Raw genomic sequence first — 576716 nt, forward strand, 5'->3', positions numbered from 1 at the left:
AGCAAATGAGGGAGTAGCTCCAGAGCAACTCTGAGAAGCACAAGCTTCACAGGAACAGCTACTACAAACAGTGGGAAAATAATACAAGAGCAGTAAAACAGACTCACAGAGGCAGTAGCGTACCCAGCTGCAGCTCCATAAAAACATTTAGCTGAACTGACACACACATAGGTTGGCCTGGGAAATGATGTAATTTCCAGATAGTGTTAAGTTTCAGCATGAAAATATGAGATGCCCCTTCCTGAAAGAGAATATTTGAGAACTTTACTGCCTGGCAGGAAAACAGCACGGCAAAACCACTAAGGATTAGGGTGGTCATGCTGTCTTAAGGAGTGGCCATACTGTCTTAAGGAGTCAAGTCCACACCACAGATACCACCTTGAGGGAACATTCCAAAAACAGTAGCTATGAGAACTACATTATTGCAATTCAAATGCACCCAGGATTGGAGGAAGGGGAACTGGAAAGGCATTTTATGTAATCTCTGATCTTTCTTCTTTCACAGCTAAGAGCTGGGAACACCCAAAGAAGGAGCTATGACTTCTAGCAAGGTTTAATGATGGAAAGTGCCATTAATGACTGAAGAAGCAAGGAGAAACAATAAGCTGCAGCCAACCTTCAATGCCCCAAATTACCGTAGCATTCCTATGTCAAACAACAATGTGCAACTCTTTAACAAACAGTTCTACAGATTCTTGCAAAACACATGTTTTCCCATTTACACAAAGAAGTGAGAAGTGGTGCATCCCAGTGGGTTTAAAAAGAATAAACTATTGTCTTAAATGACAGTCTATAAAAAAGTGCAACCATCATGACTGAATTTACACTTTCCACTCACATTTCCTTAGTGTAGCTGATGCTAAAAGACACATGGCTGGGAGAATGGCAGTATCACGGGGACTGAGAAAAGGCACAAGTATAATACTCACAAAGTGACATGGGGAAAGAAGCAGCTCAGTGAACAGGGACTGTGAAGGTGGAACTGGGACATACAGATTTTCCTATACATCCCTTTCAGGGAGAATGCAAGTTTTATGCAGCGACTATGGGAGACAGAGTTTATCTGAGCAATGAACTAGACAAACGGGTGGAAATAGTTTGGTTCCATGGTTTCAAAACCAAGGAATAAACTTCCATTTTGACATTCCTACCCATGTGAATAAACAGCCTGGCAGATATGTACTTATGTAAGTGCAGTGAACAGCTCCACAAGTACCACACATTCTTAAATCTGAGTGTAACTGTACCTGAAAGGTAGTTTCATCAAACCAGACTTATTTTGAATAGAAAAAAAATTTACGTTTTCATAAAACTTGTTCATGTGTAATTACTGGAACACACGGACAACGTGATTGGTGTGGAGTCTGCATTAACTAAACCAAGTGCAAGTTCAGACATGTAGGGATGCAGGGAACCTCAGAGATGTTCACACACAGGGTAAAACCCAAATCTGTTTGAGATGCAAAAGTGTTCAGTGAATTCATTCGTGAACATGGACCCTCCAACAAGCAAGCAGTGCTTTTGAATCATTTGGTGATCATTTGGTGACACTTTGACCAAAACAGAGGTAATGGGTTGAGCTGAGCTTGGATGTATAGTAGTATTAGCAGAAAGAAAATTTGGCTATTACTCTTATATGCAGTAATTTTGGTACACCATCACCTTTACATGTAATTGACAGGTTTGCGGTTAAGATTACAAGGCTTTTTTGGGTCAAGTTTCTTGGAATGACTCAAAGTCTTACACACATGTGCTTCCTTGATGGAAGAAATGTCTTCTATGAGGAAATGGACTTTACCGATCTCTGCAAATCCTAGATTAAAAAAAAAAAGCTAAGCAGCTAAGGAATGTCATAGCAAAGCAAATAAACCGGAGTGTCTGTAAGTGCTTTATTTTACAGTATTCACACACTTGCTGCTCTGCTTCTGTTTTTTCTTAGGAAATAGTCACATATACTGTATCTATCAGAAGTTGGATGAACAATGTTCCCTTGACATGTATAAGACAGATGTAAGGAGATGTAATAGCATCTCCTGCCCATTCAGTCTTTCATGCTTTATGGATAAGCCATTAGTCATTAAGCAGTTGCAAAATATGTACAGGGAAGACTTTTTTTTTAAATTTTTTTTTTCCAGATTTATACCTGTTCCCTGTAGGTACCTTACTTTCAGGGTACTTTTTCTGGAAAGTTGTAACTACCTTTTTGCCTAAATCACATTCAAGCCCATTAGTAAAGCTGAAAACATATGCCATTGCCAAATCTGATTCTTCTGCATTTTTTTCAAGCTGAGTTCTTATATTATACCAAAGTCGTTTGCCTCTTTGCCAGCAGGGTTACTGAAAGATCCTAGAGGTGCGCTATTAATTTTCTTTAGCAACATATCTCTACCCCAGTCACTTTTCTATTGGTGGTTTTAAAAAACTATGGATGATTCTCTTTTATGTCTTCAGCAATTTTATAAGGTCTGGTGAGTCAAAAGGTGATGATATTGTCTAAATTCTTTCTCTGCCTTTTAAGGTAGCCATTCATCAGAATAAATAAATTACCAAGAAGGATTGTACTAGATTTATCTCTGAAAATGACTGGTTTTCAGTGTGTATATACTGCTGCTTTGCTTCTTTTAAGGCGCAAATTAAAAGGCATTACTTAGTCTCCCACCTTCCTCTTTCTGTCACAGGATCATGCCATCCACTGGGTGTATGGTGGAGCATCTGCCTCAGCCAATTCTATAAAAGAGATGGAAACATTAATTCCTTCAAGAACGTGCAATTCTAAAGGAATTACCTAAAACACTCCTACTGTAACTCTTGCTACTACACCTGAAGCATCTCACTCTGTTGGAAAGTGGCATGAATTTTAGTTTGTCTAGATCAAATGGTATATGAATAGAGAGACAGATACATAACGAGACAGACATATAATCCTGAAGGCTGTGATGTAATCAGGCCTCTGGTATTTTGATCTCTCTTCTCTGTTTTCAGTCACGATAGACAAAAGGCTAGCAATAATGTGTAAGATGTAAGAAGTAACTAAGGTGTTAAAGGCATGGTAACACCATCATTTCTTCCTCTTCAAAGTCAGACTTTGATATGTTTATCTGACAGTCCTTCCATGTCTCACAAAACAGACCAGTCTTGGTGTTGAACTCTGCAGACTTACTTTATCATATGACCCTGGAATCCGAGGGCAGGACCATTCTGCTGTCACAGTAAAACCCACCTAGAGAAGCACCCCTAGCTGAGCTGTATGCTCTGCTACCTAGTAGAACTCAGGTTATGAATATGTCACATGTGTCCACATGTAAGGTATTTTGAGAAGCAATAACAGATTACAAATTAATAGTGAGGTTACCGAGCCATTCAGTTGTGTGAATCCTTTTATTTCTCTTGTGTAAGCATGTACTCTACAGTCGTCCAAGTCATATGTAATAGTTTAAAGTTCACCTCAGTCAAAATATAGCCACTTGTTGAATCTCTTCTGTGAGTTGCTCAGAAGCAGTGGGATGAGGCCTAGTGTCACTGAGGTGAGTGAATCCTGGTGTCCCGTCCTCAAATGTGGTATGGCACATTGGCCACTGCACTGCAAGGTCATTGAGTTCTGCCAAAAGACTGGGGACCTCGAGTCAAAAAGGCATTACCAGATTTCAGCAACATTAGATTAATTTATCCCAGCACAGCCACTTAATTTCCAGTATTTGTTGATGGAACGATTGGTAGCACTGGGAGAAACACCTGCAGCACATTTAGCATCCTCAAAGTCTTTCTTAAATTAGAGTTTGTGGATAAAAGGGGTGATAAATAATCTGCTGCTGAGTGGACTGGTGCCCTTAAGCAAAATGCTGAGGTATATGTATTTGCTGCATAAGATAGCATCTGGATGATATCTGCCCTGGACTTTTGCATTGTTTCCCTGTTCTCCGCATGTTGTAGGTAATTCAGAGATCTCTTCTCTGCAACTTCAGGGTATTGTGGGAGGGTAGCAAACACATGAAGAACATTACCAGAGATTTACATATCATCTTACCCTTACTTTCTGTAATTAAAAAAGGCATAATAAAAAATAATGACAGAAGAAAGCTCATTCAATACTTTTATGAAGTTTACAAGGATTAAATAAGTTTCAGACTAGAGGCCGTTGTCCAATTGACAATAAACATCAATTTACATAAAGCTTTATAATTTATATAAGCTACCTATGTGTGTATATTATATATATGAAATTGTGTATATTCTTTTTGTTGAATCTATGTACACCGTTCTCCCAAAGTTGACTATTTGGGAAAGTAAAGAAGAGTAGAAGATTGAATTTTAAGAAGTGCATACTCTCCTTCCATCTTGCTCTCCTCTTCCGTCCATTATTATTTTAGGGCATCTTGCCCTCTTTATCCCTCCACTTGTTGTTTTTGGGCAAGCAACTTCTTTTATGACACCTACACTGTGTGTGGGGGTTTGACATAAACGGAGGTCCATGAGCTACTCTATTGCAAAGAAACAGAGTGAAAACAAGTCTGACTCTACCAAGCCAAATAAAAATTGGATAGACATTCTACAACACAAAAATATTTCCTGAGCATTAAGAAATGTCCAGGAGATGAGGATGTATAAGAAAATTCATATACATCTCTGGAAAAGTCACCTGGTGCTGTATGCAGTCATCATTATTTGTTTATTTGTTCAAGTACGGCAAGGTACCAGATCCAGGAAATGTCACTGTGAAATACCAGATTATGGAATCGAGGCAGTTTGTAAGTATCCCCTTCAAGAAAGTGTAGGACACTTATAAGGCCCAGTGAAACCCGAGCAGAGATACAGCATACACGAAGAAATGTAGTATATGTTCCTAAACCAATAAATATAGCTTTACAATGTGTAGGTATTAACTCCAGGACTAAAGAAGAGCTTAGTTGTGTTTGGCCTTTCTATGATCAAAATAACTAGTTCTCCTAAAGTCTGAGATGCTTGTATATTACTAGTAAAACTATTACATGTTCCAGAAGAGTAGCTAAAAACAGTAATTATCCTGTCAGAAATAAAGGTTTCAGAGAAATGAGTGCCAGTACATATTGATTCTGATGGAAAATATCCAAAATCTACCGTGCAATTGCCACAACAATAGGCAGTTCGGATGCGAGGCATCATCAGCTTATGACTCATCTGTGTCCTTTGAGAGGTCAGAGTGTGTGGGACAGAACTGTCTGTGGGTTTCGTTTCTTCTTGGCAGGAATGGAGCCACAGGACATGATCAGCTGACGCAACAACACAAATAATCTCCCAGACTTCATTAACAATTACATACTACAAAGAGACAATGTCAGAATAGATGAAAACCCACTGAAACCTGGAAGAGGCAGATCATCAAAGCTGGCACACAAATGTAATTGCAACTTTCTGCTTCAGCTTGATTTGCTATATTTCATTAGTATTACAGCACTTTCAAAAGGGAACATGCCAATGAATAGCTGGACTACAAAGCAGACTTTATGACTCCGTTGATATGCTAATGTAGGACAGATATGCCAGTGAAAGTCAAAAAGTGATGATGAACATTTACCACTTGTCTAAAAGTATATATGCAGCCAAAGTGTGGTCTAATGTAATTTAGGACATAGGACATAATTTACATATTTCTTTGGTAAGTGTGAGAACATGATTCATGCCGTCAACTTGGTGACCAGACACCCTTCAAAACCTTCTGGCTTCAAAGAACAATTTTGTTAATGGTCTTCCTCGGTATCACTTTACTGAGTTCAATGAGTCTATCAGGAACCCCCCATTTGAACATGACGCATTTTGTATTCTCTAACAGTCTTTTGCACAATACTGCCCTGGAATGGGAAGACCACAAATCAAGCATCAGTGGCTATCTCCTTTTTCTTCTTCAAATCACTATCTGAAATACAGAAGGCACACATGAAGACACTATAAGCTCGAAAAATAACTTTGGGGGATTAATTTTACAGAATGTTATTGCAATTAGCATCTATGACTTCCTAGTGATAAAGCCACCAGGACTGAGCTGAACATTTGACAGTTTTGCTGAGATTAAACTGTCATGCTTACTATATGATTAATAGATTTATTAGGTGAATAAAAATGCTGAATATGCTGGAAAACAGCTGTTTTTATGTCATCTGTAAAGATAAGAATGTCTTCTATGAAGCCAAGCCATGAGCATTCAGAATTACATATGGAAAACATGGTAAGAAGCAATATAATTATCAAAGATATTCTATTAATGATGTGGTAACACATGCAATAGCACGGGGCCCTGTATAGTTTTTAACAATAAGGTTGCTGCTGAAAATTCAAAAGGACCTCCAATGCATTAGTGCCATGGCATATTCTTCCTTAGCCTACACAAAAAAGAGAAATCACATGCACACACAAAATAATCACTTTTGAGGGAAAAAATTCATTAATATTAAGAATGTTATATAAAGACACAGAACAGAAGAGCATTTCTCTGTCTTCGTACTCTAGATAAACCAGGAACTACAAACATTCAAAGGAGATGTGACGATTTGAGAAAAATCATTGTTATGTACTTTTGCATATATTTCATAAGCAGATGATGTGAGCTCACAACTAGAAAAGTAGTGGAAAATTGCAATGTATGCCAAATAAACCTTAAGTCTTCAATCTTAATTAGGTCTGGCATTTCACTACAGCAATCCTACAACAATGGCAAAGAACTTATTCTTCCTGAATATAAAAACCATGCGTATGCTTTTTCTCTATGTGCTGAAATGCCCAATTTCAACAGAAAATGTGTTCCGTAATTCATTGAGTGTGCATAAACATTACTCAGTTACCTGCCACTACAGTGATTGCTTTCCAAGACTTTGATTTGAAACACATGACAAGCTTTCTCTGAGGAAACAGGAAAATGGAAAGAGCCAGGAGAATGGAAGATCTGTTCTTTAAAGTGTAACACTCTAAGAAGCATTGCTTGAGCATGCTGAAATTCTTTGGTGTATGTCGTTTGTGCAGCAGAACTCTTCAAGGGAAGGTGACTTTTTCCCTTGTAGCCTGTGGTTCTATAGCACTTAAGGCAAATTAATGTCTTCCACTGTGGACAGTCAATAGTATGGGTGAGGAGCTCCAGCTGCCTTATTTAAATGCCTTAAGTTGCATTTGTGAATATTCTCCCTTGCTCTTCTTCAAGCAATTATAATGCTGCTGTAATGGTGATTATCAAATATATTGGGCTAAAAAATGACCAGTAAGTTACTCCAAAAAGTTACCATGCAATATTATTCTTTTCCATCTGGGATCTATTTTAGTGACAATCAGTGATCTTGCATTGAAGCTCCTAAGTCAGAAAACTATCAAGACCTCCATGTTGCAAAAATGATGGTAGATGTTTCTGTTACTAGATAAGCATGTAAGAGAGGCACAAATAATGTAATAAAGTGTTACATTGTAGGGGGAGGTTGAGCAGAATAAGTCCAATACAGCTCATTATTGTTTAGTTTTCGGTTTCTCTCTTGAAAATAACTACAAATACTGTTAGTATATAGACAGTAAGCGATGAGAAGAATTTAGGCAGGGCATGCAACTGAATAGAGCAGCCATCATTAACTGAATTACGGAAAAATATTTAGGATGAAGACAAGTAAAAAGAAATTCTAACAAGAAAGCGTAGCAGACAAGTATCATAAACTGCTAATGCTTCAGCCTAGGAACAAACCCCTTTCTAAGTACGGACAGAAAGAATCAGTCGTGCTTTAGCTCTGTGAGGACTGCCAGGTTTATTCTCCCTCTAAGAGCCATATATCTATTTTCAGCATGTGTGTTTTTTTCATTGGTTTTGGTCTATGTATTAGACTGCTCAGAATGGGGAGCAGTGAAAAAAATTTCCTGCTGTTATTGATCTATGACCATATTAAAAACAGTGTAGAGTCTCTGTTTGAAGCAGAGTCATTCACAGAATCACAGAATCTTATAGGTTGGAAAAGACCTTTAAGATCATCGAGTCCAACCATAAACCTAACACTACCAAGACCACCACTAGACCATGTCCCTAAGCACCTCATCCAAACGTCTTTTAAATACTTCCAGGGATGGTGACTCAACCACTTCCTTGGGCAGCCTGTTCCAATGCTTGATAACCCTTTCGGTGAGGTAAAATTTCCTAATATCCAGTCTAAACCTCTTCTGGCACAACTTGAGCCCATTTCCTCTCGTCCTATCACTTGTTACCTGGGAGAAGAGACCGACCCCCACCTCTCTACAACCTTCTTTCAGGAGGTTCCATGAAGACACGCCTGTGGCATGAGCTAGGAATAGACTAGCTGGGCTAGGAAGCAGGATATCTGGGGAAGTGACCTCAGGGCAAACCTCTGTAAAGAGAACCTGCATGTTGGAAAAGTGATAGAGCCCTTTACCTGGCAAGTCTCAGAAATAAGCATGTAATGCTAACAGTAAGATTTCCAGCCTCAGGCTTGCTCCCTATGCCTTTGATCCTTTTACAAAGGGAGGGAAACACAAACCTGCTGCTGCTCTCAGTTCCAGCCCAGGGACCCTGAGGCAAGTGAGGGATAGAGATGGAGCAGTTTTAGCCTTTCAAACTGTTGTTTCTGCCTGGCATCAGCTCTAGGTACAGCATCATGAGGAGGGTCCTGTGGGAATGCAAAGCCATGGTGTGGAACAGCTCTCTACAGGACATACCTGGTGAGAAGAGTCTTTCCCACTGGTTGTCATTTTTCAGTCCAGGATGATGATATGATGAGCTCTAAATTCCCTCACTCCGACCCTGATTTCCTTCCTCCCTTTGTCACGCAATCTATAGCTGCTGAAACCACCTTCCCAAACCTCGCAGTATCCTGTCTTCCCACAGCTGCAATGTCCATACTATTCCTCCTTTTCCCCTTATAGTCTTGCTCTCCCCCTGATACGTTTCAATACCTTTCCCACTAACCAATGTTTCCAGCAACACTGAGTTGCCCCCTTTATCACACGTTTCTTTCCACCACATCCTCACTGATGATGAGTGAAATACATGTCAACCCATCTTCTTCAGAGAGTGCTTTCCTCAACTCTTCCTATGTTCCTACTTTAGAGATGCCTGCCCTTCTCCAGTTTCCTTTTGCACTCCTCCCACACTCACATCCTATCACTCCTCTCTTAACCCTCCCACAACATTCGTCTGGTATTTTTGCTTTGTTCAATGTACTACACAAACTGGGGACTGGAGACAACTCTATCTCTATTTAGAATATTTGACTTTTTGCAAAGACATCTGGAAGAGAAATTTAGAGAGGTTGGCCCAAATTCTCAGTTAGTGCAGCAAAACAATGTAGTTCCACTGAAATCACCAGTATGCATTCATTTGCACCCCTTCAGGAACAGGTCTTTCTTTTCAGGAAGAGTATCCTCTTACCCTACTCCCATTTCTATTTGATAATCAACACTGAGCAACAGAAGTCAGGAAGACAGACATATTCCTTTCCAAGAACCTAATTTTCTTTTCCATGTCTATTCCTAAAATGCAACACCAACTCACAAAGCAATCTGTTTTATTATACATTTGACTCACACTAAGACAGTAAACATGGCCTATTGGCCACTACCACTGTAGCTGTATAAAGGGAGATAGAAAAAATTGCACTTTAAATAATAAATACTAGAATTCCCTTCTTTATTCATACAGTGAATTTGCACTTGTTTTTCTTCTGGCTGAGGCAACCAGAAAGTGCTGATGTGGTGGCAAAAACAGCATCTGGGCAACTGTAAGTTCTTTCCGGGCAGAGAATGGTTCTAAACTAATGTAAACAAAAAATTAATAATAATACTGAAAGGGGTTTTTTTATCATATCTAGAAGTCAATATGAGTGTACACAGAGACAGGAAAGAGTGCCAAGAGTTGCCCAGGAAATAAGTAAACTAGCCCCAGAGAATGCTAAATGCTCTCTCCTTCTGTTCACATTCTATTAATATTGTGAGCTTTGCTGATAAATCTGTTCTTGGTAATTTATATAAAATATTCATATATCACCATAAATGCACATGATGCATTGCAAGCAAGGATCAAGGTAAGTTCCTTGACTTGAAGACTTCCAAGTGTAAGGAACCAAACTCAAACATGACAAAATTAGGACAACAGAGCAGTTGAAATTAAAGGCCTGAGAGAGAAAGGAAAGAGAGATGAGATGAGATGAGATGAACAAGGATATTTCAGAGTACCTGCATCTTGTTTTGATCCAGCCTATCTCCCAGACAACCTCTCAGCAGTCACCAGCCATCCACATTTTCTATTCAAACCAGAGTGCTACTAATTACAATCCTATTTATTGCCATAGTACCTAGAATATTATGCAGCGCCAAGTTTCCTTTTATAATCACCACACAAATGTAGGACAAGATGGTAAGACAGATGTTTGCAGGAAGAAAAGGAGCATTACTCACAAGGTGGAACAAGAGCAGTGGTCGTTTCCAAATCCATGAAGCAGGCAAGCTGCAGAAATAAAGAAAACTGAGATAAAACCTTCAACTCTTGGAGCAAGAGTTTACAATGGCTGTAGTTTAGCAATGGGGACTGACTGGATTACAGAACATTCTGATCATCAACCTATTATGTTGGCCAGCCTTCACATTCTGGGTTGCCATATGTTTTCTTTCCCCAACCCCTTGCAAAAATTGTCAGTCACTGTGGCACCTTCCTTTCATTGACTGAAGCTTAGACTGAAGCATGTGGCCTCCTCCACTGTGACCAGGAGGTGTTTTCCATGGATCCTCTGGCAAAAAAACAAAGTTTCAATTGAGTCTGAGTAAAGAAACACAGTTAGAGACATCTTTATGAACTTCTAGTGCATTCTCAGCATGAAGAGAGTCCCTTAGTGATATCCAAATTTTATGCACAAGCAGAAAATACACACAGTCTGAGGAAAAAGACCAACAACATATTGTTTTTATGAATTACTTAATGTACTTAATTATTATGTTAGAAAACTTCTGAAAAACTTTGTACTTTTTAAAGACCTGGTACTAGCCATCAAAAAATGTTGGTCCTGGTAGGATATAAGATTGCTGCCTTCAAAATTTGACTATTTTTATCTTTTTTCCTAGCTTGTATCTTTTTTTAAAAAAAAAAAACTATGTCCCTTCTGATGATATTTGAAGTGATCAGAATCAGCACCCAAACTTTTATGAGACTAAATGCTCAGGTTTGTTGTCAATATTGCCAAAATCTTGGTATGGATGCTTAGGGCCCCTGAATTCCATGGGAAATTCTGCCACTGATTGATATAACTTGACAAGACAAAGCATGAGGGAGAGGGAAAGTCTAGTAAATCCCACTCCTCAAAAGAAGGATGGAGGCAATTAGAGATTGATCAAATTTCCATTACACCAATAGCTATCAGGATGACTAATTGTGTTGTAATGTTTTTTGTACTCCCTCCTGCCTGTTTTCTTGCCCTGTGCTTAGATTGCAAACTCTTCTGGTCCATGGAGGCAGGATTCATCTGACCACCTCCAAGTGTTGCATTGCAGACATTCACATCTGAGTTAGTTAGCCCGATTTCCCTCTATAGTCAATACCAAGGCACTTCTAGGGCATGATTCATCTCACTCTGATTTGATATCTAAAATAGGTCACATGAATCATTCCCTGGAAACACCTGGAAACACCCCTCCATTGCCTAGCTGAGATGTGGGTGTCTCTAGCTGGGTAAGATTTGTGCTAACCAGATTTCTAGACGTTGTGCAGGGTTAGATCCAGAATCAGGACCCCTAAGTAATTAGCTAGTCAGTATTAGGCATTAGTTATCAGAGTTATACATTATTCCTAAGAAGTTTAGTCTTATTTTAATGCTTGAAGCACTGCATCAGTATTCCTTTCAAATACAGGCAGTATTGGGTCATGTCTATGGTCTCTGGGGTTTTTGCTGACCACAGACAACAAAACTCTCTGCTTATAACTATAAACATGTTAGGGAAAGATTCCACATCTCCTTATTCTTGGACCAGTTCATTCTACATTGGACTGTGCTCTCTTCTTCCTTCCTAAGAAGACCCCATTTCAGTTAAAATTTCTGCTAATTGCAACATTACTACTGCAAGCCAGCAGTCTCCCTTCAAGCTTAAACCTAAAAATACCATGAAGTCTGTATGAAGCCATATGATTGCAGTCTGACTAGATAATACATGGGCATATCTGTGTGTGTGTATGGATTTGTTACATGCTCAGCTTTGTAATGTGAACCTTGCAGGTTGAGCAAGGTGATTCTGCCCCTCTACTCTGCTCTGGTGAGACCCCACCTGCAGTACTGCGTCCAGGTCTGGAGTCCTCAGCACAGGAAAGACAGGGACCTGTTGGAGCAGGTCCAGAGGAGGGCCAGGAAGATGATCAGGGGGCTGGAGCACCTCTCCTATGAGGAAAGGCTGAGAGAGTTGGGGATGTTCAGCCTGGAGAAGAGAAGGCTCCAGGGAGGCCTTTTTGCAGCCTTTCAGTACTTCAAGGGAGCTTATAAGAAAGATGGGGTCAAACATTTTAGCAGGGCCTGTTGCGACAGGACAAAGGGTAATGGTTTTAAACTAAAAGAGAGTAGATTCAGACTAGATATAAAGAAGACATTTTTTACCATGAGGGTGGTGAAACACTGGAACAGGTTGCCCAGAGAGGTGGTAGATGCCCCATCCCTGGAAACATTCAAGGTCAGGTTGGACAGGGCTCTGAGCAACCTGATCTAGTTGAATATGTCCCTGCTCATTGCAGGGGGGTTGGACTAGATGAGCTGTAAAGGTCCCTTCCAACCCAAACTATTCTATGATTCTATGATTCTATGAATGTGAAAAGTTTTGTCCCCACTGAATGAAAAAACAATTTTCAGGCTGTATGATTCTTCCTGTGGTGATTTTTCTCTCTTTCTCTTTCTTGTCATACCCAGGCAGTCAAAGAGCTAAAAAATATCAGAAGTAGATTGCCTGAGAACCAGGCTAACAAAGTTGTCATGTTATTTTAATAATACAAGGAAACAACAAGAGTATTTCAGCAGAAGATGACAGCAGTGCATTTAGGAAGGAAAGTGCTTAATCTTCCCATTATATCAAATTTTCATGTTCTGTTTCCTCCTTTAATTTAAGAGAGTGAATGATGACATCATGATAAAAGTAGAGGATCTTTCAGGAAAGAATCATATTGAATTTTTTATTCACCATGTGTCCCAAATTAAGAAAAAAAAAGATTATACTTCACATCTACAAAAATCAGGAAAAATTCTCTCAAGTGGCATGCTGTGATTGCAGGGGAAGCATTATCCAACTGATCACAAGGCATGGTAGTGTCCCAAGTTAGGGTGGGGTGGGGTGACTGTGCACACTTCCACAAGTCAGCTGGCCAAAGCCTGGAGATTGCAGGAAGTTGGAAATTGGAACCGGAAGACTGGATAGTCTGACGGACTGTCTGATCCATCCCCAGTCCCATCCAATCCCAAGAAAGGGATTCCAGTGACTTCTGTAGGTTACAGATATTTGTAGATATCTCATCCTATAAAAGCTATGAGCACTCTTGAACAGTGAGCTTACTGAATCCAAGCTGCCTAAATTAACTGCATTCTTCAGCTGCTAATGGTACTGCACTGATGATACCATGACAGCAATACTTCTGATGTGCTAATGAATATTTCCCACAGTGCCACTGATAAAGGGCAACTCTTACTATACTCATTTGTATTGGGGAAATGCAACACAGAAATTAAGTAGGATGCAGCTCCAGAGGCAGAGATCTAAATGTGTCTAGAGATAAGCTGAGTCTGAGCTCCCATGGCAATCAAAGAAGTTCAGAGAGCAGTGAAGCTCACCCTACAGCAGGCATCACTAAATTGCTTTGTAGCCTACATTCACTGTACTGTTCATTCATTGATTATTATTAGTTCATTCATTGGTTATAATGGGAATGTAGACACTTAAAACTGTTCAGTTATTTCAACATAGGGCCATCTGAGATCACCAGCTGCTTTGGCAGAAGTAGATGGGTCCTATATGCTAATTCTGTGCAAATGTGTCAGGTCCCCCAGAGGATCTCAGTCGGACAAGACTCCTACCTGGGGGCAGAAGGATCAGGCCTAACAGAGGGAGCCAGGGCATGTCATTTGCAGTTTGGTTTCTGCTTCCAGCTGCCTGAAAATAAATCACTGCAAACTGGTGTATTTGTTTATAGGAGGAGGCTCCACTTATTGTTAGGAATCAGTTTAGCTCCCTAAACATCAACAACTAGTAGCTGGGATACTGTAAAGTATTCTGCCTAACTGCTGGTTATAGGCCTTTTCCAGGTCCTGTGCCAGCCTTGGGTGGCTGCACCACGCACCCCGTCACATCTTAAATGACATTACATGTCTCTGTGTGGGCAATTGAATCAAGCCTTTCTTGTTGACTAAGGCACTGGTTTGTCCTTTTTGTTGATAAGCACTCTAGCAACCACATTCTGTGTTTGCTTATGTCTGGATCCCTGAGGTTCTACTGCATTCTGCATGCTCATTAAATATGGTTTTATTTTTCTATTCTAAATATTAAATAATAACTCATTTGAATTGGTAATGGTTTTAAGCAGAGGTATTTCAATCAGAAGCAGCAACTCTGCACATTCTTTTTATTTTCTCTGGCTGATGCATTTATGCATAACCGAGCTGGTTGAGCAGAACAAAAGTAATTTCTTCTTGTTTGTGAAATGTCGGTGTGGTGTCCTGGGCAGGGGGTATTGGAGTCTCAGGAGAAGCTAAGTGCAGTGAGTAACTTTATTTTGTCCAGAAGTGGAGCTGCACCCATTGGCTAGATGTGTATGACGCATTCTCCACATGCCTTATGTGCGTGCTGTCGTTGGTGATGGGGCAAAAATGACTCACTACTGTGTGGGTTGGCTATCAGCTCAGCCGAGCCTTCTAACTTCACCGCAGCTTCTTAATTGACTCTGACAAGTCCATATCTATCTTTTATATAATATTTTATAATGCCCTAAGGTCAAAATAAAGTTCTGCTTCTGTTGCCTAACCTTCTTTTACAAAACATTAAAAAAATGGACTAAACCATCTGGAACTAAGTATTATTTACGTTAATGTACTGTAAAGTAACATTTTGTTTCTTTGCTGACAAACAAACTCTGCAACAAACTAAATAACAAACTCTGTAAATATCAGAAAACCTGCGTTGCTTGTTAGGGAATGTAAATCTGGTCAAATGTTGTTCCCTGAATGGATGGCAGGTGCTTTTATTACTGGTGTTGTGGTTTAATTCCAGTCCGCAGCTAAGCCCCACACAGCCACTCACTCACTCTCCCTGGTGGGATGGGGGAGAGAATCAGAAGAGTAAAAGTGAGAAAACTCATGGGTTGAGATAAAGACAGTTTAACAGGTAAAGCAAAAGCCACGCACGCAAACAAAGCAAAAGAAGGAATTCATTCACTCCTTCCCATGGGCAGGCAGGTGTTCAGCCATCTCCAGGAAAGCAGGGCTCCATTGCTTGTAACAGTGACTTGGGAAGACAAACGCCATCACTCCGAATGTCCCCCCTTCCTTCTTCTTCCCCCAGCTTTCTATGCTGAGCATGACGCCATATGGTATGGAATGTCCCTTTGGTCAGTTGGGGTCAGCTGTCCTGGCTGTGTCCCCTCCCAGCTCCTTGTGCACCCCCAGCCTACTCGCTGGTGGGGTGGGGTGAGGAGCAGCAAAGGCCTTGACTCTGTGTAGGCACTGCTCAGCAATAATGAAAACATTCCTGTGTTATCAACACTGTTTATCATGTTTGTGTTATCAGCACAAATCCAAAACATAGCCCCATACTAGCTTCAAAAGCTTTGAATACTGATGAGAGTGGAGGAGGGAGAATGAAGTAGTGCAGCCCACAGGCTCAACAATGATAGGGTACATGGTGGGGAGCATGAAGAAGTTAATCACATGAATACAAGCTGCTTGCCCTCTCCCCTCCCCTTTTCGCCTATTCTCCAAACACACACCTCTAACCACTGCTCCCCACCCATTTCTTGACCTATTTTCTTTGTCTGAACACACTGATCGTTTTTATTCTTAACTGTGTGGGAAGACTGCTCTAACCATATTTCAGGGTTTACTAGGTTACCCAACTTCAAGGGATAATTAGCTTGCCACTGCTCTTCAGCACTTCTCCCATGGGGAATGGGGATTGCTGGCTACTTCTTAGGCCCCCTAAGTGGTTTACTCAGGGCTCCTAACATTGCTACAGGCCTGTGAGATGCTGTGCTGACACCAGTGAGGAGCATGAGACAGGCTCGGAAATCTTCCTGCTTAGAGCCACCACCTAGATGAGGACCTCAAACAACAGAGCACCCAGTACTACAATTCCATATATGATACATATGAAAATGACATAATTGATTGGCCAAACTGTTCTGTTTTTGTTTTGTTTTGGTTTTTTTTTTAATAACTGTATCAAAAGAGTGTGAAGACAAATCCGTGATAGATGAGGTCTCTTGCTAAGGAAGCTCCTCTAATATGAAGCTGACTACCCCTAAATGACTGCTCTTTCTTGGGGCAAAAATTTTGCTCTTGGTTAAAACTTACAATTTCACATATTTAATTTAACAGAGTTCTAATTACAGACAATGATTTAACAGTCTGTCAGGAAACCTTATTATAATGACTGTTTTGTAACACAGGCTGTCTCTCCACAGTGATGGACACAAAAAATCTGTAATTTGAATATCTGATGTCTTAATCCTGTTTTTGGAAGAATTTTAAATCTCAAGTTGATGACAGTCATCCTTCCCATCAGGCAATAAAAGCACTGTTCCACTTTTTAATACATCAGGTAATCAAACATTAAAAATTCCCTCCCAACCAAGCTGTGAGCCCCAGAACTTGACAGCAGGCAGTCCAAGGGATATTTAAAACATCAGATGACTGTATGAGACAAGAAGGCTTGTGTGGGCTGGCAAGTTTATAAGCACTACAATATTTAGTAAGTCTCCATGCTTAATAGCAGTTTCTTTATTGGAATAAGATATTCCAATTTTATTGGAATATCTTAGCATTACTGTCATTACCCTGCAGCAAAGCCTGTCATTACTCTGAAGTACACGTTTATTTTAATCTACTTCCACCCAATTCCATGTTCTACTCTTGAGTGCTCCGGAAACCCACCCTCTTACAACATGCCTCTTTCTGAAGATCTCTGATCACTGCACGTTCAGCAGTTTCACCCTGGCAGGTTACGGTCTACTACAACACCAAAGCTGTTTCCAAACCTGACAGAAATTAGTATGAATTTAAATTTTTTTTTTTATACATATCATCAAATATACCTACATGGATTTGACTATTTGCAATTCTTAAAAAATCCAACAAATGTCCTTGCACTTTTCTATTGATTTTAAATATACATTAAGTTAATGGCTGTCCAGCAAAATATAACACAGTTCTTCACCTCGACTTTATCTGAAGTCTAACTTCAGTGTAACTATAGCAGATAAGAGGAAAAAGCAACAAATCTTGGAGTTGCTTTTCCTTACCCTTCATACAGGATGTAAACCTACATATATTCTCCATCTTGAAAGAATTAAAAAGTTAAAGAGTAATTTTCAGTATGTATGTAGTTTGCAGGATAAATACTTGGAAAGAGGAACATCTGTGGCCACCCCAAAATCTGATATAAATCATTAAAACTAGAATTTACATTAACCTTACAACATCTCTTTGTGTCTTCGGCTATTTAGTCACTTCTAGGAAACCAGGCCTACTCAGTGATGGAGAAAATAAATACTGGTAACTCTGACAGTGATTTCAATAATTAAATTTCATCCAAACTCAAGCCAAAAGTAAGTACAGCATTGGTGGATTATGAGTACAGCCCTGCATTTTGTAATTACAGAATGAGAAGTAATGCTAGGTAGTTTTATTAGGGTGTCAAAACAGTAATGTCAGAGATCACCCTAAGCAGTCCCTACACGTTGTTGTCTAGGAATGGTTAGTGACACAAATATGTGTCTCACTCTTTCTTTCATTCTTGATGTGTTTGTGACAAAATGCTCAATTTCTTTATCCTATTCTCTGCTGTAAAATGGCGTACTTTAGACTTAAGTGAGTTACTGAGGATTTTCTGACCAGCATGACAGTGAAAGAAACAGCAGGGACTACATAAAGGATTTGAAAAACCTCCACAGCCAGGACTATGCACCAACCATTCATCATCATGTGCAAGAGGGCAAATTGTCCCTTGTCAGTGTCCTGGCAGTGTTCACTGTCCCCACTCACCCAGTGCTGGCCAGTGTCAGAGACAGGATGGTGGACTTCCCAGCATGTTCATTCCCATGAGCCCAATTTACTGGGGATCTCAGGTCATTGTTTCTATCCTCCTTCCTCACTTTGATTCCTCAAGGCAGGGATGGAGCTAGTGGTAACTAGCCTTGGAGCTAGTGGTAATGAAGAAAAAGGAAGAACGTGGCTAATTTTATATCCTCATTGTCTTTACAACGCAGAGCAAAAACAATTGGTTTGCAAGGATGAAGGTAAAGGTAGGATCTGGCATTTCATCTGTAGCTTTTTCTACTTCTTGCCACTACTAACACTCAAAATCTTGTTTATGAGCACAGAGGAAGCACAGCTTATATAAATATATGTATATCCACTAATTTATTTTTAGTATACTTGAAATGTTATCATTCTAATCACTGTTAGTCCAGATAGAATTGTTACAGAAAAAGAAAGAATAATAATGCAGTTACATGTGAATTTACATCCGGGTCTACAGGACACAGAATCTACACATGGTAGCTTTTCCATCACTTCATGACTGTAAGTCAAAGTTGCATAATCTTCTAAAAATATTCTGCAGGAAGGAAGGAAAAGGAAGGATGTAAAACCTGCTGTCAAAAATGACACAGTAAAATCATGTGAGTTTCAGTTCTGCAGGAAGGCAAACAAACTTGTCTGTCTTATCAAAATTATGCTGTCTCCCAAAGCAGGAGCAGCTGTTTGGCATCAGTGATGAGAGGAAGGTGTCCTCAGTTGCTCTCTGAGGAGGATCACTGGACATCTCCTTTCCTCCGAGATGAGATGGAACAGGCACACAGAGCCTTACAGACAGCTTTCATCTCCTTGTGCCTCCGTTAAAAAGCAAATGTGCCTGAGTACCCATCCCATGTCCTGACCACCTTCCCTCATCTCCAACCTGAACTCCAACTTCATCTCTATCTGCTTTACTTGCCTTATCTTTCAAGCAGGGCATCCTACACTCCTATCCTAAACCGTATTCCCCTCTCTCCCCAGACAGCTGTGATCTCTGCCCCAGATGGAGCAAAAGCTGATGCCCACCACCATCCCCACAGTAGCTCTCCGTATGCAGACGCTTCCCTAGCAGTTTTCCAGGACTAGGGCTCCCTTCCTATCATGGGAAGAACAATTTCCTTCTGTGTCATTTGAAGCTTGGATGAAGCCCTGGATATTCCTTTTAGCCATTACTACTGATATTCAGAGATACCCTATGTGTCTACCTGCTCTGTCACCGCTTTCTATGTACCCTATCATATCTGTATGGGCCTATCACACTGTTGGCTTTAAGAGGAGACCATGAGGCAATGGGAGAGGCCATGTGAAGTTCTGGTTCAGTTGTAACTTGTTTATACAGACTACCTGGTACTCAAGCAGTTTGTCAGATTGCATTTTTAGAAATGCAGTATATTTCAAATAAATAAAAATTTTAAAACTAGCACCACAGAGCAAAATTTCCAGTACAGCATAATATCCATGGGATGCAATAAATGGAGTTAAATAGATAATTTTTTATTTAAAATTGCTCTGAAATGTGTGGAGGGAAAGGAGCTTATAGGATACTATTTTTATAAAGAAAAAAAAAATGTGAGAAAATTTTGCACTGAAGAAAAGAGAAAGAAAGTCTAATCCCTGTAAAAATGATGTAATTGACACAACGTGTATACTTTTCACTGTTGTTTAAGCAATGTGTTTATACACCCTTGATTGCTAACCTTTCCCATGCATCTGGGATGTTTCATAGACCCCTGTGAGTAGTAAAACCAGACATTAATGCTGTGGACTTAACTATCCTTCTTAGTCAATCAGGCTTGTGTCCTGACATTTCTGAGTGATACTTGTCCGCAGATCAGATAGCATTTTCTCTGTTCTCTTCCAATTTGGACCCATTTCCAAATTATCGTCTTCCACTGCTCAGAATGTCACTTGAATCACTCCAGTCCTCAGGGTTTCATAGATGAACTCACAGATGGTATAAATCTAGAAGCTTGATCTGTTTATGAACAAATTTCTGTGCAACAAATGTCTGCAATAGCAGCAAACTAAACCAGGGACTAAAAATGTCTCTTCTGCTGCCATATTCATACTGGTATGAACTGAGTACAATAAACAAAACATTAACCTCACCCGAACAAGTTAATATCTGTCAGCTTAGCCAAAGTAACTCATTATAACTAGCATTGTGGTACAAACCCAAATTCAAACAGATCAGCTTAAACTGCAACACAACTGAGCATCTGTCCATATCTTAGCTACCCTGTGATCCATCCATACTGTGTGTCACTCAAATTACTTGAACACAGAACAAGTTATTATGCTGAAGCTTCTCTCGGTATAAAATAGATCTGCTATTTTATTTAAATACCTAGGCCTTGGAGTCAGGTGAATGCTATGGCATCTTAGTTTCTTTATCAGTAAGCTTATATGTGGAAAAAAACAATAAAGCAAAAAAAAATTCCTTCAACACATAACCCAATTATTTTCAAAAGCAAGAAGTCAGGTAAATAAAATGCTGAATATATTATTTTTAAATGTAATTATTTTGGTCCAGTCTCAAGATTTTGGAGTGCTCTAATTAAACATCACCTGGATGTCTTATCTCCATGGCTATTTCTAGTTTGGAAAACTGTGAAGTCAAAGCAATGAAATGAAGTTGTGTGACACATATTAATCCCATCACTCAGGTACGTTTGGTCTATTTGTGCTACTCTATTCATGCAAGTTGATCTTGCCCAGGAGCACACGCTGAAGGAATCACAGAATCATAGAATGGTTTGGGTTGGAAGGGTTCTTAAGGATCATCTAGTGCCAACCCTCCTGCCATGGCCAGGGACACCTTCACCTAGACCAGGTTGCTCAAAGCCCCATCCAACCTGGCCTGAACATTCCAGGGCATCCACAACTTCTCTGGGCAACCTGTTCCAGTGTCCCACCACCCTCACAGTAAAGAATTTCTTCCTAATATGTAATCTAAATCTACCCTCTTTCAGTTTAAAACTATTAGCCCTTGTCCTATCACTATACTCCCTGATAAAGAGTCACTCCCCATCTTTCCTGTAGGCCCCCTTTAAGTACTGGAAGGCTGCTCCACGGAGAAGGCTCTGGATCTCCCTGCAGCCTTCTCTTCTCTAGACTAAACAACCCCAACTCTCTCAGCCTGTCTTCACAGGAGAGGTGCTCCAGCCCCCTGATCATCTTCCTGGCCCTCCTCTGGACCTGCTCCAACAGGTCCATGTCTTTCCTGTGCCGAGGGCTCCAGAGCTGGACGCAGTACTGCAGGTGGGGTCTCACCAGAGCAGAGCGGAGGGGCAGAATCACCTCCCTTGACCTGCTGGCCACGCTGTTTTTGATGCAGCCCAGGATACAGTTGGCCTTCTGGGCTGTGAGTGCACATTGCCGGCTCATGTCCAGCTTTTCATCTACCGGTATCCCCAAGTCCTTCTCCTCAGGGCTGCTCTCAATCCATTCATGACCCAGCCTGTATCCATGTTTGGGACTGCCCTGACCCATGTGCAGGACGTTGCACTTGGTCTTGTTGAACCTCATGAGGTTCGCACAGGCCCACCTCTCTAGCCTGTCAAGGTCCCTCTGGATGGCATCCCTTCCCTCTAGAGCATCAACCACACCGCTCAGCTTGGTGTCATCTGCAAACTTGCTGAGGGTGCACTCAATATCAGCCAGTCCCAGAGACAGACTTTGGGGACATGGTTGCAGGGCAAATGGCATAAGAGATAGCACCCACACAAACACACACACACACACATGCAATATGGTTGGAAAAGGGACTTTGGAGTCCATGTCTGAATATGAAGGAGGGAAAATTATCCACTGAGGTGGGTACAGTGGGTGCAATGGGTAGTGTTCTTGGGAGACAGCAATAGTGGTAGGACAGGCCTTGTTAAAGATGGTTTTTAACTGTTAAGCTACTGGTTGTGCTTTAACAGCAAGAGTCCCGAGCCAGGCCAAGCCACCTTCATTTAGGCAAAAAGGAGGTCAGTCACTTCCAGGTGGGTGTTTGGGAAAAGGCCTTGGGGCTTTCGCACTAGGAAAAAACCCACTGCCCCCCAGAAGAAAGACTTGCCAGAGGAAAGGAGGGAAAGATGGACTAAGCCTGGCACAAAGGTGCTAAATGCAATAGCTCCCCTCAGAGCTTTACAGCATGCAGCATGGTAGAAGCTCAAATTTCTCTTTTCATGCATACCTTACTGCAAAATCTTCCATTTCATCAGAACTTCACAGGAAGCTCTATGCACAGTCTATGAGATTCCCTGTTAAGGGATAATTTTCTTCACAAAATGTAACATCACAGTGTACTTTATGGTCTCTGCCCATGCTTATTCTTATGCGGGCCTCTTTCCCTGCCAGTACTTCCTTCAACACCACTATAAATCCCATTAGGTGAAGTTACCAGCTTGAATGAAGAAAAATGTGCTCTTATATACACTTCCCAGTGTCACCCCAGGCAAAGCATTTTTATGGCAGGCATTTGGGTGATCTGCAGGAAAAGAAACTAGGTCAGTTATGAATGCTTTTGAAAAAAACCTCTCAGACCATTACAGGCCACAGAGCAGTACTCCGCTGTTACTGCAAAACTATCAGGTGTGATGACAGCAGCCATCAGTTACTGTTGCCAAAATTCCACCTAATGGTCACTTTGACATGGGAAGCTGATCATTTTTGGAGCCAGAAGCAAGTCTTGAGCAGGTGCCCCATGAAGAAAGGTAAAGCATTGGTGTTAATGTTATTATTTTCTTGAAGGAACACATCTTGTAAATTACAGGCAATCAAGTAATTTTCACTGAAAGGAATGTCACTTGTTGCTTTAAAAAAGGTCATAGAGGCTTTACTTAAAAGTAGCCTTTTAAAATGTAATACAACTTATCCTATTTCCACCTCCTTCTGATGAAAGCAATGAATCAGAACCTATCTGAATAGTCACACTTTGAACAGTGACACATCTTTAACTTTTTTGCACTGCTGGTATTTACAATAACCAGTTTCAGATTCCTTCCTGTCCTTTGAAAACAACAGACAACGAGACAGTGTCGTGTCCCCCCCCAATACCTATCCATTTAGTAGTGGGGCCACCTTTTGGTTTTAATAGTAATTATTGGCTACGTTTTAAGAGTTTGCTCCACATAAACACCTTTGCATCTGTTTTCTCTGCTTCTGTAGAAAGTTGTCTAAGACATTAAATGCTCATTACATTGAAATATCAGTGTGTTCTGTGAGCACTTACGATACTGTCTCCTGTGTTTGTCTCCTGCACGTTTGGATGCACTGCCGCCAACAGTGCATTTAATACATAGTAGCTTCACTCTCCCTTGATAATTTTTTCTTGGCCTTTTTTTCAGTGTGCATTTGTGTTACTTTCCTTCTTTGATATATTCCCACAAGAAACTTTTCTTAGAACCAGAAGACAGAAGCAGAAGAACTCTGTAAGGTACCACATAGCAGGAACTTTCCAAGAAAAATGAGCAGTCACATGTCAAACTGGGAAATTACATTGCATGTTGGAGACTAGTAGTGTATTCCCTTTGACTCCCATCACATATGCTTGCTAATACACTCCTTTTCTGATGTTCCAGTCTCCTGAGCAGGATAAAAACCAATCTTTTTAAAATCCTCCCTGTTAGAAAATGGTATTCTGTTTGTCCTTGCAGATAAACAAGTTCTCCCTACAGTGAATTATTCTTTAGATCAGCTTTACTGCAAGATGATTAACACTCATTTCTGGGCCAGTAACGTGCTTCCAATATAGCAGTTTCAAGGTCTGAAGCCTCATCATCCTGGAAGGCCAGAGACTATTCCATCACGGGGAAGCACAGACCTGGAGTTTCTGAAGAGGACATATAATATTTGTTAGAATTTTGAAGATATCAGATTATCGTCCTTGAAAGTGACATTTTCAATATAGAAACATCACTTTGGACGAGGTTTTATGCATCCTTCTAAGCTTAAATTTTTGGGTTAATGAAAGCTGAGGCATCTAGCTGCATGTGTGAAAGGACACAAAATCTGAATATTTTGAGCATGAAAAATATCTAACATCTAAATATCTAAATATCTAACATCTAAACATCTAAAATAATTTTTCTGTAACCTGTGCAGCATATGTGTAACAGCTTAAATTTATTTGGCAGACTGAGATTTGCTCCACAGGCTTCAAAACTTTGTTTCCAAAACGTTTGAAGGTAGACTTTCTCAGTGTGCACTTATTTGGCAAAATTTCTGAAAAATTCAGCTATCATCTTCCATGACAAAACTCTAACCTGTGCCTAACATAAATGGAGTTCTTCACGCAAAGAAGACAAGACAAAAAAACCCAATGAGAGGCAAACACACTGAGCAGGTATATTCAAATGTCATTTATGTATAGTATTCGCTTCACTGTAACTTTTTTTTTAGGTAAAAAACCAGCAATTGGCCACACAGAAGTTAATGTAGATAATACGTTTGATAATAAGGATAAAACTGTCTTGTAAGTAATTTGCTTTCAAAATCATGCACTCCAGGCTTCTTTATCAGGACAGTCTTCTGAAATTCAGATGGTTACTAATTTAATATTCTGCTATTTTTGAATCTAGTGAAAACTCTTGCTACTGTTCATCTTTACTGTACATATTCTATACAAGAGTGACTCAAGTCCCAGGGAAAGTGGTAATAATTACACCTAGCCACATCACATTGTGGGGAAAGTAGATACTGGTGGAGCTCAGACTAAGATTTATCACTTCATAAAACACAGGATTTAGATGATACATACATCTAGATACATCTAGAAAGATGTTCTTATTGGTATAAAATTTGCAAAACAATCCTGGCTATCTGCATGCAGCACAACATCACTGGTGACAACTCATGGAACAGAAGTACTGCAACTGAATGGATGTCACTGCAAATGCATTTGCCCAGGAGAAGCTTCTGCTGAATCACCTTATGTGCTATATATTGAAACAAATGCAAAGCAAGGACCTTCCCAGTCACAGCGTGTTACGGGAAATTCAGTATCAGAAGCTATCTGTGCTTTATAAAGGCAAGTAGTGAAAGCTGCCTTAACTGTACATACTGCGCGTGCTGCTCTCTTTTCAGGTGAGATATACAGGAAAGCAAGAAAGCAATCAGATAAATACAGTCTTTTGGAACTCAAATGCATTAAATGTACCAAATCTGGAAGAGCAGTTTGGGATATATACCTTCAGCTAACTTAAGGAGGAGACTGGGAGTTTGCTGAATTAAATGCTTGACAAGAAACCAAAGTTGTAAAGCCAGCTCTGCCATCCCTTATATGAGTGTGGGATGTGTGGGAACTTCGAGCATAACTGGCTTCCAGCAAGCTGCAGTGTGGTTGTCTCCAAGCACTGTGCTGGGAAGCTGTCCAGGGGATATTGACTTCTGGTTTTCTGGATCCAGGAAATAGTACTGTCAAGTCCTGAGGGGTAAAACTAATCCTTATTTAATTAAGAATTTTGATTAACTAAGTTTGGGTAAACAGGATGTTAAAGTAACCAAAATATCTTGAAAGCAGAATACGGGAAAGGAGAGGCATGTCCCTGTTCAGCCACTTGTCAGTAAAGATACATTCTTTGTCTCCCTGCCCTTGCAGCTGCTGGGGATAAAACTGCCTGTGGAGGGATCGGTGTGAGCACAGCTGCAAGAAGGCTTTGGTAGACTTCATGAAAGGCATCTGTCAGCAGTGTTTTATAGCATTAACTGTGCTACCAACTGTGTTAGAAGAAGAAATGAACCTTCATACTGGGTCTCCTTGGGATGGAGGTAATTTTCTTCATAGCAGCTTGTAGGGCACTGTGTTTCGGATTTGTGACCAAATCAGTGTTGATAACACACTAATGTTTTAGCTATTGCTGAACAGTGTTTGCACAATGTCAAGGCCTTTTCTTTTCCCCACGCTGCCCTCCCTAGAGAGTAGGCTGGTGGTGCTCAAGAGGCTGGGAGGGGACCCAACCAGGACAGCTGACCCAAGCCAGCCAAAGGGCTATTCCATACCATATGATGTCACGGTCAGCTATAAAAGCTCGGAGGAAGACAGAGGAAGGGGGGATGTCTGTGGTTATGGCATTTGCCTTCCCACATAACCACTGCATACAATGAAGCCCTGCTTTCTGGAAATGGCTGCACATTTGCCTGCTGATGGGAAGTAGTGAATTAATTCCTTATTTTGCTTTGCTTGTGTGTGCTGCTTTGCCTTACTTATTAAACTGCCTTTATCTTGACCCATGAGTTTTTCTTGCTTTTGCCCTTCTGATTCTCTCTCCCATGCCACTGGGGGGGGGAGTAAGCGAGTGACCAGCTGGGGGCTTACCTGCTAGCTAGGGTCAACCCACCACAACCTTGCGATGAGGCCCTCACGACAAGCTCTTCCCCCACCTCCCCCCCAAATCTTCACCTTTAAACGTTTTTCCCTTTTAACTTATACAAAAAATACTCAAGAGATACTCAGTAATGGACCTAAGTAAGAAACATGTAAGTATGCAGCTGCACATTTAATTCACGTGCACAACTGTGAGGACACATGCAAAGGAAGCACTCAGAAATGAAGACTGGCATCTCTTGAGTGAACTGCTCGTTTGATTCTGAAACAATCATTTTCCAAAGGTTATTTAATACGAGTGATGTAACTGCTCTGTTTGTGTGACTGACCTCTTGGAACACTATGCCAAAGGCTGTCGTCAGTCGTAGCCATGCAACTGCATTGATTTCAGTGCGGTTGCACAGGCATGGCTGCAGACAGAAGCTCACCTCCGTGGTGTAGCTTCTGCCACTGCAGAATCACCCACTGTTTAGGTCTTATTTTTGCCATCACAGTTAGTTACTGCTCGCACAACTAATGCAACAGTGTATGGGTGATTCTGTTCTCCGGTCTGTACAAAGGCATGTTGTCTTGAGCCCATGCCAGGTCATCCTGGGAGGGCTTCCTCCTAAATTATTTTCTTTGCTTCCTCACTCAGTAGCTTATCAGCATACTCTTTGCAATTTATCCGACAAAAATATTATTTTGCTTTACAACAGTGTGAAAAGAACTAATTTAGAATAGCAATGATGGAGAAATGTTTGATGAACCAAAGTTCTCTGTCAAAATTAAAGGTGGATTTTTGGAAGAGCTAAGTGTTGAGATCATTCTGGTCCCACAGCTACTCTCTCTGTATTTCAAATCCAGATGAGACCATTACGGTGCAAGCAGACCCACAAACTTGGCTAGCTAATTTGCTTAATCACCCTCACTGTTAAAAGCTGTCACCCCATTTCTAGTCAGAATACACCTGTCTTCAGCTTCCAGCTGTTGGATTCCATCACAGGCCTGAATTTATTCCAGCGAGGTTATCTGATCTGGGACCTTGCCAACTAAGGGAAAAGGGGAAGTCAGAAACCAAAATATACAGAGACACAGACCTGACAAAACAAACACGGAGACAATGACAAGAAACAAACCTTGCCAGTCATACTAATTGATGGGCTATGAGGAAACTACCGGCAATGCTTCCAGGAAGATCAACTTGGACTTTGCAACTGATAAGACTGTAAACCAGGAGAGAGGGCAGACACTGGGCTGGGGGGGTGCAGGAATTGATAGAGCTGTACAAACCCAGGGGGGACATGCAGGGGGAAGAGGGAAGAAGGAAGAACAAAAGCGGGGGTAAAGAGAAAAGGGTATAAAAGATGCCTGTTGCCTGTAAAACGGGGCTGGTCAGTATGCTTGTCTGGCTGAGCCCTGCACCTGATCACCACAGTCTGTTCTATCTTCTTGTTAAATCTTTTCTCAACTGTCTCTCTGCATAATCCCACTCTTTATACCATGTGTATGTTTGCTGAAAGAACTAAGAGCCTGCTACAGGTGAGACCTGTGGTGTCAGCTACTGAAGTGACTGAGGGTCCCTAGTTGGACAGGCCACAGCTCTCTGGCCCTACAGACTCTGTGCCCAGAGTGCCAGCTACTGGGAGGACTAGTGTGAGTGCACTGAGTGCCAGCTACTGGAATCAGATCAGGGTGTAGGCACCCCTGGCCCGTGGCATCAGCTACTGGAGTGAGTGCAGTCTCAGCCTCAGCTACTGGAGCAAATGGGGGTCTTGGCCGCCAGCCACTGGGGTGGGAATCCTGTGTGTCCCGAAAACCAGCTGCTGGGAGGGACTGGCATGAGTGAGGAGCGTGAGGGGCTCAACATCAGCATCTGGACCAGGACTGCAGGTCACAGCCTGTGTACCTGGTGCCTTCTGCTAGGGGGGGAGACTCTCTGTATTTTCCCCAAACCTGGTGTGTGTGTGTGGGGGTGTGTGTGTGTATTCGCTAGCAAACTTCAAGCTGGACTAGCTGGTGAGTAGGGTGGCCTCAGGTCTGGGCCAAGGTATGAGGCAGACAAGGGTCTGTGCTAGTATGCTCAGGGGGACTTGCAAGTGTGGAGTGTGGGATGAATGTGCGAGGGTGTGCGTGTTTGCTAGTGAGCATCAAGCTGGACTAGCTGGCAAGCAGTGGACCCATGAAGCAGGTAAGAGGGCCCAAGATCTGGGCAGGGCTACCAGCTGAAGAAGAGGAGCAAGGGGAAGGCAACTTGGCTGTCTGTTTTGTTTTATGTGATTCCCATATGTGGGTGCTGTTGAAGACAGCGCCATGTCTGTGGCAGTCTGTGTGACTGGCCATGTCAGTGTTCCCTGTGTGTGTCCCTCTATGCATATGTCTCTGGGATATGTGCTCAGCTTCACTGCTGGTTGAACCTGCAAACAGGAAACTCACAGCCACATCCCTCAGCCTGGGCAGAAGTCCCAGGTCCCCAGGCATGCTGGGCTGGGCTCCAGCGGCTGGGCAGGAGCGGTCCTGGGCATGGAGAGGGTGGAGGTGGCAGCCACATGTCATAAGATCACTTAACAGAATCGACCACCACTAAAAGGACAGACATGCCTTCATTCCCAGGGAGGGATGAACACAGTCGCGCTCCGCAGACAGATGGGCCCTATGTGCAAGTGTGGGCTGAATAGGCCCCTACTCGAAGAAACGCATTGATTTTTAGGGAGGGTGACATTGGCCTCCGCTTCAGGAAGACACATCCATTAATTCCCAGGGAGGGCTGAATAGGCTCCCACTCCACAGACAGGCAGGTGCTATTCTCTGGGAACCTATTTGCGGGGATCTGTTTTGCCCACACCCCAAAGAGACACACACATTAACTCCCAGGAAGGGCTGGACAGGCTTCAGCTCCACAAAGAGACACACATTACTTCCTGGGGGGGTTGCACAGACCCACACTTTTGCAATAGGCATGTATTGATTCCCAGGAGGGCTAAATAAGCCCGCAAGGAGAGATGTGCAGTAATTCCTAGGGAGGCCTCTACTCTAATGATGGGCAGACATGTTATTTCCTAGGGAGGGCAGAAGACATGCCTTGATTCCCAGGGAAGGCTGAATCTGCCCCTACTCCACAGATAAGCAGGTGCCATTTGCTACCGCAGACAGAATAGGCCCCTGCTCCAAGGAGAGGAAGGGTTAATTCCCAGGGAGGACTGAACAGACTCCTGCTCCAAGGAGAGGCACGCATTAATTCCCAGGGAGGGCTCCATGGGTCCCCACTCCAGAGACAGGTGGGCCCTATTGGCAAGCACAGGCTGAACAGGCCCCTGCTCCAAGGAGAGATGTGCAGTAATTCCTATGGAGGCCTCCGCTCTAATGACAGACACATGTTAATTGGAAGGGAGGGTTGAATAGGCCCCCACAAAAAATCAGGCAGGTGCTGATGCTAGCACAGGCTGAACAGGTCCCTGCTGCAAGGAGAGATGCGTATTAATTCCCAGGGAGGGCTAAATGCACCCTGCTCCCATAGATAGGCAGCCCCTATATGTACGCGTGGGCCAGACAGGCCCCTGCTCAGGCCCCTGCTCCAAGAAGAGATACATTTGCTCTCAGATATATGCACAGTGGACTAGGTATCCGAGAACGCCGAAAAAGCCACCCTCTGCTCTGTATGAAGACCCCAAAGAGCAGCATCCAGAAAGTGTAACTGTTTCTCCTCTGATCACTCCAGCAGAAGGGTCTCGGTCTGTCTTGCTAGCTGAACTGAACAAGATGAAGGAGGTCATAATGAGGTGTGTGAGCAAAGATTATTCGTCTGCCCAGGGACAAATGTAAGATGAGACAAAGTACACTACAGTCAGAATCCTACAGTGTCACTGGTGCAGTCTGTGCGTAAAGGGCAACTTGTTGCTGTACAGGCCGAGGAAGATGCCTGGCAGTGTGCTCAGGCAGTTTCTATGGAAGGCACCAGGACAGCACAAGGAGAGGCACGCATTAGTTCCCAGGGAGGGCTGAACAGGCCCCCACTCCACAGAACAGCAGGTGCTGTTTGCTAGCACAGGCTGAATAGGCCCCTGCCCTAAGGAGAAACACATAATTTCTAGGCGAGGCCAAAGAGGCCCGTGCTCCAAGGACTGACATGCATCGATTTCTAGGGAGGGTTAAAGAGGCCCCTGCTCCACAGAGATGGGACCCCACACAGGGCCTGGAGCCAGCGCTTAGCCAGGCCTCCCAAGGAGCCAGTGCCGGACGGTCCCGCTGCAGCCTCGCTGGGCTCCTCTGCTCTGTCCGGTGTGACAGAACATTTCATGAGGGCTGGCAGGAGAGAGGGCTACCCGTGCAGTGCCTCGAGCTGCTGTGTTTTAAGGATAACTTATCGCAAACCCCCTTTGTGTTACGAGGGCCGATGGGCTCTGCTGTGTCCCTCAGCGGGGCTGTTGCAGGGGCAGCTGGAGCCGGCTGGAACCGGCTGTGCCCGGCATGGGCTGCTCCCCGCCTGCCCTGACTTCTCACAGAGGCCGCCCCTGCAGCCCCCCTGCTGCCGGCACCTTCCCACGGACACCCAGTACTGTCACAGACATGGAGCCCCAAACACTTAAATTCATTCATGTAGCATTGCCAAACAACAATATTTCATGCTCCTTTGTGGTAAGCGCTGTACAAAACCCAGGAAACCTCCAACCTTAAAAAGTGAGGCCTATGAGGAGTGTGAAGCAAACAACATAGCTGAGGAGCAAAGTGAATTTCAAAGGTGTTTAAAAGATGTTTGCAGTTAAGTTTACATGCCATCAGTTATTGTTATCACAGTACGCCACCACTCTCAAGACTACGTCTCTTTCTCTGTCTGGATTTTTTTCATCTTATTGCGTCCTCACATCACACCATTGCAGTCTCATTTTCTGCTCCCCTGGATTCCTCCTGCAGTCAGTCATCCATGCGAGGTACAATGCCGTTGTATTTTTCATCTCTTTCCCATCTTCCCTTTTCAAAGCTTTTCAATTGAGTGAGGATCTTATTTCAGAAACCTCTTTTTTTTCTTGGCAAAATCTGATATTCCCCCCGTCCTTGATAAGTAATATGTGCCATTACTATACACAGCCATCTCCTCAAAATGTCGTTTCAAAATACACCTGAATGGTTTAGTGCAGTCTGCAAATGAAGGACCAATTTTATAAATACCTTGATTTTTTTCAGCCTTTATCTGTCACACCATATGTCCTCAGCAGCTTTAATGACCTGGTGGAGGCAGAAGGCAGAAGGATAAAAAACAACAGTGAGGAGAAAAGTTTAGTAAATACACAATTCAAAGCCCATTTCATCTGAGGCAATACATTAGCATCTAATATCCACCTTACAACCCATGAGACACAATCTGAATAACAGATACTTCTATCTAGATCTTCATAGCTAGACTTCTTGCGCACCCAGTTATGCAGAATAGCAGAGATCAGTGTCATCAGGAAGGCAGTTAATAGCATCTTGATGTATTCGTAGGCTGAGACATAGAGTGCAGCAGTCTGGAGGCTACTTTAATAAACTACCAGCACATTGTACCTACACAAGATCAGCTGCTTTAGCCCCTTCTCAGCCTGACAGTTTGCTCCAGGAGGTATCAGGGGCAGAAGAGTATTGGCACTGGCAATGCTGAGTGTATGCATCAGAGCAACCAGCACCAGCCTCATGGCCTTTCTGCCTGAGAGGAGCGAAGTGATCCTCTGTATAGTGGGATCTTAAACATGATTTTGTCACTTTTTCATTAAATCACTTTGATCAAGTTTTACTGGGTTTTTGATTGGGCTCCTGCCTGCAGGATTCCTCAAGGGCACTCCCTTCCTCTCTCTGCCCCTGTATTTGCAAGTTGGGGTTTCCACAAACCTAGCTTGAATCCTGAAGAAATTAGATGCTGACTTTCAGTGAAAGTCACTGTAGACTACAGTGGCCCAAGAGACCTTGTTCTCAGAGAACGAAGTGAGCTGAAAGCTATATGAGAGTGTTGGGAGGAGGGAGATGAAATAAGCTTCCATGGGAAGCAGAGGACAAGAATAATAATTCCCTTAGGTTTGTTGTTCAAAGACGACTTGATGGTTTGAGTCAATTCAATCAACTTCAACTGCCTGAAATCTGGATATCTATTCTTAGTAAAACATCTTTTTTAGATACTTAAACTAGGTGTCTACCGTTTCACTTTTCAGAGGACCATGGATGTCTCACTGAGAATGGACATTTCACTTTTCAGAGGACCATGGATGTCTCACTGAGAATGGACATGTCACTTTTAGGAAGTAGCTGTAGGATGTGAAGAAACCTGCCCTTGGAGGACAATAACTCCAGGATAAGGTTAGAGAATCTGCTCTGGGCTGGGTTAGGAAGAGAAATCTTACAAGGTAAAGGTCAGGTGGCAGGTATTGTCTGTGTTTCCCTCATACTGTGCTTCACACCTTTGGATAAAAGGCAACAAAACTCCAAACTGCTCCAAGCTAATTCATGTCAACAAATGGAGCACAGGCATCCAGCACATGACCCAGATGAACTGGGTCTCCAAGGATAATGCTCAGAACTAGTTACTGGCTCCTGCCCTCAGCCTTCCCCCACCAAGGAATGTACCTCTGTCCTTTGCCTCTCCTTCCCCATCATCAGAGGTTACAATTTGCTCCTTCCTGTGGATTTACATGGTCATAAAACTGTGCCTGCACTCAGAAGTGTGAAATAATCCAGATTGTAAAAAATACAGTTCTAAGAGAAGTCTTTTTCAAAACTGGTATCATTTGACAGAAGCAGGAATGAATGGGTGGGGATGGGTTGGGGGTGGGAACCACCTGACATAGGTGTAATAAATAAATAGGCTTTTTTCTGTGCTCTCAGTCTTGTTCCTTTGACTGAGACCTTGCCAGAGTGTGCAGCTCGCTCTCTGTAGGTTCTTCTGTAAGAACACAGTCCTGTTTAAGATGCTGAGGTGGAGCATTTGCCTAGGGTGAAAAAAAAAAAAGGGCAAAAAATAATAAGTAGCTGATCTCTATTTACTCCACATTATTTACTCTCTATTTATCCACATTATACGGCTGAGTGTATCAGAGCAGCAAAAGGACAAGTTCCTGTCCCTTAAGAGGAATTTGCAAGACCAAGACCAAAGTAACCCTGGGAGCTACATTTCATATGGCTGTGATTCTGTTGCCTGAATAGGTGTTCAGGGACATATTAGTCACAACAGACTATTCTGCCTGTCTTCCAGCTGTCCACCTAGAAGAGCATGAGTCTTACATAGGACTTATGCCATATTTGTTATGTTAGTACAGATACACTATAGCATCCTGATACCCTATGGCATCTCAAGTGGACAAAAAATTAGATATGAGCCATCAAAGTGCACTTGCAGCTCAGAAAGCCAATCGTATCCTGGGCTGCATAAAAAGAAGCATGGCCAGGAGGTTGAGGGAGGTGGTTCTCCTGCTCTATGCTGCTCTCGTGAGACCCCACCTGGAGTACTGTATCCACCTCTGGGGTCCCCAACACAAGAAAGGCATGGACCTGTTGGAGCAGGTCAAGAGGAGGGTCACAAAAATGATCAGAGGGATGGAACACCTCTCCTGTGAAGAAAGGCTGAGATAGTTGGCGTTGTTCAGCCTGGAGAAGAGAAGGCTCCTGGGAGACCTTATTGCAGCCTTTCAGTACTTAAAGGGGGCTTATAAGAAAGATGGAAAGAGACTTTTTACCAAAGCCTGTAGTGATAGGACAAGGAGCAACAGTTTTAAACTGAAAGAGGGTACATTTAGATTGGACATAAGGAAGCCTTTTTTTTCAATGAGGTTGGTGAGACACTGGAACAGGTTGTCCAGAGAAGTTGTGGATGCCCCATCATTGGAATTGTTCAAGGTCAGGTTGGATGGGGCTTTGAGCAACCTGATCTAGTGGAAGATGTCCACTAGAGGAGGGTTTGGACTAGATGACCTTTAAAGGTCCCTTCCAATGCAAACCATTCTATGATTCTATGATTCTATGATTCTGTGATACTGTCTAGTCCACTTCTCTTTAGGCAACCAATCCTGCCTCCAGTCTAGCTCCTCATTTTTTGGTAGGGGAAGTGACTCAACCATAATTGGAATCTTGGAGGAGATAGGAACACTGTAAAGGTAAAGGGAAAATACAAATTTGAGGGCAGATGAAAGGACAAGAGTATCTATGAATGGAGTGATGGTTTCTGTGGATGCATATGATGTGGTTTCAACCTCACTTCAAGCAGATCCCTTCCTACACATGGCACAGTTCAGCTCCTCCTCCATTCAATGCAGCTGCTCGTGGAACTGCTCTGGCAGGAAAACCAGCAAGCAGTTGGACAGCTCAATGCATGGGACAGTAAGTTGTGGCTCAGAGGCAAGAAACAGTGACTAGAGAAGAAACTTCATATCATCTATAACCCTGGAGAAAAATCTGTGTGAAATTTCTTTAGGTGAGCTCAGACTCTGGAAATCCTCTATCCTGAAGACAGACTTATATGAATGTTGCCACTGCATTTAAGAAAAAGGGTTATGAATGATCTGATGGAAAGGGGGAATCAACTTACATTTTATTATGAGAGAAAACTGTTCATCTGCTGTCTCAAGAAGGCCAGTAGTCCAGCTCTTAGTGCAAACCCTTATACCTCTCAATGCTGTATCACACAGGCATTTTACTGCTATTCATTACATGTAAATGTTTCTTTGTCCCAACGGAAACTTGCAGCTGTCAACACAGCCAACGCTAACTACCAGGAAATGATCTGAGAAGGAAATGTTGCAAGCTATCAAGTCCCCACAATGTGCTAAAACATCTGTAGAGGCAGACTGCCAGGGGTTTATTATGAACTATGGATCATATGTTCTCTTGGCTTCCATAGTTTTGAACAAGGAAATGTGTCATCAAATAATCCCGAAGGGGAGGGAGAATGCACTGTGCAGGGGAAGAATCATAATGATACTCCACTGGGATGGTACCCCAATATCTTCTTTCCTGAAGAGTGTGAAGGCTAAAAAGACCAACAGAGATATGAAAAGGGGTTTGTTACTAGAGTGTGGATAGGAATAAACTTGGCAGGAGCTCAACCATATGGCAGCCTCAGGAGATGTGATAGATGTCTGAGGAAAACCGGCTGTCACTCATGCTGGTACAAGAAACAATGACCTTCTAATGTATGTATCTCTCTTGGCTGTAGTCAGGACAGGTATGTCAAGACATGTATGTTTCACAGGACTCAAGGTGAAGCAGATAGGTAACCCCACCACCTAGTCTTGCTGACCATGCTGTTGAACTAGCTCCACATATATGCCGTGTAGATACGATTGGTGTTGAATAAGAACTGAGTCTGGCAAGACAGATCCACATAGGAAGGAGACTGAACTGGGGCTACATCAATCTTTACCATCCTAAGCTGGTAACATTTCTTTATAGGCTAATGTTTTTCTATGCTGATACCAGACAGTGCAGATAACACTGCCTGTTCCACTCCTGACTCCTGCTGTTTCAAAACACTGAGCTGCATGGGCTATGGCAAATTTTTCTCCATTTAACTGACAGCTGATGTCACTAGTACCCAGAATGACTCTCACAGTTCAGTGCAGAGCCCTTCAGAGCTTGAAAACATGTTGACAAGCAGGCACTAAGAGCAAATCAGCAGTGCCTGAGGTGGGGAGACCAATCAGTCCATTGGAAACAGAGATTGCAGGGCATGGTAGGTAGCTTCAAGCATATGCTTCTTACTAGGTAAGATTAGGGGAGAAGCCAAGTTTGTTCTTGCAAAGTATGAGGTTGGCTGATTGATTAGAAAACAGAAACATAGTTATGAAAACCACACAAACCAAAACAAATTTTGCCGTAGCACAACCTATCTTAATCTCAGCTTTGTTCTTAGCTGCTCTGTAGGATTGTGCTCCAGGAGCAGTCTTGGCTGACTGTGCAGAGGGAACAGCTCCAGCAGCACCTCCACCCTCTGAGGTGATACTGACAGAACTGAAACTGGTCCTCTCTTCACTAAAGATCTTCTAATGCCTTGGCTGCCTTGAGGGGCTGGCCACTCTCTATTTGCTTCTTAAGGTTAGTAAGCATGCAGAAATTCTTATATAGAGGATTACATATATAAAAGGTTCTCAAATATGTAAGAGTTCCCTCCTAGGTAGAACAGATTCCATGACTTTTGGTATAATATCCATATTGGGGTTTATACCAACTACGGTGGTGAGCACTTACACCTCCTTCACCATTTCTTGGGGTACATAAAACAAGCTCAATAAAGGGACATTCAGAGGGACATTTCCTTACTATTTTCTTGTGTGTGGAGGAGGTCAGATTTCTTCCTCTTTTTCTCTAACTTTTCTAACAATTTATTTCTTTGTATTCTTTAGTCAGGACATTCTTTCTAATTTTAAGATAGGTTTTTTGGTTTTCAGCAGTTCTGAGATTGCACTTAAACTTTCTGAAAAAAAACATGGAAAAAACCACTCATAAACCATGGAAAAAAGTTATTTGTTAAAAGCATGATTTTCAACTTGCAGTGACAAAGGTATATATATTGGATGTCTGTGGCAAGGTTTTGGTCAAGGTTTTGGTCCATGTAGTTCCAAAGACCAATAGATTTGCCATTCAGGGATGCCCCTCCCATGCACCCTTTAAAATGGGTCACCTCAACAGCAGGCGATGTCTTGATTTGCCCTCCAAGTCCTCCAATAAACATTAGGGTTGGTTTGTTAACATCCAGTATGCTGGCTGTCCCTGGAGAGGTTGCAGATTTAGATGAAAGCTTCTGCAGGGGTGGCTTTTGTACGGACAGGTCGGGGCTGCCCCATGCCGGACATAGCTGGTTCCAGCCAGGTCCAGCCAGCTCCACAATGGACCCACTGAAGAACACAGCTAAGCCCATCAGCCAAGATGGTGGCACCTCTGTGGAACCATGTTTGAAAAGGCTGAAAATGCCAGATGGAGAGAGGAGGAAGGAAGACAAAGTGAGAAACAACAGACGGAACACCAAGGTCAGAGGAGGAGGAGGTGCTCCATGGCATGGTGTGAAGACCCCATGCCACAGCAGATTTGCCTGACAGGACTACAACCCATGGATAACCCATGTTGACGCAGAGGAATGGTGTGAGAAGGAAGAAGCAGCAGAGAAAAAATACTATGTATTGACCATAATCTGCCCCCTCCACACCATGCCGCTTACGGTGGGGGTAGAAGAGTCTGGAGTGAAGGACTGACGTTCAGCCTAGGAAAGGGAGGAGGAAAGGTGTTGCTTTAATGTTTGTCTTTTTGTTTCTTACTACCCAAATCTATTTTAATTGGCAAGAAATTAAGTTCATTTTCCCCAAACTGAATCTGTTTTGCCCATGGCAGTAATTAGTAAGCAATATTCCTGTCTTCATCTTGACCCTCGAGCTTTCTTGTTCCTGTTCTTTCTGGTTTTTCCCCTTTCCCATGCCTGTCCTAGCAAGGTGGGAAGTGAGCAGGCAGCTGGGTGGGAGTTAAGCTGTTAGCCAAGGCCAGCCCTCCCCAGTATAGCACCCTACATGGCATATGCATGACAGACTTAGCAGACTGTATATTTTTTCTGCCTTATCTCACTGTCCCAGCTTTCATCATTTTTGGAGTCTCCTACATGCTGGCTTTTAGATGCTTAAAATGATGTCAAACTTAAGAGCTGGGCTGAAACCTGCAGTTCCGTGTGTTTACATCTGACATTTTGGAATAAATATCAGCAGTCCTAATTAAAAAAAAAAAGAGGTTAAAAAAATAAAATGTCTGCTTTAATATAAACATTATTAAAAATTCATTCATTAAGAAGGTCCAGCATTTCTGTGCTTTGAGAAAGTACCTGTAATTTAGTTGATGGTCTCACAACAAAGTTGTGCTTTTTGAAATCTCTCTGAATAGCTCTTCAACTTTGTCCAGTTACAAAGTTTTAGACCTTCAGTTTGCATGTGCTGTAGAGACTGGGCTAAAAGATTGCAGTTCATTTCTCTGATGACTGCATTTGCATGATGCATGACGTGACCAGGACTTCCCTTGTCCTTTGGAGCATACATAGAGTGCATGGATATAGTGACATGCCGGTGCTTCAAAGTGGCATGCACAGCTTGTAGTCAGGTATTATTTGAGCTTATAAGGTTCCTCTTTCATTCACTCAGTTCATACACATAAAAATAATACATAAATGCTGTGTGGGGACAGTCCAACATGATGCTTTTATTTCAGCCTTAAATGCCACAAGTTATGTATCTCCCAGCTAAGCATGACTATGCCAAGGGATTCCTTCCTGTCTCTTGACTCCCAGTATACTCTGCCTCTGAGAAATGTGCTACTTGTTCGTTTTCCTGAACTGGAACTAATAGAACTGACGTGGTGCAGCTGTGGGAGTGACTCAGCAGAATGGCTCTCCATCTTCATGCACATGACATCCTGTGACAAAAAAATCTCACATTTTCAAGATAAAAAATAACTTAGTTTCATTAATTTCTTCCTCAAGGGAAGCTAAAATTATTTTGAAGTGGAAATAGTAAAATTGAGATTCCACTACACCAATCTGTCAAGATGGCAAACATGAAAATAATGTCAAGGATATGTTATACTTCAAATTTTATTGGATTCATAATTATTTTCGTACTTTCCAGGCAGAATCTAGGAGTATCTAAAGTAAGGCTTAAAATGCAAAACATACGGCAGATGAAGCGATGCTGATAACAGTGGGGACTAATGAGAAGAGAAATGTTTTGCCAACAAGTGCATTTTACTTTGTAGATTTTTCCTCAGGATTAAGGAAGAAACTTGGAATTTGATAGCTGGAGGAGAAAAATGGTAGAAATTCTTCAGGATCTGAGTATTTGACCTCTAAAACTCCAGGGTGAATGGTCTGTCATTTTCATTTAACAGAAAAAAATAACAATGATTGATGAAAGAATCTGTTGAGGTTGTTTTGTTGTTTTTTTTTATTTTTTGTTGGGTTGTTTGGGTTTTTTTCAGAGACCGTTTTGAGAGTTCTGCAAGGCCTGACAGTAGAAGAAAGATTCACCTGCTTGAAAATATATGTTTGAAGTGGCTTTAGGTGGTTAAGTTTCCATCTGCAATTCTTTCTCCCTCTTTCAGCATTTGCATCTAGGGCAATGCACAAGGGTTTCTAGATGTCTAACTCTTTGACATATGTTCTCTCTCTTTGACATATGTTCACTCATATCACCTCAAAGACAGACATCTAACCCACACTCAGCTTTGCTGCACCAAAGTTCCCAATATCCAGGTATTTAACATCGGTACTAACTGTGGCAGACTGAAAAGACAGCCTGCAAACAAGCCCTGATACAAAACACGCTCATTCTGCTTTGGGGTTAGCCAACAATCTATACTGCAAGGAAGAGAGGATGGCAAGGACAGGACTTTCCCCAGACCCTTTAGTTTAGGTTATCATGGCTGGTGGGACTTTAGCATCTGGATAGGGACTAGGCTAGGGATAGTGTAGATCATTAGGCTAGAAAGGGGCAGCAGTGAGAATTGAGCTTGGGGGGTCAGAACAAGGTGGGTGGAGGACATATGCAAAACCTGAGGGCAAGTCAGCTGCTATGTGTACGCTAATCTTCCGTGTATCTAATGTTCCCAGGACTGTTATCTGGGATGGAGAAGACAGATGGGCACAATCATTGTCTATCCCTCCAACAATGGGTGACCTCTTGAAGCCACTAACTGGGAATGATCCTGAGTCCTTGCTGAGTCCAGGACCCTGATCAGTTATCGGTTAAGAGAGCCATTGGCCTTGGCCAAAACCATGCTGGAGGCATTGAAACAATTTCACAGTCCAAAGCTCCGGGGCCCCACAATATTGCTAAGTACTGTTTAAGTCACTAATGTAGACTTAGCCAGCATGTTCACTTTGGTGAATGCCCTTGCCTCGCACCACTTAGAAGGAGGGTAACTCTGTGCCTGCCTTCTGAACTTCTGTTCGCACTCCTGCTTCTTAGGCTTCATGAGCAAACTGCATCAAACTCCAGGCTAAAGACAAACACCATTCAATTCTCATGTGACTTCCTTAGAAAGGCTTACCTCTCAACAGTCCAACCAAAGCCACCATAGTCCCTGCATGCCAGCACTGTGCCACAAGCTCCTTTCAGCACCAACTATCTAGTCAATGGCTTCTGAGCTTCTGGGTAAACTCATCAATATTTGTCAACTTGCATTTATTCTGTCTTTGAAGTTCTATTACATCATGCACTTCAACTTTATCCTCATGAAGTGCAAAGTCCTGCACCTGGGGAGGAACAGCTCCATGCACCAGTATATGCTGGGGGCCACCCACCTGGAAAGCAGCTTGGCAGAAAAGGACCTGGGGGTCCTGGTGGACACCAAGTTGAACATGAGCCGGCAATGGGCCCTTGCTGCAAAGAAGGCAAATGGAATCCTGGGCTGCATTAGGCAAAGTATTGCCAGCCCATCGATCCTGTCTGCTCAGCCACACCTGGAGTACTGTGTCCAGTTCTGGGCTCCCCAGTACAAGAAAGACATGGACATACTGGAGAGAGTCCAGCCAAGGGCTACAAGGATGATTAAGGGACTGGAGCACCTCACATATAAAGACAGGCTGAGAGAGCTCAACTGTTCAGCCTGGAGAAGGCTCAGGGAGGATCCGAAGGGAGGGTGCAAGGAGGACAGAGTCAAGCTCTTTTCAGTGCTGTCCAGTGACCAGAGGCAGTGGGCACAAACTGAAAAACAGGAGGTTCCCTCTGAACATTAGGAAACACTTTTCCTGTGAGGGTGACTGAGCATTGGCACAGGTTGCCCAGGGAGACTGTGGAGTCTCTCTCTTTAGAGGTATTCAAAAGCTGTCTGGACATGGTCTTGGGCAACTGGCTTCAGGTAGCCCTGCTTGAGCAGGGGGGTTGGACCAGATGGCCTCCAGAGGTCCCTTCCAATGTCAATTATTCTGTGAACATTAGGAAGCCATTCCTTCACAATGCTACCACATAAGGACCACACAGAGTTGCTACCTATGGACCTACATGACTAATTCAATGGCTATTTGTAGCAAACCCCGTCACATCATAGAGATTTCTGCTAGACTCAAAGGATTTGACCACAATGAAAAAAATCTATTCTCTGGAAAACTACTTTAGCTGGCCAGAGGAGGCCTGATCACAGTGTTAGGCCTATCTGGTGGGGAAAAATCCACTTTCCATCTCCTAGAGACATTCAGTTGAGATTTAAACACTAAAAAGTAGGTGTAGGGTAGGTATTTAAAATCCTATTATAGACAGTAGGTACCTGGATCCTCATTCAGTTGCCTAGACATAGTATGTAATGCCATTGGAATTTCCCTATGCAAGATACCTTCATAGGGCTGGCAACCATGGTAAAGAGCCTATAGGAAACCCATATCTTTTTGAAGAGGTGGCTGGAGGCTCAAATGGTGCTTTAGGTGCCTAGGTATATGAATCCCACCACTACTGAGTGCAAATCAAGTGAGAGTAGAAGGCAGTTCAGTAGAGATCAGTCACGAGGAGTGGGGTCCAGGTGCCCACATCTAGTCTCAGTGCCCACATCTAGTCCCGGCTGCTCTGTATCCACAATGTGTTCATGGGGCCGGTAGCTTTGTCACAGTACCTATAGGATACCTACATATTCCTGAAAGGCTACCTAAAGGCCAGGCAGAGTACCCTGGCTTGTTTACCTTGATTGATTGGCATCTGCCAAAGTAGTCAGGGCAGTTAGGTTTCTGACTGTCAGTAATGGCAGTGCAATGAAATGCAGTTTGGGAGAGTGTCCACCTACCTTTGTGAGGGCCCTGTTAATGAGGATGAATCCTAGTCTAGAGGACAACAGTTTTCAGGAGTCAGAGGTTGCACAGCTTGTTGTATCTGCTGTTGTTTGTGTGTGCTCAGTGCAGATTTACTTGCAGATGTGTGTATGAGAGCATTCTTGAATTAAAAATACATCTTCCAAAAGGTGAAGAACTGGCTCTGTGTATCCTCACAGTGAAAGCCGAGGATAGGCTGAAGTAAAAAGCCTTTGCTTTGTGTGGGAGGAAACTTAGGCCAGTGATACAGAATTACCTCCCACACTTCGGCTGGTATGTGTCACACTTTGAAAAGGGTATTAAACATTAGATGAGACAACGGAAAAACTTTCAGTCAACTGGCATTTTGTTCTGCTCTGTCTGCACTCCCTACACTCCTCTGAATGCCATCCTAGTATTTCCCTTTTGGCAAAATTCTAGGTTTGATAAATCTTCCATGGATCCAATGAAGTTCCTGCAGGTCTCCTTGTTTTGCAGGTGATGCCTGGATCACTCTGGCAGTGTCCTGTGAGAGCAATGCTCTCCCCATCCCACCAGCTTCCCTCCAATGCCTGGCCTCCATCTTATCATGGACAACCTAGCCGGTCTCCCGTGCGTATGCCAAGATCTTGTGATTACAAACTTTGGCTAAGTCTGCAGGAAGTTCAATCTCAAAAGCAAAGTGTGATCTGTAAGGTACAGAGTATAAGGACATAAGACATGCTCTACCTTGCCCTGTGGTCCATCTGGCCTAATGCTGCATCTCAAATAGTGGCAGTGAGAGATGCTAACTAGGGAGAACATGTGAGCCTGGCCTGTGCAGTCAGTTGTTTAAGGGTATCAGTGATAAGTCCCTCTGTTGTCCTTTTACTATCTCTTTATGTACCTGCTTTCCAAGAATTTATCTATTACCTTTTTGGACCTGCTGTATTTCTACCTGCAGGGTAGACACAGGCATGAAGTCTAAGGGCTGAATAACTTTCAGGTCATCTAGTCCACTAAAGATAAAAAATCATCCAGCGTCCTCACCTCCTTGTTAAGTCCAAAGCTGTAAATTACAATAACCTATTTAATTTCTCAGAAAAACAAACCGTATCCCATCCCACAGGGAGAAAACCCATCCTCCTTGCTTCTAAAATGACAAATTCTGTAAGCCCACATCAGAGTACTGACCACGCTATATGGTTTTCTTTTTCTGGCTTTGGCTGGTCCTTGGTTATTAAGAGAAAAGCAACTAAAAGAAATCTAGGCTCTCCAAAGGCAAGTACTACTGGGGAAAAAATAATTTATGCTAGTGTAACTGAAAACAAAATTTAGACATATCTGTCTTTTTCTCCCACTCTTATCTTTTTTCTCCAACCAGCCTCCCACTTCTGTGCATCATTTATCCTCTCCCTCCTCCTGCAAGGTTTTCCTTAAATCATATCTTCCCTCAAGGCTTTGTTATGTGTCTTTTCCAAGAACATTTTGTGTTTGAATTCCTCTGGTGCATTATACTTGTCTGAATGAGGTAGCATATTTGTCAGGACACAGGCCCTGCCTTTTAACTTGGTGTGGAGAAGTGGGGAAATTTATAACACTATAGGAATTATTTACAAGTTTAAGCTCTGTGCTGCATTTTTTCTTCCATAAATACAATTTTTGTTCTCATTAACGATCATGGCAACGTGTCACAGTTATAAACAGTTATCATACCTTCTGATTACAGTTGCATAGCAGCACTTCTAAGCCAGGGATCTCAAAAAGGTTTGCAGTTGCGTCGTACTCCATTTTAAGAGACAGGTAAAGTTTATTATTGCTTTCTGACAGACACTGAACTTCAGTGGTTTGCTCAAGATTTGTCAACAGCTGGACTAAAACCTAATCCAAACATCCACCACTTGTTTCTCTCTGAGTAACTTTCAGTAAGATTCAGCTTATCTAACACTAGCATTCTCAGGATTGGGATGTGGCTTTTGCTGTTGAGTGCAGTGAGATGCTGGCTTAGACCAAAGCCTAATATTTATATAATAAAAGTCAGGTCAAATGAATTGCAGGGTTGGTTGCCATGTCATTACTGAAACCTGGGAAGTTTCTTAAGACAGAAAGAAAAATAAAAAAGGATAAGGATCTGGTTATATTTATATTGCCAAAGTGGTCCAAGGCACAGGACCGATGCTGCATTGCTAGTGTGCCACGGGCTGACTGTGCTCTCTGGCACACTGCCCAAGTGCTGTACAGGAACAGCACATGGCCTGACCCACTCCTGTTAAACCAGCTGAGCACGACTGCCTCAGTTTTGCTTCCCTCTGCCCTGCACAGCTCTCCAACAGTGCCCCCAGGACTCCCTTTTCACGGTATGCAACACAAACCCTGAGCTTCTGCCGTGGGTTGACCCTGGCTGGACGCCAGGTGCCCACCAAAGCCGCTCTGTCACTCCCCTCCTCGGCTGGACAGGGGAGAGAAAATATAACAAAAGGCTCGTGGGTTGAGATAAGGAGATCACACAGCAATTACTGTCACGGGCAAAACAGACTCGACTTGGGGAAATTACTTTAATTTATTACCAATCAAATCAGAGTAGGATAATAAGAAATGAAAAACTAAATCTTAAAACACCTTCCCCCCACCACTCCCTTCTTCCTGGGCTTAACTTTACTCCTGATTTCTCTGTCTCCTCCCCCCGAGTGCCGCAGGGGGACGGAGAATGGGGGTTGTGGTCAGTTCATCACACGTTGTCTCTGCCGCTCCTTCCTGCTCAGGGGAGGACTCCTCACACTCTTCCCCTGCTCCCGCGTGGGGTCCCTCCCACAGGAGACAGTCCTCCACGAACTGCTCCAATGTGAGTCCTTCCCACGGGCTGCAGTTCTTCATGAACTGCTCCAGCATGGGTCCATTCCATGGGTGCAGTCCTTCAGGAACAGACTGCTCCAGTGTGGGTCCCCTGTGGGGTCACAAGTCCTGCCAGCAAACCTGCTCCAGCGTGGGCTCCTCTCTCTCCACGGGTCCACAGGTCCTGCCAGGAGCCTGCTCCAGCGCAGGCTTCCCACAGGGTCACAGCCTCCTTTGGGCACATCCACCTGCTCCGGCGTGGGGTCCTCCGTGGGCTGCAGGTGGAGATCTGCTCCACCGTTAACCTCCATGGGCTGCAGGGGGACAGCCTGCCTCACCATGGGCTTCACCACGGGCTGCAGGGGAATCTCTGCTCCGGCGCCTGGAGCACCTCCTCCCCCTCCTTCTTCACTGACCTTGGTGTCTGCAGAGCTGTTGCTCTCACATATTCTCACTCCTCTCTCTGGCTGCTGTTGTGCAGGTTTCCCCCCCTTCTTAAATATGTTATCCCAGAGGCACTACCACTGTCGCTGATGGGCTCAGCCTTGGCCAGCGGTGGGTCTGTCTTGGAGCTGGCTGGCATTGGCTCTATCAGACATGGGGGAAGCTTCTAGCAGCTTCTCACAGAAGCCACCCCTGTAGCTGCCCCACTACCAAAACCTTGCCACACAAACCCAGTACAGCTTCCCACTGTGAAAACAGCTTCCTACTGGACTGAGACCCACAGCGTCACATCACCTGTGGATCTGAACTTGGAAAAAAACCCACATGAACAAAGTAGTAATTATGGTTTAGGGCCTTCAAGGGACACACCACGTTGAACTCGGAAGAGACCCAGGGCCTAGGGCTATGTAGCCTTTCTCCCTGGCCTCGTGGCAAGATACTCTCTCAGCAAGATGCTCCCTGACTTCCATTTTATATAGCAAGACAGATGTAGTCTATGATGCAGATGTAGTCTATGATACAGTCAAGAGTATATAAGCAAGGCACAGAATTTCGTGTATTGACTCGTACATCCTGAACATAGCATCTCTTTAGAGAAGGACCATATGATGATTATTTGACCCAGCTCTGCTCTGCACCAAAGGTCCTGAACATGAGCAATATTTAGTCACCCCAGACAGTAAAACTAATGAGACAAGAAGAAAAACCTTCTCACATTTTTAGAAGAATAAGAATGCGCTATTTAAACTGAAATCCTGTACTTTCATGTTTTCTGAGCTTTTCCTACAATTTAGAAGACATGTTCAGCCTGTGCAAAAGTGATATGGATACTTAACCAAGAGTCGAACCCTCATCAGTTTGAAGTGGCATGGTTCCAGCTAAGCCAGTGGCATTATAGCAATTAAATTCAAGTACGAATCTAGCTGAATAAACAAACAAACAAAAAATCATGAAATTGTGACTGAAATTGTCTGAACTGATAACTCATCAAACAGCATTTCAGATTGTTAGGCCAGCGTCAGTTGTAATGCAAGAGAAATTGCAGGGTTCTTTTGAAATCACATTAATGAACAAGGGATGTTTTTATCTCGCACATGGATGATCATTCCATTGCAAAGGAAAATTGCACATCCTCTCTCTCTGCCTCACACTGCCAGCTAATCACTCACGGCGGAGGACAGTGGGGATTCCCTGTGCTGGCGTGCAGCCAGCAGCAGGATAATGCAGATGAACTTGAATGGAAGGACAGGATTCAGGACATTTCAGGACGATTTCCATTCTCAGCTAAATGTCAGCACTCAAATTCAGGCAGGTCAAATCATGTCCTCTAATGAGCCAAATGCAGATTGCTGCCATTGCCACAGCAGCGCAATGCTGTCCAGGCCCACCGTTTGCTCCACGTGGGATACTGAGTGAAAGAAAAGCTCAATAAATTGTTAATGTATTCATTCTCCAGGCAGGTCAAAAGATAATTAACCTCATACCCATCCCCGCTGCTTTGAGAGCTAACTCAGTATCTACCATGCAGCTACAATTTGATCCAATAACTACCATACAGGAGAGGTGATAAAGGCATTCAGAGCATCACAGAAGCTGTGAAAGGAAGGGGACAGGCTGAACAGGCACCTCTTTGAACAGGGTGGACCCAGCCGCAGGAAGCACTCTGCGTAGAGGGATTGCTGTGGGCAGTGGGGCATCCTAGGACGCACGGGTCAGTCTCTAACACCACTGTGCTCCCTGGAGCCCTGGCTTTGCAGTGTCAGCCAGCCCTCCGGATGTGCAGGGCCAACCGTGCCTAATGGATAAGATGTTCAGAGGTGGCTCTGCTGATGGATGTAGATGCAAAATAAAATGCTTCTTTCTCAGGCAAAGAGTTTCATTACTCCCATGGCAGCACTCCCACAGCAGTTTTTCCTTTGGAGATTTTTCTGGAAAAGCTGGACCTGCAAGTGTGTTTTCTGCAATTCTGCTTCTCTCTGGCAGAGACATGAAGATCCATCAGCAATAAAAATAGGCTTGGTGCCATGTCTTGGTAGCATCCTTGACACTGCACTGTAAAAGTAGGAAAAGGCAGGAAGGGTAACTTCCCCTCCAGGCAAAGCTGCTTTCTCTGTCCCCTTCTGCTGTGAAAGACTATATGCTTTTAAGGATGAGCTCATGGCAACTTGTGTTTGTGGAACAACTGGCCACACCAAGAATATATTCCCCTCCTGCTCCAAGCACAACATTTTAGCCTTAAAAGTCTATGGTATTTTATGGAATTCACAGGAATTTGCCACCCCGGGTTGGCAAACCTAATGCTCCTTTGTCATTCAAACACCTGCTGAAAGACTGCTTGCCTGCCCTGCTTGTGGGATTACTGGGAACTAAAACTGTCCAGAGAGGCCAAAGCTGTGGAATAGAGGACTTTTCCTGTAATGCTCCATAGGTCACTGTCTCAGTAACACTGTCTTGGCTGATTTTTCTGCCGGCAAATTATAAATGTGAAGAGGCATTGAACATTGAACTCTAGTGCTGATCAACTTAAAAATTAAGCTAAATCTAGTCAAATTTTACCACAGAACATAGTAAAAAATAAGCTCAGTTAACATAAATAAATGTCAGTTAATCAGTGAGCAGTCAGTTAATATGTTACATGGAATATGCCTGTTATAAAACATCCCATATAATTGCAAAACATTCAACAGTACTGGAGTGATACCGGCACTGAATTTTCCACATTTTCTAACAGAATGAGCTGCCTCTCCTTTAACATTTGTATGCAGGGCTGAATGGGCATGTTAAATACCTCTGTGAATGCACCATGGGGTAGGGTACAGGGTAGCAAGGCCATTGCATGTACCCTACACTGGAAAAGATGAGGATTATCCCACAGTTGGAAAGGCCTCAGCTATGTCTAAGCAAAGTACTTGGCTCTTACAGCAACTATTCCTCATCTGCCTGGTACCCTGTGTTAGAAGATGCTTGCTAGATTTCATATAGAAAATTCCAATATTCTGCTGGTTTTCTCTTGCTGAATGGTTCTGCAAAGGCAAGGACTGTATGCAGCAGGGTCCTGCTTTCCTTTGGTTTCGACAGCCCCTTGCTCTGCTGTCCCAGTCTTTGCAAGTCCTTGGTGCACTGAAGATAGACACTCTGCTTTTAACTAATAACTTGTCCTTTTCTGGTGACACACTGGTGTTCAACTTGGCCAAAAAAAAAAAGAAGGAAAGCATGAGACTTGCTGCACTTTCATTCCCCATGTCTTAATATGGATTATAATTACTGCATCTTCCTTAGTGCACAAAGCTTCTGCTGATTTGTTTAACTTCACATTTTGTTTCTGAGGAGTCAACAATGAAAAAATTAAACAGGAGATTCAATAGTAGACCCTCCCTCTCCCAGCTGTTGAAATTATCTGGCAGTCTGGAAGAGCACCAATGGAACAGATGAGGCTATTGCAAACTGACATTCATCATACATAGGGTCTGGACTCTGCAATCAAGGATTCTCCTGAAGCACAAGAGTTTAGGCCCAGGATTAGAGGCTGATGATATAAATTGCACTTGATGGGACCAAACCTTGACCAAGGTTTAAAACTGACTCTCAGGGCCCTGAGGCCCACAGGTTTGGTCTGGGTTCTTTAGCGCCTGAAATAGCTTCCCTAAAGAAGACAAGCCAACTCTTGGACTGGTTCATGGTGGTTAATCAGTCGTCATCTCCAAAACCACCAGATGTTGTTATTCATTGGATGTTTGAAAAGCAAGGCATGTGAGTAGAAGATACTTGTCAGTAAAGCAGCAAGTAGATTTTCCAGTCTTTCTTCACCACCACAGGTAGCTAGTATATCTGTATGCCATATCAGATAATGAGAATTGCATATCTCATCATTTTTTCTGTGCAACACAGATAACTTCTTCCAATGTCTGAAACATGACAATGGTCAAAATGTGTTTAAACCAGCAAAAGAAAAATTAGATCACATGAGCTTACATTAAGGTTTAACACATGGCCCTGTTCCCCGTGAAAGCAATAGCGCTGGGCTGCAGAATGCATCTCAGCATGTTTCATACAATTAGGGAAGAAGCTGTACCCAGCCACAGAGAATCAGCAGGGCTCCTGCCCTCACATTACAGCTGTTCCAGTGAAGAGCAATACTAATGTTCTGAGGCCACCTACCGTTTATTTTTAACACCTACATGTTAATGTATAGGCTACTGTCCAAGAGAAGTCTTTTCTTAATGACCAGAAAATATTCCTGGTATTCCTTAAGGAAGTCAAGGTACATCAGAAACAGAACTTGATCTACTTTAATTGCCATTGTTTTATAAATATGATCATCCTCAACTTGTTAATATGATTTTTAATGGAAAATAAGTATTACCTACTTGATAATTTTTTACTTCATTAACATCTTCTGCAATCTTCATAAGAATACCATTAAAAGAGCCAGATCCTCCCAGAGCTTCCACTTTCAAGTGCTGAGGAGGAGTTTAGATGCACAGAGTGAAATCCCAGCTCCACTGACTCACAAGCAATTACTCCCCTTTGCATCAATAGAGCTAAGTTAGGGTTTTTTCTCTCTCTCAGTTCATCATAACAGGAATTTGCCAATCCCATGCTGTTAAATCCATCTGCTGCCGCAAGCTTTGGCTTGAAGCACAATGAATAAAAGACAAAGAGAAAAAAGGAGGAGGAGAATCAGAAGCTGTTATCTACAAAATGTCCCAGACTGAAAGCCTGAGCCTGTGGAGGCCAACCACTGCAGTACAAATGGAAAGAAAACTGAAACTCCAGCCACTACAATAATCTACCTATTACTAATAGCAGGATTCAGTTGACTCTATTACACAGGGACTCCCTTCCATTTACACATTTGTTACACATTCTCAGCTACTGTTTAGGCATGGGCTCCCAGTTCTTGCTGTAACACAGGTCCCACTTTTCTTCCTGTTAAACAGGGTCAATTGGATGCTCAGCCCTCCTCTTTCAGTCTAATCTAGCAAGCAATGGGACATTCAGGTCTGCTAATAGCAGTCCCTCTCACCAGCATCTGGCTTATAAAGGCTTCAGAGCATCAATCAATCAATCACTCAATCATCAATCAATTAAGGCATCAATGGCTTATTCTTTTTTGTCAATTCTACTTCACTAAAGCTCTCTTCTATCTAAACCATATTCTTCAGAGACCTGTAGAAATCTCTTTTCCCAAAGTTATCTCTCCTCAGTTTGCTGTACCTTGCTGGCTAGCTGTATCTTGACTGGATAGGAGGTCTAGTTGTGCAGAACCACTGCTGCTGGGTACAGTCTACAAATCCTAAGAGAGAAGTTCCCTACCATGTTCCACACAGCTGCAATCACCCATCTCCAAGGAAGATTAAAACAACTTGAAGCATGTATAGTCTCATATTCTTTTTAACATTCTTGTTAAAATGGGAGAAAATGGGGAAATCTTAAAGTATTGGCAAAGTGAAGGCAAAGACTGAGTATTTTTGCTAGCTATAAACACTTCAAAAGAGTAAATACAAGGAAGGAAAACCAGAGGCATAAGCTGGAAAATCACATTGACATGTGAAAAATTCTAGATCAATCCTAAATCAAAGCAGAGGAACCATGACATCTTTCTCCTAACATACCTGTCTGTAACTTATGGAAAAAAAATGTCTTTTTATGAGGAATCTAAATTCTGTAGACATACTGGTGTTCCCATAGGCAGTGTGCTCTTCAACTGTGAGCACCAAATCTAATACATCTTCATGGCCATGTATAACAAATCAGTCAATGCTAACTTTGCACAGTGCTTCCATATGCAGTGAATGTGAGCCCTTAAGTGATCAGGATAGTAAAATCCCACAGTGTTGGGCTCAAGTGCCTTCTTTAGCAGAGAAAAGAGATCAGCCAGTGAACATGAACATAGACACTGATAAAAAATAAAAATGGGAAAAATAGCACTATGTAACATGTAAATTATGCATAAAACTAAGGAAACGAGAGGGGAAAAATATAATAGTGCTAGCAATAAAGAAACTCTACCAATGGCAAAGTCCCATTATTAGGTGGAGAGAATGTAATGCTGATGTTCGGAAGGTTGCAAAATGTTAAGTAATATTTCCATTCCAATCTAGGTTTCCATTCTACTGCTAAAGGTAATGATATCTGTTACTTGAACTCTTTACAGCATTTAACTGGCTTTGGCATTCCTGTTAGAAATCAGTACTGTGCCACAGAGCACAAACTGAATGGATTAAGCCCTTAGTAAGTGAGGTTACATTCATACCATCTTTTCAGAGCCACCACATTTAAAACTGCTGGAGACCATTCCACTTGCTTATCCACTTCCATGCAGCCACATTGCCACTTACAGGCAGCATGTGAGCCACGTCAGGTGTCCACACTGCTTAAAGGCAGTCTGAGAGGAAGCTGTCTACCCATTTCATCAATCTTGGCAGCAAACAATGTGGGGTCCCTCCAGGAAGGACTAGCAATATGCCCCAAGATTTATTTCATAACCACCCTTGATGTGGATCCAAGCAAGAAAGCAGATTGCAGTCCAGAATCAAAAAGAGGGTTGGCTAACACTCTGTGTAAAGGTCTTACATATAAGCAGTGGTAGGAAACATGAATGACATCTGAGACACTGGTATTATCAAGTGTAAGCCCATTGAGGTAGTTTAAGCCATTAAATTGTTTCATCCAGTCTCTGAAATTACTGCAGACTGTCAAACTGCAGACTGTCAACATAGTCACCACAAACAAGAATGTGCAGACAGAATGACTGATCAGGACTGCTTAGTATCCTTAGTTCATCCCAGCTGTGTTTTAATGCAGCCAACAGCAAAGTTACATGTGTAAATACAAGTACAAGGTGGTAACACCATATAGAGAACACACAGAATGGAAGAGTGATTCCTAAGAAGCAGTGGTTGTGAGTGTTTTACAGACTGCCTTGAACAAATGTGGTAGTACAAAGAACTAGTATCACATCTGAATCTGTAATCAGGGCAATAATTAGTAGACATAGTCAGACTGCTTTTTCCATTGTGTATTTGGGATAAATAAACCCAGCACTGGAGTACTGCATCCTTTCAGGATTGCTTTTTAAAATCTGTAGCTGATCAGTAAAAAGCCACAGAAATATTTGAGGGCTGAGGAAAATTCTGGGACCAAATTAATGAGCTTAGTATGTTTAGTTTGTTAAAACAAAACCTGACAAATTACTTCTTTCCAATCTTTAAGACCATCACAGAAGAATACTGACCTTTAAAGAATTAGAGAGAAAGGAATAAGAAGAATCAATGCCAGAAGATGGAAACAATCATTTGCAAATGAGGAATTAGGCAGAACTTTTTCTACTGGAAGTGGTTAACGAAAGCAACAAACCAGCAAGGGAAGGAATGGGCTCTCTGTTCCCTGATATCTTCACATTTGGACTAGATGCCAGTCTGGAAGGTTTCCTTTAGTCTAGCACAAGGCTTGTCCATGCATACCTGGGTGAAATGCAGTGGCCTGTGTTATACAGGGCTTAGTGAATCACTGAGTATTTTGTCTTATACCCTTACAGTTCTGTCTTCTCTTGCCTCCATCTCCAGCTTGCCTGCATAAACACTGAGTATAGGAAACCGGAGCACTTCAGACCACTCATCATTATTCATTTTGCCGCAGGCCCTCTCCTTGAGTGCAGACTGCAGTGATCTATTAAAACATTAGGACAAAGCTAACAGACAAGCCCTCTCTTGTCTTACGCTGATCTGGCATACACCTTTCCCATGTTACGAATGTACTGTGCAAGGATTGTTGCAGAGCTAAAAGGAAGCAAAATTGTAGTGGATGCACATTTATTTCTCTCTCTCTTCTCCAATGGGAGGAGAATTTCCCTCGATTGTCTTCATCCTGTTAGCCCCAGAAGGAAGGTAGAGAAGGTTACACCAATACACATATTTAAATGCTTATACAAGCATAACATAAATTATGTGTACATACAGACACATATTTTAAGTAAATCTGTAACAGAACATCCAAATAAACTGCAATACATGCAGTTTTATTAACAGGCAAAATTTCTTAACAACCCATGTATTAATAATAAAGTTCTGTAATTGTGAGTTCCATGCCTTGAAAATCACCTGGTGACTCATGGATGTTGTCAAGTTATGCGAAGTTCGCAAGACAGCTAGTCTATTCAGTGATTTCTAATTTTAATTTTTTAGCAGTCTGCCTATGAAGATTCCTTATATCAAGTATTGACATAGGAACAACTGACTTTACTGAGAAATAACTAGCATCTCCTCATAATTAATACTCCCTAGTCATATGCAAGAGCACAACCAACAATCAGGTTGACATTTGCTTCAACCCATTTCCAAAACATTTTTACCTGCTATAATTACATCTACAGAACAAATCTACCCATGTACAGAATGTATGTGCTATTTTACTGAAGGTATTGCCAAACTAAGGAAAAAAAAACAGTTTACCATTAGTTGTCAATTTACCATGCCCTTGTTTATTTTTTCAATGTTTTAGTCTCTACTATAGTAAGTCTAAAGTTAAAAATAACTTTGGATGCCAGTTCTTCCCCAAGGAGGAATATTGACAAGAAATCTCACTTGTTTCTCTATCAATTTGCTGCTTTTTCAGAACATTTTCTGGGGAGCATTGATATACAGTGTGTCTGTATATACACACTGTGGCCTTTTAATATATACAGTAGGCTTATAAGGAAGATGGAGAGAGGCTTTTTACCAGGGCCTGTAATGACAGGACAAGGGACAACAGTTTTAAACTGAAAGGGGGTGGATTTAGATTGGACATAAGGAAGAAATTTTTTACAATGAGGGTGGTGAGACACTGGAACAGGTAGTCCAGGGAAGTTGTGGATGCCCCATCATTGGAAGTGTTCAAGGTGAAGCTGTACAGGGCTTTGAGCAACCTGATCTAGTGAAAGATGCCCCTGCCCATGGCATGGGGGTTGGACTAGATGATCTTTAAAGGTCCCTTCCAACCCAAACCATTCTATGATGCTATGATTCTTTGATCCTAATGTAAATATGGGAAAGAAAATGAAGACATAAGTCTGCATGTATGAATAAACTGATCAAAAGCACTTGAATGCAGAATAAAGAGACAGTGAGGCATTATTTATCCTCTAAGAAAAGGACAGTGTCTATAAATGTGGGAGTGGTTAGGTGATTCATGACTCCCTTTAGTTTTTGTGAAAGTTTATTTCAGCTTGAAAGTCGTGTTCTTCTTCTTCTTAGAGTGTGACAAAGTTCCTTTTAATGTGAGTTAGCCAATTTACATTCTGTGGTGAACGTTACAGTAATTTGTTGCCCACTGCTGGTGTTGTGGTTTAACCCCAGATGGCAACTAAGCACCACACAGCCACTCACTCACTCCCCACTGGTGGGATGAGGGAGAGAATCTGAAGAGTAAAAGTGAGAAAACTTGTGGGTTGAGATAAAGACAGTTTAACAGGTAAAGCAAAAACTGCGCGCGCAAGCAAAGCAAAAGAAGGAATTCATTCACTCTTTCCCATGGGCAGGCAGGTGTTCAGCCATCTCCAGGACAGCAGGGCTCCATTACACATAACAGTTACTTGGGAAGACAAACACCATCACTCCAAACATCTCCCCCTTCCTTCTTCTTCCCCAGCTTTCTATGCTGAGCATGGCATCATATGGTGTGGAATAGCCCTTTGGTCAGTTGGGGTCAGCTGTCCCAGCTGTGTCCCCTCCCAACTCCTTGTGCACCCCCAGCCTACTCGCTGGTGGGGTGGGGTGAGAAGCAGCAAAGGCCTTGACCCTGTGTAAGCACTGCTCAGCAATAATTAAAACATCCCTGTGTTATCCACACTGTTTCCAGCACAAATTCAAAACCTAGCCCCATACTAGCTACTATGAAGAAAATTAACTCTGTCCCAGCCAAAATCAGCACAGCTGGTATTTTAACAGAGTAGGCCAAAACTGCAACCCGTTACATCATGTGCAACCCCTTTGACTTCAGTAAGACTGCATGGACTATAAATAAGTACAAAAATTGGTCCAAACTTTGTAGTCTTCTTTTGGGAGCATGTAACACATGCACTGGTACAAGAAAAAAACCATTTATTTGATAGAAGAACAACCACCTGGACTCCTTAATAGCCATATTAATACAATAAACCACTTGAAAAATCAGTGTCCTTGGATTTTCATGCAAATTGAAAGTGCCATTTTAAGTGGCATGATTCATAACTACTCAAATTCTGTAGTTTTACAAAGAGCATTTATACATGAACTTGGTATACGGGGTGTTAAAAATGAATAAGTAGTGCTTAGGGTTATTTTTATTAGAATAGATCACATTAATTAGCCCTGGTATGGAGGGGAGGAGAAGTTTCTCTTGAATGCTCTACTCTGCAATGCATTATTAATTTTCTCATTCGTTCCTTTTTAGCTCATTAGCTTTTAAATGTTATAGTTTAATGCTGAGGTGAGGCTGGAAGTATCTGTTCACTCTGCCATCCATTTCAAGCCATCTCACAATCATTGTCACTATGATTAATTTATATTGTGGTGCTACCCAATCTAGGGTAGGGGTGCTATCAGCACAGCTTGTGGTGATGACAAAAATGAACTCTTAAAGAGAGACTTCTTTCTGTACCATTTTACGACATTTTAGGGTTAAAGTGAATTAAAGAATGAATTAAAACTAGAGTAACTTTCATTTTCTAAATGCAAGCAGAGGATTGGGGGAGAACAGAAGTATGCAGTGGTGACTCTATGGCATATGATGACTGGTATCTGAAACACAACTGAAGACTGGGAGATTTCTCCTCCAGGTAGAGTGTTGCATTGTGTAACCTACAACTTAACACTGTCTTTGCGCTCTGACTCAAGGCTAAACAGTTAAAGTTTAACAACTCAACTATTCTTGGGACAAAGCTGGAAAAAAATACATAGTAACAGCCCCATAAAAAGTAATCAGCCTCATTGAAAATGTAATCTGGATGCACAAGGGAAAAAACAATATGCTTACATACTCCAGCAGTCTCACCTTGTGAGACAGAGGAGCCTGACTTTTCATTCCTTTCCTCTGATAGCTAGTCATTATAGCACCAGGGCTTGGTTCAGCAGGACCTGAACCTCGTGTAGCGCTTTAGTCAACAAAAATGCCTTAAAATGGAACCAACCTGTGATACAGCGGAGTTTTAAATTCAGTTGTTACAGGAATGCATAACTAAAGGCTGCTGTGAACATCTTCATTGTCCAAATGCTGATTTTTTATATGGAAGCTTCACACCATAGTGCCATATTGCCTATGGAAAATACATGTTAGCAGATAGGACAAAAGCAACTGCATCTACCCTTTGTAGGCAGCAAGCTCAAGAAGGAAGATTATTAGAATACTAATGCAAGTATTCTGGACTGGCACGCACAATACCAGATATCCCTTCAGGACCTTTGAGCTGTTACCTTCATTTTGCAGGATACCCCTTTGATTAAAGAATTACTAGGCTCACACTTTTGGAAGTGATCTCCCATATGAGATCGTACAAAATTTTATGGCCCGAGGCTGTAAACAGTCCTTTTTACACTATTCTTTTGATATACGTCATGCAATGAATGTCATAGAGCTCGTCAACTGACTTACAATTTCTCAACCTGCCTGTAATTCTCCCTTTGTCAAAGACTCCGTTAGGTACACTGCAGAAAGTGGCTCCCTCTGCCACTGTAATAAGGATTACAAGTACCAGGAGCTGGTGGTTTTAGGAGACAGCTGAAAATGTGAGTTGTCTGAGAGCACTGTGACTCTGCTTTTATGTGTTAGAGTGTACTACCGAAAGGATTATACAGGACGACAAGGAAATATTTTCAGGCAGGTAAGGTTTCTCCCACACTGTGAAAAACATATGACTCACTTCATACTAATCACACAGTATTTTTGTAGCAGTACGTGATAGCAATTTCTTCAGTTCTTGTCAGTAATTTACTTTCCTAATAAGGTGGACCTGCTGAAAGGAACTGAGAATCAATAGATGTTGAAAGTCAGTGAAATCTGAAATGTGAACCTAATGATGAATCTCTTTAGCTTTACACTTTCTCCCATGCTCCCCGCCCCCCCTCAAATCCCTTTTAGAAAACTCCGATTATTTTAATCCCTCCTTAACAGAGGTCTCAGAAGGACTTCTCTGCCACATCTACCTTGCTCACAAGGGGACCAACAAAGTATGGCTCTGCCCCTGACAATGTGTAGTGAAAGAAGTCCTGGATAGACACCACTGTGCTGAGTGTCCTGGGCAGCACAGCAACCTTTTCCCATCAAGACATAAACTTTACGTGCACCAGATTGTACTACTGGGGGAGAGAGCTTATTTCAGTCTTGCTGAAATCTGTGTGCAAAGTCACAAAAAGTTTATATCTTTGGAAAAACTGTGGGGAAAAGGTCTGCTGCTTTCCTGGTCTTTACCTTTCACTCCTCTTCATATCTTCACAACAGCATTGCCACCAGCAAGCGCCCTCTTTTCCATGGCCTGTTTTTTTGCATAAAAAATAAATAAGCTTATAAAATAGCTTATGTCCTGCTTTCCTGATCCCAAACATCATGTCTGAAGTCCACTCTACATGCCATATTGCACAAGTTGCCACAAAATCTGCGCTCTATCCCTTTCCCCCCAAATATCTGAAAGCTTCATAACTGCTCCTTTGGAGAGCTGATGATTTGGCTCCTGAGTCTGGCTGTACCTGTGGTTTATCTGCTGGAAGCACAGTAGTCTGGGGTGCTGCAGCATCTCAGTTCAGATCAATATCCCTGTTGACGGAAACAAATCTCTAAGTCTTGATGCGGGTCTGTTGCTGGAGACTTTCCTTACAGTTTTATAAGCTGTAAGCTTATATAAGCTTTTATAGCTTTTATAAGCTATTCATTGTGACCCTCTCTCTTCATCCATACCTGCTTCAGCCTCATGGATCAGTCTTGAACAGAGCTATGTTTCCACCAAACATAACACCTGACTGCTGCCAAAAAGGGGGAGTCCCGCTTCCCCCTCCTAGCCACACGTTTTTGCTTCTTATCTTCTGCCAGCCATTTCTGGTGCTCTTGTAATCACCTGGTAAAAATGGTAGATGTTCTTTTGCTATCTTAGCAAGCCAGGTGGTTCGCAATATGCTCCAGTGAGCACACAGCCATTGTGCTCACTCACAAGAGTGCATGGTTTGGAGCAGAGGAGGGAGAAGCAAGACTTGCCTTATTTGATGGACATGATTGAATCAGCTCTCCTGCCCTTGGATGCCTGCTGAACATCTTGCAAGTGTTTTATGGCTTATCAACAGGGGCACCTTATTACATGCCTTTGAGTTCACTACCTGGAGATGACCGGTAGTCAGTCACAAATCATCTCTGGACACATCCTCACTAGGAACTGGAATGCAATGCAGAGATACAGAACTAGTAAAAACCTGAGGCAGTAAAGCTACATGATGTGGTACAAGGTGGCATGGACTTGCTACTCTGTGCCTGGTAACAGCACAGCCTTGCTTCCACCATGCTGTGTGCAAGACAGGGTACCTTGCTTCCTTAGGGTGACAGCCCATCTGTTTGGAAAGCAACTGGCCCCAAAGAACACAGCTGCAGAGGGAACTAGCTCCCACAAATATATGAGGTCTGATCAAATCCTGCATGCTGAGAAGGCTGAGGGCAGTAGTCTTGCTCCCACCACAAATACGGTCTCCAGGAGGCTGGCAATATGCTACGATAATGACTTGCCAGCTCAACTTCAGAAAGGGGTCTGAATGGTGCCTCCCAGCTCAATAGTTCAGGCACAGTATCACCCCAAAAGAGCTGTCCTACTCGCAGTGAAGGGATACTTCACAGACCTCCACTTTGGGGTTAACACACAGCCCTGGAGTGAGCTCTAAGCCTATGGCATAGGTAGTCTGAGTCATGTAACCCTCATGGGCCATTAGGTGACACTTGAAAAAGAAAACATTACACATATTATAATGTTCCAGGGAACAAAGAGTTCATTCATTTATAAATGACTTTGTTAGCACAATTCTTGAAGTTATTCTTCAAGTATTCTTGAAGTTATTATCATGCATTGAGATTTTTTATTCCTCTTTGCTGTGGTAATAGTTTTAGTTAATTTCACTACAGCCTATTAGAAATTAAAAGTTTCCAGCCTCCAGAAATTAAAAGTTCTGCAGGTTCATTTAAGAAATGCAGTATGCTACATCCTAGAAAAAATAGTGATCATGAATTCATACAGTTACCACTGTTACTGTTTAAAATAAATGGAGAAACCCCATTTTACTTATAAGTTTAAACAGTGGGGACATTTCTGTATCGGCAGCTAATTCAAGACAGGTAAAAAAGGATGTTGATGCAACAAAGACATGCAAGCCATATGTCTCTGAACTCTCTTACAGATCAGAAAGCCTCTTACTTCTAAATGTTCTCTTATTCTCTTCTTGGAAATATCAGCTTAGTTTCTGAGTCAGCCAAGACCACCCAGGTTGATTTAATCACCAAACCCAGTGCATCTCACTGACAATTTCCACAGCACTGAAGGAGGTCAGACCCCTTCATCAGACCAATTACTGCAGCCCCAGCTTCAAAATCTGGAAGGTGAGAGCTCATCTCAAAATCAACAATGATGTGGATGGTTCTCTTCATTGCACAAAAAAATAAACCACTTCCATGCAATTCTCCAGAAATGCTGCCACCTGGAAACATCACTGGCAAGAATTTTGTCTATTCATGAATGCAAACAGACCTTCTGGAAAGGAAGACATGTGAAAGGTAGCTATTTTTATTTTAACATTAATGGGTTGAACACACTAGTTTTAATACCTATATTTAAGTGAGGAAGAGTATGACAGCTAGACAGTCACAGATATTTGAAGAGTACTGTCTTCTGAGAAAGAATGATGCATTTGAAAGGTATCAGCTTGATAGAAGCCAAAAGAAAGGGAGGGAGGAACTGCTGCATCATTTATAACAAATTTGAGATTGCAGAGCTGAATATGCAGTTTTTAATGTTTTGCAGAATCTGAGCCCAGATGGGGTATCAGGGACTCAAAAGAGAAACAGAACTGCTAAAGTTCCTTTTTAAGCTGAGGAAAAGCAGTCAGAATTTGTCAGGCTGCAAAAAATAGCTGTTCAGAAAGAAAACAGAGTAGTGTGTAGTGGACTGCAAGATCAGCAAGATCCAACAGAATGTTCAGAGAAAAACAAAATCACATATCCTAAGAAAGGATTTGCAAAATAGAAGTTGGATAGATTTGCAAGAAGAAGCATGATAAGCAAAGTAAGAGTTTATTTTGATGAGAGCCAGTATGGCTGAGAGCCTCTACTGAGGCTCAAATACATGGGGTATTGCGCAGAGAAAATTGCATCTGTTGGAACAATGAGATAAACCTCAGATCTTACAACGGAAAATCATTCTTTGTGATTGTAAGTCTCCTAGCTGTAAAAAAAAAAGACAAGAAATAGTTAAAAGCCAAAGTTTGAAGTTCTTTCTGCAAACAGATTACCTGTTATTAAGTGGGAACACAGCTTGCATGAGGGCTAGGAACAGTCTCACCCAACTTGAGGTGTCTGCAGTGTAGACATCTACACCTGAGCTAGCCCACTGGGTCCCCTTTCATGAAATAGAGAAAAAAACTTTTGTAATTCAACCGATGCATTTATTTTATGTGTCTGCATCAGGATACAGTGAACTGTGCCCTCAAATTGCCCATTTCTCTCTGCCTGTTGGGACACTAAGGGAGGGTGACTGACACATGAAGTCTGATACATCCCACTGAAGGTCTCAGTGACAGGGTTCGTGCTTTAGGAAGGCTGAAGCCCAGAAGGTTGCAATCATCCTGTTTTCTGTATTCAGCAGCTTACTGTCCCACGTATAGATGTTCTCAGGGAAACATTACATTGTGAGTCCACAATCAGGCTTGTTTTTATCCACTGAGGGGAAAAAAAAAGCAGCATATCCATATCAAAAAATAATGTGAGCTAAACAGGCCATATCCTGTCTGAATATACATTTACTAACAATGTAGACAAGCGATACCACTTCTGGTAATGAGATGATCATCACAGTCTAATTACTGTCCTTGCGCTGTATGAAGTCTGATCTGAAGGTACTTGGCGTTGCAAGTGAGTGGAACACCAAAACACGGATGTTCCCTCTCCTCCCAAACTAGCAAAGACAGTGAGTGCACCAGTGAGGCACCCAAGAGAGCATCTGTTGTCTGAGGAAGCACAGTGATCTCTGAAGCCTCCACCCAACATAGCGTAGATGTACCCATGGAGGGCTGCTGCCTCACCCATGGGCTGCACTGTACGTAAAGAAAGAAGCATAAAGAGGTCCAGTAAGGAGATTGTGGGCTTCTAACAGAAGATGTGTACCTGGTCTTTGAGGGGCATGCTAACCCAGGCTGCACAGTTTCATGGTCTGTTCAACATGCTCATTTCTTCAGTTTGGCTACTCTTTCACTCCAGTTGCTTATCTAAGGCAGATAAACCTGCCCTGTCAGTACTGCTTGCCTCCACACAAATGTTTTGGGCACTGAATTAATTCAAGATACAAAATGAGAGCAGCAGTCATCCAACTTGACAGTCACATGAATTGTGACTCATATTGCCAAATGGGATATAAATTAACTTGCTTTTCTGGAGTGTATTGAGCTCTTTTATTTCCTGGAAAGGTTAGGTTTGCAGTTCAGAGTAAGAGCTCTTGTTTGGGAGGGCACAATAGGGCTTATTCTTGTGAGATGCTTTGCATTTTTCAGGGTAAAGCTGACAAGCGAGGATTTATAGTGTATCATTGGAAAAGACGAGTTTTCCTTACATCTGTGAAATGGTAAATCTGTTTCCAATAACAGGTGATAATGAATCACCACATAAAAAGAAGGATCAGCCATTTTGTAATCTGTCATGTTTTTGAGAAAAGTGGTATTTTGCTGCCCCAAGTAAGAATCTTGCAATTACCTTTCCTATGACTGTGTGTTCCCAGGACTGGATGAATTTTGAACATGCTGGATACCAAACTAGAAGAATCCTATTGTGTGCTAATCCTTTCAGCAAACACATTTTTGTGAATATTACTGCCCAGAGATAAAGACAGACACTGTCATTCAATAAAGGTCTCCTTCATTCTCCTTCTATGATTCTATGATTCTATGATTCTATGATTCTATGATTCTATGATTCTATGATTCATTAACCATGTATTTAGAAGTGTACAAGCCGGAAGGATAGAGAACAGCTCTATCGATCCAGTCAGCAGGGCTTGAAAAAGCTGTGCTTGCAAATGTGGTTAAGCCTAGTCTGCCAGGTCAAGTTGGCCTAGCAAACTGCTGTGGTGATGTCAGATCTGCAAAGGTTTGAACTGTGTCTTCAAAGGTTTATTATGGCCCCTTCCCCATTGGAGTGGGTGAAGCCAAGTGTGTGCATGGGCTTCAGTTCTCAATGTGCATGCCATGACTGTGGGGCAGCAGCTGAAGCAGGGACCTGGGCTCCTTTCTGCTGACTGTTCAGCAGGGACAGTAAGTATCAGCAGAAAGGTGGAGCAGGCATCTGGAGACATCAGCATCCTCACAGCAGAATTTGCCTAAAGCTGTATGAAAGCCTTAGGCTATGTCTGTGTGAGAATCAGGACTAATGTTGGTTGAGAGGGATCTCTGCAGGTTTCTTCTCCAACCTCCTGCTTGAAAATCACTAGCATTAAAGCAGTGTGTCTCAAAAAGCATAATTAAGGTTATAGTAGGGTCTTTATTAAGGGCAATTTTATTAAAGGAAGATATTGTGCTTTTATTATATATTGCATTCAAACAGGAATTCAGTAAAGTTCTATACTTCACGTGAGATCAGACTAAAAGTTTTTAGGGATTCCCCGAAAATAATTTATTCTTTCCCAATAGTCTTTACCTTAACTATTTAGCCCCAGAGTAGGGTAAGGAGACATCAGGTATCTCTTTGTTCCTTCATGTGGCTGTCTATAACTCCATTCTATAGAGATGGGAGAATCTAACTGTTAAGAAGCTGCTGTTTCTGTCTCAAAAATGTTTCGACATATAGAAAAAAAATCACTAGCTTCAAATCTGAATGATAATTCTAAATCTAAAATTTTCTTTGTGAACAGAAATTATGACAATATTTTGGTTTGAGCTAATAAAAATACCATCTTCTCAATCATCAGGAGGGTTTTAGGCACATTTTAATCCTAATTTTAATTTTAATTCTAATTCATAATGTTCATGGCTCAAATTAAATCTCTAAAGGAAAAGCTATTTTCGCCTGAAGAAAACCAAATCCAACAACACTGAAATTAGATGTTTAGACAACTTGTATTGTCTAGACCTTCTTCTAGAAGAAAAAAAAGTTTGGCTTCACTGCATGGGCATTTATTGAGAAAAATACAAACATTTTCTGGCAATTCTTATTTGCTTTCCTGAACAAAGTACCGTGTATTTTCTCTAACATTAACTGTCTCAACTGTGTTGGTAGAGAGGATGGAGTGATGCTAACCAGATAAGGACCTGGTTAGCCTAACTTCCCCATCAGCGTCTTAGGAATCAGCAACTGGATATTTTGGCTTAGTCCCAGTAGGAAAGACTGTAAAATCATTGAAGCTTATGATAAAATCTTTATTGTATGTCTGCAAGGCATCATGTCGAAAGGAGCTTTACTCTCAGTTGGGGTGTTGAAGCAGAACTCTGATAAGAAAAGATAATAATTAACTGGAAAGGAAGGAAAGCAGAAACGCAAAATTTGGGCCTATGGGATCTCTCTCGTGCTCTTTAACACCAATGGAGGTGATTATCTGCCATGTATATTTTTCAGGGAATAAAACCTAACAGTATTCAGATAAAGAAATCTAAAGGGTAAGTAAATCTTGTACCATCCAATCCACAGTAGTTGCGCCAGTTTAGGTAAGCTAATTGCAAGTGAATTGGTGCAAATGTTGGGCATTCACAACTGCTTAGGGCTAAGCAGTCACGTGGGAATAGATATTTCAGCATAACTGTTCCTGAATAACTATCTGCATAAAGATGTTGACTTGGGTATAAGTATTCAAGCATGAAAAAGCTACTGTCCTTTACCTTCATAATATATATTAATCTGACTTAACTGCTAGATTTGGATGGACACACTATAAAATTCTCATTTTCCATCCAGAGGTTGAATATAGGTTGGAGACACAGTAAAGGATTTAGTTAGAAAAGTAAAGCTTTCCCTTAAACTGAGCTGCTGCATCAGATACATCCTGTGGCTTGTCCTTAGCTCAAATATATGGTGGTGAGTAAACCTTTGAAGTCCCTGCAGAGCCTCACTTCTGCTTTTAGTCACTGCAAGATTCTGTCCATTTCTGCTTTGAAGTTTCCAGTGGTCTGGGCAACAATATCATCCCTTTTCTGAAGAATATGCTACAGTCTCAGGGTAGAGCTCCAAAGTATTTTTTCCCAGCTTCAGGGTCCCCAAGAGAAGCGTGTTTTTTTCCTTGCTTTGTTTTAATCCCAAACCAAACCACACCACCGTCCCTCCTGATCCTTTTGTAGCTCTACTGGCAGAACAGGGAGGAGAGGGAATTATGATGCTCAGGAGACTACACCATGAGTGAGAGGACATTTGAAATTAGTAGGAACACTCATTTTAACCCCTAAAATCTTTATAATCTTTTTGCCTCTTTGGTCAAGGAATTGCTGTGTTCCTTAGACTGCAGATTCTGCTGCTGTACATGGCTCATTGCTTTTTAGGCCAAGAAATGAAAATGGCCCCATTAGTAGAAAGTTACATTAATTTTATTAGATTGTTATTCAAGTACATTAGAAAATATTAATGTCTTTTTATGGTTTTATTTTTTTAAGATGCTTTCTATTTTATCAACAAGGATCATTAACACTAAGAGAACAGTTCTGTTTTCTTGCACATGTTGCTAAACAAGTCATAATATTTCAGGTATATTACACAGTACACATTAAAATGAAAGACCTCACTTTTAAAAGCACACAGTAGCCTCATCATTATACATGTCCAAATTTTGATACTCTTACTTACAATAAATATGAAATGAATATATTATTCTGGAAGCTGCACCACTAAGAATAATGGAGTAGTTTACATAGTAATATACTGCTTGCCAGGAATAAAGGTATCTGCACTGGTCCCTATATGTTGATGATAAAATAAAGTAGGAATACTAATGTAGGCTTATGCTAAAATAAAATGTGCCATCAAACATTATGCTTCACAGGAGATAAGCCTGCTTTCTACTTTTCCAGACTGCTGTTAACCTCATCTTGTAGGACTAGTGCATTTGTCGTCATGTTTCTTGCATTTACCACAGAGGTCACACTCCATTATATTGTTCATCTGAGCAAGAGTGGTAGAAGTCAGCCTGGTATTTAAGGCTAGGAAGAGATCTAAACAGAGATAAGTGGACAGTTTATGAGCAGAAACATCCTGCTCTAGGCACACGCACACCAGCCAGTCACTTCTGTGTGTGAATAAAAGAACCATAATTGGCAGCACTTTATATAACGGACTGTTTTCCATTTTGTCTTCAGCTGCAGACATTAATTTTCTTAAGCTGCAATGATGTGACAGGCCTTTGTGCTTAGGTGAGACTGAAGTGCTCCAGAGGCCAGGGTCTCCAGGGAGAGTATTGCCTCCTTCCATTTACCCTTTTAAGCATGCAGAAGTAATATGCATATTGTTGCTGTCCCTTCATTCCCTCCCCACCACCAGGTTCTTCTCACGCTGCCTTGGAGTTTGTGCCAGCCCTGTGATGCTTTCAGCAGGTCTCTGTACGGCCTCCCATGTCATCACCAGGAGACCGAAATGTCCTTTGGCTGGAGAGGACTGTGCTTTAGTAAACCCCCAAAGGATACAGTTTTTTTCAAACTGTACCCCAGGAACCTCCGAAGAGATCTGTGGGTGATTCTCAACCTTCAGAAAAACAAGCAGCAGGAGGTTAGAGAGAAACATGGATCGGGGAGACAATCTCTGTTACAGCAAGAACAGTCAGAAAGGGAACACAGTGAGAAATCTGAGCTAATACCTGATAGATGACTGACAGTCCTTGCTGTAGCCAAGGTCAAAACCACAGCCTGATTCACCCAGGGAATTATTAGAAAGGCTTTTTCCCCTGGTTCGATATCTGTTGAATTCAACAGTAGAGGCTCAAACCCTAGTTTCTTATCGCTCATCCCCAGGTTCCCCTTCTCCCTATTCAATGCAATTGCCTCACTCAAGCAGTCCCCCCCTGCCCAGCCAGTGTGGAAGCCCTGCACCCCACACGTGTGTGTAATGTGGGAGGGGGCCAGCACAAACCCCCTGCCTAGCAGTTGAGATGCCTTCCTGAGCTCCTCTAATAATGCACCTCATTTTTCAGTGTAGGTGTGTGTACAGTCGGCTCTTTTCTTCTAAGTGAGTGGGTTTTTGTCCATGATCAGGAGGTGACTTGACCTTTGATAAAGAGATCTGAGCACTGTGTTTGCCAGCGGGACACAGGGTGACACATATGCTATTTTTACTCTGTGCTATGCTTGGTTTCTTTCTGGCCATGGGTACATAAAAGAAGGGGAACTCATGGATTTGACTGATGTGCTTGGTAATTCTTTTCAACCAGAGCTCACCAGTGCAGATATGTATTAAAAAACAAATAAAAAACTCCCTCTAGTCTCTACTGGTAAACACATCTCCATGTCTGCATTGTCCCCATTGCCAAGCCTCAGTGCTGCTGGGGTGCTGGCAGTCTGTGCAGGAGCAGAAATCGGACCCCAGCTTTCTTTTGTCATGGGTTCATGGCTTCCAGATACTGCTGGCAGGTTCTCACAGTTTGTATCAGCTTTCTTTTAGGCACTGGAAACAACAGCAGCTGCTGTATGCTGAGCATTGCTGATAAAATCATCAAACGTGCTAGCATTTTGGTAAATATTGCTCTTGGTGGAAACAAGCAAAGACACAAACAGAAACCTGGGCAGTGGTTTGCAGATACAGCTGGTCCTTTTCGCCAGAGAGCACAGAAGGTGGCAGGCCATGCAGTGGACTGGATACTAGAAGGGGTTTTGGGAAGTCCTTGTCAAGGAATGGACTATAGACTGTATGAGCCCCAGGGTGGGCAACCAAGCACCCCTTTGGGAGGAGTCCCCACATCACTGATGGACACTGTTATGTCTCAGCCCCAAATCTGTCATGGACACCAAAGGAGAACTGGGGACCAACAGCGTCCATGTTTAAAAGAAGAAGGCAGCAAAGAAAGTAGAGGGTTGGACACAAGGAGAAAACAAGTGAAGCCCAGAAAAAGAAGGGAAGTGTAGAGAAATGGAGATAGGGATGCAGGCAGCCATATCACCTTCTTCTTCTGCCCCCTTAGTCACACATCCTGCCTCTTCCCAGCCTTTTTTCCTCATTTTGTCTCTTCAAAATGAGTTGAAGAGCTCTAGCTAGGGGATTAGGAAAATCATGGTGAATCCATCAATCCAGGCCAGGTTTTCCCTCTACCTTTTTCATACCTTTTGATATCAAAAGAAAACCCTCACCAGAAGACAAGAGTCTTAAGTTAAGATGACATACAAAGGGACTCCTGATGGAAAATAACAGTTGATAAGGAACTGATGCTCTAATGAGTCTGTGAGCTGCTAACAACAGCATTGCTCAGGCACTTCTATAAACCATGTGCTATCCACAGCAGACATACTATTAGCAGATAAAATCCACACTTCCCTGATGAACTGGATTATAAATCTAATCCAGAAAGACAGGCTTCTAAGACTTTGCATTAAAAGGTAACTGCAGTTGTCCACTCCTCAAGACCACGTGGAAAAAGAAGAGCAGGAAAAGGCAAGATTTAGGATTTATTCCTTGCACCCGGAGACTGTAGTTTTCTGTCCCTGAATGTCATGCTTTCAGAGGTCTTCTCACAAAGGCATATTGGGATGCCTGACTTGGAGCTGTTCACGGGAGCCCTGCCTAAGTAAAGTGCGACAGCCTTTATCAGAAAAAAATTACTAATGAGGATGAAGTTTCTACTCTGAGGGACCTACAGGGCCTGTCCCTTGGTCCAAGTGGAGCAGCTCAGCTGCTCTTTCCTGTTTAGGATTCCCTTAGCAGGGAGTCTTGTGGTTGGGAGCTCAGCTGTGGAGTTGGGAGGCTGTTCTTTCTCAGTTCTTCATGCATATGACATGTCCTGAGGCTGGAGCAAAGTTATGCAGTCCTTACACAGGCAGGGGAGTACCTAGCATTTAGCTCTTCACCTTGGGAGAGCTTCTTCTGATAACTGTTACCACTGAGTGCCTGTGATCCTTCCATGTCCTGCTGAGGACCTCTCAGCCTGTGCATATTTGGTGGTCCTCCATGCCTATGTTTGTATCTTGCTTTTGTAGTGGGTCTTGGGAATGCATTTGAGCGACATACAAAATCAGCTTTGTGCTGTGACATAAACGATGATTTGGCTGTTCATCATATGAAAATCACATGCATTACATAAAATCCAAGCTGGCAAGACAGACCTAAAAAGATCCTCATGATGCTGAATAATTCATTCTCCTGCCCCAGATCAGACTCACCATTATGACACTATCTGCCATGTGTTTGCTCAGACTACTCTTGTAAAGATTGCAGTGATGGAGATCCACTGCTTCATTCTTCTTCCTCTGCTGCATATTTCCTTAATATCTAACTCAAAATCTTTTGCAAACTCTAAATCCATGGGACTTGCTCAGAAGATAAACTTTCTATCTTTCTTTGAGCACATGGTGGAAAACAGGTACATTATTGTGAAGCAAAACAAAAATATACAAACTCAAATACAAAGCCTGAAGGACAGAGCACCAGGTATGGTAGGAGCTTCCAGGCAGTGTGTCAAAAGTGATGTATTTTTCTGTTTCTAGGCAGAGGGAGTGAATTTCTCATTGTTTCAGGTTCCCCCAAGAAAGAGGAAAGACAAATGGCATTTACAGTAAGAATAGGAGTTTCATACAGGAGTAAACAAAATGCTCAGTTTTTCTTGGAGGATTCATTTCATCCTGGAAGAGTCTCTAAACTGTTATTCTGGGAGATCCTTTGCTTGTCCGTCATAATCAGCATTAATCTATGTATGTCTGTGTCTTCTCGTCTGCTGCAAGTACTCTTGGGATTACTCATTTGAATGTAGGGTTGTATCTTGAACTAACTGCCATGCTATTATGAAGGCCTCTGGAGAGGGATTTCTCCATTCAGGAGTGTCATTGCAGTATATTTATTTTGCTTTCCACCACATTCTTTAATAGACCTTCAGCAATTGTAACTGCCAATGCAGATTTACCATTTGACTGGCCATGCTCTGGTGATGACTAAGTGGTGATGACTAAGGGACCATTTCCAAGGAAAATGCACAGTCATTCCAAGCAAACTGAGATCCTTGCTCTGAAAATGGCACAGTTGGAGACACTTTGCTTGCTGAAACACTTTGGTGGTTTCCCTGCCATGGTCACTTAGATACCCTCCAGTAATTTCTCATTCCCACGAGGGTGAATATCAGTGTCCAAAGAGGAGTTACAGTTTGTGCAGTTTACTGTGAAAATAAGGTCTTGTTTTCTTTTTCCCCTAGATGTGCTAGCAATGGCATTTCCTTGGCAGGGATATATTTACTATGGAGGCTAATTGTGATCTATACCACAAGAATATTTTTTTTTTCAGATAGGCTTATCTTTGGTGCTTTTAACAGCTTGAGATCTGCTGACTGTTCACATTTCTAAAGACAGGGCCTCTGTCCATATCGCAATGCCATCTCCTGAGACACACCATATGTCTTTGGTTAATGTGTCACCACTTCCTTGCTATGTGAGATGGCTACATGTGAGGAGATAATAGTGTGAATCCTGCCTCCTCAGCTAGCAGTGGCTTCTTGGGGCCTCCAAGAGTCCTGGAAGTCATTTTGTGACTACCTGCATTTACTTCATTAGATATGGGGACCCTCTGTCTTGCTTTTACCAGGAAAGGGGGTCAGATCATAGATCCCAGGAAAGAAGATCAGCAGTGTTTCAACGGGGAAATCTAGCAACGCTTCTTGGCTCAGGAACTGCATGCCCATCTCCTGACTTAACATTGAAACAAAGTTCAGCTATGCACAGGCAACCTCCCTCCCTGGATCTACTTTGCAAAAACTCATCTGTGTGAGCAAGAGGACAGACATAGTACATCCCAGACAATCGGGGTACCAGCTAAATGCTCTGGAAATTTTTCATCTCCAGGTTAGTTGTGCCAACATGTTGTATATATGTGTGATACTGAAGTCAATCACAGCATTATCTTAATTTATTCCATTTTGGATTTACTTCCCAGGCACTTTCTGGCAGACACAGAAGGCCTCGGTGATGAACTGCTGTCACTTTCTTCAGGGCAGTAGTCTGGAAATGTCATCTACTCAAACAGAGACCATGCAAGTTTTACTGCTGGGTTTCCTGCAACATGGCAGTTTGCTTTGGTTTGTTTCCAAAAACACCAAACAGTGTTTTTGACTGCTTCCATCTCTTTCTTGTTGTCCAGTGTGTGGCAAGGTAGCTGCTTGCTTTATCTAGAAGAGGTTGCCAATATTTGTCTGTAACATCCTGTACTGAGAATATTATTTTTTTTCTACTGGAGTTGTCCTGAGTCAGTGGAGGACATTTAGCAGTAAGTTCTCTGTAGTGCTTTGCTTAAATTGCTACCTTAATGTTTTCCAGGTTATGGGCTCTGTTTCTTTAGTAAAAATGACTGCTTTCTGCATTTGTTTGGTTACTCTGTAAAGCAGGTGATACACTACTGAATCATTCATATCTTTTCAGATGTAATATGCTTAGACAATATCTTTCAAACAAATCTTGGCAATCTCTTAGCAGTTTAGTTGCGGAGGAGCCAAAATTCTCTATGTGCTTTGATATTTTTGTTTTTCCATCTGTCCTGTAGATACCTGTTCCAGTTTAGGCATTGGGGTCAGGTGCTCTGTAGCTGAAAGAAGACACATCCCTGTTAGCCTCTGCCTGAGTCTCTATGCTTCAGGTTGAGGACTAAATTCAGGTTCTTTAATATTTTGCTGTAGGTCTGTAATCATGCCCCCCTGTTGTTTGGCTCAACATTTGCCTGACTGATGTTTCACTTCCTTTTCCTGTAGGAAGTTTTTGTGACAAGGTAGATCCTTTACGTGCTGCTGACTCCTTGGTGCTCAGCTTCCTATACAGCTGGCAAAGGTCCAGAGACAAAAGCAGAGCAAAAGCACAGACAAATGGAGAATGAAGAGCCACCTTGTACCCCTCTGGCTGCAAAATCTCATTCTTTTGGCCAATGCATCTGAGGTTTTATGCATTAACTGGTCTGTTCTTCTTGCTGGAGGCTTTGGCATAACAATTTTTTTTCACGTGACTACTACTGCATGTGACTTCATATGCAGAACATTTTTCTTTTCTCTTTTCTCTTTTCTCTTTTCTCTTTTTTCTTTTCCTTTTTCTCTTTTCTCTCTTCTCTTCTTAATCTGTTTCTATGATTTCACCATTTTGTGCTGCTCATCTTCCCTTGCCTTCTGTTTGTATTTTTGTACAAACTTATGTTAAGTTCCCTTGCTTGTGTTTGTACATTTTGGTAATTTCTCTGCTTCCTCCAGGCTACTGATGAATCATTTCTCCAGTTATTAACAACTCCAATTTTTCTCTCCATTTGAATGCAAGTTTGTTCAGTAGCCTTGCACAGTCTAATGCTTGTGCCAAAGTTTGGGGGTACTCTGTGACCTTTCTTATTTGACTTCCTGTAGCTTGCACACTGTTGGGGAATTTTTATTTGCCCTTGAGCCAAATTAAACATGTTTGTGCTTAAATATAAAAAAAGAACAATGCATTGGACAGAGCCCTACTGCCATAAGCAGTTCTACAAGGAGTCTGCAGAGATGCATCATGAGCCTGTTCCTTACATACACTTGGACGAGCACCAATCCTGTGACCACTGTCATGGAGTGCCTCAGTCCGGTGTTGGATTCATCCCCCAAAGCCAGTTCTGCTGCCTAAAGGTGGCCCTGAGCCTTCCCATTCCAGGATGGCTACAAGACAATGCTGCTCTGGTTCTTATCTCATGCCAAGGGAAACTTCACCTCCTTGCTGGGAGTCCTTCTGTCTCTGGCATTCCTGCTTCCAGCCAGTTTAACCCCTTCTGCAGTTGGGCCTCCTTGCCCTCCATGCCAGATCATTCCTTGGTCACAAATTACCACTGCTGAGCAGTTACAATTTTAATTTCCTTTAATGCCTAGTCCATATCCTCCACTGCAATCTGACTGCCTTGCCATCAGTTTTGTCAGTTATGCCAATACAGTGATAATAATTTCTTGATCATAATTTTTAAAATTATAGCTTTTCCACATATAGCTTTTTTGTGGATTGAAAATGCTTTTGGAGAGCTGTGTAAATACCATCACGGGCTCTTCCGACCTTTTCCTAGCATACCAGAGCACTATCATTTCCCATTATGAAGGTAGTGTGACTACTCATTTTTTACTGTTGTATCCTGCCCCAATGTAGTTGATTTTTGAAAGTGATGAAAAGACTGTACAGTTGTCTAAGCATGACATGAAAGTTTCTGCCTCTTCCTCTTACTACATAACAAAACAGAGCCATGAGTCTTACTCCTACGAACTTTCTAGTTGGGTAGTTCCCTCCTTACTCCCAGTGTATTATTTCAAGATGGTGCCAATCATCACCCTTTTCATCAAATCTAGAATAGGAAATTTATGTACTGACTTAATTACTTTTCTCTCTGTGCTTCCCCGCTCCTTTCTGGCTTCTTCCCCATCTGCCATCCCCACCCAATATATTTGGTTTCTAATTTCACATACACTTCTGACATCATGTTGAGAGTCTCCGTACAACATTGCAGCTTGCTTCTTTCACTACATATACTACATTCTTCATTAAGTACTTCCTAAAAGTAAAGTTTTTTTCCCTCTTGGTCATTTCCTTACAGAAAGATGGGGATGAGATGGATGTGTATATACCACTTAAGAGAATAAATGAGAATTTTGTCTGCTGGTAGTGACAGTATTACTCTTTAAGGGGTCAGAATGGTATATAAGTGGTTCAGTTCAGCCATGAATATATACTGCCATACTGTAAAACTCCTAGTTTTACATCTATCTGTCAGTAAGTAGCTGTAAGCCACCTGTTGTGTCTGAATCCTGAATAATGTATATCTGCACAGCTGTATTGCTCTTCCTTCCCTTCCCCTTTCAGTGAGTGCTGCAGAAGCACAAGCATATACTTAACAATGTCAACTTCAGTTCGGTGTTTCACCTGTTTCTATAAAACATTTTGGATTTGGGGTCTATATTCTTTAAAAAATGAGCAATTGCTGAAGCCCATCTGTTTCTGATCAAAGAAGGGTGAGGTAACTCAAGAGTCTCCTCTATGAACTTCTCATAAACAAACTTGAAAAAAGAAAGATTCTGGTTTTGTTTTTAAAGTAAGCAGAATCCACTGATGAAAACTCTTTAAGCATCCTTATATTTTAGAATATAGTGTGTTGCCAAGAGAAAAGAAAATGAAGTGCATTCCTGCCTCCAGATACTCGCTGCATATAATGAGTCATCTACTGAAATGTCAAAGCAGATGCTTGAAATCGGACTGAACTTGAATGTAAGGAAGTGGCCTTCTTGTACCAGTAACCTATAGCATAGTGACTTGATACGGTAGTTGCAGAGTCTAAATTCCCTTTCCTTTTGAACAAATAACCAGCCACCCTTGAGTAAAGTTCACATTTTTTGTCTCTTCTGTCTCCTGATCCATCCTCTTATTTCTTTTAATGTGGAGCTTAAGGGGCCCTCCCAGAGAAATAGTGCACAAAGCATATCCTAGAGCACAAAGATATAAAAAGTTTGTTCTTTGGTGTGATGAACTCACATTTTTAGGAAGAGCTTGAAGTGAGATTATAGATGACTGGCCTCCTAAATCATAGTTTTCTTTTTTTTTTAAGAAATCCTCAGGTTTGAAATAAATTTCTTCTCTTCCTGTTGCGTGGCTGTAGGCACTTGGCACTGCTATCACCTATATGAGACCTAAGACAAAGACGTGAGATTGCAATTTATTTTGTTTGCTTGTCAATAAGAGTTGTCTATAAATAGCATTTATTCTGCTGTGGAATGAAAATTATAAGAGCCACTTTCATGAGCTCATTATGGAGTATAATTGTTTAAGCCAATTGTAATTTTTTCCATAAAAATGTTGTTCTTTGAGATAAGAAAAGCTTTTATTCACCATAACAAAAGGTTGAAGTGAAGAGATATAGGAAATATCTCTCAATATTTTAGGAAGAGAGCTAATGGAAATGAAGCTGGGTCTCAGTGGGAGAAAGTACTAATCCATTGAGTGATATTCAAACCACCAACATTTTCCTATGTCCTAATTTAAGTGGCTTCTTACTCATCTAAAGCTCAAAGTGTTTTTAATTTGAAATCAAAGTTTATTTGTTGATACTGGAACAGACAGTTTCAAATGCTCTCTTCCCACTGCAGCTGCACAGTCAACTCATTTCATTCAGTTCTGCTTACCTAAAGTGATGTGCTGAAGAAGGTGAGGTGGTAGGGCCAATGGGATTTACAATACTGTGATTCAAGCAGTTTTCAGGGAGCAAATGACTTGGCTCCAGGCATTCCTTAAATGCCTGAAGTGTTGATCCTGTAAGTCTTCTGTTAAGGGAATCAGAGCTGGGGGACTCTAAAACTCAGGGATTTCATCTTTCCAGTACCATACAGCTGATGCTGGTTGGGTCTAAGACCTCTGGGGCTCCTCCAGTCCCAGTCCAATAGATGCAACTGCTGGAATACTGGCACCCACACAAAAATAAACTTTACTCATATAAACATGAACAACAGAGACAGCCTGATCCTGTTTCTTCCTTAGACTGTTGAGGGCATGAGTTTGCTAATGACCTCACACACACACACACACACACACACACACATCCATCCCTCCAGGATCTGGCACTAGACACTCGGTTTATCTACTGACTGGCCCCCCAAGCCCTGCAGTTGCTGGACTCCAGACCTATGGGCCCCTATGAGCTGTGGTCCTATCTTCAGTTGCTGGACCTCAGACCTCTCATCCTGCTTACAGTATAGTCCACCTTAAAGTTCACTGGTAGCTACATATGTATATACACATGCACAGACAGGAGAGCACTCTCAAAAAAGAAAAAAGTCACAAAGGTTTTAATAAGATGTGAGAGCCTGTGGTGACCAGATGCAGGGCTTGGCCAAACAAAAATAAAGACCAGCAGCTTGTTTACCCATGACCAACCCTGTTTATGCCCCTTCCTCTCCATTTGCCTATGCTTGCTCCTTCCTGACCCATCCTGATCCCTCTTTTCCCCCTCCTTTGCTCCTTCCTCTAAATGTTCCATAATACATCTTGCAGATTCCCACATTCCCATTAAAACATCCCATAATTATTTTTATATAACACCGCAAGCCCCTCCAATCTAGAACCATAGAACAGCCCATGTTGGAAGGGACCTCAAAAGATAAACTGGTCCAACCTTTTGTGGGAAAGGGAGACTAGATGTGATTATCTAGTACCCTGTACAGTCGTGTCTTGAAACCCTCTAGTGATGGGGACTCTATCACGTCCCTGGAGAGGTTGTTGCAGTGAATGATTGTTCTCACTGTGAAAAATTTCTTTCTTATATCAAGATAAAATCTCTCCCAGTGCAACTTGTACCTGTTGCGCCTTGTCTTCTCCATGTGGTTTCTTGTGAAGAGAGAGCCTCTGTCCTCTTTGTAGGCATCATTTAAGTACTGGAATACTGTAATGAGGTCCTCCTGAGCCTTCTCTTCGCCAGGGAGAAAGGACCTAACTATTCAGTCTTTCCTCATAGGGCAGGTTCTCCAGCCCTTTGATGATCATTGTGGCCCTCCTTTGGACCCTCTCTAGTCTGTCTGTGGTTTTTTTGAATTGTGGGGACCAAAACTGGACATGGTACTCCAGGTGCAGCCTGACAACTACTGAGTAGAGTGGGATGATCACATCTCCATCTCTGTGTGTAATGGCCCCATGGATGCAGCCCAGGATCTGATTTGCCTTTGTTGTTGCAGTGGCACACTGCTGACTCATGTTCCTCTTATTTTCCACCAGAACCCCCAGGCCCCTTTCAGCAAGGCTGCTCCCCAGACATACAGATCCTAACCTGTATTGGGTTCTTTGGTTATTTCATCCCAGGTGCAGGACTTTACACTTGTCTTTGTTAAACCTCATACAGTTCTTGCTTGCCCAGTCTTCCAGCCTGTCCAGATCTCTCTGTAACATGGCTCTCCCTTCTGACATTTCTACCTCACCACCCAGTTTAGTGTCATCAGAAAACCTGATGAGGGTGCTTTCGATCCCATCATCCAGATCACTTATGAAGATGATGATATTTATGAAATTTCCCATAGTAAGTTTGCTTTTACAAATGAGACCCATGCTAATCTTATTCCCACCCTTCCTAACTGTTCTGGTTGAACCACCTCAAAGCAACCCTTGAGTACTTCCTTCAATAAACCATCAAGGAGGAACCCAAGGGCTCTGGTCTATGATATTGTGTCTTATCCATAGTGTCTCAGGGCTTTTGTAGCTAGATGTTTAATCTATTATTTTCCTTGTTTCTTGTCTTTGTTTCCTATGCTGAATAGCTATTTAGCAGGTATTTTCACAACCAGATATTATGAGAATATTATATTTTACATATGCATGCACCCATGCACCAGTATATGCTGGGGAGCACCCAGCTGGAAAGCAGCTTAGCAGAAAAGGACCTGGGAGTCCTGGTGGACACCAAGTTGAACATGAGTCAACAATGTGCCCTTGCTGCAAAGAAGGCAAATGGAATCCTGGACTGCATTAGGCAAAGTATTGCCAGTCTGTTGAGGGAGGTGATCCTTCCCTTTTATTCAGTGCTGGTGAGGCCACACCTGGAGTGCTGTGTCCAGCTCTGGGCTCCCCAGTATGAGAAAGATATGGACGTACTGGAGATAGTTCAACGAAGGGCCACAAGGATGATTAAGGGATTGGAGTACCTAACATATGAGGAAAGGCTGAGAGAGCTCGACTGTTCAGCCTGGAGAAGAGAAAGCCAAGACGGATCTTATCAATGTCTAGAAATACCTGAAGGGAAGTTGCAAAGATGATGGAACCAGGCTCTTTTCAGTGGTGCCCAGCACCAGGACCAGAGGCAGTGGGCACAAACTGAAAAACAGAAGGTTCCCTCTGAACATCAGGAAACACTTTTTTCCTGTGAGGGTGACTGAGCATTGGCACAGGTTGCCCAGGGAGACTGTGGAGTCTCCCTCTTTAGAGGTATTCAAAGGCTGTCTGGACATGGTCTTGGGCAACTGGCTCCAGATAGCCCTGCTTGAGCAGGGAGGTTGGACCAGATGGCCTCCAGAGGTCCCTTCCAATGTCAACCAGTCTGTGATTCTGTAATTCCTTCACAGAAGACATCTCATCTTATGGGTCATAGATACAGTCTCAGCTTCACCTAGTTTCTCTTTGGATCCTTAGCTAAGCTCAAATGCCCTCAAGCTAAGGAAGACCCAATATCCCGATCACCTCCTCTCTGGGCAAGTACAACTTCCAGACTAATGTACAAAGACTATTGTATCATTGCATCTTCCTTTGCCTCTTTTGTTAACAATCATTCTCTGAAAGGTCTCATTGTTTCCACTGTAGCCAGCAATGCCCATAATACAGGTCCTATTCAGGCCCATACTAAGACACAGTCTGTGGTTAGTTTTTCTTGCTTGTTGGTTCTTGGTATCTTTGTTGCTCAGTGTCAAGAAGTTGTGAATCCGTCTGTAGAAGTATGAAGTACTTAGGCACCTCATTTAGTCAATGTAGAGAAGCAGGTGCTTTAAATTACTGTTGAGAAGAACCAGCATCTCTTCAATGAGTGTCTAGGGCAGCTAAGTGCCTCACTTAGGCACTCTGAATTTTTGAGCAGTGCAATAGCTAAGTTAGGTACCAGAGGTGTCTAGCTCTGAAAACAGCTCCCACTTCCCTTTTACAATTTTCTTGTCAACAGATGGGTCAAGGGGAAATGAAAAGCATGTGTATTCCCTCCCCATCCACTCCTAAGGAAACAAGTTTGCTCTGTCTGTGTTTGCATGAACACAAGTGTCTGTCAGCACCCAATAATGATGTTTAATCTATTGCTGAATTTCAAATAAGTCTGTCAGAGAGGTAGAGGGCTAAACTATAGGGAGTGCTCACAAGATTTGTGAAGATATGAGGCCGGGCAAAGAAGAGGCACCCTAAAAATGCCTCTACAGAGGAAAGGCTTCAGTACTACCATTTTAGACATTGCCCACTCCTGAGACACAAAACTGTTGGCAAAGAGATCCCATTGATTCGGTTGCTCATGGAACCACTTGTTGCTTTTAAGCATTCCCCTTTCTTTTTCTGAAACAAACAAACAAACCAAAACAAATCATAGAATCACAGAACCATAGAATCATAGAATACCAGGTTGGAAGGGACCTCAAGGATCATCTGTTCCAATCTTTCTTGGCAAAAGCACGGTCTAGACAAGATGGCCCAGCACCCTGTCCAAACAAATCTTAGAAGTGTCCAATGTTGAGGAATCCACCACTTCCCTGGTGAGATTATTCCAATGGCTGATTGTTCTCATTGTGAAAAATTGTCCTCTTGTGTCCAATTGGAATCTCCCCAGGAGTCACTTGTACCCATTACCCCTCATCTGTAAAAAGGGAGTCTCCATCTTCTTTGTAGCCACCCTTTAAATACTGGATCACGGTGATAAGCCTTTTTTTTTCTCTCAAGGCTGAAGAAACCCAGTTCTCTCAGCCTTTCCTCATATGGCAGGCTTCCCAGTCCTTTGATCATCTTTGTGGCCCTTCTCTGGACCCTCTCCAGCCTGTCCACATCTTTTTTGTATAGCGGTGTGCTGGTTTCAGCTGAGATAGAGTTAATTTTCTTTATAGTGCCTAGTATTTGGATTTGTGCTGAAAACAGTGTTGATAACACACTGATGTTTTAGTTGTTGCTGCACTAGTCAAGGACTTTTCAGCTTCCCATGCTCTGCCAGGTTCAGAAGAAGCTGGGAGGGGACACAGCCAGGACAGCTGACTCCAACTGACCAAAGGGCTATTCCATACCATATGGCATCATGCTCAGTATATAAATCTAGGGGAAGAAGAAGGAAGGGGGGGACGTTCAGAGTGATGGCATTTGTCTTCCCGAGTAACCGTTAGGTGTGATGGAGCCCTGCTGTCCTGGAGATGGCTGAACACCTGCCTGCCCATGGGAAGGAGTGAATGAATTCCTTGTTTTGCTTTGCTTGCATGCGCGGCTTTTGCTTTACCTGTCAAACTGTCTTTATCTCAACCCACGAGTTTTCTCACTTTTACTCTTCTGATTCTCTCCCCCATCCCACCAGGGGTGGGGTATGGCCTGACATATTCCAGGTATGGCCTGACAAGTGCTGAGTAGAGTGGGATAATGACTTCTTTATCTCTGCTGGTGATGCCCTTGTTGATGCAACCCAGCATCCTGTTGGCTTTCTTTGCCGCAGCAGCACACTGTTCACTCATACTGAGCTTGTTGTCCATCGGGACCTCCAGGTCCCTTTCCACAGAGCTGCTCCCCAACTGGGTAGATCCCAGCCTGTGCTGCACTCCTGGATTATGTTTTCCCAGGACCTTATACTTGTCCTTGTTGAACTTCATATGGTTCTTGTTAGCCCACTCTTCCAGCCTATCCAGGTCTTCCTGCAGGGTGGCTCTGCCTTCCGAAGTGTCCACTTCCCCACTCAGTTTGGTATCATCAGCAAACTTAATCCGGGTGCACTTGATCCCATCATCCAGATCACTTATGAAGATATTAAACAGCATTGGGCCCAATATCGATCCCTGGGGGACCCCACTTGTGACAGGTTGCCAGTTTGAAAAGGAGCTATTTACCACCACCCTCTGGGTGCGGCCCATCAGCCAGTTCCCCACCCACCACACAGACCACTTGTCTAGACCGTAACACATCAGTTTCTCTAGGAGGATGCTGTGGGAAACCATATCGAAAGCCTTGGAGAAATCCAGGTAGACAATGTCCACCGCTCGCCCCACATCAACTGAGCAGGTTATTTTGTCGTAGAAGACAATCAGGTTTGTCAAGCATGATTTGCCCTTGGTGAATCCATGCTGGCTTTTCCTAATCAAGTGCTTCATTTGACTTGCGATAGCCTCCAGGAGGATTTGTTCCATAACTTTCCCAGGGACTGAAGTAAGACTGATGGGCCTATACTTTCCTGGATCCTCCTTTAAGACCTTCTTGTAGACAGGGGGTGACATTAGCCTTTGTCCAGTCTTCTGGGATGTCCCCCAGTCTCCACAACTTCTCAAAGATTATGGAGACTGGCCTTATAACGACGTCAGCCAGCTCTCTTATCACCCTTGGGTGGCTAGCGTCAGGGCCCATAGATTTGTAGGGGTCAAGCTCCTGTAATAGTTCACATACCAACTCTTCCTTCACTGACGGTGGGTCTGTGTTTGCAACCTGGATTTTTGTTCCCAAGGCCTGGGGCCCAACAGTGCTCGTAAAGGCAGAGGTGAAGAAAGTGTTGAGAACCTCTGCCTTTTCTGCATTGTTGGTGACTAATTCACCTCTCCTGTTTAACAGTGGGCCAGTATTTTCCTTGTGTTTCTGCTTGTTGTTTATGTACCTGAAGAACCCTTTCTTGTAGTTTTTGACATCTCTGGCCAATTTCAATTTGAGCTGAGCTTTTGCTTTTCTAACTGCATCTCTGCACGCCCTGGCAATGCCCTTGTAGTTCTCAACAGGTATTTGTCTGCTTTTCCATCTCTGGTACACTTCTCTTTTGGTTTTGAGCAGACTCAGAAGCTTGCAGTTAAGCCAAGGTCTTGCTCTGCCTACTTCCCTTACCTTTAAAGGGGATGAACTGTTTTTGTGCTTCCAGGAGAGTGTTCTTGAAAAACTTCCAGCACTCGCTAGCTCCTTTATCCTCCGTGGAAGCTTCCCATGGAACCCCTCCCAGCTGAGCTCTGAGTGAGCTGAAGTTTGCTCTTCTAAAATCTAAAACCTTTGTCCTAGTACTAACCTTCAGCGTGCTCAGCAGGATCCCAAACTCCACGATATTGTGATCACTGCAGCCAAGGCTATCACTAATTGAGATATTACAAAGCAGGTTTTCTTGATTTGTGAGTAGCAAGTCCAGCAGTGCCTCATTCCTGGTTGGCACATCTAACATTTGTATGAGGAAGCAGTCCTCTACGCGTTCCAGGAACTTGATGGATGACATGCAAGCTGCTGTATTGTTTTTTCAACAAATGTCTGGGTAGCTGAAGTCACCCATAAGAACCAGGTTCTGTTGACCCAAAGCTGGCTTAAGTGACCCAAATATTGCTTCATTGGCCTTGTCATCTTGGTTTGGAGGTGAGTAGCAGATGCCTACTGTAAGATCCCCCTTGGAGACGACTTCTCTGATCATGACCCAGAGGCATTTGATAGGGTTTCCACAATCGCTGTAGTTGAATTCTATACATTCAAGTTTCTCCTTAACATAGAGCGCGACTCTTCCTCCTCTTCTTCCCTGCCTTTCTTTATGAAACAGCCTATAGCCATCCATTGCGATCCTCCAGTCATGTGAGTTTTCCCACCATGTTTCAGTTATTCCTATGACATCATAACTTTCTGACTGGGTGCGGAGCTCCACTTCCTCCTGTTTGTTCTCCAGGCTGCTTGCACTGGTATACATACACTTCAGGTGGTTGGTCTTCTGGTTCTCATCTTGGGAGGCAGCTAAGGAACATTGGTTGCTGCTCTGGTTGGCCTGGCTTATTCCCCAGCTGGTTGCAACGGCATGAGCATTGCCACTTTGGACCCTGCCCCCACAGTCCTTCAGTTTAAAGCCTGCCTCACAAGTTAGCCAGCCTGCTGCCAAAGTTTCCCTTGCTGCTTGTAGATAGGTGAATCCCATCCCTCCCTAACAGGCTATAGTCATCAAAGAATGTCCCATTGTCATAAAAGCCAAAACCCTCACGATGGCACCAGCCATGAAGCCAGAAGTTGATTTGCATTATATGTCTATTTCTGGCTGCACCCTTTCCTCTAACTGGTAAAATGGAAGAAAAGGTAACTTGAGCACCTATACTTTTTGCTTGCACCCCCAGGGCTTTGTAGTCTTCCTTGATTCTGCCCAGTTTCTGGCTTGCGGTGTCATTTGTGCCCACAGGAAAGAGTAGCAAAGGATAGTAGTCTGTGCTCCTGACAAATTGTGGCACCCTCTTGGCAATATCTTGGATCTTAGCTCCCGGAAGGCAGCATAACTCCTGTGACTCCCTCTCAGGCTGGAGATGGGCGCCTCAGGGTCCCTTAACAGTCACCCACTACGAGCACTCGTCGTTTCTTTTTGTGGTATCCACTGTCAACATAACCATTCCTCAAACATCACAGAAACACAACTTTTCCTTTTTGTAAAAATGAAAAAAAACCAAAAAACCATGAACAAAATGATTTTTTTATGTCTTGCAAACCTTTTTACTGTGAAATATTCTTTTTTGACATCTCAGATGCCTTTTTCTCACACCATCCCTCCCAACTGCTAAGGCAGACATGGTGAGGAAATGGGATTATGTCTACCTAAATTTGTAATTTTAATATATTTTCTTTGCATGTTTCCACATGAAGGTTAAGGATAATTATCCTAGCAGATGAAACACCTGTTGCTAAAAGCAGAAAGCAAGTTGACAGGATTTATGACATTTTTCCTTTTTAACAGTGAGATTAGGTACTCGGTAGATTTTTTCAGCACTTGAAAACTAAAAGCAGCTCACGCTTCCTCTTACGTAGAGCCTACAACAAAGAGAAATTTGGTTATGTTTAGATATATCTACATAGTGTTTGAAAGCCTCACAGCCATTAAATTATTTCATCAGCACAAAAAGCTGTGAAGTACTGCCCCAGTTTTATTGAAAAGAAATTGGTCAAATCAATATGAACAGGCAATGAAATCCAGCTTGTGTGAGCCCCAGATCTACCTCTTCTCAACAGACCATCCTTCCTACACTGCTTTGTAGGAGGACTTTCAGTCTATTCCAGTAAATAAAATGGGCTAGAGCCAGTTCTTTAGTCTTGAGGTATGTGGCATGGCACAACTTGACCTCAGAAAAGGGTAGCTCCATCCATGCAATCTATTGAGAAAAGTCCCTGGCCTGTGCTGTCCATGTACCTGGGCATTGCTTGGTGAAATGGCAACTGGCATGGGCCAAAACCATGCCAAGGAGCATCCCATTGATTGAGCAATGCAGAAGATCACGTGCCCTTTCCTGGGGCTGTTTAGTGTAAGAATATGGCTATATCTACATGGTGCCATGCTGAGGTTCTCTGGAGGGGAACAATTTTCAGAGAAGCCGGAAAAGTGACTTAGTTCCTCCTCTCAGAGATTGATCTTGATTTTTTTGTCTGCATACTCTATGTCCAGATGTCATGCTGATGAGCACAAAAGCAATGTATAATTAATAATGATGAGCACTGAGTAAACAGTAATTTCTGAGGGAATTAAAGTCACATTGGGCAAAAAATTCTTTTGCTAGCATTAGCAACATTCTCTTTAGTCTTGTGATTTAGGAAACACGTGGTCACCTGTAGGTGTTTAATGTGTACTTTTGATACCATCACCTGAGCTCTGGTTGTCAACAGTTTGTGGTGCTTATTTCAGGCAGCATTTGCTGCATACGAAGCATGAAGCTCCCACTCCATGCAAAAATATAATCTGTTCTCAGAAACTGAGATTGCCACTGACAGTGTCAAGGCTGGAACCACAATATTCACTGTTTGATGTCACAGCTATAAGTTATGAATATTTTTTAGTCATTGCCTCCAGACTGGAATGCTAACAAGCAAGTGCAATTTCTCCCATTCATTTACTATGAGTGTTAATACAGAAAGGCCTTTTTACACACATTTAGCTATAAATGCAGAGAAGTTTTTCATCCATAATCAAGAATCTTTAAAGTTCCTTACTATGTTTTAAGCAGCTGTTATGCTGTTTTCAGTTTTTAAAAGAAACAATTATTTTGGCTGCCTGTGTTTAGGATGCCTCACTATAAGTCTGATTTTCTCAGCCCTCAGCATGGGCTGAAAGCCTTTGTAACCACACCATGCCTCAGAGCAAGCTTCAAAAGCCTGAAGAACAATATGCACACACATTTTTCTAGCCACACAAATAGCTGTTGGGAGTGTACAGCTCACCTGCTCAGGATATCTAGTAGTAAACCAAGCCACTAAGCTTGTTTTTTGTTTTTTTTTGTCAGTGAAGTTTATTTGCAGTTGATTTTAAAGAGACTGTTCTCTAAAGGCGTATGCCATTCCAAATCCAGATGTACATGCATATTTATATGTATATGTGTGTGTGTAGATATAGATAGCACATCCAGGCCATGTTCAAGATAAGGATCCTGCTTTGCGACTGACTATATACCAGTATTGTTACATGCAATGTTTTCCATCCAATCTACTGTGTAGGATAAGGATCCATGGAGTTAGTTGTCTTGTGCTGTCTGGGGATAGCAGATCATCATCAGTGACACTCTTCAGGACTGTAGACACTATTGAGCCTTGAGCCCCAGGAACAGAAAGCCACGTTTGTGCCATACCTTTTCCATCCAATCTATTGTGTGTGAGACCATCTGTTCCCCACCAAGCAGATGATGAATCATGTTGATTGGGCTAGTTCACTGTCAAAGACAGGACTAGCTGGGACATGTTAGCACCTGGGATCATGCAGTAGGTGAGGCGGTGATCCATACATTGAATTTTATTTGTTGAAATTGGAGTAAAAACATAAAAGCTATTGAATATCTAAATGTGTTGCCAGGGACACTGTCCTGATGCTTCACAGCTTTTTTGTCCTCAATCAAAGTGGTTGCAGTCGTGTAACAGGTATTTAAGCCGGAGATGAGTAATTTAGATGAGATGAATCCCACCCCTGAAGACTTGCTATTTATACACTTGAAACTGGTCATCTAATATTAAGCCATCTTGAGCAATTTTTAACAGAAAATTTTGATTACAGACCCAAGTTTAGGAAATTGAACCAATCTGTTGTTTGAAAGCAACTGGCTAGAGACCAAAAGGAAGAACTCTACTGAACATGCTCTTCACCAGGTGTACCCTCTTCAGTGATGCTCATGTCCAGTATGTTGTATCAGGCAACTTGGAGATGAGAGACTGAGACACACTTAAGTGAGGCTGTTTGTAACCTAGCTAACATTATTTCAACCTTTTGGTACAGAGAAAATTACTATTTTATTTAAATGTATGACAGTAAAATGTGGTTTTCCACAGACTGAGAGAACCATATCTGTGCTTCACAGAAGGCATCGTAGACCCATGCCATGCCAGTAAGATCCAGTGTACAGAAAACTGGAGAGGGTGAAACTGTGGAAATAGATTTTGTGAAAACACATATTCTCAGCAGTCCTGGGCAGTGGAGAATCCTAATGAGACATGCATGGGTGGAAAATCAGCTTCAGAGAAAAATTACTCCTTTTTTATACTGAACTTAGTACTGAAAAGTACTAAGCATATAGCTTATATCACAACTCCTCAATGATCTGATGTTTCAGCAGCTCTCGCAGCTCTGACAGCTGCACTTGAATCCATCTAATCAGTGAAAGCTATAATTTATTCTGGGAGCATGTCACCCAGGTCAATCGAACCCAGGAACTGTACAGAACATCTGAACTTCAGATGAGCCTTTCCCAAGAACTTGGTGGCAGATGAAGTCAGCAATGGAAATTAATGTAAATGAATGTCAATACAATCAGTTTTAAGTGCCTAATATTCAGATCAGAGCTGATCAGCAAGACTGTTATTCAAAATCTTGAAACACTTAGTTGAACACTGAGTGTATCATCAGCTACAAATTCAAAAAGCATGGTTAAAAAGTAGAGTTGTGATTTCAACTGTGGTAATGTAATTAATCTTGTGCAAGAGAAATGTCACCTGACAGAAGGCTACCTGAAATCAGATCACTTAGCTAAACCAAAAAGCAGGTAGTTCTTGAAGAGAAATTGATACAAATTAGGTTAATACTGCCAACTCACATTATAAGGGAGCACTGGATTTTGTGTTCCATAGCATATTAAATTATGAATGTAAGAACACAGGACTGACGACCCATATGTCCTGTCTATGATGGTGACTAGTACAAGATGCTTAGAGAAAGAATATAAGAAATAGGATAACTCCCAGTATATAGTGATTCTTACTACTGGAGAGGGCTGGGGAAGTCTCCTAGGAAATATCTGAACCAGAGTTTTCATTCAAAAAATTTCATTTAATAGCCATCAAGGGATCTAAAAAGCAAGTTTGCTTTTTAAACTTAATATGATTCTGTTCCTCTTTTAAGCTCTATTTATGTTTTGGACTCCATAACTATTTAAGCAAAAGTTTCACATGCTAACTATATATAAAAAAATTACTGCATTCAGTTTGTTTCAAAATCATTGCTTAAGAATTTCATTGGATTCTGTATTAGGAAAAGCAGTGAATGATTGTTTCCTAGGCATGTTCTCTGTACAAATGTTCAATGTTTCAAGTGTTTATAGGACTTTATCATAAAACATTTTGCTATTTCTTTCTAAGATGAAATAACTTAATATACATTATCTTCCTGTATGGTAGAATACCGCTATTGCTGTCCTTTTCTGCACCTTCTTGCAGTTCAGGTATGTCCTATGTGAGATAGAAGACCAGAAAAATACACAGGGTTTTGCCACTGAGGGTTTCTTCCCCCCTCGCCCCCTCACACCTCCCTGTCCCCAAGAATTATTGCTCTTTTGCAGATGCTGGACATGGATTATGTCTTTTTGGAGACACCTGTGCTCTGGCCACAGCAGCCAGAGATCCATGTGTATTAGCCTTGTGCAGACTTCAGAAGTGGAGCAGGCATCCATGCAGTGGGGTTTCCATAGGTGTTCCAAGTCCTCACACAGCTTCTCAGTCCAGATTGACCTTTTACCTGAGCTATTATGGCCTTTTCTACAGTCTTATACATGTAGGCAAAACCCCAGGCAATACAGTCCCTAAATGCATTCAAGTCTTACTCCCCTACTTCAGTCTTTTTTTTTTTTTTTTCCCCAGAGTATTTAATTTTAAAACGATAGGTCATTTCTTTTTGCAGATGGAAAGAAAAAAATCAAAACTTGATTTTTATTTTGAGGGTAGCATGGTGAACAGTAATAAATATGTCAGCACTGGAATCTGTCACCAGCTTTGCCACAGACTTTTAGTGTAACCCAGTTCCTAAATTCCTGTTGTAGATAGATTGATTTGGTTCATTGAGAGTTAAGTATTTCCATATTGAGCTAAATTCTAATTATCCCTTGTACTGTAAGTACTCCATTTATTTTGGGAGACAATGGGCTCCCTTAGCAAAAGGGCAGCGAAATTATTGCAATATTAATAAAATGCATCACAACAGTTGTGGAATAAACTATTAGGCTTTAAATCAGAGAAGTAATTACAGGCCTATTATCCAATATGGCTACAGCTGCTCTGTGTATTTATACACACAATTGCTTTCACATATACACCAGGAGGATTAGAATGAAATAAAACCCATGAAAGAAAGTATTTATCCAGGGAGTTAGAGTAAAAGCAAAGATTTCCTTTCCCTACCAAGAAAAACGGAACCAAGCAGCTGCTCAGTTATTTTGGATTCTTGTTCTTGCTTGACAATGATTAAAAATGTTAAGAGCACCAAAATGACATGTCAAGATAATAAATGAGGTTTTCTTTGTAAGCAGCATCTGTCATCAGAATTTCTATTCCTCTCAGCAGTATTTGACTACTTATCAGAAATTCCTCCTTCCAATAAAGATTACATTATATTTGCTGTTTCACATAAATAACTCCCCCCCCCGCCTTGAATATTGATATCTTTTTCATCGTAAGACTCTGGAAATCCAAAGAGGGAAATGAGGAAAATTATCAGTAATCAGGGATCTCACAAATTGTCCATTTTAACTGAATGAAAATCCAAAGCCCAAGTAAGCAAAATGTTCATTGGTTTTTAGGAAATCAGTGCCGATATGGCTATGAAGTTCATTTTGGTCTGGCAGCCAATTTCCTGCATTTCTGTTGTGGCCATGCACAAACGTTTCTACCACGCTTCTCTTCTCCAATGTGATATTCAATTGCATTCTAGCCTAATTCACAAATTACATTTTCAAATGCCACTTATTTACTGCTCATGTTGCACTTCGGTTCAGGGTAGTTCCGGAAGGGTGTTTTAGCCACTCTAATCCACTTTCAGAGAAAGTTTTTTTTTTAAAAAAAAGCTAACTTCTTTGAGGAGTAAAGTTTTTGTGTTACAGTCAGGAATTGGGAGAGGGCAAAAGATGAAAAGAGACTGTATGTCTGGCGGCAATTTCATAATCAGCCCCACTGCAGAGTTATCTAGCTTTTGCTTGCGCTGCATTCGCAGGACAGGCATCGCCACCGTGTGCTTTAGGAAGTGATGCAGCATCTGCGCCTGGAATAACAAACCCCTGATCTCCTCGGGCAGAGAGAGCACAGGGAGGAGGAATGCCTCCGCTTACCACAGCCACCCCAGGCATGCTGGCTCCTGATAGCACCATCTTACCGTGTCCAGAACAGCAATTTGTTCCTCTCTACGCCTAGAAGATCAAAGTAGCTTAGCTTTGAAAATAGTTTCTAGGACAAAAGCAGGTGTCCTGGGATCCTGCCCTGACAGAAAGCCATGCTATAACTGACACCATGAGCCCAGTTTGAAGACAAGAAGAACCCCCTTGGTGTGAGTAACAGAAATGACATAGCAATAGGTGGTGGTGCAGAGGCTGTTTGTTAGGGGGATAGCTACACAGATGGAGGGCACGTGGGAGGGAACCAGGCGTCAGGATGCAAAGGAAAGGGCATATGCAGGCAGTTGGCTGGTGAGCCACCTTGCATTTGTGCATTGGGCCCACATCAGTGCCAGCATCACTACCCTGGTTTGTACCTAGCAGCCCCCACTGCTATGACTCACCCATGTCATGGCCAGAATCTCCAACCAGACAAAATACTGCAGAGAAAACAGTTCCTTCAACTTGACTGTTGTTTCCTCCCTGAACCTTATTTTAGTTAAAGCTGCCTTGTCATACACAGTCTCAACATGGTTTCCCTGGGCTATTCTTTCCCTTCATCTCATCCTGCATCTTTGTTTATATATTCTTCTGCTTCTTCATCCAGACAGGAAAGCAAAGGTTAGAAAGAGGACAAGAATTCAAGTAAGGACTGATGCAAGGTCCAGCCTTTCAGGAAAAAGGAAACAAGAATGTTGAGATGGCAACAACAAAAAGACCCAAGTAAGCATGGAGATGTCTTAGTGCTGGACAGAACTGACAGCTTCTGCCTCACTGCTTCCTGGCTAGTGGAGACTTGCTGTTTGCCTGTCAGGTTGCTCAGTGCTCCAGGTAGGAGGGCAGGAAAATATGACAGAAAATACACAGCTCAATGATTGGCACCTTTCCTGGCAAATGAGGAAAGAAGGTGTAGGAATACAGTTTCTCCATCTTCAGCCTCTGATATGATTCTATGATGTGGGGGAGAATTCAAAATAGCCCTAAATCAACAGGGAGAAGGATGCTTTTGATTTCCGCTGAGGCAGCTAACCAACAGAAGAGCATTTCATGGGAGACATTTTTGGGACGAGATAAGTTTGAGATGAGTAAGTCAATGTATATTATTTCAGTGTTGCCTATTACATACTAGGTACTCGACTACACTTTCATAGAAGTTTTAAATTATTGTGCATTGCTTCACAACTGGAAAGGGGTGTTGACAGCATGTTGGAAGACAGTTAAAAGGTCAGCTGAGATATGGTAACTTGTTAAGGGATTCTGACTTGGTTAGGGTCAATTATACAGCCATAACTTAAAATACACAGCTTGGATTTGTTGAGTTTCTCAGGACCATCACAGAACCAGGATGGGTAACTCTGCATTGTTTATCTGCAAGCCTTCAAGTGCTTATCAACACATACATGTTTGTTAAATGGGTAGCTGATCTTCTTCCAAATCCTGAAAACCCATATTGACACTGAGTTTTTCAAGAGGCCATAACCCTGAAATTCAGTGAAACATATGTACCTAACTCAATTCAGCCCCATGCAAAACTCAATAACTGGCTTCTGCTGTTGGGGCCCGTTAGACTGTGGTAGCGTCTTTGTGAGCACTTACACAGCAGTTGGCACAATAGTTCTGTGAGATGCAGCAGGAACACCTTACACAACAGTCTTCCCTATAACAAATCTCAAGATGTCATTGTCATATCACTGCGACACATATTCTAATTTGAGGACCTAGCTGAAAGCCCCTACACTGTTGTCTTCTGTGCTGCCAAGAATGTAGCCATTATCCTTCCTCATCTATCTGTGTATGGGAACATGCCAGAGCCCTTTTTGTTATCTAAAACATTTGGAGTCAGAGCTTCTATTGAGTGCTTTTGACAATTTGAAGTTTTTCTCTCTTCCTTAGTTCCTGTAAGCAATGAGTAATTCTCCTTCACATGATGAACTCCATTGCCCCCTAAAATTAGTCTCCTGTGAAGAAACCACGTCAAAGCAGTCATCTAATGTCAAAAACATCTCTGGCTCAAGAAACCAGAGTAAACAAGATAGATGAAAAAAAAAAGAAAAAGAAAAAACACCTTTCCTGTCAATTTGGAGGAGAATTTCTTTCTTCCTGCAGAGTGCATGATGAGTAATTCCTTTGCAAATGCTAAATTCCCTCAGAAAGTGTTTTGGAGTAATATTGTTGAAGTTTTATGCTTTCAGTATTTCAGTCAATATAATGAAATGTCCCTGGATTAAAAATATGATTTAAGAAAGAAAAAAAGTGGGTGGTGAAATAAGAAAGGAGTATTACGAGTGACGAATTAGTGCTCATAAATCAAGCCCCTCTCCCTCAATGGCTCCTAGAAAAGTTCAGCACTGTCGCAGCTCCCGCGCCCAGCTGCACACCTTGGCCGAGCAGAGCAGGAGTTCTGCAGTGGTATTCACCAGGCAGACACAGTCTGTGGGGTTCTTCCAGACAGGGACTGCTCAGCACCAAAGGGAATTTTGTATCTCACAGACTTTTCATTTCCTCTCTATGTGATTTTTTTATTTTTTAATAATAGAAGGGATACATTTTGACCACATTGACTAGCTTTCTGTTTACCTCAGACCAAACAACTTTCCTGGGTGATCAGTCAGTTCTGTACTGATCAACTTTCACCTGAACCACAGCTTATCTTTAAGAGATACAGATGGAGACTGGTTTAAGAACAGACAGATTTAAGATCAGAGTGATCTAAAGATATCCAGTGATGGACACCCAATCCAAGCTCTGAGTGATTTCTAGATGTTAATTCTCTGCATTACTACAGATCTAGTCTGAAATAGACACATTTTTGTTTTCTCTAGTAATTTTAACTCTCTTTTGATTACTAAATAAATGGAGCTCCCAAAGTTGTGTTTTGTCACTAAAGTTTGGATCCCAACTCTCAAATCAGTCTAGTAGTTTTTCTGAATGCTCTGCAGATTTTCAACATCCCTTTTTGAACTGTGAGGATTTGAATGAGTCTTAGTAAAGCTGGAAATATCATCTACCTACTTGCATTTGGTATTTCTACTCTTATGCAGCCAAAGATTGTTTCTCAGCCATAGATCAAGCTCCTACCATCACACTTAAAGTGCTTATTCAGAGGATTATCTACTACATTATTTCTGAGTTCTGTTTACTGAGACACAATACCAACTCACAGTTCCTCTAACTTGTAGAAGAGATCTATGTTCACTTGTCTGAGATAAATGACTTTGCTTATATTAAAAAAAGTAGTCTCATCTCTTTGAGACCATTCTCAAATGGTCCGGGTTTGCTGTATGCTCCATCCTGCTCTGTATAACCAACCAGCTTCCATAATTATTTACCTTTCACACAATAGTTCTGTGTCTTTGCACCATCTATTAATTATACAAGCAAAGACTTCTGTGTATTTCCAGATCATTTTTTATGAGTGAGATTGGGCCAAGAAGAAAGCTCTTCTATGCTCTTCTGGAAACATGTTTACTGGATTGATGATCCACAATTGTTTCATTTAATACCACAAGTCTGATGTTTAAGCTATTTAAGATGAACTTCTGTAACTGTCTTTTTTCTTATAATGCTAGTATTTTTTCACCCAGTTATGTCAACTCTCATTCAACCCTAAATGCTGCGCATATCTGCCTTCCCATGGCTTTTAATTGAGACCTCATTCAGGTTGAGCTCCAGCTTTGCCCACATTAGTTGCCATATACCCACTGAACTTTACAGTAGACTAATACGTAGTGGCCATATCTTCAAACCTTATCATACTAAGGAGGAACACAGCAACTCTACACTCACAAAGCAGGGAATGTCAAACTCTGTATGCTGCAGGGTTTGGAGCTCAGCCACAGAACTGGATGGACATGGCCATGGTCAATGCTTTCTGGTTGGATAAAAATTGCTGCCTGAGTTCATGTGAGTTATGGAAATTGCAGGGAAGAAGGAGCAAAGAGATGATTGTGGTGTTCTTAATTACCATGCACCTGCAACTGCAGCCCAGCAGCACTGCCATTTCAACAGTGACTATCATTCAATTCCCCTTCAAGCAGGAAAGGAATAGGAGGAATGTGGGAAATTAGCTTTTTCAAGGAGTTGGGACTGAATCAGTTGCCCAAATACAGAAAACTGAACATGCAGTCTTTTAAGTCAAAGACATAGGTATAAAGCTGCCAAATTTGGCACAGGATCTATAGTCCTGTGCCAGGGTCTGTCCTTCCAGACCAGAGACTAGGTGGGATAACTGTCATCTGAAATGATACTAGAGTGCTATATGTAAGTAACTGAATCCCACCATAATCTTATTTAAATGTAGGTGTCTGTGGGACAGCCAGGTGTCTAAACACTGATTATAGTTAGTGGTGATCTAGTCAATAGTCAATTACTCTAGACAGAGATCGAACAACCCAACCCTTAAGGACAAAATAGTCAAAAGGCATTTACTTTTCTTCCTTTGTGTTGAAACATACAGTGTAATGATAATTGTACTCAGTAACACTGCACAGGTCTATAATGGACTATGTATTCTGCAGTTTCATTCTAATATCTTCTCAACAGTAAGGGTAATAATAGTTTGATATAACATCTTTTGGGTTGGAATAAAGCTAGGCAGATTGTACTTTTCAAGGAAGAGATACAGTGGTAGCAGAGAGGACAACAAAAAACCAATTTCCTTTAAGGATTTACCAGGCAGAAATGAGACAGTATATCTTGGGGTTATCAGAGCCCAGCACAACCTAACAGGACCAACCACAGCAGCTCAGGCAGAGTTTTGCTAAGCTTAGCCTGAAGGAAAGAGATGTTGGTACCAGAGGTGCCAGATTACTTGCCAGAGTGGTGAAGGTCTCAGAAACTTTGCTCAGAGGCAATGCAGCACTCTTTAGGGTAGTAAAAGCTGTGGAAAGATGTGGCAAGTGACTCAGTGCTAGCCTAGCCTGTCTCTTAACCAGGAATCTAAGACAATATATGGCAATTGTTGCAGAAGATAATGAGCTTTCTTATCACGGTAAAAAGAAGAAAATACCCAGATCTCAGGGGAAGGAGCAAGAGCAGCAGCTAAGTATTGGCACTGTGGCTAAGACAGTGTCTGCATGGAGGGCAGCAAGACAGTAGACAACAAAATGAGGGCACTGTGTTGGGCATAAATTGCAGGGTTTCAGTGGCATGGAGGTTCAGGGGTGATCTGTGTGGAAGGAGGTCAGGGGCTGCCCTGTGCTGGTCACAGCTGATTCCATTCAGCTCTGAAGATGATGCAAACAACTAATCAGGTGCCAAAACCTCATGCTCAAACATATTTAAGGAAAAGTGTCAGCTACAAGGGTTAAGACACATGGGAAGAGAAACATGAGGAAGTGTGGGGAAGGTGATGTTATTGCGGACATGGATGGATGGATGGATGGATGGATGGATGGATGGATGGATGTTGGGGACATGGATGCTCTTGGAAAGAAGTGCTCCATGCCAGAGAAGGTACCTCTGAGGGGACTGTAGCTGTGGGTGACCCATGCTGGCTTACTGACTCCCCTGAGGGACCTTGGCCATGGGCCACCCACACTGGGGCAGGGACACCCCTGAGGGACTATAGCTTGTGAAAGAGGTGTTCCCTTAGGATTTTGTTTAATTGGTTATGTTTTTATCTTTTTTTTTTTTCCCCTTGCTACCTGAATCAATAATCAAAAGTTTGTGTTAACTAGCAATGAATTACATTAAGTAAAATTCCCTAAGTAGAGAGTGCTTTGAGCATGACAGCCTACGTAGTATCACCAGCTGAAGCAATGCAGGTCTCTGTGTTCTTCAGACTCTTATCTAGGGAGCGCTGCCCCCACACCTATCTACATGCAGCCTGAGGGAATAAGCTGACAGGGTGACAGGGGCTGTTGTGCAGTGGCAAACATCTCTTTCAAGAGGGTGACCAAACTGCAGTATACGACACTCCAGCTGACCAGGCCTTCAGGTACTTTTAAAGGTCAATGATTATGTTCTCCTGAACTTACTTCAGTTTGCTATTACTCACAAGTCACTTTTTCATTAAATGGCTCCAATTTATCACTGAAGAATAACAATCAAAGGAATTAAACTAGCCTTACCTCTAGCCTAGGAAAAAATGATGCCATTTTCCAAAATGAGAGGGCTGTATAGCACACACAAAGCCTGGCACTTAGCAGTATTACAGTGTTGTATTTTCCTGCAATCCTGCAGCACTGCTGTCCTACTGGTACCTCTGGCTCTCGCTCTGCTGTGTTCTGAAGAAATCCTGCATCTCTGCGAGGGCAGGGCAAGCTCACATCCTCTTGTCATACCAGAAGTCACCTGTTTTAGCTGATAGGAGATGATTATGGAAATGATAAGAGAATGGTCAGTAGCTTTTCCTGTAAAAAAGGTATGCTTTCTTGGCTGCCTCCAGACTTTCTGTTGTTTGACCTAGACTCTTCACAGCTTAGGACCTCGTATGCTGACTTAGGACCTCTTGATCCAGGATATCCACTGCTTCTTATTTGAATGGTAGCATCAGCTCTGTGAGTACATAAGCATCCCACTTCTTGCAGTTACACTAGTTTAGGTTGTGTAGACCCTTTACTCACAGGTGGAGGAAATCCAGCTCTTGAAACATGAGATTTAGGTAGTGAATGTCTGTCCAGGAATCCATACTACTTGGTTCACAACTGTAGTCCACTGGAGAAAGCAACATTCCTAAACACTTCCAGGTTTTTAAGAGAGGGAGGGAGGAAAAAGTGGGTTTCTGGTCAACCTGACTAACCCTGAGTGCTGAGCAGGTCTCCCTGCCAACCCAGGTACACTGGTGTACAGCTTGAGTATGGCTGGTTACATCAGGCTATCTGTGGATGATTCAACAGCAGACACTAAGACAACATCTGTTAGCAAAACTTTGAAATGGAAAACAGGCCTTAATCAGAGCATTGTCTTCTTGCTTTAGGAATATTTTTTTTTTCATAGAGTAACATGGTTTTGAGGTTTGCATTAATTAGTACTATTAAAACTGAACAGTAAGCAGAGATAATACAAGGTAATTTTTCTTGAGGACCTACTAAATAAGATTTATGTTTACAGTAATTAATGAAAGGCAAATAATATTTATACATGGCAATGGAGGAATTTCAGTAGAATAGAAAACATATTTTATTTCTTAGGACAGAAAGCACAGAAATAGATAGAATCACAGAACAAAGTAAGTTGGGTCCCTTAAATTCTCCCCATATGTCATATATTCCAGCCCCTGACCCTCTTAATAGCTCCCTTCTGACCCCTCTCCAGTTTGCTAATCTCTCTCTCTTGTATGAGTAAATATACTTAAAACAATTACACGAAACAATTCCCGATAGCAAATCATGTTCTGGAGGTGGAATCCATAGGATCCAACTAGAAGTTAATGGCTGAGATTATCATCTGGAATCCTTAATGGTCACTGAAGACAAATAAGCTCTTCTCAGCTGCTGTCCTTCTAAAGTAGACGTTAACAGTAGGTTAGATGACTTTGCATCCTAGTTACCTGGTGCCAAGGATGACTAGCTCAGATGGAGGCACCACCACCACAGGTATCTGAGGATAGATGACAGGAATCCTCCCCCCATGACTGCATTTTGGTCTTTGCTGGGAAGGAAAGACAAGGCACACAATTTTATACTGGAAGCCCTGCAGGCAGCAGCCCCAGTACTCCAGGTATTAATCTTTGACCAAAAAGATGCACAGAAACTGTTAACCCTACTTTGCTCTAAGTGGGATGGTGAATGGCAGAAGCTTGGCTTCCTTACAACTTGCAATTTACATCTAACATGAAGTAGCATATTTAAGTTTCCCTAACAAACAATTTCCAGGAGAAAACCTTCCTGCTTCTATTTAGGCAGTGGTAACGCCCCAACCGCTGGGTTACAAACATCCCATTCTCAGGGAGACTCCGTGAAGTTACTGAAGACAACAGGAGTGACCTAATGGACTAAACAAAATCAGCACATCACTTTTTATATGTATTAAGGCTGAATTACTTGTGCTGTTTGAATCCTCACACATTGCTTTTTAAAGATATGATCACCTTATAACATTGTGTTAACAGTAATTAGTGCATTTAATTTTCTGTTATTTTAAATAAAATAAATCCCTTAAAATGACTTAAAGTTTCTCTTCACAGTTTCTCTTTTTTATTCTCTATACAAATGGCCTTGCAAACGCTCCCACATAACTGCTCAGTAGGTTGTGGCAGGCAGCTGCTTTCTCTGCTTGGCCAGTTTACAGCAGCATTTTTCCCTTGAGAGTGATTCATGACATGTCTGAGCAAGCCAAAAACTAGCCAAGTGGGACAGCTGGAATTAGTTTCTGTGCAGCTGATTCTTTGTACCCTCTTTCTTCGCTAGGCAATAGCTTCAGAGTAGCTGTGTCCACAGAGCTCGGTGGATTTACCCCTAGCTTGTACTGGAGAACAGCTCCCATGGGGGGTGCCCATGGCTGTCCATTGGCTCTAGTGGGAGATCAGGTTAGGTGTATTGTAGAAGGTTATTCCAAAGATGCTGGAAGCTAAAAGTCATATAAAACGGGTATTGGACTTACAATTCACGTGCCTGTGAATTAAGACTCCCTTAACTGGCTTGCATTTGATTGTCCCTGGCAATACTTCATCTATAAGCAACATGGCAGTGGCCTTAGGGACGCTGTAGGGTTTTCCCTGCCGGGGCTGGTCACCGCATCTCCATGTGTCTGGCTCATTGGGTCCTGTAAGAAGCCCTATACTATACCTCTTCTCCACTCCAGAACCAAGGGCATGAGGGTTTCATGTGCTGGAAGGAGGAAATTTAAGTAGTCACTGGAAGCCTAGAAAAGCAGGTTTAACTGGGGATATGAGCTAAATATATGTATAAAAAGACCCTTGGTACTGCTGGGGAGAACATACATCTGAAAGAGTGAAACTAAGAGAGGAAGATCTCTACATTCACCTTCTGTTACATTTTCCTCACCTCCTCTCCTACAAAACCATGCATGTTTCTCTCTGCAGCCAAGAGCCCTTCCTCCAGCAGGCTGACGTGCCTTTTGGAAAAGGCTTTCTTCTTTGTGGCATATGACTGCTGGCTGAGAAGAGGTAGGGGTTTTCTAAATTGCTGTCTCTGAACTTGAGATAAAGTCACAGTCATTGCACTGAATTTTTCCTCCATTGCATGATAAGATTTGTGGGCAGGCAGGATGAAAAGTGGAAGCAGGAAGGGTGTTACCAGCAGGGAAATGTCTTTGATCTGAAAATGGCGATGCTCAGTATGTTCACAGATAGGAAGGACTCTCTCCTCCTCTTTAAGTCCAGCTAGCTGATCCCTAGAATACTGCGGCAGCCCCCCGAGTGTTTCTGAAGGGCTGGAAATGCCACAGACCTAACTCTGATTTCTACATTGTTTTGCATTACAGATGTTTCTGTGGAAATAAAGAAAAAGCTTCTGTGTGAAAAAGCTCCAGGTCCAGTGAAATCACTAGAGCTGTGGTTTTAGTGTCTGCTCCTTTTCATGTTTTCTCATTAGATGTTACCTTAGTTTTAGACCGCAATGGCTTCTGCTGCTCTGTGACTTTTTAATCACTGGCTGCACTGCAGTGTTAATGGGGGGAGGCGGTTTCCACCATGTTGGGCTGGATATGCTGCAAGTTTACACAACCTGTTACTGTAATACATGGGAAGAAGAAATAGCTTATTTTTGGCCCAAGTTAAGGGGACAACCAGTGGTGGTGCTTCCATTTTGACAGGACAGTTATGTGTGTTTTGACCTGTTTGCCATCTCTATTCTCATCTTTTCCATCCTAAAAGAAACACTGAAACACTGATGTCATTCCCTATCTCTAGCTTTGGACATTAAACAGAGGTGAGAATTCTAAGTCATTAGTCTTGAATGTTCTCCAAACTAATCTTACTTCCTCATATACCGCTCTGCTCCACCTCACTATACCAGTGAGCTTTGCTGAACTGCCGTGCTACTTCTGCTGCCACAAATATTTCCCTGAGATTGTGTCAAACTCTGTTGGGAAAGGTGGAAAAGAAGAAGAGCTCCTCTACAAGCAGGGAATATAGAAATAGAAAAATAAATAGGAAACTGGCTTAAGCAGGGGACTCATTCATTCCAGGAAAAAAACTTAGGAATTCTTGGGGGAAGAGAGACTTCTAATGTTGACTTGGTATTTTGCCTTTCCATAGCTTAAACTTCTGTTTCAAGAACGTTGAGAAAGGGTATTTGTGCCCTGGATGGTGGGCTTGGTTCAAACACTGCTCTGGGTCTTACATGTTTTAATGGCATATCATGCTGCAGGCAGCATTCCTCCTCCCCAACAGTGCGAGGTGTGCTCCTGACTGCGTCCTGGCAGGGCATTCAAAGAGCTCTGGAAGGAAATCTTCCCTTCTTTCTACACTGCAGCTGGGCTAGCCATGCTTCAGTCCACCCCAGCTGGGACAGCTTGAGCTGTGGAGTTGAACAGATGTGATGAAGGAGAAGTAAACGCGGTATAGCTGAATGCAACCCCTGAGCAGACTGAGTATCGTGCCTAGCACAATGATGGCTCTTTTCTGGGGCAGTTCTTACACACCCGAGACTTCCCACCTGAATTTGTCCCAGCTGGTCCTAGCTGCAAGTGCCATGATGCTGGAGGACAGAGATGCCCATGGCAGGAGGCAAATCTGTCCTGCCACACTGCGGAGCGGGCTGCTGCTTTACGCACCCGTCCCTTGTACCCCCACTAAGCAGCTAACACAGGACAGCCGGATTGTCCCCTGAAATTGTCGCAGTCAATGGAGCTCACTGTCTAGATGGCTACATGATGTGATGATGCCTTTTGCATCATTTGAGGATGTGAATTTAATTAGGCAACTGCCTTAGCATACACACACCAGCTAAGCAACTCTTGGTAAGAGAGCTCTGCAGTGCGAGTGGGGGCCCCTACGGAAGAATTGCCATGTAATAATGAAATCAATTTGAAGAGTCCAAAAAAGTAGCATTTTCTGCAATCCTGTACAGATAGAGGCAATTAAATGCTACACTCCTTGCAGAACTGATGTGTCTTATCTTGTTCCCTCCTTTGAAAGTAGGAGAAAAATCAAGAAATAGTCAACACAGCTGGGCTTTTCTTTTTGTTTACTTGGAAAACTTGTTTTAACCATCAACTTTAGCAAATTTTGGCAGTTACAAACCTGTACACTTTTTTTTGTTGTTTTGTTTTTATAGCAAAAGAACACAAGACAATACTGCCAACAGCAATTATGAAGGAACAATTAGTTTTCGGATGAAGGACTATACCCACTCAAAGTGATAAACCTTCCCTTTTGCATAAGGTTGACTTTGTTGTCATTGGAGAAATGACATCTCTTAATACCTACTTGAAATGGCATAAAAATCATATCTCTAGTTTTTTGTGCAAAACACATTCATTTAAAAAAGTCAATAAAAAACATCTTCTTAAAACCAGAAAAAAGTTAAACAAAAAGAGCTGAACCCAAAGGAAAGTTACAGTACATTTTGAAATTATTAAAAAGTTTTCAAATCTAAAACTTTTTTGTGTTTTTTTGTTTTTTTGCTGTTACCTTAAAAGTTTAAACCAGCTTTGATGACTCTTTAGAATTATATCAAACAAACAAACAAACAAACAAAATTAAAGCGACCTGATTGGCATCAAATATCTACAAAAGCCTGGTAATTTGAAACCATTATATACATTATTTTATAAACTTCTTTTTAAACACCAAAACATACATCTTTTACAAACCAGCCTGCTTGCGACAGGTAAAATTTACAAGACAATCTTCTCTGATACAGTGCGTTAAAGAGAACTGCTTTCACTCCTAAACATCTTTGTCACCTCCTGAAAAGCGGCAGTATGGGCATTGCATTGTTAAATAATAGCGATTCAGGTATTCCTATGACAGAAGAATGCTACAGTTCTGAGGGCTCCAATCTCTTTCCATAACACAGTTCAAGTGCATTCTTAACACTGGTAAATATTACTTATGGCCTTTGTGTAATACGACATATTTGCAATTATTGCTTTTCATTATTACATAAAGAAATGAATTTAATTTCATTTCCTCCCCATCTGCCCATCCCTTGGATGATGCAGCTAATTCACTAAGTGAATGGCCCTTCTGATAATGGAGGTGTTAAATGTCAAGTTTATGAAACACAGGCTAAAAGCCATGGATAATGGGCAATAGTCTAAATTTCTAAGGCTCAAATCACAGTTTGGTGTATTGAGAGGAATAGAGATGCAAACAGGCAAAAACCACAGTTTTACTGCATGGTAAATGATGGTAAACCATCACAGAATGAACCTGAAGATGTAGCTCTCATTGGAAACCTATGAAATGTCTATTATTACTCAGTGAATAGCTCCAAAAAATACCAACAAAGCACAGAGGTACTTCCACTACTGGTTTTAAATAGCTGGTTTTCTCCATTATTGAGCATGCTACCTTTTCAAACGAAGCTTAGCAGAACTGGTCCAGGGCACCTTCAACTCTCTCTCCCATGACTGCAATTATTATCAGCTATAAGGATACACTATGCCATCCATTTAGCTTTTTCAAGCAGGAGCTCGATGAGGAGTAAAGCTGTGTTCTTAACCATTTGTCCTGTCCAGCCCACATTTCTCTTTACAATGGAATTTATATTGAGCCAAGAGCAACAATTTTTATGTCATATTCTCAAAGTTTACCACCTGCCAGGCTCACAGCGACAACAGGCTGCTGCCTCCCCAGTAATCAGCATTTCAGTGGAACTGCATTTCCTCACTGTGCTGCACCCCGTCTGAGTTTCTGACTGGAGAGGGTACCAATACATCAAGGCTAGCACTACTTCAGACTACACTAGGCAATTTAGAAAAGGGGAGAAAAAAATTCTGAGGACCAAAATTTAACTTGTCTTTGGGACATGCAGAGCGGGACAGCCTGCTTGAGAGATGGAGCACACAACTTTCTGACTTCAGGAAAACAGTAGCAGTGAGAAGCCTTTGACTCCTTCCAGCCTTGTACTGCAACTATAGGCTAAGGAAACCCGTGGGATAATTCAGGATCAAAGATGTCACCGAGCTTTAGGAAAATAGCTTGACTGCCTGGAAATCACAGCACTGTAATGCATCTCTGCATTGCAGCGTCTTCCTAGTTGCCTTTATATGCTGTGTCCTATAGGAGCATCCTATAGGAAGGCTTCTATACCATCCTATACGGTGGTCTTCTAGTGGGGCTGTCCATTTGGCCCCATGGGAAGGAAGTGATGCTGCGGCTCCTTGGTGTCACCTTTGACCCTTTGCCCTGCTATAAGATACTGGCTCAGGACAGCAATCACATCCAATATCTATGGTTTTGTTGCGGGGTTTTGCCTTTTTTTTTTTTTTTTTAATAGGATGTTTATAATGCAGAGGCAAAATAATTAACATATTTAAGAAAGTTACATAAGCCTAATTTTTCCTTTTGCACAAGGCCACTAATGTGGTATTGGCAGCATAAATTATGTTGTCAGTCACTTTAAGGCTCCTTCCATTGCCAGAGTTATCAAAAAGGCTGTCAATGTGCATGACATTCTCAACCTGATCAAAACGCAGACAACAAGCACCCTTTCACTCAGACTCATACAACCTTGGCAAGTCAGTGGTTTCTGATACAAGCATGTATTTGCATTTTAATAAGTTGCTTATTTCTTTTGTTGTTTCTTTACAAAAAGCAAAGACTGTCCTGATCCTAAGAGTTATAATCCACTGGTACTCAAAAGTACTTTATTAAGTCTATGAAACCTCTCCTACAGATGATTCCAAAAGAAAATACCGTGTAGTGGAGCCATCTACAGGAATGTGAATTGAAATACAGACACACAGGATAAGCAGAGGTGTGAGGGGAAGCTCTAACAGAACCAGGGACCTGGCAATGACAGCAGCAGCAATATAAAAATCATCGTATGGCAGAAAAAGAATTATATATTGGATGGAATAATACGAACACTAATTCTTACATGAGGTTATGAATGTCTTGTTATCTTCCAGGTTAGAAGATTACGGCTTGTCCATGCAGAGCAGTAATTAATAAGAAAAATAAAATCGTTTGGATTAACAAGAGAGAAGTTAATATGAAAATCTTACTCCCTAAGAGGTATTTCACCTTAAGATCTGCATTCAGGTCTTATCACTATCAAAAAGAGACAGAACAAAACCAGAAAGGCCACAGAAGTACCAATATTCACAGAGGGGCATCTGTTTGAAGATTGATTAGGCCTATTTGATTTGGAGGGGAGGAGATATTGAGGTATAGAAATTATAAGTGGGACAGAGAAGGCTGAACGGGTGATCCTTGGCACCTTCCCAACAGCACTTTAATAAGTAGGCGTTCAGTGAAATGAAATGGCAACAACATCAAAACAGAAAAAGTACTATACATTGTATTTATGCATATTTTACTAGTAAAACTCACTACCAACAAGATATTACTGAGGCAACAAGCTTGGTAAGAAACATTGATTTGTTTTTTGTATGGCAATTGCTAGGGTCCCATGGTGTTCTCCCTCGTGACACTTTTGATATGTCCCAGTAAAGTTTTGATATCGGTGTCTCAGGCTTACTCAAGAATTTTCACTACAGAAAACAGATGACAAGTACACTTCATAACTAGCTGGGGGCTTGAACAGAACTAATTGCATAATGGATAAAAATGTCTCACACCAAAACTGAGTAGGAGCAAACCCCATGTAAACTGCAGCCTGATGACAGGAGAGTATTACATTCTCAGAAAGTCATACCAGCTTTAAAAGTGCAGCTAAATTTGCAGCTTTGTTTTTCAAACTGAGATGTTCCTACTCTTGAAGAGACATCAATCTAATTGCATCTGCTTTCCTGAAACATAGACTTCATGAACAATGCAATTCATCCTCTGTCTGTGCCTCTAGGCTTGCCAAACCATTTAATGGCTTATTGGCAAATCCCTCAGTTCCTTGCAATCGCAATACAAATTTCCATATTTTTTTTCTTCTTGAAAACACAGAGATAATAGCAGGGAAAAGGGGTTGAAACGTACCATGAGCACATTTAGAATGTATCACTGTTACAGAAGCATGTTTACTTTGAGAAGACCAAGTGACATTCATAAATTCAATGGACAGGAACTATTTGCAGACAAGTACTTGATAATACTTGTATGTGCAGTACATGGTCTTTCTAGAAGTTCACCCAATTTATTCATGTACCTGTATATTGAGCTGTTTTCTAGTGAAGAATTGCTGCATGATCCCAAAGAAAATATCTACACCAATCTTTCACAGCTACATAAGCTATTGGAGGGAAGCAGCAACATACTGTACCTAGACCAAGAATTTTAGAAATCCCGTTTTATTAAAAGTGTTACAAGCTGCAATTATTTAAATTACATTCTATTAATAATTTCTTTTTGTTGGGGGCAATTTGTCAATAAAGACTTCCTGTATGTCAAGAAATGGCCCACAAGTTAATTTTGAGTGAAACTCAAGTCAGTCAAGAACATGTTGCCCTGGAATACAACTGCTGAAACTATTCAGTTAAGATGTTTGACCAAGAGACAGGCCATGGAAAGCAGCAGAGGAAACCTGTTAATGAATCTGTTCATCTATAACAATGATTTATGTATTCAATAGCTTTTCAGAATGACTGAATTATGCCATGGAAGGAATGGATGAAACCCCAGCAGTAATGCAGACTGCAGACTCACATTCACTGTATAAGGTATACAGATGCTGTAAAATACAGTGGTAAAAACATTTTTGTAGCACAGAGCAATGGGTATGCATAATCTGCTTCAATACATTGAGTGAAAATCCCATATTTCCATATTGCACTTAGCTGCTCAGGCCAAATCAGTGTGAAAGGCCATTTACTTCAATCAGGCTGAGGGAAGCATAAAAGCATACTGATGCCGTGGTTTTCCTCATCCCACAACAATATTCTGAAGTCTGCAAACAACTTTTGGAAGTCCTCAAATCCTACGAAATCACACATCCAGCAGAAAATCTAGGGCCAGATCTTTGGCCGCAGCCCATCCGTGCAGTTCCGCCGACTGAGTCAGTTTACAGCAGCTGAGAACTCATCCCGTAAACTCTAAGGATGGACATTTGCCAAACGACCCAAATGATGTTAAGCTAACGATTTGAGGTTACAGCAGCATTATATGCAACTTAATTGCAACTAATTTTATTGCAATAATTGTAGCACAATGACTGCTGTTAAAGAGGTGATTGCCCAAGCAAGGGATTTCAAAAAAATCAGCAGCACGTTGTAGATAGTTAGGTTTCCCGATGTTTTCAGACACATGTTCACGTTGCATACGGAAGTCAAGGGATTCTGTGCATATGCAGCTGGGGCAAAACTGGGCCACTACTCAGCCAAACTCTGACATTTCTAGAAGTCCTCATGGGTGAAGTTATGCACACACACCTGGCATCAGGTTTTAAAAAATGGCAACCAAAGTAGGCCAATTTGGAGTAAATATACGCTGTATATAAGTTGCTCTATATGCACACAAAGTAGAATGAAATGCTATGTAACAAACAAAACTATAGATAAATATTTATGGACAAATGACTGGTCGCTTGTCTTTGATAGGTCAATTTGTAAATGCTATTTTTTCAGCCATCTGACGTGTTGTACACAGCAGCCTCAGCGATCAATTGCTTTCACTCTTTCGCTGACATAAAATTTCATGCAACGGTGCATCTTTGAATGATCCATACCAGTTCCTTAATACTGTGGGGACATCATAACACTGTAACACTTTTAATAATACTAATTTTTTTTAATAAAAAAAAATCAAACTTTGGAGGAGAGAAAGAAATTATTTAGTAATTATTGTTTTCCCCTGCCTCAAAAGCTGAGTTTTACTCTTGGTAATAAATAGAAGGTACATACTCTCCAGATTGTCTGTAACAATTTTGTGATGTATAATACTTAACACAATTGGTCTCTTCGTGTCTGCACATACAGTATCATTTCTGAACAAGTTAATAATGGGTTATACTGTATTTTTGCCTTGCCCAATATATATAGATACACCTTCAGCAAAATTTCTTCTCAACATTTATACTATTAATTGGACCAAATGACCAAAAAAAAAAAAGAAGAAGAAGAAGAGGAGGAAGAAGAAGAAGAAGGGAGCTTCCTTTACACTTGTGTCTGATGCTGGGTCTCCACAAATGGAATGTGAACATTTTCTAGGTTGAGTTCCTCCACGCTTTCATAGTCACTCATGGCTACTTCGGAGTCATCAAAGCCGCAGCTGGCTGAGACGTCAGAGGAGGAGGCATCTAGAGAGTTGTGCAAGGATAAGGGCATCTTACCTGCACTAATATTTTCTGTGTTCTGGCTTGGGCCAACAGCAAAAGTACTAAATTCATTCCCAGTCTGAGACCCTGCGGTGTCTGTCTCATTGGGGAACTGGTGGGGAGGGAGGTATTGGCTGGGGTGGAAGTGCGGCCGTCGCCTGCAATCGGGGCTGAGTGTACTTGCCATTGAGACCGGCTGAGAGGGTGGGAGGGTTTCATATTGGTCTGGATAATCGTCTGGAAGAGGAGGTGGTAACTGGTCCTGGCTTAAAAATTCCTCTTCGTGAGGGGGAGGGTAGTCGCTGTCAATGTCGTAGCCACCAAGGTAGTAATCTGTTTCCAGCTCTCTGGTGCTGCCGTGATGAGCCGAGCCTCCATCTGCTGTCTCAAAGTTGGGCACTTCCTCAATGTCGGACAAGCGAGCACTTGGCATCCAGTCAGAGGTATCCCAATGATACGCTGCAGCAGGAAAGAGAACCACAGCGCTCCATTAGGATGGGGCCGCTAATGAAAACAAGGTGTTCTGCATGCACTCGCCTCTTAGTCCTCACAGCAGGTTCAAATCACAGCATGCACCACAGGCCATCGACACAGGTCAGCCATGCTCTGACCAGAGGGGCAAGGGAGGAGAACAAAATTGTATTATGATGCTAATGCAAACAAGCAAAGAAACAAAATATGGCCACTCTCAGGCATTTCGCTTTTTAGGATGCTACTAGGTTGTGCAAGCAAATAATCTGATCAACTGAAAACTGGATCCTGAACTAAAAAAAGTGGCTGGCCATTCTCATGCAGCATTTGAACCCAACAGAATTCAAACAAAAGAGGACACGTGAAGCAGTTCAAGAAAAAACAGATCAAGTTGGTGCCCTGCCCACCCCAGCCCAGTCCAACAGGCAGAAAGTGTCTCAGAAAAATCACCTCTGTTGTAGTTCTGTCCTTGATCCATAACAGACACTGTCAGATACAAAGTGAAAAGTAAAAACTGGTAACTTGGAGCTTGTTACCAGCATAGTATTACATGTGAAAATACAAAACTCTGCATGCATATTTCTAAAGTACAGCGGTCTCGGTGTCGTTTTAATAGGATTTTTAATTGTTCTTTATTTTAGCGTACAAGATAAGCTTGCCCAGTCAAATGCAGACATACATAAAGATATGATTATTTCATGTGTATTATATTCCTTTTCTATCATATCTTAATTATTTACCCTCACTGAAGAGATATGGAATTACATTAGAGATGGAATTCTTAATACAAAAAGGGCTATCCACCATCTCTACGGTTTATAATTGCAAATTACATTTCTCTCTCACTTGTTCACTTTGAAACAGAAAAATAAGAATCTACCATTCTCAGGGCTGGTTCAAACAAATCTGGGCCCACCTGGGCTCAGATACCATGGTGATGGGCACGGTATAAGAACCTGAATAGAATAGAATACAAAGCCATTTAATGGGGCCGTCAGCTACAATGCCCCACAACCCCATACCCACCTCCCACCTGCACTGCCATGCTAGCCGGTGGGGAAGGAGGCATTCCAGTATGGAGAGGGTGCAGGGGTTGGGGAGAGAGCAAGGAAAGAGGTTTTATGTGAGACAAGAGCGGGGAATAAGCTGCAGCGTTTTCTAGATGAGATGCTCTTGTTCAGCCACATGTTATTGGGCTTCATGCAAGAAGTCACTGGGCAAGGTCTCTGGACTGTATCGCTGGAGGACGTCTGGCCAGATAAATAGACCTTTATGGCATTACAGTACTTAACCTCTGGGGCTCAGCCACAGACGAGGGCAGAGAAGACTGTTCTCCAGGCCTCCATCTATTAACACCACTCTTGCCCTTGTTTATCACCACATGGCGTATGTGGTGATGGTGGTTTCTTCATTAGCTCATTAGCCAGACAGTAGCTTTCTACCTGCTCTGTGTTAGCCTGGGGTGAGGAGGGTTGGGGCTACTGCAGGTTTAGCAGCAGTATCTGAACCGGCTCTAACCACTCTTCTCCTTCTTCACTTCTCTCTTTTTTGTAAAGCAGATTTTGCTGTCTTTCAGTCAGTGTAATGACATTGCACCCGAGATGCATCAGGTCCCTCCGAGCTGTGTGGTTTCAGGATCCAGGAGAACCTCACTAATTTCCTGACTCGCACAACCCCCGGTAGCTCCCTGGAGAAGGAGCCCCGTCCTCCCGCAGCTCCGCGGCAGCGATTCTGCCTGCCATGCACCGGGAGCTCCGGTGCAGCTAATGATTCACTGCTTTCAACAGCTCCACTGCAGAGCGTGCAAGGTTCATAAGTCTCATATATGGAACTGGGAAGTGGACACAGCATTTTCAGTGACAGTCTCTTGAAGCTGCTGCCAGACTTGCTTTTTCTGACCTGTAAAGCATGATGGGGAGCCAATGTGTTTGCTTAAGCTTTGCTTTTGGAAGGCAAGGCCATTTACAGTGTCTGTGCTTTCTTTTCAAGGTTATTTTCTTATTTTTTGAGTGGGACTTTCTTTTTGAATTAACCTTGGCTAGTTAATTTTATTTGATAGTGAGAAGAATGGCATTCTTACACTTCATGGAAACAGTAAATATATGATAGACAAATACTTAAGTGCCATCACTAGCTAGGAGTAAAAGTGCTTTTCAGAATTACCATGACACTGGCTCATGAAAAAAATCAGTCGTTTCACAAAAATAATTTACTTGATCGTCTTTAAGCATTATGCAGACTGGATTAGCTGAAGTCTGCAAAACCTGGCTTAAATTTGCTAGAGACAAATGGAATTTTGGATTTGTGGATAACTTGAGATGATGTTGAGCTGACATTTTCCGAAGGATAAGATAAATGTTGTATAAATAAATAAAAGTAATGTTTATCTATGATACATCACATTTCCTCAGTGCTTTAAGGAAGAGGAAAATAGTGATATTCTTGTTTTACAGGTACGGAAACCAGTTCACTTGTAGTATGATGTGCCTGAGGTCACCCAGGGGGTCAGTGGCAGAGCTGAGTGTTGGGTCCTTGGACCCAGCTGCCACTCTCTATTCAATGGGCACATCAGCACCAGGGGAAAGGCAGTGGCAGGCAGGCTGCCTTGCTACGTGGCATCCATGGAGTTGTGTCTACAAGTCTTCTATCTGACACTGTGTTACCTGGGAGAAACCAGCCATCTGCCTACCATCACCTTGCTCCTCTCCACATGGTCCTGTTGGAGTGCATAGCCCAGGTTTTCTGCAGCCTGGGATACTTTACGGCCTTCCTGTGTCTTCTCCTGTTTCCTAGCCTCTGCAGCCAGGATAATCTCAATGATTGGGCTCCATTATCAACCTAACGCTATTCTCTCTGAAGGCAATGGGAATAAGCAAGCAAAAACATTGACTTGAACAGAAGAGGATGAAGGCCTTGACAGCTTTTCTACGACTTCCAATTACCCACAGATATTTTGTGGTATATCCCTCTGGTGTTCTTGTGTTTGCTGGTGAACATGCTGATCTGCAAATCCCCATCCCCGCCACGGGTTTGCTGGTCAGTGTAGATTAGTGAGGTTCTGCTGGTATGTTTCACAATGAAAATAGGAAGCATTGTTGCATAACAAGAAAGAAAAAAAATTAAATACCTTCATTTTCTATAGTGTCAACTACATTGTTGACAAGCTGTATGACAGTCACTATGGAAGCTTGCAGGGGAGGGAAAGCAGAAAATAAAGGGAGGGGAAGGACAGCTTCAGGTTAGTATTTAAACACACATCATATGTTACCACAATAAATTCTCTCAAACAGACAGAACTGACATTGAAAAAAAAAAGGCTGCCGACCAATGCATGATTTATGCAGTGGGTTGCAGGACATTTCATTTCAGATAATCCCATACATTTTCAGAGTGGTGATAAATTCCAAACCAGCATTTCCAGAAAGGCATACGGGATGATGTGTATCACCTCATAAATTCAAGCAGACTGGCCAGCTGATTCAATTAACCAGAGCAGTATCTTGTCTACCTGACACTAATTTCTAATTCATTCTTGCTTAAAGGTCTCCGGGTGCCATGTGCTCCAAGGGATCATTATCTTTTAGACCATCACACCACTGAAACAGTGCTAAGCTCAATCTATTTCCTAAGAGGAATGTTTTACTTATTTACTGTTTGTGCTGTGCCATGTAATACCTCTGGGACGTTAAGCAGGACTACTATAATTAGGAGGACACGTCCGAGTAGGTTTGGTTCAAATTTTGATCTGTGTTTGACAGAATATTTTCACAAATGCTTTGTGTATTCTCTGCAGGTCTTTTACCAAAACATATTTTTCCCTTGAAATAATTAATATAGACTGTGCAATTGTTTAACATGGAGTCCAACAGGCCTACAATGTGTGGTCCTCTAGATGACCTGCATTTTGGACCAACTAATTTCAGGCCTTTGAGGACCTCAAATAAAATCCACCAAAATCAGAGGGAAAGCTCTGGTTCAGTGGGTACTGGATCCGTCCCTTCTCCTTTGCCTTTAATTATGAGAAAGACAGCAGGCTTTGGAGCTGGCTAAGAAGGGGACCAGAAATGTTGGACAAGACATACTTTTTTGTTTCACACAGCCAATAGACTTAGAGGTCACAAGAAACATGTTAACAGTAATAGTGCCATTCAAATATATGTTGAACATTTTGACATCTTTGTTAAATTTTGGGGATGGGATCAAGGATCTCATCGAATTTCCTCACTCTTTGTGAAGGCTTGGCAAAAAGAGCCTTCATAAACCAAAGAAACCATGTTCTATGTCTATGTTGAGCATGTTTATGCCATCAACAGCATTGGTAATTGTACAAGGGAGACTTGGATCGGCTAATGCATAATAAACATAATGGAAAAATAAGTGATTCCATGTAATTAGCTGCTGCGTGGCTGGGAAAAGAGGTGGAGGGCAGCCATAAACTGTAACAAGAGAACAACCAAGAGTGAAAAACAGAAGGTCAAAAATGAGGGCCAGTACAATCTTCATTGCAACTAAGGGTTGGCTCTGCTGGGAGCTGAGCAGAGCGTGTAAACAGAAGGGAGGGAAACTTCTACCCCAGGCAGCTCAGTGCAAGGCAATACCCAAAGCCAGCATTGCTTGGGGGTAGAACCTTGATGTCATCAACAGCAGTTCCTTGGACTTCCCAGCAAAACCATCAACTGGCCTGCAGTGAAACAGTAACCTAAAAATACACTTTTGTCATGTCCCCCCCCGTTCAAAATAGCTTACCATGGAAACCTGTAACTTGCCTTTGAAATGACTTCTCAAAATATTATTGCTGAAAGTCGGCAACTATTTTTTTTTAATTTGTGGCTAATAAAAATTTTTGGGTTTTGATCACAAAAAATACTAACTACTCTCAGCAAGACTAGGAGAGCTGAGCAATTTAAATGCAGTAGGAATAAGGTGGAAAAAATAAAAGTAGGCTCAAAATCACACCCAAAAAGACTTTGCACGGTGAGACAACCCCTATTTGACCCAGCAAAGGAAGGCTCCAGGCACCGTGGAGAGGGTGAGTGGAGGCTGCTTGCACCTGATACAAACTGAACAGAACAGGGCTGTTCACACCTTCAGCGGGATGCATCCCAGTGCTTGTCAGGTGCAAAATGGGTTTCCCCAGTCGGAAGCGATTAACCAGTTTCACAAGACAGTGTTGGCATGGTCATTTGTACAGCAGCACGACACAAGCCTGTCCCCACTGCTAGCCATGTGAGCACCCAGCAGCATTGCTCTCAGCTTTGGAGGAAGGAGTTTGGAGAAGGAGCAGCCTTTCCTGTCTCCCCAAAGAGCGTGGATGCTGAATTGCATTTGTTGTGGTTTCACTGACAACCTTTTAACCTCTGCAGGGATGTGAAGCACAAAGAATTAAAATGACAGGAAGGGAAAGGATTTATGGCTTCAAGAAGGATATCCATTAGCCCCTATGTACATGTATATGAGCATGTATATGCTTACTTATCCCTGTATTTATATTTTAAGCTCTTTCACTGCAAACATCCCCTGCCACTGCAAGAAAACCAGAGCATGCAGTCTTGCATTGACCTCTGCAAAACGACTCAGATGAAGTTTCTTCCCTAATTCTCCCTGAAGATACGGATTTGTTTAGACCCTGAACTAGAATTTTTATCTCTAAAGGCCATATTTTAAATACAGCTTTCACAAAAATGAGTGGGCACAGAAGGTCCAATCCAGCTTCAGAGGGTACCATGTCACTGATTTAAATGGGAGCAGGATCAGATGCTTGAAAAGTCTAATTAGAATTTGTGAGATACAAAAAGTAATCACGTACAGTAAATGACCACCTGAATAATTATTCTAAAGCTAATTATAATATAAATATATATTATTAAAATAACAATAATTCTAATAATTATTCTAAAAAACACTAAAGGGTTTTTTTGGGAGTGCAGGGGCAGAAAAGCAGTGAGAAGCTTGACAAAAATACTCATGATGCTTCAGCCACAGCTGAACCAAAAGGAACTGCAAGTGCACTTCTCTTTAAGTGCTTTTTCCAACATTTAGGAGTACCTAGGGAAGAGCTGCATGACATGACTGAGGAACTGAGTCTCCAGACAGTTCATTAACTGGTGGCTGAGGAAACTAAGTGCAATTTCTTTGCGCTAATCTTTTTCTGTGTATCTGAATGAGGCTTCCCTGACATCCATCATCCCTCCCTGGCAGAAACATCTTGCCTTTTCTCAAACCCACCGCTCAACATACATGGGCCATAGGAACAAAGGTTTGCTCTGACTTTGTAGGCCTCTTTCAGACTGTGTCTGGCTCTGCCCATGTCACCCGCTGAGATAATGATGTAGGACATGAGAGCGGGCAACGAACATGCACTGAACAAGGATTTAATGGTGCTCTATTGTTCGCTGAGCAGTGATCGCCAGGGAGAGGCCAAGCCACCAGGGACTGGCTCCACTTATTGTTGCTGCTGAGCACCAGCAGAGTTTTGTTGGGACCATGAATGAGACCTGGCAAATGGCACACAAATTCCCTTTCATTTGACTGATGAAACATGAAAGTCATCCTCTTCCAAGAGGGAAAATGATAGAAATACTACAGTTTCACTTGCAACCTATTAGTCAACTTATATCTTGGCAACGTGACTCTGCTGTATCACACCTCTAATTCACTGTAAAGCTTGGTACTGACACAACAGCTCCAAGCATCAAGATTTTAATTATGTTCCTATAATCTAAAAAATGCACACAAAGTGAGAGTTTGAACTCAGGACTTTCTGACTTCTAGCATCATTAAAGAGTTTTCTAGATGTCACCTAAACGTTTTTAATAATATTAGAAAGAGAGTTAAATAGTTTTGTCCCTAGCATAATCAAGATAAAACCATTTCTTACCATTATCATCACCGGAATCAGACTGGAAGGAGCTGAGGGACTGTACTTCGGAGTTGCTGCCTTTATTACTTCCTGCAAAACAGGTCACTTCTTCAGCGTCACCAACCCCTTTACCTTCATTGACAGCAAAAACAAAGCAAAATGGTACTCTCTAGGTCTGCACCTTTGTCTATTTATACCACAGAGCCATTTAAATCCTGCCAACAAGTAGCCTTCTGTTATTTTTGTCAGAATAAAATTATTTCCTTCAGACAGAGGAATGACCTATTGGTCAAGAAGGCAGCTGATGAAGATACCTAGACTTCTGAAATGACTGAAGCCCAAAGAGTCTTTCAAGTGGCCGACACCACTGTAATCAAGGAAGAAACATCTATATTCAGTATCACCTTTTTTAGATGACATGAAGTCTCAGCAGCAAAGAAAATGATCACTTAAAAATGTGGTATAAACATCTTATACAAGAGATTACAGTTACATTTATCTTTACTGTTCATTTCCTAATATCAGAGCCTCATTAAAGGCTCATTCAATGCTCAATAAAGTTATTGTGCATCTTTTTAGTCATATCAGTGGCCCTTGGATCAGATTTTAATGGTTTCAGCACTGACATATAATAGATTATGCTTCAGTTTACATTGCTTTTCATCAGGGACATTCAGTCTTGACAACTCTTCTACAGTTTAGAAATGTAACTGCAGCCTACGGTATAAATTCTCACGTAATTAAACACACATGAATAAACACATTCAGCTATACATTATATGATTGATAATAAGGAATACAAAAAGTTATCGCCCATGGTAAGCACTGAGATAGATACCTGAGCTAATTACGAATGAACAAGCTCAGGTGCGGCAAACATGTAAGCACAGCTCTCCACCTGCTAGCTGTGGATATCTCTACCCAGCATGGGGCACCTCCATACAGTAAGGGCTGATTTGCTCCTGCTGAGAGGCAGGGTATGTAGTAGATGGAGCGAGTGCTGCAGTAACGAAGCTGCACTGCTTCCCACTCCATGACAGCTGAGGTCCGTCTCCATGGCGTGGCCTCATGCTGTGCAGAAATTCATACAGATACCAGCAGCGTCTGCGGCAGAAACACCCAAGAGAATACAGAGCAGAGCACGTACAGGGGTTGGCATGCTGATGCTTTCAATCAGCAAAACTGTATTTAATGGTTAAAAAGGTCAACCACAACACAACTGTGAAATACAGCCCAAAGAAATGAAAATTAATTCCTGTTTTTCACTAGAAGACCTTACCCAATGATGTGTTGCCTTAGAGGAAAATGTGCAGGTCAGGGCACAGGTATGAGGCAGTGCCAGATACTTCTCTCTTTTCCTCAATTCCTATTGCCTAAAACTATAGGACTGTGAAAGTGTCTGGATCAAGGAGTTTTATTTGACAGTTGTGGTTAAGGCTGTGTTGCAGTGGGGTTGAAGATACATTAGGGAAAATTACCAAAAAGAGAAAACATAAAAAAGCCCCGTATGCTAAAGCAAACATCTCCCAGTCCATAAGACGTGTTCTGACTTGCAAGGATAGACAACGTAGGGCTGTAACTCTGTCCCAGCAAACTGGTATTTCCTGCTATGACAGAATATGTGAAGTTCGCTTGCATCTTCAGCAACTTGTTCAGGAATGGAGGGGGCACTGTGTTATCAGGTGAGAAACCATCAGAGCACAAATAGGGTAAGTGTGGGGATCAGAAATTTTGTGACCACTCTGATACTGAATGCAGATGGGAATGCAATGGACTGAAAAGGTGATCCCATAAGCAGTGCATGATTTTCTACTTCATATCATAGACACTGGAAGTAGAGAATATTAGTTCATTTGTCCCTGTTGCAAAACACGACTGCTTCTTGCAGAAGGTTTTTAACTCTCTCCGGAGACAAACTGCCCAAACCTAGCAGAGTTTATATTTGAGAATTCTGCTTCAAATTCTTTTTTCCAATAGAAAGATGATTACATTGTATCACTTGAGGAACTAACGCTCAGAGCACTTACTCATATGTGCTTTCTGAACAAGTGAAATAAATGCGTTTACTCATACTTAATCCATAGAAGTAGAGGTCTTGTACGCCTAGTTTAATTATAACCTTTCAAAATTAAACCAAATCACTTCTTGGAGAAATGTAACAATTGCAAGAGTATGAGGTTGGAGCACTAAGAGTACCTGTGCCACTGTACTTGCTGCACCCTGAAGGCAACCCTTACCTATGGCAAGGAAGAGTGACAGCAGCAAGCAGCAATACTTACTTTCCATCCCAGCATCCCATGTGCTCTTCCTGATGGAGTCGCAGTCGGAGCGACAGGGAGACACAGCAGGCAAGTTTGGAGCTACGCTGCACACCACCACCCCCCGCCTGGCCGTTAGTATTCGAGGGGACTCAGGATGAAACGTCGTCATCTCCTGGTGCTCCACGCCAAGCCCATCCACTATCTTGTCCAGGTTATTCCTCGAGTCACTCTGGAAGCACGGGGTATAGGCCATTGGCCTCACTGGGACCTGTGGAGGCCCAACCTCTTGGTAGATATTTCTGCTGTCTCCACTGTTCCTGATGTTTTTGAACTGGATGCCATTGCTCTTGTTGAGCAGGGCGGCAGTAGCCGGATCCTGTACGAGCGTGATGTTGTTGCGGGAATAGTTCTTCCTGAATACTTTCTTACGAAAGATGATAAAGAGGATGATCAACACAAATATGACAAACAGGACCACAGCTATTCCTATCAGCTCCTCCTTGCCGACGTATGAATGCCCAGCTTGTATATTGGGAACAACCACAGGGCGAAGACCACAGTATTGCCCCACATAGCCAGGGGTGCAGTTACACAGAAATGAACCGAATATGTTGACGCAGGAGCCACCATTTTCACATTCTTCTCTTTCGCACTCGTTGATGTCTTCTTCACACCTTAAAAGAAGAAAAGGAGAGTTTGGAGTTTGGAGAACACCTAGCAAACAGCCCAGCTTGTACATGATGACTTATCATGTCAAAGCGGTACCATTACAGTTAACACTTTGCTGGTTCTTGGCAAATGATCTTATTATTATCATATCATTTAATGGTATTTAATTCTTTTCTACAGCTATTCCATGGCTTTTTAAGACAATAAAATGAAAACATCAAGAAGGAAATAAGAGTTCAAAGCATCTGATAGGAAAAGGTTCCTTGACCCTAATGAGGCTCACGGAATGTAATAGAGAATCTCAGCCTTTTTACATTGTTTTTGGACCATCCCATGGGATTCAATACAAAATATTAGGAGGATTCAAGGAGAAAATAGTTGAGAAAAAATATAGTAAAAAAAATCAGAGTACTTATTTAAGAGAAGAGGAGGATATACTGACTGTGTAAAATTATTTAGGGCTGGAGATAAAATGAGCAAATATTAGGGAAACAGGAAAAAAAGAATAGGAACCTTAAAGAGAGAGGAGAATTGGAAAGAAGAGGTCATAAAAAAAAAAAGGGCAGAACAATAAGTACAAACAGTAGACAAACTAGATAAGAAAAAAGCATGTTGACGGGCAGGCCAGGGGATTTTCTGTTTCTACACCAAGTAGATCAAGGCTGTGATTTAAAAAAATGAATGCAATAAATTAGTCTTTTACGTGAGGGCTAAGGTGACTAAATAATTGATCCATTTAAAAAAAAAAGATTACATAGCAGCTTCCACAGGCTTTATGGGACTGCTCAAAAAGCCTCTAACACCAAGGTGTGCATATCTCACTGAAAACTGTCTGGAGATAGCATCCTGAAACAATAATTTAGGAGGCCAAGTTCAGAAAAGCATTTCTGAACATGCAAGCCTCATGGATTTCTCAGCTGTCGTTAGCTTAGACTTGAAATAAGCAGTAAGTTTTGGGTTATTTTTTGCTACGTGAATCAGCTTTTGGGTACAAAATGCCTGATCAAAAAGCTCACCATCACTGAATTGAAAAGCTCCCGGTGCCCACCTGGAGAGGGTCACTTACGTTACTCCTGTCAGGCCATTTTTGCAGTTGCAGATGAAAGCGTTGCCGATGGGATCGCACGAGCCTCCATTCCGGCAGGGATTTGGGAAGCAGGCTGTGATCTCCGACTCACAATTCCTTCCCGTAAACTGGGAGAGGCAATTGCACTGGTAGCCTGGGAGGTGAGGGACACAGAGAAATAAATCAGAAGCCTACCCCTGTCTAAAAGCAAGGGGATCCATTTGGCTACTTTACTCCAAAAAATATATTGTACTGCAGGGGAAAGGGGATGTTTATACTCATTCTGGTATGTCTGTGTGGTCCACACTAATGCCAGTCGAGGGTTTGTTTATCCGGGATGTCTGGGCAATTAGAGCTCATGTCTACAACCAGGGACCAGAGGAATTGCTGCAGCCCAGACCATCCTGATCATCATGATTCAGATAAGAATAAATGTAATCCACGAACCAACTTTGGTCACAATAAATATTTTAGATCAAGGATGCATCTCCCAATATTTTTGAAAATACAGACCGTATTTGCTGATAGCAGCAGCCCACACTCCTTTAGGGGCTTCGGTGAGGAACAAGTACATGAGCTGAGAGCTCTTCCACATCTGCCTTTCAGAAGGACGACACAGGAGGGATGTGACAGTAATAAAACACTTGATAGTGATACTTACCACTTTCATAAAGCGTATCATCCAGGCATGAACTATAAACTTCATAATGCCAGCTGACCTGGCCAATGCCAGCCCTAATCAGAGCTGATTATGTGCAGTGTGTGCTATTAAGAGACTGATTAATCACTGGCTGCAATACATGAGACGTAACGGCACTCAAGTGGAGGGGGACCCTGTAGGGGATCAAAGTCCTACTTACACATTTCTTGTCGACAGAGGAGCAATGTCAGAGTCAAAACCCGTTCTTGAAACCATCAGTTCTCTCTGCCAAGTATCAAATGACAACCTCTTTTTTTTCCCTCTCCTTGTGATTTCATATGGCACAATGCCATTAATAAAAACTTTATTTAAGGTCATAAAGAAATCCAGTGAGACAACGTGTCTCTTCATATTGTGAACTGGATATTGAAATCTGAGTGCTTTTTCATTCAAAAAGAGCAAAGAACATGTAGGTTGTGAAAGCCATTAATGGTTAAGGCAGTCCCTGGGATGGAAAGAATCCTAGATTAGAGATGTTGAACTAGCAAAATGTTCCTGGACATCTGTAAAAAACTTTGGCTGATTTTTTAAAAAACTACTTACAAAATCCAAATGCCCTAAACAGATGTGTAGGCAAGGTTCAAGCTCCAGTTATGGGGTTCACATGCTTACTGAATATAGCATATTAAGCAACTGGAACAAGGAACCTTCCTGCCATTAATACTGCTGGAATTAGAGCTGAAATGGTTGAATGCAACTCAATTCAGTGTCAAGATTATTGGAGATCAAGCTGATGTACCTGAAATATCATCCCTCAGTGGTGAGCTTTTTAAACATATTTTTTAAAACCGTCTATATCTATACATCCGAAAAAAACCCCTGAACATATTTTAAAAGCCACTATTCTAGGAAACAAAGCAGGAATTTCCAGCACAATTACAAGGAAAAGAATTTCATGGAAACAATATGGAAAAGCCCAGTGGAGGCATGAGGCAAAAGCAATTCTGCATTAAGACTCCCACATCTTTTATGTCCTATCCAGTTCAATTTGCGTTGTTCAGTTACTCTAATTGAATTCTTTCATAAGGACAGGCTTTAGAGAGCAAACTTGGAAGCAGGCTTGCTGGCGTACTCAGTCAAGAGTCCAATCCTATTTAATTGAAGATAAATGAAATAGATACTCAAATATCATGCTGTTTCATTGTCCTGCTACAAGAAGGGAGATAGAAGCACTACTGTTTTCAAGGTTGCAGAGTTAAGAAAAGAAATGACTTGATTTTGGGGATTCCTAGAAAGCATGTTTGGTCAGCATCAGCAAGATGGGATTATTTTTTGGTGTCTTATACATATCTCACTCAGACAGTGCAAAAAACTTTCTGGACCTGTACAGATCTGGGTCTGAAGAATTACAAAACTGCAACTGCACCAGGCATTGCATTTTGATGCCATCCCTACCGAAGATTTATTGTTAGTTGGCAAAGTAGCTGATCTAGAAATACTGTAGGTAGAAATCACGGCATGAATAAATAAGGCTGTTTCAGTGCTTCATTTTATGACTGAATAGTGACATCTATAGTTCAAAAATTTACAGTAATGCTTTATATATTTTTTATGGTCTCAATGAGTTTAAGCGAAATAAAAATGTTCATTTCAAATAGAAAACATTTTATTCATAAACAAATCTATTGCCTTATATAATAACAGATTAGGTATGTTCTTCTATTTTTTATCTGATATTTTAAACCTACGTAACTTTAAAGTGACTTTAAAAAACAACTTTCTGTACCTAAATTACTAGTTGCCAATCATTTGTAAGACAAAGCCTTTGAATCACTTTCTTTTCACATCTTGTGTTTGTTTCAGCTGATTAAGTTCTGGGTTCTCACTCTGTAACATATTCTGTTACATTTATTCACTGTAGAAAACTTGAGAAATATTGATTTGGTAAAAAAAAATAATCCTTTTACCATGAAGTATAAAAGGAACATGGATTTATTATTTATTTATCATTTTATTATTATTGCCTATTGTTTATATTAAAGATGCACCAACTTCAATTAACATTTCATACTAAGAGGAGATGAAACTGAATGCTCCAGATGGGTCAGAGCTCTATTGGGCAATGTATGAACAAGACCAAAATGAAAAGTCTGCTTCTGAAAGCCTACATTTTTGACTGTATTTGATTTAATGATGGTGGAACACAGTCAGCTATTAGAAGACTGAAGTATTTAGCACAGATTCTAAGTTTAGGGATCAAAGTTAGAAACAAAAAAGGCAATAAGACAGTATTAAATTACAATATTTATCGCTGACTTTTCCTCCCGTTGGAAGCACTGCCATACACCTGCCAACTCTGAGCCACTGGCAGAAGACACAGAACTTTCCTGTGGCACACATGCTCAGAGCTGCAAAGCATTCACCCGGGAGGTCTCCAACACAGCAAAGCATATGTCAAAATTCATGGAGTAAGGAAGTGAAGAGATGATAGGATGGCTCAGTACACAGCATATATTGACTCGGCCAGCAGACTTGCCAGACCTTTTATGCTTCTCCAAACCTCTCAGCAGAGGCTGTAATTTTGCCCGCTACTGCAAAATTGTAGTTGCAAAGTGTAATAGTAAAGAAAACCCTTTTGGTCAGGAGTGCATCTTGGGTCTAACAAAGAATTTTTATTACACCTTTAATTTAATATCCCTGTAATGTAGCATGCATTTTTTCCCACCCGTTGAGCACAAGAATAATACTCAAACTTCCCACATCTGAGGACAACAAAGCTGAAGAAACGGCTAAGTGCTCTGTCCTCTCAGCAGGGGATGGAAAAACCCTTTTGAGCAATCTAGGGCTTGTTCCTGTTCACAATGAAGGCACTGAAAGTCTTGGAAATTCATCAACGTTTAAGATCATACAGTCCATCCGAGTTCCCTCCAAGAGATACGAATATTTCATTTTGCACACTGATGCTGGAAAATGTTGATCTGCATTCTCCAAGGCAGCAAATTTTGTGATATCACCACTGTATTGCTTCAGAGGGAAACAGTGTAAAAAGATAGAAAGCTCTGGTAAACACATCTGCAGTGCTGCTGGGGTGGGACCACAACACTCAGCGTGTGCCACAATAGCCTGCACCAACAGCTGACCTACGAGCAACGACAAGCTATGGGCAGGATATAGCCCTTTTAGGCTATACTTACATTAGCAAGCCCTGCAGAGCAATGGCAGTGGGTCTGTGGAACAAAACAGTTGGTGCTGAGGACCCAGCACCCTCAGTGCACACATTTCAGGGCCTTAGGATTACATTAGCTGCGCTCCTGGTGCACGTCTTCCAGCTCAGCACCGTCCAGGGGGAAGCCTGGTCCTGCCCTTCGAGACCTAACCTCTCCACAGCAGGAATCAAAGCACAGTGAGAGGGGATGATCAGAAGATTCACCTCAAATCACATTCGTGATTTTAAACATTTATTTAGACATAGCCCTCTCTTGCCTACACATAGTCTTGGGCTTTCTGGTTGTTTTATAAGGCTCCTCCACTAATCTGAGTCCCCGCTATGTAGCTGAGTCTCACCTTCTCACTTTGACTCCAACAGCTTCTCTTCCTGCCTTGTTGGCATGTCCCTGTCCAGAGGAAAAGGGATTTTTCAGCCCTGACCTTACCGAAGAGCAACATGCTGTAAGTGAGCACACCCACACAGCCGTCCTGCCTATACCTATGTTTGCTTGGCACTTAATAAGCAGAGACAGTGGCAAAAGGCAGGCACGGTGCCATCAGCAGATGGGATGCCGTTATGCAGCGAACATCTCTGTTGGTAGCATTCCCAGCCTGAGCATCTGAATGTCTGTCTATCCTCAGGTTTACTTGGCTTTATTAAAGAGGATGCTCCGAACTGCTGCCAATTCTTTTTTTGAACATGTGTATGCTCCTGTTACTATCTATCACATGCAAGAGGAGCTGGCTTTTATCTGTTATGTGCTTTGGCTTTTGCATTTGATCTCCCCATGTAGTTTCTTTCCCTGCTGTGCAGCTAGACCTGACAAAATCAATGTCCAGAAACGCCTGCCCTTGGCCCTGCTCACATAGCATACCATGGCAAGTTAACTGATGAGAAGAACTGAAGGTGAAGAGGACCTCTCCAGCATTTGTATTTTGGTATGTTTACAGACATACCAGGCCACCTTCAAGAACTCTGTGTTCTTCAGCCATACATATTCCTGCCACTTCAGATTTAACTTATCTGTCTTTGAACAGATGATTGCCTCTTGCCACGAGTTGGTATGAAAATGAACCTCAGTCTTTGTTAAACTAGTGCTTTCTATGAAAGGATTGGCATGTATGTGCTTCGAAACTGGGAATTTAAATCCAGATGTCTAAAAGCATAGGTATAAAAAAGATTAAAACCCCCAAAATTTCTAAAAAGCTTTTAAAAAATAACTGATGTGCATTTGGTATGCTCACATTACAGCATGCTGGTTTGTTTGTGTGTGTGAAAAAGCAAGACTGAGAACATAAGTAAGACCAGGTCAGTTCATGACTATGGTTTTAATACACCCATTTTTCCCTAATGTCGTTCTTATGAACTACCTAATCCTCCAAACCACCCCTGTGTCAATGTTGCCAACATGCTTTAAAACAGGTATTAAAACCACCACCTAAGTTCCAGGTTGCATTTTTCCCTCTCTTTGCATTTTAACTCTATTCATAAAAAACCTAAAAAAGAAAAAATGAGGAGGGGGAAAGCAATGACTTTCTGTCCTCACACTCTGCCCACAGTCCTTGACTCAGTAGCTATTTCTGCTCAAATGCTTCATGTTCAAATAAAATTGCCTACTCATATAAGCCATTTACTTCAATCAAAGCCAGATGTATATAGGATTGATCAAATTAAAAGGAAGTAACTATACTTATAATTGCAGGCTTTACAAGCACGAGGTTTCTCTCCGTGGTTGAAAAGCTTGGCGCAGTGTTTGGATTTGATTACAGTAAAGCTTTCTATTGCTGTGATTGCTCATGTTGTTATTCATGCAGATAAACATACATTTACTATTGGCAGACCTGGTAACGTCACTCTATTATTAAGGTTGTGTGACATTTCCCTTTTTAAGACCTCATATTCAGCAGCTTATAGCTTAACCACACTTTAAACACTTGGTTGAATTTTCTTGGGAAATTTCAGTCCAAAGAGCCAAGCTGTTTCTAAAAGTCATGCTGTTTGTCAGGTTTCAAAATGCTAACAACTTTATTTAAAAATAGCTTCACTGACCTGTATTTATGGGTAGGGGCTGAAAAGTCTGGAATAATGTGGCCTGTATTTCAGGGCTGTGGTTTCCAGTGTCTCCAAGAAAATTGTCCTAAAGCCGTATATAGCTCTCAGGAGTCTCCTGAGCTGTCAGACCTGGTGAATGCTCATCACCCTTTCTCAGCCCTTTTGAAGCATGCATGGGATCTCCCCGCAGGGTCCCTGGACACACAGTACCCTCTCTTTAACTGCCGACAATGCTGGGCATACACTGCTGCCGTGGGACTTGATTCGGACTCGTGGGAACACATGAGTGCAAGCAGAGATTCATGTCATGGCTGCTTTCAGCTGGCCCAGAAACCAGATTTTGAAAGCAGAGAGGTTTTTCTGTGCTCTCAGTGATGTCTCAGAGCACCTGAGCTACCCATACACTCTTCTGCAGGCTAAGATTAACATCTTGTCCTCCTGTTCAATATGCAGAGAGGTCAGACAGAAAGAGCCAGCATGGGTCAACTAGCCCTGTGCCAACTCTCCTTTTGGGGCAATACCTTTGCAATCAGTCCCAAGCTCTGTGCAGCCCATGCACAGCACTGTCCCGGAGTCAGGAGCTTCGAAGTTGCTGTGACTTTACCCAGACGAACCCTAACAGCAGCAGCGGGGACACTCCTAGTGCATGCAAAGCATTGCTTTAGCAATTCCACAAACAGGGCCGTAATATTACCCTATTCCCATAACTGCAGGGTAAAGTAGAAGGTAATCAGAGGCAGCTTTTTATTAATGGTGAACAGGGCAGTAGGCATTTCTGTTGAAAGGAAGATGTCACAACAGGAATACTATTATTGAGGTTTGTGTTTTAGATGATCAAATTATGCAAATTATATGTAAATTAGACATAGCCCCTTTGATTTCTGGCATGTAGCCAGCAACTCTTTCATGTTATAATGTTGGGTAACCTTTGCTTGACTGTTTCCTTTTAAAGTTAGCTATAAATCTGAGCTTTCTTTTTCTCTCTCTTAATTTCCTTGTAAAACACAGTAGGGTTTTTGTAAGAAAAAGGATGTGAACGGTATATGAAATCTGCTCTGTAAAATTCAAATTAGAGGATTTATTTATTAAAAGAAATCCTATCATTATGCCAAATACTCTCTGTTTAGGAAAAGGAACATTATTCTCCAGAAACTTTAATAGGAGGCTAATATCATAGAAAATATTAGTCAAGAGATCCTGATGCTACTGAGTGCCCTGGGATTGGGAAAAGGACCTTTTCACAGTACATTTTTGAATGCTTCCCCCCATCAAAAAAGAAAAAAGCTGCCATTTTCTTTCTTAAGATAAAAAATGAAGAGTTCTTACTTTTTTTTTTCTATTTTAAATGAAAGTCAGCTGCTAACATCTATGTCAGTGAATACAATGGCTGATGATTCTTAAATGCATGTTGCAATTTGTGGCTCCGCAACCAGCACTGGCAATGCTGTTGGGCTCTCTGCTCTACGGAATTTAATTACATGGCCTTTTTGCATATGGAGGACAGGAACAACAGAATCGCTTTGCCTGGTGGAAACAAAAATGCCCATGCCTTCTCCTTGTGGGCTGGGCTGCAGAACCACCGATATATGGTCAGGGTCCATTGTGCTGGAATTATGGCTTTATAACAATCCTTTATTTACATACACTGCTGAGGCAGTAAAAACAGCAAACAGATTTTTTAATGGCAGGCAGCCGAAACATCCCCGCAGGGCACATGCCCCCTCACCGAGGCAGGAACGCAGGCAAGTTAAATCAGTTCCATGACTGCTTTGCAGCAGCGAATTATGTTGACATGAAAACGGTGCGTGCCATTCCAGTAATAAAAAGGGTCTAATCTTCAGCGCCGCCTGTGTCTCCCCTGCCCCACTGCTCCCCTCAGTTTGACTTGGCATGCACATGGGAGAAACAGAATTACTGTAAAGCATTTCGTTAGAAAGGTTTCAATTTACTCATCATGAGATTGCTGAGCTATACTGTAAATAGACTCAAATAAAATCAATAGAAGGAACTGTTCTCATGCTTCCTAGGATGCTAGCCTGGCGAATGGTTAACCTCATTTATTAAGTATGGAGTCTGAATCAAAGCCATGTTATGTCCATGTACATATTACAGCAGTATTTCCTAGGGATTTAAATAATCTTGCTTAGCAATTCTCTCAGTGGCTGCAGCATCTGTCTGCCTCAATGATTTTCTTTTGCCCTTGTTGTGCAGCACTCCTTTCCTTTCCTTCCCTTGGTAAATGAAGACCCTTAACGACACACACAAGCAGCATTTGTCCTTATGCTGCACATAACATCCTGGCTTGCCAGTGCTACGTTTCATTCCTCCCATCTCCTTTGACTGACAGCAAAGCCAATAGCGTCCTGACGCACCCTTTGCCCTGGCATAGGAGAAGTGGTGGCTGAATCAAAGCCAAGGATGCAGGGGAGATGCTAGCTGAGATATCTCAGCATCAGAAAATCCACATTGTCAGGGCTTACTCTATAAGGGCAGGATTATCCAAATGAGAAACTTTTGTCTGACAGTCAGTTTCAGCCTTGAAAACTAAACTGTTCTAAAGTTTAGGAAGTTCCTAAAGTTTAGAAAAATCTGCTTGGGGGAGGGTGATCAGAAAGGAAATATGAGAACAAAGCTTAAAACAATGAAAAACAGAAATAACAATTACAGGTGAAGGGGAACTTTCCAAGCAGAAAGTCCTGGACAGTGGTTAAGTGCTCCATAAAAAAGAGTTTAGTGGGAACTTCCCCAGGGAACCGTGACCAAAACCACTGACAATAAGTGGATGGAAAGCTCTGAACTTGCAGAAGACCTCTCTGTTGAGCATCCTCCTTTTTGGAGGAAGTTTTAGTCTGCCAGAAAAGGTGAGCAGTGCTGCCTGCTAATACAGTATGGGGAGCTGGAAGGGAAACCTGTATGCTGCAGAGACAGAACAGTCCTAGAGGAAAGCTCCTACATGTATGCCATTTGCTTTTTTTCCTGCTAAGATGCTGACTGTTCTTATGGTCTGGTAACTTGTGCACTACATTACTGGGTAGTAAGTCACTGGCACCCAATCACACAAGCCACCAGATAACCACTGGATAGGAAACTCCAGCACGAGCACAGTTTAAATCAATGCCCTATAAACTTTGGATAATATTACTTAGACGTGAAGCACTCAGGCCTCCGAGGAAGCTGTAAAATATACTTCAGGTGGGGTTCTAATGGGGCGGACTCACTACTTTCCATGCAGACATGTAATCAAATTACTCACTCACAAAAAGACCAAGGTGTTTGTGGACAGCTCAATAATTATTTGTGACAGCTTCAGGAACAGTGAAAGGCAACAGTGCCATTGCATCTGTGATGGACGTTTGAAATCACCATCTTTGTGTACAGCCTTTGATGTTGTAAATGGATCCTGAAAAATCCAGCTGAGCATTACAGTAATTGTAATTCTATTGGTTTCTATAGAAATGGGATTATCCTAACAGCCAATAAATCAATTTCCTCCTGGAACACTAATGCAATGAGAAGGGGCACCATTTCACCGTTATTTATAGAGCAAACAGCTTTTACACAATTTGCAATACCTATCAGAGTTTTATAGAGTTCATGAGATTTTTCAAGCATGTTGCTGCATAAAACCATCTCTGGCAATAAATTATGCAGGAAAATGGGGAGGGGGAAACCCATAAAGTAATGCAAAATATTTACCACCAGATGGCACGCTGGTACAGGTGCCGCCGTTCTGGCAGGGATGCCTCTCGCAGGCATCGGGGTAGAGGACGCAGCCAAGCTTTAATTCGGTCAGGCCAACCACTTCTGCAAAGCTGCTGCGCTTGTTTTGGAGTGGCAGTTCGTTGTTATTTAGGACAACTGAATCCAGGCAGCCCTGAAAGCCGCTCAAGACCTGCGTTGTTCTCTTGTCGGTCAGGCTGCGGATGTTATCCACTTGGACCTGGGCACCGAAGTAGACGGAGCTATCTGTGCTCAGAGTCTGGAAATAGAGGGGGGCTTTGCGGCGCTCCACGTAGCTGTCGTCCAGGGACAAGCTCGTGAAATTGCGATTCAGCTCCAGGAAGACCGAGTGCCAGCTTCCATCATTAACGGCCCTGCCAGAAATTCCCAGGATTCCTGGTCCACTTCCGCAGTCCAACTGGAACCACAGTTTGCCATCGACAATCTGCGGGAGGAAAACAAATCAAAGTGCTTCAGGCACTCAGCCATCTCATAATACAGTCTCATGGAGAATGTGGAAACACAGAGGACTTCTAGACAGTCTCTATACAGTGTTAAAGCTGCTCTCCTATATAACACTAAAATAGCAAAAAGCTGTGCCTTTATCATCAGAAAAAAAAAAAAAAGGTGATAAATACCAGCTTACTTAGAATTTAACCAAAGCCAGTTACTGCAAGCAAACTGAAAACATAGAAAAAAATATAGATGCAGAACACAGGTGAGGACCGGGATAACGGTGCGTCTCACTGAACAGGGCATGGACCGGAGCACCCATGTTCTGCTCTTGGCTCTGCCATTGAGCAGTCGTGTCTCTCTGAGCAAGTCCCGCCATCCACCCGTGTGCTGCGATTCTGCTCCCAGTGGTTGATGCTACCAAAAGGACAGTCAGGGCAAGGGACCACCGCTGAGTGTTTGAGAGAGGCTTGTGGCAAAGTCAATGGCCACTGCTTTCAGCTGGGCATGTTAGGTGCTGTGCCTCTGTAACCTTTTGGAGCATCTCAGCAAGGTGCGGATTTGTCCTTAAGTGTCATAAGTTCAGTTTCCCTAAGTACAACAGTAAGATTCTGATTGACCAAAAGGGTGCTACACTACCTGCTCTGTGTATACCTCACAGATGCTACATGACCTGCTCTGTGTATGCCTCACAGATGATATAAGATGGCTTTTACCTTTCTTTCTTTCCTCATATTTATGCTGGGTTCATGGCTTTAGAGGGATTGTTAGGATTTCTCTCTCTCCCTCCTGTCCCTCACCCATCTGAAGTCCTCATAAAGGGAAAATCTGTGCTAGCCTGCTGGGGCTGGCAAAATGCACAGTGAGGGAATAGGTATGAAGTGCTGCTTTCCTGATTAGCAGTTTACCCAAAGATTTTAGGTTTCTCTAACAGATGGCAGATAAGTTTGAAACGGCTGACAAGGCTGGAAATAATTTCTTATGACACATTAATTGGATTCAAGCTCCCCGAAAGCTCTTGCAATTATTTTACCTTTATGTCATGCTCTAGGAAGTATTTATTTCTGCAAACCCCATCTCAAGACAGTTCTGTCCCATTATTTATCCCTCTGAAAAGTTCAGGCATTGTGTCCTTTTTCATCCTTCCCTGCAGCACACGTCCTCTCCCTGGTTTATCTACAACACAACCCTACTGCTCTCCCCCAGCAGAGCAGAGTTGCTATAGCTGTCAAGAACCCCTCCGAGCTTTGGTGGCCTGCTGAATTGGCAAGGCTAATGCAGATGTGAGGATGCCGCATTGTGTCCATATGTCTTTGGCCATTTTTGGCCGTTTCTGGCATGAATAGTCATTTAAAACTGTGCTAGCTAGAGACATCCCTTGGCATGTGTCTGAACTGGTGCTCAAACTCTTCTCTACCAGATTTTCTCATGTGGCTTGAAGGTAAATGGGATACTGTTAATCTACAGGAGCAGACTGTGCTGTCATGTCATTATCAGCATTTTATTGTCCTTGGAGGTTCACAAAACTACCTGGACAAAAGCTAAGGGTAAATTCTTGAGTTCTGATGATCTCTGGACTTCCTTCTCCTTTCCAGACCTCAGTCTCTTGACCGGCTGAATTTGAACTGGGCTGTAACCTCAACCCAAGTCACACTGGGCAGTTGGGGTGCCCACTCCACCGCTCTGCAATCACTTGGAGGGGGTGGACACAGAGATGCTAAGCACATGACAAGCTCCCTATACATGCCAGCTACCTACTTACTCTGCATGGCATGAGGGGTGTTAGAGGAATACACATGTGGAAGGAGCCAGAAGAGCAAGAATTAGCCCCTGCTATGGGCAGCTGGTTATTTTTAAGTCCTTGACCTGTAGGATGTAATGAAACTGAGAAGAAATGAGATCTATGATTGTAATACAACATGCTTGAGGAATGGATGTTGCTTGATACTCCTACAGCTCAATCAAAAAAGGCTAATGGATGCATAGAAAAATAAGTCTGGATCATTTTTCATTAAAATTTTTTTTCTTACAGGACTCAAAACTCAGCTGTAAACTATTTCTGTAGATTGAAATTGGGCCTATTAAAGCATCTGCTCAGGAGGAATCTCAGTAAACAAGATGCTCTGATAAACTGAGCTGGTTTCTCTCCAGAGATAGAGCAATAGTTTCTTTTCTCCCTGTGCAACAAAATAGTCCACAAACCTTGAAGCCGCTGCTCAGAAAGTGTGGTCTAGCTCAACAGGAATACAAATCAAACAGAAAAATACATGCCAACATATTACACTTTGAAAACCAGCCATCATCGAATAAGCAGTTAACTTGCTTCTTATTCAAAAGGCTTTTTCCTATGGAAACTGTTCTACTGATTGTGTATAATATACATATACCTCCCCTAAGACTACTTATACCCTGAAGGACCTACTGCCTGCATGTCTATTACCCTTACTCACAGAACATGCTTTTCCAATTATCTTTATAAATACAACACCACATATGAGCACCTGGGATAAATATTACACCATTTGTATATGGGAAACGATGATCTAAAAGATTTGCCATTAAAATATGTTTTATACATCTTTCTCATCCACTTTTATTTCTTTTTACCAGCAGATGATCTGACATACACAGTAAATATATATTGTCTGAAAGGCTATGTTTCCTTCCTTTTATTAAAAAAGCACTAGTAACCTCCACCTTAGGCTAGAGTGAAAGATGGAAAGGATGGTTCAACGCTTACAGTACTAGTCTAAGATATGATAGATATGCATGGGAACCCACACTCTGCAACACTCTTCCTCTGGGATCTCAAGCAAGTCATTAGTTTCAGGTCTCCATCAGTAAAAGAGCAATAACGTCATTTCCCTACCTCACACCACTGCTTTACGGACACATACATTAAAGACTGTGACATGCCCAGATACCCCTAGCAGTGGGACCATAAAAATACTTTCATCAATCAGACGGTCACAGGCCTTGCTGTAGTGGGCAGGGAGGAAATATTTGTCCCCTGATGGCCCCATGCCTCTAGGAGGAGGAGGAAGAGCAGGAATAGCCCGCAAGGAGCCAGGGCTGCAAAGGGCTCCTGTCCTGCCTATTTAGCAGCTAAGCTGGCCACGCAGGGAGGAGAAGGGTCCTCCGCTCAACAGGGCAGAACGATGTCTCCACTCCTAAGCATGGAGAATTCAACCACAGGTCTTTGGTTCAGCAATTAATCCCTGGAGTTCCCGTGATTCCCCATAACCGCAGTGATGTCAGGGACTCTGTTCAATCCTCAGACAGGGCTCTTTGATTATAGCCTCGACCTTGGTACCAAGAAAAGCTGAACTTCAAGCTAATTTCCTACTAAATGAGGTACATTCAAGCAAATAGTATGGAAATCCAATGAAAGGCCAATGCTGCTGCCCAGGCTCAGCAGTTATCCAGACGATAACCTCAGTGGGATGACTGGTCTGACTGAGGGTTGGCAGCATCAGACTCTCAGTTCAGGACTGAATGTGTGGCACCGCTTTTTTCTCAATCTATGTGATGCAACACAGCAGAGAGCTTGAGTTACTCCATCTCACAGCAGAGAGATGCAAACTCTGCAACCCCTCGCCAATGCAGCGCATGGCGCCAGCAGAGACCCTCTGCACCAAGATGAAAGCAGAGCAGAGCTCATCCTAGCTGGGCAGAAAATTCCCACCAAGCTTCCACTCTGCAGCGTTTTCTGGGCTTAGTTGCAGTACCTCTCATTACAGCTGCTAGGACAGTGAGGTTAATGCATACTCAAGCATGTATGCTCTTACAGATACAAGATTCCTCACCTGCATAAAATGGGTAAATAATTCCTCACCTGTATAAAAGTACAAAGAACAGACAGGGCTCCAAAAGCTGATGCAATCTGTTACATTTCAACAGTTTCATTCAATGAGCAAAATTGAGCCAAACACATATTGTAAATTATATTAGAATATTAGTCTGGCTAAGATGTTTGGCTAACATCCATATTTATGTATCAACATAGGTAATAAAATGATCAAATGGTTCTTCTGAGACCACCTTAGGCTCACACAGTCCATCTGCAGCCACACACCATGGATACAGCATGCTGCCTACTAATCTATCTGGGGAAATATTTCGTTAGCCGAATTACATTTCAGGTTCGTTTGTGTAAAACAGTATATTTAATTAAAATATTACTCGTTTCAACTCTAACCATAACTGGGATCATATCCAAGCTTCAGCCTTATCCAGCATAAGCCATGGAGCAGTAATGCATCAAAATGTATAATATACACTTAACTAAACCATGCAAAGTTTCACAGTAACTGCCTGGACAGGGGAACATATGCTTGCCTTTTAACATTTAATAGCTATATTTATGGCATGATGGGAAAGTCTTTCTTTACCTATTTTTAATCCTTTAAATTTCACAAAACAAGTTGAATCTCCATTATATTCCTTGAAAAAAGAGAAATAAGTTATGGAATTCTCTTCTGCAATGGCCTCGTAGTGCTTTAAATTGTTAAATATTACTTTTCACAGACAGATGCTACATAGGAAAACGGAAATGGTGATACTGTTTTTGGCACACGTAGTCTTTTCAAAGGGAAAAAAAAAAGGCCATCGACCTGCATGTCATTTTGCTCCAATTGTCTTAAAAGCAAGAGCATGCAATGAAAAAAATAGCCGACCTCTCAAAATCGATGGACGAGTTGCTTTATTAAAAACAGCTGAATAAATAACACCCTTATTATACTGTATCAACACAATGTAGCTGGTAGGCTTTCAGCAAAGTAGTAGACAAACAGTTTGCTCTATGGAATTTATTATTCATCCAAGAAGGACACCGTGTTATGATTATGAAATATTTCCATCCCTGGAGTTATCACAAATGTATGAGCTCCCAAAATTAAGACGGTCATTTAAATACTGAAAACGATATTGCAGCATTAATTTTTAATAGACTGCAATGGCGGAGACTTGCTTCAAAAAAATCAATGCCACTATATGCCCCAAGAGTGGGGGTGGTTTCTGCTTGTTCTCCCATGGGCTCATACTATGTGGTTGGTCTAAATTTCTTCCACCTCTGTCTTTGTTTGGAGCTCAGTGTTGGTGGTGGGCCCTCTGGTGCTAATCCAGCAGATACTTAAGTACATGCTTAAAATTAAGGTATGTGAGTAGTTCCAATTGCCTTCAAATACAGGAAGTTAAGCAAGTGATTAAGTGCTTTGCTGGAGTGAAGCCAGAGTGCTCAAAAGAGCACAGGATCCCATCCTTTATCCTCTATTTGGAAAGCTTCTCCTCATGTTTAATTTAATTGAAAGCAATGCTCAAATGATAACAACTTCACATTTATAGACCTCTAATTAATCTACTTAATGGCCTCATTTCTGAGCACTTCCCTATCTCACAACATACATACCTGGTTAAAAACAAAACAAAACAAAACTAAAAAGGCCTTACTTCTGGTTTACAAATTAAAAAACATATGCTTAGGAAGGCTGAGGGTAACTTGCTTGAAAGCATCTCAGTTAGGGATCCCCAAAGTACAGTTTGAGTCAGCTGCCATCCCTGAAGAGACCTGCTACGGCTACATCCCTTGAGCATAATGCCATTCGTCTTCCTTAGAGCACTTTTGTGAGACCTTAGTCTGATGTTCCTCTGCTAAATGACCTTCACGAACAAAACTCTAGCAATTCCTGATCTTTTAAGTGATGCCATTTCTTAAAAAAACATGCTGAATGTAATGCTTTACTTTTCTTTAAGCCCTATGCTTATAGAAGCCAAGGGCTAGACCCGGGAAAAGGACGTACCCACTGCAACACCAAATCCTGCCCTACCTAAAGCCATGAGGCTCTGGGAATGGAATTCCCTGTGTCCTTCCCTGCCCAATGCATGGGAGAAAGTGGAGCCCTTGCATCCATAACACCACATACAAGACCCTGGCCCTCTCTCATCAGACACATGAAGCGGCAGCTGTGTCTGAAGCTCTCTACTAAGTGCCACATGAGATGGGTTCAGAGCTGGAAATCCTTTCTTAGAGCTAGGAAGCAAAAAAGAGCATGACCTGGTTGACCTCTGAGATGGGAGCAGAGTAGCCACAGCTCTTGTCGCTGCTCCTTCAAGTATTATCTTTTCCTCCCAGTATCTTTCAAAGCAAAATGATCGTCATTGTGTGAAGCAGTGACTGAAAACACGTAATTCCTACCCCACAACTAAAACCTCAACCCAGGTGACTGCAATGAGGGGCTCTCATTTATTTTTTTGTAATAGCATGAATTGTCCTCTTGGTGGCAAGATCTCCCAGCTTCAGCTGGAGATTTCCACTCAGTTGCCTATGACCTGACCTGCTGGACTCCTTAATCATGATAGTGTTATACACTAAACTCTAACAAAATAAATTCTCCTATCATCATTCTAACTCCATTACAGCCTGTCTCTGTATCATGTCCTATTGTTTTCACGTGGCACCTTTCACCAGGGCCATTTGTTTTTTTCAAGCATTTTTCAAAACTACAAAATTGCAAATGTTCCCTACTGATATATGCTAGGAGTAACCACAATGAAGACTTCAAAGAAGGTCTTCAAGCCTGCAGTTTTGTTTTGGGTGTTTTTTAACAAAAAAACTACACTGAAGAGTTCAAACTGTGCATTTCTATGTGTCTCAAAGCAGAGCTTAATTGTCTTGTACAAATCTGAACAATGCTGAGAGTCCCCAGTGAATGACAGACAGTACTCCTGCTCATGAAATATTTCAGTCTAACAGCTATAAAATTATTTGTTGCCCATTAATAACTCATCTAGCCATTTCAACATTACCTAAGCCTTCAGCCAAAAGAACTCTAAAGATTACAAATACAGACACAAAAGGCTCTGTGCCATTTCTCCCACTGCTGAATTATAGGACATGGCTGAGTTACAAAAGTCAGTGTCTTAATTTTGTAACTTAGAGGCTCTAGCAGAAATACTATACATGCAGGCTCTTGAATGAGCCCAGCACTCCCTTTCCATCCAGCAGATATTTGCCATTCCACGGAAACCCAACAAAGAACGAAAATGCTTGGAGAGCTTATCAACTAAATATTGATTGGATATCAATTGCCAGCTACCCCATGCCTCTCTCAACAAATAATCTTAATTCACAGAGTGCAGGAACCTTCACATTCAGTAGGAGACACGTTCTAAGCAGTTGGTTTCTGGAATTAACTTGACAGCAGTGAGGGCATATCCTCTAACCATAGGCACGGACACAGGGGAAGAACAGCTATTTCAGCATGCATCGTTTTGACTATATGGTCATATAAATGGCCAAATCTTACATCTCATGCAAATAGGCTCCTGCATGCAGACACACATAATGTTCTTATAATGATCAGCACCCAATGGAGCATTTTCCAAGTAAAGTACCACTAACAAGCTGCTTTTTTGATTGTTGGTGGTGGTGCCATTGTCGAAATTGTTGTTTTTCCCTGTTGGCATGAAACAGATCAGACTTCATCTTCTCAATCTACAGCTGAAATGAGAACAGCATTCCCCAAATCGAGAGCCAACAGAAAACACAGAATCAAGAAAAACAACTGTGGAAAAGATAAGTTATTTTAATTACCTTCAGAATTATACAGGGATTTGCTCTGGTGTACATTATAATCCCATTGCTTTGCAGGGTTCGCAGACGGAGAGCCAACTTGAATTCCTCTTTCTTGCTATTTTCAGAAACCCGGTATTTAATGTAGCTATTCCCAGCAAAGCTAAGGGAAGTGTGGCCTGAAATAACCAATTTGAAAAGACACATGTTCTTTTAGTGACACATGAAATAATTCCTCAACTGTCAAGTTAATTAAAGAATTTATAGAGCTAATGAGAATGTCTAGGAAGAAATAAATAAAACCCAACTTTGATGGGAAAAAAAGCTGGCACCTACTACAAAAACATATTGTATATTTGGGGAAAATTATTTTTCAGGGGATGGAGGAAAGTTCTATGTCTCCATACTTATAAAAAAGAGAGGTTTCTCCAAGTATTCAGCATTTGTAAGGTTATAAACCCCTGGAGGCACCTATGTTGCCTCACTGATAACAGAGGGAGTCAAAGATAACCATGCCTGTACAGTTGAGTGATAACCATGACAGTTGAGTTATGGGTATAAAGTTAAGTGTGAGCAGATGCCAGCCAAACCCTTGCAATGAGTTCCCTGCAACCACTGCCCAGGACCACAGTGATACAGCTCAGTATCTGTTGTGTTTTCATCAGGGAAATAGCACATGTCCTGTGTCAAGCAGCCCTGGATTCACTGAAGTCAACAGAAAGCTTCACTTCACAGGCTCTCCACCAGGCTCTTTGTATCCCAGGGAACAACACAGCTGCAGAGAACTAACAAATGTCCTGAAACTTTCTTCTTGGATGGTGTAGAGTTTTCATTAATAAAGACTGGAATTTTAGAAATCTAAATTGTAAGCAGAAGAGTTAATTATAGAACTCTGCCCATGGCAGGAAAACATCTGGCATAACAGCCTCTAGGAAAAGTCCTCTTTTCTCAGCAGCCTGTTTTGCTGATCTGGGATTCAACCAAGTCAGTGGGAATTTCCCAATGGAAACTGGATTATGGTCTTCATACAGCCCCATAGCCAAATATTTTACAGGGCTTATAAACAGATGCACCAAGTGCCAGTGCTGAGAAGGGTGAAGCAGTACATCTTCTGTTGACTTCAGTGGCACATCTACCTACAAAATGAGAATGGCAGCACTTTGTTGTTCAAGTATATCCCCCTTTACCGCTGTGACATGCACCTGAGCATTCGCCAAGCTTTCCTGGTGGGCACTGGCAGATGAACGGTCTCCGGTTAGCTTCATACCCCACACACTGCATGTCCCCTGGACACGGTTTCTCCAGACAGGGATCATTAGACCCTGGGCAGAGTCCTCCTGCAATAAGTTAAAATACTGTCAGGGATACAGTGTAAAGCATGATCTTCAGCAATAAGAGAGTAATGAAAGACAATTATTGATCTCACACTTCAGTACAAGCAAAGAACGTCTTAACAATAACAACAAAAAAAATAAAACCTTCACAGAAGAGACGTCCTTTGGACAAGTATGTAGCAAAACCATTATGGTTCTTCTTCAAAGGCTGCCTTAAAACCCATGGCAACATATTATAAAAACCAACTATTATGAGCAGTAACTGGTTTATAATTGGTGTTGTGACTCTCAAGCCAGTCATTTTCTCACAAAGCCTCCTGTGCAGGGGATTTAGGGATATGAGAAAACAAATGACATGAAGCTACGCACTCCTTTTGCCCCAGCACACCAATGAGAAGCAAATTTAAGGAGGTAGAGTTCCCTAGGAGACAAAATAAGAAGAAGCCATTCCTGGGCTACGGAGTGACAGCTGGACTTTTCATCCTCATACGGCACAGGACACGCTGCCAGCCTGATTGTATGGCAGAGGCAGACTTGCCCTGTCCCCATGTTCCTCCTCATGTTTCTGAGATCTCACATCCTATTGTGCGCCTTGCCCAGGCTGACAAAACCTATCCTCCTTTCTTCTGGTTGTGACTACACAAGTCCTGTTGCATCTGGATGTACATATGTCTGGGGGGGGAGGAAGTGGATTACTTGCTCTGAACAATAAGAACGCAAAGTGAAGAAATTTTGAAAATCAATAATAATTTGACTGTATTTCTTGACATTACCCAATTGAAGAAAGAAGAAGCTTAATATTCTAAATAGCCAGTTGCTATTTATAATTTAAAATTGGGCAAAACATCCATGTCCTTTTGTATTTGGGGAAGAGCATAATTTGGATAAAATTATTTTGAATACTAGTGTCAACTCTTTCCTAAAAATCTTTAATTAGTATGGAATCTAATTCACAAGAATAGGTGAATTCAGAACTACTACTAACTTCATAAACTAAGTAATCTGAAGGGACAGATAAATACTGAGTTTTAAATTTGCTTAAAATACTTGTGCGACACAATTACCTTACGGTTCTTCAAAACCTCCTAAATTCTTAACATCTATCAAGCTGAGCATGTCAAGGGCTTACTTTAAAGCCTGTCAATGTCAAAGGAACTTCTTGCATTCCATGGGGTTTGGCTAAAACTTCTATATAACTTCTAAACGTGTCTAAATAAACCTGTTTTGATTATCCTAATCTTAAAAGATTTGCAAACACTGTCTACAATAATGCAAACCACAATACTACTATTGCTGCTTAATATATGAATTCTCAGGAATATACGACTTCCACAACAGTTAGCCTTTTCTTGGTTGCAATAAGGAACTTCGTAGATGCAGGGTCAGCTTCTACCTTTGGACGTCTGTGTGCGGCTGCTATGAAAGTAGCCTTTAAGTGCAGGAAAAAAGGCACTCCTGCCCTTGCTTCTGTTGATTTGCAGACAGAGCTTGAACAGAGGGAGAGACACATGCTGGGAATGGACAGGCGTCTCTTGTTTTGCTTACCAAATTCATTTACTTAATACATGCAGGTGATGATTTTAACAATAAAAAGTCAGCACCTTCCTACCCATCACTTTCTGAATATTGGCAGTTCTTGTGTATTGCAGGACCCTTATCAGATTCAAAAACTACTTTATTTTTTGAGCATAGGTATTTTATTTACAATGCATAAAGGAAGAAATCAACCTGTCATAGAATATATGTCCGAAAGTAATGAAAGAAAGAATCTTATGGCTCTCACACTTTAGTACAAGCCAAGTAAGGCTCATAGTAAGCATAGCTGAAATCACCTGGCACTGTAAGTATTTTCTGGAAAAAGAAAAATTACCACTGTAGGTTTGAAAGTGGACATGGGCTGACTACAAATATGGCAATGACTGTAAATGTCTTGCTTGATGTACAGCACAGTCAATTTAATCTTTAACATCCTCCCCTCCTTTGTCAAACATTTGTTTGAGAGGTCTATGCAGTAAACGATTTACAGTACTGCCTGTAGCACTCTTAGAAAATGATGCATGGCGATCTTTATTAATGACTTTAGTAGGTAACATTAACAGGAATAACAGCTGCAATATACAGTCACATTTTAAGTCTTATAGGGTTCTGTACTGCAGAACTATATTCTATTTAAAGGTAAGGTCTGCAGAATTTAACAGAGAATATGATGTTTTCTGTAGATTTTTTTTTTTAGAAAAAAACCCCCACATTCTTCGCAAGTAACAATTATTTCTGAAATTATAACAGGGGGTTAAATATTCTATAGGCTGCCTTGTCTTTTCTACTTGGTTCTTTCGGCTATTTTAATTCATTCTATGTGACAAATACACAGCATTCTGCTGTACGCAGAGTATATCTCTTCTCTGAACACACCTAAACCTTTTGTGAGGCTGTAATTCAAGTGAGCCTCTGCGTAGGTGACAGACAAGTCATTTGGACAAAAGCCCCACAGCTTGTCAGTGTGCAGCAGAAGGGGGCACTGAGATTTCCAAATGTGGCTCCACAAATTTTCTCATCCCTTAACCCATGACTGTATCTTTGAACATGAAGCAATAAAGCAATAGCTTACTTTGTTATCCATCTCTGCCAGTTTTTTTAGCTGATTCAAACTCTGATTTGTACTTTGGAGTCATCCTTCCACAGTCAAAATATATATGGAAAGGATCTAATGTATTTAGTGCAACTGTGGAGATACACTAAAGAACTGCTTATCCTGGCAGGCCAGAATAGTTCTTCTGGTAAACTACAAGCAAATCAACTTTTTATTCATCCTGCTGCAGCAGGATTTCATAGCTGTCACAAAAGTTTTAAAATATTCAGACTTGGGAGAAGAAATGCTCTATGCGTGTCTGTATGGTTATAAGTACATAAGCTACAAATCCGCATTATTGCATTGCCCTAGCTAACACGCATTTTCAGGCTGATTTCACAACTATGCGGAGCAAAATTGTGAAATCGTTCAAGGTTATGTTGTCCACATCAAAGATTTACAGCCTGAGTTTAAATAAAATTATTCTAATGTTGCATTTCCACTCCAAAGAACAGTCTATTTACCACCCAATAATAGATTCAAGAAATATGGATTTGAATTGATCTTTTTTTTTCTGTAGGCAAGTCCAGTCGATCCACCGCATTCCCTTGAAACTCACATTAGTATTAGTAAAGCTGTTCTCCACAAGGTATCACAGAGACACATGAGCTAGCGTCAACCAGTGCATGGCAGGAAAAGGTGGAACAAACTCACTTGATTTTGACAGATCATCTTCAGTTTAATCATCTAAAAGAAGGTAAAAGTATTATAATCTCTCTACTAGTATACTGAGGAAGAAAACACTCTTCCATTGCAAAATGAGAAGTTTAATTCCTCTCCATCCAAAGAAGGATCGCTTCCAAGCATGCGTATATATTTTGAAAATTGAGTGCTTCAACACCTTTAACTTGAGCCTTAAGATATTTGGTGTTTTTCTGTAAGACCGTTCTCCTGAATCTGTATGAATATTAAAAAAGAGTGTTTCTCTTGCTAGCAGAAGAAAGCTTGAAAGGTGACTCCTGAAGGCCAGAGTCCCAGAAAGCATATAAAGCAAAGCTCCAAACTTACTTTTAAACAACCTAATAATTAGTTTAGTGGGGCGGGAAGACAGTCAACTCATGAGCTGCAATTTGTTTTTATTTTTGGAGCATGGTGACCAGGTATTGTAAACAATGATTACGATATACACCTAAGTGCAGATACCACAAACTTGGTTCTGCACAAGTCAGCCATGGGTTTCAGTTAGCTCAAGTGCCTCTGGAAAACTTTGTGTCACACAGTAAGTCCTAGTGAGTCAGATTTTCTCCCAGTTTTAGAAGAACTTAGACATTTGACCTCTTCCATCGACTCCTTGATCACAGCTTCCCTTAAGACCCCTTAAGTGATAGATAACAGTTGCCCGATTCTACAGTCATGCCTCCACTTGACACATCAGCTCTCCCACGTTTTATACGAGATTGTGCATTCTCAGTGTGGGACTAAAAATGGGGGATATTCACAGGGAGAAACATCTCTCCTTACACAAGTGCAATGTTAAAAGGACTACAGCCAAATCAAATCTATCAAATTTATCTGCAGTTCTTTGTTCCCAAGCACAAGGCAGGACACCTTCTTCTTCAGTCTTGCTGACTACCTTGCCAGGACAACTTGAGGCTCATTAGTATGTGTGTGCTCCCTGAAAATGGGAAAAGCAGTGCTGTACACATAGGAATTGGGTTCCTGATGCCCAATCCTGCAGAACACCCAGGACTCTTTAAGAGGCACTGTGTGCTCTGTGGAGCTGAGGACACAAACCACCTCTGAAGATTAGGTCCTATATTAATAGCAGATCACCACAGTCTATGATTTCCTTTTGTCAGAACATTCACAAAATGCTAGAAGTGGCTCCATAAAGTCTGAATTGCCTGGTTTCACGAGAAAGTGGTCCAAGGCTGCTATTCACTTGATTAAATAACGTGGATGTGAGTGCCTGCACTTTTGCTGAACACTTCTGGGTCTATTAGAAAAATTCTTTCAAATTATTAAGCCAGAACCATATTAAACACTTGAAATGGAATTCATCTCATCTAACTTTAGGGCATGATTCATCCGACTGATTTTAGACATCTAGGGAGAGATGTATCACATCATTAAAAATACCTCATTCTTTCCACTGTGTGCAAATGAGGCCTGGAGTGACCAGCTCAGATGTAGATATATACCCACATTTGTCAAGATGATTTCAATCCAGCCCTCTCCCATAAACATATTAATGTAACCTCACTTTTGTAAGATTATAATGCAGAACTACTCTATAGGAAAGTAGTCCCAACAAAACCTGCTTCTTTCCTGTATCTTTGTCTCAACACAAAAGAATTACTTTGCATCATGAAAAAAAAAAAACAGAATAGATTTTTGCTTCTGAAAAATGAGAATGTCATGAGAATTATTTTACATGAATATATTTATTTCAGTCCTCCTATCTTTCTTTCCTGCAAGCACTGACAGATGTTTGCATACCTCATGTCATGTGATGGGAGAGTGGCAATTGCATAGCCCCTATAGCCACACTGAAACAAACCCCAGTTTGTTACAATATTTTTCATACAAACACAAGCAGATGAGCTAGAAAGCTAAGGACACAGTCTGTTATTGGAAAACTCTTTAGTTCAATTTTATTGATTTTAAAGGCTTAGATTGATGCACCTGAACTTTCGAACTTATCCTTCCAGAACTGAGCTGCTGAAGCTCTGAAGTTCACCCACTGCCTGCTTTTGCAGTCTCCCTACATTTTCATGTTAGATAACTCTGTTTGCTCACAAAGGTAATCTAGGTAAGTTATGCACAGCTGGCATGCATAAATTGTGCGTATCTGTGATATCTGCCAGTGGGAAAAAACACTCCAAGTATGATACATATTTCAAGAATGAGAGAATTAGTCCAAACTCAAGCTTTCTGGGTCATAATTGAATCAGATCTCTGGAAACATATGCAATACTTTAAAGGCTTTGTCATAATTCAAGCTATTAATATTTACTGGACTGGATCATGAAACTATCCTAGTAACAAAGGAAGTATAATACTTTTATTATACTGATAATATCTTGCTAATTCTGTCTTGTTAAACAAGGCAAAAAAAAATTTATTCTAGTATTTTGTGCTCTTTTTCCTGACTTGCTGCATTTATGTGCATGTACAAGAACTACCAATCAAAGAAGTATTTGCATTTTTCTAACTCTTTTATTGGGCCTAGTCTTTAGCCTTCATGAAAGCAGAACTAGACATACATTCTCTAATTAATATACCCTCAGAAGCCTGTGTTACCTGCTATGTGATAAAACACAGTGTGTGTCTGTGTATTTACCTAAATACGAACATATTTCTTCTGGCTCCTTTAATTAAAAACAGTAGAAGAGGCTGAAGCATTAACTAATGTGGAGAAGGGCAACGCATGGATTTTTTTACTTCCCCTCAAGATCTCTTATCTCTGTGCAAGTAATAGGCACCAAGGCTTTCACCTTTCTGGCAGCTGTACTTAAATCAGCAGCTCTGGACACTTTTGCTACAGGCTGGATGGTGGACTGGACATGCACAACCCCACCCCAAGTCCTGTGGATCACCCATGGGAAATCAGCACATAGTGGCTCGAACGGGAGCTATGGGAACCCATCCAGCTTTCCAGCTGGACCAGGACAAGCTGCCTGTTGCAGCCGTTTCCATACAGCAGTCTTCAAGGCTATGATAAATGGTCCAGAGGCTAGGGACCACAGATGGTCTGCAAAACCACACTGCCTTTCCGTCCGCCTGCCATGCATTTTGAGGATTGACTAGTACATGGCAGAAAAATTTGGAAATCGCTGGCCCAGCTGAATTTTTGTGCTTCCAGTGCAAACTTGCTGTGCAGGGAGGAAAAGGGAGAGAGCTGCTGCATCAGAACTGTATTGCATTGCAAAATCCTTTTTCTGGAGCTAAGCTAAGGGATTATGAGGCAGATGCACTTGCTATTAGTATCTGAAGGGAATAATACATTATTATTGACTTTAATAAGTAGTGAAATGAAATTATAAACAGTGAAATTTTTGGCTGCCAGAAAACCAATTTCTGACAGTGAGGGCTATCACTATCCCCATGGAGATGAGGATTTGTGATTTCTTGGTATAAAAATGAGACAAAGCTATGAGTTAGAGAATATAAAAGTGTTTTGCAGACAGTGCTCCTGCACTGGCTCCTGGACTCGTCTGGAGGATATTGCAGCATTGTCCCTTTTAAACGTGTGAAAATCCTTTATTTCAGAGCGTTTCATGTGTAACAAAATGCTGACTGTTTTTATAATAGATACATCTGTTTGAAACTTACAATGCTATTACTTAAAAATTTACCAGATAGTCCGCTCTTGAATGCACATGAAAATAGCTCAGATACAGAATTCTGATATTTTTACAGAACTGAACTTCTATGGCATTATTATTCACGTGCCGCAGGAGACAATGATTTCTAGTTAAGTTCTATGCAATTTATGCCTATTTTCAACCCCACTGAAGTTGACGGTAAGACACGAAATCCTGCTGACTGCTGCAGAAACAAATGTTGGTTACTGAGAGACATGGCTGCTGGATTCTTGCACTGCTCTGTGTGTGTATGTGTGCATGTGTGCTTAAGATGAGGGAGACTTAGATGTATTGATTTTACAGCAGCTTTTTTCTCCGCTCTTAAATGAAGTGGAATGAGGAGTAAGTGGCCTAGCAAATAAAAGAAACAGAACTATTATTATAACTGCCTGAGGTTTTGTACTCCAAGTGCAGAATCACAAGGAAGATTGGCTGTTGAGTCTATTTGTCATATATGCCCCTGTGAAATCTCTGCCAAAATGTGGAGCAGCCTGAAACCCAGCCAAAAACTCACCGTCACCTACTGTAGCATTAAAGGTCAGAAAGTGTTTTCTTGCAGTTATTTAATAAAATACTTCATTGGTTTCCATGCCTCTCTGCACAAATGGGACTGGAAAAGCCCTTTCCACCTGCACTCCTCAGGTCAGGGGTCCTTTTCGTTGGAGACTGCTGGTGCATCGTTGCAGACCAGGCTGTTCTGCTACGGTCACGCTCCAGGTTTATTCCAGTGGTGGCACCGACTGGGTGGGAAACCACATCCCTCCCTCTCTTCTCCCTTCCTCTCCCCTTCCTTCCCCTCCCCTGGAAATTGGTTGATGGCTCTGATTACAGAGCCTCCAGGAAAGCAGTCTTTGTCGTAAAAGGCCAAAGTTCATCAACTTCCATTTACATCAGTAAACATGAACAATTCTTCCTGAGCCTGAGAAATCAATTCCCACAATACATCAGCCAGTCGTGCTTTAACGGACCGAATTGAAATGCCCTTTCTAATCTGCATCAGAGGAATAAAACCGATGCTATTGCATAATGTGTAAAGATGGGAGGGGAAGAGGGAGCGGTACTCACCATTGCACATGCAGCGCACATTCCTGTAAAAGCGGGGGCACACAAAACTAATTCGTGCCGTGCTATAGGTCATCAGGGAATGTGAATCAATAGATAGACTTTGCTCACAGTGTTGTTCCTGACAATCCAGTCCAGAGCAATTCTTCTCCAAGATAGCAGAAATACGAATCACATTTTCCAAGTGTCTCCTTGCATTGGTAAGCTTCTGAATCAAATAGGCAGGCTTATAGAAACCACCGTTGTGCATCTGAACTGCAAACAGCATGTCAAGCTGATTGCTGCCTGCCACTGGCTGAATACTGATGATGTGCAGGCTGTCTTGTTTCTGGGAGAGCACTGCGTTTCGCAAGGTACGCCTGAACCCGTGCATGTGAAGGCCCACAAAGTCTTCCGGGGAAACATTCTCAAAACGGATGGTGACTGTGTTCTGCAGCATTTCTTGTAGCAATTGCTCAACGTGGACAACAACGTCGATGGGTACCTGGAACCGGCCATCACTGACAGAGACATTCAGGACATACTTGCCGTTATCAAGCCCTCCAAGGGCAATGATCTTCCCATCATGGCTGTTGACCTTGAACAAACTTTTCTGCTCTGATTTTAGCGTATATGTGAGGACATCGTACACATCCTGATCTGTGGCATGAATTTTCCCAATGACTCCCCCAGGAAAATCATCTTCCATGGTGACAATGAAAATCTCCAGTGGAATGGCAGTTGGTTTGTGAATGCTTTCTTCAATAACCCTCACCTGAATGTAGGTGTGGGAAACCTGCTGAGGCTTCCCAGAGTCCTTTGCCTAATGTAATTTAGAAAAAATAAAATAATAAAAAACAAAATAAAACACACATATAACACAGCTAACAACCATAACTTCTTGCTATACATATTTTCACAGCATCAGTATTTCTGAAGACCTCTGAAAAGAACTTCCCAAACGCATTTGCAAAATACATATGCAAAGAAACGTCTCAGGTGTTTCTAGCAGTGGAAGTTACAAACTCTTTAGGGAAGCACAGATATCTCATCTAACTGGATTGCAGAGAGAAATGTGTCAGCAGAATGTCTCATTACTCAAACTGAAATGTTCCCAGGATCCCACAGCTATCACTTGTCCTCTTCACAACAGAGCCATTTGAATGTGGTATATTCTGCATCAAATGGCATTTGGGCTCACTACTGCTCTGGAAAAGAGACTGAGGTCCAGTGAAATACCAGCATCACTTTCTGCATTGCTTGGTGTGCTCCAAAGTGCATCAGACCCTGCTTAGTTTGCGTGGATGTGAGGGAGTTCAGAGTTTTTCTACAGCACTCTGTACTGCTTTACCTGAAGCAAGCAAGAAACGTGCTTGAAATAAATAAAATTTATCACCCTCCAAAAATGAAATAGGGTGCTTGTGCTGTTACTAACGATAAAATATGAGAGCAGCACTGCACTTGGACAGATGACTGTATGACCCAGAGCACATATGATAGCATCATTTGCACTTTTTTATGGAGAGTAAAAGAGCAAGTATGACAAAAAAACCAAGGCCATCTTGACAGAAAGGTGTGCAAACTTGAATCAGTATCCTTTCCTGCACTAAGAAAAATGTTTCATTGAAGTCACTGTTAAGATATACTGCTCCACACATTTATTTGCTCCAGAGAAGAACAGAAGACTAAACTACAACTGGGTAGAGATGTAGCACACATTCAAAGATCTTTGTATTTGGACATCGGGAGGAAAATTTGCAAGCTGAAGAAAAAAAAGGCAGGATGGCAATAGTAATATGGACTTTACTAGGAAAGGATCAGTAATTCTAAGACACTCTAAAATTCATTCATCTTCACTCCTAAAAGGGCTGTGTGGAGTATTTAAGGAACGATTTTATGTATATGTGCACACACACACACAGAAATGCACAGAGATTACCTCCCATTCCACTTTCAGTTTTAACATTACTTTTTAATAAACATAACACAGGAGGAACCTGATGTTGGAAAGCACACTGGCACAGATGAATGGAAAGAAACATTTCTATGGTCTATACACAACAAGAAACTATATAGTATGTTTTCCCTGCAGAAATCCCTAAAGAAAATAATACTGGGAGGAATTGAGCCTCTGCAATTCAACAGCGTGGTTTTCTGAACCTGTTGGTGCATCTCAGACATTGAGATCTGTCTAACACTTTGTTTATATGACATACTTGGATCTATATAGCTAGAGGATGCTGCTTAAATTTAATTCTCATGCCCAATTTTGGCTATGCAGGAACTTTGGCTAGCAAATTGCCCTAAAAGCAGAATATTTAGGATGAAGGCATGGTAAGAAGGAAAGGTGAGGTTTTTCTATTTTCCTACATGGCTCAAAAAATGGGTTGCAGGAATATTAAATGGCAAACTTGTAAAACATTACTTTGATTTGAACTGTCAATTAGCATTAGAGCTTATATTTTTTGAATTGCAAATTACTGAGGATGCTACTGGTAGAAACAGCATTAAATGTGCTTGTAAAGGAGCAGACAGGCTGTATTTAGAGAAATCAACCCTGGTAAAGCAAGTGGAGGAAGCCTGCATTTCAGACTTAGATTGTAGGACTATGTCCCATTCCAACGAAGAGGTGTAGTTCATTGCCTCGACTTGCATATTTACTGAACCCTACTACATTTTCTCTGGCAGGCCTGAGAAATGTGGACAAATTACTTTTGGATTTACAGTTTTTTGTAATCAGAATTATCCTGGTTACAAAGTTCCTCAACAATGACTCTAAAGCTAAGTTTGAGCTGGACTTCTATTGCATATCTTATTTTCACATTCTTTAAAAGCTAAGTTGACCTTGGAAATCTGATTTCATGAATTCTTGGTAGGCTTCCAAAAATTTATGATTAAATTTATGACTTAAAAGCACAAGTGATTTTCCTTCCTAGAACAATATTTTGCTGTCACTTGTTCTGTGGTGTATTTATATGTATATAATGCATTTTTCCTTATTTTCCTCGCTTAGCTACAGAAAAAAAAAAAGATGAAAATCTTAAATCATAACGGCTGCTGCTCAGAAAATCCATTTCAGGCGGAGGAAATTGGAAAGGTGGCTGGCTACCTATTTATATTTATATGAAATTAGGTTTAAGGACATCAAAGGAAATATACTATATTGTGCACTTGTAAACTGGAATGCATGGTATTCACTCATAGAACACAGTCAATTAAAACCAACCCATACAGGCAATGTACAGATGACCTACCACTACGAGGGTTTTTGTTTCTGTGCAGATGCAAAAACCAAGCCATACCTGCACGCAGAGCACATATTCGGTTGCAACCATGTGCTTGAAGATGACTGCAGATCTCAAGACGCCATGAGGGTCCAGTGTGAACTCCTCCTCTTCATTGCCAGTGAGGATGGTGAAGGTAAAAGGGGGGCCATTGTGAAAAGAGTCCTTGTCTGTCACTACCAGCTGCAAAATGCTTGTGCCCACTGGTTTATTTTCCTTTACACATATACACAGCGTATAAAGAAAAGGATTAAAATGTTACATATCACAATCATAAAACACCACATATTGCTATCGAGAATATTCAGCTGAATGCTCTTTGCCCAAGACAGCATTTCACAAGCAGTGTTTATTTGGCACCGCTTACGCCCCATGGACTGGTAGCAGAGATGGAGGTGCCCACCACACCTCCAGGGATGCATGAGCTCTGCCTGATACTGTGTCTGATCAGGACTGACTAACCACTAAGACTTGCACCCTGAGCAAGATGCAAAGAAGTGCGAACTCACCCCAGCTCAGACTTTTTGAGGCCAGAGTACAATTTCTGGCACAACAGGGATGAACATTAAAATGTGTGACAGATGCTGAGGTTAAAAACAGAAACTTACCAAAGAGTTAAGAAAGACATGTTTATACTTTCCTTTAAATAAGATCACTTGATATATCTTTGGCAGATAAATCATCAAAAGCTACTTAACTGAAACCAAATGCTTTTGTATTTTAAAAGTCAGGGAAGTTTTGGATGTGCAGGATAAACTTACTTGAATTACAGCTGTATAGTTAGCTGGAGTAAATACAGGGCTATTATCATTCACATCGGAAATGTCCACGTTGACCGTCACAGATGAAGACAAAGGAGGGGTGCCGCTGTCTCTTGCCTGGATAACTAATGAATAACCAGATATCTGCAAAAAGGTGAAAACATTAAATCACCATGAAAGCGGTCCTAAATTTTAACTCACGTTCTTTACACCCAATGCACCACCTACCATATTCTAAGGAAAGCTGTTTGGCGTCATTACCTTCCCTGCCCTTTGTATAACATTATCCTGTTTATTGCCAGACTGTGTCCCAACTTCTGTTTTATAAGGCTATCAATAAACAGCTTCACTGTATTAAAATAACCATATCAGATTATGCATTCCTGAAGCAAAGGGGCAGGCAAAAAATAAACGATGGATAATATCCAAACTCAGACATTACTACTGTAGCTAACATTTTCATTTCTCCTAGGTGTCAGCTGGGATATGTGACCTGATTCTACATATCTTACGGTTGGTTTCCAGGATATTATATAAATTACTTATTAAAGCTAACCTCAGTTTGAAACACAGTGTTTCTAACATGGTGATGGAGAACCAAGAAAAAGTTCACAGACAGTTGGCTTAAACACACTGGAAAACATTTGGGACTACTAGGGACAACACAGTCTCTGTAGCAACACAGTATTATCCACCATTCAGTAGAAGATACATGTTTTTTAAGCATACTTGTTTGCAACAGCCGCAAACTAGTCAGCACGGTGTGGGCAGCTCAGTGCATCACCCAAGGGCCCTCTACGCACATATGTGCCCATGTGCGAGGTGTGAGCGTATGTGACAATTTGAAAAAGCTCTGTCTACACACAGCTTATGGATGACAGTTTGGTTTTATGAACTGCATCCTTATGTCAGCATCCTTACGTCTTACGGCTGCTTTTCACTGTATATCGCGGCACACTCCCCAGGGAGACCTGCTGACATGTCTGCCTGTGAATCCTTCTACGGGGGAGCGAGCAAAGGGAAAAACGCGTGCCAGATAAAACACGCCGTTCCAGCCTCTCGGTGCGGGGCTGGAAAGGTGAAAAACACGTCCCTGCAGACGGGAACCATGTAATGGTAAAGGGGCTTTTTTGGGGTGAGAGGAAATCCAAAGCCATTTGAAAAATAAAAGCCATTTGGGTAGGAGGGAGGAGTACAGGCTGAGCGTATGAAACAAGGGGGCTCTTCTGGGATGAGGGACCAAGCTAAAGAAAAAGGTAACAGTTTTTTGGAGGGGTTGTATGGAGGAGAAAGACTGAGATTTGGTGGGGGTGTAGTGGCAGAGGAGGGAGGAAGAATCCTGAACTATGGAAAGTCAAGAAACTGAGGCAGAGAATTAATCTTCTTTTTTTCCCTTTCGAGCTGTAATTTCTACTGCTAGCTAAAGTCAAGATTGACAGTTTTGTGGGGTCTTTCACAAATTTTGTGCATGTTTGCTTTCATTTCCATGTATCTCAGAACGGTGGCAAAAGTCATGGTTTCTATGTGATTACAGCTCTGGAAATGAGCTTCCTTAAACCCCTGAAACCTGGGAGTCAGCACTTCCTTTGGGGATCTACAGCAGATGGGGCATCATGTATCATTGTCCCTGAAGGGGTCAGAAACACCTGTGTCTGGGAAATGTGCCAAGGAAGCAAAGATAAAGACAGTATCACAGCTTATTTTAACTGAGGGAAACTGAAAAATGCAGATCTAACAGAGCTGGCATTAAACATGCACACGCCGGAGAGGATGAATGTGTGTGTCTGAATGCAGATGTACATGAGTACACTTCAGAAACTAAATAAAATCATATTAAGAAATTAAGCCTGTGCCATTTACGAGAAATATATTACAGCAAATTTATAACATGCACAGCCATTGTTACTTCCCTGTCCTCGACAGTCTGTGGTAAAGTAACTCTGCCACCAAACTCTGACAATTTAATCCTGCCTTTGTGATAATACAGAAAGGATATTTGCCGCTGTTTAAGCAGTAACCCTGCTTCCAGTAGAGAGCTTTTCCAGCTGAGCCCATGTTCTGAGGACAGCAATCAGCTTCCCCAGTTTCGCGGATGCATTGCTCAGAGGCAGAAGGCATGGATTTCTTTATGTGTTGCAAGACTTTTGAAGCCATGTAGCACCCTCCTGCCCTGCTAGTAGCACAGGCAACTGTGTTTGTTTGTTTTTTTCCAAAAGCTGCTAATTGCTAGCTATGGCAAAATGGTGATAAATCACCCTGAATGAATAATCTAGTGAGCAAACAAAGCAGCAGAATCTGTTTAATGAAGCACTCCTTCACTTTTGGTACAGCCTGGCCACTTCATAACATCACCTCCCCAGTGACATATTTTGCAGAGCGCTAATTAATGGCTGAGGTCTCAGCTCGGTGCTTGGTGTCACAATCTGGAGTATGTTGTAATCACTCTATTGCACACACCGCTGCATGTGTGTGCTTGCACGCGCAGGAGAGAGGAGGCAGCTCATTAACACAGCAACAGCTGCCGGTAGCACCACAGGAAAAATCCAGGGTTGCTTTTTTCCCCGATCTGGCCTCAGCTGCTGTGTTGGTGCAGGACGGGAATATTAGCAGAGCAGTTGGCTTGTAGATAGGATTGGGGATAGGGTTGGGGTGGGAAGAAGTGGAACAACATTAGAAAGACCTGTTGGAGCATCTTAGGCTGATCGTTGCAGAGTGTAAAAGAAGCTTCTTCAAAACAAGCTAGCAGCAGAGTTGAGATCAATACACATCTGTAAGTCATTGTAAGTTATGAAGTCCCACATCTTACCCTTTCTCTATCCAATTTCTTTTTAACCTTCACGAGTCCCAAAACAGGATCAACCGAAAATTCATTGTCTCGATCCCCATTCACTATGGAAAAATGAATCTGGCCATTGGAAGGACTGTCCAGATCTTCTGCTATCAACTTTTTTGAGAGAAGAGTGAAAATTAGCAAAACAAGTATTAAGCCATCTGTATGATACATTAATTGCTCAACACCCCAAAAAGTAAGACTTCATATTCCATCAGACTAGATACATCTGAACTGCACACCTCTACAGCATCAAGCCAAACATCAAGCCAATCAGTTTTTGATAGGAGGCTCTCCTTGGACCTTTTCAAAATTCTAGCCTTGAAACATACACAATATTTTAATCTTAATATTCCATATAACACTTTCTTTCTGGATCCACAAGTTCCAAGATGAGACTATTGTGAGCTTTGGGTATGGCACACTGCATGCCAGACTTCATAAATACTATGTATTTCACTGAAAAGTTGAATTTTGCCTTTCCAATAAAACCCACTTGTTTTTAGCTGACTCATGAAGTGCAATGCCTTAAACATGCCATTGCTCTTTGACAGCATATTGGGGTTAAAAAGAAACAATCAGTACTACTACTATTTTCTTTTAGGGGAAAACTGGCAGCAGCCTGGAAAGCAATAGCAGACGCAGAGTATTGGCTAGAGAACAGTTTGGGTGATATAAGATGCAGTAGTTATCATTATTAACCAGTGCAGCAGTATTTTATTAAAGGTCATGTGGCAGAGGTCTTCATCCCGCCTAAATGCTGCCCACAGCCTCTCTCACCATTATCACCGAATCACCAATGGCAGCGTCCTCGCTGATGACTGCGCTGTACACCACCTGGCTGAATTTCGGTGCGTTGTCATTAACATCTGTCACGTTTACGTTCACAGTTGTAACGGCGCTCAGGGCTGGAGTACCTCCATCTTTTGCTTCTACTACTAAGTAGAAATCCTTACACGATTCATAATCCAAAGCTTCAAAAATGGAAATCGCTCCTTTGAAGCAAGGGAGAGAATGTCAACAGCCAGCGAAAAACAAATAATACTACGGACTAAGGGATTTGACTGTAGTAAGCAGTACAGCATGCTATTTATCACCATGGCACACATACAAAATATGTTGTTCTAACTGTAACACTGCCCCAATCCAATAAAAATATTTGGTCAGGTTTCTACTGCTGTTGTTTGATTAAAGAATGATGCCAATTGCACTTGGGTTGCCTCTGCAGAAAGGACCTTCACAAGGCATGAAGCAGTGAATGGTTTATCATGAAAATAGCTTTTATTATATGAGTATCGTAGACAGAGAAGTGGGGGCCATATCCATCCATTTGCTTGGGCTCATGCACAGAGCCTGTGGGAGAACTGGATGCTGACTCTGGAAATCAGCCCTGACAAGTCAACAGAAATTCACTCCCACATAATTAACTTCTCATGAATTAAACACAAATGAATGGGGTATGAATACCTTTGAGAAATCAGTTGTCTATCATTTATGTGATTAAACAGGGACTTCCCCACTCAACTAAGTTTATAAATTTTGGGTTCCCTCATGACACAATCAAAACTAAGATTCTCTGTAACTTGAATCACTCTGTGCACCCAGACCCCTTCTAGGATAGAAATGATTTTTATGCAAGCCCTCCACTTGTTTCCCATGTACCCATAACCTTAACAAGAAGGGTGGAATGAGTTGTGCACAGATTACTAGTGATGCCTTGAAGGAGGTAATACTGGGCATGGCAGGAAAGACTTAAAAGCAAATCCTTAACCTTGGCAAGCCAAATACTTTTCAATATAGACCCATCAGGAGCAGGGATGTATGGGGCTTAAAGGTCATTTAGTCAACTGCTGCCCAACACAGGTCAGCTAAACCTAACCATTCTTGAAGGTACCCATCTCTAATGTTCTTATAAACCTCCAACAACATCAGTTTCTTAACCTTCTTAGGAAATGTATTTCAGTACTTAATAATCATTACAGCTAGGAATTTCTTCCTATCATTTAACTGAAATAATCCAAATGCAATTTAAGCCCATTCACAACTTCTTTTCTCATGAGTGGGCAGGGAGAACAGTTTATTGCCCTCCTCTTTGTCGGTACTTTTTACAGGCTTGAATACTAACAGCATGTCTTCTCTTTTCTAGCTTAAATAGCCTAAATTCCTTCAGTCTTTCCATAAACCACATTCTACAGACCTCAGATCATTCTTCTTAGTCTCGTCTGGGCTCTCTCCAAATGAATCCTACCTTTCAGCCTGACTTGCTGGAAGCAGGAGCCCTGAAGAGAAGCTTCCAAGTGGCTAGCAGAGAGTTCCCACTGATAAATGGTGTGAAGGGCATTATTTTTCAAGTCCTGATCAGGCATGCTACATCAGCACCTGGCTGTCTGGAAACTGAGCTCCTGCCTCTAAACCGATAATAATGGAGCTGTCACACATTAATGAATAATAAATAGGGTTTTTTTTTTCCCTGTGTGATTAAGCTTCATTATGGGTTTTTATTGATTTATCTCCTTGGCTTCATTGTCAAATGTGAAGTTAAGTATCACTGCCTAGGTGTATTTATGTTTAAATTTTGTTAGTACTAATCAACATTATGAAGATAACAGACAACACATAATTATGTTAAGTCCCTTACATGTAAGGCAGTGGCCTCCGCAGAGTGGAAAGAGATTTTTGCACACAGTAATATAAAAGACACAATGCATAATTTTGAGATTTTCCAGGTTACTGGTTATTACAGCTGCACTCAAACAAGTGTTACCTTCAGCTTTCAAAATCAAGATTGTTTTGCTCTGAAGCTCTGGTGGCAGATTTGTACTGGTCATCCTGAATGTTATAAGAATAAGGGGATCCACTACAGGAAGCACAGAAGAATCATAGCTTACTGTTGATGGATTAAAACCTCAATAAGGATAAAGAATATAACTCACTGAGGAAATTCAAAGAAAATGAGCCATTTGCACCAAATAAGGTAGCTTTTCTTAGTATTTCTTAAAGAGAAGCAGAAGTATGTTTTTAAAATCTGTGATGTATAACCAAAAAAAAACCCCAACCAAACCATGGCTGAAGTCAACTCTCAGACAACACAAATCAGGAGCAATCTAAGTCAGTGAAGTTGCATACAGTTGTATAAACAGCAATCACACATTAGGAGTGCCAGCTATTTCATCCTGATAGCACTGTCTGATGCTTGCTAAGGTCCAGACAGTTGAGGCTGTACTCAGCTGGTAAGTAGGTAAACATTGCAAGTGTTCGTAACTGTAAGGGTTGCAGAGTTTGGCTAATGGGTCGTCACATCTATATTGACTTCAACAGACATCCTAATGGAGAAACGTATTCTCCATTCGAGCCAGGGCAGCTGAGTGTGACTGTAATTTACATCACTCTCCAACCTAAAATTGTTTTTTAACTGTGCAACTAATTCCACATTGACAACCTCTGAGTCTCTGTTTTTGGAAATTTTTTGGTCCAAGAGCCTTCCCCAAAGCATTCACATTTTTCTGATGCTTTCTTTTTGCATTACAAGTAAGACCCACTTTACAAACCTGTTTTTGAGTTAATCCTGAACTTCCCTTTCTCATTCCCTGATCTGATGAGATAGGCAATCTCAGCATTAGTACCAATGTCTTGGCTTGTAGCAAAAACAGAAAGGACCTCAGTGCCAGGTGAGGTGTCTTCAGGTACTGTAACAAGATAATCTCTTCTTTCAAACACTGGGGGGTTGTCATTAATGTCTAGCACTGTAATTGTAACGGTGGCAAACGAGGACAAAGTCAGCACAATGCTCTGATCTGAGGCCTTTACACTTATGTTATAGGAAGACTGAAGCTCTCTATCAAGTGGATGCTCCAAAATAATGATTCCTGATGACCGGTCGACTGAGAAGTAACCATCTGCGGAGTCTGCCAGGGAATAGGTAACTTTTCTGTTCACACCTGAAAGAGAAGCAAATGTGAAAATGATAAAGTGAAATAAAGAAAACAACAGCCTCCTCCCATCTAACGGAAACCCTAAGCAAAATCTGCTGTCACACTGATCATTTCCAATTGGGGTAGAGCACATGGAGGTAGGAGTACCTGTGGGTACGGTATTGCTGGAAGTTTGGGGGATCAGGACATGCTCTTCTCACATGTCAAAACCCCAAGGATAAGTTAAGTTCCTTCCCTCATCATGATACTTTTTTAAAGATCACTTTGCAGAACTGCTGTGTAATGAAACTTGAAAGCAGAATCCAGATATGGTCCTTACCCAGAAAAGCTTGCAATTGAATTAGATGAGACAGGCAGAATGCTGAGATTGGAAATGTCTCAAAGCACATCTTGAAGGAAGAGAAATGTACATAAGGGAAAAATAAACCCATAAAAATACATCAGGTGGCACAGAATGTACTTGCCTTGATTCCACTGTTGAGCAGCAAAATATTATTATAAGACAATACCTGTTAGACAAAAGCTGCATCAAAGAACTCCTGCCAGAATATGGACATTTTAGAAAGGAAAGTCCCCCACTCCCCCAATTTGAGAGCAAAAATCGAGTTGTACGAAAGATATCCTGTGTTTTCAAATCCTGCCTGTATTTCCCAATACATAACACCTATCCACCCGGCTGCTGAATACGCAGATCTATGCTAAGGTTGTTGTTAGTAATAAGGCCTGAGGGGAAGGTACTGACTTGGTTGCTTGCTGCACTACAGTAGGATAGCCATTTCAAATCTAATTAAAAGTAAACACAGATACAGCCTAATTCAACTCCCTTGATGTTGGCTGATTTTGTGATTTGGTCCTGGGTGCTTCACTAAAAGATTATAACTAAAACACAAAGACCGACTAAAATGGAGAGTCTCTGTTTTTAACATCTCTCACTTGAGCATTTGCTGCCCTTTTTGTTGGAGAACAGACTTTACAAGCCTGACATTAATCAGATGAACAAGAGCTACCAATCCCTTCTAGGCATATTTTGTTAATTTAAAATTTGTGACAGTATTATTCTGCTTTCCAGCAGCAAAGCATTGTAGAAATGTCTGATCAAAAGCAGCACAAATCACAGTTGTTTTCTGCTTGACGTAGCAGGAGTAGAGCATCCACACAAGGGGGAGCTGGGAGACTCTTTCTTCAATCACACACACATAAAAGCTAGAGCAACTACAAAGTCCCAGACCCTACTTGGAGAGCGTTAGGAATTACTATTTGGCCTCTTCAGGGAATAAAGTTTTTATGCAGTGCTTGAGACACCAGAGTATATTTCAAATGTTCAAATGTCTTTAAAATAAGGAAAATTTTAAATGGCAATATTGCAATGAACTAGTTTTGTTTGGTTTTTTTGTTTTGTTTTGTTTTTTTTTTTTAATCAAAGCAGACCTTCTCTATTCACCATGGTATCTCCAATGTGAAAAATACAGAGGATCTCCTTAAGCAAAACAGGCAAGGCAGCCGAGGAGGTGGCTCCTGTCCTACAGACCAGGAACCGAGCTCAGCCCATAAACTAGTCAGAGGCTCATGTTTTGAAACACCTAGACTCTGAATACCCTACAGCCTGCTGGAGACCACACTCACCTCTTCACTTAGCCTCTTTATGCTTGCATCCAAATGCTCTGTCAGCTGGCAATCAACCAAACTGACAAAAGTGAAAAAGGAGTAAAACCCTCTGGAAAGTGGAAGGTTTTGAGGGTCTGAATGGCTGGAGGTGTGTCTACATTTCCAGCAGGGGAGGATCTCCTTCTGCTAGAAATCCTCCCCAAACTTCCACTTACAAAAAGGGACAGACCTGACCAGAACAATTAATGAGCTAGTAATTAGAGCTGATCCCTGGGCATCCTGGAAAAGGGGATTTTGCCTGATTCAGAGCATGCAGTTGAACACCCAACCTACACATGAGTTTTAACTGTAAAGCTATTTAGTATTCTGTACTGGGCTCTCTTGATGTCTGCCAGTTTCTACATAGAATTAAATACTTCTCTGAAGCAGGGACCTTAACACACACCTTCCATGCATATGTGCCTGTGACTGCAGGAGAGCCTTAGTCTGATTTGGGTTTTTTCTGACACAAACCCCCTATTTGATACTCACTACAGCATACCTGGGCACAAGACAGAAGATTCAGATACCATAGTCTTTAAAGGCATAAACAGCTAGAAAGGAGATGGCCTACCCATGACTTGTGTCTTGAAACACCCCAAAACTTCAGCAAGAATATCTTGCAATGGGGAGCGGGGAGAGACAGAATTTGGTGCATGTGACACCACGTAGGGTGAGCTTACCTACAGGAAGTGATAACTCCGGTGATGGCAATCTGATTGATATATAAACTGACCACTGTCCTTGTACTCTACTTCCTAAAGGTGATGTCCATTAATTAACAAAATATGAATAATGTTTTTTATAAGTGATTGCTAGTGATCCTACAACAGAGGCAGTTCAGATACAGATTATGGTGTTCTGGTTGCTAACTCTAATATAAGGGATTTTTAGGCAGAAATGGAGAGAGTTACTTCTTGAAGGCAACTGCTTTTGTTTTTCCTTCTTGGGAAACAAGAGAGGAATACAGAAGTTCCAGGGATGTGGGTTATCCTGTACCAGTCTGGTATGATGATGAAAACAGTCTTATTTTTCCCATGAGACCTGGAGGAAAAGCTCTTACAGGTGAAAATGCCATTTTATGCAAGCAGAGACAGAAGATCAGGGCAGAGGACGTGAACCCGGACACGTACAGATATCAACCCTTGGTGGCTTTCAGCCTGAAAGCAGAGGCAGAATAGAAGGAGAAATACAGAGGCAGATCTCAGCTGCCTGCTGACCTTCTCCCACAGTGTTTTGTGGGGCTTAATGCTTGCTTCTTGGGGGGAAAATGAATTCAATGAAAAGCTGTGGCAGAAACAGTACTTTGAAGAAAGTGTGGTGTTATATCAATAGCTGTTTCCACTCAGCTTCCTGACCTGAGGCTGGAAACAAAATGGGCATGAAGCAAAGGTGAAGTAGGAAGTAAGCTATTTCTACTGAAATCCAAAATGCTTTAGTCCAGGGGCTACCATCTGCTGAGAGAGAAGAGTCCACCAGTGTGTGTCAATGGCATCCCTGCCGTGGAGGTGATGGTAGATTCTGCTGTGACTATAAAGGAGATGTTTTCTATGGAAAGGAAACAACTGCTCCAACACCATGGTTCCTGCACTGGTGAAGAGAGCAATCCTCCCACTCTGCTTGCCCACAGCTGTTGGGGGATTAATGTTTCTCAGATTTCTAAGGTGCCAATCACGAACATAAGCTACTTGAACATGGAAAGCTTTGCAGGAATTACTATTACTATAAGAGGATTGCAGTACATTTTTTTAAATAAAGGAATAAGCAAGCACATTTTCTATTTAGACTTGTATTAGCATTTGATAGAATATTACCCTTTGCCAAATCTCTGATGTGAAGAGCCTGTACAACATACAGCTGTCTAGTACCTCAAATGCCATCCTTCAAACAGGATTTTTTTCTTGTTTTCTTCTGCACTAAAACAAAGGGGCATGCACTGAATGTCACACAATAACATCTTCTATGTCATTACTACTTTAAATAGCACCAGGGAAATAAAATAACTTCTCTTTATAATTCAGGAGTATCAAATTCCTCCTTGTCTAACTCATAGAATCATAGAATTGTAGAATCATATAGGTTGGAAAGGACCTTTAAGATCATCGAGTCCAACCATTAACTTAACACTGCCAAGTCCACCACTAAACCACATCCCTAAGCACCATGTAGATGGTGCTTAGGCTTTTAAATACCTGGCTTTTAAATACCTCCAGGGATGAGGACTACATGGCTTTTAAATACCTCCAGGGATGGCGACTCAACCACTTCCCTGGGCAGCCTGTTTCAATGCTTGACAACCCTTTCAGTGAAGTAAAATTTCCTAATATCCAGTCTAAACCTCCCCTGGCGCAACTTGAGGCCATTTCCTCTCGTCCTATCACTTGTTACCTGGGAGAAGAGACCGACCCCCACCTCTCTACAACCTCCTTTCAGGTAGTTGTAGAGAGCAATAAGGTCTCCCCTCAGCCTCCTTTTCTCCAGGCTAAACAACCCCAGTTCCCTCAGCCGCTCCTCATCAGACTTGTGCTCTAGACCCTTCACCAGCGTCGCTGCCCTTCTCTGGACACGCTCCAGCACCTCCATGTCTCTCTTGTAGTGGGGGGCCCAAAACTGAACACAGGATTCCAGGTGCAGCTGAATTGAAAATGGTGGAGCTGTTAGTTACAACACGGTTTGATCCAGACCGACACCAATTAAAAGCCTGAGCATTAACACAACAGGTGCATCCCCATATGACAGTGAGTTTCTGCAGTGGTCATTATCTGCTGACTGCATCACACACAAACAAAAGTTACACGTATTAAAGACCATACATCGTGTGTTTCTCCTTTCTCTTTTCATCTGTCACCCTGAACTCTTTATATAATGTGTAACCCCAAGTATAGCTAGCCCACTCGTTCTTGTTTACCTCTGGAAAATTATGCTTAACTTTGTCATCTGCTCTTTTTCATTTTGAAAACCTAGTGAAAGAAAAATTATGGCAAGCATTAAAAATAAACAAACAAGAAGTAAAACAGAAAGCCGTCCAGAAAGAGAGCTGTAAAAAAAGTTATTTATCCATTTAGCAGTGATTTGCAAGCTTAGTATCTGATTATTGTGCTTCCTCTTGCCTCTGTCTTTCATGGTGTGACTATTAACACTGGCATGTGCCTATGGCCTTTCCTGACTACCCAAATGTTAATCACAACACCAGTTACTGGAAATTAAAAGTCCACAACTTAATTAACAGTAAACAAAAGACGAATACTAAACCAGATTTTATAATACTCTACTCCATCATTTTGAGATGAAAGAGAAAAATCTTGCCAGAAGTATCTTGCTGAACTGTAGAAGAATATATAGCCCCATAGGGAAAGATATTTCAAGTGATTTTTACAACTTAAGCAGAAAAGCTGGCCAAGTTCAATCCATAACACCGCTACCGAGACAGGCTTTCACTGCTTTGTCCCTCTTCTGTGGGGAAATGATAGCCTTAACCCCAAAGGCCTTTACTCACACCAGTGCTCCAGTGGAGTCATGATACGATGGGATGAAAGCAGGGCCACAGAGGATAGAGATGAAGATAACCAACTCCTTACTGAAGGAAAATATTGGACAGAAATGGCAGGCATAAGCTTTTAGTGGTATGATACCTTCCACAGGTGTCTAAAAGCCTGCTTTCTGTTTCAGCTGGGTCAGGTGTTGTCTTTTTTGGTAGGAAGATGAGATCTGGATGTGTGGCTCATCCATCTTTGGCTCACTGTTTTCTAGCAGAGATTTACATAGCCCAGGGTACTGGCTTACATGACTTGACATGAGTACTTGTTTCCATCAGTGCTCCTGAGTGATTCACTTCCTTGTGCTGATCAGGCATAAGCTTGATTATTTTTCTGAAGTGGAAGAGGCCGTTTTGCATACATCTGATTTAGGGTTACACATTGCAGCTGACAACACCAGGCAATGTAGCCTGAAGCAATGGAATGCACATGTAGAGAGAGAGATATAAAAAAATATATGCATGTATGTATGTATGCATATATATAGACAGACACACACACACATATATATGTTTCAGTGATCCAGTTTAAATACAGGGCTTATTCAGTCAACATAATCCAAGAGATGATACAATTCTCCTTGTCTATTTTTTTTCCTCCATGTTGTTAACAATGCCTTGGAAATCTCAAAAATTAAAGAAATTAATAGAAATGACAGAGTATAAAGATAGCAGGAATCCTGTGAGGTCATCTAATTTATCCCTGAACAAAGAAAGGATGGACGCAATTTATCCCCAAACACAGGCCTATCCTTTGATCATGAACTTGCATAACGTCCTTGGATAACACACCCCAGTGCCTCACTTTTCTTACAACTAAAAATCTTGTTCTGACTTTTTGCTGAGATTGGATAAAAATAATAAAAGATGAGAGGAAAAAAAAGAACCAAGGTTGACTTCCTTCTTCAGAGCTACTTGTCTGATATCTGAAGACTGTTATACTTTATCATCTTGGTTCTCTTTTCACTGGCACCCCCTCTCAACTGTTTTAATACTTCCTGGGAGCAGACCTGTGATCTTTCCTGTAAATCTCCAGGTAGCTCCCATCTTCCTGGAAGCGCTGTACCCAAAACTTGACACGGCCTTTCAGGTCAGGATTTTGCCAACACCAAATAAACAGAAAGAACTACTTCTCTTTTCCAGCATTACTCTTGTTTACCCATCTCATTAAAGTATTTGCCTTTCCACACCAGGACGGAAGTGTAAACATACATTCAGCCTGTGATTCACCATACTATAGCTGCTTCTCTGCAGTTCTGCTGCCCAGTCAGTCATTACCCAGACAATACTGGTGCACTTGGTTACTCTTATCGAAACAAAGGATTTCACATTTACCTTGATGACATGCATTTTATTTTTCCATACCACTTTTCCAACTGTAAAATCCCACAACTATGACTTTGACACTATCCAGGGTACTTGCAGCCCCATTTCTAGCTCTGCTTTCTAGCAAATTCTGCCCCATTTCTGACATCTACCAATACAGACCTTATACCTACTTATCCATTCAGGAATGAAAGTAAGAGCAATGCTGCACCCAGTACCTTTCCTAACGTATCCCTCCAGCCTAACAGTCATTACAAACTCACCTGATAACAGTGTCATGTAGACCATGCTTCCCTAGCTTGCTTATAAAAATGTCATGCAGTACAATGTCGAAAACCTCACTAAACCTAAGCCATAACATTTATTTCTATATGGCCTCTTCACATGTTGCAGAAGGAAATGGTATTGGTTTGATGACTTCTGCTTGCTGAACACAGACTAGCTCTTAGTCATCTCAATACACATATACTCATTATTTTAATGTAAGCTGGGTGACTAAGTTCCCCTGACTACCTATCTGCAGCTTTAAAAATCTGGCCCTTTGAATGATTCAGCAACAGGGTCACATAGCCTGACTGCTTACAGGATTCAGTCTCCTAAGTGCCTAGGCATGGGAAGCAAAATAAACAATATGAAGTAGGGCTTCTTTAGGTAGAAACCTAAGCTTTCTATCATAATCCCCAAACACGTTGTTTGTTTACCTCCTAACACTAGGTAAGTCTAAACTCCACAGATCCTGACTATTATTTTTGATTTGGCAATTTTTCAGGGACCCAATGTGCTGCGTCTCTGCGTTCATACAAGTGTTTCTGCCTTTATTCACAGGTAAAAGCTAGGTTTTCTCCTAAACAACTCCCTGGGTGAACTTGGACCTGTAGGTGTCCTCAGGACTGGCCAGCCCACTGGGGGATGTAGGGCATTGCCCTCCCACTCTCCTTATGGAACAGAAATCTAATGGTAAGGACACCTTTCCAGGAAGGAGGAGTACAAGTGTACATTGCCATAGACTATTACTTGTCATTGAATAAGCCCTAGGGAACAGAGCTCAGAACCCAAGCACCCACCAGGCTATAGAGCAATGCTCACTCGTGTCTTTTTTTTGCTCTGGCAGATTCCTGAATCCTTTTTCAAAACAGCTTCAGTGACAGTGGAAAGGACCCCCTACTTCAACTATAACCCCTTACTTATGCAATGCTGTTTTGAATAACTGCAGAAAGAGGAATTAATAATTCAGGTCTTCCATATCCTGCATTACTGCACTAACCCCTGGACTATTTTAAAAGTCAGTGAAGCAAAGACGTGGGTAAAGATACAGGAAGCTCCATGTATGTTTTAAAAAGAATGAGCCATCCTCTGGAAAGTATCTTGTTATATCTATTTTACAGAATCTCAGGCAATATCCAGAAATATAATCTAGCTAGTGCTGGCATCATTGCCAAAGTTATCTGCCTATTAACTGCTGGGTTTTAGTAAATCTTGTGTCCTATTATCTCTCTTACTCTTCTTATTCATGTTTCAATCCTTGTTTTCTTCTTTTTCAGATCCTGAATGACTCAAAAGTTTCCAGATCTATTTTAAGGGACCTGCCCAACGTAAACAAACATGCAAAGTAGAGGTTTGCTGTATACTGTCTTTGCCAGCAAATGCCAAAAGCAGTATCTATTTCAGCATTTTTATTATTTTGTTACTTGCCATTATATGTAATTCAGAGAACTGCTCTTTAATCAAGTTGTGACCATCTTGCACTCCTCTCTGACACTTCTGCAATTTCACCTGGCAACGTGAAATTTTACCCTTCCCCAAGCCCAGCTGTGTGGCCCAGATGTGTGTGCAACAGGCTCATTTGCCCTAATTTCTTCAAGAGCAAAGCCCACCGTTGATAAGGTTGAAGTCTGTATTCATTACTTCCATGCACGTGTTCTTGAAAGCGGTGACCCACTGAACAACCTAATGGAGTGATTTTTTTCTGTGCTGTGCTCACCAGCACTTTGATGCCACTTTCTACAAAAAAGTGATAAACCCCAGAAAACTATCTATGTTCCTCAGTCGTTATATCTGATAGCTATTTCATTTTTGTTGTTGTAATGGTTTCTTCACTTTTCTCATTGACCTGAGGAGAGGACAAGAAGAAAAATAAGATCTAATATGCTTGCTTCACCACCCTCCTGGAGGTAGATACATTCCAGACAGGACTGACTGAAACCTAAAGGAGAAGTTCTGTTACCATTCTTCCCTAGAAAAGACATTTCTTATTTCCTGTGCACCTGCCTTATGAGTGCATATGGTAAGGGGTTTGGGTGTTTTGGTTTTTTTTTTGACAAACCAAGTCTTTATTGAAACATCAAAACTCATTGAGACCAAACCTTGCTGGGAAAGTATCAGTTTTGTCATAGATTGCTTTGAAATCCAAGATAAAACTTTCCATCAGAAGCTGAAAAAAAATGGCACTCCTTCCTCCAGTTCACCAGATTCCCCAGCCCCTTGCCAGGCACATGAAGGGCCACAGTTCGCTCCCCTGTACTTGGAGGAGAGGACTGGGAGCAGATGTCTCATAGTGAGAAGGTCAAATGGCTTCCCAGAAGGGCTGAATTCCTTCTGCTGCAGCTCTTCCACTTTGCGTGGAGGTGAATAATTAGTCCCCCACACCAAGAACCAGGCTGATTAGAGACTTGATTGATTTAAACTCTCCACATTAAATGCAATTGCACTAATCAGACGACTACAGAATCTGTCTCATAAATCTTCATCCAAATAATATTTAACTCTATACAACTCTTTAAAAAACACAACCAAATTCAAACACAAGTGACCTATATAACATGGCTGTATAAACTTTGGGAGAGCCTCAAGTCTTATCCTGACTCCCTAAATTAGACTTTCAACACCCATTTTTTCCCTCACACCCACCTAAGTACCAAAGCTTCAAATACGGAGAACTGACAAATAAACCTCAGATCATTCTGCATTCTGCTGTGAGGCTATAAGCCCTGCAGAAGCTGGAACACATCTGTAACTCTGGGCATCCTATGCACAGAAATGTGAGAAAATGCTTTGAAAAAAGTAGCACACTGCTTATTATTTTTCTAGGTTGCATTACTGAATGCTATTAAATCTGCTATTAGATACGGGAAAATATTTTCCCAAACTACACTTTCTGCAAAATCCTATCTGCCATTAATCCTTGTTCTCTGAATTATGTCCAGCTTGGGAAGAACTGGCAGTCAGAGAAGGCATCAGTGTGTGTTTGCTGCCTGTCTGCACTGCTCTGCCAGGTCATGGTGAGGATGCTATGCTTTTGCCTGTATCCACAGTGCAGGTCTCCGGTTATTCCCAGAGGGCCCCTGGGGTGCCCATGCTGCACAGCACTCAGGGGATATCTCCATCCTTGGAGACATACAAAACCCATCTGGACACAGTCCTAGACAACCTGCTTGAGCAGGGTGGTTGGACAAGATGATCTTCCAGAGGTCCCATCCAACCTGAATGGGACTGTGTGAACCCTGCAGCATGACACCTCTGTATCCACAAGGCCAGGAGACACGTTTCTAGCACGGCTGTCCGAAGTGCTTCACCTCTGACTTGTCACCACGCACAGCCTTGTGGTCCTCACCTTCAGCCCACAGTGAGGGCCCTTCCTGACTCATTTGCTATTTGTACATGCCACAAAAATGGGGCAGGGGAACACAGGGTCGTTCCTGCTGGGAAGTGGACTGTAAAATGAGACAAATACAAGGCATGGACAAAACTATGCCAAAGAATAGGGCAGCTGGCAAAGGAGCACTGCCTGGCTGGGCAAGTGAGTGGGTGCAGGCTTTTGCTGTTTGGGGTGTGACTGCTATTCAAGGAAGAATCGGATCAGTCAGAATTGTGTTTCTGAGAAACTCCTAGATTTGGCTAGCCAGACCATACCCTGGGCACCAGCTGGCTCCTTGCAGGCTGCATGTCACCACACCTCCTGTGCAATGTACTTGTATGGGCCCTGGGGCTGGAGAAGGGGCATGGGGGTGAGGGACAGCTGAGGCCAGAGCAGGGAGGTCCGTGCACTGCAGGGACCAAATAAAGGCCACTCCTGGCAATTTTTTCTCTGCCTACATGCCTTTGTTTTCCTGCACGTTGTCTGCGTGCAATACAAGGTGCAGGCTCCAAGACAACCTAGTTGGTTTATACAGGTTGGTTGTGTAGGGAATGGGGGAGGACCTGCACGAGCACGTACAAGCCATGGCTTTGACCACAGGATAACGCAGAGGCTGGAAGGCAGTGGTGGCAGGCAAGACAGGGCTGGCTGACAAGGTTGTTCCCATTCTGAGAAAAATTTGAACCCCATTTTATCGCAAACCCAGGAAAAAATCAGCAGGTCAGTGAAATCACTAAACTGACTACAAATGCGGATGGTGAGGAACTGCCAGTACCCCAGTGGTGATGAAGAGGGCTGCAGAAGGACAGATGATGCACTGTTCATATTTGGTACAGTAAGTGCTTCTGCCTTCGGTAGACTACACCATTGATCATCATGGAAACAGGCCTGAGCATGGAGGTCATTCGCAAGGCAAAGCAGCTGCAAGTGAGGCAGGATTTAACCATCACTCAGAACACTGCTGAGCTTGGACCACGTTGTCATTCATTCTTGTGTTCTGCGAGTGAAGCCACAACACTGTATGCATGCAGAAAACAAGAGCAACACCAGAAACGAGTATGCACCTCCAGCTCAGCTTTGGGCTCCAGGTTTATTTTGAAGTTTATCAATTTTTTAATGTCATCCTTGCCACAAAGTCCCATGTAGGTTTTCTCAGTGTTACTGCTCTAGCATGACCCTAATTCCTTTGAAACAGGCTGATATTCTAGTTGTCTGCTGGGTTTGCTCAGATAATTACACCTCAGCATTCACTCCAACTCTTCTTGTGCCTTAATTTGAACAGAATGGAGTAATTTGGCACTTTGATTTGAAGACAGTGGGAGGTGGAAAATCCACTGCTTCCTGTGAACTTCTCTAGAAAACTGTAAAATCAGCATTTCTCTTTCATTTCTTAGTTTGCACATTTCCCAGCCTGATGGTGGTGAGTTAGTAGGAAATATTATCTTGTGGAAATATTAAGAATTTCCAGTGGAAGCAGGATGGGAGAAAGAATTGTTTTATATTAAAGTTACTAATATGTCTTAACAAAAGCACCTATGTATATTCTCTCTCCCTCAAGTGACCATTTAATTTAAGATACCTAGCTACATGGAGAGGTTATGTAAAATTAACTTGCGTGCTACTAGAGTTAAAAATCTAAAGCCATTTTCTTCTGTTGAATACTGTGAATAAAAATCACATCTCTCCTTCAGTGTGTCCAGCTGGTACAACTAGTTTCTAAGCATGTATCCAAATTACAAATATATTTCCAGTCCTGAAATTTCCCAGGATATTTTGAGTTCAGGAACTTCAAGAGATATCAAAGGCACAAGGCAGATATAACACTATTTTCCTGTTAACTGGAAATTGTCTTAATTATCCAACAGTGTCTGACCACAATATTTTCAGTTTCATGTTAAATTGTGTTTAGTTGCAGACCACAAATTGAATTCTCTCAAGTTTTATCTCAATGGCTTCTATACTGGTACTCCTATCCTTACAGTACATGGCTCTTCAAAGCCCAGAGCAGAAGAACTGGCAAATTCTAAGACTGATGATAAGATGTTTCCTGAATGTTAAAAATTGATTTGTATGATGATTACTGACTCTGCTGATGTTGTCAGGATAATGCTTCACAAAACCTTACAGGAATATCATAGCCATCAGGAATATCAATAATACATTTTTCTCTGTGATGGGAACATTATACTACCTAAACTCATTCGTTATGCAGCAATAGGGAATCAGTGATTTTAGTATGGACTAATAGAACAGTAATTAATAAAAAATCCAATTTTAGAGACCAGAGTCACTTTCATATGATACAATGTCTTGTTTGATATTCAGGTCTAATCATTAAGGAAGTACATAGGCCCTTCTCATTCATCACATGCATCCCTCCCTTTAACTTATCTAGTTTCAGAAGGAAGATGTAGCAATTAGCTCATGGGATTTTTTTTCCATTGCTAACTATCTTATTATGTTAAGTTGGTGCTAGCAAGAACTTTTATTGACAACTTTTTATTCTAGTTCTTTCTGTCTCCTCCCTCTCCTTGAATGTCATCTCAGGTATGAGAAAAATGGGAATTAAGACAACAGTGGAAAACTTTACTACCAGTTCAGTACTTTACTACCAGTAATTGGCTTTTCACTGCAGGACGGTATCATAAATTTTAATTGTGATTTTTAAACCAAGGCATATAATGCAGCTCTTTACAGATACATTAATGAATGCTTGCTGCTCCTTTACTGATTCCTGTATATTTACATTATCAACCTTAGTAACAATTGAGACTTCCAGCAAACTAAAAAAAATATTTTAACATGAAATATTTTTTCATTCAATTAAAGGTCTGCTTTTTCTGTGAAGCTACTCAGGCCACAGTTTTTACAAAACATCTCCAAAACCAGAGAAAGAAAAAATAAACAATGGGATTTATTTATTCCAACTGAAGTGAATGAGATATTAAAAAAAAATCTGATATTCGGCAGGTTTTACCCCTGTGTTATGCAAAAAACTCCTTTAAATATTTATAATTGGGCCCAGATTTCAAGGTTAAGGTCCTCATATAATAAACTATTACACTTTTAAAGAATGCACAGTTAAATAACCAGAACATTTATAATGTACATTCACAGTGTACAACAATAGTTTTATGGTAAGGTAACCAGCTGGAACAAATGGGAGTTATAGCAGTATAAACTCTAGAAAAGCTGTGATTAATCAGGTATAGGTCCCTATGGCATGTAACTATATTATTTGCAAAAATAGAGGCATGGGTATTCAAAAACCATAGCTCAATAAAAGAGGTGAGACCACTGGAGGAAGAAATTTGAATTTACCCCCAAAATTATCATTTACTCCTAAACATAGCTATCACAGATCAAGACAATGAAAGACTACATGCTTCTGTGGCTGCTGCAATGCTTTTCTGTTTGTAACACCATAATGCCAAGCTCATGCCATGAGCATTCCGATGTAAAGAAACAGAAGAGAGAAAAATGGGAAGGCTGCAGAAGCAAAAGGAGAAAAGAATGAGGAAAGGCAGCAATAAAAAAATTAATCTGCATTGCAATTACACCAACCCACAGAGTTTTCCCGAACATTAATTATTGTTCACAGTGTTACTCACTTACCGACATCAGGATCAGTGGCTTGGACTCTTGTTAACAAAGCTTTAGTGGCTGTATTCTCATAGACACATGCGGTGTAGTGATCAGATGAAAACACTGGTGGATTATCATTAACATCTTCTAAAATAAGATGGATTTCTGACTGGCAATACCTGCCACCACCATCTGTGGCTCGGGCAACCAAGTTATACGCAGGGATTTTCTCTCGGTCAAGAGGGGCCAAGGATTTCAGCTCACCTAAAATTGATTAAAAGCAGCAGCCATCATTACTACTGTAGCAACATCACTAATTCTAGATAGTGTGAATATCTCAAAAACATGTATTTCACAGGAATAGAAAAGAGAAAAAAAAAATCAACCTTGCTTATTCCAATGAATGGATTAAAAACTCACAGCAGTGTCACTTCTCACTCCTTTTTACCCAACAAAGTGAGCTGTCAGTATGGGAGGACAGGGGGGACAAGCCACTCATGGTGGCCTTCAACGGCTTACAACTTCACCCATATGAACACCACCATGTTTTTCCAAGTCTGTCTTTCTGTTACTCTCAAGATTTATAGGTTCCTAGACACAGAAACACATCCTGAATCTGATGACAGTAGCCATGATGAACTCTAAAGTTTTCTAATGCAACTATTCAAAAATAACATCAACATCCCCCCCCTTCTCCCCACAAAGCAATCTCCAAGCAGCTCTGAATTCCTGTAGATACTTCTGGCATCTAGTTTGAAAAAAACTTCTTATTCTCACACAGAGACGGGTATCACAATAAACATTAACAGCAATGAAAAGGCAGCTTATTCAGACTGTGAGAGCTTTACCCATGATCCATTTTGCACTGCACAGATAAACAATCGTCAAACATTGCCACATCAGCAAACAGCCATCACTAGTCAGAAGATAAGTTTTGGGTTAATTTTGTAAAAGGTGTAATTTGCAGTTAAATACAAAATTTGTTCTTGAAGATGGCAATACTTCCCCTTCCACACACTGCATAGATCTCCAAACATCTCCTCTTCCATCAGTAATGCTACGGCAATAGTGGGCGCTGCCTCCTTCTAGTCAGGCGGAGGAGGCATTGCACAGGGAAGGACTTAGTCTATCATTATGGAAACCAAATTCCTAAGAATAACAGAGGGGTGGGATTTTTATTCATGGGAAAATGATTTTATTTAGCTTTACTTCATAACAACCATAAAATCTAGATCTTAGCAGAGATGAGTATCTTTTTCCAGACAAACTGCCAAATGTACAAACCATTGTAGCACTCCACTGTGCCCACAAATTCACTACTGATACCCTTTCTCCCCCAAAATCTGTGTATGAAAGGAATGCCTTTTTTACAGGGTCTAAATACCAATATATCTAGACCAAAGTGGAAGAAGTGAAGTCCGAAGGTGAAGGAGGACCATGCTGGCATCTTCCCCTCTTCTGTAGCAAAAAGACTCCAGGAGAGGCACATGAAGGACAGGGAGGTGACTCGAGACAGCCAGCATGGGTTCTCCAAGGGCAAGTCTTGCGTAACAAACCTAGTCGTCTTCTGTGATGGACTGACTACGTCAGTGGACAAGGGAAGAGCTACGGATGTCGTCTATCTGGAGTTCTGTAAGGCCTTTGACACGGTCCCCCACAACATCCTTCTCTCTAAATTGGAGAGATACAGATTTGATGGGTGGACTGTTCAGTGGATAAGGAATTGGTTGGGTGGCCGCATCCAGAGGGTAGTGGTCAATGGCTCAATGGCCAGATGGAGATCAGCGATGAGTGGTGTCCCTCAGGGGTCCATACTGGGACCAGTACTGTTTAATATCTTCACCAATGACATAGACAGAGGGATCAAGTGCATCGTCAGCAAGTTTGCAGATGACACCAAGCTGAGTGGTGTGGTTGACACACCTGAGGGATGGGATACCATCCAGAGGGACCTGGACAAGCTGGAGAAGTGGGGCCACGTGAACATCATGAGGTTCAACAAAGCCAAGTGCAAGGTCCTACACCTGGGTTGGGGCAACCCCCAGTATCAATATAGGCTGGGGGATTAAGGGATTGAGAGCAGCCTGCAGAGAAGGACTTGGGGGTACTGGTCAATGAAAAGCTGGACATGAGCTACCAATGTGCACTCTCAGCCCAGAAGGCCAACCATATCCTGGGCTGCATCAAAAGCAGGGTGGCCAGCAGGTCGAGGGAGGTGATTCTGCCCCTCTGCTCTGCTCTGGTGAGACCCCACCTGCAGTACTGCGTCCAGCTCTGGAGCCCTCGGCACAGGAAAGACAGGGACCTGTTGGAGCAGGTCCAGAGGAGGGCCATGAAAAAAGATCAGAGGGACGGAACACCCCTCCTGTGAAGAAAGGCTGAGAGAGTTGGGGTTGTTCAGCCTGGAGAAGAGAAGGCTCCAGGGAGACCTTACTGCAGCCTTTCAGTACTTAAAGGGGGCTTATAAGAAAGATGGGGACAGACTTTTTAGCAGGGCCTGTTGTGATAGGACAAGGGGTAATGGTTTTAAACTAAAAGAAGGTAGATTTAGACTAGTTATAAAGAAGAAATGTTTTACAATGAGGGTGGTGAAACACTGGAACAGGCTGCCCAGAGAGGTGGTAGATGCCCCATCCCTGGAAACATTCAAGGTCAGGTTGGACGAGGCTCTGAGCAACCTGATCTAGTTGAAGATGTCCCTGCTCATTGCAGGGGGGTTGGACTAGATGACCTTTAAACATCCCTTCCAACCCAAACTATTCTATGATTCTATGATAACATCTCTGACCTAACTTGAGGTCTTGTAGGGAAACAAAAGGGTTGGTATCCATTGTTCTGATTATAATATTCAACCTGGCCAACAAAGACATCCCTCTTTCTCCCTCCTACCACCACTGCTTCAGAAGTGGTCATCTATGCCTGCCATTACTGGAACAACTGGCTGACAACCAAGTGTAACCTAACTCTAGTTAAGGAAACTAGCACTCACTGATGTCAAGGGATTAAGAAGGCTATTCAAAACATTCAGTTGTCATCTTACCATTTTCTGGATCTAAAAAAAATTTATTGTTCCCAGCACCATAGAGAGAATAGCGAATTTCACCATTGGACCCAATGTCAGCATCTTTAGCACTGATTTTAAGAATGACTTTGTTGGATGGAATGTCTTCAGGAAACAGTGCTGTGTATGCAACCTAGAGACAAAAACAGAAATGTAAGCTATGCTGTAACAGTATTTTATAGTCTTTGCACAACCTTTTTTATAAACTCTCTATAGTGCATTTTTTTTATATAGGAAACAATTTTCATTTATGTAACACATTCCTAGAAATTCAAATCACTGCTAAGCTTTGAGGTGTCACAAAACCAATGCCAAATTACGACTCTTAATAGGGCTCATGTTAGGTGTTAAATGCTGTCTCATTTTCTATCTTCTGTTTGTTTCATCAACACCCATGAAATGGAAACTTTGATGAGTGTGCTAATGAAGACAACTGTTTTTATTGCCTCATCCAGCAGTGTTTGAGGGAGATACAGACTATCATTCCCCAGAGTGGTGCTTGCAATGACAGTGGTCCATCAGTGATAATGTAATGACAGGAATTACATGACTATATACATACATACATATATAAGATTCAGTGAGCAGTACCGTTAAGGAAATCTGGGTTTCATAGTGTCTTTTCTTTCACACAGATCTTTTTATTGCAGTAATATCAGTTCCCCACATTGCCTTTTCACAGAATAAGAGACAGCTAGTGCTGTGAAAGCTGTGGTCAGGCCACGCTGCATGCATGCCCAAAACATGGGAGTAAGCTACATTCTTCTGCCTTTTCCACTGGGTTTCTGACATCTGCCAGGTTCAGGAAGGCTGGAGTTAAACTAGGTTGAAGAAATTTCCACTTTGGTTGTGAAGGGAAAGCACATTTTTTCTGCAGGGGAGGAGTGGCTGCCCAGTGCCACTCACAATGCTTCATTTTTTCTGAAGACAACTAAGGCCACTGTGGAGAAGACTCCTCTGCTACCTTTACTAGACCATTATCCTTTCATCTTGGCTTCACAGGACTGTTTCAACCTGCTCCTCTCCCAGATCACTCCAGATTCTTCAATTAAGACCTTAAGGATGAAAATGGGCATCACCTGTGAATACCTGTAAATAGCAGGGACACCCATAGGGAAACTATCGCTTTCAACACAACAGTTGATTGCCGTGGGTGTTGCTAACTCACCTGTTCACAAACTGGATTATTATCATTAATGTCAGTGACGGTCACTTCCACAGCAGCTTGGGTTACAAAAAGGCCATCCGTGGCGGTGATGTTCAGATAATAAAGGTCTTGCTCTTCCCGATCTAGAGGCCTTTTGACATAAACCTTCCACTCATTCTGAACCAGTCCCAGCGCAAACTTCCCTTTGGGATTCCCTCCTGCAACGAGACAAGCAACATGCAACGGGCTGGGCCATCCCTTCAGAGCTCCCACCTAGTTTAAACACACAGATGCATCACAGAGGACCTGGTCTAAGCAGCCGTCATTTGTTTTACAGTGATCGGTGCTTTCAAACTCGCAGACTCAGGAAATCTGTAATGAGATTATGCTCCCTGTGTTTATTGCCCCCTGAACGCCTTGTATGAAAGTGAACCAATAACTTTCAGTGGAAACAAAATCCATTTAGCAGAGCTGAAGATGATCTCTTGTTTAGTTCCCCGTAAGGGCAATCAAATTCAAACTGTGAACAATCAATAGTCCTCTCAGGCTGGTACAATTGTCTTTCCACTTAGTCTCAGGAGAGGATGTAATACACCGTAGCTCTTGTTACCAAGACAATTTCATTAGCTGTTGATTATGCAATCAAGAACTGGAAGTGGGTTCTATTAAGGAATCCTCTAATGAAAGCTTTATCATACAGCTGTGCCGTTCTTCTGCTCATTAAAATTCTAGTTTTAAAGAAGTTTACATGACACAGGAAGACACATTAGTATTAAATAGTCCTAACAAGAGGTCATTTGAGGAGCAGTTGGAAGATAAGCAATACAATTAGATCAAATGTATTGGAGAGTGAAAGCTGGTGAAAGGGGTGCAGGAGACAAAGCAGAACAGCTTTTTATCATGCCATAACAGTGACACTGAACCTGGCAATGTTGCTCTTCCACATCATTAAATTGCCTGGTGACAAAAGCAGGTTGGGAGAGGGAAAGTTTTGGTCCACATCATCCTCAGGAAGGAAGAAAGGACGGACATGTCAGACGCAGAAGGGTACAATAATCAAGGCGGGCACAGTTGTTGTTAATGTTTCCAACAGTTATTTACCCTTTCATCTAAAATGGTACAGTCCCCTGCCTGCTCCATGAAGAAACCACCTTCAATCACCTTTCTCTGAGCCTGATCTCAACCCCCTGTCAGACCAGACAGTAGAATCTTTTAAATCAATGTGGCTTAACCCCAGCTGGGAGCTAAGCTGCACACAGCCACTCGCTCATTCCCCCCGCCCCGCAGCGGGAAGGGGGAGAGAATTGGAAGGGTAAAAGTGCAGAAACTCATGGGTTGAGATGAAGTCAGTTTAACAGGTAAAGCAGAAGCTGCGTGTGTAAGCAAAGCAAAATAAGGAATTCATGGCAGGTGTTCAGCCATTTCCGGGAAAGCAGGGCTCCATCACCCGTAACAGCTACTTGGGAAGACAAACACCATCACTCCAAATGTCCCCCCTTCCTTCTTCTTCCCCAGCTTTCTATGCTGAGCATGACGCCATATGGTATGGAATAGCCCTTTGGTCAGTTGGGGCCAGCTGTCCCAGCTGTGCCCCTTCCCAACTCCTCATACACCCCCAGCCTACTCGCTGGTGGGGTGGGGTGAGAAGCAGCAAAGGCCTTGGCTCTGTGTAAGCACTGCTCAGCAGTAACGAAAACATCCCTGTGGTATCAACACTGTTTTGGTTACAAAACCAAAACATAGCCCTATACCAGCTGCTATGAAGAAAATTAATTCTACCCCAGCCAAAACCAGTAAAGCCAACTACTCAGTCTGCTGTGCCCAGCATCTAACATAAACTTGGTCTGTAAAAACGTATCTGCACATTTAATAATTTAGGACAGAACACTATAGTCATAGCAAACTTATGTACTATAGAAACTGAGTGAGGACATAGAAAAAAGCATCACGCTGCTCCACTGGGTGAACTCTAATTCCAGCTAACCCGCTACTAGCTCTTTCCCCACCATATTAAGTTTTCTCCTGTGCTCGCCCATGCAGAAATGCAATCTGAGAACTACTTTCCATGTTTTTCATGTATAAAAGTGCTATAAAAATATTAAGGGAATGCTTATTCTTTCTTGTAACAGGATCAAGAATGTCAAGCATGCTAGTGTACTTTTGCTTACAACTTATTCAGGGTCCTGACATGTGTCATGGGATCTCTCCAAGCTCAATGGAAAGACCAGGTTCTTAAACCTTCCTCTCTAGTACTTGTGTTGAATGTTTCAGTAAATAAGTATTTAAGAAAAAATCCAAGGCTGAATCTATTTGAGCTGCCTCTGCTGTCAAGCAATTAGGTGTCATTGTTGTTGCTTCTGATGTCACAATTCTGTCAGTTCCCAGCAAAAAAACTTTCTCAGCAAAAAAACAAGGCAGAGAAGATCTGAACTTGAAACTGAGCTTAAAACCAAGCAAGAAAGTCTAATGCACATTTCATACCTTCTTTCTACATCAAAAAGCAGAAAAGAGGACACAGGCTGTAATCCATGCCTTCTTTGTTAGCTACCAATGACAAGATAGAGTGGTTTCTATTCAATATGAAAACTAAGTCAGCTGAGACAGGCTGAGCAAATCTTTCTTGTTAAGCATCACCATTTGTGCTAGCTGTAACTGTGTCAAAAAAGCATGTTGTAATGAATAAAATTTCCAGAAAATTAGTCAGATAGGCATTATAATTATAAAAGGCCCTCTAATCATACAGAGCACAAAACTGATATATCAAACACAGATATTTTCTGTTGATAGAAAATCACCCTTTTCGATCACAAAACCAAGCAGATCCCAATTTTCCCACTGATTTCTACAACAGTCTGGAATAATCATCAGAGGACTCAATTAAACCTTGTTTAATCTGTTGTGTGATATAAACACATGTTTCTCCTAAAGAGGGTTACACAGTATGTTGATGTGCACTACAGGCCAGATCTGAATACAATCCAAGGCAATGAGAATCTGTCCATTGACTTGAGTCTTAATGTGACTTCAAAGAAGGTAGACCCCTGCTGATTGGCATTAAATTTTCTCTATTCAGTTCCACACCAGCACAAAAAAGCTTAACTCTCCTTTATAAAAGGCTGTAATCTTGTCATAGTGAGTTTAATGTTGTAAACCATTAATAAAAATGGTCTTAAATATTCTTATTTGGCTTTGTGATATCAATCAGTGCTTTCCTGCATATTAGTCCTTTTGTAAAAGGAAATGATTAACTGTCCCAACCAACAAGCAATACACTCAAGGTATGGGTGTCCCATTGCTAAGAAAGGAGGAAAGGTAAAATCTAATTAAAATCAGCTGGTGGTTTTTATGGCTGGCAGTAACACTAGCTTGGAGCAATTTTAAAATCAGTGTTGCTTTGTTGTTGATGGAATGGCTTTTAAATCATACATATAGGAATTTGGGGAGTATGTCTGAAAAAAAGGTCCTTGGGATCCCTTTCCCCCCCACTTTACTCCACTAGTAAAGGATCAATTTGAATGACCAAGAAACCTGTGCAAAGGAGCAAACATGTGTAACAGTTTATCTGCATGCCTTTTTCATTAGCGCTACCTTTCATTTGTTTTTCTTCTCAGGACTAGCTATATACTTTGTTGATGGAACACAAAGGTGGAAGTTGTACTATAAAGTGTAACAGAAATAATGAGATGTAAACACTAAAATACCGTCAAGGAAATATTTTTAAAAAAGGAAAGGCAAAAAAATCCACACTGTGGCCCAGGGAACCATTTTCTAGTACTTATACATATGTCTTGATGCAGATCTCATTCTGCAGTCATTAATTAACTTTTTCACTAATATATGTAAGCAGATTCAGTTTCCTAGGGGCATTCTAATTAATTAGTTTTTCACTCTGAATAATGTAGCTTTTCTAAACGGAAGCCTCCTGACTACATGTATTAATGGATTCTTTAAAATCTTTTGGCAGTTTTCTTATGCTCTACTTTGAATGTCACAACAGTGAAGTGCTAGCTACAAAAAACACTCCAGTAACTTTTTGGAAAGGCTTTGAGGCTAAAAGAATCAGCATTATCTTTTATCTTTTGTTACTTGAAGTTTAAATAATGCTCTCTCTCCCTCCCTAGTCAGCAAATAGTACAAAGCCAAATCAAGCTCAAGTTAAAGTAAAGAAAGAAAACAGCCAGATACAAATGAAATGCAGAGACACAGTGATCCAAAATAAACAAATCCTGACATACATCATTACTAAAGCACACACAGAGGGAATTATAACGGCTAAAAGGGAACTGAAAACTAGAAGCCAACAGTATCAGTTTTCACTGCAATGTCTCGATCTGGGAGGGGGAACTGAATATTTACTAACTTAGTTAGTTAGTTTCTCCCTTACATTTATGCATTTATTTAGATACTTTCAGTTCCTAATTAGAATTCTAGGCATTTGCATCACATAAAATCAATAGGTTTATCCTCTACTCCCAGTTTAAGATGTTGCATGTTTACTGAGCTACTGAATTGATAAACCCAATCCTCTTAACTTTACTATCATAAAATTGCAGACACTGTTCTTCAGCCTGCAGCACAAGTCCTCCCCAAACACTGAAACATCCATTTCTCCAGAACTCCAGGTTCTCAAATATAAAACAAAAACAAACAAAACCCATCACTTTGGGCAATCAACCCAGCAAAAAACCTACTGTGTACAATACCAGTTCTTTCTTCCAAAACACACTGTCCTTCTCCCTTGTATTCAGCTGAACCAAGCTTAAAGACTTGGTTCAGACTGTCTGTCCTTAGATTTAAGTGCCTGATGGAGCCTAATTAACATCACTGAGGAACACAAAACACTGTATTGTACTAGAAATTTTGTGCTATTGTCTTAGCAACAGACATTTTTCTGCTGGCTTTTCCTAGTTTACCACTGTTAAATCTCAGTAATATCTGGCTGGGTCTAGGCTGGCTAAACATCCTAGCAGAGCGCTGGTTTTAGCCTAACTGGCTCAATGATGTAGGCAGTGACCTCCAATGAGCCTTCAAAAGAAAACTACTGTGCTCCCTATGTGCATTTCTGTCATCTGCGCTTCCTATTGATTTTCTATTAATATTTATATATAGTGCTTTTGCTTTGTGAACATCTCCAGCTGCTATCAAACTACAAATTACAAAGGGTAAAAGCAAAATTATTTTCCCACACCATCAAATGCAGATGACGGTGGATTTGAAAATGGCAACTACTTGCCAGTAATCATGGAAACCAACCCTAAACTGAAGGAGTTCAAATCAGAATACATATTTACCCACCAGAATGTATCTAACCCTTTTCAAAGTTCACCAGAAGACTGCAATAAGCATTTGTATATCTCAAAAGAGTGCAAAGGACTCTTCAGTGATCACATCAGACCCAGAGTGTTTATTTCTTTAATTTCCTACATTATTATTTTTTCCATCTATCTTCTGTGTGTTATTTTTCTCCAGGTGCATTTGCACAAAGCTGGTTTTGGTGGATCCACATGTCATTCTCACAATTTGTTTTGTTCTCCCTTTTTGTCAGTGTCCTGTTTTTCCTCTGAGTTTGTTTATTGTATTCACAGAAGTTCCTATGGCTCAAAATGAGCTCAAGCATTTGAATAATCATCTAGTTAATCTGATTCCATGAAATATTCAAGTGCAGTTCCTGAGTTCAACTTGACGTAAAGTGTGAATAGACTATTTCATTAGTTAAACTATACTTTAATATGTTTTGACATTTTAATCAAAAGAAACAAATTTCTCCTTCTGCATTTCCCAAATTCAAAGGATATATTCAAAGACAGTGGAATTTCTGAGCTCATACACTTTAGTAATTGTACAGCAGGCATTAGAGAAAGTTTTGGGCTTTGACATCTAATGTTTTCAGAAACTAAAATACCAGCAAAATATCTGACATATTTTGAACTGTGATAGAAATCAAGGTACAGAATGATCTATAATTTTTGAGTCACATGTCATGTGACACTTATTCAAAAGTCCAGTTTCTGCTAAATTAACAGCACAAGAAAACATGTGTGAAGAAAACATTATTATGTAACTAAAAGCAAAATTCATTATAAGAGATGACTGAAAGACTTCAGAACAAAGAGAAAAACAATACCTTCAGCAAATGATCACGGTACACTAACATATCTTTGTTACAAACATGAAGGGTTTGCATTTCTATACTGGGATCCCCAAAACTCCTTCAAATATCACAAAATCTCTAGGATGAGGCACTACTTATTTACTTTCAGCTATGTGGGAACTGAGGCACCGGCAGCTAATGCACCTTGCCCAAAGCCTCCGAATCCTGTGCTTTATCCACAAGACTATTTTTGCCTCTACTTCTAATATCCTACAACACATCACACTATAAACACAGTCTTTGCAAACCTTTAAACTGAATCCAGACTTTTAAGTAAATGGTCAGAATGAACTTCTGGTTGCTTTGAAAGTGATGCTACTTCTGATGTGTAACACAGGCGATCTATGGCTAACTGGAATATCACACCTCTCTCTGCACACCATCCAACAGCCATTTCCAATTTGATAGCTAATGAAGGGGTAGGAGTCTTATCCTCCAGAGCAAAATATACAAACTGTTATACTGTTAGTTGTCATTTTTGCCCATAGCCTGCTTCCTACATGCAGTCTTGTGTAATTCTAATCCTATCGACTGACAAAAATGTGAATTTGTCCAACAATCTGGTTATTACTAGGTAATTAATATTACATCTTGGATTGTGAAGGTTGGGGGGAGTGACAAAGTTGTTCCCTAACAAAATCTATTGGACAATGCAAGCTGTAGGCAGAATAGTAACTGTAGCACCCCATCACTCATAACATACTCGCACAAAAGCCAGTCTGAATCTAGGAGAAAAGAATGATAATAAATATAGCACAATAGCAAGGGCAATGTTACCACACTTTGAAAAATATGTTAGTAATGTATATCGAAATTGCCTTATGCTGTATATAATAATGCATGGCATCTAACCAGTGCTTCTAAGTGGATTACTATTTCCCTGGCCAGAAATCTGTGCTGATAAGAAATGGCATCCCCCTAGTCCTTCCAATGTGAAATTAAGTCCTTTTTTTTACCCTTCACCATAAACAGTGGTATTTCAAAGTGGCTCCTGCATGCACTTTCCTATCTCAAAAAGAGAAATGCTATTTAAAAAAATTTTAAATGGTTGGAAATGTAAGGATTTTCTCCTTAAGAATAAAATGTTCTTCTTCTCTTGGTTGAAACATTAAGTCATGATGGTTTCCAAGCTGACACATCAATTATGATGGGTTAATGGGTCACACTACATTGCACTGCAGCAAATCATGAAGCATTAATCTTGGAAATTAGAGAGAGAATAAGCCAGCCAGCCAGCCAGACACACACTCCCTTTCCCTCTTTTCAGCTTTGCTAGTTGCTGAATTAGTTGTCCAAATTAAAAAAAAAAAAAAAATCAAACAGAGATGCAATTGTCTGATTCACAGTGATAATTTAGCTGAAACCCTGCTAAATGTTCACCTAAACTGGACACATGCACAGTTCTTCAGTAAAGCTGGTTTTGGGAAGAAAGCATGCAAGTTGTTTCTTACCTGTAATATGGTAGCTAACCTGCCGGTTGACATCAGATGTGTCTTCATCCCAGGTGCTAAGAACAGCCACAACTTCCCCTGGAGGGTCACTCTCCTTCACTGACCCTCTGTACACCTCATGCTCAAAGACGGGTGCGTTATCATTTATATCTGTCACAGTAACTGAGACCAAGGTGGTTGATGACAAGGATAAAGCTTCCCCCAGATCTGAGGCCACCACTGCAAAGGTGAAAGCAGCATCCTTTTCATGGTCCAGATCCTTCAGTGTGCTGATCCAGCCACTGTTGCTATCAATGGTGAACGCTTCTGTAATCTTCTCCAGCTCCGATTCCACTGCAAGTGTATAAGTCACCTGCCCATTTGCACTCGAGTCTGCATCAACTGCTTTAACTTGCATAAGTTTTGTTCCTATAGGCATCCCTTCCATTATTATAGCATCATAGCTAGCCGTTTCAAATATGGGCTTGTTGTCATTTACATCCAATACCTTAACTTCCACATCCACAGTCAACACAATGTCTACTTTGTCTAACGGAATGGTGGCTGCAACTTTGAAGTGAAAAGCAGGATTTGTCTCATGGTCAAGTCTCTTATCCAGTTTTATGAGCCCCGTGTCTTGCTCTATGATGAAAACCCCATCTTTGTTGTTTTCAGTCAGCTCACCATTAACTGTGCTATACAAAGCACCCTGATTAGGCAAAACATGCAGAATGTCAATGGTACTACCTATAAGGGTGTCTTCTGCTATGGTGAAAGAATACTGGGGTTGAGAAAAGGAAGGCAAAATAGTTTCTGGGGGTAAAACATGGATGTAGACAGGAATGAGTGAATGCTTTACAGGAATGCCACCATCAACTGCATTGACAAAGAATGACAGAACTGTGTTTTTCAGCTGGCTAAAGCTACCCTTGGTGACCATCCATCCATTGTCTGGATCTATTTCAAGCAGATCAGCTACTGAAACAGAGGCTTCACTATACAGAGAATAGGTAATTCTGGAATTGGCTCCATCATCTGGATCTACTGCTTGCACTTGGGTCACCAGGTAACCTTTCCTCACATCTGCTTTGACACTTGCTCTGTATTCGACCGTCATAAATTGAGGAGCGTTGTCATTCTCATCCACTACTATCACTCTCACAGTGCAAAACGTAGTCCTGCCACCTCCATCGAGGGCTCTCAAAAATATACCGATATCACTTTCCAGCGGGTTCTCCCGGTCTAACTTCTCAGTTGTCAGAATCTGCCCATTGCTATCAATCAAAAATCGGTCCTTGGCAAAGTCATTTATTATGGAGTAGCTTATCTGGCCGTATACACCTGAATCCCCATCTGTTGCCTTCACATGGATTACCTTAGTTCCAGGAGCAGCATTTTCTCTAACCTCTGCAACATAAACACTCTGTGAAAACACAGGGCTGTAGAGGTTGGCCCCAAGGATCTGTATGTGCACCTGAGCCGTGCTGGTGAACAGCCCGTCTGACACGGAGACATTTAGGCTGTACATGGGCTCCATTCTCTGTTTGCGATGGTTGGAAAGGGTGATAACACCACTCTTGCTGTCCATGATAAAACTGGTCCGATCATTTCCTGATAGGATGCTGTACTCTAGTCTGTCAAAATCAGAGCTGTCAGCATCGGAGGCTTGGACACAAGTCACAAAATGACCCCGAGGTGCCAGTTCGCTCACATATGATTCATATATTAACTGGTTAAAAACTGGAGGGTTGTCATTCATATCTGTTATTGAGATACTAACAAGAACCTCGCTGCTTAGTGGTGGGAATCCATTATCAGTTGCCCTGACTTTCAAGCTGCACTGCTGTATGAGTTCATGATCCAGCATCCGGGCTGTCAGAATTAGGCCACTGGTGCTGTCTATATGGAAATAGTCCGTGCTGTTAAAGGTGTCCTGGACTATCTGATACTGCACAATCTTGTTATTGTCAGAGTCAGCATCAACAGCAACGACCTGCAGTACAGGAGTCCCAATCAAAGATGCTTCAGACAAAGTAGCATTATAAGCCGACTGATCAAAAACTGGAGGATTATCGTTAACATCATTAATGATCAAGTCCACAGTGACCTCAGCTCGAGCACCAGTGAGGGCATCGCTGGCCCGCACCACCAGCTTGAAAAGAGAATTTATTTCATAGTCCAGTGGGCTGATGACACTCAGAACTCCAGTATCAAAGTCGATATTAAACTGGTTGTAGGGATCTCCATCGACAATGATATAAATGATACCCTGGCCTTCTGGACTGGTTGCATTTATGCTTAAAATTGGCGTGTGCATTTCTACATCTTCATTCACGGAAGCTGTATAGAAGGGCTTGTCAAATACAGGCATCGCTTTGTTAACAATAGTAATGGGGAGCTCTACCAAAGCAGACAACGATGGGTTACCGCCATCTTTTGCAAGAATGACAACCAAATACTCTATATTAGACAAATCAGAATTGAAGGCTTCTTTTAAAGTGACACTACCAGATCCTCTATCAATTTCAAAATGTCCATAGTCTTCCTTCAGAAGATAGGACACCTCACCATTTTCACCCTTATCTTTATCAATAGCCGTCACTCGATATATCAGGGTACCAGGCTCAGCATCGACTTGCACAGCAGCATAGTATGGAAGCCCTACGAACACTGGGGCATTGTCATTTATGTCCTCAATGTAAACCCTTACCACTACTCGAGCGACACGAAGGTGATCTAGCTCACGGCTTGCTTCCACCACCAACTCATACAGCTCTTGTTCCTCTCGGTCAAAGGGGATGCCAGTTGTCTGAATGACTCCTGAGGTGGATTTGATTTTAAATTTGTTGCCTGGGTTTAATATACTGTATTTCAAAGGCTCATTGAGGCGGTTACCAACAGCATTCACCACGGCGATTTTTGTGATATTGGTACTGTTTTCTGAGATAGAAGTGGAATAAAAATTTTGTGTGAAATGGAGCCCACTATCCATGGCTTCTTTTACCATTATTGTCACCATAGCAGTGCTATAAAATTTCCCATCAGATACTCTTACTATTAGCATATAATGGTCTTTGGAGAGGCTATTGTTTTTAATGGTGAGTACCCCCGTGCTCGAATCAATTAAAAAATGGTCCATATTGCCTTCAATTAGACTATATGTTAGTTCAGGAGGGATCTCTGAATCTGGGTCTGTAGCCTTGACTTTGAGAACCTCAACACCAACATATGTGGGCAGGAGCAAGACTGTCTCAAATACAGCCTGGCTGAAGACTGGTGGGTTGTCATTGACATCAGTTACCTCAATGGTCACTTCAACTGGGCTCTCTGCTGTAAGCTGGGGATTCCCACTGTCTCTAACATGCACGTGGAAGTGGAAGTGGGCTATTGTTTCATGATCTAAATTTGCAATTGTTCTGATTGCACCTGTGCTGGAATCTACCGTGAAATACTTTTTTGCAGTAGATTCAACAATCTGGTAGACAAGCAAAGCATTCTGGTTGCTGTCAGCATCAGTGGCACGTATCACAAGGGGACTGTTATTTGCACTTCGGACTATGCTATTTACAGGAGCAGCTTCGCTTATGCTGCCCGAGTACTGAGAGAAGAGAAAAACTGGTGGGTTATCATTTTCATCAACAATCTGAATGTTCACAGTGGCATTTGATGCCATGCCTGCCATATTTGTTGCCTGTACGATGAGCTGATAGAAGGAAGCACGTTCATAATCAAGGGCCTTTTGACTGGTGATCACTCCAGAATACGGGTTTATAGTGAAGACTCCATCCACATTCCCATCTTTAACCTCATAAACTAATGTGGACTGACTGATTGCAGAGAGAGAGATGACAGAAGTACCAATATCCACATTTTCATTAACCTCCGCTTGGTATTCTTTGAGAGTGAACTTAGGGTGGGAGTTATCTGCCATCGTCACAGATATTCGCACAATTGCTGTTGCAGACAGTGGTGGAGAACCTTGATCAGTCACTTTGACTGACAAAACAAACTGTCCCATTGTGGTTAAGTCTGGCTCCTTCAGTAATGTAATGATCCCTAAAACTGGTTCAATCTTGAATGTGTTTCCTGTATTTCCTAGAACACAAATATTGGAAGCAAATTAGAAATGAAATACAACACACTTAATGATAATTTAAACCAGGAGCAATTAGCTGCAATTTCTTAAAGGCAGTTATTGAAAAAAAAAAAAACCAACATAAAAGAATTCTAAAGGCCCTTCCAGCCTTTCTTTCTGAAAATCAGGTATCTCAGTAGATGGTATAGGTGTTCAAACCTTCAGAAACTCAGGTGCTGCTATCTATATTTTGCTTCTGAGTATCAACATCTGAGCAAGTGCTGCATGTACATTACTCCTACTGAAGTAGGAAAAAGCATCCCTAAATTATGGGAATTAGTTAAATACATGTACACCTAAGGCAAAGAAACTAGATCAGAGGCTAACAAGCCAATTACATGACAAATGGATAACAACTCAGACTCTTAATTGAAGGGGATATTAAGCAACCGTAGAGAAGATTACAGTAGTTCAAGACTCAAAGAACTGAATATAAGAAGGTTAAAGTGGCATTTAGAAAAATAAAACAGAACAAATAGCAGAGAAAAGAGATTCAAGTATTTTGTGGCACAGAGGTTTATCTGTTATAACATGAAAGCAGGGATATCACTGACTGCATAAAGGTGAAAACAGTGAGTTTGGATCAAGAACCTTCTTTGGGGTCTTTTTTTCTTTTTAGTCCTTTTGCCAACCTCTTCTTTAACAAGACAGATTCAAAACTTTTGCTATGTATACTTACCCTGTAATTAGAGATCACCTTTATTAGGCAATCTGTATTTTGCTGGTTCCTCCCGTGCCTGCTTAAAGTATAGGATGCTGTGTGTGTATATGGCATGTACAAGCATACAGACTCTTTTTCTGAATTTGATTCTAAATACAAACAGCATGTACTGAATTACAGCAATTCCAATCATTATAAGATGTTCCTGCTATTGTAATTTACACTTTAAAATCTAGAACTGCTTCCAATCTACAGTCAAGCATCCATCCATGACTTGGAGAGAAATATGTCTCAGGTAACTGGTTAGAAACAAGAGATTTTCTTTTAATGTTGATTGTTACAGAGGCTGTGCACAGAGCAGTAAATATGAAAATTGTAGCTGGAATACCAAATACATGGAATCCTAAATCAAGTGAGTTAATGTGAACTATTTTTAAGATGTGATTCACTATCTGTTGTAAATTCTGGGGCTTGGAGGCTAATTTAAGCTACATACTACTGTATGTAGTTCAATACTGGTAGTGGCTTTCTATTTATATCCATCCTTTCAGATCAGTGAAGTTTACTCTACTAGCTAAAACAAAAATTGTGCTAGTCACTGAGGAGCTGAGATTCTGCCAGAGCTACAAATTCTCATAAAGATCACAGTATCTGTCACATTTGCAGACACTACAAATGCTGCTGCAGTTATTTTGTCAGTGCTTGCTAATACAAATAATTTTTAGCCACTGACTGCCTCATTTAAGGCCAGAGTTGGTTCTTGTCCTTTAGGAATTTCTTATGAAATTACACAAAAGCTACTTTCTTTACCAATTGCTCTCTTCATGTGTAAGGTGATGTAGGTAATTCCCCTGAATGAACGGACTGTGTACAGTCTGAATGCTGCAGTTAAAATCAGTATCCTCAACTGCAGATTTTATTCTGTAGAAACTACAGCAGCAGAAGACTGAATTTTTATGCATCTGGGATTGGAACATCTGTGGATAATGAAACTGGGGGAGTGCATGGCTTACAGTTTGAAGTCTGACACTGCAGGGAGAGCTCATGATGAAACAGAAACAGGCTGTAATGGAGAAAAACATGCAGACTAAAAAAGGACCATCTGATAGCGAAAGCATCCTTTCTAATCATAATATTTTTCTGTCTGCATCATGTATGATTCTATCACCAGTGTATGGGAGCCATAGTCCTAGCATGTCAGGACTATGACTATGCTCTTTACATTGTAGTGCCACCTATAGGTGATTGGGTTGGAGCCCATAATACTAATAAGGTGTCAAGAAAATGCTGGGAACAGCCTTGAAAAACATTGCCTCAGGAACCTGATCTGGTCTGCTCAGAGTTTGTTCTGTAAGGCACAGTGTTGTCCTGCCTGGGCACATGTAAAATTTCCCCTGATCTAAGTTAAAGGCCACTGGAGAATACTGAGAAATAACTGGTAAGACCAAATGCAGTGCATAAAGGAAATATTTGTTTTGTAGGGCTAAGATCTTTGTAGGACCACAAGGGTCTAAGTTCAACACCTTTAGCTGCAGAAGACTTCACTTCTTGGTTTGCTTAAGGGACTCTACTTCCACAGAGCATACAGGGTAATGACCAAAAAAAGTTCCTTGGGTCTTCTCTAAGCTTCAGGTTCTATCAGCTTAATTTAAGGTGTGAGCTTGAATTATATGAAGTTAAATCAATATGAGATGGTGTAGATATTCTTATTTCATTACTTTTTTTTTTTGTCATTTAGCCTGTTCCTAATGGATGTAAGCCATCCTAGCTAGTGACAAGTCTATAATAATATAGGGATAAATAATGACCCTGTAGGATCAGAGCCTAATGCTGGGAAAGGCTTGTGATCTGATTAATATGGGGACAATCTGCAGTATATGAGACTTCTTTTTAGGTCAATATAGATGTCAAGTTTTGCTATTATTACAATTGAAAGATTCATATTGCTAAAAGAACCCCTAGAAATGAAAAATTAAAAAATCCAAAGCTTACAAATTTCTACTTCCTTCTATCTTTTTCCAGGCACCCCTCTTGTATATATGTTAATAGTTTATCTCAGAGATAATTCTTAACTTCAGATCCATATGAGCCAGAGAAAGTTACATTCACTTGCATGTGTGGCAGAGATAATGCAAATTTATCATGACCATGCTGTTGCACCAGCAGAGGAATGTTTTTGCTGGTACAGATTATGTGGTGAATGTAATTATCCAGAGCTTAACAGCAAAAGCAATTTTAATCTGGTATCACCATGCCCTCCCTTAGTGTCAAGAGACCTTGTGCCATTAAAATGCTACGACTCTGCTGACAGAAGTTTTGGCAAAGATGCCAGGAACATACCAGCTGTTGTGGCATTTGCTTATGGAGGATCCACTGTGTGCTAGACTGAAGCCAGCAACCTGAAAACAAGTCACTGGCTGTAGCTTTCAATAACTATCTTCTGTGATGGTTTTGATCCAATGACTTAGAGGTAAAGGCTCTGTAGCCATATAGTGAACATGAATGAGATTCTGTTCTGACAGGTTTTAGGTATAGTAGCTTCAAAATAAAAAATGACCAACAAGAAGGTGTCTCCTTTGCCCAGCTCTACAGGAGAATGTAGACCAAAGAAGTTGACATGTGCGTCAAGATGGATTACCATCACAGCACTGCTCTGTGTATGGCATGAATCACGATGATACATTTTCAGCCTCTGTCCTAACCTGCTTCAATAGTGTAGATAAGCTCTGCATTTTCTCCTTTGTCTTTGTCCAAAGCTGTGACCTGCAAGACTGCTGATCCAACTGCTGCTGATTCAAACACCGAGGCTTCGTACAACGGGCTGGTGAAGTACGGACTATGGTCATTGGAGTCTTCCACATTTATGATGACTCTGGCAAGGTTTCTTCTATAAGGGAATTCTTGATCTCGGACCTGTAGAACAAGTGCATAATACACATCTTGATATCCATCTAGTAAAACCTCATAAATATTACTCATCTGAGTGCTAATAATACTTTCAGTTCTATTTAATACAAAGTAATAAAAGAATCCATTTGTCCCAAAGAACAGTCTAAAACACATTCACATGTGAGATTGTAGGTAGTAGAATTAAAGAAATGGGAAGAGCTTAGGGACTTTTTTTTTGACTTGTGAAAAAATGCATGGCAAGTAACCATCATGACATGAATTTTTAAAGTGGCAACCACATGACAACTTAAATTCAGTTTTAGGTTTGCAAGAAATACCTTTTTTTTTTAACACATGCTAAATGGTCATGCCTTTGCCCTGCCATTCCCTGCTTTATAGTATAGAGACAAATATACCTTGCTCATTGCTCCTTCTTTCAAAGAGCTACAAACAATTTTACCCACTATGATCAGTCGTGTGTCAGTCTAGTGCTTGTGGCTGCCAATGGACTTTTTCATAATTATATATGTACATACCTTTTTGAAGATGATGATACCAACTGTAAACAGAGTAGGAATTACCTGAAGTGCTGAGCACTCCCAACAGAGGTATCATTTATCACACCTCCCTCAACCCCATACAAAATATCTCAGCACTGCTACACTGATAATCCTGTGTCGTGGTTTAGCCCCAGCCAGCAACTAAGCACCACGCAGCCGCTCGCTCACTCCCCCCTGGTGGGATGGGGGAGAGAATCGGAAGAGCAAAAGTAAGAAAACTCGAGGGTTGAGATAAAGACAGTTTAATAGGGAAAGCAAAAGCCGCGCAAGCAAAGCAAAGCAAGGAATTCCTTCACTACTTCCCATGGGCAGGCAGGTGTTCAGCCATCTCCAGGAAAGCAGGGCTCCATCATGCGTAGTGGTTACTTGGGAAGACAAACGCCATCACTCCCAATGTCCCCCCTTCCTTCTTCTTCCCCAGCTTTATATACTGAGCATGATGTCATGTGGTATGGAATAGCCCTTTGGTCAGTTTGGATCAACTATCCTGGCTGTGTCCCCTCCCAGCTTCTTCTGCACCTGGCAGAGCATGGGAAGCTGAAAAGTCCTTGGCTAGTGCAGCAACAACCTAAAACATCTCTGTATTATCAACACTGTTTTCAGCACAAATCCAAAACATAGCCCCATACCAGCCACTCTAAAGAAAATTAACTCTATCTCAGCTGAAACCAGGACATCCTGCCAACACAATCCCCAAAAGTTTGGTTCTTCTTAAATAGAGCAAAAAACCTGTTGTATCAGGTGGAGATCAAAACCAAGCACCAGGAAATGACCTCTGTCAGCCATGCCTCTCTGTGATTCAGTTTATACTTATTTCTTAGTCTGCTCGCCAAAGAACTTGCAGCTCGTTACTCTGTGAGCTGAGACCCCACTCAGCTCCTGCTTGCTGGATCTCACAGCAGCTCTATGATTCCTAGGGTCCCTTGCCCAAAGATGGCCCCGTACCTAACACGTCATGAGCTGTTCCTTCAAAGATCTCTTCTGCAGTAGTCTTAAGTGGTTAAAGAAAATAGCAGACTACAATGTTTAAACTAACACAGGTTGTTTTTTTTTTATTGACCTCCACTCCATAATATACAATCTTCACTTGAAAACAGACAGACTTATGTTCTGTAATTTAGGCATACTGAGCAAAAAATGGTAATTAATTTTTTTTCTGCATACCCAAATATTTCGAAATGTATATGAAAGCTACTTTGTTTATCAACAGTTTATGAACGGAAATAAGTCTGTAAAAGTAAACTATAAATGAGGCTTGTGTTCAGAAAGACTGTAGCATTCTCTATGGCAAGAAAGCAGTTATCTCCCTGTGAATAACTTTTCAAATAACTTTCAGCCTCACTTCAGAAACTCTGAAAATTACCTTGAGGAAGAGGACCAGATGCCAAGAGATTAAATAATTTCCTGCTTGCTCTCCCCTGAGATAGCAAATCATATCATATTCCATACAATGAATTCACAATAAGTTTCCCAAAAAGCCCAAATAAAAAATGTAAAATAAATACACAGCAGGGCAGGCAAGATGAAATTAATGACTACTCACTGCACTAAGAGTCCTTTGCTCATGGACAGACTAAGGCAGGTATGCACCTGAAGCAGCAGTGATTGTGTCCTGACCCAAGTGAATATTGCATTCTTACCATGACATTAAGGATGTGCTTATCTTGAGCTTCGTGGTCTAATCTCTCAGCAGTGTAGAGCACCCCAGTGCTGGGATCAATTCTGAATTTTCTCACGCTGACTGTATTGATGCTGCTGTGAATAGTGTAGCTCAACTTATGCTTTTCATCTCTGTCTATAGCTTCAATTTGCAGAATTTCAGTATCAGGGAGGATGTCCTCTGAAATGGTGACATCGTAACTTGGGTGAGAGAATTCTGGGCCATTATCATTGTTATCCAACACTTTGATAAGAACCTACAGTTAGTAAAAGAAAAACATTTGAAGTTATTGAAGTCGTCAGATTACGGAATAGGCACCTTGAGAAATGTAATTTACTTTCGATGGCTGATGATACTATGCTGCTGTATGGTGGGACTGAGAAACATCATTTAATATTAAATGCTTACTGTTCAGATCAAAAGAAATACTAAGGATATGACTTTGGAGGCAAAATGTTCCTAAGTGTAAGACCTACTCAAAGCGTGACAAAGAAGTCCATATTTTCAGTATCTATAGATTGGAAAATATTCCTGCAATGGTCATAGGAAAGGTTTCGTCATCCCTTGTAACTGCTCTAGTTACAAGAGACTTCTAGAGCTATTATGGGATTTCCTTTCCCCTTCACTATTAACAAGGCTATAAAAGAATTCTTTTCAAGTTACTTAAATCTTCTTTTTATACAATCAAGATTTGGCTAAATCCTGTGTTGTTTTCTGCCCGATATATGCGTTGGGACATACTAGCAATGTCAAATCATGACAGCAGTGGAGACTTCAAGTTGCTGTTACACCTTAGGCTGTGTTAGGAATGGTGAGACTTGATGAGGCGAGAACAGGTGACATGACCTCACGACCATGCAAGTCCACCCCACACAGATCAATACATACCACCAAGGACAGGCAATGTCAGGGCACTGGTGACAGGGAAGGACTATTTTTATGGTTTCATCCTTGCTCTTCCTTTGCCAGTGATGGTTGTCTTTATTGCCAACTTTCCCCTCAAACACCTATTTGCCTCCCTTCTGTTGCAGTTTATGAACAGTAGGACTTCTGCTACGAATGTGAATGAACGCTGTGCCATTTGCTTCAAGTCTGTCTTTAAAACCTCGGTATATATCCCTAAAGAAACTTGGAGAGGGCGAAGGCAGCCAGGATGCTGCTGTTGCTGCTTATTACACCCATTTCAATATATCACAAGCTGACCCTGGTAACTAACAAGAATCACTATTTTCCAGGCTTTGCCTTTCAAAATTTATGTGACTATGCAATGTTGTGTGTGTGTGGCTCTGATGAGGTTTTGTGGTTTTCACCATTGGAGAAGTCACTCCCTGGAGAAAATTTGCTTTCCAGACTTTGTATGCTAGAGATTACTTTGGGCAGTGTGGCAGCAAAACCCTTGACACACTACATAATACTGAAAGACAAAATGCAAAGAGTTGCCTCTTTTTCAGTACTGGAAACAAAAAATATCTATCTTTTGCAGAATACGCCTGTGAAAGCGCACACCTAATTTTACAGTGAGTGAAATGGAACAATCTTTTTATTCAAAGGCTTTGAAATAAGAAATAGTCCAATGAATGACATGGGAAAGTCCATGCACAGGACTCTTCCCTAAGACTAAGAGACTTGACCCATCCCTCATGATATTTTCTTTGTTGTTCTGAAAAGTACTTGGCTCTTTTTTAAGCAAGTATTTTATTAGTTCGCTTGATCAAGCCCTGTTCACCCATACTTTCTTAACAGAAGAAAAATACAGTTATACTTTCACTGCAATATTGCACAAACAGATGTTGGCCTCAGAGAGAAATGAAACTTTAGATTTCCATGATATGTGGAAGGGTTTGCAGAACACATTACCAGAAGGAACATGAGCAATTGTAAGCAGCAGCCATAATGAACTAGCCTGGGAACTGTTTAAAAGACAGCTGAAATAAAATGCTCTGTAAGTTAAATGGCATAGGACTTCAACTGCGCATTCCATACGATTTAATTTTCACCAGATTATGGTATGCCAGAGTGAAGCAGGGCGAAGCCTATATTAAGTTATGCTTCAGTCTTGGACAGATACCAATAAAAGTGGGGGGAAATATACATTGCTGGGCCTATAATAATGATGAAGAGTTACTTAGCTTTTTTATTTTTGTTGTTGCTATACAGTATATCAAGGCGTGTTTCTGACCTGAATGAGGAAAAAAAAGCCAAACCCACGTCTGAGAAATATGTGAAGAAATGAGTTGTAATATATGAAAGAAAGCCCGAGGAAAAAATGAAAAACTTCAGCTCTACTCTAATGGGACACAGAGTCAGTGCTGAACCACTTTTGTTAGTGTAAAGAAGAGACACTGAAGCAATATGAGTTGGGGATAATCTGATTACTAGTGTTTAATACTTAAAAGCATCTTCTCAAGCAGTTTTGATACTCTCAGTCCTTGCCAGGTACCACTGTAACATGGCTGGATTATTTTACTGCTGCATTGTTAACACAGAGAACACCACAATTTATTTTACTTTTAATTAGTGGCCAAAACCTTTGTCATGTAGTGTTTTACACAGTCTAACAGAGAAGTAAAAGCTTTTCAAATGGATTCGACTGAAAATACCAGGAGTGTTTGACTCTGCTGATGCTAGCACAGCATGGCCTACCTTGAACAAGTAAGCTACCATGTGAGGGACAGGCTCATATCTGTGAATTTGTTTTTAACATTGCTGTGTGCAAGCTCAAGCTATTCTGTAAGAAAAAAAAAAGTACAGATGCACACCAGTGTGTCTTAAAGGTTCTGCTACAGCGGTGGCATGCTGTTTTGTTTGCGTGGTATGTGATCACCCTGGTGGCTGGGGTTCACTTCCATTATGTCTAATGCATTTTGGGATCACTGGAAAATTGGGAAAGCAGAGGAGGGCATAAAGCTTTATCCACCACAAAGCTTGCACCGTGACTGTGCAAGCCATGGCTCTGTGGTTTATGCCTTCACTAGACTGCATAAACTAAACAGGGTGGGACTGGATCAGCATCAGAGACCAAGGGTATGAGAATATGGAAATTATAGTGTGGATACCCAAAGCAGCATTTCTTCCCACTGAAAAAGGTATAAACTAATGCCCTGACACACCGATATGGACCATAACAGTGCTTGGGGAGTGGAAGGCATGGAGAGGGGAAAAGATAAAAAAATTGAAGTCCTCATTCACTGTGGTCATCAAACTTACAGGGAACTATGCACTTAAAATTGCTTTGATAGTTTCCAGAAAATAACTTTTTTTTTTCCTTTCACTTCATATCTACTGTAAAACTGTTCAAGTGCCTGTTTAAGTGGCAGGCATCTTCCTCCCCAGAGATGACAGTATTTTAATGATTTGTCAAGTGATCCACATTGAAATACACATTATTTATTACATACTCTGCATTTCAACAGCCACTTCCATCTGGAGATGGAAGGCGGTGGGTTAGAGATGCTAATGAATAAAGAGGTCATTACTGATTCACAATTTCTTCTATTAAAGCAGTTAAGAGTATTTCTAATTTTTGTCAGCTGTCCCTCAAAATCCCCGAGAGTCAACTGTAATTTTAACATTACGGTCTCTCCTTTACTAGAGGGTGGTGGATTTTCCTTGCAACAAAAGAAAGTTAGATTATATATGGGAATACTGACTATACGGAGCTCTGTTAAACCCACAAGCTATGGAAAAAGAGAAAATGGAAGTCTTCTATGTTCTTAAAAATTTAACTGTCTTAGGAGCTACCTGAAACAAAATCAGGTAAAATAAAATGGAACTTAAGTGCCATTTTAAACAGATATTAGTCCTTCAATCCTTACAACATTTTTGAGGGGCAAGTGACTATTTTTATCCCCATCCTTTGCCCGGGTAAACACTGCCTTGCAGCAAGGTTAAATGACTTACCAAAGCTACATGAGAAGTGCAGTGGCAAGCTGAGGAAGGCATTTTAGGTTTATTTTTGAGCCATCCTCCTTTTATTAGGTCACCTTAAAATGCCACTTTCCTATGCAGAAGATTTCCTGCTCCACCAGGATGACTTCTAGTAAGGTGTTACTTAAAAAGACGGGGCAATCTTTTCCTTTAATAACAGACAAATGTTACACTGACACGAACACCAGGCTCATAGAAAACCTGATCCTACAAACATATGTGAAGTTGAGTAAGCCGAATTCCACCAGATTGTTAATATGAGGAAAGTTACTCAAATTCATTTAACGGCTGCCAAACTTAGGCATAAAATCTTGGTACTACTGGCAAATTTCCCATTGGCTTCAAAAGGGCCAGCATTCTGCTCCTTGAAGCCTTAAGCTGTAGCCAGCCTGTTGCATGTCTTTCACCCAAAATCAAGCGTTATCCTACTGAAACCACTCAAAGACTCACAGTGTATGTGTAATTTAATACTTTCTTCATATTTATTTCCAAGGAGAAGATATGGCAAGAATGAGCTGTGGTGCATAAATATTCTTTATCATTGTGTAGGTGCCTGGGGTGTTAAGCTGTGACAACACACATTGCGTAAAACCAAAGACAGGCTTTAAAAGTTTCCTAACACATCTTCAAAAGGTGACGAATGGAAATGTTTACTATTTGTTTGCTGCTAAGTAGGGATTCCTCTTTGCTGTGGACTGTGCAAGGTTACTGACTAAACCACTTTTCATAGACAAACATTAGCTGCAAGTCTTTTTCCATGCTCATAAAGCAAACATGCAGCAAAGCAGCCTCTGCCCAGTTATCCTTGAAAGCTCATATCTTTTCCAGCGCGTCGCGGGCTCCAGAAAGGCAGGCTTGCCTCCTTCTGCTTCCATTGTGCAGAGCCTAATTTATAGTCTGAACAAGCACCTCGCTATAAAAGATTTGCTTCTCCCTGCTCACTTCCTATTTCCCACAGTTAAAGCAAGTTTCAAATAAAGGATTCATGGGCCTCCAAGCTTACAAATTAGGCAAAGTAACACTCAGAGCATTAGCAAAGACTTTGTATTCAAAATGGTAAGTGAAAGGCCTAGAGAAATACAATCAAATCAAAGCAGGACAAAACCTAATGCAGGAAGTCTCTCCAAAGCTGTTTTTAATGTTGCCCATCACAAATACCTTTGGTTTAGGCACAAACGTATTTGAGTGAAAACTGGATAAATGCCAGGAGCTGCTTTAGAGACATTTGAAGCTGGAAGAATCTGCTTGGCTAATTGCTTGGTCTGGGCACAGTGTTGTAGTACAACCTATTAAGTGCCTGAATTGCTTAAACTCAGGTTACGCTTTTGTATGGGTTTTGAAAACCTATTTTGATTTAATATTGCTTTCAACAGTGTTACCACACAGCTTTATTTGCTACTTCTTGACAAGTTTTTCTCTCTCCCAAATCCCAACTTTAACATAAAAATGCAAACCGTTTCCCTACCGACCTCAGTGGCCTGTTATTTATACTTCAGCATGCCCCTTGTGTTATGTTAAAATGGGGGAAAAAGTCTTTATTTCACAGGCAAGGCAATACTGAGATCGCTGGATGGGACAGAAAAAAATCAAGGATTGGGTTGGTTCTAGTTTGGAGGAACCATTCAACTGAGCAAAAGTGAAAAATTGAATTGAAACACCACGTCTTCTTGCCCGTCCTAGAAGAATCCACAGTCCAGAACCTCTTCTGGTGGGCTCTAATGTCTTATCTACATTTTGGCCATGGTCCTCTAAGACGAGCTTTTCACCATTCAGTTAAAAGAACGACCCTCCCTCGGGGTGATTGATCAGCTCCTCTTTCTTAAGAAACAATCTTATAAAGAAAAGGTGTTCTCTGAAAGGTGAGACCAAGTTTGGTATTCTGAAACTCGCAGCTAAAGGTCAATCCTGAGCAGAAGAATAAATAAAAGTCCACAACCTTCTGCAAGGAGAGACAGAAAGGGGCAATGAGCAGTAACTTCTCCTGTCTGCTCTTCCAGCCTGGCTGGCTCCAGCTGAAGGTATTACAAGCCACCATGTATTGATCTACAAAAACTTTTCAGAGGTAACCGAATGTTCCTCTCAGAGTGTCCACTCTACTGGGAAATAGTGAGATGGTTTTGCAGTAAGTGAAACTGAGGCACTTTTTGCCTCCTAGCTTGGAAGCATGAGCCTTCATGCTTTAAAGAATGTTTTTTATAGCTGTTAGGGTGATGAAAAAGAAGGAGAAGGCAAGAAAATAAGCAAGAATTAAAACTGTCTTTTTCATATAATATCATGACTCCAGGAGGCTGTTCTTAAAAAAAATAATTATCTGCTAGTACAACATTCTCAATAAAAGTGAAAAATTATCATCACTTAGATGATTGTTCCCCACTGTACTGTACTTCTGTGGGTATTTTAGCAAAACTCAGCAGTATGCACTACAAAGAAATAAATAAATGTTATTCTTATGTTGTGTTTGGATGTAAAGGATCTGAGTTGTTCAGTAAAAAAAAGGAGGCTTTGGGATAAACTTGACTCATGACCAAGAGAACCTCTAATGTTACACAGTCAGTCAAAGTTGTGGCAGGAGCAGGCATTTAGATACCGTTACACTGATTTCTTGCTGGGAGGTTCCTCTCTCTGCTCAAGTGAGGGCAAAAGACCCTTTCCCAGCCCAAAGGCAGGTGGGTGAGGTGAGGAGCAGGGTCTCTGCGTGGAGGTGCTGTCCCAGCTCTCTCCAGCATGTGGGATGCAGAAGCCCCATCCTGTCCCCAAGGCCAACAGCTCGCCTGGCAGCTGCAGGAATCGCGTTTCACGGGGATTTAGAGCCAACGTACGCCTTCAGCCTTTAATAAATTACTGTGTGGCCTTGAGCAATGATGAATTAAGCTAAGGGAGAAAACCAAACGCTCTCCCTGGCTAAGTCAGGAGACTTAGCCTTCCTAGAAGTTAATCAACGTGACAGAAGCTTTATACCCACACTCCAAATATATAAATCAAGTGAGTCAACATTTCTTCATCTTTGCCCCCTCCACCCCTCCCCATCACGGCTGTGCTGCCGGGATGGCTGAGGCTCAGCTGCACGGGCAGCACGGTGAGTGGCAGTGGGTCAGCAAGTCCTGGAACTTTTGCTTCTTGCTTCAGAGACTGTATTCCTGTTTGCAATCCTGATCATGCCCAAAACAAATAGGCTTGCAGTGACAAAGGAATTTTTTTTTTAATATTCCTTATGCTCTTTTCACCTCTTTTCACAACAGCGAACCGTTAATACAACAGATGTAACTTTTAAATCAAAATTATTTCCTTCCTCTCACGGTACGGTAGTGAACCATGTGCGCAGTAAGGCATGAAGGAAGCGAACAGTTTATCGGAGTTTAAGGCATGCAGGAACATTGCTGAAGAAACTTCTGCAAGTCCATGCTGGGGATCATGTTACTGAAGCAAAAATCTTTGGCATTTTTACACTGTATTTTACCACCTCCAACTGTGTAATAGACAAAAGGCCAGGAAGAGATAAAGGGAAACAGGTGGGGTGGAATAAAAAGCAAGACTGTTCCATTTGGCACGGCGATGATCAGCTGTTTCATAATAAACCATCACACTTTCGGGGGGCCTTATATTATTTTATTGTTCTACAAGTGGATGAATTTATACATTTGCTTTCCCCCCGCTTCCTCTTCTACCATATCTTCTTGCAACTATAGTTAAAAATGCAGCTGGTACTATGTATCTGAGACAAAATACTTACAATATAATTTTAACAAAACTCAGAACAAGGCCACTGAGAGCTGTCAGTAGATTTTTTTTTTTTACTATTTCTGTGACATATTTTACTTAACCTATCAGTTTGATTTTTTTATTGTTGTTCTGAATGGAAATAAAGATGAATAAGGTCACCAAAGGCTCCAAAGTACGGTCAAAAATACAGTATGAAATTTTTGTAAAAGGGAGAGATAATTAGGCAGGCCATAATTCTGGCAGCTTTGAGATAACGATCGCTTTTGAAATCTCTGTTGTGAAGACCAAAAGAAAGACATTCTCAGATGTTGTCCAGGCCACAATTAAATACTTAAACAGTATCCACGTGGAGAGAAGGAGGTGGAGGAAAGAAGAGGCTGTACCCACAGATGATTAATGCTATACTATTGCAATCTCAAATGACTATCTTACATTTTTAAATAAGTAAAATCACTGTTACAAAGAATGCTCAGGCTTCTTTTAGAATGCAACAGCTTTACTGAAATACGTTTTTAGCATATGTTTTAATTAAAAATGTAGGGTTTTCATCAAAACAGGTTTTGAGGACTTTCATAGGGGTCATTTTACTAAATCATAAGCAGCAAAAACAATAAACATAATATCAATGAGAAGAGAAATTACTTGTATCCAGCATGTTTGAAATTCCCTGTGCTTTTTAATATTTGTTTGGCTGAAATATTTACAGAAAAAAAATGTCATGTTAGGGATTCAACTCCACATTTCTGAAATGTGGACTGAGTGCTGCCAACATTAAAAACAAAGCAAAACAAAAAACTACTCAGGGGCTGAAGAAAATGCCTTATGGAAAGGGAATGTAAAGAGGTCAGTCATTCTCCTTTGCTTGTCTACCAGAAGACTGGGAGGTGATTTGACTATTCTGAGTAAGTGCCTTCCTGGGGAGAAAATACTGGTTTTTAAAGAGCTCTTTAATCAAGCAGAGAAAGGCATAACAGGGAATACAGGCCAGATATAATCAAGTTAAAAATAAGGGATGTTTTTAGCAGAGATGAATTACTGAATTAATTACTGAAACTAACAGGGAAAATAGCAGATTTCCTACCACCTAACTTACTATCAGCTGATGTTTTCTTACCAAGAGAGGATTATCAGAAGAAATTATCAGATAGGGATACTTAGACAGAGATTTTAGGGCTGGTTATAAACAGGAATTCAGATTGAGAAAGCACTCAGTGATTTAACAGTCTCTTAGGGAAGTTGGTGTTGTGACTCAGTGAATATAGATTTACATCTGAACCATTTGAGCAAAAAGGCAAGGTAAAACAGAAGCATCTGCATGTGCATGCATATATGTAAATATAAAAAATGTTCAGGCCTTCCTTCTGTATTATAAAGAAGCAAATAACATTACAAACCTATTTTTTTCATTTCCTCTATAAACCACATTTAATCTGGGATTTGAGGCTGCATACAGGTATCCTCTACCAGTATGTATTTTTCCCTATGTGTCAAATATTATTCAGGCTATAGGCATACTTTACACTTGGGCAGTAATTCAGATGTAGGATTTCAGGCCCTAGCTAATCCATACCCCACAACTCCACCTCGTATTGAAGAATTTTGCTCTTTGGAATCTCCCTTGGTGCCACCTGGACCGCAGAGTCCCTGTCCCGGTGCCATGACCCTGATCAGGTCCCAACTCCAGACTGGTTCCCACCAAACAGATACCCAGGCTCTGCGTCAGGATCTCTCCAACAAGGATGTGTCAGAGCCAGCATTATCCCAGCCCTTCACGTTTATCTGACCTGACTTTTTAATTGCTGAAAGGCACTGACCCTGATAAGCAAGTCTAGTTTTAAAGGGTTCAGTGGGGCTGTTCCCCAGAAGACAATGTAATCGCAGGCAGTGACACTAAAGGAGAGATCCTTTGAATTTTAAGTTTCCCCTCTGAACAATTTCTTCTCTGAACAATTGATCCTGTGTCCCACATTTGGGTCTTGAGAGGATGAGAGGTATAAACTCCATTTAATACGATCAATAGCAATATTCCCCAACACCACAGAAGCACTATTGTCTTTTGGACCATTATGGGGTGATACAATTGTCAAAATCTAAGCTTCGCTGCCTGTGATAGGGACTCCCTCAGCTGGAGAAAGGCGAATTACTTTCATGTGAGCACGAAGAGGACAAAAAGAGAAATACTGCTTTGAAACATTCAACAGCCGATTCTCTACAACCAGATGGAAAAGCTCTGAAAAATATCCCCTCCATTAGTTAACAGTGGTCTCAAAGGATGAGGTTTGATTTGAATGGCAAAATTATTAATTTTTATAGCATATACATTCCACTAACAAATTAAAAACTTGCCAAGAAAGGAATGTGATATTCTACCTGAGTCGTGGCAATGTTTGTTCCATCGGTGACCTCCACAGTCATATTATATATTGACCTCTGCTCTGCATCCAAGGGCTTTGCAATGACAATAGTGCCCACTCCCTTCTCCGCGTCGAAAGAACTATCGTAATTCCCTCCTAATTGTTGCACAAAAATACAATTAAATTAGCCATCTCTGGAAAATTTCCATTTAAAATGTTCCTAGAACTGGGCATATCTGTTTACTGGCATCCATCTTAACGGTTTGCCTTAGCATACACAGTACATCTACTGATACTTCTTTGTTCATAACTCATTTATATTTCAAAGCACAGTTTGTATATTGGAAAGCAGATATCATTAAAATGCACTGCAAGAAAAAAAATCTAGCAGTATATTTAAGTGAACCATAACTGAGTCTATAAAAAGAATCAAATAGCTATAAGACCGTAAGATGTGTGCCCTTGTAGTTTGGATAATGAACAAGCACAATTATCTTTTTGTATAAAAACCATTTTAAGGGGGTTTTATTCTGCAGATTTTATTTTCAGGAAATTCTCACTGATGTTCGAGAGTGCAAAGAGTCAACTGAGTCTTTAAAAATTACAATTATAATCAATTTAAAAAATGCAAATAGAGATTTGTTATGTTAATTTCAAGGACAATGATAATTACTGGCAGCAAAGGTCAAATTCTACTAGTCTTTTAGGAATTATTTAAATAGATCTGACAGGATACACATCATAAATTCCTTTCCATTAAAAAAAACCTCACAAAGCACTGTTCTGAAATGAATAACCCCTTATCCTGTCACACACTGAATGATGCAGCAGTGGGAAAACCCTCCTGAGTCTCACGTGAAAGACAAAAAAGAAAAAAGAAAAAAAAATTCCATTAAAAAGTAAGAAAAAGCCATAAATAATTTGAGATTAAAGGGTTACAGGATTTCTCAGCCACAGCTATAGTTTATAAATTAGAAGCACTCATTATGTTCAAAAGTAAAGCACACACTCCCCGCTGCTAAGCTGCTTCTTACTCACTCATCTATAAAGTGGAATTTATTATGAGTTGAGTCTGAAATTTTTGGAGGCTGGGGACAGGGAGAGGTGGAACACAAAACTGCTGACAAACGAACTCTTAAGGTATATTCATCACACAGCAATGCAATGCCACTAGCTACAGTCTCTGACAATACAGTTCTACGAAGTGGAAAAGGTTTTCAAACCCCACTGGTTATAAAACTTGTGTAAGAGCTGCTCAGACCTCTTGGGATTAGATCCACAGGTAGAAAAACATCCATTCCATTGACGTAGCTCTCGTGCAATATATATATTTGAATGGCTGGTGTATTATCGCAAAACGGCTCTCATTTTAGGACTGGGGACAGAGAAGCGAAGGAGACAGTCTTTCTTGCTCTACCATCAAGTCTTCCATCTCCATGGTTTGCTGACCAACAACCAGCATTATCCTCAGAAACAGTCATGCATTTAGTGATAGGAAAAAGGTTTTGGCATTCCAAGAAGTTGAAGATTAGGAGAAATCACAGTGAAATCACAGCCCCTGAATTCCTTAACATGAAGAAACCCTCACTTTTCTCTACCTCTTGCACAGGCTATTGTAAAGAAAGTGTAAGCTAGAAGAATCACTGCTCTGTCCATATCTGCCTTGGAGGCCATTCAGGGAGGGGGAGAAGAAAGGGGGAGGAGGAATAAGAGAGCAGGTGATCTATGCAAAGGAAAGGTAGAACTGGTGAACTTCTGCCCACTGAAATGATCCAAACATAGTTGTTTCAGACATGCTATCAGACTTCCCTATGCTGAATATATGCATATACATATATATAGCTCTGAGCCTAACAGATGCAGCTGTAGTTCTCCAGGAAAAGACTGACACTGGATCTGCTGTGATTTATGGTAGATAGAAACATTGTTTATTCCCTAACCTCATTCTGCAAGCCTGAATTGCATACATATTTTTCTCAATTTATATATATATATATAAACACTGTCAGACACTGTTTGACACTAGGAAAAAAAAAAGCATAATTGTCCTTAACATTTAAGCAATACCAAGGTATTTGGACATTCATCATATCTTCAGTGTTTTGTTTTGTTGTTTTTTTTAAAAAAAGTTAGTCTGGAAGAAAAAGATGCCATCTCCCAATTAATGTTTTAAATTGATTTACTTGAGAAAAATCATGCCATGAAAACCAACTCTGAAAAAAAGCCTCCTTTGAAGAAGAGTTTGAGATTCTTGCAAGGAAATCTCTGCTGAAACGAAGCTAGCCTTGGGACAGGCACTTTACAAAGAGAATGTTTCATACTGATAACCGTGAAAACAAAATGAAAGCCTATACTTCAAGATGCTTAATAACCATCTTAATGAGCAATCAAAAATTATATGCTATCAACTGGCATACACTTCCTAAGAAACCCTGCCTTTAAAACTTCCAAGAAGTAAAATGGAAGGATTAGCAATAAATGTTTTAAATGTCCTTCCTCTTTTGGCTTAGAGCTGGGTCTGCAGGTCACTACACAGTGTATTGCCAATATATTGACTTCTTCAAGCCATTTTCATTAAGTGCAGCATATTCTTCCCCTAAAATAAGAACTGAATCCATCATATGAATCCATCATATGAGTTTTTTATATGCTATTCACATCTTCCAAAATGGTTTAGTGACAAACAAATAAATCTTGGTTGCCGGCCACCTCACTATAGCCTACACTTGTAACTCACCAGGCAATGCACTTCATTTTACATTGATTAATTTTCTATTAAACAACGCAGAAACTGCATCAAACACTGAGACAGAGACGGATCAGAGAACATCCTGCTGTGAGATTTGTGATTATAATCTCTCTTGGAGTGAACTCCTGATTTATTCCTGATTCAGTCTGGTACATTTTAACAGACCATGGTCAGCTGTTGACAATGAAGATCCACTCAGATGGCTGAACTTCTGGGAATATTGCCTGAGATATTGGGTCCTGCCTCTCATTTGGAGTACTAGAGGTGGTCTGGAAATGCTTTGTACTGCTCCTCAGCCTTTATATACCCGCAAAACAGCTCCTCATGATGAATGCTTCTGAAGTTGCACTTAAGCACTGAAGAATAATTAATGAATTAGGTATAACTGCTAAAATGTGAGAGCTTTATAGATGTGTTAAGTCTATGCAAGGCCTACTATCAAGGACCCAGAGAAGCACCCAACAGAATTATCTTTGAAAGATAGGTGTTGAAGGGGTATGGAGAGAAAGGCGTGTAAAAACAAACAGGACTTTTAAAAACTCCTGCAGTTGAACTATTCTGGGAACCCCATGTGAAACCACTTCCTTCTGAAGGTGCTCACGTTGAGGTCGGAGGGCTCAGCCCGTAGGAGGTGATAGCTGAGGAGGTGTCAGCTTCACACATTTCTGGGGTACTTGAGGCCGGTTTTTGAAAGCATGCTGCCATGTAACTCCCAATCTTTTGAAGAGAGCTCATCTGCAGTGCTGTAAGCTCCTGCAGTATCAGTTTTACCAATGTTACTATTGGCCATTTAACATTGTCTTTGATCACAATCTTAGGATGAAAGGGGACTAAGGATGATGAAATTTTGTTCAGCTGTTCAGTTTTATTAATGTGAATTTTTATTACTTATTCCATTTTCCGACACATGGCACATGCTTTCCTTTTTATTGTCTACTAAAACCTGCTTTCAGATACAAGATATGTAGAAGCTGTCTTTACTAATGTGCTTGCAATTGCATTAGGAAAGAATTATTTCAAATGAAGATAATACACTGTGAGTTCCTTGGGCACTTTGGGAAAATCAACAACAAAGAAGGCAAGTTGATTGAACTGGCAAGTTGGCTAGACAGGTTGTCCTGAGAAAGCATTTTAACACTGAATGACCTCAGAGAGATGTGGATTAGCCGTTGTTTGTAATACCATTGCAGGCTAAGATGTAACGCTGATACATCTTCAATACAGATTAAAGACCTTCCTTAAAATACTCTGATTAAACTGAAGCACTTAGAGTGGGATTTCAAAGTCCACATCTACTTGCAATGCCATCTTTGGATGAGAAGATTTATCACATTGGAATGATATAAATTCATCCAGAAAGTGCTTTTTCTCTGTAATTGACTGTTAAGATTCCCAAAGACACCTAGCACAGATGGTTATGGGTATACTTTGGACACCTAAAGTTAAGTGAGATGACTTCCACCCTTACTTTCTTGAGATTGATCTTAATGCTCTTGCATAAGCCCTGGAAACATTATATTTCTACAATTAGGAATTTTTTTATGTTATTTGAAAGCATTTTACAGTTTATATAGGATTTTACTATATAACTCTAGCCAATTCCAGCTGTTATCAAACTCGGGATGGCTGCAGAAACAGCACCTGGTACAAAAGATCTTATTAGTTGGCCCTCACTACAGCTTTGTGAGACCTTTCTAGCACAGCCCTAATCTTCAATTTAACAGATGGTATAGTATGGTCAAGAAGGAGATCTCAGGAAATTGAACTGAGACACCTCTGAGCCAAGAGACTATAGGTTGTGCTCTTGGTATAGAGTATCCTTGGTTACACGTTCTGGCTGAATCCGGAGTGTTAACTTGGTTCTTAGCTTGTTTCTTGGCTTCATAGTCACTATGAACATATTTTTCTTCTGACAAAAGTCCCGTATGCTTCGGAAAGAATTAATTTTCCTCTTAATTAAAAAGATAGTTTTAAAAAAAACAAAACCAAAAAAACCTCTGAACCTTGTATAACTAATGGTAGAGGATGTTCTGATGTAAAGCTTACCACTCATTTGGTGCAACAGACAGGCCAAGGAAAACTTCCTGAACTCTTAAAAGGGGTTTCTAGAGGTCAGCTGGAGAATTTGCCTAAGGCAAGATACAACACAGATCTGGCATTCCCACAGAATGTGGGTTCTGCAACTCTGTCCCTTTTGAATTCCAGTGTGTTTTTTTTTTTTTTTTTTCCAAACCTCTTCTGCTTGTATTTTGATTATTGCATTTACTGCAAGCAATGAAGTTTTTTTGTAGTTCTTTTCCTAGATGGGGTTCCTTTTTGGGAAGATGCTGAGCCTTCCTGTGTTCCTATCAGCTGCTGATACACAGTTTAAGACAGGATTATGCTGCTGTGAGCAGCATAAGAGAAATGAGAAAAAATAATTTCCTCCTCTAAGAAAACATGTCAGCAAACCTGGAGGACTTGTAGGCAAATGAGTCCCATGCGAGGGCCTTTCTCCCTCTTTTCCAGTGGAACGATCCAGAAGAGCGGGATTGAATATGCACCTCAGAAATATCTGATGACTGCGGAGAATCAGACTTGTTCAGTCTTAGATGTAAAGATGGATCACACTGAACTCTGGAGGACACCCCCAAATCAAATACAGCTAAAACCTGGCAAGAGTTTTCCTTCACTGGTAGATAGCAAAGAACATACATGCTCCATGTCCAAACTTAATAAAGCCAGGGTATATTGAGATCTTCACACAAGCCTCATATGGCCTACCATGCCATGATGGACAAGTGGAGAAGAAGAGAAATACAGGAGACGATCTAATTTAGAGAATAGTCCCCTAAACCACATTTTCTCAGGGAAGAGAGAAAATTACTTGTCTTGCCCCAAAGTAAACTAACACCACCAAGGACAGTGATGATGAATTGGGCCAATAGCTACAAATCTCGCATTGCTCAGAGCCGAGAATCAGAGGAAAATGCAGAAAGCTAATCCACCCTGAAACTCAAGGGTGAGTCTGAAGTACCTCTAGGATTTTCAGGAAAAAAAGCACAGCCAAATTTTCCAATTTTTCTGTTTTCGAAAAAGATGAAATAAACTTAGTCACTGCCTCAAGAAACACAAATTCAGCTACAGACTGTTGTTAATCATAACATCATAAATATTAGTAACATAACATGCAAATATTTATTCACTTAAGTACTATATCATGCTAAGAAGAAGAAAATAATGCAGACTGAATTTTCAGATAAAACTATTGTAAGGAGAGTCAAAGCCTTGGGTTTGCTGCTAAGAAGCTGAAGGTAAGGGCATAAAAAGCAGAAAAGAAATCAGGAAGGTATTTTAGCTAGTTCTCAGCAAAGATAATTCAAAGGAGGCTAGGGAGCTACAAGTTTTTGACATTAATGAAAATTCGCAGCACTGTGAAATAAATGGACAATTAATTAAAATTAATAGATCTTAAAATTATTGCCATTTAAGCACCCTTGATAAAAAGTTCTGATGTGCTTTCAAAGTTTGGCTGCTCTTGTAAAGGCATAGGCTGGGGGAAAACGGAAAGATAGAGGGAGGCCTGATTGAGAATCAGAGAGATGTCGTGCATCATGCTACTTAAGCAAAAATTAGCACCATGCAGCTTAGCTCCAGTGTCAAACTAGTCATCACACCATTCCCACCACTAACAAAGGAAGAGACAGAGAGGGCTCAATTTACCTAGGAGAAATAAAGACCTCTGACTTATTTTGGAGTTCCCATTGAAAAATAGTTTCTCATAAATGGCTGAAGAAATTTAACACAACTGAAACAACCTACATTCATGTCTTTCACATTGTGGGATCTGCATGAACTGAGAATGGCGTTGAATGCAGTCTGAAAACAGAAAGCAGGTATGACATCTCAACCATTCCCAATTAAACAAACAAACAAACAAACAGGCAAGCACCCTGTTCCTCTCTAGTCCATGGGGGGAAGATGATCTCCCTGTCTGCAAGGCACCTTCCTCTCTTGGAGCTGATTAACTCAAGAACTGAAATAGTTATTTAAAGTGTATATATTTTAGGTGCAAATTAGATTCTGAAGTTAGGCAGACAGAATACTACATGGCCAAACTTCATCTGCCCTCCATCCTTTATTTTAGCTGGGAGAAAGTGCATGTTATGCATTAAAAAAGAGGTACTCTGGAATTCCAATGCCCATTTAGTTTGAAAAGGTCATAAATACAAAGGTCAAGCTGCAAACTCTATATTAAACCATGCCTCTATATAAGCCTTCAGGGCTTTTGTTGACATTACTGTGAACTGTGCAAGGAGGTCCAAAATCACAAAGTACCAGATGGAGCAGGATCAGGTCTAGGTTTTACAGCAGCACAGAAACCATCTCTTGCATCAGCAGTCCCATACAGCTTTCCATACATGACAACTAACTTCTACTAATAACCCGCATCTTTCATTGGGCTTTTCAGCACTAGACCTCAAAGTTCTCTCAAAAGGAAAGTATCAACATCTTTTTTTTCCACATTACGATATTGAGGAACAAGGAGGAAAAGTGGGTTTTGTACTGACACTGACTAAAGGCAGCAAAGATAATCTAAACATACAGTACTCTGTCTATAAACCTCTTGGGGTGGATTTTGTCTTTGCACCTTGTATGTAGAGCATCTGGAACAACAGGGTCTTCTGCATGTGCAGGATTGTTGGCTATTCCTATTGCAGAAATGAGTGCTGTTGCTAGTGATATTATTTATAAGAGCAGTAATATTTAATGACAACATTCATACGGTAACAGAACCATACTGGATGGTCAGGGTCACTGATTTGCCATTAAGTGTAGGGAAGCTCTGTCTCCATGACCCTTGGCAGTGATGCAGCATCTTGCAGCATCAGGAGCTACAGCCTATAGGGAAACCATTAGGGTTGTTTAAATAGCAAAAATCTTCTTCTAAACCATTTAAACTATTTTAGCCATAAAGGTCACATTAAATGACAAATTAAAGGCTTAAATTTCATAATGCTCTCCCCATCATCTCTGTTTGGTAAGCAAAAAATGAAATATTACAAAGTGTTGCTAGATTGCAAGTGACTCTAATAATGTAAAAGAATGCAGTAGAAGAGCAAGGTCTTCTCTCAGTGCTTAACACAGGCAGCATTTTAATGAGAGTCTGTGAATTTGACCAAAGGCTGCGAAAGGCAGAGGAGGCCAGCAAAAGGTTCAAATGGGAAAAAGTGTCAATAACATCAATAAAGATGGATTTCTCCTGGGAGGAAAGTTAGGGTCAGTGAGGAGGAGAAAGGGAATGTAAACATTAGCTAATAAATTGCATGTAGCATACTGAAACAACCAAGGGAATGGCAAGAAAACCTTAGGAAACATATGCTGTCCTTCCCCAGGGGCTAGCAGGAACCCTAGAACATGATAATAGCTTTGGGTTTAATTTTAATGTGGTTGGCACATCAGAAACCATGCTACAAATTCAAAGAGGAAATGTTTCTGCTTCTGTCTTTCATCTGCACAAATTGGCAATAAAAGGTGGATGAAAATGACTCTGACAGACCTTTCTCTTGTGGTCCTTGCCCTTCCTGTTGGCTAAACCCATCCGCAAACAGCTATGCTGAAATGAGAGCCAGGCTCAATCCCTGTAAATAAAGACTGCTGATGCACCCTTTCCACTAAGTCTGTGGCAAAGGCTTTTTGTTTCTCTCATCTTCCATATAGTATTTGTTTTATAACCCTTAATTTAAATAACACCACTTTGTGCAGACACTGTTTTACATCCAAAGATATACAAACATTACATACAAGTATCTGCAAATATTAAGTAGCACAATACCTTTGCAGGGTCCTTGTGCTGCTGGGGAAAGTCTCATTTTGGAGATGTTAAATAAGTTATTTTAAATAACATAACTGAATCAGCAGCAGAAGCAGGAAAGCAATGCTTAGGAACATTGATTCCTGTTTCTCCACTGCAATCAAGTGAGACCCTCTACTCCCTTTTTGGCAGCTATATCCTTAGCTGCATTTCCCTGCAATTTTAAGACCATTACTTCTATGGCTTCTCCTCCTCTTTGCTAAGGATATTTCTCCCTCCTTATTTTTATAAGCAATTTTATGTAAGGCAATTTTGTGGTTGAAATCTCACATCAAAACACATTTCTCTTTTTCAGCTTGCATTCACGACAAACTTTTGGTGGCTCCATTTGTAACCCATATGTTGATGCATCCCATTCTGTTTCACAGTTAAATGGATGGCACTGGACTGTGAAAAGTTTGAATTAATTATTTGTGATAAACTGTGGAAAATCCGTGAATAAAATGATAATAATTGGACACAAATACGGTAAAAGCTGTCATAGAAAGGAACGCAGCACATCCATGTGTCGCATTGCATCCTGTCACAGGCACTTATGAAAGATGTAATATAAATTGTCTCAAAGAACTTGCAAAAATAAAAGGCAGCCTGGATAGTTGTATTTTAGCAAATGTGTTTGCACTAAGGGTACCTTCTGTTGAACAGTTCTGCCCACAAGCTGTCTGTAGAATATAGAACATCTCTCGAGCATGCTTGCCACCTTGAAGCAGGGCAGTCGGAAGCAGAAAAAAAAGAACAGAATGCAGAAAAAAAGGTGAAGAAAGAGAGAAATGAGGGACAGCAAGTCTAAGTACCATAAATACATTTAGAAATGAGATTAGCAAAGTATGACAATAGAATTTAAATGACAGACAACATTAAGATTGCAGTAAATAACATAGTATGAAAAAAAACAATTCAGCCATACAGCGCTTTTTTTTCAGCTTAGCTAAAGAGTCATAACAAAAGCAGGAATATTATTATTATTGTTATTGCTAAATTAAAATAGCATTTTCATTTCAGCATTACGAAAGTGGGTTTAATTTGGGGGGGGACAGTTCACGGTTAGTTTTTCTTGCTCTCAAAACCACACATCCATACGCTTTGCTTCTGAAGCTTCCTCCTTATGCCACTGGCTTCCAACTTACCGACAATATCAAACCAGAGAGGAATGTTAGATGGCTGCACAGAGACCACCCCGACGATTTCTGTCACTTTATCGCTTTCCATGACAGTGAAGTTGTAAAAGGGTTCATCGAAAGTCAGGGGCACGGGCGAGGGCGCAGGCTTTTTTATCCACTCAATATGGAGGCGTGCAGTTGAAGATTTTTGGGGCCGGCCGTTGTCCACTGCTTTTATCTGGCAGGTACAAAGAAAAGAGGACTCAGACTGAGCATCACAGCTTGGCAGTTCAGACCTAATTCTATCGCATGACGATGACTGCTTGGAAAATGGCCTTTTTAATCCTCGACGCAAAATCCCATGAAAAAAAGAGGGAGATAAGCACTTCTTGCTCAATTCTCATGTTTTTCCACTACACTTTGACTTTTTACTGAAAATACTGATTTCAAACTGAAATGTTTTGTTTCAGAAATGCTGGTGCGAGGCCTCCTGGAGATGCAATTGAAGCGCTCCCCACACAGATCCTCCTCTCCAGAACCAGCTTCCCTCTCCGATTTCATCTTCCACCCAGTTCCTTCTTGCAGCAAAGCTGGGAGCTTTATAATGACCCTGTGGGAAGTCGTGCACTTGCGACACATGCTCACCCAGACCACGTTTGATTGCTTTTAAATGGCATCTATATTGCAGATAAGATTGATATTCCTTACACTGCCTTCTTCAGGATCTTTAATTGAGTTAAATAAGTTTCAGATCATTTCCCCCGTTCTCCAAAACAAATATAATTTAAAATTTTGCCATATTTATTTTCCTTGCTTTCTCTTCTCTGTCACGTTCATTAAGAGTTGCCCAGCTTGATGCTAATTCTTTTTATTACAATGTCCTCTAGAGGGATGGATAGACTTGATATTTGCCTGGCATGCTTTACGGTTTTAGCACAGAAAAGACAAGATGAGCAGCAACACTGTGTATAAGGAAAGGGAGAATGTAGGTTACAAAATGGGTGCTTTGGTGAGTAACATCAATGTCAATCAAATGGATTTTCTTTTAAAACTAAAGGAAATGTTTCTGGATATATAGGACCATTAGTGTAAATATGTTGTTACTATGCCGGTTAAGAATGGGAAACATTTTCCTGAAACACCATACCTTATTTCTTTCTCTGGAAATGTGTTAAGTGGGATTGGTGCTAACACTTGTTCCCCTGCTCCGTTCAAGGCGGGCAGGCCCTTAGTGAAAAGATGCTGAGGGTCTGATGAGCAGTTTCAAGGTAGAAAACCTTCAGCTGTTGCATTATAATAAGGCCAGATCCCAGATGTGACTTCCAGCTCTGCACAGGAAAAGGCACTCACTCACCCAAAGGGTGCTGTACTCTGATTTCTCAATATTTTGATATTTATTAATTTTTCTGTCACAGTTTCCAACCCTGTGAAGGTATCCCAACAGAGACCTGTTACTATAAGTGACATTGCTTCCTTTACTATGGGCCAGACCGTGGACCTCTGACATTTTTTTGTCAACTCCTTAACTACAACTTGTTGGCTTATTGCTGTAGATGAAGAGGTCACATTCAAGTCTTATATTGCTTTATATCACCACCACCATCTTGTATTCTTTCTTTCTTTGACCTTGTCTATATGGTTTGAGTTCTGGCAGAAGTATTTTGACTGAGATTTCTTTTAACTGAAATTGCTGCCATACTTACACTCTTTAATGTGGTAAGGGTACTACAACATACTGTACGCAGTACTCCTCCTCCCTGAAGCTACCTAACTTGGACAGTATAAGGACTTTTCAATGAGGGCAAACAGTTGTGTCCACACAAAAGGTGAACAACCATTCATAGCAGTATCTGCCCAGTTCAACATGATATAACTGTGAGCAGACAAGCCCTTTGTCTTCATTTCTGCGTATTCAAGGGAATGACTTGCATCAACAATTTGCAAGTTGACTGAACCGTCTGAGAATAGTTCACTATGTGCAATAGCATGAACACTCTCTCAGACTCCATTTTTCGGCAGCAGTTGTATGTGAATACTAGATTTCTTAATACAGTCAGATCTTACATATAGGTCACACAATAAGCACAGTTATATATCACTCTTTATACAAGCGGGCCTATTTCTAAAACAAAGTCAGTCAAACCATGGGTTGGTATGTTGATGGAAGAGCACTTACTGTTAAGATGTCATAACTCCCTGCTGTGAACTGCTTTCTGGAAGAAACCATCCCTGTTTTGGGATCAATAAAAAATTTCCCATCATCGTTTCCATCCACAATGCTGTACGAGATTTCTGCATTAGGGCCTTCGTCTTTGTCAAAAGCAAAAGCTCTGTAGATCGGCTCCCCTCTTTTCTTACGGTCCCTCTCTGGCAGCTTGATCTGATAGACTTTCTCTGGAAACTGAGGTTTGTTATCATTCTCATCCAGAACCTGGACCACCACCCAAACGGAGGACTGCCTGGGAGATGTGCCCCCATCTGAGACAGTTACCTGAAAAACAACAGCAGTAGAGGCATTATTCTGAATAGGTACAGTGGACTTCATAAATTGGAAAAAAACATAAAACATAAGGAAACACCTCTCCCTCCCCAAACCTAACCTGCAGTTTAGACAGTCTTCTCTGTACACAAGACACGTTCACTACAAACATGCTCAGCGCCTAACTCAAATATGCCCACAATGGCAAAGGAATCAGGAAGATTTTTTACTTTTGAGATGAACTGGGAACGGGGAACCTGCAGACTAGGAATCTATTTCTCAAAACATAAAATCCTTTTATCTCAAATTCTGCAAGTTTATCTCAGAAGAAAGAACTGGAATTAACCCATTAAGCAGGATCCCTGCTTTTTTGCAAACATATTTTAAAGTTTCTTCAGTCACACAACGAATTTGAAAGATGCATTTCTTCTTAAATCCTAAAAGAATCTCTGTCATTTTTTTTCTATTAATTATTTGGATTTTCTTAAACAACAAAAGAATTTCTGTCAGTTCTTTTCATTCATCACCTGAGATTTGACAGCTCATTAATTCCAAAACTGCTTTATATGATTGTAAGGGGCACAGAGAGGCAGGTAGCAAAAAATTTCTGCTGCATTGTGTAAAGAGCACACTGTGCTGGCAGAAACACGTAGGAAAATCTTTGCGACAAAAGTTAATTAGTAATTTAGTTGCAACTTAAACAGAATTACTAATAATTTTCAGTCTGAAACACTGTGAAAATGAAACGATCCAAGATCAACAAGCACGCAAGAGATTTAATAATATGCCTTCAAAATGCAATCAATATGTTTCAAACTTCTCCCTCAATATTTCGATTGCATTTTTTAAAGAGAAAGAAATAAGGCAGAAAGTTATTTCTGTTTGGATGTAAGAAGCTCAAATTTCACTTTCAGCTACATATGCTAACATGTCAATTCCCACAGTAGCAATTTTTGATGATAGTGAGCCAAAATATTACATACCCTTCCCTGCTCATACTGATCACTGCACATCTATTGCTTTGCTGGTTAACTCTTCAATGCTTTATTTTTCCTTAAACGTTTCTGTGTCCCCTTACAAATCATACAGTCCTGATGTCCAATCCTTAGGCAAACCAAAATTTTCTGGGAATAATGTCCCTTGCCATTGTCCCCTCCATGAAAGAAGAAATCTAAACTTAGGGTAACCCAAATTTAGTACTGAGATCAGCAGAAAAACCACATTTTCTAAGAGAAAGGTAAAAGACCTTTTCCATTTCCTGTATTTAACTATACTTTTGAAAACTGATACAGTGGAAAGGAGTGGACTGATGGCCTTAGGGACTGAAACTCCTTATTTACAGAAAAATAAATGGTATGGCAATATATAGCAGCAATGAAAATCCTCCAAATCAGCCCATAACTCATTTGGAGAGTGGAGCCTGTCCTCCTAAAGACACGTATCAGCCTCAGGCCTCTCTCTCCTAAGACTGTCACCAGGGTTGGCAATTAGCACTTGTTGGGATCGCCGCCTCATGACGGGGATGACTGTCTGCTGAGAGCCGGATGGGGACCATCCCCACCCTGCAAAGCCACCAACGTGCCATCTGTTAGTCACCGGCGAGGGGGTGCAGGGAGAGGACCCGCAGCTCATTACCAGTGTACTCAGCCATCCAGTTCACACTTGCTACACTTTCCAAAATAGCATTTATAACGCCGAAAGGCTGCACACATGGCTGCGAATCTGCCTTTCCACCCAGTGAGAGCAACACCGCCGGGGACCTCAGCCTCTCCACTGCCTCGGGAGAACTTCAGAGCTTCTGCAGCAAACAAAAAGCCAATTCTGCCAATTCTCCTATTACAGGCTGTCAGCAATTAAAAACTTTTGCCCCACTTAGAAGCTGAACCCCTCTATTTCTGTTCTACTCCGGTGCAACTAGCCAAGCTCTTGGCAAGAGCACAGGTTAACAAAGAAAAAACTTTTTCAGGATTTCTGCTGACTCCACAGATAAAATAATCAATGATGCCAGGCAGTACAGGCTGTAGTACACAGAAACAATCAGAGACACACTTATTTAAATGCTGGTCAAAAATACCAAGAAAATGCTTTTTTGGGGGGTAATGTTCTTAATGCATAGAAAATGCTAGCAAGATTCAGGAAACTCTTGTTTTCTGAGCAGAACATCATTCAACTTTTACAAAAAAAAAAAAAAGACATTTTCTTCAACCTGCTGGCAGTCATCTACAAAAGAAGGTGTTGAGGATGATAAAAAGTTTACAACTAATAACAATAATAAAATCTCTGAAAACCACAGTGGTATAAATAGTCAAGCGACTATGATGAAAAACCTACTTAAGACAAAAGACTGCTCAAGAAGCGAAGCTGTCCTCCTGTCTTACCAATACACAGTCTCACAGTTTGTTAGGTTACTGCTGAAATCCTGACTAACCTGGTGGTGTGGCAGTAAAAACGTGCATGCATTTGTTTGTTTTTGTAAGCCCAAACTTGTGGGAAATCCATTCAATAACAGAAAGGTTGCACTGAAAATATTTGCTGACAGCTAATTGAAAATAGTAATGGCTGTAACATGAAATGTCAGCTAATTAACAGAAGTTAACATAGAAGGCCCGAAGTTAGTCAGTTCTACTCTGTCTAAAACTTTACGTCCCCGGAAAAGAAAATGCTATGTACCAGCTAAGCCTTTTTCTCTGGGTGACACTCAAAACTTTTCAAAATGACAGGCTCCAGCTCCGCTTGAAAAGCTTTGAGTGCCAGACATGGGAGCTGAAGTGTGAGTTAAATCTCTCTCTTTGCAGGCATGTAAATTAATTAATTAAGCTGCCCTCACACCAGCGATGTGATTATTTCCCTAACTGTAAATCTGCGTCCCGGCTGACCCCTCTTTTCTGCTCCATCAGCCTGACCCCAGCCCGGCTTTTCAGGTTCTAGCTATAAACAGGGTAAAAGAGCTGCAAAAATTTCCTCTGCCCCTACAGAAAACAACTCCACGACAACACATTAAAACAAAATAAATTGCTGCTAGTTCAAAATTGTTCCCAGACAAAAATAGGGAGGACCGGAGAGGTCATTCAGCATGCCGCTCTGCAAATACTGTTTCCTTCAGGACACTGTATCACACCAGCGCTTAGGGGCCCCTCAAACCAAGGCAATTTTGATTCAAACATTACCACAGCTCTCAACAAAATCCTTAAACAGCTGGAAATGACAGTGAAAAGTAACCAGGGAGGGGAGGGAGGTTGGGACGGTTATAGGGCAAAGATACAAAATCTAATTCACAGCTGGTATCTCTGCAAATGTGAAAGGCAGATGTGCAAGGCACAGGAGAGCTTGCCAGGAGAGAAGCTGTAATTCAGGACCAGTGAGGTTCTTTTGTTTAGAAACCTGGAGATGGCATGGTAGGGAAAAAACCAGAGAAGAAAGGTGATCCAGACGAATGACGGACTGTCTCAATATATGCTTGTAAAGATGTGCCATGAAAAACCCAACAAGAGGTGAATCTCACAGTAATCAAGATGGAGAAATGGTGAGGACCAGAATTAAAGCTTTCCCAGAGGAGATCAGGAATGGCACCTTGGTCAGCATGTGCTTTCCTAAATGCTGAACACCTTCTCCAGTCTATGTGCCGAGTCTGGTATCCAGGTGGTAATGGGTGCAGACATGCCGCTTCTTGCCCATGTGCAGCCTGAGATGGGCTGGCCAGCTACTATCCCCTCTGCCCTTCTGTTCAGATATTGCTGCTAATGCTGTGTCAACAGAGGATATGACCTCCCAAACCTGGGATACAGACATGAAAGCAGATGAGTTTTGTCTTTCTGACCAACCATACAAAGGGTTGGTCCATCACCAAGGGTAGAGTATCTTAAAAGGAATGGTACAACATGTTTAATGGGATCTGATGGAATCAGACAGCAAGAATAATATGAACTTTATATACCACTTTAATGGTGAAATCCTAAGCATCACTGCTGTTTTCCCACAACCTACAGACAGTTCCACTATAGTTTTCTTCATAAAATGAGCACTTTATGCCAGGAATCTGCATTTACCCATTGGCTTTGATGCTTATGACTTTACTGAACCATGTCAGCCAATACACATACACCACACATACACACTGGTTACCTGGAAATGTCTTTGCTAGAGTAACAACATTCACACATCCCTTACAATGTTTCCCTCAGCTGGATGGACCAGGACAAGACGTCCTGAAATTCCCTCTACTTACATCAGATGTGTATTTTTGGAGAAAACCACACAAAAATATCTCCTTCTGCAGAGCATGACAAATTCAGTATAATAACAGAACTTTCAAAATCCAAGTAAGGCAATTTCCATTTCTTCTCCAGGATCTACTTCAGTAGGTTTGGTCTATAGACATTAACACTACCTTTCCTACAGGACTGAGAGATATTCTTTCATATTCATGTTTATGTTCAAGTCCACAGATCAACTACAAAGAGATTTCCATAGCAGTGGACCTTCTGAGTGAAAACCAAGGTCAAAACTAACTGTTAACACACAGCAGCTGGAATGTCAGATATGAAAATTTCTTCATTTTATGACCATGGAGAAGGCTTGGAGGAGACATCTACTTTGAAAGTATAAAACACCGCGTCAGTCTAGCAGACCTCAACACTGGTGACAAAAATAATTTTGCCTTGAGACAGTCACTCTTCCTATGAATTGGACTGTGACACTTAACTGAAGAAGGATTAGCTCTTTAATTTTTTCAGAATACGAATGCAACTGTGAGGACCACCCTCCTGAATTAAAAGTACAATATTGAGTCTCATTAACAAAAGCTCATGACTTCCAAGATAATTATTAACTCAGCTGGAGAGAGTAGCTAGCAGGGATCTTACTTCAACAACTATAACAAGACGATCAGCAGGTGTTTAATGTGAATTATCAAGCCTTGAGAAGAACAAGAATCTTCTTCCTTATCATTCCTTGGCAGGAGGAAGTACTCAGCCTACCAGTTTTTAAGTTAAGAGGAACTGCCACATTACAGTCGTTAGCATTGCAAAATGCTGAAGATGTCATATTTGCTTGTTTATTTTCGTTCGTGTGATACTGCTTAATGCAAAAAGAGTGAGCTGAGATGCCTGCGTCTCATCTGAGGAGTGTGCTTAATGAGGGTTTCAGGTAAAGGTCTCTCCCTTCCCCCAACCAGAAATGCCAGTTTTGCTTCAGAAAACTTTAGAAAAGAGAATCTGGTTGAGTTACTGGAGACAGAAAAATGATCAAAGGGAGCCTGAGAGCTGAGGCATACCCCTGCTGTTAGTGACTAATGGGTTTGTTTCTTCTGCCAATGCGCAAACGAGCTGCAATACCTATTGTAAAAGTCTCTGGAATTCAGCCCAAGTAAGAGAAATAAAAGATTATAAAAAAGAGCTCATTGAGGGATGACTTTAAAGTCAAATACACTGAACTACTATCACTGCCTACTTCAGAGAGAGACTAAATTTGAGGCTAAATTCTTACAAGGAAATATTTTTCTGAAATGCATTATATTACTGAACTACATGTCGGATTACTGCTACAAAGTGGAGGCAGCGTAGCTCAAAGATAGACTGGAGAGAAAAAAAAACTACATAATTTTTTTTTTTCAGTTCAACACAAACACTGAGTTAGCTGTAGTAAACTAGATGCCTTCTCTTTCTAATCCTTTATTTGGCAACTGCGGAAAGGACGTGGGCAGCTGCTTATTTCACTTATCCTAATAGAATGTAGTCCTGTCCCAAAAGATGAATTACTTAAACACTTCCTGTAGGAAAGAGTGCCAATCATATCAATATGATCCATCTTTCCTTATTTCCTTTACAATGTGGTAATCTGGGAACTCTTGTTTCCAATCATAAAAAAATTAATACATTCACTCTGGCCAGCTATAAGAAATAAATAATTTAGAGTACATTTTAAATACACATTATTACTGACACAAACACTCTAGGTGGCTGATTAGGAAAGTCAATGGCTTCCAGCCACACTCAAGGTAGAAAACGATGCATAATGGTCTGTTATACCATTTGAGAATTAATGATGACATCAGGTAATTTCAACGCTGTATTGCCAAAAGACAGGAAGGAAGGAAGGCAGGCTTTTTCATTTGGAGTTAAATGCTCCCTACAGTATCTGCAAACCTAAATATTAGAAGAGTGTACTGAAGAAAGTCTTAGAGGCTTCAAATCTTAACTTTTGTCACACTCACAGTACTGAGACCAGTAGATGGTAACCAAATGACCCAGCAGAATGAAATATCAGAATGGGTGACTTAAACGTCCAGAAATGCTGCTGCTGCTACTGCTACTACTACTACTACTACTACTACTATTACTACTGCTACTACTACTACTACTACTACTACTACTACTACTACATTTATTCGGTGTCATTCTTTATTCTACGAGCTTTTTGAAAATTGAAACAGTAAACAAGAGTCATAAACTCTGAAAAGAAACTTAAGACTTGTATTTTAGCTTTAGTAGCAATACAGGGAAGGACCCGCATAGCTCTTGACAGTGACTCTCTAAAAGAAAAATAGTAATTTTCCATGGGTATTACTTTTAAAGTTCATTACAGTTTGGAGATCCTGGCAACCTTTGTGCATCAGGCTGTATTTATAATGTTCTTGAATCAATACACCCTAAGATAAGTGCAGAACCACCCACTACTCCATTAAATTCCCAGGACAACAGAGCAACCTGTCCTATGTTAAAACAAACTCCTTTAGGCAATCTCAGAACAGTAAAAAGAAAGCTATAGTCCTCAGGAATGTCAAGCTCATATAATTTTGCTTTTGACAAACTGTAGATAAAACTTTGCCCAGAAGTGACTCTAAGCCAATCACTTTCGAGAAGTCCAAATGTGCCTCCTACTTCCATTGGTGGAGTTAAATACAGATAATCTCGCTTCTACTGCCTAACAGTAGTGTGTAATCACTTAAAATTCAGCAGAAATCATCTGGTAAGAAAAAGCATTGCTCAGCTAGGACTTTTCCTGACCTTCTAGGTGATAACACCACCGTCAGAAGTGGTGCCTGAAACTCTGTATGTATTATATCCCACGTTAAGCAGTTTGCAAAGTTTGTAACTAGAGGATTGGAAAATTTGAGATGATCGTAGTAGGAACATCAAACTCAGTCTCCAAATAACAACTGTAAAGGTCTTTTGAGTACATCAGGAACTTCCTTTCTTTGTTCATGAGGCTACAGCAATGACTCTCACTACCCCAGCATATAATGAAGAAAAATTTGGAAAGCAGAAAGATACACTCCAAATAGTCCTCTGACAATATCTGGACCCAAAGACATTTACCCACCTTCAGACTGACACCTTACAAACAAGATAAAGACTGATATGCGATTGCTTAAAAATAATTTTTATAGGCATATAGAACTTCTTTAGGAACAACTTATTACTAAACAGAAGAATAACTACCCTCATAGCCTCTAAATGAGAAAGAAGATAGAAGTTGTGTATTGATCTTCACAGTAAACTTTGAAGAAGGTGTTTAGCTCCTGCTGATAGTGATGATTACAAGCAAAGAGTTTTGTGAACAGAAAATGAGGAGTAGTCAAATCTGAGAATATTTCACTTCAAGCAGCTTTAAATAACATAAAGCTTGCAAATTAAGATATTTATGCAGTTTAATGTTAGTAGTAATCTCTGTGTCAATTGTAATTCCATTCATACCTAAATATCTACTTCAGCCATTTGCGGATTTTACTTTTCTTGCAGTAAGAAACACTTGTGATCAAGTATTGGTAAGTTCCCCTCTACCAGATCTACCTCTACAGATAATGCGCTTCTCCAAAAATCTTATCTCAGCACTCAGGAAATACAGTAGCTCTCAGTTTTTGTGCCTCAAGAGGTGTGCATCAACTTCTAAGCTCACTGCACTGGCCTTTTCTCAAATATTCAAGTACCCTTCATTTTCTATCCACAAAAGTCACTTGATTCTCATCATCACTATAAGCAGGAACCAAAAACCTACTTCAGAGTTTCCTCAAAATTATGAAGATTTTTAGACATCCCCAATCTTTTCTTTTTCATACTAAATTAATCAATATGTGTAATTATGTGAGAAAAACATTCTGGCTATTGATAAAGACACAAGATTTTATCCATGCTTCCAAGATCTTTTCCTAATATTAATAATTTATTTTATTTTTTAACGATCAGCAGAAATGCTGAGCTCAAAAATATATGCTGATATATTGCCAAAATTTAATCAAGCTATAGTAGTAGTCACCGTGGAGTTAATTAATCAAGCAGCAAAACGATATATACTTTACATGTTGCTTGGCTGTGCAGCTGTATCAGTTTGTGGTATAGGTCCCCAGATACTCAAACTGATGGGAAATTAAGGTACAGCAACTCTTTTAGCAGAAACTCTCAAAGTCGGTGCAGGTGATTTCCTGTGTGTGGCAATAGCCCTCCATCTATTTTGCAGTAAGTCAGCAGCACTGCCTCATGCTAACGTGGTACATGCTCTTGAACATACTCTAAGAAAAGACATAGTACGAAGGAGCTTGCTCTGCATGCCCTTAGAAATATTGTGGCATGCAGTTTCTGTTACAATAGAGTAATAACTTCAAGCTAAAACTTTCAGTCTTCAAAAGAAATATCTTCTCTCCTAAACTACAATATTAAAACTTACTTCTAAACGGCTTTTGTCATGCCAACATCCAGTGCCTTCTGATGTTGGATGAAACACCCTTACGTGAGGGTCTGTGATGGTCTAGTCTTGAAACAATATTGTTATTACTTAGGAGGTAATACATTTATTTGGCCACCAATGAGATGAAAGACATACACTGTAATTCCTTACAGTTATTTACTTTATAGGTACACCGCATCCAAGTTCTACACTGCTATATGAAGCAGAACCAAGTATTTTCAAAAGAAAGATAACACTTTTTCTTTTTTTTTTTTTTAAATTGCTCTAACAAGCGGCACTTGGTTGTGCTAATGGAGAATGACACCACCAATTTTTCTCTGGCAGAAAGGCAGATTAAGATGCATCCAGCCCCATCTCCAGCTCCTCCTCCAGCCATTTGTTCTTCCCCTGTCATCAGTTTGCAGCCACCTTCACCCGTCAATAAACTGTTTGTGCATCTGTGCTACGAACAGGGCTACTGAAATAACCAGGGTTTAAAATGAACTGCCGAAAGAAAACAAAATCCCCCAAAAGGCAGATGGTTAATGAGTGATGGCGGTGAGAGAGTAAAACAAGGAGAGGGATGCCAGGTCCCCAAGGCAGGGCGGGGGAAATTTCTTAAGACGTTTTGGCCACTGAAGGAAAATGCATTGTGTAGCTACATTTTTGGTGATGAATTCTGCAATTTCACTACAGATAGTAACACACTGTCTGCACCCCCCTCCCAAAAAAAAAAATCCCTACCATAGAATTCATCACTTACCAACAAGTCTTTGATCAATACCAAAGCAGGCAAAGCCAGAACCAATGATCTCAAGGTAAAAGACTTTGTGTCCCATCAGTAATTGCTGAAAATATCCAATTTCCATCTTACACTATTGTTCCACAATATGCAAGAAATAATGAATGCTCTTCATCCACACATACACGTAAAACATTTCAAAGAGTTTTATTGCTGATAGTCTGACGAGTAGCCTCTGACATTTAAATGCAATTTAGTTTTTTCAGGGTAAAAAATGAAGCTTCTACAGTTTTATGTTCAAAATAAAGCTTACCAGTTAAAAATCTGATTAATGGATTTCTTAGCCAGGTATAAAATCAGACCTTTAAGGGGTACAGACTCTTCCCAATTTTTGATCCTGTAGAGATACTCTAAATTTGCAAAAGGCAAAAATGGACATTTTTGGACTCAGAAATTTATCTGGCATTAGTGAACTGTCACTCTGAAAGATTGCTGTGACCATTTTCATTAATCTAAAAGGAAAAAATGAAGATATTATTTTTTTGTGATATTCAAGTTATCTGATAGAAGTTTCTTTGGTTAGCAATGAGATGCAAAGCAAAATTTTAATCAACTTAGAGGACAATATGATAACAATTACTCATGCATGTTTGAATAAAGTAATTTTTGTAGTCAGATGAGGGCTACATCCTAAAATATCATACAAAGCAGTATAAAAATGCACAGAAAATCAGTATGAAAAATAAGTAAAAGAAGGTAAAGAAGAAAAGCATGAATAAGGAGGTTGGTTGTTGGGGCTTTTCCCAAGGCAGTTTTTTGTAATGACAATATCATCCTGTTTTTGTCAGACCAGGTTAAATTAAAACAAATCAATAATTGCTTCGATTTTAGCAATAAAAAATTCTACTTGACTTCTTTATGCCTACTTCACAACTTTCTGTGACAAATTAATTTTAGACAGATAATAAGCATTAATTGGGCCGTATTTAATCACAGTTTCATCTAATAGGCAACACAGACAAGCCTTATTATCTCAGTCTCCACTTGTCTTTGATTCTAACTGTCCTATAAAAATCTACTATCCAGTTTACATTGACATGGGATCAATTTTACAAGCTGGTTGAGAATCAGCATGGGACTATATGTAGGGAAAAAATGCAGATTCTGATTTTGAAGCCAAACTCATATTCTTGGACTACCTTTTTACTTTTTCCAAATTCAGTTTCCAGCTTTGAAAACTCAGCCTGGAAAACAGGCTCGGGTATTACATCCAGTGCAAAATATGTGAAACTGAAATTCAGATAACTGTCCTGCTGATAAAGGATGAGAGCCATCAGCTGCTTCCCTGGTGGGTGCATTAGCACTCTGTTTCACGCGACATAGCAAAACCTTAGGTTTTTTTCACTAGACAAGACTGACACAGCTAAGTGTATGTTTAGAGACCAGTCCACTGTAACCCTGCTTTTCACATAGTCAGTTTGGTTCTCTTTTCAGCTCTGTTGAACCTCTACAAACCTCCACAAACACCCGAACAGCCTCAGCATCCCTAACCACACCATAGATGGTGGGGTACGCACGTGCTGCGTGGCTAGAGACACACAGGGAAAGTCTAAAGACAAGTGTTTCCCTGCTGAACTGAGTTCATGTTGTCTGAGCAGCCAAAGAATTACATGTATCTTCTGGGTGGAGAAGGACCTGGCCAGCTGTGAAATCCTCTGACTTGGAAATCAGTGGGAATTTTCCCATTGACTTTGGTGAGAACAGGGTTGCACCTACAGCTCAACAACCTCATTTCAGCATGTTTTTATTTCTCATTCAGCTTTTGCCCAGCCCTGGTCTCCAGCTGCATAACAAGTACCTGAAAGCTGTAATCCTTCAACTAAAGGGTAGAGAAGATGTGCCCCACCGCAGCACCACCACCAGTGTATGCATTATAACTGATGGGGAAGAATTTTACTTTAACACCCAGGCAAATGTGGGGTTTTTTGTTTACTTTACAGAAACAGCAATTTAATACGTAATTCTTTTCTTTAACATGATTTTTTTTCCTGTTGGTTCAATCTGTTACACATATAGCCAGTGATCCTGTGAACAGTGATGTATATGAACGATTTTCAGAATGTGTCAAGACCATGCTGCCGCCATAAATAAGTAGGTGTGTGTATAGGAACAAGGTCATTTGGGGGTAACAATATAACAGGAAATGCTGTCCCAAAGTTTTAACATTCCAAATGTGTTGCAAAAAAAAAAAAAAAATCCTGGCCCAAAAAGTTAATTTCCCTGAGTAACACTCAGAACGCATTAAAAATGTTCAGGTTATTAATATTAATTAATCAATTAATACTATTATAATTAATTAATTACACAGTGCCTGGAGTCCTGGTAAGGGATCTTTATGTGTCTGAATAATAAGAAGATGACATTCTACTCCTGCAGTGCAGGAGGAATTTTAAAAGATCACAACTTTTAAAATATTCTTAGCACTTTGATTCTTCTGCAGAATTAGTCTTCAACATGCATTTGTTTTTTGCAGCCACAGGATGGCATTCACTGCTGTGCAAAGGGTCAGTGAAATGTAAGTAGAGCCTAGGAAGTGTACTTTCCATCCAGGGAAAGGAAATATTTAATAAAAATTATTAATACAAATTTACTGCTTTCTACTGATGACAACCATTTATTCAAGAATGTAGTATCAAAATCTTACCAGGCACAGCCCTTAAGGTTCATGTTCTCGCTATATGGACACCAAGGCTCTCAACAGATACTTATCTTGCCTGACTTCAGTAAGCTGGGACCTTCTAAAAATACAGAGCAGCAATTCTAACTTGGGATACGAGCCACTGCATAAAGCACTTCAGTTTCACTTCCATGGTTTATGGAGTCACAGTAACTCTTTAACGGATTTATATAGGCTCATAATTTACTGTTTATTTTCCCATTAGAGCAGTATACGGAGTAGGTGTTGACACATGGCATACCAATGGGAGGACAGTTGGACTGAACAAATGGCCAAGGTGACCGATAATTGGATTGCAAATGTCAAAGAGTGTGGTTGAAAAGCCAGGTATATCAACCCACACATACTTTTCCCAATTGTGAAATGAACGTTAAGAGCAGGGACAATCAGCTACAAGTAGTTACGATTTATAGAGTTGGGTTTGAAGTCAGTGGCAAGCAGCATCCAATTAACTTCAGCAGAGATGTCTAATGCCACTGGTAAAACGACTGGATTTAGAGTGATGAGCAAGAATGTCAGACCAAGAGACAACCTAGTAATGCTATTAACCTTTGTGAGATTGCCCTGCCGATAATGTGATCTGGGGGACAATAAAACACTGCATGAGACAATATGCCCAATTTGGTAGTGCAAGACTGATACATGGGAGAAGAAGGAGAATTTTCCTGGCTTCATTTTATGGGCCTCCAATTAGTGCTCACTAGGTGAAGGGAGAGAAAGGGGGGAAACAGAAGGAGTCCCTCTAATGAGTTGCTTTGTTGGTTTGTAGCAGAAGAGATTGAAAAAGGAGTTTTAGGAGCTGCTTTGCTTTTGAGATTGTCTCAGGAGGTGTTAAAGGGGCCAGGTACTTTGTTGGAAAATAGCCGTGAGAAAGCTCCTAATTTATGGGAGCTCTTGAGCAGCACAAGTGCATCCTGTCAGGATCAGTACAGGAGGTGTGATCCCTTGGCACAGGGAGATCAGATATGTCAGCCCCATGTGCTAATCCCCATGGTCAGATGCTGGGGTCAAGACCGCAGACGCTTGCTCACAATGTGGAGCCCTGGCTGACACCATCTATAGATGCTGCTGTTGCTTCCTTTGAGAAATTATATACAAAATATAAATATGCTTGTTCTCCAAAAATGCATCCAGTCTTAGAAATGGGGTATTAGGAGTGGGTCTAATCCACGGATTACTGATCTGACAAAATATCTAAATCTTATTTATGGGCTCAGTGAGGCAAAGGCAGTTTGTCAATCAAGTTAAGTTTAAGATGCAATTCCTGTTTTGCTATGTAAGCCTAGTGAATGTCTGTTCAATAACCTTTAGAAAACAGAGCATGAATGTGTAATTTATTCAGCTACTACTGTTTAGGCATCCAAGGGCTAATGGAGTGTATTGCACACCCAGAGAAACCAGGGGGGGTTCTCAAAGTAGGAAGTCCTGAGGTAGCTCTCAGTCCATACTACAGCATGGAGGAGAGGGAAGAGACACCAAATTAGCCCTGCAAGAACTACACGAGGTACTGAAAACACAGCCCACAGCTCCGAGTAGGGTAATTTGCTCTGTCAAGAAGCAGGATAAATGACTGCCTCACACTGAGCAGCATGCTGCAGCAGCAAGGATTTCTTTCGGTAGCTCAGCAGCTTGCTGGAAGTTGGGCGTCCCATCACCAGTGTGATCCATCACCATTCACCCTCCCAGTGCTGCAGAAAAACAAAATCTTCTGTATGCTTCAGACTTCTTTTTATTAAAAAAGCCACAGCTTTCAATTGATACTTTCACACTGAGAGCTGGATATTATGAGAATTAAATGCCTGAAGAGAAGAAATTTAAAGCAAATATCATTTTACTTTTTAAGACTGCACTCAGGTGGTATCTGGTGGTTTGCAACAAAAATAGTGAAAGATCCTTAACTGTACATATACTTCGTAAATGACAGCGAAAAGAAGGCAAAACCTGGGCTTTAGTATTCAATTTAATCCCCAAAACATATGGCCAAAGCTACACAGAAAGAATTTGTGCAGGTCCATTTGAACAACAGGGTTTTGGTGAGGAGGATAAGGACTATATGCAAGCGAACCTCACGTGTCAGTCAATATTTTTATTCCTTCTGTAAGACATTATGGTCGTCTTTTGAGACCAAGCGAATGCACTTGTCTCATTGCCTTCTGCATCTCTCTCAGTCAACAGAGGCCATGCCATTTTGGCATACTTTGTTGTATCACATAATAAAGCATCATCTCTGCTTAGCTAAAATGTGTAGCCTAATACTTATGACTTTCTAGAAATTTTTTGAGTGTTTTTTAAACTGTGGTAATGTGTTTGTTTTTTAAAAAAGTGTGGCAATATAAAACCACTTGTTTAAATTCTCCATGTTTTTTTCAATTAAGTCTTTAAAATAGCAGTTTGGCCTTAAGGGTTAAGAACACATTTTTATTTATTCAACACCTTAAAAATTATCTGGAAGGATAGTGGAAGGAAACAACATTCACAAGGAAAAACAAATATATTTGAGGCTAGGACAGAAAGTATTAAGCTATTTGTTGGTATCTGGATTAAAGATAACATGCTGGTCCTCAGAAAAGTCAAAGCCATAAATTGAAAGACTGCTATTAGTAATATTTGTATTTTTTACTTTCCCAGGGAATGTGAGAAAAAATAATTCATTATTTTGATTCTGACATTTTTGCTCTCAATTATTCATGTTAATCCTTGCTTTTGAATATTTAGAATATTCTTTGCCAAAGAAAGTATTATTTTTTGCCAAAACATAAAATGTACTCTAGAACTGCTATGATAACATTTTCAATGTCTCTGTATCATGAGAGATTAGCAAACAGCAATATTACATTTCAGAATTAGGAGATTAATCTGTTTCCTGACAACTGAAATTTGTTAGGCTAGGAAAAGAAAATTACTGCTTTTGAGGGCAGATTTTATAGCACTTGATGCTTCAGGGCCTTTGTACTTTTCTGTTTAAATCACATCTTCATAAAAAGTAAAAGAATTGTTTGGTCTCTGATTATTATCAAGCTGAAGTCAGATAAGAAAAGCATTAGGATTCTTATGTTCCATGATAATATATTTAGGGAGAAAAAAGGTGTCAAATATGCTTATTAAACTGATTCGCAACCTGATTAGCAGTTTTCTTATCTCTAGGTGTCTAGTAAATACTTTAATTTGTGTCATGTTACAAATTATGCTGAATATTCCAATCTTATTTCAGCACATTTCACACAATGATGCACTTTTGCCATAACAAATTATTTTTAAAATAAAAAAATAAACACGTTTTTTCAGACTACCATGTTTTTGCATGACATTTTCCTACCCTTTCCAGTATGTCTTTTTTGCTCAAGCTGAATATTGAAGGATTATGTGGTGGAGGGACAGGGTGGCAATCTGGGAATATGAAAGGACAGATAAAAAAGGAAAATACATGATATTGAAATATATTACAGGCTATAGTGAGAAGACTGTAAGGGATGCGATGAGACGCAAAGAAAATATTGTGTACTCAAGGTATACGAGGAAGATGTTCTCACCAAGCGCATGGACTGGTGGGGGCAGCTTTGGGCAATGAAGAGTTTCAGTACATCACCAATACTGGAAAGTATGAGACCCTGGATAATAAGAGCATTAACAAGGTGGAGACAGAAAAAAAAAAAAAAAAGTCAGAGGAAGAAGCACTGACAAAACCCAGATGATGTGACTCTAGACTGACAGTATGACTCAAGGGAGCAGACCTCAAGAATAAGGATGATCTTCACCATTATGCAGAAGAGAGAGCTGTAGGGAAGACAGTAAAATCCAGTAGAACTTGCAAAAGGAAATAGTTGTTCCAGTTTTTCCCTTGCGGAGAGGCTGCCTATAAACTGAAGGGCTCACAAGTGAAGATGATCTGGGGAAGGGACTGCTTAAGCTGTGGGTGTCCTGGGAACCACCTCCAGTCAGACTCCATGGACCCTGCAACAGCCTGTGATCAAAGAGCACGTCTCAAACCAATCCAAAGTCCACTCAAGTCAAAGGAATTGGAGATTTAGTGTTGGGATCCCTACATGACGTATTGCAGGGTAGTTGGATTTGGTGCGTATGAACAGTGGCAGCAAGTGATGTCACTGGGAAAATATCCCAGAATTAAGGATTTTTAGAGATAACAAGCATGAATTCCGAACACCTGAGTACAGATCACCCTGAGAGAAAGGACAAATGGATGAAAAACTTGTTTAAGGGCATGGTTCTAAATGATGGATTAATTGAAAGGCATACTAGGACTTCCTATGCCCAGAAAGGATTTTAGTACAGATGCAACGTATTCCTACCTGAGGAAGAAGATGCTCCCCTGCCTTAAATGCAATGCTCAGCTTGGTCTTAGCGAGGAAGGCAGAAAACTGAGACCTCCACAAAATGTGCATGTGCATGTATGTATGTGTGCTCATGCTCTTACAGACATAAATTAACAGTCTGACAGCTGATGGGTATTGCAAATGCTACAGAAAACACGATATAGCACTAAAGCAGACATGCTTCAGATAACACAAAGGCTCTGTACATCTAAAATAGATTAAAATCATGTGAAAGATTTCCTGCTGCTTCTGCAGAAGATTAAAACTTTGGTACATTCATAAAACAAATGGGAAGACTTAGCAAAGCAGCGTGCCCTTCACAATGACTCTTTGTCTCACCAAGCATGGAGCCTGGCAAAAGAGACACCCTGAAAGGGTATATCCGACCAATTTTGGCCTGGTAGGTGGGCTCCAGCCCACATAAAAAGAGAGCTACAGATCCTAAGAAACATACAATGAAGAAAAAACTGTTAACTCTGAGCTAATCTGTGAGCTAATCCCTCAGCGAGAAAACAACATTAGACCAAACTCCTAAATCCTGACAAAGAAGAACTTGGTATAGATTAACCACAGAATTTGCCTACAGAAGCCTAGCATGAGGAATGATTTATAAAATGAGAAGGAAGACCATTAATATATCCCTCTCTGTTTCAACAGCATTTAACACATGGGTGCAGACCTAATTTTCAAACCACACAATAATGTTTGGTGTTTTAATAATACTTTTCCATCTCATTTGCATTGATCTAATGCTCTGCCATCTCGTAGTTCTGCAAACAGAGGAGAAGAAACAGGTGTTGGGTATATTTTAAATTGCTTTTCTCTAATATGTTCACTCACCCATTTCCAGACATATCTGGGGAAACGCAGCCATGGGCGTTGATGTCTAATTCTCTTGTCCTGGGTATTATCAGGGATAGCTTCAAGAAAATTGATGTTACTGAAGCCGGACTAAGCACACCACTCAGGGTAAGCAAAGGAACTCAACTAGCCCCCAGGATAATAAATAAGACTTTCCCCTCTCCACAGTGACATCACATATGTCTTAACATAATGCTAGTTAATAAAACGTCACTTTCTTGCACTACTTGACTTCACAACTGCATGATGCTAAGTCCAGTGAGATTTTAACTAGGTCCAGAGGGTCAAGGAAATGCTGATACACCTCTAGGCTCTCAGGAGATGCTCAGGACCTTGCAGGGTCAGATTTGCTTCTTGGCACAATTCCACCTTCTCTGTTATGCCTTTAAAAGAGGTGGAAAATGCGTGATAAGGCAGCACCCGAAGCCCATACGCTGAGTATCTCCTTCCATGCTTGCATGCGATGAGGTGCTTAAAGCCAAGACCTGCTGCTAGATTGCTGTGGGTCCACAAGGAAAATCCTAAAAGAGGCATTTGATGCCCAGCATGAAAAAGCCGACAGCGCTGTGCTTTGCAGATTTTCATTTCCTCATTTCATGACCCAACAGTTCAGGTCAGTGATTCATGAAATCTGTAAAAAAAGCTCTCTCCCCCCTGCAAACTCCAGATATATGCAAATCATTCCTTAACTAAGGCAAAGCTCTAGGCAATCAGAAATGTGATTTTTCTAATGAGACACAACAACTGTGGTAGACAGCAGTGTGTGAATCAAAGCCGTAGCCCTGGACAACTCTGATCTTGCCATGCTTTTCAACATATGAACCTGAATTTGTACTTGCAAAATCATCTGTATTAGACCTTTATTTAGGTATATTTAGATACTGGGTCAACTTTTCATCTAAATGGCTAATAGGCTTTTAAACCTGGATCGTAATATCAATTGTTCCCTGCCCACTTCTAGCAGACTCACTGCCTGGTGAAACATGATTTTGTGGATAATATACTTGGGGCAGTATGCCACTGTAGACGGTGACTCTGTTATCGTATATGTTGATGAACTGGGAAAATGAAATCTGTTCCATGAGCTAAGGAGTGACTAAATAATAAATGAGCTGTGCTTTTTTATTTTAATACTCAAATATATTAACACAAGCTTACAATACATCTATAAAAGGTCTATAAACTATTTGACTAATTTCTATAATTGTCAAGCATTCATAAAATCCCCCAAAGTCTTGCATATTGAGTCACAAAGATTTTTGATTTAGGAAGTTCATTAAACATAGAAAAGAGTACTGCTTTTCTTCATTACTATTGGTATCCTGAATCAATAGAATGGATTAACCAAACAAGTGAGAGATTTTTAATGCTGGACTAAAATCCTGCCATGTAAGAACTTCCATACAGTATCAGATTAGCTGGACAGTTTAAGTACTCTCCAAGAGAGGCCAGAATCAGATACTGGGATGTAAATAATGCACTAATTGAGCTATCATCAGTAGTGTGTTTATCCTTGACATCATCCTGGTGTTAGCATGTGCAAAACATTTTTAAGAGAATCAATCTAACCTTGCGAGAGTTAAAAGAATTAGATGAATAGTATCTAAAAAAAATAAAGACTGAAATCAACCATTAGCACAAGGCAAAAAGCAAAAAAGCAACCTCAGGGTTGACTTAAAGTCTACAGATTTTGTGGAAATGTCATAGACATTCTTTGCGCATCCAGTCTCTCAAGGCTATTGGTATTTCATTGAATAACTGAAATGAGGTGAGGATCACTGCCACTATTCGATATATGTGGACCTGTTCTTGCCCCTTGCCTTTGGTACATATTATGTCATCAGAGTTGTGTGTACATTTCCTATTGGCTACCTGAATTTAACATGGAATATTAAGGAATTTAAATACACAACTTTTTTTTTTTAATTCAAGCTTATTTTGCCCTATTATTATCATTTTATGAAGAGGTTTTTCTTATTTAATAAGAAAACAAAATTTAAATTCCACATGCATGAAGAAAAATGTTATTAAACTCAGTTTTTCCAACGGTTAGGCTTCGTCGTCTGTGTTATTCTCAAGTCACTATCTAAAATAAAGGGACATCTGGGAGCTATTGAAATTTGCAATAATCAAAGAAAAGAGAATAATCTGTAAAAGTATCATGCCTTAATGATTTTGCAGTTTAAAATTCCTGTTCATATCTTCTGCACAGAGGATACTCAGTTAACAACTGAACTAGTAATATTTTCAGCGATTCACTTGATAATTCTTCATTTTATCAGATTACATTAGTTAGAGACAATAGTCTAATCGAGGAGACCACTTATCACTGCAGACAGATGAATCACACCAGGACTTTTCCCATATTTTGTGGTGTAAGACTTTCTGCCTGAATACATATGAGAAGCAGTGTGCAATGTCATATGCAAATCCATCTCTGAAAGAGAATTTTAACCTCTGGTCATGTCCTGCCTTTGGAAAGTTGTTGGCTACTTCTGAAAATAGCAACTTGATGGAAAAAAAAAAAAAAGGGGAGCGGAAAAGGAAGGGGGCTAAGTGCAGCCCATGCATCTCTAGAAAGCTGGTGCAGAATAACAACTTCCGAAGAACACAGGGTGCAGGATGGAAATCTGCAGCGTGGGACGAGCGAGTTCAGCATGTGCCTTCTACACCAGGAACTGGGGTCTTTGCTAGATCCACCACCACACTGACCTGTCCTACAGGCGACTTCATCCTCTGCTGATAAACCCATGGAGAGTCAGTACGAGATGAACATCCTTTTGATTTTTTTTAAACTGTTTATTTTCTTCCCTTTTCTTCTTTTCCTTTCTTTTCTTTTTTCCCTTTCTTTCCTTTTTTCCTTTGCTTTTTTCCCCCGACTTTGAAGGTGACGTTCAAGTTCAATGTGTTGCCATTTGAAGCTGCCATTATGAAACAGCTTTCATTGTCTTTTTAGAAAGTTGCCTCTACATACTTACTGTTCCATTAAAAATCCTTTCAGGTGTCCTCAAAATAATAACAAATAGCCCTCTTATTTCCAGCAAGCACAGCCAGTAATAATTTTTAAGCTCAAAATGGAAATAAGAGGCTGTTTACCTATTTTTTTAATTTCCCTTGCATCATCTGATAGGCTTCAATGTTAAAAAGGGAAAGGCATGTGCCTTTGGAGCCATTTAAACCTCAGACAAAATGTTCAATCAGACACACTGCCTCATTTTTACCCCATCACCAGCATGTCACCAAGAAAAAATGCAGCTTTCCCTGCCAAATGTGGGCAATGCTAAAGATCCATGAAACAAATGCTTACACAGATTCATAATCCAGGATTTAAGCAATCAATGTTCTGTAGAGTACTATTCAGCTACATAAACCCAATGAACTTCAGCTTTTGTACTTCTGTAAATATATACATGAGCATATTGCCACATGGCTGCCTATATTCTTCAGAAAATGCTGCAGTTTCTCACAAAGGACCACTGACTTCAGGCATCACGACTAGCAAAGGCTTTGAGCCTACCTGAATAGGCTCAAAAGCAAAACAAAGTTAAATCTCTTAAGTTCTTGCGTGGGAGATGTTGGAGAAAAAGAGGAGGATGGCAGAAAATGCAGCACCGGCCCAACACTGAACCACCAGCGTGGTGTTTGTGGGAAGAACTGAGAGGCAGTGCTATTTTAATATGCTACTTTTCAAGACTTTAAACCCCCTCTCCCCTGTAAACTGTGGTCATAAAGTTTCCAGCAGCAATTTCCCCTGTGATATTCCAGACCAAATTCCAAGTGGAATAAAATGATAGTCACTCCATCAAAAGCCCCCGCACAATTACAACTTCCCACTAAATGAGTGGAAATGGGAATTCTTTTTAGAAGGCTACAATTACAGCAGATTATTATGCTTCCTTCTAATTCCTGCATATAAATACATACCATGTAACACAGTTTATTGTACCCTGTTAGTGTACTTACAGTAAATAAAACCCAATATGCTTCATTCAGCCCATGTATTTTCACACTCACATCAGATTTACCAATCTATCTTCATTACAACCCCTTGCACTGTTACTGACATCCTTCCCAGAGCTACGCTCAAGCATCACAGCAGGCAGATTGATGAGGCTTGTGTATACTGATTTGTGACAAAAGCAAGGCACTTGAGAAGCACTGTTACTATTCTGATAGCACTAAGTTGGCTAAAAATTAGCTGCACTAAGCCAGCACACTGCTCCCACTTCTCCTCCTCATTAATTATGGTACATTACTCAGACCTTGAAAGGCTATGGCTGTTGTAACAGCATTTTTAAACCTATTGTCTTCAGTTGCTTTGTCACTCTTGGAGAGGTTTAAAGTTCTGACCATGCTTATTAGCAACTATTTTTATTCTTTAGAGAGGCTTTGAATAGACAAGCTTTCCACCATGACAAATGTTAAAAGATAATTTCTGAATGAATCTACAGTGGTAAATTTAAACATAGTTTGGAGGAACAGAGAGATACTATGGATACCATTTTCAAAACTGGCTAAATGACTTAAGAGCCTGCACCACATGTACTTACCAAGGAGAGACTAAATAGCCTCAGCACTTTAAAAGCACCAACTTATTATATACTGTTATCAAGAGGATGAAGAGGTCATCTCTCGCTACAGATGATTTATCCCTCCAATCATAAAGTTTCAAAGACTGTTGTTAGAATTTCACACTGAAGCCTGTAAAACTCTTTTGGCTCATTCTTTTGCTAAATACAGGTCTTGCCCCAGCAATTCCCAGCAAACTGAACTCCCCAGCAGTGGGTGTGTTTTGCAGAGGCTTTCCATGTTGGAGGCATAAGTAATCCAGCATCTGCAACAGTGCGTTCAGAAACTGCTCAGGGTGAGAAAGCATGCACTCAGATCCACTTTCCAGGCTGAACACAGAAGTCAATGAACTGTAGCCTGGATTCAACAATCCTCTCCCATCAAGCTGCACATGTACACTGGAAAGCAGACCAAGAATTATTCATATTCTGGACATCTCAAAAACAAAAGGATGCAGATCCTGCATGAAATGGTTTAATATTTATGCTTATTATTGGAATTCCATCACTCCAGCAGCTGTTTGCATAAAATCACATAGCAAAATCACTAGAGTTTGTAAACCTGTCAGATCAGAATTAGGAGGCATCTACAAAAAATGTGGGCAGAAAAAACCAGCCAGCCTATTTTCTGTGTTTTTCCATAGCTCAAACTCCACTAATATTCTCCACTTCTAGCTTCTTCTTTTTAGTAAATCAGCATAATACAAGAGCAGATAGAGTTAAGTGTTAACATAGAAATCATTAGAAGACAACACATACCTAGAAGAAGAAGGAAGTAAAAGAAGAGAAGGAGGATGATGTGTCCAATTATTGAAGGAGAATAAAGACACATCACCTGAAACCTGCAATTGCACCTCACTTTGAAATATATCGCTATTTTCGTTTACTTGCAAAGCAAGCAGGTAACTCTCAGAATTACCTTTCTTGTTTCAGATGGATATTTAAATACTTCATCCCAACTACAGAATCTTTAAGAAAGTCTGTGAAATAAAATAAATGCTTTTGGCTTGCTTCATGTGAGAAAGTAATGTAATCAAGTGGTCATTTTCCTCCCATTTCAGGCAGAACCATTCCATTAGTAAGAATTCACTAAAGCAAGAGACCTTCCTGTGTAAAATCCAGTGACATCCAATTTAAACCTAAGCAGAAAAATTCCACCTGATAACAAGCACTGAATAAAACCTTCAGCCTTGCAAGACATTAAAAATGTGTCAAAAAAAATTAAGCCCTCAACTTGGGAGCTGAAAAAAAAATAGCATTGACAATGTCACAATCAATGAAAAATCTGTGAGAAGAAATACTTCTTCTTTTCGCCTCCCAAAAAGCCCAAAACAAAACAAAAAAACCCTTCCCAAACAACATCACCAAAACAAACAAACAAAATCTCAATTATTATAAAGGGGAATGTATTTCTGACTTCCTCATGCATCTTTCAACTACGGGTCTAGACACGTTTCTGCGCTCACTTTGGCACGTACTCTTTGGTAAGTGCGAGTCCTGTGACAGCAGCCTCGGGTACCGTTAAAAAAGTCATGCAGACACAGGTCCATACATCCAAAGAAGATAATTAAAGAAGGAAGGAAGAAGTGATGCACATCCGACCTCGGCTCAGTACTGACTTTGCAACAGACTTCTTGTGTACTTACAAGGGGAGTCACTTAGATTCACCTTTCCTAAGCATAGCATTCTTAAAAATACACAGCCAGTCCTCGCTGGTAATTCATGTTTCCTCCGATACGGACAGGGACAGACGACTCCAGAAGAGCCACCCTAAGCCGTCACAGGCAGCGGTCTGGAGACAAGCATTGGCACTACACACAATTACAATGACTAACATCTGCCATCTTATTTCACCTCGTTTTCCTAACAACTTTTGCGAAAAAGGTGGAAATACTCTTAGTAATGGAATTTGCTCAGTAAGTACTGGATGGTATGGGTATAGCGTCCCTGCCAAATTCAGGTAGGGAAAAGACAGGCTTATTAAGAATAATTAAAAAGTTGTATTTAGGAAAGGTCTGTCAGTGCCTCACACACGCACTGGGCAAAGGGGAGGAAGGGTTGCCAGGTCAAGCACTAATCAGAGCTTTTCAAAGGGAGCCAAGTTTACTCTCTTTTATACCAGACAGACTACTGCAAGAAGGGTATGAAATGCAGCCAGAAGGGAAATACTGTACTACCAGGAGACCATGGTTGTCTCAGCAATTAAGGCCTCCCCAGGGGGTTAATTACACACAGACACAGCCAGGTATTTTAGAAAATGTTTTCTGAGTGTGCCACAAGAACGAGCACAGCTTGGCCAGCCTGGCTCCGGACCCCCAGCAGCTTATTTGCTTTGAACCCCAGGAATGCAGCTCCCAAGAGGCGGCGATGGTCAATGTTTCATCAACAGCTCAAAGGGCTGATTTGGCCATCGGGGCCATGTCCCCGCCAGAGTCTGATTCCCTTTCCCTCACACCATTCCTGGGTGGGTTTTACAACAGTGCGGTCCTCTCCCTACTTCTCCAGGACACCCTGCTCAGGTGTTTCTCTTCTCCATAGCCTGCCCTCCACTCCCCATTCACAAGCCTCGGAGTACCCTATGAGACCTACCTCCCTCTAGTGCATCTTCAATCCTCAAAATCTTGCAGATGGTTGTTTTTTCAAACATGAAAAAATCAGAGGAATATATTAACTTGTAGTGATGACTAAAGCCTAATTCATGTAAGTAATTATTTTTTTTTCCTTTAGCTATTAAAAGTAACACTTCCCCATCTGTATGGGAATCCTCTGGCTGGCAAATGTGAATTTGGCATGTTTCACTGAGGTCTCTGAGGCAAACACATAAATGCGAAAGAGACTTACAGACCTAAGATTCTCGTCAATAGATATATCTCAATATCAATGCCAATTTCATTCAGTTTGTGATCTTCTCTGACAGTATAAACTGGAAAGCTTGTGGTTATTGGAACACATGATTACTTTACTAACTTTCCAACTTAATAAATCCTAAAAAAGGGAAAATCCTTTCATTTCCCTCCATTTATTTATGGCCTGGAATTGTAAGAAGCTAAAGTGAATTATCAAGACACCCCCCCCCCCCCCAACTTGTACAGTAATAAATTAACCCTTCTCTCCCGTGTTCTGCACTAACTAAAATAATGTGGGATTTCTAACAAACAAAAATAACCATGGAATAAGCAAAAGTTCATTTTACTACATTTTGCTGCCAGATAGTGATTGCAGTGGGAACTATTTTGTCCAGATGTTTTTTAACTTGTATGGATTTGAAGAGAATTTCCTAAAATACATAGTAGGAATGATTGATTATGTGGGACAATATGGTTCTTTTTTAATCGTACCAACACGAATCAAGAATTCCTTATTTCACAAATAGACAAGAGAATATAGTCAAGGATCTTCTACCCAAAGGAAAAAAAACACAGCATGGTGTACAGCATTGTGAAAGAAAACACATGTGGTAAAACCAGTAGTTTACAAGTATATCATTCCATATCCAACATATGTGAGCTACTTACTTATAAAAAGAAACATTCATCTAAGAGCCAAGGGAATGGTTTAGACACTCTTTTAAGAGGGCAATTTTTAAATTGAAAATTGTCATTAATAGTCCCAATAAGTGAAAGCTAAGAAATTATTCATTGATTCTGATGATGCAGTGAATGTGAGCAAGGCCAAAGTTTGCTTTCATCCAAAAGAATAGTTTGTATGTTAGTTCTGAGATGCAAAACTTTAAACATGTTTAACCTGAGAGACTGAAAATCTTGGCAGGGTTAGGGTGATTCCACCAATTAAAAAAACATATTTTGCTCTGGGTATTCTAAACTTCTGTCACAAATAAAATTTAAGGGCTACAATAAAAGATTTAACTGAAGCAGATTAGAGGTGGAAAACAAGTGTTGTGCATATTTGTTCAATTTTTTCCTGTGCTTGTGAATTGCAAAATGTATTCTTTCTTCTGTATAATCAGGCAATTCCCAGCTTTGTGCGAGCCTGTCATACATCGAGAGAAGGAGAATACCACTCTCCTGGAACAGGAAGAAGTGATTTTAAACTACAAAAATCAGTTAACCTCTTAACATATATTTTCCACTTAATCTTACCTCCAAAAAATGCTCTGCTTGCTGTTCCCGATCCAATTTTCTTGATGTTGTTGTAATCAGACCTGTGAAAAGAGGACGATATTTGTCAATATACATTGAAAAATATATGTCTCTATTGACCAGAAGAAATAAATTCAGTTTTCAACACTCAAAAGGAAAAAATCTATTTGAAGCTATATCAGACACAGATTTCTTGACATCTGTCAAGCATTTTCTTTCTCAGTGCAGCCATTATGACTTTCTGACTAACAATGAATCTTTAAAGAAAAATGCTGTGAGAAAAGTAACTGAAAAAGTTAGCTGTGTATCTACAGTTAACATGCTACATTTATTACAGTGAATAAAAAAAACTTACTAAAGAATCTCTATTTGTCTTATGATTAAGTGCTTCAATCAATCATTTGCATTTGACTGAAATCCTTCCATAAAAAAACTCATTAAAGATTTCAGAGTTCTCGAACAATTAATGGGATAGGATGCTGATTGCTTCCACGCCAAGAATACTTGACAAAGAAGGTTATTTCTGTAATAACTACTTGTATACATAATGATTTCCAAATGTAATCATTCTAATGCATTAAAGGTTTTGTACTACAATTTCATCAATTTGTTCCATGCTCAAATTGAGTCTTTATAATAAAGTACCCTTTTACATGAGGATGATCAAGATATCTTTTTTTTTTTTAGAGCAATAAACTTTCACAAATGATTAACCTCCTGTGAGATTTAAACCAAGGAAAGAAAATGAAACACTTCCAAAGTTCCCTCAAGAAAAGTGACGCATATCTTCTATGAACATAGCTTAGTTTTTTATTTTGTTCTCACTAGAGATTTAAAGGGCAGATTTGAGTTTTCCCTCATACAAAACACTTCTTTGGATAGGAAAATGCATCATGTGCTTGTTTTGTGATAGATTCTGATGAGCGTAAAGGGACTAACTTTTCCTAGAGATAAAGCTGGTTTTGGAGACAATGCCAGTGGACAAAGTTGTTCTCAATAATTCCTTGTCTCTAAGATTACCGAGGAAGACAAGAAAATAAATACTCCCTGGATTACCTATTATACTTATTTATTTAGTCAGACCAGCCAAACATCTAAACACAAATCCATGATGACCCTAAATTCTTCAAAAAAAACATCAGCAACATCTTATGTCTACATAATACCTCTAGTCCCAGAAGGCTCCTACAGCTACAGCTCCTCCCAGAAGGCTTCTACAGCTACAGCTCCTCATACACTGTTGCCTTCTCCTGGGAGGAATCACTTGATCTATTTTGGTGAGAAGGGGGAAAATATTACTTGAAGTAATGGGATGAAATGAACAAAGGAAAGTCCACTCTGCTTCCAATATTTCAGATTCATTACAAGACCTATTAGATCACAGAAGCGACACCCAGCAGGAGGTCACAGAAACCAGAGTGGATCATTACAATTACATGGAAGATTCTGGTGCTGGCAAAAGGCTGAAAAACCAAAACAACTGGTATTGCCTGCATCGAGCAATTGTAAGTATTCAAAACAGTTACACAATATGGGAGACATTTACTCACTGCATGACATCAATGACACAAATTGGTGTCATTCACACAAGATCCCCCCATGCCTAGAGAGAATGCAAAGATACATGGAAGAAGTTCCTAATTATGAAAGAAGTTCAGCCCCAATAAATTGACAAAGTAAAAGTTTCAAATTTGAAATATCCCTGTTCATCACATGCATGGTCACTATGGATATTTATCAAGCACAACCTAACCATGGCAATGAATATGATAATTTTTATATCATATTCTGCTTTCTTCCTTCCTAATGTGCCCTATGAACTCCACCTACTTTCTTCTTAAACAAGAAACGTCTAGCTGTAAATTATAGAAGGTCTCTGTCCTCATCATCTTCAGGCAGACGAATTCACATTCCTTTTGAAGACCAAGAGCTAGCATCTGAAACTGAGTATCACTGTCAGAAGGAACAGTACTTGTCTTTCATTGGTAAAACTAAAACTACTCCTACTACTACTGCTCCTCTTCACAAAACTACTGTTATCACTAAGGGGTTTTTTTTGTTTTCCTTTTTTCAATGTAGAGCCTTTTGGACTGCAACAATGGTCAGAGTGCCCTCAGACCTGAATTTCCTTCTAAAAGAAGTGTATGAATGTATGGCAGGTCACTACGACAGAACCGCCTATATTTTAAATGTAGCAGATCTTAATAGTTTTAGCACCCAGACTTAACGGCCGGTCCTAAAGGGCAGGTAACCAGATCATCACCATCAGTTCTGCAGACCTGATCCTGAAGTATGGTGCTAGCACAACTAGTTGGTTTCGCTTTAAAGACAGCTCTACATACAACTGCCAGTTCTGGGCAGTTTCATTAGGTTGTCACAATACTCTATAGAAAGAATTGGCCATTTATGTGTGCAGTCGTGGGGCCTCTAGTTTCCATTCCTGTTCTCTGAGGAACTCTCCCATCTGACATTCATGGTGTCCCCATTGCAGTCTCCTGGCTGCTCACTTCCACATACGTTCCTGAAGTCACAGATAGATCACACTACACAACGCTACTGTTTAAAATATGACTATACATAAAATCAGATCTCAACGACTTGATGTTAATATTTATTTAATTATGGTCACGCATTAGTATGGATGTGAATCTGGTCCTTTCAGATTATAAAACTCTACTTCAAGGAATTCTGTTTAAGACAAATCATCAAAACTGAAAAAAAGAAATATATTCCAGTTATGTCTAAGACTACCCACAGCTTTACCACTCCAGTCTCAAAGAAGTTAATTTCATGGGTTTTATGAAAACCTTGCTGTGTCCCTCCCTCCTGTATTCAGTACTCCATGCCATAGATACATAATAATAGTAATATTTAGCAGGATGTAGAACTTTATTTTTGAGATACAAGGGCAACTGAGAGAAACTTGGCTTTGCACAAGAGAATATAACCCAGTTTTAGTTCTTCTCTAACTGTATTAAATCATCATACTCTGTTATGGTGTAAAGGCATTATCTAAAGAAAATAACTCACAGAGAAAAATAAACCAAAGAAATGATGTTAGGCTGCACTGCTGGTTATGATATAAAATCACATGGGGACAATGATAAAAAATGACCCTTTCTTTTTTCCCGTCTTCAATATGTGCCATAGCTCTTCTAGATACAGCCATCTGGACAACTGTCCAAAGCCAGCTGGGAAATATAGCACGCATTTCTCACAAAATAGTCAAAAACACTAACAAGCTTCAAAAGTCAGAGCACACCTCTCAAATGGTTTCTCTCAAATTTCCAGGGAAACATCATGGTCCTGCTAAGGGCAAGAGATATTTATAACTGTGATGATTCTTTAAGAGCAACCATGAAAGTGAAGAGGAAAACTGGATCCGACAGAAAAGTTATTTACAACAAAACCACCAGCTCACAAGCAAGGTTATGTGATTCTGTTCCCAGCATTTCATACTTTTCTTTGACTTTCTGAGTTAAAACGTCTCTTTGTGTGCATCCTGGCATATCTGTTCCTCAGGCCATATAAATGAACTGTTTTGTGAAACTCCAAAACATTGCTTGACCCAGTATTTCAGCTTGGAGATAACTACATGTTCTTATATAACTTACTTTTCTACAATACCTGTTACTTTTGCTATTGGAGTACTTTTCCCATCCTAATAAATGAACAATTACTATTCTCCTCCCGTTACAGAGTTTGGAAATGCTGCAAGGTGAGTAAGCTCACCCCACACAACATATCCCATTATACTGCAGGGCATGGGGACAAGTCCCAGCTGACACCGACCGGGGAACGTCCTTCCAACACCTCACTGTACACTGGATAGGATCATCATCCTCTCCTGCATCATCCCCCTCTAAAAGGAAACTCAGCATGTGGAAGGGGAAGAAATAGCAGTCTCCTTCACCCCATCACCTTATAATCTGGATGGGAGAACCAGAGATTTGGGGTGGGCAGCAAGGCAGACCTGCCTTACAGCTTAGGTGCAGCCATAGTGACACAGAAGAAAGAACAGGACCAAGACTAAGAAATCCTGATACTTTAACCAATACATCAGGCTATACAATCTTCAGCCAATGCATCATGTTGGAAACAAATCACCAGTTATTAGGGCTCAGACGTGTGATCAAGACATTTGAGCAACACTTATCACTGATGCTTGAGATGTTTTTAGCACATCACAGATGCAAAGTGAAAAAAAGAAAAAGTTCAGTGAAAGAGATCAAAACCCACATGAGTTACTTCACATTTGCAATGAATGAAGCATGCAGTTACTAGAGTGCAAATGAGGAAACATAACTTATTAGCAAATGGTAACTTGATCATAGGTCTGATGTCTTAGAATTAATACCAGGTATGTGTGTGGATGCATGCGTGTGTGTGTGTGTCTGTGTATAGATGACTGAAGATGACATAAAATCAGGAATAGTTATGAATTCAACAGTATGACTAATGCTTTATAATCATTTTTTGTAGAAAACTGCATCTTTATTAATAATAAAGCCAGCAAACCTGAAAGAGAGAGCAGCAGCTTGTTGGTTCTATTGTGTCAGCTGAGGTATGCTTTGTTATTCAAAAGTGGTATAATGTTCTGTGTCAAAATGGGTCTTTTGTGATATATTGTATTTTTCTGAACAGTAGTTCTGTTTGTATGCTTAAATATGTGGCTATGCTAAATGTCTATATCTGAGGAATACCCAAAAGTACACATTGCTCTCTGATGAAATGCAGGTAACAGGCTCAGTCTAGCACAATTCCACTGCAATCAAAGAAGCCCTGTAAATTTATGCTAGCTAAGAATCTCTCTCAAATGAATGTAATATTTGCATTTTTATTTTTAGTCAAGAATATGTGAAAAAGCATAGAAAATTATTAACTTATTTAACATAAACAAAGCAAGGCAAACAAATTTATATTCAAATGTAATTTGAGGCCAACGTCTTTCATTTCAAAAAGTTCAGTAACTATATTTCCACTTGCATATCCAAATTATTCCTTCCTCAGGAGGTTGTGATACTGCCGTGTAATCCTACCAGAGCTTCAAAATTTAATTTGAATTCTGATATTTTTGCCAATCTTTATCAAAATTTGTTTGTATGCTACTGGAAATATATTTTATAGGATGGCCTAAAGCTAACATTGATACTTATTAGAGAAGTAACCATCTTAGAGATGGTTATTTTTATTATTAACTTGACAAGAAATGTGGGATAATATGCAAGCAAGGTGAGACTCTTGAGAAATGCAGACAGAATAAAATCAAATAGCCACTTTTCAAATCTTAGGTGAATTTGATGCTGATAAAAGTGAAGGTGACAACTGAAGATGGGGGAAATAATGCCAAAACTACACTATCCCAAATTGTCATCTGAGGGTCATGTATTTATTCAACAATTTTATGAATTGTTGGATAAATTCAACTATTTTATAAATTCCATAAATTATCAACTAGTCAGCCAGAATAGACTATGCACATAAGCCTTAATTTATATGCTGGAAAAGTTAAGTGTTTCTTTGTTTTCTTAACACTTTCTGTTCTGGAAAACTCAAAGCATTCTCTACCTCTGTTCTTGCAGTCAGAAAGGGTGATGGCACCTGGACAAATGTGAACCTTGCCTGCTAACTCTGCCTCCAATGCTTTAATTAAAAATGGCCAATTGCCAATTAGGATTTTCCAACTGAATAATCCATGCTCTGCCTTCATTTAGCTCTCTGGTTTCACAGAATGGTCTTCATACAAATAAAACCTCTGCGTGTCTGTGTGTGCTTAAGTTGATAGACCATGCTATACAAATACATACATATGTACTGTGTATAGTCAAATATTTGAGTATGTATATGTATGTGCGACATTTTACATATACCCAATGAGGTGAATGTTAAAAATTAGCCTAAAATATACATATTTACAGAGGTATATTTAGCTCTGATGTTTACCAATGTTCATTCTTTCAATATAAATGCATTATTTGAAATATTTGTGTTGGAAACAAGCTAAATCATGGTCTTAGAGAGCCACAGAAGAAAAATTCACCAAGGGCTGTTAAATGCAAAGGCAGAGGAAATTTCTAAGCACTGGAGAGCTTGAACAATAGTACACAGAGGGAAACAGTGGGTTTGCTTCTTCTGATGCTTATTCTCTACGCGTCCAGATCAGCCCACGGCTGTAGGTGTTATAGTGAACTAAACTGACCTTTAGCTTAGAAGAAATTCACATATTTTTCAATACTATGGCACTTAGGGACCAATCAGTTTGCTGCAGGCTATTTTCTAACACAGATTGAATTTCCCTAATATGGCTATGAAGCCAAGGAGAGTTCAATAGCCTTCTCCTTATGAAATTAAATTATTTTCCTTCAACCTGTGGATGGATAACCTTACCTGAGCTGTTTCCTGAAGTACTGCTTAAAAGATAACAGAATCTGGTATGGAGAGACAGCATGTTTTACTGCTGTCTCTGGAAGTGTTGCAAATTTTATGGTATAAAGAATAAATTTTTAAAAAATGAAATTTTAAAGAACTCTTTTATTAATTTCTTATTTCCAAACTTTGTTTAGATGAAATATGAAAAGAGTATATGTTTAGATGAAATATGAAAAGAGTATAAGACTAAAGTAAAAGAAGCCCAATATGTTACTCTGTTTTAAGCCAAAGGCTGAGTGTCTTCATAGAGATAGGAAGCTGAGTAAGAAAGCAAGGTTTTTCCCTTCCCCGGCAAAAGACTAACAGGATACAATTTACTGCATGTTTTATTGTCCATTATTAAATCATCTTTTTTTTTTTCCTGTTATGCATAGTCATAAAAACCATTTTGTTAAAAAAATACAAGTGTGGGATGGGTTAGAAGTATGACTAGGGACTTCAGGTTATTACGCAGGGTTTGATTGAAGCCTCGGAATATACTGCCTGGCTGCAAGTCACAGCAATACATGCTTTACAACCTCTCTACTCGCAGTGTTAGGGTCTTCGACCAGGACAGCCAGGCAGCACACGACCATATATGTCAGGGCTTATACATCACACCCACACAGAAATGGTCTGGATGGATTAGCCAAGGTCTCGTCTCAAAGCTTTGTAGTGCCTGGTTGCTGGGGGAAACTTTCCCCTCATTAAGATACTGATCCTCATCTTCAAAGAAAACAATTTTGAAATGGAAACAAGAATATTAAATGAGAGCTTTCTCGGCAGCGTTACTGTGCCTCGCGAGATGCTCTGAACATCCTGCAACGTTGATGCTATCATCTCGTCACAGTCCAAAGTGGATGAGGTTCCCAATCTGCCTTTATCAAATACTATAAGGAGCAAGGATACAGACAGAAAACCACATGAAGATATCAAAAGAAACGTTCTGTAGAGTTACCCTTGAAGGCACTGCTTGGGGAGAAAAATGCCTTGGGATTGTTTGCTGAAAATATGGGCCTTTTAACCCAACAAGTTAAACAGACAAAAGGAATAAGTAAAACAAACACTGCTTTTCCAAAAATGTTCCATAAATTCAGCGACTGGTTATACACACTGCTCATTCATCAGAGCCCCTAGACTGAATTTGAAGAAATTCATATGGGAATGTATGGGTTTACTGATGAGTTTACTAGAAATCTCAAATATTTATTAACAGTACACACAAAGGTATGAACACAGCCTTTCCTTACATATACTGAACACAGAAAAGAGTGCATAGCTGTTCAGAAATACAGCCATCAGTTGTCAACTGTCCTGCTACGCTTTGAAAGTAAATTTAGGACTTCAGATGGAAAAAAAAAAGGGCAGCCACAATAAATAGCATTAGGATTTTCCACCTTATATTCAGGAAAGTAAAACTATCGCATATTCCTAACCACTGAAATGTTGAAATGAATAGCAATAACCAGGGTAATTTTATTACCCACAGGCAGTGAGAGGCGTTGTAAACACTCTAACAGCACATTCATCTCCTGCAATAAATTAGGGATCGACAAAATGAAATTGAATTTCAAAGATAAATGATAGAAAACGATGTACATTTTACTTGGAGATGTAAACAAACATATCATTTTATATAATTACACATGTAAACCTCTAATTTAGAAAGACTGCATTCTGATCTAAATGAATGATACTTCATTGAACAGGAAAGAGAACCCACCAGGCAAGCCAGTGCAATTACGTGGAGGACTGCTGCCTTATTGTTTTTCCTGAGGTGACAATGAGAGTGAAATGACCTCTTTGAAACAAGACAGGTATAAAAAATGATTGCTTTTAAAAACAGTTACATTTTCTAATGTGTGGTTATGTCTGGGGAAAAAAAAAAAAAGGAGAAGCTGAAGCAAAACCTTTTTATTCCTCTTTGGTTGTCCCTTCTGTCTCTTGTTAGAGTTCCCTCAGCTTATTGCTGAAAATATCAAAACTCTGCACAAAATGCAAAGCAAACATTTACTTCAATGAAGAATTTGGATTATGCTTTCCTTTAAAGGGAGATTATGGCTTTTTTTTGTTCTTAGAATCTGTTTAAAATGACAATATGGTGTGCCAGTCTGTTCAGCCTGGTGGAACAGCAGACTCGGAGGGACTCCCTTTCATCCCTTCAAAACTCAGTCAGCACAGTCCTCAGCAACTGCAGGCAAATTCACCACTCTCCTAAATATTTACCTCAATTTTAAAAGTGGCCAGGTTTGCTGTTCCCCGTATTCCTCCTGGAAGGCTGTTTGGGAACGTGACCGCATGGTTGAAAGCCCCTGGCTTCCAGACAGACTGCGTTTATGAGCAATTTGCACCTTCATTTTGGTCAACTAAACAAGCCAAGCTCCTTTGGCTTCCTCTCACCTAATGAACTTGCCATTGCTCTTCTTGCATTGCGGTTCCAGCCCTCATCTCTCCTAAGCCTGATGGATGGAGGCTGAACACTCCGCTCCAGATAACGTCTACGCAGTCTGGCTAAAGCAGCCTAACTACTGCCTCACTGCCTCCAGTGGATGCACGTCTAGCAGAGAGCAGCAATCTTGTTATTAGTCCCCAAAATGCACCATTTCCTTTACTCTGCTAATGAATTTCTACTCTTCGAACCCTCAGGGATCCGTTATTTCTTCTTTTTTTCCCCAACCTCTCCTGTTTGGATGATGCCTGCTAACTCTGGATCAGAGCAAACTCCCACTTTTGAAGCCAGCATCATTGAAGAAACCACCAAACAAGATAATTTGTCTAGCCAGTACTTGAAATAACCTGTTAATGTGTGCCCTTCAGCATGCAAATTCCTCTTTCAAGACTCATCATTTTTATTTCCTCTTTAGCCAGACCCATATGCACATATCAATTTGACTATTAATCTCCATGTCCTCGTACCTCATAAATTCTGCAGTGCAACCATACCAACTGTATTACTGAAGTCCATGTAGATGACACACAGAACATTTCTTAGAACACCATTTATCTTATCAATGACATCAAGATAGGCTGATACGATTTACTTCTGGTAAACCCATAAGCACTTTTACCCCATTTTCTATTTATTTCCATGTTTTTAATTATACTGTCTTTCAAAATACGTTTGAAAGCCTTGCCGATGACAGAGGTCAGACAAATAGTTCTGTGACTGCAAGGCTTATTTCTTCACCCTGTCTTCCTGCTCTTTACCACTGACATTTTATTTATCTCCCAATTGTATGGTTCAAATCCTAGATTTGATAATACCCCTCAACAGTTACTTGCTACAGGAGTTCAATTTAAGGTGCCAGTTCTTTCACATTTCTGGAGTGGAGATTATCATTGTTATTCTTACTTGCTAAGAGAGTGATGGCAGTGAAATGAGTTTGGCCAGGAAGAAGCCAAACCCCAAATAGCTCTGGACAGCAGGACACAGTTTGAAAACCTGCCTGTGCCAAACCCCAGTCACCACCTGACTGTGGTCGCTTTGGACCATAAATAATCTCGGGCATCTCAGTGAATTGCCTGAACTCAGGTGGGATGAAGCTAGTGCACAAACTGCCACCCCAAAAAGCCTCCCCTCAAAAACAATCCCTCAGGGAAAGGGCGGTGGAGCCACCATCAAACACACAGAGTCTGCAATCCACAGCTGCAATTTTTAAATGAAAAGACTGATAATACTCAAAGTGCCCAAGCTGCTCTGGCTTCTCCAGAACAACTGACGGGCAATTTCTCCGCTGTGTCATTGTAGCCTGAGTCATCTCTTACAGCTGCGATGCTCTGAAACAACTGAGCAAATGCCCTTGAGGGACTGTCATGCAGGGGCTTAGATCTCCTAAAACACTTCACACGGAAGTTCACAGTTTGTGGGACAAGAAGGTTTTCAAGTTCAAATCCTTTATTTAGGCTTAAATGAATACATAAGAATAGAAATAGCATTCATATCTTGTTTTCTTCCCTTAAAAAATGCAGTGCCACCTAAAAACCTAATTGCTAATATGATGCCTCAGCACAGATTTTAACATCCCCCTGCATTGCTTTCATTTTCAGGGAGAAATTACAGAATTCTATTTGGGTTATAATTAGCATATAATTATTACTGGCAGGAATAGCTATAAATATATATAACTGGTGGCTAGCTTAGTAACCAGCACACATAATCATTATACAATTTTCTTTAATTTTTCTATGCACAAAGGCCTCATAATTCTGCAAAAGCGACAACTGAGCCTAACTAGACTCTGGTTATAATTTATGCTAATTAATTTCACTGTTTGCAAGAAAGAAGAGTTATATAACATCCATGGCGGGGGTAGGTGGTGCCACTTTCAGTGGAAAGGGGATATGCAAATATTCTGCACCTTGGGCCTGAATACATAATGAATTATTGTTCAATCTCCTTCTCTGGCATATTATGATGTAACAACAAAGGAAGGAAAAAATAATACTAAAAACATCTCCAATGTATGCTTTTGTATAACATATGCATAGGTCACAGCATGATGAAGTCCTGGTATTTTCCTTTCTCAATTGTGGAGGAGGTGTGGAGGGTGCACGGGGCACAGCTGTCAGATTTTCCTCCTAATCTAGACACCCTCATTACCTTTTAAAGAGAAGTGATTTTGCATTTTTCCACACACACCCTCAACCGAGTGCTGTTCTTGACAACAGGAAAACAACCCCGCTTTTCGCCCAACCGCACTCAAAAGAAAGGCGTTGATCCCTCATTACCAGCAATTGTCTCCAGCTCAGCAAAGCCACAGCGCTGGGATAGCGGTGCCTTGTGCTAACTGCAGATTCTCCAGGTCAAGTCAATCTCATCTTCATCTCTAATAAAAAAATGATTCATTGTCGAGGTGACCTTCCTGATCCAGAGGCAGAATGCAGAGCTGCGGAAAGAAGCCTCATAGAAAAGATATATGGCCTTGTTTCATGACATGCAACTCACAGATAGACCTCAGCACTGTCAAGATCCACTGCCCTTCCCAAGGTGGTCTCCTGCCTAAGAAACCATACTGAGACACCTCTGCTTGGTTTCCAGCTCACACTCTATATTGGTCTGTAACCTTACATGAGACATTTTATGTCTCCATGCTTCATTTTCCCCTTCCATAAAACTGGGATAATTGATATCTTTCTTTGTAAAGTGCCTTGTGATCTATAAAGGAAAAAATGACTTGTGTAAGAGTAAGATATTATTAACTAACAATCTCATAAAGCTCAGTCATAACAGCACTAAGCATTTTCCAAAATTTATTGTTAAGTAAGTAAAGAAAGTCATTTCTTTAAAGACTGAAATGAATTTCTTTGCTTTCTAGGGTTTTCTGCTTTCTTTTTTTTCACTTCTCTATGCAGGGATTTATTTAAATTGTTATCAATCGGTAAAATATAGTATTAGCTCTGACATCCCACTTCAGTGGCTCAGCACATAACAAATAGCAAAAATGCACAGTAAAACTAGAACATGACCAGTAGCTGCTTTTCTCTGCAAAGCCAGTCTAGTACCTCAGCTGTGCCAACAGCTGTCAGAGCAGAGAAGCAACAGAGTGGGTCCTGGGTACCAATAAATCTTCGGCCGAGGAAGAGGAGCAGAATCAGTTATTTGCAAAGAGCTCTCTCTTGCTTTGTCACCAAGTCAGAGGTGGGATCCTCAGGCTGAGCTCTTTCCACGTGCAGAGGCACATGGAGCGGAGGGAGGGCAAGCAGACCCCATCTTCAGTTGCCCAGTCAGGGGTCTCAGCAGCACCCAAGCACCATCCCTGCTGGCTGCTTTTAAACAACGGTACTGATTTATTTATAACTCCCAGAGTGACTGGGGAAGAACCTGAAGGGACTGGGATGAGAGTATAGAGGGGATGGAGGAATGAGGAGATATACATTGGGGGAGGATGTGAATGTGCATCAGTCCCGGCAGAGAAGGAGACTGAAAGCAGCACAGGCATTAAGCAAATCTTTGCCACCAATGGGGTTGATGACAGAGGAGCAAGGGCCAGTCATCACCTCATGAATGACGATGGAGACGTGCTACCACAAGGACTGCTTTTGGGACAGAAGATGTAGGAGCATCCAGAGGCTGTGGCAAAGCTGCTGCTGGAGGTGCTGTAGCCGTAAGGACAAACACCACCACTTGCTTTTTACTTTCTCCTGGCTGAAGCCCCGCCCTGCTGTTTTGATCCATCACTGCTAATACACTCCCTCTGTTGTTTCATCTTCTTTTTACTTTCTACTTTCTCCTTTCAACTCTTGGTTAATGCATAGGTCCTCATATCCTACTTTTTCACTCTCTGAAGGCCCCAGATAATGACATTCACCTACCCGAAAGAGGGATGTGTGTGACTTGATCCAGGCCTCACCTGTGCTTCTCTCCTGGTCACACAAATGGGGCTCTGAGGTCCTCCCAGACCTGCATGGCAGAACTGTGAGCCCAAGGAGCAATCGAAGCTACTCTTCTATTCCTTCCTTAGTCCTTCCAGTTGAGGAAATCGACTCTCTTTTTTAGCTACCTCCCTCTTGTACAGATCCCTATCAGAAATCTTAAGATGGATATGGATGAAACAGGAATGGAAACGTATGTGTGTGAAAGCACCAGAAGAAACAACGGTCAGGTTTAAAAGAATGGTCTATATTGATAAACCAAGGAGATGACTGACAGGTGAACTCTGGGGAATGTGCTGTTTACATTTGGGCAGAGGGCTCTGATAAGGTCCCAGCAATGATGACTTGTCAGCAGAAGACCTGTGGTCTGGTAACAGGAGGGCAACAAGGTTACAGCAGGTCACATATACTATCACCCTAAGAGAAAGACAGATAGCCCTAAAGATATCCAAGATGAGGAGATGAAGAAAGCGAGCAATGATTTACAGAGACAGAAGTAAGCAAGATTGTGATGCAAAGGTAACTGTTAATTCCTAAATATTTTAAAAGACCTGTCCAAAACTCAGTTCCTTCTCAGTCAAGAAGAACCCAAGAGACACAGCGAGGACTTCAGTTTCCCACACAAGTCATCTTGGCCACAGCACTTGGATACACATGTTTTGGTGTGTAGGGTATGAGAGTGTGAGTAGGTAAAACCAACTTACAGAGCAAGTTAAAGAAAATTAAATGCCCTTCCCCCTTCACAAGGTCTGGCACTGTTTTGTTACACTTAACTGTGACACTCGTATTTCAGCTAGTTTTAATCTACGCGGCTTCTCAATAAAATGGATGCCACATTTAACTATCCTGCTGACCACAAGCTGAGGAGAACCATGAGGATAATACACATACCCATTGTGAAACCTATTCTGTGCTAACCTATCATGACTCAAAAGCTGGTTGTTATTGCACTACTGGATACAAAGGCTCTGAAGCAGAGTGGGATGCTTGGTGTGCTCATTTGCATCTCATTACCCAGCATGCTCTTCCTCCTCAGAGCTATTTTCATAGCGGCATTGTTGTCCGAGCCCTGGGAACAAGTGGAAAGATTTGGTGACTTTGGATGCATGCAGTTCTTTTCTACTTGCTTTGCTCCCTCTTTATAATGAAAGGCTTTGCAAAGTGGTGAAAATGAATCAATTTTCCGTTTTTAAGGCTGTATGGGTGGGGTTTTTTTTCAGTAGTTTAAGCTATCAGAAGCAAATCTTGAATAACAAATAAGATTACAGAAATGTGAGCCTAATGTTCCTCTCTACAAGGTGCTCAAGCATGAAGGTTTTGATAGGAGAGTAAGAAATGAGATTTAACTTTCTTCTGATTTAAGTTTCGTTTGTACAACAAACCTATTCCAGCAAAATGTGATTGCAAGCTCATATATTCAGTGAAGGGCAAATATCTTCAATCGCAATCCAGCATGATCAGCAGCTTTCTCTGTGTGTTACAAGCCTCAACGAGGAGAACTGAACATACTGGCTTCTGTCATTGCCTACATCTAAGACTGTGATGATTTCACCCTGTCCAATTCCTTTCAAAAGCTGTAGCTTCCAGTTAAAAGTATAAGTTGTCAGCCCGAATAAGCGTCTATGATTTGAGCCAGAGCAGTTTTGATTTCTGGCAGTTTTACTGCATCAAAGGGTTGATTTACAGATCAGTTACAATTTTTTTATTCAGTACTAAAGGGAATAAAACAGCCTCAGACACAGGACTCAAACCAACAGTAAGTTACTTAAGTTTTCCATAGTTTTCGATATGTTTTATAAAGTTGGAAATAAAACTTGATTCCTCAATGACTTTACAGTTTTCAACAGGCACTTAAAAATAATTTTAAAAAATATATAATCCAGGAAAATCTAAGAACCTCAACATCATGTTTTTTAACAACCTCTAGCATACAAAGATTACATTGTACTTCATAAATGTCAATGAATTCAGCACAAAAAGCCTGTGTGAGGTATGAGGTTAGCTTCTCCACAGGTTAAACAGATTTCTCCCATTTTACAGATAGGGAATCTTAGCTATAAAAATAAAAGTACATGTTGAAGACTGGTGCAAACCATAGCAGCAGCACATTTAAAACTCTTATCTCTCAGGTTTGTGTTTTAAGAATGTGAGCAATTTTGACACTCCTTCTTGGGATAAAAAATGGGTAAATATGGGTAAAAATCATGTACAAAAACATGACAGAAAGTCTCAGGGCAAGGAGAAACCACAAATTTCTGGGGTTTTAAGGCTAAGACTCAGTACCTCCTTAAAACATGTTTGTTCCTTGGGCTTCATGTGGCAGCAGGATGAGTGGCATTTCACAGCAGGATCCCATGATGATGCTTTTAAGTGTTTATGCTGTATAACCCTTGATGAATCAGTTACGCATTCTCACTCGCCCAAATTATTCATTTTACAAGCACTATTGTTTTTACAGCAGTAGCACCCTAGGTCTACAAGCTGGTCCTGTAGGATCCAAAAGGGTGGGGTTACACCTGCTGTAGGTACCTGGGATGTGCTTGGTGAAAGTAAAACAACCCAAAGATAAAAGGCAAATGGATTAGGTATTTAAATATTTTAAGATGGAGGAAATCACTGTCAGCCTCTTTAAAGCCCAAATCTACCCCAAGCACACTGCACTGAGCTCAGAGCCAGTGTGTTGGGGTATCATGGAGACATGCAGGAACTGGGAGCAGAGACTGGAGACTGCTTGGCAGCTGGGACGGGGCTCTGTCAGAGCCAGGTTAGGCACAGATTTAATCACATGAACAACAAAACATGATTTCCAAAAAGACCATGATATCTGGTAAGCACAGCAGAGAGTTGAGTGCCCTGTTGGAGCACCTGGACAATGCTGGTAGCTACTGCAGAGTGGTGATGGTGGTGCAAAACCAGGGATGCACGAAGAGCTACAACAGCTATTTCTCTTCCAGAGGCAATGCTTGTACAAGCAGGCAGAAATGAACTGAGGCGGCAACAGTGCGAAGTAACAAAAAATGAACAATAGTTCATTAAAAAGTGAAATGAGCAACAGTTCATTAAAAGTTCACTAAGACACTCTATGCCCGAAAATAATTTTGCTTTGTCAGTCAAAGGAAGGAAGACAAAGAAGTAAGTTCAAATGCATTTTTAGTACACAGATTTTTCCAAAACTCAGTAAGTATTCCCCCAGCCACACCACAGAAACCCCTCTCAAAGCCAAGGGTTAGTGCAGGTGACACAGCCCAGAATAGGATCCTGGCTAACCAGTACAGGTAAGACTCACTGCACTCACCTTCATCCTACCTGGCTGGCAAACCCCCTTGTAGAGTCAAAGGAGAGAAGGAGGCACTTCTTAAGCATGATTTATATAGTTTATTTTAGATATCCAAGCTAAGAGGAGATAAAATGCAGTTTAGGGATGTCTCTCTCTCTCCAGTCACTGTAAAGGCAGTTTACAAAACTAGCTCAGGCGCAGATGACTACAGAGTTTGATAAGGGGAATCCCACCCTCTGCGTCCTAAGAGATAAAACCCAGCAGGCAGGCAAGGGAGGCAGAACGGGACTGTCTCTCACCCCAGTTCCTTCCCGATTTGGGGCTGTCAGCGTGGCCTTATGACAAATTAGAGCAGCCCCAGAAACTGTCTGGGAGCTGTGAAGCAGCTCTGAATCCCATATTTTAGGCTACATCACTCTTTTTCCCATCATTGATATTTCTCTGGGATCCTCTGGTGGCTGGCCCCTTTCCACGTCTCTGTGCGAGGAGGGACCTCTCCTGTCCTGCAGCTCAGACGGCTCCCTCGTCCTCTGGCCACTGGAGTTCAGGCAGGGAGATAGCACCTGTGACCCCTATTTCTGCCGCTGAGATAAATTCAACTTTCCATTCAATTTTTATTTCTAGGTCAAGACAAGAATGATAGATTAAAAACAAAAACAGCTGAGCATTCAGTCTGGAAGCTGCTGCAGCACTGCAATTCCAGCCTGCCGGACCCCAGACAGCCTCCTGCCTCCAACTATGCCAGTTATTGATTTTTGTACCAAAACATTTACACTGGCAAAACCCCCAGTGAGTGCAATTCTATGGGTATAAAGGTGCTTTATACTAGCATAGATTATGAGATAAACAAGCTCATTTATACTGCTGTAACTGCATTCACTTCAGGGTATTTGTACTGCTTTAATAATACCAGTGTACTTAAAGCAATACAACTTGTGTCTACAGACAAGACCTCAGCCTAATGGTAATTAACACAGACATTTCCAGCCACCCTGAGCAGCTGAGGTTTATGTTAGAAATAGCAACTGACCCATAACAATTTGCAACAGCATCAGAAACCTCTATAAAACAGCTCCACCTTCAATTGCTTTTGCCACATTTGCAGGAAGGATGTTTATTATGCCCCTTTTAACAGGAGGCCCCAAGACCTAAAAGTTGCTAGTGGCCACTTTTCTCTTGCATCTGGACAGCAAAACAAAAAAAAATAATCAATTCAGCCACTGACATTTTGCTGTGAAAGAGCTAAGCCAGCACAAAAACGCTGATAAAAGTGGCGGTTAACCCTGTGCTACCCTTATTGTCCTTTATTCACCAGCACCGAGCGCTCAAGCAGCCCATGGAGAAGGGGCTTTGCCATCTGTTGCTAGGGCTGACATCACCCCTGTTTGCTCAAGCGTCGCTGCTCGGGGCTGTGTTTGCATCATTAATCAGCACTGGCCCTGTGCTGGCCCATTCAGCAGGGCCACGGCTGTCAGCTCTCGAGCACCTCACTGCAAAAGGGACCTGCCAAACTGCTTGGCCTCACTTCCAAGCGAGAGGTTTGGATATACATCAAGATTACTTTGGACAGAGTATTTGTCAACTCGTCCCGCGAGAAATTGCACCCTGCACGGTAGGTAACTTGACAAAGGGGAAAAAACAACCCCAGAAAACCCCCCCTCTCTCCCATAAGCACCCTCCACGGGTTAAACTTAACTCCAAAACACAGAAAAACAGATTGCGCTTTCCGCTGAGACTGGATTTGCCAAGAGGCTGCTGAACCCATCAATGCGATAATGGCTACACATTTTGCTTAGCTTTGTACTCCCGGTCTCTTTATCTCTTTTCCCTGAATAATACTAGAACAATATCATGGGAAACTACAAGAAATTCCTTGTCCAGAAAAAAATGAGGTTTAATAAAAAAAGGGGCTGCCAATGCAGACAGGGAGGAATGCTGCCGTTGGACAGTCAGGAACTGAGGCACAGAGGAGCTTAGATACTTGCTGAAGGTCAAACACATAGATATACATGAGCAAGGAAAGACCGAAGCGCTATCTACAAATACTGCAACAGCACAGACACCAGCTAGACAAACGGCCTCCTCATTTCCAACCATCTTCTATTTTCCCAAATGTCTGAGTGGGTCATGCAACATTAGGATAAACAAAAGGCACGTCATGTTTAAAATATATATGGCATAAATATGGAAAATGCTTAACAAAACCAACACATATATTGAACACATTTCCAGAAGTATGCAGAATTTCCATTTGGAGGTGGTGTGTTTTTTCCTTAGGGATGAAGAGGGGAATGGAAATACAGTTTTCTTTTGCAGGAAGCAGATCTGTAATTGAAAAATTAGTAGTTCTCTAAATGTGAAATATCAGATGGGACTCATCTTGAGAATAAGACACCTACATTTAGGTGTCTGCATGCGAGGTATGGAGCTCATCGGTACATGTGCAACTTGGTTGCCTACACATAAGCATCCAGGGCTTTGGGTACTTCTCCTGGCCACCAGCCGCTGCACTGGAGAGATGCAGCTCTCCTGCAGGTCCTGCGGATGCCTCAGGTATCCCAGAGCTTCTCATTTAGCACTCCATGCCCATGTCTGGAGTGCTTTTCTCCCAGTTTGAGGGAGAAAAAGAAAACGCTACTTTGCCTGCATGTTCCTGCAACATGATGATGGGGACAAATCACTGAAGGACAATTTAGGTTCCTACTTTCAGTGATCTTAATTTCATTTTTATCTTATATGATCTGTTTTCCAGACCCTAACTAACATCAAGCTGTGCTAATTAATACCTTCCTATACTGCTCAGCACCAGTGATAGCCTCTCTCACAAGTGTTTTTGACAAAATTGGGCACCAAATGAAGTGCTTTTCTCACTGAATCTCAGCTTTCCAACAGTTGTGGGTTTTTTTACAAAAACCCACACCTCTTCTTTACAGTGTTTTAAATTTCCATATTTTTTCTCTAAAATTAGGAGTTTGGATTTGAGGATCCCACTGTGCTGTCTAATAGTCTCTCTTCGTGCCTCGATGCAGTCCGAGTTCCCACAGCCCTCATATCCCAGAATCCCAATGGGACAAGAACTGCTGCTCAGAGGAAGCTGTCTGAGCGGGTTGCCCAACCCAGAGGACCAGGAGCTGTAGAAAAGGCATTGGGACTGCTATTCTCAAAAGACCAAAGAAGTATTTTAAATTTTGATTTGTCACCCCAAAAATTTCAAACTTGTATATAGCATTTTTTAATGGGGGGGGGGAAGACTCTGACTCTCCTGTGCTTTATACAGTGATATGTAACTTTGTGGCATGCCACCAACTGAAAATCCTCCTTGAAGAAAGGGTTTCTTGGCTGATACATATTCGGTTTTTGTAGCACTGTCATCCCCTGACTGTACAATATGTCCAATTTGGAAGGACTAAGGAGCTGAGTTAGACCCCAACTAGCCCTTGAATGAGTGGGTACTCAGGGCTGCAAGCAGGTATATCTATTTTCCTGCCTTTCTCAATACGTAGCCACTGATGACACCAGCTCCTGAGGGGGAACTGCTCACTTTTTCCCTGCCCTGCTACCCCAAGGGAAGAGGCAAAGGGTTGGCTTCAGACAGGGGTCTGCAAGATGCATCAGCCACAGGAGATATCGCGTCTCAGTTCTTGCTCCATACTGCCCCTTCCACAGGAATAATACCACCAGAATATACAGCCTTAAGTGAAGTTTTTTGATAGCTCTATACTAAAACATCTTCTAATGGGGAACAAAACCCACCCTTCCAGTAATTTTATGAGCGCTACACCATGGTGGCTCCATGCTGTCACAGGAATAGGATTAATATTTCAACTGATATGATGCCAAACACCACATGGGATGAAAGTCATCTTGTCTAGTTTTGGCTAAGTAAATCTGGGTGTCCTAAACCTGTAACCCAGGTTTCTGCTGTAAGAGGCACAGGAAGGGCTGCTCAGCAGTCTGGACCACCACTCTCTCTCCACTACCTACAGATGAGTCTGGCTTAGCAAAGATGCCTAACTCTGAAACGGTGACATTAAATAAGGTTAATCCCATCCTTCATGGCCAGTAGCACCATCACAAAAGCTGTCCTCACTGCTCCATGCTCTTCTCCCCTCTCTCCCCTTGCCCATTCAGATATATTTGGTAGGTCCCTGGGCAGCAGCACACCGGTATTCAGAAGTCTTGGTTTCTTTTGGCAATTTAGTCCCGAGGTTTAGCTGTTTATACAGGAAGACTTAATGAGTACAGTTACTTGTGTGAAAACACAAGCATCTGTGGTTGTGATTATGGCTAAATTCAGCCTGCAACCTCAGCTGTCAATGGTTTATTATCTTTAAAAAATTATAGTAAAATTAAATCACATCCCCTAATTATAAAGGGACTATTTTGAGAAGTCTGAAAAAGGTGACCTGCACCTTTTGGGCAGGAGCACGCTTGTCTTGTGACCTTCCCGTCACCCTAAGCATAACAAAGCAGAAATAATTGGGAAATTCCCTCCGATGTCACCTCTCAGATTGTGCTTGCTGCTTCTCAAGGCTGTCATCGCGCTGCCGCCTGCTCGCAGTAATCGCTGCTGGCACAGGACGTGCTCGTACCACGCTGCATTATTAGCAAGCTGTCAGACACCGGTGACGCAGAGCCCCAGTGCCAACACAGAGAGAGTTTAGGGGTAATAATGTTGTTCGTTAGGTAAAAACAACTGAACTTTTAGAGTAAAAAAAAAAAAAAAGACAACACAAAACCCTAGCCTTTGGTTAAATGCTATATTATTTCTTTTCCTGTGCCGAGCTCAGGAATGGGTTTACAAGGTGGATACAAGCTGATGTTGAAGAGCAGTAATTTATTTGCAGAGTTCTTTCTGCAAGCCTACAAGGGTTGCCAGGGGGGATTACTTGCTATGTTTTAATTGCTTTTTATAGGCTGGAGAGTGTCTGTAAGCCAAGCCCTGAGTACGGACTTGAACACAACCTGCACCCCAAGGAGAGGAGCTCCAGGAGGCACCGTGGCTCAGACACATACTCCTGAGTCCCACTTACCCCCACACTTCCCTGTCGTGTCCCGGAGGCAGTCACCCACCATGGACCCGTGACATAACACAGCCCGGCATGGCTCCCTCTGCCCTGGCTCCCTGGAGAGTCCGGAGGCAGGAGGAGAAGCCGCCCACACGGTCCCCAGCCACCTGCTCCCAGCATGGGGACAGAGACGTGGGCAGTGACCCCCTGCACACCCGGCCCTGTATTTTGAGCAGCCGGCAAAGGAGGGGGGGATTTGCACTCTCCTGTAAAAAATATCCATCACAAGTCAAAGTCCAGCTGTCAAACAGTTCATTCCTTTATACCATCTTCCCCTACATAAGGAACAGCCTCTCAGTTCAGTTTTCAACCTAACACCTCATTCAAATCTCTCCTGAAGCCCATAAAAAATCTGTGAAAGGCAGTAAATATTTCAAGAACAACAACTCCAAGTTATTTCCCTCTTACCAACTTCCCAGCATATCCTTTCCTCCACTTCTCCTGTTTCTGTTGTAAACCCAGGATACAGGAATACCGTCAATTTGCAGCAGTGATGACTGTCCAAGTATTACAAAGACAACGGGATAATAAAACAATTTATGAGTAAGTTGAAACACTTAACAGCTGACCTCCTCTCTGTGCCAATTAAAACAATAGCCAAAATTTCCCCTCCTACAACAACTGTAGCTTAGGAGTTTGGTTACTGTACTTCACTGCACAGTGCCTGCATCTGTGCATGCGCGTGGTGTGCAGGGCATGTAGCATGGAATGCTGTCTTTCCAAAGGATATGTGCTATATTAAATGGAAATAAAATATGACCATATATTTCCTATCCTCTCCAAACGACCGAATGTAAGATTCATTTACAGACACAACTTAGGAAACTGGACAAAATCTGTGTCACTTTCAGCAACAACTGAGAAATATATTTCTGGAACATTTATTTCTTGCTTATACAAATGGTCAGTACTTGATTTGAAAGTGGCATTTTAGCCATCACTATTTTTTAAACTGGCACTTAGGAGAACAGTTTCACACATGACCATCCTGATATTGAAGACCTATTTTACAAAAATGAGCAAAGCCTGGGTAGATGCTGGACCCATAAGAGACAAATGATAATTCCTCTCCCCAAAACACCTCTGAGAAAGAAGATAGTGAACAGTATACTGGACTTATGTGAGTCAAACTTTAATTTGAGTTTTGGCTTTTCCATATCAACTCACTAGCTAGTTGGCAAAGGGATAAATGATCAGTCATCCCTGCCTGTTCTGTCAAATCTGATCACATTTCTTAGCATAGGAATAAGACATGATGTGCTGATGAGGTTTCTACCTTCACAAGTCAGAGCCAAAGGTCAAGAAGAGTGATCACCAGTAACCAGGGCTTGCATCTCCTGAGCTGCACAGGGCTCCATTCTCTTCCACTTCCATTCAAAGTCCACATAAACATCTAGGTCAAACTATTGACCGAAACTAGGAAAGACCACATCCTTGAATGGCAGAAGTGCATCAGCATGCTGGCAATGTCTCCATCTGAGCCAGCTGGCCAAGCAAACAAATCTGCACCTGAAGGAACTGTAGGTAACTGAAGTTAAGGCTCATCAGGATGATTTGAGTTCTTATGCTCTTAGGAATAAGGGATGAAGCCATATTTCAATAACTACTTCTAATTTTCAGATGTAATAATTTGGGGTGCTACAAATGGAGGTAACTTAAAGAAGTCAGATGTTTAGAAGACTGAAGAACAGCATCTTCTGAAATCAGATTCCCATTCATTGTTTCATTTTGGGTGCCCCTAAACTGAAGTAACTATTCCATAATGAACTATTTTCATAATTAGTCGTATTTTAACTAATGACTTTAAAATAAGGATAAATAACACTTGTGTGTTTAAATTTGGCAGATGGGCGTAACTCTTAGGAGTGAGTCCTATCTGCTAAATTCCTCTTTTCATGCTGAGGTCAGGTACAGATTTTACCAGATATGGCATCCCTCCCATTAATTGCTGAATGTAAATCTGATGCTTTTAAATCACACGGTGACAACTGTAGCTACTGATCAAAGCCCACAGGTAAGGACTATCTGCAGCTGGAAGCCGTCTACTACAGAGGAGCAGGCTTACTGCTAGAGCCACTTCTTCACACCTGGTGCTTGTGACTCCAGCTGCGAGAGGTCCAGGCAAGAGTGTCCACCTTTACAGGCAATGAAAAACTGGAAGGAAATCCACAGCTGCCAGAGGAAGAGGAGATACAAAAGTTGAAGGCTCCTGAGTGATCTTTACGGACATTGAGGCAATATGAGAGCTGCTCTTTAGACAACCTGGGAAGCACATAAAATGGGGCAGAGTGGGGCAGAACAGCTATAACTGTTGCTCTTCTTTGGATAGAAAAGCAGGGGAATCGAGACAAGAAAAATATGAACACATCTGTATACACATACATATAACGAATGCAATAACAGAGCTCCAAGGCTACAACCTTTATAAGTCTAGCAGGGAATATATTAGGCTTCTCTGCTGAACAAGGGTGGGAGGAGAGCAAGAAGAAGCAATGGTGATGGTGGCCTCTCCACACGAGGCAGCTGATGGATCAGATAGACCTGTCTGACTCTCCTATTAAGAAAATTTTACCAGCGTCTGTACTTGATACACCTGTCAGAACATGACGGGTCCAGTTAGTCAGTGATTGGACTGACAACAGCATCAGTTTCTCCTTCGCTTGGGTAGCTCCAAGGAGTAATCAAAGCTGCTGTCAACTAGAAGCCATGATTTAAATTTGGGGATCAAGCACATCTTTTCTCAGTAGTTTCACAGGCACCCTGTTCAGTGCCTGTTTGCAAACGGGATGATATTTTCTCAGCATAAGTTTATCTGAGATCTACACTTCTGCTTATCCATCTGGTCTTATGAGATAATTCTTGGGCATCTTTTGTTCTCCTTATTCTTAATGCACTCTCTTCTTGTTTAGTTAAGCAGAGGAATAACTCAATTTATTCTGCCCTCAAAAAGGAATATTACAGAAATCTGCTTCTTCCTCTGAAGATGCTAAGCTACCCCTTTTATAGACAAAAAATAAAAGGTCATGAAAAATGCCATTAATATGTCCTCACATGTATTCTTCTAACAGCAAAATTAGGAGGTGAATGTCTTCTTTTGGCAGTATCAGTTTTTAGTGGACAATATTTTTGTGTCCCATCAATCTCTTCTTCTACTAAAGACTGGACTATCAAGAGGAGTGGCCAAAAGTCCATCACCAGACCTGGGAACACAACTTTACATATCTGTTCTCCTATAAAAATAAACCTTAGCTAAGACAGATTGGAACAGCATATAAGAAAGCACTATTAACTTCCAATACTATAAATACACCAAGGCAGATATTCAGTGCAATACAATGCACACAGTGGACCAACAGGAAGGATTTATACAAACCTGACTCTAAGCTTTCACATCTACAAAGCTTGTTTTTCAGTCTTTGCACAGAGTATGTTCTTTCTCACACACACACACAAGAACGTAAAAAAGTGGGTGAGTTGTAGCCATATGGACCAAGTTTCTTTGATTTTTCAGGAGGTCAACGTATTTTATGCTTAAACCTATGAAAGTGAGGATCTGTCATGGCTGGACAATGTAGCTAGCAATCAGTAGCTCACTGAAAGCTACTCTGGGGATCTCTATTCAAAGTTGTAATTATATTTGCATCTGCCTGGACAGTAGGGAAAAGGTGGAGAGAAGCAAAAAGGCAGACTGGTGCAGATAACAGGCTGAGTTATAGCTGCTCTGCAGCTCTTCCCTAAGACGAATCCTTTTGCAAGCCTGTAAGAGCAGCTCTGCTCCAGAGCCACTGAACCCTGAAAAGATCAACCCATCTTTCCAAAGGGGACAGAACTAGGGGTCAGGAGACACTACTCTCTTCCTCTCTCTGAAGATACATTAATCCGCACATAATGCAGAATACACTGCAGGTAATCTTTATTGATTTAGGTCCAAAACATGAGACACAAGTTTGAGAAAAGCTGTAGGTGGGTCAGCATATCTCAAGAACAGACTCTGGGGCATTAAATATAAATACAGTAAATTTAGTAACAAAGCCAATGGAAAGGTGATTGGACAAAAAAGGTTGTTTCCAAATTGTTAGGTTTTGTAGGGAAACTCTTCAGCACAATTTACCATGTCATAATGTAACTGAAGACAACAGCCCTCATTCTCCAATTTTATACTAGCTTAGCTCCACTGACTACTCTGCGGCCACTTCCCATTCATGCTATTGTAACTTGGATGAGAATTAGACCTAGCATCCTAATGAAATTTTAATTAATCATTCAGCACAAGCCCTCAAGAACATTTTTAAAACGGCAGCAAGCGGAAGCAAGTACATAGAGTAACCGGTTGGGAATGCTCTAATGCAGAGACAAAGAGACATTGTGTCAAGCCTGTTTTTGAAAGACTGAAGCAGCCCCAAAGAATACATCACTGACACAGAAAATTACCAAACATTTATAAATAATACAGTATGCTCAAACCTATCACACTGCAAACAAAACAGATCAGCAAGCTATCAAGCAGCTGATGAGAGAGGAAGACATTAAGTCAGACAGCCTGAAGTCAGCCAACTGATGACAACTGGTGTAAGCGACAGGGCAGGTGAACCGGGGTTTTAACAAGGGCTATAGCAAGGGGGGCTGCAACGGTGCGAGCCGCCTTCGCGCTCCTGACTGTTCTTATAACTACACCAGGCTTCAGCTCCCGCAGCTACAGCCATGGCTGACACCCCTCAGCCGCCGGCAAATTCTGCGAGAAAACCAAGGTAGAGGGAGCGGGGTATGGGAGTGAAAGGAATAGTCTGATGCCGGAGACTATCTCCAGCAGCAAAGTGGAAGTGACATTGAAAGTAAGCTTCACTGATTTGACTTCACAAATGCAGTCAAGAAATCCTAAATACTACTAAAAGGCTCTGCGAATGTATATGTCTATTATGAGAAGCAATATAATTGGCTCTCTTGAAGTCTGAATGTCACTCAAAGAATTTAGCAAGACAAAGAAGTACTAAATTCTGTCTGGAAAGAGATTCTTTCCCCAAACCATCACTGAACAGTAATGCTAGATAATAGGTCATAATGCTACAATTTAGTGCTCCTGTCAGACAGAAATTGAGGTAAACTGGCATTGCTTTATTTACAGGATTTGACCGCCAAGGTCAAATCATCACATCAAATCAAAATTGGTAATGAAACTTAATAGATTCTAGCTATATTAACTAAACCAAGATGTAAAATCCACTTCCCTTCTCCTCTTGTTGACATCCAAGTGCCACAGGCAGACTGATATTCACTTCATAACATACCCTTAGTTTAGGCTTTTTTTCTGAGGTAACAAGATGACAAGACTGCACTGCCTGATAAAAGCCCTCAATCACTTTTATTAGGTAATTTCAACAAAATTTAACAGAGGAATACAGGTCTCAGTGATACTAATTTGATATAACTTGTTATACATTTCAGGAAAACCAGCAGCTGTAGACAGGAGAGACACAGCACGTTCAGGAAGGTGGTGGTGGATCTACCCATGGTGACAGGTAGAAGTCTCGGCACTAGTGGACACCAGCAGGGATGGCCAGTCCTGAGTTCCTGACTCTGTCTGGGGTGTGAATCCAAAACCTTACGTCCTACTTCCTCAGAGAACCGCCAGCCCAAACCTCAAGGCATATGTGTGGAAACACACAGAAACCTCCTTGTCCTCCTGTGGGCACTGCACCACAGAAAAATATCTAAAATGTATTGGCTCTGAGAGAAAACTTAAACTGGATCACCAATCTAGGAGCTCATTCGTGGAGAATCTTACCTTGGAAATCCTCCAGTTTTACGTTAGCCATTTTAATCCAATTAAAATGGCTGTGGTTCAGCAAGAAACACCAAAGATGCCTCATCAGTAGAGAAGAGGGTCTGGACCATTCCCTCCCAGGTAAATGCTCATAACACTGCAAGGGAATCATATTTTCTCTTGCTCTCTCTGCAAGACTTGCTTTGCTTTACTTCTCTTCTTCTATTACAGACAATCATGAATTTTTTTTTGCACTGAGAGCCAGCAAAAAAGAAAGGGTACAGCAGTCATCAGTATAGTGCCTCTTACCTAGTACACTCATCTCCTGGAAGAGGAGAAATGCCAGCTTGAATCTGTGGGGCGAGAGAACATTAAGCTTTCTGGATAAGTGCTGTAGCCACACTATTAATCCATCAAAGATAGAGCCCCTCCATCCTTCCTACAGACATCTTCAAAAACAGCGTGGCAATGACAAGGTGCAGGGACCCCAACCCTGTCAACGGGTGTCCCTTACACTCACAGAAACCTTCCAGAATCAAGCCCATCCAGTTTTATATGTGAATTACAATGCAGGCTGATCAGTCCTGTTGAGACCACAGTGATCCAGGAAAGAAAATCTCAAGACGTTGGGATGGTGGGAGCATTCAGTATTAATGCAAATGTCCTGAAAAGCTGAAGACGACTCAGGGTTGTGTGTAAGTAATTAAGGCTTTTGGGACTGCAATATTAGATTTAAGTATCTAAATTCTAAGTCTCATTTTAGGCAATCAAGACATTTTCTGGATCTGGCCCCTAGTGGCTGGTCAACAGAAGCAGATTTCCTGTTGCCTAAGTGTATAATAATTACTTTCCAGCAGAGTAACCACCCGAGCATCCCTTCACAGCCAATGGAGCCTGGCTCCAGAAATGCTGAGTTTTTAGAGTTCAACATTTGTTTGAGCAATCCCACCCCAGGTGTTCATTTCACACACAAAAAAACAAAACTAAGCCACATTTTCTGTGGTCTGGAGGAAGAGCATGCAGATCTGGGGATTACGTTGGGGGGGAAGCAGGCGATGGATGCTTGGATGCTTTCTGGGAGAGCTGGAATGACCACAGGAAGAAGAAGAAGGGGACAACAAAAGGGAAGGTTTTGCCATACAGTCTGAATGCTCCTTCCCAGCACCAGCACTAGCCTCAGGCACACAGCACGTACTTTGATCACCCTTTCATACCACAGGTCCATCCATCTCCCATGCACAACACTACTTTCAAGACTAATCCCAAGCAATTTCCTACAGACAGTTATAAAACGCAAACAAGATGATTCCACAAAAATCCCCAAAGCCATTACAGTACTAAAACACTTTTTTATTTTTTTTCCTGACAGTCTATATTAGGAAGCAAACTCATCCATTGTGGCTCCTACTGTTCAGGTTAACCTTTTGGATGCCAGACATGGTGACAGGGCTGCACGTAGTCTAGGTTTGAGAAGTCACATGCTTCAACACCATAAAATTGTTGTTTCCCCCGGATACAGCCCCTAGCTACAGACTTTGGGTGACTTCCAGGGGCTGGCTATCTGGTTTGTGCTCAGTGCTTTACAACACTGTGGTCACACAAAAGTGATGTGAGCAGGGTTCAAAAGCCAGAAGATCTGGGTCATGGCCTTGCATGGGGAGAGTAGGCGGTTCTCATGTGAAAACACTGAGATTACATGTGAAATTTTAGGACACTCAGTGACATTTACTTAAGGAACACTGTCTACTTCAAATCTGGTCTCTGTAAAAAAAATATAAAATCGAAGGTAGTTTGTAGCTACTGTACAAAACCTTCCATCAGTGTGTCTCTAAGCAATTAAAAAATAATTTTAAACAATACACCCACCTAAGACTTCCTGCAAAACATACTCATTTTCCAGTCTTGTTTTGCCATTTAAATAAACACATGCTCCTACGCAGATACAGATTTTCAACTTCTTTACCCAAAGCCAAGTTTCATAGTGTGGATAGCATAAAGGTTCCTTCACTCCTAGGTGAAGGCAGGGGATCCCCCTGCCCAGGATGGTGATGGGATGGAGACTGGGGGGAGAGGCAGAGCATGATGCCGCAGCCAGGGGAGGCTCACCCTCCTTCATATGGAATCAGGAGGCTGATGGCTACACAAGGTGTATGAATCTGGACACCAGGATTGCATGGGGTACAGTGAGGCAGGGGGGTTAAGCCCTGCACAAGCAGAATGAGATTCTCAGTATCCACATAGGCCAGGTTTTCCAAGAGAAAAAACCACGTAGACACCATGGAAAAAAACATGGAAAACCCACGAAAAATATAGGATATACATATACAACACTCCTGTTCACGCTGCTTGTACAGCTGTGCCCTTCCCTACCTTGCCCTTTCAAAACAGAAAGTTCACACGAGTCTGACTCTGGTTAGAGCCTGCGCACTCTTAAATGATATTATACTGTAAGAATGAAACAGCTTAAAGCACAAGAGGTGTTAGATTCCAAACACTGCAACTAAGAGAAAAATATCTGAAAAGAAAAGCCTGTCTCTTGCACAAAGAGAAGTACAGGAAACTGGCATCAAAATATTTTTTATAAAAGATTCAGTTTCAGGACAACTTTAAATATAGAACTTTTGTCAAATTTCAAGATTTGGACTGACGCAAGGCTCAAGATGACGTTCAGGTGGTCAACAGATAAGGAGATATCTGGAATGAAGTGAAGGGAGACTGGATTAAAACACTTCTAATTTCAGTGAAATAAATCCTGAACTTCATGATAAGTCTCTGATCTGCAACTGGATTTGCACAGGTGGATCCCTGAAGCCTGTGAGGCTCCCTGGGCAGCACCAGCAGGATTGACTACTTAGTCCTTGTTTGGCTGCTACTGAGGGGAACTGTCAGAAGTCATCCAGCAAGTTAAAATTTTCATAAATAAGGAATTGATTAAAATTCTGCACAATAATTTTCCTCTTAGAGAAAAACTCAGAGAACCCCCAAGATGCCACTGGAAGCATCTGGCAGTGTCTCCCTGTGTAGCTCCAGTAAATCACCCAGACTTGACCACATTCAAAACCTCTCTAAGGCTCGGAGCCAGTCTTGCCTCCCCATGCAACTTCTGCAGCTCAGCACCACTCTGCGGCCTGGCAGCGATCCTGCTGGGGCATCCCTGCTGCTCAGGCTGATGTCGCTTCTCGGGAGAGAGGTAAGGAGAGCTGTCCCTAAAGCAGAGAAGGTACTAAACTTGTAACTCCACAGTGCTAATGTCTGACTGTCGCAAGACCACAGAAGGACTTCACGTTGGAGCAAAACCACAGGCAGATCGAGATGGGAGGCTCTAAACCCTGAACAAGGGCATCAGAATTAGTCCTTCTATTGCTGTGATACAGCTTGGAGACCTTAAAACTACTTCACTGCCTGACAAACCCATCTTAATGTATTCATAAATTATTTTTGAACCCCAGAATGCTGGAAAAAGCAGATGGAACAATTTAGGTAAAAAATCCACAATCAAACTCAGTTTAAAAAGCTGACTAATTTGTAGTGTAAATGATTAAACTCTAGACTGCTTTCCTGCACTCCTAGAGTTAGCCAATGTATTTAAAAGCAGGATAAAAACCCAAACCCAGCAACAACCAAAAAGCATTTACAGGTTATTCCCTAACCATGGCTAGATGTATTGCATCATAAAATGTCAACATCAAAACAATATAGAAAAAATAATTACAGACAGTGTTAGTGTTGTAAGCTGATAAGGACCAGATGGTCTTTTGTATTTATGGTTTGCCTTGTGCATACAAATGCTTTTGGGATCTAATTAGCCTTCTACAAAACTCAAACTGGGTAATTACTATCATTATCCCCTTTTCAAATAAATCTGAAGTCTAAACTGCAATTAAGTTTTTTATCTTACAATTCATATCCACGCATTTTAAGACTTGTTCTTTGCTATCTTTTCACAAATCTTGTTCCAGTGATTGACATAAATAAAACGGAAGAGTTTAAAATAATTTTAAAAAAGGATTATTTTGTACAAAGAAGAGTTTTCAGTTAGCAGAGTTAAAGCATTCCTGAGAAACACCACACTCATGGCGAACAGGTTCCTGATTTCCCAAGCATTTGATTCTGCCACCTTCGTGGTTGTTGAATGTCCCATATTCCTATCGACAGCAATCACTAAAAACAAAGAATGAGGCACAACTGGCAGAGCTGCTGACAAATGCATATAGGGAGACATATAACTTCTCCTGTATAACAATGATCATCTTTCATGTGACACAAAGTGGCAGTCATTCTAATTAACTTTTGACTTAGGCAACACATAGGCTGATGATGGGCTATGAAAGGGTAGCGGTGCAAATAATAAGCAAGAATGTCATTTTTATTGGTTTCTTGCCCTGAGGACAGCTAATCACATGACAAAGGTAGCATGCTACAGAAAAGCATGACAGTATAATAATGTAAAACACTGAATTCATTTAATGGAAAATTAATCAAAATGTGTCCAAAAATAGATAGCAGATGAGATTACAATGTTATAAGCTAATCATTTTCCACCCCCATCCCTGACAAATGATTATAGGTTACAGAACTGCACTGCCATTTCCTCTTGCAAGAAAGAAAGTACTGAGCTAAAAGCTGATGCTACACTTCTGGCGACTAGGCCAAAGTTTTGATGTGAATTCCTATTTTCTTGCTGAAATGTTTTCATTTTATTGTACTACTTCTGCGAAGATCATTAATAAATTGAGTATAAAAATCAGTACTAAAATCAGAGCAAAAGCTGTTTCAACCTAGATTGGCTTTCTGATAATAATACCAGTGGTTTCTCTAGATAAACTTCTGCAAACATCACCTTCTTCCTCACGTGAAGTGCTTACTCTGGAAATACATTTAAATTAGATTGTTCTGTGAACAAGGGTTTAAGCATTTTTAACGCCCCCCCAGCTGCATGCCAGATATTTCAGATATAGGACCACAGGATAATTCAGGCTGGAAGGGACCTTGGGAAGCCCAGTTTGTTGCATTTGCCATGGGACTGCTCATCCTCTTGAAGTTAAATGTGTGGTTATGTGCAAAAAACGTTCACAATTGCAATTTTTATTAAACTTTTTCTTTTTACACCACAAAACCTTGAAGCTTTGAACTCAGAAGAGAAACACAGGCTCCTATGCTGATGCAGAGGGATTCCCAATACCCCTGCTCAGTTTCCACCCAGACACCTGAATTCCCATCACTGCCCACGTTCCTGAGCCCACATCTGTCGTGTGATGAGGAAACAGTTTCACGCCTGGCTGCATCTTGATGCAACTAAAATTAGGCACCCATTTGTCTATCATCTCATTTATCTGAGGCAGTGTTGGGTAAGTGTGCTTAGAGCTTGCCTAAGCACCCAGACAAGGAAAGGCAAGCGTGGCCATCTTGCTTCTCCCACCTCCTCATTCAGAGATTAATCCCTTCTGCTAAGATACGTGAAATCGAAATTCGATTTTTCCCTCCTCCTGCCTGATAAGGACCAGAGATCTGAATCCAGGCCTGAAGGAGTACTGCAGTCACCTGACAGGAGTGTTCTGAGACATTCCCTCTTAGCGCATCCCTTTCATTAGGGAAAAAATAATTATATATTCATGGGAGCAGGGGCAGAAAAACAGATTTCTCTTTTCCCAGTTGAGTGCCTGTATCACCTGGCTACTGAGTCACTGTCACTCTTTGTGGCCTAATTCTGTAATGATTTCCATGACAACAGAGCTATTCACTATTTGAATATTGTGGAGTCTGAAAAAGAAAACCTTTACAGATAATAATGCAAAGAAATATCACAGATAATATTAAAAGCAAAAGAAAAATGGTAAAAACAGCCACTACCCAGGAAGCAATCATCATCTTTGACTTCAGCAGGTAATTTCTCTGTGTTTGCAGGCTAGCAAGAGAAACTGCTTATGTGCGTCAAAAGATCTTTTCTGGCATAGTGAGATAAATACATGCTTAGTTGCTGATTTCCTAATCTTCAATTAAGAAGTGCAGCATGTCAAAATGCAGCCTTGCTTGGCTCCTCAGATATCTGTCCATTGTGGGTTTTTTTGGGGGGGATTTTTTTACTTGCATATTTGATGTTTGCGGTATGCAAGGCAATCTCATTTTACATGAAAAAGGCTTCTTATAATTGGAAATTTATAGCTGAAAAATGCATCTCACTTCCCAGGAACTGGAGCTCTTTGCAATGTGCGTGCATTACATGCACATATGCATCCTACCAGGGCAGGGAACGTGCCCCAGTCACTCAGCTGCGAACAATTTTGTTTTCCCCAGTGTTTCTCTTAGAGGGCACATCTGTCCTACCCCTCCATGTGTTGTACATCAAGGGCAGAAAGCTCAGTGCTTCTCCCTCCTCTCTTTCCTCCCATGGCTAAGCCCAGAATGCTACTCCAAGAAAAGAAGGAGGGAAGGCAAGAAGCAGAACATATAGGGACCACACATCATAAAAATATTCCCTGAATAAGTTCTCAGTCTCTGCCAAATGCTTATACAGATGCACAGGCTGTAGCGCAGACCCCAGCTCGCTGGAAGGTGAGCCCTGAAACTCTGAGCAGATGCAGGAGTGCCTTGGAGACGTGTGTTCCTGAAGCCATTGCTACAGCATCACGTTAGGGGTATGTGAAGCTCTTCTGAGAGAGGCTTTGCAAAGGTCAGGAGAAAAAGCTGCTTCATGAGCTGTAGGGAAATAAACTGACCATTGCAGCTGGGTCGAGGTCGGAGCTGCCGCTGCACACCTGAGTGCACACTGAGATCAAATTAAGAGGGTTTTTTGGGCTTATATCACTGTGACCCTGGTCTGTCTATTATTAAGATCCATTTCTATACTGATTTCAGGAAAGACTCCATTCAGTGAAGGTAAAAATCAGGTATCCTTTTACATCAAGCAAACGCGGCAAATCCTCAGAAGTGAAATTAGTAAGCAAAAAGAGACAGAAGGCCTTGCATTTCCCTTTCTCAAATAAGAAGTGTTGTCCAAAGCATGTGGAGGGGCTTGAAGTAATGCTTTTGTCACCAAGGATGGGCTTAATTTGATTAAATGCAGATGTCTGTATGTGGCCCTCTTTATAGTCAATATAGACAAAAAACTAAACCAAAATAAAACATTTTTGGGAGACCTTCATCTTTCCCTAAATTATACATCTGTAAAACAGATGGGCTGTGCCTTGGAATGGCCTATTTCCTTCTACTGATTATAGAGGAATTAGAGAAGCACAGTATAATTCAGGTTAGAAGGGACATGTGGAGGACATATAGCTCAATTCATTGCTGAAATCAGGGCCAGAAAGATCAGGTTGCTCAAGGACTAGTTCAATTTTGAATATCTCCAAAGATGAAAACTCCATAACCTCTCTGGTACCTGTTCCAGTATCTGATCATCCTCACAGTGAAAAAGTCTTTTCTAATATATAGCTGGAATTTCCTGTATTGCAACCTGTAATCTTGGTGTGACAAGGATATGTAGACTGCACATGTCTAAGGGTAGGTGAGGTGAATGCTACCCCAATTGTTCTTCACAGGTAGTGCAAATAATATTCCTCCCTGACTCTCATGACTTTCCAGTAGCACATGTCCAGCACTTGCAGGATCTATAATCTCAAAAGACCAACAAAGTCTTTTGGTATCTTGGCCTTGCAAATCAACACAAAATCAACACAGGATTGTGTTATGTTTTTTTTTTATTCCCCTGCCCCTTCCCCCCAGTTCATCCAGTCTCATCCTTATCTTTAGAGTGCTACACCACAGTCTCATACTTCTTTTGGCCATGGGAAACACTGAAAGAAAAGACAGGTGGTAAGAAAGAGGACCATAGCCTTGTAAGGTGCTTGCCAGCCTTCTTTTGGTTTGGTCAAGGCATGAGTCGTAGACATCTACCACACTATTCCTGTCCATTCTTGTTCTCCGATGGGAGGATGAGACTAACTGGCTGAGTGCTGACTGGTGCAAATGTATCCCTGAGTTCATGTGTAAGCTTCTCTAATTCCTCCATGGGAATCTGTAAAGCTGGACTTCCTCTTCGTGCCCTCCTGCATGCCCCCAAAGATATCCACCTGTTATGTTGATGGAGTGATGACTATTCATCAAAGGAGGGAGATGAGTCAGACAATCTAGAGATCAAATCAGAAAACTCCTCTTATTCTACAGTGATGGAACATAAAAACCAAGCAGGGGAGGGCTTACGATGTAAAACCAATACATTCTTGGTGGTGTGATGTGCTTAGGGAGCCAACTCTTAAGTGGAAGGAGGGCCCACAGGTCTGCGGGAGTTATCAGCATTAAAGGGAGAGCCTGGAAAGCCCATCTTTGTAGGCAATGCCAATGGAGCAGAAACTAGGAACAGTTTCCAACTGGAGTTGGAAAGATGGAGAATTCATTGTTAACACTTCTAGACCAACATAAAACATAGTGGTGCAGTTTCAGCTGCATCATTCATGAGTGTAGTTCTGTGAAATGAAGTGACACCTCCAGATCCATCAATACCGACGGAGAAATGCAAGGAGAAGTCTACCAGCATGGAACACCAATATTCACAGTGCCAGTCTACAAAGCCATGCTCGTGTCAGCCAATTTGTCACTCTGAAACCATGCTCTGGCCTTGGACTTCACTACAAGTTTGCGCTCACTGAAGTTACTGCACATAGCTCAGTCCTCTGCTATGGGAACAGAGGCTGACTCCACTAGGAAAACTAGAATCAGCTCTCAACATGCTCTTTCCTGTCCAAAAAGTGGACAATACACAGACAGCACAATTTCCACAGACATGGGAGTCCACTGACGTGGAATCATAAAGCTCCTATCATGGTGTGCTGGTTTTGGCTGGGATAGAGTTAATTTTCTTCATAGCAGCTAGTATGGGGCTATGTTTTGGATTTGTGCTGAAAACAGTGTTGATAATACAGGGATGTTTTAATTATTGCTGAGCAGTGCCTACACAGAGTCAAGGCCTTTGCTGCTTCTCACCCCACCCCACCAGCGAGTAGGCTGGAGGTGCACAAGGAGTTGGGAGGGGACACAGCCGGGACAGCTGACCCCAGCTGACCAAAGGGCTATTCCATACCATATGGCGTCATGCTCAGCATAGAAAGCTGGGGGAAGAAGAAGGAAGGGGGGGACGTTCAGAGTGATGGCGTTTGTCTTCTCAAGTCACCGTTACAGGTGATGGAGCCCTGTTTTCCTGGAGATGGCTGAACACCTGCCTGCCCATGGGAAGTAGTGAATGAATTCCTGGTTTTGCTTTGCTTGCATGCACGGCTTTTGCTTTACCTGTTAAACTGTCTTTATCTTAACCCACGAGTTTTCTCACTTTTACTCTTCTGATTTTCTCCCCCATCCTACCAGGGGGGAGTGAGCGAGTGGCTGTGTGGGGCTTGCTCGCTGGCTGGGGTTAAACCACAACACATGCTGACCTCAGGAGAGCCACAATGGTGACTGAAGGAGTGTTTGAGTCAGTTAGGAGATGATGGAGGCATCCTTATTCACAGAAGCCCCTTGGTGCCCAGTGGAAGCACATCATGTCTGAATCAAAGCTGACATACGTGGTCCAGCTTTGAGCAGGAGTTGAGCTAGATGATCTTCAGGGGCCTCTTTCAATCTAAACTATTCCATGATTTGGTGGATGAAAATAAATTAATAAAACAAAAAATTAAGGAGATGAAAGAAATAGAAACTCATTCATATGACATATGCAGGGTATGCATGCTCTGTCTTGAATAACAGCGGTCAAGGAGAGCAGTAATTATGCAGTATCATCCATGCACCCTTTGCATGAGGTACTTAAAGCATCTGGATACACACAGGACATAGATACACTAAGCAAAACAGTCTTGGCACTTCTGTGCTGGAGGTACGTGGAGGTCTGCACTGCAGTGTGCGTACAGACAGGCACTCTAAGGAGAACTATATTTTATTCCCCAGCATAAAACTCAATTGTCCCAATAATGGCATGGCTTGCAGCCAACGGTACTGTTGTGTTTTGCTCCGACAATAACTGAGTTGACAGTCCATTTTTTCACTGGGGGTTGAAATATCAAATTTGATCAGATATTAGTACTGATGCCACTCCATTTTGCCAACTTGCCAGTTTTTCTGGATGACAGGCGGATTTGTGATCACAGCACCATGACTGAGGGCCACAGATGTGGCAGGAGATTGCCTTGGTCACTGGTTCAGAAACTGGTGCTTCAGAATGTAATACAGTGCAAGAGTGGGAAAATGGGTCAAACAGACAAGAGTCAGACCCATGAGTGACAGGTGACTCTGTGAATTCATAGTGTCACTGAAAATGCCGTGGTCTGTGATGCCTTTGCTGCCATTTCCCAATCAAACTCCTGTCCCCTCTGGACTTTGGATGAATTAATATTTCTAAAAAGAGGGAAATGCAACACAGATAAGGAATATTACAACATGTGTCTTTTCTGTAGCTCAGTGAAACTTAAGCTGGTGATTACATTTGAACCTTTCCAGTCATTGGTTTTCAGATTTTTTTTCAGGCTTTTATTCAGGGAAACACATCGTGCATATGGTTTAGTCTCCTTGTTTTCAACAATATGCTTAGTTTTAGGAGTGTGCCTAAATGCCTTCTCAAACTGCTTTGTGATATGTGCCTTAACGCGGGCTGGCATAACTGCTTAGCCATGTAGCAGCTCACCCAAAAAGTTTTTAACTGCCCAGATGGCTCATTACACCTCTCTTCTGCAATCTCTGCTGGATGCCAAATGGCTCCTAAGTGAAGCTTAAGGAGTGGTACTTGACCTTCTAATGCCATGTATAGTTGATATTGCTTGGGAAGCCATCCTTCTTCCCCTTTATAAAAGCCAAGCAATCACACTCCCCTGATGCAATGGTGGTGAACTAAGTTGCTCAGCATAAAAGCTTCATGATTTGAAAGGGATGCGAGCAGGTAGGGAGTTCCTAAATATGTACATCTTGATGATACTTCCTGGACTGTGAAATGTAGAAGCTATACCTGCTAACATGCCGCAAACCTCAGACAGTCCCCGTTTCCAAAGAGCTGAGAGTTAAGTGAACACATTATGTGTGCCTGTCGTTCTTCCCCAATAACATTTTTTCTCTCTTAGCCAATTTAACCTTAATTTGACAGAAAGAGAGAATTCTCTATCCAAGTTCCTATGAATCTGATGAAAACAAGCAGCCAACTAAAAGATGGAGGCCCACGTTACTGCCTCCTTGTGCTCAAGCTGTAGCACAACTTCAGCTGACTTAGTGGTGATCAGAGAATCCACGTGTCAAAAAATGAATTATGCATAGAGGAGTCATAGGAAACGTGCAACTCATCAGGCACCAGCAACACCAGATACTTTTTTTTCCCAGAAGCCCATGGTGAGCACAATCACATGTTTCATGCGCTTGCTGCATCCTTGATGCTCCTGTGATTTTTATCCTTTTTGGCCAGTATTAACCAAACATGACAGAGGGACAGCTAGAAAAAGGAGAAAAATGCCCAAGCATTCATTTCAGTTCACTTCTAAAATCCCATCAGCTGCTCTCTGCAGCTGTATGTAGGAGCCCATGTGTCACTATCAGAATACTCTGAGAATGGGAAGATAAAGGAGGGGAACTTTAGAGATGTATAGAGAGAGAAAAGAAAATTCTGTTTTCCAAACTTTAATTTAAAAGCATCTTTAGGGTTTTTTAAGCATGATTTTGATGAATATTTTTGTAAGACAGAGAGCTTAGAACAAGCACATCTGTGGAGAAAAAAAATCTAAGTGAAAAAATTATTCTTAATAATTATAGCTCATTATCATCACTCTTAAGCAGCACAACTTTCTTACAAACTGCTATCAGGTATTGAGACTAGTTCATTTGTGCCAATTTTGGGGGTAATAGTAAGGAATTTCAATTGGTTGGTTGTACGTGCCCACAACCAGCAGGACCAAATACATTATTTTATGGTATAAAACCAGTAATCACTCCATTTCCACCCCAGTAAAAGAACAGGATAATTGCACCCAACTGACACCAATGAACAAGGAGAACCACCTCCCTCAGTTGTGGATCTCCCCTGTACCTATCCTTTTTTGAGGAAACCTCTCCCAAGAAGCAAGTCCCTAGATGATGCTTGCAGGCTTACGGCCCTTTCTGGACTGGAAATGTATTTACACCTGCAAGCTGGGGAAGAGGTCCCTAGGCAAACCCCCAGCATGTGCTCTTGATTCTGGTACAGAGCTGAGCCAGCAGCTCTTCTAGGTACTTAAAGACTCTCTCTGTCTTGTTACAGTGCCCAACTCAGTCAAATACAGGAGGGCTGTAAGGTGCAGTGTGCAATGCTCCCCCAACCCCAAAATATTTGCACCCATAGCCTAACAAATTGAACAGATGTAAGCAGAATCTTAAACTGAATTTGAACAGGCCAAATGAGCACAAAATCCTATTTACTTCTTCTATCAACACTAGATGTTAACATTTTTCTGTTGGCCACATTGCTTTCACAAGGGATGAAGTTAATGCATGCCCTACTGGCCCCTGTAGTTCTTCCAAATAATGATATATTCACAAACATCCGCCCCAAGAGATCTCTCTGGAGGAGAGATGATGACACAATTATTACAAATGATCTTGCTTCATTTGCCAAGCTGATTTGCTTCAGAGAAATGACTGAGAGAGAAACTCAGTGGAGTTTCCATAGGACTTTGAGCTAGAGCGAACACAGAGAGGCCAAGCTGTGTGTCAAACGGAGCATGCTGCTAATCCAAAACCACTGGTGCCGGCTTCCCAGTGGTTGAGAGCATGGGTGCTTCTTAACAAATTAGAAATGACAAATTTAGTGCAAGTTCAAAGGGAACAGAGTACTGATGCAGGAGCCAGGGCATCACATGAACTCTTGTACTAATACTGATGCTTTGGTTCAGTCAATGCTCCCTACATGCAATGTACCCCACTTTGTCTTTTTTGCTCTAACCAATGGGTCTTTCACGCCTCAACACAGGATACTTGATGTTATGTGGCTCTGTGCATTTCTCCTGGCTTTTCCATTCACATGTCAATCTACCATTTGCTTGCTTACTCCAGTTTCCCCTGGAATTCAAAATTAGTGCTAACGTCAGTGCTCTGGCAGGCAGAAATCAGCTCTGCTTCAGTGAAATCTCCAGTCAACCCAAGCTGTAATAGAGCAGATCTACTATAAAGCTCTGAAGGATGAACTGGAAGGATGAGGCTGCCTGTGCTCCTTCCCTCCCCGCAGAATGTCCCTCTTGCAGACCAGCTCCCCCAAAGAAAGCAGAGGGTGCCCCTTGAGTTGGAGCCAAATGACAAAAAAAAGGACTAGAGCTACACAAACCCCTCCAAATGTTTTCCACTAAAAGTGCCTGGCAATATGCAGTCAAGTCCAGAACAGTGAAGTAACACTGTGTGCTTCAAGCATGAAGGAATAATGTGAAAAGACTTTCAACGGGGAATTGTTTAAGACAGAACCAAGGGCTGCCAAAGAATTCAGGTTCCTAATGGTTCTACCACTTCATGACAGTGGCATCTCAAATGAACATCTGTATTTGATTAGATTATACTGTAATCCATGTGCAACAACTTTAAGGCAATAGATCTTTGTATTTGCAAGTACTCCACACATGAATGTATATGACCACGGGTAGCCTGCTACTGAGAGCACATTGTCCGCACTCCAGCATTAGGAGCTTTCAATCTGTTAAAATACAACAGAATATATGTCAATATATCTATGGAAAAGGGCCATCATACTTTCTATTACCCTTCCTTTTTCATTGCCAGCCTCTTTCGGAGCCAGGGAAGGATGTTTCTTTGAGCATTTGTGTTTCACTGTGCCTTCACTTCCATCAAGACACCCGTAACACATATTGCAGTCTGTTGCAGGCTTCCTTATGCCCCGAGGGGAGAGAGGGGTGTGATTTGTTCAAATCCAAATCCTCACGTAAACATGATGCAGCCTCAGAAACTGAGCCCCTGCTGCCAGTGGCAGTCAATGGGAAAGCTACGGCACACCAAGCATCGTTGGCTGCAATAGGTTTGGGTGGTACTGAAATCCTGCGTGTAATGCCAGCGGAGGAGCTCCTGTATGGATTTAGCACAGCAAGAGCTGTTGCCTAACCTGGGACACAGCTTGGCAGCCGAGACACTTCCTGGGAAGGCAGGAGACCTGGGTTACTGTCCTGGGTTTCAGCTGGGATAGAGTTAATTTCCTTCCTAGTAGCTGGTATAGTGCTGTGTTTTGGATTTAGTACAAGAATAATGTTGATAACACACTGATGTTTGTTGCTAAGCAGGGCTTACACTGGCCAAGGACTTTTCAGCTTCCCATGCTCTGCCAGGTGCACAAGAAGCTGGGAGGGGGCACAGCCAAGATAGTTGATCCAAACTGGCCAAAGGGCTATTCCATACCATATGGCCTCATGCTCAGTAGAGAAACTGGGGGGAATTGGCTGGGGGGCAGCGATCGCTGCTCGGGGATGAGCTGGGCATTGGTCAACGGGTGGTGAATGGTTGCATCATTTGTTTTTTTTTTTTTTTCCCTGGGTTTTGTTCCTCTCTCTCTCTCGTTATTGTCCTTTCAATTACAATTTATTTTTATTATTATTATTATTATTATTATTATTATTATTATTATTACTATTTATTTTTATTATTTTGTTCCAATTATTAAACTGTTCTTATCTCAACCCACGAGTTTTCTTACTTTTGCTTTTCCGATTCTCTCCCCCATCCCACCAGGGGCAGGGAGGGTGAGCGAGCAGCTGCGTGGTGCTTAGTTGCTGACTGGGGCTAAACCATGACAGTTAGAGACCTCACAGGCGCAGAAGGGAACTGAACCTGGTTTTCCCTTCGGGAGGATTTCTTTAAGCATCAGTAAATCACGCTGCAGAGGGGTAATACTTTTGTCTCCTTTAACTCTGTTTTTGTTGCAACTAAGTCCTTCTCAAACTCACCTTCCTGCAGTCCTGAGAAAGGCAGGACTCAATATACCCCACATGGATGTGCCCTGTGGCCCAGGCAGAGCCCTGTTGTTAAATGCTGGTGCTTGTCCCATACCTCAAGTTTTACAACAATAATTAGCTGTATGAGCTATGCATAGCTCCAAACCTTGTTAGGCCTTGTCTGGTCTTGAATGTGTTTTAGCTTGATTTTCACTGTACCTGCAAAAGTCAATACATTTTTGCTGCGCTTGCCATTTGTTCTACAGTCAGATGCCTACTGTCTAGTTTGGCCTGCTATAAAGTAAAAATACCCTGTGATTATTTGCCTGGTGATGCCTTGTGGTTTTGAACTTGGTTTAGCTGCATCGTTACCTAATTTACTTTAGCCTCGGTTCTTCTTAGCTTTGTGCAATTGCAGATTCTTTCCCTCCCCCAAAAAAGAAATCAAGCTGTATACAGAGAAGGATTAGCAAAGGTAAGTAAACGTGGTACAACTAACCCTGTGAATGAACAGGAGAGTGCAACCTATGAACTACTGTGATGTTAAATCACAGAGAAAAAACTAATTTTGAGTGAACCAAAAACTCAGGAGAAGGAAACCCCCATCATCAACATCACATTCCACTCGCAAAGAGCAAGCAGTGCTGACAACTCACCCTACTAATGCATTAGAGGATGGACGTGTAACATCAGAGGAAAGGACAGATACTTGTGCACATAGTTTTACTGTACTACTAATGATCCTTTACAGAAATTCTGTGGTCTAGATTCTTGTTATAACTGGTCTAATAATAAACAGTTGTTGCATTTTGATTAGACTGTGAAGACATTAATTAGAATAAAAATAAATTCTGATTTTTACATTCTCATATTAGATGTGTTCTTTTGGTTGCCTATGTTTTGTATGGAAACATTTGGAATTCTGTATGTAAAAATGCGCACATGTATATATACACATAAAGTGATTTACAGAAGACTTTTATTACACAGAAATGCAGCTGTGGAAACTATCACAAAGCTGATTCATGAATTTAAAGTAAATCAGGCCAAGTCAATTGCTGGAAGATCCTACGATGCTATGAACAGCAGTAGATAAAGTACATAAAATATCTGTGAAAGTGATCCTCTGAATCCCAGAGTTAATATACTTTTTAAAAATGGACTATCAGGAATTGTATTCTTTCCATCACTTAAAAATATTTAACTATAATTTGTGTTGCCAAGATCACTTCTCCTTCTTAGGAGAGATGATACTGGATAAAATAGAAGGCAAAGACTGCTTTTATAGCAAAAAGGGACCCATCAATCAGTTCAGTGTTGTTCTGAGTAACGGCAAAGCTCTGAATTTAGTCTTCATCCCACACAAAATACGTAAACCAAAACAGTCTCCTATTTCTCTATGTTACTTAAGAGTCACTACCAAAAGAGATGCTAGTTAAATGAAAAATCTTATTGAAGATTTTCAGTGCTGACCCTTTCAATGATCTTAATTTTTAGTGTCACATCAATCTCACTCTCATTGTAACTATTATCATCAAGCAAAGATGATCACTCCTTATAAGCAGTCAAAAGAGGCTTCTGAGGGTTGCCAGCAAAGAATAGTTAAGGGAAAACTTTTGCAATTAATAGACTATTTTCCTTTTCCTCCTGAAGACATAAGGTTATAAAATCTCCTTTAAAAATAGACTAAGGTGAAAAGAAGTCTTTGTGATTATGGGACAAATTGCATTTGAGAAAAGGTCAATGAGTGCATTCTCAATTCATTATTAGACTACGCAGCAGAGGACCGGATGGTCAACCCCCAGCTCTTGCCACAATCATCTATCCCAAGGTAAAATAAAGTCTTTCATTTCCCCTGTTGTTTCATGTTGCTCAGAGGGCAATGTAACACCAGTACAATCCTCTGCAGATTTGTTCTTGGCCCTCTCTTGCCCCGGTGAGTGATTACTAAAAATACTATAGAGATACTCTGCTGAAGGATTTATTCAGGCTTGCAAAGTGTGCCCATTTTACCAATGCTTTAATCACCAATTAGTACCCACGCTGCTGCTATTAACTCAGTACAGCTTTACCTAAAGTGAATAAAAACTATCAGCTTGCTTCTGCTTTAGAAAAAGTAATGGGAATGATCAGCACAGGCCTGGCTGAGCTAAACAGTAGCTCTGCTTTTATGAAGGTAACCATGTCATGGGTTAGACAGAAAGCAGCAGGCATTCCTAGTTTTCAGGGACTGGACAAATTGCTTCAAAACGCTTCAAGGTCAAAAATCTTTTAAAATACATTCCAGCCAAGCTCAAGACACATCATGTCTTTTACGTTGTGCTGTAGACAATTATGGAGCAATACCAAAGTAATGCTATATGCAGACATAATGGTGAGCTGAAATCCTAAACCATTTAACAATATATGGTTTTATTACACCTTTCTTTCTGTGTTATCTGATTCCTATTTTATATATACCCTGGTCACTATTTCACCCATGTTTTCAAGCATACATCTGACTTCCTGCTTCCAGTCCTATACAATTTCTTTTTATATATTTTTTCCCAAGGAAGGGGAATCATTCCTCCACTGACTGATTAACAAAACTTATATCCACATAAAAATCTAATGTTCCGTATAGCTGCCAAACAATGAGTAATCAGCATCTTCATCTTTAAATTTATGATATCTGACCAGTGCCCTGAGCAATTCTTATCTCTGCCACCCTCACTTTAACAGGGATGAGTACTGGATGCCCCTGCAGAAGTTGCAGGAAACCATCAAAATATGTACCCTGTGTGCTGTGCAAGTTTCTTCATACCTCCCTGCCAATTAATGGCTCGGTCTGAAGCATGAGGGTTTATAATTCTTGATTTTTTCTCTTTATCCTTCCTAGTACAACTGTGGATATTCTCATTAGCTGGTTTCCTATTAAGTTCCATACCTTGAGGCCACAAGCAGCACAGGTTCATTATCTGGCATTACTTTTAATTCTGATTGTTCAGTGCTTGAAAAAATGAACAGTAAAAACTTCTAAATGCCTTAATGACATGAGATTCTCTAAGGGTGCTCCTAATGGGAAATAAACCCACCTTTTTCACAAGGAATAAAGTACCAGAGGTGGAATAAGGCTTACCATGACCAATGATTGTTCCTTACAAGCCATACACATGCTTTTACATTCCTAAGTTTTTCACTAAACATTTGTTATGTGGATACAACTTCTCATCCTACATCTTTGCTGAAGATATTTCAAAATCATTTAAAGCCCTAACAGCTTTAGTTTCTTCTTCTTTTTCTATTTTTACAAGAAAAGCTGCAATTTAAGTCCAATAACAGACCCAACAGATTTGCATTCAAAATATGTGACTTGAACACAAAAACAAGTTCAGTCTACAAACTGATGAATATACTGTACCTAACTGTTATGAAATATTTAATACTACAGGCTATTTGCAGTTCACTTATAAAAAGCCACTGACAACTCTGAGGAAACTGTGAAAAACATACTCAAGAATTCTGCTGATGAACTACATTTTCAAAGGGAAGAGTCATTCTTCTGTTTTCCTAACCAACAAGGTTAGCATTAAGAAACTGCTTATTGTGACTTTGACAATACCCTCCTGTGGTTTCGTCCTCACCTGCCTTCATAAGCCGTGCGCTTGTAACTGTGCCATCCCAAGTACTACGCTGGGAACAAAGAATCACAGATGTCTGAGCAAGAAGTAGCAGAACATTTGGTGCAGACGAGGTCTACAAAGACTATTTTTTCAGAAGCTTATGCCAACAAGAGTAGCCTTATCTCATATATATCCAAACACTAAGGTCCCTCTCAGTGTTACAGCTCCAAATTAAAGGAGAAATTTGATACTGGGAGAGAAAGCTAGAAATGACACAGGCAGAAAGGAAGGACTCAAGATACACAGAAAGAAGAAAGCTCTCCCTTAGTATCCAAAGTGAAGAGGCACAGCCAACATGTTTTAGAAGAGCTGAGCTAGAAAGGGAGCTCAAATGAGATGCGGCGCTGCAGGGACAAGGATGGTTCAAGAGAGGCAGGGGGTAGGAGTCCTCTAATCAAATGCAGGCATGTAATGTGCAGATCTCTACAGCTTGCTTAGCACCCCAGCACAAATTTGCAGTCAATGAAGAATATCCTTCATCCTCACACAGATGCCTGAATTGGTTCTTGTTTGTTTTCACTGAGCATTTAGGGAATCCCAAGGAACAAGCTCAAATGCAAATATCTGTATTACGGCTTTTAAAAATTAGGTGACATACATTCTACTAAGAAAATGGTTCAGCAATGTAGTTTTTTTGAAAACAGATTCCTGAGAAGCTGTTGGAAGTAAAGTTTAGAAATCTGAAAACTTTGTTTCTGACTAGGAGCAATTTTTAAGAAATGTCAATGAAATCTAAAATTTAAGACTTCTCATAGTATGTGTTCAGTGGTACTTACAATTGCAGCTTCTTATTAAATAAAACTCCCAGGAGTCATCAGAATGTTTATGTAAATCAGGAAAACATAAAACTTTAATTTGATAAAGCAAAATTAGTCCAACCTCTAACACTTCAAGCATACAACCAGCTGCTAAGAGCACAACCTTAACACAAGCCATGATTTAATGACATGCAGATTTTATCACACATACTGCTATTGACCTGGACATACAGCCTGGATATAATGATTGAGTACTGGTAATCTGTCAGTGCCTTCAAACCGTTCATCTGATTTACCTTGTCACATGCCTCATTCCATCGCAGTTAAAACTTAGGGCTGTGAACGCAGTCATAACAAACTTGTCATCCACAACTACTCAAGAGCTGTACGGTGCATCAAACCTTCTCCTGAGCCCAAATTAATTTTATATCCAAACCAAGATCATGAGCAGATGAAGACAGGGGTAACTTCAGAAGTGGCAGGGAATAAAGTTTGTGTCCCGGCAGGACCTGGATGAAAACTGAGGCTTGCAGCCCAGACGATCAGGTAGAAGATCGCCCTAGCAGCTCAACTCAATCTGCCACTGATAGAAACTTCCAACCATGGCATCTACATTAGGCAGACAAACTGATCCAGTATCTTTACAAAAAGGGCCAAGACTGCAGCAAGACATTATGGGATGTGTAGGCCCTCAAGCTATGAGCATCCTGGTGCAGCAGTAGGGATTTCTCAAGAGCAGATCAAAGTGCTTTACTCTGACCCAAGCCTCTCATACGGCTTGTGCTCCCTCAAGTAATGCAAAACAGACACTGAGCACAGGAAACTTGTTCCTTTGGGGTTGGCCATCTCACGCTAGGTTTTTAGTGATTCTGAAACTACCCTACTTTTGGGGAAAAAAGTATGTAAATGTAATTCAGAATTTCATGAAGCTACCTGTGCTGCAGAACACACATCCTTACAGAAGGATGACCAGGAAATTTCACCTTTACGAATCATGCAGTTATGTTATTTACATCAGCAGCTTCCCAGATCCAAACATTAGTATCGGGGAGGAAAAAGCCATACTACAGAGATATACAGTTTTATTTGTATTTATATAATTCAACTATACATTTATGCAAAAACATAAAATAAAAATAAATTAAATTAATGTAACACTAAATAATATTAAGAATTACCATATCTGAACAAAGCTACCAGTGCCATTCTTCAATGTTGTCTGTGAATTCTAGCCATGTGCACTTCAACACAAGCACAGAAACATCAGTGATTATAAAATCAGAGAGGGTTTCCCAGGAATAAAAGCAAATGTAAGAATGCACCTGAGTATTCATTTATATCAAGAATAAAACCAGCAGATCTAATACTTATATAGGATCAGTTACATGACTGCTGATATTCAGCTGCCTACAAATGCTCCATGCCTGAAAATATTCATTATTTACCTTTCTGATCTCTCTATCTAATAATGACAAGCTTGGTAGCTGGCTAGGAGTTATTTACTTACACGCTGCATTTCAGAATGGCTGGACTCTTACCCCTTACCACACAAAAAAATAAAGATGCCCTATTTGCTGGTCCTGGTGAAAATACAAGAGATCCAGTGTTTGGCAGCAAGCAAGTCAGTAACAAGGCTTTCAACCAGGTTTTAGAGATGCTGGCAAGGCTGGATGCTCTCCCTTTTAAGTCTTCTCAGGACCTTCTTGACTAATGAAAATGGACATTTCCCTTTGGAAATGGCTAGTGTCCTTCTCAAGGTCTATTTATATCACCTTTATAGCCTCCCCATTCCAGTAACTCTGGTCTTTGAAAAGCCACAGATCCAAATTTTTATCAAACCAGTAGCTGTGAAAACACACCTCTTCTGACACAGCTGAGGTCAGGCATTGTCTCAGTCATCCTAAAAAATCCTTACTGAATTCCTCTTCCTGAACATCATGCAGGGTAAAAAGCCTTCCACCTGCATCATACTTTGGGGTTCAATTTGCACACTGTCTTATGCTGCTGAGCCTGGAGATATATATATGCGCACACACACACATATATATATACACACAGCCCTGATCTCATCAACGGAAAGTCATCACTGCCTTTTAAAATGCACCTTACTATGCCATTCTTTTTATTACACATTTCATTGCTCAGACACCCACATCCAGGGTGAACAGTATGTTCAGAACAACCCATTAATCAACAAATTTAATAAAAGAATATGGAAGACAAGACCAGAAGGACTTTAAGAAGTTTTGTCCATCTCATGGCCCCAAAGATGGATCAGCAATACCTAAACTCTTCCCAACAGATAATCTCCTTACTGCTCTTACTACTACAGATATTCTCTTACTATATTACTCCTGAGGATGTTTTGTGGCCTCTCACATTTCATCAATGCAGTGCTTAGCTATCCTTATGGTTAAAAAGTTTCCCCTAAAGTTTAGCTTAGATCTCTCTCATTACCATGACACTTACTGAGAAAATGAGCCTGGCTTTTTCTTTTGATCACAAGTCCAGTGAAAAGGAGTCATATAAAAACTGATGTAAGAAAATCCCTTGGAAGCCTCCAGCCTGAATATCAAGTAAAGGAGAAGAGCAGGAGTGATACGAGCTGTTCAGGCAGCGCACACTTACAGACGGGGCAGCAGCATCACCATCTGCTGGAAGGAGCGAATTTAGCTAACGGACCAGTTGCCACCAAAGGAGGAGTGAGAAATGCCTTTGGCAGATACACAACAAAACAAGAGGAACACGGAGAAGTCACACGCTGCCCAGTTCACAAGAAGCGAAAAGTTTAATGGCTTTCGCAGGCCACAGAGCAGACTAAATCTACCCTGACAGTCTTAATAAGAGTAGTTTCAGACGTTTTGTATTTTATCTATTAAACACCATTTAGATAGAAAGCACAACCTTTTTAAAATTCACCTCCCTCCTGGTAGAGGCCATCTGCTATGGTGGAGGACTCCTGGTCTCCTCCGCCCAGGCAGAGCCGGAGCAGACTTCCTGTCGCTGAGGCGGAAGGTGGGCTCAGAAGGATCAGGCCAGCAGGCATGCATGTGCTTCCTGCCCATCAGTGTGCCGGAAGCCAAGAGCAAAGGGAGTGTGAAAGGCTGATAATCACCTCAGGAACAGATTGGGCTCCTGCCGAAGAGGAATTTAGCGCTTCTCTGTAGGCACTGCCTGGTCAGATGGTGCTCCTTCGTGCTGCAGCTCTCTGCGTGAGGCCAGGCAGCTAACGCTCACAGTATCTTCCCAATATCTGTTCTCCTCTTTGCAACTGCTGTAGTAGCTCCAGGGGTCCTGAAAGAGGGGGAAGGGGAGGCCTCCGCACACAGCTGGACATGGGACACCCTACAGTGGAGCTTGGGGGAAAAAGCTGGGGAGATGCCTCCAGGGCTGCACGAGATGCCACGGGAGCATGAGGCAGAGTGGTGCTCTCCGGAGGGACTCACGACATCACAGGTGACTTCCAAGCAAACCAAGGAGAGAGCAGTGTCCCAGTGCATTTGGCCGCTAGATTTGACAACAACAGCTTGGCTCTCAGTGCTGTCGTTTGAGCCTTTCTGAGGGCTCACGCTGACAGCGCTTTGGAGGCAAGTTTCTAACGCGCTGACTTCAGTAGCCTGCAGTGTCGTTTTCGGTGGTGAGAGCCCAGTCTCCGAGAGGTGTTGAAGAGAGTCAATTAATGTCACCTTTCACCACTGACGAATGGTGTTGAGAGGTGTTGTGAGAGGAGAGCTTGCAGACGCGGCACAGGAACAGCCATCAGGGCTCTGATAGCCACTTTTTGTTGGGTTTAGCAGTAAAAAAGGCTGAGAATTGGGGCTGAGGGTAGGATCTGAATCACCAAAAATAGTCATTCATGCTGCAATGCTTACCCCTCACCCCCCTTTTGTACCATCAAACCTTTCCAAAGTTGTGGTCACCCAGGCCCTTGCGCTGAACACCGATGAAACTCAGCCAGGAAGGCTTATATTTTAACTGGAGGACAACCTGTGTAATTTATTGCAGTGTAGAAACAAAGTGGTGACAAGGCCTTTTGGCCCCTGTGGAGGTATGGAGGATCACTGCTGCTTAGCTTGCTAACAAGCAGCGCAGGGAGGTTGTTACCACCGGAGATTTTAGAGCAAAGAAAGCACTGTATGATAGCTGTCTCTGGGGAAAAATAAAATAACGCATCTGCCTTTGTGTCAGCAGAGGTGGCCCCCGCATCTCCTTCATGCTCCTGCTGATGCAGTGCGGGTTTGCAGCGTCTTCTCCCCACGCCACTGGTCAACTGCCCCAGTCACAGCCCCACCGAGCTCCCAGCCAAGCACCAACACCCACCTGCTCTTCCGATAACACGTCTCCTGTCACAGTTGCTTCCCTACTCTTACCAGAGAAGCGTGTGTCAAGGAGTCCATTCCCGTCCTCGAGATCTAACTATGACATTGCATTTAAAATATTTTTGTGGTATTGAATAGCTGTAGCTATCGGCAACCCACATGTTGCAGACTGCTGAAAGCTGGCTTTGCGCTTCACCAATATCTAATATTGGAGTTGTTTTTAAGACACATTTGTTTCTTGCTGTAAGAAAAGATCAAAACCTCACCATTTAATGCCTCCTCAGAGCCCAAAAGCAAAAGTGATTATCGCCATGTGCCTGAAATTGCTGTTTTATTAAAGCTGGCGTGTCACATCCAAAGAAATTGCAGCAAGCAGGCTGCCTCATGGATGATATTACAGTGGAATCGCAACCGCGAGCGTGGCCCCGCTCTGCACACTGCTAGGAAGGCTGATCAGATTTCAAGTCTAATAAAAGGTGGGATACTGAACTCCTCTTAGGCCTTAGTGCTAATTGCAAAAAGCAACACCACGCTACTGATTGAGAATGGTTTGGGAGCAACTACCCAAGATCCCAGTCCCCAGCCTGTTATAAACGGCATGAGATAAACCTCTATTTACAGAAAACAATATTGTCATCATCACCCTGACATGCTCAATTATTGTCCAAAAAATAATGGTCAAGTACAGCAAAATATAGCCCTGCACTATTGACATTTTAGGTGATACATCTACGTCTGTATTGTCAACCACTGGTGGCATTACCCTTCTGCAACCTGTACAGTCCTGGTCTCCTGAGCTGGACTGGACACAATGGGCGCTCTGAGAGTGTAGCTGAGATTCGGAAGAACGCAGAAGCATATCACTAACACCATGATGGCTTACTATGATGCTCCATACCTGTGGTAGTGTTTTGCATACTTAGCAGCTACCAGCTAGGTCCAGGAGTATCAGAACTAAGTCCTCTCAGGTTTCATGTCTTGTGAGATTGATGCTGGGGTCTAAGAGGATGAAAACCTGCAAAAATGGTCTTGGTTACAATATCTCAAACTCCTTCTGCTTTGCACCCTTCCACCTTTTGACCTGATTGCCCATCATGCATCTTTTCCAGTGTCCAATAAGTCACGAATTTACAGCACTTGCTTCTGTCTGTTCCTTTCCTCCTGTCATTACTTTTCCTTATGTCACCTGAAAGAACTTCATCATCTTCAAGATGTCTATCTTACTGCCAAGGTTGGAGCTGGTCAATGAATTAAAAAAAAATATCGGGGATACACTCAGCCACAGAGACAAAGACACAAATCAGATTATCATGGAATAACTCAGGCTATAAAAAATCACTGTATGGTGGAAATATACTTGATTTATACCAGCAACAACGTCCTTCCTGTCAAACCTTTTTTCAGAAAGCAGACATAACTGATTTGAGAGATGAAGAGCATAAGGATCCTTTTCAAATATTGCCACGATATTTCTACAATATAGAGGTTTGGGTGTATTTAGAAACATCTTCCAGAGCAACTCTTTGTATTTAAGAAGGGATCTCCAGAGGGTGTTAATTCTGAAGCAAATATAGTATTACAATGGAAGCTACTTGTAATTCACAACAGCAACTGAACATGATTTTTTTCTTTAAGTATTTACAGTTGCAGGAAAACAGCACTCCAGAAATACACCTAGAAGCAAGCAAGCATTCAGACCTAGACTTTCAGTTGCTCTGCACCCTGTACAGTCACTGGAAACAGTGAAAATAGGGTATTTATCATTGCAAGCGTAACTGAAGAGCATGTTGTGTTCATTTCACAAGGGCATGGACAAACTGCTGGGCTCTGTGGCAAGTCAGGCTTTAAACTGCTTATTCATTTAGGACATAGAAAGCTGATGCCAGTATTCTCAGCTTGTTATTTTGTGGTTAAAAGGGCTCTGAAAGCCAGACACGTTTGTCTGAAAATAATATACTTGACATTACTTTCAATAATGAATACTTGGAATTGTTTTTCTTATTTCTTTCAACTGTTATCTAGGTGTGACATTAAGCAATGCCAAGCAACAACACTTGTGAAAAAAGTAGGAATTATAAACACCTAAAAAAACCCCCAAACCCACAAACTAAGTGATGTAGAAATCTCAGTTAGTGCCCCAGTGAATATGCCATTTAGGATAAGAGTTGACTTGCAGAGGTATTTATGTCTCTGAATATCCAGACAGAGACTTAATAGGATATTCAAATGCACTAAAATAAAAATGGCAATCAAGTGCCTAAGACTGCATCTTTAGGCACTGAAGTAACGCCTTTGAAAACGCGGATTTTAGGCTTTTCTGAGATTTTTACTCACTACCCCTTTAGCTGAGCATAGTACTGGATTGCAAAACAGAGACCTCTTCTAGGGAGGTATCATCAATTTTTAAATTAATACTCTGCCCTGTTCACAAGGCTGCCTAGTGGTCACCATAATAGTGACAATACCTTTCAATAATTATGACACTATGGTAAACAGGCTACCAAATATTCGTGCTCCAATTTAAATGATTTTCAGCATGACTCACTTCTGGTATTACCACCCTCGTGAAACAACCATGTATTGTTACCCTGATCATACCAAGGAACCAGATAAGTGAGTTCAGTGTTCCCACACATCTGGGAAAGAGATTTCAAGAGCAGAAAAAAACAAAGGACTAAACGATATATCAGCTGGAGAGAAGAGACTTAAGAACCATGCAGCTGTTTATAATTCAAGTAATATCAAATGTCTGCTACAGAGGAAATGTTTTTACATGTGGTAAGACTGACCCAGCCTTTCCAATGCAGGTCCCTAGAAGGTGGACTGATTTCAGCAGTGCCAGATAGCTGAGGTTTCAGCTCTTCCAATGGCCATTTACAGGCTGCTCAGCACTACTGAAAACTGAACCTTGTAGTCTGGTGTTCACAGACAGATGTAAGGGTCTACCAGTGGGACTACAGTTTTCCCCATCTTCTTTCTTACAAATAAATAAAACTCCAACTCCAAACCCCTTCCCAAGAAAAGTTTTTACCATCAAAAGGGAGAAATGTCAAAGACTTTGTGACATCCACTTAGGACTTTGGCTTGTGAAAGACTTAAAACAGAAATGATGGTGGTACCTACAACAGTGGTACATACAACGACATCAAATTTGGAAAGGACAAGTGGCTGAGACCTGCTGTTGTCCAGGAGTGCCAGACAACAGTTCCCTGCACAGCCCTTGGACAATCAGTGGGCACAACACCTGAGCAAAGCTTTCAGAACTGGGGTTCAAATACAGCTCTCAGCATACACCCACAGATCGGCAGCCTTGTTGAACACACTACTTGAATTTTTAATCACCCTCTTGAATTCAGACATCAGAGCAGGAGACTAAGTTTGACACTGTAAATCATCTGAATATGAGCTATGTAATTGCTTCTGATTTTACATGGAAAAAGCTTGGATAATGTTGAGAAAGGTATCAGAGACATTTGAATAATGTTGTATTAAAGTAAGTCAAGCTCATGAGCAACAGAAAACAACGCTCGGAAAAAGCAAAACGTGTAATAGTGTCAGAAGGAACCTCTTCACCAGATAGTTCATCGAGTCCCATTTGATTCAGAAGCCATTACCCTGCATCTGTATGTTAACGAAGCAGCTGTTCCACTGCTAATTGCTGCTCCGAAAAATTGCTTTTTTCCAATTAAGATTTTATTATCGGATTTATCATTGCAAACAGAAATAGATGTATTTCAATTTTAGAAAGACAACAGAATGGTGCAATTATCCACCAGTCTTCCAGCAGGGCATAAATCAGAATCCGTAATTCCAAGGTTTTACAAGTTATTTAGAAGTTGAGCAGATATCTAGATACACGCGTCTTCTGTGAAAGTCTGCCTCCACATGGATGCCCAGATCAGCCTTTTTAAATTGGGTTGCCTCAAGCCAGGCATTTTAACCCTTATCTAGACATACAGGTAAATGGCTTGATTTTCAGAAATGAATACTTACAAACCCCATCCTCATTTCAGTTTGGTAGTCCTGATGCCACAAGGTGAATTAATCTTAAAGTAATAGTTAGTTTTCTTAAACAATCCTCTACTATAAGGCTTCCTGTCAAACTGGTAACTAGACTTTCAAATGAAAATTAATAGACTTTTAAAACTGAATTCAGCACTACTTTAGAAATATGAGATCTGAAGAACCTCTTAATAAGTGTACATCTTAAAGTTCCTCCAATGGTCCACCATGGCTGGAAGCATATTCCTCTGCTTACTATTTCTACATGTAGTAACTTACAGAAAGTCAATGAATACTGTGTTAACTGCAGCAGATGTGTAAGTGTGGTATCCTTGGATGGAAGATGGAGGCTTCGCAAGCCTTTGTCCAGTGTTGCACCAAGACCCCAGTTCATGAAGGTGCTTTGGTTTGCAAGTAGCTCCACTGAAGACAGTGGAAGAGCTCCTGTGCTGGGCAAGAAGACACTCAGCTTTGCTGCACTGGAGGAAGCTGTGCATGGATACTTGGGACTGTGGGGGATAAAACAAAAAGTAAGTAAGGAGGAGACTAAAGCATTAGGCAGCAAAAAATAAGGATTTGGCAGCTTCATAGAGCCAGACACGTGATTTGGGGAGGATAACATTTCTAAGACACTATAGTGGTCTCAGGAGGAGAGGAGAAGAAAATTTCTAAGACATCTATTTTTTCTATTTCTTCTATGAAGAAACTATGCTTTATAAACATCTCCCTAGCTTGCAGAGATGGCATAGAAAATTCATGCAATATAGAAGAATGATCTCAAGCTTTCTGATCTTTGTGTACTATATGCATCTTTCAAAATACTGTTACCAGGCTCTCAAGCTGTGTCTTCACTGGATTGGATGGATAATGGTATTTTTACTTCAGAGGAAAGTCAAATAGTTATCACAAAAATAAAGTATTTATCATCCTTGCAGAAAGATCTGAACATCAATTCCCAGTTCAGAAATGGGGTGCACAGGCAAACAAAGAGAATTTCAAGGGGATGTCTGCTTTGTACCACTGCTCATGGCAAATGTCTCTGTGAGAGGGCAAACAGCAACCAACAATAATACACAGTAATATCACAACTGCAATAAAGATGGCCAGTGCCAGACAGCTGCCCCTCTGTCACTGGTGATTAGGAAAGATTATGGCTGTTTTTATCTTCATATTAATTTGTTGTTGTTGTTGTTCTCTTTATGAATATAGAAAACATTTCATATTTTTTAATTTCAAAACACTGTAAGTTTTCTAAACAGATTTTACTGGCTTTTTAGACAGCTGGAAATAACTTTAGACAGCAAATTTATAACTGGAGAAATAACTACTTTAGATACAAACAGGGCAATAACCGTCCATCTATCAAGCACCAGCTTAGAGTAATGGATTACAGAGAAGAGCCACTTTAGTTAATCAGGTTGGACTTTGTAACACTTTTGTGTTCCATAAATAATATTCTAACAGGAGCTTTACTGTTGGAGACCACTTTGAGCAAATGGTGAAAATGAGTCTGTCCTTTACTTTGTCAGAAAGCATCAAATGAAAAGACACACTGATGGCTATCTCTGCCCTTTGAAGCAAACTATTAGAAAATCAATCTTGTTAAAGATGACCTGCACCAGCCCCAGGAAAAACCTAGCAGCTTCAAAATCATACACTGACTGTCCAAAATAGCAAGGCTAAAAGGGCTAAGTCACAGAGATGCAAATGTGCTTATTTTCTCTACTTAAAAAAGGGGAAAAGCCCCACACTAAAAGTTTCAAGGTCTCAGAGCCAATGACTAGGGAATACAACATTCACCAAGGAACTTTGCTGGAGACTACGAGGGGTATGATTAAGTGGTCATGTAAGAATAGCATGCTTGGGTCCTTTTATGTATTTGTTTTCACCAAAATTGCCTGTAATACATCACACTGAGGTGAAGTGTGGCAAGGCCAACAACTTTCTAGAGACTCTAGAAAGTAAGTTTTCCTAATTATGCAAAACCTTTGACTCCCTAGGAACATTCTCTTGAGCTACCCTTAGGAAACCTATCAATAATGTAATAATAGCAATAAGTTAAAATGATGAATCTATTTACGGCAGAGGAGTCAGGAAAGCTTAGAAACAATGTGCAGTCCTGACACCTTCAAGCTCCACATGTCCTTCAGGAAGAATTGAGCCTGTTATGATGATCAGAAACTCAATGTCATTCGAAGAGATGTGCACTGCCAAAGAGACATTCCCCTGATGGATAGCTACTAGAGTGTTGAAGGCTGTAGGCAATTAGTAAACAGCACATTGTGCAAGACAAAATTCTGTCTTAAGTGATTTGGCAAATTTCTACTGTTACGGAAAGTGGTAATGGACTGTAATGGCCACATATATCAGATGGGGTCTCAGTCATTAAGATCGCATGCAGGAGAAGAAAACACAATAAAATGGCTAGTCTTTAATTCACATAACAGTAAAGGATAAACACTGAGGTGATTCTGCCAAGATTTACATCTGTGGTTCCAGGAAATCAAGGTATTTTTGGCTTGATGCTTAAGGTTAACAATCAATCTCATCTGGCTATTCATGTATCATCTTTCATCCTGAAGTATTCTATAGCACTTAAAAAATAATATACAAATCAGGATCTCTACTCATAGGAGCATTCACTTCTACTCTTCACGTTTTAAGAGCTCATAGCATGTACAACAGAGAAGTAATGGGCAGAGGCAACTTGATGTTTTAAGGCCAGCACAGTTCATTTTCTGCCACTGTTACCATTAAATAAACAGACAGTCATCCAAGCTCTTCCACCAACAAGTAAAAATTCAGTCTGGCTCCTGGGTTTCTGCAGCTTGCTTTCTCTTGCTTTGACTGCAGGCCATAATCAGAATGGAGACACACTGAAATTAGGCATTAAATAAAAAGACAAACCTTGATGAAAGAGCAGGGTGAACACATCCCTGTCCATCATTCTTGTATGTTTGAATATTAGCCACTATTCCAGAACACGACAGCTACTCTGACAGGTCTATAATGAATGCTACTGAGATTGCATGGAAAGTCCGTGCTGTAAGGTTAGAACCTCCAAAAATAAAAAAGGATTAAAAAAAAAATCTCTTCCATGTAATTGGTTCCTATTTCACAAACTATGGCTTTTGTGAACTCTGTCTGGAGCTAGCCACAAGGACTGCTAAATATCCACAACCAAAACCAATAAGGATGTATGAGTTTTACAATAAACGATGAACCTTGCATTCCAACGTACATACATTTTTAATTCAAGTAGCCCGTATTTTGCCCTTCATTAATTTATTCGCAGCTTCCCTGCTTAGCTGGATATTATATCTCCTATATCATTGTTAAGACAATACCAATCTTATCTGAAGACTGGTTCACTGAGAGTAATGTAGCATTACACTTCCAACAATGCCCAATGCTGGATGCTTCCCATGGATGTGCAATATACCTCTCCATGGAAGGCTAGTCTCAATGGAGGCAAACAGTCTTTTTAACTCTATCAATCACAAGCATAGAATTATTTTCCCTTTTTCCTCAAAGCATAAAACCTGGTATTGCTTATTATTTTTATCCTACCAAGTGTAACAGTGATTGTAACACCAAATTTCTCCTCTCTCTCTTTTTTTTTTTTTAAAATAGTTCTACTTTACATCACCAGAATTTCTGAACACAGCTCTGGGAAGCTCTAGTACTATGACCGCTGCCTGAACGAAGGTAAAACCTTCAAGAACCTAAGAGTAAACCATGCCTTTTAAACACTACTCTGTCAACTCTATCAACTCTCCCAACATAAGAAGAAAGAGGGCTACTAGTACTTGATAGTTGGATTTGGAAAAGCAAGTGACTGAGGTTCAAGGGACTCAGTCAATATTAGTTAAAAATAAAACAAAATTGTGGGATAGTGACTCCATTTTTATTATTATTTTTTGCTATGTTCAAATTTAAAAAAGACAAAGTTCTAACTGCCAGCCTGATAAAATCCACTACAAGGAGAAAATACCTAGGAAACTGTCTTGGAGACATAGTTTGACATTTTATTCTCCAGGAATCATCTCTCCCCCAAATTCTGTTGCATCACTGAAACAGACAGTAAACGTGGTCCTAATAATACAACTTTGCATCCAAAGCAACTTCCCTGGAAGTCAGCAGGATTTTCATTATCAAGTTCATTAAAAAAACTCAACCTGAAGAGCTGTCTTGATGAAGTTATTAATAGCTACAATAATGAGTTAAGGGAAATAAGCACTTTTCTATAAAAAATGAGCCCATATTCACTCTAAACAGAAACCATTGGCTCAGTGCATCACCAGAAGTGCTGGTTAGCACTTCTGAACAGATTGCCTATAGGTATCTCCACTGGAAAATGGACCTGGGACCTGGGAAGAGGCATTTTTTCAGCAGGTCCCAAGGTATCATGGAGATGCATCTGTCTGTCCTACTTGTGCTAATGCCATAAGCAGCTTGAAAGCTCTGACACAGACTGGTTTTGGTCCTTTTTAAAAATTTAACCAGCAGAATCATCTTCAGCAGCAATAAATAACATATCTAAGGACACAAGTAATGATTTTTTTTAAAATCTACCAGAAAGAAAAAAAGAAAGAAGAAAGGCAAGTAAACAGCAGAATGGCACGTGCTCTTCCTGTTTCTAATGCAACTGAAAGATAATTCAACTTCCCAATTTAAGTATATCAGGAAGAATTTGCCAGGTATACTCTATTTGATTGTGTGTTAATCCTGAATTCTTGGATGAAGCTTCTGGCCTTTCTATCTCTTCCTAATTTCACTGTGGAGGTAGTATCTGAGACCCTTCTCCCCTCTGCTGACTCAACATGTGAGAAGGACAGAGGGAACTGAACACCTCCATGTGCTTCCTCCCTCTGATGCAGCAAGGCAATTCCTGGCCATCCCTGCACTTACTCTTGAACCTGACGGCTGCTCTTCAGAGACTAAATTGAATGCCCTACCTAATCCATCACTTCACTGCAACATGAAATTTCCTAAGAAGCACGCACAGAAACCCCAGATACAATAGTTGCCTGATAACACTTCTGAGAATATAAATGATTTAACCCATTTATAAAACCTTTTTTTTTTTTTTTTTTTTTTTGAAGCTAAAGTGCTATGTAGTATGAAGACCCAACAAATCCTGCTCATGGCTGCGTAGGCAGACCACAGTAAAAGCTCTCCTCCTTTGCCAAGGCACTCTTCCTCCACCATGGCCATGCAACAGTGGACCACTGACTCCAGTGCCCAAATGCTATCAGTAAACCTGTTTTGGAGAAGGTGCGTAGGAGTTCTGCATTCTCATTAGCTTCTGCAAGATTGATTTCCTTTACTTATGCCTCCTTGCATGACAAATTGTTCTTGATGCAGAGCCTGATGGAAACATGAATGGCCCCACTGCAGATTCTCTTTATTAAGGATGTATGAGAGGATACACAAGTTGTTTAGCCGGAAGAGAATGACTCAATCCCTTCTGACACTAATGTAAAAATCCTTTAATGTGTAGGTCAGTCGCTTGGTTAATTTAGGGACACTGACAGCATAATATCAGTTCTTTAAGCTGCAAGTCTTTGGCTTTGGGTTTTTTTGTCCCTTCAAAGAAATGCCCTTTCCTTGAGGAAATTCCACTTACTACTCAGTAGGGCTGGATCCCACTAAAAGACTTTTTTCAGGACCAAACTCCAGCTACGTTATGAAACCGCCCCACATAATTACAGTATGTGATGAGATGATAACCTTCTCAACATCCTTAACCCCAGGAGTGCCATTACTGCTCTTTGACAGGTTTGAAACAAGTACAAAGAAGAGAGGATAGCACATTTTATGTTCCCCTTTGCATTACACATCACCAAATTTACTTATCAGAAGAATTACAAATGTTCCAAACAGGAAAAAATAACCTTGGATGTTTGACTGAACAAAATCTGTGCTTTTCCCACCTGTTTAAAGTCAGTCAAAGAGCTTCTCACATTCATTCTTTCAGGCTTTAGGCAACTGATATTCAAAAAACTGAAGATTTCATTATGATCTCTTGTATTTTCAGTAATGGTTTGATGGAGATTAACCTCTAGGTTACAGTGAAAGCTCTCATGTCTTCTGTTTCAATGACTACAAGAACTCTCCAGCTGCATAAGATTATTCTCTTAAATGAACAAAAAACTTTTACCATATGAAGTCAGACCATACCATACTAAGCCATGCTAAACCATGAGACAGACAAACAACCATAAGCAAGGTGGAGACAATCAAACAAATTACTGTAGTTTACAGATTTATCGCTGAACAACTATGTGCATGCTCCTGCTCTGCTGCAAATGCAAAGGAAAGCATGCAAACTTTAAACCACCCTCATGGTGATTTTTGCATTGGAATGAGTCAAGAGCATTTGACATCCATCACCATGCTCTGCTGATGAGAGTAATTAATTAACTACAGTAGCTGCAGTATTTACATCTGTCGATATCCTCCTCCTACATAGTGCTGGGAAGAGTTGTCTGGGAAGACATCATTGCAGTGAGGAAGAACAAGTAAAACAAAAGATGTTTCAGACAAAAAAAAGAAAATCAATACGTAGGTTGAATAAAGAGGCCAAAGGAAACAGTAATTAGATAACCTGTGATACAAATGTACTTTGTTTAAGCAGAGGGAGAAAAAAAATCCTTGAGTAACTAGTCAAGGGAAGAGGACTCTGAAAGTTAATTGTGGTTTACTAGGGGCAGTTCTGTCATTCTGGGAGAGGAAATGATGTCTCTGGACTTGGATTGCCAGTCTCCAAGCTGCACAAAATGATATAAATAGAAGTGACTTAAATCACCCATTTTAATCATGATTTAAATCAGCAAGCAGGAAACATTCATTTAAATAATCAATTCTAATCTTGTTTTGCAGCTGTACTTTTTAGTTATTTCCCTAAAGTAAGTTTCAGTCCAGTGGTTAGTAATCACTAAAACACACTGAATTGTAACTAAACTGTAACTATACACTAAATTGGAAACCTTTTTCTAACCAGACCTGTACTTTGCATCTGCACGCACTTTAAAGCAGTTCTATGCTTGCTATGCTAGATTTGTGAATTTTTGTATTAGCCAGATTACTTTTATTACTTCATTTAATATTTTATTCCTGTATCAAATTGCACTGGGAGGCAAACTAGAATTCAATTACAAAGTCCATAAACAATATTTTAAAATCATGCGTTACTTACTATGAAATGATAGATTAAGTATAGGAAAAGTACAATAAAAACTAACTGATTTATTAAATTAATGAAATGCTAGTCAGAGAACTGAACTGCTGGTTTCTAGTCACTGTCTCTCTGAAAACTGCAGATTTTGTGAATCTCAGTCTGTGCCTCTCCAATCCAGTCTGACATCATCACACGAAGTCCAATTTCTTGCTTTACGTACCTCAGGCCTGTTTTAGCTGAACAGGACACCGAACTGAACCAGCAAAAAACAAAACCAAACTAAAACTAAAGTAAAGGCTCAGACTAACAAGAATTGGTCCCATTTGCTGACTTGGCAACATCCACCCATTCAGAGATGCAGATTAACTACTGCATTGCATTTCTCTTGATTCAGTTCAGGGGTTGGAGAGTGCTCGTCTGCAAAGCTCTACTTGGGAGACCCGGGGACAGTGCTCAAGCAGGAGGGCATCATCATCCTCCAGCTCGTTCCTTGCAGTCTGAGCTATCTACTGCATGGTGAAGGCAAGGACGAGGTCTGTTGGTTAACTATAACAGGAAAATGGAGGAATTTATAGCTTTGTCCCAGGGCCAGTGCTCAGGAACGTGAGCCCGTCTGCCATGTGCGAGGCTCTGGGGAAGGCAGCAGAGTTTTGCAGCTCTCCCAGTGCCTGAGCAAGAGGCACACCACAAGCTTTGGTAGATTTGGGATAGATGAACTCATTGGTTTTCCTAATAAATACATGCAAGAATCACTATTTTGAAAGGTCTACCGCCATACAAACATTACTGGATTGCTCTAGGAGACAGTAAGAAGAAACTGTCAGTGAGACCAGAGTATAAACAGATTTATTATTCCAGAAATCACTGTCCTTTTGTGATTGTGCTTCTACATAAAGCATAGACAAGGATATTGGTTTTCAGGCATTTGTAAAACAGGGATGTTAGAGAACATCACAGAAATTTATTACTCATCTTACAAGAAGCTGGCTGAATCTGTACAGTATTGAATACCAATATATCAGTTTCATAGATTATAAATTGATTTGGATCATGCTGAACATCGGAGTGACATTTTATATAAGGTATATTATTTGCACAAATTTATTCTTGCTTGCACTCAGTGTATCTTAGTTCAGAGACAGCAGCAGCCAGGAAAAAGTACATCATCAATACAGGGCAAGCGTGTTTTGGTGCCTTATGGGCAAGATGCAGCCCAAGGGACCATCCCAGCCTCCTTCACTGCGCAGCAAGTGGCTGTGCTCAGGCAGAGAGCATCCTCCTAACGGCCAAACAGCATTGACACACAACTGTAGCCATTTAAAATGCAAATGTAATTAATTTTACTTAATGATGTACCATACTTCAGTTTGAATACTTACCATTTGAGTTCAACGTACTTAGTATTTTATGCCCCTGCTCTGAGCATTCAGCAAATACAAGCAGTGAAACATGTGAAGGGGCACAAAGGTTATGCAGTCTAGCTTAATGTGTGCTACTGAACAAATGTGACATAATTACTACTACCAAAAGAATTAACTACTTTATTATGAAAAAAAAAAAGCCAATTCTCTTTCACACATTATCTTTACATTAGAAATTTCAAATGTTTTTTCTATGTATGCATAAGGTTTTTACTGGATTATGCAATGGGTGAGGATTCAAAACAGCTTTACAGCCATTAGTAAGAGAAGATGCAAACTATGTCTTATCTTAAGCTGCTGCAGAGAAAATGACTGACATGAGGAAAACAACAACGTAATAACTGGATTTAACGAGTTGATGTTTCACGAAAGAGATTCTGCTCCAAATTTGGATCTGTATTGTAAAAAACAACCAAATAAAATAAAGCACAATTGCAGAGCATCACCTCAAAATGAAGATTTCGTATAGCTCTCTGCCTACTAGCCTATTAATTAAGTGGGTGAAGAAGAAATGCAGTCCGAAGGCACAAACAGCAGCCTGTGGGGTTTTCAAAGATGATCCCATGGTGTAAGGGCTCTTTGAAAAATGTAACACATTGTGCTCAGCAATACATCTAATAATGCTACTAATTATAATACTAGAATATCATAACTGTAGTCATTCTGAAAGACAGTGGTAATTGCTGCCTCTCATTCTGGAGTGGGACTAATCGACTTTTTAAATTGTGTCAGATCTAAACCTCTTGGTGGGTTGCAGACCATAAAACACAAGGGAAATGGTAGCATGTTGGAACATTGCCTCTGCTTTTAGGATCTTAATGTCATTGCCTGCTTCTTTTAATCTCAAAATGTGGTCAGAGCTAGACAAAAACAGAAGGGGTTGGTTCTGACAATGATGATGATGATGACGACAATGATGGATGGATCAGGTGCAACCTGATCTAGTGGAAGGTATCCCTGCCCATGGCAGGGGGGTTGGACTAGATGATCTTTAAGGTCCCTTCCGACCCAACCCATTCTATGATTCTATGATTACATGATAGTTTAAAAGTCATGGCAGGTCTGAGTTTTAATAAAGATAAAATATTTACATTACATTTATCTTCAGTTATTAACTATACTTATCAATGTTCTCTTCCATCTGCACTTTCTACAGAATACTCTGCATTATTAATGGAATAGAAAATTGCATTCTTAATGTAAAGTACTGACAATACTGAGGGTTTTTTGCACACATTCAGAATTATATATCCATATATTCAAAACACAAATTACAGAACTACACCAGACAGAAATCTGCAGAAGTATAGGTTATTCCCTCTTTCCTATTTTTCTTCTTACCTTACAAAGAAATGAGTACAATAATGTATACATATATATATATGTATATATCACAGCATATTTTTTTCCACTTTTGCTATTCAGTTATTAATAATGCCAGGGACCAATTCTATGCTGATTTTTAAGCCATATGATCCTAACTAAATCAACTGAGTTACACCGATTTGCAGTCAGTGGAGAATTCAGTTTTCAGGCACTGTGCTATATTCAACCTGTATTTGTTGTACACTCTCCTTTTGCAATAATCAAATCAAATTTCTGTCCTCATAAGTACAAACACAGCTAAAGAGATTTAAAACTCTTAGATTGGAATATACAAATACATTCCCACAGAAGGGAGATTTTGTTCTATTTATTGATTTTTAAAACATTCAGAGGGGAATTGCATTAATTTCTTCTGCTGGCTCTTATTTCTTCTTGTGTGTTCAGCTTTGGCCACAAACAGGGACAGCACTGAATAAAGTGATGGTAAGAAACATTATTCCAGTAAAACAGATTATTCCACAGACCTTTACTTGGGTGGGAAATTATGTATGCAAATTCAAAGGGCCTTGGAATAAATCGTCTCCTGGTAGGAAATCAGAGTAAAAAGTGAGACCCTGAAGTCCTGTCTTTGAGCAGATGGGTAAGACCTAATTCAAAGAAGAACTTCCTTCTGTCCATTCCAACTTTTGCAGTTGAAAAATATAACTTAATAGTAAAGACACTGTAAAGACAACAGTGATGGTTTCCCATACTCATTCTTAAAAAGTCTGAGAGCCCAACTAGTGCTTTCCCCTTTCTTGTTCATAATGGATGAGATTCAGGCTCAAGGTACAGAATAAATTTCCTCTTCAAGGTACTGTTTTAATATCAATGAATGCACCAGCTGCTGCTCTGTTGCAGGGTGGACATGGCATTACAGACGGTGGTGGCTGCCTCCGAGAACCACACAAGAGACTTTCCAGAGTGAGTGAATGAAAGAAAAAAGAAAAGAAAGAGGTTGGTGAAAAGGAATTTGAAGATCCTATTGGATTTCTTTCTCTAAATACTAAAGGAGTAAATGTAGCCTGCAAACCCAGAACTACAAAAATACTATTATGTTGTAGAAACCCTTTATGGGGACAAAAATATTGGACAGAGAACACTTCACAACTTTGGGTTTCTAACAGACTTTGGTGAAAGGCCTTTTAGGAAGTCTTCCAAAAAACCAATATACTCTATCAACTGGATTTATCCAATTCATTTGTAGAACTCCAGTAGGTTTGGGGACACTGATATCTTTTACAAAAGCTACACTGACTGTTTGTTGGGTTTAGCAGCCTGAAATTCCTGGAAGCATCTTTTGAGATGTTTCTGAAGAGTGCTGCTAAACACTCTAGGTTAAGCAGAACTGAATTCTGGGTTGGGAGTAGTCTTATTAAAATAATTTTTTAAAAAGTTTGTGATACTGAGACTTGTAGAAAAGGTACCATGTACCACAGTGGGAAAAGCTATGAACACCACTTCTGGTTGAGACTACCTTTGGGAGTAAATGCATTAGTAAATTTTGATCCAAAATAGTCCAATAACACTAGCACAGAAAAAGATGCTATAGGTGAAAAGACCTTCCTTAAATCAGAACCCAAAGCAAATCTAAAATAATTCCACCATTTAGCTCTCTTGTTAAAATACAATCTCAGATATGTCACTGTCTTGCACAGATAGCCACCTTTATTTGAAGAAAAAAAAAGATGTTTAACCTGCATGTGGAACACACAGCGAAAGACAAAAGTGACTTAGCATGCAAAATACATTGTCTATCTTGTCTTGTACTGAAGAAGTGACTAGAATCCCTAACGAAGCTCAGCACACCTCTCTCTTTCATATGCTCAAAATGCCCTACTTTCCTCACAGTGCTGCCTGCACTAGAAATGTCACCCGTGCAACCCAGCTTCTCACACCAAGCGCACTGCACTCTTTTCCAAAAAAACTTATCTACAGCAACAGACTCCGGTTTATTCACCCAAATGTTTTTATTGGATCCTTCTCTCCTTTATCCTCATGCAAACTTGAGTTGAGAATAATGCACATTTGTACTCCGTACAAATGCACATTTCTCACCAGCAGTTGTTGGTACTTTCTACGTGCCGACACCCAGGGAGTATTTTTTGAAAGCCTCAGGCAAACTATCTCTTAGATTTAGACGTTTCTTTTATATTGAAGAGCTTGTGCCTCTCCTTGAACAGTTCAGCAACTGCAGTATAAGGTGTGTCTTTAGGTTGCTGCCTTGTAGCAGTTAATAAAAGTCAATCCTGACAACCTAGACAAACATAAGAAAAGGGATTACAATAACAACAAATAAGAAAAGGTGTGCATATGCCTTTTCAGTCTGTATGGCAATGAATTCAGAGTATAGTGTCTCTTTCTCCACATAAAAATAATTCAACAGTACTCTGAGGTCTTGCTGAACAATGAATTTTACAAAGCTGTTTCTCAAAAAATACAACTACAAGTGCTAAAACTTCTTCCCCAGTGACCTTTCAGCACCAGACTACCAGGTTAACTGTAATGTAAAACAATTCTTACCTTTCATCTTATGCTTGCAAAAATCCAGTCATTTTTTTTCTGGTAAGATTAAATTAAATAGTTTAATTTATAACACACCTTCCGTGCATGCTATAGTTCATGCAGTGAATCTCATCTATAGCTTTATCCACAGTCCACATTTCAGAACTGAAATGCCACAGATTTAGTTGGCTCTGTAAAAGAAATGACCTATAGAAAGTTTGCTCTCAAAACCCACATGGCCACAGAGCTACAGCACACTTTCAAAAAGGCAGAAAATGCAACAACTAGAGCATATGTTGTGACATCATTAAATTTTCACAAAATCAATGCCTTTTAACCGAGTGCCTCATTTTCTCTCACTCAGAGTTAGTCCTAAGTGGTTTGTTACAGAATACTAAACTATACACTAGGTGTCGAAAGACTGTCCAGAAAGAAATTATTTTTAATTAAAAGGTCCTACAGATTGAGTTCTCCTTCTGCTATGAAGAATAAATGAGGGGAAATGCTTTGACCCCCGCTACATTGCCTCTTCTGCAACAAAGAACACAGCCTACCTACCTTTTATGTCTGCTAGCACAGCTAAGTCAGCGGATCTTCATTTCCAGATGTCCTAGCAGAGAAAAACCTCAAACACATACTTAATGTGGAGCAAAAACACGCTGGTGTGCTCTTTGTGGCATGTGCTTGTGTGACAAGGCACCACAATGACAGAAGGAGAAGCAGCCGCAGCTTCCGCTAACCCTCCTTCACCTTGTCACTGAGACATTAATCAGGCTCTGCTCCTCTGCAAGTACTTCAGGTTGTTTTGGTCAATGTCAACACTGGGAAAATGAGAAGTTTGCCCTTTTGTCAAACTTGCCTTGAGAGATATCTTCACCAATTATATCCAGGGGCTGTTCAGAAGAAAGCTCAAACTATACGTGATTTGTACAAAGGTACTTGACAGCATAAAAAATGACCAATGACTCACAGAGTTCCCTTTCCTGTGTTTTACTATCTCTTTATATCTTGTTCATAAGTACTACGCAAAGCTATATTGTTCATCATTAATCCACCTCCTAACAGGTTACTGTGGAGCTGAGGAAAGCTACCCAGGGCACTCTGAAGCTGCGCTCTTTGTTCTTTATAAGCCCAGAAGTAATTTTGATCAACAGAAGTACGATGCTGGGACTCCGGTCCCAGACAGTCATTTTAGGTTTTAATAGCATGAGAGGGTTGTTCTCGGCATGCCAAGGCAGAGCAGGCAAAACCAGCAAAGGACGCTACTTCACTATTATCAGTAATGTCAACCTGGAGAATTCAGAAACCATGAGTTTGCTCTAACCAGAATGAGATTTATAAACAAATGTAAGCAACAAAACACACGGGGTGGGCAGATAAGCTGTCTTCTCATTTTCAATGATTTATGAATACGGCCCCCAGACCTCACAACATCAAGAAGGTCAGCAGACGTTCCCCATCCCCTTTCTTCAGGCTCACAGAATCACAGAATCACAGAATTGTATAGGTTGGAAAAGACCTTTAAGATCATTGAGTCCAACCGTAAACCTAACACTCCCAAGACCACCACTAAACCATGTCCCTAAGCACCTCATCCAAACGTCTTTTAAATACCTCCAGGGATGGCGACTCAACCACTTCCCTGGGCAGCCCGTTCCAATGCTTGATAACCCTTTCAGTGAAGTAAAATTTCCTAATATCCAGTCTAAACCTCCCCTGGCGCAACTTGAGGCCATTTCCTCTCGTCCTATCACTTGTTACCTGGGAGAAGAGACCAACCCCCACCTCTCTACAACCTCCTTTCAGGTAGTTGTAGAGAGCAATAAGGTCTCCCCTCAGCCTCCTCTTCTCCAGGCTAAACAACCCCAGTTCCCTCAGCCGCTCCTCATCAGACTTGTGCTCCAGACCCTTCACCAGCGTCGTTGCCCTTCTCTGGACACGCTCCAGCACCTCAAGGTCTCTTTTGTAGTGAGGGGACCAAAACTGAACACAGGATTCGAGGTGCAGCCTCACCAGTGCTGAGTACAGGGGCACAATCACTGCCCTACTCCTGCTGGCCACACTATTTCTGATACAAGCCAGGATGCCATTGGCTTTCTCGGCCACCTGGGCACACTGCTGGCTCATATTCAGGCAGCTGTCAACCAACACCCCCAGGTCTTTTTCTGCCTGGCAGCTTTCCAGCCACTGTTCCCCAAGCCTGTAGCGTTGCATGGGGTTGCTGTGGCCCAAGTGCAGGACCTTGCACTTAGCCTTGTTGAACCCCATACAATTGACCTCAGCCCATCAATCCAGCCTGTCCAGGTCCCTCTGCAGACCCTTCCTACCCTCAAGCAGATCAACACTCCCGCACAACTTGGTGTCATCTGCAAACTTACTGAGGGTGCACTCGATTCCTTCGTCCAGATCATTGATAAAGATATGAAACAGAACTGGCCCCAACACAGAGCCCTGGGGAACACTGCTTGTGACCGGCCGTCAGCTAGAGTAAACTCCATTTACCACCACTCTTTGGGCCCGGCCATCCAGACAGTTCTTAACCCAGGGAAGGGTACGCCCATCCAAGCCATGAGCAGCCAGTTTCTCCAGGAGAATGCTGTGGGAACCAGTGTCGAAGGCTTTACTGAAGTCTAGATAGACAACATCCACAGCCTTTCCCTCATCCACTAGGTGTGTCACCTTGTCACAGAAGGAGATCAGGTTGGTCAGGCAGGACCTGCCTTTCCTAAACCCATGCTGGCTGGGCTTGTTCCCTTGGTTATCCTCTACATGCCGTGTGATGGAACTCAGGATGATCTGCTCCATCAGCTTCCCCGGTACCAAGGTCAAGCTGACAGGCCTGTAGTTCCCTGGGTCCTCCTTCCGACCCTTCTTGTAGATGGGTGTCCCATTTGCTAATCTCCAGTCAGCAGGGACCTCTCCAGTTAGCCAGGACTGCTGGTAAATGATGGAAAGGGGCTTGGTGAGCACATCTGCCAGTTCCTTCAGTACTCTCGGGTGGATCTCATCAGGCCCCATAGACTTGTGAGTGTCTAAGTGGTGCAGCAGGTCACTAACCATTTCCCCCTGGATTATGGGGGCTCCATTCTGGTCCCCGTCCCTATCTTCCGACTCAGGGGGCTGGGTACCCAGAGAACAATTGGCCCTAGTATTAAAGACTGAGGCAAAGAAGGCATTAAGTACCTCAGCCTTTTCCTCATCCTTGGCCACTGTGATCTCTCCCCCGTCTACTAGGGGCTGGAGATTCTCCTTAGCTCTCCTTTTGCTGCTAATGTATTTGAAGAAGTATTTTTTGTTGTCTTTTACAGCAGCAGCCAGATTGAGCTCTAGCTCGGCTTTGGCCCTTCTAATTTTCTCCCCACACAACCTCGCTACACCTTTGTAGTCCTCTTGACTTGCCTGCCCCTTCTTCCAGAGGTTGTAGACCCTCCTCTTTTTCCTGAGTTCTAGCCAGAGCTCTCTATTCAGCCAGGCCGGTCTTCTTCCCCACTGGCTCGTCTTTTGGCACCTGGGGACAGCCTGCTCTTGTGCCTTTAGGACTTTCTCCTTAAAGAATGTCCAGCCTTCCTGGACTCCTTTGCCCTTTAGGGCTGCCTCCCAGGGGACTCTGTCGACCAGTCTCCTAAACAGGCTGAAGTCTGCCCTCCAGAAGTCTAAGGTGGTAGTTTTGCTGATCCCCCTCATCACTTCTTCAAGTTTCAAAAACTCTATCGTTTCGTGATCACTCTGCCCAAGGCGGCCTCCAACCATCACATGGCTCACAAGTCCTTCTCTGTTTGTGAACAAGAGGTCCAGCGGGGCACCTTCCCTAGTTGGCTCACTCACCAGCTGTGTCAGGAAGTTATCTGCCACACACTCCAGGAACCTCCTGGACTGTTTCCTCTCTGCTGTATTGTATTTCCAGCAGACATCTGGTAAGTTGAAGTCCCCCACAAGAACAAGGGCTGGCGATCGTGAGGCTTCTCCCAGCTGCTTATAGAATAGTTCATCAGTCTCCTCATCCTGGTTGGGTGGTCTGTAACAGATTCCCACCACAATATCTGCCTTGTTGGCCTTCCCCCTGATTCTTACCCATAGACACTCCACCGTAACGTCACCATCATCCAGCTCTAAACTATCCAGACACTCCCTAACGTATAGGGCTGCCCCACCACCTCTCCTGCCTCGCCTATCCCTCCTGAAGAGTTTATAGCCATCCATCGCCGCACTCCAGTTGTGCAAGTCATCCCACCGTGTTTCCGTGATGGCAACCATATCATAGTTTTCCTGATGTACAATGGCTTCCAACTCCTCCTGCTTGTTGTCCATGCTGCGTGCATTGGTGTAGAGGCACTTCAGCTGGGCTGTCATCCGTGTCTCCTTTATAGAGGAACACCCCTTGTGTGCTTTGAGGTGTTTCACTGGCGTTCCCCTCCTGGCTCCTATTGCCTCAGTATCCCCTAGCTCAACTCTGTTCGACTTCAGCTGTGCCCCAGTGTACCCCGCACATCTCAGAAACACATGAGACACAATGATGGCTCTTCTCCATCATTAACTTCTTTCTGCACCACAGCGGGGGTGAACTGAGCTTGCAGTGGATCTGCTTCTCTTGAAACGTGTCCACCACAAGTTCACAGTGCTGGGACATTGTAAGTGAGTGCTACCATGCTGCTCGTGTATGGTCTGGAAGATTAAAAAGCTTCCCCTCCTCTCCCATCACACACCTTCCCCATCACCAAGCTCCCCCAGCCATCACCCATCCCCTGGCCTTCTTCTCCCCATGCCTATGCACACAGCCAAAGCTGAAGCACTTGCTGTGTGCTATTTCTGAAAATGTTAAGCTCTGGTTCCAGGAGCCTGAACAACAGTAGTTTGTGCAGTGTTTGGATTTCAGCCCATACCTTATGCCTACACCTACACAGCCGTATTTAGTCAGCCTCTGCGATGCTCCCCATATCGGTAGTTAAGTGCTGACCGGCTGGCTGAGTTTTAGCAGCATATGATTTAAAACTTCTACACACACTCATCTGAGAATGGCAGAAGCTATGTTAATGGAGTCATGTGACTATAGCCCAGAAGTTAAGACAGTAAATATAACATGAAGTATTTGTTTTGTTAGAAAACCACTGTGAGATGTCTGACAAAGCTGAGGCTAAGATGCAAGACAAGTGCCAAACAAGATTGTCCTGAGGGCGTATATATGGTGCCTCCTTGAGCTGGCACAGAGATTCTCCCTTGTTAGACAAGTCCCTGCTGTGGAGAGGTCAGGAAATGCAATTGAGCATCACCTATTGCAAAAGCCAATGGGTTTTACAGTTTCTTCTCCAAACCTCTGGCTGCTGCTTGTGCAGAGGGTCTCCACCACCTCACCCCTTTCTCCTCTTGGCTGCTGCATGTGGCCACCTGGCCCCAGCTCTGCTGCCTGCCCCTGCTACGCTTCCCCTGGGAAACACCCCCAAACTGCAGAAGGCTGAAGACACCATGATCTACGATAGCCTTCGCAGCACAGACTCCTGGATAAACCCACGCAGCCTATTTATACACCGACAGCTGCAGCAGAGGCAGAACAGACTCAGGAAAATAGTACAGCCTCATTTCGGGAGATCATTGTAATACACAAAATGTATAGCCCTTTTTCTTCATCTTTAAAGAAAAAGCTTAAACTGATCAATCTGCTCTGCGCGATGGCTACATCGTGTGCCTCCTTAATGACTTCTGGATAGCGAACATTTGCTAGAGCCCAGAGCAACTGTGGAGAAAAAATACTGAGACCCTGATTTAAAAAATGACTGGCAATTTTATCTGCTTCAATACCAGAGTGGTGTATGTTTGCAGTCGATTAGTCACTGCAGCTTACTTTTCAGCCCACGTGGCAACAGTTGGTTTTTTTTTTTTTTACTGAGAACAAGGAAAACCATGCCAGAATGGTGAAATTCAAGTCTAATTTTCTGATGTCCTTACAAATATGAAATTGTCTGTTTACCTGTAAAAAATGCAGCTACATATATTAAGGGTATTACGATATATATTAAGGGTATTACAATAAAAGTAAGAATTGGTGATTAAAATGGTACTTTAAAAATTATATTAGGATTCTTTTAACACATAGGAAAAGGATAAAAAAACCAACTAAAAAGCCAACCAATGCCTGGCACCTTATTCCTCTCAGCTTTGAAATCGAATCATTAAGTAGCATCAGAAGAATATTATTTCTCTGGACACTGTCTTCTGAAAGACAATTTAAGTAATAGCCAGATTTGCTATGTAAATTAAACCTTGATAAGTCTCACTCAACATCTTTTTTCTGTGTAACCTCTTCAGAAAGATGCATGCTCCATTTTACATTTTTCATTAATGCACCAAATCACAGTAGGTTGAAAAGGTTAAAGATGTTTAATTGTTACTAGATGATAATCAGTCAGAAACGATATTCTAGCGTGTAGCTGGCTGGCAAAGATGTTATATTTTCAGATACAAGCCTCCTAATTCTTTCCCTTTGGAATTTATCATTAAGCTGCATTTATGTGTCTCGCATGACACGTACGGTCAGGAATCAATCTGAAAAGCCAAATCTGAAAGCTTCTTGTCATTTCTCATTTTCTGTGACCAAGTAAGTGAAAAAACCTACATGACTTCTTTGGTGGAAGAGACCAGCTTTGCTATTTTCATCGTTTATACTATGGCAGCCCTCAGAGGCCCCAAATGTGGACCAAAACTAATTGTCCCAGACCCAGGGCAAGCAAAAGATGAAAACAAGCTGGATGCCAAAACATATATATATATATATTTCACAACTCTCTTTCCTCTCTCTTTCCTGAAAGTGTTGCTAGGCTGGGGCTAGAAAGGAAAAGGAAAGGAGAGTAAAGGGACTTCTCATGCTACTTGTCCTGTGATGCCCAGTAGTGGTGGGAGATGGGGGACGAGAGGAGGATAAAAAAGACAAAGTCGTGGCAATTCCCACCCTGAAACCTCCCCCTCCTTTTTGGTCTTCTCCTGGTCTGGAGCCGCATATCCTACCATGCTGGTGGTGAGGCTCCAAACAGCTATGTTAAGGCACTTAACCTCTTTCTCTAGGACCTTCAAAGAGCCATTCACCCCTTCGAACTGAAACCAGGATGGGAAGAACTGCCCTCTGGAGGGGTTTCTCTCTGCGCTTTCATTACAGAGGGATGCTGAAGGGTTTATTTAGGCTTCTGGTTTGTATAAGCTCTAATGCAACTTGAGTATTGAACAGTATATTATTTCTTACATAGAACAAGTCTGTATCTTCCTGGAGATGTTAAATGGATTGGTTAATGCATTTTTGAAAGGCATTTAGATGCTGTGGCATTAAAGGTTCATGTAAAAATCTGAATACAACAAAACAAAATTCAATTTAATAGACACTACAGTACAGACACTACAGTATTTCAGGCACCAATTTAAGTGGCAAATGGTATTTTTTAAGAACCTTACATCTGCCTTTGTTAAGAAAAAAAAAGAAAAGATAAATAGGCACAAGAGCACAATAGTCTTGAAAACTGTAAAATATATAAAAGGTCATAGAACTGGATGGAACAATGTCATTCAACTTGCAGGATATTTTGGAATTTGTTCTTTTCCAGATACTGAGCAATACTGCAACATCTGCAAAACCCTCTGTGAATGGATATGAGCTGAGGCCCTTGGGCAGGCTGGCAGGGGCATGTACATGGAGAGCCCTGGGAGCCAGCAGGGCTCCCAGACCCCACTTCCCCGTGGAGGGCAGGGGCTGGCTCAGAGGTAGCAGTGCCGCTGCCAGTACCAGGGAACCAGTCCTGTGGGGTTGGGCCCTGAGGAGGCAATGAAATCCCCATGCTCCTCCCCCCAAAAAATGGGAAACTGTTGTTTCCCTGAATGGTTGTCTCAAACCACAACAGCTCCTTCTGGCCTTGAAACCTACGGCAGCAGGTGTTGCTCCCTTCTCGGACAGAGAGCAGACCAGGCTGTTAACAGGTGATCATCACCTAAGAGTAAAGCCACAGTGAAATCTTTGAAAGCAATCACAAAAATCTGTAAATGGCTGGAGTCAACCACAGGGATAACCCAAATAGCATCACGGTAGCCTCTCGGCACAGAGCAATACAAAACCAGGCACTGATGGAAACCGGAGGAGGACAGGCATGGTACCCTGAGGCAAAACACCTCGCCCTGCACCAGGGAGCCCTGGTGAAGGCGAAGATCTCAGTGAAAGTGGAGAACAGGTGAGAATAACCAGGGCTGAAGCTGTGTCCTACCACAGAGCAGGGGGCTGGGAGGTCACCACGCTGCACCATCAGCTCCGCAAGAGCTGCTGAAGACAGAGCAGCAGCAATGCCAAGTGTGACTTTGACTCTGCAAGTTGACTTTGGTGATGGAGAGCATTTACACTGAATACAGATCATGTTTCCATGAAACCCAGTGCTGCAGCATATTACATCCTTCTAAACAATATTATTAAACTACCATAATAATCACCCTGTTCTTCAATCCAAGGTCTCAAAGCACATTACAAGCAGTAATGAAATAACTCACACAAGACCACTGCAAGGAAGAAGGGGATCATTACTGCTGCTGCTCACAGTCATAAAGTTGTGCTTTCAGACACAGAATTTCATTGAGAGGAGCCAAGCATACAAGTGTCACCATATACTTCACTCTACTGAAGTCAGGTACAGATCCTGTCAAGGATTTATCATTGCTTTCCTGATGCTCACTATTTTAGCTGAAGTTCCAGGTCTTGAGACTCTTGTAATTACAAGAGACTCTCAGCTTTCATTTACAAGAAACAAAATGAAAACAATCCCCAGAAAAAAGCTATATTTGTGGATCTGAAGTTGGAAAATCTGTTCAGTCTACCCTAAGACAGAAGGCAACCAAAACCAAAAAAAATGTATTTTCTTTTTGTGCTTCAGATACTCCCATTCCCTTAAGGAGCTGCAATATCTTCTTGAGGGCTGAGTCAGGATTTCTGTCCATGCGTGGCTACCAGCCCTGCACTGCTGGTGTGAAGTCAGCTGGATGGGACAAAATCCTGACCTCTGCGCAGGGGAAGCTGCCCCAAGAGACAATTCCAGATCACACAAGAGCCTTATGGCAGAGCTAAGGAGGGAATCCAGATCTTAATTGCCCCACACTTCACATTAACAAGGACCTGTTAATACAGAAGCAAGTTAATGGGCAACTCGCTAGAGCAAACGTGATGCAACATCTTGCGCTTCAGACTCGTAGCTGGAGTTCAGAGGAGCCAAGTTCAAACTCACAACTCTCCCACTGCTCTCCTGCATCACCTAAAGCCAACCCCTCACCCATGATGCCCCATTTTCCAAAAGCATGACTTCCTCTGATTTATTACATTGGCTTCTGTGCCATCAGCAAGGTTTCGCCGGTGGGTAAGGAAGCGAGCATCATTCTGTACGTAGGACAGAGCCCACGACTGGATGAGAGAGCACCAAGCAACAGCCTGGACATCAGCGCTGGCGCTTTGGTAGGCAAGTGTGTGACTGCAGTGCTAAGACGATGGATCAGACTGGACCATTCCTCTTGTGCACTACACAATGTCCCTCATTGACTGTGATAAACCCACATCGGTCAGGCTTGTGATGTGTGCAAACCTGAAATCAGTGGTAACAAAGGGGAAACAAATGGGAGTTTCTAAAAGTGCCTGCCATACATTTCAGAAATATCAGAACTTGGGTCTTCATCTTCTTTTCCTTAAAATACATATTGTGAAGTATAGAAAGCTAACATCTGTCTAGGTTCCCTACCCCAAAATGCTTGCTGTATGTTTAGATGCAACACCAATTTTTCCAGCTTTTGACAGTAAAAGAAGCATTAAGTGGGGTGACTGCCCCCCAAGCCAAAAAACTTTCATCTCTAGCCATAAAAACAACTGAGTAATTTGTCCTTGGGGAAGGGGGGAATAGCCACGGTGGATGACAAATGGTTAAGCCATATGCATTCACTTCCTAGCTACACCAAAAACAAATTAAGCAGCTATCAGCCTACCGTGGAAGCCAGAGCCACAAGCAATAATTTTTGTGAACGATAACCTGGCACGTCTTCTCTGCTGCATTGGCAGTTGCTGTTGCTCATGTTGGGAAGGTCCTTGGAGCTACTTCGGACCCCCACATCTGCACATGACCCTGGTCTTTCCTGCATGCTGGGGACTTGGGGAGGAAGGACTTTGGAGGTCACTGTTGGACTGTGACCATGAACGGCTTTACAGAGGCAGAACAACCTGTATTTTCCTACATATAAGTCAATGACAATCTGGCACTAATTAAATCAGTGCTTCCTTTCCCCTCTCTGCATTAAAGAACTATACTGTGTTTAATTAATTAATAATTGGATTAATGCATATAAGTACCTGCACAGGGAGAAATTACTAGGAAGTAAAGGGCTCTTTATTCCAGCAGAGAAAGGTACAACCAAAGCCAACGGCTGAAAAGAAGGGGCAGACAAATTCAAATGAAAAATAAACCAGATATTTAAAAGAATGAAGGAAATAAGCATCAGGAGAAAAGGGTCTTGCAGCCTTTAAATCAGTATCTTCCCAGAATACAGGCTTTAGTCAAACACCAGCTAGACATCTAAGTCCACGAGCAATTAGGTGACTTTCTACAACTTGAACTACGTAGGGGGTCAGAGTAGGTTATCTAATAACCCTCTGACCTTAAGACTATGAATCTGTTCATTCACTGTCCTATCACGCTGCAAAATCTCTGCAAAACCTCTGCTTCCATCTCTAAAACAGAAAATATTGCAAGCAGGAGAAATAGAGGAGCTCTCATGCGCTATGCTGGGAGGTCTAGGAAAAAAATCGCTTCCATCAGCAAATAAATAAATAGAACAGTATTGCAATAGTGAATAGCACAATAGTATCAAAATTTGTAATAGATTAATAGTACAAAAATAATGGTATTACAACTATAGGAAAAGAACTATCATCTCCAATCAATTATTTTTTTCCTAAAGTTAAAAGAATTCCTTAAATGTAGTAAACTGTTGAGGGGCAGAGAATTAAAAAATTGGCTTTTTTTTTCTGTTACATTATAATCCCCTTAAAGGGAGGAGATATATATGGGGGGAAGGGGTATTTCATACTTATGACATGATTTATGGTCAATATGCTGGTAGGCCATGGAAATTAGCTCCAACTGTTATCTTAGATGAGAATTTGTCTCTAATAGTCTCATATGAAGCCAGCTAAATATATTTTCTCATTTCACACTCAGACAATCACTAAGGGTTCAATCCCACACCCATCTGCAGCAATGGCAGAAATCCCATTGACTTCAGTAAGAGCAGGATAAAACTCATTCCTTGAAGGTGTTACAGCACAATTATAGTCACTTTTTCAAAAGTGTCCATGAAACAAAAGAGTGGGTTTTTTTGTTTTTTTTAAGAGATTAAATTAGCAGAGAAAATGAAGTTGGGGTTCTTCTACACCAGCTCTAATGTAGACCGCAACATCCTGGTGTAAGTGCCAAGTGCACAGCACCAAAGCATTCAACCCAGGAGCTACATTATGAGACCACACAGAAATCTGGGAAGTATATATTTTCAAAGGCATCTAAAATGGATTCTCAAAAGTCACTTCTAAAAATCATTCACAGGCATTTTTTGATGATTTTACTTGTGGTCGCTGTGCCACCTATCCTACAAATCAATTTTGACCGAACAGAATGAAAGATTGCAACACAATTCAAGGTGGGGAAAGGATAAACTCTAAAGTAATAAGATCAGGCTGTTATTCATTTACGGTACTTTCACATCCTGACAGTTCCACAATTTCTGGGAAAGATTTATCTTGTCCTAACAAAATCATTTCTCAAGTGTCATGACTCAAGTGAACCTCTAGAAGGGGCAGGGCTGAGGACTGGGTGCCAGGTGGGAGCTGGTACAGTGCGGTGTGCATGTACCACCGATAGCATGGATGCACTGATGGAGCTGGGATGTCTCTGTCTGGAGGGTGGGAAAAGTGATCCTGTGGTGATTCTGAAACCACACCAGCACAGAAAATACTACCAAATTGGAACAATTTCGTCTGATCTTTAAAAAAAAAAAGTATACGCAAATTGCAATTGCAATTCAGTGAATATTTTTGGCAAAGACTCACTTAGGAAGGGCACTTTGTGGACTCTATAAACCATTTCTAAGGCACTCAGAGTTGCATTTATACCTTTTTTATTTTTAAAGGCAACTGAATATTCAAATGCATTTTTGTATTTTAAGTGTAATTTCTAATTACATGCACAATTGCTAATCCATCTGTTTACTACATACTGTAAATGTCTGTAGTTATATATGCTTGAATAATTATTGAAAATTAAATATTGTAAACAGTCAAATTAATTTCTCTCAGCATACCAAATTGCAGGAAGGCTGCAAGATGATAAAATATTACATGCCCCCAGAAATGGAACAAGTCACTCCTACCCCACACCTCTCTGAATGTGCTTATTGCTGTTCTGTAACAGATAGGAAACTTTTTAATCCAAAAATTTGTAACAAGAAAAGTCTGAAAAGCTCCATTACACTCTACTATCAGTGAGAGAGTGATTTAAAAGGAATGTGGTCTGCAAATGTTTCAGCTGTGTTGGAACAAGAAACTCATGTTTGTTATGTGAGGCAGGTTGGTGTTAACGTTTTCTTATTTCTATCCTGTTAGAATCACCATAGGAATATATATAACAAAATTTTTCTTTTGTTGATTTATTTATAACATTGCACAGCAATAATGGTATTCAAGAAGCCCAGAGCAGGAAAACACAGGAACACACAATATTTGAATATACATTATCCATTCCCAGAAGAGATATGGCCTTTCCTCCCAGCTTTCTGTGCAAAACAGAGCTGTGCCAGAAAGCCCCTCTAATGCTATGGTCATTTTTGGCTTACACTGTGTTCGTTGTGCATTAATAGGTTTTCAGTCCAGACAAGATCGTCTATTTTGAGCTCCCGGATAACAATGTCTGGGGAATTTCACCACTCAGCTCCTGTATCTGGACCATAACTTTGGAATAGCACCTTTACAGCTAAAATTATCCTGAGCCAGAAAAATAAGATTATTTCTAGTCTGAATTTCTCTAACTTCACCTTCCACTGGCTTCTCTGCCTTTTATCTGTTAGATGAAAGAAAACTTTTGTCAGAAATCCTATCCCCATGTAGGCACACACAAACTATGAAGGCATCACCTCTTAAATTCTTGACAAATTATACAGACTGAATTTCTTCAGCTCCTCATGGTAAGGTAGTGCAAATTTTAGGTTTTAAAAAAGGCGATTGAGAACCCCAGTGATGTGATCCTTTTAAGTAGATGGCTTGACACAGGATCCAGACATGTTTGAAAAGAGATGAAAATCTGGCTCTAAATGTCTGACTTCATCATTTAACAGAGAGTCCCACTGCCTACACAGAGAGGCAGCTGAAGAAAATTTAGCATCTTAACTCTGGTACGTTACACAGCCATCAATGAGAAATCGGGTTCCCAGATGCCTTCCTGGATCCTACCCTGGCTGTAGACAACAGGTCTCTCTCTAAATCCCCTCTACAAAAACCCTTGAGCTACAGTGTAGGAGGAAGGGATGGGGATGCTCCATTAGATATTTTATTTTTTAACTGTGGTGAGGAGACTAGCCAGCTTTTACAGAATATAAAGGAATTCCACCTTTCAGGAGCACAGCTGGACATTGTGTTTGAAAAGTTCGGCCTTCCTTGGTGCCTCTGCCCTCATATCCCAATGAAACAGCAGCTAAGCCCTTTTATTGTAAGAGTGTCACTGACTTTCTTTTCTCATGAAAAAGGAAAAGAAGAGGAGAACAGGGAAAAAACCTACACTTACATACATGCCATTAAAGGAAAAATAAAAAAACCCGAATGTTTTTGCTGAAAAATCCTTTAATTTAAAAAAATGCAAAATAAAAAAAGCCTTTGCAACTTGTGCAAAATTTTGGAAAAAATATATAACTTAAATATTGTATATATATACATGCACAACTCAGAGAGGGGGAGGGAAATCTCTCTATAGATATAGATGCAGGATATATATATAACCTATATACAATCTGGGGCAAATCCCTTGCACCCCCTCCCTTCCAGCTCTGCAAGATGCTGGGAGCTGCAGTCTCAGGATGAAGCCCATGGCACACAGGGGCGTGCCAGCACCTTGCCAGCGAGGGACCAAACTGCCTGCTCCTCAGTTTTAAAAGCCTGGTCTCCACTCCTTCTCACACCAAGAGTGCCCAGGAACAAACGTAGCGCTGATCAATACCGCCTTCGTTTTTCTGTCGCATCCCCATCTGCTTTTTCCCATCTGTTGTCTCAAGCTCCCCTTAAACTGCAAGCTTTTCAGTGTGGCAATCATCTTTTACTCCACTTATCCTGCCAAGCACGGCAGGGTGCTGCCTCATGACTGCAGCTACAAAGGTGCCACAATATTGCAAATAAATATTAAAAAAATAAGTCATCGTTTCAGCTTACCACAAGGCAGCACAGGTTCTGCTTTTCCTTAATGAGTTCTTAGTTCTGAATTATTTTTAATTACTAAATGAAAAAAAACCCCAAACAAAAAAACCCCCACAATCCCTCTTCCTTTTCTTGCAGGACTCAATGTGAAGAAATTAAGGTATCTTGAAGATATGTTTCTGGGTTGTTTGGTTTTTTTTACCCAAAGGCACTATCAGAGGTGAGGGTGAGCATTCATGATGACAAAAGCCAAGTCCATGCACAGTTCATATATGTGTGAAACAGTCTTGAACATGGAGTATTTTCTGTGTGATGCAACTGTCTTTATATAGTCAGTTCAACAAAATATACATTTTCTTAATGTTTTCGTCTCTTTTCCCTATGTTTGTTTATAGGAAAAAAATGAAATCTCTACAGAAATTTTCCCTTCTCTGACATTTTTGTTTTCCCATTAAATCTTTTATTACATTCTCAGTGCTGCACTTCTGTTGTTAACAAAGCAGCCAGGTAAAGAGGTTAGGCTGGTGCCTTGCAGGGTGTTTGTAAAACCCCAGCTATTCTGCACAATGCCTCCAAGTAGAAAGTAGAAACAGAAGTTTTGGAGCTGGAGAGGAAGCATCTTCCTGCAGGCTGAATGAATAAAAAGCCCTTGAGATCATACCTCCTCAACACCAGGTAGCGGGAGGAGAGGATGAAGCAACAGATTGGAGCTGAGCTCACAAGCAGGGGGTGAAGCCCCTCCATCCAGCTGACCAAGGAAGGGCTATCTCTAAATCCTGCCTGTTTGCCGTTCTGACGCCGGGCTGTGCATCACTCAGTAAAGGACTGTCCTCAGCAAACAAACCCAACTCAAGCCGAGGGGTTTCCAGACATACAAATTGAGGTCGTGTGTGCATCTTATTGAGTCAAAGCTGCAGTTTGCCCCGGTAGACTACTCTAGTGTTGATTTTAGTCATTTGGTTGCTTTATTTTTTCTCCTTTAATACATAATATTCCCTTAATCAGCTTGGATTACATTAAGTGTTACAAGTAAGAAATAAAAAACCTGAGAGAAATCCCCTAAGAAATTACAGACTTACTTGAAAAATATCTACAGCATCACACATATCTAAGCTGTTAATACCATCTAACATTTTTCCATCCCTGCACCTACTTTGGGTAATCTTGTGTGTGTTTATTCTCTGTTTAATCAGTCTAATTCACACCCACTCAATAAATTAAATTTAGCAACAATTATTCTTTGTGTCACTTGTAGTATGTTCCCAGATCTATCTCAAGAACTGCCTCAAACACATAGAATAATAAGGAAAAAGAGAAAATTCTCCATCCCTGGTTGCCTCTCCTAAAGGATCTCTCTGAATAATATGTGATAGGCATACAACATTTCTTAAGAGATGTAAAAACCCCAGCTTGTTCTCACGTTAACAAAAATAACTTGAACATATTTGAGCAATGACAGCATCTTTCTGTAATAATATCTTCTTAAGGATAAGATGGTCATATTCTCAGGTGGCATAAACCATATCATTCAGCTGAAGCTGTATTACCATAAGCACCTGTGCTTCTTTAAGCAACTGTTTTTTTTTAATAGTGAGCATTTTATTACTTATTACATAGTGTCTGTGATTCAAATGAAGGTCAGAAAATACAAGCATATGGTGAATGGAGACAAAATATTCTCTTGCAGAGCAGGCTCGCATTTATCTTTTGGGTATTGTGGCTACCTTAAAAAAATTGCGAATGTGCACTGCTGTTCATACGGTGTTGTTAAGTTAAAGTTCAGGAAATAATGCTTAGTTTTCAAACCAAATCCCTTCAAGATCTGAAAAGCTACTTGCTAATTACCATACAAATAGATCACTGCAGCACAGATTCCTCACACGTAACTCATCTGACAAAAACATGAAAATTCTCTTAGAAGGCAACAAACCCACAGCAGATCATGACATTGACTCATATTTACAGGATGCCACAAGCAAACATGGTCTTGCACAGTAATTACCAGCAAATGTAATATTGAGAAAGAAAGAGTACGATTATTTGGGGGTAGCCTGGGACTTCAGGGCTCTGGGTTTGCCTCCTTGCTCCACAACAGCATCAGACAAGCTGCTTAGGGCTGTGCCTGCATTAGGCTGACGGAGAAGGGGTTTGCTTCACCCACCCAAGAGACTTGAGTCAGCTCTGCCGTAACATGCCCGAGAGGCTTCATTGGAGTCATCCATGCCTCCTTGCCCCTGTGCAAACTGGTATCCTTCCTTGCCTGTGGGCAACTCAGGCTTGCCTTTGGGCAAGAGAGAAAGCAAGGCAAGGAAGGGCTGAAAGGCAGGGATGGGAAATGGTGGGGTAATTGGAAACAGGATAGGAAATGGGACAGGAGAATAGGTGCTCCTGAGGCTCTCTCACACCAAGATAACTTCTGCACACATGGCAGGGAATGCTGGTGTTGGGTCCGCCTTGCTTTCAAGGTTCAGCAGGGAAGGCTGGGCTGGACCGGTGCCAGTAAGGCTTTGCATTACACATGGCCAGTGGCTTTGAAGGGAAATTAAGACCATATCTTTATTGCTGGCATGAGTTAGCCGCTCCCTTTGCCTCGGTTTCCTGCTTTTTAAAAAAGGAACAACGGTGCTGCTCTACCTTACCATACAGTGTGAAGGACTTAGCTGCCACAGGAAGAGAAACCATCTAAGTACAACAGGTGAGGAAGTGCAGGCATAGCAGAAGCCACGTGATGATCACTGTAAAAACAAGGTTACAAGAGCAGGGTCTCTTGTAGGGAGATGTTTTTTAAGATCTAACTTCAGAGCTCTTAGAGCTCTGCAGAAAGTTTTGTATAACATGAAAGCTGTGATTAGGAGGGTCTTCCGATATTTAACCCCCAGACACTGCTTTATTTTTATACATATACGTCTCCTGTTAAATTAAGCTCTGTGTGTCTAGACATATGGTGATGCGATCTGTACAATTATACAGATAAGGTCACATACTTAACTGGCAAGAACTGGCAACAGCACTATTAACTTCAAAGAAGTTGTGTCAATCTTCTCAGGGAGAGAAAAGCACTCTCATTAACATAAAGGGAAGGGGGAAAGAGAGGGGAGAGTAATTTCACAGAAAATAATTATCTTTGGTTATAACAGCGTAACTCTGATGGAGACAGAAAGTCATAGAGAGAACAGGAAAAATAACACAAATCTGCTGTTAACCTTAATTTTTTAACAGATAGGTTCAGCTGCACTGAGAGGTGATGAGGCTTTGGAGGTTTAGTAGGTGTTGACACAACCTCCTATGCGATGGACGACAAAGAAGAATTAATAGTTGCTGATTACTGACATCATGATGGCTTATGCAAACACACCTGTCTTTACCGTTGCCTCTTCTTATTCCAATTTCACAGCCATTTTTTTTTTAATATTCACATGCAGCATAGGTCAATCTCATTCTCCCAGCCAGGAAATATCTCCCATCTTTCTTTGTACCAAGGATCGGATGTTAACTGAGAGTAAACTATAGCTACAGTCTTGCCTCTAACTTCCAATCAATAAAGAGATATTAGAAAGTGCTCACACAATAAGGTGAAGATACGCCATTCAAGCCAATAAAAGTGCCTGTCCTAAGATGACAATATGAGTGTATTCATTGCAACTGAGCAAAAGGGAAAAATGCTGATTCAATACTGTCTGCTTGGGATTTGCAGGGTCCAACATCACAGACACGTGTAGCACCTCTGACTGTTGAGCAAAAGCTAAATGCAAGTTACTTGATTGCCTTAAAAGCAGTAGGAAATAATAATAATTGGGGGGTTTTTACCCCCAACAAATCCCCCCATCCCAAGCCTTCACCTCATCTGGGCTAACATCACAGCTTTATTTTCCTTCCTGGCAGCTCCCTCTCCAGACCCCTACCCCTGCACGAATGCCACGCTCACAGGCTCCACATCTCAGCATCCCTAACTCACCAACCTAATTCATCTTGCCAGAGTTCAGGCTTGGACCACAAGCAATTACTGTAACACAGGGGCATTCACTGCTATTATCATAATAATGTATGGCAGGGTATGACAAGTATCCATAGCATATGCATTGTGCATACATCTAACAGGGCTGTGACTCAGTATTTGTGGTACACAGTTTCACCCAGTAATCTCAGTTATGCTTCTGTCACTGATAATAATTCTATGAAGAGTATTTGGCTACCTGGAAGTGAATGCAACAGCCCTAATTACAAATTAGTGAAGGAATAGTACAGCATATGAAAAAGGTAGATGGTTTCTTGACCAGTTCTGACTAGTCACGGCTTCTGGAAATTTATGAATAGAGAAACTGGACTGACAGACAAGGTAGAAAAAGTAGTTTCACAGCTAAGCTGATAGCCAAAGCTAGTTCTGAACAGGACAGAAGATATGCTCTGCTGATGTTTTTGAAAATAATAAATGATTGCTGTAATGTACAACAATGTAGATTTATGGAATTAGTGGCAAAATTCCTGCTGTTCCAGAATCTGTGCTGGGGCAGGACAGGAGGGAGCATTTTGGTTATCAGGCAGTAACCTTCTCCATCAGCAAACACTGACACTGGCCCTCGCCACGCTGTTGCCCTTCAGACATAAGTCTCTACTGAAGCAAATGGGGAATTCAGGTTAAAAACTGATGTTGCATTGAATAAGTGAGGACACAATGGTCCAGTCAAGGCAATGGGAATACTCCTGAAGCTTCTTACTGTGAAAGAGGACAAAAAAGGTCATCACGGAGATCTAAAAAAAGGTTAAAATTTCTATAAGCCATGTTTAAATCTGCTGATTACAAAAAAATGGCATTTAGGAGCAGTATTGTATCTTTTAATGCCATTTTAAAAGAGGTACTTGATACCAGAGACATCCAGCAATCTCAACTGTATTCAGTGCTTCACGAATAAAAAACCACTGCTAGCAGAAATCAGGCCTGTTCAAGAGAGATGATAAAGCTGGATTTATTATTTTATTAATAGCAGCATTACAGTAGCCTCAACTAAGGTGACACAGCTCACACCTTTATCCCCTCCACAGATAACACATACAGAGTAAGGAGGGAATCGTTGCAAGGGAGGGGAGAAGAGACGGGCTGGCTGAGCCCAAATTTTCTCATTGTCAGTGCAATTAGTGGTCTGGCCACTAGACTACACTAACTTAATCTAAAAAGGTTTTATATTCCTCTTCATCCTACCATTTCAGAAGTGATGCTCCTCTTTGTTTATATGTGCCTATGAGTACTTGACTGTGCGTGGATGCCTGTTAATGCCGAGATGCCTGAAAAATCAATAGGTTGCATTTCCAGAGCCTATTTGATCTGAAAACTGTCTACTGTGAATTAATTTCCAGGACAATCACATGCGGTAAGAAAATATTTCCACTTACACAAAAAAAGAAAAACAGTGAGGTTAGGTGATTCACTGAAAGTCAAAAGAAGAGTTCGTGTCACTGCTGGGCTGCAGCTCAGGAGTTAATTGAAAATTTACTCCAGGGAATAAACGTGCACTGGCAAGCAGATGGACTTGACGATTTACATCCTTTCCTCCCTGTTTTTTTGTGGTTTTTTTTTCTCTTTTTTCTTAATTATTACTATTATTATTGTTATTATGACAAGGTCGTTGAGGCAGGAACTTTGTCTACCATGCTGTACAGTGACTAGCAGGCTTCTAGGTCCCACTGTGATTAAGCATGAAACTCCAACACCCATGGTCCTTTGATTTGCTAGCTGCTAACCCTGGGCTCAAACCACTGGAAATATGGTGTCTAGTAAAGAATGAGCCATCCCAAAGCAGAAATTAAAGCTTTTAAAATGCTCAGAAGCTCGATTTTAAACAGTGAGCATATTATAAGGAAGTCATTAAGAGCCACATTTTTAAATAATATTGAGAAGTGAAACAAAAGAGAGTAGATCATTTAGCATGTGTTGATACAACATAAATTACAGAAAGTGGAAGCCAGCTAATGCACTAAGGGAATTACATTGTAAAAATCTCTATTAGTTATGGATAGTTACATATCAGTGACGGATATATTGGGCTGGACTCTGCAACTGTTGGTGTACTCGGCATTTGTACAAACAGCGTTAAAGACCACGGAAGGAAGGGAGCAATTCCTCAAATTCACCTTTGATTGGAGAGCCCTACAATCAATGTTTTTTTCCTCTGCAAGGTCTTCTATGGTCTGGGACAGGTCAGTTGAACTGCAGGGACACTTAAAGGATGAACAGCAGTGAGCATGACATGATCTGCATAGCTCGTTTACATCGCACACAGAGCTGCCAAACAGGGCTCCATGGCCAATGCATGTGCGAGAGATGCCACCAGGCACCCTTCAGAAGGAGCCTCCAGTGGGAGGGAGGTGATCTGCAGCACCCTCAAAATTCAACATATGTTTCCCAGTTTGATCATTATAGCACCTAAAATGCACCCTGGAGGAACACTGCAGGTTAGACTACAAAAACGAAAAAGCTAAAGGCCTCATTTACAAAATGTCAAAGATCTTATTTCAGAGGAAGTTTATTAAGAGTTTAGCGGCATGCACAGCATCAACTGCAGCGTCAGGCAGGTCCCCCAGTAATGCAGCCGACCCTCCACGATGGGGTGGGAACAAAGAGAAGCGGTGGTAAAGAATGAACATATAAAGTTTTCCATTCTTGAAGAACAGACTTAAAAAAAAAAAAAGTAGCATGAAATGCCTGCTACAAGAACAGAGTGACAAATTGACCAAGGTAGTACTAAGTTTAGCTTGCTATTGTTGATCCAAAGACCCTTAGAAATGTCATCAAAAAGTAATTTGTTTAATCTTTTCAAATGGTCCAGCATTTACCTTTAATTATTACACGGTAGAAGGTTTTAAATGCCCCTTGCTTTACAGAACCAATGTATGTGAGTCTTTCTCCTCACCCAATGCAACTTGGGTTTAAACCTGAGAGATGTGCGAGGCTGTAGTAGGGACTAAGTTGCCTCCACTTCCACTCGTTGTCCGTATGACCCTTGCATCACCTACAGTAGAGCAGGAATGTTAATAACTGGATTATTAAGATCACTGAAGTTTGCCTCCCAGAGCAAGCTGTGTTCCCTTGAGATGATATCTGCAGCAAAATCCCAGCAGAACTGAAAAATTCTGGAGTATTTAACAGTCTTTCTTCCTCTGCTGGAAAAAAAGACATGACAAACATGGGCCTTGGAGAACAAGAATTTATCGCAGAGTCCCAAGAGTGCTCTCCTGAATATATAAACCACTGTTCTTTCTCTCTCCTCTCTAGCATACCTTTATTTCTGGGCTGAGAAGAGGCACTGGGTAGCCAGCAGCTATACTGCTTGGCAACCTTCAGGACACAGTGCAGCAGCAGAGCACTGGATTTGGCTCAGTCTGTGAGAGCGAAGACATGTGTGTGGATTTCTTGGGATAAACCAAACAAAAGCATCCATAAAAATCAGCATGTATGGCAGGAGGGTGAAGCACTGTTTTAGCATGGCAGGGCAAACGTGGCATTCAGCCCCAGCAGGATCCTATGCCGGCTGGCTTAGTGAGTGCAAAAGAAAGCAAAGCCCAGCCTACTGAGAAGAGTAGCATTCATATAAATTAAATTCTGACACTCACTAACCTCATATTAGCTTATATAAATATTAATACTACTTCAGCATGAAAATATCCAGTCTCTTTCCAAATCTAGGTGCAGATGTGACAGTTCAGAGACGACTTGCAGAGGCAGAGAATTCCTGCTCTGGAAAGATGTACTGACCTACATATACTACTTCTAAAGACACTAGTGCATCCTGCCTTAAATACTGCCGCAAATAATATTTCGGGAGTGCCAGGGGCCTGCATCTGTTTAAATGGTGCCAGCAAGAGACTAAGCAAGGTGTAACTGGATTTTTCAGACACACCAGCATAATTTTAGAGTAAATTCATTAACATCAATGTGCACAAGAGTGAAATTCCATGTGTTGGCATGTTAGTTAAAATATCTCTTACACTAAACTACGTAAGACTGAAGGGAAACTTATTGGGTTTGTCCAATATATGTGGAACACTAAACAAAATAATGTAATGGTTTGAATTAAAATTCATTGTTTTCTTCAGAGCACAGAAAAGTAATAAATCAGCACAGTAAATTACCCCTGTGCTGTGCTGTGAAATTAACACCCATATACATGAAATAAAAATAAGAATTTACGGCCCTAATCAATCAATTTTTTTTTATTAACTCCATCATCTGATTTATTTACCTTCTTCCACATGCCTCTCACCCCAAAATAACTCACTCGGCTCGGGGCGGCTGTGGCAATCCCATGGGCTCGGCTGGGAGCCGGCCAGCCCAGCTGCTCTGCCAGCAGCTCTGCCTTCCTCCTCCTCCTCCTCGGCCCCATCTCACACCACTCACCAAGGAGCAAAGCCCTGTGACCCTGTGCTCTGCCAAAGCAAGCCTGAGCCCTCCCCAGCACAAAAGTCAGGCTAAGAGGGAAACGTGTGGCTCCCCCAGCAGCCACACCAGGGTTTAGGCTGACCCATGGCTGCTGGAGGTGCCAAGCACCGGGAATGCCTCCATCGCCACTGCGTGTGCAACGCAGCTGGGAAACAAATGCACAGGGGATGCCTTTCCCTGCGGTCATGTAACCCATAGAGTCACTTCAGCTATTTGAAAAACATGCTACCCACCCCCCTCAAAACTGTGCCTTGCAATACCTCTTGCCCGCTACAAAGAAAAAATTCAATTTGCTCTCTTGGACATGCTAAACTTAGGCAGCAGTCTCCACCAGGTCGTAGAACAAGGCTGCCTTGTTCTCCAGCATGAATGATTCACGGTTTCACACGTACTCATGTGCTACATTATTCGCATAGTGCTTGTACCTATGAATATCGGCTCACGAGATAAAAGTGTGGGCCGAGGCACAAACTGATGCTCGGCTGTATTTTAGAAAAAATAATCAAGGTGAGAAAACAAAGACCTTCATGGGAGATTGCCCACACTGCCTTTCCATACCTGGAGAGCTGCACACAGGAGGGCTGCTCATGTTCCTGTCCTCCTCCCCCAGAGCACCCATATAAACCCCAAGCCCACAGGGGAGAGCCCCCGCCACCCACGTGTACTCGTGCTCCCGCAGCAGAGCCAGCCCCCGGCAAGAGCACGAGCTGCCCAGGGTAACTTTGGTGCCAAAGTCTTGCTCGCAGCAGCTGTTTAGCAGCTCTTGGTTCCTGCAGGAGGAGGTTCTTGTAGGAGGAGTTCTTTGGTTCCTGCTCCTCTCTCCAAAACCCATAGAGCAAATTGCAGGTGATAATCCTGAAAGGTCTGAAGACTGCCTTCAAACAGATCCAAATGCACACGATGTATTTGCAGTTCGACAGTACCTAAAATAGCCACCCAGAGCTGTGCCAGTCTATAAAAATGTAGGAAGTGACAGGTTGTCTACTAAAAGGTTTCTTCTACCTACAGACACAGCATACAAGGACTATTGTTGCTTCCACTATCCAGATAATCTATTAAGATTGTAAGATTTGACTGCAATTATGATCTTGTATCAGAATCGGGAACAAAACCTGGACTCCCTATGTCCCTGCTTGGTGCCTTGATCAGATGGCAACACACGTAGTGGTACACGTGCCTCCAGGAATCTGCATGACCTGCATGAGCTATGAAGCGGCTGAAAGTGAGGTCCAGAGGAAGGCAAACAGTCATTGCTGAGCTCCAACGACCACTGAGAAGGAGCACGAGACTGTGCAAAGGCGGAGAGGGACATGCCACGACCAGGGTGCAGCAGCACTTGGGGCATTCCTCTTTGTGCTGGCAAGGACCATCTAAGAAGATGGGATTACCCACCTTGCCCAGGCTGTGCTATGCCCATCAGCGCTGCAGATAACCACGTCATCTGCAGTCAGGGCAGAAATGTCTGAAATACCACCCACCCACCAGACACACACCATAAGCTATGATATACCCTGTGCACTCTCTGCACTTTGTAACAAACCCAACTTAGTCAGTACAACGCACCAAGGTCTAAAAATAAGAAAGAGGGCACAGGAGGCCGGGGCTAGTAATGCCTTATTTTCCAGCAATAGTGGGAGATTTCTTGCTGCAATACAGCCAAGTAATCTTAGGAAGTGATCTATGAACCATGATCCATGATTCTTCTCAGCAGAGGAAGCCAAACTCCTCTCTCCCACCCATCTTCCTGAGCCTCTGAATATTCTGCGCTTAGGGGATACTCATTTCTGACAGCAAATCCAGCGAGAGGCTTAACCCTGAGCACATTAGCAAAGCCCAATCAGTTGGGCATCAGAGTAACTTCTTAGTACCCCAGGAGCATCCACACACTCCAGCCAACTCCCTGTCTGTAGTCGAGGCCAACTTCTGCTGCTTCCCATGAAAGGATGTAAAAAATGTAGGATGCTGTCTTCATGTTGCCTCTCAGCACCTGATTACTCACAGGAGAGAGATGTCAGTTTTCTGGCACTGTTTAAACTTCCAAAGTGACACAAAATAAAAGATCCCCGTTCTCACAAATGACTGCTCTCCCCCGACAGCAGGAGCACGCTCACTCAACCCACGTATGCGGCAATCACCGCATATTTGGGTTCACGTTAAACCTTTTCATCTTGATTATACAGCATGCTGTCACATTCAGGGCTGCTGTGCAAAGCGCTACGTGAGTCATTGCTGTGCTGAATCTCAGCGAGCATATGGGACCGGCATGCTATGAACCTCTTCTGTGTGTGCAGAAGTTGCCTGTATAAAACAACCGGAGTGTAAATTGCTGTCTTAGAAAAACTAGTGTACTGCAGGGTGATGGCTGAAAGGAGCCTGGCCAGAGATCCCCAGGGGAACTCTCTAGGAAAATCCATTATGCTTTTATTCCTTGGACATCAGCATCCCACCAGGACAAAGCCTCCCGATGTTTGAGGCCAGGCAGGCAGAGCTCACCACATGTTGATACTTCCCAAAGGAGGACAAAATCCTTGTGTTCAAAATTATAAACCTCCCTTTTGGGACACGGCATCTCCGTGTACACACACTCTGTCAGCCCCATCATTTTAAAAGGCAAAAACAAACTAAAAGAGGCCACCTTACCCGGCTATCACTGCTCTGGGTTTGGCACCGAGGTGGATGGAGGCAGATGGTTTATCCCCTCCATGACAAATCACAGCCAGCCACCAGCCAGGATGCTCACTGAACGCAACGAGGGCCCTTTGGGAGTTGCCCAAGCAGCAACATTACTCATCCTGAAGCCTTTAAGTTCTCAGACAGCAATTTCCACAGTGCAAAATGAAGATGAACCATCTTCAGTGTTAACTGTGAGAATGAAGATCTCCTTGTTAGGGAAAGGATCCCTGCCCACTCCTCCAGCGGGACGAAGAGCCACCCCAGAGGGTGTGCTACCAGGCTAGGGTGCTGCGGGGCTGCAGCACGCCTGGCTCCAGTCCTCGTCATGGGCTCACCCTGGCTGCTGTGCGGATAAGCAAAGCTGTGCCGAGCAGGTTGCTCTGCGAGAAGAGCCGACGGGAGGGAAGCACAAGCATTAAACACTGCGGAGTCCTAACTCTGCTACTTTGCCCAGATGGGATTGATGAGGTGGGGAGGGGGAGAAGGGATGCAGATGGAAGAGCCATCTTCGGCCATTTCAAGTGTTAAAAATAAGTGAGATAAGTGCCTTAGGGCTCAGCAGATTGAGCACAGAGATTATACATGCTCCATGATTCTTCACCTGGGCTTATGCCTGAAAAGATCCTGACCCCTTCTTATGCCACACATTGCAATAGGATTGCCCAGCCAAATGTTGAAAACCTATTTAGTGAACATCATTTTCCTACACCAAATAAAAATGTTCCCTCTCAGGTCTATTCCTTCTGGCTTTCTAGCTGTTTAGAAAATTGCAGCAGATATAAATAAACCTTTTTTAAAAAAATCAAAACCCCAGAACAAAACCAGGAGCATTACAACCAGCATAAGAGCTGTGTGAATCCTCTGAACTACTTTGATAAAGATCAGCCTATTGCTGCAAAAGACCCCACCAACTCTCTAGCTCCAGACCATGCTGGAGGGTCCCTTGCCAGCCAGATGAGTGAGGCATGGCTGGGTACATGCTGGAGTGAGGGCTGCTTGTGACCAAGCACAGGTAGGCACTCAGCAGAGCATCCATGACCTTGGGCTACGTCTCCTGGAGCAATTTCTTCATCAACCAGGCACCCGGGACACCTGGATCAGCAAAAGCACCAAGGGCAGAGAGATGTGCAGAGCCGATCTGCATGGGCGCAATGCTCCACCGCCAGCCAACAACAGCACTTTAACTTAAAACAACCACCCCCTCTGCAACACTGCACGCACAGGCTACATCCCCAGCTGTTACAAATCGATGCAGACACACAGATTTTTTTTTTTTTTTTAAAACACCAGAGGGACTTTTAGGTCATCTAAACTGTCTTTTTGTATAAAACAAGCTGTAGAATCACATTCATCTACTGTAATGCAGAGCCTAATTACATGTTCTGGACAACCATCATATCACTCACTTCAACAGTGCTACGCCAGCTTACAAAGGATGAAACATTGCTCTGTAAACTGCAACAGCTTGAATCTGCTTCCTAGCATTGCTCTGCAGACTCGGTGTAGCAAAGTCTCATCCCTATAGACACAGGGAAGAGGCAACAGCCAGCAGCTATTTGGTGACCTACAGAAGAGCGATCACTGCAGCAGCACATTTGCAGCATGTCATCTGCCAGTGCACTTGTGTACGGATGCAAAAGAGGATGCTTTAGACACAAACAAGATGCTTTAGACACATAACTAACCAGAAAACAGAGGTTTGGAAAGCAATGCAATGCCAGTGGATCCTGAAGGGGAGCAAGCTGATAAATATTTAAATTGCATTCTCCCACCACCCTAAGGCAGCAGGATTTTGTTACCTGTTTTGGGATTGATTACAAAGAAGTTCTGGGGATTTCCACTTGTAATTCGGTAAGTCAGTTTTTCATTAGTGCTGGAGTCAGGGTCCTGGGCTTGGATCTGAATGACAGATACATCCTTTGGGGAGTTTTCCATGACGGCTGGGTAATAGATAGGTTCAGAGGTGAGAGGGGCGTTGTCATTCACGTCCTCCACTTCAATGTAGACTTCGATGGTAGTGTAGAGTGGGACGACACCATGATCAGTTGCATACACTGTCAACCAGTAGGATTTGGTCGTCTCCCGGTCAAGAATATCTGCTGTGTAGATAACTCCTGCAGAAAAACAGCAAGCAGAGGATCTCAGGAATAGGATCAATGAAACGTCCCACCTATTTGATTTGGCTGTACTACAGAAATGTGTTCTGCATATAACAAATGCTCCACCCTTAGAAAAATTAAAGTTGTGCATAAAATGAAAACAGAAACTTGAATTTGGGCATTGTTTCCTGAACCCTGCTCAACACCTCAATCCTTTGTCCCAAGAAATTCAGGGAGGGAGGTAAAAAGTTGGCTCTTCATAAGTGTCCTAATGTCATAACCAGTTCTTTACTGGGACTGCAGCTGGCAGAGTAACATAAGAAACACCATCATTTTCTGCTGGTGATGTGAACTTGTATAAACCTTGGTAGAGAGGGATATCACTATTGACAATGAATTGCACAAGAGGAAGTGGCTTCTCTTTTCAAGCTCTTGCCAGTGCCCTTGCTAAAGAAGAAAACCTAGGTGGCAGTTTAAAATAAATCCATTCAAGTTCAGAAAATAGATGGTAAATTTAATAATGAGATCACTCATTCCACAATGCCAAAATCCTGGATAACAAGTAATCAAAAGCTCACATAGTAGAAGCTCTTAGACAACTAGTATATCCTCTTTTATCATGGAGGAAGGAAGGGTTTGGCCACTTTACCTAGTGGTGTAAGAAAACATGAGCTGGTTTCCTACCTGGTCCTAAGAAACCACGAGATAAAGTGTGTTTGTGTATAACAGAGCCACAGAGAGGCAGGGCACCTGCCACTCCATCCAAGTACTACCCCCATGCCCACATGGTTCCTCCTATGAAGGACTTCCACCCACCTCATTTATGCCTAAAGTGATTTAGAAATCCATCCTCCTCCTGACATGAACACCATAACTGTGACGACTTTTGTAAAAACAGATATAGGGCCCTTAGACCAGAAACACATCCTAGCGCTATAAGACCTGCTTGTATTTGCATAGTCCAAACCTCCACTGACTTGAGCACTGACCACGAATGCACAGAGGACCAAATACACCAAATACGGGCTTAGGTCTTTTTCTAGTAACATCAGATCCGTATCATTCTTGCTCAGATATATTATTCACCCAACAAAGGTGAGCAACGCAGCACTGGAGGACAAAGGCAGAGTGTATTCTAAATATTCTTGTTCGCACACACAACCATACCAGCATCAAAATAAGCAAATGCACTTTCCCACCACTTCTGCAACACATATACCAAGAACATTTTCCTCTCCTAATAAAGCATTATTAAATCTTGGGTGACACATTAATAGAGTGGATCTCAAGCTTGAGAAATACTAAAAAGGACAGTTTGCAGACCATCAAGTCATGTCATTAGTAGATGGAAACTGGTGGAGAAGTTGCAGGGCAAGACAGGAACACAAGAAACCTGAACTTAGTCTCAGATGTGCTTGATGCTACTTAGAACAACATTATCAGTTAATCATTAAGGAAAGAGGTGCTCTAAGATCAGCACTAATACGGGATGTGTGGGTCTTTTTGGCTTTTGGGTTTTTTAAGTATCAGACTGCACTGAAAGTTTCTATGACAGCCTGAAGTCTTAGAAAAGCTTTAAAGACACTGGAATAGGCAGAGAGGTGTTTCGGGCAGACTTTGGGCACTGCTAAGGAAGGTGCAGGCTCCGTGCTCAGCCACTCTGCAGAGCACGGGCTGCCAAGAAGGGATCCTCCTCACCAGTCCTACCGGGAATCCTTCTTAATGGGGTATGTAAAGTTCAGATGCAATTTATCTGCATTATTCCTCAGCCTCAGTCTTACCAGTTATGCATCAAAATTGGCTTTCTAGATTATACCAGCAATTAATCCCTTTATGACACTGGATTCAGACAAGACCTTTGGTTTAAAAGTTAGCTGCTAAGTCCTTTCCATTTCTTGAAGAGCAGCCATGAAAATGATGGCCCTGTGCTCCTGAGACATCAGAAGAAGGGATGGATTTGATGGCCTGATAGAGCTTCTGATGTCTCACAGTATGAACAGCCCCAGTGCAAGCTACCCCAGACATTTCATAGCAGAACACATTCTATACTGAAGTTTACTGGCAAACATACTAAATTGCTTTTATGAGGGGTAGCAGCAAGAGGCAAATGGCGTAACTTCTGTCCTAAGGGACTACCACCCCTGGCGTAAGACAGAGAACCCCACCAAGTGAGAAGGGATGCTGCCTGTCCCCAGGGAGTCAGGCTGTGGTTCCCAACATCCGCCACCCAACTCTGCTCTGGGCAGGAGGCAGCACAGAACCCACCACACAGTTACAGAGATGCCTGATGTACTTGCACTCGTCTTATAGGACACATCTTTTTTTTAATTTTCTAAATTTTTTTTTCAAGTTTGGGACTTTTTAATTATGTTTTTTAATGCTAGTTTGAACTGACAAGTATTTTCCTACCATTTGATCAACCATATAGAGAGGAAGGGGAAAGGACCAGTACCAATTCCAGCCATGTACGGGCTTAGGTCTTTTTGTAGTAACATCAGATCCATATCCTTCTTGCTCAGATATATTATTCACCCAACAAAGGTGAGCAACGCAGCACTGGAGGACAAAGGCAGAGTGTATTCTAAATATTCTTGTCCACAGCAGCCTGTGCTACGTAATGACCTTCTGTAGAAACATGGGTGAAATATGTAGTGAGCTGTGATGAAAATGCCTAGAAGCCCAGAAGAGAAATTACATTGCAGGGATGAGAAGAGCCCATAATAAATGACACCCCGTGGAAATAAATAAATAAAATAAAATCCACATGGGCAAGGATGAGGCAAAAAAGATGAACATTAGTGCTCCTAGAGATGTTGATTTATTCAGAAGACAAGAATTATTTTAGATCTTTAAACAAAATTTGAAATAAGTAAGGTTTTCCCCCAGTGAGAGCACAGAAGGTTTTAGCAGATTAACCTCTGTTTATGAAGCTGAATTTCACCAATACTGACCTGACAATAAATCTATCTTCTGAGTCATTCCTTCATTTTATGACTCCTGGCAACAGTTACTTTCCATTTCTGTATTTCAGAAGGAAAGGTTCGTTGAACAAGTGTTAGCAACTGCCAACAGGTCTGCTACACTGGGTCTTCTTTTTACTTTTGATTTATTAAAAGGTCCCAGATATGAATTAATTCTTTTTCCTCAATATGTCTTGTCATTTCACCTGTCACCACCACACAGCAGCCTGATAAATAAGGTCTTTGTTCGCTGTCAGGTTTTCCATGTGGAAGCCCTCCCGTTGTCCCGGGAACACCTTCTACTGCACTCTCGAATGTCCTGCACAAAGTGCCTCCTTGCTCTCTACCCAAATATAGGTCTAAAGTTAGTACCCACAAGAATACGCATGCTGCCCGAATATTTAACCAATCTCTCCATGTAGGTATGGGTGACACCTTCCAGATGAATGTCAAACTTCATCTTCATATGAGGTGTTAACTCTGAACACTAACGATGACACTTGATTATCAGTACTTTTTCTTCATCACTATGGCATGAATGCGAAAAGGCTGACAAAGCTGGCATCAGGAGCCGCAAAATATTCCCTGGAGCAGTCCATATGTAGGCTCTCACTCACTTTAACTAAGTGAAAGTATGGGGAAGGATGAGAATATCCCTGGGTAAGACCACAACACATTCAGAAAAGACCTCACTTACTTCAAAGCTTATAGATATTAACAGATATTAAAGAAAGACAGAACATTGTTTTCAGGACCAGGAGAGCAGAGAGGAGGAGAGGCCTTTCGGAGCAGCTCTAAGGCTTTTCTCGGACAGCTTTTGTGGTGCACTCTTCCCAGCTGCCTGCTAATTAGAAGAGAAACATGAACAAGGTAATGATGCCTGAGCTACACAAATCAAGAAGTAAGAAAAAACACCAGCAGAGATCCTGAAAATTTCAAAGTGATTAAAAACCAAAAGGTTCCAAGATTTTGCAGATGCATTTCTGAACGAGGCACAAAAACCAGATGTTCCTGTCCACTGGGATGCTACGCCACGGAGGCACTACTGCATTTCTACATGAGGCAGCTGAAATCCAACCGAGCAGTCTGTAATCCCACTTTTTATGTCACCCTTGGCCATATTTTGCAGTATCCCTGAAGGACTGAAGCCAGCACTTCCTCAGGCCCAGGGCAGCCTCAGAGATAAAGCCAGCCATCAATCCAAAAAGCGGTGCCACCGATATGCTTGCCACTGCATTCCTCCAAGTACATTTGCCCTATGCGATTTGCCAAGCACCACATGCATTACGAACACTATAAGTGAAAAATAACAAGAGTGCATTAATCTCTGATTAAAATCCTGGGCACATTTATATGTAAATTAAGTGCAGCCCTTGGGCTCGGCATTGTGCCAGCAATGCAAAGGTTGTGTGCTTGTTTCTCTTAAAAGCTTGTTTTCCCTCTTTCCCTGGGAAAATAATGAGATAATGTTTTATCCCATTACAAACTGGATTTCGGCAAACTGGATTTCCCTCCTTCCTCTTCCACTGATTTGCTGCACATCTTTCAGCAAACCACTTCAAATGACGTGGTCCACTCAAAAATTATCTAAAAGTTATGTATTTACTATAGTCACAAGAAACCTGAGAGGTTCTTAAAACAAAATCATATTAGAGAAAAGCAGTGTTTCTTTCCTCGCCTCTTTTTTGCCCCCTGTTTGTTTACCCTACATGTTTGACAGTACTTTGTGTGTAGGTCGTGTGATGAATGGACCTGCCACAGCTCTGCAAGAGAGTGTTTACTGGAGCTGTCAGCCTGGGTGTTTACATAGGTGCCCATCGCCATGGATATCTGCTTTGCACATACGTTTCTCCTAAAAGTCAGATCATCCTTCATGAATACTCTCAATAGCGCAAACATTGAAAGGAGTTCAATTTTGGTTAGGTTTTTTTCAAGGCGAGATTAAAAGAAAACTTGGTGGTCTGTAAGAAGCTGGGCAAGGAAGAGACAGAGGAGAGTAACGAGGCTCTTTAATCTAGCTGAGAAAAGCAAATCGAAGTCTGATGGCTGGGAGTCAATGGCAGAAAAAGGAGAGTGCAAATATCCAGTGTGGAAGATATCTGGCAGGAGCAACTGCTTGCCAGGGACGGGCCAGAATCTCCCATCATTTGGCGTGTTGGTACTGGGACAAGACAATACAAGTTATTCTCCTACCCAAGTTATTGGCCTAGATGCAAAAAATAATGTAGCATGTGATTTTGCTGAGTGACTCAGTAGCCTGTGTTACGAAAGTTGCCAGTGTAAGTAGTCATACTCTCAGTTTCAGTAAAAGATGAACAAGATGCGGGGAGGTTCCTGCACAGACAGAAAGAGGACTGACTTGGAAGTATTTGTTACTCTTCCAAAAACTTCTATCACATAGTACTACAGAAAATCCCTTAATTATCTCTTTTTCACAATACTTCAGTGGTTTTGCAGGGGGACATCTTGCTTAATACCATCAGCTCAGTTGTTCAGTTGAGAAGAGCCTCAATGACAAGATGTTGCTTGTTCTTCTCATCCCTTTTCAGGAATATGAGCTAATTGCACAAATCTGCATCTCAGACTGGGAAATTAGGAAAGGCCAGCCAAGGTGAACAGCCCACTTATTCCCAGAGCCTGACCCAGGAGTGGCCACAGAGGAGGGCAGGAGGAGCGGGAGGCAGCAAAGGCAGAACCTGTCCTCTGCACAAGCTGCAGCGTGGGATGGAGGTGGCACTACAGCAGCACACCCCCAGATGTTCCCAGCTGCTAAAGTGCGGCATGCCCCTTCCCACCCAAAGCCAGCTCCTGGCTAGTGCAAATGTAAGGTTTAGTGGTTAAAGTAGCTATAAAAATATATAATCTTTAAGGTGACTGAAGGACTAAGGGTGATGGATGCACCTTCCTGACTTCAGCCCCCAGGGCACCTGCAAACTCACCCTCGATATGTGCAAGGGCCACGTCAGCTTCTGCCATGCAAAGTGCTACAAAAATGCATTTCTAGATCCCTAAGTCTGCCTCTCCCCGCCCCCCCAGCTTCAAAACAAAGGGGCTCAGTGCAAAACAGCTACAAAGTAGAAGCTGGTTTATTCCCAAATTAAGATGACAGGAATGAGGAAGTCGGGAATGCCTACTGACAGTCAAGTATTCAGGGCTCTGTTTCATCCCTCAAAGGAAGAAAAGAAAAAATCACTGATTCCAAAATGCTACTAATTATTCATGACCCTCATCAAAGAATCCCTGAGTCTCGTGCCAGTAAACACAACACCTTGCCTGTCACCGAGCTGTCAGCCAAAGGTCCTCACTTGCATTGCCTTGCTGGGAAAAAAAAAATAAATAAATGCAGCTTTAGAAGAAAACAGTTGAATAATGACTTTTTTTTCAAAATTTGTCCATCTAAAATACAGAGAGGGAAGAAAGAGCTTACACACCTCATCCAGCTGCTCCAAGACAAAGGCTTTACACTCACCTACCCGCGCTCCTGCCCCCAAGCTCCGTCCGGATCCTGCCCCCACACATCGTTGCACAGGGAGGCCACAGAAAGATTTGTGAGTGTAAACACAAATGTCAGAGCTAATCCGGATTCCTTGCATTGAGCAAAGACATGTATTTTGAAGGACACTTAGCAGAGAGCTATCGTAGGCAGGAAAAGTTTAAAAATACTGCAAGCCCATTATTCATCAAACCAATGAATGTAAAATCAACCAAAATGGCATGATTTGTAGACAGGAATTTCACACCCAATTAAGGAAGAAAATTTATGATTTCAAGAAAGCTAACATTACGCCTAGCCCATATATTTTTTTATTTAGGTCCTTCACATAGAGTGGCTCTGTGTGTATAAAAGCAGAGTGCATACCTCTTTTAGGGGATATTTATTTCATTATTTCCATTAAGGGTAAACTGTAAATATAACCCACAGGATTAAACAGTTTTAGCATAACGAAGACGTGAACCTGAGCACTGATGCCAGACCGATTCAGCACGCTGGGGCCACCAAAGCCAGTGAGAAATCAGAATAAACCATACATTATAGTCACCCCTTTTTTAAGTCTTCTCGAGCCATGAATCACCAGTGCCAGTTCTGAATACGGACGGCGGTATCACATCAGCCACAAACTCAACCAGAGCATGAAGGAGACCTATTGCTCATCCCCCCCACCGCTTGCAGCCAGCAGCTTTGAAAATCAGGCTCCTTACTCTGGTGATTAAACGTTATTTCAGCGCCTGCATTTAAGCCCCCCCATTGTGCAAAGTGTGGCCTCCCGTTTTTATTTTATTGCACAAATTTTGTAGGCTTTACTGCATATTAAAGTACAAACCCAGCTCCTATTGAAGCGAATGGAAATATCCCCATTGACTTAAATGGAGATTAGATCATGCTCAGGAACGAGTCCAAAAGCAATATTAACTTTGTGAGGCTATATATACCTAGAACTTCCTAATATTCTTTTGTCTGGTTTAAATATAAAACATATATAATAAACCATGCTTGTCAAACAACACAAGACAGGTAACATTCTTGTCTAGGGCTTAACCTTTAATTTTCTCTTTTTTACTTACGTTTTGAATGTACAAATTTACTGTTACCTCAAAATGCAGTTTCTGCAGTGAATATTATGTCTGAGTTCCCAGAGCAGTAAAAAAGAATTAGGAAGCCAATCCTCAGCAATGCTGTTTCCACTGACACTGAATTAGCCTGCAAATATACCTTTTACAGTGTTATTACACACAATATCATGAATATCATAACCAGCCGCGATCGCGACAAGGACATTCAAAATGCTAATAAATGTAATATATCTGCATGTAATAGATAAGTAGGTAGATAATGTACAGGTTTACAGCTCTTACTGGACACAACATGCCACCAGGTGTTTCAGGGGCAATTTCAAGTGTGGGCTTTTTCCAAAGGAGGGACCACTGCTGCTGTTGTGTGCCCAGCGTTGGGTGTACAGAAGGGCTGTAAACCGCTCGTGCTCTTAGAAGAAACCATCACCATGCAATGGTTTAGACCAAGCACTGCCAGTTGGTCTGAAATCCAGATGAGGCACGTATGGAAACTTCCTCTGACCTCTGAGGTCCTGCGCCAGCCAACAGCCCAGACAAAGTCAGGGACACTCGTGTGACTTGGACACACAGTGGAATTGCAGATCAGGTCTAGCAGGGGTCATTAAATCAGGTACAGCCCCATCATCATGGTTTGCACGGGCTCAAAACACAGGCTGCAAAACACAAACATAACTTCATCTACTACAGGTAGAGGGGAAGTTCAACCAATCAAAGGTGATAACCAAGTTTAGGTCTGGCCAGTGCCCCCTCAAATCAAAATAATAAGAATAAATAAATAAATAAATAAATAAATATGTTTACATATTTGTCGCTATTCATATATATGAATATATTAATATTTATGAATCCATTAATATTTATATATAATATATCCATACATATATGAAAATCAACAAATATGGAGTATATGTATGTATATGTATTCATATACATATGAATGAGGTGATTCAAAAGGTAAATGTTGCATACCGAATGCAGTGCCACGCACCATAGGGACTGGGTTTTCTCAGGGGTCTGATCGCAGCTCCCCAGGTGCCCCAAAGCAGACACCAAGGCTGCGGGACTGCTGCCACGAGGGCAGACTTCCCACTAAAGCAGCATCTTAACGGCAATAAAATAGAGGCACATCTCAGACTAGGTGCTTGACCTTCCAGGTTACTTATATTTTGAGTTTTGAGGTGAGATTCTTCCTTCTTTACCTTCCAATGACTTAAATTCAATGCTGCTGGTTTCCTTTACTTGCTTTATTTGGGGCAGGGGGGGAAGACTTACAACTTCACATCAAAATGAGCTATCACTTAAATACAACATCTTCAAGGTCACTTACACATCAATTTCAGAGCAATTTTCCAAACATATTATCAAGACACTGAACCAGATTAGTCAAATAAATTCTCCATCTTCTTCCATTTATGAATTAAATGAAATAAGATGTGCCAACATTTTCACCTGACTAGGCTTTATTATGGTTTCTGTATCTTCCATCACATCCCTCTACTTATTTAAAGAAATATCCATATTCAACTTGCTTTAATATTTTTTGCTTGAGCGGAAAAAAAAAAAAATAAATCTTACATGGATAAACAAAAAATACACAATGGACAACTCTGGAAGAACCAAATTACCTTCAAAAGTACAAATACTGTAAAGAAACCCTCTCATTTATGAATCATCCCTGTCAAAGCTTAACACACTCCATCACTGCCGAACAATGCAATAAAACCCTGCAGTAAAACCAGGCTGTCAGGAGCCATGAAGCCCCAGTGATGACTAAACCGCTGCCATGTACCGTTTCCTACGTGCTACAAGCGCTTGAGAGCAAAGGGACAAACTGTGACACTGCTCTGACAAATGGGATGTGCTGCGAGCCCACACGGCTTGAGCCCTATTGTTCAGCTTTTATGAACGTGGGCTGCTGTTAGCATCCCTTTAACCCAAGTAGATCCACCTTTGTCTTCGGTCTCAGAGGCACAGCAAAATATGATGCCTATTTATGGGATTAACATTGTGCTATTTGCTGGACACACGCAGGCTCAACTTTTCAGCCAAAGGGGCAAGAAAAATAAATGAAAAGTGCAATTTTGCCACTGTGGTAGGTGTCGTACAAAATTCAGATACCTCAAGCTTTTATAAAAGCTTGCAGGAAGATCTACTGTGGGAACACATGCTTAACGTAACTCAGAATAACAAGCAATTGATGGTATAATTTCATTCTATTGACTACACTTTTAACACTTTTTTTAAAGCACTTGTGGCTACTGTGTTTCCAGCCACACATGAATTACAAACTGTGAATTCTCTTCAGTATTATAACCCCTCTGTATGCATTTACCCCTCTGTATCTGTTTGTCCCTATAGCAAGTTTTCTGAGCACCACTGGGATAACAAAACTTTTGTGTGCCTTGTGCCCACCTCTGCAGCCTTCCCAACCAAGCCGAATGTGCGGATGGTACCAGCAGAATTCCTCACGTTGCTAGCACCAACGATGAAAGCTGTTAAACCTCGGTAATAACCTGTTTGTACAGAGGCATTTTTTCTCAAAGGGTCTGGCTAATGCTCAGAGTAACCCAGATTTTCTGTACATCCTCTTTAGTAGATTAATAAAGAGATCAAAGTCTGACCCATGTGTCCTCTGCCAGCAGAACTGGGAAGCTATTTTAAAAAGAAGGGTTTGCTCCTGGTTATTTTAGAAACAAGATCAGAAGCGGAACAAAGCTGGAACAGGAAGAAGAGATGGAGAAAAAAGGCAAAGGATGCTCAAAAGGATCTCGATAAAAGTCCTGGCAAGGGACTTCTGTGCAGGGTCTTCTTCCTTTACATGGAGCTCTGCGTCTTTTGTACTGCCTACAGTATGAGAGATTGTTTTGGGAACCCTTCTGCAAAATCTATGTCGATCTGCTTCAGCTGTCGAACTGCCCTGGAGAGCGAGTGATCCCTCATACCAAGGAAGGCAACGCTCACCTTCCCTAGGCTCAAGTGCAATGTGAACAGGCACAGGCTCTTTTGATGGATCTCAGCACTGAGGAGTATCGGCCTGGGATGGCTAGCCAGAGCAGAGAAGGGACTATTGGGAATATTCCACCTAGTAAATGTCTTGCACCTTTTAGTTATATATATTATACTGGAAATAGAGTATTATTATATATTATATTGGAAATAGTAATCTTTTTTCCCCTCCCCTTTGTTGCTGTTTCTTTCAGCCCACAGCAAATGGGCAACCCTATGAACAGAGTAACAATATTAACCCTGAAATCTGCCTTTATCTTTCTCTCTATCCAAACATAAACCCAGAGGAGCAGTCAAAAAGGAGAGAAAGAGTATCTCTGAAAGGGCTTTAATAGCCACGCTGCACTTGAACATCAACACTGCAGGGAAGAAGGGAGTATGATGCACAGAGAAAGCACTGAAGCACCATTTAACCCCCCTGCATGGCACAGCTGCCTTTCCTCAGCTTGGAGGTACTGTGCATGACTCTGGAGTCTATTTTACAAAGCATGTCAAAAAAATGGAGAAGATGTAAAAAAAAAGAGCTCCACAAACAGCATGAGGAACTGTCATGGTTTAACCCCAGACAGCAACTAAGCCCCACACAGCCGCTCGCTCACTCCCCCCAATGGTGGGATGGGGGAGAGAATCAGAAGAGTAAAAGTGAGAAAACTCGAGGGTTGAGATAAAGACAGTTTAATAGATAAAGCAAAAGCCGTACATGCAAGCAAAGCAAAGCAAGGAATTAATTCACTCCTTCCCATGGGCAGGCAGGTGTTCAGCCATCTCCAGGAAAGCAGGGCTCCATCACACATAACAGTTACTTGGGAAGACAAACGCCGTCACTCCGAATGTCCCCCCTTCCTTCTTCTTCCCCCAGCTTTCTATGCTGAGCATGACGCCATATGGTATGGAATGTCCCTTTGGTCAGTTGGGGTCAGCTGTCCCGGCTGTGTCCCCTCCCAGCTCCTTGTGCACCCCCAGCCTACTGCCTGGTGGGGTGGGGTGAGAAGCAGCAAAGGCCTTGACTCTGTGTAAGCACTGCTCAGCAGTAACGAAAACATCCCTGTATTATCAACACTGTTTTAAGCACAAATTCAAAACATAGCCCCATACTAGCTACTATGAAGAAAATTAACTCTACCCCAGCCAAAACCAGCACAGGAGCAGAGACAATGATTTACAGTAAGAGAGTTTAAGATTTTGATCTGCTAAGCTTATTAAAAAGAAGATGGAGAGGCAACTTGATTAGAAAAATCCATGTAAAGTTCATGGGGAAATATTGGGAAGTAAAGGGCTCTTTAATCTAACAAAATAAGGTGGAGCAACATCTAATGATTGGAAACCGAAGCCCGGAAAAATAAAATTAGCAATCAGCTTGATACCCTTCTTTATTATTTATTTTTCTAAAGCGGGTGATTCATTCCCAGAATAATTTCTTCCTATCTCTAGCTATCTGTAAATGAGGGCTACAAGCTGTTAGGGGAGAAACATTTCATGGCAAATGTATGCTATGCTTTAGTCGGAGAAAAACCACTCAGTATAAAGAGGTACAAAAGATATAAATAATACACAGCGATATAAAAGGGATGAAACAAAATTATTTGGTCTCTTCTGGCCTTAAGCACTATGGATCTGTGAACACTGTCCAGCTGTTTTCTCCGAGGAGCTTGGAGAGACAAGGTTCACTGGACAGTGCTGGGCTGCCGCAGTGCTCCCAGCCTGCCCAGCTCCACTCCCATGCTCACTCTTTTGTTGTCCCAACAGCTTCTGCATTGCCATCCCCATGGATGGGAGAAAATACACCTAATGAAAAAACAGCTCCTGATATCTTCTCACTGTCACATATGAGGGCACGCAAGAAACCGAAAAGCCTGTTCTAGAGATGAGCGCAAGGCATTAGAAGCAGCACATCTGCTGGCCGTGACCACCAGTGAGCCTGGAGCAACGTCCAACGCTGAGGACCAGGCTGAGGACGGGGAAGGATGTACCGAGGGGGTGGCAGGCAGTGAACAACCTGGTCCCCTTCTGTGCTTGAGGAGAAACTCTCAGATTACAAGAGGCTCTCAGGCAGCCAACCTTGTGGCTTTGTAAGAACTATCAATTGCCCTTGTGTCTCTTTGAGTGAATTTTCCAGTGGATAAGGGCTCTCCAGGCAGTATATACTTGGTCAATATTGTCCATGATGCTGTAGCAGAACACTGCTATTTTGCAAGGCAACACGCTTTGTGTTTCACTGTGAAACGCAGACTGGGTGCGCTGAAACCTGAAGTTTTATCTAGACACATTTGCAGGACTCTCCCCAGGTCTACAGAATGTAAGTTTTTCCCTGTATCCCGCTCGCTTTGCGTACAGGGCCCAGGGTACGCAACAGCCAGCATGTCAAAAAAGAGGTGACTTGTTCTGAATCAGGACTACTGCTTTAAACTGCCCAGAAGCAAAGCATTTAATTTTTTTAAGTATGCTTCTAGGTGTACTCTGTTCTCTCTTCTCTAGAGAGGCTGAGGAAGAGACACACACACCCCTTTCATCCTTCATGTCCAGAGGGTGTAAAAACACCTCAAGCTGCTGCTTCTGCTCTGGGCAGAAGTTTTGATGACTGCAGCAGAAAAAAATGCAAGAGGGTTACCTGGAGGCCAAAATGTAGTTCAGATCACCTGTCAACACTGAAAAGATTAGGAGCATCTCTTGCTGTTCATTTCAGGAAGGACGGGAGCTCAGTTTCCCTTGTTGAACAGACACAAGAGGGGCTCTGGTTGCGCTCCTACGCACAAGAATGGGTCTTACACCCTGGATCTTTCACTAATGGAGAATTACCTTCCACAAAGAAGTCCCCATGAGACACCCTTTGCATAGATGCTGAACCTCTGAAGGGAAACCACACTGGCATCGTGTTTTCACCCGCACTGTCATTCCAATATTACCCAAAGGAGGGACACAACCATCTGCGCATGGATGGTAACTGCTGGTTGAGAAGCTGATATCTACCAGTTCATACCACAAACCACACAGCAAACTCCTGATGCCTTCATCTGAGCTGGCAAGCTAGAAGGCCACTGACAAACTGGGTTTGACTCTTCCACTAACTGAGGCCTGAACTTGCAGACCTGCAGAATTAGCAAAAAGGGCAGGACAGGACAGTCCAGTCCTCACGTTGAATTTAACTGTAGCCCTGGTGAAGTAACTGCAGAGTTTAGTCTTTCTTTTGAAGCCCAAACCCGTAGGCTGAGGAGCTGCCTACTTAGAAATCATCAGCTTCTAAGTCACTTTTTGCACAACTTGACTGGCCCAAAAATCCTGCCCTGAATGTAATTAAAATGTTCTCACCTTCCTTAAAAGCTTGGGGTTTTTTTAATGGTCTTATTTTGTGTGGAAGACAGTAGGCTGCTCCCGCAACTTTCTTTGAAACTCCTTTTCTCATTTCCCCAAATCTACCCCAATGGCATACATCTTTCACCAAAAAAAGTCATCAGTGTTCAAAGACCACTCACAACTGAGCTGACTCTCTACTAATATGGCAAAATTATGCACAGAAATTGCTAAGAGTAATCCCAGATGCTTCTAAGCAACTTTCTAATAGGAAGGTCTTAGAGACAGCTACAAGCTTTGCATGGGAGGCACCTCACCTACAGCCATATCTGTGATTACAAAACGTAAAATAACTAGAATTCATTTCCATGCTGGATTTTTTCCAAAAAGCCCTTGAGCAACCTCGTGGTAACTGCAGGAAAAAACTGCATGTGATCATTAAGATAGTCAGAACTTTCATTTTGTATCTTGCATAGAGGAAATGGAGCTGGGGTTATAATGGCAAACCTAGCCCAGACCCTGCACAAGCAGACCCTTCTGTTTCCCTCTCCATACTCTGTGTGACAATAAATCCAAGGGTCAAAGAGCATATGGGAATATGCTGAAGTATATTGGTGGAAAGTACCATTCTTTCAATCTTGAGGAAGTGTTAGTCTGACATTTATCTTCAAAAATCTTCTACAGGTAGGATACTCTTCTTCAGACAAGAAAACAGAAGGGAGCAGGAAGCTGAGATACACAAGGGACCATGGCAAATCAGAGAAGTACGATAAAAGCCTTAATGCAGACATCCCTACCGTGACCATTGGGAATGGTGCCAGTGACTCAGTGGGTGCTTCCTTTTGGCTCTGAACAGAGTGAAGCAAATAAATGTGCTCTGGCTGCTGCTCTCCAAAGTAGCCTTTCATGTAAGACATAAAACTCAGATCCTTATCTCACCAGAGTCCTCTGAAGTCATGATACTTTCTGCCAGCTTTCCCTGCCTGCTTCTCCAGGAGATGCTGTGGCTCTACCCAAGACGCCGGGAAGCAAAGTGGGCAGCCTGGCACCTAAGGGGTGGCGAGACATCGGCACCCACCCAGACGCTCCCTTGCTTATTCGGGGCAAGGCTCAGATGCACTCAGTAGGAGTAAGTATTGCATTCCCCAGCTGGTGTATGCATACATGCACATAAACTGCAGCAGCTCAATTTTAGATTGTTTTATGATGAGGCAGACTAAGCTCCCTAAAGAGGTGGGGAAAGTCAACGTCTTGATAAAGTAAATAATGAAACGTTGCAGTACCAATATATGCCATGTGATCCCTTGAGGGAAACCACAAGCATGAGCCCTAATGAAATAAGACACAGAAAATAAGGGCTTTGCTGTGGACACAACCCTTATGTGCTCATTATGCACCGCAGCGACTTCTATCACTTTATCACATTTATTCATCTCAGTGAAATGTTGTATATATGTACAGACAGATATGGTATGTATAAAAACACATGCACATACACTTGCACAGGGAAATACTCTAAATGAAAGAGGGCAAAAGGAAAAGTGATTTATTTTCATTTCTGTAAATGGCCAGGCCATAAATGCGTAGTATGCTTTCTCTGCATGGATTGCTTTACAAATCCATCATCATATGCAGTTTAAAGCTTTCATAAACACTTAGCATTTGAATTTGCATTTGTGAATATTTTAGCTTTTAAAAATGTCCTTGTATTTTATGCTTTAATTTCTTAAACACTCAGTAATACCAGTGTGGGCTTTGCTTAGGGCTAATCGATAGGCTGCACTTAAGACAGAAAAAGTCTATTTGTCTATTTATACACGATTTTGAAATGGATATTGTATTTTCCCTGTTTGAAATGCATCAGTATGAGCAAATTGTAAAATTGAATTTAATTATTTATTTATAGCGCAACTTTGCTGACTGTGGAAGCAATAAACCCAACCAAACAAAAACCAGGAAATCATCCCAGATCCAAGAGCAGAAGAAGCATGGCTCCCTCTAATTGAGTTTCCTTCACTCTTATCTTCTCAAGATCCCTTAGATTGTTTTCCAATTTTCATTTCCATTTCTTCCATTAAATGCCTCTAACCTATGACCTCCATTTACTGCCACCCATTTATCTTCCATTCTTAATTGAGATGTAATGTGTCCACTTGTCCAGCGCTGAGCACTAAAACTCTGACAGCACGCTTGATAAATACTGGCTGGTTCAGGAAAGCTTACTTGAGAAAGTGCTATTCAAAACTCTAGTCTTAGTTTTGAAGTCTCCATTTAAACTTGAGTTTACCTTATAAACATACCGTGGTGAGGACCAAAACCCCAATAACTAGTAATAATATCTTTGGCTTTATTTGCCTTTTCTGCTACAAAATGGAATTATATATTTATTTTGACCCTGGGAGGATACGGGGTGACAGGGCCAGTGGGAGGAAAACATGTAAGGCAGCTTTCAGCAGTCAATAATTTTTTACTTTCAAACAGAATAATTTTAAATGTGGTGCTTTGCAATCAAACTCCCTCCCCCGAGATACAGTGTGCAGGAATGTTTGAAGGATGGCATTGTTTAGAAAATAGTCAGACCTTATACAACATCATTTCAGGAACTCTTGAGCAACATTAATAAAACTCCCAGCAACCAGGTGCTTCTGCAGCCATTTAATGGAGGGGGAAGCCCAGCATCAGAGAGTCAGAAATACAACAGAAGGGAAAGAGCAAAGCTCCAGCTACCAAGCAGTCATTTTAATCTCACGGAGCAATGCTAAACTAAAGCAGGACAGAACCAAACAGCAATATTTTAGCCTCTTGGAGCAGTAAAGTAAAATTAATACAGCACCCCGGGCTGCTATTAAATTGTAAAATTTAAGAAAACATATTGTGGTCAGGCATTCAACCTCTCAAAATAAATAGATGAATCACTCCATGCTTATTCTAAATGACTGAATGTTTGCACCAGTGATACCAAGTAAAACACAAATTCGCTGGGATCCTGAAGGCGAACATCCAAGAGGAAAATTTTTCATTCAAAAACATCATACCAGGGACTAGGCTGGAAAGCTCTGCGGCTGAAACGTCTGAACGGAGCGTGCTCCTATTTCATATTCCAGAGGTGTGACTGCAAATTTTGCTGATATACCCCAGAGAGCTTTAATTTAAGGTTAAGGCTTGGTACTGATAGACTGATATTTGTGGCAGTAAGGCATGGAGAAGGCTACACGAACAGCAGCAGGGTGGTCATGCCCAAAGGCTGCCCAGCAGCAGCACAGCCACACCACTGCATGAGGAGTGCCAGGAATCTCCCCAGACACTCCCAGGGGTCAGTACAAAGCGGAAAAAGATATCCAAGGAGGTTGGAGCACTTTAAGTAATGTCTAGAGGCAGCCAGGAACAAGAAATATAGGCTGCTCTATCTCACTTTCTGAAAGAAGGTGACAGGCAAACTAGCTCTTCTCCCTGTTTTGCAGTAGAGTCCTCAGAAACTGTCCCAAGGAGTATTTTGATATATATGGGTTCCATTCACACACACACAGTGACACCGACAATCAGGTATCTACATGGCTCCCAGCTGAGCAGAATATTAAACTTTATATCACAGCCATTTATAAACCGAACACTATGCTGGAATTAATCCTGCTGTCTCCCTGTGTCTGGGTGTCTGAGGGCCACAATGAATCCCACCTCAAGACCATGTCACCCATTGCCTGCATGCCCAAGTTGACTCTCAAAGGCTTAGGTCTGGATAGCTGTTGGCACAGGAACAAGTTAGTTGAAAGGACCTCTTTTAACTAGCACTGTGACCATGCCATTGAATGGCAGCACAGACTTTGCCTTAATCCCAGTTTGCAAATCCAAAGAACTGTGCTGTCAAGGTTTCTGATCCCGCATGCCATCAGAGAAGATCATGGGAAGACATGACAGCATTACCCCGGCTGGCCAGTAATTTTTAAGCAATGCACTGGGACAGGCAAAGCAAGGTCTGATGGAATGGTCCTTGCAAGGGACTTGAAGGCACAACTAAAACGTAAAGCAGAGGTTGAGAATGAGGAGAGACCAAGGATGTTCACTGCAGAAAGCATCTCTCCAAGGACAAAATGAGAGGGGAAGCGGCAATGGCACTGCGACAACATTGGCATTCCTGGCATGAGCACGCCTTAACTCGCTCGCTACCAAACAAGCATCTGGTGCCACCTCATTAAAACACCAGTTCCAGGAGGTGACATCCGGCATCATGAATCAAATGAAACATCTGCTAATTCTTACAACAGCCAGACAAAACAAGCCTAAAAAAGGCAAAACAAACACGCACACACACATTACTAACTTTGGCACTGACATCCCGACTGAACATAAGAACCACATAAAATTCCCACATTATTAACCAGTGCATCTTCAGTTTAACTGATTGACTGTGCAAATTTGCCACAACACATGTTCAGCTGCTCAACGGGCAAAAATGGATCAAGTTTTACAAAAGTGGGTGAGCACGCCTCACCGCACAGCATTGCACTGCAGAGGGGAAGCCTCCCTCGAGCTCACGCAGTCTAATGGCACAGGCTATTAACTCAGATGATTAAAGGACTGGAGACTGCAGAAATCTCAATACATGCAAGGCCTATAATAGCAAAATGGAGGGTGTGTTTTCCCCAGTGACAAACAGATGCTTTATTTTTATTTCTGCTATAAATAATTGGGGTTTTTTAATAGGTATAGATAATCAGGCATTTACATGGTTTCCAGCAGAGCAGCAATATTAAGCTACTACGTTATGGCCATTCATAAACTGAATACATCGCTGGAATTACTTTTTACTGTCATTATTATCCAACAATCTCTACAATATGCGTTGTTACCGCAGCAGTAAAATGATTAGATTCTGAACATTGCTGGAAATCTGTAAGTAACACCACGGAGGTGAACCCTTAGTGAAATCAAGTATTGAAGAAGAATTTTGGATGGTCTCATGCTGAACTCTGTGGGCTTCTGAAAACAGAGCAGGGATACAGTTCACGGACTCGGTTCTGTCATCTTTTACACCATTTTTTACACCAGCAACATTTCATGTACATGGTTTAACCCTACAAATGAGCCTACTGTACATGTGTGTAACGGCATTTCTCTATGTGCCTCATTTCAATATATAATCTCATTAGCGCTTTGTTTATTCTTGCCTTCCCTCTTCCCATTACTCTTACACAAACTTGTTGCCTATCTTGCTTTGAAGTTCTCTTTTTTTTTTTTTCCCCTCTACTATAAGACTGTAGAAGCAGAGGCTGTGTTTAACCAGAACGAACCCTCCAGAATATAATTGTGCCTCAACTGTGCCTCCTTGCTCTGTTACTGATTTTTAAGCAGCATTTTGTATGAAAGAGGTAATCAGAAACCGAGCAAAAGGACAAAAGATATTCTACATTGACTCCAGAGATCACTAGGTCAATCTGGCACTAAGGGTGGAGATACATGAAGACAGAAGGAAAATCCTACAGTAACCTTTAAAGACCTATCTATGCTCAGTCAAAGAAAAAGAGTTGGTTTTGGTTCCCCCCCCCCGCCATGATGGAGAAGAAAATAGGAATTTCAGGAAGGGATAATACACAAGCTGATTGCAGCAACTTGCAAATGAACTAGCAGGGGGTGTCTGGGAATAGATACCAATTTCCATTCCAACCGGAATGGAAGTTTCTATATTAAAGGGTATTATTTCTGAGCAGTCAGCGCAGAAGGAGAAGCTGATGCAATAAAACACTTGAAATTTCTAAGTGATCAGGACCAGAAAGAGAAAAGCAAAGTAACTGAGGCTGCAGCCTTGCTAAATACTAAGATGGGGGGATATGGAGAAGATGCAGCTGCCAAGGCAGTCACTGAACAACACACTTCAGAGATAAGAGGCACCAGCCATTCTTCGAAGCAATCGTAGCTGCCAAGAGCTACAGAGAAAAGAGTGAATTGAAGGGGATAGAGGGGTCAACTGCAGTGAATACGAAAACAAGTCAAGGCCAAGGACAGGCATGATGCTTTGGGATTTGGCCAGGAGGTGATAATTTGTGGGTTTAGTCAACTGCAATCTCAGTGGAGTAGAGAGGGCAGAAACTTGACGAGAAAAGAGAGAGTTGGCAGCGGAAAGATGAAGGCAGCCAGAATACAGAGCAGGAATAAGGAGCTTGGGTAGGAGAGAAAAGGAGAAGGGGCGCCTGGCAGCAGCAGATATGCTTGGAGAATTGTGGATTTTTCTCAGTCCAGGGACACAAAGGCGGATCTGAAAGCTGAAGTGATGCCAAGAGAGAAAACAGGGTTAAGCGAGGTGGCAAGAACAGCAACGACTGAAAAAGGTCACAAGGGATCGAAGGAGGAGCTCAAGAGAGCAAGTCAAGAGCAGGAAGAATTAGGTTTGTCCATCGTGGGGCTCACATGAAAGAGCAAAGAAAGAGAATTCCCATCCCAAAACACTGTCGGTCGCTACTCCTCAGCCAGGGGGAAGAGCTGTGCCCTCCAACTGCATCCTCCTCAGCTGGTCCTCTGAGGCCTCTGTGTGTCAACAGTTTGGGAAAAGTCTTCCAGAATTTCTCAAAGAGAAATGGCATCCTTTCACACCTTCTGTTTTAAAATCTGAACTAGGTTAAACAAGGTACGGTATATTTTTATTTTTATCTTCCTATGACTTCTAGTTTAAGCTCTGTGGCTATAAGAAGCAATGACTTTGACTTGCTGCCATCTGCACTTACTACACTGACAGAGGAATACCACGTACCAGTCCCGAGAAGTCTATTTGCCTGAATTTCCATTAAGACTATGGCAATAACCTCTAAGCAAATGTTGCATGAAATCATAACGCCATTCACACCAATGCTAAATCTCTCATGCCCTCTGAAAAAATCCAGATCTCACCCTCCGGTTTTAAAAGCATCCTGTAAGGGCAGCTATAAAACTTCTCCACTGGTCATGATATCATATATGTGTCAACCAGATCACTGTTCACACTTGATATATTTATTATCAACTTCAGGATACAATTCCTTATGCTATTTATAGAATGCAAAAATATGTCCTGACAGTTTATAGGGGAAAGAACTGTGCTATGACTAGACAAGGACAACAGTATTACAACCACAATTACAACAAAGCTGCACTTACTGACCCCAGCAACAAAGGAAGAGTTGGAGGGAAAATAGTTGCAATATTTTATATCCTGAGCTAATTAAAGATCTCATTCCCCAAACAGCCAGATAGCAAACATAAGCAGTGCCTCCAGATGAAGGATTCCTGTTTTGATGGTTACTGTAATGAGCACATTCCCAAAGGAAACAGCCAATAAAAAGCATCTCCTATCTGGAGGATGCTGAATGAAAGTTGGACTTTTCTTAATTTTACAGCAATTCCTTATTGCATCATATCAGCCTCTGCCAAAGGTCTCAGTTCAATTTTTCTGTAATGAATTTGGAGACTCAAAACAAAAAATCCATCCCATCTTAGCTGGCTAAATTTCTCTCCTTGACTTAGAGCTGACAATGATTACAAATAAAACACCATTTTTACATCACTGTATGCAGTTTTAATTAGAATTTATTAACTTGAGAGAAACTATCTCCTTATCACCAATGGATACTAGAACAAAAATGCCTTTCATTGTGTTATTAAACTGATGTTTCAGACAGAACCATCACTACAGCACGCTGTAGCTCAATTGCCTAGTGCAAATTAGACTGATCTTTTCCTCTGCCCCCCCATTCCTTTCACGTGCATTGTCCCACAGGCAAAAAAGATCACACTAGTGCCTTCTGCAAAATTTTACACCTACAGCCTGATGTGTCTGCTGAATCACACACAGCTTTCCTTATCAAATTGCTGGACCACTTAGGAAAAAAAAGCTATGTACTTTGCCCAACTCTTATAATAAAAGAGCAAATACCAGGGGCCAGGCTGTGATGCACCAAGCCCTGGACCATGTGCACCCCGAAAGGATCTTTGGAGTCACTATTTTAGAGTGAAAGCTAGAGTTAAGAAAGCCAGAGGAAGAGCACATAAAAATAAGAAAAACTTTTAAAAAGACTTTTAGAAAAGCAGAAAATTTTAAATGCCAATGAGTATCATGATGGGGGGTAGGCAGTAGGGAATGATTAAGGGAGCTCAAAAAATAAGCAGTAAACCAGGAGAACACAATACTCCAAAGTCCAAATGGGAAGAGTTGAACATGTTGGGTAGATTGTCAAGATGTTATTTGAGATGATGTGACGAAGAGAAGAGTTACTAGTGACCTGACTAGTACCTTCAGTGACAAGGAGACAGAAGAAATTAAGAAAATCCCTCAGAGAACCCGTTTGAGGGACTTGAAGGGACATGCTGGAGGTGTGATTACAAATGAAACTCCTTAATCCAGGATAAGGGCAACGAAGAAGAGGATGTCACTGGAGCAGGAATCATACTGAAAAGAGAGACATGCTGGGGGAGGAGGTGAAAAAAGAGAGAGATATTTCCCAGGTTAGATGGTAGAAGAGAGCTGTGGGACCAAAGGCTGGTCAGCCAAGTGAGGCAGGATGGGGCATGACTAAAAATAAGAATAGAAAGGAACCAGCAGCACTCTCAGCAATGTAACTCTTAAAATATGATTTTACAAGTGGGTTTTATTCATAATGTCTCTCTTGCATGGGGTGGAGAGGAATGGGGACCACAGACAGAGATAAATACAACTATCATGACCACTTAAATATATTTTTTCTTAAGGAGCAAAACTGGGGGAAAAAAAAGGCAGAAATGGCAAGGAGGCAAGGGGAAGGTTTTTCTCCTTGGTGGAGAGGGAGACAGCGGCTTACTTGGTCACTGGATAGAGCACAGATAAGCACAGAAAGGAGAGGCACCCCAAAGGGGGAAGGCTCACTGGGCTGAAGTGGTTAAAGAGGGAATAGAAAGATTATGAAGAAAAGTAGAGCGAGGAATCAAATTGCTTCAGTGATAAAGGACATTCAAGGTGAGAGACAATACACTGGAATAGGTATTTACCATAGCAGATTGAGTGAAGCGGGATCATTTACGTGGGCTTTGAAAAATAGTACAAACACAGCAAGCAATTACACCACAATAAATAAACCAGTAGCACACGTGCAAATAAGGACGCCTAACAGAGTGTGCACAGGAGATATGGCAATTGCCAGGAGACTCGATAAACACTCCCTGGAGCCCAACTTCAAGGGGCCCTGACGGTGGAACAGGGATGCCGTCTCCATCAGAGGCAGAAGGAAGCAAGTGCTGCCCTGCACAGCCCTTCCTCTGCCAACCTGCTGCATGCAGATGCAGAATGACAAATGCCTGAACTTGGAAAAAAAAGGATGTTTTCAATTCCCTTTCTCACCTCCCTCAAGATAATCTGCAAAGTTATGCAAATGCTGAGTTAGTTCAGGTTGCCAATCATGAAAATCAATCCACCTCCATCTAATGGGATTTGGCAATTAGCCACATCCAGGTTCCAGTAATTTTTTATGGCTTCCTAACCAGCTCTCAAACAATATTGTAAAAGCACAAATATTCTCAAAATCATAACCCTTCCTCCTGCAATGCGGTGCTTGTCCCACCATTTATAGCTAGTACAGACTCAAGAAGACCTCTGCCCTACACATGGATTCCTCCCTCTATGTGTGCTACCAGCCATGCTAAAATATCTCTGAGTTTGGTCTCATGCAATATGGCTATTTTCATACATTATCTAACATTACCAGCTCTTAACTCACCTTTTCAGCTTGACCAAAAGCCCACACCAAACTCCTGGCAATCTCACCACCCGTTCTGGCTGGTAGCACTTCAGAACACCCCAGTCCATCCCAAGCCATGCCTCCTCCACAGAGAGCACACTTCTTGCCAGGAAAGGTTGAAAGTTGATAAAGACAATCAGTTCATCCTACTTAAGTAAAACCTAGGCACAAAACCACAGCAACATGAGACAAAAAACCTCTCCTCCATATCTCTACCCTTAGTTTGAGTTCAGGAGCCCTCAGGTCTGGGCTAAAGCTGAGGGTGATCCCAGGCACTGTAGAGAGCATTTGCCAGTGAGAGGATGAAGTTTAGAGAATTAATACTTATTTTATTCAAAATCCATTAGTTTTACTCCTTTTTGACAGGGCTGATCATGGAATGCAAACCAAAAGTGTCCTTGACTTCATGGCTTCCCTGGAAGTTTCTAAGTAAGTCTAAAAACCTCTTTTATGTCACTACTCACTTAAGGCACTCCTTATGTACTGGCTCTTCTTTTGGCTGCTCAGTGCCTGGGAGATAAATAGGATAGCTTTATGCCTAGCTGAAAAGAAATCATGTTGAACCCAAAAGATGGACTCAGCCTGACGATTCCTCAACCCTTGTTGACTGACCCTCTCCAACCACCAGCTGAATTGTGGCTGTGCGGTTGCACTGGAGCTTTTTGGAAACGATAACCTGTCAGAGTCGCTCTGGAGGTGTGCAGCATTTCGCCTTCACCGCCTGCCTCCCAGCAGCATCTCCTCTTAATAACCTGCAATTTATACTTGCACAAAGCACTTACCCACACAGCATTTCTGTGACTCCCACATTTCATGTTGCACTGCAAGGTGTCTCTAAAAATCCCATCGCCTAAATTAATAGCACAAATGAGTGTTTGACATTAACAGGACATCTACCTACTTTTTGGCCATTTATGATGAGGCTTGGGGTGGGAAATCCTACCTTCAGAGGTATAGCCTACACACAACTCCACTCACTGGGCTAAAGAAAAGCCTTTGTCTTCTTTACTCACAACCATTATGACTTTGTCAAACTGTCTGTCTCATCTGAAAACAATCCATGTATTGATTGGCACTGGGATGGGTTTTAAAGCTGGCAGGAGGAAAAGCACTTCCCCACTTGTAAGCTCAGTGAATTTGACAAAGAAATGTTCTTGGACAGCTACAAGTCTCTTTTTACAAAGTCAGTTTTCAGAATAAAATCACCCAGTAAAGGCTTTCTCCTGACAGTCACAAATAATTCCAGCAGAATAGTTATAAAGTGTCTAAAAGATGTTTTAACCTGTCTTGAAGAACCCGTATGACATCTTTGGCTGCCATGAGAAGGACAAGGATTAAAAACATGGTTACCAGCATGAGGAGTTACTCGTGGAAACTGGAATAACAGGCACACCAAAAAGATATATAGAACAAAGCAGCAAAAAAAACCCCAAAAACCGAAACCACAGCTCTGGGAGCCTCTCGTGATGAGTCCACGAAGCAGACACTACAGCACCTTTCTCTGACCCAGGAGCTGGGTGTTATGCATCATCCCTAGGACAGAGAAACCCCAGGAGAAACAAGGTGCTTGTGTCCCAACCTCAGCCACACGTAGCTGTCGAGAAGTAAGTGACACTTTATTGAAGAGCAAAAAGAAGAAACTGCAGCAATGCACTTCACTTCTCTAACCTGAATACAGCTGGGGAGAGGCATGCTCTAGAGAGAACTGAAAACTAGCCATGCAGTCCAAAAAAATAGTAGTTTTAACCATTCATTAATCAACCCCTCAGCTCTTCCAACTCCAAAAGCCTCTCTAGGTACCATCTTGTCTTCTTGCCCCTCCAAAGCATGCGTCTCTGTGCTGACCACTAACATGCCATAGCCACCTAGTCACACGAAGTCTGAAGTACAAAACACAACCACACAAATCACAAACATATAGAAATCCTGCATTCAAGCTCATCATCATTACTTAATCACATGTTAAATGAGCTAAGAATTAACAGTTAACACATGAAAAAATTTGGCTTTCCATCAAAAGCAATTATAATTAATTCCTAAGAAACGTATTTCTGGATGCCAAATCAGATGGAGGAATCAACTGGGGAATAGATACACTCCTTCCATAGCTCCACTCAAAATTCTAATTAAGACCAGAAATACAAAAGTGGTTGTGGTGGAAAGGTTAATAGAAGAGGAGGAAATCTCAAGAGAAACCATGCCAGATATTCAGTCCCTCTTTTTGGCTCTTCCGCACTTTTTCCCTTAATAGACAGTCCCTAGAGATACAGATATGCAAACACACACACCCGCTCTATCACATGGATATTTTAGCAAAAATAAGATGACCACAAAATCATGTGTTCTGCTATCCTAGAGATCTTGTGGACAAAGTGGCTTTGAAATCTTGGTCTCTGCTGCAGTAAAAAATCAACTGCCTCAGAAAAGTTGATATCCTCGAGCTATTGGGGAACGGAGAGAAAGGATCCGTAACTCTGAGGATGCTGAGTGTGCAATCTGCTCCCTAAGCAACGGCGATGCTGAACAATTACAGTTCAGACAATAGAATGATGGTGCGTGGTTCAGAAGAGCAAGGAATGCTTTTCAGCTAAAAAGCCTTTCTTTTACATGGATTCTCCTGAAATATTCATAAGATAAAAAGAACCTGTACAAAAGCAAGGAGCTTTCCAGGTGAAACCATCTCCAGGCTGGGAGAGAAAATAAGATGTGAGTGCTTCCAGCAATGTTTCTCAAAGCTTATGGTCTCCCAACTAGGATGCACAAAGGAAGCTCAAGATACGGGAGAGGAGAAGACTTCCCTGACCTCCCTGAGATACGTTACTCTTATAAAAACCTCCAAGCCTGGGCTGGGTGTCCCCAGTTGGCAATTTCTGACTAGGTTTGCAAACAACCTGATTGCAGTACCTCTGAGCCATGAACTACCCCCTTCATTTCAACTGCAGGTATTGCAAATACCAAAAGCAACACTTTCAACGTGCTCACCATGAGTAAAAACAGCTTGGTTAAAACCAGGCCTTTCTGAGGACAACAAAAAGAGGTTTTGGAGAAAATTATCAGAAAGACACTTTTTAAAATTTTCATTTTTCTACCGTTTCTCCCGTTCATCAACGCTGAAGAAGACAGGGAGGAACTAAGACATTCAAAACCATCTCTACTGCCATCTTCCAAATCCTTGTGCGTATGCTGCACGGTGGGGAATTCTTCTGAGGGAAAATACAGCTTTCAAAGACCTACAAAACACTGTCCTGTGGGAAGGGATTTCACAAAGGATCATAAGATCAGGGTGGTTTTCTGACTTCCATTTAACATATTTTCCTCTGAGAAAGAATCTCCTCTGGCAAATGACCCCACTGTTGTCACTCAGACCCACCCCATGAATGGCATGAATGGAACCTGGGGTCACTAAATGACTCAAATTAATTTTGTAAAAAAACCCTTATTAATGTGCTTCTTTTGATGACTCAAATGTCATTCATCGGGAAATAAAGTATCACAGAAGTCCCACTGCCTGTGATTTCCATAAATATTTAGGCTGCTTAACCAAAGCACTGTGCATAAAGGTATCTTCAGGATTATTCTATACTTGACATATTATCAGGAGAAATGCTTCCTTTCCTATTATTTGTCTTACATAAAGTGAGCCGTAGTGCTGTTTTTCTTTTTTCTTTTTTTAAGATTAATTTATTGGAAATTCTCTGTCTGCATTAAAATTAGTTTAAGCCCACTAAAATTGATAAACTGTTGTTATTGGTCTCAATCCACACTACCTTTTAAATCTTTGGATTTTCATTCCAGGGCTCTGATGAAAGATTCATTCAAAGTACCTGAAGTAATCTCTACCTTCTACTCCCTCTCCTACACGCCACTCTTTTCCAGCATAATCCATTTTATGCTTTCAGTTATAAATACATAGTTCTGTCTACCTGGCACTTTAGATAACAGAGGTCCCTGTATAGTACAGTCTGACTCGACCATGTTTAACGTCAATCACAGGGACTTTCTCTCTTACTGATGCTGGTCACTTCACCCTTGGTGTAAAAGCAGAGGGAAGAAATATTTCCATATTTAAGATGGAACGACAGAAATCATGAGTCTGCATCAGGTCTCCACACTTCAGTAAAGCACCATAAATAAAACATTATAAATCTGTCGGTTTGGGGATCAAACTTGGTAAAAACTGACACCCAGAAGAAATTGGACAAACTTTACTCAAATGGAGGTTATTTCATGCTACTATTCTTTTAATTAACTGAAATGGAAAATACAAGCCAAGTGCTATGTACAACACTTGTTGCCACTGAAAGCTATGAATCCAAGTGGAGGGTTTCTGTAAAACTACTTTTTCAACTACATTTTTTTTTTCTTTTTAAATTAAAAATCTCAGCACTCTGGATAGTTTTTTATGCCACAGGAAATAATTATCTGCAAACAAAAATTCTGTCCAGCTTGCAATATACACTAATGCACAGGCACCAACACAGTTACACACTGAGAGTTTTAACTATGTGGAAGTTGGGCATATAGTTGAATTAAAGCATACACAGGTACATCATTTTATGCCAAATAGGCACTACAGGTAAACTAATATCTAGTACCTTAGTGATCTAGGGCAACAAAAACCAGGTCACAAATGTAGAAACTTCATAATACAGTATTTATACCAATCAACTTTATTTTTTATGACATCTTGCAAGGCATAAAATGCTTTAGAGGGTTAAATAATAAATGATAGGAGAGAAATGAGAGGGAGAAAGTTTTAAGGACTAAAATTTTTATCGTCTGATGAAATATAAACCGACATGGACTCACTGAGGGAGGAAAATACAAAGAAGCTGGCCCAGATAGGGAAGCCTGCAGAGGCTCTTTAACGTTAATAGAGCCTGTTTCTTTGGTTTTATCTTGAATCTCATTTTCATTCTAGGATAATATGGTATTCACAGGCCATCTCAGGGGTAAGAGCTTTGTCAAAGGACATTTATTAAGTTAATATCAAATATTCTCCTATTCATGTTCTGTGGTGTTTTCAGATCTTGGATCACATTTGGTTTTTTTTTTAAACAAGCTTTGCAGCCGGTGGGTTGTTTGTGCACACAAAGGAGGACGAGGGCACACGGGCACCTCCCAGACCTCACGGGGTTATGGGAACGTGGTAGCTCAGACACACTTCTCATAACTATCATGATGATATCATTTATTATCATAGCATTGATTATTATTTTATTGATTATTGTAATTTATTTATTATTATATCATTGGTTATATTATTATTATTGTTGTTGTTGTTGTTGTTGTTGTTGTTATTATTATTATTATTATTATTATTATTATTATTATTATTATTATTATTATTTTTCATTGATTGCCACCTCTGCTGGCAGGATCACATGCTTCAGTGACCCCAAAATACCCCTCTCACATGCTCCATTTCACTGACGATCAAACTCCAAGAAATATTGTCACCAGATCCAGTGAATTACATACAACACCAAAGTTTCCTACTTATGAGAGTATTGGACTTCTCACTGAAGTTTCAGCAAGATGGTTATGCAACTGTGCTACTGCACACAGCTCTCACAAGGTAACACTGCATAAATAACAACTATTTTCTTAAACAGGTCTTTCAATTATTTAGAGATACTTGGCAAATGCGCTGCTAACAGCTGTTTTATAACAGATTTCATGGTACCGTACACCTGGTGCTAATGCTTCAGCATGTCTAAATGGTTTTCTAAAGATTACACAATCAAACATCGTAAGATAAAATCACTGTAATTGGAGCCCTCATCAAAGAAGAAATTACTGTTACACTTACAAACCATACATGCTACTTTCCAAAGCTGAGCAAAAGGTAATACTACGATAGCCACAGAACTAAAAGATCTCTCTTGATCTTATCCCAAATTTAGGGGTCCCACTTCTTGCTGTCAACCTGCAACAGGCATACAGGGTCCAGGTGATAACACGGAACATGAAAGCCATTTCTGATGCAACTACTCTGTTTTAAGTGAAATAAAGATTCCAGCTTAAAATCTAAAGCAGAGTAACATCTCAAATACTGTGCCACAGACCTCTTTTACTTATCTGGTGGTATCTCTAAAAGTCAAAATTTATTGGTGACCTTTGAGTCATGCCTTAAAAACTTATTTCCTCAGCAGCGACACTATGCTGAAAGCCTTTATTCTGATCCCTAAATACTACGTAAATAAGTGGACATTTTTTAGATGCTGAATATCAAAGCGGTGCTAGATAACTGTTAGCTTCACCCAGGTGTTTTCAATAAAACAAGCTGGGTAAGAGTAATGCAATACAGATTTGCTGAATCTGATGATGGCTTTAGAGAATGTGCTATTAAAACAACACACAGGAATCACATGTGTACTTCCAGGTTTATAATCTGCCTGGGAATCCATAAACAGGACGAGAACTTTTAACTCTATTAATTTTTGCATATATTTAAATGCTGTAGGATTACTGTGGGTGTGATTTGCACAGAAATGGTGGCTCTGCAGGTGTTTAGGTGCACTGATGAAATTTCACCGTGCCGGGTGAAATCCTAGGTTTATTGAACTTAATGCTAACATTGCCACTAACTTCAAATGGGATTTTGAACACAAATAGATGATGTTAGATGAGATCACATTAGATCACAGCAGATCAAAGACCACACGAAGCTGAACAAAACAGAAAGAGGACAATTGTTGGGCAAAGCCATGGACACGCAGCCACGCGGACAGCTTCTCCTGAGCTGTGAAAGCCAGTAGGGTCAACTGGGAGAGCCACCACTCTCCTCAATTAATTTGTACAAAAAAGATGACGATATTGGTCAACAAATGAAGTAGCCTCCTCCTTGCTCCCAAGCATCATTTCACAGGGCACTTGTAGAGTGGAGCAGCAACCTCGGTGCAGACCTTTTCACCACCACCAAGTTTAAACACTCGGGTTGTAGTCGGCATGAATGAAACTGAATGCCCACCTGCTTCTCAGAGTGGCTCAGTAGTACTGATTGAGTTAAAATAAAAGTTATTCTGATTAACCCCCTTCTGTTGTCTTCCCCTCAGGGAGTCGCACTCCCACTCCAAAAGGCTGGAAATAAACTGTTTTTATTAAATCACATTCAATTACAGCAGTATTTATTAAAACCAATAACTGCAACTGGTAAGAATCCCCCTGTGCTTGTTTCTAGGTATTTAAATTAAGTTAAATGCACAATAAACTTTGCATTGTTTCAATTTACATGACCCCAGAGTTTTTAGACATCCCGTAGGCAAAATTCACAGACTTATAAACTGCTATTAAACATGAACATATGGTGGACTCAGCGTCCTGTGCTGTTGCTGCTCTTACAGGAGGGTTGTGAAGTGCCTTGCTGCCTCTAAATCCACTAAAGCAGCCTTACACCAAGCCAAAATCCCCCTTCATTCCAAGGAAAGGTGCTTTATTTTCAGCGGCAGCTCCAGTGAAACAGCAACAGTCCCACCAGTGAGACATTTGTTTTCCGTATGCCCTGGCACGTGCCGGGCTATGGATGTATAATTGGACCTGCATTTTCCACAGCAGATTCACCAATGTCCCAGTCATCTGGGCCACTACCACAACTCATAGACCTCAGAGTTCACCAGAAGCATGGATTTGCATGAGCTCAGTAACATGAGAAAGTCTCCTTACAGAAGGATATCCCCTACATTGCAGTTGAGGAGGTGTTTCTCATGGCTTCTTCCAGTACTCTCACGAACTGCTCTCTGCGTGGTACCCAGGCTCCCTTACCCACCCAAAAACCCCAACTGCTCATATTCAAGAAGAGATTCCTCGCCTTCACTTGCCATCCTCTCTCACTCCTGTGTGAGTCACTGCTCTGCATCAGCTTTGCTTGGTTTCCCATTCAGAATAGAAGCAAATCACTGAATTTCTCTGGCCAGTTCTTGACCCTGCTCTTCCTTCTGCCTCCTCCCTTTCGAGCCCCATTGCAGGATTCAATTCAATAATACCACATTTGGGAAATATCCGGTTTCATTCCATTCTCTTGGTAATTCTGCCCATAACAATTCTCTGAGGCTCAAAGTTTCCCTAAGTTACTTTTCACACCAAATTTTAACATTTTACACATCTTTCCCTGAGGAAGTGCCACTTAGTTTCCCTGATATTGAGTCTACACTAAAAGCAAAGCCTAAACTACACACAATATAACACATCTTCCCTGTACAACAGAAAGTTCAGACAGTATTTTCTGAGAACTCACAAATAGGGTCATTTGTCATTTTATGAGCTAAAAATCAATTGAAAATGGGTTGGTAGCAACCTTCCTCAGACCCTATTCTTACCATATCTTCACCCTGCAGGCACAACTTAAGAGGAAAACATCATTTAAAAGACCAATTTAATCTGTTCCAGGACTTTAAAAAGAATAAAACCCTATTATTCACTTACCATAATTATATAGACATTACACAACCTCAGTACAGAACAGAGTCAAGATTCTTTGGGTGAACTGATTGTGCATTTCCATTCCTTAACATGTTTGATTTCTTTTAAGGTTACTCTTAACTCTAGATATGTTGCATTTATTAAGTTTGTTTTGGAATAATTGCAGTATCCCTGTAATGTGCCCAGCCCTAAATTACTTTCACATACTCTAATCCTTATCTGCATTTTAATAAAACTTTAATTTTGGAATATGTTTTAAATTATCCCTTTGCAGAACACAAAGACTATTCAAGTTTACTTTGACTCTATGACTCTTAGGAAATCTTTATTCGAAGTTGAATCACCTTTCAATGTGTCCGCTCATGTCTCTTTTGCGTTGCTAAGTCCCTACCTCACTTCAAAGGCTTGAGAGTGTCCAACCAAACTCATTTCTTCCTCTGAAAACCAAGACTATACTGTTCCTACTTATGCCATCTGTTTCCTATGTGGTTTTGCTCTCCTCCTGATATAAAAAACCTTGCAAAAACTCATTCTACTTCTAGCAACCGAACTCAACACCACGATATTTGTGTAATACGCTGGTACAGAAAGAACACTATTTATTCAGTCATCTACACGATCGCCTGTAGTACCTGGGTTCGTCACTAATGGTCTCTCCCCAAGTACTGATTAAGTCACATACCGCTTATATTCTGACAGGTGGCATTACATGGTAAAACTCAAAGAATGAAAATAATAACCCTAGCCCATCTCACAAGAATTTTAAAATGTCCTTGCCATTAATCACTACGCTCCTTTCAGCAAACTTTATCTGGCAGCAAGACAAATCACCAAAGCCAGAGCCTGTATCTATATTAAAAATAGAAGACCACAGGAAATGTCCCCAAAGAAATCTGGTACAAAGACATAAAACTCAGATTCTACTTATTAATTTTGACATTTTTTCCTCTAGCCAAATAGTATCATAACCATGAACTGTGTGTAACAGATGTAGGCTATCCATATCTGAAATGGATAATGGCACATAATAATAGCTTTTAAGGTCAAAAAGGATCATTAGATCACCTAATCTGACGTCTCATATAACACAGACAACATAATTTCACTCATCTGACCCTCGACTGAACTTCAAAACCTGGGCTATGCAGCTTATGTATTCCCTTAAGGCTTATTTTCCTGAAGACACAGGAAGATGGGGTGTAGGCTGTTCCAGTGGTGGGTCACGCTCTGACATCCAATGTCAAGTTATCTGGCTGCAACCTCCCCTCTTTTAGGTCTTTCTTTTCCGCCCTTTCTCTGCTGCAGTGAAGATCCCCATAGCACCTGGCACTGTCTCTGGGTGAAGGCTTCTACCATGTTCACCAATCACTACTTCATCTGTTTTGATAAACTAAGCAGAATAAACTCTACAATTTTAAGATTTCTCACTGAAAAGCAGTTTTCATTACTCCCATGACTCCAGTCATTTTTCTGTTTCCTTACCAACTCTTTTGACTCAGGTGGGGGCGCAGATATCCTCTCCAAGATTTCATGGACCATATAGCAGCCACTGATTTTTTTTCTCGTTTCCTTTTGCTATCAGTCAAAGACCAATTATTTCAGTAAGGTATCATCCAACCCAAAACTTCAGCTCTGAACAATATAAAACTAGTCAAAATATAAGTATAGGTCTAGAGAAATAGTAAGCGGGCTTCAATGGCTGTTATAGCTTGAGCCAAAAAGACAGACATTTCCATACACCCAGTACCATACTGTGCTACCAGCCTTCACGCTTGTAAACTTTACTATCCTGTTTGATTCTTAATCACCAACCAACTTGGCAGGCTGCAGTGTCCAGCAGCTATGAAACGCATAGAAAAGCAAAGGAAAAGTGAGCTGCTGTCAACTGCTTTAGTTGACCTCAAAAAGAGCAAAAAATAACAGATACTCAATATTGTATCCTGTAACAATAACTGTCAATACAGAAGGATGAAGAAAAACAAAGGTAAATTTATACTTAAGGCATGTTGCTTCCTTTTAAGCTGCAAATGTAATAATTATACAAGCCCCTCATTTCATAAAGTCTTAATATTCTGTGGCATTTGTTTTCTTATCCTCCACTACTGAAACGCCTTCATGCTGCCATCTGCTTCCAAAGGTCCATATCCCCCCTTCCTTGGACTGAGCAATAGTCTCCTGCTCCTGCAGGCCTTAATTTCCAGCCAAAATCCAAACCAAAACAAAAAAAAAATGGCTAGCTATAATACTGAGGTGAGGAAAAACCATCTGCAAGCTTTTAAAAGCACACGTGCGCACACACACGCAGATAAAACAAAGAAACCATTTCAAAGTGAAAGCTATAATAAGAAAAGTTTGTATTAAAGTCAGAAAAAACTTATGGCAGGAGGCCTGGAACAACCAACAGCAAAGGAAAAAGCATCTTCTCAATTTTTTTTTTCTTTTGATAACTTAGATTCAAATACAATTTTTTTATATATATAAAAAAAGAGGGGTTAGCAATTGCTAGCTGCTGGGTGCAGCCATTAATCCAAGGGACCACGTTGATGTTAGAGGCAGCACTTTCCTCTGATCTTGCTTCACGGAGGGAAGGTGCCGCTGCTCATTTAGTCTCCAGCTGCTCGAGGGAAAGAAACTCAATGAGCTGGACCAAAAGCAAAATTGCTTTTGGGATGTTGCAGGAGATGTGCATTTTTTAATCTTTTTATTGAAAATTCTTTGCAAAGCCAGGGAAATTAGCAAACTTGACTATGTGTATAGATTGACAAACACAGCGTCTATGAACTGACACATTATTTGACCATAGAGACTTGTTATACTAAAGTTATAATAAATAATTGTATCTGGTGAAGTCAGCATGTACTATATGCAACTCTTTGTCATTGTCTCACTGATAACCTGGTGTAACAGAGCAGCAGGGGAGACAGCACAACCCGCTCAGCAATCCTCAGGTGGAGCACTGTCCCTGCCTCCTGCCTGGGGCTCACCCCGGGACTTCCCAAGTGTGCAAAACCCAACTGCTGCACTGCAAGCGACTCCCTGCTGTCCACGCACAGTTTTAAGGTATCTTAGCACCCTCTGAGTCAGCATGAGTCTTTTATTTGGCATTTTTTTACTGGAAAGGTTTTCCGAGCTTGAAGTCTTACCATAAAAGACTATGAAGAGGACTCAGGTCATGGGTAATTGCCAGTGACCCACCTCATGTGAGATAAATGATTCATATTTGCCCAATTATATCTTACAAATTTTATCTTCCGCTCCTTTGCTTTGCCAAGGAAAGGCAGATGGTAAGCCAGCCTATAACTAAGACATGAGAAAAGAAAAAAAACCTCTTCAAGACAAATGAGTGCAAACTGATCAAACTCTCCAAATGAGAGTTTTAAAGAGTTCTGGGTTTTAATTACAGTTATATTAAAGCAATGTCTCCTCAAAAACTTCTAAAAATATTAGAAAGGACTAATTTAAAAGCTCAGCAAAACAACAGACGCAAGGAGGGCTGGACCAAACCAAACCATGAGTTCCTTTTTGCTGCTGCTTGGAGCCAGAGGTAAGGCTACGGCATGAGTACAGGGAGACCTTCCTGCGCGGACCTTACCAGCTTCTGGCAACCTAAAATTAGAGGATTCCTGAGCCATGAGAAATAACTGTTTCTTCGTAAGTAATAGGTCTTGAAAGGCTTTTAATCCATGACTTTCTGTAGTCCTTTTGTGAGCCCATTTCGGTATCCCTAGACCTTTAGCAGGCAGACCTGTGAAAAGTCACTCCTCTTTTTGCCACTTCGGAAATGCTACCTCTGGCATTTCCACCCTATGTTACCTCTCTACAAGCCACAGTCCCTGTCCATTTAATCTCCTCTCGCACAAAAACCATTCCACGCATGTGAGCATCGCTGTCTCCTTGCTGCAGCTCCCCCATTGCCACATCCTTTTGATCCAGTGACGGCTGTATTTTTAGATGCATTTCTTATTTTTTCAGAGTCTCAGTGTCTTGGCAAAAGGGTAACACTGATGACTCAGCCTCGCACGGTGCACACACAGACGTATGCATTTGCTCACACACTACAGAAGGGGAATGTGCACTTCAAGTCCATTCACCATTAACATACACATTTTCAGCTGCAGGACTCTGCTCCTCCACACTTTGCCAAACTTAAATGAGTCAGTATTTAAACTTTTGTACTGGATATCTGTATCAGTGCAAATTAATTATCATCACTTTATTTTAGGCCAAAGCAAAATCAGCTACTATTTTTCCAGATGAAACGCTTTGTTTTTTAAATTTGTTGAGGAAAATCTCAGTTTTCATGGGATGAGTAGAGATGCCTTTGTGTTTGACTCGTCAGGATGCTGTTGGTGTCTGAGCTGCAGATCCAGGGTGAGATGTCCCTGTAACTGCTGTTCCAGCTGTGGCAGTGCCGGTCACTCAGCAGGGGGGAAGTGGTATTTTTATATGGTATATTAAGTGGTGTATGATCATAGAATCATTTAGGTTGGAAAAGACCTTTAAGATCATTGAGTCCAACCATTAACCTAGCACTGCCAAGTCCACCACTAAACCATGTCCCTAAGCACCACATCTACATGTCTTTTAAATATCTCCAGCGATGGTGACTCAACCACTTCCCTGGGCAGCCTGTTCCAATGCTTGATCAGGAAAGGGAAAACTTGGGAGCACTGGATTGGGAAGACAGAGGTGGACTAGGACAGACAAATGAGATTGGGACAATGAAAAGTGGAGGCTTGTGACAACCCCTTTCCCCACACCTGGGACTGTAATCCAGAAATCTCAGTCTCACCACTTCAGAGTGCCTGCAAGTACCTGCAAAACCCACAGACAGGTCTCATCCCCTGCTAGCCCTGTGGGGCTTTCCAAACACATAGAGGAAGAATAATAATAATAATAATAATAATAATAATAATAACAACAACAACAACAACAACACCACCACTAAGAATGGTAAGACTGCAAATTCAAGCAGTCTAACTTAGAAAGTGCCAGAAGTTGCCATCATACAAAACTTAACTCATCCCCAATTCACACATTTATTTTTTCCAGCAGCTTGTGTCTTGTATTAGGCATCAGAATGTTAGTCTGTTCCTAGACGTGGGTCCCACAGTATCATCCCACCATAAACATATGTGTTCCCTCACCACGTACAAACCCAGTTTAAATTATCAGCACAGTAATTCACCCTGTTTATTGCCTAGCACACAAAGGCATCCTGGCTCCTATCCCTATACAAAGGAAAAAATAACAGGAAGAACAATATAAAAACTCTACAAGCCCTTTAAATAGTGCCTCTGTGTGAGACGATACCAGTGTGGTGCTATGCAAGGATGTATAGGAAAGGGGAGCAGCGTGCGCGCACACACACACACACAGAGCTCCAGATACAGGCTTGCCTACAGGACCCAGCTGAAGAAAAGGAAAGGAGGCCAAGAAAGCAACTCCCTACAAAACAAAATTTACCATCAGCAACTTCTGCCATAGCGTTACAATTTTGTTGTTCCCGAGTTTTGGTTATTTTCATTTCTCTTTTGAAAGTGGGGAAGAGATGAGGGACCTCTTCTATAAAATGCTTCTGTGTGCTGTATTAAGAAGCTCATTTGCACTTTAAAAATCCTGGTAGTGTTACTCAGTTTGCTTGAACTTTGTGGTGCAAAGCAAATGGGAGCCTCTCAAGACTTTCAAGACTCAAATATAATTGCATTAGTTTTCAATTAGCAGTTTGCCCACGTACATGCAAAATAAATTGATTTAGCACCTTAGTCCTGAGATACCAAAATCTAAATGGAGGGGTTTTTTCTTCCTCTATTGTATCCTGTCTGCAAATATTAGTTACCATAACAGAATATCACGTAAATCAAATAACTGCCTCTTTTTCATAATCACGCTGGCAGCTGCAGTGCCATGTTTCAATGGCTATCCACTGGAACTCATTAAGAAAGCATTATGTATAGCAAATTAAAATGCAGGGTCTATGATCTGCAGACAAAAGGATGACAAAGCTTATCAAATGTGTGCTGTAGACTTCTCATTAACTTGGAGCTTTAAATGGCATTGTCCTCTCTAGGCAGGTTACTGTGCTCAAGCATCTTTCTGTTTGTAATGAGCAGTCTGTATCTGGCCTCATGGAAATAGCTCTGAAGAAAAAGATGAAATTTTGATTGGGATGAGATTGTACCCTGAGTCAGCTACTAGATATTCGGTCATTGCCTTCCACACATTTGAAGAGCACCAGCAAATACTTTGACTCATGGCAATGGGTACTAAGCAGAGATGAGCAGCGTTTGTGAGGACTTGTCTTTGCAACCCCTCATAACTTTGGGAAAGTAAGAACTGCGGCACGGCAGCAAATGCAAGGACAGCCAAGAGCCTGGTCCCACCGAAATCACCAGTAAATCTCCCTGGGTCCATAGGAGGGTTTCTCCTCCACCCTCGCAGGGGACCGTGACCAGAATCCAGCCCTTTCTATTTGCAGGACAATGGGGTTCACTCTGTCTGCATCTCCTTTCCCTAACACAGTTCTGGGCTGCTTCAGCAGCAACGCTGCAAGGGATGGATGCACGAGGCTTTCAGAGCAACACGGGAAAGTTAGTCATGCACTGCACAGAGTTAATTCCTTAAGCAAATCAAATCCCATCCTTGTCTTATAAAATGTCACGTGTTAGTTCCACACACCGTGGCAGTCTTATGTTTTCCACTCTGATTTTGTGTTACGGATGATTGTTTTTTACATTATAGATGGTGCACAAAGCACCTACGCCTCACGACATGGTAAGCTATTGTGAAAACAACCTGAAATCCCAACAGCTGACACAAATTTTCACAAGTTTAACACAGGGATGCACAGAGCATTTGTCAGTGCATCTGACAGATACATAATTAGCTTTGCCCATAAGCTTCGCCATAATACTGCTGGACTTGCGCTGAACATGACAATGCAGACAACACTGGTGTGCTTCAGTACATCTCTGATTTCCCCAATGACAGCTCTCTTCAAAGAACATCATTCATTCACCAGAAAATTAAAAAACACATCAACAAACTGCCCAGACCCTGGCAAGTGCTTAATTATCTACAACCTCTTTAATACAACTAGGGGCATCAACATTGATGCTCCTTGCCTCACCTCCAAAAAGACAAATAAATTATTTATTAATACCAGTCATCGAGTATTCATCTGGGCTGCAAAATTCACAAGCAGAAAAAGGTAGGGAAGGAATAAGTGTTAGGGACAGGAAGGTAAATAGCTGATCTTTGAGCACTAACCAGTGAACATCTCTTAGACCTTAATAATAGAAGGAGAAAATTATGTGTTTTCAATGGATTTTTCTATCTATTTTCAATGCATCTGAGTAATTTCTTTTTGTTACTTTCCAATGCTAGGCATGCTGACAAGCAGTGCTTTGTAAAATACAGCACAGCAGCAGGAGAAATAGTGCACGGCAGTGTCATGTCTTAAAACTACACAACAGTTTGGCGCCTGTTCAGATGCTAACACAAACAGAGGTTTCCTGTCAGAAAGCAGCCACCACAATGCCAGCAAAGCAATCTCCAGGAGTACCAGCTTCCAGCTCCAGCAGTGTTCCCAAACCTGGATTAAGACACTGGCAAGACAAATGTATTCCTGTGGTCACCCTATTTCCATGTGCTAATGCCTCCCTCCTGCAGGCTCTGCACCACAGGTAGGTTGTCAACCGATTAAACCAACTGGGCGCCCACACCAAAGTGACCGCCTGAGCTCTCCCTATTTTCCACCGTTGGCTCTTCAAAACACCCTGATGAGGCCTGATGCTGCCAGGAGCCTCAGCCAGGCGTCCTCCCACATCACCTCGGCCTCTCTGCGTCTCTGTGCGTAGAGTGTCATCACCCACAGGATGGACTTCTCGGAGTCCAACTACACCCAGTCTTCAGAAATTAAAACGAACAGGCAGAGATGGGATCCCAATTAATTTAAATTTGTTCCTAACTCCATGGCATTGGTATCTAGCAAGTATTTCTGTTCAATGTAAAGGTATCAGAAGCTCTCAGGTGGAGGATGCTGAGCAGATGCTCCCTTGCCCCAGCCTGCACACCACATGAGGTGGTGGGACAGAGCATCTACAGACTGTGTAGCCCCCAGCTCCGCTGCAGTAAAGCCAAAACTGGGTTTCTGAGCGTTATCAGAATTCTCCTCGAGTCAAACTTCTGGAAAACTCTGCTGTGTGGCCAGAGACCACATCTAAGTCTGTCAGTCCACCCTGGAGAAAAGGGGTCTGGTAAGACCACATCAGCTCTTCATCAACACCGATTAGCTCCTAAAGACCCATAAAGTCCAGCTCCTCAATGCAATCTAAAATTACTTAATTGCATTATTTTTTCCCTTCCTTTTTCCCCTCTCTTTTGGCTGTTTTCTACTGCGAGACTGAGAAGGTCTTTGTATTTATTCACATGTAAGGGAGATAACAACATAGCCAGAGCAGGAACGAGAAAATGAAGATTAGAGCCCCCGAGCTTTGCCAAATGAGTGAAGCTTATACAAGCATTATAGTTTTCTCCACTGCGCACAGATGTGACCGAGGATGTGGAGTTGTTACTGCTCTTCTTAAATACTCATAGGACATTATTTAATATTGACTGACAGTGTGGAGGCTATGAGACCCCACAGATGCAAAGACAGGAGAAACCTGGTGACGTGAGGCGCTGCTCCTGCAATTTGGCGCATGCTTAACAATTCACATGCCGCGTAACTTCCCAAGAGGTTTTTACCTCATTCCTGAACTGAGCCAAAAGTTTTGGAAAACAGCAGTGACGGAAATAATTTTGATGCCAATAACACTGGAAAAACATAGGAATTACTGATAGCTTAAAAATTCTAGTCAGTAAAGGCCATCAATATAGCAGGACAGAAAACAGGCAGGTTTTCCAAGAAAATAGTTTTGACAGGATAGGCAAAAGAAATAGAAGATTTGGTCAGCACGAAACAGGCTTTTGCATTTTCACAGTGCTAGCAAGTTATGAACATCCCTGTGCCCCTAAATCATGGGTGGAAAGCCGAGCAATGCACAAATGCTGAGCAGTGCTCCTGGAGAAGAAGGAGGGGGAGGAAGAGGAAGAAGAGGAGGAGGAGGAAGAGGACAAGGAGGAGGAGGAGAAAGAGGAGGTGGGGAGTTCATCCTGTCCGGCACTTCATTTGTGTTCTACGTAGTATTCAACCCTTGCCCCAGGGGCTTCCAGCGGAAGAAATGTCCTGCTCCTGCTGCCCAGGAGCCCTGTCCAGGTAGACAAGCCAGGCCGCTCCCCGGGGAGGACCAGAGGTGGCAAACACCTACCAGAAACACAGACACATGCTCCTGTCATGACACCCTTAGGAAGATCTAAGAAGAGGAAATAAATGGCTTTAGAAATAGGGGTGGGATGAACTCAAGGACACCACAAGACCTGTGTTTTGAGATCTCACGCAGATTTTTCAAGACTTTGTGCATTTGAGGACTTGGTTGGGGCACTGGTGTTCAGTCCTGCTCACGAGACATATAGAACGGGACCCCTATAGAGTTAATCACCAGGCAAGGGCTCAGCCTTCCTGACAGAGTTAATACTCAAAACAGTAAAAACACTCAATGGTTTTAATCTGCACGGATCTCCTTGCAGAGCTAAGGCGGCCAAAGCAAACCTGAGCTGAGCTGAGCCATGCCATCAGACAATGACGACCCCACTGTGCCTGAGGCATTTTATCGGCTATGACCCCAGGTCATAGCAAGCAGACTTTAAAAATATTCAGATGTGGGGGTTGGTTTGTTTTTGTAAACATTTCCTTTTTTCTTGTAGGTGTCACTAGATGGCAGAGCCTGTCACTGGGCTTCCTAATGACACATTCCTACAGCTTTCAATATTTGGATTTCAATTAAGCTGTAAATTCCTGGGGTTTTCAGTGGCTATCTCTGGGGTAATTACAAAATCAATGTCCTTTAAAACAAACAAAGAAAGCTTATAGGTTAATGATATGAATGATCGACCCATCTTAATACACTCCATGTTTGGGATGATGACATAAATTTACCTTTCAATTAAAAAAATATTTAAAATATCATGCCTGAAGACCGAGGAGCCTCTGAGAAGGCACTATTTGGTGTTACAAGTGACCCAAAGGTCTGAACCTCCCGGACACTCTCTGGAGCAAAGGCAGACAGAGAGCCCAAGCTCCTCGCGCTGGGAAGCTTCACATTGCCAATGCAAAGCAAAACACCCCAGCCTGGACAGTTAATCTGCAGCTTGTTTATGGGCTGAAGTTATCGACCGCAGAAGACAAAAAGGAAAACTCACCAGCACCAGCTAACCTGGGAAGCAACCTGCATAAATCCCAGAGTGAAAAGTTTGCAGAGGCTGTGTCCTGCCATTATTTAAACCACCTGGTCTGAAAGCAGGTTTTGACAAAATGCTCATTTATTGTGTAAGACTCATTTAAAATATTAGTAATATGGAGTCCACTTAATCAAGAGACCTAATCACGTCCTTGGCAAGTCCTGGCATCCGCAGGGAACCCCGCCACCACTTGAGGAAGGACCTTTGGTGCAGAACTGAATCCTCTGGCTCCAAATTTGGTCTCCAACACAGGCCCACGATTGCCAGTCACAACAATTTAAATATGCCCATAGAGAGACACACACAGAGGTATGATATATGTAGGAACAGAAGAGAGCAGCTCAGCTACCAACTACTGCTAGGAACAATGGATTGCTCAAAAATGGCAGCTTCCTGCTGTGCACATCTCTGAGTTGTTTTGTGTTTGTTTCCATCTATTTTCCAGTAAAGGTTCCCCTTCATAATATAATTTACTGTAGGAAGCTATATATTAACTGGTTGTTAAAACTCTCGGAAAGGAAGACAGAGGCAATCGGTATGTCAGTCAGAGTTCAGCTGGAAAATTTTGGCTTTCCTCCCCAAAAAAAGCGAGTCCAGAGGAGGGCGATGAAGATGATCAGAGGGCTGGAGCACCTCTCCTATGAAGACAGGCTGACAGAGTTGCGGTTTTTCAGCCTGGAGAAGAGAAGCTCCAGGGAGACCTTACAGCAGCCCTGAAGGGGGCCTACAGGAAAGCTGGAGCGGGACTTTTTACAAGGACATGTAGTGATAGGACAAGGGGTAATGGCTTTAAACTGAAAGAAGGTAGATTTAGATTAGCTATAAGGAATAAATTCTTCACTATGAGGGTGGTGAGGCACTGGAACAGGTTGCCCAGAGAAGTTGTGGATGCCTCATCCCTGGAATTGTTCAAGGCCAGGTTGGATGGGGCTTTGAGGAACCTGGTTTGGTGGAAGGTGTCCCTGCGCATGGAAGGGGGGTTGGAACTAGATGATCTTTAAGGTTCCTTCCAACCCAAACCATTCCATGATTTTATGATTACATGACAAAAAAAAAAAAAAAAAGGGGTTACACAGCTTGTGGAAAATTGTTCTCCAGGAAATTAAATCTCTGTTACACCTTCATCCTATTAGTCTACTTGGCAATTACTTGCCTCCCCATGATTACAAAGTGCTCAGAGAAACGAACCAAGCTGGAAAAGCGACATGCACCTGCTATACCTGATAGCCCACCATTACCCTGCTCGTGACAAGCCAAAGCCCTCCTGTTTCAAGAACTGCTCCTTTTTTTTTCCATAAACGCTGCCTGCTGGGACAGTCAAGCATTCCAAACCCTCCTCGCTTCCCGGCACTGTGGATGGCCAAGGGGCACTGGTGGGATGATCTTTTTGTTCCTACCCTGGGACGCCGAGGGCTGCCAGAAAGGCTGTGTACACTGGAGTTGTCCCATGTTGGAGGCACTTCTTTCTCAATAGCAAAAGCAAAAGGGTCCCAAGGAATCCAATCATCTCTTAAAAAACATAAATTTTAATTAATATCTCTGGTGTCAATGAAAGTAGCACCATACTCAAATCCAGGGATTATCGATTCAGTGCTGAGCAACCCAGTTGAATCCAGCAACGTATGCCATGACAGAAGCTCAAAGAGCCTTAAGAGACACCAAGGGTAGAAGATACACCTCTGAAGTCCAATCCTACATGGTCCCTTAAGGTTGCCTACATTGAACCCTTCAGGATAGGACCAGAACTGGTCAACAGCAAAACTAAATGGCAATATGGGACCAGCGATCCTAGCGTATCTTTGCTGGATTTGGATCTAGTGGTCAGCATCACGGGTGCCCATGTCAACACCCACAGGAAAAAAAGGCAATTTCAGTAAAAAAAACAAGCTGGCTGTGTTACTGACTAGATCATCTCTCTCTCCAGAAACCTGCTATTCCAGAATATTTACTTTAGGACTATTTACGCTTAAGTGCTGGCTTTTTATTTCATTTGCCCCAGAATTTCTTTTGCTGCCCAAGGAAAGACAGCTCTGGTCACTAAGTGCATCCAGAGCTGTTCTGTGGTTATCTGCTGGAGAGAATCGTGTCTCTTTAATCTTTCTCCTCTTCTCCTTTTCCCCCTTTTTTAATATATATTCAGCTCCTTCACACAGCTCATCAGAAAAGCCTACTAGTGATAATGAAGCATGTAAATCGCCTTAGCTAACCAAAATGAAACAGCTCCTTGAATATGCATGATACACAACCATAGGAGCAGTTTTGAAGGACATGAGGAGAGCTGACAGTATCTTAATTTTATAAGTGCTGTGGCCATTGGAAAAGAAAAAAAAAAACCTAGGTGAAAATGCATATTCACCATTTAACGGTGTATCAAACCTGCTAGAACACCAAGGAGCAGGAGCATTTGTTAGCAAACCCTTAGAGGAATGAATGGCTCTGTGAAATGATTGAAGGTATTAGTCTTTCAACTTTCTGTCTGCTGGTCTGAACCCCAGGTTACCAGCAACAGCAAACCTGGCTCTCATAGGGCATAGGTTGGTAGCATCAGCACAGACCTAAGCTGAAAGGGCATGGAAGAAGTACTGTTCTTTCTGCAGGCTACCCTGCCATGCCAAATTTTCGGGAGGAAGCACTGTAAACAATTGCTCTGCATTGATGACATGGGCCCATGTATGGGAGAGAAATTCTGGGAGTTGAGGTGTTTTTTTCCTGTTTTAAATATAAATTTCCTTTTAAATATAAATCCAATAACAGAAGGAAATTGTACACATCTAAGAAATCCCTCCAACCCGCACCCAGATACTCTAAACTTTCACACATTTTCTTGGCTGATGTATTTGTCACTCAGTTCTTGGAACATGATTTGCCATCCCTGCTTCGAACACTTCAAGGAATGATTTTACCAGAAAAGCTTTCATGAGACCTCACGCTACTCCGTGTGGCTTCCCCCTCCCGTGCCTCCTTCCCAATCTCTCTCCAGTACCCGATCAGCCTGTTGGCTGTGATTCCCAGGTCATTAAGATAGTCTTTAAGTAAAAATAGTATTTAAATAAAAATAAAACAGTCTTTAAGTAAAATAGTCTTTAAAATAGTCTTTAAGTAAAAATAATATACCTATACAGTCTTTGATTTTAGTATCTGTATCAATGCGATATCCTCAGCAAGTAATACCTCTCAGAATTTGGATGTGAGGGTAACAGTATCATAGTTATTGATAGTAACGGGGTTTGTTCCTCCAGCGCAGTCATACACAGCCATACACAGAAGCTTCTGTTCACAGGCTAAAGCTAGAACTCTGCAAGCTGCCATTAACCTGATGTCCCAACTGCTCACCTGGCACAAGGAGATTCATAACTCTCCCTGGAGCTGCTAAAGTAGGTTATTTAAGGATGTGGTTTTTTCTGTTTGCTCTGCAGGTTTGGAGGCTATGTCAGGGATGACCCATAGGAGCAGGCAGTGTTAGGATCATTCGAGTAGAGTGTAGCTGGAGCACAAGCATGGCTTAGAAAAGCAACCACCACCTTGATTATGGATCAGATATCACTATTTCCAAATCATCTTCCAATGGCATAATCTATTGGTTGCATATAGGCGTAGAAATACCCTGTTACATTAAAGATTTATTAAGTGGCAAGACTTCTTTCTGAGCAGGAAGGAGGACTGTTGAAAGATGCTGATACGCACATTTCAGTCGATGTTAGAATAACAGAACCACAGAACAGTCCTGGCTGCAAGGGACCTCAAAAGATCATCTGGTCCAATCTTTTGTGGGAAAGGGAGCCTAGATGAGATTATCTGGCACCCGGTCCAGTCGCATCTTGAAAACCCCCAGCGATGGGATCTCTACCACCTCCCTGGGGAGGCTGCTCCAGGGATTGATTGTTCTCACTGTAAAAGATTTCTTTCTTATATGTTTCAGCCTTTCCACCTGGCATCACAACTGCAAACCGAAGAGCTCTTCCATTCTCTCCTCCCCACCGTAGCCCAACCTGCAGAAGATAGGTCCCCCATGCACAGTATTTATTTTTACAAATATCTCCACAATTCTCTTTCAACTGGAGTATGTGACTGTATAAAATATGAAACCTTGTATTTTAAAACAAGAACAAAAGTATAAATTTGGAGTCTTCATTTTTAATCTCTTAAATGATGGGGTTTGTTGTTATTCACAGATAGAGAATGTATAAAGCCACATGCATGCAATTATACTATGTTTTATAATGCCTGTTTCCTAAATTATTTTCCCTTGGGACAGGATATTATACTGTTACTATATTTGTTCTCCCATTATTTATATTTCTTCAGATTTATTGCAAAAATCTTGCAACAGATTATAAGTTTCTGGCTAGGAGTGGAATTTTTCTGAGAAATGTTTTGTTACATTTTGTTAGAAGTGCAATTACAAAAATATAAACATGCAATTTACATACAATAGATATTTAAAAAAGTCAGCATGTAACCCACTTAAAATATTTGGCAGGATATTTATCTAAACTGTTTCAATTTAATGCAGATGTGTCCTAACAAATAAAATGTGTTTTGAAATCTGTTGTCATCCCCAGCCAGACAATCAGTTGTCCATATCCTTAAATTGCTGCATATTTAGCATTATAAAAAATGTTGAGGACAGTGATAACAGCACTATTAATTATTCTTTATTTACTTAGTGTTCATCCCTCTGATATACTCCAGTGATACACTCATCCAGTAAAAATTAGCAAATGCCCCACTAAAACTAGCAAAAACCCAGAATATTAGTTACACCCAAATAAACAATATCAATACAGAAAAAAATAATAAAAAGTAAAAGTAAAACAGTACCTCATCCTACCAGATGAATAACAGCTCTTTCAATTATTTTTAAATGGGATTAAATATAGGAAAATTATTTGAAGGCCTAGGATATTTGGACTAACTTAATCACCGAGAAGCACACGCAGTCAAGATGTATTTTCAGCTCTCCCCGCAATGTTGCTGCCTCCCCTGACCTCAGGTCTGGACCTGCATGACTTCAGCCATGCCAGTCCCTCATCGCCTCTGAAGGGGCCCTCTTAATTCTCAGTAGCTGCACAGGATCAGGAAGACAGAGGAAAAACCTGGGCTAATACAGCCTTGCTAAGGCTTTCACATTTCCTTTGAGCTTGTAATTTAATTAAATTAGGAAGATTATTTAAAAAAAAAAAGAAAAAGAACGAAAACACACCAAACTGCCTCTGCAGCCAAAGCCTGCTGAATTCAGCAAGAGTCTTTGCTCTGTTTCTGGCGGATTTTGACATGGGCTTGTCTATGGTTTTCGTTCTCAGGTGCGTCCTCCAGTGCTCTCCTGGACTAACCCCACCTGGCTCCTGTGTGCCCACAGCCTCTCCTGCGCAGACGGTGGCTGCCCCAGGCAGCCCCAGCCGTACCCTGGCCGGTGGGGTCCAGGTGGCACCCTCGGCAGCATCCCTCTGCTTGTGTTAAAAATGAAGGGCTTAATGAAGCTATATGTAATGAAGCTGTATTTAAAGAGTAACATATGGCCTCTTCCTCTATTGTTCCAACTTTCTGTTATCTCAAAAACATTGACATTCACACTCTGGCAGCAATTTTAGAGATTTTGGGTTTTTTTCATTCACCAAGACAGGACTTTCATGCAATTTGACTAAGTTCAGCTGTACAAGGTGCCTGAGCACGATGCCTGGGCCATAAGCATCTGCCTCAGGCACACTGAGTGGTTTTTACAGGTCAGCAGCGAATGCATTTCAGGAATTTCAGTTACTGGCATCATCTGACAAGTGCCCGACAGCTGGGCAAAAAGGGGACAGGTCATTTTAGGGAATGAAAGACATTGTTCTGCATTAATTTTTCCTAATGTTGTTATAAAGTCTCATAAGTGCCATGCAAAAATAAGGCAGAGAAATTATTCTTTCAGGAAACCAAACCAGTTTTCACTAACAAACTTCCCCAGCCAGATAGTTTTGAAGGTTATTACAGAGAGCACGCACTTCAGCTCAAATCCCAGCACATTTGTAGAAAGACCCATTAAAGACAACAGAAGTGCTCGATCAATAAAAGTTTCCATTTGAGTCTTTGCAAACACTGCAAACCTTTTTTTGCTCCACACCAACAGCTCGTGCAGCAAGACCTGCAGCAGGTCCCACGCAAGCTGGCCACGGTCCTCCTGTCCCAGGCATGGCAAGGGGCCACCCTCCCAGCCACGGCCAAAATCTGATGCAAAACTGAAATGAAGTTCAAACAAAGCTCAGACGGACAGGAGCACAAGCCGCCCCTTGGCACGGTTCAAGGGGCACCTTTCCAAGATGCTGGCTTACCAAGTGACAAGATTGCCGGGGTCTCAGTGCAGTCAGCGATGATTTAAGGTTAGGGTGCAATCCACGCCCGGTGTTGAACACTTCTGAGCAGTGTTTACTGTCTCCTGGTGATGATTTATGGGGTTTGATTACCCATTTTTCATTACGACCAAAAGTGAGATTAAAATGTTTCAGAGGCAACTGCTCGGATTAATCTCTGCAGCAGAGGCTGGGAGCGGAGCTGTCAGTCAGGGAAGGAATGGCATCCCAGCTGCCAGCACCGCTACAAGGTAAGAATCATTAAAAGCAAATACCTTCTCATAAGATAGACTGGAGACAGGGAGAATTACAGCCAGCCAAAGAGGGTTTCTGAACGGTAGCCAACACACACACAAAAGCAGCCAAAATTCACGGACCATCCTCTACTGATTTCATCTCAGGAAGAAAAAAAGCACTAAAACAATACCAATGCTTTGTATAAGAATAGCACATGCATTTTAAATATCTGCATTTAAATCACCTGTTCCTTCCTTTGCGCCTAATAAGGAGCAAAACTTAAAGCGCAGGCAGGATTAATAAGCTGGGTTGGAAGGAGTTGCTTTGGTGAGGCACCAAGAAATTTCAGCTCCAAATATGGAGCAGTGAGATGTGGAGAGGCGTGGGCGAGCAGCAGGCAACCTCCCCGCTCCCTCCCAACCTGAGCCGTCTCTGGCCGTGCTCAGTGGGAAGAGTTATCTTATCTTTCCAGGGTGAAGAGGCAGGAAAAAAGAAAGAGAGAAAACATCAAAGTAACTTCTCGCTAGACTTCAAACTGCACAATAATATCCTCTCCATGTGGGAGAAAATATTAAAAAAAAAAACCAAACCCATCAACCCACAAGTCATTTTGTTATGTTCAAGGGATTTTGCAAATACCTGAAAAATTGGAGTTATTAACAGTAGCTACATTTGGGTACCTGATCCACTGCAGTAAGAAATGCAGCTCAGAGGGGAGTTCAGTGTGCTGCACATCAAAACTAAATAAATCATAATTATAGACTGCTCTGCTCTGTCACAAGGGGAGACAAACATTGCTTTCTCTGCCTATCTGCCCACCCCCCTGCCTGACACCACCTTCTTTCCTTCATTCCTGAAAATAAAAAACTAAAAACAAAAGCATTTACTGTAATAATTTACTGCTGAGGTCAAGAACGTGCTCCAGGGGTGGTAGTGGCAAAGAAGAACTACAGTGGGAATACAAACAGACACTTTCCTCCTAAACTGCTTTGATGTGCCATTCCTAGGAAGACTGGCTTTCTTCCCTTATAGCTTTGGGGCTGTGAAGACTTTACACTTTTTTTTCTTCTTTTTTTTTTTTTTTCTTCTCCCAGATATCCTTAACGCAGGACCCTTTCCCGACCTCACAGTAATAACAAACCGGAGATGAAAAATCCATGTGCCGCCTTATCAAAGCCATCTGCAGAATTTAAGCTTTCATTTAAAAATAAAAATTAAGCTTCTAGCCTTTAAAGGTTGTATAGATAACCTTCTCTACGTGAACTGATCCACAGCCATCCTCTAATTCTATCCTCCTGTGTCAGATTTTCTTGAGGTCTATAACTGCTCCCCATAGTCAAACTGACTATTTGGGGAAAACTGTTTCACAGATAATGTTGTCTTGTCTTTCCCAAGTGAAATAGCGTTGGTTTCACACTGCTGATGTTCAAAGCTCATAAGCAGAAGCAAAGCGAGGCTTTTGCTCGAATCTCCATAGATTCACAGGACCAAAACATGGACATCTATAACACATCTGTATCTGAGCTCAATGCCCATGAGTCTCCTTATAGTTCAGCAAGAGAAAAGACCACTTTCGGGTGGGATTCATCTCGCCAGCCTCCCAGGTCTGCAGGCAGAGGCAGGCACTTCTAGGTGGGATTCCTCAGACATATTTCAGACATTGACCTTAAGGTGAACTGCTCTCAAGATGCCTAAGGCTGAAGGAAAAAAATTGCCTTGGTGGTCACAGCCCCTACTAGAGACATGGCAGGGAAATGATTAGGGAAGATAGGGCAAAAATGACTGCCCCAGATGACAGATGAGCCCCACTGCAGAGATGAAATTTTTCCAAGTTCTCTGTTAATCACACCAGGGAAAAATCTCTCCTCCCTTCATACAGCCGTCGCTGTGATCTTGACCACAGAAACAAGCCTCCCTGGACAAACTGGCAGGATCAAGCATTTGTTCATCGTGTTCAGTCTCTTATCTCCAAATGAGGTCCCTCTCTCCCCAGGGAACAGAAAAAAGAGAAAACCCAACCAAACAAAGAAAAAAACAGACAAAGAGAGACCCAGCACATCGCCACATAATTACATATTGAGAAAGAAAGTGGCAATTCATCCACTCTGACCCTGGTAGACAACAAGTTTGAGAGGAGAAACATGGTATTGATTTTATTTATCAGCAGCACAGAGAACCTCAAGTATTAAAAATTTCCTGAAGGCTACACAAGTAATCTTCACTCTCTTCAAGGGCCATCAAGGGCCAGGATGAGCAGGTGGATATATGACTTCTAGATTTCAAGGTCAAGAGCACGAATCACAATTGCCCAGTAATATATATATGCTTTTCTTTTTCAGAAATAACGAAACCTTTTTGAAGTCTCCAAGCCATGGGTCCATCACCTTCCTTTGCAACCATTCTGATATTTAGTGACTTTTATTATTAAGTGGCAGTCCTATTTCAAAGTAAAAAATTTCTCACATCAACTTTCAGTCAGTGGATCTTGTCATGCTTTCACCAGGAGAACCACAAAGATGCCAGCCTTCAATAACTCTTTTATGTGTATCCACATGGAGGGATGAAGACACCAAGCAATGTCCTCTTTGATAAAAGTAAATACATTGAGATCCTTGCTTTTGTATCTTTTTGCAGTGACTGAAGTCTCCTCTGGTCTCTGCTCAGTACGGCATTGCCAGCACCAGAATATGATAATTTTTTTTTTTTGTAGTGGCCAGTTTGGAGATGAAATCTCTTCTCAGCTTCTTCTTTTATGCATCAGAGGACTGAATTAGCCTTTTTTGCCCACACTGACAAATAAATAACCTCCTCATTTTTAGCACCCTCACCTATCTTTATACCATCTGCAAAGTTTTCATACCATTGTCTAGGTTGCTGCCAAAAATATTGAGCAGCATCAGCCCAAGAACTGTTCTCAGAAGTATCTAGTGAGAAACAACTTCCTCACTGATAATGTCCTAACAATGACATCTTGACACACATCATCAAACCAGTTTTTAATCCATCTAGTATGTGCTGTTATGTCTACACAAGTTTAATCAAAAGATGTGGTGGCACCAAGCCCAATGCCTTGTAGATATGCAAGTACGCTATAAGAGTAGACTTTATGTTATCAAACAGGTCTCAACCCTGGACTGGCAGGAACTATCTTTATAGATGTAGTATTTTCATAATGGAGTGATATTAAAACAGGGAACTTTTGTTTTACCTAACAAAAAGGCGAAGTATGGAAGAAGATGCAGAAAACGGAGTGAAACAAAAAACCAAAAATAGTGCCATATTGGAACAACGGATAAAGGGGAATAAAGAAGAAAATGCCAGCAAACTGAGAGTAGAATTGAACATTTTATTCACAGTAAGAGTAAAAAAAATAGCTCTCATATTAAACTGCAAGTTGGTCCATTGTTTCCTAGACCAAAACTGTCTAAGCTATGCGTGCTACCATGAAGCTGAAAGAATCACTGAGTAATATACTGTTTCCATTATTCAGAAAGATGAATAATGGTCCTTTCAGGTCTTAAATTCCATGACTTTATCAGACAGAATAAGCCTATGCCTGTGATGCAATTGCAGCGGGTCTGTACAGCAAAGTAATGGGTACTGAGGAGCCCAAAGCCATACTCTGTGAACCAGGGGGATGTGCTCCAGCCTGCTCCCATGGCTGCATGCCCACGCTGCTGGAGTGCACCAGGTGCACATCTCCCAGTTTAGTTTTCCAAGAAGGAAGCTGGTTTGGGCACTCTGAGACCAGCCTGAACCAAAGCCCAGTAAGTGGGGACAACCAGATTTGCTTCCAAAAATCCCTCTTGATCCAAACATATCCATGCACATACATACAGTGCAAAGAGTTGAAGGAGGGTGAAGGCTGGATGCAAAAGGTGAGCAGAGACCACTAAAATGGCCAGAATATTTTAAGAATTGGGAAAAAAAATTCTTTACTAGTGTGACATTTTGGGGCTGACTCCATACTGACAAAGTTTAAAGCTATTAGTAACAGACATAAGTAGGAGAACATAATTAATAAGCTTATCAGTAACAAAAATACCTATAGGACACAACTGGCACTGGGTCCCACCACATCAGCCATTGCAGAAATGGTGGGATGCTGCCTCAAAGGGAGTGAACAGCTTGGTGATCTAATCTCAGGATATTAAAATATAGGTACCTCTGCCTGAATCTGTGGGAATTACTGTTATTTTTAAGTCATGCATATCCCCCAGGATGTGCCCAAGCACTCACTCCCACAGCTCACCACCTCCTGTAACCATCGTGTAGGAGAGGAATGTGGTCTCACCACAAAGCCCTCAACGTAGATGAGAACGAAGCATAAGGCACTTACTTGGACTAAAACTCCCACTAAATACCACAGCATTTCCAACTATTTTTTTCTTTAAGCCTTTTTTTTTTTTTTCTGGTAGTCTTTGTCTGAAATTGTCTGAGTATTGGCCAATATATTTGATTATTTCTATTTTTACCACAAACAAAAAAGGCATGATCCACAGAGTGGGGCACACCCCCTCTTTTTTTTTTTTTTGGCTTTCAAAGCAACCATTTTCTCCATTAGATCATATTTGTTTGCTTTAGACTTCAGAAATAAATAGCAGATGACATTATGCTGCAGTTCCTGTATGTGTTTGCTTTATCCATTTTTGTATTTATTGCAATGAAAATTTCCATGGGTGAATGTTTCTCCAAATGCTAACACCCCCCCCCCCCCCTATTAATTATACACCCTGGAAATGATGTGCCCCATGTTTTCAGAGACAACCTCACACCATTCCCAAACACTGTGGTCAACTGTATGATGTACCGCCCTTACAGTACTTAGGGGTCTGCTCTTATTTTATCTTGTTTTAATTCAAAATTTGCAGGTGTTCCTTTCACCCAGTCTTCCTTAAGGGACGGGAAAGAAACTGGCCTGGGTTAGTATAAGCTGAATGGTTGTATTTAAACAATTCTCACAGGATCCCGCTGGAAAACAAAAGAAAACAACAAAAACCCCAAACAAACAAAGCTCAGACTTGCCCTGCTGCTAGTGCTCTTTGCTGCTCTGCAACACAGAATGCTCCAGAAACCTTCCCTGAAGAAATGGGAAAATAAAATTTAAAAAAATAATCACAGAAAGCAAAAATCCCAGCACAGAACAACAACCTTGAGGACCCTCCCAATAAAAGCCACCGATGGTGGCTCTGGCCATCCTCTGGACATGGCTTTCTGCCGCTGCGGGTCTGAAGGCTTTGACTCAAAGCAGTCAAAAGCACGGGAAGAACTGGGGTCCGACTGATGGGCAAGGCTTCGGGCAATTTCACAGCAGCCAAACGCCTGTCTACTTCAGACCAGATGCTGTTGTGTGCCATGAGGTGGTGGCAGCATCTTCTTCACCCACCTCCCCACTCAGCATCCTGCTCCCTCATAGCAGCCTCCAGGTCCCAGGCTTGTCCTTGGGGGAGAGAGAAAAATATGTCCTTTCTCTCTTTCTCTGTCCTCATAAAGAAGGACTGCAAAAGGAGGAGCCCAGCATAGATGCTTCTCTTCTGTCCTGCTTTTCCCCATCCAGCAGAAGAGATGTGTCTACCATAAGGGTTAAATCAATGAGTGCTACAGTGAGAGCATCCTCAGGGCGCAGTCCAAGACTGCAAATTTAATTCCTCCAGGAATACAGGCATGGAGCAGGCATGCATATTTAAAAACAAAAAGCAAAAATGCTACCAAGCAAAACATTTCCCTGCACACACATGCTGCTCCGTGCGGGCAGGGAACGAACCACACAAGACAAAATCTGGCCATCTCACTTAATGCCCAAGATTATAGTTATGAAAGCAGGGAGGGAGGCAGCTCAGCCAGACGATCCAATGATACATTACAGCATCAGTACTAAGGCGTAATGTAAACACAAGGGGACTGCATCTCAGAAGTATATTTAGATTGGAGGGAAAATGGTCTCACTACTGAAAACCTAAGGACATACAATGGGTAATGTGCTATGGAGTTGCACCTTGTGCAGTACGTGTTTGCATGCTATATAATCACACTCATTTAATCTTACAGCCAATGTACAGATTGAGGGTTTTGTGGTGGAGGGAGAAGTGGAAGGGGAGGGTTCCTCTAATTTTTGTTAGGATGGCTAATGGCTTTTTGTGTTAGAGAAATATAAATAACCATATCATCATGGTGCAGAGATTAGATCTAAAATATTCCTTGGAATGTGAAAAACAGATTCTCGGAAAGCTCTGGTTTGGAGCATGTGGAATAAGGCCATTATTTGACACACTGCCCAAATAATTGGCATTTTGTGGAGGAAAGATTAATGCGAGCATTCCTCTCTGAGACAGCAAAGACAACACTTTGCTCTTCAAGAAAAGAAACATATTACTATCTCATCTGGAGCAAGAGTGATTTCACTCTTTAATATGCATGTGAGAAGGCAAATAGTTCACCCTTAAAAGTCTGCTGGTTTCTCCATGTAATGAATGTCAAGCTCCACAAAAAAATGATTTTGTTGGTGGTGCAGTTTGTTTGTGTGCTAGTTTTTGTTCTCCTTTTTTTAACAAAAACCCTGAAATTGTCAATATTAATTTCCTGCTAAGTGATCAGTGATCCATTTAATATCATCTTCTACAGGGCAAAGCAACCTTAGGATGGGCTCATTGGACTTTAGCAGGTGCAGTATCAAAGTCTCCGCTGATTCCTTTCTCACTTTCTCCAGGGCGTCCTAGAGCAGGATAACTGGCAAGTTGTTAAGCTCTTAAATGTTTTTTCCCAGGATGATGAGTCATAGTAAATATGCTCATAATGAAAGCCCTGATTAACATTTTCTTCAGAAATCTTGACAGTGGCTTTAGTAAGTCTTTTAAAACCTTGAGCACCATGGATACCCTCTCCCACCTCACTGGCAATGCAATGCTATCCCAGAGTAGGAAGATGCCCAAACCCTGTTTTTAGCAGCAGGGAATCCCAGTCAGACAGTGTGGTCAAGCCTGTCACTTGCGTGTGGGAGCGAAGGAGGACTGCAAGGCAAAGTGGAGCCTCAACAGCTGAATACTTACCAAAAAAAGCACATTAACTCTGCGCTGCTGTACCTGGAATAAGCCTCGCAGTTGTTGACATCTGCTGGTCTCTCTTTTTCTTTCTGCTGATCCATGCAATGAGAGAGGGTCAATTTTGAAAGCTCATCAACCCCTACCATCATGACAAAGTATATGCACTGCCTCCAGGAGAAAGGTTGTATTTGCAAGAGTATTCCCCAGCGGAGCTGATGTTTCATTGTCCCAACCAATTGACTACAATGGAAACACCATCAAGCCTCAAGTGTGCTCTTATCCTGAGAGGGCTCTCATCTCCCTTGTACTGGAGGACCTCACAACAGCTAATGTATTTATCACCAGCATCACTTCTGTAAAAAAATGCTTTTATCCCTGTCTGCAGATAGAAGCACAAATCCGTGGGAATATTCCATACCAAACTCCCTCTGAGATCAGGAGAAGCTGCCTATATACTTTTCAGGGGATCTGGACCTACAGATTTGCTGAAAATCTTCCAATGTTTCTTACCCTTCCAATGTAGGGTAAGAAATGGAGCTCAAAGCCCCCACCCCACAGCAGTTCATCTTCTCCAGGGGACCCACTGTCCCGTGAGCGGGAGCCCGATTGTGACTGGCAGGGTGCAGTCCCCGGGTGCTGAGCGCTGCCCATATTATGTGAATCTACCCCAGATCTGTTCATGGATGCTCTCCACCATACCCATGAGCTGGGCAAAGGAGAGAGGCACCAAAGAGCCACAGATGTCTCATCACCATAGGCAGGGATGTGTTAGTCCACCCACGAGTTGAGCTAGAAACGGCCTGAGTTATTTGGAGAACACGTGACAGCTTCATCCTCCTTCCCCCCGCATAGGCTACAGGATTTCAGACTGGGACAGTATTTCAACACTACAGATGAGCACAGGAGTCGCGTGTGGGCAGTTCGCTTTGTTATCCCTAGCTCAGCCCTGGCCAGCCTTGCCAAGGCAGCACTTCCTTTAAAATGACTACAAGGTATAAACAGAAAATAAAGCTATGATGTTTGTAAGTTCAAACAGTGCTATAAAAACTATCCACTGAGCACACTGAAAGCTAACTGGCAAAAATGGGTTACTCAGATGCTATGTGTGAGGGTCAAGTTCTCCCCTGTTCTTGTGCAGTACTGTTTCATTTAAGCTGTTCTGACTTTCACAAGACGAGGACCTGGTCATGTATACCTAGGACACATATAGCACACAGACAGATGGACAGATGTAGGTGGACAGTACATACCATGTACATACCATGGTGTAGGTGGACAGTACACCATGGATCACGCCCCTGTCATTTTGGTTCACACTCCTTCAGTGCCTCAGCTCTATCTAGTGCAAAGAAGGACATGGTAGAAGAAAACTAAGGCGAGAGATCTCTTCTTAATGCAGAAGTCTTAATAGTCTATTTAACAGGTCTCAGTTTTGAGAAGAAAACATGGAGTTTTGAGGAAAAAACAGAAATATCAGGTAGCACAACTAAAAACTTCTGTCTGGTATAGGTTGTTTTTTCCTACATGATCTGTTTACTCATCATGACCACGAAAAGATGAAAAAAATCAAATAAAGACCATGAATAAATATTGTATATGGGTACCAAGATACCAAAGAGTGCCATTAAGTTTGGATCATGCTCAAGCTTTCTTTATTTGTAGAACTACCTGGTAGGCTACCAGTTTTCCATCAATAAGAAATAACTGTTTATACTATATCTCTACTGGACTGTCAGATCTTAGGCTTCCTCTAAACTGAAAACACCACGTATATACCGCATGCAGACAACTGAAATATCACATATCAACTATGTGTGATACCCAGACAGGATGCCAACAACTGCCTTGCAACAAGTTTATGGAGTCCTCAAAGTATCTGCTCCCAGTGGTGCTGGGACAGCTTTCAAAAAAGGGGAAGTACAAACAAACTGAAGTATAAAGCACATTATTTTTATTGTGTAAATCCAATGATATAAAGTAGCATGATTGATGGAACTGTTACAAAATCAGCTCCAAAAAAATATAGTTGATGCTCTGCATGTTTTTTTTTCCCTCTAAGTAAGTGAGCTGCAACAGACTATTCAGCTGGTTTCTCCCTCCCCCCTCCACTTTTCTTCTTTTTTTTTTTTTTTTTTTTAAATCCCTTGGGGCAGAGCCAAGAATCTCAATGTGCCACAATAACCACGTTTACTTATTTCCAACTCCTGTCTGTAGTATCACATCATATCATATCATACCATATCAGCTCAACCTGGCATCAACATGGTGCTCTTCACTGATGAGCCCAGTAAGGAATCCAATCTGTTCCTCATTATGTGATGCTCGGGAGATATGGGAGGTAAAAAAAACAGAAAGGAGAGAAGGGGGAGCTAACCAGGGCAGCAGTGGACAGAATGAGAAATAGGAAGAAGGTGGACAGAATGAGAAATAGGAAGAAGCGACTAATGACTGACAAGAGTGTGAAGGAGGAATGTGATGCCAGGACATAGAAAGAATGAAAAATAAAAAAGGTGAAGCAATGAGGGAATGGGAGGGATGGGAAGGAGAAAAGCAACAAGATAGCCTGAGTCAGAGGATGGGGAAGGGAGAAACCCTAAAGAAAACAAACCCTCCTGAACAGACTCGCATCCCTCTGTAAAGCGTAGGCTTTCTGAATACTTCTTCCCAGAGCTTAATTCACTCATGGAATTGAAAAAAAAACAACAAAAACAACTTTCAAGGCAGGTGAAAAGTGCTCCCACACCAACCCACTCCCAACAGGCCATGATTTCCTCTAATTGCAAGTGAATAATCAGGTTCCCCCTGGGCAAAATGTTAGTGAAAAACCAGAATGAACTGAGCGAGGGAACACCTGCTTAATGAGTGGATTTGCCTTTCCAGAAAGGCTGGCATATAGGTGCATTATGCAGAGCCACAGCAGAGTTTAGGTGTGGGCGTGAGCTTACACAGTCGATTAAGCATAATTTAATTACATTTAAATAATTAATAACAAAGCATATTTTAATTGCATATAATTTATTTGTTGTGCAATGCTGTGCACCTTGCAAAGCCCAACTCACAAACACTCAGAAATGCCAGATTTCAGCATGCCCAGGTTATCCACAGCCTCCTGTACCCTTCCCTTTGGACATGGGATGCAATTAGTCCAACGCATGTTATTACTTCCTCCACAGCCCTGCCTCCCATAAGGCACAGAATGGGCACAGCTCCTGAAATAAAACTGCCACTCAACATATGTTTTAATCTGCCACATTACATTGCAGGCCACCTAAAAGATAAAGGCAGAGGCAACAAGATCCTGACTATCTATCTAAACTGAGCTTAAACTGGCAGTCAGGTAAATGCATGCATGTGATCCCGAAAGCCTGCTCCCTGGTATGGCCTAAACCTACAGATACCTCCCAAGAATTTCCTCCTCAGTCTCCCCACAAGGCTCCCTGCTCAGCACACAGATTCAAAGATCATTTATTTAGGCACAAATCATGTATTTAGGCACAAATCTCTTTTTTTTCCTCTTTTTTTTGGGATACGATAAGGGAATCTAGATGCTTCATTTCATTTGCCTTCTGGTGCTCTGTGCTTACTGCTAAGGCTTTATTTAGCTATCAAAAGTATGCAAGGATAGCTCTTGTCCCTATGCTTTAAAGTCTCCCAAAGATTTCAAAAGCAGCTGCTTACTAGGTTTGCCATATACGGTTTGCATGATGGTGCGATTAATATGGGTTTCCTTGGAACTAGCTCAGGTTGGTTTCCACACCTCAGAGCCAATTAATCAAGAAGCAGAAGAAGCCCTTTTGGGCCAGAAGCTGACACATATAGGAGATCCTGAGCAGAGCGCAAGATAAGGGCACAGAGAGATGCCTGAGGCCTCTGCATTACAGGGGAGTGGCTATTTCACTCCTTTCGGACACCATCACACTTCTATGCCAGCTGTGCCCGGACACAGTGAGGCTCCAGGTCAACTAGATTATGTCAAAACCCATCAAAACCAAAAGTAAGGGGGTCTCTGCACCAATGTGCATGCACAAGCAAGCTAGAAATCAAGGGAAGGAACATGATGGATAACTTGCGAAGAAGTACGGATAAGCATTTGCCGTTAAATTCACAATATTTAAGTTCAGAAAACTCCACCAAATCCTGTAAATTGATCTGCGCATTACAGGTAAACATATATCTCCCAGCTACTGCCACACAGATCCCAGTAATTTGTGTTTCGTTGAAGCATAGTTTTGTTGGGCTAAAACAAGAGTCGGCAATACAGCCAGCCTTAATTTCAGAACAGAAAGGAAAATCCAACACTTTCAATGATAATTTGTTCCAATGGATTGTAATTATGTTAAAAATGTGTCCCACTTCCCATGAGAATTTGTCTGCCCCAGCTTTCAGACACCCCTTTGCAATATGCCTTTCTCTGCTAGATTGAAGAGCCCTTTAGTGGTTAATGTTTTCTCTCCTTGAAGGTCCTTAATGCCTGCAGTAAAGAACTAGCCATTTCAGACAATTTTCCTTTCAAAGCCTGTTATTTCAGAGTAACTGCATACCAAAGTTAAAAATCACAAAAAGTGTCTAGACTAGCGTATTCCTTCTGATAATATGCTTACTAAGCAGGATTACTGGCTAAAGCTCGATTGAGCTGGTCAACTGTATAATAGCATCTTGTTTATTTAATACTACTTCCAAAGGCTTTACAAATTGCCTATATAAAGAAGTCTGCCCATCACCGAAATCGTCCTCTTCTTCACTGCAAATTGGTGGCTGAGTGAGCCTGAGCAATGCTCCGTAACGGGGAGCGCAGACCAATGCCAGGCTGCAGCCTGTCCAAATCACAGAGTGCCTTCACCGGACACGACTGCGGACATCTATATCTTGCTTTTCTAGGCTACTCCTTCGATAAATGTTAACTATCACAGAAGTTATTATATTCCAGCATAACAACAGTTCAAAACCAAGCTGAAATTTTAACCTTAATGCATACCACTCCTACACAAGAAAAGATTTTGTTCATTGCCAGATACATTAAATGCTATATGGAAAATAACCAGTTGTGCTATGCGAGCACATGCACAAACTCACGCTTGTTAGAGCTGGGGTTGGTACCACCACCTGGTGTTATGGTTGCCCAAAAATGCCTTATACAAACACTGTTTTTGATGGCTTACCTGCTACTTGTCCAAACTGTAACCACTTAGACTAAGATTTTCCAGGCCAGACTGCCTGCATCATGGTGAATACCTTCAAAATTTATTGAAGACAGAACAAATATTTCATTATGACTGATAATAAATCGGATCCATCTGAAAATTTCTACTGTCCATGTGTTTTGGAAGATAGACTTTGAATTGGCACGTGAGCCACCTCCGTGTTAGAGATGTATTTGATTTATTCTCTGTTAAAATGTGGTCCATTTTCTCTCCCAAATTATAAGCCTTCAAAAAACTGTCACTCACAAATGCTTGCTGCTCATTTCCTAAAAGCTCAGAGCGATTTCTGTGATATCCCTGCAAACCAGGTGTGATTCACTCCACATTAAATAGGACATCTCATGCTATTGCCATTATTGGCTGTACTGGGCTTTGCTACCTGTTCGTCCCAGAGCTGAGCGCAGGCACTGCGCATGCCGGTGCTCTCGGCAGTCACTCAAGACAGTAAGAAAAAGAAACATTTCTAAAAACATACAAAAAATTGAAAAAAATTAAACCTGCAAGTGAAAATAAGGGGGAGAAAAAAGAGGACAATAAGGGGAAGAAGGTTTGTCAAGGATGCTGAGGAGGAAAACCAGGGAATGAAAACTTGAGAAGCAGGACGAGGAGATTTGGGACTGTAACTACAGGAGGAAGCTGGAACTCCCACAAAAACAAGAACACGGCTTTCTGGACATTGGAGAAAAAGAGGTCTGTGACTGCGAGCCAAGGAAGAAAAATAGTGCAGTTATAGCATCCAGCAGGACAGACCCTGCAAAGCAATGAATGCCTTGCTGAGGAGGATGGGACTGGAACAAAATCCCAAATAGTGTGAAGTACAGACCACTAGGCTGGACAGATGAGCCAGAAGAGAGGACAGAGAGGGCTAGAGGAGGAGAGGGTAAAGAAGACCTGTACCGCAGATAGGCAGAAAAAGCCTGTGCTAATAAGCTCTCACTCAGAGCCTACAGTGAGAAAAGTCCTGAATCTCAGTATTTCAAGGAAAACAACTGCAAAGACCAATGGAAAAGCGGGTTGCATCCATCCCTAATGATGGCCCACACCACAGTCTGTTACTAAATGGAATTGCCATTTATGACTGCCACACAAGGGTATTTCTTTTATGTTTTCTTTTTGTTTTCTTTTATGTTTTCTATTTTTCTTTTACGTTTCTCTTTCCAAACCAAGGAAATCACATGCTGAAAACTCTGCTGAAACAACACGATCCCTACTGCAAAGTCAAGTGCTGGAAAACAGAAGTGAGCTTCCAACTTCTTTTGACCCTGAGCTCTTCCCCCATGATCGCTGTCTCCTTGCCTGCGGGCGATGAGGCTGCTCTCAGATAAGTCAGGATCACAGAGCTGCAAGGGCTTGTTGTTCACAAGGATGTTCACACTTGCTGCATGAACTGGAAGGCAGGCAGGGAGGAGGAAAGGGGGTTAGAATAACAGAAGCACAGTTGAAGGCTCCATGGGCAACTGCATCCCAACTGTTCTTCTGCCGTAGACAAATACTCTGAACCAAGGGCTTCATGGGCAGCTTCTACCCACACACGCCGCACCTCCCATCTACCCTGGCACCTCCAGATATGGATGTCCTCACCAGCCCCAGCTGGCGCCAGCTGTGCCCAGCACATATCCAGTGCTTTCTAGTGGCACATGTTCAGACAAGTCACATCTGAAATCATCTATAGAAAGACGCCTTTTGGGAGGTTAATCATCCTCTATTCAAACTCTGCTCTATAAACTTCGATTAAATAAGGGCCATACTTGGAATATGGAGGAGAAAAAAGTTAAACAGTCATTCAAAACCCAAGCACCACTCAGGGAGGGAACCGAATAAGGTAAACAGCTTACAGCAAAAATGATTGTGTGATCCTTTAAATTCAAACCCACAGATAACACAGGGCACAAGAGAGGCAGAGTACCATGGTGTCCTTGTTTCAGCTGGGATAGAGCTAATTTTCTTCCTAGTAGCTAATATAGCACTGTGTTTTGGATTTAGGATGAGAATAACATTGATAACACACTGATGTTTTGGTTATTGCTAAGTGGCGTTTACACTGGTCAAGGACTTTTCAGCTTCCCATGCTCTGCCAGGTGCACAAGAAGCTGGGAGGGGGCACAGCCAGGACAGCTGACCCCAACTGGCCCAAGGGCTATTCCATACCATATGGCGTCATGCTCAGTATAGAAACTGGGGGAGTTGGCTGGGGGGCAGCGATCGCTGCTTGGGGACAGGCTGGGCGTTGGTCAGTGGGTGGTGAGCGGTTGCATCACTTGTTTTTTTTCCTGGGTTTTGTTCCTCTCTCTCTCATTGTTTTCCTTTTCATTACCTTTTTTTTTTTTTAATTATTAAACTGTTCTTAATTCAACCCATGAGTTTTCTTACTTTTGCCCTTCCAATTCTCTCCCCCATCCCACCAGGGGGGGAAGGTGAGCGAGCGGCTGTGTGGGGCTTAGGTGCCGCCTGGGGCTAAACCACGACACACAGGGGCAGTCTTCATCCCACCACTACTGAACTTTGAGCACTTGTCTTCACCACCTTATTAATATTTTATCATAATTGTTTGCAAAGGATTAGCAAAACCACCAAATAACAGACAACTTGGCTCCGTTATGACTGCGACAACTTTCTTTTTATTTTATTTAAACAAAATAATAAATGCATATCATTGTTCTGAAATTTACCTACCCAAACCTAGACACAAGTTGTGTTTGCTTTTACTATGAGACATTGTTTTCTAACAGGAAGGCAGAATTATCTGATAGGAAACACAGCTAATGTAGCACAAGCAAGTTATTAAATGGAGTCCAACTGGGCACATGATGAGCAATGCCGAAAACACAGTTCAAGGGGGTAAAACACCACCATGCAACTGAGCATAATAACCTGCTTGCAAGGCTTAGAGACTGCGTGGGATAGAAACAATTTTAAATCAATTGAGTTACTGTTTCTTGGCAATTTGATAGAAAGGAGAAACAGTGTAATTGGCAATCAAATACTCCTTTGGGAGCTTCCAAACAGCCAGCTGGATTTGTAAATGCATGTTAATCTGCCAGGGCCAAATCCTGCAGGCGCTTAAACAGTGGGGTAAATTGCATGCTGGGTGTAAATTACTCCAAAAAGGGATGTAAGCAGTAAAGGAGTATAACTCGCATGTCAAAGGAATGATGCTTTTGTCCCTAAAAGTAAATACAAACCTGCTTTCACTCCCCTGTCAAAACAGAGAGTTCATTGAATGTAATCAAGCACAGATCTACTCACCCTTTACTTGCTAAGCAGTAACCAAATATAGCTCAGGGACAAATATGCAGTCTGCATGATTAATTAGCTGGCTTCTTTATCTAACTTGCCTTCAACCTTCATATGCTTAATAATATCTATTTATTAAATCAATGAGCTTATGTATAAAACCAAGTCCATTAGTTTATTTTAAGTCACTATATACAGACTGGATTTCATTGCAGGAGCAAAGAGCATGGGCAAACTTTAGCAGTCAGCTGGATCAAGCACCTGGGAGGAGTGAGGGGGGACACAGATGCTGATCTCAACTCGAAAGGACACGCATTGCTATGGTCCTTTAAGGATTGTTTCAGGGTTTGCTTTGAAAAGAATAACATTCCAACTGAGCTAATAACCTTACTGCATTCCTGGAAATAATTTCCTTCTAGTATTGATTGTCATTATTTGATAAACACAAAATTTACCTAACATCCCATGCTGTGAAGGAAGATGAACTAGAAGTGACCTTTCTTCCTTTCTGATCAGACTGTTTAGATGAACCATTTCAAAGAGAAATTATCTTCAAAGGGAAAGACGCTTCTTGCCCATGATTGCATCTCAAAACCATTCAACCATCCATCTCAGGTACCCGACTTAGGAGTGACGGCATTGCCTCCTGCAGAGGCCTCTCTCTATTCATTATGGCAAGAGCCCAGACAACTACCTAAGATTACACATTTAACTTCCAGACGGCTAAAGTCAGGTGAGATGAATCCCACCCCACCCTGGCATGTCCCTGAAGAAAGGCAGACCTTCCACAGGGCATCTCCAAAGAGCTTCACTTTGGTGGATTCCTGAGAGAAGCCCCACTTTTACACAAAATTAGTGAAGGTTTCTGCTGTCTTTTTTTATCCATGTATCTCCTCCAACTGTCCTGGAAAGGAGAGACGGTGCTGAATCTTAGTCCCATTGCTGTCTTCTCTTGAGACGTGTTTGAAGTCACTCATAAAACCAGACCTTGTAGCCGTAGGGACAGACATCCTGCGAATAAATCCTCCAAGGTTGCTCGCAGAGGCTGTGGGATGCCAAGCGGCCAAGCCAGGCCAGCATCTTCTGAATGTCCCCAGGCAGTCTGATATCACACTTAACCCTGCACTGGACACCAGTGGTTTCTGGGGGGTTTGCAAGCCAACGTTGGTCAAATATGAGCAGTTTAGGGAATAACAGCTACTGTGGGACTGGTACTTTATAAGCAACACAAAAGGTGGAGAAGAATAAATTCTTCCCAGGTGAAGAATAAATATAACATACATCCTGCTCCATGCATTTCTCCCCTGGTAAAGAACACATGCTCCGAGAGGCCAAATTTTCTCTGACCCCATAATATGCAGCTCTTCATGTTAAACAAGGCAAACTGAAACTCTACAACTGCAAAATTATTCCTGGGGAGAAAAAAAAAAAAACAACCTTCCTCTGAGGAAGCAAAATCACGTTGTCCATGTCAGTTCCAAAGGTTCAGAGTGAAATTAGCTGCCTCCAGGTGTAGCAATTCAGCAACACAGAAACTGAAGATGACTTTTGTTATTCCTGAGCCATTTGAGAAAGATTACTTCACTCTGCATCTGGCCTGAGACTGTTATCTGAATGCCTCTCAAGGAAAGTGCTGTAATGTCCACAACAAGCAGGTGTTTTAGAACTAAAACAGACTAAACAGTAGAAAATATAACGGGAAGTAAAATACAGCACTTTTTCCCCAGAGATGGCTCTATTACAGCCTTCAGTAGTGCAAAGTACCACAGGATTATTTCCTTTCTCCTGGTTATGATTAAACGCTAATTTGGAAAAATGTACCATAAAAAAAAGAAACCTTAAGAGTTGAGAAAAGACTCCAATGATCTTAAAGTCAAGGCCAAATCCCATCACAATTGATACAAGCTGCTGGCTTCCTTTGTTTACACCTTCTTTTTCTTACTTTCCTACGTTTGTACCTTTTTCTAAGTTTCTTTGCTGGCAAGCCTCCAAATTGTCCCATCTAAGCCCGCAGCTTGCTGGAACACCTCCAGCCGCTCTTGCTTTACATAATCTTTCCTGTAGCTAAAAGGTCAGTTAGGTAAATCTCCCTTGGCATGCCAGGAGCAGGGCTGCAGGAGCAGTGCCCTGGGGCTCCGTTCTTTCTTGTGGAGGGATCCAGATGTGGGTGTCCAGGCACAGCACAGCTGGTCCCTGCTGTTGGGTGATTATTGGCACGGTTCAACCAGGCACTTCATAGGGATGCAACCAACAAGGAGACACTGAGATGCATCCCCTAGCCTCTGTTGAGCTGGATGTAAACCAGCAGGCATTGGAGGTTTGGGATGAAAAGTAGGGAAATTCACTTTTTCGCCCATACGAAGAACAGATACTGTGCTAAAGACTAAACTGCAGTATGCCACTGGGAAGCAGAGCTCTAGCATGGGTCTATTGCACAGAAACACGAAACCCAGGAGTCTCCTGAGATAAGGAGAAAGAGAAGAGCTCCCCAGAAGACATGGGAGAAGAAGAAGGGAGCGGGAGAAAACAGTTTATTTTTGGCTATGACTAATACAGCATTACAAATAAGTGCTTCACACCCAACTTGAAAGAGGAAGAAAAAAAAATATTCATTTGTCTCTATTACCAACCATAAATACAGTACTTCAGCCTTCTCTTTGACTAACACTGTGATTAAAAGGTATATAAAAAGAGCAGGGATTTTACATTTGAACCTGAACAGCAGGAATGGAAATCGTCTCATTTTAGCTGTTTAAAGATTAGGAAGTCTATTGTAAGGTAATCATTTCAGTTCCCATTATAATTCCTGAAGAAAGAGGCCCCCTACATGTGCCTCCAAAACACAACTTTTTGACTTACAACATTAAAATGCTATGAATATTGTTGCTACTAACCTAAGAGATGACAACGTGAAACAGTCGAAGACTCTCCTCTCAGTATGGCAGCTATTTGCTCTCCAGATAATATATGACATTTACTCATAGGAAGCTGTATGCAGCGGAGAAACTAGAAATAGTTTGGAATTTTACTCAAAAAATGTTTTGTGGTTTCCTTCCTTCCTTCCTTCCTTCCTTCCTTCCTTCCTTCCCTCCTTCCTTTATCTCTTCCTTTCCTTCATTCTTTCTTTCTACTAAAACTGCAACTAATTCAATGAATTCAGAATTTGGAAGTTACAAAAATTAAAAATAATAAAAATTTTCTACTTTGAGAGGTTCAGAATGAAAAATTCAGTTTCTCAGTTCATTGCAAAAGTTTAACTTAAAATGTAACATTACATACTATATAGAAAATTAAAATTCTGAATAGAAATAGTTGACTTATTTAACCTTGTCCCAAATTTGCTGGATTCTTAGTTTGTAAAAATGTTCAGGTTTGGCTTTTTGGATCAATTCCAGAAGGGAGAGCCTTCAAAATATCAAAATAATCCTGGGTGAAACCAAGTTCTACCAAGAACACACTTTGTGGCTCCTAGCCACTACACATTTGGGGCAAAATTAAATGTAGGCAACCAATATTCTTGTTAGTCGCTTGGCTTTCAAATTCTAGAAACTTCAGCGAATTGATAAAATAATAATAAAAACTAATAGAGCTCCCTCCCTCATCTAATAGGACGTACCTGAGCAATCTCTGAACTCAGACTTTCATTTTATGATGCCAAATGGACTGTGAAATTGTTTACCTTAATGGACAGTGCTAGTTTCTTTTAGAAAAAGAATGAAATTTATTGGGTAATACAAACCAAAACCACTGGATTTTATTCATTTTTAGTGAAATTGCTTCTGTCGTTTCTCTGTTCACATGGTCGATATAATTCACTGGGGAAGGTGAAACTTTACCAGTCGCATCTGCACTTCTGTCATACACAGGCAGTGCTAGTACAAACTGCTGTGCTTGGAGTAAGAGGAGCTCACCAAATCCTTGGCACTGACACCTACCAACATGGACAACATGTCCTGCTAAATGAAATACAGGGCACAGCCTCTGGACTTCAATTTCTGAAGCAAGAATTGTCATTTTTCAGTGGCCACACAATTTTATATACTTAAACCTTCAACTATAAAAATAAAACCCAAAAGAAGGTAAACATAAAATAGATAACAAAAACTGAAAAATCACCATGTTTTAATGTAAACAGGATTAGACCCAAAATACCTCCAGTTTACTGGCCTTCTTCAAGGATTATATCAGTAGGTCCCTACAGAAATACATGGAATAATCTCCTCTCTTGAAAGAGTGCACCTGGACAGCAGGAAGTCACGCATTGGTCTAACCCAGAGCCCAGGAACCACAAGTAGGGTTATGGCAGTGACAAATGGGGTTACAGGCCATCCAGACTTCAGTCTCATTTGATGTTTAGGTTATTAAAGTTACATAAGGCCACAACAGAAGATAATTCAGAAACTGTTGGATGAAACTCTGAAGCACAAGATCCAATATCGCTTCCAAAATTGTTAACATCAATAATGATAAATCTTCATACCCTTAAAAAAATCCCTTTTAAAATACAGGATACCTTTAAATCACTTCCTGAAAGCTATCAAGCTGATATCAGATGGCAGTGTTATCAGCCTAGGGCTATAAATGAAAAAGTCTGTTTCTACAAACAACACCATAAGCCCTTACACATTTCTTCAAATTTCTCTTTGGAAAATGCTGCGAGAAGTAATCCTGCAACACAAGACAGTACGCATCACGCAAGGAGGAAACCTCCTCCATAAACCCCGGCACCTCTCTTGAACTGCTGAAGCAGAGAGCTACAGCATTTGAGTTCTTTATTTCATTTTAATTTTTGAGGGAACGTAAGAGGAAAAGAAATTCAAAATTGCTAAAGCTGCTATAAATACCAGATGGAGAAAATAAGGCAAGCTGTAAAAGATGCAGGGTAGAGACAGAAAACAGGGAAAACTCCAGGGTAAACGATTCTCTGATTCTCCATCCGCCCTGACTGTCCAACACTATGGAAATACAGGAATACAAGAACCTCACAGCATGAAAAATAATGAAAATGAAGAGCAGTTGATTTTCAGTAAAATGTAAATGCCAGAAATGATACTCTCTAACTCCTGAATAAACAAGTTCAAATCCAAGGAAAATTAGAAGGGAAGAGTTAAAGCTCTTTGCTATTTATTCTCATATAATTTATACAAACAATTTACAGAACATATCCAAGTCATTCTACAAGCCTTGCTTTTAAATCCATCTTCCTTTCAAATTAAAAGGAAATAACATACTTCGGCGTCAAATGCATTTAAATTAGGGTCTTAACCTTAAATCAGCTATGGAAAAAAATGCAAGACCTTATCTCGAAATCTGCTGGAATAAAAGCTCCTCTTTCCAGCTCACAAAATTCAGACGATTCTGGGTGAAAGAGGAGGAGAAAGAAAAGATTCCCCTTCTCCACTCCAAGGAGACAAAACCATAAAAGAAGCAAAAATGCTGAAGTTCCTGCAAAAAAAAGAGTAAAATTACCTGGATGTTATCATCAAGCTCCTCTATTCTGAAATTACCTTTTCTAAAATCTCAGAAATGTAAAACTGTAGTAAAACTAACAACAAAACAAAGAGCCCATAATGCACTGAAAATCACGGCAAGAAGAAAATGAGATGAAGAAGAGGTGAGGTCTATTCAAACCAGACGGCAGCAAAACCAGGAGTAGAAGGGGAAAGTCCACTGGACCTAAACATGGAGCTGGTGGCAGAAAGAGTTGCTCCTTGGCTTGATAACTCAAGGCTGACTTTGACAGATGTGCATCATCCCTAAATCTCACCACACGTGTCCAGAAGGTTAAGAAATTTCTGGATTATATTCCTGTTACTTGCATCATTTTGCCAACACATCAGCTCCTTCGGATGCACTGCTCATCCTGCCTTCCACGCCAGGGCCCAGCTGGGCTCCCCTCCATGGTCATAATGTGCTTTACCTGGTCGATGTGACTTGGCCACAGCAAAATAAACAAATATTAATAAAGACTGCAGACTAGAGAGCCTAAAAGCCCAAATCAAAAGGTTCCCGGTCCCAGTTTCCTAATGAGAGAGGCAAATGTTAAGCAACACAACCAGTGTCATTTTCTGCATTTCTGCATTTCTTCTGGAAGTCAGTTTGTATTTGATTTAAGGGTACAATTTCTCTCCAACTACCCTTATATGTCTAAAAGTTTGGTGTCTAGTCCAATCTGGTCTGATAGACTTGCTGTGCAGCTAGTGGCGAGAGACAGCCATTTCCAGAGGGCAAACCACCCGCAGCATTTCAGAAGGCCCATTACACAGGAAGATCGAGTGACTAGATTAGGCACAACACACAACTTCTAAACAACTGATCTCAGGTTAAACGCATGCTACACCATCTGACTGGCAAAACACAATGCCAGCAAGTGTATCAAATACATAATCCAGAGTAGGCTGCAAATAAGCCTCTTCTTGATGTACTCTTGCTCCCACAGTTGGGCAGAGTTTTGGTCCTTCCCACTCCATGGGGCTCAGACTAAGACTACTCAACACAGAGAGGTTAATACCAGGTATCAGAAGCTTTATGAGAGAAAAAAACAAAGTGTGCTGACATTTATCCTCACATAACTGTGAAGAAGTTTTCCAGTAAATATGACAATTATTTCAAAGCAACTTCTAATAAAAAAGAGTCCTTCTGCTGATTAACATATGCTAATTAGCAATGAAAACTCTCATTATAGCCATCACAAGTCACCTTTTCAGTTCAACATTATCATTACAACCATGTCTGCTTTCCCTTTGCAATCATTACATTTCACAGCAATCATTAAACGTAGTTTATTTCTATACATAACTTAGGGAAATAGCCAATTTCCAAAACTGGAAGTCCTCACACTTGGCGTTCCTCTCATATCATAAACTAAGTGTACACATGTAATTTTATCAACACGTGTTTTACTAGCTTGGCTAAAACAGTTGGGCTATAGCACTAACACTAAAATTGCTAGAAATTCATTTCAGAAGCATCTCTCTTCATTTGTTTGAAAGTTCACCCTATCACTAAGCATTTTTTTAATAAACCTTCTATACCACATACCTGCCTTTAATTCAACTTTTTCCTGTATTTCAACAGGAATTAAATTAATACCATCTTCAAGAATAGCATCAGTGAAAAATATTTTTAAATGTTAAAAAAAATATAAAAGTATCTTTTCTATGACAGGCCATAGCATTTCCATGATTTTCACTGGGGAAAGGGTCAGAAGTGGCAGGCAGGTACAGAGTCAACCAAAGTCACTGAAGACCTCGGTCCAGGCTGCTGCTGCCCAGGTTGGAGCCGGCTGCAGAAGGCAGAAGAAGGGAGAGCTCCCTGTGCTCACAAAGTTAGCAAAATGTGCTCAGGAAGCCAAAGGCAGCGTGAGAAGTTGCTAGCCAAGAAGAAAATGCTGTGAGGGGTAAAAGCACCCACCCAGGAGCACTTAAAGAGCTGCCAACGGGATGTGCCAGTGGAATCCAGATAGTTAATGCAGGAGTTGCTGTGGTTTCCAGCTGAGAGCCTGTGGTGCTGGATCAGTGTGGAGGTACCATGCTGGGCATCTGCAACACACTGTCCTCTAAAAAAAGAGGAGGTGGGTGGAGCTCTCTTTCAACTGGAAGAAAGCTACAGTTATAGGTTGCAGTACTCATGGTGGATTTACTGTGGCCAAATCAAAGCTTTACTTCATCAAAGCTTTCAACATGGTTTCACATAGACCCTGTAGTCTAATTTAGGGGATCTCAACTGGATGGGTGGACTACAAGGTGGATAACTGGCTGGACTGCTGGGCTCAAATAACAGAGGACTGTAATTCAAAGTATCCCTGGCTCATCACACATTCATGGGTTCATCATGACCAGTGTTCCTAAGAGGTCAGGATTGAGACCATTGCTGTTCAAATGCAACCTGGATGGTGGGATTTAAAACACCTTCTGCAAGTTCTAAAATGACACCAGTTTAGGAGAAGCAATGGATATTGTGGAGAGAACTGCTCTTCAGAGACACTGTAATAAGATGGAAGAACAGCTGACATGAAAACAGTTGACAAGAACCAATCAAAACTTCAACAAAGACCAATGTCAAATCCTGCACTGGGATTCACTATGCATCAGTATGGGCTGGGGCCCATTGGGAGCAGCTTGGGAGAAAAAGTCATGGTGGTCCCAGTGGGTAACAAACTGAGCGTGAGCCAGTGGTGTGTCCATGCAGTGTTGATGGCTAATCACACACTGGGCTGCACCACCACAAGGGTAGCCAGCAGGTCAAGGGAAGTGAGGCCACATCTGGAATAACAGGTGCAGTTTTAGACTCTCCAGTGTCAGGAGCTAATGACAAACTGGTGCCTATCCAGTAAGAGAGTCAGGGTGCCCAAGCATACCATCTATGAGAAGAAGCTAAGGGGACTGGGTTTGTTTAGGTTGGAAAGAAAAGGTTAATGGTGGCAGAGGGCAATCTCATTGCAGTCTTCCCCACCTAAAGAGAGGTGGTAGAGAAGACAGAGCACAGAGGGGCAACAGTCATGAGTTGCAGCAAAATAAACTCCTATTAGACATAAGTGAAAACTCACATCCATGAGTGTGGTTAAGCACTGGAACAGGCTGCTCAGAGACATTTTCTCAACCAGTTTGGACAAGGCCTGGAGCAACTGGAGCCAACACTGAGGTTAGATCAGGTTGGAGCAAGAGGATGGGCTAGAGGACCTCCTAGTCTAAAAGTTTCTGAAATTTTCTGATGTGCCTTGAAATACAGATTGCTGTATTTTCTGAAAAATCAGCCCTTCAAATTTCTGTATATATTCTGTCGTCATTTCTTTGGGCCTCTGCTCCCCATCTGCAATGTGTTAATAACACTAACATCAAGGATGGAGTCCAAGTCCAGATTCAGATTCCCAAATGTAGGTGTCTCCATGTAAGCCAAACACCTCCACTTCCCTCATGCTCAACGAACGTCTAAAAAATCAGTTCCCTCCACACTGGCATCTAGTGCCATTTAAAGTTCCCCAGCATATCTGAGACATCCTCAAGGGACTGACAGATATGACAGAAATCATGCATGGACCAATACTCCTCTGCAGTTCTAGCAGGAGACCATGTAGGCAATGCTGGGGCATACGAAATGACCCCGCTAGCCCTTCAGCTGACCAAATGCAGGTTCATACTCAGAAACCTCTGACATCAAGCTCACATGTCTACACTTGCAAGTGTCAACCTGGGGCTGAATCCTAACCCTAACTTCCACAGCCAGTTAGGGTTGCGATGAAAAGAAAGCAAGACACAGTGAGGAGTGAAGAGCATCAAAGGAATCCCAGTTAAATGTAATATAATTTATCCTGTTGGAGAAGATCCTCAAGAATGTTAAAAAACAGTGACTTGGGCCACCATAAATGAATGACAAGGGAGGAGCAAAGCAATGAACAGTCCCCAAGAAACTATGCTTTGAATGAGCAAGTTCATGCAAAAATACTACAACTAATAATAATGATCATATAATTATAGAGTGCCCAATAATGCAAACAGAGAGTGGACAGACTAGATTTGCTCACGCATTTTCCTAGCTTCTGAGTTTTTTGATTTTGCAACCTTAATCATACTCTTTCAATGCACTTTCAGTGTGCAATATTCCAGGCACAGTCATGAGTATATGAATACTAAAGGGTGAAGTTTTCAAAGACACTCAGTGTTGGATTAACATTTCTCTCCCTGAAGACCAGGGTAATTTCTTTATGCTTCTGACATCTTCCTCCCCCTCCTCCCCTCCCTGGCTTGAGATTTATAATGTAATTTTATACAGCCTTACTTTTTCTTCTTGAAATCATTCCTGCAGCTTTATGAATTATGTCCATAACATCATGTTCTGAATACCTATTTTAAGGAGTTTCTTTTGTCCTAATAGTTCATACAGAAAATTGGCTGAAGCTGGCAACACTCCAATAAAATCCACATTCAGTTACTCTATTAAGGAAAAAAGTGAATACTTTTGCATATGCACTACCCTACAATATAAACTAGCACATAGCTGTGAAATACTGTCATTATTTTACAGCACTGATCTAATTATCTACTGAATGCCCTAAAATGAAGGGTTTCTTTAGAGTAAAAAATACAAGGACTTGAACTTAAAAATGATAATTTGACAGCACTTAAGTCTTTTTCTAAAAATTATTTTATTTCCTATCATATCAAATAATACCAACGGACAACAGCTTTACATGCTGAATGAATTCAGATGCATTTCCTGACTGTAAAGAATCAGAGAAATATAATGTGGCAAGAGACTGGTATTATGCTCATTAGATCACTAAGCAGCAGCGCTTATAAACAGAATATTTAACTAGACTCTACAAAGATATTCAAATGTAGCTGCCAGAATGTACTTTGAAATTTTCCACCTAATACAAAAATGCAAGAGATGAGAAATTATCTCCCTTTAAAGTAGAAAGTTCAAGGTGAATGTTACCTGATTAACTCACTTTGTTATTAATTAAATTCAATAAAAATCCCAAATTATGGCATGCCATCCTTTATTAGCATTTCTGCAGAAATAAGAACCAGGCTTATCATTCAGCCAACAAAATTTAGTCAGAATTAATGAAATATCAAAGAATAATAACATAGTGGATGAAGGACTTAAGTTCAAAACATGACACTGAAGAGAAAAAGCTAGTGAGGTTTATAAAGAACATGAGGAAAAGTAATACTATGTAATTTGCATATATTTATTTATACATATATAAAATTTATATATACATACTATACTATTACATACTCTATATGTACTGCATACTATAGAAATAGTAATTTCTTCAACAGTGCTTAAGATATTTTAAGGGGAAAAATGTTCATCTAAGAGCGAGAAAACATCAGAAACATGGTTCCTTACTCTCCTCCCAGTCTTAACTGGACTTCGGTTTTTGATTTAGTCGTGAAATTCTTACCTCTTACCATATGGTGCAAAGATTCATTTATCTGTAATATGAATTTGCCAAGAAATGGCCTGGACAGTATTTGGCTGTGAACTCACTCCAGTTTCAGCACTCATATTAGCCACCTACCACACTTTTTCAGTAGAGAAGACGGATTTGTGTTAGCATGGAAACTGGGCAACGTTGCCCTATTGATTCTGGACATTAATGATGAAGTGCTCTGATTAGTCTGATTAGCATCTCTGCTGCTCTGCCAAACTTTTGGGGTATAAGTAAAGAACTATAGTCTTCATAGTTGTCTTCTTTCAACAATACAGACATGAACATTATAAATATGCCATATAAACCTATACTTCCATGTAAATGGAAAATTAAATTAGTTGAAAATAATTTTTTTTAAGCTCGAAAGAATTATTCGCCGAGAAGATATGTTCCCAGCAGGAGGAACTTTCCATGGTACAACCTTCTTCTAGCATCAGGACAAAGAAGGATCTCTCCAGGTGTTTGGGTGGAAGAAGTAATACAGCAAGACTCACTTCACAATTCAGCAAGAATTAATGCCCACTTAATATAAAAGCATTGCCAAATCTGTGACTTAACAGAAAGCTATAACGGGTATTAATTGATGTCATCTGTACACAAGGAAGAATCCATTTGTGACCCAAATGTCATGAAAATCAGCATAATTACACACTTTATCATTTGAGTGATTTTTTCATTAAATTAGGAGTTCAGAGTGTGACTACAGTTTCGTCATTTGATTACCTTTATCTCATGGTGAGCATTGTATTCTAGCTATATCCGGAGAGCAATGCTGAGAGTTAAAATACATATGAGCAAACTGTGAGACATATGAAGGACATTAAAAGCTGAAATATGCCATTTTTCAAGTTTAGGAACTGGTAGTCAGCCAGAAGGTACCAAGAAGCTACCAAATTATATCACATTGCTGGAATATAAGAAACTGCTAACTCAAGCAGGGAGAATGGTACCCTCAAAGGACCAAGGAGACCATCAGGAGAAACACTAAGAAACTTCACCCCGCCTCTCCTCAAGGAATGAGACAGTGGTAGCCTCCAAAAAAAGAGAAATCTCCAAAAATGTGAGATTTGATTCAAAACATAAACATGCCCCAAGCTAAACAGTTATGAAAAATGTTCCCAGTAAGTTTATCCATGAGACAAATCCATGATTTCCGTGCAGCCTGAAACAGATTGTATTCAGGAGACAGAGAACTGCATTTCCTCATGGTGCAAGTAATTTGGGAGGCACCATGGTATTTACTTAGGGAATGACTAATTGGGTATGAAGACAAGGGGGAAAAAAGGGGGATGGGGCTCTAATGTGCTGAAAATATAATTATTTATAAAAATGCATGAACTGCAGCTAGAAACATGGTCTTAGGGAGAGCCCAGGGACTCATCAGGATTCAGCTTCAGCTCTCTTGAACTACTGGTGCGTGAAAAGGATTATTTGTCACCATGCCAGACACTTGGACGTCACTGAAGTAATGATGAGGCTGAGGAAGAGGGGCCTGGGTGGCAAAAAGGAAATCCCCCTTAATCGGTCCAGTGTGCACTGTGGGAAAGAGGAGCAGGTATCTGGGCACAAGGCAGACACTGAGAAGGGGGAAGGTGAAGGCTTCCCACGACGGAGAAGGAGAAGGCTTCCCGTGATGGGCAGGGCAGGAGCGCTCTGCACTCTGATTGAGCATTCAGAAGTATTTATAAGAAAAAGTAGTGTAGATTTCTACCCCCCTGCCCAAACACAGTCACACGTCCCTGCGCTAATAAAAATCTTGCAGTATGAATGGAAGAAGCCCCCACATTTGGGAAATTTAAAATGAGGGCCCAAGGTTATAATGCAATGGGTCTGGAAGAGCATAAAATGACCTAGGAGGTCAAGGCAATTCCAATCACTGATTTTTACAACTTCATCAAGTACTCAAAAAAGTCAGGAATTGAGTTATTTCTATCAAAAAAATACACCATTCAGCAGGCTTCTGTACACCCACGCATGCACTTATCCAATGTATTAGTCATGTACCACTACCAAAACAGAATAAAAATATGTTTTAACAAATCTTGCACAAAGTCAAAACATCATTCCTTTACAGACATGTTAGTCCACAAATCTGCTCTTTCGTTCAGCTTAGGCTGCCAGAATCTCTTATGGACATCTATATCACAGATCTGCCAAACACATAATTCACTTCTTGACAGTAAGTAATAAATACATAATGCAGACACACATTTGTCCTTTTCAAAATTCAGCTGAAATCCATTTCTTTAGATAAGAGCATGACCTGTCCAAGTCACCTTCCAAAATTCAGAAAATCTCTCTCTACTGAGTCATGCACTCCAGTCTTCACATCCTGGCTCCTACTTGAAACAGGAGCTATGTACATCCAGGCATTTGACATTAAAATAGGAATTTATGACTGCTTTGCATGCCATCAGCATGTGGAAGTGCCATTCATAAATCAGACACTCATGGCAGTGCTCACTGTACAGGGAGAACCGGAGGACACCAAGATCCGTAATTAAAATTTTCACAAGGAAAATACCAGGCAGGCTGCTCCTGAGCCCAGGAAGTGCTTCGTTTTAACGTGTTTAAGCTTGCACAATTTCTGTTAGCCTGGAGGGTGGTGGGTTAAACTAATGGCGAACTTTGCACTTTGCAAACAGTTACACTCAAAATTGTTTCCTTAAATTCACTTCTAAGAAGGGATGTTGATGTTGAGACAAAAGTTCACATATAAGGAAATATCTGGCTCTGTACTGCTTAAAAACGTAAGCATTGCCTTTTCAGGGCTAATGTAGCTAGAAAGGGGTCTGTACTATACAACACTTACAAAACCTCACGCATACCAGCCCTGCTGATTAGTGCTTCAATTTTGTAGTCAAATGGAGGTCACTGCAGCAGGTGTTTTTCAGGAGAAATGATTAGGATGGGGAAGGATGTAAGGAGGATTTGCAAGAGATGAAAACAAATGACACTGGCCTTGTAATAAAAATTCTGTGTGCAGCAGGGAGGGGAAGATGTATCATCATTAGCTCATTTACCGGTTGTGAACTAGCGAGGGCTCATATCCATGAATCTTTCCATGCCACATGCACATTTTTAAGAAGGCAGCAAGCTCTAGCACGCACCCATAAGATCAGACCCAATGATCACATGAGTAATATGCACCCAGAGAGAAAAATAACAGTTGAAGTTGTCTAGCTGGCGTACTTCTGAAGTCTGCTGCACTTCAAATGGAGCAAGAGCCACAGCAGACACTTGCAAAAAATGAGCCGTGCTCTGTCAGGGGAACTCTTCCACTGGAAGAAGTAGAGCACTTGCCAGCTACTGCTGGGCAAAATTAGGACTAAGCTTAGTGAAGTACTTAGCCCTAGTAAGTTCAAACACAAATTCTGACCCAGAAACACACAAAATTAGGCACATAGGAAAGCATGAGGACATTGGCATTCTTGTGGCTCTTGGCCTTACTACCCATACAGACACAAGGTTGGATTTTCAAACGTACCAAAAAAAAGATTTAGGAAATCTGACTTTCAGCGGCACTTGTGCTCCTTCATTACATGGGCTACTCTGAAGAACAGCAACAGCACAATAAGGCTGACATTAATAAAAGAAAGAGGAGACTCTGGGTCCATGCAGGGCAAGACCCTTTCAGGGGGAGCTACCACTCCATCTGCCTGGAAAGAAAAGCCTGCAGTCATTAGGAGAAGACAGAAAGAGATTGTTGCAAGAGACAATGCAAGGGTCTGGCAGCAATTCAATGCAAAGATTTATTGGTCTTGTTTTGTGAGTAAAGGCAGAAGACATCACCACGCTGGCCCCTTGTATACAAGGAGTAAAGACTTAAGGATCACGCAAAGGAAAGAGAAGAAACAAACAGCAGCTGTGAAAGGAGGAGGAGATGACGTGGGAAAGAGAAATCACCCTCAGTAAGGACATCTTCTCGTTAGGTGATGTAAATTAAAACATTGGCATTTACATCAAGGCAAGGCTGGCCGTTAACTTCTTCCCCCATGCTGAGTCACTTCTCTTCCTTAGGTAGAAGCAAGATTGTGCTGGTGAAGAGGAGAAGACGGACCCAGCAGGATGGGCCAGTCCTGTGACTGGTTCACTGGATTTGAACTCTGGCAATAGGTGTTTGGATTTACAGAGGAATTTAAAAGCCTAAACCATACCGACAGAAGGCTCCTCAATATTCAGTGGTTGCAAGCTGACTGCGAGCACATCTTTCTTCTCAGTGGCATCTTCTTTCTGGCTCAGCTCTCCATCTACACATTGCTACACAGACTAAAACACTGCTTGCATAAAGGGCTGAGTTCAGTAAAGTTAATCCTCTTCCAAAACACTCAGACAGATATTTAAATCCCACTGGCTTCATTGGGTTAAAAGCACTTAGCTGAATCAGGGCCCCACGCTGGTGGCAGGGACAATAAGAAAACCCATGACAGACAGACAGGTGGAGAGGACGTACCAGGATATGTATGAATTTGCTAGAGAAGGTCTTGGAAGAGAATAAGAGACAGAATTAAAAAATGGGAGAAAGCTTTCTAGTTAATTGAAGATTAAGAAGAAGTAGAAATAGAAAGTGTAACACAGCTGAAGGTATGATAGGTTCACAGCAGAAGGCAGGAGATTACTTAATAGTCTTATACAATTAAATTAATTCCTTTTAATCTTTTTATACACATTGTAAACAAGATCTCTCTATCCCATGAAAATTACCTTTTAAAGGCTGGGTAAATACATTAACTAATCCTAAAATCCCAGAAATCCCAATTTAATTTTTTCTTTTTTTGAGAAAACAAAAGCCAAGCAGGGAAGAGCTCTGTAAACAGTTTTGACCTTCAGAGAGCCTGGCACTCTGTTTATTTATTCCAAAAATGAAACACTGCTTCAAGCAGCTACGGAAAAAAAAAATGGTCATTTAAATGGAAATGACTACACCTCATTTGCAGTAACCAAGAAGATGGACCCTAAACATTCGCAATATTACACGAAACCCACAGAGCAGATAACTGGTACCAGCAACCGGAAGTGAAGTCAGGTGGAAGGTAAAACTCTCACTTCTCTTTTTTTGGAAAAGAGTTTAAAAATCAGTTTAAACCATCCAGCATGACATGGCAGTAGAAGTAATTTTGATGATGACTCTGAGTTTACTATAGACAACTACTTAATTGCTACTATCCCTTCATGTGTCCATTGGCAAGAATTGTAATTCCTGCTGACATTAGCACATAACTTGTACTTGTGCCCCAGGTGAAATAGCAGTACCCTGCACTGGCAGGGGTGCAGACCTGATGGGTGCATGTGCACCCATTTCAGACATTATGGAGAGACCAAGGCCACCCTCAAGGTTCATCATTGCCATGGCCTGAGCCCTCGGGGCTGTAGGTACTCAGCACGACCCGACCCCGTGCTGGTGGGCAAGGGACCTCGCACTCTCCCACCATCACCACAACACAGTCCTCTGAATTGTCTAATTTCATTTTCATGGACTGTTTTTTCAGAGCAGAATATCCCGATGAATAATACAAATACGCTACACTATTTCTTCGTAAATTTAATTAAGCAACTGAAGGGAGAGTTAAAACATGGCCATGCAGTGTAGTAATCTACAGCTGCTTTGCCACTCGTGCCTAGGAGAGCAGAAAGGGAAATTAACAGCCACAAAGAAGTTTTATAGTTTTGTTTCCAAATATCTGCAGTGGTGAAAATAAAAATCAGGATAGCAAAATGTGAGATTTAAAAAATATTGTCAATATTATCTAGCAAAAAGTATGTAATATAATATAAAGGAGACTGTATATGTTTTACTTTGGTCTAAACATGTAGACAGATCTGCTCATTTTATATAGAGACATATAGGAATTTTGATTACAGCCTAAATAGTTCCTATTCCACCCTAACATCAAGGGTGGAACCACGCTCAGCAACCAATCACGCTCAGCAATATGGAAATCTCAATTAACAACAAAACAGAAACATTGATTTATCTAGGAGTTCCTTCATGAGAACAGAGATATCCATCTACTGCTTACTGTCCAGTTCCCATTCAAGAGAGAAACTGTATCTAAATAAATAACTAGAGATGAAAATGCTGATGCCTCCCAGGGTGAAGAGCTCTGAAGGCAAATCACAGGAAGGTTACAGGACGCAGATATTGTCACTGACGAGAAACGTGGTCTGGAGGATTTTGAGTTGAAGTTTCAGGACAATAACACTCAAATTCAGCAGCTGCTGCCATGTTATAACTGGCAAGACAGTACTTTTTTTTTTTAATTTCTTTTTCATCTGCAATACTGTACATTTTGCTGCCATGACAACTAAACATCTTCTGCCCATCTGTATGGTGACAGAATAGATATATACATCTGTTCATGAATCTTGTTTTTAAAAGACAGATAATATTTTCCCAACTTTTGTATGTTTTTAAAGCTCTCTTCAGAATGAAGCAGAGTATTGCGGCTTCTCTAAAATAGTGGTCCATAAATCACACCATACAGGCAGTATGTTGCCCAGGAGACACTCTTAACATTGCTCATCGCCACCACAAATGAAAAAGTCAAAACGGAGGCTGGTGACAAGGACCCGGGAACATTACCTTCAGCACGCATTGCCTCCGCGTGTTGCCTTTGCTTATGACCATTAGCAATATCACTACCTAGAGACCTCCTTCCTTACTGGCTGGTTAGAAACACAAAGCCATTTTCACAAAAAAAAGGACAATATATGAATGATTAGGGACAGGGAAAAGCATTTTATTGCCATGTCGTTTAATAATTCTTTAAAGTCTTTGTAATATCTTCCATCCCAAGGCTTCCACATCTTTAGAACACATAATTCAATAAATAAATTAACTTCAGTGACATCAAGCAACTCAACCAAGGCTGTAGCATCACTAATCTTTGCATTTGCCTTGTCCTTAGGCACTTCCATTAAATAAAAACTCCTTTTCTGCACTACCGAGGCCTAATCCTGCACAGCCAGGTCAGGCTGTGACACTGGCACATGAGATTATTCCCAACCACGATAAGCAACAGATCCCTGAAATCTTTAGGAAGAGTTCCATCTCTGTGCTTTAGTTCCAGATTAATGAAAAACTGAAGAGAAAAAATAAAATGGTTCTGGAGTTAAAGTACTGCAACGTGGAGACAACAGGAGGTTTGATGGGGAGTAGCTTGAAATTTAGATTGTATTGGGAAGGAAGACACTTCCACACACTGAACTAAAAAACCCCAACAAAATAAAACAAAAAAAAATCCAACAAAACCAGAGAAGGTCAAGCATCACATGAAAGAAAGGAGAGGTCTGCAGCGCTGATTGTGGGGTAGAAGTCAATACGGTTATTGAAACAGAGTGGAAAAATGGGAAGAATATGAGACAGCGGAGCATTCTTCCCTAAAAGAACTACTACCCTCTTTTATGCCACATAACCCAGCAAACGTTTTGGCAAGGCAGTGAAGCCATGCTAGATGCGTTCCTTTAGCACATTTTTGAGCCAAAATATCACGTGCTGCAGGCAGCATTAATCTGCTTCCCCGGCTTCTGCGTGCTGCCTCGAACCACCTGGCCTCAAGCCCAAAAATGGGAATTTGTTGCTCAGATTAATTCCTGTCACCTCTCTGGTGAGCCTTGTACTGGATTTAAAACAAGGACACCATGGCAGGGCTCCTTACTGACATGGCAATTACTCTAAGCAGGTAGGTTAGCTAGTAGCTGCCGAAACTATTTATTAAGGTAAATGAAGAGAGAAGTATCGACTGAGCTCCCAGTGTGCCTTGCCCTCGCCTATAGCCTTCCTACCTTGCTATGCTCACGTCGTGTGCATCAAACCACGGCACGGATGCAGAGGCAGCACATTTTGGATGTGCTCTGCCATTGGCTGTCCCGCAGCCGGGGGTGGCCAGCACTGCTGGCAAGCAGCTCACAGCTCGGGCACGCCGCCGGCTGTGCAGGGCTGGAGGTCCTCCCGCTCTCCAGGGGATAACCCGGCACAAAACATCTGGTTCCGGTTAGTAGCAGAGCCCCATCTCACCCCGTACCCTCGATAAATTATTTATGGTATCACAGAAAGTATTATCTGGCTCAGGAACATCCAAGCAGCTTTTTCCCACAGTGCCCGAGAGGCAGGAACACAACTGCTCCAAACACCGCCAAGTCCACCAAAATGGTCTCCCATTATTTCTTACAAGGAATGTTTTACCAAGGGGAACGTCCAACAGCCCTTTCCACCTCTAGCCATCAGCTCCACAACTGGCAAAAATGGCTAAAAAAATACTGTGGCTGCATTTTTTACCCCCTTAAAGTGGTGCATCATAGGACTAGCTGCAGCATGGAGCTACAGCCAGTCCCTTAGGCCAAATGGAGACACAGCGGTTATGGCAGGCAGGGAGCAACAGTACATATTCGTCTCATTTAATCCTGAAATTTATTTTCTCTTTTGTTTCCATCCAACACTGCAGTAAGCCAGGTTTTGGAGCATCATTCAGCCCCAGAAGGCCGAAAGGAACAATCGGGCAACCTGAGCTCACGGCTGTTGGGTATGTCCAGTGCAGTCAATGTAACATTTCTATAGTTAATTATTTGGAATAAATGTACTAGTTTAAATAGGTCACTGCAATGCTACAGTTCTCCTTGGAGATTAGACTGGGAAAGAAGGGACTCCTGAAAGGACTTCTCCTTTAACACCCTCCAACTCCCAATACCAAGTGACTGCATTACACACAACTGCTGCAATGCATTTTGATACATGTTTCCATCAAGATCACTCATAGCATTTTAAAGCCATTAATCATGCAAGACTCACAACTGGGACAAAAATGCCTTTGACAATGTGATGATCATTAGACTTATTGTACAGACAGGTAAAGTGAGGCATGAAAAGGTTAGTTGCACTGCCAGAGGGATTTTATCTCTCTCTCTAGCATATAGTAAGCAGCTTTGTCCATCGGATAGTTGCTCTGACTTGTGATTTCAGCTTGAGGCTCAGGGGCCCACACCATAAACACCACGTAGCAAATAAGCATCCTAATCAGCTAACACACTGAATCCCCGTGTTAGCACACATCCTGCTCGCTCCATCACAGCTGCTGCTTCCACACCAAAGCCAGGACAAAGCAGAAGTTCTCGCCCTGTATTATTTCCAAGCCATTCCTTCATCCTGCTAAAATAACTTCTGGTTTATCAGGACGACTCTCCATCGAGCAACCTCTACAAAATAGGGAGTTACAAATTTCCTACATGGACAAGCTGGAAATGTCTATATATGGCTCAGTATGAATTTTAATGACATCAGCTATACCAGTGCTCTCAAACCCATGGTGTCACAGTCATATTAATCCAGCATAAGGTCACACAAGCATCAAAAGGGCAACCTAACCTTAAACTTTATACCTTTTCTACCTTCTCCCTTCTCTACCTCCACCAAAATGCCTAGTGTTTGCAGGGCCCATAAATCCAATCAGGGAACTGATCCTCTCACTTCTTTTCTCCAAAACAGTTGAGTTCTCCTCTGATTGCCCTCTTGAACTGGCTTACCAAGTGGCTACATGAAAAAATAGCCACTGCACAGAGGTGGCAGGAAGCAGCAGTCAAGGCCAGGAATGGGCTGCCTTTATCGCAGTCAGAACAGGTTAAGGGGAGCTGGGAATCACAGGGTTATTTTACTGCAAAGATGGGATTCTTCACAAGCAATTCAAGTTAATGCAGAAAAAGCTGGTTCTTCTGTGTAGACCAGCCCTTCCGGAAACATGGTGGGGAAGACGGTATCTCCTGGACCTAAGTGACCTGGGGAAGGGGATCACGGCTCCTTTGCCAGAGGTTCCCATCCCCTCCAGGAACTTTCCGGGAGCTGAAACCCTCTTGTCAAAGTGTACTGCATCATGACCAACAGCGTAAAGCAGCGTAGTTATCCTCCCTGTGACCACATGGTTATTTCTGACCACGTTCAGTGTCTAGACAGAGCTTCCAACTGGTATTTAGAGGAGTTTTAATTTGTGGGTACAGAGAAAGAGAAACAGATTTTCTGAGAATTAGCTGGATTTTATCTTTGCCAGTGACAGATTAATGTTCATTATGAAAGATTAAACAATTAAAGGAAATCCCCATGAAAGAGCTGAAACATATGCAAAAAGTTTCAAACACTGGTATGTTTACACAAAGACAACACGAACCCTTCTGTGCTCCTAACGATACAGGAGTACGGCACTTTGCATCACAGCAATGGCTGCAGCCAGCCACCAGTAGAATGTTTTTTTCCACTTCCAGCATCAACAAATTCAATCTTTATAGTTCAGATAATTCAGATATAATTTAGATATTACCTTCCATCTTTAGAGAGAAGCAACAATGGGTTTTGACAATAAATTGATGGGGGGGCAAACTCTAGAGTCAGAAGTCCTAAATTCGTTTGGTCACATTTATTAAAAAGATTTTGCCATTTACCCTTTAGCCAGCATAGCTAAGTGCCGGTCCTGTTCCTGCCTCATAAACAGTCCCCATCTCATCTCCAAATGTCACCGTAGGCAGAATCTTCCTTTTTGATTATTTTGCTGTTCTCCAGAAGGAGGGTTTGCACCTCAGAAGCAGCTTGCTGCCCACACTGAACTACATGTTCCTAAAAGGAAAATATCTCATTAAAGGTAGAGCCACACTAGGATGCAAAGGAGCCGCACGCTCGCAAAAAGCACCTCATCTCATTAGCAAATGGCTGGTGTAACTGCTCGTCGCAGAGATGAAGACACACTATTAATTTGCTCTACATGTAGGCGCCGAAAGCACAGAACACACTTCCCCTTCTCTGGTACTGTGGGAGGAAAAATCACACGTTAAACGTTTGTGAGGATTCTAATGGAAGTAGCTCACGTGGGCTGAATCTGCTGTATTCAAGATTTCCTTAAGGAGAAGGAATAGGCAGGTGTCTCTGAAGGGCAGTGCTGGGCAAGGTTAAAGCGAGGGAGGCTGCCCCATCCCTGGGAAGGACCCGCAGCCGCTCAGAGCACCCAGCACCGCCCAGAAGAATCAGCCCCGAAGACCCGCTGAGGTTTCACTCCAATCCCCCTCTGGCTGCCAGCAGCCCTGAGAGCCGCTGTGGGCAGCCCAGGACTCCGGCTATCCCTGGATTGGGTCACGCTGCTGGTGCTTGCCCGCTATCCAGTGCTCTCCCTGCAGCGGCAAAATATAAGGTTATCATCCCATAGGAAACTGCGTTAATCACTGATGATGGCTTGGACTGCCATCTGCCATCACCTAAGAGCTACTGCTTAATAATAATTAAGGCAAGGTAATAAACTCCACCTAATAGAGCCAACAGAAATAGTGCAGCGCCAACCAATTCATCTTTAAACACCACCTCAAGAAGAAACAATAAAATCCAGTCCTTTTAAAACCAGCTCCAAGATCCTGTATAGCGTAAGAAGGGTGATCTCGCATGGAAAGACATGCTGGGAGTTGGAAAAATCTGTCCCATCCGCCACTGTATGCTATGGCCTAGTACAGCTTCATCACAGAGATGCTGAACACCTCAAGTTCCCACTGTTTTTAATGAACTTCTACACTGTCATTCCTCCGCCCCCAAAGAAAAAGAATCAAACTGCTAACTTATCTACACCTCTCACACCCGTTCAGTAAAATGGGAAACTACATAAACGTTGTACATCAAAGAGCTTCCTTCATTAAAATGTGAAAAATAATTTGTGTACTTTAGATGAAAGGTGTTCTGGGACTGTGAAGTATTCTGGCAAATTTAATTAAATCCCATAGTTGTTCTCTCATAAAAATAAAGCTTTTGGGGAAAAAAAAGTTATTAAAAATTTAACTGATTCACAGTTATGGTTTGTTTTTTTTTTCTTTTTGCAAAATCTTTACCTTATAAAATGAACCAGTGGTGAGAAGCAAAATTATTTTTAATGACCTATGTGTAAAGTTACATTTCCAAAACACAAATTCACAGTAAAACTTTCAAATGAAGAGGAAAAACCCCCAAATAATTATGCATATAATTCATTATGGGCTGCAATGATCTAAAATCAGAAATGAATTTGTTATGCAAATTTTAGTAAAATTGAAAAACCGAAGGCTTCAATTGTGAAAGACAGGCACATCTAGCCATCACACTGTGGAAACGGAGAGCTATTGAAACCACAGACAATCAGATTACTCTCAGGCGAATGTAAACACTTCTTCCTAATTAGTCCTGACATAAATTAAAGCAGGAAAGTTTAATTTCATTCCTTTAGTCGCTAGGATGATTATTCATCAGTGCTAATGACCACGAGCTCAGGTTTATAACTAAAAACTGATTTTCACTGGCAAAAGCATCCACCTAGCTCAAGCCAGACCCAAACCTCAGCATCTCCTTAGCCCCAGAGCTGCACACCTCTCCAGTCCGTCACTCGTACATGTACAGTGAGCACATTTTGCTCAATTCCAAGATGAAAATATCATCAAAGTAACTGAAAAGCATTTCCTAAGAGAAGCATCTTCAGGCTGCCTCCCTCTCGAGGAGGGGTTGTGTTATCCAGACTGTCACCACTGGGGAACAGCTGCAAAGCTGAGGCGTAGCTGGCTATAAAGATGTTGTATGTTTACTATCTACAGGACAGGGTACAGACCTCCAAGAGCAAAAAAACAACATGTGTGTCTAAATGGAGAGGCAGGTAAGCTCTGCAGCACGTTCTTATGTCCCCAGGCATTTAGACAGGGGAATGCGCTAGAGGGTAGCACGGTCTCTGCAGACCCACGCTCCCCCTTTTCTTTCCCGTTCCCCTGATGCAGAGAGCACAGAGGAAGCCAAGCACAGCCCTACATCTTCACGTGCTTCCCACTCCCATGGTACACCACAGCAGGGCTTGCCCAAGCAGAGGGCAGGTACCATGGGCAGGACCCACCTGACCACGTTTCACCACCTGGAGTAGGACTCATCTCACCTGACCTGAGCAACATGTTCATGTCCAACCTACATGAGATATTCAACCAGGGGGGCGAAGCCATATGAGATGAATACTGCCCCATGTTACGTGTCCAACTTATTCCCCACATCACCTAATCATGGTGCCAGGGAGGGCAGCCCCGGGCTCAGCTGGCAGTGAGTGATCAGGCAGCTTCCCACCCCACGTCCCTGCCCTGCGCTCTGCAAAATTCTGGAGGCACAGAGCCTGCAGAGCTGTCCTCAAAACATTTCCATAAAGAGAAAGAGGTAACAAACTACTAAAGGGATCTACCCCTTTTTTCTTAGGCACAGGCAAAATGATCAGGTTGACACCAGTGGACAACTTAACTCTGAGAAATACGAAAATTTTTTAGTGTGAACACCTAATTCAAACCAACTGCAATTAAAACTCCCTCCCCACATGCACTCAGTTTGGCTTTCTCTCAGTTATTTCTTACTGGCAACACTTCAATGCTAATAAGACACCATAAGTGTATAAAATGTAATAAAGATGTTTACATTAAACAGCAGACTACAGATTAAAAGAATCTGTTCCATGAGCTATAGAAGCTCATCTCCCAGCATCTATTTTCAGGTAAACATGTACGTACAAAGAGAAAGAGATCTGACAGCGAAAGGACTTGTTTTTGTATTTTCTTTTTACCTTGCTGACAAAAACCTAACGAGTTCCAAGACTCAAACACTGAAATTAGCCAAACAGCCTTAAATATGACACAATTTTTTAGCAATGGGAGCAATGAAAGATTGGAAGAGCTTTCCAGACAAGTGCCTCATTTGCCATTACTTGTAGTCCTTGAACTGCAAACAGCTTCGTAAAAAGCACCCTTTACTCCAGCTTCCAAGGTAAATCCTGGAGCCTGCGTATATACTGAAGCAGGGGAAGAGATACATGGACTTATATTTTTGATAGTCCAGTGTTACCACCAGTCTCTGCTCCAAACCAGACCCATGACCAACTCTGTGCAGTTCTCCTGCTCCCTAAAAAAGCCACACAACCTGCTGCAAGGGTCAGACGGCAGGATGTGTCTTCGATTTTATTTGCCGCTGGACATTCCTCTCTCTTGGACTTGTTTCAGGAAAGGATTAGGCAGTACACCAAAGCGGCTCCACATAATCTTAGACACTGTTGAAACATCTTCCTCTCTATGTCCCAGGAGGACAGCACTGCTCATATTGCCCTCCACATGCTCATAAGCTTGCAATTTTGCATTAACAACATCACTTCTCAACACCCCTGGGCTTCCATTGGTGCCTTGGAAGAGCTAAAAGGGATTTTTCTCCAGTTTCTTTTGAACTACCATGAATTGCTCACATGGGAAGGCAGATCATGGTCTGAAGTGATGCCAGGATGAAGCCCGTGCTCAGATGCTCAGACTGAACACCAAACACTGGAATTCAATTTTCCTCCAGTCTCATCTAACTGGCTACCTTGTGGCTTGGTCCCACCACTGACACTTTGGACATAAGCCTTCTGCAGAAGCACTTGTGTATAATTTAACGGACTGTGATGCACAGGAAAATGTAGGGGTCACTTCTGGGCTTACATGCTAAGGGAGAGAATAACACGACAGTACAAAATACTCTTGGAAACAAATCTCAAGGGTGATAAAGGTAACATCTAGGAGGAAATACAAACTGTGCATTTCTTTATTAATAAATAAATTACTCAGAGATTGAGACGAAATGCCCTATCATCAGGAGCATCCTGAATAATAAGGGAGAATCTCTAGACATTTTCCAAAGAAGGGAAAACATGCAAATTACAGCTAGCTAAAAAAATTGTACATCTTGAGCTGTTTTATGGGGTATAAAGCCAAGAGAGCTGAACAGCTTGAATGGAACAATTCTGCATGACTGGCCTCACTTAGGAAACTTTCAAAGTATGTCAGAATGATACTAAGGCCCTTTAAAGTAAATATTTTCATAAGATGATGCACTGTTTTAGGGTTCATATTATTAAATAAAAACTTAAACAAATTCACTCCAGTGAAACCAAGAAAAGCCTTGTTCCTTTACTAATTTACAACTACAAATGACAGGGAAATTATAAACACACAGACACAGAAGTTATCAAAAAACCTTGTTTTTCCACCACAACTAATTTTAAAGAAAAAGAAAAATGTTAACAATTACTTTCCTAATATTGGAAATCATAAATGAAGGAAAGCTTGCGCTATTAAAAGCTGCCAGAGATAACTCACAGAACAATGATAACACAGGACCGCAGACTCAGAAATAGCTGTTCCCAGGAATGCTTTATTCATGCCTGACACAGATACAGGATGACAGACCAGCTTTTGGCCAGGACCGTGCTCTGTGATCCGTCTGGCATGCTCCTTCCCAGAGAGGCTGCTCAGGAGAACCACCGTGGCCAGGCTGAGGACTGACGAGCTCCAGTCCCAACTGGCGGCTGCAAATGCCTCCCTCACGAGCATCCCCCTTTCCTGAGCCACCTCCCAGCAACACCCACTGGCACTTCTCTTGTATGGCCTGCAGTTACATTAAAACTGGTTTTAGAAGCCTGGGATAATTAAGTGGCTCCAAAATACTGGCTCTGGCCAATGAAATTTGCATACACTCACCAGGAAAATGAAGAACATATGTAATACTAATGCCTCAAAACTCTACAACTAATTCAATTCTACAAGTGAGTCTGCCCAGATTTACCCACTGCCTCCTACACACTTTCATAAAATTAAACAATGAGGAAAAAAAAATCATGTATCACAAACCATTTTCATTTTTACTTGATTTTGTTTCAAGGAAATGCTAGTAATGGTCCCACATAAATATTTATCAGACCACTCAAATTGTAATAAATAAAAGTATCCTTCATTTGCATACACAATAACTGAAAACTATTTTAGAAGACGGTGACAAGATGCAAAGAGTCTGAAGCAATAAATTTATTCCCTTCTGCCAGACAGATATAGCAGTGCAGGCAGGTCTGGTTTAGTGTAAACTATATCATCTGGTGTTTCTAGTTTCCATTATTAATAGTTTGAAGACATGATTAGGGTTTTCCAACACCGACTGGCTTCTTTTTAGGCTCTAGCCACAGTTTGTCAGGAATTTCTATCACTCATGAGGTACCTTAAAAGGTATCAAAATAGAAGATCCAACTGCTATCCTTGGCACCATAAATAAATCCATGGAGTCTGTAATAATTTGCACTCCACCTCCATTTAATAGTATCTTTAAGATTTCAGCACCATGAAAGACAGGCTTGGCTTATTCATTTGAATTTCAGGGCTGAAAACACCTAAAGATAACAAGTTAACAGGGTAATCTCCAGCTCATGTTCTTATCAGGGGGCCTCTACAGGGGTGGAAATTAGCGCCAGCTAATGCCTAAATTTAAATTTCCAATGAAAATAAGGGGACTCAGACTCCTGAATAACCTTAGGAAATGAGGTTAGTAAGTTTTGAAAGAGTTGCTTAAGTCCATGCTTATGGGCTTTCCAAGGACGTTAAAGATACCCTAAGCATTTCATTAATACCACTATTTTATCTCCATGTTCAGTTTCAATGGGACTTAAGAAGATGTTTCAATGCTTTCCTGAGAAGCAGAAAAAGACTTATTGCTTCAGTTTTCCCACCTATGCAGTGGAGTTAGTCATTCCTTGCATCCTGGGGCACTACCACACCAACTCGGATCAAGCCTACAGAAGACTCTGCAGCAGAAGATGCTGAGCGTGTCTAGTCTCTCTGCTCCTCTACAACTCATTTCGTTCATTTGCTATTACTAGTACATCCACGGGTAGCGTAGGGGTAAATATAGAAACTCTTTGAGTGCCAGGCTGTTACATCAACTGTGCACAGAGTAGAAACACATGCCAGACTAAAAAGTGGAGCTTGAGTCAAAAATGTTGTTTAGCTGAACCGCAGATCATTAAAAAATGAGAAGGAAGACGTCAGCATTTAGGCTAGGACTGATCTCATCTAACTCAACCTTTTGAGAAGTCAGGAAGTCTCGCTAGCTGTCCAAGTCCCCACAGTGGCCAGAAAAGAGGTACTGCTAGATGGCAATTAGTCACCCAAGGTAGGTGGTATCATAAACCCATATGCATTTGCTGGAGTCACCACCAGCTCCTGAGACAGTAAAAACACACCATTTTGCCGTGGTATCAGCACTATGAGGGTGTACATACCTGAGCTGAGAAAATCCAGGGTTTTATGAAGGCAGTAGAGGACGTTTGACAGAGACCATTTCCAGAAGACTAGTTATATCTATTAGAGCCATCGCTAGGATGAAAACTCAGAGAACACTGTCATCCCACAAAAATCTTTAACAGATCTCTGCTCTTTTTGTGTTACAACAATCTGGAAATATAGAGGATTTTTTACACAATTCTCTTCTAAGGAACTGCAATTAGCAGACTGGCAAGGAGTTCAGAGAAACACACCAGGCGGGAAGCAGTACTAGAGATGAAGAAATGGCTCAAGCTTCTCCATAGCCCCTGAGTTATGTAATGGGAAGGTAACCACGTACTTCCGCAAGTAAGGTCAAAGCATCAGATCTTAATGGCTTTCTATAGGTGGCAAAGAGGGTGGGATGCTCCTGTCCAGCACTGTATTCTCAGAAAATGAAAAATCGTAAAATATTAGCTGCACAATTCTCATCTCTTATGTTCTTAAAAACTTTATTTCCAGCTCTTATTTTTAGAAGTACATTTATGTGCAGGCTTCATATTGAAAGACAATTCCCTGAAATTAGGCTAAAACCAACAAACCGGTAGAGAGGACTCTACACATATTATCTAGCATGTGAACCTGACAGCATATATTCTTGTTTACAGTTGGGTTACAGTTCACAGGGATGGGTCACATCTGACCAAAGCAAGGTGTTTAGTGTAGACCTCTACCTCTGAGCTAGTCATACAAGGACCTTTCAAAGTTCTAAAAATGCACATTTTTAGAGCATGGTTCATCCAACTTATTTCATGCTCTTACTTTAGGGTAAAATGAATAATGTTTCTCAATTGCCCATTTCTCTGTGTTGACTACAAGGAAAGCCTGCAGTGATGAGTTCTGACTGTAGATGACTATATTTCATCATATAGCTTACATCTCAGGAGTCCAAGAGAATGAGAGGGACACAAAAAAAAAAAGCGGTTCTGAACAGGAGACAGGAGAAAAGGGAATCCATAAATGGCAGGATCACATTACATGTCCCTCAATGCAGGGATCTTAAATGGCAAGCTTGTGACATTTACACCAACAGTCAATAAACAGGCCAATGAAGATAGGAAATAAATGACTTTATACTATACACCTAGGCTGGTGACAAACTCAATCTCCATTGAGGCTTGAATCAACAAATAAGTCCTCTATTAATAAAAAAAGCTCCTTTTTTTTTTAACCTCTAGAAAAGTCTTAAACCACTTTTTTATCTATGAACCATGAGTTGAGCTGTAAACCCATGAGAAATTTAGTCTGCTGGCTAAGGTACTAGTGGGAAACCAGGGATGAAGTTGAAGGAGGTCAGGAACTGCTGCCTTCTACTTCAGGAGAGTTTTTATTGATTTACAAATTTGTACTGGCTCTGCATCCTGGAAAAGGAAAGTAAATCCACTGAAACAAATTTGGAAGTGATTCACAAGGCTGTGGGACCAAATACATGTAAAATTTCACTTCAGCAAATACTTCTAGCTGGCAAACGCTTGCTATGCTTCTGGTTACTAACACGTATGAACCACAGTATTTAACAGTGAATGCTGTAACGCAACAATAATCCTCAAAACCGATCATCTGTGACACAAGGCAAACAGCAGCACTGTGGGAAGGAAATCCCAGGCTCACCCCCATGGCACATCTCTTATCAAACTGCAACAGCACCAGGATTTGCATGTATACCCTATGCAGAGAGATCCATATTGGCCAACATGGAGGAGACTCCCAAGCTTGCTGACCATGAACCACTGTTCAGACCTGAATGGAGAACAGCTTATTGCGGCACCCACACCACAAGCCAGGTCAAGTTCAGTGGAGTTAGATGCACCTATATGCACCTGTATACATCTATAGTGGAACAAGAATAAAGCCACCATGCCAACAGGCATGCGGCAGCGTGATGTGGTGTGGACCTCTGCACCGCTTCCGCTCCTCGGTATCGACGTGCCTCGGGGAGCACAGGCACATCTCACTCTGCATATGGGGTGACACCATTAAGATGGAATGTTGCAGAAGAATAAAAATAATGCACTTGAGCAGAATTTTGCTGAAAGCACAGACTTGCTTGGAGTCCAGCCTGCTCACATATCAGGATGAATTTGGCCCAGTTTATATCCTAATGATTATAATGGATACCGCAGTCTTCTTTTCATTAAGGCAGCAGCCAAAACTATTGATTTGTTGTACTTCACACTCCTGCTTACCTTCACAAATTTCAGGAGAGACAGTGCATAAGCCAATAGAGTTGGTCAGTTTAAAAGTGACAAATTAACTGCGCTGAAAGTAAATAAACAGCTATCGCTTTGTAAATTAATTCAATATGTGACTTGAGCTCTTTTCTACAGCTAGAAATCTGATTCATCGTTCAGCAGCATTTAAGTTGCCACCAGTTCAATAGCAGAGTATTAATGCTGTGTCCTATTTGACACAGCAGGTCAAATTCTGCACTCGGGTTACAACAGTGCAACTCAGAGTAACTCCTGAACCCCCAAGCTCTGCTCTCCCCATTGTCCTGGCTGCAGCTATGCACCCAAGTGCTCCCCAAGATGGTTTCAAGAAGGCTTAAGTTGTACTGAACAGTTGAGGAAAACAAATAGAAAAAGAATCCAAAAGAGTATTTTGATCTGCTGGATTATGAAGTGTCTTCTGGAACAGTTTAGTGAAACAAGACAAGTGATAGGGTTGGTTCACTTTCATGAAAATACTTGTGAAAGAGAAAGACAGACAAATATATGCAACTTCTAAAGTTTGGGGTGTGGTTTGTGGGGTTCCCCCTCCCCATTAGATTTCAATTCTGGAAAGAAACTAAGTATGTTTAATATGGAATACTGAGTACAATTCCCACTTATGTCAAAACATGATTTGTGCTTTACTGAACAGGAACCCTAACTTATTATAGGCTATCGCCCCTACTAGTCTAGACACAGGGTAAAAACCCTGGTTAATTTATTAATGAGTGACATGCACTAACTTACTCTCCCTAACAATTCCTTTCAGTTCAATAAATATTGAATCTTGAGATTTTCAGACCAACACTGCAGCATTTGGACCAGTCCCCCACTGCTTTATAAAGAACCCATTTATCTGAAATTGATGCTACTGAATAAGCAGGTAGGCCAAAATTTTCAAATGCAGGAGCTTAAAATTGAAATTCATGTTCAACTGCCTAAGTAATGTTGCCCAAATGCCTTCAACTGCTATTAGCACTGTAGGACATGTGAGTTCTTAATGCTTCTGGAAATTAGAGTAGGCGTCCTCTTGACTTTTGACACTCAAGTTTGATGTTTCTGGACACAAGGTATTGACTGTATCATCTGTGCACAGCTGCAGCAGAGAGACTATAGCACAAATAGAGTAAAAATATTTTTCACTGCTTATGCTCAGACGCGATCCACAGCATTTGTAATGTCGTCTGTTTTTCATAATGTTCAGTTTAGAAAGTTGACATTTGATTAAACAGTTTGATTTTGCCAAAACATACATTTTAATCTTATGTTTTAATACCACATTCTCAATTAAAAGCTTTAGAAAAAGACATACAAAGTCTGCTTAAAACACAGTAAACCCACAGACCTAACATATTTAATATAATTTCTGAAACTGTTGACTAATATTTTCTAATTTCCTCACTACTTCTAGTACCACAGCTGCACCATTACTCCCAACAGCTATCAGACATTTAAACAGCCAGAGTGTAAGTGTTTTACTAGATAGCCTTTTATACTTAGTATTTTCTACATTTTCCAATAGGGTGGTGCAGTAGTGAAGTTCAACATCTTGAAAATCTTCACTCTATTAATACCATTTTCTAACATTGATGTTCATACGCTACCACCTCCAACGGAAAGTTAGCACGGTTGGTTTACAGTTAGCATCCTTCCCTGTATTTCTACCTTTACACAAGCATGCCAACACTGATGAACACCATGCTACAAGAAAGCGTATTATACAGAATGGCATATCATTCCAGACTGCTAACTCCCATGAAAAATTACTCCCACCAACAATAAGAACAAGACCACAAATAGGTTTTAGGATGAAATAATTCTTGTTTCATGCTCCTTATTTCCTTTCACTGGGTTTAACACCGCATTCAAGGTCATGAGCGTTGTGACTCTGTGGAGGTGACCTGAGTAATTCACAACGATCAACAGATAATACAGTGACTGGAAGCGAGTCATACCATAACTATGACTGCTTTCTAAATGGAGTCATCACATAGCTGCTGAAAAGGAATGTGTATTATTTCACATCCACAGAGTGATGAATGTAACCAGGTAATTAAATCATGTCATTGCTGTGCCTGGAAAATCCTTATTTATAATTTTATCTTGCCTTCTTATGAAGAACTGAACTTCTTGTTAAGGGTAGAAAATAATTATGCCTAAGCTTTGCTCTTGCAAAAACCTCTACGAAGGGAAAAGGAAATTAGAAACAAAACTCACCAGTTTCTTCATCTATGCTGAATCTCCCCAGGCCGCTGCCATCCCTGATGGAATACTGGATCTCTCCATCCCTTCCAGAGTCCTCGTCTCGAGCAACAACTTGCAAAACACTTGTACCAATGCGGGAGTTTTCCTTTACAGATCCAATGACAGCAAAGTCAGGAAAATAGGGGGTATAGAGATTTTCGTTAACATCCACCACTTCAACTTCCACAAAAGAAACAGAAGAGAGAGAAACCGGGCGCCCCTTGTCCTTTGCGCGCACAGTCAGGTTGTAGAACTGCTGCTTCTCATAATCGAGCTCTTTGTTCAAGCGGATGGCGCCGCTTGCTTTGTCTATCTCAAACCGCCCGTTGTAATCATTCACCAGTGAGTAACGGACTTGACCTCCCAAGCCGAGATCTGGATCATGAGTTTCCAACCAAGCTATTACAGTGCCAACTGGTAGGTCCTCAAGGACTTTCACATTGTAGCTAGACGGTATAAAGGCTGGAGAACAATCATTGACATCATCCAAAACCACCTTCAGAGGCACAATGGAAAACTGCTGATGGCCACTCTCTGCTTTGTCCCTGGCCTCAATCTTCAGTGTGTAGTTGGCTTTTGATTCTCGGTCTAGTTGATCAGACACATACACCATTCCCGTGGAACTGTTGATGGCAAATTGCTGGGTGTCGGTCAGTACTGAGTAAGTCACTTCACCATTGGATCCTAGGTCTTTATCTCTGGCTTCTACCTGGATAATCTCTGTACCAAGACTTGTACTTTCTAAAATATTAACTGAGTAACTGTCCTGTAAAAAAACAGGCATGTTATCATTTGCATCCTCCACAGTGACAGTCAACAGTCTCCACGCAGACTTCTGTGGATTACCTAAATCATAAACAGTAATATTAAGGAGATAGAGCTCTGTTTTTTCACGGTCCAAGGGCATAAGAACATTAAGTACCCCCGTCTCCATGTCAATATTGAAACAACTATCTACATTACCATCAGAAATTGTATAAACTACTCTCCCATTAAAGCCTGAGTCTGCATCATAGGCTTTTATCCTCAGGATGGTGGCACCAACTGGCAGATCCTCTGAAACCTTTACATCAGTAGGGAAGGATTTGTCAAAATGTGGTGCCTGCCTGTTCACAGAATAAAAATCGAGAAAACCATCTTCCAAATTCAGCTTCACATTTGCTTTTGCCTTTTTGAGTAATTTTTCTGCTAACTTCTGAGCAACTCTAGTTTCTCTACAGCTGAAGGTCTTTGAAGACACTTTCCCATGAACTACCGAAATATTAACAAACATAGCATCAGCAAAGTTCTCTCCATCAGTTGCTGTTATCTTAAGGCCAAAATTGCTGTTCTTTATGCCAGAATTAATTAGAGATTTTTTAAGTTGCAGGACACCAGAGTCAGGATTTAAATAAAAAATGCCAAGTTCATTTCCAGAGATTATTTTGTACTTCACAAGCTCTAACTCATCTATGTCTATTGCAGAAACAGCAGTGATGTGACCACCAACGGGAAAATCAGATGAAATCACTCCCTGACACGCCACTTTTTCAAAGAGGGGTTTGTTATCATTGACATTGCCTATGTATATGGTGACATTCACCTCGCTTTCATGGCGGTAGGGAGAACCCCAGTCGGAAGCTCTCACAATGAACCTGTAGCTTTCTGGTGAGGACTCAAAATCCAGTTCTTCAGATGTGCTGATGACACCTGTAAACTGGTTTATTGTAAATGGTAGTGAGTTCAGACTGGCAATGCTGTATGTTATGTATCCATTTTCTCCCCTATCTTTATCAACTGCTGAAACTGCCAAAACGCTAGACCCCACAGGGACGCTTTCATTGACGAACGAGCTGTAGGAGGGCTGCTGGAACTCCGGAGTGTGATCGTTGGCATCTTCTAACCTGACAGTAACCTGCGCTTTTAAATCACCACCTTTGTTCGTATATACTTCTAATTCATAGAGGTCCTTCTCAACAATTTTCAAAGGATGAGCAGTAGTAATAAGGCCTGTGTTCGGATTGATCTTAAAATACTCAGCTTCCTCACTTGGAGATATTCTATATTCCACACCCTGTGGTTCAGGCATCAGCTTAACTACTGCAACCACCACACCAGGAGGTGAAAATTCACTGATTGAAACATCATATGCCTCCTTTTCAAACTTCATGGGGATACTTTCCTTCCTGGGACTAGCAATGTGGACCAGTTTGACCGCAGAAAATTTCTGAGGAGATCCTTTGTCCTTGGCTTGGAGAGTCAGGTTATAACCATATGGGAAGCTGTCCCAGTCAATAGGCTTTCTTTCTTTGATTTTGTACTCATTCATCCATTTACCTTCTTTAGTCAGAAAGAACTGTTCTAGCGGATCTCCAGCCACAATAGAAACAGATTCTATTTCTCCATTGGCTCCTTCATCTAGGTCGTCAATGTTAACAACTGCATAGGTAGGCTCCTTGTCTGATGGGAAGGGAATATGGGTTACTACATTTATCGTTGGGGCATGTTCATTTATACGTTCAATGTGAACATAAAGCTTGGCAGTGCTGCTTACGCCATTGTTTCCGTAAAGCTTCATCCCACGGTCCACAGCCAAAATCTCAAGATCATATCTGTTTTTCTCATCATAGTTTAACCGGCCACTTAAGGAGATAACACCACTCGTAGGATGAACTGAGAAGAGATCAACTTTGTTTTTGAAGTAATAATAAAATTCACCATTGGACCCAATATCCGCATCTGTTGCGGTCACTTGTGCAATGCTAGTCCTTAAAGGAGTGCTTTCCGCTATCGTGACAGAGTACGTGGTTGGTGAGAACAAAGGTCTTAAGTCATTCATATCCAAAACCTGGATGTTCACTTTTGTCCATGCTTCCAAGTCCTCTCCTCTGACAGACCCTTTCACCATCAATAAATAGTTGTCCTGGATTTCTCTGTTCAATATAGCAGAATTCCCACCTTTAGTCCTTATTCTTAGGAAGCAAAAGTCAGCAATGATGACTTCCTCTGCTTTAAAAAAGCCCTCGTCATCGCCAGACACTATCCTGTATTTGATATCCCATGAAAGGTCGGCCAAGGTAATGCCCATCCTCGTTTGACTGTTGACATAGGTCCTGGCTGCCGAATTCTCATACACCGTAGCATTGTAAGTGGAATGTGTAAAGTGAAAGCCAAGCGGGGTGGTCCCGTGAGCTACCTGGCAAATGGATGCCAGGAACTTGACAATCAGAAGGGCAAGGCATGACGGAGGTGGCCGTGAGCCTGACCAGCGGCCCATATTCACCTCCATCACATCATTCTTTCACCCTGTGACAGAGAAAGAAAACAGAAAATAGTTGATCGAGAGATAAAAACTGTACCATGAAGTGTCATGTCAAAATTATTTATTAAATTTCTAATTAAAATAAAATATATGCAATAACTAGTCACTGCATATTTAACAAAACAGAAAGGGAGAACACTACACACACACACACACAAGCGCACCAGTTTTGGATTATATTTTTACATGTGTGTGAGTGTGTAATATGTATGCAGACACACATACATGCACATAATACATAAATATATATGTATGTTAACACACTTCTTTAACATAAAAAACCCTATGAGACCCTACCACATCTATACACACATGCACACAGTCCAGAATAATAATCACATTGAAAAAAAATAAAATCAGACACACACATCTGAATAAGTTTATATAAGAGGATGAGCCACATATAGAAATTATTTGGTTTTTTTACCAGTAGCTCCAACTAATCCTAAACTTGTTTGCTTTCAGAGCATATTGGAAAACTCATTTTTAGTCACAATGTTTGGAAAGGAGACAGGATTGTCCTTATGTATGTAGCACTGTGATAGTCAAATGTTATCAGTTTTTTTAAGGACAGTTAAGAAAGATCACATGGTTGATGAAATTTGAGCCACCAAGAACAAGTAGTACATAAAAATCACTACGCAGCCATTACTTTAAATACAGATACCTTCAGAAAAATCAAAATTAAGGAAGAATTATAGCTAATTAAATGGAATTGCATACACATATATGTATGCATACACATACCCAGATACTGAGAACAGACAAAATACAATGAAGAAAATAAAACTGCTCGATAAAGCTCCCAGGTGAAAACTCAGGTTAGGAAGCAGAACAGCTGAGCTAGCCTATAGGACTTCAGTCTACTCTTGTATATGTACCACAGTGCATCTGTAATTATGGTCACCACTTTCCACCAAATACACTGGGTAACGTACACTAAATGAGGATACAGATGAACATTTTTTTTTCTGTATGTCCAAGAAATGCTCCATTCACTGTGTACTACTGCCATCGAACCTAAGAAGGGTAAAGACACCTTCCAATCTACTGCCTGTCCTGCTGCCAACGGGCCATCCCAACCAGCAAGAGCGTAAATGCATCCTTGTTCAGATGGAGTAAATTTGAGCTTGCATCACATTTCAATTTGGCAACCCCAAGCAGAATTTGGCTACAAATAAGGCATATGGCTCCATCGCCAGCAATGTGTCCCAATCCAGTCTGTCCCACTCCAGCCACCTCAAAGCAGTAAGAGCCTTTCCATTGATTTCAAAAAGCTCATTATAAATGTAAGTATTCAAATGCAATTAATAAGCAGCCATTTGGGGAAGATTTGGAGTTCCTCCATACAGTCCTGTTGTGGAATAGCCCCAGTGCCTCGCTTCAGGGATCTAAATTGGGAGGTTAAATGGAGACAAGGTAAGCAGAGACACCAGCTGAAGGTTGCTGGAGGGTGCTGCAGAAGCTGTGAGACAGGCTCCTGCTTATTGCTTCTCACTGAAAGGAGAGGAAAGGAGCCTGAGGAAACTAGGCAGGTGCGTACAGTGAGGCAGTGTGAATAAGCTTCTTTGTTACAGAGCACATTTGCTGCTACTTGTGAAAATCATAAAAATCAATTTTAAAAGGCAATTATTGAAAGACCCACCGCACATGTACATTGTTCTCATTGTCATTTAAAAGCTGCTTGAAAACGTAGTTTTCTCCAAGCTAGAATACAGAGTGGAAAAGGATAGGAAAAGTTGTCGATAATGACAGGGGTTAATTTAAATTTCCAACATGATTTCAGCATCCCCTAGGAGATTTATAAATTGCATGCAAGTTTTGGAATATAAATTCATGTTAGTTATCACTCCCAATATAACTGAATGACTATTGCACTTTTAAGTACTAATGACAATCAATTTATCGCACTGATGTTATAATGTTCACACAAAACACTTAACTTCCTGATCCCACAGTCTATATCCCATTGCTTAACACATTAATCAATTTGATCAATTATCAAGGCACTCATCTTTCAGTACACTTATTTTCACACGTAGCTCTCCCCTCTCAACTTGTTGCCTTCTTATTTTCTTTTCTACTATACCAACAAAATAAGCAAACTCTTTAAAAAGAAAATTAAAATGTAAGATTATATCACCTCCTGGACCTGCATTCCCCAGTAACAGGCAAATCCCCACAGAACTATATGTGGCAGTTCCGTTTCTGAATATGCCCACTCAATTTTTGTGCACTTATCATGCGAGCCCTATGACTAATATTTCAACCCATACAGTTTATACATCTAATACATACAATTCTCCAATATGCTTTGTGTATGTGAGAGACCAGGTCTCCATGTGCTCTCCGCATGCTCAGATGGATCCCCAGGACACCCAGGATGGAATTTTTCTACTTCAGCTAGGAAAGATTTTTTTTTTTATTGTTGTTGCCATTTCCCTCAAGTAAAAGATCACAGCAGTGGCTCCTTATTTTTCAGCACAGCAAACATTCATCAACTTAATCCACCAGTGTGAAAATATCAAAGTCCTTTATTTTCATGGGGCTTTATGTGAATCACTTCGAGTACTGCCACTAAAAGCTACTGCTTCAGCCTAGCATGGGAGACAACGCTCTCAAGTAGAAAATACAACCAATATACAGTACGCTGCCGAGGAAAAGCCAGACAGGGGGAATGAGAAATTCTAATGAGAGTGACCCAACTCATAACAAAATAAAGGGCTATGCCTCTTCCGTGATATGGCATTATTAAAATACTCGACAGACAAATCACTGTGTTGCTGCCTTTTACCAAGAGCACTTCAGCATCTTCCCACTATACTGCAATACCAGCCTCTCCCCACTGCTAAGAGAAAGTGGATTTTTGCTGGCTTACAATGAAGACTGACGCTATGTTTCATATGAACACCCAGACCTTATTTCACCACAGCTCAGCAGCTTCCCAGAAATAGGTATCTTTGGAGTCATGAAATTAATCATATTATTTTATTTACACCTCATTTGGTGGTCTAGTTTCTCCTTTCCACACCATAGTTCAGTCTGAGCTGGCTTCTCTCTGTCATTCATGGCCATCAACATCAAGTTTCCAGGTGCACCATAATCAGAAATAAGTTTTCCTGAGAAATTCATTGCTACAAGCAAAGATGATTTAAAACTTTACCTTCAAGTTATCCATACCCAAGGTTACAGACTCAGCGTGGCAGACAGGCATCAAAGTAGATATTTACAAAGCTATGTGATGAGGTGAACTTAATGAAAAAGTTGTGTATATCCTAGGCAATATAACATGACAACCTTAAGATCCCATTCCATTTATCTATTTATTTTTAGAGAAAGTGAGGGCTAAGACCTAATCTCAAATACACTGCTGTAAATCCAGTCATGTCAATAGTCTACAAAGTTTCAGTGGTTCACTGCAATCAGAATCAGTCCTGAAACACGAAATTCCACCTAGAAACAACATATGTATATGTATGTGTGTGTTTGTGAATTTGTGTTTTAGTTATGTATACATATGTATACACAAACACACAGTTTGTGTATTTTTAGGTATAATTTCAGGGTTGGCACTGGAAAAATTGGACCTTCACATCAGGCAGCACTTTTAGAGCTTGATTTCATTTCAGATGTGGTATGCAGAGTTGTAACAAGCTCCTCATTGAAGTTATTCATCTATCCATATATTTATATGGCCATCATCATTATATTATTTGAAAGTCCCAATGGATGAGCTATTAAACTGCCACTTGGGCTACCCAAGAATGTTTTATTCATTTACTGAATTCCTTTCTTCTGGGATATTTGTTTTTAAGAGCTCATAATACATACATACTCAACGCACAGGAAATGTAATGCGATAGGTTACAGAAACAAAGTACAAAGCAACCCACCGTAAATTAAGAGGCATTTCTTTAAAGGCACTTCTTGTCAAAAAAATGTTATGGTTTCAAGTGAAGAGAAAGGTTGTGATTACTTTTGCTTGATTTTGAAACATTTGGGCAGGAGCTACTGAAAAAAAAAAAAGTCCCCTGGTACCACTCAACATCGTCAACCTGAAGAAAAGAAACAGCTCTAACAAGAGCAGAGACTAAAAGAAAAAACCTCCTTCTAACTACCCAAGGAGGTGACAAGATAACACAAAGTAGGAGTCCAGCATCTTTCCACTCTAGCTCACATTAAATACTCTGGCCTTGAAGTGGTAAGGAAGGTATGGAGAAATACAATGGTGAGTCTTGATTTTTAATACTCTTTAAAGTAAACTTGAACATCATGGAGAACTCTACAATTTCACATTCAGTTCTCCACTCAGTCGCTTTCCTTTGCTCCTTGAACAAAGATTAACTGCCTAACCCTGCAGAATAGCTGCAGGGACCTGTAGGTGGCTCGTGCTCCTTATAGGAATTGTGAGACGTGTGAGAGTCCTTCCTTTTTCTCATCTTGGCTCTGGCAACCTCCAGTCTGGGTTGCATCCGAACATAACACCCCACCAGACTGGGAAGGAAGACTCAAGTCCCAGGAACTGCCAGGATTCCTGTACACCAAAATCGTGGCTCTAATTCAATGTGCAGATATGAAACAAGTGCTGTGTGATCCTTTGATTTGCTCTCCCAAGGCTAATTCTTCTAATCCCAAAGATCTCCATACCATGAAATACTTGAAAAAGAAAAAAATGCATATACCTCTTGGGTAAACTCTGAAAATACTAAACAAGTGCCAAAAGCACTTTCAGAGAATATAAGGAATATAGCAGGTAAACATCTTCAGCTGGCAGAATGAATAAACTTTTAACATGCCACAACAGGGAAAAGAAAAGTGCCTTCTCCTCTCTCCCTACTTGCCCTCCAAGCCCAATTACACCCTATGAGATAAGGATTTTTCCTTAAAATAACTTAGGCAATGTGACTAGCTAATACAATAAAACACAAGTATTTAAGACTCGCTACAAGTTCTTTGAAAGAGAAGAGAGAAGAAACCAATCTGTGCTTCAACGTCCATCTTCACCACAAGGACCCAGTGAAGCTCTTACCTATAGGGTCCTCTGCGCTAGGAGGAATAAAAACAGTTTCTCAACTTCAGGTGGCAAATTTCTGAAAGTCAAGGTATTTATGCACCTGTGTGCATGGAAAAAAAGGGTCAAGAAACCTTGGCTTAAAGGTTTTTACTTTGATTGGTGTTTTTCCTGGAGAAGTTGGGAAATGGAGGGTACCTCATCATGTAGGACAGAAGTTGTGACCTCATGGTATGGAAGAATACTAGAATTTGGAAATATTACTCCTTTCTCAGGAGACTTGTCACAATTCTCTTTCAAAGGGTAGCTATTTAAAATCTAGAAAATAAGCAGCTTTACAGCAAAAAGGTATATTTGAAAATATAAAGGTCTTTTTTAGGAGGCAGGAGAACATTAACTTCACATGCACATGAAGGCTAAATAGTATGTAGTGAAGTGATGCATCTGCAGCAGGAACAGAAACTCTTGATTTTGTTGGAAGTGACCTCAGTCTTACAAGTAACTCCTTCCTTTCACTCAAATAACATCAACATCGTCAGTAGCCTACCTATTCTCATGGTCTAATAATAAAACACCAAACCTACAAGCCTGTCACATAGGCAAATCCATGCACCTGAATGGAGCCTCTTATTCTCAGTGCTATTTTCTATCAATAACAGCAATCTGCCTGCACAAAAACTTCTGCATGACCAGGCCAGAAGGACTTGCAAAAAGGGTGCAATTAAGGTTACAAAGCATCTTGATTGGTTTGTAGTTGTTACCTATTTAAGGCTTATGCCAAGCTGCATCAATGATAGGAAAAGATGTTTTTCACAATCTGTTGTTGATACTGCAACAAGGAGGTGGGAGCGCATGTACGTCAATGCCCTCTCCTGGAAAGAGCCTCTTCCATAGCACAGAACTATGGAAAACTCTTCCAAGCTCATGGAGATTCAGATTTAAGGCACATGGAAGATATCGACCTAGGAGTTTAAAGACCAAGGCAACATTCTACCAGCAAACCCCTGGCACAGCCTAGAGATAGCCATGGATTTTATACAATCCCCTCATTACGCAGGCAGTATCATTAGCATGTTGTCAAATGAGAATAGGGAAAAAAAGCACGTTCAAACAGCACTTCCTCTAGCCAGACATCTTCCTTGAGCTACACCCCACAATAATTTACCCAGCTAGGAAAGGCTAACAATTTACTGGCTAGGAAAAGAAATCAGAATATAGAATAAGAACTTAGAATTTGTGCCATACAGAAATGAATTAAAAATGTGTGTTCAACTCTAGGCAGGAGGGAAAAAAAGCTGACTGACACCGATAGATTTACAACAGGGGATATATTAATGGGGCTACCTGCTCCCTGATGAGCACAAAGATATGATTTTCCATATATATGATTATATCATGATGTGTTTATCCCAAAAAGAGAAGATGAAGACAAAACGACCATTTCTGCAGAGTAAGCCCCTGCAAGAGACAGCACTATAAATCCTAACCTTCCTTAGAGCTGCAAATCCTCCTGCTGCCTGCATATAATTTCACACAGGAGAAAGGCCGCTCAGCATGTAGCAAGTGTAATTCCAGGCCATCCCTAGGAAGTGAAGATTTAGCCACCCAGCCGTGTGTTATGAATAACTTTGTTTTGCTAGCAGGTGCTGGGGATTTTTCCATACAACACCAATTTTTGCCAAGTATCAGTTCATCAGCAAATGCTTCCACTTGCGAGCGGGAGCCAGGTGTCGTTTGTCTTCCCGGGGAGCGGGTGCAAAGGGTCTGCCGGACTCTCCCTTCCCTTCCCCCTCAAGGATGAAATGTGGCTGGGGGAAATGATAGGGGGGAGAGGGGAGGAATAATTTGCCGCCATGTGAGATCTGTCAAAAGGGAATTCCTGGGAGCCACCTTACAAGGGATTTGAGCTTGTCCCTTGGTGGTCTGCCCCCCGGGAAACAAAGGCTGATAGCCAGTCTTCATGCTTTGTGTATCTCCAATCCCCCGGGCTCCTGCTTCTTAATCACTGTAAAACGGCGAAGCTTTGGGGCAGTTTCAAAATGAGACAGTTATTTTCATGGGGGCTACGTGCTTCCTTATGAAACACACTCAAGGATACTATTTCTTGTTTCTTTGGCTTTTTCTTTTTTTTCCTTAAGTTTATCTCATAAATCTACTTTGACCACCATCCAGGGAGCCCTGGTTTGAAAGCCCTCTCTGGGTACAATGTCAATGTAAAAAATGCAGGACTGGTGAGTCCTGCTCCTGTCACTGCTAGTCTTTCCCCGGCTCTCCCTTCACCACATGTTAATTTGGATCCCCCCAGTTCTTTACTGAGCTGCACCCCTGAATCTCAGGGGCAAGGGCTCTGCCCATGCACCCGGAGGGCTGCTGAGGACCGGCAGGCAGGATCACACCCTGCCGTGCAGCACCTTCCAGCTGCATACATGGGGACTTCAGTGGTGATTCCATTGGGCTCTTTGCAAATCTTACCCTTACTATAATGCAAGTAATAAATACAATTCAGACCAGAGAGTCTTTTGTATAAAACCCTAGAGCAATCTGATCTCCACTTCTTACAATGCCCGGTGAACTGCAGCAATGAAATAAGCACTACGGGAGACGAAGCGCAGCACCAATGTGAATGTGGTGTCCCTGCAGCTGAAAAAGCATCTTCCACCTTTCCCACACAAGGCTCAGTTCCCACCCTGCACTCTCTTCCGTGGTAGTTTTCCTGCAAACACATTCCTGCTAGTCCCAGGCGCTGCCGGCCGGTACTGCCGGTCTGCTCTGTGTTCGGGATACTGCACATACTCCCTCTGACAGCTTTCGCAGGCTCGTATAAACTATTTGGATACAGTTTATAGTAAGAAAGAAGTCTGTGAGATTTACAACTACTGTTTCCAGGGCCATAATAGGTATGTAGGTGTAAGGACTGGGGTAAGCTGTTACTCTCAGAGGAAAAAAATACTATATATCTCCCTCAGACACTCTGTGTGTGGAGGTAGGGCAGCTCTAATGGTCCAGACCTTTATATATGGGCAAAAGGAGGGTGGTTGAAAAAGAGATGAATATATAAAAGCTTCTTCCCAGTTGACAGCTCCACGTAAAAAACACAACATAAAATGGAGACCAGGGGAAGACTGGGGGGGCTGGACTAGATGATCTTTAAAGGTCCCTTCCAACCCAAACCATTCCATGGTTCTATGATTACACGATGCCAAGTCAAAATAATTACAGTCCAGTAAGGATTTTACAAAGGGACTGTGGGATTAAGTATTTCACTCCACACCTGACCTTGGGATAAGCCCAACTCCAGGTTTGCCCCAAAATGAATGACAGAGAGGTGGTGTCAGTGGGATTGCTTCCTGCACTGGCAGTTAGTGCTGAAGAGGCAGGTATGGGTGGAGTCAACAGGAACAAGAAGGGACAGTCAAGGGAGGGATGAGCAGAGACAAAGCGTGGGACCTGGTGGGTGAGGCAAGCCAGGAGGGCTGGTGAGCAGCACTGAGGGACATGTCCCCCTAACCAGCACAGTGCCATTTACCACACACAGAGGCAGAGGCATGTTCTTGCTCATGGCATGCCAGGCTTGCTGTCCAAAAGTTCAGCCAGAGTTGCTGATCCTCCAGTTTCTACCATAACTTGATGGTGTTTGGTCCATGCAGGAGCAACACTCATCTTGACCTGAGAAAATGGCATTGCCTAAGCAATCCAGGAAAAAGTCTCTGAAGAAGACATATGGATGCATCCAGGTACCATTAAGAAAAAACCACAATTAAACAGAACAATCATTTGAGAAATAGCTAAATCTTATGATTCTGGAGAAAAAGAAAAGAATTAATATTTCTTTCTTGAGACTAGGAACTGGATTATTGGGTTTGCAATGCCATTTCTCTTCGAGATGGCTGTGACACATAAGAATAGAGAGGTCATGCTTGAAGAGCAAGGAGCAAATATTTTGATTGAGATTCTCAACACTTTTGAGGTTTGAGAACAAAACCTAGCTTTAGCAGTGAAGGTTTTTCTTTCAACAGGGCAAGAATCTGCAGGGCGCTGGCACTTGCTGCTGTGCCACAGGCATAACACAGAGCCGCTTCTGCTTCTGGAGCAACCCACTTGAGCTGTCTACAACCAGCTTAGGACGTCTGCATGGGTCTGACTTCCAGGCACTGCAGAGCAACCACCTTTCTGAAAGGCAGCTCCCAAAAAATGACCTCCCGCTGGCCCTCTGATAAAGTAGCCTCTGAAAATTTGGACCAACCCTAAGCCCGCAACTGTTCACAAAAAACCCAAAGAGAAACAATCATTGATGAATACAGTTTCTGCTTCCTAAATCTTCCTATGTAAAAAATCAGAAAGGTTGCAGTTTCTTCAAACAGGCAGTGTTTAAAGAAAAGGCTATTGCCATCACTTTTTAAAATTACTTCCAGCTCAGGCCATGGAAATTGGTTAACCTGCCTAAGTAAGATGCAATGCATGGATACATCAGGTCAAACACATCACACTTTCTCTTAGATAAGTGGAATCTACACTGCAGACATCGCGTGGGAAATAGAAAAGTAGATGGAGTCAGCCTTAAACCAAACAAAGTTACGACAAACCCAGAAATTTCCTTTCCAGCCCATGTGCTAAGGCCAAAGCACTGCAAGGAACAAAGCCTTCCATCAAACCTGGCCTTGGACTGCTATCTGCATTAGAAATACCTGAATCCATACAAAGTGCTGAATCCAATTATTTTGCATGGGATATTATAACATGCTAATTCTGGTGCACACAAGGAGTGCTGGTGGCACGTCTGAACGAGAGAACTGTGTGACAGACCAGAGAGATGTGCCCTGGCTGCACAGGAGAACCTCTGGTCCCACCCCTGGTCCCACTTCCACCAGGTACCCTCACCCCGGCACACAGCCATCGAAGAAAAGGCACAACACTGAAGTCTTCTGCACACTGAAACTCCCACCGCATTTAAACGAGTTATCCATACTGAAACCACACATGCTTCTGCCCCCCTCCAATGGTTGGCTCATGCATAGATATTTGAGACGATAACCACTTTTTAGCTAACCAAACATTAACTCAAACCACTACGGCTTCAGCTTTCCAACTCGGCCAGTTCACTCGCCACAGCTGGGAGTCCCTCAAAGCCTGTTGCATGTTTGGAAAGGTCCAACTTTGCAGGCACAGCCCAATTAAAAGCTCCACAGAGCAGAGATCACTATTTAAAGCTGAACTGTTAGCTTTTATTTATTTATAGCAAAACCATTAATTGCTAATCACATATTTGTTTGCCGGAAAACCAACGCTCCAAAATAAACACTAAGTTTAAAGACCATTCCCAGAACACCGAATGGTATCAGGAACAGCACTAAAAATGTAAATCAGAAACATCAAAACACATCAAGATTTCAACTGGAGGAACAAACAACCCATTATTTCTGTGCCAGAAAAGAGGTTACCCATAAGCCGTCAGTTAGCCGCACAGTCATCTACAGTCCAGCAGTTATTTATGTCCTGGAGAATGACAGACACCACTGCACAGTATCTGTTGGAAATATCTTCATGGCAATCAGCATATGCTAGATTAAATGAGGTATCTGTTAATACAGAGTTTCAACAATCACCTTGGAAAAGTGCCTTTTAAATATTTGGCATTAGAGGCAGAACCTCAGAAAGAGGATCATTTAATTTATGAGCCAGTTTCATATGTCAAAATCATACAAAATTGAAAAAAAAAAAGTTGGGGATTTTTAGCCCTCTTCACTAACAGAGCTCCATGTTCCCCTCGAGAGAAGCATGTTCCCTCAAATCTCTACCTCCTGAAATCCTTATGGATACAGGGCTTCCCTGAAGCACCCATATCCACTGGCTGTCAGAAAAGCTTTGACTGCAAAGCACCTACACTGACCCTGAGAGTGGTGCCCTCAAGTTCCCTGATTTTCATGCATATTTGAAGGACAGGTAAGTGCACACACTCAGCCCATTTCCAGATTAGGAAACAGGCACAACAGCTCAATCCCCTTGCTCCAGGCCACATAGGAGACCCCCCACGTACTCCAGCTGCCAGCTCTCACTGCCTTGCTATGCTGCCCTCTGTACCTGCACGATTTAGGGCAGGAAAGTTTCCCTCCAAAGCAATGCTAACCAGCATTACTGGCCTAAATTTCCAAAACAGGGGGTCATACAGTTATGTTTCTGACCACCATTGCAGTGGCTACCATTAAAAACTCATTTATTCACAGTTCAGGAATTTGGGTTCAGTCTTCAAAATTACATCTAGATCTTGAAAACTTAATTGGCAACACTGATCATGAAATGGAGACCAGTAAGGCAGTGGTAATAATAATAATAATAATAACAACAACAACAGTGTCAAGATTCCATTATGTTGAAAATGGTAGCCACTAGGAAGAACAGGCACATCTCTTAATGCCTCACCCTTCTCCATTTGCTCTCCTGGAGACAAGATCATCTGCGATCCAGGGTCAAGCTGCAAAGCCTATACTCTCAAATCCTGGACAGAAAGCAAACACCACATGCACACCAAACACTGGTTGTGGTTAATCACTTAAACACACGAGACGGGGTCAGGCTCGGTCCTGCTTTCCTCTGACCGTGCTTTCATCATGTCTCACCCCGGTTTACTGCCAGCCGCCTTGGTCTGGACTTCTCCCCGCTTGCTGGGAGCCCACGCAGTGGTAGTGCCACACCAACTCCCCACAGCCCCAGCAGATAAATCTTCCTAATGGGAGCCACCCCATTCCTTACACACTTTGACAAGCATAGAAGTTGTTAGCAAGGTGGACACCTCACATCACACGGTGCTGAACGTCCAATTTAGCGCTTGCCAATGCAAGCGGGGCAGGTCACACCTCCCCGAGCTGCTGATCCACATCCTGGAAACACAACCAGCCACTGGCTCCACGTCTTCTGTTTGTGCACCGGGAAGGGAGGAAGCAGTGCCAGCAACCCCGTATCATCCCACAATACCCCTCTGTGTCCCCGAAACCCAGGTGTGGCTGTGCCAAGCTGCTCCGCCGCTCCTGCCCCGTGCCAAAGGAGCTGTGCCAGAGCGCAGCTCCCAGGGACTGCCCCTGCGCAAAGGCACGTGGATGTTCCCTCTTACAGCATCCTGCAGAAGCAAACTCGCACCACGTGCCTCCCAGCCACATGCTCATCATTTTCCCCATTTTTTTGTTCTGGCAAGAGATGGGGAAAGCTGCTCACCTGAAATAAAAGGACTCCATAATAACTGTTAGCTCATGCCCAGTGAGGTTCACTGCTGCTAAATTTAAAGCCTCAATTTAAAATGGCGTTTCACATAGCAAGGTGCTACTTGCATATCGTTTTTGTTCCTCAAGCTCCTCTATGCACCGACTGAAAGTCAGTTGCAGTTTCAACCTCTGCAAACCTCCAGAAAGGTTAAAAAAAAAAAAAAAAGCTCTGTCAGAGAGCATCAGGTCAAAGATCAAAGTTAGCAGAAATAACTTTGCCTGATTTGAAGCTCCGCTGTTTCCTCTGCATTTTTAAGATGAAAGTATAGAGCAAAAAAGTAAGTTATGAAATAGCAATGCCTAAGAAATAAGCTTACCTAAACAAACGCAGCAAAATTACAAATCCATACAGAAGGGGGAAAAAAGAAGCATGTCTCACTTGTGAAACTATTATGGATAAGGAGAAAATGTCTATGGCTATAATATATTTCTATACCACTTTCATAAGAAAAGGCTCTCAATAGCTTTTGGCATATGAAAGCCACTATGAGGACTGCAGTAAAATTGAGTGTACTGTAAAAGAGCCATCACACATGCATCCCTAGAATTTATGTTCAAATCCTACTGTATTAAATTCTGTATTCTGTGGCTTTTGGAAAAATGATTTTATTTTATTAAATGAACTATACAATATATTGTTTCTCTGAAGAAAAAGTATCGGTAGGAACATAAAGTAGTTCTTTTAACACTAAAAAAAATGTTTCTAACTTAGAAAACGTTTTCAGTAAATGAGCACACTTCTAGTGTGAGTGGGGGTGTACACACACACACATACAGCCCATTTCATCATGCCCAGCTGCCCTCATACCTCATGTAACTACACAGCCTGTGACAGTTACAGTCATTTAAGAGTTTAAATCCTTGTTGCTGTGTTTCTAGGGGATATCCTAAGGTCCAATGAGGTCTCAAAGAACACAAAAGCATTAATTTTTTTTTGACATGCAAAAATATTGCTCCTGAACAGACATTCCTCAAGTGAATATAAATGCATCCTTTGCAGCAAGCGGAACAAGCAGACGTATTGCACGCTGTGGACGTAACAGGCACAGAGCTGCAGGCTCACGTGCAGGATGGGCCACAACGCGTGGTGCATCACCGTACATCACCATGCAAGCCCGGGCATCACAGCCTGATGCTCCCACCAACTTCTTCGCAAGAGCTGCAGGCACTCTGCACAACTAAACCAAATGATCTTCAGGCACAATCATTTCATGCCACAGCTTGGTGATCACTTTATGGCAGGATAAGGCACCGTGGCCACCAAAGCAGCTGTCCCGGGCTCACCCCCCCTTTTTTTTTTTTCCTTTTCTTCTTTTTTTTGTATTTTTTTGTTGATTTTGATCTCACTGGGGATTGAGCTGCCCTACTGCAAATATGCCTGTGAACAAAAGGGAGGGAGGGAGATGGGAACGGGTGCCTGGGGCAGGCGGGAGGGATCCTTTCCATGTCCATGGCAGCTCAAAGTGTTTGTCAAACAACAGCCGGAGTTGAGGCAACCAAGATGGTGTGTAAAGAGCAGAAAGTACCTTCGAGAAACATACTGAACACTATCAAAATACCCAAGTCTTAAATAGACACATGAAGTATTTAAATGCTTTCACACCCATAACAAATTTTGTTTACTGCCCAGCATTTAAACAGCTTTTTCTTTACTATTGTAAGATTGTTCCCAAACAGTGTGAATTTGATGTTGCAATGAATAGTAGCACTTCAACTCCTATTTACAACCCATTCAGCGACATAATTACACAAATAGCATGCAGGATTTCCACACTTTATGAAATAAAACCTGTTCTTGGCTCAAAAGAAGTTGTGCAAATTAGCTGACAAAAATCACTTCCTTTTGTTTTTTCTCTCTGATATAGAAAATTAAAGGAAAAAGAATCACTAACCAAGTAATATGAAAACCATTAGAACCACCAAGCGTTGTAAACGTCCCTCCTGTAATTATATGCAAAATGCTCAGTATCCAAGGAAACAGTGTAGTAATGAAGTTGGAGACTACTGTATAAATGCACCTTCTAAATCACCACCAAGAATGCCTTTTCCAGAGGGACTGGCCAGTTTATTAGTGTGTGACACCCTGATCGCTTCGACATGCTACAGCTTAAAAACAAAAAGCTAACAAGCTACTTTTGCATAAAGGACCCTTTTGTCTGCCATGTATGAACAGCCCCTTCTTAGCATCTAGTTACAGAGTTTCTCTGCAGAGTTGCACATTTCTCTAAGCCTGTATTCACCTTCATGAGAGTTGTTCAGAAATCTGTAACGATGGCCACTAATTAAACTGCATAACCAGCAACAAATGAAGCAGAGATGCTGTCCTTTGCTCCAACTTCTCAGCAAAGTGAAATGTGCAATAGGAGAAATACTGAAACTCCACTCTTCTCCAGAGCCCATTGGTCTGAAATCCATTTCATTAGCACCAAGCACTAACACAAACTGACATATGCCCACATTATTAAAATTAATTTTAAAATGAATACTTATGCTCCAATATCAACAGCTCATTCTCAGGGATGTTTCCTAGGAAGACAGGCAGGTCTACAGTAAGGAAGCCAACGCAAAAGTAACTCCTGCTTTTTGGTGTTAGCATTTAGATCATCATGCCAAATCCCTAGTTTTTAGGCTCAATTTCAGCAAGCATTCATTTATTCTCCTGATTTCTGTGGCAGCTTATTCCACCCAGCAACCACTGAATAGCAAGCAGTTCCAGCCAGGTTCAACCACACCGTCACTTTGTGGATGAACTTTGGTATTCCTCCCTTCCAGTGCATGTGACAGCTTTATAGGAGCACATACCTCAACATCCCTGCTTCTTCCATCGGATGCCCCTGTAATCTTTTTCTGCGACCTTTACATTCCCTTTGGCTCATTCTTTTCCCTGACTGTAGCACCCTTTATATGAGTAGATAGCCTAAGCTACACACAGTATTTCCAGTGTGGCCTCAGGCAGAGATAGCCAAGTGCTAGAATAACCAGACTGCCAGGTCCTGCCCGACAGCACATAAAGTCATACAACTCCGTAGCTTTCTTGGATGCTCTCAGGCACTGTGCTGATTTGGTAAAAAAGGCTCCATCGCCTTCACGCTGCCTCCTCTTTTGTGCCTTGTCTCTTCGGTTTTCACAAACTTTACTCCTTTCCCGCTGTAACCTTCATTGCCTCTGTATGCAGATCCAAAGGCAACTTGCCTGCCCTTCTCTTTGCACCCACACTGCTTTGGGGGGGTCCTGCATCATTGAAACGACATTCACATCTTCAGTAAATTCTGTCGCTTTTCTTACACTTCCCCTCTTCCAGATCGGCGTGCGGCTGATCCTCGTTTGTCACCACCACAAACAGCTTCATCTCATGGAACACCTCGCTGCTTTGTCTGGTGCTTTCTCCTCTCAAGCTCTGAAGCTCACTTTCACACACCACAATAACTGATCTTGCCCAATTAACCTTTTTAGCTGGCTCCTATGCCTAAGACGTTTTCTTAAAAGGCTATAGAAATTAGGGCCATAGCTTTCTCTCACTACTCCTTTTTTCTCTCTCTTTGTCAATATATCCCAGTTGTACAGCATGCCCTAACGGCAATTTCTGCATTGTATCAGTATATCTGCAAATCTGGCTTATAGTACCGTAACTATCTGGTGCTTCCCCAGATCTCTTTTTAGATTGCTTTCTTTAAACCCGCTCTATAATTCCATAAACAAGTTACCAGACTGGCTAAAAACTTTATGTTTTCTAAAGGCATCGTCTTGTACTCTTGTACTTGAAGCAGCTGTGCACTTAAAGCAGTTAAGCAAGTGAACTTTCTCATTCCTACCCCATTTTACTGTACTGCCAGCTCATTCACTTCACCAGCACTGTTTTTTTCTTTTGCCTACAACCAACAGTGACCACAGCAGTAACCTTGAGAATACCAATCCTCTGTCAAAAGCCACATCAGAGATGGAATTACTAGAAACACTACACCAATGAAGTCAAAACCCAGCAATGGTCAAAACCTGTCAGCACTGTGAGAGCTGGTGCACCTTAGTGAGGCACCTTCTGCTTAACACAAAATTATACTTAAGAGTTATGATTCCAACCAAAGCTGGTTAATTCAGAAAACTCAAGTCTGGAAGGGTAAGAGGACATTTCAGTAACCTTCCAAGATGCTGCTGCTTATGCAGACTCACCAAGAACTCACCAGTAAGGAAACATTGAGGGGATCTGAACTAATTTGATCTCTAAAAGGCAAGTGGATGCAAAACTGCAAATATTAACTGCCTGCACAAAGTCCATCTCCAAAAGGGTAGCTCTCCCTGCGAAGTCACCAGCGGCCTCATTTCCAGAGGTACAAGGCACCTATAAGTCCATTCAATGGGAACTTTCACTGTTCATTACCATGGGAAAGTTGAGCTCTTCACCTCTCTCTGGTTAGGTTACTTATTGTGGTTCATGCTTATCTGCCTGCCATGAATGTCATGAGGTTTAATTAGTTTTGGGCTGTAAAACACACCAAGATCCCCCAGAAAAGCTGTATATGCATCACAGTAGGATCCTTGCAAGATAATTTTCTTGGCATCGCCGGAGTAACCAGCATGAGCAGCCAGAGGACAACTCCAAAGACGAGGTACTCGAAGCACTAAGCTGTCTGCAATCCTGATCTGTATCTGGAGGATCAAAAGTTTCAGGGGCAGCATTTTGGTGCAACACATGCTGAAACTCATGTGGGAGTTAACAGCAGTTTTACAGAAGAACGCTGACAAAAACATTCTCATCAGCATCTTTCAGCAAAAATAAAGTCAGTCAAAAAAAAGCCCACCTTAAAATGGTAATAATAGGGGGAGAAAAATGGAAATCAACAACACTAACAAAAGCACCATATGGGTTTTTTAAATATCCCAAACAGCTTAAAGTTGCCCAGACTTCTGTATTCATTAATTGCTCAGGACACAGATTTATTTATTTATGGCTCAGGAAAGAATTCCCAGCTCAGAGGCTTTCCAAAGAACAACCCTCCCCAGTTCTGCATGGCCACCTCGGCCAACTCGCCCTGCCATTTCTTATTCTGATGCTAATGCAGTTCAAACAACCCAACCCTGCATTTTTTAATCTATGCAATAAGCCTATCTTTAGGTCACTTAGTTGCGTCAGTTTAAATCACAACATTCCCATAGAGAAAAATCTGATCATTTTATTTACTTTTGGGGACAGAGAAGGGAGAAAGAAAAAAGTTCATTATAAAATGCTTTTTTTGTTTGTGGTGCCTAATTCAAGCGCCACTGAAATCTGCATTAATTTAAACAGCAGTTGAACCATGAGAAAAAATACATTTTAATTAAGACTTGCACAACTACCTTCAAGACAGGATACCCTGAAAATATCTGACCGTGCATAGTCATATCATATTATATAATTATATATATTATTAGGTCTTAGCCAAAGTCTGCTGGAATAAAGGCCGAGATCCCATTGATCTCTGTGGGCTTCAGCTCGCTCTCTTTTGTAAAATAAGCCTGGATTCTGCCACTCTGACTTTCACAAGCATCCACACAGGGATATTCACAGGGCTTCTCACAAGAGAGAAAAACCATGAAGTTGAAGCCGTCCATGAAAGGTACTGGATTTATTCCAGATGTGCAACTGTTTTTAATTAATTTGGAAGCATTTGAAGTATTCGCTCATTAAATATGCTTTGCATTTCACACATGCACGTAAGAGAGTAAGAAAACCCAAAACTGAAGCCAAAATCATAATGTCTTATTAAAAAGACTCTGACACCACTTTTAGCAAAATTAGGCTCACACGAAGACAAGAGTTACAGCACTGCCACAAGACACCACACCAATATTCAAAGCACACGGTTCCTGCGCTGCCAATCCCCAGGAAACCTCACCTTGACTTGGAAGACTCACTGGTCGGGAGCTCTCCCACCTCCACTCAGCCCTGCACCTTCCTGCACAGGATATTTCCCAGTGTGCCCATCCCCATCACCCAGGGCAATACTTTAAGTTCAAGATATCTGTCCTCTAGAGAAGGATGAAACAATTTATGGCAAATCTATGTGCCAAATCATCATTACCAGTAAAAATTTTGCACATGATCATATAGAAGAAGATTCAAGTAGCCAAGAAGGGAGGAAAGACACTTCCTTCAACTTTTGAGATCTTGAGCCAATGCCTACCAGCCACCTGTTACCATTCAACTCCAATCAAAGCAATCTATGAGCATACCACAGTCATCTACAGATGTGAGAAGAAAACAAAAAACTTACGACCTCCTGCTTTTGTCAAGTTCGCAGCAAAAAGCTCCACCACAGAGACGCCAGAGTGAATTTGGATGCCTGCACCAAGGCTGGGCCCGTTCCCATCCAAGCCAGGCAAGAGGGAGGTCATGCACAGTGACACTCAGGCAGGTCCACACACAGAAAACCACAGACCCTCCAGCGCAGACAAAGCACAGGCACGTTTCTGCTGTACCTAAACTTGTAACAGGACACCATTCACCCCAGAAGTGGGGCGTTCCTTGAGGAAGAGGACCTGTATCAGCCCATGCTACGCCCCACGCGACCACCGCTGGATGCTTCCAGCATCCAGAGGATCCAGATTAGCTCAGGTATTTGCACTGCACGCTGCAAACCCCTACGTAGACATCATCGTACCTGACACTCCGTGGTAACAGGCATCAGCACAACGCAGCTCTTGTCTCCCCTCTAGTGGCTGACCCACCACAACTGCTCGCACGGCTTCTGCTGCCGCTGCCAACGGCACGCAGGGCTGGAGCGTGTCCCCTGGCAAAGCCACCACAAGCGGAGCGGCTACGTCTTCCGAGCCCGGGCTCAGTGCCACAGCCAGGCAGGGATGTTGTTGCAGAGGGAAAATGCACAAGGCAGAAATGAGCACATCTGGGCAGCAGCACAGCTCTTCTGCTTTCGCGAGAGCCCAAGACTCCCGGTTTTGAGGTGAGGTGAGCAAAATCGCCATTTAGTATGAAGAACCACAGCGAAGTTCAGAACACAGCTGGGGTTTTTAATTATTATTTCTCAGAGACCCAAAAGAATCAGGTATTTGGTGACTACGAAACACTCAAACTTTTCCTCCCCAAAGACTAAGTTTTCTATCTGACAACGACGGTTTTGTCACCAAGGGTCAAAATTAATTCTAGTGATCACCAGACAAGTCAGTGTCTCAGATCTCTAATCCATCTTACCAAGTGCTACCAAACTGTGTGTGAAGCTCTCCTGTTCAAAACCAGCATACAAACATTAAAAAAACACAAAACTTCACATTTCTTCACAAGTAATTTTTTTTTTTCTAAAAAAACAAGCAGGAACATTCAAGTTTCTTTCTTTTGGTTGCCAGTGCTAAAATATGCTAACAGCATTAAGGCAAGGGACGACTTGCAGAGCTCACAATCTGTATTCAGCATAATTAGCAGATGCCAATTTAACTTATTACTGCTTCTTCCTTTCTATATTATAAAAAGGATGTCAATGAAAACCTGTTATCTAAATGACTGTTTTCTCAGTGCTGATATAAAGCAACAATCATGGGAAAATAGAGTCACAGAGCATGTGTTAGGAAATATCTGATTTTGAAATGACATTATAAACAGCTACAGTAAAGAAAGAAATTAATGCCTGCAGACAGGACTTTTCTCTCTTACTTCACACTTTGCATTTTTAGACTGTTTTTAAACTAATTACATATTTGGTGGCATTCCTAGTTATTCAAATAAGCAATGAAACATTCGAGGTAAAGTGATATTATTAAATGAGGTTGCTCAACTGTCTCAGCCACTGATCATTTCAAAGCATGAGAAATGAACACCCTTAGGATGCCTTTTCTATGCAGAGAACTAACAGCTAAGAAGTAAGTGCACAAATACCTGCAAAAGAAACCAAAGCAAGTCCTAAAAAACCAGCCTCTTCCAAAATGCCAAATAACGGACTGTGTCACAGCTAAGGGGACAGTTACAGAGAGCACTTCTCCTGCCTGCAAAGCTGAAACACATTTTATAAAACAAAGCCCTCTTGAACTAAGAGGCTGTTGAAAGATGCATCCAGCACACACACACAAAAAAGCAGTGCTCACCAAGGTTATGGATTAAACAGGTTTCTAACACATAAACAATATAATGATCCAGTCCAGGCATCATCTGCTGCTACTTCTGCTTGGCGAAGATGCCTTCCCGCTAACATTTCTGCATATTACAATGCAGTGCAAAAAAATATTTTAATAAACTATGTTCTGACTCTCAGGGCTAAGTTGAAAAGCCTTGTAAGGCTATGCTTCTCTGCAGCTTTAATCAATTTCAGCTATAACTTCATTTGTTATGCCTAACAGACAGTGTAAACTTTACCCTTCCCAAGAATTAAGAAAAAAATAACATTTCATACTCTCCTATAACCAGCATATGTAAAGCACAGAACAGAACCGCTGCACACATACCCCCAATTAAATTGGTCTCTGTGGAAACTAATAACTTTCCACAGTATGCACTGTAATCCAAGTAATAATTTTAAACAGGCATAAGCTGCAGTGTGCTGAACTAAGGCATTCTTACCTTGCAAAGAGTGCTTGAACACGGTTAGTTACAGTAAAAGAGGAGAACGCGCATGTTGCCAAGTATTGCCCATGTAAAGGGGATATGCCTTACCCCACACATGCGCACGCACACACAAACTGGGTGCGTGTGCTTCGTAGGTAGAGAAAGAGGACCAGAAAAGATAAGCAGCACCGATAATGCCTCGGCTTTATGTCTCAATCAGTAGCGAGTAAAGCTGGGGGAACCATTTGAGATGAAAAGGGGAAAAATTCCAAGAAACAAGGGGTTTTTTTCTCCTCTGGATGCAAAGAGCTTTGCTTGGGTGACCTATAATACCTTAGCACAAAAATTTTCATAACCCACCTCCCTCCTGAGCCAATTAGTTGCACATGTCAAATGACACTGCACAAACAATGCACAAAGACTTTAACAAAAAATATTAAAGAATCCCTTACCTTTTAGTCAGAATAAGTGACAGATAACAGGCATGAGAAACTCAGTTGGCACAGTTGCTGTACATATTTCTCTGTGGACTTCTCTTTAGTGGTCCCAAAAGCACTGAACACAAAAAAACTCCAGCCTGCCTGCTTCATTCTTCAGCAACAGAGATACATGCTGTCACGGTAACGCGAAAAAGCAAAAAGAACTACAGATCTTAGTTTTTAAAGCCTTTGTGCTTAAAGGGAAGAAAAAGAGGGAGCGAAGAAAAGGAGGAACAGAGCAAACACTTTTTCTAAGAGAAATCTGGTCTTGGCTGTAGAAGTAACCACAGCACAGAATCATTCAGTTTGAATTTCCCTGTTTGCAAGCTCCTTGGGAAAAAAAAATAAGATCAGTCTTTAGGGAAAAAAAATCAAATGCACGGATGGGGGGAAGGGAGAGGAGGAGAAGGAGGGTACTGCTCCTATGTGACATACATATGGAATGAGCATTAGAACAATGCTGACAGGACAGCTAAGCAACTGCACTCTGGGGCAGCAGTTTTCAAAGCAGAGCTTTTGCAGCTTTGCAGAAAGGAGAAGAAAACAATAAAAAAAAAAAAAAGCCCTCCGCAAAGGGAAAAAAAAGAAAAAGGAAAGAAAAATAATAGGAGAGAAAGGAGCTGTTAATTCAAGAAGAACTACCAGACTTAAAAAAAAATGAGTTGCCTAATTTCTGAAAGGGGGGACGGGTGGGAAACACCGCGACTGCTTTCCAGCGATGCAAGCAGAAGCCTTGATGTCTAGTGCACTTACATTTTATGCGGCGCACAGTGGGTCCCCTCCTCCCTGCCTGCTTCCCTCCTTCCCTCCCTCCCTCCCTCCGCCCTCCCTGCCTAGGAAGCTCTCCCTCCCAGGGGACAAGAATTCCAGTGGACCCAATTAACACTGTACTTCGCTGGATCCTTGGTATGATCAATATTAAATAAGCTCAGTTTTAGCAGCACCGAAAAATAAAGCAGCCATGTAATGTGTGGCTGATGGAGACTGTGTTTTTTTCCCCCTACTTCCCTACTCCCTCAGTCTCGAAACGATCCAACGCAGCAGAAAAAAAAAATTTAGAAAGCATGTGCCAGTGCCAGTGACACAAGCTGCATCAGATATTTGTATAGAAACTTGATGGAAGCCGAACATCGGTTGCTCATTTCACTAGCTTCGGCAGTACTTTATTAAAGTGGATTTACAAATCAATGGAAGGAATCCAAAGGTTCACAAACAGGCTCTTTCATCAGGTCCGCTGCCTGACCGTACAGGAAGTTTGCTGAAGGGGTCTGGGGGCTGTTTCACCAGCACACTTGTTTTCAATGGGCTCCCAACAACATGACTTGTTTGGTTTGGTGAAAGAAATGCAGTAAGAGGTTCACTGCTTTAAGGGAATGCAGCCTAAGTGTGTTTACTGCTTCATTCCCGCAGCATGTGCGACAAGGCACCCTACAAATTGCAAATTAAAATAATTTGAAGGGGGAAGTGGTTGGGAGGCAGTAACCTTCTTTGGTCCTGTTTTCCCTGATCTATCAATCACAGATTGCCATGTAAAAACAATCTACTACAGGCTCTCTTTATAGAGGAAAGGCAATTACTACCATTAACTCTTGCCATTGCGAATTAATACAATACAGTCCACAACTGATATAGAGTCTGCCTGCAAGCCATTAATCTAAGAATAAATGGGTGGTTTGCTTAAATCCAACTGGTCTGAAATTCTCAGGTTAAGAGCTTCCCTTCCGCTTTCCATATTTCTATTTGTGTTTGTGAAACTCAGTGGAAAGAAAAGAAAACCACATTTATTTGCTAGGGCCAGGACAATTCCAAGCTAACAATATCCATCAGTGAACCTCCTTACAAATACAGGATTTCACCACCAGTAGTTGCTTTTCCTTTGTTGTTTCTGGGGTGGCCATAATCTTCAAACCAAACCCAATAAATAGCACTGAGCAAGATCCTTGACTGAACAGCTGGGTTGACCAGTGACTTGAATCCATCTTGTTAAATTAATGCGAGATTGCATTTCCATACAAATAAGATCAATTAAAAATACTCGTAAAACCATGCTACCAAAGGCAGCGAAGAGTTAAATTAATTAACTCAAAAAGCCTCCAATTAAATAATGTTAAGGTTATGATTCTCCCTCTAGCTGAGGGAGGAAAAAAACCAACAGCAGGACAAAATACTACTAGTTAGTGACTACTAGTAGTAGCCCCAAATGCCACACTGTTTGTCAGAAATTCTTTATGATGCCTAGTAACATCCTTCACAGTTAGATAAATATGGAGTATACAGAAATCCCAAGCAGTGGTCAACCATCCCAACAGATATCACAAACCAAAGGCTTATTTACATGGAAAGACACCAAAGAACGCAGATAAATTGCTTATGTACATGAAGTCCATGTTTCTCGAGCTACAGTAATTCCAGGCTCCTGTACTCTTGATGAAGATGCTGCACTTTACATGTATTGCCTTCACAAATATAATCTAGCTGACATGTTTTTTTGCTGCAAGAAGGGTTAGGGAAGATGTACCCCTGAGTAACACGGCACTAAGCAGGGCAACGCTGGGTTGCAACTTGAATGACAGGAAAACACAAAAACATTCATAGGAAACCACTGAAAATGATGCAGATCTTCATCATAGTCATTACTGACCCAGCATTACAGCATGGCAAACATACTGGATTTGAAATGAGATACAGAGATCGCTGGTAATACCAGCCTGATGGTCCAGAGTCTGCAAAATTGCATTCCCCTTTCAGTCCCCCACTCTAAATTAGGGGGCAATGTCAATGGGTTAAAGTGTCCCTGAAAGTGGCCTCAATCTTGTACAGAACGCTTCTCTTTGCAAGGGGATCAAAGCACTTGGCAAGTGCTTTGGGATCCCATCTGAATGAAAGAACATATACATTCCATCTGCCACAGAAAATGTGCCCGCCTTCCATGAAAGCATGCAACACAAAGCCAAGCTCCAGCCAGGATAGCTGCAAGGCTCCAGGAAAGTCTTGCAAAAAAAGGGAAACACCCTCAAAGGGCACCTGGCAATGGCCCTCTTCCCCACAACTATAGTCATGAACCATCGATGACTTCAAGTCCCATCTGACAAAAGGCAGGGGAAACTCACCGTGGCAATCAAATTATTTTCACAGGGAAACACTGTAATAAGGATATAATCCACTGAATACATCCAGGATGAAGATGCCCAGTGGGTAGCTGCATTTTGGGAAAGGCTGAGGTTTACAGCTGCAGAGGGGATCGTAAGTGCCTCTTGGAACCCATAAATGATCCATCAGTCGATCTGTCATCTCAACACTCCGAGGCACTAGGAAAGTCTTTATTATCCCCATTTTAGAGATTATTATTTGAACACTGAAAGCCTAAACTGCCTCCCCAAGGAGATGCAAGAAGTGCTGGAGAATAGCAGGGAACTGATTCCAGGCTTTCAAGTTCCTTAACTGTGAAGACTGTTCTTGTTTCAAACACAAGCAACTGAATTTGACTTATTTTGAAAGTCAAGCTATTTGTTCCTTAAAAAAAATATCAGCATCATTCTAGTCTACTCTTAAGTATGAATCAAAGCACAGTTCAAGGTATTTAAGGAGCTCCTGTGCTGCTTAAGAAATCCGCATGTGTATACGTTGACAAGTTTTGTTCCAAATAAAAATTCATAATTCACATTATTTTACTAGAAAATAATACAAATATCATTCCACAATTAGAATTACAGTCCCAGTTTAGTAGGACTTTTCAAGCCAGTGGGGAATTGCACAGAAGGACACCTCATATATGTGAAGAAAAACATATAAAAAAACATTTCTCAAAATAAGCAACTACACCAGTATCAGACCAGGTTACCAGTTAATGTCTGGTTAAAGGAAAAAGTCTTGAGTGCCACAGTGAAGGTCCCAGTCCCTAGCTGCCAGCAGAACAGCCCTTACTGTTGCTGGAGGCAGGGAAAGAGGGATGTGTTGTCAGCCCTGACCTGGTTGAGAGGCTCCTACAAAAGGTCTCCCATGCACGGATGCCCCGGTGAGCTGCCTGTGCTGCCTGGAGGTCCTGCTCTCCCTCGACAGCCCTTGCACACCCTACCTAACGCAAACGGTCCTCAGAGCTCAGCATCACCCAAATGCTTGCATTTGTTCTCAGAATGTGCTTTATTCACATGAAAGCCAACTCTATGAAGCTGTAGAGAGTACGCAACAAAAGTCCAAGCTGGAAAGATGCACCAAAGAAAAAGAGCTGCTACCAAAAGAGAAAGAAGTCAGTATTTACTACTTGAGGGCAGGAACTAATGACTGCTAATAGGGCAGCACCATACGACACAGAGGAAAAGCTATGACGATTGTTCTCTTTTCTCCTTCCAAAACTATATTGGGAAGTCTCAGCATTTACAACACTCTTTGGAGAACTATAATCTATCTGGGTGCTCCCCAAAAACCTATGACCGAAATTGCAAACATGGGAGATTAGCTTCGTAAAGATACACGGTGTAACACAATTTGTAACAGCTAATCCACTTTATTACAGACATCGTCAACTCAGTTCATTATCTAAATGTTCCAATTCAACTGTTCTCAAAGACTACAGCCTTTGGCACTGTTTAAAGTCGTGTACATTTTCTATCTAATATACTAATTTTGATTATTAAAAGGCAAATAAATTGGTAGGTTTTTCTCTTCTTTTATATTCAGTTCATATAATACAATAAATACTAGAAATTACAAAAGAAAAATAAAAATATTTAACTAAATAAACCCTGGCTTCAAAATATCGATAGTTAAAAAGAGAAACAAGGGTGAACACATGGTGATGTGGTCTTTGCTCAAGAATGTTAAAAAATGTCTGTGGATATTTTAAATATTTACCAAATGAAGGGGATGTATATCAGGTTGCAGAGCTTTGGATTACACACACTTTCAAGAGATGATGATTCATGTTAATCTACATCAGTAGGCTTGGAGGTTTTGCTTTGTTCTTTTTAATTTCTAATTACATTTTAGTAGCAGAATAAACAGAAACACATAAAGCCAGAAACAAAAACTAAAATAAAATAAAGGAAAAACAACCTTTTAAGGCACTTAACATCAGAGAAGTTTAGTCAGCCAATTACGATTTACAACTGCACAATAAACCATGTTGAGGTTCAGCTGACTAATGCTCTGCACCATTATGTAGCTAGTACCAAAGATAAAAGGCCAATTTCCTATTTGAAAATTGGGTTTCAGTAACATGCAGCCGCCAGTCTGTGGGGCCGGGTGATTACCTCCATGGCGGCATCCATCATGGAGGCCCAGCAAACCCGAACGGAGCCGTGGCACCCATTGCATCCACTTCCACGCCCGAGCTCTTTGGGAGGTGTCCGTACCCCCCAGCTAGGCACGAAGGGCTCACTGCACTCTATGCCAAAGCAGCCATGCTCCCAAGGCAGTTCTGAGCCAGGTGAAGTGAGATTTGGGAAATCTCATTTAAACCCTCATGCTGCCAACAAACTCTCTTTCCAAAGGTGAGATCTGCAGAAGGGAGTTTTGTAGCGTGAAACCAGATACTGGCAGAATTTCGCACCCACAAAGTGCACAGGCCAGCAGGCACGTACATGGTACACATGAGGTCCCTCCAGCCACCAGCACCCGTATATTGTTCCTGAAGCTTTCTGTGGGTCCTGATATCTTTTTAGGGTGCCTGATTTTCACTGCTTACCGCAAAGGCACTTTATTTCAACTGACCAAACAATCTTTCTGGATCTAATTTTCACATCTTTTAACTCCTTAGTTGGTGGGTACAAAACAGACCCTCCTGAGAAGGGTACTGCACAACAAGATAGAGCACAAACTTAAAAAGCAACAGCTATTTCTCACCATTCCCACCAGAGATGCTCTTGTTCTGTACTAGCAAGGTGTTGATGCTGTACCCAAAATCCGACTGCAGCACAGATAAGCAAACCTAAACTAATTTTAAACTAGACTGAACAGCAATCCTGTTCACACCACTGAAGCTACAAATATCAGCACAGATCACATAAATCTAATCAGGATCCAGGAGACTCTGACCACTGACCATACCATGATAAAGCATCTGTTACCGTGGCTTCATGGCAGCTACAACCACCCAGGCAAGCTTGGTTAAAGCTAGCTGGGACACTTTTCACACTTCTGACTGTAGCATTAGAAATACCTGTAATTTACTGGGGAGGAAGGAGCTCCTTCCAGAATGAACTGAAAGAAAAAGAAAAAAAAAAAGTTGGAAGAAATTCATACCACTTGACTTTAAGTGCTTGGTTGTGGTTCCCAAGGCAGCTGCAGGTAGTGCAGGACGGCTCCCAGGGCATCTGCCTGGCCCCGTTGAGTGCATGGTCAGCCTGGAACAACGCTGCTGCCAGCTTGACGCGGCCCACCCTACCATGTGTTTACGGTTACATGGCATGTATCCCACCCCTACCCTTGATCCTGCTCACACTGAGCCCTAACACAGGACACATCTTCTCAAACAGTTTTTCTATACAACACCTCCAATCGCTTCTCCCAGTGCAGACTGAGTTACCGTGCTCCTCTGCAGCAAGGAAACCTTCCCCCATTGCTCTGGCTTGGCAGCTTAAGGATGAAGCTGGCTCAAAGGCAGAGAGAGACTTGTATCATAACACACAGCCTAAAGAGCCCCATGTTGGTTAGGGCACACCAGCGATCATCTACTGGAAAACCAACAACGTGGGCCCAGATAGTGGGGAGGGAAAATAAGTATGAATAAAAGCATTACAAGTACCTAAGTAAATTGCTATGTAGCGGTCTGTGATTCCACAGAGAAAAACCCAGCTTATATGATGATATGGCTCCACGGCTAATTTTGGTTACTGATACGTCAGGCCTTTCTATAGGATATTGGCATACAACATGGAATATATTTTAAGTGTCACTTTGCTTGAATCTATACCTCCAACAGATGCTAATAACAGTTTAAATGTAAAACCCTGCCACGTCACAGCTGCTCACATCTATTACTTTTGAAGACAGAAAGTAACTGCTAAGCATCGTTCTTCAGAAATGGAGAGAGAATGTGGGAAAAGAGATGGATGGATTTGGCAAGAGATCGCAAATGCCTAGGATTTCTGTCTCCCGCTCACTGCACGCTTGCATACTTTACTCCTTCTCCAGTTTTATTTTAGCAGCAACTTTTCTGAGCATCTTTTGCAAGCCAGCTCAACCCAGCACAAAGTGCATTGGCACATCCCACCACCACAACTCTGTCACTGTGGTCAAGCGGTCAAAATCCTCATCAACATATTTTCAGAATATACATTGCATCAGAGTAGTCAAAAGCACTCCCTGTTATATGTGGACAACTCCTCTGAGAGTCTCCTTCTGGTAAGATACAACTTGCAGGGGGTCTTCACGCACACCAGGAGGGGATTACTACTGAGCTCACCTTCCCATTTCAGAGGCATCCCTGAAGGTCAAGCTGTAGCTCAAATATATTAGTCCCAGGCTAAACAGGCAAAATGACAATTCCCTCCTCTGAAGCCTTGTTTTCCACTGGTTTGGTATCGATTTTCTCACCAAAGCTCTCTCCCCCCACCTCCCCCACATAAATACTTCATATTCTATGATTTGCCTATACAGGCCTCAGTTACCCCTTAGAGAGGAAGGAAGAAAAAGTAAATGGAGAAACCACTCTGAAAGACCATGTACTTCTAACGGGTTTCCAGCATGGCCAGACTAATGGGCCTGCTATTAGGAGAGGGTGGATTAGTGTAATTGCCTTACAGTTTTGACAGTTTCTGTCATCTTCAGAACAGATGTTCTCCGAGTTCTGCCCTATTTGCTAAATGCTATCAAGTAACAATCCCATCCATTTCGGGGAGGACTCCTGAAGCAAACTGTATGGGTTTTTAAAGAGGCTTGTGCTTAGGACTACTCCTTCAAAGGCTGCAAGGCTGGCTGCCATGGTTGCTGGAGGTTAAACCTGGCAGGGCTGATGTCTTTATCGAAGCCAAGCACCAGCTGTGGGAACGAGCCCTGAAGGCTGTGGATGCTCCACAAAAGCAACTTCAGGGGTAGAGGTCCTGGCAAAGTGAGGTGGAAGGGACCAGGTGAAGAAATGCAGCACCTTCTTAGAAAAAGGCAACTGGGATGGTCTAATCTTGGTGGACTGGTAGGAGTGAGGAACTTCCCAATAAAGGAGGAAAATAATAAAGAATCAGGTATCTTCTTCTAAATTAATTTAAATGGAGATGACTCCAAGTTTGGCATAGTAATAGACAGGTATCAGCTCTCTGCTAATTCTGGGACCAAATAGCATTCATCAACATGGGCTTCAAATCCCACAGGCAGCGAGGATGGTAACTCAGCAGGTACAGTCTACTTCCCAAGGCAACCCTCAGCCAACAACCTGGAGGACCACACTGTTGGTTTACTATCTCCAGCAAAGATGTGAAACCAAAGCCCAGGAGAATCCATTATCCTTAGACAATCCCATGTTATTGTTATAAGAAGAGATGAAAATTTGTAGCTTCATCCATTTCCCTAGCACGTCTTCAACTCCGTAAACCCACACAAGGAAGAGGGGAGAAGAGCAGGGGTGGATAAATTTATGTTGCCCTTGTTACACCTTGGGAAAGACAGTTACCATTGTCTCAAGCCATTTTGAACCCATCCTTCCTCAGCAAGTGGAAAGGCCAAGAGCAGGGCTGGGACATCCACTACAGGACAGCCCCAATGGACAGAGCAAGGAGCAGCACCATCTCCACCACATGTGCCATGGCTCAAGTGTGCTAGGGTTCAATGGCCTCTACTCCAAAACTCAGCTTGGGATCTTTAGCTTATACACTGCTATTAACAGTCCAAACCAAAAGTTTATGGCTCCTTATAACACTGGTCCTGCTCTTTTACACAGAATAAAAATGTCAGAGCAAAGGACATCCACACCACTTGCGCTGAGCCGCCTCCCATCCCATCTGAAGACAGTAAAATCCAGTGAAAATGTGACAAAAGTGAGAAGAACTGCTGCCCACAATATCCAGCACTACACAAAAATGAGGGCAGAAAAAGACAGAATAATGGGATAACACGCAGCGTATCCTGTGAGGTTCATGTTGTAGAAAACGATGGAGACGAGATCAGGGTTCACCATACAGAAAGCACAGACTTCAGTTTAATTGTTACTAAACTACATGCTACATGAGTAATTGGGTTTATGGATGTTCCTGGCAGAGACAGAGGGGAACCCATCCTCTCAGGGCAGCTAAGTGCTTGACTTCTGTGTATTTTTATGTGTTTGTCAAACACTTAGACACTACAGGCACTTAGAATCCTTTAAATAAGTAAAATGCATTGGGTTAGTTCAGCGCAGAAGGCACTGTATCAATGCATGTTAACTACTTTCAATGGAAATTATAACAGGATATGGGCACAAATGCAGCCAAAAGAAAAGCCTAATAAAAATTGGGTAGCAGGGAGAAAGGGGAGGAAATATAAGGCTGACAGAATTGTGGCCTGAAAGAAATCAGTAGATCTGAGAATACCTCAGATTATAAAACAGAGAGGGAGAAAAAGCACCTCCCGTTTTACTGTGATTGGGCCAGCTTACATTTCATTACAGGGAATCCAGGATAGGCAATTGTGTAATCAAGAGCCAGACGGCTTTACTCATTTATAATTAATTCAGAGTACTTTGAAAGTGAGCTTAGAAAATAGCCAAGTGCTTCCCTTTAAGGAAACCTCTTGTAATGCTTCTGCAGGGCACCGTAAGCAAAGCAGAAGTTGTTCAGCTGAAGACAAAAGGTTTTCTACTGACATAAATGAATAAAGTGTTACCACAGGCAGTGAAGCAGAGAACATGGCCCATCTTGAAGGAAGGCTTTCATCCAACCACTGTAATTTTACAGCAAGAAACACCATTCTGGACTGTTTTACGCTATTTTAAGGGTCGAGAGAAGTCTCAGTACATTATGGACTGAGATGCAGACTATTCAGTCTTCTATTTATTGTACATAGACAACTGCTCCCTTAGAGGCAAGCATGATTTTTGGCTCCAAAACCAGAACCAGCACTTCCATCTACTCACAGCACTTGCCAGAAGAGTGGGCATTAACCAGTAGAGTTGCACGTCCCCCCCATACAGTCCCCCACCGTCCCCAGCCACCCCACTGCTACATCAACAGCAGAGCCCCGCATCCTGGCACTGCTCATTTGTTCAGATCGTCAGGTATTCATTAGCTGCCCTGTGCCCACACAAATAATTCAGAAAGTTAAATGCCGCCTTCCGTTTTGCGTAGTTACTAATTTATCTACACTTAGCTTTTCATCTGTAATTCACATCGACGTTAATGGAGAGACAAATATGTGTGTAACAGAACAGAGGCAGACCAAAATAAATGAGAAAAAATGTGGTCACCAGAAACCAATTAAACATTCAAAACTGCATAGTGGAAACCACTGGAGTGTTGAAATCAAGTGTGGAGGAAAATGTACCAAAACCACACTTGGACTGGGGGAAGAACGGGTGTGCAGGGACAAAGTTGCTATCACATACAATCAGTCTCAGCTTCATGGAGAAGAATATAAATATTTAGACATGAACAGACCTCTTAAAATACAGTTGCAGAGTCTGCTGGCACATGGACAAACATACAATAAGCCCACCAATGTGGAGACACAAATCAGGTAAATCAGACATGAAATTGGCAGGCAACATGTGCAAGATGCATTTTGTAAAGGCCAAAATGTGTTCACCATCAAATACAAAGATGCATTTTCCAAGTCAATCTGAAGCTGCACTGTAAAAGAAATAAACATTAAATATTTAAGGCTGTTCACCTAAATGCTATCACTTGGAGCACATGGTGGCTTTTTCCTCCACCAGCATTCTTACTCACTACAACAAAAAATTGAAGGCTTTAAAGAGAAATACTTGAACAGTCTTGCTACTTTGAAAACTGAACATCTTCCCAGATGGCCCTGAAAGAGTTAACTGCTTCAGAGCTCAGATATTCTCCTTCCCATGTCTCACGATAAGTACTAGAAGATTTATGTGCAATGAATTTCCAATTACTGATCTGCACCAGCTGGGCTGTCAATCAGCCTGCCTATACAGTGCATGTCTTCATCTCCCCATGTTCTCCTTGCACGTAAAGGCTCCTTCTCCCCCCACAAGCACACACAAAAGCATGTAATTCCCACATTCCTATCAACTGGAGTAGGTTAAATGTTGCTTTGGACTTCCCTTGCTCCTCCACTCTAAGGCAGACATTATTTTCTCACCATGGTGTCCAGGAGAACAGTTGCAGTGATGACTCTGAGACATCAAAGAGTACTTTAAAAGCAGAGAGACACTTCCTCCAAGGCTTTTCCCATTAACAGTCATTGGCAGGGAATGAGGGAAATCTGGGAAGGAAGCCCTAGGATCAGGACACAAAATTCTCCTACACTGGTACACAAGGTCCAGATACAAGGATGAAAAAGAAAACACTCACCACCCTATGGAAGTCTTTAATCATGATTTTGCCCAGGTAAAAAAGTACAAAGCTGCCAGACAACTAGATCTGGTAACTTTAGGTTCTCCAAGAAGCTCCTCAGATTCACCGAAAAGGTATTATCTCCCAATAAATACTAAATGCCTTCATGGGTGTCTCATAGTTTTAGCTCAGTATACATAGAGTTCATGAAAATAGGTGTCCTGCTCAGGGTCAACATCCACCCCATTTTAATGGATTGTCATTTGTTTCTTTAATACTCGGCGTCGCTCTTAGCACCACCACACATCCTTTACTTCATTTTTCAGCCACATGACTAAGGGAAATGCTGAATCAATAAACCTTTGCAGAGCAACACTAAGCAATATAACCAGTGATTAAATCTTGTTTTCAATGTAGAATTCAGCCTGAAGAAACATAATTAAAAAAACCTAACCACAAAGCTCAGAAAAAATATTTTCCTCTCCTGTTTTCTAAGATTTCACTAAGCCATATCCCTGAAATAAAAAAAACACAGACATGGCATCATCCTTGAGACTTTGCCTGTTACAACACGATATTACCCCAGGCTGTTGTTTTTGCACCTGCATTTCACTTCCTAACCTGGGTTACAGAGAAGACGATTCTTGAAAGGTTAATTAGCAGCTATGTAAACAGCAAATCCTTGCTATGTATTGGAGGGAATGTGTTTTACTGTAAAAGTTGAGCATCCTGTGAAGGGCAGGGCTTTGAGATACGGCACCAAGCCAGATCCTCTAGCAGGACCCAGAAGTTTTTTGTTCCTGTAGAGGCCTTACCAGAGATCTCTGGAAATCTTCATCCAGGCTTGACTGCCTATAAATAGAGAGCTGCAGCCCCCAGGGGCTGTGTGGCTCTGTGCTGCTGGTGTGCTCCGAGTTGCTAAGGAGATGGCAGAGCGAAGGCTTGCAAACCGCGTGGGGGAACCAAGAGGAAAGCGGCACTGCTCTGGGGTTTGCCAAGAGCCAGGGAGGTATCCTCCTGTGGGTATCCTCTGGTTCAGAGGAAAAAAAAAAAGAAGAAAAAAAAGGATGGAGATTCTCTCTCAGCCTGACAGAGGCCAGATGCTGGGAACGTCAGGGCAGGCATTCCCATCGACGGACTCCTGAATAATTATTATAAACCATCAACTGTCTGGGTTCTCGCAGTACCCCTGTTTCCTGAATCCAGACCTGGATTCTTTATCTCACAGGAAAGTAATTATAGCTTATATTACACAGCACCATCCAAAAGGAAAAGGAATTTTTGAATTCTTTTATTCACTTCTATGTAGACTTGTAAACAAGACCGATATGCAAAGAGTCAAGCTTTAAACTGTAGCACTGGAACAAACTAACTAAAGGAACTGAGACTAGGATGACTCCTCGTACACAATTTTTTTCAGATCTGAACCAGTTCATTTATCTTGGGCTAGAGGATGCCTGAACGGAGATGGAGTCTGGCTCAAGACATGGGAGGAAAATAAGGGTCATCCTGAATTAAGGCTGTATGCAGATACTACTGTCCATTTCAGCTGGTCAAATGGCATCTTTAAATAGGAGATGACTCACATCACTGTGATCGTAGCAAACATGAGCAAGACTGAGTGCACACCCTGAAAAGAGGACGTTTTGCATTTCCAGCATGAATGGCGATATGATTTTACAGGGATATATAAGGCTTACTTAAAGTTTATGCAGAAGCAACTTTGCAATTGCTCCTGGTGGACTGGGAAACTGCCTGAAGATAAAGCTAACTATAAGAAAAATTCTAGAGTAGTTTCTAAGAACAAAACCCTCAGGAAAACAACAACAACAAAAAGGTGTAGGAATTCCTCAAAAGAAACGGGCAAATACAAAAAGAGCCAAGGTTGTTCCTGCAAATGCAGCAGAAATGCTCCATGGTGTTAGCCACGGTTTCTCACGTAGATCACTTGGTTCTGATAGAAAATTAAATGCTTTTGTTTTCCAAGACTCATCCACAGCTAAAATGATACATCTTAGCAGAACAAAGGCAGTATCTCTTGCCAACAGTGTATTAGCTCATCTCTCATTGAAAAAACAAAGACTTAGCAGAAAAAGTTGTATTTTTCTCTGTGGCCACTGATGTTCCAAGCCACGGAAGTATCAAAGTGAGTCTGACAGTTGCTCATTATTAGGCAGGTGAAAGAGAAAACTGAACCTTCTTCTTTTCCCCAAGACAGCAATGAGACCGCATTAAGAATATCTGAAATAAAAAGCACGTAGAGCAACCGAATGATTTGAACTTTTACTGTCTTCCATCTTTTACAGACGCTAATGCTAACACTAACTCACTAGCGACAAATCGACGGAAAGAGAAAGAACATATGATCACGGCTTATTTCCCAGTGTATGTATTTCTTAATATAGAAGAGTGTATGATAGATCTGCCACCATCTGATCTTGATTGTTGTAAAACCAGTCATTCTGCCTTCATCTGCCAAAAGAGTTTGAGAATTACTGGGGATATTTTTGGCAGCCTTAAGCACACAGAAGCACTGAGGCATAGTCCCAGAGGACAGCTGAAAGTTTCTTAATAATTCACATCTATTAGATGCCAGTTTTGCACATTACTTGAGGATTGTCCAGTGTGATTTTAAGTTAATTAAGGACGATGAAAGTGGGGAAAGTGGCTTCAGGTCTTACTGCTGTTACTGCATTTCTTTTTTCCCCACAGAAGTTTTTTTATGACAGTCTTAAAAACTCAGAAATCTGATCTTGTATCTACTCAATTTTATGACATAATACATTCACTGAAGAGACAACTTACAACAAAGATCTGATAAAATATACTTTGGTCATAAATATAACTGGGGGGGAGGGGGCAGAAAAAAAATTAACAACCCCCTCACATATAAAAACAGGGGGGGGGGAAAAGTGGTAAGAGTTCTTATTCAATGATATACAGTAGTTTTTAATGACCTAACTTCACATTGTTATTTCTGCAAACAAAATTATTTCTAGCCTGATTCAGCCACTTTCCCTATTAAAAAATCTTAATTGTTCAGGAACTTACAAGCACGATTGAATGAATATAATTTGACAAAAGGCTGAATACAAACTATTCTTATGAGGAATATTTTTATAGCCAAGAGGCAATGGGCACAAGTTGAAATACAGAAAATTCTTTTTAAAGACAAAAAAAGGAAAATATTTTCCACCACGAGGGTGGTCAGGCACCGCCACAGGTTGCCCAGAGAGGTTGTGGAATCTCCATCCTTGGAGATATTCAAAGCCCAGCTGGACACGGTCCTGAGCAACCTGCTGTTGCTGACCCTGCTCTGGACAGGGGGCTGGACTAGATGACCTCCAGAGGTGCCTTCCCACCTCAGCCGCTCTGTGATTCTCTGAATATTAAGCACAAAGATTCAAATTTACCAATTGTGTTAAGGCTGAATATAAAATTTAAACTAATTTCAGCTATTCAAATAAAGAATTCTGTTTTGGAAACTTAGGTCATAAAACTGATAATAAAGTGTCTTTTTAAATGCACAGAAATCTTAAGTGATCTTATTGCATATTTGTAGCAATAGAAGAGTACATCCAAAAGAAAAACACCATTTCTTTTTACATACCTTATATTTCCAACATGTGAAGTGCTGTGCCAAGAAATTCTCCATTTTCCAAAGGAGCACATTTGCAACATGGATTCTGGATTTCCCTCTGCACATTGCTACAATAGTGTTGATGGCTATGACCCCTCTTGTGTCAATCTTTATTTCCATATGTCATCTGATTGACTGTCACACTTCCTATATTTCCCTTTATATTTCCTCCACTTCCCAAGCTTTAAACCCATGTAAAGTTATTAAAAAACTATACCACGATAAAGTAAATAAACCATGCAGCCCTTTACAAGAGTAGGAGAGCTACCTATGGAAGCCTCTTCAACTTCCAGCTGAGTCTGAAAATGCCTTTCACATCACTAAATGATGCCCAGTCCAGCATTGACTGTCCAATTCTACAGTTATTACTTAGCCATCACTGCTAATGAAGAAGAGACTTGGAACTAAGTGACATTAGCAGTTTTGCCACCCGTTCAGCACAGGTAGATTCACAAGTATCTTGGACAGGAAAAAATACAGGAGCTCAGCCCCTGCTATGAACACAGGGCTGGAGCACGGACAGGCAACCAGAATTTGAAAAGCTCTGAGCTAAGCTGAACAGCAACAGCTGAACAAGCATTATCTAGACACACACAAATCTGTAAGATAAGCGTGAGCACAGCAAACACAATGGTGCAAGTCACTAGAGCGCAGTGTTAGAGAAGGCAAGTATTTGAGGGCCAGCAAATTAAATTAATAATCCTCTGGTTCAGGTATTTCTACAATGCCAGACAAAGAAACCTTTCAGGCAACACACAGTTTTCCTTTAATACACAGATGTTAAGAATAATTAAAAATGGTGAGGTGGGGAAGAGTCAAGTGAAAATATATTCAAGATAATAACATCCTCACATACATGGTACGAAGTCTTTCAACACTCACTGTGCTGGTTTACTCTGCACATTTCTCTCAGCCAGGCTACTGGGAGAGGGGGAAAACGTGGCCGGACTCAAGGCAACTTTCAGGTTTGCGTGCATCAGCACTGTTGCAACATCCAAGCTGACGAGATGTAAAGGGTTTATTTCTCTGCTGAAGCAAAACCTTTCACTGGTTTAAAACTGAATAAAATTTCCACAAATGTGTGGATTCATACAAGTGTGTTTGATAAAAAGTCTACACTGAGAAGTCTGGACTCCTCCTGAGCATTCACAGCCATCTCCCCAGAGGGGAGAGTCCCCACTGCTGCCCTGCCCAAGAGGCAGGGGGAAAACGGGTGCAGCAAATATCGCTTTGCTGGAAATGGGCTCACAGAGCTTTCAGAAGCTTGTTGCTGTGAGTGCAAAGAGTTAAACACCGCAAGGCATTGCTCTGATCTCACACATCAGTGAAAAACCAGCAGCAGCTCTACCCAAAGCAATGCTGCAAAATAAACACAAAGCTGAATCAGACCCGTAAGCTCTTAAAGAGAACAGTGAGCTAGATATAGATATGGATTTCCCAAGGTGAACCCCTTTTGTACCAATGCAACCTCTAAATATTATCGTTTAACCTTCTTCAGGATTTAGGTTTGGTTTCAGACTAACAACAGCCATTTGGATGAGCCATACAAAGTAAATCTGCAGAGCTCCCAAGTACTGGAAAGGGATGGGGGAATCCACCTGAAACAAACATTTTGCCAAACCTCTGCAGAGCTGAAAAATAAAATTACTGTCAGCAGAGCGGGATCAACATTAGTTACACTCTTAGCAATAACATCGAGTGATCCATTTGCCACCTGAAGGTGATACGGGCTAAGAAATTAAATTATGGGACCTTACAGGCACACCTTGCCTTATCTGGGGTGACAGGGCAGCTATTTAAGCTACAAATAAAACTCTTACAATTTCTTGCAGTATTATCACTGCCCATCTGCAGGCCCCACAGGGTTAAAGTTGGAAAGCCCAACTCTGCTTCTCAGTCTGGAGCTTTTTGCCACTGTGACCAGCTGTTAGAGCTTAGGCATATCATCAGGATCCAGTGACACAGCAAAGGTCTGAAGGCAGACGTACATTTCTGACTCCCAGTAAGCAGAAAGCAGACCAAAAAATTATGCCCATGACTAACAAGTCCCATCATGCCTTCTAAGCCTCTTCAGTATAAACTGATTTGAGAATGTAACGGTGGTCAAAAACATTACCTTTTCTTAGAGAACTTTTTTTTTTAAGTCAAAGCAGGCTTTTTATTCTTTTTTTAGTTCAAAAAATTAAAGATACTCATCTGTGATAGAGACACAGCCATTTGAAAAACAGCTCGATCCTGTTCTGAACCTTGAAAATATGACTAATTTTGCTTCCTTCATTGCTGTAAGGTCAGCGAGAAGTCAGAATTCAATCAGAAGTGCGAGCAGCAGCACATTTTTCTCTCCCAAATAGCTGCCACCCGGGGACACGAGGCACGGCTCAGCCACCCAGGTTTGTGAAGCCAGTCCACCTCCACGCACCATGGCTGCGATGGAGCCTCTCCATCCGCAGGGCTCGTGAGAGGTGTGATGTGAAAGCAAGTGGAGAAAATTGATGGGGGATGGAAAAATGAATAAAAATAAGTATCAGGGAATTAATAACAAGCAAGAGGCAAAGATTTTCTTATTTTCCTCTATTTTTCTTCACTTTAACTTTAAAAAACTGCCAAGAGAAGGAAAGGGAACAAGTGGGATGAGTTAGTGAGCGTGACAGCATCGCTGGAAGACACAAACTGGGAAGCTGGCAGCCCAGACGATAAACCACAGCACAGCCCAGGCAGGGACATGGGGGTGGGTCATGGTCCCGGCCACTGGCCATGCTGCGGCAGACAAGGATACCTTATAGGAGCTGACAAGGTTTCCTCGCATTGCCAGGCCAAGCTGCCCCACAACTGACAAATAAAATCGGGTTTTGAGTGTGAAAAGTGGGTCATGGCTACATTGAGTAGGACGAGCCCAACACTACGGCGGCGTGCAGCAGGCGATGGAGGAGCAAACAGCAGGGACCCCGAGGTCTTTATTAGTGGTGTTATTATGCAAATTTGGCAGCACCCATCAGCCTGTCAGCCTGGTAGCTTAGCTGCCCTAGGTGAATGCCATTAAATGCCTCTTCCCCAGCCTACACTTGTTAACGCTCCTGTCCCTCGGTGAAGGCCACGCTCCTCCTCTCCTGGCTCTGCCCCTCCTGCCCCAGCCCCCTGCCTGCCCCATTCTGCCCTGGCCTGACCCCCCTGTTCCCCAGCACTCATGGGTGATCTTCTCCTTTCCATCAGGGTCCATTTTCAACCCCACATCCCCAGACATCTCCAGCACTGAGCAGAGGGGTGGTTTGGGACAGGAGACATGGGGACAGGCTGGCTCAGTCCCCATCACCCCTGCGCTTCACCTCTTGCAAAGCCAAGGGATGAGGGGGCCGTGAGCACGGGCACATTGATAAGTCAGGACTCTTCTTTAAGCATTCAGTTTTTCCCCCATAGGTTGAAGTCCCCAGATGCATCTGGCTTCCAGGGAAAGGGCACAACCAGGCTCCTGCAAGAGGCAGGCGATGCCCACCTCCATGCCGGGACACGTGCCGGGAAGGACACAAGCACTGCGGTGCATGCAAGCAGCGCTGCGCACAACAGCCTTGGCCGAACCATCCGCTTTCGCAGTCGTCCCCTTAGTTATCATTATAATCTTCACACACAAAAAAATCTGGACTTTTTAAACAGTGCTTAAATGATTCCCTCCCCCAAAGAATTAAATTACCATTTATAGCCTATTCTTCCTATTAAAAATTTATCAATTTATTCATCACTTCTAGGACTGAGACCTTTCATTTGTTTTACAATGAAGAAACCTTTGATCTGCAATTCTCCAAGGCTACCATTTTTTATTCTTTAGTTCTTCTCATTAAAAATAAAATACCTCTATTCTCCAAAATGCCTTGATGGCACTCTCAAAATGCCCATTTTAACAATGAGAAACTTTTTTATCCTTACCTTGTGATAGGCACTTCGGAAGTTTAAAAGGCTTTTTTTTTTTTTTTCCTTAAATCTTAACAGAACTGTACTGCAAAAAAATTAGGTCTAACATCCAAGAATCATCAGGCTGGAAGACTGCAACCAGGCAGTAATTACAAAGTGAGCCAGAACTTTCCCCCAAAGATACAGAAGCAAACAGCAAAAATAGATTTTCACAGAATTTCTTCACCGGGCATGCTGAATTAGGCTAACCTGAAGTCAGTTTGCCCTGGGACACCCAAGCTGCACCCCAGCTCTGCCAGCATGCCTCCAAGCAGAGCTCCTCCAAGACAGCTCCTTAGCAGAGCCCGAGCCAGAGCATGCATTAAGACTCAGAGGCACAACCTGCAGAAGAACATTTGGAAACCATATTTTAGCATTTTCCCCCTTGTTCATCCTGTTCTCAGCAGCTGGACACACAAAGACCCCTCTCAGCAAAACAATCGTTAGCACTTGGGTGTGACTATGGCTACAGAAAGCAGATTTACCCCTACCCAAGCTGCTAAATGTGTGTTTCACATCAGTGGCCCCAGGCTGCTCCTACCGAGAGGACAAAATGTCAAAGTGGATTTCCCTTACTGTACTCCTGGTATAACTCAGACCTCACCTACTCCAAGGAACATACACTTTTGCGTTAGTTTACTCCATAAGGTTTTCTCCATTAACGTTATTAGAGGCACATGGGTTACACACCACCAATCAATAAAACAGGGCCGAGGACCATTCGCCCACAACTGGCCGTGTCCAGCTACATAATACTTTGGCCCCATATGAAGCGCTAGGACATAACTACTATCTGGCACATGGGTTTCAGATCAAAAGTTTGAAACGACCGAAGTATGACCATCCCTTGGGAGAGAGGCACCTTCATGCTCTGGAGAAGGCTGCAGGAGAGCCCCAGGGATGCAAAGTCATCAGTCGGGATTTGGCCTTGATACTGATCCCCCATGACCTATGGGGAGTGGCCCATGGGATGCAGGAGAGTGCTAGCTGGTGTGGGCCAGGCAGCAGGCTACCACATCTTCAAGCTTGTTCTTCTTATTTACAAGTAGAAATGTCACAATAAGGGTCACACTTTGCTGCTTATCCAGCGTAAAGCTGGCGTGCCCGGCACCAGGCAATTCCCTGGCACAAGAGCATCTCGTGGACTCGTGCTGGTCCACCACGCACAGCTCTGCATTGCACTTCGATGCACCACAGAGGGCTTGCAGGGCTTTCACTGCATGAAGGTTTCTGAAAAGGGATTTTTCAATATACCTAGTCAAAAATTTTCCTTCAAAAGCATCTCTTCAGGAAAAATTTGATTTCTATCCCAAATAGAAATTGGGATAGAAATTTCCCTGCATTCGCTCTCCACAGAAACTCTGATGTCTGTCAGGAAGAGCATGCTTGAAAAGCAAAATGTGCTGTTTGCAGTTTGATTTTTAACATAAAAACTTTTTCTATACAATGAAATCCTCTTTTCTGTGCACCTCTGTCGCAGACAGCTGAAGAACAAGCTAAAGCTGAGCTCCCAACAGAGACCAGATCCCATCCCAAACGTGAGTTCAGCTCAGATGCAATGCTGAATCAAGCCCACAGTCATTTTCTGAGAGGTCAAGGAAAAAAGAAACCTAAACCACCCAATTCCCAACACTTACATTCAGCAACACCAAAGCAGAACGACCAACTAACTTGGTAGAGAAACAGTAATATACTCCACTACCAAAGCAGAGCCTATCAGAGGATCAAAAACCACTTAGTGTCCAAGCCTCTGTTTAGTGCAACGTAAACCCTCCAGCTGCTACAGGGAGAGAAAAGGCAGCTTTTGCCAGCAGACACATTTGTGTAGGAGCTCCAGCTATGACCACAGGAAACTGCCGAGTGTACCCGTGCTCCCTCCTCCTCATCCCAACAGTCGAAGCTACCTGCATCAGGAGGGAGCAGAGGAGGAGCAGAGCCAGCAGGATGCACAGAAATCCAGAAAACCGCTCCATAAAATAGCACATGGATAAGTGCAGCTAATTATGCTTTTGTCACCAAATACAAGATGGACCAAAAATATTACTGTCTTGTAAGTCAGTTGCGTATGCCAGAATATTTCCACTCTGCATAAATGGATTCCTTTCAAATATTGTGAAAATGAATTCATCCCAGAAAAACACAACAGGCCTAACTGCATGTCACCAGATGTCACCCGGGCTATGATACAGCCACTTGAGTATGCTCTTCACCAGCATCGCATAGGAGTCGTGAATGTCTGATGAGCCCCAGGAACACGGGCTTGCCAAGCACTTGTCAATCTCCAGTGCATGTTATTCCTCTTCAGTAATCTAACGCCAGCATCTTGTTCCTGTGTACATAAAAGTTTGCTCAGCGTGTTCAAATTGCTATAATTCTGACAGCCTAATCATTTGGCGAAATGCTGCCATATTAACAGATAACAGCTTGCCCTCTCTGCAAACAGGAGGCTCCTACTCTGCATCACTCGTTTCGGGGAAGAGGATGGACGAGGGGGTTTCACCTCCTGCTCCTGTTGGCAGGATAATATTAATGATACTTAATGCCTACTACCCCCAAAGCAGTGCTCAAATACATCGTGGGGGGCTGTTTTTCTTAGGTGAAACAACGCACACATGCAGAAGAGAGGCGTTATTCCCATTTTACAGAGTGCTTCACAGAGACAGAAAAGAACTTTATGTGACAAAGAAAACATGTGGGCTGAGAAGGAAAACTGAATTTATCCCACCCAGTCGTAGTCCAAATAACCATAATATTATTGAATTAGCGCTCTGCTTAAAATGAGTGGAGATCAGAGGCTCCTGAAGTGTGGTTTGCAGTTAAACTTTGCTCCGTGAGTCACAAGAATGACTGACAGAGGTCAGGCCAAAGGTTTCCATAGCCCAATATCCTGCCTGATAGTGGCCCACAACAGCTGCGTATGGAGGAGTAAAAACAGGCAAAATACATTGTAATAACTCTACACAGCAACGTACCGATCTGCAGCACCCACATTTCAGGAACTGGAGGGGATTTCTCTCTTTTTAAGAGCATTTCATGGATTTCTCTTCCATGAATTTGAACAGATGCTGTCTGTTGGCACGAAAACGTCCGGCATCCACAAGGTCCAGCAGCAGCGAACTGCACAGCTTCACTACAGAACTCCATCAGCTCATTTTAAGCCTGATGCCTCAGACTTAAAACAGCTGGGACAAAGAGTAAATAATCCTTCACTTTCCAGCTAAGCAAGTTTTCCTTTCTGATAATAGTTATTTTAGATCCCATTACTGTGCATACAAAGTTAAGGTTATTCTTTGCATAACTTTGCATTCAGGTCCACCCTGCAGAAAATGCTAAGTTCTGGTCCAAAAATGCAGCAAAGTTTTAAGGCAAATGGTACATTCTTATGTATTTTATATATCTAAAAAAAAAAAAAAATATGCAGGAAAGTATTAATGCCTTCCCCTTTCCACAGGGTATGACCAGTCAGGAATGACTCCGATCACAGGAGTAGTCCTGCAGCAGGTCCTCCTAGTACAGTAATTGTAAGGCAAGTGCTAGATTATTTAGGCCAATGATTCCCAAATGGTCTCTTCTAAAGTGTGAACAACATTCACCCCATAGTGCTTCTTTCCAGAGAAACCCCTCCAAGCATTCTTCCCTTAAATAGGGGATCAAGTTATTATCAACCCTATCCTCTTGTTTCTCTTTGCATTTTCTCCACAACTTGGATACCTATGTTAGTGCTCACATATTGTTGTCAAGTCCAAGGCCTCTCAAAGAGACCAGTAAAGGGAATACCTTCACTGTATCAACAATACATTGATCAATGTGCAAGTTGGTTTGTACAGGAAATAAACAACCTCCATCCTGATCAAAGGTCCTGAACATGTAGCTTGACAGACTATAAGGAAATGTTTTAAACACTGCAGGGCACTATGTTTGCATTTAATCTTTTCTTTTTTATTACTTTCCTTTTTTTTAAAACATTTTTCCCCAACCTGTCAGTGTTTGCTTTCCAAGATTTGTTTATGCTATGTAAGCTGTGGGTTATTTCTGTTAAAGACCCTAATTTCCTCCTCTGCTGGGACTATGGCAATAGCCCCAAGGAAGTTTACACTGAGAGAGAAGAGCATGACAGGCAGTGAATTAAGTGGTTCAGAAAGAGATTAAATTAGCTTTCTCAGTGGAGGAAAATGAAGATAAAAAAAGAAATTCTTGGTGGTTCCACTCTCCTGTCTCTCTCTCAACTTCTGCAAATGGACATTAAGAGACAGTCAAAGAAAACAATCATCAATATTTGAAACTTAATATGACATGTGATTTATTGACACAAGACTAACACCAAACTCTGCCCTTACTTTTTTTTTTCTTTTCCTTTTTTTTATTCTTCTTCTTGCAGGTATCATGTAAGACGGAAGATGTTGATTTCAAACCTCCCACTGAGTATCCCAGCACAAACTACAGCAGTTGATCTACAGGAGCTGACTGTTAACACTCCTCCTCATCCCCAAACCTCCAAGGACATAAACTCTACCCGTATGCAGCACCTCCCTTGCCTCTCTCCTATGTCTCCTTGTAGTGCAGACCAGCACCAAGCACAGCGAGGAAGTGATCCAGAAGAGATGTGATGCACATAATTAAAAATATAGTGGGAGAACAGCCAGTTACCTGCAAATGAAGTCATGCACTTGTCACCACCAGACCAGCCACGGGGCTGGAACAGCCCTGGGCTGCCCATTAGAGGCTGCAACACTGTGCCCAGGCACCACCGCTCGTTCTCACCTCCCAGAGCCTTCAGGGTCTGACCTATGGCTGGGAAGAGCCTTTCACCTCTCCGGGTCTTGCTTTACAAGGGATCGAGCTCTCCTCACAGTCCTTGCTCTTCCTCCTGTCCTCCTGCCAAAAATGTCTGTAAGTTCCAGCTTTTTCCTTGGCAATTCTCTCAAAAGGCAAGAGCGTAAGGGAGGAGCTTTTTCCCCTCTTTTTTTTTTTTCCCCCGGCTGGCTGAGTTCAATTCATTTGTTTCTACTGAATGTTTGCTTTTCGAGCTGCTGTAAAATTAGATGGCAGGAAGCCTAGAGCTCCTGCGTAGGCATCTTCCTTACCATCTCCTAAGCCACGAAGCACAGAAATGGTGTGTTCGTTCCAGTGGAGAAAGCCTGGCCAACATTTCCACAAGCCTTACAAATGCTTTGAAACCCAGTGTTGAAAGCTCCTGGACTGATCAGGACTCATGTCCCGCAGGAGAAATCCCAACCTAACAAAACAATAACGCCAGTATTGAGAAGCAGCCAGACCCTGAGAGGTGTTGGAGCTCTAAGTTTGAAAATGCCAGATATTTCTAAATCTGATGCCTAAACTACTAAGCTGTCCCGTCAGGCATTAGTTGAAGTATTTATTATTTTTAATACATGCTGCCTGCAGGCAGAGGCAAACAAAGTAAAAGAGAAACGACAAGTGCCCCTTCAAAGGGACTGCCAGCTGAAACAAGAAAGCTGCGTGTATAGTTCAGACTTTGTACTTTTGAATGCATGTGCACCTACAAAGAGAGACAAAGCATTACAATCATGCTATTCCTGACTCCAACCATTTCTTTTCATTTAAAAATACACAGAATGCCATGAACATTCGTTATTCTTTAATGGCACATTTTGGCCAGGAGAACCGAATGCAGGCGTACTTTTCGCTGGGTAAAAAACTGGCTGGACGGCTGGGTGTAAGAGTTGCGGTGAATGGAGTTAAAACCAGTTGGCATCCGGTCACAAGCGGTGTTTCCCAGGGCTCAGTATTGGGGCCAGTTCTGTTTAATATCTTTATCAATGATCTGGACAAAGGGATCGAGTGCACCCTCAGTGAGTTTGCAAACGACACCAGGTTGGGCAGGAGTGTTGATCTGCTTGAGGGTTGGAAGGCTCTGCAGAGGGACCTGGACAGGCTGGATCGATGGGCTGGGGCCAGTTGTATGGGGTTCAACAAGGCCAAGTGCAAGGTCCTGCACTTGGCCCACAACAACCCCATGCAATGCTACAGGCTTGGGGAAGAGTGGCTGGAAAGCTGCCAGGCAGAAAAGGACCTGAGGGTATTGGTTGACAGCTGCCTGAATATGAGCCAGCAGTGTGCCCAGGTGGCCAAGAAGGCCAATAGCATCCTGGCTTGTATCAGAAATAGTGTGGCCAGCAGGAGTAGGGAAGTGATCGTCCCTTTGTACTCGGCACTGGTGAGGCTGCACCTCGAATCCTGTGTTCAGTTTTGGGCCCCTCACTACAAGAGAGACATTGAGGGCCTGGAGCATGTCCAGAGAAGGGCAACGAAGCTGGTGAAGGGTCTAGAGCACAAGTCTGATGAGGAGCGGCTGAGGGAACTGGGGTTGTTTAGCCTGGAGAAAAGGAGACTCAGGGGAGACCTTATCGCTCTCTACAACTACCTGAAAGGAGGTTGTAGCGAGGTGGGGGTTGGTCTTTTCTCCCAAGTAACAAGTGATAGGACGAGAGGAAATGGCCTCAAGTTGCACCAGGGGAGGTTTAGACTGGCTATTAGGAAATTTTACTTCACTGAAAGGGTTGTCAAGCATTGGAAGGGGCTGCCCAGGGAAGTGGTTGAGTCACCATCCCTGGAGGTATTTAAAAGACGTGTAGATGTGGTGCTTAGGGACATGGTTTAGTGGTGGACTTGGCAGTGTTAAATTAGCAGTTGGACTCAATGATCTTAAAGGTCTTTTCCAACCTAAACGATTCTATGATTCTACGATTCTATGAAAATTAAAGACCCAGTTTGCTATTGAAAATTGAAGGCTTCTCATTAAAAGTTTTTAAAAGGAAAAGTGTAATAGTCAGGAGAAAGTGTCTACTTTTAACTCCCTTCTCTTGTTCCTCCCCAACTGTGCTCTGGGCCATGAACATTAAGAAAGTATTAAGAAAGAATGCGTAATAAAGGTGGCTTTTTCTTAAGAGCAGATTGCAAAAACTGTAAGGGAAGCTTAATCTGATTAAAATAATAATGACATTTACCAAACCAGAAACTCGGTTTTTAATAAGGAAGTCTACATGCAAAACAATAATTTTCACATTTTTGTGAACAGAAGACTATTTTATGATAGACTATAAAAGGCTGTGTTCAGCTGTCCTTGGGATTTACAAGGTGCTAATAACAGATCTCCCATAACTTGTTTACCACACCAGAAATACAGTCAGATAAATGCCATCATAGTGGATGAGTGATGTTACTCTAAGAGGGCTCAAAGTACCCTGGAGTCAATGCACAACCTTTTCACAGTCTTCCTTGGTAATGTCTTATCTGAAATAGGACAGGCATAAAATTTAGATCATGTTATTAACAGCCAAAGACATGACACATGGCACATCCACTTCATGAAGACTAATCCATGGAGAGACAGTAAGTTATTCCCTAGTCAATTTTGTGCACCACAGAGTTTTGCACAATTGAAGCCGGCAGCGTGCAGCACAAGGCTCCCCAGATCCACCCTGAACAGCCCAGCAGATGCCCAAACCTGGACCTTGTAGCATCCCAAGGACTCTGCAAAAGGCAGCAGCAATCAGGTTCCACTCAATTTCTACTGGCACACGCAACCTCTAATTCAGGAAAAAAATGCTACAGGGTGGCACACCCTCGCTGAAAAAGTGCCAACACCTGCTTTACAATAGCCCTTTTAAATTCCAGGATCTCTTCCAGCCAGTTTCATCTAACTTCCATTTCATTTTATTTCTACAGTCTACAGCCTCTTTGCTCACATACCTTTTAAGTCATTATTTCCCGAAGTGAAAGATAATGTACCATTATTATCCTATATCTTAAGAAAATGCGATACAATACTAGATCGATATCCCAGCCTACTATTAAATGGCTGCACAGCCAGCCACAAATCTTCCTGTCCTTATCACTCAAATACTGAAATACCTAAGGTTCTTCTCTCCCACAAAAAGCTCTTCAACATTTAGTATCTTTTCCACTTAATGGCTTTATTCCTTCTTGAAGTCAGTTGCACATATTCTAATGATGCATTTCCTCTATTACTTCTCCATCTGCAATTTATGCATTTGTATGAATTTAACTCTGGTGAACAATAAATTCAGAGACAGAAGAAACAGCGAGCAGTCATTGTACAAGCTTCTTCAAACCCATCTGCCTTAATTTTGGTACAAGAGCAATCAAACATCTAGTGCTCAGTAGGGAGCCATCCTCTGTTCCAGCTGACATATCACAAAGTCTCTGATGACAAGGCCAATGAGAGTAAAATTGTCATATTTCTTTTAGGAAAAGGATCTCAAACTTTTTTTTCTGCTCCACCCATCTCACATAGGCCAGAACTGCCATCCCATGGTAGCAACCTTGATCCAGTGGTCTCCCGAGTAAGGTTTAAAGTGGCCACCAAGGACTGAGCTGCCCTACCCAGATGGTATCATTAAAGATGAAATCACAAACTGGCTGGGGATGCACGTGAGTCACAGACCTCCTTTAATATACAGCTTACTTGGAGGATGGGGTTCCTTTGGAAAGGAAAGGTATGGAGGACGTTTCCTATCATAATACTATTACAACAGTATCATAAAAATTGAAAACAGTGTTCACAAGGTATGATTCCTTACCAGTCTTACAAGTCACCAATACCTAACCTGTTTCACTTGTTAAAAAAAGAAATCTTCTAGATGATAAACTGCAGTTGTTTTGTTTTGTTTTAAATAAAAACACATCTGGTTCCCAAGCACATTCATTTCTGCCTGATCTGAAGAGTTCTTCCAGTCCTGGCCTTTTTTTTTTTTTTCCCTTGCTTTTTGCCCAGCTGTTCACAAAACCATATAAACATAGGGGAAGGTCAGCAAGGAATGACAAAAAGTGATAGCTCAAGTCATCAGGTCACAAACCTTTCCACCACATGGTCCCAGCAAAACATAATCTTAGCATGTCTTTAGAAAACCTTCATCATTTCGCTATTGCCAACACAGGAAAACTACTCCTGGACAGTTTATACCCAAAAATGAAAAAAAAACAAAAAAAAACCCCAAAAAAACCAACTCACTTGGTTTGGATATAATTATTAAAGGATTTTTAATAGGAAAGACTTTTAAAAGGAGAGGAAAAAAAAAGAAAAAGAAGAAAAAATATCAAGAAAATATCTTCTTCCTGACAGCTTTCAGCCAGAGCTGTCTGGAGGGGAGGGCTCATGGACTGAAGCCACCAGTCGGCAATGCCAGACACTCGCTGAGGACGTGTCCTGGTTTCAGCTGGGACAGAGTTAATTTTCTTCCTACTAGCTGGTATAGCGCTGTGTTTTGTATTTAGGATGAGAATAATGTTGATAACACACTGATGTTTTAGTTGTTGCTAAGCAGTGTTTACACTGGTCAAGGACTTTTCAGCTTCCCATGCTCTGCCAGGTGCACAAGAAGCTGGGAGGGGGCACAGCCAGGACAGCTGACCCCAACTGGCCAAAGGGCTATTCCATACCATATGGCATCATGCTCAGTATAGAAACTGGGGGGAGTTGGCCAAGGGGTGGCAATCGCTGCTTGGGGACGGGCTGGGCATCAGTCAGTGGGCAGTGAGTGGTTGCATCACTTGTTTTTTTCCCTGGGTTTTGTTCTCTCTCTCATTTTTTTCCTTTTTGTTACCATTTTTTTTTCCGATTATTAAACTGTTCTTACCTCAACCCACAAGTTTTCTGACTTTTGCTCTTCTGATTCTCTCCCCCATCCTGCTGGTGGGGGAGGGTGAGCCAGCAGCTGTGTGGGGCTTAGCTGCCGGCTGAAGCTAAACCACAACAGGCGGCACAGCCATGGCATACAGGACCCCTCCGCCTTTCATGAGGGACCGATGGGGGGACCCACAGCTGGGCTGGGGAGGGTCCCCCACCCGAAATTTCCCAACCAGCACCCACATTTCTGTAGCTCTTCCAAGCACTTCAGGAGGAAGGGCTCCAGCTGCATTGGGAATATTGTTAATAAAGAGGAAGGGCTCAGATGGCTCCCTCAGCCTGCAGGAGGCTGTGTGGGATCCTGCCATCAATGGCAATAGGTGTGGCGGGAGGAGGAAAGGAGAAGAGGAGGTTTCTGGTCTCTGGTGGATAGGTGTCAGTCACCCAGAGGAGACCCAGCACCACCGCATGCTTGTCCCTCCTTACAGGGGCAGGGCTTCCCAGCCAGCAGGGAGCTCTTCCCAACTTCCCAGCTCCGGGCAAAAGCACAAAACGTTGGCTTGTTCCTCAGAGAAATATCACTATTCTGCATTAATTCAATGTAGTATACATCCCCTGTCACCCAGGAGAGTACAGCGGGTGACAGGTCTCCTCAGGCGGTGCCCCAGGCTGGGCGTTCACTGCCATCCATGGCTGCGGCCTGCCCCAGCCACGGCTGCCGCCTGCCCTGGCTGCAGCCACACGCTCTCCCTGTGGATTTTGGAGATAGGGGAGTGGGCAAGATGAGGTCCTCACACAACTCCAGGAATCAGGTCCCGACCCTGCTCCCCAAGATGGTGGGGTTTCTCTTTGACCAAGCATCACCATTATTAGTGCAATGAACTGATGCCTAATCGCAACAGAAAACACCACAAGAAAAATCCTGTGATATCAGTATTGTAAAATGCAAATATTCAGGTTACTTCACCTGGGAGCACCCATGTGGGCATCAAGGGGCTGTGAGCAGGTCTGGAGCCCTCCTGCCCTCTCCTCCCAGCCGTCCCTCACCGAGCCCAGGCACTGCCAGCGATGCAGCGTGAGCTCCGCGGCCGACAGGCACCATCCCAGGCAGAAAACCTCCAATTTAGTTTCAGTTAAAAGAAACTATTTTGAAGACAATTCAATCCCAGTTCCAGCACAGCAATTTCCAGCTCCCCATTTTAGAAAACTCCTCTCCAAATACCGCTGGTCTCTGGCCGCTGCACAAGCTTCACTCCTTTTAGGCTGCGGACGTTAATCAAGCTGCTCTTTATTTTTAGATTTTCTTCATACGACTTTACGCCACAAACTCCATTAACGTTATGTTTTGGAACATCAAAGTTATTCACAGATCAATCAAACTGACAGAAAACGTTCCTCCTGCTTTGGGAGAACTGAACTCAGCTGGCTTTTTAATAGGAGAAGCTGAGAGAAGAAAAAAAAATTTAAAAAAATACCTCACATGCTATAAATCAACCGATCGGACATCCTGGCTATGAATGAAATTTCTCTGAGGACGTGGGGAGGGAGGGAGCAGAGCAGCAATTTTCCCCCCAGACGCCTGTGCGCGCAGGTTAACTGCTCGTCCGCACGGAGCCGCGTGAAGGCGGTTTGACTTCAGGGCAGTGCCCAGCGGAGGCTGGGGAGGGAGGACTTTTCTCTGCATTTCCAGCCCATTTAAAAGCATGCTTTCTCTCGCTTTTGTTTCCTTCCTCTGTCTCTCTCAGTATACTAAATGATAACGCAGCTGCAAGAAACCTCAACCCTCAACACCCCCCCAGCCTAATAGGAACCTCTTAATTCACCCAGTTCAACATGCTGAATTATTCAGCTAATACGCTCTGACCTAGGGCTGCTGCAGGTATGGTGATCCCTGCTGCAGGGAAAAGGGACGGATTGCAACCTTACATCGCACTCCAGCCACCCGTCTAACCCACACCGCAATCATACTCTTCATTCTCCATTTCCCCCACGCCCCTAAGCAGGGTTAAGAGAGACTGAAAATAAAAAGCACAATTACTTCAAACTTTGTCTTTTCTATTTACTGTACTGAAGCCTGCTCTTGAAAACACCCCCGCTCCCTCTCTCCAAAACCAGAAAGAAGTCACAGGTCAGCAACGTGCCCTGTACAAGAGGCTGAATTTTATCTAGATTTCTTTACCGGCACCCAGAAGTACTTGGGAACCTTCTGCAGTGTAGATTTTTGTTGGCACCTGGAGGCACAGGTAAACCATTAATCAGGAAAACCTACCGCTGCGTATGTCAACTGATGGAAGGGTGGGGAAAAAAAAAACAAACTCATAAATGCAAATGAAAGATTAAAGGTATGCTGTCAGCTAGTACTATGATTTCTGATTGGCAAATTCTAACCTGCTACTGTTACCAGTGATACCGTACATTGTGTAAAAGGAAGGATATTAGACTAATTTTTTCCCCCATGTGCTTAATCTGAGCACAAAAGCAGAGCCAGCGACCCTCCCGAGCCCCATGCAACAGCTCACGTGATGCCACAGGCATCCGGGGTGAGACCCAAAACCCAGAAGTGAAGTTCCAGCTTCTATAGATATCAACAGCTGTAGTATCATCAGAGGTATGCAGGGAAGTGTTAGCAGTTACAGACTGTCTGCTTAGACCGAGCAATACAAAGCCAGCCTGGGAGTAATACGACACTTTTTTCCCCTTTCAAAGCAAAAATCCGGGACGCACTGAATATTACTATGTACATTTATTTCTTTACATTCGGTGGGAAGTACTGAGTACTTCTGCCTTCTTTGCACACTTCAGTGTGAGACAGCAAACACACTTGTGCTCTGCTACCATAAAAAAAAACCAAACCAAACAAGCCCCAAACACAAAACAGCAGAAGAGGGTAAATATTAAAGACATTATCCCAATCCCTTGCTAAATTAACATAGGCTAAAATTTCACAGCAGAAAAAGGATACCAAAATTTGGCTATGTAAACCTTCCTCTGTTTTGAATTCCATGCACCAACATGTAATTGGGTTAGTCTTAAAATTGCAAAAACTTAAATGGCAACATTTTGTCAAAGCTACAAACTCTGGGAAAATTCTGTCACTGGGCAAAGCAAGGTGACATTCTCCAATGCTTCTCCAGCTTCACGTTTGCAATGAAGGGGATTGTCCTCAAATTTATCGGCATGAACAACTTCACTAGGCAAACTGTAGTCCAGAACAATACATTCCTATTCTAAAGGTGTTGCAACTGATTATCCTCTAACTTATCCTCTAACGCAGGGAAATTAACCAAAAAGCACCAAGCAATAAGCGGTATGTTCACACAGGCAGCTCTTGGCAAAGCTCCAGGCGCGCAAGAGCTTCCACCCTCGCTGCCCGCACCATCCTCGCCAGGTTATCGGCAGGATCCCGCACACAAGCCACCCTCCCACCACTGACCGGTGCCACACACCAGGGCCCCAGACAGCACATCCAACTTCTGTTCATACCTTCCACATAGAAAGAAAACTATAGTAACTGTTGGCAAACATGGAATTTTTACTGACAAAGCACCATACCTACTGATAGGGGGAGAAAAAAAGGAAAAAAAAGAAATCTAACTAAAGCTGGGCTTATGATTTAAAGACCAGAAGACGAAAGTTTAATCTGTGAATATTTTTGCCCTGTTACCAGTCAAGAATTACTGGTTCTGCCATGTCAAAACACATAGGGCTTTTGCTATGCTTTCTGAAGTGTTATATTTACACATCATGGTTATATTTTTTCTGGCTGCTTCTCTGATGCTTAAGGAATGATAAGGATTCCTTACTGCATTAAAGGGGTTTAAAATGCAGTGCACAGTCAAGCAATTTGGGAAGCAATTGCTATGTTTCTAAAGTGATCTTTAATCTAGAAATGCTCATAAAAATCATATTATGGCATACGGAAACAATAATGTTAATTAAATAATTTGCATTTACATAGCAATCGGTCCCAAGGGCCAAGCATATAGTAGCACAATTCGCGTGAAGTACACCACGTGCTCGGCGGCAACAGATCTTAAATGTTTGACCTGAAGAAACCCAAGTGCATGCAAGAGCTCCTTTCCCTTGCACTTTCTACCCTCAGCCCTTACATGTCCGAAGGAAGCCACCAGTTTTTGGCTGCCTCAGATTATCTAGCAGGACTTTCATGCTTGGTGGTTAGCTGCATGAGAAGTATCCACACCTCTGGTACATTCTATGTTTTGTTTTACTAATCCATACACAAGTACGCAAGGTCTTTGTGTAGCGACAACAGGTCTTTGTGTAGCAAGGAGATGCTTCACCCAAGCACAAGCATCTTGTTTAACTTTCCGTGCCGGGCCCTCTTCAGCTAGCTGGGTGCAGGGCTGCTCCTCTCCAGGTAACAGAAACATACACGGGACTGTCCACCCTTAAGCCTTCTTTCATTTGTTCAACACAAGCAAAGATAACTGCGGAGATACTTAACATACACAGCCAGCTCTAATTCAATATTCTTGGTCAGGCAGGATTTGTACATGACAGAAATAGAACTAACCGCATTACAAGCGAAATGAACTCTTTCCAAGATCCTGCCCATTTAAAGAGCAATGCCAAGCTCCTTATATTTACGTGGGTCTCTTAACAATTTAGGAAAGAATTAGAAGTGGCAAGAACCAGAAACACTAAAAGCACACTATTGTTTTTAAATGAGGACATTGTCAAGATAAATATATATATATATACACATACACACTTTAAAAAAATTTAGACAACCCCATCTTCATTTGTGTTTTTTGTTAGATTTTCTGCCCCATTTATTAGCTCTGTCGGGGAAGCAGCACTAGCTAATTTCATTATTTGTTCTCAGCCAATTTGACTTTTTGGCTTCCTTCCTATGCCCTAACAGAGTTGCTCTGTTTCCAGAGAAGGAAAAACAGCCATTGCATTTCTGGAGATTGGATAGTTTTCCCATGTCCACTCTAGCTCTGTGGGAGGAAAGCATCCCATCAGCAGCAGGCACTGGCACCTGCAATGCCACCTCCAGCCAGGACAAGAGCAGGACATGCTATGAAAAAGCTCCCTGCAGCTGGAGCTGCTGGATAAGTGAAAAAAAGAAAGTGACCTGCAAGACTGGAAAGTCTCTCGGTAAATCAGAAGGACTAGGAAGTGGAAGTACCTAGGCTACATTTTAAACTTCAACTTGGTTCTCAGAGATGATTTTGTGCCATGGAATGGCAACCCTCATTCCCCATGGAGGCTGGAGCCCCAGGGCTTTGCTGGGGGAACATCTCCAGTCCTCACCTTCTTTTGGCTGCTGCACAAACACACTGTACACACAAAGGGGCAAAATGAAACACCTGCAGGCTTTCCTCGTAAGTAGGCACCTGACATTGCATGAAACCAAAAGACTTCAGCTAGTTCCACATAGATGTAGATTTGATCTAAATCACCCAGTTAAGTCCCATTAAATCAAAAAGATGTTTTAAGTAATGCAGATCTTCATAAGCCTGAAGATCCCAGTCTTTCGTAACACACCTCTTTATCAGGCCTATCTTGCCTTTTTGTTTCTGGCAAAAAAAATGCCCCCAAACCCTAAAAACAAAATAGAGGATAAAGAACTAATAAAAGGTAGGCCTAATCTAAGTCCCACAAGTTTCAAAGGGATTTGCATATGGCCCAGTGCTGCCATGGTATTTTTCACATCTGTGGGACATTAAAGGAAATAACCAAATCTTGAAATTAAAGTTGGGTGTCCCTCGTGGCTGTGCTGAGGAACTAAGCCTTTTTCCTTGCCCCTTCATTTTCTTTTCATCTTCAATTTTGTTTGCCACTGCTAACTTAATATACAGGAGTTAATTTCTTTCCTGACTCAAGGTATCACTATGGGAATATTGTGTGTTACTGTGGCGGCTGGAAGTCATTACATCTATATAAAAATTAACCTGTGGCACTACACTAATATTTTTTTTTCTTTTCTTTTTTTCTTTTTTTATTTATACAAAAGCACCTGCCTTATTAATACTGGAGTTGGATCAATTGCTAATGCAAATAACTGAAACTCTAGCTACATTAAATATGCAAATACAAACCCCTAAGCATTTCCCTAAATCAATATAAATAAGATCCTAGTCCTTGAGCTGTAGAACTACGAGTTATCCTAAAGCAATGCAGTGTGCCCCGAGAAGAGATTGGTTTTCCATCCCACCCACCTTCATGATAAACTTTTCATATGAAATCAAACATCCTATTTAAGCCAACCTCACGAGCAAAAAGGGAAACTAATATGTATATTTCAGAAACGGATATAAGACTAACCCTTAAGGAAACAAGTTAAATGGACTGAAAAAGAGGAAATGATGGACAGAAAACAATTCAAGTTGTTGAACACATTGAATATAGTGGTTATATAAATTCAGACATTCAACCCATTAATCCTTAAACTCGTCATTTCTGAAATGAACTCTTCCATGCTCAAATACATACCAGGTCTAAACGTGGGGTGGGGGAAAATCACCACACCCCCCAAAGCTAGCTAATAAGAGTATTTTTATGTATAACACTCTTCTTCCAGAAGTGTTACGAGTACGTCTATACTATTTTCCTAGATGTTTAGTGCACACAAACAGCAGGGAAAATTAGCCTGTGCTGAGCTCCATGCTGCCATTGCTAGATTGCAGCTAGTACCCAATGTACCATTTAAAGCAAGCTGAGGTGTTCCCACACTGCAGTGTATTTTTGGGACTGATGTAGTCATACCTATGAGGTCACCCAGTAAAGAAACAAAACTTTCAGGCATGTTCTCAACCCAGAACTGTGTAACAGTCTATCCAGCCGTTGTCCATTCAAAACCATTTCATCCATTCTAGGGACACAAAGGGCACAAAAGCTCATTTTTCAAGATTCAGTGCCCACAAGAGATCTTATCAAGAAGCTTGGCATGAAGAGATGCTGTGCATTTCCACCTCCCCTGACACCAAAAATGTACATGATGATGACAGAGCATAGATAGCAAAAATGTAACAAAACAAACCTCTCAAACATGCCGAAAACAGAACACGTTCTGTATGTTAACAAATTACATATGGTGCCATCCCTAAGGACTATAGCAAACTTCCTAACCTATGGCAGACTGCAGTTTCCCACAAAAGTATGTTCAAACCAATGCCAAGGTACTGAATAGCTTTTAACTGGGAAGGGATTATTCTCACTTTAAAATTAATCCATCTGAATACTACTCTTGGGGAAGGCTCCCACCCTCATCAGTGGAAAGCAACCAGCACCTTAGCAAGGCAACGCATCCCATCTCAAAAAGACGGGACATACCTCAAAAGATGGGACAAACGACCGCTGGGTACCAACTTTCTACAAGCTACAGAGGGGAGGAGAGCATGGTTCACACTACACTCCCAGCTCATGAATACTGATGTTCAGCAAGATGAAGCCCAGCCTGGTGGACGACCCACTCACTCCAGCAGCACCGCAGGACGGCAGTACTCTCCATATGGCTGGTATTGACTCTGGTTGGAAAAATTAAGCCCTGGGTCACTGGGGGGCAGCTAAATGTTTTTCAAAAAAATTGACATAATTAAAAGCATTGCTGTGCAAGAATGTGAGGTAAGCAAAGGTGGGAAATTACAGTGTGTTTCTGATTGCTCTTGTGTATTTTGCTACACTGAGATTAAAGGGCAGGTCACTTCCCTGCCAGCTCTCAGAGAGAGGGATATGTATTTACCAAGGCAGTTACACAGAGCAAGCTACAGCTGGGAATGTAACGCGCTACCAGTCACCACCTTGGTTTACCCTCTGAAAGCCTGAAAAGTTACCTGACACTTAGAAACTGCAACGCATACATTTGCCAGCCCTGCGCTCCCTTCTCCTGCATCCTCCTTCACCGTCCACTGAGCTTACTTGCACAGATTTGTACTCTTCTGAATCACTTGCACAGATTTGTACTCTTAAACTGGAAACTCCTCCGGCCATGAAGCACATCCCTCTCCTCTGAGCGTGGCATGACTAACACAACCAGTAACAGTGCCCAGACACAAATTAAAGTGCAACCCAAAGGCCATCTCCACACCAGACCTTCAGGGAGACGTGAGACCTGCACCCCCAGGCAGCAGGGCAGGAGGCAGCTCTTGATCAAGAGCCGAGCAGAGATGCTGCTGGCGGGCCCTGTGGAGGAACAGGGTGTTCTGGTCAAGGCTACATGCTGTACTTCAGACCTGATCCCCTTCCCTCTGGTTTGGCATGTGGCTAGAAGAGAGTTTGCAGCAGTCTGCCTTAAACAGTCTGAAATGCATCCTTGCTGTTCTCCTCCAATGCAGTAGTGTTATTGTTATCATTTATAAATGAAAGCGATCACGCAGCAGTTCAATACTATAGATTTTTTATTTTTTTCTTAATTTCACAGGACCAAGATTTTACATATTCTATTTCAGCTAAAGCTTTGACTCATTCCCTGTCCTGGGCATCTGTACTGCAGCAGATGAGAAATCAAACACTGCAGCACCTAAGCACCTTGAGGCTAGAGTCTGAACTTGAACCTGGCTGCTTTCTTCTCCTAAAGCCATTTCCAGAGCAGCTTAAGAAGTGGGAACTTTTTAATGTATTTAATTTTTTGCATCCTCCCCAACCCTACCTCCCTTCAAAAATATGATCCTTCACAAAAACCTCTAGGGATCCTGTCTTTTGATTTATTGGAATAATACTGCAGTGCAAAAGTACAGTGTCAGAGTCTGGGGATATGAAAAATGATACAACTTCTGTTCCACCGACTCTCCCTTTCCTGTAATAAACTACTATTGCACTACCCAAAGATAATAAGACAGTTTTTCTCTCACTATTCAAACTGTTTAGTATCCATCCACAAAACCTGGACTAGATACCTCTTTTTACACTTGTTGTTTGGCATTTTTCACAGTGGCACAAAACCTGATGAATTCCAAAGTATTTCTTAAGTTTCATCACTCAAGCTTCCATTAGCATAATTTTGATAATCATATAAACTATTTATTTATTTATTTTTGCTAGATCAGGTCCAGCTATTGCACTCATTACAGTCAACTTCTAAGGCAGCAAGGTTGCTACTGCTTGGACCCAGCGAAGAGGTAAAATAAGTGAAGCAAGGACCACCGTGAATGGCGGGGAAGACAATTTTTGTTATGACCTGACAGTACTGGGTTTACTTAGGGATGATGTTTACCAACAAACAGTTTATTAGCTCATAACTCTATTTTCAGAGATACAGAAATTCAATTTCTTAATTACTTTATTGCAATCTGTGGTTCTTTATAATTTCAGAATTGGTGGCCATCAGATTCTACATAACCTATCCAACAAAAGTACTGTAGACTGCGGCACCCATTTTATGAAATTCTACTTTGACAGCTTACAGAAAGCTGTGATAAAGTCTCCATCTTTTCCCCTCCCTAGTTTTGACACAACCTGAAGATTTCTGACATTGGGGTTCAAAACAAAGCTATCCTGTTCCATATTTAGAAAAAGGTAGCCTCTGTTCACGTGCCAAATCTGCAACTTTAGTATCTTCTCTTGCCTTCCCTGCTGCACATACCTGACTTTCAGGCCGCTTGTCTGGGTCCGTAACAACTGGTCCTTGTGCGTCCATACATACCTGTGCAGATGGACTGGCTTTGGCTGGGAATGAGAGTTCGATTCCCCTGAACCAAAACCTCTCCCTTTCTCCCAGAAAAAGAAAGACAGAAATTTTCCCAGCTTAGAACACGGTCCAACAGAACACAAGATATCAAGTGCACATGATGGGCTGAATCTACCTCGGAAGGGTTACAGGCAGGAGAAAATTAAGCAAACCAGAAAAGGTCAAGCTTCGAGTTCTTAGTACACCGGTACTTAAAATTTCAATGAAATGTACAACATGTAGGATGTATTAACTACCTTTTTCTCTCTAAAAACAACCTGCCAGCCTGATGAAAACAGCAGTATTTGTATTCAGCTCTACCTTTGAGCACATAAAAGGTTGCAAAATGGAAAAAAAAAAAAGAAAAAGAAAAAAAAGACATAACAGACTGCTCTTTTCTTTGCAAAATCCCACAGAGCTCCCTCCAGACCACGGAGACAGCGGTTTGTGCAGCCAGTGCCCCCCAGCACCGAGGGTCCCTGGGCCATGGCTCACAGGTGAGACCCTCTGATGCTCTTTCCGGATGCCAGAGGAAGCAAACCAAAGCAATGCCTGGGTCATGACTGAAGGAGCACTGTGCTGCTTGCTAGGTGCAGCTTGTTTGGGGCTGCTGCCCAAATGTCAGGGAAGGCTGGGATACATGGCTTTGTTTCCCTGCAGAAATGTGATGCTTTTACCTTGATGGCACCAAAGTTTCACAGAGGAACCAACTGGAAGGCAGTGATGGCTCAGAAATTGATGGCTCAGTGATGGCTCAGAAGACCTCACGGTCTATATTTAAGATCTAATCCCACAGACCCTATCACGCAAAATTACTACTGGCTTTGACAAATCATGCATAAAATTCAGGAGTTCCTGGTGGGAACAGAAAGCGCTGAGTTCAGAGCAGAGATCTTGGGTGACCCTCATCCAGGGGTTTTATGCTCTTTCCTTTTGTTGGGTGATTTCAGCCTGGAGGCTCACAACGTCACTTCTGTGGGGAAAGGTCATTGCCAAGTGGTAGCTAAGCAACAGCTGAAGAGTTGTGGCAGTCAGAAAAAGCCACAATGTTTTGTTTTGTTTAAGTTAACTTTTTAAGAAGTGACGGACAGTGCTCAGAACAGCCAGTGACATCCCCCACTGGAAGCCACTTAAGGTGATTTCTTTTTAGTTCTTAAGTAGTTCGCATATTTGAGCCAAATGAAGCTAGGAACTAATCTGGAAAAATACTGTATAAACATAGAAGAGTTACTTGAATTTCTCCCTGATCATGTTTTATATTATACCAAAAATTCCAGCTTCCTAAAGACAATACTGGGAGGCCAGTGCTGTTGCTTGGAGGAGAGCCTGCTCTGTGCTCCCTTCTGTGCCACTTCGCAGTCGCCATCTGCTCCGGCCAGGACAAGGAAAACACAGTCTGTCCGCTGCTTGCACTGCACAGGTGGAGTGCTCAGAGGCACCGGCCCCAAACCCTTCCACACCACAGAGCACAGGTCAGCATGGCTGGAGATCCTCCACCCTGCTCAGCTCCAGCCGCTGATGCACGAATGCAGATCTCAGTTACAGCTGCACATCCAAGGGTTTGCCAAATATGCCTCGGATTATCTGGACAACAACTGCATTAACCCAGTCTTTGAGAGACTTTGGGTATGCTAAAGCCTCAGGTTGTACAATGACTGACGGTAACTCTGCCATGCAGTTTCTTAATCATTTTCATCCTTTATTTCCCCTTTCAGTGAACACCCTGAGCTCTGTGTTACAGGGTTGGGTTCCCACTTTGTTTGCTTTCCTCCCAACCCCTAGACTGCTGGCTACTACAGCTTTAAAAGGAGGCGCAGGGGATGTCCACACACCATGCAACATCACTGCTGAAATGCAGGTGCTGCTCTGCTGTCAGTGCCTCTACGCCTGGAAGGCCTGAAATCAGTGTCCTGAAGCGCTTTCTGCAATTCAAGCAGCTAGATATTGAGCACACAATTCAGCAGCCAAAAATGTAAATGCTCTTGTGCTTCATCTGTGCTTTGACTCACATACCTGAAGCACTTACTCTTTGGTGCATGGGCAGTCTGAGCAGTCTGCACGCCTGGTGCCCAGTCATACCAAAAACCTCTGGGCCATACTGAAATATTAATAATGATAACAGGGAAGTCAGTAAAACCTTCCAGCATCTCTTCCCCAGTCAACTCCCATGCCAGAAACAGGGACACGAAGGAAAGGGGTGAGAAATGCATCCTGGCTGGTTGGATCCCTGGTGCCTTCAGCTCTCAACACGGCCCTACAGACGTACAAACAAACGCCGGCAGGGCAGTCTGTGACCTACTTTCCCTCCTTCGCACAGAGTACTGTGCCATTGTGAAACTGCCACTGAATTTCAGCTTCAAAACGATGACGAGCGGGATTTCAAGCAGCCACATGCTGTGCAGCTAACGGTGCAACAGCAGCCACTGCCCCGGTGTCCATGCCTTCTGCCGGGGAGCCTCCACTGTGCCGGGCTCCAGCTGCCACATGGGGCAGAGGTGCAGCCCTCCGGGGCGGCACGGCGGCGGGCTCACACAGCAGCCCATCCATGTCCCCAGCACTGCTATTTCTCTCTCCTTCCCCTCAAGATCTGCCTGGACAACTATCCCTAAGTGACTGCACTGAAGCTTCTTGCACATCCTCTCTGCCTTCGAAGACCTTTACACTGCTAAGGCCACTGCCACCTCCCTGCTACCTGGCACAGAGACGACCGTGCCATTAATGCCACAACCAGGCAAAGCATCACGGTCCAGCTGTCACCATTGGTATGCATTGCTTATCGTGGTCCTACAGAAGCCAGCCCTACAGCCAGACAAACTCAGGTATAAACAATTATTTGAGCAATTTACTTTAAGTAGGAAGCATTGGTGCTTACCACAGTTCTGAAATGACCTAATGGGTGCCTAAGTGTGGATTTGGGAGCCTAACTTCAAGCACACGAGTTTGATAAGGTTGGCTGAGGGCCCACATAAGGATCTCAAAATCAGCTGTGCAGCATCTGCACCACATGAGAGCTCACACCAGACAGCCAAGCCTCCTCCAGGCACCAGGAGGCTGCTCCTGCACAAGAGCTGCCCTGCCTGCTGTGCCCACATCACCTCCAAGCAGAACGTTTTTGGGCAGTTATTGTGCGGTGCTATCCCAGTGACACATTCTCCAGACCAGAGCAAGTCCACGAGCTGAAGATGGCGAGCTCGGCCCGTTTGCACAGACGTGCCCCTCCTGCAACCAGTGTCAGCAGCTTCTACATAGCAAAAACGCCTCTCGTTTGTCTGGGCAGGTTTGAACTCAGGCTCATGGAGACCTGGCCGTTTCAGATTCCAACTCTCGTTCATCTGTGGGAAGGAGGAACTGGCCGGGCAGCCTCTCCTGAGGGCTGATGACAGAGTTTCCCTGCATTACCATTTCCCACTTATCCTTGCTGCCCTAGGGAAACCTTCAAGTCTATACTGGTTAAAAAACAGTTCAAATGGGGGTCTAATATGTTAACTCCAAGGCAAGCCTCATCCAGTGCCTCCATATAATATAATGTTAAATGAAAAGGGAATAAGGAAGGAAGTATCTTCCCAGTCTTACAAGAATAGATTGATCCCTAGATGTTTTTCTTTTCCCTTCTGTGACTACAGAATAAGAAACAGCCGTAACTCCCACCTAACATTGCACCTAACTATCCTAGTCCAAATGCACTGAAAGCTATGCTAATATTTTGATAGTTTGATACCTACTGAGGGTAGCAGAGTTCCCTGGAGCACTCTTCCTCCTTTCTCTGCAATACCATCTTGGTATTGCACAATCCCTTTCTTAAAAAAAGACTATGCTATTAACGTAATTAGCTGATTAATCTTTTCAGCCTCACTTAGCATTAAATAATCACCTGGATGCAGAATGCTTTCTCCTCAAAGAGAGTGCACCTCAAGTGTTTATCCAGCACACTAATGCAAGGGATACCACCAGCAGTCGAAATGGTGGTCAAGCAGGAAAGCAAACAGTACCGCTGAGCACACTGGGGACAAGCCAGTATTGAAAAACACATCAAAGCAAAAAACACAATACTCATCCCTTTATACTTACCAGCTCCTTAGGATGAGACAATTCCCATTTTCCAACTATAAAATAATTTTAAAAGAATATTTTAAATATTCTTTTAAATATTCTTTTATTCTGCTGAGCGGTGCAGTTGACACGCCAGAAGGACGGGATGTCATCCAGAGGGACCTGGACAAGCTGGAGAAGTGGGCCTGTGTGAACCTCATGAGGTTCAACAAGGCCAAGTGCAAGGTCCTACACCTGGGTCGGGGCAATCCTTCGTTTCAATACAGGCTGGGGGATGATGTGATCGAGAGCAGCCCTGCGGAAAAGGACTTGGGGGTACTGATGGATGAAAAGCTGGACATAACCCAACAATGTGCACTCGCAGCCCAGAAGGCCAACCGTATCCTGGGCTGCATCAAAAGCAGCATGGCCAGCAGGTCGAGGGAGGTGATTCTGCCCCTCTGCTCTGCCCTGGTGAGACCCCACCTGCAGTACTGCGTCCAGCTCTGGAGCCTTCGGCACAGGAAAGACAGGGACCTGTTGGAGCGGGTCCAGAGGAGGGCCATGAAAGTGATCAGAGGGCTGGAACACCTCTCCCGTGAGGAAAGGCTGAGAGAGTTGGGGTTGTTCAGCCTGGAGAAGAGAAGGCTGCAGGGAGACCTTATTGCAGCCTTCCAGTACTTAAAGGGGGCCTATAGGAAAGACAGGGACAGACTTTTTAGCAAGGCCTGTTGTGACAGGACAAGCAGCAATGGTTTTAAACTAAGGGAGGGCAGATTTAGACTGGATTTAAGAAAGAAATTTTTTACAATGAGAGTGGTGAAGCCCTGGCACAGGTTGCCCAGAGAGGTAGTGGAGGCCCCATCCCTGGAAACATTCAAGGTCAGGTTGGACGGGGCTCTGAGCAACCTGATCTAGTTAAAGATGTCCCTGCACTTGCAGGGGGTTGGACTAGATGACCTGTAAAGGTCCCTTCCAACCCAAACCATTCTATGATTCCAAGATTTTATGAATATATTGAAAATACACACAAGTGATTCATTTAAGCGTCTCACAGAATTTAAGGTCAAAAGCACACTGCTTGACTCATCAGTTCAGGCCATGAAGGAGCTCAGGCCAAATGGCTCCTGGATCAAGCCCATTGTTTCTAACTGAGCTACAGCACCTCTCCCAGAGAAGCATCCAGTCGTGAAAGCAGGTGACAGCCATGCATCACATTTCTGGCTGAGTTCTTCCCAATGGTTAATTGCCCTCACTGTGAAAAGAAAAATTCAAGTGTGCCTTATTTCCTTCAGTTCTGCTTTCCAGAACACCGGGTCTCGTTACGCCTCCACCTGATAGACTGAAATACCATCTAGTCTCAGTAATCTTCTCCCTATGCAGGTACAAACAGACCATGAACAAACACCTTTTTCATTATTACTTTCACTTCCCTTCCATCTGAGAGTGGGCTGTAGGGATTTTTTTTGTTTTGTTTCTCTGAAAAACAACGCCTACTTTCTGGCTTGCAAAATTACAGGGTTTGGTCATCAGGTGAAATTTCCTTAAGCTCCCAATTTTTGTTCACATTGCCTCCTCATCAAAGCTTTTGTTTTCAAATCACTTGCTCATAAATGGTGTAAATTATATAAGATGCCAAGACCATCCTCCCATTTTCCGTGCAAGAAAGATGAGCAGAACATGCATGGCGATCAGAAGGATATGGAGCAATATGCAAACAAGTGAGCAATGCCTGCTACTCATCTTTAATAAAATGCTGGGCTTGTATGTGTCTTCAGAGAATCGAAACTTCTGATACCTCCATTGAAAGATTTGCCTGAATCAATGCTCAGCTGCAACGTTTTAAAACTTACTGTGAAGCTGTTAAAAAAAAAAGCCACCAAAACACAAGACAGCTAGAAAGCATGCACATTCATTCTGCAAACTTCATTAAGAAAGGATAGTTCAGGATAATTACTGCCAGTAATATGCTTCCAGTGTACCAGCGCTTACTGCTGTTCTCCACTCCTGGGTTAGGCTACAATGGAACTCAGATGGCTCTTGTAACCTTAAAACAATCCTGCCTTCCACTTTTAACGGACTCTTAATAAGACAGTCAATATTTCAGACAGGAAAGCTCACCTTGTTTCTCCTTTCACTTCAACCAAGTGTCAAGGAACAAAATGAAGTGGGAGTTAAGTATCCTGCCACCAGGATAGGCATCACAGAGCATCCAGAGCACTCACACGCCTCTCCCCATGCCCCAAGAATATGACACCATCAGTTACCAACATTATATTTAGCTTATGTAATTAATTTAGCTACACACATAGGCCAGTAACAGTATCTTTGGAGCAGAGTTTCCCCCCTGTCACTCATATGGGGGAAGAAAAAAAAATTCAAATTCATTTTCTTATTGTGATTACAAAGTAATATGCACCAGAACAAAAAAAAAGTTTTAGTGATACTGAAGCAACAATCTGCCCCCCAATTTTCAGCACTTCAAGCAAAACACACAAACAAAATCACATTCTCCATCTTGTCTCTGGCTTTTGTTGTTGTTGTTGTTAAGTTCCAGCAAAATCCCTTCAGGCATATTAGAATGCTGCAAGGGCATAATTAAACCTTCAACAACCATGAAGGATATCACCTTCACAACAGGAACAGGAAAGAAAGTCCTATACTTCTCTAAGGACCAGATCTGCTAAGTGTAACACTTACCGGTCCCTGACTTGAGCTTTCATTGTGTAAATGTGTAACTAATGGTGACTAATACTAAACATTTGAGATGTAATGGAAACCTTCATATGCCAGCAACACTGGGACACTGGTGATCCCAAAAAGATCACCAAGGTGTGCTACCATGCATACACCCCTCATATTCCCTGCAGAAATCTCCTGAGGTTGGCAGAAGATTAGAGAATCTCTCCCCGGTAAGAGATTACTTCCTACCCTTCTCCAAAGCAGTGAATGGCTCAAAGACAATATTGCAGTGTCAGTGCTTTGGTCTCTGTAGTTAGCACTGCACTGATTTACAGACTCAACCTGGAGGCTTTTCCCTGATTTCTTCTCTCCTTTCCATGTCTGTAATCAGCTAGGGTGGATAGTCTCACACTATGCTCATGGTGCTTTCCTGCAGCCCGAGGAACCTGCTGGGCACCTCTTGCATCCAGCCAAAAATCCATCCTCCTGGGCACCAGAAATGAAAAAATACAAAACAAAGCCAGCCTACCATGCCTCCTTCCATAGGGTGATTTATGAACTCATAAAACTTGAGAACTCAATCAATAGGTAATGAAGTAAAACAGCAACGATGGCAGGCCGCTCGGCTGATGGCTGTTCCTGACACGTCTGTGCTGAAAAGATTCAGTTCGCTTACTCAGAAGAGCTCTCACCCTCTGACCAATGTTGATTGATGCGCAATGCAAACGCAGTCTGGTACCCAAGCTTTAAACTCTTTTTATTTTAATCACCTTGTTGTTACTTTTTTTTTGTTTTAATTGAACTTCTGAATCACGATCTCTCTGTGTATTAGTAAATTCCATCTTGATTTATCAAGACTCAGGCTTCAACCAGCATATTTAATACCTATGCCTATTTGTTACCATTACTAGCATTGAAATCCTTGTAGCTCTACATGCTTATTGTCAGATTAGTTTAGTCAACATGGTGGATATAATGAGGCACAATGCACTTCAGGGTCATCTTAACATGAGAGAGAGCTTCTGCTCCACATAATCACTGCAGCACACAGGCATATCTGTGATAGAGCTTGAATGAAGGAACATCTAAAGGCTAGGACTCAGCATATCCCCAGCTTCCATTTATACTATCAACACAATCATCCGGTCATCTCTCCTTCTCTTTGACAGCTGTAATATCTGCAATTAAAATCTGAATCAGTGGGGGCTATTTTAAGAACAAAGAAGGTATTTCAGCTCGGTGGAGCACTGCGAGATTGGGTAGGATATGCTACAATTGGCATTCCAGCTCATTAAAAAAGCTTTGCCGAGGACTATTCGTTCTGAAAGTGTTCTGCAACTGTATATACACAACACAGGAACCACTCAGCACCAGCGTTTGCTGAAATCCAGCCAGCTTCGTGCTGCCCTTGCACATGAAGGAACTCAACATGACAGCCCTCTGGGGTCAGATGAACAACCAAAGCCAAGGAGAATTCAAGGGTGGCAGCATGATTCTTCGCTGGGGACTGGGAATGGTAATACCCTCCCCACTTATATGGGGCATCACGGGAACATTGTTCTAGCGACCAGACATGGTCAGGAATTTGGTCCACGTTGCACCCAGGAGGCACCATTTGAGGTGCTCTTGCTTCTCCCCCTTCTCCATGGCAGCAACAGTTACTGCTTTCCTCTTCCAAAGCCCTACACAGCACACTGAATCCCCATCGATAACCAAATCCCCTATTAGAATAAAAACAGAGGTGGTAAGACAACAGATTTTAGAGATACTTAAGAACCACACTTCAAGTGGACTCTGACAGCTTAAAATTCAGGATTTCAGACCCCAAAAGCACATCTGCACTGCAGAGGGAACCCTGAACAGATCCCCAGATGGGGATGTGGCATGGGGCAGACGTGCCCATCTCTCTCCTCTGAACACACCTCAGAGGTGTGGCGAGGAGGGATTCAGCACGGGAGATGCTGCTCACCTTGATTTGAATGGAGACATGCAGCCACGTTGCACACACACCAAAGCACGTTGTACATTCAGCCGTTTCTGAAGGCATGCCTGTACACGTCAGGACTCAGATATGTACGCAAGTTGTCCAATAAAACTGGTTTAAAATGCTACAGTATCTTTTGTCTGTAAAGATACTTAGTAATGTGGAAAAAAGAAAGTCTAGATCTCAAGAAAGAAACAATCTTGCTTGGAAATGGTTTTAATATGGCATTTGGAAGAACACACATTCAAGAAGGGTGAAAACAGGTAGATCCTGTGAGCTGCAGGAGTTTGGTGCAGCTCGGGGGATCGGGGGGGGAACAAAGTTAGGCTTCACTTCTCTCAAGTTGGGTATCCAAGATCATTAGAGAATCGAAGCCACTATTTGTATTTATTTCCCTGTTCTACCTGTTCAGAGTGATGTGTTCCTTAGGGCCAGACACAAACTGCCTACCACAATGCCAGATTAAGGGAGAGAGGTTTTCATTTTGTTTACATTTTTAAAAGCGGAAACAACAACAACAATTACAAAAAACCAAACAAGGAAACTTGAATTCTTCTCTCACTTAGTGTTTGAGCTCCTTTCACTTACTTTTCCAGCTTCCCTTTGCTAAGATTTATTTTAACAATATCCAGTTATTAAATGCACCAGATAGAACGAGACTAGAGATAAGTTTGCAAGACATGACAGCAAAGCAAATTAAAATAGTGGAAGATGTCAGTGCACACCTAACTCCTGTGTAATGCCAAATGCCTGTCCTGCTGCAATGGTACAGTACTGAAGAATTAGATACAAGCACATCCCAGTGCGATTTATCACAGTGAATTTGTTTTAATACATTGCTACCTTTCAACTTCTCTTTATCGCACTTTCTCCTGAAAAAAAAATATTCCAACTTCCTGACCAATGGATATATTAAACGAGCATAATGGATCAGTATCAAATAAATTTCTGTTTTGCCAGGAAAGAATAAAAAATTGTGAAGCACCACACTGCACTAAGATACAGACTGCTTTTCCTCCTCACATAGCAAGCTATCGCCTACTTAACAGAAGCATACAAGAGTTTTAGCTGCCCAAGCGCTGGGGCATGGTGGCATCTTAGATGCATCCTGGAAGCTATGAGAGATCCGTGCCCTTTTGTACCAACAAGGATGTGCTACCCTAAAGGTCTTAACATGGCAGTAGATACCTGCGTTTAGGCAACCCAACTCCAGCTTTCATGCCTATTTAAGCATTGCAATGCTCAGTAAGCATTGCACCAGTTGGCTTTGGGCCTCAGTCATTTGTGTGCTCTCCAAAAAGGGCCCATGGATGCTGCCAGGACAATGGATACTAGTCAGAAGCTTTTAAAAGGAGTTGAGATGGAAGAGGAATACAGGACTGCATCCAGACACTCTAAGAATGACAGACAGCTGATCAGATAATTCCTTAACCCAAAGGAAAATAAAATACTCATGAATTTTCATACCGCATAAAGTCATTACAAAGAGCAAGGCTGGGAGTACGTGGTCTCTGCCAGCGTGGGTGTACTGTTTGGGTCCCTGTATTGCGCACCATCTACTGCACCCATCAGGTGTCCTCTAGGAAGAGATTAAAAACTGAAGCTCTGAGGACAGGCTTTCACTAGATTAGCTCACAAATTCGCTTTTGCTTGCAGATCACATCAACTAAGCACAGAGCAAAGAGAAATGTACTGACTTGGGATGCAGACAGTCCAAGTTCAGGCCCCTGCACCACTTGATTCAAAGTAACTGGGGTGAGAAAATGTGTTTGAGTCAAAAAAGGCATCTTAATTGCAGTACCCTCACACTTCTGATTTCACAGAAAGAAAAGAAAGCAGAGCGCGTTCACACTGGTACAGAGTAAAGGCACATTTCAATCTTTATAAGTTACTGAAAGCACAACTGCATTTCTCCAGTCAGCTCGACCCTTCCCAGCAGAATTAGCACACATAAGAGCACCTGGGACTCAGTCTTGCCAAGTTGCCAACAGTCGCATTGCCCATATGTCTATATAACCTTCTTTGGCTTCCTTTGCCTTTAATGTCCCTAAGTGAATAATCACAAGGACTTTTTCATTGCTGGGTCAAGCACTTCTCTGATTCTTTGCCAGCAAATCAGGAAATTCATCCACTCTTTAGGTACCTGGGGAAAAATGCAGAAAAGCTCTGGAGAACTTATTGGCACTCAGCTGGATTTTGCCTGAGTCCTCGCTGGAAAGTGGGAGGGTTCCCAGCTTGAGAGAAAGCAGAATATGGCCTCGGAGCCATCTCCAGCACAGCCAGCTTGAAAACATCACTGCACGCAAGCAGGGGTTTTCTGTGTGGGCACAGGAGGAGTGAGACCCAGCATTATGAACAAGCAGGAGGCAGCACATACTCTGCAGATTAGGCACGTTACCAGTGAGCTGGGCCAACCCTGCTGCTTCTCAGCACTGGTCACAGAGAAGCAGCTTAGGCTTGGTCAGCACAAGCAGTACCGCTGTGCACCTCAGTTACATCCTGACCTCAGGACTAGACCTCGAAGCTGGAAAATCCAATTCCAGCCCTTGTCTCTACAGCGGCTATAGCTTAATCACAGCAGCACTCTCACTTGCAGGAGAATAATAAATTGGCACAGGTGATGCAACATTCACCATCAGAAAGCCACGACCAAGAGAGGCCAACGCCATCAGCCTGAATGCTACCTGTTCATGCGCAGCTCTTCAAGTAAACTATCAGGAATCTTCTTTAAAGAATGAAAATGGCGAGAAACAAGTGTTTCATTTGTTTGCTTGTTTTTTCCCAAAAGATATCCTTAGTTGATGTCAGGCCAATCTTATTCAATGCCCTGCCTCCCAGAGCAGCTTTCTCACCTCCAGTGACATCCCCTCAGGTGTTGGAATCCTGCTTAAAAGTGAGGAATTAAGGTCACAGTGCCAATGTATAATATGTTGGCAACAGACCAAGCACTGTAACAGACAACGTATAATGTAAAATGAAGAAAGACTTGTACCTATTACATCGTCTCAGGTTTAAAATATGAGGTTTTATTCTTAATGATGGTATGGGTAAAGTGATTTGCATGAATAGCCTGCATATGGCACCCCTTTACGCGGAGGCTTTGAGCATCCTGTTTCACTGCTCCATTACCCTATGGAGGTAAAAAGAAAAAAAAAATGCTATTAATACGTCATACACAGAGCATATTCAGGGTGCAGAGGAGGAGAGGAAGAGGCATCACACTACACCTTCAGAGACTCAAGTTCTCACTCCCTCAAAAGCCGCCTCCTGTCAATCCATCCGCAGCAATAACCACACTGCTCTCTACATTTCATCAGATTCAGAAACTTGTGTTTTAATTACACTTCAGCAATGGAATAGTGAAGTTCAGGTGGGTCTAGGACCTATTGGTGCCTCATGCAAAAACGAGCCAGCAGTTACTTATTCAAAGACAACACATTGCACATGTATTCATTCGTCTTTGGCAAGCGGCGAGGTGCCAGGCACACCCCTGACAAAATTCATCAGACTCCAAATCTGCCACAGTCTCCCCTGCTGGCCTCAGATTCTCATACAGAAAGGAAATAGTCAACTGTCTTGCATTTGTTCTTGACAAGTGTTTTGGACTACATTTTGCTATGGTACACAATAGCCGACCTCTCCTCATCTCATTAAGGCTGTACTGATGTGTGACACAGTCACAAAATACAATTTCACTCCTAAGTCTTGCTTTATTTTCATTCAACGCTATGCCAAGCTCAAATTTAAGAAGGTCACACCACCTTCTCCAGCACAAACAGAAGTGAAGAATAACTTAAACACAAACTACAAACCCAAAATGTTATTGCACTTTTCCTCTCTCAAGCTAGCAGTGTACAGTAAAAAAAAGTCTGGAACATTTCCACAATGAAAATATGTAAATTAATTACCCTCTTATGTTGATTGATGCAAGTTATTTTGGTTGAGAACAATGCAAGTCACCCGCAGTTTACAAAACAGTATGTCAATAAAATGAGCTAGACCTGTTGAAGAAAATATTTGTTGTAGCCTAAAGCTATTTTTACACATGCATAACCTTGAATTACAGTTTTTAGGAAAAAAAAATACCACTTCCACATTCTGATTAGCAACTAGTAAGTTGAGACTTGCTTTTCCTCAAGTACTAAGGAATCTGTTAACGTACCAGACAAAAATACACCAAAGAAGGTTACAGAGAGCATATTATCATCCTTCATGATCCCAGCAAATGAGAAGTGATAAAACTGAAAAATTTACAGAAAAAGCTTATTTATCAAGAAAATAAAAATTCTTCAAGGCATCAAGTGTTACTCTCTCACTATGTTTTCTCCTTCTCCAGCCCCCCCGGCATATTTGTGTGAAGAAAAAAATAAGCTTTATAAACAAAACATCACTACAGATAAAGCCTTGTTTTGCATTAAACCTTTAAAACACTACACAGCACCTTCTGGAATGGCCAGAGCTGCTCGCTGCTCCAGCCAGACCTGTTACACCCACACTTACCCTGGCCGAGAAATAGGATACAAGTCATGGCAGGGAGGGCAAGAGGGACTTATCAGAGGTGTTGGTACAAAAGGGGTTCAGGGCTGGAGACCATCAGACAGCCATGGTTAAAGTCCCTTCACACTTACACACGTGGTTAGAGTCCTATAACTATCCATCAGATGCCAACAGTCAGGACCTGCAGGTACATCACCTCCCAAGATGTGGGTAGGACAAGTTGGACCTTTGCACTGAGGAGCCCAGCTCAGGGCACGCAGGTCTTGAAACCACTACGCAGGGATCACATAAAAATTAAGGGGCTTGCAGGTTTGCTTTTTTTAAGACTTGAGCAAACTAAAATGAGTCATAAGTACCAGAAAGCTTCAAATATGCAAATATACACTGCAAAGAATCAAAACATTTACCCGACACCTGCTTGCTGGAGGATTTAACTCAGTCAACAAAATTCTTGGGTAACTCCCTGCTGAGTACCCAGCTTCTTGTCACCATCTCAGCTTCTGGGAATGAAGGTTCTGGGATTTCTGTCAGAAAACTGTCTCCCAGTCCTATCTATTTCTTGTGTTAACTTTCAAGAGCGAGATGGGAGAAAACTGTGAAGTTTCACATTCCTCTACAATCCAAGTTGCTGGAGAAAGCTCACTTTGTCACCTCCTCCCTCCTTTCAGAGCTTTTCTTGAGACAGAGCTATAGGAAATCTGATTTTATTAACTCTCCTGAACTTGCAGCATCCTATATTACAACCTCTCTCGAGGATAACTCTGGGATCATGCAGTGCTGCTTGCTGCTCCCCAAAAGGACACCAGCCATGAAGGGGAGCCGGGGGACAACCGCCACCCCCACCAGCCACAAAGCTCCCAGAATCAGCTGCAGAACAGACCGTGGGTCCTGCTAGCTTCACTCTGCAGCTGCTAGGAAAAGTATTTCAGCTGCTGATCTGCATTACATTAAGTTGTTGCCCTAGAAACATAAGTGATATTACAAATTCAAGCTTTAAAAAAAAAAAAAATTGTATTTTGCAAAAACTTTGCACTTCTCGCTATACCTTTCCCCTTCCCCCCCTACTTCTTAAAAGGCCTAAAACCCAATAAATGCAAATAAAATCACAGAAACACATGAAGAAGCATTCCAATTACAGACAGGGAGCAATTTCCAAGCACTAATAATACCTCCATTTTATTGGACATCATATTGAGACCTAGTAAACTAAAACAATTTTTGCAATGGGGTTATATTATTCAGGTCCAATTAACAGTGGATGTAAAACTGAAATGAGATAAATACCACTTTATGCTAGCAGTCTTACTGAGTCTGTGACATTACCAAAGATCAAAAGAAGCATCTTAAGCAAGCTATTCTCACTGCAAAATAAATAAATACATTTTAATGAGAAGGAAAGTATCCTGTGCGTCAAGAATTAGCAACTTGAATGTGGAGCAAGTCTGCCTGACTGTAATGGAAAGGAGACCTTAAAAACATCAGATTAACTAGAAGCTTGCAACAACAGCTCACCCTATCACTTCTTAAAGCTCAAAATATGGAAAGAAATGTAAACTAATATATATTCTATTTCTGCAGGATACGTTTTTTTTCTACTCACCTCCTTATAGACGGATATTACCTCTGCATAGGTGTATTATCTCTGTATTTCTATTTCCAGAAAGTAATAAAAAAATTGTATTAATCTCAGGCCAACTCAGAAACAGGAAAAAAAAAGAGTTCCAAAAGTCACCTCCCTACCTCCTCCAAACTTAGTCCAGATATATCAGAATGAAGATGCTAAATCAGAAAATATAACATTTTCAAAAGGCACATGTGACGTGATGGTTTTTCATGACTTTATAAAATAGAGAAAGCAAAGAGAAAAAACTTCAATCTCTTAATAGAAAAAAAAAAAAGTCTTGAAAAATTAATTCCAAAGATGACTGAATAAGATCTCAACTTATGGGTTATACCTTTACTGTACAAAAAGCAAGACAGAAAGAACAACCAAAATATATTTTGGAGTTCTTTTCAACCACTGACTTGCTAAAGCTACGAAAGGCAAAACCAGGCAACAATTAAAGAAAGGAAGGAAGACTTCAACCTAACTGCAACCTGGGCTTGCCTAAGAAATACCCATACTACATCGAAATAAGACCCACACCAAAGAATATAATATAATTATCCTTTATCCATTGAGCTGATGATGACTCCTCCTGAAGTGAAATACTGTTCTGGAGCTGTGCTATAAAACTAATGATATCACAGACTCCAGTTTTGCTTGCTTTATTTTTATGAACATGCCAAGTATTTTCCTCTTTCAATTTTAGGCTGAGATTTTACAGTAAAGCTAAAATTTCTCTCAGACAGCTTCATCTCATACTAGGGATTTTATTAGGCCAGTTTTTCACTTGTATTTGCACACTACCACCCAAAGCCGATATTTTTGCACAAACATACTTCCACGCTTACAACAGGAGAAAAAAACAACCAACCTGATGCAGGAGTACCTAGCCTAAAGAAGCTAATGCCATGTGAGATGAGGGATGTTTCCAGCTGGATGCTACTACCCCAGGTTGAACACAAAGCACCGATGAAGAGGGGGAAAAAATAAAAAGGAAAAGGCATGTCCTTTTCATTGTGAATTCATTGCAACAACTAACAAAGCCACCAAGACACACAAATATGACACTCCCAAATATCAAGTTTACTTTGAGACAGTTGTGCAATGAGGTAGTTCTAAAATCCCCCATTGGATGGGCTGCAGGAACAAGATCCTACGGCAGAGACAGACTGCCACATCCCTCCAGAGGCAACAGAGCCACATCCACACCTCTAATCATTAATTTACGCTTGGAATAATTTATCCCAACACTTCTACGGATTCGTTCAATAACTTGAACGAAGAAGACTGAACTTGCCTTTCAGTCCCAGTCATTTGGCAGGTTGACTTTCATTATTCCTGCAACTGATTCCATGATACAACTGTGTATTAAATGAAGAACAATTTCTTCTCTGAAAAAACCTGCTCCAAAATATAATCCTGTAATGCACCAAGAAATTATTTTACTATGTCATACCCCTTTAGTACCACATCACTAATTTTACATACTTCTAGAAGACTCTAGAAATTGTTTACGTAACTTCCTTAGCCTGCAAAGTAACAGGATGACTCAGTTAATTTATTTACATTTTCTGTAATTTGGCATTTGAGCCCACAGAGACATTACTTTGTTGTCACCTCCACTCAAATTCTGCCTTGTTAGCGTCTAGAGAAATCAATGCCATGCAGCACTTCATTTTTATAACTTCATCTTCTTTCAACCTAGAGCTTCATTCATGTGAAAACTAAACAGGTACACAACTCTCTGTCTCTCTACGCATTAAGTAAATTTATACAGATGTAAAAAGAGAAAAACTAGATGAGGATGCTTGTTAATTCTGTGCATGCATACACTTATTTTTTATTTAAAGTGTCCCATTCAAGTTTATGAAAGTTTTTTAAACTGTTTGGAGAACAACTACAGGTTTTGATGTGCAACAACCATCTCTTGCTATTTCTTTTCCACCTTGTCCCCTAATGAATGGAAAAAAATCTTGGAAAAGTTGGACAATGGGAGAAGTGCACTCTTAAGTTTTAAAATATTCTTAAACAATTCTATTTGGGTGAAAATCCTTTTCTCTCAAAACCAAAGCAACCAAACAAAAATAAGTAAAAATTTGGAGGTTCCAAAGCCTTTTCAGAACAATGGATCACTCAGGATTTCTTATCATATTTTCCACTGAAACAGCATATTGGGCTCCCCAGGGTGCTGACAAGTCTCCTGCTGCAGCTTTGTAACCACCAGTCAGCCCCAGAACACTCCTGGCTGACCAATACCCATGCATATCCCAACCATTGCTGTCATTTCACCAGCATCCCCTCTCTGTGCAATAACAGTTCAGTTCTTCCAGTTGTTTCAAGTTTCCTAGATTGAAACATCGCTATTTTAATCCTTCATTTAATAAGAATTAGTCTGCATAAAGATAGGTTTGAAATTTTTCTTCCTTAAAAAAAAAAGGGTGGTTAATACTAATAGATTTGATTCTTTTTTATATTGACATGTCCATATTCTGACCCATGAATTATTCTCCTCTTCCATTAGCTCTAGGATCTTTCCAAAAAAGCGGTCACCTATACGGTCACCTCCGCCCAGCAACCCCTTTCCTGCACTACCCTATGTGATCCCCAGCTATATACCATGATGATCGTTAACTCCTTTTAAGCACTTAAAACCTCAGGAGCCAGAACTTCATTCATAACCACCTAACTAAATAATGAGGTTTCCCAGTGCAAAATGGAAGCATGAGAACGCTCCCATTTTGCCCTGCCAAACTCCAGTCCCTCTTTCAGTGACCTCCTCATTATGTGCAAAATAATTGGACTCTTATCCTTGTGTTCATCAGGGAGAGGGAATTGGTGTCGTCACTTGCTCATCACGCAAACGGCTTTCTGCGTGTCCCGAATCAGGGCACCTCGATTCCTGCGCACGCCCCGTGACTGCAGCCCTGTGCAGGGGGGTCCCACAGTCCCTCCACCACCCACGCAGCAGCACGGTTTGCCTTGCATGGGACACACACAGAGACGGTGCCTCACACCAAGGTCAGCAATCACATGTGAAACAGAATAATCCTGCACAGCCTCAATTAATCTGCTTAGGCCCTCCATCCATAAAACCCAAAGACAACGGATTTGGCTATCTCTGCGTGGGAATGCAGGGCTGACACCAGCTTTACCTTTATTTCCAAAATCAGAATGTAGGATGTTTTCTGCAATTTTGACTACATATCCAGTACTCTTTGCTTTACACCACCAACCCCTGATTAAATCACCACCTCTGCTTCAGCATCTTTCTTCCAACCTTGCTGTGTGAGAACTGCAAGTCTGTCTAGGGTCTTTCTCAGCTCACTGACCTACTTACTACCACAAAGACAGACATTTATAGAATTTTCTTTCTCTTTTAATTTCTGCTATTTTTTCCTTTCTAATTGATGCTTCCCAGCTACAGAGTCTCTGTAAGTTGTGTGCTTACCTTTGTCACAAACTTTTGTCCAAAAACTACTTTCACAAAACACAACGCCCACATACTCTCAATAGCAGACATCTCCAGCAAAGTACATTAGTAGCTGCTAACCATCCTGGGTCTTCAAATTAAAAGAAACCTAGTAGTGACACTATCTCTCTCTCTTTTATTTTTATTTTTATTTTTAACTATAAAGACCTTTCTTTACTCTTTTCTTTCACCAATATCCTTTTCTAACAGACAGTAGCGTGGTGGCACTACTGGAGGCTGCTGAACCCACACAAGATGATAAGTGGGGAATTTTTCTCATCTGATTTCAGCCAGCTAAAAGTTATGTATCTAATCTAAGTTAGTCAACTCCACTCCCACTGCAATCAGTAAGAGCAGCAGGAATCGCCCACCCCAAGTGCCTTGCCAGATACCTGGGAAGGAAAGAAGGAAAGAATCCCACCTGGAGGTGCTTCTCTTTAACCATACAGGGAGCCTCTGCAACTAGGCTGGGGTGACCCCTCGTACATGGAATTCATTTATCTCCAGCTCTGCTGATGATAAGGAGCCCAAGAGACCTGTCTTCTTCACGGAGGGGCACCAGTTCAGAGCCTGGACTAAGATAAACTGCATCTCTATGAAGGCTCATGGGTGCCTTCTGACTACCTTAAAATCTGGATCTCTTTTCTCTAGAGAAATACCACTTAATTACTTTTATGCTGTTATGAAGTGTCTCTTACAGGAAAGGGAAGAGCAGGAGGGAAATCTTTAATTAAATCAACATGCACAGCATCCTAACCAACATGATCCTTACTTCACTACCATGACAGAGCTGGGCCAAGCTTATGCAATGCATAAACAAGGATGTAACCAGGGGCTTGCACTGCTGGAGGGACTCAGGAGCAGCAAGGCAACAAACAGGGATTTCTTCTTTTTTGGTATCTTCCCTTATGTACTCCTTGCTATACACATACATGCACACTCTGCATAAGGAAAGTCCAAGACAGCACAAGATAAAGTAAAATGACAAGAGGAAAGAGAACCCCAAAGGCTGAAATCACAAAGCTTTCAGAGAAAATGCAGGTGATCCTTGGTTCCAGTCAAGCTGGATTAACAGAAAAAAATGGTGGCAGCAGAAGAATATGGAGCCAAAATATCTTACACCCATTTCTGTGCTCTTCTGATCCTAGACAAAAACAGTGAGTACATTAGATATTGGTTTAAATGGAAGGAAGTGGTTTATCAGCCAGCCTATGACAAAAGGGAGAAGAGAGTTATACCCAATGCAAAAGGAGCTTAGGGGCCTGCAGCACCACCAAACCCATCCCAGGACTGGTCTCCTCCTGGGTCCACCAGCTCTGTATATTAAGTAAAAAGCTCCCACCCAAAGGAAACCGCACAACTACCTTGCAGTGTCTTCTTCCTCTTGGGCAGAACTACTGAGCATAGTCTGCAGCTCATGAAAAAAATGCAGATAGATGATAGAATCATAGAATGGTTTGGGTTGGAAGGGACCTTTAAAGGTCATGTAGTCCAACTCCCCTGCAATGAGCACAGACATCTTCAACTAGATCAGGTTGTGCAAAGCCCTGTCCAACCTGACCTTGAATGTTTCCAGGGATGGGGCCCCCACCACCTCTCTGGGCAACCTGTTCCAGTGCCTCACCACCCTCATTGTAAAAAATTTCTTCCTTATATCTAGTCTGAATCTACCCTCTTTTAGTTTAGAACCATTACCCCTTGTCCTATCGCAACAGGCCCTGCTAAAAACTCCGTCCCCACCTTTCTTATAAGCCCCCTTTAAGTATTGGTCCTGTAACTCACTCAACCACTAAACCTTGTGTGGACATGGAGTAAGTAAATTCATTCGTCTCTGCCTTGATTCCTTCATTTCTAAAATGGGAGTGAGTAAGGATCCTGTCCTTCCTCATGAAGCCTTTTTATATTTACCAGTGAAACAAACTACATGTTTGTGGGCTGAAGCTGTGTCCGCAGTACAGAAGTGCAACTGAGCCTCCAGAAGGGGCTGGCTCTGAAGGCCAGTGAGACCATACCAGACAGCAGCAGTTCAGGGCTGTTTAGCAGCATTTTGGCTCATTATCAGTCATTCCTATCAAACTGCTCCATAAGCTCCCTCCTTCTAAAGGTTCATCTTCTGAAACACCCACACACTAAATACCAAGATATACTAAATGTTTTCTGGGAACTCACTAGAGAAAGCTACCGCTAGAACAAACCAGAATCCCTTGTCTTTGCAGTACCAATGCAGGTGGAGTACAAGTCTGTCCATTTAAATTAAGTGTGTGAGCTTGTTACTAATCCCCGCCTAAGAGATACAGCTTTGGGACTTACTGCTGAGGGTGAGACAAGCCCACCAGGCCAACACCTGCATTGAAAACTTGACCCTCAGAGATATTGCAGAGTTGTACAATACCAGACCTGAAGGTGATGGGCAGTTAACATCTCTCTCCAAATCAATTTGGGAAATCTTCCCAAACTTGTTAGAGTTTCAGGATTTCCACTTTTCCCTTCGGTTTCTTGTTTCAGTGGTCTACACTGGGAAGAACCCCAGCACATAGACAAGGATGGTAAAACAGTTTCCTTGGGGGAACTGCTGGTCCGCAGACTTCTTTCTTCATCCTGTAACTACTAAGTGAGTATCTCTGTCTGGATTTGAGAGTCTGGATATTAGAGAAGAGGCCAAACCTTTATATGTCCACAATACAGCCAGTAATAAAGTCTGCTCCACTCAGGCTCCAAACTCTTAGGGAGGAAAGAGTTATTGCTTTTGGAAGTGGCAAAACCCACACTACTCATTCCTGTTCTTGTCTCAGTGAGACAGTGTCAAAGTCAACTCGTGAATGGCCATGGAAGAGATGCAAAGAGCTAAAAAAGAATCAATACAGGAAAGCAAGCTAGAAAAAGGTTTTTCTTTAAAATTAACAGATTGACTGATAGTTTTAAAACCCAGTCTGGTGTGTTTTTAGCTTAATTCTGTGGCTTTGTTTGGCTCTTGATAAAATAACATTACTTCAAAGGAAAGGCTCTGACTGGCAATGGGAAAGAAGAGATGAGTACAGTCTACGGCATTTCTGCATCTAGATCTCAACAACCTCCTGATTCCTCTTAGCTGCACCTGGGGTTGACCTGTTGGAATAAGCAGTTGAAGTACCTCCACTGCAAGGCATGGCATGCAACTCTGCATGATGGCTGGTTTTAAAATCCTGCTCTGTAAACAGCAGCAGCTCAGCAATCACTTTGCAAAGGGCTCTGCTGCCATCTCCATCCACGAGATGAGCTTCAGCCTTATGCTCGTTGCATCACCCAAAGAGAAGGAAGGAAAGACCAAACCAACCAGCCACATCTCCCTCAGGAAACATGTCCAAAATGAATCCAGCTTTGTCATTTTCACAGGATGTCAGCCCTACAACTTCGTAACAGGTATCTGAAAGGGAGATACTCTCAAAGATTCGATTTTTCCTTTGGATGTGGAACCTCACACTGATTTTATTAAAGCATATTTGATCACATGCCATGCCACAGGAGCTCTGGCTTTAGAAGGCTGTTTTGATAGACCTACAGCTGAATATTACTGCAGATAAAGCTACCCTAAAATCCAGCCCTGAGCTGTCACTCTCATTACACTCAGAGCTGTATAACCAAGCGAGGCCTTAAATTACAACCCAGACTTACATTTTTAAATATTTGTTATAGTTACCCCTGGATACTTTGCTGTGAAACTTGATCAACGTGTTGATATATGCAGAGATTAAGTCATCCAGCCTCTACTGGCAGGGAAACAAACACTCATGAGAAGAAGTCACTATTCGTTTTGTCTGAAATCCAGAGAATCAGATTCTAATCATCTCAGCTTCACTGCAGTGGATTGAAAATGACTCCACAAATGCCAAGAACTACTTAACCAAGAGGACAGTACAAACTAGGACTTCTGCTAACCTTCAGCAACAAATATAGCTATGCCTATATCAGTGCAATAAAGATAGCCCACGCATAAAGCGCACCCTGAAGGTGGCCAATCCTATTATGCATAACTTTAAAACACTTAAGAGCAAAATTATTTAAACTCTGTAAGGATGTACCACAATAACAGCCACAATCCTCAATGTACACATGCACTGCACAAGAACTCCCACTCCACACAGGATAATGACCTACATAATTTCTGCTTAATGATTCCTATTAAAGCCAGTGCATATCTCCATATAACCCCTGAAGGGCACCTGCAAGAATGGCCAAGAGCACAGCATGCTCCCTGGCCATGACAAGCTCCTTGCCCAGCCTGCCTTCTGCACATGGCTGCTGTGCAAGCCGCCAGCTGCCTGGGAGCACCAGCGGCCACCACGTGTGCCTGGGTTCACAAGCTTCTGACTCAGTGGAGGGCTGACCTCTGGCTGCTAGAGAGCAATTTTGGTCCTGATGGCAATATCTGAACAACCCCCAAGATGCAGGGTTGACATACCCAAGAGGACTACCCAAATGAGTAACGATGCTCCTAAGACTCCAGCAACGCATCAATTGGGAGACAAATGACTTTTGATGTAAAAGGCTTAGCTCTCTTCCACGCTGGCATATGGACTGGGGATGCCTCACTGTGGCTGAGCACTGGGGGAAGAGCACACAGTAGATGAAAAGCAACAAAAGTGAAAAAGGTAAATTATATGCACAAGAGATCATTGCAGGATGCTTCAGATTCCCCCCTCTTGCCAGTGATCTTCTTGATGCAGATGTGAGCCAGGCCAGTACGCTGGGCAGACTACCCCTTGCAGGGCATACACTGCAAGCAGACTGTGATAGATCTGTTACATCTGCAGGAGTGATGGAATGCTAAATTAATTTTATAAACGCTTGGGCAAAGAAGTGCTTGCGCAGCAGAGAAATTATGAAGCCAAAAGGAAATCTCTCAGAAGAGTTAGTGAGAGAAGTGATGTGAATTTCTGCAATAAACACGCTCCTTTAGCTGTTGTCTGCCTATCACAATAATGACTTATTCAAAGCTTCTGGGAATAGGTGCTAAAGTTCCTTTATTATTATTATTATTATTATTATTATTATTATTATTATCATGATCTTAATTTTTACAGATAAAACAACAAACCAATAACATAAGGGATGAAACATACCCAAAGTTACCAACACTTTGATAAGAGTTGAACCTGGTTTGGTCTCAGCCAGATCCTCTCCCAGAATCTATGTGCAGACACACTTTCTGCTTACATGTACAGTTAGCTAATGAAAAACTAAGTCTGAAAGCACATTTTAGGCTTGTCAATCTAAGAACACCAAACAAAGACATTAACTATGTTGTTTTAACCGTGCTGAAAATCTCAGGTATTTAAGAGAGCTTAACCCCCCCCCAAACCAGTTACAGTAAAAGCTAATATAGCTAAGACTCCCTATCCATCTTTCTCCCTCTCTCCATTCCCCAGCCAAGTACCTAGCACAGTCCAGGACCCCAAAACTTCCATGTTCCTTTACTCAGTCACGGCCATCAGAAACCAGCACCCTCTCCTGTTTCTTTTCCCATCCTTTGCTCCTCAACGTTTGTTAACCCACGCCCAGACATGGAAGTACCCTCTACTCACGCCTTACTCATCTTGAAATCCTCTCTCTCCTCCCTTCCACTTTCTCCTTAGTCTTCCCACACTAACACCCCACACCTGAAAAAGTCAGCAGTGGATCAACTGATATTTATTAATGTTCAAGAATCATTTTAGCTGTCACTAAACAACTCCAAACAGAGGGAAGCAACTCTGGGAAGGATGTTGCAGGATGCAGCTTCTGGAAACAGCTGAGAAAGCAGAGAGAAAGAAACAAATCTCCGCATCCTGCTGTTTTAACATAGTATGCAGGTCTTTTCCCCTCTACCCTACTAATCCATAGGGAATCGCCACAGGCTTCATTTCCAGCAGGGCCCTTCAGGTTCTCTCTGTCTACGTTATCTGCTGTTTGCTCCAAAGCAAAGCCCAAGCATGCACTGTGCAAGCTCAGAGGACCAGGACCCCAGCACGAATCCAGCTAAACTTCACCGTGTAAATTCGCCCAGAGACAAACCACTGCCAAACAGACGCATCACGTATTGGTGAAAGTCAATTCTCAAAGCCCCGTCAGCAGCGTACGTGCCTCGCCATTTATTACTGACCTCACAATATGGCTGCAAAAGCACACAGAATATTTGCTTAAAGTCCTAATGATCTGTATCACAATGCTTTTTACTAATGCAATAAACCACACCAAAGGAGCCTTGTGGGCATCTTTAAATATTCCCTGCACAACCCATGCTGGGTAAAGAACCTCCCAAACAGATGCTGCCGTGCGAAGTGGAGGGAAGCGGGCCAGCAGACTGCTGCAGGGCAGCAAGGCAGGCTGGTAAAGCCCTGTCCAATGCATCAGAGGTGATCCAAAGCTCACACATCATTTGGAGAGAGCTGTGTCCACACATGGAAGGTCAATAGCAAGACTTTAAAACCAGTCTGCTCCATGAAAACTCACAAGAACTCCAGCATTATCCAATCTCCCAGCTGCAGGCAAGCGGCAGAGGTGCTAGGATGCGTTACCAGCACGCTGCCCCTCGTCTCGGCGCCACCCGTCATGTCACCCTCCAGCTATTCAGTATCTGATAACATTGAAGCCTTTGGCTACTGGAAAGTAGCAGCTGCCTTTTCACTCTGTTTGCATCCTGGCCCTGAATGAAAACCTCCAGCTTAAAACAACAATAGTAATTATTATTATTACTGTTGTTCCATCCAATCCTCTAGCTTCTTTGCCAGAGAAACATTTCCTTCTGGGTAGCACAGGCTTTTTCTAGGTCCGCACCACTACAATAATATGGACACCCACTATCAAGGGCAAAGCAGGAACAGAAAATCACATTTTTTCCAAAGTGCAAGAACAAAGAAAAAGGCTGGTCTTTTCCAAAGGAAACCAGCAATTAGGCTCCCTTGAAGATCCTAACGGTGAATAGTAGTGTCTGAATTTTGACTAAAAAATATCACAGCAAGCCTCTGGAAAAAATGTCCATGTAAAACCTCAGCTCGGGGTTTACTGACTGCCAGTGTATTATCCATCGTATGCATTGCACTGCAGTGAAAATCCATAAAGCTAGGTCATCCCAACACAAGCTGGCAACTCCACCTCACATGCAATCACACCACAAAGATGCAGCCATGCAAGCAGAGACTTAACTCACCTGACTGCAGCATGAGCTGCCATTATTTAATTGCCACTTAGAGGATACAAATGAAAGAATTTCAAACACCAGCTTTCAAAAAAAAAACAAACCACCAAACCCACCCCAGACATGTAAATGTCAAAATTATTAACTAATTATTTCAATATGAAGAGTCATCAAATTATTTCACCCTGTGGCAGAACACAGAGACATCCTCTTAAGACCCTGGGTGCTGTGATTTGTTTAAGCAATATGGGACATAATCATGTTTAATATTAAAAAGGTACCAGTGCAACATATCTGATAGCAAAACTGACATTTATACTGTCATTATATGCACTTGTCACTAAATTTAATCTGCATTATCATGAGAAGTGCTGAGATGGTTCGAAGGCAAAAATATAATGTATGTTCAATGTTATTTAGGAATATTAATAAGCTCCTTTATTTTAAGATGTAAAACATTAATAGTTGTTCTGAAGAGGGCTTACTTTTAACCTTTAACAACATTCAAGTGGCTGTAATTTTTATCAGATTGTTTGGATTTTGATTTAGCCGAAGTCCTGAAGCTACAATTAAACTTGCAGCTACCTTCTCTCACTAGGCTTCCTCCAACAGCTGGAATAATCTTTGAAGTCTACAAAGACATAGAAGAAATGTTATTTACAGCCGGTTTGCACAGTGCAAGCAGAGACAAGTTGTGTTGTGCATTTCCAGGTCTGGTGACAGACCATTTCTCACCAGCACTACAGGAAGTCATTTAAACTATTTCCCCCTCCCCGGATGCTCTAAAGGACCAAGCTAAGAAGCTGGAAATGCTGCAGGGCAGGATTTTAAGTGCCCTGAATGACCCAAAACCAACTCTCATTACAGTCAGCATTAAACCCTACCACCAGCTCCACTGAAGTTCGAGTGGCCTAACTCAGCCTGTTGATGGCCACCTGCCTGGAAAGCCCAACACATCTCAGGATGGGATGCTAAACCCATTTAAAAATAAAAAATAATTTAAAAAAAATCAGAGATGCCTTTTAAAGCAGAGAGAAATCCATTCAGACAGTAGGGGAGAAATATTTCAGCCCAGAGGAGCCACCCCACGTGTTGCCGCATCTCTCCAACCGGCTCTGAAGCCAAGGGACAGAGCCGTGGACTCTGCAGGAGTGGAGGGGCAGCACCACCGAACCCCTGCAGCATAGGCTGCACTGTGTTGTCACGCGTGTAATGATCAAGGCAACGCTCACTGATGTCAAAGGAAGTTACGCCCACGCACTGAAAGCCGTACAATTAGTAGTGTCATCATCCAGGAGAAAGAAATAAAATATTGTTTTCTCCCAGGCAAAGCCACTGGTGTTTTTCATTTGTGTTAACTTACTGTAAGTGCCTTCAGGGTCCATGCTTTGATTTACTGTGGATGACGGGCAGTACAGGCACAGACACATGTAGGTATAATTATTATAGTAGCCAGGCTCATACACCAAGAACAGCAGCAAAATCAAAAACAGCTCAATAAGACAATGGAGAATTTTCCAACACAAAACCCTCCATCCCTCACATCAAGGTCTGCTTTAATCCTTTCAAGAAAAAAAAAAAGACAAACGAGTGAAATCAGGAGGTTTTGAGATCAGTGGTAGCCTTGCTACTAATGCAATGGAACACCAATTTCACCCAAAATTACTCTGTATTTTGCAGTTTTCATATGAAGTTAAGCAAAAAAACAAGCTAAGAACAGTGTGTCTCTCAAACCGCCACATGATGCATATTCTAGTCCAGGACCCAGCAAGTCCTGCCTCCAGCTCCCAGCTCAGCCCTCAAGTCCAAGCACTAAAGAGAATATGGTACTTAGGGTTTAGACAACACAGAGAGCAAAGGATATATTAATGGTTATCATCAACTCTTTGAATTGCACTTATAAAAAAACCCAACAAACCCACAAGCTGGAAGTCTGTGCAGATCCCAGAGCAGAGGTTTGAACGGCAGCCCAGTGGGGTTTGCTCAGATCCCTCTTCACAGCACTGCCATCTTTTGCATCCTGACAGTACTAGCAGTGCCCAAAACTTACTTGCCATTGATACGCTCCTCCAGATTTAACATCATTAGTATGACTTCAGGGTCTGATTCGATGCCTGTTACGATATCTATAATTTTTCATACTGGGATAAAATGAGGCCTATGCACTTACCTAAATTAAATGAGAATTAGGACTGTTTTGTTTTAGCTGCATAAATTCTCATAGCAAGCAAGCTAAGAGACACTAACAAGGTATAATTTATAACTGTTTAAGATATTGTCCTTATTTAAGTCTCTTAAACTAAGGACATAAGGATGCACATGGAAGACAGGCTACTCGGTTCCACATTAGTTTATATTTTCATTCCTTTCGTCGTCATACATGAGCAAAATACCTAAAAGTCTGGGGTGAATGCTCAGTAAAAGAATGCACTGTAAAAGAAAACTGCATGCACTGGAATTACAGACACCAAAGTGTTTCCACTGTAAAAAAAACAAATTCAAAAAATATCAGACAGATCCAAATACCTCAATCCCAGTCAACATTTTTGTTGTATATTAACAAATCCTCTTCTATGCCACTGAATATAATAAACTAAAGCAATGCATTCCTGTTGAAAAGACCAGTTTTATTACATGGCCATGACCTGGACCAGCTTTCAATCAGCACTGATTAAATGCTAATTCTGATATTCTGCACCACACACCTTCCACATGGTAAAAAAAGTATCAAACACTTCCCATTTGTCGCTGTCATTTAACATAAAAATTTATCTGGATGCTGGATATATGAAGTGTCTCTGAGAATAGCTCACTAGATCACATACACATAGAAAACTCACTCAGTGTGCAAGGGCTAAGTAGGGTTGAATTAATGAATGTACTGTTGCTTCACATATTGAATGTCTGTCACTAAACCAATAATTTGCAAATGCAGATTTGCAGAGAAGCAGGGACTGGGGGATGCACTGGCTGCAGCCACTGATGGCTCCCTCCACTGCAGTCTCAAGAAGCTAATCTTGCTCGGTTCAGAGTGCTTGATCCACGCTCCTGGGAATGACTCAGGACATGAGCAACGAGTCAGCATGTGTCCACATTTGGCATTTTATATCCACTCGTATCTGCCCTGATTGCCTTCCCAGGAATGCTGTGCTTGTGAAAAGCACAGCGTGACATCCTAAGAGACTTACATCTTCCCTGCACTAACAGACACAGTCTGGGTGGCAGCAGAAAAGCAGAAGCTTCCCTAGAGCATACACCAGGATTACCAAAAAGAAGGGAGGACTACTTCTGGATTGAAGCTTTGGCCCATTGTCATCTATGGCAAAACTCCCACTGAAGTCAGCATAGCCAGGATTTCACCTCTGTCGCAGAGATTTTGAATCCCTGCCCATTCTGCCTTGGGACTTCCAGCCAGCACAATAAGGGTCTTAACAGTGCCAGCAGCTTTTGTGTTATGAACTGCAGGCAGGAGTCGTGAAACCCTTCACATAAGCAACCAAATACTCATCAGACAGTTAAGTTTAAGACACTGCCGAACGGTAAGGGATTCAAACCTGCATCCAGAAGTATGATGTTTCACATTGGCACACCATGCTAAAACAAACCTTATCCTAACCAACTTTCTGTCCTTCAGAAAAACCTGACTGTAAATATAAGTGGTATGAGTGCAGTTGGCAATTGTCAGAAGACATTTGAGAACTCAGCACAGAAATACATCTGTAGTAGAACAGCAGCTACAAACTGCTCCTAACAAGCAACGGCTAAACACCCTAACTCTCTCCTAATTGCTCACTTAATTGTATTTGACAGAATCCATCAACCAGAGTACATCAGGTCACAACAGCACAACTTGATGGTAGGAACCCTGACAACATAACCTGGTGGAATAGAAGGCCCTCATGTCAGAAACGGAGCAAGCCAGCACTTAGGAAAACTGGTCGTGTTATACCCCATCACTGTCCTGCATACATAGGATAACAACACAGTAACGTAAGACACAGTTCAGGAAGCATCCTGCGTACCATCGGCACACAGGTACAGAGCAGAGTCATTAAGGTGCCAACAGATGCTACGTTAAGAATCAAGCTTAAAAAAATAGGAGCAAAAGTAAAGGAAGAGACAGTATGACTTGCTGCATCAAGGCAAGTACAGCCAACCTGCTGATTTTCTACAACACTAGCACCACCAAAGGATCAGGCAGAGGGATTTCCATAGTTTCCAGCCCTGCAGTACATTGGCTCCTACCTGGCTCTCTCAACAAGACTCCAGTGTTTTCTGGACACAAAGATCACGGCCGTAAGCTCTTTCTCAGCAGCACTCTCCAAAGGCAAGCTGCCTCTGGAGGGGTCATTCCTTCTCTCCTCGCATCCACCACCAAGTCCTCTCCAAGCAACAAAAGTAACTTTTTGTTCAACTGAAGGATAAGCCCTCTGTATGTCAGCAGGAAGAAAAAAAGACAGCCAAGAACTAGCCAGGCTATTTTGCCTTGTTCTGCTTTCCCAGCTAATGCTTATACACTCCCCACAACTGCTCCAGACCAGGAATAAGCCCTCAGTGAAAGCACAGAGTCCGGGCAGCGGACTTCTGCTCTGCATTTCTCATAGCTCACCCTCTCTTGATTTTTAATTCCTTTGCTGAGAACTCAAACCAGATTTCATAAAGCAAAGCGTTTGCTAAATGAGAGATAAGTTAAAATGCCTGTGCCTGTGGAGAAGACTTTTTCTTTCTTTTTGCTGGACAGAGATTGGTTAAGGATCCGCGAAACCCTGATCAAATGATGCACCTCTCTAAGCCTGTCTGACAGCGCTGCAAAGGGAAAGCAAATGAGTAAGAAGGAAAGCATTCATTTCCTCGAGTCTCTTCATTTTAACCAACCTTGATGCTTTAGTGTCTCTGCCGGGATGCCAGAGCTGACTTCCCTTTATGTCCCATTTACTTGCATTTATTTTAATTGGATCTGGGACTAAGGACACTCGGCAACCCTTAATCCTCCCAACAACAAAGCAAGGGCACGAAGACACCACGAACAATAACCAAAAAAAAAAAAAAAGGAAAAAGACACCCACTGATGCGTTTCTCGGGGCCGCACGGCTCTCCTTTCCTCCTGCAAATAATCCAGCGGGGTTCGGAAAGTGGGCAGGAGAGGCTGGATTATTTCCTTTAATAGCAGAAATTAGAGCTGGAGAGCTGGAATCCCCGGCCGGAGCAGGTTCCCTCCAAGCGCCTCCCCACGCATGCACACCCCCGGCATGCACCAGCCCTCGCACACACGGACACGCACTCACAGACACCCACACGCGGTCCGAGTTTCGGGCGTCCCGGGGACGCTGAGGGCAGCCGCACGGCAGCGCGGCGGGGACGGGGACCCTCCTGCCTCTGCCCCGCGGAGCCCGGGGCGACCACCCCGGCAGAGCCCGGCCGGGGCGGGGGGACACGGCTGCGCCCCCCGCTGCCCCCAGCGCCCCCGCCCCGGGGCAGGGCGCTCCCGCCGGCTCCAACCAGCGACCCGGCGCCGGTGCCCGCAAACGGGGAAGGCAAGGCGAGCCCTCCCTTCGAAAAACATTTGGGGAAAAAAAAATACGTATCTGTATAGATAGATAGACAAAAATACGAACAGGCAGGTTCTCCGGTAACATCCCTCTCTCCCCAGCCCAAGCAGCTGCAGCCAGTCCCCAGGCTCAGCCAAGAGCAACTGCAGCTGAAGAGCAGCGACAGACACGCACACCCCCTCTTTCCCTCGCCCGCTCCCTGCGACAAAAAGAAAAAAAAAAAAAGAAAAGAAAAACATTAAAAAGCAGTGAGGAAAAAAATTAAAAATGAAAACGCAGGTCTCGCCTGCATGCGAGCTAAAAGGCGGTGCGAAGCGGGGAGCGAGCCCAGGGGCAGCCGCCCGCCGCTGCACCTTGCAGGGCAAAGCGGGAGAGCGACGCGCCGCTGGCAGGGAAGGGGAGCGGGGGGGTGAAAGCGGGACACGGGGACAGCGCTGGGCTCCGCTTCCCGGCGCAGCGGGGCGGAGGGAGCCGCGGCGGAGCCCCCGCCGCAGAAGTTTCCCCAAGTCGCGGCCGCAGCCCCCGGCGCCCCCGCGGCCGCCGCCCGAGTTTGCCCGGCGGAAAGTTTCTCCGCCATCCCCTCCGCGCCCCTCTCCCGAGCCCCAGGCGGGTACGCACCGGCCGGCTCAGCTCCGGGGGCTGCCCCGCCGCCTCCCGCGCCGGGTCTCCATGCCGCCCCGGACGCCGCCGGGGGCTGCGGCGGGAGGGAGGGGAGCGGGGGCGATCCCCGCCTGGCCGCCGCGCCGAGCACAGCGCAGCCTGCCGGGAGCGCGGCCCGCGCCCGCCTCCCGGCCCGCGGGGAGGGACCGCCGCCGCCGCCCGCCCCGGCCCCGCCCGCCGCGGGGCTCCCACCGACCGAGCCCCGGCCCCGGCGGAGTGGCTGAAGCGCTCCCGAGAAGTCTCTCCCCCAGGGCACTCGCCCAAGGTCCGCCGCTCCCGGAAAGGCGGCGGGTCCCCCGGTGTCCCCCCGCTCCCCTCGGGGGTCACCGCTCCTCTCCTGCCGTCGCGCCGCCGGAGGAAGGCGCTGGCCGGGCCGGGCAGTGCCGGCTCCGCGCTCGCCGGCTGCCGCCCCGGCCCTGCCCGGCCCCGCGCGGCTTTCCCCGCACCCTGAGCGGTGCCGGGGGAGCGGTTCTCGGCGTGCGGCGGGAGGTGGCGGTGGCCGGGCGAGCTGGTTAACCTTCCCCGCCGGGTAACCCCCCCGGGGTGAGCGCTTTCTGCGACCTGGGGCAGGCTCCTGGGTACCAGCGCGACTGCAACTTGCCAGTAAGCATAGTTGCGCTGCTGAGCCGTAGGTCTGTGGTAGTCTGTGACAGTCCACTGTGAAAGCTACGCCCGTCCAAAGAGCTGCTCCCTTCGGCTTTACTAGCGAGGAAATAGATTTAGTGCCTTCTGCGCCTTTGAATTGATGTCCAAGTTCCAATTCTGCCTATTTTAATAGGATGTCGTGATAAGGCACCTGTTTCATCACCCGTTTGTTTCCTTCTCTAGCGCTGGAGCCCAGGCCCCCGCCTGACCAGGTATAGACAGAAAGAGAGAGATCACTTTCACATCATTTTTTCTTTTTTTTTTAACAGTGGCTACCTTCAGCTATCCCCTCCTCTGCAAGAGCTTTGAAGTGCTGCTAATTTTGTTTGTTTTCTAGTCTGCTGCTCTTTCACTTTGTCCCTGCCTCCCACTTGGCTGCAGGTCACAACTGCTAAACCGAAGTACAGTCCCCGTGAGGACCGGCAGCGTAGTGCCCTTTGCCGATTCCATAAAACACTCACATGCCCTGGTCAATCTGCTGCTGTAATTTAGTGTGAAGGTGAAAAAACTAGTGAGCAAACAAAACCAACCAGCAACCCCACGCTAATCACAGGGACCAGCGTAATAATCACAAAGCAGGAGGGCATGGTCTGCGCAGTGAAAAATGAGAAGGAAAATAAATACGAAAACTGCTTGTAAAATTTACCAGCTGAAATTAAAAGTTCTGCAATGGAAGTGTGTAACAAATACCAGCTTTGTCTAAAATCTACAATAGAGTTGATTTTATACCCACCACCTGGTTGCATTGGTCATGGAAGGTGATCTTGTGCAAGTCACCTTTTCTAGCAGGTTATTATCGATTGCATTTAAAAACTACCTGGAAGTCACAAGAAAAGATCAGAGCTGCACTGTGTCACTCACTAAATAAACACAGCGAGGAGATGTCCTATTCCAAAAAGCTCATAATCCACATCGCAAGACAAATTTAGAGTGGGAGGAAAATGTATTATGCTGCAGATGGTACCGAGAAAGAAACCGATTTGCCCAAGGTCATGCAGGAAGTCTGTGGCAGAGCCAAGAACTAAACACAACTCTCCTGAAACCCAGTCTAAAAATAGTGCTTGATAATTGCTCATGAACTCCAGAAAACACACATTACACAGATAATCATCTTTTGACCAGTATTTTGGAGGTACTGGGCTCCATTTCATTATAATTTTCAACTGCACTGATAACTGAACAGTCACTTTCTAAATTTAAACCACATTATTTGAAAGTCCTCTATCCAGAAATTCATATTGTGGAACAAAAGGCACTAACAGATAGCATCTGGGCTAACACAGATGCTTTCCGAGTGTGTCTGCTTCTGCTACCCCCTTCCAAGGGGGAACCAGAAGGGTGGCCAAATCTGCACCCTTGTCTTGGGAGAGGGAGATCCCGCTCCTCATAGGGTTTTCCTGAGGCTCCAAGGGGCCACGTTGCCCATACACACACTTGCCTGGTAGCAGTAGCCCAGATTTGATCCCATATTCCACCGTCCCCTCTTTAGCCTCTTTAAAATATTCCCTGGAACACAGCTTTTATTTGCTTTTATGGCAAACCTGTCTCGGGTCTCAGAAGGTGCCTTCCCTGTGTCCTCTTCCTATTTCTGCTCTCTCTTACTGGTTTTCTTAGCCAATGTAGAGGCATTTCTTGCGATGCAAAACCCACACAACCGGAAAACAACAGTTAACATCATGTTGCACCCTTCAGGCACCCTTACTTGTCACTTAGGAAAGCTATTTACACATACATTTAGTGAATGTTACAATGTATAAATGCTAATGAGTATTAGTAGAAGTAGTTAATGCAGTTTTCCTTATTAATCAATCCTACCAGCGTGGTAATGATATCTGTTGTTCTTCTGGAGCTTCCTCCAGCAGGGAGTGAGCTCTGTTGATTAGCAAGACCATTTTGCATGTATATAACATTTTTGTTCATCTGTAACAATCTCATCATCGTATTTTTTCTCAAGGAGGTGAGCAGTTCCCAACTTACGCTTAAGGAATAACTAGGGCGGAAGGAATCTCGTTGTCTCCCATACCACCATTTTACAGTTGGGTATCTGTGAGGTTCAGCAGAATTTACACCGCTGTGAAAGAGGGTTGGGAGCAGGATGGCTGAGGTGCCCCAAATCGGGTAACAAGTCAGGAATGGCCAGGAGCAAAGCTCCTAGCTTCACACCTCAGAATAATTTGCTATTTTGCAGCAGGTCTTGAAAGGTAAACAGCTTCAACTGACTATTGGAAAGACAGTAGTGTAACTATCGTGTCTGATTAATAATGTCATCATGCTCTACAGATACAGACCAGGAAACAGCTTTTAGGTTCCCGCATCCTGACTAGTGAGAAGAATCTCTCCTCGTTTTCCTGCCAAGATGATCAGATTCAAGAAGATGTGAGTAAACCACTGCGACAACAGAGTATTTCACTTTCTCTTAACTCAGTAATTTTCATTGAAATGATCATAAATAATTCAGCTAGTATAAATAAGAATAAAACCAAGCAGAAAGAAAAGGTTTGCCCAAAGATTCAAGGTCCAGGAGACAGGAAGACAGGTTTTAGACCTGATGTTAACTGAACCAGCAGTGAGCTATTGAAGCTGAATCTCAGCATACTATCATAAATTATGAAACATTGACATTTCACTTTGAATTAATGCAAAGGGCTATTTATACACTGTTTTACAGACAGTTGCCTGGGCAAATTAATACACTGTTTCCTACACCAGGCCAAATGTTAGCAACACTGCTATTTTTCAAAATATCAAACTATTTGCATATTGAAAATGTTTTAATACAATCCGTCCCTCAGGGCTGCTGTGTGAGTTACTTTGAAAAGGTAATCAGTCATAATTCACTGGCTCCTTGATCCAAAATCCAACTTGATTCAAAATACTGCCGATGATTTTCAGTGTGAGAGGTTGCTCGTTATCAGGGAATTGCTTTCTGTTTGTAGGGCCACAGGCCACCAACATGGGAAAAGACATTCAGTGGGTTACAACTGCCTTTCTGGGCTTGCTACCAATAAAAGGTCTGGATAGCAGATAGCAATGGAAGAACTAGGCATAAGCACGTAACAAAAATATTCACTATACTTGCCTGAAATTTGAACTTTGGATGTGACTGCACATTGAAACATCAGTTTATTGCTCATATGTATTGGCAATGCTTTTGTCTTTTTGTTTTTATAAAGAGGGAAAATTATAACACTCCAAAGTGACTTTTTATGAGACTACTTTTTACAGATCAGTGTTTTAGGTGTCATTGCAGTAAAGCATCAGTTAAGCATGTGCTTAAATACTGAATGTTTAGACTTACAAACATGCTTAAGTGCTCCACTAACCTGGGGTATAAAATAATTAAAATAATTATTTGAAATGCCATCCAAATGATATGAAAATCACTAGTCACTTTTAGCAAAGTCCATGGGTTCGGGGTCCATCATTATGAGCAAGTTACTCTGGCATCTCCTGCTCAGAGCCTTTTCTTTATCTCAGAGATAAAATCTCCCGAATCAGAAGTGCCTCAAGACTGATGTGAACAAATCCGCAGCCAAGCAACACAGTCCCATATCCTGCAGGTGGGTTTCTCTCTAACTATCTGATTCCCTGTAGAGAGGCAGCCTCCTGGTCATACCAAGGACTTCTGTACAAATTTATTGCAGTTTTTTTGTCTCTTCTCACCTCTCATGGCAGTACATAACACTAGCGCAGTGTTAAAATGTTAACAAGTAGTGACAGTGCTCATAGACTTCTCTAGAAACGTGATGTGGCAGCACAAGACAGCTCAATGGTGACGACACCAGAAATTTGCTTCGAGGCCATCCTTTGCGTTTCCTCAAAAAGCAATTCCTACACAAATGTTATTCAAGGGCATTGCGTGGCACTGCTCTGCAGGAGGGTCAGCAACAGAGGGGTTTGCTGTCTGCAGGTGGTCCCACAGAAATAATTAAGGGGATAGGTACGGCACATAGCTTATCGCTAGCTAGTGGTGCCATTCAACAAGAAAGATCTCTTGTAAATGCAGAAAACATTGCATTAGGGGTTTACTGTGTCTCTCCGTCTCATTTAGAGACTGCAATGAGATCACACATCAAAAAATCCATTTTGACAGTTCATATTGAAGTATTTCTCTTGTATTATGCCAGATTATGCCTTGCAGCACAAAACTATTAGCATTTCTAGCAGCCAAATGTCAGAGATTTGACTTAAACTCAGAGTGAGGTCATCCCACATAGAAGGGAAACAGTTGAGCTGGTGTGTCTGCAATTTCCATCATTTGAAGGATACAGTAGTATTTGTGAAGGACTAGGTCAGCTTTGATAATTTAACTTCGATTATTTAGGTTTGCTTTTCTTTTTGGTCTGTTCAGTGCCTCCCAGCTGTAGCCTGGTCTCGTTCAAGCCCGGCTGCAAGTAGTGCTGACTTCAAGAGGAGTGGGTTGAATCCACAGCTTCCCTTCTCAGGGAACAAGCCTGCCAGTCAAGGAGGCTTGGAGTGTCATCAATGAGCCGAAGGCAAATCGCGGGATGTGATGCTGGAATGCTTACCCTCCATCAGGGTAATAAGCTGCATTTGATGGCTTGATCTAACATATCCAATCCTGCTCACAGAAAACTGAGATCAGGGTTTTGTGGCTTCTTTTTTGTTTTATTTTGTTGAAACAGATCAGAGAGAGGAAGGAAGTGCTGTGTGGAGCCAGAAGTTTCCCATTCGTCTCACAGCTCTGCCAGTGAGTTTCTAGGTAGCCCATGACCTAGACCTTAACCTCCTTGAGTTTGATTTCCCATTTTGAAAAAATAAAGAGAGAGAGTCACTGGGGATCATAAGACAAGAAAATATTATCTTTTTGTGAATTTACTGGTCAAATTGTAGTTTGATTCCCTCTTCTGCTATCCGTATCTTGTGAGACTTAGAGAAATCACAGGTTATCTCTGTGGCTCAATTTTTCTCTCCGTGATACAAAACCAGAAACACTTTTCGTCTGTCTCCTGTTTTTAGACAAAAAAACCACCCCTATTGTTATATATTTTACAGTGATTTACCTTCTAGAGGTCTGACTTCAACTGAGGTCCTTTAATTTTAATAATAGGGTGCAATAAATAGTTTTGAGATTTCTCCCTGGAACACTCTGAGGTCAGTGGAAAGATGCTGTGGAAGAAGTACATTAGGTTAGTTAATACACAAGGAAGAATAAAATGAAAGCAACTTGATTGTATAAAAATTGTGAAAGGTCCTGCAACCAGACAGCAGAAAACCTTAAGGATTCAGGATACCATGCAGCATAAGGGAAGGACTGATCTTACCCACAATAGTTTTGCATAGCTTTTTCTGTTCATTGTACCAAGAACTGACTCCAGTAAACATTTAAACATGTGCTTAACTTGGTAGATATGAGTGGCTTTTTGACTTCAATTTTAATGCACACTTAAGCTGAGGCATGGCTGTTTGTGGGGTGGGGATTTAGTATGGGATTCCCTGGTCCTTTACACACATGATTTCATTAGGTGTTGTCTGTTTCTGTAGCACTGCCTTAGGGCATGAGCCAAGCCCAGCTGAAGTCAGGGGGAATCTCTACAGATTTTGATGGCATTTGGACTGGACCTTTTATAGGAAACAAAACCAGATTTTGTGGAACATAAAAGCCAAAAAAAAATCCTCCTAAATTTGTGGGGATGAAATACTCATTTCCTGTTTTAGGACTACAGACTTTATAAATCAAACTTCTAACCAGAGAAAAATTTTACCAGCTGTACTATAAGCCGCCGAAGATAAGGGGAAAGTATAACACACTCTTAGCAAACCCTTAGTTTTAACTGAGCAGAAGGCATTGCTTGGCTGCACATAACAGTTCAGCAGGAGGTAATGATCGTGTTTATTTGGGTTCACAAGTTCTTTTGCTGTTGTATGCTTTCACGGTACCTGGTTTAAAAAAAAAATCTATAAAGAATATATTTACAAATGCCAGCTTATCTGTGGTTTCATGCCATAGCTGTCATCTCACATGAGGTGAGATGCCTTTCAGTTGCCATGCCAAGCCATCCTAGCTTAACTTGTATCACAGCTCCAGTTTCTGCTGTTGGCATCAGCTCGTAATAGAGTTACAGGATTAAAAACTTGTCATTCCTGAAAGCCTTCTTGGTAATCAGCAGAGTTTGAGACGTGGATTTGAGTCCTATTTGATTGCATTGTTATTCTCCCTCTTTTGGTGGCCACATTAATGACAGGTTGGCAGGTGCAATTTGTACTTCCAGTGCTGGCTTTGCATGCTGCCCTCTGCCCTCTGCTTCCAGCTGAATCATCCCCTAACCAGAATTCCCGGTGACTGCACTCAGTGAAATAACAAATAGAAATGATGGAAAGCAAGGAGAAAAGAGAGGATAAAAGAGAGAGGGGAAAAGGAAAAAAATAGCTATCCACTGGTCAAATAAGAACATCCAATATGCCAGTGGTGGACTTCATTAAAGACAGGTAAGAACAGTCAATTGTCTAATAAGACATAAACAGGAAAGTAGAGACCATAAAGGATGAAAGAACAGCTGAAATAAAAGGATAAAATGTGATAAAAGTTGATCAAGACAAGTATAGCATTGACAGCTCGGAGTGTCTTTGTGTTTTGAGTGTTGGTACCTGCTGCGTGCCTGCTGCCTCACAGCTCCTCAAAGTACCAACTGGACCTAAGAAGTCAGAAGATCCAGCTTTGGAAGGCCTCTATTTTTTACTGATACCCTTTTCCCAGTTCCCTGGAGATGATAGATGCAAAGGTTACTGTCGCTACCAATTACACACCCAGATGGTTAGTCTCTGTCTGGGGGTTAAGGGAAGATCCAAAGGAAGAACAAGGGCTGAAGATATTTAAAAATGCCTAATTACAGGTGCTGCAAGTTTTGGAGGGCAATTTGCAACAACTAGAAAGGGACCTGGTTAATTGTTGGCTGTTCAATACCCACTGAAAATCAGGAAGCTCTACCATTTCCTTCCATCTGGGAAACTGAATCATAGTTGCAATTCTTATCCTGGGGCCACAAGGGCAGAAATGGATTCTCTGGTTCCTATTAAGATGCAAATTGAGATCTTTTCCACTTTAGAGAAGTGATGGTATCTCTTTGTAGAGTTAATTCATTGGTATCTAGTAAGTCTGTTTCAATCTTTTTCTTCTTCCTTGCAACATAGTTTTATAAGTCTGACAGGAATTTAATATCTTTGAGATCCCTATCCTTCTAAACAGGGATTCAGAAGTTTTGGGAGCAGACTGACTGATAGAGGCAGTCAGACGCAGCGTTGACTGAACAAGACATTTCCTCAGCAAACCAAGCTGCAAACACAGAAAGCTGAAAGGGAGCACTGCATTGAGATCTGAACTGGGGAGGCCCTCGGTGCGTTTGACATTTGTGATTTACACCTAATGAAAATAGGGCCCTTGACTGAAGTAATTTTGCTTTCAGTCCTAAGTCAGTGGTGAAACTTCTGTGATCTTCAGTGAGACCAAGCTTTTGTCTCTTAATTCCCATAGAAAAGAACTTCCTATCACAGAGCACCTGGCCAAACCTATATTAAATGCAATGTTACAAGAAGCTCTGCATCACAAACCACACAAAAGAGCAGCTCTTCCCTTTCTCCCCACCCAAATATGCCTCGCCCAGCCATCCCTCTAGGGACAACACAAACCAAGGCTTTGTCATCCCACCCAATAGAGATCCCATCCTCTTCCTTCACCAGCACCTTTTCAGACAGAAAGGTGTTTTAATCTGAGCAGGTTGTGTGATGAGATTATGGCTATTTCTGTCTGATGGAAGAGGTAGCAATCCATGGGAAGGGCACCCTCTGAAAGTAGCACCAGCTTCTGTGTTATATTTAGGAGGCTACTGTACAAAATACCCCAGTAATCTCAATTAAAGAGTGTGTTTTAATGCAAAAAGCAATCCTATTCCTGGTAGCAACATTTCAAGCCTTTTTAATGTCTTTGTTACTCTCTGCTGTTGCTCCATATATTCCACAGGGCTTCTGGAGCCATTAGGGTGTGTGACATGCATACAATAAGGTTGTCAAGCTACTCTTATTTCATGTATGTCAATTAGCTGCTGGGATTAACTACACTAGAGAGAAGCAGCAAAGACAAACTGAGAGAACCAGCTAAAGGCAAGCTTAGGACAACAGGAGAGGAGACAGAGGGAGAAACGGAGATTTAAGAGGCACACTTAGGAGATAGCTGGAGGAAATGAGAAAGGAAAGAGCTTGAGGAACACAGGTTGGGGCTGCCTAGGGAATGATGCTTCTGTGAGAGACATGTTAAAAGGCTAAAACAAAGTAAAAGCTGAGAGGAGTGGTTGAGGCACTTGAGGCATGGCCTGCAAGAGGAGAGCCCAGCAGGTGGTTAGGAAAGCTGGAGGCTATTTGCAGGGATATGTGCATTCTAAAGATTGGTAATGCAGTGTTGTGAGACAGAGAAGGCCCAACAGATTTTACCAGAGTCTGAAGGCAAAAGCTGAGACTGTGACCCTCTGGACTGCAGGATTCATCATACTGTTAGGGTACTCTTCACCATCTGAAAAACAGGAGCTTATTGCCATTTCATCTGCTACTTGAAGGGCTTGAACATAGCAAAGAAATCTCCTGAACTAAACTAATAAAAAGCTGCAAAAAATTTCTATATATTTGTTTTAGCAAGCATAAATTTCATGGGAGAATACCTAGATTCATCTTCACTGGAGAGCAATCATTTGATAAAGCAAAGTGCCACACTTCATTTATGCATTGCTGCAAGAACCAGGGAGTTGCCAGACTGGACCCAACCAGACACCGGTGGAATTCAGCAGCCTGGCTCTGAGTGTGTCTGCCTTCTGATGTTTTGCAGAGAGAGGCAAGGAACGCCCTAATAGATGATGAGGGAATAACTTGTGGACAGGAATTTTCTTTTGGATAACTTCAGACAGTCATTGATTGGCTTCTGCCCTGAGGCATTACAGTTTATATCCCTAATATCTTTTTATATTGCCTAATAAAACTGTGGCTGTTGCCATTACATGGGTAATGGACATTTATATAAAACTCTTTATGAGCTGTAGATGGAGATCATCCTCTTCACCACACACATGGAGCCACCTCTGGAGTAAAATGCAGTAGCTGTTTAATAGCCTGGCACTATTAATAAACGCCAGTTACATTGAAGAGAAAGTATGACTCCTCATCAGGTGGAGACCACATGAAAAATTTAGAAAACCAGATTTTTCTTCTCCCAGAAGAGGTTAGACAAACACAGGGCCTTTCTCTGCTTCCTGGAAGTCATTGATTCCAGGCAATTTGAGTTTCTGTTGTATATTGCCTTTAGAAAGAGAGAAAACCATGGCATTTCAAGTGTATCATGGGTAGAGGACTGATTTAGGAAACAGTTGCTTGACTCCTCACACCCAATTTCTGCAGTGCTGAGGAGTTCCTCTCCAAGGGTCACCTGGTGCGGTTTGGGTGGGACAGCAGATCCCAGCATCCACTGAATTACTCCAAACATGTTTCTTCAGTGAGATTTGATGTAGAAAAAAATGCCTACTTGAACACATTTGCCTTTAGTCATTTATTATTTTGTACTCTTCATCACTTGAAATAATTTTCTGTGTTTTTATTTTAATTCTGCTTCTGCAGATCACAAGAAATTATTCCTCTAGGAATGAAGAAAAGTCATTGTTGAATCTAGAAGTGATAACTGATTGTCATTTCCTTTCACAGAAACACTGTTCAAAAGACAGAGTGAAATATAACTACAGAAGATATGAAGTCCTCAGTCTTGTCAAGGGAAAGGACTGTCTGAAAGAGATGTGAATAGCTAAAACTTTTAAAAAAGGCAATTCAGGCAATATTTGCAAAGAGTCTACATAACATTTCAAGAGTGTGAGAAGAGAACAATTTCTAGTTTGTTTTATGCAGTATATAACATTTGATACAAAAATCTGTTTCAAAAAGAAATTGATTTTTTTTTCCTCTCATTGCTTTTGTATACTTAATAGTATCCAGCACTCATGTAAAGATTTCTATCTGCAAAAGATGAGAATTAGTTAAAAGTAAATTAAAAAGTTAATCTGCGTAATCTCCCAAGTATAAATATTCCCTTCATATGGCATTTGGGGAAACTGAGAACAGAGCTTAAGTGGATTGCTGAGGACTTCACATACCCAAGCCTGCTTTAGGACAGCAGAGTCCCTGTCTCACGGATTTTCCTCCTGAAAAGGTTGTACCCATACCATTAATTTCCCTGTCTTTCTTAAATACATGCCATCATTATAACATATCTTACCCATTTGAGTTAATCGGACATAAAACATTAACTTTTCCAGAGGTATTAGAGCTTCACCAAAGAGCTCTCACAGATATTACAGAGTAACATCAAAATTAACATGGAAGCAATTTAGTCCTTAAATTTAAATGCCTTCAGCAAAGGATTAAGATTTTCCCATCACCACTCGAGCACTTCCTTACATACTCCCTGCTTATCGTCTTCCCCTTACTTATTGTGCTAGTTACCTTTTTAACATAAAAGCGATGCTGGGAATCTTTCCTTTGGTTCCTGATAGATTCATCATTCAATTCGAAAAAGAAAGTGCCAGTGTTTTTATCAATGCATTGCTTATACTTTTCTCTAGATATTACCTATAATATCCAGATGACTTAATGTTTGTGAAGCTTTCTCCCCTCCAGGGCAAAGACTGAAAATAAATGCTGATATGAGAAGGATTATGGTATGGGGAAGGCAGTGTTCATTAATACATCCCAATCAAGCCTGATGAGAAAGCCTTGCATATCGATGTTGTGGATTAGTAATGAAATAGGATAAACCAAACAATTTTCCTGCTGGTAGAGGTGATAGTGCTGAAAAGGCTGAGGGCATTTTGGCTTGTAGCAAATAAACTGCTCTCCTCTCACAGTGCAGCAGGTGAAAGGAAGTTTTCTACTGTCAGATTACAAGAGATAGTGTAGGTGGAGGTGAACAAATGTAGCCATCAACACATTCCAGCCGGAGAGGCAATCAACATGAGCTTGGTGCATGCATCCATGCCCCTTTAGATATCAGAACATGCATGTTTTAGATTTTTTCAGGTGACATTTCATATCACACACTGATCCAATTTGCCTGGACCCTTTGTATTAACCCACTGCTAGGTCTTTTTTTTTTTTTTAACCAGTACTGCTTGTGTGGTGAATTTGTGATGTGGGAGAAAGTTACATCTGATTGGAGTCTCTTGCTGGTGGGAAGAAGAGAAAATGAACTACCTGAAGTGAGCATCAGATGCCAGGGTGCCCTGGGCTGGAAGGTAAGAGCACTCTGGGTTCAGAGGGACTCAGAGTACATACTAAAGCCTGGTCTGGGAGAGATAACAAGAGTTTTTTGTTGTTTCTTTCTCCCAGGAGCCGTTTAGGTTAGATTAGCACAGGTGGTGGGAGAGCATAGAGTGGGAGCACTGAGATGGCAGGTGTATCAAGGAGAGCTAGAGACTGGATTGGGACAAATAAAGGGGAAGGTACAGTCAGGATTATAGTCCTGCATGGCACAAGAGAGGAGATGGAGGGACATCACGGCAGGAAGAGAGTGGGAGAGGGAACGGATGCATGAAGGCTGGAGCCCACCTCAAGGAGAAAGCAACCATATAGGAGAGGAAATGAGGTTTAGTCAGTGCTTGGACAGGCATGTTAATGGGCAGGAACCCCATCACCTTATTGTTTGAACTGGACATCATCGACACCTACAAGTATTTACTGAAATTTGGGCACCGTAATTTTGAACTGAATTTGGTCCCTCACATCGCTGAGCTCAGAGCAGGGGCACGAGCTTGTTAAGTTAAGAGGGAGGGTCTTCTCATTTCCAGAAAGGGACGTTCACTTGCTGGGTGGTCAAATCTGGTGGCTCAGTGATGAAGCAAATACACATTTCTGAATCTCACATTGTCTCAGCTGCACTGGGAGTGACAAAAGTGGCTCCATGACGTGGCTGTGGCAGTTTGCTGTGGTTGGAAAGATACCCTCGGTAGCTGGGAAGGGGCCTAGAGTTTGGGGTCTGACTGCAGGACAAGTGCAAAAAGTGGGGAAACAGATTTGGAGGGACACTTTACATCAGAGCTAGGAGTCCTTGTGCTGTCCTGTCTCACAAAATTCTGCCCATTTAAAAAAAAAATTGTGTATAACAGCTTGAGTCCTCTTTCAAGAAGAGTCCATGGTGACATCATGCAGTGTTGAGGCTGGTAGGCAGCCCTGCCTTATGGTTTATCCCTGGATATGATATTGCACATTGCTAATGCTATCATTGACTGGGGCCTATGAGGCACTTGAAGAGTGCCAGTGCACAAAGCTGGGGCTGACTCCAACGTACAGGGCAAGCTTGATGTGGTCTGGGCTGCTACCAAGGGGACTTCCGATCTTTCTCTTGGCCAGTGCTTGTAAAGGTTGTTGAAGCAAGAGTAAAGGGATCTGTATATGGATACTTCTTTCCCATTCCTCCCTCCCCAGGTGCTGTCCCAAGCTGCACAACATCTCTCACAAAGCCAGATGTACTTCTTTCGCAGCAGTGCTGACACCAACACGTGGTACTCACATTTCCCCACGGCATCACCAGCCTTTGATCTGGCACTGGGCTTCAGTGCGGAGCACGTGGCATCCCTCCCTCGACACTGGCTGCTGAGGTCAGCTGAAGGAGTACTGCTCTGTCAGGCTAGACTGTCTCCAGGCTATTTAACTTTTTCTTTTTTTAACCTTATAAAATTGGGAGGCTGCCACCAAGCTGTCTGTTGGCCTTTGGTCTGTGCTAAAGTCTGATGCATGGCTGGGAGAAGGTACTTGGCCTGGGACGAGTGATGTCAGGGACTCTCTGACAAGTTAGCAGTGTAGAAGACTGAGTTCCAGCACTTGGGAACATTCCTGGCGCTGTTTGTAAGCAGAAGTGTATATAAGTTTATAAGCATATGTGTAAGCATACTCTCTAACTACTGTTTCCCCACAAACCCTGTCATTTTTCAATGATCCTTCATTTATTCAATCGAGATAGAAGCTGGTTCCTTTGATTTACATTTTTTACACTCTTTCATGCTCCTGCATATTTTAAATCTGGAAAGAGTGTTTGTGATCTTCCAGTCTGATTGCCCATGTAACACTGCATTTCCCCATCAGTCGACAAAAGTGATAGTTAAATAGTTAAGGCGTTCCCTTTATAAGCAAACAACCTGTTCTTTTGGCGCTTTTTGGTGCACTTGGAAATGTTCACTGATAGATTTAAATTAGCAGGATACCACTCTGAATGCAAGTATACCAGCTTTTAGCCTGCTTTCATTTTGAAACAGGGCTTCTGTGCTCATATTCTCTGTGCATCTATCTGTCACTCTCTTCCCCAGGGTTTTTTTGGCTTGTGCAATTTCAATCACATTTAGCAACAGTCCCAAGGAGATTATTTTTTGACAAGTTCTAATATAACAGAGGGTGGATTGATGAGAGAGACACTGTTAATATCCCTGGGATAGGGGCCACAACATGAAGTCAAGTGTTAGTAAGGTATCAGAGAGTACAACTGCAAGGTACAGATCCATAGGAGACCAGGCTCCCCCCGTTACACTGCCTGCTGATAAGTGTGTTGCGTGTTTTGTCCATATTTATCAACCTGACCATAATATAGATCTCTTGGATTTTCTCCAGTCTTATTTTCAAATTCACTCCCGATGGGAGTCCTGGATGAGTGGGATTCCTGCTTTTCCCACTCCTATGCAAATCTGAAGATATTCCTGGATCTGATCCCAAAAGGCCTTTTTCTTTGAAAAATGAGTATGATCTGAATATAGAACTAGCATCAAAAGGCCAGGAAAGCTCGAAACTTTGTTTCTTGTGCAAATAATTAAGAATCTTTCAGCAATTTTCAGTTTGAATGTCTATTCTGTTTATGGGAAAAAAGGGAAGTTATAAAAATATTTTTGCAGTTGAATTAGAAATGGAAAAGGTGTTCCAGAAATCATCTCTGTATCGCTCATGGTCTCTGATGCTGGCACACTGTGCCCCTGGACTTGCTGCTGGGTTTTTGAACAAAAGCTGTAAACTGGAAAAATAAACCAGGTTGTAGCTCCAATTCTTCTATGTCTATGCACTGAACTGGATCCTAGCAAGATGGAAGAGTCTTCTCCTGTAGCAAGTGACAGAATACGAAGCAGCTGGTAGCAACAACAAAAAAAAAAGGCAGGAAAAAAATAGCAAAAAAAAAGGAAAAGAAATTAGAAAAACCTCATGCAAACCCTAGTGAATCATTCCCACAGGCTTTCTGCTTGCCCAGTATGCTTCCTGAGTGCCAAGACCAAGGAAAATCATACCACTTTATTAAGGTAAGCTGCTTTCCAAAAGCAAGCCTGGCCCCTGCACGCTCCATTTGAGGGAGGAAGTTGCAGCCTTAACCCACCACAAAGATGCCCAGATGATGGCATGAGTTTTTTTGGATGAACTGTGCTGCCAGAGTGATAGCAGAGAGTTTACTGTCCTTTCCAGCCCCACTCTGATGACAAGTGGCCTACTGTTAGATTAGCCCTGCGGTCACCCTGCTGTTAGATTGACAAGAGAGCCCCACCATGCAGGAAAGCCTTGTCCCACGGATCTGCTTTCTCACTGTGTATGTGTGCAACAGACACTGTGCAAGTTCACACAGGTGTACCCACGAGGTTCATAGCTGGCACACAGAGCAGCACTTGCAGGCTTTCAAAAGCTATTTTACAGGTTTGGGACTGAAAAGAAGATAAAGATTCATCTGATAGCAGCAAATAGCGTGGGCTGCCCTGCAGTGGGATTGCTCTGGGAGGTGCAGGCAATGTTGCTGTAAATCAGCTGCATCCAGGAGAAGGAAAACTCTGGTTACAAACTGGATCTGGGACCATACGCTTGCTATGTTGGGCAAATGTACAGGAGACATGCTGAACTCAAACCAGATCAGAAGAGAGCCTAGGCTGAATTTTTGGTCCTTTACCCTAGTGGAAGTATCTTGAATGGGAAATGACAGAAGTTCATCATCTGGCCAGTGCTGGGATCAGGATTGCCTGGGAAAAACTCATTCTCACAGGTACTGTCTCTGAGGGCACTCAATTGGTTGCAAGTGCCAAAAGCACAAATGATGGTAGCTTCAAAAGCTGTTCAGTGGGTCAGCTCTGATGGGGATGGTTTACACCTGGTCAACTATGTGGGTAGGTTATATCACCACTCTTTGGAGTTGGTCATGTTTGTTGACTTGCTCCAGCTGCTTTGTGTAAGCAGTGATGCAAAGCCTGGTTAAGCATTGACTCTGAAAGATAATCCTTTTATGAAATACATCATGGCTGGTTAAAAAGGATGTGTCTGTGCCATGTTTAAGAAATATTTATGCTGCTTGTATGCAATGGTGATTGCAGTAGAGTTCAAATATGACAAGATTCCCCATGCAAAATAAATGCTGAGAAAATTAAGTTCAGATTTTGGGACATGCATTGTTAACAAACACTACTCTAGACACCAGAAACAAGTCCTGATGAAGATTGCTGATACACCAAAATGAGTAAGAGTGAAAGAAATAGCTTTCCCTTTGATACCACTGCAGTTTGCTGGTAAATAAATTCTCAATTTCTGGAAATCAGTAGCTAATTATCCTGAAAAATCATGATTGTTTAAGAGTATAAATATCTTTAAACAGCAATTAAAAATAATTATAATTCAAAAGCAATCAACAGATTTGAGAAAAAGAAAATCATCTTAGCTGGTAGAGTACATGCTGCAAATTGAGGAAAAATTTGTGTTTCAGATTTTGTGATAGTGTTTTTAGCACCAGCTTTGTCTACTGCTATGGATTATCTCTTCAGTGCCTGCCTCTCGATCGTGTTTAAGGGACCCACACCAGCTGAAAGGCTCTTGGTGTACCCCTGAACTTTGCAGCATGGTGGGAAGCACAGTCTGGCTTCTGGGATTCACTCTTGTATTTTGGGTTGCAACCACTCCAGTGGGTTTTATCTATGTCATTGCTTTTGAGGAAAGTTGTTTTTTTGAAAAAGCATGTTTTTTTCTGCCTGTCAGTTTTACTGATTTTTTTTTAAGAGCTAGACAGGCTTGAAATTAAAGCAACAAGCAAAGTGTTAGCAGGATTAACTGCTTAATTATGAAATTGGTAGCAAGAAGAAACCCATGGAAGGCAGCCCTTGGTTATACTTAAACCCACGCTCCTCCTCAGCTGTTTTAGTGCCTCAGCTAAGCACTAAACTAGGAAGCTGCAACAGCATTGGATTGTGCCCGCTGCTGGTCTGGCTTGGTTTAGGAGACCTGAGGCTCCATTTGCCTGCTTCCTTTATTAAAGATAGATTCGTCTTCGCTTTTGCTACCTATCTTTCTCCTAACTTCTCCTGGTTGTTCTAAATAGGAATATAATATTAAAATTTATACTAAATATGATTGTGATGACTTACAACTTTCTTCCAGGTCTCTAGGACTGTGTTTCCCCACTGTGTACTATTTTCTAGTAGTTGAATTAGAAAATACAGATATAGCAAGCTGGACCCTCTCTGCTCTCAAGGTGTTTCTCCAAATTTACTTCTCGGTTATATTGCACAATTGTCTAAATTTTTGTCATACCTTGTAAACCCCACAACAGTGTCACATTACAAAGAATTTGGCCTCAAATATTCCTCCCCCCTTACAAAGGGTATTTTTTGCATCCCCAGGCTGTGGTGTGCTGCCTTTCCTCCTGCTGACAGAGCTGTTGTGGGATCGTCCTGTCAACTGCTTCAGGAAACTGGGTTTCTTTGCCTGTGCAACACCTTGCATTGTGAAACCACATCCGTACATGTTATAAAAGGTAACCCTTTTTCAGCCTTTTCTAGTGCTTTTTGCATTTCTGTGATGTTCTGAGAATCAAGCGAGGAAAAGATGGACTAGGTTAAACAACTTGTATGTACATACAGAGCTAATTTGAAGTGCACGTAGGTACGTAAACTCAAAGTCTAAAAATGTCTCACATTCTCCTCAAAACTTGCATGCAATGCTTGATTTATTTTTGGGGTGGGGTGACCAATACTCAAGATCAGTCTGATGTGCCTCAAAGAGCCACATAAATAAAAAGTAAGGAGGATTCACACCCTGCAGAGAACTATGAAGAATTATGTCTTATTCTTTAAAGAGTCTTGAAAATGACCACTGTCCTGTTTCTCACAAGTTGTGGGTGGAAGTGTTTGCAAATGGCACTTGAGATCCTTTCCATCCCTATTGCCTACAATTTCTATTATCTCCTTAAAGTAATTTCCCCATTTAACCTTGGCTTTTCTTTGAAAAGACACATACTGTATTAATAATATAGATGACAGGTAACGCATTTTGAGTAATTTTTCTAAGTTACCTCCTCCCTCAGACAAGCACTTTCTGTCAGGTTTGGGGTCCTGTCATCACAGCAATATTCTTCAAAGAAGACAAAAAGAATTGGCTCCAACTTCAACTATAGATGCCCTAAAAATATCCCTGAAGCCCAGACTGCAAATATATGATGCCCACTTTGCTTTTGTGCCTGCTTCAGCTTAAGCTGTGATATTCATTGCTATGGGTCAAGTTTGGCCCTAACCTCTGTCTGTCCGTCTGTCTGTCTGTAAAAGCCACTGGGTAGTTTGGCCAGGCTGTTGGGTACTGAGTGGGTGAAAGGTAGCTTGATTTAGCAACATGTCATGAAAATGTCCATTGATAGGTTAGGGTGCTTGGATCAGGGCAGTTCTGACAGCAGGCAAAGAAAGACCAAGTTTTTCCAAAAGACTGGGAAAAGACATGGACTTGAAGGTGGCTGTGAAAATAATGACATCTGGGTAGCAGGGCCAGAAAGCAACAAGAAGACCTGAGAAGAATAAGGCAGTGGGTCAGAATAGTCTGAGAAAGACTGAAGACAGCAGGAAAAGGTCCAATGATAGAGCTGCGTGGATGAAAGATACCTACAATGACATGAAGCCCGACTGGCTGATTTTACCTTTTCAGCTTTTTGAGAAAAGCTTCGACTAGGAGGACTGACTTTGTGTTTGCCATATGGCTGCAACTGTGCTAACCCTACAGGACATGACCTAAAGCCAAATTTGCCATCTAGAGCTGTGTCATTCCTTGCATTGGAGAAACTTCACTGAAGTGCAACAGCAGTGTCTAAAGTCAGGGAAGCCCCCAAACTCGTCCCTCGGCCTTGGGCTTAAGGCAGCAGAGGGGCTTAAATATTAGAGCATCTGATGCATGGAGGAGTGTCCTGGTTTCAGCTGAGATTGAGTTAATTTTCTTTAGAGTGGCTGGTATGGGGCTATGTTTTGGATTTGTGCTGAAAACAGTGTTGATAATACAGAGATGTTTTAGTTGTTGCTGCACTAGCCAAGGACTTTTCAGCTTCCCATGCTCTGCCAGGTGCAGAAGAAGCTGGGAGGGGACACAGCCAGGATAGTTGATCCAAACTGACCAAAGGGCTATTCCATACCACATGACGTCATGCTCAGTATATAAAGCTGGGGAAGAAGAAGGAAGGGGGGACATTTGGAGTGATGGCGTTTGTCTTCCCAAGTAACCATTACGCATGATGGAGCCCTGCTTTCCTGGAGATGGCTGAACACCTGCCTGCCCATGGGAAGTAGTGAAGGAATTCCTTGCTTTGCTTTGCTTGCGTGCGCGGCTTTTGCTTTCCCTATTAAACTGTCTTTATCTCAACCCTCGAGTTTTCTTACTTTTGCTCTTCCGATTCTCTCCCCCATCCCACCAGGGGGGAGTGAGCGAGCGGCTGCGTGGTGCTTAGTTGCTGGCTGGGGCTAAACCACGACAGTCCTTTTTTGGCGCCCAACGTGGGGCTCGAAGGGTTTGAGATAATGACAGATTTGATTGGAATGTGCTAGATAGAATTTATAGCTGTTATTGCTGTTTAGTTATTAATTGTCAGGCTTCTGTGCTTGCCATGGGGCTTGCTTGCCTTACTGTATATTAGAGTCTAGGGCTCGTTAGTGGCTGCTTTTTGCTTTCACTGCTTGCCGTGCTGCTGTACTGCTGATCATCTTACTGTGCTGTGCCTGGGAACATTTTGATAACAGCAATGGCCTTGCGCCTGGGCTGGCAGATGGCCAGGACATCGCTGCTGTTTCTGTGCTGCTGTACTGGACAGGCTGGAACTCCGGTGTGAACTCGAGTCAAAGGGACTGTGACCTGTGGATGAATCCATGTGGGAGCAGGACACCCCGAAGCGTCTGTGCCCATGGATTAGCCCATGCCAGAGCAGGTATATCTTGAAACGTCTGTGGCCATGGTTATGTCTGTGCCACAGCAGGTATCCCTCTGAAGGGATTGTGGCCCAAGGATAAGTCCACGCTGGATAAGGTGCACCTCGAAGCATCTGTGGCTGTGGATGAAGTCCATGCTGCAGCAGGTACACCTCGAAGCATCTGTGGCTGTGGATAAAGTCCATGCTGCAGCAGGTATACCTCGAAGCATCTGTGGCTGTGGATGAAGTCCATGCTGCAGCAGGTACACCTTGAAGCATCTGTGGCTGTGCATAAGGCCATGTTGGAGCAAGTTTACTTCTGAAGGTACTACATTCTGTGGATAAGTCCAAGCTGGAGCAGGGCAAGGGGAGGACTTCATTGCAATGTTAAACCTGATGGTCTGTCCAAAGGGACCAGAGGTGGAGATTGTAATGGAAATACCTTTAAATTGTTGTATCCCGGGATTTGAGTTGCATGTTGTGGGAATTACTATAGCAGGAACCCCTTGTTGCTAGCCAGGCTAGGAGCAAGGGGAGGAGTTCATTGCAATGTTAAACCCTATATCCTGGTCCAAAGGGACCAGGGGTGGAGATTGTAATGGATATACCTTTAAATTGTTGTAACCCATGATTTGAGTTGCATGTTATAGGAATTACTACAGCCGGAACCACCTGAACCAATGGAGGAGAAGCCTTACAAGAAGCAGTGCAAGTGCAGCAGTGACCTGACCTGAGCTGGCTTTGGTGCCCAATAACTCCAAGCAACACACCACCTCTCCTGTCCTGAGTAACAACCATAAGAGATGAAGCCCAAAGTCATGGACTAAATGAACTCAGTGGACATTTTGTGGACATTTTACAAATATTTTGTAGGGGTGGTCCATAGACTAAGGGAATGATATGTGTGTATTATATCAAAGGATGGGAAGGGTGACGGTGGGTAATGAGAATGTATTGGATAGTGTGAGACCTGAGCATGACGTAAATGGTATGGAATAAGGGGTGGATACTGTCCTGGTTTCAGCTGAGATTGAGTTAATTTTCTTTAGAGTGGCTGGTATGGGGCTATGACTTTGGATTTGTGCTGAAAACAGTGTTGATAATACAGAGATGTTTTAGTTGTTGCTGCACTAGCCAAGGACTTTTCAGCTTCCCATGCTCTGCCAGGTGCAGAAGAAGCTGGGAGGGGACACAGCCAGGATAGTTGATCCAAACTGACCAAAGGGCTATTCCATACCACATGACGTCATGCTCAGTATATAAAGCTGGGGAAGAAGAAGGAAGGGGGGGACATTTGGAGTGATGGCGTTTGTCTTCCCAAGTAACCATTACGCATGATGGAGCCCTGCTTTCCTGGAGATGGCTGAACACCTGCCTGCCCATGGGAAGTAGTGAAGGAATTCCTTGCTTTGCTTTGCTTGCGTGCGCGGCTTTTGCTTTCCCTATTAAACTGTCTTTATCTCAACCCTCGAGTTTTCTTACTTTTGCTCTTCCGATTCTCTCCCCCATCCCACCAGGGGGGAGTGAGCGAGCGGCTGCGTGGTGCTTAGTTGCTGGCTGGGGCTAAACCACGACAAGGAGTCTCTGTAGTGAGGGTACCTTGTGCTTCTGCAGCAGATACGGCATCTCAGTTAATGTTGTGCCTTGCTGAATGTGTACTCCAGGATGGTCGTAAGGCCTGTGGAGCTGGCAAAAAAATATTTCGTATTTTGTGCTGCTCTATTTTACATTGAAAAGACTGCATGATTGGCTGTGTGGTGCTTAGCTGCCGGCTGGGGTTAAACCACGACACTTGCATGACACAATACCACATGGAAGATGAATTCCTATAGACGTTATATCCACATGCACATACACAAAGGTAAAAAAAGCAGGATACTTTTCAACACGACGTTGGCCCTTAGTAAGGCCATAGTTATGAGCAGCTGAATGCAGAAAGCTCAAGGCAAGGTGGGACCATTAAATCACCGAACTTCCTGCGCATAACAGAGTATTGCATTTCATTCAGTGACCCTGCACAGAGCCCAAAACTTGTGTTTGTCTGAGTCGTAGATTCCAGAAAGGCGTAGAGTCCTGCTCTGAGGCACTGAATGATGGGGAGTTCACCACTTCCTTTGGTAGTTTGTTCAGGAGGTTAAGCACTCTCAGTGTATTAAAAATGTGTGCCTTACTGTATTTTCCTTTTTTATTTTTATTCTTTAGCTTCCACAGGTTCATATTTTGCTTATTTCTGCTAGGTTGAAGAGGTTTTTATAGCTCACGTTGGGTACCCTTGTGGAGCAGTGCAGCTTTTAAGTCATTTCTCAATTATTCTTTTTGATTAGTGGATTGAACTCTGTCGTTCTTTTACCACTAGACCTTTTCTCTGTCCCTAAGATAATTTTGTGTGGCCTTCTAATTCACAGCATAGTTTTGATATCTGAGCACCAGACCAGGATCCCGGATGGCAGATGCTGCCTTGATAATGCAATGCATAGACAGAAAAAAAAAAATCATTTCCTTACTTCTCCTGTGCTTACGTGTACAAAGGCTGTTAGATGTTTTTATCAAGCATTGCTCCAGAGAACAAACCATGGCCCATAGCACAAGATATAGAGTGGCTTATGTATACACATCTCAGGGTGATGCCCTCTAGAGAGAGGCCACATCCCCTTTGCATAGTGCTTGGTCAGGGTCTCCTCTATACCACACACATTTTTTTCTTATGCTTCTAACTATGCTGCAGAGAAATGGAATTTAAAAAAAACCAACAAAACCCACAAGAAATAAAAAAAAGTCTTAATACCTTCATTTTAAAAAGGAAGGAAATATTTAAAAAAACTATGGGGTAAACAAACTTGAATTAAAGCCAGAAGAGATCATCTGTAGCTGATCATGAGTAACTTGAAAGATAGATTTAAAGAGTAACAAACTGAGCTGCAAGAAAAGTCAGAGTGATAAAAAAAAATTGTATCTACCTTTAAGTTTTAATTTTTTTAAATTAAAAGCACAGTATCCCAGCAGTCTTTATATGGATTTTGGTCCCACCAGTTCAGCTTCATCCTGCTTCTAGGCAACCCATCACAAGTATTAATCTTTTCAGCTGCTGCCTTCACTGAGTGTTATAAGTTAACTTTTCTCTAAGCTTCTGCCAGTGTAATATCACACCATAATAGCTGGTAATGCAAAGGAGCAGGATGCCATTCCTATTGCTGATTTCTGGGAAGAGAAGCAGCCCCATTTACTCATTCTTTTGCTGTCTTTAGAAGGCTTATACCTCTGACAGTAGTAGGTACTGGGGATATTTCATGGAAAGCCTCACAAGTAAAGGAACAAATTAATATATCTTAATAAAAAATGAAGTTAAGGTTATAATGAGTGGAGACCACTTGCTCTTCTTCTTACCTCTTGAAGTCACTACATCTTTGTGCCATCTGGTGGACCCTCTCCCAATGTAGCAGGAAGGAGACTGGCCTCACCAAGACCCAGAAGGTACATCAGGAGCCTGGTGGAGATGACCGACCACACAACTGCACAGCAAACTGTCCCTGTCCATACTTTGGACACTGGAAGCAGTATAGCCACCGACGGGCAGCTTTGGGCCCAAGTGCTTAGTGCTGCTTAGCTGTGGATCAGGTCTTCTGGATCAATTACTGTACTGATGTATCTGAGCTGCTTCTGCATCTGGAAAGGGCTCAGATGATATCTCCACCCAACTCAGCACTGTCCCATGGCAAAACATTGGAGCGGTCGGGTGAGTCTGGTTCATCAGCAGCTTATGTACTGGAAAGCCAAACAGGCTGCTCCTTTGCAAGGTCTCCTGGGCATTGCTGAAGGACAACACAAAAGGGAAAGGCACTCAGCACAAACTGTGGAGAGCTTCATATGCTTTCTGCTACGGTCTGACGGGCCGTGAAACAGTTAACGATGTTAGCATATAAGCATCTGAGTTAGCACATTTGCTGTGAGGAGTGCAGCAGTTTGTATTTCTTGGAGCAATTGTTTCAGACTCCTCTGCTGTTCCAAGCCCACACCGCTGCTCCAGTGAAGCTCAGCTTGGGTTTTCTTCACAGTTGTGACAGCCAGAGATGCCTAAAAATACAGAGAGCTGGAATTCCTCAGAACAATTGTGACTTCTGTCTCCACTTTCTCCCTACCTATTCCTTCTGCTTGCCTGAGAGAAAAGTTGGTTTGGGAGTGGATAGGGAAGGGGTTCATTTCTTTCCCTTTTATTTTTGAAGGTTGTTTTTAGATTAAGGCACAACATGAAGGAAATCAATATACTGATAGATGCACCATCTATAAATATACAGTGAATGTGACACATGAACAGTTTTGGAGATTTAAACCACGTTTCTAAAGACCTGCAAAATCCTTGAATTAATATGTTGTGTTGGTATGTAGTATAATATATACCTACACAGCAATAAATCTGAAACTTAATGTTAAAATTATATAGGTCAGATAGATATATTTTAAACTTAGGAGGGAAAAGAGAGACCTTTTTTGGAGCAATCCTTGCTTCCAGAGATGTAATGGCTTCTCAGTCATGGAAAGATTTTTCTTCTGATTCTATACACACCTTTGTTTTGCCTTTTTTTTTTCCCAGGGAGCCATATTGCCATAAGCTACGAGCTTTGATTTGCTGTTTGAGAGCGGCATATGGTTCCTCCCTTCAAGGAATTTCATAAGCATGTCACTTGATCTTTCATGTTTAGTAGGAATTCAAGAAACAAAAGAGATGCCAAGATGCAGGTTGGTAACAGAGGATCTGTTGCTGGGATCATTCCTGTCAGTTTATTATCAGCATTGTACTGTAAATAGTTCCCAAGGCAAAAACAGAAGAAGAGCAATAGAGGCACAAAGTAAGGGACTATCCAGCCAGTTAGAGGGAGGACAGGTAAAGTGAATTCCCATAGGGCTTAGTCCAAGCACACTGAAGTTCATGCTCTGTCATGATTCCTTAATGGTAATATTCTTACTGCTTTTGTGGCAATTGTTACTTTATACATTACTGAGCCATAAAAAGAGATGTACTTAAAAAAATATCCACTCCCAAGCAAAAAAATGAACACTTGTTTGCATTTAATAATGACTAAAACTTGAAATTATAAATTGGATTAATTGTGTCTATTATAAATTGATGGGGGAATAGCTATGCATTAGCGCTGAATTCTGATTACCTGAGAGGTTCCACTTGTAGTATAATTAAGAGCAACTTCATAATAGTGGTAGGTGTATGACTGAATAATACATGCATCCCCTGCTGATGAAATTCAAGGCAAAGTGTTCATGAAGAAGTAGAGCTTTTTTCTTCTTGTTCCTGCACTTACAATACTGAAGGATTATTGCAATTACAGACCATGTTTACACGATTAGGAGAGACATGCCAAAGCCCTTGATGCAAACACCTTCAAACTTCAGAGGGGTTGGCAAAAGAATCCCAATTTTGTGGCTCAGCCCTTGTTCTGCATAGCATCGTGTTCCTGGGTACCTGTGGTGGCTGGTTTAATTAGGAACATAGATCAGAGCTTGAAAGAGGCATGCTTTCCAATAATACAGAGGACACCACTTTGTTGACAGCTCATAGCTTCATACATATGCCCACTAGGTGGCTGTAATTGGTGTGGTCATTTATTAATTATAAAATATTTTGCATGTTCCTGTCTTTGAAGCCTTGTTTACTCCTGTCCTTCGATGACTTCCTGTGCTTTATCTATGTATAAATGTGCCTTCTCAATGTATAACCCCCCACCAACTTGCAGCCGTTTACCAGATTCAAGCCGAATATTCATAGGCTCCAAGGCTGGACAAGTCACTTTGGGTACTCTAGTCTGACCTCTTGTACGGTGTGAGGTTTCACTGCACTGTTACCCACAGACAGGTGTGATTTAAGCCTTCCACCCCTCCGATGAAGGAGGCAGCCCAGCCACATGTGTGCTTCACTTCAAGTGGCCAAATAGTCTCTGTCCTTGGTGAAATTACTCCTGTACTAGATGTCAAGCTGAGATGAAGGGATTCAGGAGTAAGGCCCTGAAGTGAGGGGAGAGGGGAAAACTGAACCATGAGAAGGGGACAGAGCTGCGTGGTGGCACACAGAGGCTGTGTCAGGGGTGCACCCATAACACGGGACTGTCCATTCCTCAGTGTCATTCTCTGAGCAGCGGTTCTGGCTCTTCCTTTTCTGCTGTTCTGTCTGGTACATGTTTAATTTTGAAATGATGCATTTGTCATCCTTGTCACTGCAAAAGTTAGCCATTCACCTAATCTGTTCATTCACTATGTACCATTACAGTGAAGGGCTTATCATTAGTGTGAAGCCACATTTAATCATGTTTTACTGATATCAAAGCGGGGGGAGCTGGGGTATTGCTTAGGAGTTTTGAAGCCCCACTCATGAATTACAGATAGAGGGGCACGAAGAAGTTACCTTCATGTTGCTGCTTTGACTTCCAGTCTCAGTGTCAGAATCTGTGCTCAGCAGTTTTGTGCTGGTTTAATTATCCCAAAACTGGAGTGTGGTCACCCAAGGGAAATGGCCCGCTGACAGCTTGGGCAACAATTCTGAGCAGGATTTAACACAACTCCTTCAGCTCAAAGCTGAATATAATGGCATATGATCACCTGCAAGAGTTTTGAAGCTCTGTTGGCCCAGAAAGTTTGAGAACCACCATGAGTGTTTACGAATATATATTTACACTTGTCATGCATATACAACAAATGATCATGGAAGCCCACTTAGGTATTTGTGAACTCAATAGGAAGAAAACCTTCCTCTAAAACCAGCACATTGTTGGTCAATTGGTGCACAGTCTTCTGAAGTGCTAATGACCTTAACTTTCTGTGACCTTCTTGGCATTTGATGGCACTGTGGTCCTGTCTGCACAGTCATGTTGACAGCACTAAGGTCACTCTTGAGGTACAACACCAAACACCTACACATCCAGTAGCCAATCTCACTGCAGTCTAACCTAGGTTACCGCTGTTGGTTTTAGTGTAGTTAAGGTAAAACCTTGCAAGGCTCCAATCAACATGTGAGCCCTGAGCCACCCTGCTGAAGATGAGACACTGGTACTTCAGAGGAGGTTGGCAGCTGTGCCTGCATGATCATTGCACCTTCAGTAACTTTGGCAAAGCAGTGTCAGGATATGTCATATTTTCTGATTTGCTTTTCTCAGAAATCTTTCTGCTTACCCTCTGAGGCTGAAATCTCAGCTGAACTGACGGCTTCAGCTCTAACATCTCACCCTGGGTTCAAGCATGGTGCTTTCCAAACAGACACAGGATCTTCATAATCCCTGGCAAATTTTTTTCTGTATACAGAGCATATTTTTCAAAAGCACGTTTTTCAGTTACCTAAAATTTTCAAGTGATCTGTGCCCTAAGATTACCTTTTAACTACTTATCCCTTATGTTGTTGGCCATATAGTTCACGTACACAAATGAAATAGAAAACAAAACAAAAAACCCCTAATTTGAAACATTTCCAGAGGCTAATTATATCATGGCAAAAGCTTTCACTTTGTTTAAATGGGCTGAAGCATTTATTCTTTTTTTTTTCCCCTTTTTTGGCTGGAAATGTGTAATATGCCTATCATGGATACTGTGACAGAAAGAGCCAGCCAGCACATTTTCTTCAAACTGACTGGTTCATAACCCAGTGGTACGTTTTCCAGTGTTTTTGTCTGAGCAGCGAAAGTTGAAATTTGCAAACAAGACTCTCTGTATCTTCAGCATATGAGGATAAGAAACAGTAGAACAAGTCAGCAGCAACTTGTTTGTGAGAGACAACACGCTATCAAAAAAATCCTTACCGTCTGTGTGCCTGCAAAATGTTGCTTTGTCTTTATAATCCTTTTACCACAATAGTGATATATAGTGAAACAAAAACGTGGTCCCAGTTTTCTGGTATGGAAGAAGACAGAGTCCCTGTTCCAAAGAATATCAGGAAGGGATAAAAAAGGGGAAACTTTTTCTTAGATATGGCAAAAGTGAAGTCCAGCCTGATTACTTCACTTGCCCCCCATCGCACAAGGAAGCATACACAAGAAACCCTGTAATCAGACATCTCATGTGCTAACTCCAACATTGGTCCTGGTTCTCCTGCCTTGGAAACCTTGCACAGCACCTGTGCATCATTAAATCTCTCTTAGTTCCTTTGCTTTATAGAGGGAAGCCTAGTATCACCACTTCAGTGGGATTTCTTTAGAAACATGGTGAAATATACTTTATTCATTGAAGAAAGTGCTCCATCCAAAAGTTCTCATCCATTCCAAAGCCAGAACAGTCATCTTTCTCTAAAACACACTTTCATCTTTCTTCTAAAAAAGTTTGTGTTTCCCACCCAGCCTGGGCCCACTAAATTTTGACCAACACACACTCTCTTTCTTAGCCGTTTCCATGTTTTCTTGTTTTCCTTATGAGCAAATAATCCTCAGTTGGTAGCTGGGGGTTTGACTGGGGACATTTAACTGCGTGGGGATCTGAGATCCTGTCGGTTGGATTGAAGTGGACAGTCTTCTGCAACTTTCTTCCCTAATCAGTTTCTTATGGCAGTGAGGAAGCATCATTGGCAAAAGTGCTCCTTATCTCTAGAGCCAGTAGAAAGACTGGAACAAAATCCTTCTTGTAGCATCTGCTATGGTCAAGGCAATGGGGGTTGCAGCTGGGGCCACTGTTCCAGAGCAGCCACTCCTTTGATTTGGGGATCAACCCTTGGAAATTGATATAATCCTACCCATTTAAAGTATGCCAGTATCTACAGAAAGGACTAGTCTAACAATAAGGGAGAGGGATGAAAGTGGGAGGATTGTTCGGCTTGTTCCTTCTCAAACACATCTGATCTGTTTAGATTACATGTATATTGGGCTATTTAATACCATTCTCCCACTTCAGCACTGCACATTCTTCACATTCAAAATCTAGGATTCACAGACACCCTCCAAATGCATGAGATAAATGCGGGAGGCTGTCAGATCATTGAAAACCCAATTCTTCCTCCCACCTCTCACTGTATTCTTGGCTTCCCTTTTTACTTGTCTTCATATTTTTCTATCTTCAAGCTTTCTTCTCCAGCCATAAAAAATAGAAACATTCTTAAAAAATGAAAATAAAACTGATGTATAGTCACCAGACCCAAGGATCTGAGGCTTTAACTAAATCAGTAAATATCTCAAGCCTCACTAAAACAGCAAAAGCTGGCAGCCCTGAAGCACTAACCATGCAACCTTATTTATTTTCTGTTATTTCTTTTCTATGCATGTGTCCAGAAAGCAGCACAGCATGCTATAAGCAGTGAAAAATCCTTGGCTCTCCAGAATCCTCAGTGTGACCCATTGTAATCCCATTTTCTTAATACGCAGATGTGGAGAGAACCACGTCACTGATTGGGTCACAAGCCTAGCAGTTTGGGTGCCTGAGTTAGAAACAGCCACATTACGCTTCTGCTGCCATCAGCAATGAGGTAGGTCAGTTTCTTAAGATGTTTTGGATGATTCACACCCACATATGTATAGGGCCAAAGAACATTGCATTCATTTTGACCAGCAAAATACAGATGTACCTCTCCTTTACTCTGTCTCCATGATCCTTTACAATGTGTTGACTACCATATTTCAAAGCATATGCTTTTTTCCTAGCATGGACAGAGTTGATGACAGTTTTGTCTTCTTGGTTCTTCCTTGAACTTGTGCATAAGCATGCATTTCCCCTGGGAGAGGGAAAATATTGTAGAATCTACTTTTATGCTCTCTCTGCTTTGGAGACATGAGGATTTTCAAAATTTCACATGCCAAAAGGTGATGTATCGATGGTAGAAAATGTCACAACCCTTGACATTTGAACAAGCTAATGGTCCTTTCCCTTGGGCTGTCTGACATTGGAAAAAAATGAGGAATTCTGACTTTCAACTTGCTAGAAGTGAAATTACAGATGGCTGCTGAACTTGTTTCAGTGGGTACGAAAATTGAAGTCAGGGGGTAAGAAGGAGAATGGCACAGCAGCTCTGTATTTCCTGCTGATAAAGTGGAAGTCAAATCTAAATGCTATTTAACATAGAAATCTCATAGGATGTAGAATGGAAAAGTCCTCCTCCCCTTTCACCCAAAAGATATTAAGGTAAAACAGTTTTGGAGGTAAAGAGAGGGGGAAACAAAATGTTACAAAACATTTACTGTTACATCCTGTTACAAAAAAATGGGGCAATCTTTGGTAAGTAGGGACAGCTGGAATGGGATGTACCGCATTTAAATAATCCAATCAGTCTTTCTTCTGGGGAAAAAAATACCAATTTATTTGAGCAACTGCCAAGTTCCAAGAGAATAGATTGAAGTAGCCAAAAATACAGTTTCTAATTGTTTATAGAAATGTTGCTGTAGTTTCCCTTCCTGGGGTACCCAGAGGCTATTGGCAGAACCATGTAAACTGTTGTTTCTCATTGCAAGCTGGGCTGTGTGGCTTATTCTCAAGGGATTAATTTTATTTCCTTCAGTTTCCACAAATCTTCCGGGTAAGTCCCTGACCTCCAACCTCTAATGCATGCCTTTGTAAGGAAAAAAAAAAAAGACTTGCTCTATAATAGCTTGTTATAAAATGTTTATGTCATTTTGAGAAGCTTGGGGAAATTGTACCAGGTGAAATCACTTCATGACGTCTCCTGAAAGATGTGCAATTCTCACAGAAGTAGGATAATCTTGGCAGCTGTATTAGCTCTACTGCATCTTGGGCCATAGGCACTGAGTTCTGTTAGATTAAAATCATAGGGCAAAATCTGTTTCTGATAATGTTACTGGGTTTTGTGGGGTTGAGAATATGCCCCAGATGGTGTAACGCTGCAACGTGAAGAATATGTTGGCCCTGATCCAGCACAGCACGTGAAAACCATGTTTCTATAAATATGTGTTTAATCCCCATTTTCAATGCAGTTGAAAGGCTCTCATTATCTCTCAGCACTGAAATTTAAGGGAACAATCCTACTGCTGTTGAAGACAGTAGCAAAACACTACAGACTTAATGGTGAGAATGTGGTCTGGGGTCTAACCTTAGATGTGTCGAGTGGCCGCAAATTACACCAATGTAATAGAATAAAACTAGCAATTAAGAGCTTCGTAGTTCTTAGTCTTATCAGGGATTTATCTGGAAGGGGTTTATACTTTCCTGTTTAAGCTGGAGATACCATGAATGTGTATGTTGTGAGGACTTTTCTTAGATGGGGATGAAGATTGCAATTGATTGGGTACACTTTTTCTCTCCAGTGGGCACTTTTTTCAGCTGCCCTGAACATATCCTCCTAGTGTCTGGGGCACTGGGGCAAGTTAATGCTGTTAGAGTATTCCCAGATGTGAGCTGTCAGCCTTTGTCTTGCACTGTCAAGTCTGTCTAAGATCGTTAGTTTAAAGTCCAATAATAATAAAAAAAAAAGTGGTCCTTCTTTGAATCAAATGCTTTTTTTAATCCAAGGGTAAATGTGAATTGTGTGCATGGGCTGTGTAATTGAAATCTCTTGACTGAAGAACTTATATCGTAGACAGGAATGATCATTTTGTGGTGAAATGAATGGGTAAATACTCAGGAGACTTGCCATCTATTCCTGCTTCAGCAACAGATGTCAAGAATGGTTTGAGACATGTTACTTAATATCTCTCACCAGCCCGTAATATCCTAAACTCAGGGTGGTGGTGAAAGTGTTTGAAGAGGAGTGGTTATTCAACTTGCTTGTGGCAAGTGCTGTAACAGTGCTGTTACATTACTGCTATTACTGAATTTATTTTGATATGTTGCTCTAAAGTAAGCCTGTACAGAAGGAAATGATGTCATGAACTGGAAAGAGGATACGGGCATTTCCTTTTCTTAGTCACTAAATATCCATGATGTTGAGTTCAAGTTACAAATCTTCAATTTAAATACTATTTCTATCTTAACATATGGATGAAAGCTGGACATTAATCAAAGTTACAACCATATGCATAAGTGCTATTGAAGGCTGTAGAAAAATATTAGGTACTAAATGAATGTATTAAAATGTTGCAATTCATCAAAGAGTTCACTGACCTTCTTATCTTTAAGGTTATCCACTAAATATCTGGGACATGTTAAAAATGAAGCCAGAGTCTCGGTTGCGGGAGACAGGCTGTTGCACAGCTGAGAACCAGAGGCGAAAGGCTGCAGAACTTCCTTTGATTTATTCCAGAGAGGAATATAACAACAGGGGTGACTTGCAAGGTGTGTCTTAGAAGTGACTGTCACAACAGAGACTTTCTGTCCTGTGTAAACAGACTCCTGGTGAGACATCTCTGCACATGAGGAACCTCTATCTCCTTCCCTCTCCCTGTGTCCCCTCTTTCATCCTGTGTCCCCTCTCTCAGTCCCTTCTCCACGTCAGGTGCCAGGAGCTTCTTTCAGTTCCTACCACTCCTACAGGCCTGATGTCTCTTTTTCTGAGTGTTAGCAAAAATGTGCAGTGGGGATTGGATGTATTTATTGCCATGAATTCCCTCTTTTCTTCTCCCTTTTCACAGTTCTGTGAACAATACCTTGTCAGGCAGAAGGATCCCAGTTCCAGCTCTGTGGGAATTTGTCCTTTGGAAACATTCATAGTGTTGTGATGAACTTATTGAACCCAACTGGAGCCACACTTTGACTTCAGCAAAACTATTTTTTCAGCCATATATAGGAAGACATGATTGCAGTTAAAACATACTCTAGTATATGACACACACTTGTGAAATCTGGTACGAAAAGGAGCCAGAGTAATAATCTATTCTGACATCCCTACAAGACAAACCACAAACCTTCTCTGACATAATTCATGTTCAGACTGGAGGAGATCTTTCAAACACCAGAAAATCCACTTTTAGTTTAAAAACCATCAGTGGCAGAGAGCCTGCTATAGCCACAGCTAAGTTGTATGAACAAGTAATTATCCTTGCTTATAAAAACACATCCCCTGTGTTTGACTTCATCTGCCTTAACATTTCAGCCAGTGGTGTTCATTGTATCACTGTCTGTGGCACTGAGAGCGTGTTATCGGTGTTTTGTGCAGATACGTATAAACTACGACCAACTCACTCCCTGATCTTCTGATCATACCACTGTGGTTGCAGACAGCCCAGGTTTCCTTTAATTAGAGTCACCTTCTAATAGCTAGGCAAGGCAGATCTAACAGAACTATCAGCCTGATCACTTAATAAATCAGTCACTTATTTTCTGGTTCAGTCAGGTTTTTGAGCTGGTTTTTAGATAATCTTTAGTAGTATTTCTTAACCATAAGATACTGAATCTAAACACTCAGAAGCATTTTATGATTCAGTAAGTGAAAAGGTTTTTGTTTGTTTGTTTCTTTGGGTTTTTTAAAATAAAATCAACAGTTTTGATGCCATTTGCAAAGGATTGTGTCTGGAACTGATTGAAAATTTGCAGTCAGGAAAATCTTTGAAGGAAATCAGGTTTTAACGAAGCAGGTATTTTTATGAGTGTTATCTGCTTTCCATAAAAATCATGCATGTGTTGTGGTAGAAAACACTGAACGATTGAAAATAAGTCCTGAAACGCTGTGGGTCTAATTGCTTTTGCAGCTCAGACATCTCCTGTCTCCTCCTATGTGCGCCATGCTCCTGCACTAGACTTCATTCCCTGATACCCAAGAGGATCATTTTACTCTTAGTGAGACAATCTTTCTTCCCTTTAAAAAAATATAATGGTAGTCTGAGGTGAGAGAGAGAGATTTTTTTGAGCAGCTCAGCTGTTAAAGGAGTATGGGAAGGTGAGGGAGGTAGACAAGCCCATGCAAGAGCACTGCTGGACACCCACGTGCAAAATACAGCCAGTGGGGTGAGACCAGCTCTTCCTGCTGCTTCTGTGTTCCTGCCGTGTTTTAAGTGGCACCTGGTGGCTTTTTATATTCCTCCCCAGCCCAACAGGTTGATTTGGTGCCCTTACACAATATCCCGATCCCTTAAACTGGAGTCTGCTGCCAAACGTTATTGTGATTAAGTGCTGAACCATGTGGCAACGTGTATGATAATCCTGTGGCAGTGTGGATGTGGCAAGTGAACTGGGAAGGAGTGTTGTAGGCTCCTTGGACGCTAAGGGGAATATCCCTAAAATTTTTGAGAGCAGGGAATTTTTGAGAGCAGGGAATACAATTTTGCTTATGCTTATTGGGGTAACCTGTTCAAATAACAAAGTCCTGTTGACTTCTCTGAGGTAATTCTTTTTTGGAGTAAAAGCTTTAGAACAAACAAAAATAAATCTAGTCTTGGTTTCAAAATTACTAGTGGGAGAAACTCACTCCAACCCTTGTAAACTGTCTCAACAACCCTCATCAATGAAACAAGGTATCTCACTTCTAGCCCAAATTAATCTATGTTCAAATTTCAGTCAGTGATGACCAGCATCCCGTTGTCTGTGGGACTGTGTGCCTGTCACCTAGGTTTTATTCCATCAAGGTTTATTTATAAACAATTTCTCCTTTTATAGTTTTGAATACATCTCTGGGGACACAACCTCTTGAAGCAGGAGCATTGCAAGCAACGTGGAAGAAAGCTTTCAGCTACAGCATCGGCAATGAGTGAGGCCAAGAGCTGCTCTGGTGAGTTGTTGCATGAATGAGCTGCAGTGGTGGGAAGCTCTATCAGAAGACAATCCAAGCGATGGTGCAGCTTGGTCGCTTGCTGGTATTCACATTGGATGGAGAAAGTGCATCAGGTTCTTTGGAAAGTTGGAGGCACATAGAAGACCTCATTAAGGAAAAAAAAATCTGAGCAGTGTAGAAAAGATAAACGTTACAAAGCTATTATTAGCTTGTGAGAAACCTGAGAGCAGCTGGAGAACACCAGGGGCACACACTTAAGTTACTGACAGATGCTGAAGGCTTTTAAGTGGAATTCCTTGCCTGGGGCTTGGTTATGTGGGGAGTGTACTCGCAGGCAGCAGTGGAGACTACCCGGATAAATAACAAGGGGAAAGCATTGAAGGGTGGCATGAGAGGGACAGCTGAGGTCTTTGATTCATCCTGGTGCTTAAGCACCTATCTAACCATGACTGCTTGAAGATGAGGAGACTACTTGTGTGTTTGGATACAGTGCTCAACTGAAGGTTCAACCCAAAGCCAATCAAGAGAAATGGTGGTGGTATATTGCATATATGATTTTCTATAAAATACATATATGTTTTCTGTTTCTCATTTCAAGATGAGCTTCCCTTTATCCCATAATTGTTCATGTCTCCTCCAAGTCCCACATCTGGTTTGTAGTAGAATGTAGGGTTTCTCTTTTTTGGGCACCTTTCCCCCTCTAGCAAGGCTCTGTGTTCATATGGCTTTGGACCGAACGATGCGTCATCTGTTACTCTGATGCTTCCCTTCGGTTCATTAATTCCCTTGTCGTGTTTTGCGTTCTGTAGTTCCAGTTTTTGCCATCCCTTATTTCACTTTCCACACACCTAGAAAACAGAACCTTAGCTTTTTTCTCCCCTTCATTTAAATAGGGTATGATAAATAAATAAACACATAAATTAAAGTGCTTGGGAATCACTCGGCCTCTGAAACTTTTTCCCACTTAACTTTTTTCCAGCATGAAGATAAAAGGTCAATTTGTGGCTCCTTTCTGTGTGTTTAGTGCTTTGTGCAGCCAGTTTTTGATACAGCCAGAACCAGCAAGTTCTCCTGCAATATTCATTAGACATTAACCTCACAAGGAGAACCTTTCTGAGTATGTGCTTGAAGCTGAAAGGCTCCAATGTCTATTGCAACCCTTTTGTTTGTTTTTAACTGGGGCAGTGGCATAGTTAAGAAGTTTCTGTGTTTAGCTGGGGTGGGAAACATATTCTCTTGTTTACTTTGGAGGAGTAATAGGTTTCTTTTCTAATGGTATTTCTTGCTATGTCTCTGCTGCATTTGCAGAGATCAGGAGATTTCTTGGACTGATTTTGGGAATGGTAGTCCCAATATCCATCCCACTGAGAACCAGTTGCTGCAAATGAAGCCCCAGTATACAATCATAATTAACTTGACATGCAGCTTATGTCTATGCCCTTTGCAAAAGGAAGTTATAGAATATGCACACTCATTTTTATTGAATGTTTCTTTGAGTTGGAGGCTTTTTTTCCCTGTATGAGCAGCCTTATCTTGTTCAATCAGTGCTGTTTGCATGTAGTTATTATACATCGCTGCTCTAGGAGGTTAAAGATAAAAGGCACCACATTTGTTTTGGTGTTAGAAATTCACAGGTTTTGTGTTTTTGGGGTTTTTTTTTGTTTGTTTGTTTGTTTTTCCCAGGAACAGGAGAAGCCATATTCCAAATAACACAGGGTTTCCATTTTTAGACTCAGAGACAAAACGTACATTTTATGAATAACAGAGTTGAAGAAGAAAATATTAACTATCAGACACACAATAAATGAAACACTCTGTTATGGTATCTAGTATTCTTCACCTCAAGTGATCTCTGCATGTGAACAGGGATATTTAAATTGCACATGTGGTCTCTTCATCCACCATTGAAATGCATCTGTCTCTGAGGGGAAGCTTCTTAAATATTTGACAACAGTGTTTAAAACCATCAGAAAATGATATTTTAAATATGGAATAAAATTGGTTAAGTAGGAATATGATCCAACATCAGGATGGAGGCTGTATTCTTACATATAGTATTCAGGGATCTTCAGTGATAATTGCCAGAGCTATCATTTTATTTCATGTATGAAGAACGGATGTTTCATATCTTGCTTTCTCCTCTCCTGGTGATTTCAAGTTTACTTTAGAAATTCAAAGAAAACCAAATTACACAAAACTTCGCAGGTGATGAAACAAAGGCACAAAGCTTGTCCTGCTTTACATCCCATTTATCTCACAGCATCGTTTACACCTGCCTAAATGGCTGTTCTGATTTAAAGCCCTTTTGCATTGAGACACTTTGTTGTGGCACAGACAAGACAGGAGGCAGAGGAGAATATAGCTTTTCTTTCAAAAAATCACCCAGATCTCTGGAGAAGACAATTTAGATGATAACCAATTCTCTGGCCTACGAGATCAGGTGCAAGAGCATCCTTCCTTTCTTCTAGGAGATCCAGGTGCCTAAAAGCCCATGCAATCTTATCTGAGGATCAGGCAAGTGGCAATTTCAGCTGATGTAACCTGGCAGCTAATATAAATAAATAAGAAAGAACAAACTCTTCTCCCGGTTTGAAAGTCCCCTTCAAAGTCCCAGATAAGCTCAGGGGATATGTAGCATAAGTGCAAATCAGAGACTTAATGTGGTTACCCAGTCCTCTCTGCAGATATGTAAGTGCAAAGGAGTAAAGGAGAAACTTAAGCTGCTGAAAAATTTGAGTCCCTGAGCATTTAGACATTTGCCTTTTGGGGGGAGGGAAAGACGCCATGAGCCTCTCAGAGCTGCTGAGAGCTGTGGTGAGACATAAAGGTTCGGTCCTTGTCTGCTCATATGTGAAAGGCAACCACACAGAAAATCAGTGGAGGAAACCTGGAGCTGAAGAAGGTGTTACTTTCTATTTGTCATAGGTAATGAGGAGGCAGATGGGAAAGAAGCGATATTTGCTGTGGATTGATTAAAACTTATTTTTGGAGAGGAAGAGAGATTTCCTTCTCCCTTTCCCCTGTCCCCCCAGTATCTGTGGCTGTAATTCACAGACGTGTGGGTGATTTAGGGATGCAGTGTCATGGCTGATCTCTGTCTCAAGAGTGGTTCAAACCCATCTCTCAAATCAGAGAAGCTGCTGTGCTGTGTGCACGTACGTGTATGCATATGTGCAGTGTGAAATCCAAATTTAAATCCAAGTTCACTTCATCCCATCTGTGGTTTTAACTTATTTGGATGCCGTTCAAACCCTACAAAAATGAAAGTCTTGAACAAAGTTTCAAGTAGCAGAGGGGCTGGCCCTCACCCAATCTGCAGGGCAGCCCCTTCTGTGCAAATGATCCCCAGAGTGTCAGGCCTGTGGGTCGCCATCGTCCCCAAGCTGGAGGACTGCAATATTGCCAACACCTCCGGCTATCTGGTCGGGCTTTTGCAGCTAGCTAATGCCTACGCAGAGAAGGAGTATGTGCACACCATGCTGCTTCAAAGCATGCTACATCCGCTGCCAGGGTGCCCGCTGCTCAGTGCTCCCCGAGGAATCCCTCTGAGTCATGCTTCCCACCCCAAACATGTGCAGGGCTCTGCTTGTGGGAAATGCAGAGCAGCAATTATTTACACATGGATCTTTTCATTTCAACAAGAGGGAGTCAGTTTTTCCCTTCATCATAGAATCATAGATGGCTGCAAACAGCAATGTTATCCAAAGGTGCACTGAAACATCCACAGTGTGCAAACATGCATGTGAATCTCCAAATTGCATGATCTTTCTTGTTCCTCAGCATGTGAAAAGCTTCACCTGAGTCAAGTGACTGACCTGTGTAACTGTGGAGGTAATGGGGTGCCAAGGAGTGTCCCTTCTGCAAGGGATCCTTTGCAGATGGAGACCTTCTCTGGGACTCTTTTTCTCCCCAGCTTCTGGGCAGCGTGGTCTTCAGGAGCGGTACTTGGTAGCTGTCATCCTGTTTTGAGACCCCTCATTGTGTACAGGGGAACCTGAGGAGGTCACAGAGTGGGAAGGAGGCCCCAGAGCCGCATTTCTGCTCTGTGGGGAGGAATAAAGGGGAGGAGTAAAGAGGAGGAATAAAGGGAGGAATAAGGAGGAGCATGGCAGTTCCTCAGCCCAGCTTTGGCAGGGCTTCACGTGTATGCACTGCGTGGCTGTGGCTGCATGCGCTTGCAAGGATTCGCTGTTTGGCAGGCATGATTTAGCTCTGTTCCTCTGAAAATCTGACTCCAATTTTCAAGGAAAAATAGAATATTTTTTTTTCCTTTGAGCGTTGCATTTTATATGATGTTGCTACCAATGCCAGATGACAACATTCCCCCTGCAACTGTGGAATGAAATGAAGCAGAAAATGTGGAGACAAAAGGGAAAATTGTTTTGATCTGGAAGCATTTGTTAATGATTCCCCCTTTGCTTCCAGGCTCGGCTGGTTTTCTTCCCTCGCTGCTTTGCATGTATCTAGGTATGGAGAGACTGCATCAGGCAGCCTGAGTGCCCGGGTTGCCATAATTTGACAAGACAACATTGCAGAGATACCATTAGCATTCGTGATTATCAAAGAGATGGCAGAAAAGAAATTGTCTTACTCTTGTCGTATGAATAGATCTATTTCACAACTTTTTTGAAGGCAGATATGAGGCAATCACTTGCGAGGGTGGATTTTGAAGTTTCGCCGCCACTCTGTCCTATTTTTATCTGTCGCTTGAGACATCTCGTCTCCAGAAAAATCAAAAGAATTGTAAGATAAAAAAATTCTCCATCACTGATGAAATGGCCTCATATCTAAGTGTCAGTGGGGATGTTGCATCACTGATAAATTCAGTATTTAACATATTCAGGGTTGCTTGCCCTGGGGAGGTGGGAGAGAGAACAGGTTATTTCACCTGATACCATCAAGTGATGATTTATGGCCTACTATCTTTTCTCTGACATTTATCTAGAGTTTTCATTGTTCATAACCTTACAAAATGCCTATCAGGTTTCTCTTGCTCTTCTGCGGGTGCAGCAGAATTTTAAATAAGAGCACAATTAAATGGAAAGCTGAATTGTAGCCAGCAGGATGTTCACAATATTCCAGTACACTGGGGTGCTGTGCAGTATTGATCTTCTGATGTTTCAGTGGGAGATGACTTAAAGCCAAGCTTCTTTATAAAGGTGCAGGTTTTTCATTGAAACCTCCCTTCCATTATAATTGTGAGTTGTGCCAGGATCTAAGTTGAAATAATTAGTTCTGATGCAAAACAGAAGTTTGAGATTAAAAAAAAATCTTCCTTGATTGTTACTTAACTTTGTTAGTGACTGAGCTCTGTTGGCTGTGACAATTTCCACTTGTTCATCACCATTTTTTTTAAAAAGTAAATGAAGAGCACAGCCCTCAGCTTAAAAACAATTACTGGCTTCAGATAGAAAAGGAGTGAGGAATTAGTCCATGCAACGACGTGTAAGAGTAGACAGTTTCACAAACAACTTACTTTCTACCTCAAAACTGAGAAACTGCCAATAAATAAATTGGCTGATGCAAACCGAGTTAACTTGTCTATAGAAAGGCACTAAACTCACATACACAGATATTAGAATTTGCACATTTTATAGATTTATTCCCAAAGAGTTGGCACACCCAATAAAGGAAGGAAAATACTGCACATCATTCAGTGTAAAACACACCTAGGGCTCAAACTGCTTGTTTTTTCATTATAATAAACCAAACAAAGGTAGGGCATAATCTTTTATTTTTCAGCCTTTGAGGTGCAGGTCAGGAGATTAGTGTGCATAAAAAGAGAGTCCCTTGCCTCTACAGACATGCAGCATATAAATTGAGTTGTACCATATATTTGTGGAAGTGGGAAAGTAAAGTGGGGAAAAATCCCTCTGTTTGGATTTAGACCTTTCCAATGGAGAAGTCTGTGTGAGAAACAGTCAGTCTTGAATCCCTGCCTAATAAAAGGAGATGAGCAGGAACCTCCAGGGTGTGATTCATCTCTTTCTCAGGTGGATGTCTAAAATAGATGAGATGAAACATGCCTTGGCAGAGGCAATTTCTCTCCTATTTCCAAAGGGCTCTTGATGTGTGACCACAGATTCATTCATCCATCCATCCATCCATCCATCCACCCAGTGCATCCTTCAGCACGTGACTGTATGATTTCAACATAGGGTGCACGCCTGTTAAGTCAGATGTCAGAAGTGTTCATGAATGTAGAATCATGAGACCAATGGCTACAGCAGGGACCTACCAGGTCTAGCTCAGATGTGGAAGTCTGAACAGCAGAGGACTAGGAGGGAGATAAATTGCATCTATGTGCTTGTGGACAAAAGTCTTGGTTTCAAATGAAACAGCTATCGTCAATCTTATTTCTGGTAGATGCAGATCCAGTGAATCATGATGGAGACAGAGGTGAATTTGGCTTCCTTTTTGAAAAGTATTTTATGAGTTTTCCTTGAATTAGTTTAAAAATAAATATATAAATAAATAAAAATGAATTGATGACAGTACCTGACCTTGTTCTGCTCCCTGGTGCTGTTGGAATAGAAAATCATTTATGTTCTCTCCATGCTGAGAGTGCATTCAAGACTTTAAATTGCCAATGTCACCTACGACTTAGGAATTAGGAAAATATCCATCTAAAGATGCCAAAAAGCAGGAGGGGAATAGGATCCTAAATCTTTTTCTTTCAATGCAACTAAAAAAGAAAAAAGAGAGGGAGTTAAAAAATGGGCCATAGACATATCATGGAATCCCGCACAATTTCAGCTGAGTATAAAAACACTGAATAAAGTGCTTGCAATGACAAGATCAGAATCAGGGTTAGTGCATCTCATTATATGAGATCTAATCAGTCAAATGGCCAAACTTATGGTACTGTGATTAATCACCTCACTTGCTGCTGCGTACTCCTGTCTCTGTCTAGTGCTGATACAGATCAGCAGCCCCTGATGTCCAGCCACAACTCCCAAGGTTCCCTTAGACTCCTCAAACATCCAGCTATTTTGAGCAAGAAAAGCAGCATGAACATCTGCTGGGTTTCATTCAGGAAAAAATCATTGGCCTGTAAACTTGGATGGACCATGGCATAGGGAATCCACAGATTAGAAGTCTCTTTCTTGGTTTCCAGGCCTTTTGTAGATGTCAAACCTGACTATGTACACCTCTGGCAAACTCTGTTTCTCCTGACCAGGTTTGTGAATGATCTTGTCTGTCAGAGTGTCCTCTACAAGATAAAGTTACCTTAGACTTGTGGTACCAAACGCTCTGGCGTTTAAAACTCCATATATAAACTCCATTAGTATCATTTAAGCTCAATATATGATGGGACCTCTCCCACTACATGCCTGGCATTCAAGGCAGGTGTTTCTTACCCCGTGAATGCACAGCAAACATATGAAAAAATTGCATATGCCAAAATCGACCATCTTGACCAAATCCTTACACATTCCATTGAGAAGTGGCCAGATGCGTGTCCATCGCATAACCAAAACTCTGGTCTCTTCTGTCACAAGATGGGAATGAGCCAGGCCCTGTGACAGGACATGCAGGCAGTCTTTGTTCGCATGGTCCAGTGTCCACAAACACTTCTGTCGTGTGCCTGGATGGATGTACGCTCACCATATGTTGAGCTCTTAGCAACATATGCCAACAGACACTTTGGAGGAATGGATGAATCTACAGTCACACAGTCGAAGAGGCTCTGAAGAGCCCTCAGGAAACAGAATGATGAGGACCAGGCTGAGGGCTGCCTAAATAATTACTCTGGCTTGCAGCTCAATCCCAGGTACATATGAGAAACAGTTTAGAAAGAAGGCAGCTGGTCTGGGCTCTGGGCAGATGGTTTGTCCCTCTGGCAGCTTTGTGGTGGTACTACTGGAGGCTGCAATGCTGCTTGAGAGTGAAAATTGAAAAGGCTGAAGTCTGGGAATGAAGTAGAGAGATATTTCTGAAATTACTTTGGTGACTGAATCAGATATTGATTGATACTTCAGATACTCAGGGAAAGATCTGCATCAGTAGTTGGGGGCAAGACATAAATCCAACAACTAGCTACCCTGCAGACCTGAAAATATGTCTTGAGTATTTTCTTTCCTTCGTTTTCCCCATTTTAACCTAGAACAATGGATGATCATATTAGAAATCCTGTTAAAGGCTTGGCTTTACTCATGTTCCTGAGACTTGACAAATTGCCTTACACAGGCTATGGAAACTGTAATACCTCACTCCCCAAACAGGCTGCAAAATTTCCTGGAGTTAAGGCCAGAACCGGCCAGTTCATCATCCAACCTGACCTCCGCTGTATCCATCCCAAGATAATGCACTTCATCCAGTTTCCATTGCACAGTCCCAGTAACTTGGCTTAGACTAAAGCAGTTATTTCTGGTCTGAAGGTGAATGACTGCTGACTGAAGCTGCATACTGTTTTCTGTGTAACTATGTGATGCTGATATATTTTGCTCCATTCCAAAATGGAATGAAAGCAATGTGCTTGTTAAAATAATACCCATAAAACCCCTATTTTAAAAAACAATCCCAAGCTTCAAGTAAAGCATTTAATATAAAGAAAACCAAAAGGATTTGTTTTGATAACAAAATATAAAGCATTCCATTTTTTTAAAGTTTCTTCACTTGCTTAATGTATAATACAAATACTAAACATGGAAACAAAATGTAATTGGAGGTCAAAATGTTCTGTTCCATTTTTTTAAATGTTTCATCTTGACTGAAATCAAGATGAAACATTTAGATGTAGACAAATACAACATTTAAACCTTTTAACTCTAGGTGTCTAAGACAATTAGCTGGCCTCCTGCTGAACTTTTTGTAGTTCTTGGGATAGAGAAGATGAGTCAGAGATCAGGGGAACCTGCTTTGCTATGCAATATGGGTAAAGCTGAAGTGGAAATTACATGGATAAATTGGCCCCAGTCTGGGTGCTGTGGTTACCCCCCTTAATGGTATTTTTGGATAGTAACCCAATCACTGGAAAATTCCTCATCAGTCCATCTGCTGAGTTCTCACGTGAGTAGTTCTCAGAAGTATGGGACCCTGTGGTCATTTGGCATAAAAATGGTGTAGGTAGCAAATCTCCATGGGGTTTTATTGTGTGATGCCTTTGCTTGCTCTTCCCAATGAATGTGATTTCTGCATAGGTCAAAAGGATCGATCAGTTGGTGGTTAACAAGGGTGGTGATCCAAAAACATCCAACACATTGCCATACGGTTTGTGACTTAGTCTCTGCTCCCTTTCTCAGCCTATTGACTCAGCAAAAATGGTGAGAGACTGCCTTATTGAAGGGGAGCACAAAAGTTAGGTTCTATATTCCAGACAAGTCCCAGTGGCAGACTCTCATACCTTCCTTGATAAACTGCAGATTATTAACAATGAGTGTCATACAATGAGACTGCACAACCCAAACTATATTAATGAAAATGCAACATGTTATGTGGCATTAGAGGACTGCAAGTGCTTCCAAGAAGGATGTGCCTTTTAAGAATTTATATATACCTAGAAAAATGGGGCCATATCTTAGTACTTACCTTTTACAAGGTAAATCACAACAATATTAGCAGCCAGACAAGAAGAGCCATCATGAGTCAGGGTTTTCTTTGCAGTTCATCTTTCCTGAGGGTTGTTCTAAGTTATTCTTTAAAGGGGTACATCTCACACCAGGAAATCACTCTGAAAGGGTACCCAAGGAAGTTCTGCTGCTTCATTTCTTGTTGGAATATTGGCATTTATGCAAATTAGACACTTTATTTCCCACAAATATGCATTTCATATTCCAGCTGCCTCTTAATTCAGGTCTGAATGCAAGGGAAGTCAGTCCTGAATAGTGTCTGAAGATGCCTGATGTAGAGTATGTTTCATATGAAACCACTGTAGGCACTTCAATGATTTTCAAATAATTTAATGTAATAATCTGACTGGCCATGAGTGTTGGTCGGTCCAGAAAGTCAGCGTTTCACTGAGAGCCACCACAAATGAACAGTGAAAGGGAATTTTCATGAAATGGGTCTGTACTCTATTCCAGAGACATCTGTGCACTATGTTTAAGTTGAAATAGTTTTTTTAAATCTATGAACAAAACCAGCAAATGCTCTTGGAGAATTCCCCTTTCATACAGCTGTCTCTGGTGCTGCTGCTGTTTGATTTGGAGTCTTATCCAGAGCTCAGCTGTAGATTGCAAATCAGAAACAAAGCACCATGAACACTGATCCAGGAAAATTTGGGGAAAGGAGTCATGACCTACTCCCTGGTGTCCCTGATGTGTGTTTTTGATCAGTTATTAGCCAGGCACACAGTGTTCCCCTCTGTGTGGTGACACAGCTCTGTGACCAGGGTAATGATGGGTGAGATTAGACCCGCTGTCCTGCCAGCCCCAGCTGCTCTCCTTGCCATGGGGAAACCCAAGAACGAAGTACCATTTTAAGGTTGGTGTTGAAGGGGAGCGGGGTGAATTTATAGCCACCATTTATAGGTGCCTGCAGGGGCTATATAAGGAGTATAGGTTACATGGTTAAAGATTAAATTTGTAAATGGGCTGGTTAGAAGGAGGCCTTGAATTCTGAGTACACATCTGACAACTGTATTCTCTGGGGCTCTTACACCCCGATCCTCTAAATATCTTGGTCCAGGAACCACCAAAGGACAAGCTGGATGAATGCCACTGTGCTATCTGCTAATGCAGTTTGCTTTTTTAATTGAATTCTGTTCAATGAAACCTAATTTCTTTTGATGTGATATAGTGTCATTTTGCTGGACACATCCATACAGTTCATTTTCAGCTTGTTAATATGACATGAGGAGTTCCTGGCTAAAGTAAGTGTAAATTAAATTGTTCTAAGTGAAGGAAATCCATCCCTCTACAGGAGTTCAGCACAGGACCTATTCACTTCTTTCCATTTATGGTAAGCTGGGGGTTTTTTTAGAGCTTGTCATATATAGGTCACAGAATAATTTATGAGAGTGAGAATATAATTTTCCCATGTAGAAATGTAAAGCACCAGTACAGGGCTTTAACATCTTAGCAATACTGATTGAAGAGCTCACATTTCTGAATTTTAATATGAGGACCCTGCCCACTATGTGAAGCAAGGCCTCAGGTGGTGCATGGTGATATATGAAACGTTTCTTGATCTTCTGTAATGGGATGAATTTTGCCTATCAGAATTAGTGAAGAGCAGTCCAAATTTTAACTCAGTGCCTCATCTGTGCACCTAATTTTAATTTCATTATTACCAGCAGTTTGGAGTCTGCCTTGTTTCGATATTAACAACAAGTATTTGTACAGTAGTCTTCCTAATTAAACTGAAATGTCAACTTTATGCTTGTCTGAGATTTTATTTTCTAATTTAAAGTTCTGTTCTGCAGGAAATGCTTTAATTTAAATAACTCTCTTTGGGGAAATTTATTTCTTTTGTGACTTTCAAGTAAATTATTGTATTTGAAATAAACAAGCCATGCAATAGAACTGTATTGTCTCAAATGTATGAAATGGAAGTTGAACTGTTACAGAGCTGCAGACGAGGGACGTCTCGAGTCTGACCAAAGGGCAGTCCTCCAGATGGGCTGCTGCGGAGTCATGGACCCCATTGTGCCACAGGCTGTGAGGCTGGGGGTTTTAGGGCTTCCTTGCTTTTCTGCTGAGTAGCTGCAGAGATTAGATAGGGACTCCATAGATATCTCTTTCGCAGACAATTTCGAAGTATTGGAACTTTTTTCTGGATCTGAATGGAATTTCAACATTTCTGCATGCCCCCATGAAATATGATGACCTTCCAACACAAAGCTCTGATAAGCACATGCTTAACTGCTTTTCTGAATCAGGACCACACAGGGAGATGCTGAGAGAGCTGGGACTGTTTAGCCTGGTGAAGAGAAGGTGCAGGGGAATTTTAACCATGCCTATAAGTATTTGACGGAGGACATTAACAGATGGAGCTGGACTTTTCTCAGTAGTGCCCAGTGAGAGGACAAGAGGTGATGGGCACCAACTGAAATACAGGAAATTCTGTTTAAACATGAGGAAAAAACCTTTTTGGGAAATCTGAAAGACAACCTCAATATAATCCGAATAGCTGCATGTTAATATTACAGAATCATATAGGTTGGAAAAGACCTTTAAGATCATTGAGTCCAACCGTAAACCTAACACTACCAAGTCCACCACTAAACCATGTCCCTAAGCACCTCATCCAAACGTCTTTTAAATACCTCCAGGGATGGCAACTCAACCACTTCCCTGGGCAGCCTGTTCCAATGCTTGATAACCCTTTCAGTGAAGTAAAATTTCCTAATATCCAGTCTAAACCTCCCCTGGTGCAGCTTGAGGCCATTTCCTCTCGTCCTATCACTTGTTACTTGGGAGAAGAGACCAACCCCCACCTCGCTACAACCTCCTTTCAGGTAGTTGTAGAGAGCGATAAGGTCTCCCCTCAGCCTCCTTTTCTCCAGGCTAAACAACCCCAGTTCCCTCAGCCGCTCCTCATCAGACTTGTGCTCTAGACCCTTCACCAGCTTTGTTGCCCTTCTCTGGACACGCTCCAGCACCTCAAGGTCTCTCTTGTAGTGAGGGGCCCAAAACTGAACACAGTATTCAAGGTGTGGCCTCACCAGTGCCGAAGTACAGGCGCACGATCACTTCCCTAGTCCTGCTGGCCACACTATTTCTGATACAAGCCAGGATGCCATTGGCTTTCTTGGCCAGCTGGGCACACTGCTGGCTCATATTCAGGCAGCTGTCAACCAACACCCCCAGGTCCTTCTCTGCTGGGCAGCTTTCCAGCCACTCTTCCCCAAGCCTGTAGCGTTGCATGGGGTTGCTGTGGCCCAAGTGCAGGACCCGGCACTTGGCCTTGTTGAACCTCATACAGCTGGCCTTGGCCCATCGATCCAGCCTGTCCAGGTCCCTCTGTAGAGCCTTCCTACCCTCAAGCAGATCAACACTCCCACACAACCTGGTGTTGTCTGCAAACTTATTGAGGGTGCACTCGATCCCTTCGTCCAGATCATTGATAAAGATATTAAACAGAACTGGCCCCAACACAGAGCCCTGGGGAACACCACTTGTGACCAGCCTCCAACTGGAGTAAACTCCATTCACCACCACTCTTTGGGCCCGGCCATCCAGCCAGTTCTTTACCCAGTGAAGAGTACACCCGTCCAAGCCATGAGCAGCCAGTTTCTTTGACACCGTGGGAAATGGTGTCAAAGGCTTTACTGAAGTCTAGATAGACAACATCCACAGCCTTTCCCTCATCCACTAGGTGTGTCACCTTGTCGTAGAAGGAGATCAGGTTGGTCAGGCAGGACCTGCCTTTCCTAAACCCATGCTGGCTGGGCTTGATCCTTTGGTTATCCTCTACATGCTGTGTGACAGAACTCAGGATGATTTGCTCCATCAGCTTCCCCGGTACCAAGGTCAGGCTGACAGGCCTGTAGTTCCCCGGGTCCTCCTTCCGACCCTTCTTGTAAATGGGTGTCACATTTGCTAATCTCCAGTCAGCAGGGACCTCTCCAGTTAGCCAGGACTGCTGGTAAATGATGGAAAGGGGCTTGGTGAGCACATCTGCCAGTTCCTTCAGTACTCTCGGGTGGATCTCATCAGGCCCCATAGACTTGTGAGTGTCTAAGTGGTGCAGCAGGTCACTAACCATTTCCCCCTGGATTATGGGGGCTCCATTCTGGTCCCCGTCCCTATCTTCTGACGCAGGGGGCTGGGTACCCAGAGAACAGCTGGCCCTAGTATTAAAGACTGAGGCAAAGAAGGCATTAAGTACCTCAGCCTTTTCCTCATCCTTGGTCACTGTGTTCCCTCCCCTGTCTATTAGGGGCTGGAGATTCTCCTCAGCTCTCCTTTTGCTGCTAATGTATTTGAAGAAGTATTTTTTGTTGTCTTTTACAGCAGCAGCCAGATTGAGCTTGGCTTTGGCCTTTCTAATTTTCTCCCTGCACAACCTCGCTACACCTTTGTAGTCCTCTTGACTTGCCTGCCCCTTTTTCCAGAGGTCATAGACTCTTCTCTTTTTCCTGAGTTCTAGCCAGAGCTCTCTATTCAGCCAGGCCGGTCTTCTTCCCCACTGGCTCGTCTTTTGGCACCTGGGGACAGCCTGCTTTTGTGCCTTTAGGACTTCCTCCTTAAAGAATGTCCAGCCTTCCTGGACTCCTTTGCCCTTTAGGGCTGCCTCCCAGGGGACTCTGTCGACCAGTCTCCTAAACAGGCTGAAGTCTGCCCTCCAGAAGTCTAAGGTGGTAGTTTTGCTGACCCCCCTCATCACTTCTTCAAGTTTCAAAAACTCTATCGTTTCGTGATCACTCTGCCCAAGGTAGCCTCCAACCATCACATGGCTCACAAGTCCTTCTCTGTTCGTGAACAAGAGGTCCAGCAGGGCACCTTCCCTAGTTGGCTCCCTCACCAGCTGTGTCAGGAAGTTATCTGCCACACACTCCAGGAACCTCCTGGACTGTTTCCTCTCTGCTGTATTGTATTTCCAGCAGACATCCGGTAGGTTGAAGTCCCCCACAAGAACAAGGGCTGGCGATCGTGAGGCTTCTCCCAGCTGCTTATAGAATAGGTCGTCAGTCTCCTCATCCTGGTTGGGTGGTCTGTAACAGATTCCCACCACAATATCTGCCTTGTTGGCCTTCTCCCTGATTCTTACCCATAGACACTCCACCGTAACGTCACCATCATCCAGCTCTAAACTATCCAGACACTCCCTAACGTACAGGGCTGCCCCACCACCTCTCCTGCCTCGCCTATCCCTCCTGAAGAGTTTATAGCCATCCATCGCCGCACTCCAGTTGTGCAAGTCATCCCACCATGTTTCCGTGATGGCAACCATATCATAGTTTTTCTGGTGTACAGTGGCTTCCAGCTCCTCCTGCTTGTTGCCCATGCTGCGTGCATTGGTGTAGAGGCACTTCAGCTGGGCTGCCATCCATGTCTCCTTCATAGAGGAACACCCCTTGTGTGCTTTGAGGTGTTTCACTGGCGTTCCCCTCTTGGCTCTTCTTGCCTCAGTATCCCCTAGCTCAACTCTGTTCGACTTCAGCTGTGCCCCAGCGTACCCCGCACATCTCAGAGACACAGGCTGAGTGCCCTCGCTGGCACACGTTCCCTCTAACCGTGGCACGTCGTCCCTCAGCTTCTCTCGGGCAAGCCTGATATTATCCCCCTCCTCCTTTAAGTCTAGTTTAAAGCTCTGTGAATGATCCCTGCAAGCTCCTGAGCAAAGATTCTCTTTGCTCATAATAATAAGCTCTCTACATCATAATAAACAAAGGGAGTGGATATATTTAAAATAATGGTCTTGAAAATTTTATTATTTGTTTTCTCTAATTTCATACCCAGCACAATTATACCAGGTTCTGCACTAAGTGTTTCTTAGAAAATGCTATAAAATGTATTAATAAATTGTTACCAGTGAGATTACCTGGCTTTTCAAACTGAAGGTTTAGAGATGCAGGATTTGCATAAATGTTATCATTGCATGTGCAGTGATAATGCACATGTGCACTCAAGACAAAAAGTTCAATGCGATGTAAGAGCCTGTCTTAATTGACAGCATCCTTTGGATCTCAGGGCCTTCAGGTCCTAAAAGTGAGGTGTTCAATGCATGTCAGGAGCTGAAAATCCAATCAGGCTCGAGTCCTCCTGGAAATACATAACCCAAGCATAACCCAAGCATACTATACACCAAAAATTCAGTGTGAACCATTTACTAGATAATACTGCGAAGAGGATTCTTATCTGAAGAGGAACAAAATTAACTTTGTTTTCAACTCTTTCCATTTGTGACAGTTTATCACCAAAAATTTATTAGGAAATCTTTAAGAATAAGATTAGAATAAATAAGTATAAAACCTCTATTCCACCTTGAACTGTGCAAAAGATGGAGCTCAGAAACAGTGGAAGTTTTGTCACAGTATTTGTTGCTTGCTTCAGCCCAGTGAGATAAGCTGTGTGCTGCAGAGCAGCCACGATGCGTTGTGAAACGCCACTCTGCTCCCTTGCCCTGACAGCTTCTTTAGCCTGGGCAGAGCAAGGAAGCCATTTCATCTCCCTTGTAGTCTTCTATGTCATTACACGAACAGAAAGAAGCTGAATCACAAGCAAAATCAGGCACATTTTGTTCCATTTCCAGACATGTAATATTTAGAAAGTTTTTAATTAACTTAGTTGTTTGCACCATGTTCAGGGAATGAATTCTGTATTAGAAAATGTTTAGTATTTCCCTTCTTGCCTGCCACATCTCCTTGAGATGTGTTCATAACACTCGCTTGTGGTTGGGAGTGGTGAGGAGATACAATCTATTTGATAGATATTTTCTTGAGTAAGGTATTGAACATCTATAACAATTTTGCACAGTTATTAGATTTAGCCATTTCCAAAGAACAAAGCAGTGGATTAACTACCCAGTGAATTTGTCTTCTCTTTAATAGCTTCTAAAACATTTTTTCATTCCAAGTTTAAAAAAAACCCAACACAACCCACCCGTGTTTTCTAAGTAATATCTGTAATGTTGTTTCTTACAAAGTGACAATGCCAGCAATTGTTCCTTGGCTGTGTTCCCAGCAAGTATAATTTAACAGGTGAGACATAAAGTATGTGAGTGAGATAACAGTGTGATACTCTAAATTTAGGTTATATTGAAGCCTTTTTTGTAAATTGTAATTATTCTTTCTGTTTTTCCCCAGAAGGCATGGAGAGTCTTAGTGTCATCTTTATTAAAAAAGAAGAAGGTTCTGGAGTTTGACTGAAAAAAACAGTTCTAGTTTTTCACATGTTGTTAGAAATCAAAGATCAATTCTTTTTTGTTTTGTTTTGTTTCACAGCCTTCTTATGAAAGATAACTCTTCTGGAGCTGGTGTTGAGAAAGATAGCCAGGAGCCAGGGGGTTACTGTAAATGGTGATTATAGATTGTACTTGATTAAATTCCCCTTTTAGCTGGCTGAAGAGTTCATTTCTGCTCTGCAAGAAGTTTGGTGGAGGGCAATGAAGCCACTTAGCTTTCTGCCTTGACTCTTGGCTTGGACAGATCCAAGAACATTAGGTTTGCCCAGTAAGTTCTGGAAGAACTTGCTACCTAAATGCCCTTTTTTTTTAATTTCTGTGTTTTGATGAAGTGACTGGCCATCTGC

The 576716-nt window shown here is 41.9% G+C and overlaps 1 protein-coding gene across 1 annotated transcript; it reads right to left on the reverse strand.

The window, feature by feature from the left end:
• Positions 1-103176: 103176 nt before the first annotated feature.
• FAT3 (FAT atypical cadherin 3) lies at positions 103177-455347 on the reverse strand. Its single transcript, XM_072850741.1, has 28 exons — positions 455235-455347; positions 430667-433978; positions 333511-333825; positions 239136-239197; positions 212833-213147; positions 210684-210894; positions 200970-201109; positions 190933-191208; positions 188546-188756; positions 181069-185142; positions 173488-173684; positions 172299-172452; positions 169289-169522; positions 155151-155540; positions 152383-152597; positions 151579-151716; positions 148773-148916; positions 148030-148227; positions 144752-145550; positions 136619-136753; positions 135438-135595; positions 127370-127838; positions 117774-117927; positions 116057-116712; positions 113796-113909; positions 110046-110105; positions 107369-107404; positions 103177-106906 (listed from the first exon to the last, which is right to left on the reverse strand). The coding sequence occupies exons 2-28, from the start codon at positions 433959-433961 to the stop codon at positions 106287-106289; spliced, it is 13770 nt and encodes a 4589-aa protein (XP_072706842.1). The 5' UTR covers positions 433962-433978; positions 455235-455347; the 3' UTR covers positions 103177-106286.
• Positions 455348-576716: the final 121369 nt, after the last annotated feature.

Source organism: Ciconia boyciana, chromosome 1, assembly GCF_034638445.1.
Source record: "Ciconia boyciana chromosome 1, ASM3463844v1, whole genome shotgun sequence".
Classification (NCBI taxonomy): Eukaryota; Metazoa; Chordata; class Aves; order Ciconiiformes; family Ciconiidae; genus Ciconia; species Ciconia boyciana.

Coding starts and splice junctions, on each gene's coding strand:
- FAT3 (XM_072850741.1), bottom strand. CDS start 433,961: ATGGAGGTGAATATGGGCCGCTGGTCAGGCTCACGGCCACCTCCGTCA. Junction 148,228..148,772: donor ACTATACAGCTGTAATTCAA/GTAAGTTTATCC, acceptor ATATGTGTAAAG/GAAAATAAACCAGTGGGCAC. Junction 145,551..148,029: donor AATATGTGCTCTGCGTGCAG/GTATGGCTTGGT, acceptor AAATTACATTAG/GCAAAGGACTCTGGGAAGCC.